At 59.9% G+C, this 486,820-nt stretch overlaps 5 protein-coding genes and 4 long non-coding RNA genes across 22 annotated transcripts; 5 read left to right on the top strand and 4 right to left on the bottom strand.

Moving 5' to 3' along the window:
• The first annotated feature begins 50,205 nt into the window (after positions 1–50,205).
• On the top strand, positions 50,206–57,378 carry LOC140699878 (uncharacterized). The gene is made up of 2 exons (XR_012078148.1): positions 50,206–50,342; positions 56,907–57,378. It is a non-coding gene; the product is annotated as an uncharacterized lncRNA (long non-coding RNA).
• Positions 57,379–100,596: 43,218 nt separating this feature from the next.
• On the top strand, positions 100,597–187,565 carry CFAP46 (cilia and flagella associated protein 46). Of its 8 annotated transcripts, none has more exons than XM_072972163.1 (59): positions 100,597–100,679; positions 101,307–101,431; positions 101,586–101,717; positions 102,323–102,387; positions 104,202–104,366; positions 105,335–105,458; positions 105,926–106,020; positions 109,687–109,797; positions 112,632–112,731; positions 118,423–118,521; positions 120,044–120,234; positions 125,434–125,662; positions 125,750–125,870; positions 127,152–127,275; positions 127,392–127,522; positions 127,951–128,078; positions 129,118–129,251; positions 129,832–130,044; positions 130,587–130,752; positions 131,556–131,705; positions 132,576–132,680; positions 133,335–133,501; positions 138,034–138,165; positions 138,494–138,656; positions 143,387–143,471; positions 144,706–144,844; positions 145,068–145,251; positions 147,836–147,995; positions 148,394–148,605; positions 149,297–149,515; positions 150,109–150,258; positions 154,317–154,465; positions 155,174–155,272; positions 155,896–156,028; positions 156,681–156,827; positions 158,455–158,655; positions 158,752–158,858; positions 159,948–160,124; positions 161,119–161,257; positions 165,855–166,037; positions 166,692–166,880; positions 168,394–168,528; positions 168,597–168,776; positions 169,198–169,368; positions 173,700–173,797; positions 174,218–174,294; positions 175,048–175,178; positions 175,593–175,717; positions 176,453–176,532; positions 177,588–177,746; positions 182,569–182,639; positions 182,742–182,802; positions 182,873–182,908; positions 183,299–183,413; positions 184,101–184,213; positions 185,245–185,326; positions 185,959–186,095; positions 186,177–186,257; positions 186,994–187,565. In XM_072972163.1, exons 1-59 carry the CDS (start codon positions 100,631–100,633, stop codon positions 187,116–187,118), a joined length of 7,869 nt encoding a protein of 2,622 aa, XP_072828264.1. In that variant the 5' UTR covers positions 100,597–100,630; the 3' UTR covers positions 187,119–187,565. The 8 variants fall into 8 exon arrangements, with proteins under 8 accessions (XP_072828264.1, XP_072828262.1, XP_072828263.1 ...); XM_072972161.1 differs by having other exon boundaries at positions 186,177–186,407; positions 186,994–187,079; XM_072972162.1 differs by having other exon boundaries at positions 183,311–183,413; positions 186,177–187,087.
• A 19,553-nt stretch (positions 187,566–207,118) lies between these two features.
• On the top strand, positions 207,119–208,658 carry NKX6-2 (NK6 homeobox 2). Its single transcript, XM_072972159.1, has 3 exons — positions 207,119–207,603; positions 207,695–207,867; positions 208,140–208,658. The coding sequence occupies exons 1-3, from the start codon at positions 207,198–207,200 to the stop codon at positions 208,392–208,394; spliced, it is 834 nt and encodes a 277-aa protein (XP_072828260.1). The 5' UTR covers positions 207,119–207,197; the 3' UTR covers positions 208,395–208,658.
• A 1,808-nt stretch (positions 208,659–210,466) lies between these two features.
• Positions 210,467–368,904, bottom strand: INPP5A (inositol polyphosphate-5-phosphatase A). Of its 2 annotated transcripts, XM_006207445.3 has the most exons (16): positions 368,547–368,904; positions 316,459–316,500; positions 297,810–297,910; positions 294,739–294,826; positions 268,733–268,796; positions 261,792–261,895; positions 255,821–255,873; positions 254,178–254,297; positions 245,123–245,207; positions 228,113–228,208; positions 227,950–228,024; positions 220,799–220,872; positions 215,325–215,436; positions 212,818–212,886; positions 212,011–212,098; positions 210,467–211,923 (listed from the first exon to the last, which is right to left on the bottom strand). In XM_006207445.3, exons 1-15 carry the CDS (start codon positions 368,619–368,621, stop codon positions 212,018–212,020), a joined length of 1,239 nt encoding a protein of 412 aa, XP_006207507.1. In that variant the 5' UTR covers positions 368,622–368,904; the 3' UTR covers positions 210,467–211,923; positions 212,011–212,017. The 2 variants fall into 2 exon arrangements, with proteins under 2 accessions (XP_006207507.1, XP_072828259.1); XM_072972158.1 differs by lacking the exons at positions 316,459–316,500; positions 368,547–368,904 and adding an exon at positions 304,631–306,562.
• A 58,444-nt stretch (positions 368,905–427,348) lies between these two features.
• Positions 427,349–448,116, top strand: LOC140699494 (uncharacterized). Of its 4 annotated transcripts, XR_012077717.1 has the most exons (4): positions 427,349–429,646; positions 433,311–433,479; positions 444,371–444,780; positions 445,177–448,116. XR_012077717.1 is itself a non-coding variant. In XM_072972156.1 (3 exons), exons 1-3 carry the CDS (start codon positions 429,110–429,112, stop codon positions 434,734–434,736), a joined length of 951 nt encoding a protein of 316 aa, XP_072828257.1. In that variant the 5' UTR covers positions 427,352–429,109; the 3' UTR covers positions 434,737–436,686. The 4 variants fall into 4 exon arrangements, 2 of the variants coding, with proteins under 2 accessions (XP_072828257.1, XP_072828258.1); XM_072972156.1 differs by lacking the exons at positions 444,371–444,780; positions 445,177–448,116 and adding an exon at positions 434,492–436,686 and having other exon boundaries at positions 427,352–429,646; XM_072972157.1 differs by lacking the exons at positions 444,371–444,780; positions 445,177–448,116 and adding an exon at positions 434,961–436,686 and having other exon boundaries at positions 427,353–429,646.
• LOC140699495 (uncharacterized) lies at positions 429,653–431,993 on the bottom strand. Its single transcript, XR_012077718.1, has 3 exons — positions 431,014–431,993; positions 430,731–430,786; positions 429,653–429,958 (listed from the first exon to the last, which is right to left on the bottom strand). It is a non-coding gene; the product is annotated as an uncharacterized lncRNA (long non-coding RNA).
• LOC140699496 (uncharacterized) lies at positions 441,287–442,887 on the bottom strand. The gene is made up of 2 exons (XR_012077719.1): positions 442,811–442,887; positions 441,287–442,203 (listed from the first exon to the last, which is right to left on the bottom strand). It is a non-coding gene; the product is annotated as an uncharacterized lncRNA (long non-coding RNA).
• Positions 448,117–449,930: 1,814 nt separating the features above from the next.
• Positions 449,931–474,903, bottom strand: PWWP2B (PWWP domain containing 2B). 3 transcript variants are annotated; one of them, XR_012077715.1, is made up of 5 exons: positions 474,545–474,903; positions 464,197–465,854; positions 463,495–463,582; positions 463,013–463,155; positions 449,931–450,573 (listed from the first exon to the last, which is right to left on the bottom strand). XR_012077715.1 is itself a non-coding variant. In XM_072972154.1 (3 exons), exons 1-2 carry the CDS (start codon positions 474,667–474,669, stop codon positions 464,213–464,215), a joined length of 1,767 nt encoding a protein of 588 aa, XP_072828255.1. In that variant the 5' UTR covers positions 474,670–474,902; the 3' UTR covers positions 449,931–450,573; positions 464,197–464,212. The 3 variants fall into 3 exon arrangements, 2 of the variants coding, with proteins under 2 accessions (XP_072828255.1, XP_072828256.1); XM_072972154.1 differs by lacking the exons at positions 463,013–463,155; positions 463,495–463,582 and having other exon boundaries at positions 474,545–474,902; XM_072972155.1 differs by lacking the exons at positions 463,013–463,155; positions 463,495–463,582 and having other exon boundaries at positions 464,500–465,854; positions 474,545–474,900.
• Positions 474,904–476,052: 1,149 nt separating this feature from the next.
• Positions 476,053–479,417, top strand: LOC140699877 (uncharacterized). The gene is made up of 3 exons (XR_012078147.1): positions 476,053–476,515; positions 478,525–478,658; positions 479,235–479,417. It is a non-coding gene; the product is annotated as an uncharacterized lncRNA (long non-coding RNA).
• The last annotated feature ends 7,403 nt before the right edge of the window (positions 479,418–486,820 follow it).

Here is a 486,820-nt window from a genome sequence, read left to right as displayed (position 1 = left end):
CTGGAGGTCCTGGTCCCCAGGCCCAGGACACGTGTGTGGAGACGAGCCAGTTTCTCTCTGCGCCTTTAGACCTCGGGAACCTGCAGGCTGCTCGTGTGAAGACTGGAATGGCCAGGGGACGATGCTGGGATCAAGGGTCGGATGGTGGATGGGGGGTCAGCTCAGGGAGATGCGGGCACTCCTTCCTTTCCCTGGACGCATGTCTGGCCCCACCTCCCCGTGCAGGAGCTCACTGAAGACGCAGCAGTGGCGGTGGGAACAGCCTCCGGCGGGCTGCTGGGTCTCAAGCTGGACTCGCCCCCTCTATGGACACTTTAGGGATCCTCGGGGCAGCTCACTTTCCGGCCGTTTCCTGGGGAGTCTGACAGCCTGAGGTGGGAGCTGTCTGTGCCGGATGGAGGTGGCGCCTCCAGGCTGTGTGCAGCTCGGCCCGAGAGGCTGGACACCCAGTACCCGACCCATCGTGTACTTAGCATCCGCGGCTCATGGAGCAGAATTAAAGCTGCTCTCCTGTTGCCGTGGCAACCAGCCCTCCCCCCACAGCAGCATCAGTTTGAATTTGTGCAGAATGTTTCTAACAAAGATTTACACCAACAATTCACTCTGCCCTGAGGTGGCACAGAGTCTGAGAACCAGACAGGCCAATGAACAAACTTATCATTTTCTCAATGGTGCCTTTCCTCCGTGAAGGCTCTCGGAGCCCCCAGGCTACCCCCGGTGCAACTGCCCACTGACCACTGTGACCAACGGGCAGCCTCAGGTGCTTGAGAGCCCCTCACTAACAATGGGGTGCCTCCTCTGAGAAACATCTCAGCTGGGGGTCGGGGCACAGGGCCGCCCTCTCTTGGCCGAGCCTGAGCAGGCCCTCCTTGGGTTCCGCAGGTTGCGGGGTCGGGCTGGGTATGGCATGGGGTGGCTCCCAGGCAGGTGAGCATGGTGCCCCGTCCCTCATCTCTCAGAGCCCCGTGCCTCCCCTGCCTCCAGGAGCTCTCAGTCCTGGACCCCTGACGTCCTGGGTGAGCCCATCAGTGGGACGCCTTGGTGACCCCGGCTCTCTGCAGTACATGAGGGGTGTGGGGTGTGGGAGCAAACACTGAGAACGCGGCCCACCGCCATTCTCTAAAGGACCAACGTCCCGTGGTGTGCCCCACAGGCAGGGCCTGCCCTTGGCACCCAGCGCGGGTGTCGCCCAGTGGAGACTCGCAGCCTCAGCCCTGGCCAGTCGGAGGATGTGTCTGAGCTTCCCTCGGAGACCAGGGACCCTGAGCTGTAAACCAGCTTCTGCCCACTGTCACCTCTGAGGGCCCTGGGCTGCACACCCTCACGGGCAGACCTGCACACGCATGACCGCCTGGTGGGGTCCCACTGACCAAGGGCCCCCTGTGGCACCGGGTGGGGAGGACGTGCCAGCCACGGGCTCGGGCTCCGACGCGTCCCACACTCTGCCGTGGGAGCCCTCATGTGCAGCGGAGGCTTAACAGGGGCTGATCACGTGTGCTGGTCATGCCCCACCCAGGCGTCCACTGAGAGGGACGGTGGAGCCACAGCCCTGACGCTGGCTCTGAGGGGACCAGGGGACCACAGGGAGTTCCCTCACTTCCAGGACACATCCTCTTCTGGACTCAGAGTTAATCTGGGGACGTCTGTGGACGTGTCACTGGCGTCTCCTGCTTCCACTGTCCTTCGTCAAAGCACCTCTTCCTGTCCACCTGGAGTCAGGAAAGAAGCAGGGACTTCCAGTGGTCAGGTGGTTTCAGACTTGAGGGAAGTCCAGTTTGCAGACCGGAATCATTATGCAAAGTTGCTGTTTCATGGAAACATCCAGCCTCCTGGGACTGGAGCCGGCGTCTTGGGGGTCCCGCCAGGAGTGCAGGGTCTTGGGGAAATCCCTTCTGTGAGGGCCTTTGTCTGCTGTCCCTGCTCTGTCCGTGCGGGGACGCCACCCCCTGCTGCCTCCACCCCCGGGGCAGTGGACGCAGCGGGAAGAGGAGACAACCAGCTGGCCTGAGCTGTCCTTGGTGCTGCCTGGACAGCCCTGGGCCTGGAGGCAGCGCTGGCCAGGGCCTGACCCCGCCACCCTGCCCACCGGCAGGACGAGCCCTCCTTCCTGTGTAAGCTCCTGCTCCACCGCCAGACCCGGCCCTGCCCGCCAAGGCCCTGCCTGGTCAGCCCATCCCAGCAGCCTGGCTCAGACTGGCTTCCCCGCCCCCAGTCTCCTCCTGGCTGCCTCCCGCCTGGGGCTGGCCAACGCTTCTGACGTTCTAGCCAAAGCAATTTTACCAAATTAGGTGTGGTCAAAAGCAAGTTGCCCCACCTGGCAAATCTGTTAAAATAATGATTTGTTTGAAAATTCATGTCCCAAGTCACTGGTTTTCCTAGTTTCAGCCCTTTCAGCTCCCCGCAGGACAGGCTGCCACTTTACATCTTGAAACATTTCTCTCTCTCCTTTCGAAATATCCCTAAGCCTAGAAGTAATATGAATTTTAATTTCTGATCATTTCCTGCGAGTCCTTCTTGCTTGGAGCCGTTGGAATGGCAGAGGTTGGGAGCAATCTAAGCGCCTGACACCGGGGTGGGTCGGAGGAACAGACGCCTGCCGGTGGTAGCTGGTCAGCAGCTCTCAGCAAGGAGGCGTGCAGGCCGCCGTTCACGGACGGTGGGCGTGACGGCGTGGAAGAGCTCGCGGTGCGTGCGGGTGCGTCGGAACAACTGAGCGCCGAGGGGCGCCCCTGGTGCCACGGCCGGGCCGGAGCTGAGTCTGGTCACCTTATTCTGCGTCCATATTTTAGACGTTATGTTACTGACCACGTATTGTTTTTGTAAAGACAAAGCTCAATAAAATCAGTTTAAACAATAAAAAATACGAAATTTTGATAGTTGTGATATTTAGGTTTTTTCAACTAACTCCTTAGTTTACAGTTATTGGATTTGCTGCCCACAATTTGCTCACATTACAAAGCAGGGCAAGACAAGTAAAATTAGTTACAAGTCAAAAAGTTCAAGAAATAAGGAAAAAACAAATACTATGATAAAAAAAAACAAAAGTAGAGAAACCCTTGAATTTTGAAAAAAAAGATTACAACTTGTGAACACAAAGTTTTTCAAAATCCCCACGTCACTCAAACAGGCATCCAGCAAAAGCAGTGAACAGACGCTCCTGCAGGGCAGGCCTGCTGGGGGGCTCGGGGACGCGGTGACCAGCCTGGCCCCGCCCGGGGCCACGCGGGCGGTGAGAGGCGCCTGCGAGAGGCGTGGGGCCGGTGGCGGGTGGGGCACGCAGACCCAGCACACGCGGGCGGGCCACGCTCCCCGCTCGGCCGGCACCCCCCACCCCCCGTCAACGGCAGGACATCACTGTGGCGCTGGCCTCGCCTGCACTTTGGCCCCCCGCCACCAGGCAGGCTCGTCCATCCCAGGAGTCTACGAGAGCTAAGATCCTCGTTCATTTCAAAACACAGTTCACAGACTCCAAGTACTTGGCCAGTACGTCCACACGCGCCACAGAGCGGCAGGCGAGGGGAGACCGAGGAGAGTGTGGGCGAGTGGGAGCGGATGGAGGCTCTGGGAAGCACACGCACTCCTCGGAGCGCAAGACCGGGGGTGGACTCCGCTCTGCCCGGCAGCCCTCGGGGCCTCGGCCGCCAGCAGCACCACCGTCCTGCCTGCCCAGCTCGTCACCCACCGGAGGCTCGTCACCAGCCAGGGAAGGAGACCCCGTGCCTCCCCATCCAGCGCCTGCCCTGAAGCCTTGTTCCTCCACCCCAGCGGGCACTCACACTCCGTCCGCCGGACTGAGGTCTCGCCCAGCCCCAGTGTCCGCCCCACCCCTCGTGGGGCATAACTCCCTTGGCACAATTTCCCTCCTCCCGCTCCCCGTGCTCCAGCCCCCATCCCACTGCCCATCAGCCCCGGGCCCCCGGGGCCTCCCGAGGGCTCCCACCTCCTCCCCCAGCCCAGCCACCTCAGAGCTGTGGGGGACAGGGCTGGGGGCAGAGGTTCCTGGCCCCGAGGGCAGCCCCTGTGGGCATCGCTGGTGACTAGGAAGCTGCCGTCAGCCTGCTCTGTCCATCTCGTCCAGGTGGGCAGAAGTTGTCCACACGGCAGGCTCCGGCCAGGGCGATCTTTCACCCCTGCACCATGCAGGAGCCCCACTGCGGGATGCCAGACGTGGGGGTCGTGGAGGGGAAGAAAGGCGGAGTGTCCTCCCACGGGCTCGGCCCCCACTCAGCCCAGCTCCCTGAGGTTGTGGGGCGCCAGTTGTGGAGACAGCATGGCAGGGAGGGGGCTTGGCCTAGGGACACCGAGGGAGGGCCAGGCCCAGGGTCCCAGCAGAGGGGAATGAGCCTCCCCAAACCTGACCACACGCCACCCAGTGCCTCCAGTTAGAGATTCGGGGACACACTTGTCAAGGACAGACGGGCCAACCATGGAGAATGAGCCTCTCTCCCTGCTCAGCACCCCCCGGGAGCCCCGCCCAGGCCCACGGACCCAGGACCCCTGGGCTCACCCGGGCGTGCGGGCGCAGCTCTGCAGAAAGATTCTGTTTCCCACGCTGGGCCCCTGCACCGTGCACCGCCATCCCAGTCACTTCTGCACCACTGATAAAGCCAGCCCTCCTAATCTCCAGTTTAATAAAAGGTTGCCGATTAAGCACTTTTCTCCAAAAGTGGCTTGGACTCAGTCGGATCCACCAAGTCGAGACTTCACGTTGACTTTCAAACCCTCCTGCCAACATCGGTCTTTCCCTTTCAATCCTGGAAAATCCTGCCTTTCCCGAGAAAGTGCACCTTGGAGTCGCCAAGGAGGTGGCGAGAGGCAGTCTCTGCCCCTGAAGCGTTCCAGGGAAGAGGAGGGCAAAGGATGGAGTTCTTTTTAGCCCCGATGAGCTGGTGATGCGGGCGTGGCCATCACGAGACGGGGGGGGGGGGTCCAGGCTTCCTGAACTGTGACACGCTTGACGCAGAACCCAGAGGCCTCGAGACGGACTGTGCCCGGGTGCGACCGGGAGCCCAGACGCGGGAACAAATGACGGTGATTCTCTCACAAAAACGCACCAGGAGAGGAAGAGACACGAACCAGCACGGCTCAGGACTTTCAGACCCTGCTTGAAAAAATAAAAGGTGAAATTACAAGATAATCTTGAAAATGTGAACACGGGCTAAACATCTGATTAAAGACAGGCATTTTCTTGCTGTTTCGGGGGTTGGTTGTGGCGCTGTGTCTGCACTTATCGAGCGTTCCTGGGCAGAATGGTGAGTTCTGGGGTTTGCTTCCCAGCTGCCTGTGCGGGGGGGACGGACGCGGCTGTGGTGACCACACTGGTGGCCTGGGGGCTGGGCCGTGGCCCTTGCTCCAACACGACAGGTCGTGCGTGGGAGCCGCGAGTCTGTAAAGGCCCGGCGTCTACCTGGGCGCCTGCTCTGTGGGTAGGAACCCCGTGCCACCTGGGCTCCGACCCCCCTTCTCCTTGCCGTCACGTGGCCCTTTGCCACCTGCTGAAACGTCCCGAGGTCTGCCACGCCGTCTCAGCTTCAGCCCTGGTCCCAGATGTGCCTTGCGTCCCAGGCAGACCCGCACTAGCTCTGGGCGGGCGGCGCACAGCCGCTCCTGACACAGTGATGTGTGGGGGGCGGCAGTGGAGGGGGCGAGATGGACACCAGACAGAGGTAAAGATCACGCAGTTCCCGGAGCCAATCTCCCCGGCGAGTCGGTGGCCCCTGCGCACTGGTTGCCTGGGGAAGTCGGGAGGTAGAGACACCTGTTTCAAGCAGCTGTGTTTCCGTGCACTTGGCCGCTGGCTGCCGTCCTGCAGACGCCCTTGTCCTGGGACCCTGCGTGCGGGGGCGGGGGGCCCAGTGGGCAGGGCCTGAGGCTGTGTTGGGGAGAAGCCCTGTGACAGACGATGCCAAGCTGGAATGAAACTGAGAAGCTTGATGTGGGAATTCTGTGAGATGCTTGTGGCCCTTTAATTCTCAACGAGGCAAAACAGCTCATGTAAACCTGATGGTTCGCCTGGGAGCCGAGGCGAGGCTCTTGTGAGGACAGCAGGCTGGGCCCCGGGGCCCCGAGTCTCCCCCGGAGGCTGCTCCTGGACCTCCTGGCTCCTCAGCACCGCTGGCTGCTGGTCACAGTCCCTCGGCCAGCTGCCCCGGCACGGCCGCCCATCCCCACCCAGGCATATTCCTCGTCCTCACGGTACAGAGAGAGACGGACGGAGGGAGGGAGGGAGAGCTGCACGCTGGGCCCTGGGGAGGTCTCACGGGAGGGACCGCTGCACTGGGCGGTTGGGCAGGGGTTTGGGAGGAGGCCCCGGAAGCACTGACTCTCTTCCCGCCCCGCAGGCTGTGGCTGGTGTCCATGCCGAGTGAGCCTCAGAAGGCCTGGGCGCTCAGGCCCCTGGGCTCGGGCTTCCCAGAAACGTTTGCTCTGGTGGAGCTGGAGCCGCTGCCTCGGCCTGGGGGCTCTCAGGAGGGGAGTCCACCCATCTGTCCCCAGGCACCCCCGTCCAGGCGATACCAAGTCATGCATCCTCACTCAGTGACACGGACGCCTGTGCGATGTGTCTGCTCAGCGGTGATGGATGCCACAAAAACAAGCACCTGGATGTCACTGTGAGTGGTTTCCATGGAGATGCATTCACCCGGCAGGCGGTCCTCCCTTCTTGAAAGGGCTGAGCCTCCCTTAGAGACTGGGGTAGGGGGTCTCGGCGTGGATCTGGAGTGCGCAGAGCGAATGGAGGAACCGATGCTTTCCAAAGTTGCTCCGAGGGCTGGCCTGAGGCTCACTCAGCACCTGCCACCTGCTGGAGGCTGAGGGGCCAGTCAGGAAGGCCCTGCTACTGGGGGAATGAGACGAGACTGCTGCTTAAGGCTCAGAGGGAGAGCAGTGAGCCTGGGGTAAGGGGACACTCATTCTGGCAGGCAGGAGCAAGCAGGTAGGGCTTCCTGGAGGAGGCAGCCTTCAAGCTGTGCCTTGAAGGATGAACAGGAGTCTGCTCAGTGGAGAGAAACTGTGAAGCCAGGGCAGGGAGCAGGCGGGGCCAGCGTGTGTGCAGAGGGGCCCAGTCCGCTTGGGGTTGTGAGCAACGACACAGCTGAGCTGCAGGCTGGCTCACCGGGCGCTTCAAGGGACAGTGGAAAGGGAATGTCCTTGGGGGCGAAGGAAGCTGCCAACATTCTGGGCAGAGGAGCGACAGTCAGAGCTAGCCACCTGGAGAGGGACGGAGGCTGGAGCACAGCTGGACAATGAGGCCGCGGGAATGTCGGACGGGGCGGGGGCGAGTCTGATGTGGGTGGGGGCACGCAGCAGCCCTGGCTTCGGTTCCCTGGGGTCTTGGGCCAAGAAGGATCCCCTGAGGTTCTAGCAGCCCCTATTTCACCCCAGGAACAGCTCAGGCCCCAGGCCTTCCCTCCCCTGCCAGCCTTCGCCCGCCCTCAGCCCCCATGGCTCCGGCCGAACAGGCCTCCTGGATCCCTGACGCTGGCCAACCCCAGCCCGGATGCGCCCCCACCAGCAGCCAGAGGCAGAAGGGCCGGCCATCTGCTGCGGCTTCTGCAGGTGCTCCCACGGCCACGACGGCCTTTTTGCCCACGGCAGCCTGTTCCTGCCACAGCAGCACAGCGCCTGCCACAGAGACCGTGTGTCCCACAAAGTTAGAAATAATTCTGGTGGCCTTTCCAGAAGCCATGCTCCAGCGGGTCCTGTGTGCTGGCCTCTCATCCCTCGACGCTCCCTCGTGCTCGCTGGGGTCTGGGCTGGACTCTGGGCTGGACTCCAGGCTGGGCTCTGCTGAACCCTGAGGCCCAGTCCAGGGATTCAGCACTCAGCCCCAGGGTGGGCAGGCAGGGACTGGAATGCGGGCTTCCTGCTCTGACCACAGCCCCCAGCTGCTTGTCCATCCAAAGCCTGGTCCTCAGTGGACGGCCTGACTCTCCTGCGCTGGTCTGGAGTGATTTAAACATCCTCTGGCAAATGCAGTTAAAATCGCCAAGGACGTTTCTCACTGCTCTAAGACAGTCTCAGACACAAACCCATCTTCTCTCTCGTGGCTCAGCAAACAACTGGGGACGGTCATGTGGGGCAGGCAGTGGCCTGAACTCCAGGTTGGTGTGGACACACCAGCGTCCAGCCTCAGACCTCCCAGGACAGCCCACTGGCCGGCCACACGGCCCTGCCTCCTGCCCGTGTGCAGCCTGCAGGCTGGAGCAGGCCTGGGCCCCATGGAGGTCATGACCTTCTCTGCCCAGGGACGGGGACGCTGCCCAGCTTGAGGCGTGAAGGACGTGGTCGGAGCCTCCCCAGAGATCTCTCTGCCTCAGGACTGCACGGAGGCCAGGCGTAAACAAATGTGTTTATTTGTTTTAGTCGGAAACAGATGAGAAGGCACCCGAGGGCTCTGCAGTAATTAAAACCTCTCAAGAGACAGCTCCAACAGCGAGAGCACCTCTCCTGTCTCCTGGTGGAACCCGAGCCTGGTTTCAGAGAGGAGACAGGAAGGTTATCATCGCTGTGAGCATGAAGTGCCCAGAACCCGCGGCCTCGGAGAGCTCAGGGGAGCAGCCAGGGCTCGGGGCCTGCGTGGACAGGCCGTGGGCCGGACGTGGCTCCCCCCCGTCAGGAGGAAGGCTTCTCTGAGCGTCCGGCGCTGCTGGGGCTGCAAGCAGGGGTGCCCTTGTCTAAGGGCAGGAGGTCCAGAATCCAACTGCCGGGCTGTGAGTCCCAGGGTGCCCCTGGTGCCCCACCTGCGCTCAGCGTGGTCTCCCCTCCCTCTTCCCCCGATGGTCACTCCTGAGGCCAGCCCCAGAGGACAGGGACGACAGACAAGGCGGGGACAGGGAGCTCCGAGGCCGGATCTCCACCCAGACGTCCTGAAGTGCATCCCGGTGGGGGGCGAGGGGACGGGTGGCCCTGTGGGCAGGGCTCTCATCAGCTCTACATGGTCTAGGTGGCCTGTCCACCATGCTCCCACGTCCTCCCACCGGCCGGTCCCCTCGGCCGCACTCTGATCGCCATGCACTCGGTCCCTCTGCGCGGACTGTCCTCGTGTCTGAGTGTCCGCGAAGGTCTGTCTCCCGCACTCCCGCACCGGGCCAGCTCCAGCCACGCGAACCTCCACGCCCGCTGCCTGTGCCCAGCTTCCGCACGCAGGCCCAGTGATGACCACTTCTAGAAACACCACTCAACCTGTAGTTTCTCTGCGCAAAACCAGAATTTCCACGCTGTAGCTGAGGAACTCCCGGACACGTTTGTTTCTGTAAAACTGATTTGTGTATTTCTGACACGACTTTCCTCAGAAGGCGCTGATAAACGCTCTCCGTGGGGCGTTTGCCCGGGGCTGAGCTGCAGCTCCCCTCCGCACACCAGCTGTCGGCCGGCGGGCCGCTCGGCCGGTGCCGCCGGGAAAGCTTCCTTGCAGAGACTCGGGCGTGGCCTCTGGCCGAAGGTGACGGCATGAGCAACGTTCATTTTCGTCTCCTGGGTTTCATCATCGCTTGTAGCTGCTGTTTCCCTGCGGGGTTTGAGATACAGGTTTGCTTTGTTGTATTTCAGCTGATACTTGAGTTCTTTTTTAATTTAATTTTGGGGGAGAGTAATTAGGTTTCTATTCGTTTTATTTTTTTTAATGGAGGTATTGGGATTGAACCCAGGACCTTGTGCCTGCTAAGCGTGCGCTCTACCAGTGAGCTACACCCTCCCCACCTGGAATGTTTAAAGGACAATTTCCCTGTGAAGCAGATCAGCAAACACCCTCCCGGGCGGTCAGTATTCACGAAGCTGGAACAAGTTCCTGGAGGAGAGACGTGGTTCGTGCTAAAATGCTGTAGAAAAACTTCCTCTTTTTGAAAGGTGAAATCACCCTTGATTCCTGGCCACCTGCCTCCTTGTCCACTCTCCAGCCATCTGTCTCTTCATTCTTCCTCTCTCTTGTCCAGTCCTGCCATCCATCCAGCCGCCTGCCCCTCCACCTGGCCCTCCATCTCTCCACTGACCCACCCACCTGCCCATCCATCCCCCTGTTCACTCATCCACCCATCCACCTGTCCGACTATGCAACCACCTGCCCATCCATCTGTGCAACCGTCCATCCACCCACGATTCACCCACCCACCACCCACCCTTTAGGGCCCTGCTCCCCTGTGGCCCCAGAGCACACAGACAGCTGCACCTGAGTGTGCGAGCACAGCGAGCTGTGAGCCCACGGGGACGGCACTGAGGCTGACGAACGGGAGCGCGGGCGTGGCGGGATCGGGGCTTGGAAAGGGAATGGGGCTGGTGCATGATGGGACAAACACCGAAAATCAGTAGAAATCTAGCGCTTTGAACACCACGATTAACCAACTTGACCGAATTGACGTTGACTGACCACTGACCTCGGCAGAAGGTACAGCTGTTCCGAGGACACAGCCACCCACACAGAGAGCCGCAGCACCGGCGAGTCCCCACAAGCCCAGAGGTCTGAGCCACGCGGGATGTGGAGTCTGAGGACAGCAGAGCTCAAGCAGAAACACGGGGAAAGGCAACCAGAAAATCACCCAGCGCCTGGAACGGAGCCGCACGCTTTGAGATAGCGCATGGGTCAGAGAAGGGAAAACGAAACTTAGAAGGCATTTTGAATTAAACAACAATGAGAACAACGCACCCCCACACTTGGAGAACGCAGCGGAAGTTCTCAGACGGAAAAGTGTTGCTCTAAGCGCGCGAATTAGAAATGAAGCGAGGTAGAAGCCAGTGATCTTACCTTCCAGCCAAAGAAGCTGGGAATGCAGTAAATTCAAGCAGAGGAAGGTGAGATAAGGAGAAGCTGGGGGAGGGGAGGGGACCCGCACGTGGTCTTGCCCAACCGGCCAGCCCGACACGTGGCTTCTCAGGGACTTTGTGGAGAGTCCTGTCTGGCAGTGAGGGGAGGGGGCTCCTCTCTGGAAGCCTCTGGGCTGCCCAGTGCTCATCCCACCTGCCCACAGCTTTAAGCTTCACAGCCAGGCGCTCGGGACGGGGTCTTGCATAGTGGGCGGTCTGGGACCCGTCCCGAAGCAGACAGGCGGGCCTGTGAGCGTGGACAGTGTGCAGGCGAGCGCTGGGCCGTGGGGGCGGCGGCGGGTGAAGGGGCACGTCAGGCTGAAGCCCCACCTGCTAGGCCTCAGCCTGTGGCCGCCTTGCCTTCCACCCCCGACGCCGTGCGGGCCGAGGGGCCTTGGGACACCAGACTGGGCGGTGTCCCACCAGGTCCAGCCTCCCTGAGAGGACGAGGTGGCGCCGCCAGCGCCAGGGAAGCACCTTGGGCGACGTCTTAGACCCTCACTTTTCCGGTTGACCCACTTGCGCTGGGAACCCTGCCACCTGACGGTCAGAGATGAAAAGCAAACAGTTGTTAACTTGAATTTCTCCTGAAGACGTATTGACTGGCAGAGAGCCGCTTCTCTCTCGTGGGAAGCCGGCTGGTGAGGAGGCTGCTCCGCCTCTGCTCTGACTCCCGCCCCGGCTCAGACGCAGGGTGGGCACCTTGTCAGCTCAGGGAGAGCGAAAGCCCCTCGTGCGGGGCTCTGGGCGCTGAGTTAGCGCGGCTGCCACGCTCCCTGCCCCCTGCGTTGAGACAGTGCCCTCGGAGGCCCAGGTGCGCCTGTCGGGGGGCCAGGCGGGGGCCACAGGCGTGCCTCTGAGGGCGCAGAGGCCCGGGCGCGCACCAGGCAGGTTGCGCCCTTCTTCAGCCCGAAGAGGCGGGAGGCCGTGCTTCTCTCTGAGCCAGAAAAGCTCCATCCCCGAAAGCGTCAGGAAGTCAGCGGGGCCCGGCCTGATCAGCCACAGACCCAGCCAAGGGAGAGCATGGCGCCCGCCATGGAGTCTCGCTGTCCTGGGCGTCTCCGCCCTTTCTCCCCTGTGCTTTGTCCCTGGGACGCCCTTGGGGACCAGGCCAGGCCCTCTCGAGGGAAACGTGTGATCCGGGTGAGCAGAGGACTCTGCCCAGGTGGCTTCTCCTTGTCTGTGGCCGTGCAGGTGACGTGGACCAAGTCAGGCTCTGCACCCGCCCGGATTTCCCTCTGTGAGGCGAGGCTCACACCAGGCACTTGGGACCTTGATGAGGAATAAGGACACCTTTTGTCTGGAGTGACAGCCCCTTCTCCCCCACCCGGAGCTGCAGGGACGGGTGTGGCCTCTGCTCAGCGGGGGGCGGGCCAGACTGCAGTCTTGCTCTGAGACACAAGTTGACCGTAGCTCATCCCTCACGGTCGGCTCCTCGTTGGCTCCTGGGGGCTGTCTTTCCCTGTGGGGTCCCTGCCCCACCCTCCTCTCCGCCCCACCAGCCGCTGCCGGGCACCAGGCCTGCTGGGCACAGACCACTGCAGAGTGGCCACCACTGCGGATCCCTCTCCCTGACCTCCCCCCGTGTCTGATGGCCTTGACAGGCCCCCCGCGCCCCCGCCCTGTGGATCCACACCTGCGTGCCCAACCTCAGCAGCTCCACGCGGACACTGGGGACCCGCAGCCGCTGGCCAACGAACTCCAGGTTGGCCGGGCCAAGCAGCCGTGCGGGCAGAAGGCTGCCCTTCAGAGAGTTTCAGCCTGAAGTGCCCTCCCCTTCCTCCAGGGTCTCAGAGTCTCCAAGTGATGTGTGCGGGGAGGGAAATTATTTCAGACAAGGTTTTTGTCAAGGTCGGTATCATTTATTACACTCTCTCCAAATGAGCTCTCTCAGCTGAAAGGCTTTTTGAGGACGTCCTGAGACTCAGGCTGGCCTTGTGCGCATACATTGCCGCAGCCCCGCCGTCACCCCCTGCTGCCCTCGCTGTCACTCAGACCCCTGTGGCGTGGACAAGCAGCTCACACTACCCCCATGTGTACAGCAGGTGGCTGCTCTCTGGTGTCAACGGTTCCTATGACCTTGGGCCCCTGGGCCTATGCCCTCAAGCCCCCTGGCTCCTGGACGGGTCACCAGGGCTACGAGGCAGTGCTCGGGCCGGTTCTGCTGAGCCCCGGCCTGTCTAATGACCTGCGTGCGGTCTGACTGGCCTCTGCCCTCAGACGCAGGGGCGAGGTGGGGACAGAGCTGGCCAGTCAGCCCACAGGTCCGAGCCCCAGCCAGGGGGATTGCTGTCTGTTCTGCTCATGGGAGCTCCGGACTCCTTACTCTTCAAAGAGTGCCTGACTTGGCCTGTGCCCTCCCTGAGGCCCCACGAAGGTTAGGAGGGCCACGGCCCCTCTCGTGGCTGGCCGTGGAAACCACGGCCCCTCTCACCCTGTGGTTGGAGCGCCCTCCTGCACCTGTGTGGCCAGGCCACCATTCGAGCCAGTTCTGTGGTGAGCAGACACCTGCTGCTCTTCCCAGCTGCTGGCACCCGGCTGTGCCTCCCGGGCCGGCACACAGGCCACGCCCACAGCCACACGTCAACCTCACGTTGGTCGTACGCTCCCACATGGCCGCTGCCTCCTCTGTGGTCCCCGCCCTCCGGCCCTGTCCTGCCCATGTTGGGGGACAGTGTCCCTGTGACCTGGTGCCACACTGGGGGTTCCTGGGGCCCCTCCTGGGAACATCATGGAGGCACACAGTCTCGGTGGTCCCGGCTGGATGCGCACGGCTGTGTCGCCCCGTGTCCCTGGGTCAGGCAGCACCCTCCTGGGCAGGGACCCCTCAGCTTTCAGTGCAGCCTCTGCAGGCTCGCGTCCTCCCTGGCCTCGGGGGCACTGGGGCAGGTTCTCAGATGCTCCCTTCATGTGGGTGTGAGGACCCGCATGGAGCAGACGCAGTCTCTGGGCCCTCATCTCACCTACTCACCCGCGACCCTCACCACAAGAGGCCGTGAGGCCCTCGGGCCTGGTTCCAGACTCACCAAGGAGTCCAGCGCAGGCAGTGGGCTCCTGAGACCCCCCAGCCCTGTTCCCAGGTGCCTCCTGAGGCCGGAGAGATCCGAGACCCCCACCCCTGGCTCAGAACAGGCAGCCTCTCCTGGAAGGGGCCTGGGTAGGGGGCAGGACCTCGGCCACAGCAGGCCCAGCAGAGCTGAGCCCACCCAGCCACGGGAAGACCCCTCTGGGTGCCCCTGTCTTTCTCTAACTTCTTGGCTTAATGACATGACGTGGGGCCGGCGCCTCTCGGGCCCTGGAAGCAGAGTCCGGCCAACCCCCAGCTCTGTGCTGCCTGCGAGCCTTGCCTGCTTCTTGGGTGAGGAGGCTGTCCCAGGAGAAGTGCCATCTGGTTGTTCAAGCCAGCCTCACTCCACAAAACGCAGGGCTAGGTGCGGGCCCACAGGGGACATGCCTGCAGGTGCTGCCGCCCAACACAGACTCGAGACCAAGCCTGCCCTGGGGCAGGTCAGGAAGCAAGTCAAGGCCCAGGGCAGGGTGAAGGCCCTCCTGCCCAGCCCCCGCTGTGCCAGCACGGGGCACAGGGATGCGGGACGTGGGGACTCGGGCGGTGAGATGCGCTGAGGGCTGCAGGGCTGGCCCCTGAGCGGGTGCAAGAGCACCTGATGTGTCTGCGCTGGGAGGCAGCCTGGGCCCTGAGCCCTGAACTGCAGGAGCCTGAGCCGATGTGGCGCTGTCTCTGCTTAGAAACGGCTGGGGCAGACCTGGGCTCGTGGGCGTTGGGTCCACGCACAGAAGCTGGTAAGAGGCACCAACTCCGACACGAGAGGCACCCTCTCTCTTCTGTCTGGCTTCACTCGGTGGCCTCCAGATGTCCACTTGAAATTGGAAAGATCTGGACAGACCAGCAGCTTGTGGGCAGCCTTGCGGGTCCAGTGGAGCCGCGTGGGGACGAGGAGGGATGGGGCGGGGCTGTGCGACACCTCAGTCGCCGGAGCTCGATGACCGTCAGAGGCCGACCCTGCACGGCTTGGACAGACAGCTTTGTCCATAAACATCAGTATTGTTGTCACCATACCTCCAAGGTGCTCCTCACACGCAGACAGGCACTAGGTGAAGACGTATCCAAGGGTGCCTGCACAAGTCGCACAGAGACGCCTGTCAGGTTCAACCCACAAAGCGCCACAGACCACTGAGAAAACGTAGGTCGTGCAACTGAAGGGCGGTGGTCACAGCCTCACCTGAAGGTTGTGGAGGTGCCGGCGGAACCAAAACTGGCCACTGGGTCCTGCAGAGAGGAAGGTGCTTCGGACACATGGCTGCGCATCGAAGGGTGTGACTAAACGAAAGCCTCGCACAGAAGTGGCTGCAGGTGTCACCCATCCTCCCTGCCGGCCCTGGACGTCCAGCGCCTGCTGCCCGGGGTTGGTCGGGCAAAACCCCAGCCCTGACAGTGAGCAGGTAGGGGGGACCTCTCAGGAGCAGAGTGTCCACGTGTGTGGCCCCTGCAGGAGCCCGGGCGGAGGCTGGCCAGAGGGCATCTGTCTTCAGCACTCACAGACCACAGGAAGGTGGTTTCTGAGACCCTGAAGGCGCAAGGCCAGATGGAACCGTGGGAAGAACCAGATCAAACGGGAAACAGATAGAGACTTGTGTTCCTGATGGGGGACACCTGGGGGGGGCCCTGGGAGGCACCTGGGGACACCTGGGAGGGACATCCAGGGGACCCTGGGGGACACCTGGGGGTAGATACCTGAAGGGAGACCTCTGAGGGGTGACCTGCTGCTCCCCTAGAACTGGCCACCTGCTCTGAGGGCCCCATCAGATCCTCCTGGATCCACCTCCAAAGGAGAAAACCACATCTGTGCTCTTGCCCATAAGATCCTGGGACTGCTGCTGAACTGCCACCCCTCGTCCAACCAGCCCCACTCTGTCCCCGAGGTGCCGTGGAGGTGGGCTGGGCCCCACCCCACCCGCCACGCCAGCTCCCAGGGAGCGCAGAGCAGGATCCTGACCACGGCACTGCAAATCCCATTAGCCTGGGCATCCAACTGTAAGACGCAGAAGACTTAAAAAAATTAATTTCAAGTTTTCTTCCTTGATTTGGACTCAATTTGCTAAAACCGTTTCATTTGAAGAGTCTCTTCTCATCAAAAAAAAAAAAGGCTAAATGTGTCGCTGTGACGTGAACGCCTCTGTGAAGCGGGCAGGGCGCCCAGCTGGCGGGGGCGGGGGCACCCGGCACCCAGGGCAGCCGGGGCCTCCACAGCCTTGTCTGCACCAGCACAGGTTTAATCACCATGCGTTTAACTGCGGTTTCCGAGCAGATTCAATTAACTGCTCACGACAGTTCTGAAGCCAACTCCCCGCCAGGCAAGAGGCGCCGTTAGAATCGGGTGAGGGAGCGGGTCCAGGACCACCGGGCAGAGGGCACAACGTGGGGCCAGGTGTGCCAGCCAGCGGGTCCTGGTGCTGTCGGGGCACGAGGATCGGTGCGAGTACCGGACGTGGTGGACGGGGTGGCAGGAGACGTGGCAGGTGATGGGGTAGGTGCACCTGACCAGCCTCCCTGCCCGCCAGGCACCCTCTGACCTTCGGGCACCTGCCTGGACCTCTGGGCTGTTACCAGGTGCAGGGAGACAGCGGTGGGTCCCAAGGGACCACATCCTCCAGTTGTGTTGTCTTGAGCCTGGTGAGGCCCCTGGTTTGGGAAAATCTGTTGACCTTCTTTTGCTCGATGGAGGAGAGAAAATTGCTCCTGCTCAGGGGATAGTGACCCCCCACCCAGGGCTATAAAAGGGGTGACGTCTCCTGGGTACCTGCTGTTGGACCCGCTCAGCGTGGCAGGAACACCGCTAATGGCTCAGAGCACGAGGGCACTGGAGTCGCAGTTTCTCTGCAGCCTTGGCTGAGGCCCTGCGGAGGGAGCTGCGGGGGACATGGCGGGGCGGCAGTGTTGACACCCGGGGAGAGCGAGACCACAGGACGCTGGACCCTGAGCTGCGGTCCACTAGGGACACGTGGACTCCATCCTCGGGTCAGCAAGGCCAGGACGGCGTCTGGGTGCCCCCCCACGTCCGGCTGAGTTGGTTTTTTCACACTTGAGGTCTACAGTTCACAGGCTCACCGCCAGACAACGCAGCGAGCCCGTGGAGAGGGAGTTTGAGTCCTGCCTGGCTCCAGGGTCGCGTGCCAGTCACTGTGATGGTTTCACAAACTGAGGGACGCACAGGTGGATGAGAGCAGACAGGAAGTGAGCAGGCCAGGCCTCGGGGACAGTCTGGTCCCTGTGGTTGGAGCCACATGCTCGGCCTCTGGGTCAGGAGGACAGAGGACGGGTCCCTGAAGGGAGCCTGGTTCTGGCAGCAGGTGCGTCTGTGGACCCAGGACAAGGGAAGTGGCGTGGCCTCACCCCGGTGTTCGGCTGGGCTCCCCCGGCCTTCCCCCAGCCTGGCCCAGGGGCCTGCGCCCCCCAGAGCAGCCCAGCCCTCCAGGCAGCCCTCCGAGGGGAGGGGCAGAGGCGCTGCGCGTGCGGAGCGCGGGGGAGGGGCTGGGGGGTTAGACCTCCCCTTGCGCAGCTTGCTCAGGCCGGCCCTGACCTCGGGGCAGCTGGTGAGCACACGTCTGCCCGGTGGAAGGAAGCGGCAGGGCCTCGCGCTGGGGCTGCGCTGACGGAGGCTGGACTGGCCCGGACGCCGCGTCCACCAGAGCCGCGGGCCAGCCATCCGGCCCCAGACCTCCCAGGCACTCAGCCTGGGGCGCCGGACCGGGAGGTGAGATCCTGTCGTTCTGTTCAGAATCTCCCAAGGCAAGAACACATCTTCTTCTCCTTACGAAGGCCACAGAGTCACCGGGGAAGAACTCGTCCACTTACAGTCTGCAGTCAGAGCGTCTGTGCCGAGCCGCCTGCCGGACATGTGTGGACGCGCGGATGGACGTGCGGATGGACAGTGACGGCTGTCTCCCCGGAAGGCAAGATCCTTTGGTCAGTTTGGCATCCAGCCCACCCACCGGCTCTGGGCTGGGGGGCCCAGGGAGAGACAGCCGGGCCACCAGAGAGAAGAGACCCACTGGAACTCTGTCCTGGATGGCGATGGGCTGGGGTCACGCTGGGGCCACGATCTGGTTATCACTGGGGGTGAAGGGCTGAGCCCATGGGAGGCTGCAGTGGATACCTCTGAGTTTGCCCAGCTCCTCTCGGGGTCAGGGTGACCCTGTCTAGGTCACACCCTGCTCTGCTGGACACCACACAGCTGACAGATTGAGCCCTGAGTCACAGAGGCTGTGGGAGGGCTGAGCGGGGGCCGTCACATGCTGCAGTGGACGGACATACAGCAACAGGAGGGTGGGCGTGGCTCTGCAACCCCAGACCCAGTGAGGGAGGGAGGCTGGTGGGAAGGGGGCCTGGGGAATGGACCTGGGGGCACTCTAAACTCTCCTGAAATATCCCACCTCAGTCACCCCTGGCCCTCAGCCCCCTCTGGTTCTCCAGCCCAAACCCAGCCCCTGCCCACCCTCCCCTTAGCCACACGTGTTCTGTCTCCTCTGTCCACTCCCAGCCAGAGACCCTGAGGGCAGGGCCCCCAGCAGCACCCGGAGAAGCTCAGCAAATATTTGTGAAGGAAGGAGGGGAGACAGAGAGGAGGCTTCACCCGCGGGGCCGACAGTCCCGAGGCCTCTCCAAGGGGCACCTGACCCCGACCCAGAGCCCCTGCACTGCCAACACTGGCTGCCGCCCGTGAGCCAACACAGAGCCTGAGCCCCTCAGACACACCCCGGGGTGCAGGGGAGCGGCGTCCAGGCCGGCCTCCCCGCTGACCTGCGAGCACCATGGTTCCCCCGGAGCCTGGGCGGGAGATGTCCCTTCATCTCCAAGGGCTCCTGGTGAAGCACGGGGTGGGGAGGGTGCAGCAGAGGGGCCCTGAGAGCCTCACTTAGGGTTTGGAAAGCAGCAGAAGAGAGTGGACCCTTTCTCAGTGTCAAGCTTGAGCCCCTGCACCGCCCCCCGATGTGCAGAACCCGGAGATCTGCCGCCAACGTCCGTTCACTCAGCCCCTTCAGGTGCGACCAGCGTCTGCCCCAAAGCTGAGAAGTAATGACGCGCTCAGTGGAAGGGGAAGTTGTGCCTCCAGGTGGTCTTCAGTGTTTTGCTCTGATACACGTTTTGAAGATGTGCTAACACGTTCTGTTTGGTAGCCTTGGGTGCAGGGCTCTCAGACTCCTCGAGGATTCCTCCCGTCTTCTCTCCAAGCACCTGACGCCCAAGCCCACGCCAGGAAAGGCCCCTCGTCCGAGACCTCAGCCCGGGCCATGTCTGCACACACGGCCACCGCAGGCCTGGCGGCCGCCCAGTGCACACCGAGACCCTGCAGAGCTGAGTAGCCCAGCGAACTTACTGAGGCAGAGAGGCCCCCACGGCCCCCAGCTCCATGTGGCATCTGAAATGCACACGCGGTCTCAGTGGAGCTGGCCGCCCCAGGTGTGTGGGCCTCCTGGAAGATGTGCGCACCACCCTTGGAACCCGGCCGGCTCCACAACCAAGGCTGCAGGGCAGTGGGAGGCCTGTGAGAGCAGGGGCCGGCATCGCTGTCCACGCAAGGCCGCTGGATGCCGTGGGCTCCCGTCTCCCCAGGCACAGCTGGTTTCTGGGTGCAGGGCCCAGGCGTGAGGCCTCAGAGTTCTCTGCAGGGAAAGAGGCAGCGTCTGCTCACCCACACGGACCCCCGTGACCCAGACCGCTGCCACAGACCCGTCTTCACAGACCCCTATGTCCCTGACGTCAGTCGACTTGGATCCTGCCGAGCGCCCCCGTGGAATTCTGCCCAAAGACACAGGTTCTGCCCGGCTCCCAGCCCACCTGGGGACACTGTGGCTCCTGTTCCACCCAATGGACGCGTCCCAGGACCATGGCGCAAGCCCACCCGGGGAGGAGGAGTTGAAGGAGGCCCCTCCAGGTGGATGTGCTTCAAACGCCCCCCCAACCCATGCCTGAGGGGTCTTGCCCGCCCGGGCCCCTCGCACCTTCCCTGACACTCGTTCCATCCGTGGCCAGTGCCTTCCAAGTCACCTATCATGTCTGGCTGGGCAGATGCTTGGCTCCCTCGGTCCCATGTCCCTCAGGGACAGCTGTCCAGTGTCAGCCACTTGAAGGTGGATGTGATCCGCAGGTCAGGGAGGGCTGACTGCCAAGGCCAGCTGCCACCTGGCTGGAGCCGCCTCAGTCTCTGGGTCCCGAGTCCTTCTCAGGAGATGCCCAGGCGGCGGCGGGCCGAGAGTCTGGAGGCCAGTGCCGGCCTGGGGACAGGAAGAGCAGCCGGATCCTGAAACCTCTTCCGTCTGCCCGGGTCCAGGGCCGGCAGTGGGCTTCCCGTGACCTGCTGGGGTCATCACGGTGGCTTTCTTCCAAGCGGTGTGGATATGCTGGGGCTGGAGAGATGGCTGCTGAGGGTCAGTGGCTTCGTCCACTAACATTGCTCACTGGACTCAGCAGGGACGCCCAGTCACTCACCACAAATGCGGGGATGACCTGCATCCGCCCCGGCCTACCCCCTCGGCAGGGACATACAGAGGAATTGGGCACTTCTGGCCCTTGGCATCCGGAAGCCTCGCCGTCCACGTCCGTCCACTCTGTCCCTCATGTCTCAGCCCAGCGGCTGCCCTGGCAGGGGTGAGGCGGGGGATGCGTTTGCCTCCCGAGCCCCTGGGGTGGGAGAGGACGCAGCCCTCACCCTGGCCCTCCTCCAGCTCCAGCCCTGAGGGGCAGCTGATTAATCACGATATGCAAATGGCCCATTTAAAAAATCAATCACACCAGGACGTTTGATTCATTATTCAAGACCTGAGTTGTGCACACAGAATTCCTAATGACACGACAAATCAAGGATCAGGGCCATTATTTGGGGTAAAAACCCGTGTTTGGATGGACAAATTGGGGCCCTCAGGCTCCGACCCTCCCTCCAGGCCAGGATCTGATGTCCCCCAGTCCTGTCTCAGGGACAGAGACTTTGCTGGGCTCCAGGACTGAGCGGCCAGACGGAAGCCCAGATCCTGATTCAGGTGCCAGTCAACTGGACGAGCAGAGTCCGACAGCACATGGGGACGCAGGGTTGGCCTGGCGGACAGGGGCAGCCCCACGTGTACCTGGGCCCTGTACCTGGGGGAGCGGGGAGGGGCCGCCTTCCTGTTGCCCCCCCTGCACCAGAGCCCGGCCTGGACCCTTACAGTGACACATCCACCCGGTGCCCTGCTCGGCCCCTCCCAGACAGTCTACAGACCAGGGGCTCGTGGTCTCTGCAAATGAAGTCAGGGAGGCCAGGGGAGCAGGTCCCCACAAAGGAGCCGCTTGCAGGCCCAGCCCTGTCCAGGCTGCAGGCCTTCAGTTTGGGGCCGGCTCGGGTCTCCTGCCGTTTGGGCTGCGTCCCCTTTCTCGGCTCAGGTCTAGGTGTCTGCCTGCTCTAACGGTCTTGTCTCAAGACCTTTGACTAACATACACCTGTTAAAGACCCTTTTCCAAAGGAACCGTCACAGGCTTGGGGAGCGGCGCTGTGGACGTGGCCTTTGGAGGCGGCTTGTTACGTTTTATTCGGCGGACTTCCTGAGGACTGGAACCCAGGCGCGGCCTCTCAGATCGCCCCAAGAGACGGCTTCTAAGAGGCCGGGAGGAGCCAGGACTCATGGGGGTTTTTACAACAAAGACCAGGCACTCGGAACATTAAAGATGACTGTTAACGAAGAAGCCCAGACGTGTCCAGGTGAGGAACTTAGCGCTTTGCTATGTACGGGAGGGCGCAAAGGTCTGGGCTCCCTGAAATCACTCCTCTGATGGGCACCGGAGCTGCCGGTGCCGGGGCCGGTGTCGTGTGCTTTCCCGTCCTGCGTCCCCTCGGGGGCACTGCTGGGGGCGGCCGCGGAGGCCGGGCTGCCTGCTGGTCTCCATCCTGAGCCCCCTCCGCTCACTGTCGGGGTGGGGGCAGCGGCTGATGACCCGATGGCCACAGTGGCCTTTGTTTACTGATGTGGCTGCAATGTTTTTCATTCATACCACCATTCAGTCCACCACACTCTCCAGTCCTGGACCCACAGCTCCGAACGCAGGAGTGAGGTGGACGAGGAGGAGGCGGAGGGCATGGCCGATGCTGCAGCCACGGTGCCCCATGGAAATCCCACCTGGTGGAAGGGCCAGGCGAGAAGCGGCTGGAGAAGGGACGAAGTCTCTCTCCTCACCTCTCTGGAGCGCAGCTTGGGGGACCCGAGAGAAGGGAGTGAGGTGAGAAACAAGGCCCCTCTCTGGGGAACCGGAAGTGTGGGCTCCGCCTTGAGAGGCGGTGTGGGTGCGGGCCTCTGGTGGGCTGGCCGTCCCGGCCTTTCTGAGAGGAGCAAGTGGGGTGACTCACAGCAGCGGAGGGTGAGTGAGAGGACACCTCATTCTAACTGGGGGTTCATTTCTCTTATGTTTGGCCCCAAATAGCACTCCTCTGAGGGTAACATCACGCTGAATTAACACGCGTGCTGAAAGGTCAGTGCTCCGTGCCAGTCACAAAGCTTTATCGCTGCGCCCGGGGTGCAGCCCGTGGGGGCACGAGTTGCGTTCACCCGGCAGGCGGAGTCCGTGGAGCCTAGAGCCCAGGACCCGGCCCTCAGCATGACCTCCTCTCCACGCCCCCCAAGTCTGTGCGGGACCCCCAGCGCGCAGGTCCACGAAGCCAGTCTCTGCGTCCTCCCGTCACCTGGCACGGTCGGCCTTGAATAACCGGGGAAGGCTCCTCCCTTCCCACCCAGGCAGGGCCGCCCGCCGGGGGCCCAGGGCTCTGCCACCCGCTTGGCTGCTCCCCCAGGGCTCCGCAGACACCCGGCACAGCTCAGGGGCCCGGAATCCAGGGGCCACGTGACCGCGAAGGCCTCTGGGACACGCCTCGGGGGCCTGGAAGAGCGGCGCTCCTGACGCCTCGTGGTGACCAGCCGGGTCGCCAGCATCACGGCTCTTTACCTCAGGAAAGGAGAGACTCCTCTCAGGGTATGCCAGCTGCCTTCTAATTTCCCCCTAAAGGGCTTTCGTAGACCCGGGCGTCCCACAGGGGATTCTTAATCCAAACGCTGCTGTGAAGACTTGGGCCGAGGTTCCCTTGGAAGTGGTTGGTTCCTGGCTGAGGGAGGACCCAGCCTGGCGCTCTGGGCCGGGGCTGCCTGCACCGCGGGGCCTCACCAGCTATGACGATGCTGCGAAGGGCGTGCTAGGCGTCTCCGTCTCAGGCAAACTCTGGCCCGTGCGGAGCCCGTGTGCGGAGAGCGGGCGGCCCCACGCGCCTGGGTCGCTGCACGGCGGGGAGCCGGTGAAAACCCCCCACGCAGGAAACACGCTAATCTGCCTGAAATCGCGGGGGGGCTCCCACTGCCCCAGACGGTGGGTCGGTACTCCCGGCACGAGGTGCTCAGCTCGTGTCTCTTCCTTCCGTCTGGAATCTGCTTTGACCTGAGGATTTGAGACCCTTCTTGGAAAAAGAAGACGCCCTCTCTTAGCTCGAGTTACTGCAAGTTTTTCCTCCTTACTTTCCCCCACTTTTGGAGCGGGCCCTGCCGATGAAACTCCACGGCGTAACACCGTCGCTCTATCCTAAATATAATTTTAAATGTTATATGTTGGCAGAAATGGAAAGTTTATCATAAAAGGTTTTCCTGAAATAGTTTGAAACTGCATTTACTTGCGACTAAATCGATTAAACTTTCATCAGCTTGATTGAAACTCTCAAATTTTAAATTTCCCTTAGACTGGGTACAAGAGAGCTCGCGCCTCCCCTCCATAAATATTAAACATTAATGCGTTTCTTAAAACAATAAGTTCTCTCTACACAAAAAAACATGTTTAGTCTGTTAAAAATTTATATGCCAAATAATTTTAAAGCCTCCTTCTTGGCGTTGGTTGGCTGTCCTTACAGCAAACTTCAAGGCTCGTTGAGTTAACGCGTTCACTTCAGTGCAAATCTGCCTGCGGCCGCTGAGCCCACCACGAGCGTCTGACAGCTGTCTGTGCGTCTCCTTACAAACGTCACCCTCTCATCTGAGCAGTGAAAAAAGCAGCCCCTGGAAGGGAAAGGCGGGTGTCAGGCCCCTCCCCGCTGTGGAGGAGGAGGGGGCTGCTCTGTCCAGGGGGCCCGGGGTGAAGGGAGGACCCCCAGCCCAGCCTCGCCCCCAGGACGCGCGTGGCCCTGGAGGTTTGTCCACAGGCCGTGGGCTCTGCGTTTACTTGATTGTCTCACTTCCCTGTATTTTTAACTGTCATGACCTAACTGTTTTTGTGAAGCATGACACACTCTCCTAAGCAGGAAAAATCCAAGGTGCACAGAAAACCACCAAGAAAGGAAAAAACGCACCCAGATCCAGCCCCTCCATGCAGATGCCTCTTTGCGGGTATTTATGGCTAGAAGGACAGAAATCATGCTTGAAAACTGGGAAAATATGTACATGGTGTTTTAACACAACACGCCCAACTAATTCTACTTGCCCTTGACCAGAGTCCACTGACGTGAACCTGGAGGAACAGAACATGTAGCAAAGTCTCCTTCCCGTCACAGACGCTTCCAGGGTCCCCCGTAGCCCGGATCTCCCCCCGGGCTGCACACGGAGCCCTGGGGACCCTCAGGGACCCTCACTCACCTGGCCTGAGGTGCCCTCAGACACTTTAAAAGCTCCCGGGTGATTTTAACGAGCAGCCAAGGCTGAAGAAGAAATGCCACGTGCCGTTAGTGGTTAGAATGGCCGAGCTGAAGGCATCGCAGTGTTTCCGCGCACTGACGGCCCCAAGTGCGTCCTCAGCCCCGGTGTGTGCGTTACTGTCACTGTGGCTCCCAGGACTGGCGGCGCACCTTGGCTGTAAAGGCCCCTGAGCCCTTCAGCCCCACCCGCAACCCTGGCCGGCTTGTTGGCTCAAGTCGGTCACTGCAGGGCTTTCCGGAGGGGTTCTGGGGGGTGACCACCTGGGCACCTCCACCGTCTTCCCGTTACCTGGAGACTCAGCCCGGGGTAACGCCCTCTGACCTCGGCATCCAGGGTGTGTCCGTGGCCTGTTGGTTACGGAAAGTCCGGATTTCCCTTCCTCCATGCGACTTGACCTTTGTACTTGGAGATTCGAAAGTTCTGTCCTGACTCTGAAACCCAAGGCCTCTGCGGGACCCGCCGTGGTTGACCCCCGCCCCGGGTTACCTGGGACCTGAGGACGGTCTCGGCCATTTTCCATTCCGGCATCTCCTCTCTGTTTGCTCCGCCTCCTCCTCCTCTGGTGACCGGGGCCTCGTCCCACCTTGGGTGGCTTCTTCACGCCACCGGCCACACTCCTGGCTTCTTCCGGTCTCAGAGGCTTCCCTGCGGTTTCCCCTGTGGTCGCTGTCTCTTCCCTTCTGCCTTGGCCCCATGACCGCCCCCTCGTCCTCTGTGAGGGTCTCCCCTCTCTGCGTGGAGAGGCTGCGGCCACCCAGGGTCTGAGGCTCTGTCTGGAGATCGCTTCTCCTGCGCCTCCGGTTTGTGCTCCGACCTGGGCCACGAGTCCTCCCCTGCCCACCGCGGGCCCCCACCCCCAGACCCTCCTGAAGCCGCTGTCCCCTCGGGGCTGTTCGCTGGAGGAGCTGGGAGGACGGGCGGCCCCCAGCCTTCTAGGCGATGTCCCCTCTCCACCCGGGCCGCTTCTTCGTCCCAGCCAGGCCGTCCAGCCCACAGGACCCCCTCACCCGCCAGCTCCAGGCAGCCTCCCCTGGCTGGCGCGTTTGTGGTCCTGCACCCGCAGCTCCTTGGCCCCTCCTGGGTGTGGACCCCTCCTCCTCCGCCAGGGTCTGCCTAGACCCTTGAGCCCAAATTCTGATCAACGGAGCAGGTCCCTACCATTCGGGCGTGCAGCCTGCTGTGGACACACCAGGGCCCAGCCCGGGGGCCCAGGCAGCCGAGGCCCTGACCCCCGAGTTTCCACCCGTGTCTGGTGCGACCGCTGGTCTGGGGCAGAGACAGCGGTCCCACACGGCGGCAGGAGTTTCTGTTGTTTTGTAGTCTCCATCGAGGCTCAAGCGGAAAGGGCAGGTGCATGCCTGATGCCCCCAGGTCGGGGCGTCGCACAGCCTCAGGAGCGCCCCCGCCCACTGTCAGGGAGCTGCGCGTGGGGTGACCTGACTTCTGCCGGACAGGTGCCCTCAGCTCGCAGGGGGGCCCGTCCTGGGGACGAGGGTGCGGTTTTTCTCCAGGCGGAGTTAGGAGGGTCTGAGTGGAGACCCCACCAGGAAAGGACACACGGACGCTGACGGAAGGTGAACACTGGAAATCACTTCACTCCACGTCCACCGACGCGCTCTAGAAGCTGCTACAGGATTGCTATAAATTAGTAGAAAGGATTAACGCTCAAGCTCCAAATCCTCTTAGCCGGAGGCTCACAGTAATAGGATACACAGGTGAGTGTCCATGCACGTGGGGACTTCTCAGCTCTCCACGCCGAGGGAGCACGGGGTGGCACAGAATTCCTCAGGGAAAGTGTCCCCTCCAGGTGTGGGACGGATGGTGCTGGGAGCAGAGCATGCCGGAGACAGGCATCGCAGGACAGACAAGGCTGCTGACCGCCCCGCGGGTCTGCGCCTCTGGGCAAAGTGGAATTGGGCTGCCTGCCTCCCGACCCGCGCCCTGAGCAGGGGCCCACACTCCAGTCTTCCCATCCCTCCCCGCAGAAGGGAGGCCTCCCTTGGGTTAGCGAGCTGCCTCCTGCTCTCTGCCGTCCCGGCCCACCCAGCCCTCCTCTCTCGTCGGAGCCCCGGGGCTCCCTGAGGCCCTGCTGGTGGAACGTCCCACGGGAGAGCAGGCGCTGGGTCTTCTGCAGCCGGCGAGTCCCTTCACGCCCAGGAAGCGGGCGAGGAAGGAGGGCACCCACACCCAGCTGTGCCCCAGACGCCGGGGGAGCAGAGCCGATGGGCCCTTCACCTAGAGGGGCGCCTCCCGCCCACGTCCTTAGACGGTCATGCCTCCGGGGATGGCACGGGTCAGCCCAGGCGGGTGGGCAGGGGAAGCGTGGGCGCGAGGGGGCACTGCCCCGTCAGTGGTCCAGCCGCTCAGTTAGCGCCGCCCCTGGGCTGCCGGGCCTCCCGTCCCCGCCTCTTTCTGTCAGAGTCCCCGACCGCGGGTCCTCCTTCCCCGGCACAGCCCAGCCTGGGCCGCGGTCACGTGGTCCTGACGCACAGCCTTAGAAGCCCACGGAGGCAGCGGGCTTTCTGGCGGCTTCGGGCGGCAGTGGAGCAGACCCCGGGAGGCGGCATCGGTGATGAGGGATGCGGCCTCCCCGCCCTGTGTCCCTCACACGGGGCGGCATGTCCTGGGCTTTCATCAGAAGCCGCAGGCGTTTCAGCAAACCTTTGGCTTTAAAGCGAAGAAGTGACATTTACCGGCTCCGATTCGAGAGCTCCCAGGGTTTCTGGGCGATTGTGCTGCTCTCGACGCTGGCTCAGATGACGGGCTTCTAAAGTTTTATTTTTAACCAGAACATCCAGCCCCTGGGATTGGGGGCCGGGCGAGGGGCCGGATCCCTCCTGAAGAGTCACGTTGGTCCAAAGTCCGGCCTTCAGCGGCCTCCACGAGCATCACGCGGCCTGCCTGTCACTGGAGGGGCATGAGGATGTGGTCTCCACGGCGGCACCTTACAGACACCCCAGCGACTCGGGTGTGGGGCCCTGGGGCTTCTGATCAGCGGGGCGGCCACGTGTGGAGCTGACAGTGGCCTCAAAGGATGCTCGCAGGTTCTGGAACTGGAACTGGGACATTAGAGACCACAGATGTGACACAAATGGGGTGGGGACGAGGAATCTCTGACATCCGTGGGGAGACTCCAGCCACAGGCCCGGCCCAGCCTCACCGTGGGCGGGTGTGGCCGCATACGCCTGAGAGGCTGCAGGAGACCACCCCCTGCGTCTCCCTGTGCAGCCGCGTCTCACGCTCAGGCCCGGCACGTGGCTGGTGGTCTGGCTGGCTTGTGGCCCGTGTGTCAGAGGCGAGGGAACACTGGCTCCAGGCTGGAGAGGAGCCTCTGTCCGTGAGCCGGGCCTGGGGGCCCAGCTCAGTATTTTCCGCAGTTTTCACTGCAGAAAAAGGGGTGAGGCTGGTCTGCAGGTCTGACTTTCCTATGTTTTATTTAAGAAACTTAATTATTCACCAGGCCTTGGGCCCCCAGCATCGGGGGCTGTGCAGCCTGGACTCCCCCCGCCCTGCGTTCCGAGACCCCCGCCCCTCCCGACCCGGGGTCAGGGGAGGGGAGCGGCAGCTTCTCAGCTCGGGATCCTCCTGCAGGCCTTTCTCGGGGGGCGGGGAGGGACACCAACACCATCCTGCAGCCCAGCCGGTCGGCTCAGCCTGGCGGTGAGCACCACCGAATGGCCCCCAGAAACCCTGTCCCGGGAAGCATTTCATTTGTTCAGGGGACCGTGCTCTGGCCTGGAGCCAGCCCGGCGTTCCCCGAGAGCGTGTGTTCGGCGCGTCTGCCGCAGCTGCTGGGGCTTTGCTCAGGACGCCTCCCGCGGCCGTCACGCTGGCACTCACCCGATCTGTGTGCTTGACAGCTTGCTGAGCGGCCTGCCAGGCCCGTGCCACTAACGTGGGCCATCACGTAAGCCCTGGAGGAGCCCATGGGGGCAGCACAGGCACCGCCCGTGAGGTTGGGACCAGCCACAGGGCGCTGCTCCCTCTCAGGTCTGCGCGGCGGGATCGGGGGCCACGTGGGGGCCAGGCCGGTACACCCACGCAGACTCGTCTGGCTGGGGGAGAAGCCGGAGGCTGAGACACGTCCTAAAATCTCCACGTGCCCCCAACCCCCACTGTGGCCCCTGAGGCAGCCGGCCTCTGTGCATTTCCCCCAAGCCGCACAAAATTTCAGCAGATTCTTCCCAAATGAACTGTCGTCCGACGCAGGACAAGCTAATCTTCTGACGACGTCTGATTGTTTGATCAGATGCAGGTGGGGAATCGGGGGGAGGAGGCTCCCCCACCCCCAGCTCTGGCTGACGGGCTGGTGGATTGCTCGCGGAAGTCACTGTCAAGCTCAGAGTAAAGACAATTTTAGCTGCCAGAAACCCGAGGTCGCTCCAGTGGCACGTGAGCATCTGGGTTTGTAGGTGCTGGTTCAGAACCTGACTCTGTAGGGGCCCATTTTTGTCCTGAGCCTTGGCACCTGCAGCTGCAGTCCTCACAGCCAGAATCCCGAGGGCGGCCGAAGGTCCATCCACACCTGCTCAGTACACGTGAGCCAGACGCTTCCAGAGTCACCGGCCCTCCTCTGGAAGAGCTCCAGAGAAACACACTTAGTTAACCGATACATGTTCCTAACTCACAAGACAGTGCAGTCCGGGTGCCGGGGTGGGGAGCGTGTCTGCACCCCAAGGGGACAAGGCGCTGCTCTGGCCACGGAGCTTGGTGTGAGCCCAGTGGGACCCTGTGCACGTCTGCGCGTGACAGACGTCAGTTTGGAGAGGAGCTCAGAGTGGAAAGGACCTCTCCTGGTGGGTCTCAGGGGGCAGCCTGGACAGAGCCAGATGGACCCCGTGGGCTCCCTGGCTGCTCTGCAGAGGGAGGGGCGGTGCCCCCGCAGAGTCGCCCCCAGAGCTGGGCCGCCCCTCCCCGGGGCGATGGGTCAGGACAAAGCGCCTCCTGATGCTCCACTCGTGAACCGTTTCTGTGTGAGGCCGAGTTGTAGCGTGGACGCGGCTGATGGGGTCATAGACTGCACCTGGCTGGACGACGTGAAGCGTGGCTTGGAGGAGACGACGGGCTGCCACCAGGCCCTCTCGGGACTGACGATGGGGACAGAGCCCCTCCCCTGCTCTGCGGCTGGAATGGCTCTCCCACCGGGGCCGTCCTCTGCGTCTGGAGGGGCAGGCGTCTCCCAGATGTCCCAGCCGTACACTCGGCGTGGCCCCTTCCAGAGCCCCCTCGGCCAGGCCCCGTGCCTCCCTGACCACCTGGAAGCAGCCCCAGCGCCACCCGCCCTTCTCCTGGTCCACGTTCCTGCTTGCCCCTCACCCGCACCCCGTCCCTCCCAGGCGGGCTGCTGGGGCCAGGCTGGTGGAGGGTCCTGGCTGGCCCACTGCACGACCACGTTCAGACCCGAGCTTCAGGTGGTCTGGGTCACACCGCTCCCCGGGGGCCAGTCTGGGCTTTGGTTGGCTTTCTGGGAGTCAAACACGCCCCCCTGGGAGGACTGCCAGGTGGAGGTGTTCCACCCCCAGCTTATCACGGACGCCGGAAGATGGCCCTCTGCCCTCCCCAGTCCCTGGGACTGCACGGCCACTGATGTCTGCAAGTCCCAGCTACCAGGGACACACCCCCTCGTCCCATCTGGGCCACGGTGACTTCTGTACACGTGACAGGAAGGGACGGTGGGGCTTCTACTAAGGGTCTGAGGCGCCTGGGCCAGCAGGCTGCCCATATGGGCAGGAGGCGAGTCCACATCCTGGTGCCTGACTGGCTGAGGGGGCAGCCGGCCCTGGATTCTCGGGCCTCAGAGCAGCTCTGACCCCCACTGGGTGGCCGGTGACACTGGGCTGCTGTCCTCTTGGGCAGGGCCCGGCTCCACCCCTCGCCCCCGTGCGGTGCCTCACAAGGTACACAGAGCCCACAGCCCCTTCCAGTGCAGGGAGCAGGAGGGGCCGTCTGATTCCGTTCCTCCAGCTGCTGGCTGTGTGATCCGGGGTGAGCCGCGAGCCCACAGCAGTAGGAAGCCCCTGTCCCCACGAGGGGCCGACACGCGGTCTCCGAGCCCAGGACCCAGCAGGACGGAGGGCGGAAGCGTGGTGGGAAGGGGCCCGAGGACCCTTGGCAAATCTGGTGCCGGCCTCGGGAGGGGTCCACGTGCGGCGTGGAAGGCCACGGCCTAGACTGGGCAGGAAGGGTCCCAGGTGTGCGGTGCACAGTCACACCACATGAAAAAGAAAGCGTTTCAGACTCAAAACAGCCTTCACCTTTTATCTAAATCTATAAAAAAAAAAGTGTTTTTTTCATATGTTCAGAAAGAGCGTCTTGCTGGGGCAGCCTCAGCTGTCATTAGACATTAAACTGTCAGAATGAAGCCCCAGACTTGTAGCTCAGTAAACTGCACCGAACAAAAAGAAACCACAGGGCCCCCACACAGATTTTACAGAAGCAAAATGGTATTTTTTTCAGAGAAGAAAAATCCTGCCATTAAAAACCCACCCTGCGTAAACCACAGGATTGAAAATGAGATCACTGGTCTGGGCTTCCGTGGGGGCAGAGGGCCCTGCAGGCCGAGCCCACCTACGAGAGTCCTGGGGGAACCTCCCTGCGCCCCTGCTCGGCCTGTGCTCTGGTCCTGGCAGCTGGACGAGCAGACTCCAGGGTGAGCTGCCCTGTGGGGTCAGCTGAGAAGCCCAGCTCCCGGGTGGGTGCTGGGGGCAAAGCGCTCAGACAGCTGCAGGGGCTGTGTGCGTGAGGGTATGCATGTGTGTGCACATGGGAGCATGCATGTGTGTGCATGCACATGTGCGTGTGTGCACCAGTGCATGTGCATGCATGCGGGTGGGGTGCAGTGGGAGCAGAGCACTCACTGGAGGCTCGCTGCACACGGGCCCTGGGGCTAACCTCAGTAGGTCCGCTCACGGCGCGGCACGGGGTCGCCCCTCGTGAGGGCTCCTGTCCCAAGGGACCCCGGGTCGTTTCTACCAGGACAGCAGGCAGCCGGGCGGCCTGTCAGAAGCAAACTCATTTTCCTGGGTTGTCCTCGTCCTTGGAGGCGAGGGCTGCCCGGCTGGCCCCAGAGGAGTCACTGAAACGGCAAGCGTGGCTCACTCAGAGAGCATTTGGCAGCAGGGCAGGGACGGGATGGGCTCAGCTCAGACCTCAAACGTCTCTGGTCAAGCTGTCTGGGTCTTCTGGGAGGGTAAAAACTGGCGAGAGGCCCCTGGGGAACTGTGGGGCTGAGGGCCTGGACACCGGGGTGAGGAGGGTGGGCATCTTGGTTGAGGGCAGGATCACAGGGGTCAGGGAGTGGGCACGTGGCGGGGGTCTTGGGGTCACAGGGTCTAGGATGAGCCCACCCCCTAGGGTGGACATGGAGTACACGGGGGTCACTGTCCAGCTCGGGGCCACCCGAGCTCCACCCCTTGGCCCTGGAGGGACCCGTGCATGTGAGGTCTCCTCAGTCCGGGCTGCCTGTCCTGGCACACACAAGAAGGGTCCCAGAGTTAGAGCCTGCCCTGCTCCTCGCGCCCAGGCTGGAGGCTGCGGCCCGTCCGGACAGGCTCTGCGTGGGTGGCCGCGGGTCTGGGACCCCTAGTCGTGCTCTGGCCTTGTGTACAAACCCTGAGCCCCGGCTCCCGACCTTCCCTGCAGGAGGGGCCTCTGGCTCATGGGTAGAATTGCCGGCCATCTGCAGCCCTGGGGCAGCGGGAGGCGCTTGGCCTCTCCTGCCTCAGTTTCCCTGCTGTCAGACAGGATCATGGAATCTCCAAGTTTGTGGTTCCGGGAGGCCCCTCGGGGTGATGGACACTCAGTGTTTAGCACAATTGAGGGAAGGCAGGACCCTCTCTTCTGCATTTTTCCAAAAAGCGAGCCTGAACACACTTGTCTCAGCTGACGGGGCCTCCCTGGCAGCCAGGCCTGCGGGCTTGGGGAGGAGCTGGGACGCTGGGGTCAGTCCTGGGAGGCTGTGTTTACAGGCAGGGGAGGCTGAGCCCTTTCCTCAGGGTCTGTCCCTTTGGGCCCCCTTAGCGTCACGAGGTGCAGACCCCGCCTGGACCCCGCCCGCAAAGCCCAGGAGGCCCTCGGTGCCTGGCCCTGGGCCGGATCCCCTGTCGGAGTCGGAACTCCTTACATAACCGGGAACAGCCACTGCAGTGAGATGCTGCTTTAATTAACTAGGAAGACGTCCTGCCCTGAACCTCAGTAAACACTTTGTCAGCAGCGACACCGACACCCTCTGGTGGGCGGCACCCCCTCTTGTCTGGGGAACGTAGCATCGCGGCTCAGTCTGCGTGTTCTCCACGGGCTCGCTCTCTGCGGGGCTCTGGGCTGCAGACCTGTGACGTCTGGGCTGGGGGCCTCAGTGAGAACTGCAGCGGAGATAAGAACACTGCCCGTCCCCGGCCCGTCTCCTTGCCTGTAGAGCCCTGCCCCGCGAGCCCGGGGGTCTGGGCCTTTTGAACCCCGGCCTCCACTCCTTGTCTGGCACCGACATCGACACGGCTGGCGACTTTCCTTCACCACGACCCGGGGTCGGGAGACTGTGTGCGGGTGAGTTTCACTCAGTAACAAGCGGGGAGCAGGCACAGGGTGGGGGCACCTGCGGAGCTGGCCCTGCCCAGCAGCCTGGTGAATAAAACCCCTAAAATGCAGGACAGACGCCCACATCTTCCAAACCCGCAGAAGACAGACGCGCTGGGGGCCAGCGCCGAGCCAGGCTGCTAGGACGGCCTCCACGTCAGGCAGGGCTCCAGGGAGGGACGGAGCTCGAGGGCCCCTCCCTCTCCTGCTCGGCCCACGTTTACAGTGGGTCCTCCGTCAGCGCCAAGACCCCAGCCCGACGGGCCTCTCACGGTCTGACCCCAAATGTCACGTCCCGTGGCGGGGGCACAGTTCTCAGAGCTGCTGACCGGCCCAGGACCTCTCAGAAGCCGACAGCTGTGCTGTGCAGCGGCCCCTTGGAGTGAACACGCTTGTCCCTTCATCCCTGGAAGAAAGAATGATACAGTGTCCACCCTGGCCGTGGGGTCAGAGCTGACCGGAGGGCCCTCTGCTCTTCCGTGCCCAGCCCCCGGCCCCAGCCCCCAGCCTGTGACCACCCAGTGGTCTGAGTGTGTGTCCTGGGCTGCTGAGGGTGGTGGCCACCCCAACAGTGACCTGCCTCTCATTTCTGGTTTTGCTCCCATACATGTGGGGCGGCTGTCCTGGGCGCTCCCTGCGGCCCTGCCTCATGGGGCTGTTGCAAAGAGTTGTCAGATTTAGCGGCTAAAAAGAGGGTGCCCAGTTCAATCTGAATTTCAGATAAACATTATTTTGGTATAAGTATGTCCCAAATACGGCAAGGGACAAACTAAAAAAAGTCATTCTCTGTTCATCTGAAATTCAAATTTGACGGCATCCTCCTTTCCGGCCTCGTCACGTGTGAGGACAGGTGTGCGGTGCCTGCCCGACGCTGTGAGGACAGGCGTGCGGGGCCCGCCCGACGCTGTGAGGGCTTTGCCAAGGGCTTGGGGAGCGGGCCTGGCCCGCTAGTCACTCTTTCAGGCCCTTTGTTGACAACGCTCTTCTCCGCGGACACGCGCTACCGCCTCTTGAAGGACTTGGTGGCCCCGAGGCATGGTCTCCTGGACACTCAGTGCCCGGTGCCTCCCATTGCTACACCCTCCTGCAGACGGGCGTTGGGGGTCCTGCCGTGCCCTGGCCGGCCCCCTGAACCGGGTCACCAGCGCCCGCGTCACTGCGCCCTAGGCTCCCTGACACACATCCCCGTTCCTCCACTGGCTCTTGCCTCGCTGGTGCTGGGGCTGGAGCAAGACCCCGGGAGGACACGGTTGTTGGGGGACGGTGGCAGCCGCAGGGGGCATGGGGGAGTGAGCCCGGTCACACCAAGAGCCTGCGGGGGGACGGGTGCGAAAGGAAGCAGGTGTGTCTTTACTGGGCCTCAGGCCAGCACCGGGGACCTGCGGGCCAGCCAGGTGGACGGGAGGGGGGGCACAACCCGCCAGGCCAGCCAGCTTAGGCCCCTCCACCCGGCCTGCAGGTCAGGAGAGAGGCTGAGCCTGGGGACACCATGGAGGCCACAGCCACGGCCCCTGTGCTGCCCGTGGGTGCCGGCGGCAGCGACCCCGAGTCTGCGGCCCTCTGCTGCTTCTGTTTCTCCTGGAATCTCATCTTCCTGCCCCTCCACCAGCCTCCCTGGACGAGGCTCAATAGCCAAGCAGACGAGCTCCTTGTCGGTTTTGTGAAAAGGCCTGTTTCAGGCTGGGAGCTCCGCAAACACCCACAGGCCGGCTCCTGTATACAGTGGTGCTCCGCGTCCGCACCGCCGCCACGGCCCGGGCTCCCAGGCCGCCCGCGATGGAGGGGCTGCAGCCACCCTGAGCAGACCTGGGCTGAGGCCCACCTGCCGGCCTGTGCCCGGGACACAGCTTCCTCCTGCAACAAGGTGACTCCCAGCGGACATGAGGGGCAGTCATGGGCCCAGTGCTCTCTCTGGCCTGTTCCAGTCGCACTGGAGCCGCGGGAAAGACCAGGTCACAGAGCGCATTTGGGCAAAGGGCAGTTCCTGCTGGAGGGGCACGGGGTGGGGCAGCTGCAGCATGTGCTCTGTGCTTTCACGCCGCACTGCGTGCGAGCTCCATGAACGAGGGGCTGGCCTCTGGGGTTTTCTTCTATACTCGGCGCTACATGATTTTTTGAATTATGCAATTTCTTTCAGTCGAAGTAGTCAGTTTACAATGTTGCACCAGTTTCTGGTGCACAGCGTCATGTTCCAGTCCTGTACATACAGACATACACTCTTCTTCATGTTCTTTTTCATTAGACGGTGAGAATGTAAACTGGCGCAGCCACCATGGAAAACAGTCTGGAGGCTCCTTATAAAAACTACAAACAGACTTGCCCTAGGATCCAGCAGTCCCACTCCTGGGCGTATATCCGGAGGGAACTCTAATTCGAAAAGACACCTGCACCCCCATGTTCACAGCGCCACGGTTTACACGCACCTTCGGCCAAGGAAACGCAATTATGAAGGAGCGGCGAGGGCCACCCTGGGGGACGCGTCCTGCTGCAACCACTCCAGCCACGTCGCGTCGCCGGCTGCTCCAGGCAGTGCGCAGCTGGCACAAGCCCCAAGAGCAGCCGGCCCCGGGAAATGCCGCCGTCGCTGGGCGGACAGACGGCTCAACCCCCGTGTCGCCGAGAGACCAAGTACTCCGTTCTGACCTCCGGGAGCAGACGCTGTCCGGGTGTCCGAGGAGCCACGGCCCTGACCCAGGGAGGCTGTCGCCACTGACGCGACGCCTCCACGGAACCCACACCCTGATGCACAATTAAAGGCGTCACTTGCCGGAGCAACCGGAGTCGACCCAGGAATAGAAAACCGCGTCGAGTTTTAGCAACGGCTGCGAACCAGTTACGGGATGATGTATTAGATTCATTAAATCTAAAAGCCCAGATTTAAAAAATTATTTGTTTCAGACGTCAGGGTGTTTTCTACATAATTCAGGAGCTAACGATCTGGTTGCACTGGAACTTCTCATGAAAACATTAAATGTGTTTTGGTTCCGAGCGTGTCCTTCCTTCACAGGCTGCGTCCGACCCCCGCTGTTTTAACCCTTCCCTTCCCGCCTTCGTCTTCGTGTTCCGTGCTCGCTGAGTTTCTCCTCTTTCCTCTGCGGCCCTTCCACAGGAGGGCCCCATCCTCACGTCAGTTTGTGCAGGGTCCCCTGCGAGGGGACGGGGGAGGGGTGGGGGGAGATGCTCAGAGCAGCCCTGGGGCCCGGGCAGCCATCCGGGGTGGGACGGTCCCCGTGGTGGGAAAACAAAAGAGGTCAAATGCTCTGCTGTTCAGAACCGCCACGCACGGGTCCTGAGAAATTCCCTGCTCCCTGTGAGCTGTCAGGTCTGTTTAAACAGCAGCAAAATAACATCATCGACGGAATAACAACACAGAACAATTGAACCTGGCGGCTGGCGTAGAAAGGAGGGCCGCGCTGTGGACCAGCAACCTCCCCTCGGCTGACACAGCGGCTCCTGTCCAGGCGAACGTCTTGGACCCAGGAACCCGGCGCCCCCATACCTGCAGGACACCGGGTGGGGGACGCAAGGTGCTCACTGACCACAGGCCGGCCTGAGCCTCACCCGAGACACAGAGCAGATCCTGGGAATGGCCGACACGCTGGACGTGGAGCAACTGCCAAGACGCGAACCTTCTGGCCTCACCACCGCCCCCGGGACCAGATGCTGCCCGGGCCCTGAGGCAGAGGAGCTGCTGCTGCCCTGGACGCTGTGCAGACCGGGGCCTGCCCGGAGGAAGGGGGTCCTGCCAGTGGGGCTGGCGCTGCAGGGGAGGCAGCTGGCCTGACACGTACGTAGGAAGAAGCCAGTTGCGCGGCCTGTGAGATCGGCCGCCACAGGCTGCCCATTTCAGGCAGGAGCCTGGGGTGACCACAGGGCTGTGATTATTGACCACAGGTCCTATTTCAGGGCGGCGCAGCCACACGGTGTCACCGATGGCCCCTCGGGGACCGTCTGGCCCTGTGGGTGGGTAGGCTGAGGCACGCGGAGGGCAGGCAGCTTCCCGAGGCGTAGCCAGGCAGGGTTGGCTCAGGGCTGGGCTGGGTGGCGTCCAGCATCAGGGCAGCTGAGCTGGTCTGCAGGGGCCCCCAGGCCGTCTCCAGTGTGGGTCTGAGATGTAACGTCTTCTGGGGTGGCGCTGGGCTGAGCAGGGGTCCAGGGCAGGGCCAGGCCACAGCGAGTCTTCCTTCTGGTCCTTGGGGCTCATAGGCAACCCGGGAGCATGGTCTCCGCTGAGTCCCCAGGGGAGGTGGGTGTGCAGACTGTCACGTCTGCTGACACAGGTGGACTGCAGTTAGTCCCCCCTCCCTGGGCCACCTGGGAACTGCTGACTGAGGGCGCATTTCAGGTCGGGCTGTAGCATTGAGGTAGGAGCGCTGGGGTTTGCGCCAGATCCGAGGTGCAGGCATCATAACCTTAGAGGTTGACGTGGACATAATGGACCTGTGAAGGGACTGTGATGAGTGACATCTGTGAGGGCCGGGCTCAGGTGAGGGGAGGGAGAGGAGTGGGGGAGGGAGGAGGGGGCACAGGGGTAACAGCTGCAGAAGCACCAGGCCACGTTCCACTGGGACCACCACTGTCAGCAGCACCTGAAGGCTGTCCTGGCACGTGTGCCCGTGTGTGCACGTGTATGCGCGTGTGTGGAGGTGTGCGTGTATGTGCGTGTATGTGTGCATGTGTGTGGACGTGTGCGTGTATGTGTGTGCATGTGTGTGTATGTGTGTGTGTGCACGTGTTTGCACGTGTGTGGATGCAGCTGCAGCAAAGGTGCTGGGTGGACAGGACACCAGCCATTCTGGGAAACCCATTTCACTCTGAACACAGAGGCTGATCTGTGAGGTGTCCCCCTCATCCCCAATCGTGTGTACATCAAAGGTGTGACTGTCACCGTTTGGGGGGAGAGGCTGTATTTCAGTAAAAATGCCCACTGACTGGCTGGCCGATGTCGGGTTGCTCCTGTCTGGGCTCAGTGGTCGGCTCACCGGCTCCCGGGCCAGTCCTGCCATCGGGGACTGAGCCGCCCTCAAGGTGCCACGTTCCCCGGCAGCTCCGCTCCCCGTGGTTTGGGTTTGCCTTCCCCCGACTAGCGACGTGAGCGCCTTTTCCTGTGTTTATTTCTCACTACGTACCTTCTCTACTGAGTCGTAGGAGGTCCTCGTCCTCCACTGGGGCTGCGTGGACGCGTCTCTCCATCTTCTGAGGAGCAGAAGTTCTGATGCTGATGAAGCCGATTTGTTGATCTCTCCCTTTGCTGGTTTTTACCCCTTGATCCCTACGAACCTGTGCGTGGTTCCTGCGGCGCCCTCTCCCCGTGCTTTCGTGTAGGCGCTGTGTGGTTCCAGCGTGCGTGTCTGGGGCCACGACCCGTTTCCAGCCCGGCTTCCCAGAGCCGCTCGTGTGAAGACGGACTCCCCCCATGGTGCGGGCTGGCGTCTTGTGGCCGCCGTCCTCTGAAAGTGTCCCTTCCTTCCCGCCTGCCGCCGTCTGTCACCCATCGGGCACATCTCCTGAAGAGTCTGCACAGCTTAAAGGAGATTCACTCAATAAAAAACAGTTAAATTCTTAAAACAAGACATAAAGACCAAGGAAGTGTGAGGCCGTGAGATGAGGGCAGGGCAGACGGGGTTCGGGGTAACAGCTGAAGTTCCACAGGCACCGTCCAGGTGACGTAGGAAGGGAGAGGCTCTTTCTCGGGGGACGGGAGGCCTCACAAAGCAGCGCCCAGCCTGGGAAGCAGACCTTCCCCAGCCTGTAGCATCCTGCAGAGGAGGGGGTGGGGGTGGGGGTGGGTCCCAACCCGGGTGGGTCCCAACCCCGGGACGGCGGTGCACCGACAGACCCCATGAGGCTGTCTCTCGGCTCCCCGGCTCCCAGCCAGGGGCGTTGGGGGACATGACTGGTCTTCCAGCTTCCAGAGGGTCTCCCTCGGGTTTAGAATGGACACAGGATCCTGAGGGGCTGGTCACTCCCCGACTGCCCTCCGTCAGCCCCGTGCTGCCCACCCCGCCCTGGAGGTGCAGAGCTGTGTGGACCCTCCAGCCACGGCCGGAGGGAGTGGTGAGCACGGGGCTGGAGGAGGAAACCCCTCACTGGACGCACTGGAGGGGCCGCTCCCTGCATCTGCCCCACTGAGCTGCCCCAGCTGCCCATTCCAGGCAAACCAAGACCTTGGCTGGGCCCAGAGACACTGGGCAGGTCTGGTCTGGGCCGCGTGAGGCCCTTGGGGCCCCCGCACCCTCGATGCCTCGGCGGAGCTCCCGGCCCAGTGGCAGCGCCACGCCCCACACGGGTGTGTCCCACTGGCCCCGAGGGCGGGTTTTATGGAAAACCTCAGGAGTAACGCACAGGAGAGCAGGAACAATTCTAGTTTACTGAACAATTCATTTTCTTGGGCAAAAGCCTTGCAGGAAAGGTAAGGGAATTTGGTGAAGGTGCTTCTAGCAATGGCCTCCTCAGAGGTGATGTGGGGCCCCCCGGAGAGCCCGCCCCACACAGGCTGCTGCTCCCACAGTGGGAGGAACAGCTGCCACCTCCTGGGATTTGCCAGCTCTCAGCGCAGGAATCTCAGGGCCACTTGCAGACTGGTGAGCCCCGCTCCCTGGTGGGGGTTGAGCTGCCCCCACCCTGGTGCGGGGGCCAAGTGTTGGGGGAAGGGTCCTCACACTCGGGCTCTGTCCAGAGACCCTCCTACTGCGCTCTGTCCCAACCCTGGGGCCCCGTGGGCAGGCAAGGCTCACCGCGTTCCAGTGCAGAGGGACCCCGCGCTTGGTCTGACCCTCTGCTCCCGCTGTCTCGACGGTCTTCATCATTTTTCAACAAGGTCTCACATTTTCATCTTGCACCAAACCCTGAAAATTAAGCAGCCAGCCCTACTGGAAGGTCAGAGGGCCTGTCCTCCGGCCAGCGGGGCGTGGTGAGGGGAGAGACAGTGGGGGCGGGTGTGTGGGCAGGCTGGGCTGCAGGCACCCTCGACAGCAGCCCCTCCCTGCAGCTCTGTCACCACCCTGAGGAATCAGGGGACAGGAACCGCTCCAAGCTCCTCCGTCTGGCCAAGCGTGGGGCCTGGGCCGGCGTTCATGTCTCTCCGGAGCACAGACCCTGCACCTGTGGGAGGTGGGGGGCTCCCTGGTGCCACACGGTCAGGGCCCTGTCCATCTATCCCTGGGCCGGGGCCAGATCCCTGCCTGGCACATGGCGGCCTCAGGACACCACTGCTGGATCTGGGGATGGTCGAAGCCGAGGGCCCTTGAAGGGGGACACAGGAAGGTCAGCCTGGCGGCCTCGTGCCTGTGCCCCTCCTGGCCCGCACCGCCCGCACCGCCGCACTGGAAAATGTCCGTTGTCACAGCTGCTTTTCATGTATAACTAGTTTAGAATCAACTGTCAAAAGTGACTCCTACACCTAGGCTGTCAAAAGCCTTCAGCCCCAGGAAACTCTCAGCGAGCAACCCCACGTCCGTGCTATCGGCACTTTTCACCAGGAGGTTTCTTTGTTTCTGCTCCGAGGCAAAAATGATCCTTTACAAACCTCCCTCAAAAATGTTTTGAAAGCAGAGCCTATGAAATGCACACCCAGAGAAAACCGGAAACAAAACAGAAACGAAGAGACCACGGCCGAGCGGCACCCGCTCTCTCCCTGAAGACCCGGCGTCGTTTCCTCCCGGGCCGCGCCGGTGAGGACACGCGCTCCAGCACGACTCAGGCCGATTAACGCTCAGGCTCCACAGCTGCGAACGCCCGGGAGGGGCCCCGGCTCGCCTGCTCGCCCAGGTGCTCTCGGGCTCTGGAGGCAGAGAAGGCGGGTGGGGGGTCCTCCTACGGGAAGACCCTCAAGTATCAGCCTCGGGTCGAGGGGCTTCAGGCCGCAGGGACGAAACTGTGGAGGGCATCAGGGTCTTGGAGATGTCGGCGAAGCGGGGCCAAAACCCTCACAAGTACGCGATGTTAGGAGGAGATTATTTTCCATGAACAACCTGGATACACTCAGCAAACCAGGCTGGACTCTGACCTTCGTTTGCTTTGGGAGGGTCAGCGGCTGGTGGCAGACACGGGGGCACGCTGGGCGGCTGAACCGTCCTTCCTCCAGAGAGCTTGGGGGCCACACCCACTTGCTGCCAGAGGGCCCAGATGCTGGGGCAGAGCCCGAGCCACTCCGCTCGGCAGGGACACGGCACACCCTCTGGTGTTGGTGTCGCGTCCTGGCCTGGAGCTCTAGGCGGGGACGTTGCTCTTGTCCCGAGACCCACACGCGGGCCAGTTTGGCCCTGGTCTGGACGGGGAGGCAAAGTAAAGGGACCCTAAGAGCTTCCACACTGTATGTTGGTGTGAGGCTGTTTACAGAGAGGATCGAAATTCACCTGTTGTGCTCAGCTCTGGGTGAGGACGACCCCAGGCTGCTCTTCGGCCACCCCCCAGCCCTGTCCACCGCCTTGGGCTTATCTAGGTGATCCGACCATCTGGAGCCTCCGGATCCCAAAGTACCCTTGCTGGAGAACATTGGATGCTGGTGACCCAGCCCAGAGGACACAGGCCAGACCTTGGCCTGGTGACCCGTGGAAGCCCGGTTCCTGTGGCCACTCAGCTACTGCGGGGCTAAAACTGCACACATCAGAGCTGCAGATTCACAGAGCCCGAGACGGGGTGTGGGGGGGCATCAGCGAGGGAACCTGGAGGAAGGGAGGGACACTGTGAGTGACGGACAGACCTTGCAGAAGTGGACAGACAGTGTGGAAGCACAGAGACACGTCCTGGAAAGGAGCAGAGTTGGAGGACCCACGCTTCCCGATTTAAACCCTAACTGCAAAGCCACGCTTGTCCAGACCCTGGTTCTGGCACAAGGACACACGCACGGATCAGTGGGGCGGAGCTGGGAGTCCAGAAATAGACCCTCACGTTCACCGTCAGCTGATTTGCAGCAGAGGCACACGAGTAATTCACTGGGGAGCGGACAGTCGTCTCAACATGTGATGCGGGGGCAGCGGACAGCCACATGCAAAGAGACAGATCTATTTAAACAAGATGGGCTTGATCAGAATGGACCAGAGGCCTGAACAAAAGAACTAAAATTATAAACCTCCTAGAGGAAAACAGAGGAGTAACACCTCGTGCCTTGGGTCAGGCAATGATTTCTTAGAAACAACACATAAGCACAGCAATTAAAGAAAACACTGATGGATTAGATTTCAAAAAACACCGTAATGAAAATGAAAAGGACAAGCCACAGAGGAAAGGGAATATTTGAAATCATACGTCTGATAAGGAACTGCATCCAGAACATATAAGGAGCTCTTACGACTCAGTGATGGTACGACAACCCAGAGAGTGGGCGAAACGTTGAAGGGACGTCCCATCAGAGAAGACGAAGGAATGGCCGGTAAGTGCTCTACAGACGCCCCCACGGGGCAGGGCGAGCCGTGAGTCGGAGCCACGGGCCGCAGACGCCCTGGGAGGGGTGCGCGGAGGGAGACAGACGCTGACGGCGCCGGGAGGCTCGGGGAGCCTGGCGCCCACCCAGGCCGATGGTGGGAGCAGAGGTGCTGCAGCCGCTTGGGAAAGCCGTCCGGAGGCACCCTAAAAGCTCCTACCAGGCTCCCCTTCTGACCACAGCTCCACTCCCGGAAATCTGTCCGAGAGGAAGGAAGGCGCACGTCACACGCAGACCCGTGCCGTGGTCCCAGGAGAAAGCAGGAGCCACGCGGTGTCCGCACCGACGAGGGGTCCATCGCACGGGGGGCGTTCGGGCCCCGGACACATGGACGGGCCCTGAAGCACGGTGCTCGGGGAGAGAAGCCCCCGCCGTGTGACCCCATTTCTAAAAAGCGCATCGACCAGACAAGCCCCCGAGACAGGAAGTGGGCTCACGCTCACCGGGCTGGTGGGCAGGGGCTTGCCTGCCAGGGGTGTGGAGGGGCCCTGCAGGGAGCCCTGGGGGGAGAGGGCCCCCGGGCCCCCTCTCCCACCCTCCACCCTGACCGACCATGGCTTCTCCCCCTCCGGGTCCAGGCCAGGCCCTGCACAACGGCTGTTTACTGCACAAATGAGCCAGAAATTCTCGATGGAAACAACAAACACACAAAGTCAGGGTGTGCGGGACACAGAGACAGACAGAGAGAAACAGGGAGACAGAGAGAACAGGGACACAGAGACAGAGAGAAACAGGGAGACGACAGAGAGAAACAGGGAGACAGAGACAGAGAGAAACAGGGAGACGACAGAGAGAAACAGGGAGACAGAGAGAAACAGGGACACAGAGACAGAGAGAAACAGGGAGACAGAAACAGGGAGACAGAGAGAAACAGGGAGACAGAGACAGAGAGAAACAGGGAGACAGAGACAGAGAGAAACAGGGAGACAGAGAGAACAGGGACACAGAGACAGAGAGAAACAGGGAGACAGAGAGAAACAGGGAGACAGAGACAGAGAGAAACAGGGAGACGACAGAGAGAAACAGGGAGACAGAGACAGAGAGAAACAGGGAGACAGAGAGAAACAGGGACACAGAGACAGAGAGAAACAGGGAGACAGAAACAGGGACACAGAGAGAAACAGGGAGACAGAGAGAAACGGGGAGACAGAGAGAAACAGGGAGACAGAGACAGAGAGAAACAGGGAGACAGAGAGAAACAGGGACACAGAGACAGAGAGAAACAGGGAGACAGAGAGAACAGGGACACAGAGACAGAGAGAAACAGGGAGACAGAGAGAAACAGGGAGACAGAGACAGAGAGAAACAGGGAGACAGAGAGAAACAGGGACACAGAGACAGAGAGAAACAGGGAGACAGAGAGAACAGGGACACAGAGACAGAGAGAAACAGGGAGACAGAGAGAAACAGGGAGACAGAGACAGAGAGAAACAGGGAGACGACAGAGAGAAACAGGGAGACAGAGACAGAGAGAAACAGGGAGACAGAGAGAAACAGGGACACAGAGACAGAGAGAAACAGGGACACAGAAACAGGGACACAGAGAGAAACAGGGAGACAGAGAGAAACGGGGAGACAGAGAGAAACAGGGAGACAGAGACAGAGAGAAACAGGGAGACGACAGAGAGAAACAGGGAGACAGAGACAGAGAGAAACAGGGAGACAGAGAGAAACAGGGACACAGAGACAGAGAGAAACAGGGAGACAGAGAGAAACAGGGACACAGAGAAACAGGGAGACAGAGAGAAACGGGGAGACAGAGACAGAGAGAAACAGGGAGACAGAGACAGAACGAGCAAGCCACGAAGGCCCACCTCGGCGCCGTCCCCTGCTGCCCAACACGTTTCTCCCCGTTCTGTCCTCAGGCCGAGACCCCGTGACAAACACTTACGTCTCCACACAGGTCTCCCTGAAACAGCTGCGGGCTTGTCTCCTCCCTTGGTGTCCACTGTTAGCTGGACCCCCTGGAGCTATGTTTCCCCCAGAGGACTGACAGCCTGAAACCCCCTTAGAACTGAAGTGAGGGCTCCGAGTGGCCCCCTCGTTTAGGGGCGGCCAGGGTGGGAGCTCAGCTGCCCCAAGTCCACTTCTCCTTCTTCCGTAAACGTGGTGTCCCCTTTCCTTGTTCTCAGAGTATCTTTCGGGGTCCCGCTTCCCGCCTGGGGTCTGCCTCTGGGCAGTGCCCTCACTGGGGGCGGCGGCCGCCCCCACGTGGACCGGCGGCCCCTCGCAGGCTGCGCAGCAGGCGCCCGGGGAGCTCCTGGGCCTGCCGGCCCCTCTGCGAAGAACCTGGGGCGGGGCGCGTGGGGCCCTCCTGCTGGCAGTGCCCCCCCGCCCCCCTGGCTGGCCCCTTCGGCAATTTCCTGCCAGAGGAAGTGGCCCGGGCAGAGGACCACAGCCCGCGGGTGAGCCTCACACACCTCCCCTCCCCACACCTTGGGGTTTTAGAGACAGACCTCTGCTCCCTCGGGTTTCTCTGTTCCAAGTAATCTAAGCAAATTTAGCGGCATGTCACCAGGCCTCCTCGCCTCTTCTCAGTGTGTTGGAGTTTGGGTTCTTGGTTCTGCCCAAGAAACCAGGGTGTGAGGGGCTCCTGCCTGCAGCGGGCCTGGTGCCCACACAGGCCGTCCCCGTGGATGCGGAGGGGACACGTGACATGGGTGTGCAGGGGTCTGGAAACGTGACTTCCACCTGCAGCTGCCCCTGTGTCCCAGACCGAGGGTTGTGGGTGGACACCGTGCAGAGCCCAGAGCAGGGGTCGGCGGGGCTGTGGTCTGAGAAGCTCGGCTCGGTGGGGCCAGAGTGTGCGCCCCGCAGGTCAGAGAGCGTCCCTGGACGCAGGGGTGCAGGCAGGTCCAGCTTGGTGCCCAGCAGGCAGGCAGCCCCACCAAGGGCAGGGTGTCGGCCCTGCGGGGCTCATGCGGGTCCAGGGTGGTCACATCTTTCCTGAGGGGGTTGGCCGGGCAGGAGCCGCCCCTGCCCACCCGTCGCGGGGCTCAGGTCAGCTGTGTCCAGACCGGGGCTGCTGCTCCAGGGCCCAGCATTGGAGCAAAGGGGCCCACTTCCCACCTGCTCCTCGGAATCTCAGGGGCACCCTGGCCTGAAGCTGAGTGGCGGCTCTGTGAGCAGGGGTCCCGGCCGCTCGCTGCAGTGGCTCCTGAGACCCGCCCACCGCGGCCTGGGGCCCTGCTTGCTCCGAACCACGTTGGAGGGTTCTGTCGGCAGACAGAAACATTCCCAGACAGCCGCCACGGCCGGCGCTTGGTCCGAACGCCTGCTGGACCTCAGTTCTGACCCCGGGATGGGGTCTGCTGGACATGCCGCCCAGGCAGGGGTCATCCGCGCTGGGCCGTGAGGACGGAGCTTCAGCAGCCCGCGGGGCTCCCGCATCTGAGGGTCAAAGGGAGACCAGTGTCACTGTGTGTGCTTTGCGAAGATCTCAGGACGAGGTGGGACGTCCTGAGGGAAAGCAGCTCGCCAACACGCTTCCCGACATGGCGGCCCCTCTCCCCGCTGAAGCCCGCTGGGTTTTTTCCGTTTTTTTTCTTTTTCTGATGACAAGCACTAAGTTGCCCATCTCTATCCACGGGTCCTTATTTTGGGAAACTTAACCACAGCTGCCGTGATTGGGAACAATTCTTCATCTGATTACAATCTGCGCGGCTTTGTTCCCGCGAGCTCTCCCCGCCCACTGGAGCACCTGCCCCCGGCCGTCAGGCCCCGCGCGCCTCCCCTCTGACCCCTCTGACCCCACACACCTGGGGTCGGGTTTGCACGGGGTCCCTTGGGCTTCTCTCCTGGAAGCTGTGGTCTCCGGGGTGGGCAGGAAGGAGATGCCCCCGCCGCCCCTAGCTCTGGGCCGGACTCTGCGGTCACCCGGGCCCCTGGAATCCTCCCATCTGTGCCCTGGCCTCCGGTTCACAGCCTGGGTCTCACGGCCGTCCCCGCCCTGCATGAGGCCCCGAGGCCCCCAGTCCCTGTGCCCAGAAGCCTGGCCTTGACCCCAGCCCCCCCAGCCCCCCTCTGAGCAGCTTCCCAGCCAGGCCACCTCAGCCCCCACCTGTCCCCAAGGGACTGGAAGTCACTGCAACAGCCGTCTGCGGGCTGGGCGCAGGCAGGGCGTAGCGAGGCCCTGGTGGGTGAGCGAGTCTGGGTTGAACAGAGGAGGATGCCACCCCCCAGAGAAGGGAGAGAGACCCTGTCGCCCCTCCCCTGGCAGAGCCCAGGGCGGCTGAGTGGGCAGCACTGGGCTCCTTCCCAGGCTGGAACCCACAGGGCTCAGCCGTCCTTTGCCAGAAATGTGAGCTGAGGCAGGGGCTTCCAGGGAGACGCAGCCCCCCAGGTGGCGGGGGCACAGTTGGCCAGCTCATCTGGGCCCCAGGGGGTGCTGTGGGGTGGGGTCCCTGAGCCCCCACTGCTGGTGAGTTGGCCAAGGTGGGGGCCAGGCCCAGTGGTCCCTGTGCACGAGGCCAGCCACCAGACACACCCAGGGGCTCACACGGGAAGGGGGACAGCAGGAGGCAGGGGTCATGGGGATGCCGGGGTCTGCCCACCACACTCCCCCAAACCCGAGCAACACTGCTTGCAGCCTCTCCATGGTGATGGGAATGGAGACACACACACATACACACACAGATACATATACACAGATACACGTATACACAGATATATACACACATGCACACACATACAGACACATACATGCATATACACATATACATACACACACACATACACACATACAAAGTTGATCACTTGGAACAAACGTCGCCCTGCAGAGTGACGTTGACAGTGGCGGAGACCGCAGGTGGGGGCAGCACGTGGGAAATCTTACCTTCCACTTGATTTTGCTGCCAACCTTAAATTCATCTAACAAAACTACGTCAATTAAAGAATTTACAATAATATTAAAATATGAAATGCTTAGGATAAAAGTAACATGATATGTGCAAGACGTGAACACCGAAAACCATGTACTGTTACTGAGAGAAATGAAAGAACATTTAAATGAAATAGAGCATATGCTTATGATGCAGTATTGCTAAGATGTCAGCTTCCCTCAGACGGATCCGCGGACTCAGTGCATCCAATCAAAATCCCAACAACTTGTTTTGAAGAAATCGACAAACTGATCCTAAAACTGACGTGAGAATGCAAAAAAAGCAGACGGCAAACAACTCCGGGGAAAAAGAACAAAGGTGGAGAACTCACGCCACCTGACGTCAGGCACCACCGGACGGCGCTGTCGTCTGGACGGGGTGTGGGGGTGGGGAGTGGGTCGACAGAGGGAGCGGAACGGGGCCCGGAATCTGCCCTCACGCGTGTGGCCCACTGACTCTTGACAACGCTGCCAAGATGGTTCACTGGGCAGAGGAGAATTCTTTTTCAACAAGTGGTGCTGGCACAAGTGCATGTCCTTCGGGGTCGGAGGGGACACTGACCCTACCTTACACCACACACAGAAGTTAGCTCAGGTGGATCAGAGACCCCTTGTCACAGATATCCCTGCAGGGGTTCCGGAAGAAAGCACGGGAGAGAAATTTCCACAACTTTGAAATAGGTGAGGTTTCTGAGATGAGACTTAGGAATCACGAAGGAAACGCCTGATCATTGGACTTTGTCAAAACTGAAACGTTCTGCTCTTTGAGAGACACAGCTGAGAGCAAGCTACAGCCTGGGAGAGGCGCTGGCAGCGCCTGGGGCCAGGGCTTGCGTGCAGAAGGCGCTTGCAGCCCAGCGAGGAAACGGCTGACAGCCAGGGAGAGCAGGCTGGCCTTGAACAGGCACTTCAGAAAGGAAGATACACACACGGCCGACACACACGTGAAAAACGGCTCAGCGTCCTTAGTCGGGGGAATTAAGACTCCGAGGGCCCCGCACCTCTGAGGGCGGCTGAGGCTTGAAAGGCCGCCCACGCCAGGTGGGGGCGAGGGTGCGGGGGGACGGAGCTGTCCTCGCTGCTGATGGAAAACAGCTGGCAATTTTTTAAAAGCGCAAACATGCTCACCATGTCGCTGAGCCGTTCCGCTGCTAGGGATCAGCTCAAGAGAAGCGAAGCCCAGGCCGCACAGACCCCAGCCGGCAGCAACCCACGTGCCCATCGACAATCAAATGATGCAGGAACTTATGGTCTGTCTTCCGTTGGCAAGAAAAAAATGAGCAACTGATACACACCCCATGAGTGAATTTCAGAATAATCCTGCTGCCTTTGTGTGCAGTGCTTCCAAGTGCACATCTAATCTGCGGTGGCAGAAAGCAGACCCCCGCTGCCTGAGGCTGGGCGCAAGGGGGGCTAACGGCAAAGGGGCGGGAAGAGGGCCTGGGGGTGGTGGAGACGTTCGCTGCCCTGACTAGGGTGGTGTTATGCCTTCATTCGTCAGACATCATCCAACTGCACGGTTTAAAAAGGTGCATTTTATTGCATGTAAATTGTACCTCAACGAGGCTGATGATTAAATAAAACATCCTTTTCTGCAGTGTTGACCACAGCTTACGGCAGCCCTTTCCTGCTGTCTCCCGGGAGGTGGCCGTGACAGGTGCCGATAGGGCCCCACACTCAGACCTGTGCACCAGGCTCACCCCAACAAGACGCAGGCCGAGCCACCTCCCTCCGGTTCTGCCGGCCCCTCCCAGTGGGAGACTGTGCAGCGCCTGCACTGACCCCAGTCACCCCCAGAGACCCGGGACCCCCAGTCCTCAGAGCCTTCTGTCCCTCTGTCGGGGGCAGAGTCCTAGGGGACATGAGGTCGGCCTGTGGAAGTGACCCAGATCCAGAGAGGGACAGGTTTGCCCACACCACCTGAACCGAGTCTCCGCTGGCCTCCCACCCCCACCCCCTCTGTGTGTCCCCTCGCCCCAACAGGAGGCCCAGGAGGCTGGACCCGGGAGAGCCCCCAGCGTGTGGTGCCGGCCACACCAGCGGCAGACGCGTGGACCCTGCATGTGGAGAGCGGATGCCCAGCCCGCACCTGGCCAGCCAGGTGCAGCCCCTAGAGGGTGGGGCTGGGTCACGTGTCCTTTTGTCCAGGCACAGAGCCGAGGAATGGAGAAGACAGGGTGCCGCACAGGCCGGTCACCTGTCCCAGGGCTCAGCCTCAGCACAGAGCGCTCTCTGCCCTTGTGTCCTGGAGACACATCTCCCCACTGATGTCACTGTTTGGAGACTTAAATTGGCCGGCGGACACTGCAGCTGCCATGCTGACTGGATACGTGCCACGTTCATTACGTGGCCGCGGGACACACCGGATGCGAGGCGGACGCTCCAGCCTGGCCAGACATCCCATCCTTGGCTCAGTGACACCGAGAGACAGACGTCTGTGTCTGGAAGGGCTCCCGCCTGCCTCACCTCAGAGTCCAGCCCCGGCGCTGCCTGGCCACCTGGGCCCCTAAGAGCGGTCACGTCCCCGAGAGCGGACCTCCCCGCAGCGGGACGGCCCATCAGTGGAGCTGCCACCCGGCTGGCCGCCAGCACGTGGAGGTGCGTGTTTTACCGGAGCCCGCTCCCTTGGGGATTTCGGGCGGGCAGGCTCCTTGTTCAGCCTGGGCACGATGATCCGATGATCTGTGTGCTCCGAGCACAGCTCCCGTTTCCGAAAGAGCCAACTCTGTTCTCAGACCCCTCCCCCGCCCACTGCCCCGGGCGACGAGTGACTCGTGGAACTCCAAGCAGAACACCTGCTTCCAGGGCGCTGGCAACACTGGGATCAAGAGCATTTGCTGCTAACCTGCGGCCAAGAGCACACCTGCGGGGAGCAGGGCCAGCGCCGCTTCCAAGGCCAAGTCTGGGAAGACTGTTTTTAAGTGAAGAGTCTGGAAAGTGTGAAGGCCCAGGAGGGAACAGGCGGGTATTCATCGCCGCAGCCCAAGGCGGCCAGCACAGCCGCTTGTGGGACCCCTCACACGCCCCCCGCCAGCTGCCCCTACTGAAGGTCCCCAGGGCCCTGCCAGGCTCCCCTTGCTCCCTGGTGGCCTTGGGAGTGACAGCTGCCGGCCCAGCTGGGACACGGGGCTGGAGAGCAGAGCAGAGGGAGACCCCGCAGCTCTGCCCGCCGCCCGAGCCCCGGGGCCGTCCCCACCCCCACGTCCACGCCGGGCTCTCCTCCACCGCTCAGCGGGCATGGCCTGCCCTGGGCCTGAGGGGCACTCTGCAGCCCTCTGCAGCCTGGCTCAGGGCTCCCCCCAGAAACGCGTCCTCTCCAGCCCGGGGGTCTCGGGCCCGGACACCGTCCTCTCGGGAGACGTCTGAGGAGTGTCCAGCTCAGCCTGCGGGTCCTGCAGCCTCCGTCCGGCTGGCGCTGGGCTGGTCCTGCTGGGAGCCCCCGTCCACGCGGACAAGGAGCAGCCCAACTGCTGAGAGCTGGCCCTCCCCTCCTGCCGGCGCAGACGTTTCTTCCTCTTTAGGCAGAATTTCACTTCAGCCAAGATTTCTCTCTCCTCTCCGGCCCCCCTCCTCCCTTGGAGGATGCCCTGCTGGCCCTCACCCTCCAATCTGAGCGTGGGGCCCTGAGGGACTCGAGGTCGTGCTGGGGTGGGGGGGCTCTGCCCTTGGGAAGTGGCTCTGACTGTGCACAGTGGGCGGGGCCGGCTCGTCCCCCCCAAGTCCAGCCTCTAAACAGCCCAAATCACAGTCTGGTCTCAAACGCACACCCTTTCTGAACGGCTTTAACATAAAGACAGTCAGCCCTGGGAAGGCCTATCAGAATGCAGGTGAAAAGTCAGACGGAAGTTTGAATGGGGGAGCTCGGCAGGACCCCCGCCGCGGGGTCTGCGCAGTGTCTGTGACCAGAAGCCCCCTGTGCCCGCAGCACACTGCTGCCCTCAGGCTCACCCTCCACGGGGTGGGGTCGACGGACTGAGCCTCGGGTCCTGTTATGACCCACGTGTCTCCCAAATTTATTGCTGGAGTCCCAATGCCCAGGGCCTCAGAAGGTGACCTTGTTTGGAGACAGGGTCTGTACAGAGGTCGTGAGGTCATTAGGGTGGGTTCCTGACCCACTGTGTGCCCTACGAGAGGGGACTGGGTGCAGACATGCCCAGATAGTGGCCTGTGAGCACGAAGGCGCCGTGTGCGGGCCACAGGGACCACCTGGATGGTCCTCCCCTCGCCCCAGGGGGCAGCCCTGCCGACGCCTTTGTCTCAGATTTCTGGCCTCCAGACCATGCGGTGACGAGTCCTGAGGTGTACCTGACGCCCACACTCCATCGTCTGGGGCTCCGTCCTGCCCCCTCCTCCTGTGCCAAGAAGGAAGCTCTGAGCCCACAGCCTGATTCTGCCAGCAGAGGCTTGTCACGGGGGAGGCTGGTCCGTCCTTGGCCGTGGGCCGTGGCTGTCCTGCTGTGGACCGTCCCCGGGGCTCCAGTTGGTGGGGAGGGTGAGCAGAGCAGACACCTCCGTGGAAGAAGGGGTGCGTCCTCAGGAAAACCTCCTGTTGAGGGGCCCCAAGGCTGGGACTGAATGGGGGTCAGAAGGGAGCATGACCGTTGGAGAGTCACCATCTGGGAGTGGAAAGCATGGTCCCCAAGTCCCCACTAACAAGTGTCTGCCCACGAGATCCAAGGCAGAGCCGTCCTGCACCGCGTCCACACAGGCCCTGAGCTCAGACACCACAGCGCGCCAGGAGAGCGGGGGCCCCACCAGGGGCTCGGCACCGGGGCTCACCCAGGCACGGGGGTGCTCCTTCCACACACCTCCCAAATCCGGCCAGATGTGAAACTGGAAATCCTAATGTTCATGTTTCCACGTCAGAGAAGAAAAGCCAGGCTCGAGATTTCTTTTTGCTTCAAAAAAAAATAGGTAGTTGAGTATTTGTTGCGCAAGAAAAAAACTTAACAAATGAAAAACAGAAGAACACGGATGGTCGCGGGTGAACACAGATGACCGCGGGTGAACACAGATGACCGCGGGTGAACACGGATGGTCGCGGGTGAACACAGATGACTGCGGGTGAGCACGGATGACCGCGGGTGAACACGGATGACTGCAGACACCTCCCACTGACAGTCGCACCCGAGCGCAGGGCCGCCTCTCACAACCCCCAGCTGAGCTGCCAACACGCCAGACACTCACTGTGTTTGGAGAGCGGTGAGAGGTCAGGGGGCTGTCATTTTCTAGAGCTCACCACACATTTTCTCAGGCAGCTTTGCACTTGTAATGATTTGTTTTTATTTTCCTCTTTGAAGATGCACCCTATTTGGCTTCTGACGAATAGTAAGAGTGATTTCACTTTATGTTAAATATCCCCCATCGTGATGCTGTCTGTCTGCAGCAACAGCTCCATGAAAAAATGCGGGCGCCCGAGGGAGCTCTCAGCCACGCTCACCCAGGATCTGAAAGGCTGCTGTCTGGTCATCGCGGCACCCAAGCCCACTAGGGAGTCCCGGGCGGACACGAGTTGGCGTGCGACTTCGTTTCTCCAGGTTGCAGTGCGGCCAAAGCAGGTGGCGAAGCCACAGCCGTTGGAAAAGCTCCAGAACAGCAGCCCCGTGGCGGGTGGCCCTGTTCCTGGCGGGGCTGGTCGAGGTGGGTTACTCGACTCACTTTGCAGCTGCCACTGCCGTCTATCTGGACAGGCTCAGCTCCATGGCGCAGAGTTGCCCAGGGCAAGTGAGGCTTGCGAGGGACCAGAGACCAGTCGGGGAGGGTAAGCTGTGCTTACAGGGAACACAGCGTGGTGGGACCTTGGGAGACACGTCGCATGATCCTCGGGTCCTTTCCTACCACGTTTCCATGACTCCTGCTTCACTCACTGCCAAGAACAGGTTTTCTCCCAAAGAAAACACCAAAAGGCTGCTTCCTTTGGTGCAAACAAAAAATTGAACGAATCCATGCAGTTCTGCCGCGTCCGCCGCGGATGCAGGAACACACGCCGCACGTCTGCCCCCGCTGGCGGGGCTTGGGACAGCGGCCGTGAGCCGGGAGGTTTTCCCGGACGTTGAATGCTTTCAGCAGCTGCCCACGGCTGGGGTCGTGGTTCAGGCTGCCACGCCCTGCCTGGCCCCCCTCGCCTGCAGAAGCTAATTGGTTAGCACGCTGCACATCTTTAGTTTTTAAGTAAATTCTAAATTTTAAAGTAGTTTTAGATTTAAAGAAAAATTGGGAACCTAGTACGGAGGATTCCCACGTGACCCACGTCCAGGTTCCTCTCGGCGTTTTACGGGAGCGCAGTTCATTCGACACAATCAATGAGCCGAGTGGGTGCATTATTGCTAACGAAGATTCCTGCTTAGTTTGGATTTCCTCGGTTTTCAACCAAGCGCCCCCTGACCCGGGCCCCTGCCCAGGACAGCGCGCCGTCTGGCCACCGGGCCCCTCAGCCCCTTGGCCGTGGGCTTCTCTGATGCGCCTTGTTTCTGACGGCACTGATTTTTTTTAAATTGCGGTGAAACACACACACTGTAAAAGTTACCGTTGTAGCTCCTCTAAGTGCACAGCTCAGTGCAGCTAATACGTTCACAGGGCCCTGCAGCACCGCCCCTCTGTCTGTCCGTCTTGTAAACCTGAGGCTCTGTCCTCATCAGACACAGACTCCCCAGCTCCCCCCCCCGGCCCCCGGCACCCCGCTCCACTTCGCTCCCTACGCGTCCAGCGAGTCTGAGCTCCTCCTCTAAGCGGAATCAGGCAGCAGGTGCCTTCTTCGCGTCCTGTGACGCCCTGCAGGGCACTGGGGCCGCAGCGCGTGCCGGCAGCTCCTGCCTTTCAATGACTAAACGATACGCCTTTGTGTGACTGGGTCCCAGTTTGCGTCTCCGTTCGTCCAGTGACGGACCCGTGGCTGCTCCCACGTTCCAGCTGTGCTGTGAGCAGGGGTGTGCAGGTGTCTGTCAAGTCCCTGCTGTCAGTTATTCGGGGCGCACACCCAGACGTGGAGTCACTGTATCACGTGTTAGTTCTGTTTCTTACTTTTTGAGGAAACCTCATGCTGGTTTCCATCGTGGAGTCACAATTCCCCAGCCACAGTCACAAGCGCTCCAGTTTCCCCACAACCTATCCAAAGGTCGTTATTTTCTGCTTAATTAATTATTCATTTACTTGAGGGGGAGGTAATTAGGTTTATTTATTCATCCTTATTTTTATCGGAGGCACTGGGGATTGAACCCAGGACCACGTGCCTGCTAAGCACACGCTCTCCGCTGAGCTAGACCCGCCCCCCATCTTCTGTTTTCTGACGGCAACCATCCTAATGCGTGCGAGGCGGGCTCTCCCTGTGGGTCTTATTTGTTGTGCCCTGGTGGCCAGTGATGTGAAAATCCTTTCGTGCTCATTGGCCATTTGTGTGTTGTCTTTGGAGAGAGGGCTGTTCAATCCTTGCCCATTTTGAAATCAAGTTGTTTGGTGTCTTTTTGTTGCCGTTCAGCTTTAGAGTTCTCTCTCTGTGCTCAGCACTAACCCATTCTCGGATATACAGTTTACAAATATTTTCTCCCATTTCGTGGGCTGTGCAAATGTCCCACCAGGGACAAAGCCAAATGACCAATTTCAGTCCAAAAGGGAAAACCCCAACCGAGGCTCCGTCATAAATGAAGCCAACGCAACAGGGACGGACCCCTGGCGTTGTTGCCCGTGAGCCCCACTACTCGCCAGAGACATCTCAGAAACCAGGCCAGACGGGCCAGGACCACAGATCTGACAGTGCTGCTGCCGGCGAAGTCTGGTCACTGGCAGACTCGGGCTGTCCTTGAGACAGAGGTTCTCAGGTGGCTGCTGCACGGGGTCCGTGAGCTGCCACCGGCCGGGGGCCAGTGTGCCACGGGCAAGAGCCCACCTGGGGCTTCTGTCCCTCCTGGGTCACCAAAATTATTGCCAAACCAAACTTGGGTCCATTGGCCTATGTGCAGTAAAGCCAGCCTGCTGACCCCCGGGCTGTGGTGAAGGAAAGTCACCAGCAGTGCTTACTGCAGGCGCCAAACAAGGATGGAGGAGTAATGGTCAAAAGGCCCCGACTCCCCGCGGCCCTCAGGGCAGGGCTTCTGTGGACGGGGTGAGGGCGGGGGCTGCGGGCCGTGCGAGCGGCTCGCGGCCTGTCTCCTGACTGGCTGGTGGTGAGGCCATCGGGGGTCAACACCAGCAGCCTTCTGGTTCCCACTGGTCTGGGGTCCGCGTGCCTGAGGTCCGCGTGCAGTTAGCTTCTTCCATCTGGTGGGGGCGGGGGTGCCTGCGAAGCAGCGCAGAGGTCAGGCGCGCAGAACATGCCTCAGCCCTTGAGGAGGAGCGGAAGCGCCTTGACTCTGTTCCGTGGCTACAGCGTTACTGCTTCGTATTGTTGCCTGCTCTCCTTCCTTCCTGTATCCTCTCACTTCTCTGATTCAACGTACTCTCTGGAACCTGGGGAAGGCCGAGGAGACTAAGGCTTTTCCACAAACAAGAGGCACGTGGAAGACATGGGGGGGTTGTCCGAGAAGGGCCCCGTGGAGTCCTGCTCCGTTACACCTTTTTATTCGTGCGCAAGTTTTTGTGTGTACAAAAAAATTTCAGTCAGCGGGGCAAATACCTAGGAGTGTGACTGCTAGACGGGATGGTAAGACTATGTTCAGCTTTATAAAGAAACTTCCAGACTGCCCTCCACGGTGGCTGCACCATTTGCATTCCCACCAGGAGTGAATGAGGGTCCCTGCTGCTCTGCCTCCGCTCAGGACGCTGGTGTTGGCAGCGGCTGGCTTTTAGCCTCCCTGGCAGACGCCGTGGTGCCGGGACGCTGTTTTGTGTTTCCCCAGTAACCCGCGATGCTGAGCGTCTGCCCATGTGCGTACTTGCCGCCTGTGTATCTTGATTGGAGAGGTCTGTTCAGACCTTTTCCTCAATTTTAAATTGTGTTGTTTGTTTTCTTATCGCTGTGTTTCAAAAGTTGTTTGTGGATTCTGGATCCAAGTCCTTGATCAGATGTGTTTTGCAAATACTTTCTCCCAGTCGGTGGCTTTATTCCTTAACAATGTGTTTCACAGAAGCAGAAAAATTTTAATTATAATAAAATCCAACTGATGACTTTTCTCTTTTAAGGCTCATCCCTTTGGTGTTGTACCAAAAGCCTCGTCGCCAAGCCCAGGTCTGGTCAATTTTCCTTCACGTTGTCTGCTAGGCGTCGTACAGTTTTGCATTTTTTTCTTCTGTCTGTGGCCCATTTTGAGTTAGTTCAGAGTTAATTCTGGGTTCACTCCCGCGTGTGGATGTCTGACGCCCCGGCTCCAGCTGCTGGACAGCTTACCCTTTCTCTGCTGAACTGCCTGCCCTCCTTTGCCAGAAGCGGTGACTATATCTGTGTGGGTCTGTCTCTGGGCTCTCTCTTCTGTTCCGTTGACACATGTCTGCTCTTTTGTGAACAGTCTTGATTGTGCGCTTGATCTTGCTGTTACAGTGAGTCGTGGAATCAGGGAGGATGAGTCCTCCAACCTCGCTCTCCCTCCTTTTCAGACAACCTCTGACACCTGGAATCCCTGGCAGTGTCTGAGGTTGGAGGGCGGCAGGACGGAGCCTCGAAACGTGGAGTGTGCTGGACGCCAAGGACGAGGCGCAACCTCGCGCCGCCCAGCCCTGGGGCTGCTGTGCACACGTAGGCGCCACCAACCCAGGGTTGGTTTGCTCCCTCCCCTCCTCAGACCTGCCAACCCTGCACAAAAATGGGCCCCGGCCGCTGACTTTTTCTGGCCGCAGTGGGAGAGTCTGCCGGAGGGTCTGCAGAGTCTGAAAGAAATGGCGGATCGGATCTGTGGCTGAAGTTTGAGATGTTAGAGGAAATTTGTTTAAATGTGTAAATGGCGTGAAATGTCTAGGGGAAAATCAATCTATCAGTTTATGAATTAATTGAGCATTACTCAAATGGCAAGTAAAATGATTGATGTTTATTCTTTTTATGACACTGTTAATAAATCTGTAAATAACAAGAGCTATGAGTTCCGCCTAGAGGCTTAAGAAAAGGCATTTAAGTTTGTAATTCTAATACTGGATATTCTGAGAAATGCAAATCAAAACTACAATGAGGTATCACCTCACACCAATCAGAATGGCCATCATTCAAAAGTCCACAAATGATACATGCTGGAGAGGGTGTGGAGAAAAGGGAACCCTCTTACACTTTTTGTTGTGGGAATGTAGTTTGGTGTAGCCATTATGGAAAACAGTATAGAGATTCCTCAAAAATCTAAAAATACACTGACCCTATGATCCAGCAATTCCACTCCTGGGCATATATTTGGCAAGAACACTAATTCAAAAAAATGCATGTACTCCAATGTTCATAGCAGCACTATTTACAATAGCCAAGACATGGAAACAACTGAAATGTCCGTCTACAGAGGACTGGATAAAGAAGTTGTGGTATATTTTTATGATGGAATATTACTCAGCCATTAAAAGGAATGAATTACTGGCTCATTACTGGCTAAAACACTAGTTAGCCTTGAAAACATTATGCGAAGTGAAAAGTGCCAGCTGCAAAAAGCACAATTATATTGTTCCATTCACATGAAATGCTTAATCTAGACATATCCACAGAGACAGAAAGTAGGTTAGTGGTTTTCGGGGGAACAGGAGGAATGGGGAGTTACTGCTACTGGGGCTTTCTTTTGGGAAGATAAAAATGTCTGAAATTAGATAGTGGTGATTGTTACAAACTTTGTGAATAGACTAAAAACCACTAAATTGTACACTTTAAGAGGTGAATTTATGGTATAGGAATTATGAAAAATATATAAAAATATGAATAGTCTAGCTACACCAATTAGAAGATGGAGATTGGCAGACTAGATTAGAAACATTGTTGTCTCCCAGAAGCTCACTTCAAATACCATATATGGGCAAATTGAAGGTAAAAGAATGAAAAAAGATGCATCATGCACACATTAATCAAAAGAAGTAGAAGTGGCTGTATCAACACTGGTAGGTGGGCTCCACTTTCTTCAGGGAGAAGAAACTGCAGACAGAGAGGCGGGGGGCATTATACATATAAAGGGTCAGCCCACCAAGAGGATGCAGCAGCCTTGAATGTGATGCACCAAACAGCAGAGCTGCAAATTAGTGAATCCAAGCGGACGGAATTTAAAGGAGAAACAGACAAGCCGCAGCTCCAGTCAGGGACTCAGCGCTCCGCCTGCCTGTCTGTGCCGACACGTCAAACGTCAGCCAGGCTATAGGAGAACGCAGCAACACCGTCAACCGGCAGGGGTTAGCCGACACTTGAAGAACCTCCACCCAACAGTAGCGGAGTTCTTTCAAGTGCCCGTGGGACATGCAGCAGCACAGGCCATGTCCCAGGTGGCAAAGCAAAGCTCCAAGAACTTAAAAGAACTGAAATCATGCAGAGTGCATTCTCCAAGCACAATGGGCTCAAACCGGGAATCAATAACAAACAGATAACAGGGGAAACTGTACAAGCATGGAAAACAAGCCACATACCTCTCAGCGACCCAGGAGTCAAGGAGGAAGTGTCAAGGGGAATGAAGAAGTCTGTGGAACAGAATCAAAATAAAAATAGAGCACATCAGAACTTGTGGGATGCAGCCAAGGCAGGGCCAAGAGGTGTGTCTACAGCACTAAATGCACCTGTCGCAACAGAGTCCATGTCTGGTCAATAATCTGAGATCTCACAACAAGAACCTAGAAAAGGAAGAGCAATATGAAACTAACACAGGTGAGGACAGAAAGCAATGAAACTGGAGACAGTCAAGTGGAGTAAATCAGTGGAGCAGAAAGACGGACCTTGGAAGAGATAAAGTTGACACCTCTATTAAGAATGACAAATAAAGAGAAAGTTCAAACAACTGATGTCAGGAGCAAAGCAGGGACTAACGCTCCAGAGCGGAAGGCATAAGGGGGGGCTGCAAACGACCCCCACACGCATGTTACAACTTGGGTGAAATGGACCAACGTTTCAGAAAACATAAACTGCCACAGCACACTCAGTATGAATAAATAATTCGAGTAGCCCTCTAACCAAGCAGAAAGTTGAACTCATGATTAAAAGACTCCCAGAATAAACCTCCAGGCCCAGATGATTTCCCTGGAGATGATTCCACTCAACATGTACAGAAGAATTAATACCAGTTCTATACAGGATATAAGACATACACACATACAGAAAGCAAGAGGCGGGAAGACCCCTTAATTCGGTCTGCAAAGCTAGCGTTGCCCTGACACCAAAGCCAGACAAAGACAGTGCAAAAAGAGGGAAATACAGACCATTATTCCTCATGAATATAGACCCCAAATCCTTAACAAGGTACTAGTAGGTTAGAATCCAGCAATACATGAAAAGAGCTGCACAGCACGAAAGTAGGGTTCATTCCAGGGATGAAAAGCTGGTTCAATTTTTGAAAATCTGTCAGCGTAACCTACAATGAAACAGGCTGAAGAAGAAAAACCATGTGTTCACATTGACCGATGCAGAAAAAGCATTTGAAAAAGTCAGCACACATTCAAAATTCTCAGAAACACAGGAATAAAGGAAAATTCTCAACTCAGTAAAGAACATCTAAAAAGAACCTACACTAACTTTATCTTTAACGATGAAAGGCTGAATGCTTTCCCCTAAAACAAGGCACAAAGCGAGAACGTCCACTCTCAAAACCCTCACTCAACACAGAGCTGGAAGTTCTGCCAATGGCATAAGGCAAGAAAATGAATTACACGGCATACAGGCCAGAAGGGAGGAAGCAAAACTGTCCCCGTTTGCAGACAACACGACTGTCCGTGTAGAAAGTCCCAATGCCTGCAGACAACACAGAACAACACAAGAGCAAAAGCAGAATTCCCAGAACTGACAGCAAGGTTTCAGAGCACAGGATCAACAAAAATCAGTCCTGCTTCCACATACTAGCAATCAACGTGGAAAACAAAACTAAAGATATGATGGCATTTAAATCACAAAAGAAGAAAGGAAGGAAGGAAGGACAAGAGACTTACTTGCAACACGTCTACCAGAACATGCAGAACATTAGTGTAAAACTGCCAAACGGTGATGCAAGAATGATGAAATTAAATTATCAGTCCTCTCCAAATTGATCCACAGGCTTCAGGCGACTCCCACCAAATCCCAGTGACTTTTCCACAGATACAGGCAATACTGCTCTAAAGTCTATATGGAAAAGCAAAAAGAAAAAGCGGCAGGATCTGTCTGTCCAGCGTCAAGACTTACCAGGAAGCAACAACAATCAAAACTGCGGGGTTCCGGTGGACGGACAGACACAGGGTGGGACCGAGAGCCCAGAAACAGACCCACAGGGACGTGCTCGGCCGACTTTGACAAGGAAATACAGCCCCTTCAGCAGACGGTGCTGGGTAAGCGGACACCCACAGAAAAAAAACGAACCTCTACAGAAATCTCACACCTTGTATGAATATGGTCCATGGACTTCGATGTGCAAGATAAAATAGTAAACTTTTCAAAACTCATAGGCGAAAACCCCTGGCATCTCCAATACCTGGGTCTGAGCAGAGTTCTTGGACTTGGCGTCCAAGGCACAAATCGTAAACGGATAAACTGAGCGTCTGGCCTTCATCAAAACAGAAACATTTGGTCTGAGAGATGCCCTGGGGAAGAGGATGAAAAGACAAGCTGTAAACGGGGAGGAAATGTTTACAAACCGCATACCTGACAAAGGACTCGTGTCCAGAACATATAAAGAACTCCCAACACTCAACAGTGAAAGAGAGAAAGAGAGAAAGAGAGAAAGGAAGGAAGGAAGGAAGGAAGGAAGGAAGGAAGGAAGGAAGAAAGGAAGGAAGGGAGGGAGGAAGGGAGGGAGGAAGGGAGGAAGGAAGGAAGGAAGGAAGGAAGGAAGGAAGGAAGGAGAAAGAAAATAGAACAAACAGTCCAATTACACAATAAGCAAAAGCGACAAAGGGCATTTTACCAAAGGAGTTGCAGATGGCAGCTTAGTACATGAGAAGATGTTCAACGTCGTTAGCCATCAGAAAAATGCAAATTAAAACCACCGTGAGACATCACTACTCATTTTCTAGAATGGCTCCAATAAAATATCCCAAATTCTGGCAGGAGGTGAAGAAACGGGATCCCTCAAACATGGCTTGTGGGAAGGTAAAAGAGTAGGGCCCGCTGGAGAGCAATTTGGCTGTTTTTCTTTTTTTTTTCTTTTTTTAGGAAAACTAAAGGTGCAATTACTATACGACCCAGTAATTGCACTCCTGGGCACTTATCCCAGAGAAATGAATTTTTTTCCCCACCAAAACCTGTGCACGAATGTTTACAACAGGTTTATTTATAACGGCCGAGATGCGGAACAGCCCAGATGCTCTTCCGCAAGTGAGCCAGCTGAGACACACGCAGACCGTGGACGGCGGCTTAGCCGTGGAGAGGCGGGGACAGCGGGGCCGCCTCCAGGAACTCATGCTCCGTGGAAAAGCCAGTCCTCAAAGTTGGCCAGATTCCGTTCCAATAACACCCCTGAAATGGAAAATTACTGAAATGGAGACGAGATTAGGAGTTGCCGGGATTGGTGGGGGCACCCACGTTTGTGTGTACATAGGTGTGCAAGCGTGTGTCTTGTGTGCACGTGTGGGTGTGCCAATGTGCACACACCTGTGTGCATTCACCTGTGTGTCTGTGTACGTGTGCGGGTGTGCTGAGGTGTCAGCGTGTGCACCCTGTGTGCACGGGAGCATGCACAGGTAACTCACCTGTGTGACCGCGTGTGCACCTGTTCACCCATTCCTGGCGCCTGGCCCCAGACAGATGACTTCTTCATGTCCTGGGGCCAAAGTGCTTTCTGGAAAAGTCCATGTCTGAAATGGCACTGGGATTGGGGCAATAGGATGCGTTCGGAGAGAATGCACCCCACAAGCGTTTCTGGACCAGATCAACGTGCGGAAGGAAGCAGCCTGCATGAGGCCACCGGCTCCTTTAGACCCGGAGCGGCTGAGTCGGTCAGTCACTTACAGAAACCTGTTCTGGGTGTTAAGGAAAACTGAACGGAGCTGGCTGCATCTCCTGTGTTGAAGACCAGGAAACTCCTTTTAGGTGGAGTGCTCCCGGGGAGGGCGGAGCTCAGCAGTAGAGTGTATGCTCTAGATTCAACCCCAGTACCTCCGCTGGAAAATAAAATAAAAAACTAATTCAAAAATATGTAAAGAAACCTAATTACCCCCCAGAACAAATAAACGGAGAGCTCTTCGTGAGCTGTGTTTGGAACACACTCAATCAGCCCAAAACTAAGTTGTGCACAACCTGTCAGAAGCACAGCAGCCCCCAGGCGGGGCCCGCGGCAACCGGGCCTCCGGGTCGCAGGCCGAGGCTCACTTTCTTTGGGACCTGCCGCGTCCGCCACCGTCCACTGGACCAGCTGCCGCTGACGTCCTGGGAACCAGGGCGGCGAGGAAAACACCACCTGCCCGCCGCGTCTGAGCGGGCCTGCGCCCGACGTCTCCCTCTCACACGTTTTCAAAACCAGCGGGAGCATGTCAGGCACGACTGCAGAGGCCAGCTGTGCAAACAGAGGTGCAGTCACCTCCGCAGTCTGTGCACGGACAGTCCCAAGGGGCCACCTCCGAGAGTTCCTGAAACTAACAGTGTCCACTGCCTCGCTGCCCGTTGTCCCCAGCCAGACCTGCGAGGGACCACCCTCAACACGGAGCCCCCCCGGCGCCTGCCCCTGCGCCACCAGCCTCACCTGCAGGGATGCCAGCTGGAGGTCGGAGCTGGCCGGCTGGCCCAGCTGTGGGGGAACATCTCGGCTGAGCAGGGTCCAGCTGGTGGGGAGGGGCTGGCGCTGACGAGAGAGCTGTGACAGCGTCCGTGGAAGGCCACAGCTCAGCCAGCAATACTCAGAGCAGGAAGGACAAGGGCTAGGGTTTCCAAGGAAAACTGAGGGTGAAATCCCATCTAAAATCAGGGAGTTAAAACACAAAGGGACAGAAATCGCAGGGCAGAGCGGGCTCTGACAGCTTTGCTTACAGATCGGACGGGCCCAGCAGCATCAGCGCGTCTGCCACACGGAGGCCGGTGGCCTGGGGGCCCCGGGGGCCAGGCTTGGACGCGGGGCAGGCAGGCCTAGCCTGGAGGGACTGGGGCCTTGCTGAGAAAAGCAGAGAGAAACAGAGACAGGCTGGGGCGGCTCACCAGGGGCACGGGGAGCAGGAAGCCTGGCTGGCAGCGCACGCCCGGAGAAGCGGTCGCCCCGAGGGACAGAAGCAGGGCTCTCGGCTCTGCTCCCGCAGACGCACAGGCAGGACCAGGCCCCAGGGTGGAGGCAGGGGCAGTGGCCCCAAGCACTGCCCGGGCTCAGGGCAGCGGCGTTGACTCTCCCCAAGGGTGGAAGCCGGCCCGTGCTGGCTTGTCCCCTCCACTGCCCAGGGACCCCTCCCAGCTGGCCCGTCAGCCCAGGTGGGCTCCGAGCAGGGGTGGAGAGTGGAGAGAACGCTGACTGGGAGCCTTGGGCCCGGATCCTGACTTTCCGGTCCACGTGACGACAGCCAACGTGGTGGGTGTTGTTCAGGTTTTATCTACACGGAAAGAAGGTGACTTCATCTAGCGAGCAGAACTCAGCCAGGAGGCCAACCAACAGTCCTGAATGACGGTCTCTGAATAATGAGTTTTCACCGTCTTTTGTATGGCGTCCAGCTGCTCCCAGGCTTTGGGGGTCTTTTCCATTCCTGGGAAAATCTAGAATTTTGACAGCCCTACTATGTACATGTTCATAAAAATAGCTCGTGATACGGAAAATGAGGACCCAGAGGCCAGGTCTTTCCAGAGGTCCTGGGACAGGAAACCGACTTGAAGACCCCTTACAGGAGGCCCAGGGGTCAGGCACCAGGACCCCTCCCCACTGGCCGACACCCTCCCCCCGAGCCTGCGCTGCGGGTCCTTTCCCAATGGGCAGCATCGCTGGGAGCCAGGACACGGCGCTGGAGGATCCTGGTGGCAGGGCTGTGCCCACCTGCGTGTCCAGCACAAGCTGTCAGCGTGAGGGCCTCTGTCCCCGTCTCCACTGGGGGACCCCCCCCAGGGCTGTGCCCACCCTCATGTCCAGTACAAAGCACAAAACCCGAAACAACAGAATATGATTCTTTTTAAAGCTGGTTGCTTTTTTATGTCATTGAAATATGACAGCAGTACGTTTCCCCAGGAAAGTACGTCTCTGAGCTTCCAGTGTGCACAGACCAGAAGGCGCGCACGTCCCAGGAAGCACGGGCTTTGTGCCCCTGTGGGAATTAAACAGGGCAGCTCCGGAGAACTGCTCATTACGAGGCGGTCATCGCGTAATGAATCATGGCTAAACTCTGATGTGGAAACTGAGGCCCAGAGAGGCTGGTTGAGACAGAGTAGGCATCCACACGTGGACAGTCAGTGTCCACAGCACGTGCTGAGTCTAAGATCAGAGGGAGATGAAGGCTCCTTCCCTCACCAGAGTCACCTGCAAATGCGAGTGGGACCACGGTGGACAGGACTCCCCACGTCTCAGAGGGTCAGGACGGCCGCAGGCTGCTGGGGCCCCGGACGGGAGCCGCCCCACGGACACTGCCGCCTGGGCACCGACGCCGACGGCAGCTCCCACCAGAAGGACATGTGGCCGCCGTCCATACCAGCAGCTGAAGCTGGTCGGGCGGCCACACCAAGTGGAGGTGCCGGGGACACCGTCCGTGTCTGTCTCCTCTCCCTTTGTCAGCCTTCCCACCCGCGCCTGTTCACACACGTGCACACGCATCTCCTTATGCTTCACAATTACAGGTTAACAGCAAACTGAATGTTGACCCAACAGACGGCGTAGCGATCACCCCGCCAGTCAATTCACAGAATGTTTACTGGCGATGACGCCTTGTGGTGCCCTCATTAGAACAAAGTAAGGTCAGTCAGGTGGCCCTCCTTCCTTAATTGACACCTTTTCCCCCCTTTGTGAACAGCAAACACACGCTGCTGTCAGAAGAGTGTCGCTGTCTTGGCTTCCTGAGCGACTTACTCACAAAGAACCACAACGAATAATTCTTTAAATCCTGTGCAGCTCCAGACGCCACGTCATCCCTGCCGAAGAGAGGACACGTTTCCACCCGAACGGCAGAAACACAGAATTCTGCCTTTTTCTTTGAAAACAACAGATACTCGTGGGAGTCAGTCTCCCTCTGACGGTCACCGACGCGCCTCTCAGCCAGCAAGTCCTCCCGAGCAGAGGTGAATTTGGACAGGGACGCGGAGCAGCGGCCACGTGGTGATGGAGGCAGAGACGGGGCAGATGGCCACCAGCCCAGGGGCTGGAAGAGGCAGAAAGGGCCCCCTGGAGCCGAGAGGGCACCAGCACCCCCCACACGCCCCTCACTCTCCACTGGGAGCTGGGGTCCCGCAGCCTCCCCGGGAGCCGTGGAGGGTGGTGAGTTCCGCTTCACTCATGAGAGCTTACTGTCCCTCAGGGTCCTGCAAGAGGTCAAAAGGAACCGGGCAGGAGAAAATCAGGGTAGTAGTTTTGCTGAATGAAAACACAGAATTACGTGAAACGGGAGACGGTGATTCATAACCACTGCAGCGCCGGCGACGTCTCCCCACACCCGACGTCTGGTGGTAAACAGGGCACCACGTCTCGCAGCGGCCGTAACGCGGTGGACAAGCACCGGGCCCTCCACCTGGGCCAGCATCTGTGAGCGGTGTCTGCACTGACCCTTCGTGCTTTTACTGAACAGACGGTTATTCAGCAGCTGGAGAACTCAGGGCACAGGTGCCACGTGTCTGGGGCTGGGTCAGGGGGCCAGGCCCCCGGCTCCCCTCTGGGTTACCATGTGACCACACGGCCCTGGCCCCGGGTGCCCCTTGATTCCATGGGGCTGTACAAGTGGGTCTCCCTGAGGGGAGAGATCAGGGAGGGCTTCCTGTAGGAGGTGGCCCTGAGGTGGGGCTGGTGAAGGCGGCAGTGTTTTCCAAAGGGCAGGCCACACCCTGAGTGTGGGCGGTAGAATCAGTTCAGTCTCCAGTTCTCGGTGAAAAGTGGACTAGAAAACACTGCAAGATGAACGGGAGCCTCAACACAACACACCGAGCTCACGAGAAGCGGCTAAGGCAGTGCTCAGATGGAAGGCCGTACCTCTGAAAACTCGTCAAGGAAGGAGAGAGCTCCGGGCCACAGTGTCGTCTTCCACCTCAAGAAACCAGAAGAAGAAGGGCAAACTAACCCAAGGACAGCAGACAGAGGAGGTGACCGTCAGAGCAGGGCGGGCAGAGCAGAAGACGGGGAGCAGCGCGGACGATGAGCAAAGCCAGGCACAGGCTCTGAAGAGATCGACGATCCCGACAAACACTTAGCTGCTGAGAAAAGAGAACGACCCGGAGCTGCCCCAGCCTCACGGGAGTCGAGCGGGCGGCGCGGAAACCCCCAGGACAGCTGCGCACGGGGCTGACAGCGCCTGGGCTCTAGTGGACAGGTCCCGAGAACGACACAACCCTGGGCCTGACCAAGAAGAGAGGGAACACCTGGACAGAACACAGCCTGCAAAGAGGCTGAATCAGCGGCACGAAGACTCCCGCAGAGAAAAGCCCAGGGCCAGGCGGCGGCGCTGGCGACCCTGCCAAGCCGGCAAAGGTTGGGAAACCAGAGCGACAGACAGGAAGCCAGCAAGGACGCAAGGCATGACGCTGCCGTCCACCCGGGCCCGGGCGGCACTGCCGGGGCCGCCATGCGGGCGGGGACACACGCTCCTTTCAGGGCTCCCGGAACATTCACGAGGCTGCGAGCTCTGTGTCACACAGCACCTCATTAAATCCGCGACGTGCAGGGTGCTCTTTAGTCACGGTGAAGCCAAATCCGGGGTGAGTAACCGAAAAGCTGTGGAAACCATGCGAGCATTTGGACGCTGTATAGCACACTTCTGAAACCTACGGGTCAAAGAAGAAATCAGGAATAAAATCAGGAAATTCTTGGAACTGAATGAAAGTTAAAGCCAATATGTCAAACTTTGTGCAATGCCACTGCACTGGACCTGGATGCACGCTTGCCAGGAAATGCTGATCAGACAAGAAAAGCGTCTCAAACCAGTGAGCTCGGTTTCACCGTTAGACACTTGAGAAGGAAGCAAATTAAGTCCTAAGTAGCAGAAGACAGTAGACAGTAAAGACCACAGCAGAAATCAGCGAGGCAGAGAACAGAAGGCAGTAGAGAAATTCACCGGGGCCAGAGCCTGGCCCTCCGAGCACGGCGGAAGCACCGGCCAACTGCCTGCTGGCTCATCGAGGGGGAAGAGGGCAGGGGACAGAAAACGCCGGACCAGGAACGAGAGCGTTACTTCAAACAAGAGAGAACTCTGAAAATCAGACTTCACCACAACTGGACAGTCAGCTCTGTGATGGACTCGGCTGCAAGGACGCAAAGCGGGCCGGCAGGCGGAGGTGTCCGGGCAGGGCCGGCGCCGGAGCCGACAGGAGCTCACCACCCAGTGGGAGGGCCACGCGCACATGCTTGTCGCTGTCCTCCTTGCCCCGGCCAGACCCTCCCTCCCGGCCGCCCGGAGTGAGAGAGGGGTGGGCAGCTCCCCGACCCCGCTCATCTGTCACCTGCACAGCCTCACCCAGGGCAGGGCCCCGCCGACCCCCACGTGCGGGCAGGGCTGGCCCTCCCAGCATTCCTAAGGCAGATTTACTTCCCGTGACACCGGCTTCCTTTCCCCAGGGTCACAAAGGCAGCTCAGTGAAGGTGACCTCAGGTGTCCTCCTGCAGCCTCTGGAATCTTCTCTGGATCCTTAAACACTTCACAGAGCTTCACTCACAGAGGCTGCGCTGTATGTCACCTGGACCATGGGGTCCCTGGGGCTGGCCTGCCTGAAGATCTTCATTTCAAGACTCAGCAGCTGGCAGGCCTCGTTCCGACAGCACCCACGCCCCTGGTCACCCTGCAGGAAGGACCAGCCGAGGGTGTGTCCCTCCTCACCATACCTGGCACCCTGTCCAGACCCTCCCCTGCCCGATATCGCCGACATCCAGGACTGTGCGCCAGCCTGAAGGTCACCTGTCCACAGGGACTGAGACTGTAGGGTCTCCCAGGGCCCCAAAAGCGTCTGGAGACTCCCCGGGGGCTGGAGCCCAGGCCTCCTGCAGCCTCAGCCATCCTCACCCACAGGCACTTGGCCCAGGCAGTGCCCCCTGGACCCTCAAGGTCAGAGCACCAGGCTGAGGCTTCGCCCGCCTGGGGGACTGCTGTGTGCACTCAGCTCCCCCAGGGAGCACCGGCCTCTGGACAGAGTGGGCTGGGGGCTGGCTCGACCTGCCTGACAGCCTGGACTGGACGAGCAGCCCCGTCCACCGGCCCAGGCTCGGGGCTCAGAGGACCCTGCACAGCCTTGGCCAGTGGACACTCCTTCCAGGACACGGGGAGTCAGGACCTCACTGTCCATACCTGCAGCCAGTGCCTGCCGTGAGGTGGGCCTCTCTGTGTGCCCCGGTGTGGGGTCGCCCAGAGGGTGCCCCGGACCACCCTGATGTCTCCTCCCCACCCCCATGGCCCTCTGCACCCCTCCCCCCATGCTCCCATCTGGAGCTCAGGGTGAGGGCTCAGCTGCATGGTGTCCTGAAGACCTCAGGTCAGACACGTGGCCACCACCTCCTCAAGCACCAGCATCCCTGTGGGTGAGTGTGGGTCTTGTGCACACAGAACCCAAGTTGAGAGGACTCAGCCCCACCCCATGCTGACCCGTCCTGGCCGTCAGACACCTGGTGATGGCCGGGGCGCCGGGACACAGTTCCTCTAACGGATGACCAGCGCCCTGGCTTTCCACCCTGGCCCGATTCCCCTCCCCCACCACAGGCTCACAGCCGGCCAGTTCAGAGGCCGCTCCCCAGAGGCCACCGGCTCGCCCTGCAGAGGCCCATGGCGGACCCGAGGGCTTGCAGCAGCGCGCGGGAGCAGCCGGCAGACGCCCGGGCATGGGAGCTCATGGTGCCAGCCCGACCGGGCCCAGCTGGGACTGACCCACGGGCTTGGTTCCGGTCTCCTGGGTCGAAGGCGACCTGTGCTGGCACTGCTGCTCTTCCGCCTTGGCCATCGGGCCTCAGGCTCCACGCCAGCCTCGCGAGGTCCCCAGAGCAGGGACGGGGATCGCGAGGTCCCCAGAGCAGGGACGGGGATCGCGAGGTCCCCAGAGCAGGGACGGGGATCCGCATCAGGTCCCAGGCAAGTGCCCTGGGACCCTCCCTCCGCCCGTCTGAGCCCCGTGCCAGGACACTCCCTTGGGAGCCTCACTGCCTCTCGGTAACAGAGTCGGGCCGCACAAGGGGCCGGCGTGGCGTCCAGAAGGAGAAGCAATCTGTGTCGGGATCCCAGACTCCGGACAGATGGAAACGCTGCCCTCGGGGCCCGCGTCCCGGCTACAACCAGGGAAAGCGGGATCCTGGGGTCCGACCCCTTGGTTCCCTTGGGGACAAAAATGCAGAAAAAGCCCGTCTGGCAAGGAGGGAACGTGCACAATCCTATTTCTTTAAAGCTGTCATCATCTAAGACCCCGCAGCAGCCGGGTCTGGCTGGAGGCAGGCGGTGGGTGGTCCCACAGCCTCCGTTCCCTGCGCTTCCCTCCCGCCGGCCCCCAGGGAACTTCTGCTGCAAGGATGACAGCCTCCCCCAGACGCACGGGTTTACTTTTATGCCCAAAAGGCTCTGAAAGAGGAGGTTTTATTATTTTGAGGATCTCACGTAATTGTGTTCATCTCAGTGGTAACACTTGTTCGGGTTTTTAATTTAAAAAACCGTGCAAGCCGTTTATTTTATAAACACAAACCGCTCAAGCCCAAGCTGTATTTAAATGAAAAAGCAACAGCTTTTCCGATTTACCTCACAATCCAGCACAACTTAGGAAGTTTTCAAATGGTGTGAGTTTTCACATCAAAGGACATTTGATAAACAGCTCACACAGGCTGCCTGGCGCGGAGCCCCGCGTGCTTGTATTGAATGTAAGGGGACGTGTGACTGGACTATGTCTGCTGCGTATTTAGAAACCGTGTGCTTTGTTCAGACACCTGAGCACCTGCCGCCACTCTCCACTGAAAGAGAGAGATTTTCTCAGGAAGTTCAACCTAGAAACGCCACATGGCCCAGCAGTTCCACTCCTGGGTACACACCCCAAGAACCAGAGACAGGAGCTCAAGCAAAACCTGTGCAAGTGCCCGCAGTGGCCCGAAGGCGGGGACAGCCCACACGTCCATCCGCAGGAGGAACAGATAGAGGAAGCATGTCCGCCCACCAGCGGACCAGCATCAGCCCTGAAAACGGGGGGACGCGCCGGTACAGGGCACGACACAGCCGGGCGGTGAAAGCCGGCCTTCTGTGAGCGAGGCCAGGCCAGAGGCCACGTGCCACGCGATTCCACTCAAATGAACCGCGCAGGAAAGGTAAGTCCAGACAGACCGAAAGTGGGTTAGTGTTGCCAGGGGCTGGGGGAGGGGGCGGGGTGATGGGCACTGCCTCTCGGGGGCCGAAGGGTCCTGGAAGCAGAGAGCGTGTCCCCGTGCTGAACGCCCAGAGCTGTGCACCTCGAGGTGGATTCTGGAAATCTCCACCCTCCGCCAGCGGCCACACTCTTCTGATCACTGACAGGGCCTCCTGCAGAGGCTATAAGTCAGAGTCTGAAAGGCGCTCTGTGGAACCCCTGGACATAGTGCCAGACTTCAGACGAGTTTTTCAGAAAAGAAAACTGTCACGTGCGAGAAGGAGCAAGTGCAGAGGCCAGACCCCCGATCTAAAGGGGAGCCTGCGCCAGGCAGCTGCGTCAGCGACGTCTCGGTCTCACAAGGCCGAGGGGTGCCCGGGTCAACCACTGACCGTGCAGGAAGCCGTGAGCCCCTCAGCTGGGCTCGTGTCCCTGAGCTGCCGCGTCTCCCCAGACGGCACTTCAGATGTGCGATCCCCACACTCCTACCTTGAGGCCAGAGCCCACGCCGGGCATGGAATGGACTGGCCTCTGAGGCCCCTGAGGGCAGCAGCCTCTGTCCAGCGAGTGTGGGGCATGAGGCCTCCAGGGAAGGATGTCACCCTGGCACTGCAGAGATGGGGACACCAGGGACCAAGGCCATGAGACGGGGGCCAGCAGCAGGACAGGACCCCACACTGTCCCCCCTGCCACCTGCCACCACTCAACTACCCACCTGCCACCACTCAACTACCCATCCACACCCCTTAACTACCCATTTACCACCTCTCGACTATCCGTCTATCACCCCTTAACTACTCACCTGCCACCACTCAACTACCAGCCCACACCCCATAGCTACCCCTCGCTGTGAGCAGGGGTAGCGTCACCCAGGCCCTGGAACCGACAGCCTGGACAGCGGCGGGAAAACCCTGTCAAGGCCTCCTGCACCTGCCCTGCTGCCCTAAACCCGAGAACATGGGCCAGAGAGGCTGGTGTCTGGTTTGCTCCCATTCGCCCCCTGCAGCCACTGAGCCCAGCGAGTCCACAGCGGCGTTGGGTCCCAGGACCCTCCCCTGGGAAGTCCACCCGTACCGAGGGCCCCGGCCTGAGACAGCGGGAAAGGCTCTTCCCTGTCTCGAGCAGACGGCTGGCATCTGAGGACCACGGAGCTGCCCCCTGGGGGCCACGCCTGGCTCTTCAGCACCAGCCCTCGTCACGCCCTCCCGGCTTGTCCCACTCAGGTTTGAGCCCCGGGGTCTGGAGCAGACGAGGAGCTGCAGCCGTCAGTCTCTGGGGTGGGGGTTCGTGGAGGGAGAGCAGGAGCCGCGAGGCGGACGCGCCGGGCCCGCTCCTCTGGCCCTGGCGCCCGCCGCTCACACTCCTCCGTCCAGTCTTCTTCACTGTCAGGACTCAGGCGCTGTACTTACTTTCAGTCCTTAACATAACCTCCGCGACAAAGTATTTGGGCTCCCCAGAACGTGCAGGATTTGGGGATACTGACAGCTGAGCAGCTTTGACAAGCACACAGTTTTCCTGTTTAAGCTTCAGTGTGACACGTTAACTCCATGGTGGCGTTTGGCTGAACAAATGACTGGCATTCCCTTTGTGCAAACGACAGATTAGAAAACTCTGCGGTGTTAACCGTGACGCGGAGGGACCCAGGCCGGGCCTTCTGTGCGAGGAGAGGGCCTCGCGCTCCACTCACCGCTGACCCTGCTGCGAAACACAGGGGCCCCGACTCTCGCTTCAGCCGTGGACCCAGGGCCCCCGCCCGGGTGGACGTCCTCACGGGCTGGGCTGGCTCGGACCCCAGCCTCGGATGGGGTCCCTTCCCTGCTGGCCTGGGGGCTCTGGTCTCTGCGGTGCCCGCAGCGCCCTCTGCCCTCATCGCTGAGCCCAGGGCAGCCTGTGCAGGGGCCACGCAGGGAACCCGCTCTGGACTCCCGGCAGCGAGTGGGCCCTCACCCCAAGGCCCGTGGCAGAAAGGACTACTTGTCAAGTATCAAAGAGGCTGTTAGGGTCGCACGCGGAGTCACCTCATCTTCTGGAATGCTGAAATCCACTTTTGGCCGCAGAGCTAGCAATGCGGTGCGGGGCGTGGAATGAATATTAACACCAATTAACCCGAGTCGGCTGGGGAAATGGGGGTTATTGCCCTCAGTCTGGTCCCCAAAAGCAGCACAATTTGTCCCAATGTCACCGAGAACGTCCTCCCCACACGCAGGCTTCCCCCTGAGTGCTCTGGGCAGGGCCTTTCCCCCAGGGCCCTCAGACCAGGTGAAGTTGGAAGGACCAAAGGCTAGGGACCGCTGAGGACAGCTGAGAGGGCCGGGGGGGACAGACGTGACCACCAGGGCTGGACGGGCCAGCCTCCTTGGCAGAACGCAGCTGCGCAGGACGAGACAGCAGCAGGAGGACCGGGGACCACGGAAGGAGAGCCCGCGCCCGGCTCCTTCTCACCGCTGCTTACACCAGGAGGATGGTCAGCTGGGTCTCCCAGGTCCAGGGCTTGTTGGGAGGCTGGGCTGGCCAGGTGGGGGTGGGCACCCCAGCTCAGGACGGGCCCCAGGCCCAAGGACACTTACAAACCTAGTTCTGTGGGCACAGACACACCATTGGCTGAGTAGCTGATGCAGTTATCGATCATGTAGCTAAGACACCACAGAATCAGTTCAGCAGCGTTTACACCGGCTTTCATCCCCCAGACTGGCCGCGGGCCAAAGCGTGCTCCCACCCACTGTCCAAGGAGCCGCCACGTTCCAGACAGATGTCCAGGGGCACGGAGCACACGGGGTATCCTGCGGGCACCAGCACCTCAGAGGGGCAAGGGGCTTCCGGATGGGTTGGAAGTGGGCGAGCTGCTCGTGGGAACGCAAGCGCGATTCCATGTGTCTGCCCTTCTCCTCAGACCTCTGCAGACGAAGACGGGTTTGACAGTAGAAACGACGTTTCTTCTTTTTACTTCCACTGAGTTTTCAGCACCAAAACGCCAGCCTCTTTCCAGGAGGCGCCTCTGCTGTTCACCGTCAGGGAGACGAGGCTGCACACGCAGGGCCAGGGTGGCTCGGTCCACGGGGTGAGGGATCCTGCGAGGGGCACTGAGGACACTGAGGGATCGCTGGGGTCACACCTGGGACGAGGGGCTGTTCCCGTCTGTCTGCTCCCGCCCGGAGATTAGAAACAGGGAAATGGAGTTGTTAGGTATGCAGCAAGCGCCTCATTCACAGGAGGGGACGAGCCTCTGGTCCTCAAGAGCATGTGGGGGACCCTGGGCGCCTTCCCCGCCTCCATGCCCCTCCCAGCTGGCGTGTCTGCAGGGACCGGGGCCCCGGAGGGTCACTCTCATCCAGCCGGGGTCGTCCCAGGAGCGGAGCCAGCACAGCTCAGAGAGGCGGGAGAATCGCTGCCCCGACCTGGGCCGGACACCCCTCACAGTCGCGGACGCTGTGAACACTGGATGAGCCCCTCCCGCCCGGCCAGCCCCATGTGGGCTGAGCCCACGCCTGTGCTCGGAGCTCAGCCCGCTGTGGCCTCATGCCTGGGGCCAGCCGGCCACTGCCCAGGGATGCGGATCCTCCAGGCAAGAAATACTGTCCGCGGCCACACACCCTGCGGCCGATCCTCCCTGGTGACCAGAGGCACGGCTTACCTCTCGGATCTGAAGCCCCTTGGGTGAGTCTTGGTTGCATTTCTTCCCATGGTCACTGGCGACCTGCAGAAGGCTTCTTGGCATCAGTGTCAGTGTTCAACGTCTGATAACAAAGAAGCAGGAAGTGCCCTCCCGTATCCAGGGTGCCAGACTTCCAGGCACTTCCCTGCACTTTGGAATCTGTCCTGTTGTTGGATCAGACGACGGGCCCTGATGTGACCCCGGAGGAGGGGCGAGCAAGCTCTAGCCCACGACAAACGGAAGTCACGCCAGGCCAGAGGCGCCCAGGTCCCCGTGGGAGCCCGTCCTCCTGGTAAGTGGGACACCCTTCCTTGCACCGAGGCACACGTGCCCTAGACTCGGCCTGGCGCGTCCCTCGTGAGGGTGGCAGGGGTCCAGCCCGGGAGGCCTCTACAGAGCCGCAGACAGACAACAGGGTGTCTCGTGACAGGGGACTCTAAGCTGAGCAGAAGCCACCTCTTTCCTCTGGCCTCCTCCTGCCCATGACGGAGAAGCTCCACGTTGACCGGGGAAGGACCCCTCCCCCACCCCTCCCACGGCCGCCAGGGCCTCGCCTGGGGACCCGTTCCAGGCCAGCCGCGTCCTGCGGCCGCCAGCTGGAGCCCATCACAAGCTGCTTCTGGACAAAGGAAATGCGTCCTGAGCTTTCTAGGTCACTGCAGGGAGTGTTCCAGGCTATTTTCAACTAACTTGCTGGCACTTTTTATAGACGGGACAGAGGGCGACTCTCTCTTCTCACCCCACGCTTTCTGCCACTAATGGTGAAATCTGTCTCTGAAAACCTAAGAAAAAGGCCCCAACTCAGTGATGAAGCTTTGGTAAATTATGTGTTTATACTTTCTGGGTTGGAATTCTTTTCAGAAGCTGACAAGTTGGGTTTTTTGGGATCTACACAGCAACCTTCCCCCAGTTGTCCTCATTCATGGGACAGGCCAGGCCCCCACGTGGTCCTGGGCCCAGAGCTCTCCTCCCGCCCCCACCGGGAGCACCGCCCGGGGGCAGAAGCTTCCCCGCCGCGAACCCCCGGAGTCCTTCCCGGAAGCTTCTCACCTTCGGTCACCGGGCTCCCGGCTCGCAGAGCCGCAGGTGCTGCTCGTGTGAAGGGCAGCGGGGACCCGGCCGAAGCCCAGTGCCTGCGGCGAGGTAGTGCCCGCGGCGAGGTGCCCCCTGCGCCTCACCTGCACCGTCACCCTCAAGATCTCATCAGACGGCGGGTGAAACCGAGGCCTGGGAAGATGAAGTCAAAACAGCTCCACTCAGAGCCAGGAGCCGAGGCGGGACACTGCAAACCAAGGCCGGCGCCTTCGCCCTCTTGGTCCAGGAGGGCTATCAGCTGACACAGCTCAGCCCCCGCCCTCTGCACGGGGGCTGCACACTGACCCGGAGCCCTCACCTGCTGCGGCAGGCTCCAAGCTGCAGGCGGAGCAGGGCCCCCCAGGGCCGGAGGGTCAGGATGGTGCAGAAAGGGGCAGGGACCAGCGGGGAGCGGGCGGAGCGAGGCCCCGACCCCGCCACCCCCAGGAAGGGCAGACCACGCTGGTCTCAGGGAACACAGGCATCTGCCCCGGCTGCATGGGGTCCCTCAGCTCGGCCACAGCGGGGACCAGGGCCTGACCCAAGAGCAGGGATCTTGGGGTTGACAACAACCAGCCCCAAATAGCCATGGCCCAGCCCAGCCAGGACCAGGGGCCTCAGCAGGGGTCCTTGTCTGGACAATCAGAACAGGGCTGGGGGCCCAACAGACGCCAAGGGAGGCTCAGGGGCCACACCCCGGCAGAAAGTGTGTCCCCAGAGGCACTGCGACAGGAGGGAAGGGGCCGGGCACAAGCACTGGAGGAACCACACAGCACCGAGGACACGACACACTGGTTACAACCAAGATGGCACAAGGGTTGACGTCCGGGGGACCTTGACCCCGTGGCACACCCACAGGCGCCATGACAGCTCCTAGGCTGACCACGAGCAGTCACAAAGTGGGCAGCGGCCCAGTTCCTGGAATGCCCGCCCCTCCCCAAGATAGTTAGACTCATACTCCTGCTCACTGGCATGTGAAGTGACCGAGCCCGTGAGAACTGGTCACCGCGCACCTCCCGCCCTGTGAGCACCCGGGGCCCGGGGCTGCCCCCCCGGCATCCGGGCTGCGCAGGCGGCCCTGGGGCCCCAGTCAGGGAGGGCCTGGGTGCGTTAGCTCCCACGGGCCCTGGGGGCTGCGGATGCGTGTGCTGAGCGGGGAGCTTTTTCCTGGGAGCAGGTGCCACGCCCCGTCCCAAGCCTGGCTGAGAGGCTCAGAGGAGACCCTGCGTGACCTCCGACCTCTCTTCCTCCCACCTGCCCCCCCAGGAAGCCTGAGCCCAGGAGCCCAGAGACTCTACCACCGCTGGCCCGGGCCCGTCACACCCCAACGTGCTCTCCCCGCGGCTGGGGAAGGGGGAGGAGATCCTGCACGGGGAGGAAATTTCCGGTTTGCGGTGTCCGACTTTCCACCTGCAGGGCGTCCAGCAGCAGCCTCCCCTCACAGACCCTGCGGCTTTGACACCCGCCCACGATAATGAACCTGCTTTCTTCTAATTCTTCCTCCCTGCAGACATGAGATGAATTCACATGCAGAATGAAATATTCATGCAAAGCTTTTTATTAGGCTGGGAACCAGCAAGATGGAGAATGAAAATGTGCCTAAGGCCCCGCAGAGGCGAAGGTGCCCTGAGGCTGTGGGACCCCAGTGGAGGGTCTACACCTGGTGTGAGCCGGCCCACTGGGGGTGCAGGGTGGCTGGCCCCTGGCGAGGGGACGGGGACCCAGCATCAGGACACACGGCACATCTCACCCGACCCCGTGTGTCCTGTGGGCCTCCTGAGGCCTCCGTGGCCCCAGGCTGACATCCCAGGAACCCGAGTTCCTCCCTGTCTCTGCAGTGCTTGCCCCCTTTGGAACCAGACACCCGACTGAGCCTGAAAGACCAGGAGCCCAGAGCAGGTCGAGCAGACGGCCCCTTGGGCAGTCTTCCTAAAGGTCCTGCTGGTCACAACAGGGAAGAGCCAGGCTGACCTATCGCCCCCGAAGGGGTCCAGGAGCTCTCACTTCATGTGGCCTTCTCACTGCCTGGCCCCGCCAGGTGACCCGTCTGACCGCAGCAGGCTGGGCTGCACTCCTGTGTTCAGTTACCCTGGGCAGAGTGGCCACCCAGCCCGAGGAACGGGCTGACAGCTGCCCCTCCATGTGTCCTGGTCCCCCCAGGGGTGCAATCAGCCAGCAGAAGGCATGGCCGAGGAACCAGGAGCCCCACCCAGGCTGCAGGCAGGACCAGCGTACGCTCCAAGCACTGTGCCTCCCCTCCTCCGGGCTGGACCCAGATGGCAATTGAAAGGGGCCGGGACCCCCCCAACACACACACACAAGACGGGGCTTGGTCACTACCAATGCTGTGGATCCCCAACTCCAGCCTGGCCCACGCCCCCAGGCACCCGCCTCCCAAAGGCTCACATTATCCGAGCAGTCGAAATCACCCAACTTGAAAAACAGCAAGAAAAAGGAATTTTATTTATTTTTTTAAACATTTTTATTGATTTATAATCATTTACAATGTTGTGTCAAATTCCAGTGCAGAGCACGATTTTTCAGTTATACATGAACATACATATATTCATTGTCACATTTTTTTCACTGTGAGCTACCGTAAGATCTTGTGTATACTTCCCTGTGCTATACAGTATAATCTTGCTTACCTATTCTACAATTTTGAAATCCCATCTATCCCTTCCCACCCCCTGCCCCCTTGGCAACCACAAGTTTGTATTCTATGCCTATGAGTCTGTTTCTGTTTTGTATTTATGTTCTTTTTTTTTTTAATTCCACATATGAGCAATCTGATATGGTATTTTTCTTTCTCTTTCTGGCTTACTTCACTTAGAATGACATTCTCCAGGAGCATCCAAGTTGCTGCAAATGGTGTTATGTTGTCAGTTTTTATGGCTGAATAGTATTCCATTGCATAAATATACCACCTCTTCTTTATCCAGTCATCTGTTGATGGACATTTAGGTTGTCTCCATGTCTTGGCTACTGTAAATAGTGCTGCTATGAACATTGGGATGCAGGTGTCTTTTTGAAGTAGGGTTCCTTCTGGATATATGCCCAGGAGCGGGATTGCTGGGTCATATGGTAAGTCTATTCCTAGTCTTCTGAGGAACCTCCATACTGTTTTCCACAGTGGCTGCACCAGGCTGCGTAAGAAAAAGGAGTTTTAGAGATGAACAGAGAATACCAATATCAAGTGCCCTAACGCAGGTACTGGAGCCCAGAAGTCGAGGAGAAAGAGGTCGGGGCAGAAGAAGTTTTAAGAAATAATGGCCAGCATTTGCCTGCATTGGTGAGAAACATAAATTCACAGACCCAAGAAGTGTGACAAATCCAAAGCACAGCAAACACCAGGAAGCCACGCGCAGCTGCGCAGGGAGCTCTTCAGAGGGCTTCTTAAAGCAGCGGAGTAAAACGCTGGTTCTTTGAAAAGAATGACACAGTCTCGCCACATCCCCGTGAGGCCGACTTGGGGAGGAACACAAATTACAGCTTCAGCCGCGGGAGAGGAGGCCACCCGACCCTCGTTGTTAAAAGGCACATCCGGGAATATACGACAGGCAACTTACGCCAATAAATTTCACAACTAAGATGAAACAGACAAACTCCTTGAGAAACACAATTTACCAAAACTGTCCTAGAAGAAACCAGAAAACCTGGACGCCGCCCCAAATCAAGGGCGTGCTGCAGAAGCGCTGACTTGGGCTCTGCAGCAATTTTCAGGTTAAGAAACACAAAGATGGGCTTTAAGAAAACCGTTCGAGGTTAAAGGAGAAAGAAATTCAGGGAGCCTGACTTCATATGAGTCTTTTATCGAGCACCGATCACTTCCGAACCAAACCGGCCCCTTGGCCATCACGTCGCCCTCCTTGGGCCTTCTCTGCGCTGAGCGGAGAGCGTGACCCGTTAGTCAGTGTTGCTCCTTCTCCCGTCTGAAGGTCGACCCTCCCTTGCTGAGCCAGCGGCCACTGATGGCGCCTGAGAGTTTCGAGGGGGTGCGGCGCACGAGAGGCCGGGAGCATGGCCGTGGGAGGGCAATGCCCGGGCCACCTGCCCCATGTTAACCAGCAACTGCAATCACTCCACCAAGTCCTTAAACTAACCGGTTAAATGATAATCAGGTTTGGGTTTGACTTTTCCAAGCCAGTCTGCATTTTTCTGGGTAACATGTGACCGACCAGACTTTGATTTCTCCCGAGCTCTCTGCATATGTTCGACATGAGGGAGTGACGCCTGCTCTTCCCTGCTCGCCTGGCGCGTCGTCTGTCTGAGGCTAAGCCGCCAGGACAGGCTGGCTGAAGAGTGTGCAGCCCTGGCTGTGACTGCAGAGATCTTGCTGGGGGCGGGTTCCCTCCGAGGAGGTTCAAGGACAGGTTCTCCCTGATGCCTTTTCCAGTAAGCTGCCTCCAGGTTCTCATACACGGGGCACCTCGTCTTCTGTTGGAAGCAGATGTGCGGAAAGCTACTTGGACCTGATGGAAATAAGCCTTTGAATTTTGCATTAGGGCCTTGCAGACTGAACGGTGCGGTGATCACGCAGGACAAGGCAGACCTGAGAGTCTCGCTCAGGAGGCAGAGATGCAGATGGGCCCTGGTTAGTGAGGCCAGGCTCTGGCATCAGCGATCGGGTGCGCGCGTAGAGGCACACCTGTGGGAACAAAAGAAAAACAAATGTTCATGACTGGAGCAAATGACAAACCCCATCTCCGAGTGTGGCAGGCAGCCAGTGGAGGGAGCTCCTGGGTTTGAGGGCAAAGCATCTTTACTTATTTATTTTAACACCCTCATTGTGGTGTGGCTCCTGTGCGGCAAACTACACGCATTTCAGATGTGCCAGTGGGTGAACTTTGACAGCTGTGCGCATCCATAGAGCCAGCACCACAATCAGGACAGCTAGCATTTCCATCACTACCCAAGAGGGGCACTTTCCGAACTCCGAATTTATCCCTTCCCACCCCCCCCCCGGCAATCATAAGTTTGTTTCCACGTCTGCGAGTCTGTGTCTGTTTCGAGGTGAGTTCGCTTGTGCCCTTTCTTTTAGTTTCCACGTGTGAGTGGCCTCATATGGTGTTTTTCTTCCTCTTTCTGGCTCACTTCCCTTAGAATGACGACCTCCAGGGCCATCCATGTTGTTGCATCAGAGCATCTTCGGAGGGAGGAGGACGCGGCTTCAATCCACCGGGTCTCCCAGTTTGCGATTTGGGTGGAGTTGACGGTGTCATCGGGTATCCTGGCGATGGCTCTGAGTGGCCGGCTCAGAGCAGGTGCAAAGTCATCGGTCCGTGAGCTGCTGTGTGACTTCTTCAGAGTTTGCATCACCCGGTCTGGCTTCAGCTTGTGAAAAGGGGCAGTTTTCGTTCTTAGTGAGTCCAAGTTGGAAAGGTGGGAGGGAAACTGGGACCAGGGAACCGCCCAGGACCAGAGGGTTGGAACTGCGGCCCCACCCCCAGACCTCGGGAAGGGGAGAGGACCGCTCACCGACGGCCAAAGATTTCACCAACCACGCCTCTGTAATGAAGCCTCTATAAAAATCCAAAGGTCTGAGCCTGGAGCACTTCTGGGCTGGTGAACCGAGGAGATTCAGGGAGAGTGGTGCCTGGAGAGGTAGGGGGCCCGTCCCCGCATCTCTTCCACCTGGCTGTCCCGGAGTCACATCCAAAGATGGCAGTGATCTCGTGAGTGAATGTTCCTCTGAGTTCTGCGAGCAGCTGTAGGAAATCAGTCCAGCCCAGGGAGGGGTCGTGGGAGCCCCCGATCTACAGCCAGTTGGTCAGAAGCCCAGGTGACAACTTGGACTTGGGACTGGCACCTGGAGGAGGGGCGGTGTTGGGGCAGTCCTGCGAGACTGAGCCGTGAACCTGAGGGATCTGACGCGTCCTCAGGCAGGTGGTGTCAGAACCCGGCTGAGCTGCAGGACACCCAGCGGGGCTGCCTGGGGATGGGTGGGCGCCCCCCACCCCAACAACACTGGATCCTTGCAGGTCAGGGTCCCTTTTACTAAAATCGTGAGATAAACCTGGAGTAAGCCCTTGGCAACTCTAAAGCCCCCTCCTCCGGCGTGGGATCACCATGCAGTTGATTAAACGGTGTCCCTCAACGTGTGTCCGAGTTGTGGCCCCTGGGCCCCATGAGTGTGACTGTGTCTGGAAACAGGGTCTTTGCAGGTGCGACTCAGGGACCAGAGATGAGATCACCCTGGATTTAGTGTGACCGGAAATCCAGCTCCCGGTGTCCTCACGAGAGGCAGGAGAGAGAGATTTGAGACAGAGACACGGGACATCAGGTGACGACAGGGCAGACTGCAGTCATGTGGTCACATGCCAAGGACGCCTGGGCCACCGGGAGCTGGAAGAGGCAGGAGGGGGCCCCCTGAGCCTCAGAGGGAGCAGAACATGGTTGCCCTCTGCCCCGAGGACACTTCTGGTGTTTGAGCCACTCCATTTGTGCTGATGTGTGCTGCAGCCCGGCGGACCCACGTGGGGGCCCCGACCCCCAGCCCCCGGCCCCTCAGCCCCTCTCCCTCCTCCTGACCGCAGCTCTGGGGATGCTCTCAGAGAAGGGGCTCCAGGGCCACGTCCATCCAGAGGCAACTTCACTGTCCTGGAAGTGAGGATCCTGGACACTCCACTGGCCGGGACAGGCTGGTGGACGGATGGCGGGAAAGTGGACTGACCGACTCAGCAGGACGAGGTAGCCGCCATGCAGTGGAGAAGCAAACAGGGCTCTGGGCCACTCGGCAGAGTTGCCTGAACAAAATCGACGTACACAATTGAACAACAAAAAGCTCTTACAGTTTTCATTTTCAGTCAATGTGCATCTATAAACACTTCATTCAGCTTCCACTTTGGGGGGGAGGCCATTTAAATTTTAATTTCAGTCGCTCAAAATAGAGGGCTGCTGCCCTGGCTGCCTTTTTTCTTGGAAAAGACGGGAAGCTCTGGGCCAGGAGACCAGCCGCTTGCTTAATAAATAATGAAACGCAGGGCAAACTACTAATGCTTCACTTTCCAGACTTCCATGAATATTTCAGCAAATAATGGTGATGGGGCCGCCGGGACCGGGCCGCCCTCTTCCCTGACCCTCTCCGTGTCACTTTTTTGAAAGTAAGACAGACGCCGGTTTCTCCCTCCAGTTCATTGAAGAAAGACGTGGATCTTGGCGGCGGCCCTGCTAGCTGTGTGGTGCGGCTCACATGTGGCCGTCCTCAGAATCGGGCAGAGGGCGCGGGGCTGGGGTCGGCGCCCAGCGGCCTTCACTGGGGCCCCGGGCACAGGCGTCTGGCCAGGGTCTGGGTTTGCGCAGAAACGTTGACATCTGGGGTCTGCCGTGTCATGACCGTGGCGCCTCGTTCTTGCTCCAGCCTTGGGAGTTTAATTAAAGCCAAGCTCAGACCAGGCACTCCCGACTTCCCAGGACGTTTGCTGACATTGCTGACTGGTGACACCGCCTCCCACCTCCGCGCAGCTTAGACACCAAAGGCGCCTGGCAGGGGCAGGTCTGCAGCTTCCCTCTGACCCTGCTGTCCCTCTGACTAGCACAGGTGAGAGTCGGCATGTGTGAGGGCCAGGCAGGTGTGCGCCAGCCGGCCACAGACAGTCTTTTCAAAACAGCCTTGATGTTCCGGAGCGGCCAGAGTGAGCAGGCGACAACAGCCTCCCCGCCCTCCCCAGGCGGCCCTCCCACTGTCCAGGAGAGCAGAGCACCTGCCCGCGGGGGGCTGACGCCCGGGCCCCCTCACTTGACCAGGCCACAGGCAGGGCCGGGCTGCGCAGGGAGGTGGGCAGGGCAGGAGCCGGGCCGGGAGGGCAGGGGCCAGGGCAGGCGGCCTTCCGAGCCGCAGGACTGTCACTGACTCCGAGTCACAAAACGGGTGGGTGAAGATGCAGGCTGGTTCTCCCGGCCGCCGCTCCGCCTGGGCTGGGGGTTGGTTTCCCCACTGACTCGAGGGGTCAGAGGGAGCCGAGCCCTGTGCCTGTGCTACGTATGCACTGAAGGGCTCCCCGGTCGTCCACGCGTCTTTTCAGCTGTTTACGGGGAGGCTCTTATCATCAGAAGCTTGTGTGTTGCACTTAATAATCTCTCCTTGATGGTCATTCTTAGCTGTTCCCCAGACCAAGAATTTTTATAAATCTTTTGCTTTCTTCAGGAATTTTTAGCCCCATATTATTTCCTGTTTAGCTTGCTGATTCCTCTAGAACTATTTTGGTGTGAGAGGCGAGCAGGTGCCTGGGAGACGCCCGCGTCCTGAGGCGTGGCGGGGGGGGGTCTCGCTGGCCGACGTGGGGTCTGCCCTGAGGCGTCCGTGCCCGAGAGCAGCCTGCCGCGTCCTGCCCGCCACACGCCGCATAGCTGCTCCAGCCACCAAGGAGAGGAGGCACTGGAGGGTCAGAGTGGAGTCACTGGGTTTCAGGCGTCCAGGTGGAAGCTGGGTGGACCTCGTGGATGTGGCTTTAGACACGTTCCCACATCACCGAGAACTTGATTTTCTGAACTGCGCCAAACCAGCCGTTCTCAAAACAGCACCACCAGCAGCTGCCACCTGCAGCCTCCCGGTCTCAAGGCCCCCCTGTAACTAGGCAACCCCTTGGGACCCCAACCAGTCCTCGCCTCACAAGCACCTTCCTTCCTGCCAGCACCAGTCCTCAGTCCTGACAGACAACGCACGTAGCTCTGCGGCTTTTGCCTTTTCAAGCCCCATCTTGATGTCTGGAGAACTGGACTCAAGTGCTTTCTGAGTCTGTGTCTCCCAGGCTGCAGTCCTTATTTGGCCCAAATAACGCTTTTCTTTTCCTATTACAGGTGGTTGTGGATTATTTGCATCCACAGAGGGTCCAGCTTGCCTGTGCTCTCACTCGCTGTCACTGCCCGCGGCCGCCACGTGGCGCTCTAGCCCGCTCTTTAATTAGCCCTGTTTCCGGTGGTTCTCGGCCTGGTTCCAGGCACTCGGGCTGGTCGCTGATCCTTGCTGCCCCGCCGGCAGTTCTCATTCCCCTGCCTTGATGAAACGTCTGTTTTCTGGTGGGACTGGTCCAACCTCGGTTTGCTACAGAGCTTTAAAAATTCATGTGCAGCTGATGCCTGAACAACACGCACTTGAACCTCAAGGGTCCACGTAAGTGGAGATTTTTCAGGGGACGTAGGACCTCCGTTTTCATTCCACAGCTCTTTAAGCAAGTGTGGGGAAAGTCTGTGATGGATTAGGATCAAAACACGTGGGATCAAAGAATTAGGGTTGAGTCCTGACCGCTCGCGAGTCACGGATGGACTCCTTTGCTCCTGAGGCAGAGAGCAGGGCGAGGATTTCCTACTTCGAGGGCCACGGGTGCCCCAACCTCTGAGCTGTCAAGGGTCAACCGTATCCCTGTTTCTCAAAACGAGACTGAGAATGAGCTCGGCCAGTTCTTACACACACACCCCTCCCTGTGGGGTTATTACCGAGTCACCCGTAGCATCGAACCTAAATCTGTCGGTCAACTTGGGGAGACAACGTCTTTGTAAAACTGAGTCTCTCCACCCAAGAGCATGCTAGTCCTTCTTATTTTTCTGGCTTCTTCTCCACCTTTCAGCAAGGTCTGGAGTTTCCTTCGGGAGCATCTTGCCTATTTCCTGTTAGGGCTACTCCTGGGCATTTAATCTGCACAATTGTTGTCACTGTGGTCCCTGTAAATGCGGTCGTTGCCCCGGGTTTCCTCCTAACTGGCCACTGCTTTTGTAGGAAGTCAATACAATAATTTTGTGGTTTCAGTAATTTTGCAGCTGCCCTTCTGGTACCCTCTCATTTGGAATGGTCTCTCTGGAGTGTCCAGGTTACAACCACACCATCCTGAAAGAACACCTCTGGTTCCTTTCTTGCATCAAACTACATCAGAGTGATATAGAACCTTGTCCCGATCTGACTTAATGGCTGTAACATGCCCTGTTCGGCAGGATCTTGGGAGATGCTCATGTCTTCCTAATGTATTTAGGGATTTTAACCAAGAATGATGCCGGATTTTACCAGATGTCTTCCCCACACCCGTGGAAATGGTCGTGTGTTTCCTGTCGGAGCTTGTGACCTGCTGGCTTAGGGGAGCAGGCTTCCCGGCGCGAACCCGTCGTCGAGTTCCTAGGATGATTCCACCTGCTCTCGACAGAGCGTCCTTCCTTACGGCACTACACTCTGCTGGCTAGTGTTTTGTTAGTTTAAGGTTTTGACGTTGACACTCACGAGCAAGACTGGTTTGTGGCTCCCACGTTTGTGTCACCTTTGTCAAAACCGAGCACCCGTGTTGTTCTGCCTTCACAAACGCCCTCTGTCGGGCTCCTCGGGACAGCGCAGGGACTGTTGACACAGCAGTAACTACTCACTGTGTATAAAGGGCTTCGTCTCCTGTAATGCCGAGTCCTCCCACCCAAGAACGTGGCAGTGCCCTGTCTTCTTTCCCGCCTTCTGCAAGCAGCATCCGAGCTCCCTTTTCCTGGAAGACTGCACGTTGTCCCGGTGACGTCGTCTGCTCTAATTTTCGGGGGTGGCAGCTCTTCAACAACGTTCACTGTTTCTCCTACGGTAACTGGTCATCGAGAGGTTTTCTCTCTTCTGGGGGGGCTCTCATACTTCACATTTTCCTACAAAAGCACCCATGAAAGCCAAGCACTCGCTCAGGGTTTAAAATTTTAAATCTCTGTGAGGTTTCTCCTTTATCACTTGTTATCTTGTGTACTCGGCTGCCTCATTTTTTTCTTACTTAGCGACAGGCTAACCAGGTGTTGGATTTAGTTATTTGTGCTTCGGTTCTTCTGTTTTCCAATTATTTTCTGTTATTATCTTTTAAATTCCTTCCTTCTGCTTTTCTTAGGTTAGTGTCAGTCGCTTCCAAAACGTGAGTTGCGTGGTGTAATATTACGTCTGATTTGTAATCTCAGCACTTACTTTTCCTCCCAGCACCGTGGCTGCAGTGACATACACGCCCTCCCCTCCGGGTCTTGTGAGGTACTCTGTTCCATGAACCTAAGTCCCGATTTCTTCTTGGATCGAGAGCCACGTGAGGCACAGACACTTCTGTCCAGGTAGCACGGCTGACTCCTAGTGCTCACACTGCTGCTCCCATCCCTACTTTGGGGGCTCTACTGAGGGGTGTTGGTGACCTCGCTCATGATCAATAATTGAATGTTCCAGGGAATTTTCAGCAGGAGATATATTTATCTCTCAATTGGAGGACTCATTAATAAATGAAATCCAACATTTGTCCACTTGATCCATCCTTCACCGAGGCAGAATTAAAGTATTAATATTTTCCTACTTTTTTGGATTGATGCTTCTTGAACTTGGCGTTCACCTTGTCTGACCCCAGGGCAGCCTCTGTCCCTCCGCCTCCTGCATCTCCTTTTAGGCCTTTGCTTCATCTTGGATGTTCGACCTTCCTGACTCACTTAACCGCGTGTCTCTTCTAACAGCAAATAACCAGGTTTGCTCTGTGCCCCAGTCGAGTCTTTTTCATTCAGTTTGCGCTCTTTCCTCTTCTTGATATTAAATCAGTCACATTATAATTTACATGTGTATATTTATTTCTGCTTTATTTTGCTTATATTTTATATTTATATGTATTTTTTGTCTTTTTCTTTCTGCAGATCACCTGCGACTTCCCTGCTTTGGTTCGGTACGTGTTCCCTCTGTGGAGGCTGCGCCTTTGTGGCAAGCTCTTCCCTGTGGTCTCTGTGTCACTGCAGTGTCACGGGAAGTGTTCACTCGAAACCCCCAGCCCTCCTGTCCACCTGCCAAGTCTCGCTGATTTGTCTGTACATTTAAATATTCTCCTATTTTTACTATCCGCGTATCAATTTTAGATGATTTTTTAAAGCTGTTTTCTGCCTTCTCTCCCCCTCCTTCCCCTCACAAGTATTGTCACTGAAATGATTTCTCTCTTCTCTCATTAACACTCACCCCGACCTGCCGCCTAACGCTCCGCCGCGCCCGGGGTGCGATCCCCCGCCTCTTGTGATGCGGTCTGTCTTCTCCGCTTGTCTTCAGGAAGGGCTCTCGGGGACCATGTTTCCTGGGTTCTTGCAGGTTTGCTGGAAGGTAATTTGGCTGAATGTAACATTCTCGGCTCAGAAAGTCCGGGTAGGGTTGCCAGATAGAATATAAGATGCCCCATTAACTTTGAATTTTAGGCAACAACAAATACTATTTTTTACTATGTATATATGAGCCACGCAATATTTGGTCAGTGCAGTATTTTATGGGACACATTTACACTAAAAATTAATTCTTTATTTACAATTCAAATTTAACTGGATTTCTTTTTTGTATGTTTGTTTTTCGCTAAGTCTGCCCACCCAGTTCTGGGTAAAGATGGAGGACTGGAAACACCCCTTACGCCTGCTCAGGCGACACCGAGGGCTGGTAACAGCAGAGCCCATGAGGACAGAGCACAGGGGGGAAGGCGAGGTGGTCGTCAGGCCAGATGCGAGCGCTGAAGTCTCTCCAGGAGGGACTCAGGGCTCCGCACCCCTCCCGGCCCAGCCAGATGGCTTGTTCTCAGGACAAGCCTGCAGGCACCTGGCCGACCAGGGGCTCCACGGTGGCCGCAGAGTCCTGGGCCCTCCCGGGCCTCACTGCACCTACAGCATGAGGCCCCAGCCTGCGGCCACACGGCTCCTAGTTTTGTGCAAGGCCTTCTGGTCCTGGTGTCTGGGGGTCAGGTGTGCTCCTTGCCTGGGAGCCAGGGCCACCTGGTCACCTGCATGTGACTCGTTGGTCGGGCTGTACACAGCTGTGCTGACCTATAGCACGGAGGCTGACTGGGTCCCAGTGACAGGACAGGAACTGCCTGTCCTGGCTTCAGGGACACCAGGCAGCCCCGTGGACCTGAGGGTGCTGGTCCTTCCTGCCGGTCGTTCTCCTCCCACAATGAACCCTGACCCAGAAGTGACGGGGATAAGGCTGACATCCAGGAGCGGCTCCAGCTCCCAACGTTCGCAGCGCCTGGGCCCGTCCAGCTCCCCCTGAAGAGACGGTGCTGGCCCCTCCGCCACACAGCACTTCTGTCCTCAAAGGGGGACACGGGACAGGGCTGAGCAGGGCCTGGGTCAGCCGGGCAGGAGGCTGCCCCCAAGTCACTTCCTGCAGATGTGCGTCCCAGGGGCCGTGCCTCTGGACGGGGACAGACACCGAGAGGCATCCCAAGGGAGAGAATCCGGGCCTCCGCTCTGGACCCAGCCCCACCCCCTGGCCCTGGCCCTGGCCCAGCCGCGACCCTGGCCAGTTCCTGGGCAGGACCAGGGGCCGGAACCATCTAACAGGAGCCCAACTCCAGAAAAATTGCGTAACTGAAAATGATGGGCGGCCTGGTGCCCATGGGGCAGTGGAGTCAGGCCTCTGACCTCCCCGTCGCCAGGCAGGGCCAGCGGGTGAGGAGGGAGTGCTGCTGCGTCCGGTCTTCCACTTCACCCAGAGCCGGGGCGGCCAACTCGGCGGCTCAAAGACAGATCCAGGCCCTCGCGGGGGTCGGCCAGTCAGCCAACAGCCGGCGAAGACCAGGAACCCGGCAGTCTGACATCCGACCTGCCAACTTTACTTGAGTCCAGAAGGGGGTCTGCGGTCCTGCGAGAACACCCTCTGACCCCCGGCCCTGGTGAGTCCTTTGTCGGTCGTGGACCCGGCACAGGCCCTGATCTGCAGGACACCGGTTGTCACACAGAGGCAGGGCCCCGCTCCTGGGTCTTTAACGTGCTATGGTTCTACACATGGTCAGGCTTGACACTAAGTCCAGGCAGGGGTCAGCCGTGCGGGTGCAGGGATGTCCAACGTCCAGCCCAGAGAAGACTCCCACCAGCACTGCCAGCCAGAAGGGTGGCGTGGGCCTCCCGGGGGAGGCGGCTGGCCAGTCACCCCTGGGCTGCGGGCGGAGCCTCTGGCCCAGGTGGTCACTGGGCCCTGGATGCTCAAGGAGAGATATGTGTCCGCAGGGGGAAAAACTAGTCCCCAGAATGGAACAGAATGACCCCAGACTCCCACAAAGCAGACACAGAGCTGGGCCAGGGCCCCAGCTGCACAGCAGACACAAGATTAACCCAGATGGAGACGCCGGCGCCTGGCCCCCCAGGAGGCCAGCAAACAGCCTGGAAGCACACTGCTCCCCGGGTCACACTGCCGGTCTGAACCCAGGGCTGCCCGGGCACCTCCTCCAGGGCAGGCTGCTGGGCCCTGCGTCTCACAGCCACTGTGCCTTTCTGGTCAGTGGTCAGGACCATGCTCCAGGGGACGGGGCTTGGTCAGTTGCCCCAGTGTCCACTAGAAAAGGAGCAACACCGAGGACCAGGCTCAGCCAGAAGCAGAGGGAATGCGGCTGGGTCAGGGCACAGGAAGTCCAGGAGCCAGGCTCCAGGGGCGGCAGTGTGAGGGCATGCCAAATGGAGCCCAGGGCTCTGCACCTGAGGGGCGGGACCCTCAGAAACTGAGAGCCCAAACTTACCACAGAGGACGGCTGGATCCCACCTGACAACGGAAGTCTGACCACAGCCTGCAGCCATGGGGCCACCCCCACCAGGACACGGCAAGCAACTGTCTCTCTTCCAACTCAGTGTCCACCGGAGAAGGTCATGACGCGTCCCTAACCAGCCTCGAGGACCCCGCCTCCCAGAGGGGGGACCCGAGCTCCCTTCCCACCAGGAAGCCCCCACTCCCTGGCCTGCCTTTGGGTCTCTGCCAGGCCCACGAAGCAGGGGGCCGTGCTGCAGTGCACCCTGGGGAGCCAGCCTCCGCTGTGCCCACGGGGTGACGCCCACACCGGGGGGCAGAGGAGAGAGGCAGCCACACCCGCACAGCTCCCGCGCTGGGACCGCCTGCACCCCACTGGCCGGCGCTGAGGGAGGCCAGTCTCCCCACCCCCGGCCACCCTCAGAGGTGCAAGCAGCCACACAACGAAGTCAGCGGTGTGAGCGTGATTGGCCAGAGAAACAGGCGGGGAGCCTCGCTGCACCCGCTCTCTGAGCCTGGCCTTGTCCCCCGAACCCCGTCTCCAGGGCACCAGCCCCTTCCCTCTGACCGACGTCCAGTGGGTCGGGGCGTGCCCGTGGGCTGGGGTCTGTGAGGGCCCACAGACCTGCTGCTTCGCCATCTTGTCGGAGATCTTTTTAAAAAGGGAGGGAAGGGAGGGAGGGAGGGAGGGAGGGAGGAAGCACAGCGAAATCCCTAAACCACCTGGTAAGTGAATCGAGGGAAACAACAAATCAAAGGAAAAGCCAACGTCCAGAATGGCTGCTGCGAAGGGGAGTCTAACCACGGCCCGGGGAGCTGGCCCGCAGACTGTGTTTGGCACAATCCTGTGCTAATGATCTGAAACCCTGGACGCAACAGGCAGTTCTCGGGGAAACCAAGGTGACTTGAACAGACACCTCACAAGATCAAAGCGTGTGAAAAGTGCCCGAGAGCGTTAGTCATTAAGGAAGCGCAAATTCAAATCACAAAATGCCATTTCACCCCAGGAGGACGGCTGAAATAAAAGACGGACGGGTGACACCAAGTCTGACCAAATACCTGGGGCGACTGAATATTCTGCGCTGTTGGGGGAAACGTTGAACGGTGCAGCCTTTTGTAAGATGGCTTGCAGTTTTCATGACACGAGCGGACACCCACGCCGTGACTCACGTTCCACAGCTCAGCGTTTGCCCACAAGAAACGACAGCAAATATCCAAGGAAGAGGCGCATGTGGATCACGGTGACCTTGTTCATGATGCCCAGACCAACACCCCCAAGTCCCTGGACAGGGGGATGCTGCCCATCTCGGGTGCAAGCACACAGAGGACCACGCGGCCGCGTGCAAGAGATGCTGTCACCACATGTGACCTCGTGGACGAGACCCAGGAACGTAATGCTGAGGGAGAAAGAGCCAGAGAAGGGAGCATGTGGTAAGATCGCTGATGGAGTCTGGAACCGGCAAACGTGGGGCTGGACAGTGGAGTGGTGCTGTCCTGGGGGAGGATGGGATCCGCTGGGAAGGGACATCAGGGGCCTCGTGGGAGTGGGGTTACAGGGCTGTGTGCGCTTGTCCAAACCCACCTGAACGTGACGCTTAGAACCTGCGCATTTGACTGCAGGTAAACTGAACCACGAAGACACAAATCCCTGAGGGACAGCAAAGCCGTGATCCTCGTATCGCACCAGGCCAGACTCCAGGCAAAAGCCACGAGCAAAGGGATGGAGGTGAAAAGCTAAAGCACGGACGGAAGGGCCGCCGACACCCACGTGCCCCGTGGCGTGGGACCAGGGCGCTGAGAGCAGGGGAGTCCGAGGCCAGCAGGGAGGACCAGGCAGAGGCACCCTCGTGGGCGCACCGTCCTCACAGCATGCGCACGGGCCTGAGCAGGCGGTCGGCACAGGTCTGACCCACACGTGTCAGGTGCTTCCCAAGCGCCCAGGACACAGTCACGAGAACTGGCCGCGCATCCGGGCCCAAAGGCACCTCAGTGGATCCCAGAGCAGGTGCAGCCGGGCGGTGCTCTGTGCTCACAAGGCGACGTCATGCAAAGGTAAAGCAACACCAGGAAACACAAAGCCTTCGAACCTTCGCACGAAACCACTGCGCCGAAGAGGGAAGGAGGGCTCTCCTTGCAGAGTTCCAGGAAGGGTGACGGGGGCCCGGCGCCCAGGGAGACGCACCGGAAGCTGGAGATAAGGCGGCGGGAGGGCTGTGATTTCAGGGTCCGGCCAGCACCCTCGTGGGCCCCACACAGGGCACAGCTCGGGGGGCTCCTCTCGTGGCCCTGGGAAGTCAGAGGTCACCTTGTGGAAAGGCAGACAAGTGACCCAAGGCTGTGCCTGCATTGCCCCCGAGACACACACCAGGCTGGCTCTGACGCGGGCTGTTACTTCACTGACCCCTCCCCACTGACGGGGTCCCAGGTCCTCCCACCTCCGAGCCACGGCTTCCTCGTCAGTGGGGTGAAGGGCACTTTGCCGCACAGCTACCCACCCATAGCTATTTGTGTAAAAACACGTTTGAGCATTTTGAGAACTAAACTTTTACACTACGCACCTGAAACTAAAAGAATATTTGATGAAAATTCAGTCTTGTTTACTTGCAACAACAAGAAAAGACGAAAATAACAAATAAGCATCTAATTCAAGAAGAGCAACTTCAGGCAAGTTAAGCAGACAGAAGGGCAAGGAAAGAACTAAAGAAAAGAGGAAGGATTTAGAAAACAGAGAATGATAGAATCAATAAAGAAATCCAAAAGCTGGTTCTTTAAAAAAAGGAAAAAACAAAATTTTTTAAAAACTAGTAAGTTGGCCAATCTAGTCAGGAAAACAAGAGAGATACAGAAACAGGAAGTAAGAAGAAAAGAGCCTTATCCAGAAAACAACGGTAAAACGCTGCTTTGCTCAGCTCCACCCATATTACAATCTGGATGAAACGAAGGCTCTTCTACGAAAAATTTCATTACGCGGCCATTTGCTGCGGGAGCCCTCGGCGGCCCTCGCCCACCCTCATGGACCACGCAGCAGGCCTGCGTGTGGGCACATGGCGGCCCGGGTGCTGCGCCAGCCGCAGGCAGGGCGCGCCGGGGCCTCCGGCTCCAGGGGGGCGCAGGTGGGTCTGGAAACCGATGGGGCGGGCAAGGCGCCACGCCCTGCAGTGATGCCCCGCTGCGCGGCCAGCACGCCCTAGCCGGGCGGGCGCCTGGCCTTCTCTCCCGGCTCCTCCTCACTAGGCAGGCTGTTTGGAGGGAGGGGAAGGAGAATTTCAGGGGGAAAACGCTTGGCTCCCCACAACTTCCAACTTGATTCCTGGGCAAAACAAGCAAAGTGCAGGCTGGGCCCGACACAAACTGTCTTTGCCAAATGAAATAATAGCATCCAGCAAAAAATAACTGTGTTTTCCACCCTTAATACTAGGGCTGCCGTAGAACTGGGAACGCGAGTTTTCATATTTAATGCCCTAGGATTTAAAGTCTCTTACTGCACAATGTTGGCGAGATGCTTCCTTCGTGGGAATAAATATTTTATAACTTCTGTGTGCACGGTGCCACTGCCTTTCTGGATTAACAGAGACATGTTTGGGAGCCCTCTGTGAGAGCTGACAGTGGGCTGACCAGACACGGACTTGAGCCTCTCTTCAAGACGATGCAGATTCTGGACCCCGAGGGAAAGTGCAGTCCAGGTCCCACGACGATGCCCGGGCAGAACACCTCTCGTCACACACGCACGTGGTCCGTGCTTCATCACACGCTGGGTGCTACATCTCACCTAAGGAAGCTCGGACACTCGGCAGACACTGGGCAGAGAACGTGTCAGGCATCTGCCCCTCCCTCCCACTGCTTGTTTCTCTGCGTTTCCCTCTTGACCTTCAAAGCTAATGCCCTGGTGAGGACAGTGGTTGGGAGCGTCCCAGGAAACACTAAGCAGCTGTGTATTTCACAAGAGAGAAGTCTACTTCTTTCTCACATGAGGCCACCCAGGACCGAGCAGCTGCCCACACAAGGGGACCCAGGCTCCTTCATCCCAGCACAGAGGTTTCCTCCTCACAGCACAAAATGGCTGCTCAAGCTCCAGTCTTCATAGCCACTCTTCCACCAGCAGAGGAAAGGAAGGACTAAAGAAGGGGTTGCTCTTCCTTTGAGAACACTCCCCTAAGGCTGTTTCACAGTGACCAGAACTGGGTCACTTGGCCACACTGGCTACGATGGGGGTGGGAACTGGGGAAGTCTTGTGCCTGCCAAAAATTGGGGTCTGTTCCTGAGGAAGCAGAGGAGAAGAGAGTAAGAAAAGATCACCCTAAAGCCTGGGAGGCAAGGTGAAGGAGAGATGCTTCTGCCCCGCCTCAGCTACCGACCTTAAAACTGCCCACACCGACAGCCTGCAGGGAAGCCTCAAGCCAAACAACATGCAGGGTGGAAACACAGCCCCACCCCTTAGCAGACTTCCTGAGCCACGAAGGCCTCTAGACAGGACCTACCCACCCGAGGCCCAGGACCAAGCTTCACGCAGCAGTGGGCAGGCACTGGCTCCTCCTGCCAGGAACCCTGCATAAGCCTCTAGTCCAGCCTCCTCCACCAGGGGCAGGTACCAGAAATAAGAAAACACCAACCCACAAACACAGGCCAGACTGCATTAGGACCTGCTGGGCCCTGGCCCTTGGGTGACAAGAGAGGAGTGCACGGCTGGGACACACAGGACGTCTCCCACAGAGGGCCACCTCTCCAAGGTCAAGAAACGTAACTGACCTGCCTAAAAATACAAATAGAAAGACAGGCAATATGAGGCCAAGGCACAAGATGAAGTCCCAGAAGAAGAGAGAAGTGATGAGGAGATAGGCAGTTTATCTGAGAAAGAGTTTGAAGTAATGTTGTCAAAGACGTTCAGAGAACTCAAGAGGAGTATAGATGCACAGAGTGAAGTTTTTAGCAAAGAGTTGGAAAATGTAAAGAACACCTACACAGAGCTGAAGAATAAAACCACTGAAATGAATAACACACTAGAAGGAACCAAGAACAGACTAAGTGAGGCAGAAGGAGGGATCAGTGAGCTGGAAGACAGATGAGTGGAAATCACTGCTGCAGAGCAGAAAAAAGAAAGAAAAGAAACACGGATCGTTTAAGAGAACGCTGAGACAACATGAGGCACGCTAATATTCGCATCGTAGGGGTCCCAGAAAGAGAAGAGACAAGGGACCTGAGAACATTTTTGGAGAGATAATCACTGAAAACGTCCCCAGCCTGGGAAAGGAAACAGTCATCCAAGTCCAGGAAGCACCGAGTTCCACACAGGACCAACCCAGAGAGGAGCACACCAAGGCACACAGCCATCAAACTGACAACAATTAAGGATAAGGAGAAAATATTAAAATTAGCAGGAGAAAAGCAACAAATAACACACAAGGGAATTCCCGTAGGTTATCAGCTGATCTTTCAGCAGAAACTCTACAGGCCAGAAGAGGGTGGCAAGATATACTTCAAGTGATGAAAGGGAAAAACTTCCAACCAAGAACACTCTGTCCAGCAAGGCTCTCGCTCAGATTGATGGAGGAATCAAAAGCTTCACAGATAAACAAAAGCTAAACGATTTCAGCTCCTCCAAGCCAGCTTTACAACAAATGTTAAAGGACCTTCTGTAGTCATCAAACCATAGAAAAGAACAAAAAGAAAAGAAAAAAAGAGAGAGACCTATAAAAGACTGCTTCGGCTGTTGGGGGTCTTCTGTGGTTCCTTATAAATTCTGGAATTGTTTGGTCTAGTTCTGTGAGGAATGTCGTGAGTATTTTGACGGGGGTTGCGTTGGGTCTGTGGGTTGCTTTGGGGTGTGTGGCCGTTGTGATAGTGTTGATTCTTCCAGTCCAAGAGCACAAGAAATCTTTCCATTTCTTTCTGTCATTTCGGTTTTCAGAGTACAGGTAACCTCCTTGGTTAAGTTTATTTCTAGGCATTTGGTTTTTTTTTGATATAATGGAAATGTTTATGCCAGTTACAAAATTCTGGTTTTTGAAGTGAAAAAAAGTGAATGAAGGGCTGCAAATGGCAAAATATCCTTCCTTCTTATGGGTGAGCTCTATTCCATTACGTGTATGTATGCTGCATCTCCATTATCTACTCCACTATTGATGTGCACTTGGGGTGCTTCCATGTCTTGGCAGTTATAAATAATGTTGCTGTTAATAGCAGGGTGTATGTATTTTTTGAATTAATTTTTAGTTTGTGGTTGGCTTTATTCCTTTGATAACTAGGTAAGTTTAAAAAGCTAAACCTCTAAACGTTCTTAGAAACAATGAACAGTACATACATGCAAATTTAAAAGTATATGTGCAGTAAAAAAAAAAAAAGATCTATCAAGCCATGAAAGACATGGAAGGGACTTAAAAGACACACTACTAAACGAAAGGAGCCAGTCTGAAAAGGCTACAAACTGCACAATTCCAACCAAATGGCATTCTAGAAAAGGCACAGCTACAGGCCAATAAAAAGATCGTGGTTTCCAGGGGTTCGGGGAGAGGGAGGGAGGGAGGATGAACAGATGGAGCACAGGGATTTTTAGGGCGATGAAGTTATTCCGTGTGATGCTGTAGTGGTGGCTGCATGTCAGTATGCATTTGTCAAAGCCCACAGAACGCACAACATCTAGCGTGAACCCGCGTGTAAACTGTGGACTGTGGTTGATGGTAATGTGTCCGTGTTGGTTCATCGATTGTACCACAGGCGCCACCCTGATGAGGGAGGCTGAGGGTAGAGGGGTATGTACGTGTGGGTGGGGAGGGCTATGGCGAACTCTCTATTTTCTGCTCAATTCTGCTGTGAACCTGAAACTGCTCTAAAAAATAGAATCTATTAATAAAATAAATTAATTAATTAAAAGTTAAACCAAAAAAAAAAAAAGAAAACTGCCCACGGGGCTCTCCTGCTCTCAGTCTGACCTACTGGGCTCTTCTGGCCACGCCCCCGAGCCCCCCAGCCCCGCCCCCCGCCACCGCCTGGTGCTGTCTCACAGCCGTCCTGCCCTTGGGGCCCCTGGCCCAGTGCGCCTCCTCACATCATGGGGGCCCGGCCTGGCCCAGGGCAACGCGACCCCCGCTTTCTCCCCACCCACCAGCTCTCCTGGTGACCTCCGTGTCCAGCGTGCGGGCACTCTGCCCGAATCCTGCACTGACCTTGCCCTGTTCCTTCAGCCTCCCACCCACAGGGGCCCCCAGGGGACCTTCTCTTATCCTGGACACAAGCAGCAGCGCCCTGCGGGAGTCTCTTTGGGACAGGGGTGCCACTCAGGGGTCGGTCACAGCCCCCAACCCCAGAGCCTTGGCTCTGCCCACAGAGCCTCTTGTCACCCACTCCCCTCCTACACCCAATTCCCCGGAGACCACCTGGTCTCCCTCAGCTTCCTGGGCAAAGCGCCCGCCCCTGACCTCTGGTCCCCGTCCACCTACCTGGCGCAGGACCCCCAGCTCTCTGAGTGGGAGCTCATGTCAGCCTGTGGCCCCTGGCTGACCATTCAGTCTGGCCTGGCTGTCAGTGCAGTGAAAGATGCTTCCACTTTAAACGCCCACTTCACTGGGTTCTGAAAAATGTATACGCATGACCACGTGCCTGACACTCCAGTCAAGCCTGGACCTTGTCCATTGCCTCTTCCCCGTGAGCTCCTGCCCCTCACTGGGTGTCCTAGAATTGCCTGGAAACAGGGTCCCGCAGGCGGCCTTTACACCTGTTTTTTTTGCTCATCGACGCCCCGAGCCACCCATCCTGGCATCGTGTGGCTGGTTCACACTGCTTCGCTGCTGAGTCGTGGCCGTTGGGACCCAGCCACGCCTGTCCACTGCTGGATGCCTGGGCTGCTTCCACTTGGGGCGGTTCAGAATAGAGCCGCTGAGAACACCCTCACACGAGTGCTTCTTCCTGCAACCTGGACGCGTGGCCTTTGTTGGACGTAATTACTGTGACTATTTGCAACAGGTTGGCAGCTTGACTTTTCATTTTCTTAACAACAGCTTTCAAAGAGCAGAGGTTTCACTTTGACGGGGATAGCTTCATCTCTTCCCCCTTTACGCCACTTCTTATTCCCCACCCAAGAAAATTCCGTCTGCTCCAAGCTTCTGTCTGCTTGTCTGTCCAGTGAAGTATTTTGTTACTCAAGAAGCTGCACATATTTGAATTTTACTTTGTAAGTCTACCATCCATCTCGGGTTAGTTCTGCACGTGGTGTGACTAGGGCTCCAGGTTCTTCACTGTCCAGCTGCTCTGATATCACCCATTGAAAAGACTTTCCTTTTCCCCATTGAAGTGGCACGTCTGTCAAAATCAGTGGACCGTACCCACGTGGACCCGGCTCTGAACTCTCTTCTGCCCGACTGCTCTGGTCATCCGTCTCTCACGACGCCGTGCTGTCCAAAATTCTGCAGCGGCACAGCACGTCTCAACATCCAGCAGCGCACATCCTCCAACTTTGTTCTGCTTCCTTGAGATTATCTTGGCCGTTCTAGGCCCTTTGTGTTCCCATACAAATTTTAGAATTGGCCATTGATTTCCAGAAAAGTGCCGACTGACGTTGCACGGAGTGGAAAGATGAAGCTGGGGAGAAGGGCCGTGTCATAGGTGAGTTCTAGTTTGTGGGCTCGGCACACCTTTCCCTTCACGTGGGTCTTCTGTCGTTTCTGCAGCGAAGTTTCGTAGTGTTCAGTGTAGCAGCACTGACACATCTTTTGTCAAATTCATCCCAAAGTAGTTTGGTTCTGATGCTTTTTTAAATGGTGTGTCTCCGCCCTTCTCTGTGGCTGCCAGTATGAACCGACACAATTGATATTCATGTGTTGATGAATCCCGCTCCTTGCTAAATTCACTTACTAGTAGTTGCAGAATTTTTGTAGATGCCACAGGGTTTGTTTCTACAAACAGGATCATTCCGTTTGCAAATAAAGAGGCATCAGCTTGAAAAGTGCTTAATTGTCTTATACCTTTGAAAAGCCCCTCCCAGATACCAAAGACCTTACGTTATTTACAACCCCCCAGCCCCCCACCCCCGCCAGTCTCTTTCCTCCCCATTAAGAGCCAGACTTCTTAAGTAACAGATCCAAGTCTTTCTCCCCACCTCTTCTCCCTCCCTCCCGCCCTCCCTCCGCCTCGTCCAGCACCACCCCCACCCCCTGCCACTTAGAGAAGGTTACTCCCGAGTCACGATGCCTCCATGCCTCCCTGTGATTAGCCAACAGCGGTTTCTCAGTGCGCCCTCGCTGCCCTCTGGGCCGCACCTGACCTGCTGCTGGTGCCTCTCTCCCCTTCCAAACGCCCTTCCCTGGGCTTCTGGACACAGCCCTGCGCAGCTGCCGGCGGTCGTCTCCCCCATCCCCCTCTGTCTCCCCAGCACTCTCCCTTCTGCCCTTGGCTCGGGTCTCGGAGGCTGTCTCTCCCCCCACCCACACTCCATCACTTCTGCACACCTGTTCACAGGCCTGCACCTCCAGCCCGGACCTTCTCTGTCAGCTCAGACGCCACCTACAAACATTGGCTGTAAGTACCGCAGGGCCCCGTGTGTCCCAGACAGGATGCCCGGTGTTCTCCTGAGCCCTCCACCGTGGTCCTCTCCCGGAGTTCCCATGTGGGCCACAGCCCAGCCATCCCTGTGGGTGTAGAGACCCTGTGCCATCCACCCCCTGGCCCTCCCTGGCCCCACACCCATCACCCAGACCCGCTCTCCCTTCCTGCCCTCACCATGTGAGCCAGCCGGCAGCCTCCCTGCTCGCTGACCCCGCGATGCTCGGCACCCTCAGCCTCCCCAAGCCAGTCTTCACCTGGCACCCACAGAGCTGCTCAGACTCGCCCACACCCATCGTTTAAAGCAGTAGGAAGGGGAACTCCTGCCTGCCCCCCAGCCGCAGCGCTCTGCCCCAGCTGACCCCTCCGGCCTTGGCAGACGTCCCTCTCTCCAGTCCTCTCCCCTACTTCTCTGTGCAGCCCCTCCCTTCTCTTTCAGACCTCAGCCCACCTGTCCTGCCCTTGGAGCCCTCTCCCCAACACCCCAACTCGGGACCAGCCCCTGTACCAGCTGCCAGACTCCCTGTGCTTCCCCCGGTGGCACCCCAGGCACACAGTGCTGTGTTTGAGTGATGTCCTCTCCCCGCGGGGGCGGCCCGGCCACCCCGCTGCCGGTCCCGCCACTCCGCTGCCGGTCCCGCCCTGCTCAGCCCCGGCCAGCGGCAGGGGGCGAATAGCGCTTGCAGGATACATGAATGAGAGAGCCAAGGAACGCAGGACCGCTTCCTGGGAGACCGCGAGGGGCATCAGCCGAGGGCCAGGGCTGGCATGCGGGGGCATGCTGCACCCGCAGGGACCCAGGACCAGAGCTCAGTGCATAACCCGGGGCAGCTCCGGGGTGCAGCCTCGTCAGGGGGCGGGGCAGAGGCCGCGCCGCCCGCCTGGTGGGCGTCCCCGCCCCGTAGCCTCTCCGCGCTGAGGGCGCGCGGTGGGGCCCTTGGGGCGTTCGCCTCCCGACAAGTCTGGGCCCGCCGCCGACCCGTAGGGCCGGTCCGCGTCCCTGTCCGTCGCTAGGCAACCGCTGGTCCCGACGCCTGAAGGCCAACGGACGGTGGGCAGCGGGGACCTTGGACGGCGCCATGGACCTGGTCATCACGCAGGAGCTGGCCCGCGCCGAGAGCCAGCAGGGTGGGCGGAGGAGGCCGGGGACCGCCCGCCCCCCGTCCCTGGGGACCCCCGAGCCGGGCCACGACCCCAGCCCCTGGGGAGGCCCGGACCGGCCTGCGTGACCCTCCCCCTCCCCCCCCAGGCCCCGGGACCTCCGCTACCCTGTCCTCTAGGCCCGCGCACGTCCCGACCAGAGGAGGGTCCGAGCTGTCGGACCGTGATCCTGGGGAGGCCCTCAGACCCACCAGGACCCCTCTGCCCCCTGCTGACCCCTGCCTGGCCTGATCCAGTGGCCCCTTGAAGCCAGCACTTCCTGGGTTTGCCTGACCAAGGCACACCAAGGCGCCTTTCTAAGAAGGCTTTTGTCATTCTAAACCGCTCCTCAAGAATTATTCAGCTCCCACTGCTTCTAGAGCTTGACCCCAGTGCCCTGCAGGGTCCGCAGGGCCGTGCTGGGAGCACCTTGGCCCTGGCTTCCCCGACCCCGAAGGCCGGCCGGGTGCTGGTGCTGGGCCACAGACCAGGGCACAGCCGTGGGCGGGCCTGCCTGACCCCAGCCCCTCCTGGGCCCTCCTGAAGTCCCGCTGCTCCCCAGTGGCACAGTGGGTGCTTTTTCTGACCAGATCCCCCTGGGTCTTGTCCTGACAGATGCCGCCTCCCTCAAGAGGGCTTATCAGTTGATTAAGTCCGCCAACCTGGGGAAATCAGAGTTTGACCCCACAGAAAGCTTCAGCCCCGACCTGTTTGTTTTGTGTGCTGAGCAGGCCCTGAAGGTACTTGACCCCAGGGCCCTGGGAGTTCTTGGTTTGCCCTGGAAGCAGAGGGTGGAGAGGGCTGGGGTGGTCCACGGCTGGCGGCCGTCCCTGGGCGTGTGGGAAGGCAGGTGTCTCTCCGAGCCTCTCAGGTGGGCGCTGTGCTCCCCTGCAGATGGGGCAGCGGGAGGTGAGCGAGCACTGTGTCCAGATGTACTTCAAGGTGAAGGGGCCGGTCACACAGTTTCTGGGCCGAGCGCACCTGTGCAGGGCCCAGCTGTGTGCCCCCACGTCCACCGAGAACATGGTGAGAGAGGCGCGCACCCGGGTCCCGGCGGGCTGGTACCCACGCTATGGCCCCGGTGGGCTCTGCCTCATCTGGTTGCCCCTCATTTGTCTGTCTGACTCCCGACGGCTCCGTGTGCACAGCCTTGACTCTCTCAGACTTTGCTTGCTCACTGTCCTGAAGTGAATATCGAACTGACCTACTGTATTTTTCCCTGCAATTGCTTTGCTTCTCCTCAAAATTTCACATCTTGTGCCACAGCACTCAAAATGTCACCCCACTTTGAGATCGTGTCAGGCTAGACGAGACTTAAGACGTTTTCGTCGGGTGTCAGTCACCCAGATTAGCTTTCAGTGAAGCGAGACTCGCAGCGTCTCCCATCTGCGCTGCCCCCTGAGTGCGGGGGCCTGGCTGCATCCTTCTGACACCTGACCCTGGCATCCTAGTGCCCTGGACAAGCCCGTGGCCAGGGGGAGAGGTAGGCTCCTGGTCTCCACTCCCACTGCTCAAACGCGGAGCCTGGGCCAGTCTTCAGGGCCACCTAATGTTCCCGAAAGTGACCATGAGCAATGATTGGCGTTTCAGTGGCAAATCTGATTTAACTGTGTGTTTTTATGTTGCCTTAGGAGGAATTTGAAAATTGCGTGACTCAGTACATGAAGGCGATCAACTTCGCAAAAGGAGAACCGAGGTAGGCGTAATGGAGTCGGCTGCTTCTGACTGACCGTGTGAAAGGTTTAGACCCAGAAATTACCACATGGCTCTGTCCATTTAGACGGTAGGGTTTCCTATTCCTGTTTTGTGTGTGTGTGTGTGTGTGTGTGTGTGTGTGTGTGTTTTGAGTTATAGTCAGTTTACAAGGTTGTGTCAGTTTTTGGTGTACAGCACAATGCTTCAGTCATACATGAATATACATATATTCAGTCTCATATTCTTTTCCACTGTGAGCTGCTACAAGATGTTGAGTGCATTTCCCTGAGCTGTTGTTTGTGTTTTGACGCATTTGTGATTGTACACTGGTGTCTCTCACAACACATCCAGCTGGGTTGTGCACACACTGTCCTTCAGCTGCGTCCTCTCTGTTAAAAGATTTCTGTGATCTGCAGGTGACCACTGTCTGCTTCCTCTGTGGGAGCCTCTCCTTTGACCACACGCTGGGCCTCTCCAGGGGCTTGGTATCCAGGCCCCCTCCCTGTGCTGTGGCCCCCACCCCTGGCAGATCGCCAGGCCCAAGGCCTCCTGTCTGTGCAGGTGACCCCCCTGAAACTCCAGCACAGCGATCTACTTACTTACTGCTTCATCAAAAATAAATATTATTGGAAGTGATAAGTTTGCATACAAATTGGTGTTAATACAACCTATTTAGATAGGACACAACATTTAAAGGAGATTTATGTATAAACCCTAGGTTCATTCATTTGTTCTCCCAACACCCACTGTGATGGCCACCTCTGGTCGCCCCTGTCGTAGGTGCTGGGGATACAGGGCCCGGCCCGCGTCCCTCCCTCAGCGGAGATGTCTGGATGGCAAGGATCAGCCTCGAGCAGAGGTTCTCAGGACACTGGGTGTTTCAAGGGGACCGTGCCCTAGAGCCCTGGAGCGCGAGCGGCAGGCACCCTTGGGGAGGAGCCTGGCCGATGCTGCACTCCAGGGGTCTTGGGACACCTGCAGACTGCCTGATGGGGGACCAGGGACCCCGGGGGCTGGCGGCAGAGCAGAGGGGCTCTGAATAAAGCCCACAGAGGAGCTTGCAGCCTGTCTTTCCGCCGGGGCCCTGGGTCCTGCCTCCTCCCTGGGGAACAGCACTCATTAGCAGCACTCCTCTGTCAGATGCAGCACCCCACGTGCCTGGGGCCCTGCAAGGGAGTTTGTCCCCTTGCAGGGGAGGCCCGTGTGAGTCCCTTACTCAGATTCTTCTGGTGGCTTCCTGCAGCTCTCAGGAGAAAGCCCGGCTTCTCAGGGTGCCCCTGCTCCCTCCCCAGCCCTCCCCCCATCACTTTGCACTTCATTTGCAGGCGCAGGGACCTGCCCAAACCTATTTCCCCGAACTGCTCTCCTGGGGATTCCCAGTCACCTTGCAGGACTCAACAGGATGTCACCTCCTCCAGGAAGCCTTCCTTGATTTCCCCTGCACCTGCCCATTCTTGCCTATCGCATTGGAGCTGAAGGAGGCCTTGCTCATTGGCGTGCTTTTATGGGGAGTTGATCACTTTGTGGAATGACTGAATAGTGACAGCCTCTCTAGTCTGGACCCGGGAGCCTATGTCCTGGTCGTCATGTCTGGGGCTGAACTGGTGCCACCAACCCCAGCGGGGCAGGGTGCTGGGCTGCGCTGGGAAGGGCTCTGCATCCCCCCTGCATCTGCACCTGGCCCCAAGGGCTGGAGCATCGTGGGTGGGGCTGCTGCCGTCTGCTGGGTGCAGAGGACCCCAGATTCCCCTAGGAAGGGTCCCGGGACGGGCTGGTTTCTGAGCGAGTCTCGGGTGTCCTCCTCTTGTGCCGTAGGTATTACTTCCTGGTGTACAACGCATCGGTCCTCTACTGGCAGATGGTGAGGCCGTTTCTCAAGCCTGGGTATCATCACCATCTGATCCCCAGCCTGTCCCAGATTGTAAACGTGTTGAATCAGATTGAGGAGGAAGACAAGGACTGGCGGGCCGAGCTGATGCTGTGAGTCCCCACGCCCCTCGCGGACGCTGACCCACCCTCCCCGCTCCCCTGGGCTCGCGCCTTGCTTTCTGCTCTGGGGTTGGAATCAGGCTGTGTGCATCTTGTGCACAGATGTCTCTAAACTCTGCAGATGACATCACGGCGCCCCCACGAGACGGGCCTTGGCACAGGACACGCTTCTAATCAGAACATGGTGGGGAGCCTGTGTTGTAGTCCTGGTTCTTGGTTTTGAAAATTTCATTAAATTGTCGAAGGCATAGACATTTTAGCAGCAGGTGTATGGCTCAGCCAGAAGGCGGGCATGTCCAGGTGACCCAACTTCAGGCCTCACCCCAGGGACGGCCCGACCTGTGCAGCCACAGCGAGTGGTGGCAGCAGGGGTCCCCGTGCCAGTGCGCTGACCAAAAGGCACCGGTCAGGCTTGCCCCATGTTTGGGCAGCGCTGTGTGTGGCCGGTGACCCCATGAACGCTGTGATGAGGACCCAGAACCTTCAGGCTTTCCTTACCTGCTTTCTGGCCGCCTGGGAGACTTGAATAGAAAATAAGTAATATGATCTTTCTTTACAAGGTCGTTGTTTAATGTCCTCGGTGAGGACCGTGCAGCCAGCCCCTTTCCCTTCTCTGGCAGGAGTGTGGCTTCCCCGGTCGCCACCTGCCTGACCCTGTGAGCCGATCCCTGCTGAAGATTCTAAAACATAAAAATAATGAAACTATGGAGGAGGAGGGTGGAGCTCAGTGGTGGAGCATATGCTTGACATGCACGAGGTCCTGGGTTCAATCCCCAGTACCTCCATTAAAAAAGTAGTTAAATAAATAAACCTAATTACCCCCCCTCAAAAAACCTAAAAATAAAAAAACTAAAAAATATAAAAACTTAAAAAAAAAGTATAATAACCTGGTTATTAGACATTTGCAGCAGAAAGTGATTTCATCAGGGTGGAACATGCACCATTTCTATATTATCCAGGGAGCTTCTGGAATGTTACCTAGAAGCTGGAAAAAAGGAGGAGGCCGTGAAGTTTTGTGCCGCAGCAGCGCCATTCATAAAGGCGAACGTGCCGCACAGATACCACCAGATGTTCGCCCTCATGGTGAGTTGGAGTGCGGAAAAGTGTAGGAAGAAAGAAGCCGTAAACTGCCATTGTTCAGAAAACTGTACGAACACAGCCGACACCATCCACTGCGGGACAGAGAAACACGCACAGATGCGGACGTGCGTGAACGCATCCAAACCGAAACTTTTTCCTTGTTGTGACCCTCAATGTTCCCTTTTTAACAGCATCAAATTAAAAAAAGGGAGCAGATAATTTATAAAATAATCACAACAGCATGTATGGAGAGCATTCATCATCTAGTAATTTTATGTTTAGGAAAGCAACTAAAATTATCTATGAAAGAACTAAACGTGGAGCATAATCAATGAGAAGAAACTTGTTAATTACAAGCACTATTTTTAAAGGAGGAATATTTGTAAAATAGTAGCCAAAAAGTATCCAGTCTCTACCTAATTATTTGCTTAAATTAAATCTGAATTAATATTCTTTTCCATCTATTCAAGGTCCGACATGAATTAATGGATGAACTTTGGTTACAGCAAGAAAAGAGGACGTCCGTCAGCCTGTCCGTCACTTTCGACATTAATACGCTAAAAGCGTGAGTGGCCCGGGAGGGGCGGGAGTTAGGTTACAGGTGCTGACTGAGTCTCCGTGTCCCCAGCGTCCTCTCCCGGTGCCGTGGTCGTGGCCAGGCTGGCGAGGGCGATGGGTGCGTGTGCCGCCACCGGGGGGAGGCTGTGGGGTGGACTCGGCCGGGCCCCCCTTTATAAGAGGCTCCAGGGAGACCGCCAACCAGGGAGCGCAGCTTCAAAGCCAGTGCGGAAAGTGGCTGCTAGGAGGGGAGAGACGGCCCTGCCAGACGCGGCACGGGATATGACCACGAGATTAAGGGAAAAGAAAGTCATTTGTGGGTAAAACCCTGACAGGACGGGGTGAGAGTGAGCGGGAGAGAGGATTATACATGAGCAAAGACCAGCTGCAGCAGCAACAGGGAATTAGAATGGTGGAGATCCCGGTGTGTGTGTGAGAAGAAGCTGGTGTGTGTCTGAGGAGACCCCAGTGTGTGTGTGTGTGAGGAGATCCCGGTGTGTGTGTGAGGAGACCCCAGTGTGTGTGTGTGTGAGGAGACCCCAGTGTGTGTGTGTGTGTGTGTGTGAGGAGATCCCGGTGTGTGTGTGAGGAGACCCCAGTGTGTGTGTGTGTGTGAGGAGATCCCAGTGTGTGTGTGTGTGTGTGTGTGTGTGAGGAGACCCCAGTGTGTGTGTGTGTGAGGAGATCCCAGTGTGTGTGTGTGAGGAGATCCCGGTGTGTGTGTGAGGAGACCCCAGTGTGTGTGTGTGTGAGGAGATCCCGGTGTGTGTGTGTGTGTGAGGAGACCCCATTGTGTGTGTGTGTGAGGAGATCCCAGTGTGTGTGTGTGTGTGTGAGGAGATCCCGGTGTGTATGTGTGAGGAGACCCCGGTGTGTGTGTGTGAGGAGATCCCAGTGTGTGTGTGTGAGGAGACCCTGGTGTGTGTGTGTGAGAAGACCCCATTGTGTGTGTGTGAGGTGACCCCAGTGTGTGTGTGTGTGTGAGGAGACCCCAGTGTGTGTGTGTGTGTGTGAGGAGACCCCAGTGTGTGTGTGTGTGTGTGAGGAGATCCCAGTGTGTATGTGTGAGGAGACCCCGGTGTGTGTGTGTGTGTGTGAGGAGACCCTGGTGTGTGTGTGTGAGGAGACCCCATTGTGTGTGTGTGAGGTGACCCCAGTGTGTGTGTGTGTGAGGAGACCCCAGTGTGTGTGTGTGAGGAGATCCCGGTGTGTGTGTGTGTGTGAGGAGATCCCTGTGTGTATGTGTGAGGAGACCCCGGTGTGTGTGTGTGTATGTATGAGGAGACCCCAGTGTGTGTGTGTGAGGAGACCCTGGTTGTGTGTGTGTGTGTGAGGAGACCCCAGTGTGTGTGTGTATGAGGAGACCCCAGTGTGTGTGTGTGTGTGAGGAGATCCCAGTGTGTGTGTGTGTGAGGAGATCCCAGTGTGTGTGTGTGTGTGTGAGGAGACCCCATTGTGTGTGTGTATGAGGAGACCCCAGTGTGTGTGTGTGTGTGAGGAGATCCCGGTGTGTGTGTGTGTGTGAGGAGACCCCATTGCGTGTGTGTGTGAGGAGATCCCTGTGTGTATGTGTGAGGAGACCCCGGTGTGTGTGTGTGTGTGTATGAGGAGACCCCAGTGTGTGTGTGTGAGGAGACCCTGGTTGTGTGTGTGTGTGAGGAGACCCCAGTGTGTGTGTGTGAGGAGATCCGGTGTGTGTGTGTGTGTGTGTGTGTGAGGAGATCCCGGTGTATATGTGTGAGGAGACCCCGGTGTGTGTGTGTGAGGAGACCCCATTGTGTGTGTGTGAGGAGACCCCAGTGTGTGTGTGTGCGAGGAGATCCCGGTGTGTGTGTGAGGAGACCCCAGTGTGTGTGTGTGTGAGGAGATCCCGGTGTGTGTGTGAGGAGACCCCAGTGGGTGTGTGTGTGAGGAGACCCCAGTGTGTGTGTGTGTGTGTGTGTGAGGAGATCCCGGTGTGTGTGTGAGGAGACCCCAGTGTGTGTGTGTGAGGAGACCCCAGTGTGTGTGTGTGTGAGGAGATCCCAGTGTGTGTGTGTGTGTGTGAGGAAACCCCATTGTGTGTGTGTATGAGGAGACCCCAGTGTGTGTGTGTGTGTGAGGAGATCCCAGTGTGTGTGTGTGTGTGTGAGGAGATCCCGGTGTGTGTGTGAGGAGACCCCATTGCGTGTGTGTGTGAGGAGATCCCTGTGTGTATGTGTGAGGAGACCCCGGTGTGTGTGTGTGTATGAGGAGATCCCAGTGTGTGTGTGTGAGGAGATCCCAGTGTGTATGTGTGAGGAGACCCCGGTGTGTGTGTGTGTGTGTGTGAGGAGACCCCAGTGTGTGTGTGTGTGTGTGTGTGTGTGTGTGTGGAGATCCCAGTGTGTATGTGTGAGGAGACCCCGGTGTGTGTGTGTGTGTGTGTGTGAGGAGACCCCGGTGTGTGTGTGTGAGGAGATCCCAGTGTGTGTGTGTGAGGAGACCCCGGTGTGTGTGTGTGAGGAGACCCCATTGTGTGTGTGTGAGGAGACCCCAGTGTGTGTGTGTGTGAGGAGACCCCAGTGTGTGTGTGTGTGTGTGTGTGTGAGGAGATCCCAGTGTGTATGTGTGAGGAGACCCCGGTGTGTGTGTGTGTGTGTGTGTGAGGAGACCCCGGTGTGTGTGTGTGAGGAGACCCCAGTGTGTGTGTATGAGGAGACCCCAGTGTGTGTGTGTGTGAGGAGACCCCAGTGTGTGTGTGTGTGAGGAGATCCCGGTGTGTGTGTGAGGAGACCCCAGTGTGTGTGTGTGTGTGAGGAGATCCCAGTGTGTGTGTGTGTGTGAGGAGATCCCGGTGTGTATGTGTGAGGAGACCCCGGTGTGTGTGTGTGAGGAGATCCCAGTGTGTGTGTGTGAGGAGACCCCGGTGTGTGTGTGTGAGAAGACCCCATTGTTTGTGTGTGAGGTGACCCCAGTGTGTGTGTGTGTGTGAGGAGATCCCAGTGTGTGTGTGTGTGTGAGGAGATCCCGGTGTGTATGTGTGAGGAGACCCCGGTGTGTGTGTGTGAGGAGATCCCAGTGTGTGTGTGTGAGGAGACCCCGGTGTGTGTGTGTGAGAAGACCCCATTGTGTGTGTGTGCGGTGACCCCAGTGTGTGTGTGTGTGTGAGGAGATCCCAGTGTGTGTGTGTGTGAGGAGATCCCGGTGTGTGTGTGAGGAGACCCCATTGTGTGTGTGTGAGGAGATCCCGGTGTGTGTGTGAGGAGACCCCAGTGTGTGTGTGAGGAGACCCCATTGTGTGTGTGTGAGGAGATCCCGGTGTGTGTGTGAGGAGACCCCGGTGTGTATGTGAGGAGGCCCCAGTGTGTGTGTGACTGGGGCGGGAAGCTCCCCATAGGGAGACTGGAGCCGGCCTGGGGGGATCCGGGAGACGGGAAGGGCCCCGCCTCCGTTCCAGGTGGCTCTGGGTGTGGGACTGCTGGCCCAGGGACTGGTGCTCCTCTTTAGTGATGGGGAGGAACGCGCTGGCCTGGCTGAGGGAGCAGGGCAGGTGTAAGAAGGCGTGTGGGAGAAGGGCGAAGAGGAGGGAGGAGGCACTTATTTCAGGCCTTCTGTTCAGAGCACGCAGGTTCAGAGGCTTCCTTTTGGGATAGTTTGACTAAATCTGACAGGACTTTCTGGTTACGTCTGAGTAAACTAACTTATATCCTAGGAAACTGGAGAACAATGACCTACCTGAAGACAGCGCCACAGTTCTGAGGGAGGCCTGTGCACGTTTACGTTGTTACAACCACCAGCGCTCTCCTTCGGTCAGAGAGGAAGAGTAAGTGTTCACGGTTTTCCAGTTTCATATTGTGTAATCAGTGCACAAAATCTGGTGACTACAGGAGAATGCGACAGTGAATTAAGCAGCAGCCGTAGTCACCCAGCTGAGGGGCGGCCGTCGTGGCCGTTTTGGTGTGTTTCCCTCTGGTCACTTTTGTGCTGAGGTTTGCACCGTCTGCAGCCCGTGGGAGGTCGGCTTCACGCCACACTCTGAGAAGTCAGATTTGACTTCTAACCACGAGTACTTTTCAGTTATTACGACATCTTACTGCTTTCGGGATAGATGCGTTTCCGCAGGTGTGAGAACAAACGTTCCCTGAGCGCTCATTTTTTTGGTTCTCTGCATCCCTGAATCCTCTGTCCTGGGTCAGATTCCCAGGCGCTGGTGGCTGAGCCAGAGGCACCAGAAAGATCCAGAATGTTCACCCCCACAAGGTGGCGGCTTTGCTTCCCAGCCAGCAGCTGTTTCTCCCTTTTTCATGAGCATTTATTCAAGAGAATGGAAGAAAAACCTGTTGCTGTGGTGGCTGAAATGGCCTCACTGCTTTGGTCTCATCTGCGAGCCTCCGTCGCCAGTGAGCGTGCTGTTCAGCCCTGTCTGGGGCTGCTGAACCGCCTCCCTGGGACCTTGTTCCTCTGAGTTTGCAATGATTTCCTCATCGGCTTCTCCGTGCTCCTAGCGAATGGAGCACCTCTGCCCTTTGCCTATAACAATTGTTCTGGATATTTTTTCAGTTTGTCATTTGATAGTTGATTTGGGGGTATTGTGGGCTGGATTTGGTCCCCCAAAAGACATGCTCAGCCTAACTCCCTCATGCCTGTGAGCGTGGCCTTACTTGGAAACAGGGCCTGTGCCGATGCAGGTGTAATTAGTTAATGCAGTCAGACAAGATTCGGGGGGCCCCTCTCCAGCGACTTCTGTCCTTAAAGAAAGGTGGGAATCTGGAACACAGAAACTCGTGGGGGTGAAGACCACGTGGTGATGGAGGCAGAGACTGGAGGGCATAGCTGCCTGGCAGGGACTCAGGGACGCTGGCCACACCGGAAGCTGGATGAGACAGGCGTGTCCTCCTCTCCACGCAGCCCTGCCCTCCCTGATTCAGGCTCCTGGCCTCTAGATTTGTTACTTGAGCCACCCAGTTTGCGGTCACTTGTCCCAGCGGCCCCAGGACACCTGCACAGGGTGTGTGTTAATGATCTTCGCTACTGGGGGGGTTTCCACAGACGGAGTGGCTTAAAGCAGCACGTGTCGATTATGTCGCTGTGTCCCTGAGGTAGGCATCTGGCACGGCGGCCACCAAGGTGTCACAGGCTGTGGTCTCTCCGAGGCTGGGCCAGGGTGGTATCAGCTTACTTACCTGAGCCTACAAGGCACTGGCTCGGGGGAGTCAGAGCTGTTTGTGGACTGGTCAGGGGGGTGGCCTCCTGTTGGGTAGAAGTGAGTCAGCAGAGGGGAGGGGTGGCATGGACTGTGACACCAGGACGCAAGGTCACGGGACTTGAGGTGGTGACAGGGATATGTGAAGATCTCTCATGTTTGACTGTTATGTCACCTGGGGTTCCTCCATGCGGATTTCGTGGACCAGGGGTTGCACATATACATATTTTTTAAATGACTTTCATCATTTTTTCTCCTTTCAAATGTAGTATGTACTTATTGTAGAAAGTTTGAAAAATGACATCAACATGTATTTTCAAAATTATTATCACAGTTTTTAACCTGCTTTTTCCACAAACACTGTGGACGTCTTCCTGCATCATGAAATATCGTACAACTAGGCTCCTAACAGGGTTTCCAGGTGGTGGGGGAGGGGGGTCACGGGTGGGTCACAGCGCTCCGGGTGCAGGACACACACAGACGGCGCGTGTGGGCAGGTGTGCTGTCCTGGGCGGAGCCTCAGTTCTGCCTTCAGAGTCTCTGACCTGTTCTAACTGGGAGCAGGCCGCGCGGGCCTCCATCTCCAGCAGCCCCGGCTGGGGTTCCAGAAGTGACTCTGGGGACAGACCTGTGTGGCCTGAGCCAGCTAAGCACACAGCAGGCCGTGTGTCCTGCCACCTCATTCTGCCGGAGTCCTCCGCCTGCAGGTGATGTGGAATGTTTTTTTGCAGTTTTGTTTCCTTCCATTAATTTCCCAGTCATTTCTTTTGCGGAGTTTTTAAACAACTCAGTCACCCAGAGGGGGCGGGGCAGGGCTGCATGCCTAAGAAGAGCTGACAATATGCGGTCAGTGTGGTTCTGCCCCAGTGAGACCAGACCCCCACCTGGGAAAGGGCAGGGAGGCGACAGCTTGCCCCCTGGAGAGGCTGGCGTGTCCGGGGCCACTGTTGGCGCTTGTGGGTCTGCCCACCCTGCGCAGAATGGCCTCCTCCAGGTCGTCAGCGTGCCCAGGCTGAGGAGCCCGGCCAGCCTCCCATCAGGGCCTTGGGTTCTGTGGTTCTGTGTTAAGCCCTGGAGTCCGGCAGTTTGTGCTCCGACTCCGTTCTTCTGCAAAGTTCCTTCGGCGTCACGGGCCCTCTCACTTCTGAACAGGTGTTGGTGTCAGACTTGATTCCACTAAGGCCCGGCTGGTGACCGCGGTTGTCGTGGGGAAGGAGGCGCCGGCGTCAGGTCGCGAGATGCAGGGCTGGTCCCTCGGTGCCGCTTCGGCTCCTGGCACCCCCCCGCCCCTGCACCGGCCCGAGGTCGGGGCTTCCCCGCAGTCCTGTGTCGGCTGGGGGTGGAGGACGGCCTGGCGGCTCCTGCCTCTGCCCGAGGGGCGGCTGGACGCTTTTTCTGACCGGGAGATGCTTCTTATCACACCGTTGACCCAATGCTGTTTTGTTTGTTTCCAGAATTCTTTTGCTTTTTGAATTAGCTCATCTTTCCCTGATCTTGAAATGTGAGGAGGTCGCGTCTCACTGCCTCTCAGACTTGAAGAAAATGGACAGCAAAGTAAGTGGTCAGTGACTGTGGAGGCGCCTCGCCTGCTCGCTGCGGCCTGGGCCAAGGGGCAGGGCGCCGGGAGCCCTCACCGCGGGCCTGGCCCGTGCTGCTGCTGCTGGTAGGGCCCCTCCCCGCCTTGGCCCCTGCGGGGAGCTCACAGGCAGGATTCCTCGGGAATCCTCACTTCTAAGGTGTTCAGCACACGTCACAGTGCTGCCCTCCAAAGGGACTTTGTATTCCCACCCAGAGTCTCCAGGAGCACGTGAGCGTTCGGGACGCGGGACACGGCGTGGGACGGACGCCGTGGCTGGGAGGTGGCGCGTTCGCCACCCCTGCCGCTCCGGGGCCCACAGCGCGGCCCCGCACAGCCAGCGGTGGGGCGGGAGCGGCTGGCTGGGCCGTGGTCGGGCTGCTCCGGCAGGCTCTGGGCCCGGGCAGCCCTGGCCCGGGGAGCGGACGGTGCGCACAGGCTGGGGAGCGCTTCGTGGAGCCCTTCCCCGCTTCTGGTTCCCTGACCCTGTGGCCCAGACTTGCATGGGAGTCCCAGCTGCCTCCGCTGCTGCCCAGCTGGGCGATGGCCCTCGGAGCCCAGTTTTCCCTCTAAAAACGGCAGCGGTGACGAGACCTCCTCCCCTGGTCGCTGTAGGAGATGCAGCTTTGCATGTTGCCCGGTGACCCCCCATCGCAGCCGCCTGCGGGCCCCCGAAGGAGGCTTGCGCAGAGGCCTGGGGCTCCCACCAGCCTGGTGTTAAGGACACACCCCCGGCTCTTCACCCCACGGGTCCCTGCCCAGCCTCCGGCCCCAGCTCAGATGTCACCTCCCCTGGGGCCACCCACAGGAAATGACCTCCTGCGGCTGGTGTCACGTCGCCCTGGCCTCGCTGCCCACCCTGGTGTCATGGTCTGGCGCTGGGATAGCCTGTCTTTGGTGTCTGTGGAAGCAGCTAGCTCCAGTTGTTTTTCACTGAAGCTTTTTAAACTCGAATGCAGAGAGTTCAGTGAGCTGCACCTCTGAGCTCACCTCCCTCGCTGGTCCATCCTGATCCAGTCAGTATTTACCGGTCTTAGATTCTGGAAACATTCTGTGCATACTTGAAGAGGACGTTTTTATCTTTGAAGTGAAGGGTTCTGTGTGTATTCGTTAAATGGCACTTCAGTGTCTCTTGGTTCAGGTTTTTACGTCCTCACTCAGTTTTGTGTCGCTCTGTTGATTTCTGTGAGAAGTGTTCCCAGTCTCTCTACAGGCATGGCTATCCCAGGTCTTACTCCGCACATCTGCCATTTCTTCTCGTACCTTGCTTCTTCTGGGTTTGGAATTGTTCCTGGTGAAATGTATCTTCCTGGCCGGTTGCTAGTTAATGACCACGTCTTGACCCCCTTTATGGCCACGTCTTGACCCTCTTTCTTTACGGCTGATAATGTTGTTCTGCTTGTTTACTGTTGGTTCTCCTAGGAGAGACCGTCTGGTCTGTCACTGTCATGGCCCCACTGCCTGGCGCGGTGCTCAGCAAGTATGTGTTGAACAGAATGGGCACGTTAAGGTCATCACAGTCCCTTCAAAGTGGCTGTGCCTAGGGGTTCAGGGTTTGCCAGCTGTCTCCTTGTCGAGTGTCCCTGCCTGATGGCCACATGGTGGGGAAGTCCAAGGGCCAGTCACTCCCAGTGGATCAGTGTGGAGAGACATCAATCCAGAAGGAAGAGGTGTAATCAGGAAAAAAAATGCCCGTGAGGCAGAGTTAGGTTTCCAACACTGACTGGTAATATCTGGAATGCTGAACAAAAATAAAGCAAAAGCAAACATGGAGTGAAATATGCTCGTTCAGAAATAAGTGACCCTTTTCTCAAAGCGGGGGATAATATGAAAGTGGCGCAGTGAGAAGGTAAATGGACGTGTGCTCCTGGCCGAGAGTAGAAGGGACCACGTTCACCCTCAAGCCTGGGATGACCGGAAAACAAACAAAATGCATGAAACGATACTTTTCAAGACACTGAACAACAGATAGTGATGGAAAGTGAAAACCGAGAAGTAGGGAACAAGTCGGGTGCGACACCCAGCTTACTGCTAGGAGAGCGTGCGGACTCAGCAGACAGGAAGGCGCGGGGGGCCTGCTGCTCTGCCTGAACTCGGGGCAGAGCTGGGAGCCGGGCGTGCAGGGCAGCCGCAGCTCACGGGGAAGAGGCCCCGGCAGGCCTGAACTGCGCCACGTGAGCGGGACCGCCTGGAAGAACACGAGGGACAACCTTCAGAGGCCGCACGGGGCTGAGATGGTCCCTGGGTGGAATTCAAAGAAGAGCAGGCCTAGACCCTGCCCTTGTGTCCTCTTGGCACACACCCATGTCACACTCTGCATCCCACTGTGCCAGCCGGCGCCCAGGATCCCACAGCTGCTGTTGCTCTGCAAGCGCCCACACCCAGCTCCTCGGCCCTGCGGCTGCTCCATGACTGCCTGCGCTTCAGACGCCAGGGCTCAGGTGCCCGCAGGCTTGCTTTATGCCAGGAGAGATCCCCACGGCCGTGACATACCCGTGGGAGGGGGTGATCACGAGGCCCAGCAGCCTTCATCTGGACCAGAGGTCCCAGCAGACCTCGCTACCGCTACAGAAACCAGCCTTGGCTGTTGAGGAGCCCCGCGATCTCGGCTAATGAAGACCTCCACTGATGGAGCTGCATGGAGACTGAGCCCAAACCCCTGCCTAGGGCCACAGCTGCCACACCCCACCCAGCTGGCACCCTGGCACCCACCCACAGGGGAAGGTCTTCCCCACTGAAACCAGACCGGAAGAGGTGGCTGCTTCATCAGATACACAGACATCAGCACAAGAAACACAAAAACTCGAGGAAACATGACACCACCAAAGGAGCACAAGTTTTCGTAAGCTACTCCAAAGAAATGGAGATCTTGCCAAAGAATTCCACGTAATTGCTTTAAGGAAGCTCAGTGAGCTACAAGATAACACAGATACACAGCTCTATGAAATCAGGAAACCAAATGTGAACAGAATGAGAAAGCTAACAGAGAAATAAATAATAAAAAAGAACCAAGTAGAAATTCTGGGGGTGAAGAATACAGTGAACAAAATGAAAAATGCAACAAAGCATCATTAGCCGACTTGACCAAGCAGAAGAAGGGATGCGTCTGGGAAGACTAACATCCACGTGCAGGTGGATGAAACTGCACCCCTCCTCTGCGCTACTCACAGACGTTGACTTGCAGTGGATTAAGACTCTACGACCTGAAACCGCAAAACTCCTGGAAGAACACATAGGGGAAAAGCTTACTGACAGTGGTCTGGGCGATGATTTTTTGAATATGACAACAAAAGCAAAAACAAACAAGTAGGACTACACCAAACTAGAAAGCTTCTACCCAGCCAAGGAGACACCCACTGCCTCGAAAGACAGTGGTGTTCAGCCATGAGAAAGAGGGACACTTTGCTCTTGGCAACAACATGAATGAATATGGAAAGCATTATGCTCAGTGAAAGAAGCCAGAGAGAGAAACAGAGCAGAACAGTGGTGGCCGCCAGGGCCAGAGGGCGCAGGGAGTGGGGAGAGGTTGATCAGAAGTCATAAACTTTTGGTTTTAAGATGAGTAGGTTCTGAGGAGCTAATGTACAGTTTGGTGACTGTGGTTAATAGTACAGGGTCATGTACTTGAAATTTGGTAAGACAGCAGATCTTAAACATTCTCACCAGAAGGAAGAAGCAGGCACAATGTGGGGTGATGGTATTAATGTGTTTGATTATGGGAACCGTTTCACGATGTGTATACTTCACACATTTACACTTCAGATTTACACTTTTTTGTCAATTATACCTCAATTAAAATTTTTACATAAAAATAAAGCAGAGTAGACATTTCAGAAAAAAAAATCAGCCATTTACAAACTCCAAAATTAGACAATGGAGAAACACTAGGAGTATACAGAGCTTCAGTGAGCTGGGGACAGCTTCAAGCAGACTAATATACGTGTCATTGGAGTCCCTGAAGGAGAGAGGAGAAAGGAGGGAGCAGAAAGAACATTTTAGGAAATAATGTCTCAAGGGAGCTCAGTGGTAGGGAGTGTGTTTAGCGTACACAAGGTCCTGGGCTCAATCCCCAGTGCCTGCATGAGAAATGATAAATGTATAACTTAAAAAAAGGAAAAAAATGTTTTAAAAAAAAGAAAGAATGGCTCAAAATTCTAAATTTGATGATCTTTAGAGGAGGGAGATGACATTACTGGGGAACAAAGAATGACAGCAGACCTTTCGCTGAAAACCATACAAACCAAAAGACATAAGATCAACATTCTTGAAATACTAGCATTAAAAAACCGTCAACCTAGAAATGTGCACGCAGAGCAGATACCTTTCAAAATCAGAGGCAAAACAAGTATTTATTAAAATGTACAGAATCTGAAAGAGTCTGACTCTACAAGAAACTGTAATGGGAGCCCTTCCGGCAGGAGGGGATGAGCAGATGGGACTCTGGGGCACACAGCGTGGTGCGGAGCGCCAGGGAGGGGCCGCGTAAGCGAACAGACTGAAAATCTGTAAATCCCTTGAAAGATGGCTGGTTATTTAAAGCAAAGATAATAACACGGATCAAAAGACTCAATATTATTAACATGCCAGTTTTCTCCAGACTGAACAATGGATTCGACGCGCTCCCCATCAAAACCCCAGCAGGAATGTTTCAGAAATTGGCAAAATGAACATAAAATTTATATGGAAATGCAAAGGATCTAAAACAGCTAAAAGCAACTTTGAAAAAGCAGAACGACGTCAGAAGACGTGCACAACCTGAGTTGAGGGCATGAAGGAAAGACCTTGGGGTTAGGACAGGGTGAAGGGTCGCAGGGGCCGAGGGGATGGAAGACAGTCCAGAAACAGACCTGCAAACATAGGGCCACTCGGTCTGTGATGGGTGCAGAGGCATTCAGTGAATGACAGAGCATCTTGTGAACGATGGTTCCAGACAGGGCAACAACCACATGCGAAAAATGAACATTGGCCTGAACCTCACACCATAGACAGAAATGAACTCAAACTGTGTCAGAGACCAAAGCGTTAGAGCTAAGACTATTCAACTTCTGGGGGAGAAACGTCAAGAGGAGAAGCGTGAAAGAAATCCCTGAGACCTGTCGTCTCATAGCCACACGCCTGGTTGCGGCTCACCAAAGACCAACCATCCCAGACCCGGGCAGGGACCAGGGGGACGGGCACCCCACGCGGAGGGATGGAAACTGTGGCCCCTGGGGAAAACGGACCAGCAGCTTTGTGAGAAGTCAAGCACAGCCCCCCCAGCGCCCCCCCCCCGCCCCAGACAGCAAGCCCCAGGCCCCTGCTGCTCCGCACCCGCTGCCTCCAGCAGGGCCCCCGGCCTGACCCTGGCAGGGATGAAGGAACAGAAAGTCTTTGCCAAAATTCTTAACAGAACATTTATCTGAAGTTGGTCTAATTACTTAAAAAGTCAATGTCCAGTGAAATTATCTTTCCCCTACTCCTCAAAAAGATTTTTTAAAGTTGTTTTTAGCTCTCTCATTTAAATCTTTGCATCTTCTGGAAACATTTAAGTTTTTCATGTGTATTTGTATTATATGTGTTGCTGAATCTCTGGCACGTTGATTATATTTGAAAGCAGTCTTTGAAGCTGACGCATGTGCATGGTTGCTTTCATTAAAACTCTGCACCTTCACACCCGCTGTGTTCTGCAGGACCCTGGGAAGCTGATTGAAATGGAGTGTCTGGAGTATGAAATACAAGCCTTAAGACTTGAAAATAAAATTAAAGTCTACGCCCGAGAGGCTGTGGAGGTAAGTCCTTGAGCAGGAGCCACGGCAGACGCCGAGCTGCTGTGCGGGCACCCGGGAAGTTGGGAGAGCTGGGTCGGTGCCCATTTTGAGGTTAGGGGGACAGGATGGGCCATGACTAGCCTCCTGGGCCACAGTTTCCCACAGTGACCGTGGCCTCTCTGGCGGGACCTCCAGGCCGGCTGCCGTCCGCCTCCACAGCACCGAGCCAGGTCCCCCGGGGCTCCCAGGGTGTGGGGCTGGGATGAGACGGTTCTCTGGCCAAGCCCTCCTGCAGCCTCCGCAGAGCTGCCCCCGCCCCCGCCCAGCACACTGATAACAGCTGCCCTGGTGAACACTGAGCCCCCACCAGGGCTCTCTGTCACCCTGACTCGTGTCCCAGAAGTCAGAAGTCGCCTCTGCTGTAGCGCCCGGCTGTCCGCCTCCCTGGGCTTAGGAACCTCAGGGTCTCTGGGGAAGTGGTGAGGGCTTCACGAGGGATGGGGGCAGGTGAGGATCAGAGTGGGTGGAGAAGGGGACCTCCTAGGGATGTGGGGGGAGGCAGGTCCTGAGGACCCGTGGGAGTATTCCCCCCTTGGTGCCGTTTGGAAAGCGCAGACTTGTTCCGGAGGCCCGCTGGTAGGTGGAGAGGACAGCTGTCTTTCTGACGAGGCCGCTTACGGCAGCCTTGTGGACGGGATGGCAGAGCGGCAGACGCGAGCTCAGCACCGCCCCGTGTCTGTGTGATGCCGTCAGGTCTGGACCAGCCGCCACTGCCAGGGAGTCCAGCCATCATTTTAGACTGTTCTTTAATGAGAATTCTGCCATTGAAAAAAGGAACCATGAGACACTGATACAGAGTAAAGGCAGCTAGCGTTGCTTTGGGGCCAAGGCAGGCAGCCCTGGGTCAGTCCCGGCCCCCAGCAGCCCTGCAGCTTGGCTGCCCTGCCCCATGTCGCCCCCTGGCCTGGGGGAGCCGGGCAGCGTCTGCGCCGTCCACTCTGCCGGGAGACAAGCAGCGGGGCTCTGTCCCCCACCTCAGGGCTCTGTTGGCAGAATTGGGCCCCTGGCATCCCTGCGGGGCCCTGAGCACCTGCAGGTGCGGGTTTGTGAGCACAACCCGAGCTGCCCCTGTGGCTCAGGAGCAGCGCAAGGGGAGGCCCCGTGGGCTCTGAGGGAGCGGAGCTGATGATGCCGTGCCACAGGCCCTGATGCTGCCCGCGCCCGTCTGCAGCCTGGAAACACTCTCTGGGCGGTAAACGCACCGGGGCGTGGCCCCATAAACATACAGGACTGAGAAACCAGCAGACTGGGTCAGGCCAGTTCCCAGGAGAGACACTCCCATAGAGGTGCAGAGCCTGTCCTCGGCCTGTGAAGGAAGTGTCTTGGGAGGAAGCAGCCCCTCCTGGAAAAGGTCACTCAGGCCGTTTCCACAGACAGACCCAGACTGTCCTCTCAGGCCTCCAAGGCTGGAGGTCAGCCCCGGCTGCCGGGCTCAGGAGGAGTGCATCTTCCGAGTCACACAGTGTTGATGTCCTCTGTGCAGAGACAGCTGAACATCATACAGAGACTAGACGTCGCACTCCAGCAAGCCATCCGCCTGGGCGACCCCCAGGTCATCCACGTAGTGTGCGCCACCCAGTGGAACACCTGTCTCCCTCTGCTGCAGCACAACCTGCGGCACCACCTGCGGAAGCCGCTGACCAACATTGCGGAGATCCTGGAGAAGGTGGACAGGTAGCTGGTCCTCAGGATAGTGGGCAGGAGAGGGCCAGGTCAGGGCAAAACCAGCTCATCTTCCCAAAAGTGATGCAAGTCTTCACCAACATCTGCACTGATGCCTATGCCTACACCTACGCCTGAACCTACATCTTCACTATGCCTACATCTACACCAATATCTACACTACACCTACATCTGCGCCTGAATCTACACCTGCACCAACATCTATGCCTACATCTACACCTGAACCTACACCTACACCAACGTCTACGCCTGAACCTACATCTTCACTACGCCTATATCTACACCAATATCTACACTACGCCTACATCTACGCCTGAACCTACACCTGCACCAACACCTACACCTATGCCTACACTATGCCTACATCTGCACCTGAACCTACACCACACCTACACCACACCTACATCTACACTATGCCTACATCTACGCCTGAACCTACACCTACACCTACATTACACCTATGCCTACACCTACACTGCGCCTACGCCTACATCTACGCCTGAACCTACACCTACACTACACCTACGTCTACGCCTGAACCTACACCTGCACCAAATCTACACCTACACCTACATTTATACCTGAACCTATGCCTACACCAAATCTACACCTACACGGACATCTAAACCAACACCTCACGCTACACCTGCACCTGTCCATAATTCTCCATCCACACCTGCACCTGCGTCTCTGCTTATACCTGCACCTGCACCTGTGTCTGCTGCCACGTGCCGTCCCCACTGCCCTGTGCTGGGCTGGCTGTGGCAAAGGTGGGAACAGTAAAGTGGGGGGGCATCCTCAGCACTATTCACTTCCTGTGGGACACTTGGGGGTCTCGTCTGTGAAGAGTTGCACCTCTCTTCAAAGCTGGGATTTTTACTCCTCTTAAAAATAGCCCCTCCTCCTGGAACTCCACTGGGACGTGTGGGGGGTGTGAGGGAGCCCCGGCAATGCCCCCGGCCTCACGGCCCCCTCCCCCTTCACCCCTGGCATGTGCACGACGCTGCTCCTGACGCGTTTCCTCCAGGTGCTCTAGTTCTCCTCTCCTCAGCCTGTGTTTTTTAATTTTAATGACTTCCTCTTTCAAAAATATCCTTTTAGTTTATCTTCATATTTGCCCGATTCTTTAAAAATAGTGTCTTCTAGTTGCCCTGTTTTTCTCTGATAGTTCTTTTTCTGATTAACTTTACTGAGCTATCATTGCATACAGTAGGACGTACACATCTTGAATGTCCCTTTGCTGTGTTGCTTTTAAATTGTGGGTGGGTGTTGGCTGCTGTTAAAAATGACCCGGGCGTTTTCTCTTTCATTCTTTAACGTGGTGAATTGTGCGGGTTGGTTTTCGGGTAGTGAACCAGCTTTGCATTCTCCCCACGGTCCTGACATAGGCCCTTTGTGTGTTGCCAGGTTTGATCTCCTGGTGTGTTAAAGATGCTCACGCGTACGCGCACGAGGACAGTGGCCTGTGGTTTTCTTCTTCTGTCGTGCTCCCGCCGGGTTTTGACATTAAGGTCGTGCTGACTTCATTGACTGAACTGGGAAGGTAGGAAGTACTCTTCCTCCTTTGCCTTCTGAAGGAGTTTGTATAATACTGATATTCCGTCTCTTCAATGTTCGATAGAACCCAGTGGAACTGTCTGGGCCCGGGGACTGTGCTGTGTGGCTGTTTCTGTGGGAGGATTTTGGGGCTGAAACACCCTCTGTGGAGCAAAGGCCAAGGACCTCCTCTGCAGTTGAAGGCACCATCCTTCCTTTTGAAGGGATCTTGGCAGGTCACGCCACGCCCCTCGCGTCTGCTTATCCTGTGGCTCAGGTCTTCTGAGTCCCAGTTCCCCGTCCGCTTGTTCCAACGGTGGCTGAGAGAGGGTGTGAACTCCAGCTCTGACCGTGGGCTTGTTTCCGCTCCCGCAGCTCTCGGCTTTCCCATCGGAAACACCTGGGGTCACTGCCTGCTGGGCCCTCCTTGTCTCCAGTGACGGCTTGTCCCAGGGCCCCTGTGTTTGTTGCTGAAACAGCCCCTCCATCCCCTGCCGCTGCTTTCTCTGCCCTTTCAGTTCTCACCCTCTGTGGGTCTTGCACTTTACAGTGTGGAACACAGCCTTTCAGAGCATGTCCTGTCTCAGCATACAGCTCAGACTTGCTTTTTTAATCAGTGTGATAGTCTCTGCCTTTCATTTGGAGAGTTTAGTCCCTTTGCATTTAGTGGAATTCTGACCTTGTCTCCAGTCTCACTGATTGTTTCCAGCTGTCCCTTCTGTTCTGCTACTGCCGTCTTCTGCTTCCCTGAGGTTCACTGGACTCTTCAGTTTCCTCTGTCGGCTGGCGTGCCCACCACACTCTTGGGGCGGCATGGGAGGGAGCAGCTCTCGGGCTGGCAGTGCACGTGCCCCTTAGCAAAGCCTGTGTGAGGCGGTGCTTCCCGCTCCGCCCGCCCCGCTCAGTGTGGTGTGGTTGTCTTGTTTTCACTTCTGACTGTGTTGTTACAAACCTCATCCTACGGTGCTGTTACTTTGCTTTAGCAGCCAGTGGAGTTTTTAAAGAAAATTTGGGAGAAAAACAGCAGTCCCCTGTGTTTGCCCCCTTCTTCCCAGTGCCACAGGCTGTTCTTCGTTCTCCTTGGACCCGAGCTTCCACCTGCTGCTGTTTCTGCTGCAAGAACGTCCTTCGTGTTTTCCTGTGACGCACAAACGCGTGATGAGTTCTTTCAGGGTTTGTTGCTCTGAAAAGGACCTCACCTCCTGCTCATCTCTGAAGGGTGTTTTCACCAGTTGCTGGACTCTGGGTTTGCAGATGTCTTTTCTTCACACACTTGGACGAGGTTGCTTCCTTTCCTCCCGGCCTTCGTGGTGTCTGAGAGGCAGCTGAGCGATGGGCCATGCGTGCTTCCCCGGTGTGCAGTGTCTTCTCCTCACTCCTGTTTCTCTCATTTTGACTATGGTTTTCCATGGAGCTTTTTTTTTTCAATCCTGCTTGGGGTTTGCTGAGGTACTCAGATATGCAAGATGATATTTTCATCAAATTTTGGAAATTATTGGATATTATTTCTTTAAAGGAATTTCTGCCTCATTCTTGCTCTTTTTTTATGTTAGAACATTGACTATTGTCCCACAAGTCCCTGAGGCTCTGTTCATTTTTTAAAAATCTTTTTGAGTTTGTTCCTGTGATGGGATAATTTCTGTTGGCCTGTTTTCAGGTTCGTGGACCCTTGTTTCCTACCGTCCATCTCCAGTCTGCTGTTGAGCTCAGCCAGGAGCCTTTTCATTTGTCATTACAGCTTTGAGCTCTGGTGTGTCCGTATTTTCCTTACTGAGGTTCCCTGTCTGTTCTCTCGTTAGCAATATTCCTTCAATTTTTTGGAACATATTTATTCTTACAATATCTGCATTAAAGGGTTTACCTGTGAAGCCAGCATCGGGCCCACCTTGCGTCCTGACTGGGGGTCACATTTTCCTGTTTGCTTGTGTGTCTAATAGTGTTTATTGTGAACGGAACATCGGCTGGTGACCTGTGCAGCCCGCGGGCTCTGTCTGTTCCTAGGGGAGCGCTGTCTGTACTCTCATCAGCACTTCAGTTACTGGCTGAGAAGTGGCTTGTCTTTCGGGGGCGTATGTGTCTCTGGAAGGTCACACTCTTCTCCTGCCTGTCTGAGCAGGACTCAGCCTCTTCCCTGCACCCCGACCGTCTCAGCAGGCCCCGACTGCAGGTTTTCTCTGGGTGGGTCTGGAGCAGCAGGCGGCCCTTACTTCTGGGAAGACACCTGTGTGGTCTTGGCTGGACGCGCAGGATGTCAGGGAGGGCACCCAGCTCTCTTCTCTTGGGGGGCAGGCCTGCAGCAGCTGGTCTGACACCCGGTTCCACTTCCCCAGCCTGGAGCAGCCTTCAGGGGCCCTGCCAGCTGTGCCACAGGCGGCGTCCCCAGGCAGGGCCAGCAAGCACGGGCTTGTTCCTAGGTTTCCTTCTCCAGGGCCGCACCGGTTTGGTCCAGCATTATGGGGATTACGCGTGACAGGGACTTGATACATTAGAAGCAGAAGTAACCGAAAATGGCTCACTTCTAAGTCCTTCCCAGCTGGTCCCATTCATCCTGCTTTGGCGGGATGGATTCTCTCGTTTGATCTACTCTGCTTACTCACTGTCACTGTGGCGGCCACTCCAGCCAGCAGTGTTTGCCCAGTGTTCTCAACGCAGGCCATTCCGCCATGTAGACCTCTGTCTGTCTAGGGTCGGCTTGCCTCCCATCATGGATTCAGGGTCAGGCTGCCCAGACCACACCATTCAGTGCTGGGCGGCTCCCATTTTATTGGCTTCCTCTGTCCCTGCCCCAGGCCAGAGGAAGTGGCCCGATCCTGGCTACAGCCTGGACTTCAGGCAGGGCCCGTGGAACCTGGTTCCCTGGTGGGAGTGCAGACCTCAGCCTTGGCAACGCCCAGGGCCCCTTGGTGGGCATCGCTGGTGCTCTCTCCTGCCCACGCCTCCTGCTCCCTTGAGCAGGAAGCACCAGCCTCTGGGCGCCGCAGTCTCCCTGCCTCCTTGTCCCTGAACTTACAGGCTTATAATGTCATGCTTACGCCTCCGTCTTGGCCGAGACTCAGCTTGTGAGTCCTTAGATCTTTTATTTGACCAAATTTGTTGGACTTGCTAGTGTCTGTGTCCAGGGCTCAGGGCGCTGCTGGTGAAAGGGCAGACGGTCTTAGGCACGCACGTCTCCGGCCCCGCCCACCCACGGGGCCAGCAGAGGTGGCGGCCGGAGCAAACGCCGGGTGGCGGCGCCAGCCCGTGGGGTGTGGAGGCCCTTCTGTGCAGGGGTGTGTGCCCCGGCCCATGAGACAGAGTGCGGGGCAGAGCAGAGAGAGCCCCACCTGTGGCCGGGCCTAGGCTGCAGGTTGTACTGAACTCACTTGTCGGCAATGCCAAGAGTCTCCTGGAGGAGCGCCAGGCGAGGCACTGCCTGCCCCGTGCTCACCGAGCCCCCACCTCGTGCTGGTGCAGGTCTCTTTCACTTCCCAGCCCCAGAGCACCAGCTGGGCTCTGAGGCCTCCTGTGGTCACTGGGGCTCCCTCTCTTGTGCCCTGTGGGCCCTCCCACTCGGGAGGGCAGGACCTGAAGGAGGCTGGACAGCCCGGTGCCGGGGTCCCCTGCGTGTGCCAGGGGTCCTGTCGGGCGCGGTGCCCTGACCTGTGTGGCCCACAGCCTCGTGGTGACACTTCGCTGCCATGTACACATGGAGGTGGCGTGCATCGAGGAGGACGAGGACCGGCTGGAGCCCGCCATGGCGCACCTGCGGAAGGCCCTGCTCCTGGACAGCCTGGGCCACCACCAGGATGAGCTCCTCATGGCCCTCAACCGCCTGCACCTCTGCACCATGCTGTACCAGACCCCTGAGCGTGCCGAGGACAAGGCCACCATGGCCATCGAGCAGGTGCCAGCCCTGGGACCCTCGAGCCTTGGTGCCTGTGGGAGGCAGGTCGGGAATGCACCCCATGCAACACCCTGCTCTCCCTCGCAGGCCAAGAAGGCTATGCCCAAGGACAGCGTGCGGAAGAAGCGGGCTCTCCTGGTGAAGGCAGGCCTGGCCCTGGCCCCTGACGCCTTCCAGACTGTGCTGGACAGTGAGAACGCGACCAAAGGTGGGAGCGCCTGCCCACACTGCGCAGAGCAGACCACCCTCCACTACGGGCCAGACCCCTCCCCTGGCCTCCGCCCACACGGGCCCTGATGTATGGCAGCCGGCCTCCAGAAGGCGGGGAGGGGTCTCCTCTCCCCGCCCTGTGTGACAGAGCCCCTCACACGGGGGTCACATGGCAGGATTCCCCATCACACAGTCTGTGGCCAGCGTCTGAGACCACAGTGTCGGCAGGGCCGGTCTCCCAGGCCTACACCCAGCCATCTGTCCCCTGTGCCTGGTTTCCTGTGTCCAGTTTCGCCTTGGAGGACACCCACTGTAATATATCAGAGCCGCCCTAATGACCTCATTGTAATTTGACTTTCCCCGTAAGACCCCATCTCCAAACCAGGTCATATTCTGAGGTTCTGGGGGTTAGGGCTTCCTCTCTTTTGGGGGCACACTTCGCCCCACTCCACTGTCCTGGGCATAAGGACAGGGCCCCTGGGCTTTTCTGCGTTACCCCACATGTATGGACTCCTCACAGATGGCAGCTTTTCACCGTCTTCTCAGGGCCCCGCCTGAGGTACCCCCACACAGGCAGCTTTGGGCCCAGGTGACCCCAGCCGTCCACAGGCAAGAGCCGCCAGAGGGAACCCAAGGTCTCCGTCTTGTGGACCTGGGACTGGGGGGAGAGGGGTCCCGCCCCATAGTGGGAAGGAGGACGGCTCTGGGACGTGACTCTCGGTGGGTGAGTGACTGTGGCTGTTGTGCGTCGCCAAGCCTGGGCCTCGGCGGTGCCGCCCTGTGCTTCCCTCTGGTCCTGACGGTGTGCGGGGCCGGGGCCTGTGGGCAGTTACCCTGGACACACTGAGCGTTTTTGGCGCATTTCCTTCAGCGAGGGGTCAGCCGGAGGACCTCGCCGGGCCTGGGGCTTCATGGCGGCCCCATGAGTTGGCTCCTGGAGGTGAAGGGCAGTGGGCCCAGGCCTGGGTCCCAGGGCCGCTGTGCTGGCCGCCCAGCGGGGGTGGCGGGGTGCGGCTGCGCTCTGGACAGGAGCGCGTCTGCCTGGAGAGGAGCCTGCACGGCTACCAGAGCACAGCCCTGCGGGCGGGGGCAGCAGGTGTTGGGTGGGGCTGGCCTGCTGGGTGGGGATGGGGTCCGTCTGTCCCAGTGTCAGTCCCCACAAAGTTAGTGCTCCCATCAAGAGACGAGGCACGTCTGGGACCCTGCATGGTGTCCCAAGCTGGGGCTTCGGGAACCCTCCCCAACATGCCGTGTCAGGGCCCACGCCCCCTCCCCTCAGTCTCCATCGGGAAGAACAGGGGCCGGTTCACCTACCTGTTCGCGAAGGCACGGCACCACTCCCTCAGCGTGGACAAGGCCACTGGGCACCTCCGGCGCCTGGGGAACCAGAACGCCAAGGAGAGGTGAGCGGGTGGGCGGGGCGCCTGGGCCCAGGCTGGGGTGTCTGTCCGTCTCCAGGCCTCTCCTCGCAGAGGCCGGGGGTCCCAGATGGTTCTGAATGTGCCGCGCGTCTGTGCAGAATCCAGATCTGGGCCGAGCTCACCAAGGTGGCCCGGAAGCAAGGTGTGTGGGACGTGTGCCGGGCGGCCAGCCGCTTCTGCCTGCTGTATGACAGTGCCAAGGTGAAGAAGCCGGCACGGGTGGGGAAAGGTGAGCCCCCCACCCGCGGAGAGCAAGGTGGCCCCGGGCAGAGGGCGGGGAGGGGGCGGGAGGCCGGCTCCCCCATCAGCAACAGGTCTGGGGGGGAGTCCAGCATTCAGGTCCCTGGAAGTGATGGTCTCATGGACGGTGAGGACCCGGGGACATGCCAGGGGTCCCAGAAGGCCCTGGGCGGCGGGTATTGTAGATGTGGCAGGGCCAGACCGCAAGGGCAAACCAAGAACCGAGTCATCGGGGATTAGCTGGAGACTGGCCATGGCCAAGCTGGCTCTGGGGACACCCTGCCACCCTGCAAGGCCCAGCCTGCTTGGGGAGGTCTCCTCCAGCCCCTCCTGAGCAAACCACCCACCTCCCAGAGATGCCCACCCCCACCCCCGGCTGGGGAGGGGCTCGGGCTCTGAGGCCCCGCCATCTCCTAGGGAAGAAGAGGAGGGACAGAGCCGGCTCCAAGCAGGACTCTGGGGGCGCGTCGGACGCCACCCTGCAGAGGCGGGTGTCCCCCAGCCTGCTGCGCGTGTTCGCGGAGGTGGGCTTCATCAGCGCAGAGGTGCGTCCCCACACGTCCCTCAGTCCTCCGAGGTCGCTGGCATCCGCACCGCCCTGGCATGGAGCCGCTGAGGCCGTTCGTCCTCTTACTCCACCTCTGCTCCTGAAACAGGCTGTCTATTAGCTTTCCTGGGTTCTTGGGAGGAAAACAGACATCAGAAGTGTATTGTGTTGTGTGTTGATATAAAGTGTCCTTGGAAACAGTTTCTGAGCTGGGACTCCAGTCACAGAGCTGCTCAGGCTGATGGTTACCAGGGCTGGGGTATGGTTTGCGCAGGAATAGACTTCACAGCACTTCAGACCAGGCGTGTTTCTGATCTAATCCCGTGGGAGCCAGCTGAAGGCTTCTCCCAGGGCCTTGGCCGGGGGTCCCGGCTGCCTCCCACAGGGATCTGGTTCCCCGCAGGGGGCACGCGGAGACCTGGGGCCTGAGCTCCCAGCCGCGGCACCTGGTGTGGAGCTGGCCTTGGTGACATTTTGTAAGTTCGGGATTCTCGGAGCCACTTTAGGTTGTTTCCTTTGGGGGTTGGCGGGTCACTGGCTGAACACTCACCAAGGGGTTCGGTGAGGATCTGCTGAATGCCTCTCGGGTGCCAGGCCTGTGCCGTGAGCGGGGCCAGGGGACCACAGAGCAGAGCCCTGAGCTCAGGGAGCCAGCAGCTGGGAACGGAGCCAGTGTCAACCCGGGGACAGGCAAGGCCACCCGCCACCTCTCCTTGGTCCATCAGCCTGTGACCAGTGGTCTCAGCAGAGCAGTGCTTCAGTGCAACCCATGAAGCGACCAGGGCCCGGCACGTGGCTGGACACTTGCTTGTGTTGAGATGACGTTTGTGTCCCAGGCGGCAGCCTGGGCTGAGCTCCTGAAAAGAGCCCTTCTCTCTGAGACGTGGCATTTCCGGGAGAAACGACCCTTCTCCCGGGTGTGTGGGGGAAGGAGCGGGTGTCACCTGTAGGGAAGGTGCTTGGATGCATCGCAGGGCCTCCCCGCCTGGTGTTGGTCCATGCTACTGTGACCTTTCTGCCACTCACCTCCCTTGCAGGCCACCATCCACCTGCTGCAGGCAGAAGGCGTGCAGCTGAATGATCACCCCACGCCCCCTGAGGACCTGAGCCAGCACCCGATGGGCTACACGCCCGAGTCCCCCGAGGACAATGCGGAGTGGATCATGTACCGGTAGGTGGCTGCCACGTGGCTGTCCCTGTGGCCCTGCTTGTGCGTGGCTGGGGAGTGAGGCCAGGGTGGCGGGGCCACGTGCAGACTGGAACGCGGTCAGGTCACTCCCACCCGTAGCTTTGCTGTAGCCCATGACCTCAGAGTGGTCTTGACATTTTCAAAGTTTGTAAAATAAAATAGTGAAAAGCATGCAGCAGAGACTTCATGCAGCTCACAAAGCCCGGGGTACTCACTGTCTGGCCCTAGTCTGAGGCCGGCAGACACCCCCGCGCCCGCACTGTGCGCAGCGGGGGCCGGGGAGACGGGGCACGGGCCGGGGCAGAGGTGGGCGGGCAGCCTGCGGGAGCGCGTCCTCAGACGGCGGAGCCCGGGGAGGCGTGGGGCCAGGGGCAGGGCGAGAAGGGTGTCCGCTCTGGGAAAGGGCCGGATGGTCTGAGTCTCTCGGTAGGGGCACAGCGGGCAGCCCAGCAGGGGCGCCGTCCTGACGCCAGGTTCCACTGCCGGTGTCACGTGCCTGTCTGTAGTGCCTGTCTGGTAAGGGTCTGCTTCCAACATGAGCGCTTCCCCGTGACCCCTGCAGGACCTGGATAGAGGGCCTGTCGCAGCAGGCCATGAACAGCTGGCTGCGGTCCGCTGAGATCGGGCAGGAGATACAGGAGGTGTGGATCGTGCAGAACGCCGTGGTCTATGTCCTGAACCACAACCACCACCTCATCATGGCCGGACGGCAGAAGGAGCTTGTGGACGCCCTGTACCACCTCCTGGGCATCGTCAAGGCCACGGGCCACGGCGGGTGGGTGAGGCTGGCGGGCTTCCTCCCAGGGGAGCCACTGGTCCCTCCCCATTTTTAGTGCTGTCCTCCCAGTGCCGCGCCAGGACGCCCTCGCCCAGCGCTCACTAACTGTGCACCCCTGAGCCAGATACTCCCCTCCCTGAGCTGCAGGGCGGCCTGTGGGGACTGGCAAGGCTCTCAGGATCCCTCGCACCTAGGATCCTGGCAGCATCCCCATCATGCAGACTCTCCGTCTGTCACACTCTGTTCCAGACAGATCCCAGGGAAGGCTGGCTGAGGCCCGGGTCCCGCGGGAGCAGGGTGGAGGCCAGCCTCAGTCTGGTTTGGGGAGGGCTGAACATCAACGTCTGAGTGTCTTCTCATCCAGACGCGTGTGAGCTTGGGGGAAGACTGATGGTCGCAACCACCTGAAATGAGGAGTGTGACAACGTCCAAGGTTTACCTGACTAGGATGCATTTTTCAAGTCCTCTTTGAGTTTGTTAAGCTTTTAGCCTAAACAATCAGGTTTAAAATTTTTCACCCTCCTCTTCGTGTCTTCCAGAGACCCCCTGGTGCTGGTCACGCTGTGCAATACTCTGGCTCGTGGCTTGATCAGCAGCTGGATCCCAGCCCCAACACCAGAAAGGTCCAGACGGCAAGTGCGCACCAACCCACTGCATGCTCCGCTGGACGGGGAAGCCGCCTCTGAAGTCAGGACCGCACTGGAGGTGCGCCCTGCGCGGGGGGCGGGCTGGGGGCAGGAGACCCAAGCTCCAGGGGGGGCAGCTGAGGAAGGGAGCCGCAGGGCGCTGGGTGAGGAGGGGGTGGGGAATAGGCATTTTTCTAAAAACAAGGAGACCAGACAAGGAAGCGTGAGCGGCAGTGTCAGGGGCACATCCCTCAAGGCCCAGAGCAGGGAAAACCCAGGCTGACAGCAGGGCAGGAACGCTGCCACGCCACAGTCAGGCCGAGGTGCCGACGGCCTCACGGTGACCCGTGGGGTCATCCATCCCGTGCCTGGACGCCCGGTGCTGTGGACTGTGTGCTGGTCATCTGCAGGAGAGGAGGGCTGTGGGGGTGTTGACAGTGTCTGATGGCCCATCACCCAGCTCTAGTAAACGGGAAGGAAAGAAGTTCCTTAGTGCACCTGAGGGGTGCAGAGCCTCCAGCCGACCGAGTGTGGGCCAAGAGGAGCCCAGGCGAGAAAGGCCACCGCCGCCCACAGCTGTTTAACCCGTAAAACTGCGACTAGCCTGGCTGCAGGTCCTCGGGGACCCCGGGTGTGTGGGGGTTACAGCGTGGCCTGGCTGAGCGCTCCTGCAGAGACGCCATGGTGCCAGACCCCCGAGGTCGCAGCCCCAGCTGGTGGGCCCTTGGCGCTGGGGCCTTCCCCGGCCCCAAGCTGGTGCCTGGTTAAACCTCCCTGCAATCTGGACCCAGAGCCACGTCCACTTATTTGTAAAGGTCTGGGCCTTGGCTCAGGCTTCCCTGTTTGGATTCAGGTGTCGGGAGCACGGCACGTTTGTTGCAGGTCTGCGAGTTTGCCCTGACCCTGGCCAGCGGGTTGGGGCCTGAGGAGGCCATGCCCCTCTGTGCCTGGCAGCAGCTCGTCGCCACCTGGGTGAAGACCATGCAGCTGCTGCAGCAGCAGGTCTGGCCACGGCTGGGCGCCGACGAGCAGGTAGGTGTGCGCGGGCTGGGGGCAGGTCCAGGCTGGAGGCACGTGCAGCAGGCATCGGGCCCCGTGCTAGTGTCCAGCATCCGGGAGTGCTGGGGAGGCTGGTCCCCCCATACCAGGGCCTGCAGGGTGAGCAGAGCAGACACCCCTCAGGCTCCAGCCTGGAGGACGGCACACAGTAGGGCTGCAAAAGTGTTTCCCTCCGGGAAGATCTGTCCCCTGAGAGATGGGGCATGAGGCCTCCTTTACCTGCCCAGGGCCGCAGCGTCCCCTCCTTCCTCCAGCCAACTGGCCACTGTTCGAAATGTCCACCAAGAGCCACTCTGCTTCTGGGGTGCTATCCACCCTCAGTGACATCTCAGTGGAGATGCAGCCAAGCCAGAGGGTCCCAGGGGCCCCCTGAGCCATGAACACAAGGCCGTGGGGGTGAGAGGCTAGGGCAGGAAGCAGGGACCCGAGGGGAGAGGGCGGGGCCAGCCCCGCGGCCTCTGCTCTCGCAGACACTGGCTCCCACTGTGCACCAGCTGGAGCACTGGTTCAGATGAGAGGAGAGGCAAGGGAGGCAGGCAAAGTGGCGGGCAGTGGGGTGGGCACCTGAGCCTCTAGGAGTGAGGGCCAGGTTGGAGCAGGGCCGGGGTGGCGGGCCCGCAGGCAGAGGGCCACCCACTGTGCCCTCCACCTGCCTCCACCTCTGGCTGGGTCAGCCAGCCGCCCAACCTCTTTATTACATGGAGAGGTGACTGGAGATAAACGTTTACACAAACAGCTCTGATTTTCACCAGAAAGTAATCATCACAGGGTCCAAGTCCCGAGAGGTGCAGACTCTCCCCAGCACCCTTGGCCTTTGGACCTTGTGCACTTCCTTCTCATCAGAGCACCGAGGACATCAGCTCGGTGACCAGAGTTCTCACGGCTCTGGAGATGTACTCCTGCAATGGCCTGGGCCTCATGGACTTCACGGTGCCCCCCTTGGCTGAGGTAGGTGTCCCCCCCATGTCACATTCCCTCAGATGTCACCTCCCCCCACAGATGTCACTGTGCCCCCAGGTGTCACCTCCCATCTCCCCCTGATGTCACCTCTCCCAGGTACCACCATCCTCCCCTTGGCCCAGGTAGGTGTCACCACATGTCCTGAGAGGCACACCGAGGGCTGTGCCCCGACATCGCCCCCAACCCGAGGTGCTTGTTTAAACCCCGCTGCTCAGACCGGGAGTGGGGTCGAGGGCCTCACCCGAGGGCCAGAATCCAACCCACAGCGCAGCGCAGCACCGCCGCCTCCCCGCCGGACCGCACTGTCCCCTCAGGGCCCCGAGCCTCGTTTCTGAGGCTTTGTCCGTGCTTCTCCACACTCAGCGCTCAGAGCAGGCAGGGCTGCCCTGCGTGGCAGGAAGGCAGTGTGGACTCTGGGGCATTTGTCCCTTCCAGCCAGCCCCGCCCCAGACTTAGCTGCAGTTAACGCTGGTGACTCGGCCTGGAGAGCAGGCCCTCGTGAGTTGTGGTCTGTTTACAGTGACGTCACTAGGTCACCTCATCAGGTGACGACTGAGCCACATGTGAGGTCGGGCAGATCCAGCGGCACCTGTGGTCAGACCCTCACTCCTCTAACCGACGCCCCATTCTCCACCCGGGCAGCTGGTGAAGATGGCCTCCGAGTGCAGCTGGTCGGACCCCCTGGTGGAGGTGCAGACCCTGACGCGACTGACTCACTTCACCTACATGTCCCGGGACCACGAGGCCACCATGGCGTGCTCAGAGAGGGCCATCCAGATGGGCATCCGGTGGCTGCGGGCCCTCAGTCCGTAAGTGACCCTGGCCCCGTGCTGGGGGGTGAGCTGCCCCGGGGACCGTGAGGGAGAGGGCTGACTGGCCTGGAGACAGAAGTTCGGGTGCCTGGTCTCCCGCTATTTCTGAGCACGAGGCTGGTTCCAGTTTGCTGCCTTCACAAGTATTTCTGCAGTAAAGGTTGTTTTCCGGGGGGCTCTTCTTTTTGGCTCATTTCCCAAGTCTGCTTCCTGAAAGACAGACTCCTGGGCCCAAGGCCCAGAAGACTCCCACTGTGACCAGACAGCCAGGCTGGTGGCCGAGGCCAGAGCCAAGGAGTGCTGCCCAGCCCCGCGTCCCCAGCCTCGGGCCTCGCCCTGGCCTTGCGGGTGTGAGGCTGCTGGCTGCGTACGCGTGACTGGGACGGGGCCTAGCTCCCACTTGGTCAGCATCCCAGCAACAGCGTCCTGGGGACACCCACCTCACCACAGCGGCAGCTCTGGGACTTGCATGGGATGCACCTGGGGGTGCTTGGGGGCTGACAAGGACCTCTCTGTCGTCACCGCTGCCTGCATGGGGCCGGGGCCACAGGCTGCATCAGTGCCCAAATAGGGCCAGGTGCATGACAGCCCCCAGGAGCCCTGCCCACCCCTCACTTTTCCCACAGCAGCTCCCAGGCAGGTCCCACTGTTCCCACGTTGCAGACCAGCAGACAGAGGCAGGCAGAGGCTGCGGCACTCGCCCGAGGGTGGTGGGAAGATTGGAGCCAGGCATCTGGCTAAGTCGGGAAGCTCCCAGTGAAAGCCAGGGTAACTGAAGCACGACCACCGTAAGGCCTCAGGCCCAACCATTCCTCCAAAAATAGTTGTTTTTGCTCAACATTCCCCAATGAGAAGGACTTTGCTTCCAAAAGGAAAAGCTTCCAACCTTTTCGACGTCTGGCCCCAGCCTTGCTGTGGGGGCCGAGGGCCAGGTCCCCAGCTGTGCAGCCCCAGGACAGCAAGGGGAGGCCGGCTGCGGCCCCGGCCCCTCGGGGGCCCGGCATGTGGAGACGGGGAAGGCGGAGCCACAGTGCACAGAAGCCTGGCTACCTGGCAGGACCCCTGGCACTGGGCAGGGAGGCCACAGGGTCCTCACTGGGCACCGGCCTCCAGCGAGCTCTGCAGAGCTCTGCCTGACGGCCAGCAGAGGAGCCTTCCCAAAGTTCCACTCTTACATGTAAGCTGAGAGCCCGCAGGCTTTTGAGAAGGCCCCCAGCTTTAAAGAGAAAACCAACTTGAAGAAATAGGGAAAATTACTCTGGATGGAACTGTCGACTTTAATAACGTGACCAGTTATTTCACTAGCAAAGCAGAGGAGCTGCAGTTAGGGAAATGCAAACTTTAGTGACCACAGGCAAATCCAGAACACAAGGAGGGGAGCTCGCTTTTATAGGGGGCAGGGGAGTCATGAGGGGCTGTGATACCCAGGGTCTGCTGGAGGGGCCGGGGTCCGCAGGATGGAGGCTTCCTGTGGGCTGTGAGGGTCTCTGACTAGCCGGGCCGCACGTGATGCCGCTGGACAGCGAGCGGAGGTGGAGGAGGCGGCCTCTCCCGTCGGGGGTAGCTGACCTGCCTGGAGGGCGCGAGGCCTCCCCATCCCGACTCCGACTTTAGCTGAGGTTTCTGTAATTAATTCCACTGGACAGATTACACAATGATCTGAAGAAGCATTAGGAAAAAATGTATTGTTGTGGGAAAGGAATAAGGATCAAAAAGAAAAGAACTGAAGATCTCTTGAAAATTAAAGAGTTAATTTCTGAAGTTGAAAATAAATTCAGGGAAGAGTTAGAAGATACAGTGTGAGGATGTCTCAGAAAAACGAGGAGGAGGACAGAAAATGTGACAGAGAAGCCAGAAGACACACAGAAACAGTCCTGGAGCCCAACATCCAAAGCCTGCAATTCCAGGAAGAAAGAAGAAAGGGGGGGGCCCAGAGCGAAGGGCGCCGTCTGCTGACCGGCCCCCGCCAGTGACCCACAGGGACAGTGAGGAGACTCACCCCACACGTGCCAGGTCGCGGCCGGCGAGGACGGCAACCCACAGCTTTCAGAAGAAGGCCGTCGCCTGCGCCGTGGAAGCACGAGTCTTCTCAGGAACCATCACTGGAAGCTGGAAGAAAGCGGAGCATTCTAAGGAGAAGTAATTTTCAGCATATGATTCTAACTCGGCCAAGCTTTCCAGTATCCAGGTAAAGAAAGCTATTATTAACAGAGACGGGGGCCAACAGAATGCATTTGCCACACACCTGTTCTTAGGAAGTTATCTGAGGTTAGGCTCCAGAGAAACAAGGAAGTAAAGCAGGGGAGGGAAACTTTGGCCGCTGCGAACAGCGAACAGCGGAGGGGGTCAGAGAAGCGCCGCCGCGGCGGGGTGGAGGGGAGGCCCTGGGGTGGGCAGGGACGGAGGAGGACCTGCTGTTGGGAAGAGTCTGCGGGGAGGTGCGGTTATGGAAAGGAGCACACGGGAGGGAACGCAGACTAGAGATTCCAGGAAACACAAAAGTGACGCACGGTTGCCGCAGGGAGGGCGCTCCCGTGAGCACGGCGTTTGCCAATGTCCGGCGTCAGGGTCAGGGTCTGACAAGGCTGATCTGTGCTCACTTAAGCAGATATAAACGGTACCAGTTCTGATGCTTTAGTGGTGGAATGTGGCAAAAGAGGAGAGGGTGGGGTCCTAACACCTCCCCTGGGAGGGCGAGTCATCGGTGTGACAGGCTCAGGGCCCACAAGACATTTGGAGGCACAGAGAGAATGCACCGTGACGTTAGCAGTGCTGTCGGGGGCCGTGTTGGTAAGTGGGGGGAAGGGCAGGGGGGTGTCTGAGGAAGCCGAGCTCCCGCCTGTCACTGTGAGGATCCCGCAGGAGACGTTTACAGTTCAGGAGCTGGGAAGTCAAGGTGGAAGCCCGTTTTCTTTAGGTGAGCACGCGTCTGCTGAAGACAGGCTGGATGTTCCTGGCAGCAGGGCTGCGAGGGGAGTTAGTCTTAACCACAGTTACTCTTAATCACCTTGATTAAAATGCAAAAGTTAGTTTTAAAAGAAAGGAACTATGTTCCTACCAGAGGCTTCAGTGCAGAGTGTGGCTGTGCCAGCCTCCCCTAACTGGGTGAAAACTGGTTTCACGGCCTGTTGAGTCGCCACCGAGCTCATCAGGCCAGGGCGACACGGGCCCTGGCCCAGCGTCCTTTCATCAGTGATTCTTAAGTTGACTTTCATTTCAACACAGCAATTCTTGCAATAAAATTGGCTAAACATGTAAATGCTGACATGTGGTAACGGAGAGGGAAGGTCATCCAAGACGGTAAAATTTGATTTTCCTTGGTAGACCACTGTCGCCCTCCCCTGGTGGTCAGTGTCAGTGTGCTCAGCAGGTCATCCCTCTGCCGTGGGTTTGGCTGTGGATTTGACCTTTTGTTCACCCACACTGAGCCCCTGTATCCAGGCACGGTGCTGGGTGCCAGGACACCGGAGGGACAGAGGCGAGGGGTATTTCTCCTGCTGGCCACCCAGAGCCCTGGCCCTGGCCACCGACAAACAGGACACATGCTCAAATTCTGCCACGTGGCTTGTACTGCAGGCAAGTCACCCTTTCTGTTGTAATTGCACACGCTGCAAGTTTTTATGCTGGTTTTTTTCTATTTTGCAAGTTATGTAAAGAAACTGTGGAATTGGGCACAAAGAACTTTCATGATGGCATCTCACAATAACGGGAAGTTTTTTCAGATCTTGGGAAAATAGCGCAGTTATCAGGCAATTAGTATGCTCAGCTCTGGCTGTTTAATTACCAGAATCATTTCCGATTCTACACTATTCACGTGAAGGAATATATGTCAGTAAGGAAGTTCCTGTAGACCCCTCGAACAGACAAAGTAGACTGAGAGTCTGACAGTACTGGGGCCCTCCTACTCTGTTCAGCGTTGTTCGTTAACATAACCTTCCCCAGTGTGGGGTCCTCATATGAATTTAAAAGTCACTTTTCCTGCCAGTTCTGGCCGTGACGCACAGCGGATCTCAGACTTGCACCGTAAAAACTGAAACTTGACCAGACGTGCGAAGCAGTTGTCCTCAGGCGCGGCCGGCAGAGGGCGCAAGGCGGCGGTTCCGGGAGGTCCGGGCGGGCGGGGCCTCGGGGGGCATCCGGGCCCGTGGAGGGGTTCCCCCCAGCGACCGCCGCGTTTGTCTTAGAGTAAGTCTGGCCCGGAGCTGAGCTGCAAGGACATTCGTGTGGCTCGGGGGGGAAGAGGTGGGGCGGCGCCCCCGACGTGGCTCTGAGTCCGGTCCGGAGGGGGCGCCGTCGCTCCGGGGCTCGGTCGGTTCACTGGCGGCTGCGCAAGACACGTTGCACAGTCATGTAGGATCCGTCGTTCGAAGCATCGGCTTATGATTCGTCTCACGGTTCTGCGGGGCGACTGGACTCAGCCAGTTCGGTCTGGTTTGGGGACTTCCCGGCGGTCCCCAGGGCTCGCCCATCTCTCTGAGCAGCACCCCCGCCCCCAGACCCCCCTGGAGCTGACGCGCTTCTCTGCCCAGGGTGCAGACCCAGCTGCTGGCGGAGATGCTGAGCACGGCCGCCTGCATCCAGGGCCGGAGCATCATGGAGAACCTCAAGGGGAGGAAGCAGCTGCGCCTGGCGGCCGCCAAGGCCTTCATCGAGAGTGCCAGGTGCGCGCGGCCGGTGCGCGCGGCGGCGGGAGTGGCGGCCCCTGCGGCGCGCGACGCTCACGGCCGCGGCACCCAGGCCCGCGCGCCCTCGGTGACCCTCTGACCGGGCTCGGCCCCTGCCCGGGGCGAGGAACCCCGGGCGGCCGCGACGGGGTCCGGAGCAGCTCTGGGCGGTCGAGCCGGGGCGGGCGTGGGGATGGGTGGGGCTGGGGCAGGGTGCGCCCCAGGAGCTGGCTCGTGAGCGCTGCCCAGCGGGGACCTGCCCGGGGAGGAGTCCTCACCCCTCCCCTCCGCGTCTGCGCTGGCTAGGTCAGGAATTCCCTTCCAGGTTTGGGGGCCTCGCGGGGAGCAGCGCCTTGGTGATGCTGGCCGCGCGGCACTACTGGAACGCCTGGCTCCCGCTGCTGTCTTCCGCGGTCAACAGGAAGAAATGTAAGAGCGCCACCCAGCGGATCATCAGCATCATCAACCGGACGGAGGCCAGAAAGCAGGTGCGCGGGGCCGCGGGGGATCGGGCCAGCGTCCCACCGCCGCCTTGAAGCTTCTTCTTCCAGAAAGGGTGGGCAAGAGCCTCAAGGAAAGGCAGACCCCGTGGAGCTGCTCAGACAAGGCACGGATGGCCGGCGTTGGCGTGGGGGGCGGTGCTGGTCCCTGAAATCCCAGTGGGGCAGGTGGGCAGGCCAGCTCTGACCTCCCTCCCCTTCCCTCCTCTTTCCCCCTCCTTGCTCTCTCCCCACCCCCAGAGGACCCTGACTCCTACCTGGGAAGTTCCATAAGAAAGGCGAGAAGAGGGAGGACACGGGGGCAGAACAAGAGAGGCAGACGCACAGGAAAACCCACCAGAGGTGGTGGGCAGACCCACACCCAGGGTCCCAGGGGTCTTGGCCTGACTGGAAGGGAGTATGGCGGGTCCACCCGTCCTCCATTACCAAGGAGTGTGGTCCTGGCAGACAGAACTTCCCTGCCTGGCCCCTCCCAACACCTGGCCCCTGAGGCAGGCAGGGTCGGGCCCAGGCAAAGGGAAGGCTGTCCGGCCTGCGTCCAGCACCCTTCCTGTCTGTCCGGAAGGCCAGACTCCAGGCCGACAGAGATGGCCATGGCAGACAGATGTCCAAGGTCAGAGTGCCCAGGACACAGCCCACAGGGGAAGCCTTCGGTCCAGGGCCCAGGGAAGCCATCGCGGTCAGCAGGCAGAGGGGCCCTGGGGGTTTGGCCTGGCACAAGAGGTGGGGGAGCTGCCCCCTGGGCCGATCCGGAGCTGGGCAGTGCTGGGGCCACAGCCTCCGCATGTCTGTGCCTGGCTGGGGGCCTGCTGTTCCAGACGGGGCCTCCGGTAGTCTCTGCTGGTGGGCAAACTGCTGCCGGGGGGGCAACTCCAGCCCCTGCTTCGTAAATACAGGTTCACTGGGGCAGGGCCACGGCTTCTCACGCACAAAGTCTGAGCTCCCCGACTGCAGAGGCAGCATCGTGACCAGAAGCACTTACTCCCGCACCTCGCAGAGAAAACACGCACATCCCTGGTCTAGGTCTTCATACCCGAAGCCCAGTTCTTTCCAATGTGCTTCTTCAAACGTGCAGTAAAACAGACATTGTATAATTTGCATCATTTTAGCCATTCATTAAGTGTACAATTCAGTGACATTAATTATATGCACACTATTGTGTGACCATCACCACAGTTATACCTAAAGCTTTTCCATCACCCCAACAAAACTCTACCCACTAAACACCTGCTCCCCTCCCCCGCCTCTGGTGACATCCATTGTCCTTTGTGTCCCTGGATTTGCCTCTTCTAGGACCTCATGTAAGTGGAATCACACAGTGCTTGTCCTCTGTGACTGGCTTGTTCCACTGAGCACAGTGTCCTCGAGGTTGATCCAGGCTGTGTCAGCACTCCTGTCCTCTTCCCAACTGGACACCGCTCCATCGTGTGGATGGATCGCGTGCTGCAGTGGGGATGGGTGGGTTGTCTCCGCCTTTGACAGTTGCCAGTGGCGCTGCTGTGAACGTCAGTGTGCAGGTGTCTCTGTGTCCCGCCTGTGGGGCGTGAGCTCGGAGTGGAATTGCCGGCAGTTCTGTTTGGCCTTTCAAGGAGCTGCCAGCCTGTTGTCCCCAACTGCTGCACCACTGTTCACTCTCCCCAGCAGCACACGAGGGTTACAGTTTCTGCACATCCCATCAACACTTATTTTCCATTAAAAGGAATCATAGCCATCCTAGTGGGTGAGGTGCCTCACTGTGGTTTTGATTTGCGGTGCCCTGATGGCTGGTGGCACTGAGCATCGTCGCGTGTGCTCATTACCATCTATGTGTTATATTTGGTGAAATGTCTGTTCAAGGCTTTTGGCCAGGTTTGAACTGGTTTGTTTGGTTTTTGTTGTTGGATTGTAAGAACTCTCTGTATATTTTGAGTATTAACCTCTTATCATATGTATGACTTACACGGTTTTTTTCCCTCATTCATTTGGTCGCCTTTTCACTCCCTTGATAGTGTTCTTTGATGCACCAAAGTTCTTAATTTTGAAGACGTTCAAACGTTTTTCCTTTTGTTGCCTGTGTTTTTGCTGTCATATCCATAAAGTCCTTGCCAAAGACAGTGTCATAATGATTTTTTCCTGTGTTTTCTTCTGAGAGTTCTGCAGCTTTAGTTCTTACGTTTAGGCCTGTTTTCCGTTTTGAGGGGCTCTTCGCAGGTGGTACAAGGTGCGGGCTCCGCTGCCTTTGCACGTGGAGGTCCAGGTCTCCCAGCGCCACCTGCTGGGGGGACTGTCCTTTCCCCGTCGGATGGTCTTGCGTTCTTGCCAGAAGCCACTCCCACACCCGTGCAGGGCTCGTTCTGGGCTCTTCTGCTGCGCTGGTCTGTGTGTCTGTCCTTGTGTCAGCACACACTGGGAGTCTCGGGTCCTTGGCCGTGATTTTCAGAGCAGGAACTGTGAGTCCTTCAACTTTGCTCTTCTTTCCAAGATCGTTTTGACCACTTGGGGCGCCTTGTGACTTCGTGTGGATCTGAGGGCTGTTGGAGTTCTGGGAGGGCCGTGCTGGATCTGTGGGCCGCCGGGTAGTGTTACGTCTGAGCAGCAGCAGGGCCTCCCGTCCGTGAGCGTAGAATAGCCCTCAAGCGCTTCAGTATTCCTCGGTTTCTTTCAGGAACGTTCTACGTTTTCAGCTCATAGGCCTTTCACCTCTTTGAGTGTGTTTATTTCTTCTAGGTGCTGTTGTAAATGGAGTTGCTTCCCGTCTTAGTCATTTCATGCTGTCATAACAAAATGCCACAGACTGGGGGGCTTAAACATCAAAAATTCATTTTTCACAGTTCTGGAGGCTGGAAGTCCAAGATCAGGCAGCCAGCACGGCCGGCTTCTGATAAAGGCCCTCTTCCTGGCTTGCAGAGAGAGCTACCTTCTTGCTCTGTCCTCGTGGTGGTGGTGGGGTGGGGGCAGAGCAAGGTCTCTGGTGTCTTTTCTTACAAGGACATCGCATGATGAGTGCCCAACCCTCATGACCTCATCTGACCCTAATTCCTTCCCAAAGACCCAGTCTCCAGTTACCGCCACGTTGGGGGTTAGGGCTTCTGCACATGAGACAGTGCCCTCCATCACCACTTTCCAATTTCCCTTTTGGGCTGCTTGTTGCTGACACGGCAGAGCACCGCCGACTGTTGCACGCTGACCTTGGGTCTTGCAGCTCTGCAGAGTTCGTTTATTAGCTGCAGTAGTTTCCTTGTGGATTCTTGGAGATTTTCATCTGTGACCAGAGACAGGTTCCCCTCTCCCTCTCCAGTCTGGATACCTTCTCTTCCTTATTCTGTCCGCTGGCCTGGCTAGAACTCCCTGTGCGGTGACGCACAGCGGCGCTGAGTGGGTGTCCTTGCCTGTTGCTTGATCTCAGAGGGAAGCCTGTCTTCGCCGTCGAGCATCGTGGCAGCCGTGAGATTTCACAGCTTTGTTGTGCTGAGGGGTCTCCCGCCACTCCTAGTTTTCAGAGTGATTTTACGGTGAGCAGTTGTTGGATTTTGTCAAACGCCTTTTCTCGGTCGGTTGAGACAATCAGTGGCTTTCCTCCTTTCTGTTGTGCGATGTGTCGCACTGAGCAGTCTCCTTGTGTTGAGCCACCCTTGTGTTCCTGGGATAAATCTCACTCGGCCACGGTGAATGGTAGTTTTACTTTGTTGTTAGATTTGATTTGCAGTCTAGCAACGTATTTTATTGAGGATTTTTGCATCTATACTCATGAAGGATGTCATCGGTACTTTTCCTTTCTTGTGATGTCTTTGTCTGGACCTCCCATTAGCATGTGCTGGCCTCACAGGGTGAGAAGGGGTGGGTTTTCCGTCTCTTCTCGGTCACCGATTTGTCGGCGTACAGTTGCTCACAGGATTTTCTCGCAGGGTTGGCAGTAGTGTTTCCACTTTAGTTTTGGATTTTAGTTATTTGTCTGCTTTCTTTTTTTCTTTGTCAGTGTAGCTGAAGGTTTGTCAGTTTTGTTACTATTTCAGAAAACAACTTTGTGTTTCATTGATTTTTGTCTCTTGTATTTCTACTCTCTCTTTTATTTTTCTCTGCTCTACTCTTTAATTTTCCCCCCTCCTTCTGCTGACTTTGGATTTAGTTTGTTCTTTTTCAAGTTCCTTAAGGTGCAAAATTAGGCTGTTGACTTGAGACCTTTCTTCCATTTCAGTGCTGGTGTCTGTAGCTGTAAACCTCCTGCTGAGCCTGCTTTTGCTGTGTTTTACGTGCTTCTGATCCCATTGATTTAAGGGCTGTAAGACTGACTTGGAGGCTTCATGTCATTAAAAAGCTGTAGGCTATTGGGGGTAGTCTGTGCATGTGCGTGCGCATGTGTACGTGTCTGCGCGTGCGCACGTGTGTGCGCATGCATGTGTGTGTGCACGCACATGTGCGTGTCTGTACATGTGTCTGCATGTGCGTGTGTCTGTGTGTGCACGTGTCTGCGTGCACATCTGCATGTCTGTGTGCACACATGTGCGCATGTCTGCATGCATGTGCACATGTCTGTGCATATGCCCGTGTGTTCTGATGCTGTCAGCCTTGAACTGGAGTGCCTTCTTTCATGGATGAAGTATGATTCCGTTTTTTGTGACTTAATATTTCAAAAAATTAGCTGGAATTTCTGTAACTAGACATTGAGCCAAATGAAAAGCAAACTGGTGAAAGAATAAACTGTGGCTTTTCAGTATCTGTCTTATTTGTTTTCACTCCAGGAAAAAGGAAAAACGCTGTTTCTGCACCAGTGGCCTACAGCAGATTTCCAAATTGGAGGGATGACTGACGACCATTTTCTCTCAGGTTTGTGGATGCGGGACGCCGGAGCTGCAGGCGCGAGCCGGGGGCCGGCTGGTGCTTTTAGATCCCCACGCCTGGTGCAGAGCCGCCCAGTCCTGGAGCAGCCACAGGTGATATGAGCAAAAGATGTCACCATGTGTAATCAAATATTAAGCTGAACCCTAAGCCCTACCAGTTAAGTGTGTTTGCTGGTGCTGCCAAGATGATACAGATGCGGACGGCAGCCAGGACCGCACAGGACCCCCCGCCTGGTCAAGAGCCAGGTGCTGCATGGAGCGGGGTACTGCCGGGGAAACGTGGGCCATGCCTGCACTTGGCTCCATGTGCTGAAAGAAACATCAAATAAATAAATGGTCTAGCAGCTTTAAAATTTAAATTATAAAAAAATGAGAAAATAGAATTGAGCGTAGCAGGTATTTTGAGGAAAGATTACTTCCTAAAGTTTAGAGTGATCGTAGAGACATACATTCAAATACATGAAAATTTAAATAATGGGAAAATTATAAAGTAAACACTGGAAAAGTGTTTGTACCGACTGGCGGCTAAATGATTTGTTTCTATATAACACATATGAAATCCTGTTAGTCAGTGTGGGGGATGCCCCGCCGCAGTAACGAAGGACCCGACGGCTGAGCAGCTGAGCTCGCAGGGCGGCCCCTCCCCTCTGTGCGAGGCCCCGTCAGAATGTCCAGCTGGCAGGGTCTCTGCCAGCTCAGGAAGGATGGGCTCCTCGGCTCTGGGCAGGGAAATGCAGAGCACTGACTGCAGGAAGCCCTTGAGCCTGGGCATGCGCTTCCCACACTGCGGGACTTGCGTGCTTCCCATGGCTCAGACGTGACCAGAGGTCTGGCCGTGGACAGCAGGGCACCCGTGTATTTCTCACGGTCCCGAACGCAGCACCCCGAGCAGCGCAGGGCTGGCCCAGGTGGCTCCCAGGAGTCTCTGCTGCTCCCGGCCAGCCCGCATGGGCAGCTGCGTGTGTGTCTAAGGGACGCGATGCACACACGTCCTGGAGTGTCCGCCGCTGGGTCGACCCTGTGGTCACACCTCGCTGTCCGGCTCTGCAGCAGGTGGCCCCAGGCTTCCCAGATGCCGGCGCTGTGTCCTGGGTGCTTCCTGGGACACTGCTGATCCTGTGGCCTCAGGCCCTCGAGCTGCTAGCCTGGGCGCCCCCCACTCGGGGACTCTCCCCTGGGGCCTCCACTGCCACCGCCCTGAGCCCCTCCTCCCGCCGCAGGGGCAGAGGACGACCTGACCCTGCGGGCCGCACTCTACGGGCTGCTCTTCCACAGCCACGCGGACCGGGATGACTGGGAGGGCGGCCTCAAGGTGCTGGACGAGGCGGTGCAGGTGCTGCCGCGGACGGCCCACCGCCTGTGAGTGCCCGCGCCCCCCCATGACCGTGTTTCCCAGCAGAGACTTCAGCACCAGCAGGGTGGGGAGTTAGAGGAATAAAGTCCCCAAACCCCAAGACACTCAAGCTCTACTTTGTCTCTGTAAGTGGAAGACGGACAGAGGCTTCAGTTTCGGATGCACTGTGGATGCTTAAAGGTTGATCGCTCAGTTCAAGCCTCAGCTGTCCCTTTTACTTTTCTTTAGCTTGATTTTCAAACACATGGTCATCGTGAAGGCCAAACTGGGGCAGAACTTTACAATGGAAATTCAGAAATTCAAGGACGAGAGTGAGGACTACCTGGCGCACATGTGGCACCGCCTGGCCTTGAACTCAAAGAGCATCCACGGGGAGCTGACCTGCTACCACAACGCCATCCACGCCCTGCAGGTCCGTCCGGGCTGACACAGGGCCTGCACATGACCCCTGGGGGCAGAGGCCACCCCACGGAGGGGAGGGGGACCTCAAAGGAAGAGCAGGGCAGCGGGGCACCAGTCAAGGTGGGGACGGAGCGTGTCCGCCACCGCCCTTCCCGGCTGCGAGCAGGAAGGGGCCCGAGGCCCTGCGGGGTGCTGGAGGCAGCAGGGCTCTGTGGCCTCTGGGCCAGTCCCCGCCGTGAGAAGCTGTGCACTTGGAGATTTGGGGGGAGGTATGGGCACCTCGATTTGATGCAAGAGTTTGTGAGACTTGCCTAAGGATGAAGAAGGCCCCTGATCATGGGACTAAAGTCGCCTCAAAGACGTGCATGGGTCGCAGGCAGCTGAACGGGCTTTTCCCCCTGGAGGCTGTCAGAGTCCTCCAAGGACTGGGGTCCCCCTTGGGAAAGGCAGGGGTTAACCTGGGACTGGTTGGGAGGCCGCTCTGGGCCCAAACGCAGGCTCTACCATGGGCTCTGTGGTCAGTCAACACCAAGCGGTCTTCGCAGAGGCCTGGGTCCCCGACAGGTGGCCGTGGGGCACCCCTGCCCTCACCCCGGGAGCCACAGGCCGAGGCCTCCCGGGCGATGGCCCTGCTGGGCGCCCTGGGACCAGGCAGTGTGGACCCACCCCACCAGGGAGAGCAGGAGGCGCTCTGGAGAGAGGCCGGCCGAGGGCCGGGCTGAGCTGCCGGTCCCTCGCACCGACCCCTCTTCCTCAGGGATCCAGGAGGTGCTTTTGTGAGTTCACAGGGCTACACAGCCGTCGTCACAGTCACCACCCCCAAAACACCCTGGTCTGTGGGCACCCCTGCCCTCCCCCCAGGCCCAGGGAGCCACACGTCACACAAATGGAACCAGACAAGCCGCGTTCTCCGCCCTCCATCCTCTGCTCCCCTCCTGGGCGTCTCGTGGCGCGTGTCTTCGGCAGGAGGGCGGGCTGTGCCGATGGGCCTCCGTCTGCAGCTCTGGTGGCCGGGCTGCTGGTGACGTTCGTGCACAGGTGTCCCCACGGACGCGGTCACAGCTCTCTGGGCACGTATCTGCTGCTCACGTGGGGACTCTGCTTTGCTGTTTGAATCACGACCTGACTTCGCCTCCCTTGTCGCTGACGATGTGCACCCTTCTCGGGCATTTACAGGCGTCTGCACGTCTTCTGCAGACAAACAGTTGCTGAGCTCCTCACCCTATCTCTCAGTTTGGCTGTTTGTTTGCTACTGAGTCATAGGAGTTCTCTGTGCTCTGGACGCAAGTCCTCACCGGGTACGTGGTCCGGAAATATTTCCTCCTTCTGTGGGTGCTCTTTTCAGCTCCCTTCCCACTTCCTGGATGAAGTCATCTGAGCACCAAAGGGCAAGATTTTGATGCAGCCCACGTACCTGCTGCTTCTGGAGTGTCTGAGACACCGCCGCGTGATCCAAGGGCGCAGGGGCTGCTCCTGCGTCTTCTTCCAGGAGCTTCGTAGTGTTAGCTCTTAGGTTGAAGCCTCTGATCTGTCCTGAGTTCAGCTTTGTGTCCGGGGTGAGGTGGGGGTCCGGCCCCCCACCTCAGCACCCCTCGTGGAAAAGATGGTCCCTCTCCCCTCAGCTCCTCTAAAGAGCCCCGTCCCCACCCCCTGCACAGCTCAGGTCAAAGCCACCAGGGGCCAGCATGGTCCTTCTGAGGGCCCTCTGACCCCTCCTCCTCCATGCTGATGGCCGTGGGACACCTGGCTCCCTGGTGCCCCCTCTCGGAGCTACCGCTCCGCCCCTCCGCCCACCCCTTACCAGGGAGGAGGACCCCGCTCAGGGCTTGGTCCCCGGTCCAGGCCCCGCTCCCTGGTGATCTCAGCCAGTGTCTTGGGCTGACTCTACCCTCACCTTGCACGTTCTACTGCCTCCGGCCCCCTTCCATCTTCTCGACCAGAAATCACATTGCTGCCCCTCCTTTCATCAGCACCTCCTCCTCCTTCCTCGCCCCGTGGTGCCAGCTATGCCGTCCCCTTCCCAGGCAATGAGGCGCGAGGTGTGGGATGCATGCAGTGTGGGTTGGAGCCACCAAGTGGAGGGCAGGCCGGCTCGACTCTGGGAGGGCGGGGGTGGGGGTCGTGCAGCGATGATTGGTGTTTGATACCGAGTCTGTGCACCAGCCAGGCCTTGGGCTGGACTCTGGGGCCGCACATGGGACAAGGCGGCATCCTCTCTGCCCTCCGGGGCCCAGTGAGCCACGGAAATGTCCGATGCCCTCATGTGCCCGAGGAGACCGGGCTGAGGATGGGGTGATGACTGGAAGCTCCTTGGCTGGGCCGACGTGGTTGCGGGGACTGTGAGGTGGGGGGTCTGGGGGCCGGGGGCAGGCAGCAGGGCGTCCGCCAAGGGAGCAGACCCCAGGAGGACCCCTGAGCTCTGGTGCTGCTGCACATTGCACACGAAGACCCACGCCGTAGCCACGCCAGACGGCAAGGCCCGGAGCAGGGCCCCTGAGCCTCCAGAAGGCGGAGCAGCGCCAAGTTCCAATGCTGGCTCTCGGTGCTGCCTGCTGCCCGCGGGGCTCACTGTCCTTTCCTGTTTCATCCCAAAGAAGCCAGAGAGTGACTGGCAAAAGGTTGACTACATCGTGGAATTCAGCGAGTGGCTGTATCACAGACAGTTTCCTATTGAGGACGTGATCTTCCACCTGAAGTGGGCGATTGACATCCTGCTGAGGATGCAGCCAGACAGTGACACACCCGAGCCTGCAGGTGAGGGGCCCGTAGGTGAGGGGCCTGCAGGTGAGGGGCCAGCGGGTGAGGGGCTAGTGGGTGAGGAACCTGTCGGTGAGAGGCCAGCGGGTGAGGGGCCGGCGGGTGAGGGGCCTGCAGGTGAGGGGCTGGTGGGTGAGGGGCTAGTGAGTGAGGGGCCTGCAGGTGAGAGGCCGGCGGGTGAGGGGCTGGTGTAGGGAACCTGTAGGTGAGAGGCCGGCGGGTGTGGGTGAGGGGCCAGTGGGTGAGGGGCCCTCAGGCGAGGGGCTGGCGGTGGGCCCTGAAGGGATGGCTGCCTGCTGTGGGGGACCAGGGGCGGGCCTGGGTCAGGGACGGGAGGAAGCCTCGAGGCCCCGGACGCAGAGCCCAGCGCCCCGGCTGTTCGCCCTGTCTCACAGATGAGCGCCCGGCCACACAGGCAGCCCTGGGGAGCCCGCGGGCGGGGGCCGCGGGGGCTGTGGGGGCCGCGTCCTTGGAGGCGCTGTGGAATGTGCGGCAGCTGGAGCGGCTGGCACGCGCCCACACGCTGCTGGCCCTGGTGGCCCCGAGCGCGGCTGGCTGCCGGGACTACTGCCTCATGGCCTATGCGTTCCTCCACCGCATCTGGCAGGTGAGGCCCGTGCCGCCCCCGCCCCCCCTCCCCGTCCTGGGCCCACTCCCTTCCGGGACAGCGGCCCCCTCCGCTCACCCCCATAGCACCGACACCCCGCGCCTGCCTTGGGGCCCCTGCTCCCACTGCCCTCCCTGCTGTCTACTCCTCCTAAGAGAGGCCTCGCTGCCCCCTCCAAACCCACTCCCTCCACAGCTCTCCCCAGCGCCCGAGGCCCCCCCCTCGCAGAATTGTGTCTTCCCTACTCCCTGCCACTGGGCTTCCAGAACCTTCCCTGTGCCTCATCAGCCTCCTCGCTGCCCTGCAGGGACCCCCAGCAGGACAGACCTTTCCCCTGGGGCAGGCTTGCCACCCCCACCCTCTGTGACTTGCTGGGGACAGCAGGGCCATCGCCCCGCCCTCCAGGCAGAGATTCTTTGCAATTCTTTTAAAAGAACTGCCAGAAGTCGCTCAAGTGCGCTCTTCATCAGAGACACTGCACTGTTCACTTTGCGGAGCTGACGAGCCCTTCCTGACAGTCCACGGTCTGCCCCCAGCCGTGTGTCCCCCGGGCCCTGAGCCCACGCTGGGCGGGCTCCTGGCTTGGCCGCTCCCAAGCTTCGGTCACCCGCACCTCAGGTCCAAGGGTGCGGGAGGAGGGTGGGGCCCCCTTTCTGTTCCTAACGTTGCAAATTTGGATTTCATTTCCCAGGTTTCCTTATCAACAGCAGGAAAGTCAATTTCAGAAAGTAAAATTCTAGCAGCAGCAAGTTCACATTTGTTGTTGCCTAAAAAAGAGAAGGAGAAGAGCAAAGACAAAGACAAGGAGAAGGACAAGGACAGGGGCAGAGACCCGAAGCAGAGACCCGGGCGGGCGCGGGGCCCAGGCAGCCCTGAAGGCTCCCAGCCCCGGCACCCGGCACCCTCTCCCGTAACGTGGGGGCCGCGGTCTCCCCCCACCCCCAGCCCGAGAACGTTAGGCTTCTCCCTGGCGGCCACTTGTGTTGCGGGGGCGATCCCCTCCACCCGGGCACGTCTGGGTCCTGGCTGTGCGGGGCAGGACAGGCGCCCGAGCTGCACGTCCCCCCGTCACCCTGTCCACGGGCTGTGCTCGCGGCAGCCCACCTGACGCTGTCCTGCAGCTCGGCCCCCCAGGGCTACCACCCAGCCTGGGCCCCCGGCGTCCCTGCCTCACTCACCCTGCGTGCCGAGCCGGGGCGCGCACCTGGGGAGACCCCTGCTGCGCAGGGGCGGAAAGCCTCCGTGTGCGCTCTCCGGGAAGTGGGGTCAGAGTGTGTCTTGCCCCAGAGTCGTGTGTGTGTCTGTCTGCGTGGCACATGGCTGGGCTTGGGTCCCAGGGAGGGTGGCAGGTGCCCTGGGTGCAGGTGCAGCGGCAGATCTGGGCCACCCCGTCTCCAGAGGCACCGCCTCCTCTGGGCTCACGACCCCTTTTGGAGCAGGGCCACCTGGCTGCACGTCTCCAACTCCGCTTCTTACAGCAAAGCCTGCCTTCCTGCCTTTCAGTGTCAACCCCCCACTCCTCGCAGACGGCTTGAGGATTTACCAGCAAGCGTGGACGAGTGGGCTTCCTACTCCTGCCCTGAGGAAGTGGTATCTGTGTTCAAACAGGACCAGAGCAACTTTACTGTTAACTCTTCAAGCATCCAGAAGCCGGTAAGTTTACCTAAAGGCACAGTCCCAGGCCTTGGTCACCCCCGGCCAGCCTGCGTCCAGGGTCGGGCCTCTCTGCTGCGAAGGAGGACCCGGTTTAGCTTAGTGGGTTATCAGAAAGGGGCTCCTGTGTGAGGGCCCCAGGCCCTCCCCACAAGCGCCTTCCCTCACCGCTGCCGCTCCCCAAGCAACTGCTGTATCTGGGGCCCACGTGCTTTTCCTCAGCCACTCAGCACGCAGGTGCCACCCCTAACCGTGAGCGTTTAGCTGTGCCCACCAGTGGCCTGTGGCTGCAGTGACAGGCCACACAGACAGGGCGTTTTCCCCTCCCCGTTCTGGCGGCTGCAAGTTCCAAGTCAGTATCCCCAGGCAGGGCTCAGATGGTCAGCATGGCCCACTCCCTCTGGAGAATCCGAGGGGTCCTCTGGCCTCTCAGCTGCTGGCGGTCAGGGCATCCCTGGGCTGGTGGCCTCGTCACCCCAAACTCTGCCTCCGTCTTTGTCAGTGTCTCCTCTCCCGCTTGTCGGGCCATCTGGATAGTCTAGAAGAACCACCCTGCCCAGGGTCCTCGTCTTAGTCACACCCACGGAGGCTTCTGTTCGGGTCCACGGCGAGGTGCACGCCCAGCGCAGCGCAGCGCACGTTCCGCTGTAGGGACACTGACAGACGGCCTTCGTGGGGGCTGTGCCAGTTGGATCTCCCCTCAGTGGGCAGGAGCTCCCGCCCCCATCCTCCCAGCCCCACTGCCCCGCCTTCCTAACTCTGGGCGGGGGGTGGGACACCCCGATTACGGGGAGGCCAGACACTTTTCAGTGCCTTTTGGCACTTGAATGTCCTCTTCGGTGACGTGCCTGTGAATCCACTGCCCAGTTTGTGAAGCTCTCCGCCTTTTCCTGGTTGAGCTGAAAGAGTCCCTTACCTGTCCTGGAAAACACTTGGACAGTTTTTGAACAGCGGGTCACCTTTCACTCTGAACTTCGAGTTTCTTGAGGTCTCGTGAATACAGATCCCTGATTTTAATGGAATAAAGATTATTAATCTTTCCCATTACAACTAGTGCTTTTGTGTCCTGTTCAAAAAGTCCTCCTTCTAAAGGTCATGAAAATAGTCCCTTCCAGGATTTCCCCCAAAGCTTTATAGTTTTATCTGTCAGATTTAGATCTGAAACTGGTTTGTATGTGGTGTGTGGTGCAAGGCGCCGAGCCGGTTTCAAGCTTTTAAACCCGGACATGTGAGTGTTCTAACGCGGCTGACTGAAAACCCCACTTCTGTCGTGAGTCAGGCGTTCGTCCTCACACCACGTCTGCCTCAACTCCTGGACTTCGTAGCCTGGAATATCTGGGAGGGAACTTCCTCTGACTTGTTCTTCAAGAAGGTCTTGGGTGTCCTTCCATCTTCCGTTGTGTGTCACATGTATTTTAGAACCAGCTTGTCAGCTTCCGTTTAAACCCTGGTGGAGTTTCGGTTGTGACTGGATCTCAAGATCAGTTTCAGACTCGGGAGAACGGGCGTCTCCACGCGGAGTCTTTCGGCCCGTGGGCATGTCTGGTTCCCACTGACAGGGTCTCCCCGACCCCTCCCGGTAACGGGCTTGGGTTTTCTGCATGGAGGTGATGCATGTGTGAGAGCTGTTTCTGCGTCTTTGGTATTTTGGATGTTGTTATAAATATTCCTCTTTTGTTTCTTTTTTAACTCCAGATGAAACTTAGAAATGGAATTGTTTTCCTCTTGACCTTGCATCCATCACTTTGGTTAACCTGTTAATAATTTTGGTAACTTATATGCAGATACTTGTGGATTTTGTGTGTGCGCAGAATCTGCATTTCACCTGCAAACATTTTCTCCTAATTCTAACCATCCCACCTGTTACCTCTTTGCCTTGCCGTGTTCTGTGGGCCACCGCCAGCACGATGTGCAGCGAGAATGGTCACGGCCCCGCCCTTGTCTTGCTCTCTGTCTCAGCCTTTCACTGAGCGTAGCTGACATTTGTTGTGGCTGTTGGTACGTGTTTTTTATTGATTAAAGGAGTTCCTTTATTTGCTAAGAGTTTTAATCATGAATTGCTGTGGATTCTTATCAAATGTCTTGTCTCTCTATTCAAATGATGTTTTTGTCTTCCCTTCCTTAAGTTAATTACGTGGATTTCCCCTCATGTTTTACCAGAATCAAGTCGGCCTGGATGGGAAGCATCGTCTGCTTTGTACGTCATCAGATTTAACTGGCTGTTGCTTTGCCGGGGTGTTTGCCTCTGTGTTCATGAGAAAAACTGGCTTTTAACTTTACTTTCAGACTACACCCTTGTTAGGATTTGGTGAAAACTTACACTGACTCTGAACTATTTCCTGGCCCCAGACATGCGGGTTTTCCGCATCAGCAGCCAGCTCTCCGGTTCCCTGTGGACGCCCAGTTCTGACACTAACTCCCCAGGTCAGCGCAGGCCCCACAGGTTGAGGGCTCAGTCCCCCGGACTGCCCCCACTGCAGACGCCGGTCACAAGTATCGGGTCCCAGGCCGCCGGCACTTCTGTCCAGCGTGGGCCCAAGTGGGGTTCCCGGGACCCCTCCGCAGGCCCAGTGTTTGCTGTGACGACCCCCAGAACTCAGGGAGGCTCTGCGCTCACCAGACGCCTGCTTTACCACGAAGGGCACCGTAAGGGGCACAGGTGAAGAGCCCACAGAGAGGCCCCCCGGCGACACCTGGGGGCCCGAGCCCAGGCGCTTCTGTCCCTGCGGAGCCGGGGCCCGGCCCCGCCCCACCAGCAGGCGGCTGTGGTCACCAGCCCATAGGCCCCCCAGACCCCTTCCCGGAGGTGTTCGTGGAGGTTGCCTCTCAGAGGTGTGGCTGGTTGAGCAGCTCTTGGCCGTTAGCGCCAATTCAGTCCCCAGCCCCTCCCCCTCCCCAGATGCCAGGGCGGGGCTGAGAGTTTCAACTCTCTGGTTGCAGGGCTGGCTCCTCTGGCCGCCAGCACCCCGCCACCACCCCGAAGCTCTCTGGGGACTGGAGCAGTCACCCTGTCAGCGTGAACAAAGGTGTGCTTGAAAGGGGCTTGTGAGTGACACAGGCCGGGGTTAAGGGCTGGGGGCTGGGGGCTGGGGGCCAGCAGCGAAGAGCAGACGCGTGTTCCCTGTTGGCTCACGATGCCGCACTGACCTTGCGGCCAGCTGGAGACTGCTCCTTTCTTTCCCTTAACTGTTCTTGGGGAGAGTGTGTGTAAAATCAGTTACTTCTTTCTGAAGTGTTTTGAAGAATTCCCTGGTGCAGACTTCTGGGCCCAGATCTTCGGGGAGGATTTTTAATTATGGACCCAATGTATTTAATAGTCACGGAACCCTTCAGGTTTTATGTTTCTTTTTGTAATAATTTGCTAGCTTGTGCTTTTCTGGGATGTTTCCATGTAATGCACAATCTTGAATGTGTTGTCAGAATGTCATTCTCAGTGTCCTTTTCCTGTCTTTTAGGGTCTGTAGGACCTGTCAGCATTTCTGTGTCTCCCCCTCCCTCTGTCTTCATCGGCCTCACCGGGAATTGTCAGTTATTAGTCTCTCAAAAAGCCACACACTTCCCAGGCCACCAAATGCTGCTGGGCTTGGATGGAGCCCCCGCCGGAGCCGCTTTGCCTCTTGGCCCCTGAGCCTCCGGTGCAGGCTTTCGGGATGCAGCCGGAGCGTTTAGCGTTCGGTGGGCCCTCAGCTCCACCGCCTGAAAAATCAGAAGTACCACTGACAACCACTAGTTTGTTCTCCGCATTACGTTTTAAAGCAATTGTATGTGTACGTAAAGAAATGAAACAAAAACATTCATTTGAAAGAAAACAAATGTTTTTTTCTTGTGAGGGCCTCTAACCGTTCTTGGGCGCTGAGATTATAGGCGAAGACACATAAAAAGATGAAGGCTTGAGTGGAGGGGAGCAGGCAGGGGGCACATCCCTCATCACTCAGCAAACACGTGTCGACACCCTGTGTGCGCGCCCTGGGAGGACAGAGCCCTGGGAGGAGGGCCCTCTGAGCGGGAGGCCCGCCCCCCCGCTCCTCTCCGACCTTCCGCGTTTGTTGTTGGTGTAGACGCACAGTTTGTATTATCTGGATCACCTGGCCGAGGCCCTGCAGAAGCTGTTCCTCCACGAGCTCGCGGTCCCGGTCCTGCAGCTGGGCGCACTGATTGCAGCCTCCGTGGTGGGAAGCAAAGGCCTGGAAGACCTCTACCACCTGCGGTGGGTGAGCCTGTTCTGCGGTCGGGGGAGCCGGGAATCGCTTGGCAGCTAAAGTGAACATCTACCCAAAGCAATATAAAAGCAAATAACATTTTAAGTATTAATAATGTAGTGGGCCATTTATTTAAATAATAAAATCCCTAAGATTTGTAAAGCCAAATAAATGAAGATACTTACACACAAAAATAGGGTTTTTATTTTAAAACTTCTCCTCAGTCTTTAAGGGAATATCATTGCTCCAAGGACGCGCATGGCAGTGTTAGAACGAAGGGGCACCGCGTCTTCACCCGACTCAAAGCTGTTCAGAAAACGGTGTGCACGCCGAGCGGGGGGAGGGGTCTGGCTGAAGGGCTGCGCGATGCTTTGCACGTTTGTGTAACTTTTCTGTAAGCGTGAAATCATTTCAAAGTGAAACTGTTTTGCGCAAGAGATCAAAGCAGAATTTGTTTGGGCACCACGTACTGCGCCTTATCGGCACTGCTCAAGGTGACCCTGAGACTGAACGTGTGTTGAGTAACATGCGTGAATGAAGGTGACATTTTCTACCTGCAGTTTGATAGCGCTACCGTTATTTCCCTAGTAATTCTGCTCAGCTTGAACAATTATCGAAGATGCCCTCAAGCTCCGTCCTGTCCCATCTGCACTCCAGGCCGGGCCCCTGGGCGCAGGGCAGCCTGACTTAGCGCGATGCCCCCACTCCCCCTGCAGACTGGCCCTGGTCTGTTCCGAGTTGAAGCTGAGGGACGCAGCAGCGTTCCACGAAGACCTGGCCGGGCAGACGCACATGGGGGATGCGGAGCAGGCGAGGTGCGTCCAGCGGGGCCGGGAGCTTCCTCGTGCTCGGGGTCTCCTGTCTCCCAGCTTTCCTGCGTCCCCGCCAAGCCCCAGGCCCCATCTCCCACGCTGGCCGGGCCCTGGGACAGTGCTTGAGGGGCAATTATTACTGACTCACCCCTCCTGTGGGGGCGTCTCCCGGGTGGGGGAGTGGAGGGGGACGGAGGACCAAGCATTTGCAGGCGTCCAGGTGGGGAGGCACCCTGAAGGCATGTGGGGAAGGCGGGTCCCACGGGAAGCGGGGTATGCAGGGGCCTCCAAGGTTGGCACCGCCTCCTGTCTGGACGGACCAGGTGGAGTCTGGTCTGCTTGTAAGTTTGAGGTTCGTGTTAAACTTTCAGATCGTGGTGTCAAATTTGCTTAGTGCGTGAGTCTGGAGTTTGGAGAAGAGACTGGGCTGAAAGCGCAAATTTGGGAGCCATATTTGCTGTTGAATCATAGGAATTTTAAAAGTCTTTGTAAACATGTGAATGAATAGTGGCTCCCTTGGCTAATTTAGTTTGTATTTCTGTGACTAGCACTGGAATGGGACGTGTTCAGAGCTCTCCGGCCGTTGTGTTTCCCCTTTGGCTCACTGCCTGTGTTACTTATGTCAGCTGCAGAAAAGAAATTGCCTTGAGAAAGGAGAAAAATAAGGAACCACTGCTGGAAGAAAGTCTGCCAACACTGACCGAGCGCCCCCCGGCAGCCCAGCAGACAGAGACGAAGCCCCTTGTGGCGAGGGATCAGGTGCTGCCACTTCGCAGAAGCGCCTCGGCTCCAGCCTGGTGGGGCTGGGCCGGCCAGCACGAGCCAGTGAGCCCGGACTGGTCCTGCTGGTGCCGCGCCCACACCCTTGTGCAGGCTTCCTGGGAAGTCCGGGGGCTGCTGGGACGCGTCCCCGCCCCGTGTGGCCCTGGGAGTCCCTGGGGAGGACGACAAGACGGCAGGGCCCCAGTGGCGAATCAGCAGAGGGGGTCCAGGGGAGCCGCCAGGCCCCCAGGTGGGGCGAGGCCCTCGCAGCCGGAGCGGGCCCAGGAGGTGTGAGCAGGGCTGGCTATCACCCACGTGGCGGGCGCTCCTCCTAGGGGCCTAGCCCTGCAGGAGGGTGACCATCCCCGCCACAGGCTGTGGCCTACCCTGGCCAGGGTGCTGCCTGGTGCAGGGGGAGGGCGGGGAGGGAGCGGGCCAGCCGAAACCAGCTCCCGCCAGCTGCTGGTGGGTGCGGCTGGGTGTGAGGTGAGAGGAGACAGGTGTCCCCAGAGAAGACCCAGGCCCAGCACTCGAGCGAAGCGCGCTCGGAGGCACAGGATCTGGCATGAAGCTCGCACCACAGCTCGATGCAGCCTCCTCTGCACGAGGAGCCCCTGGCGCCGATGCCCGCGGCCTGTGTGTCTTACAGATTCTGCAGGTAAACGGAGAGACCGGGAGGGGCCTGGAAGGAACGTCCTTCCCTCTGTTGTGGACCCTCAAGGCAGAGGTTCTGCTTGCGATGGACCTCTACCAGCCTGCGAGGCTGCTCTTGTCAGAGGCGCACCGGGCCTTCCAGGTGAGGGCCACACCCGCCCAGTCATGCTCAGAAGCGGCCCCACACCCCAGCCCGCAGCGGGGCTGCTGCTTGCCGGGAAGCGGGGGCCTGTCTGCCCTGACGGCTGCCCGGGGTCACCCCGGCTGCTGTTTGCAGAGCCACCCTCGCGTGTCCCCGGCCCGGAGCTCATGCCCGAGTCAGAGCCCCTGGTTCCTGCAGCTGCCCTGGGTCTGTATTGCGGCCTCTGTTTTCTTGGTCCTGAGGGGTTCTCTGTTTCTGAGCAGGCCGTTCGGTACTGTGTGTGGGCGATGAGACCCCGGAGAGGCCAAGAGCGTTGGTTTTGTTCTAAGAGGCAGAGTTTGGTCCCTGCTCCTCCGTGTGGGCCTGGCAGGAGTCTGGGGCCTCTCTGGGGTTACACTGGAAGCCTGGGGTTCACCCAGACCCCTGAGAAAGGCTTGGTTCCAGCCTGGACTCTCAGATCGCAGCTCAGCCCCTTGGCCCCGCTCCTACTGTTTCCTGCTCTGCCCCTGAGCACAGATCTTCTGCTTCCCCCGTCCCCCATCCCTGGGACTGGCCCTTCTGGGGTCAGCTCCAGGAACCCCCAGCTCCAGCCTCCTCCTCTCAGCTAGCTGTGGCTCCCTTCCTGGGCTGTGTCCCCACGAGGGCGTGTGCCCTCAGGAAGAACCTGGGGCAGGGCGGAGCTGCCTTGCACCCCCCCCCCAGAGACCACGGCTCTCCCCTCCCGCAGTGTCAGACCTCCCAGGGCCTCACGCAGGGCTCTGTCTTGTCCGGCGTTCGGACTGTTCACTGGGAGGGCGAGGGAAAGCTGCGGAGCAGGCAGGCTGTCCCTTGTTTGGGGAAAGAAGCCCAGAGAGAGCAGCATCCCGAAGAAAGGTGCCAGACTCAAAGCCCTGGGAGGCTCAGACCTGTTTCAGGCAGGGAGACAGGCGTGTGCAGACCAGACTCAAGAGTGAGCGTGGCCGGTGACGGGACGGCGGTCAGGGCGGGCCCCGGGGGTGCAGCACTCTGCGGACGCTGGCTCTCCTGACACCAGAGGGAAGAGGGCTCCAGGGGCAGGAACCAGGATCCGAGCGGGTGGGAGGACCCAGCGTTCTCACTGCTGGAGGCCAAGGAGGTGGAGGCAGTGGGCCGACACCGATACATCACGGGTGCTGGTAACAGAAGTTGGCTTGTTCAAGGCCACCACCTCGCCGTGATCGTGGCTCCCATCCTGTGCCCAAGCATGCCTGACCTTCCCCTCAGCCTCCCCAGACCCACGAAAGGGTCGTCCACCCTGTCGTCACCTCCACCTGGCTGCCATCTTGACCCTCCCGAGCCTTCTCTTGCAAGGCCAGGAGGACATGCGTCCCACACGCACAGACGGTGCTCTGCCCCGTCTCCTTGGCAGCAGCCTAAGGCACATTCCTTCCCAGCCGTCCACCCGCCAGAGTCCCCACCCCATGTCCTGAGTCTCAGTTCCGCCCACTCTCGGCTCGTCCTACAGTGAGTGGTCAGAGAGGAGCTCAGATGGCGGGTGTGCAGAGGCCTGGTGCCACCGTCTCCCCGTCTCTGTCTCTGTCTCTCTGTGTCTCTCCTGCGCGCCTCCCCCCGTGCTCCCGTCCTGTCCCCGTATTTGCCTCTTTCTCAGGAGCTCGACGATCCTTGTGCAGAATCGAAGTGCCTGCAGCTTTTAGCCCAGTTGGCAAATAAGGAGAAGAACTACGGACTAGCTCAGAAGATGATTGAGAGGGCCCAGCGCCTGGGGGGCGGCGAGCAGTTCTGGTACAGCTCCACCCTGACTCTGGTGGACGCGCTGCTGGCCACGGAGGACGACAGGAGGGACGCACTGGTGAGCAAGTGGCCGTGTGCCCGGCGGGGCGGCGGGGGGGCCGGGCCGGGCCGGGCCGGGCCGGGCCACAGTCAGGCTCACTCACCGCCGCCTCAGGGTTGCCAAGTGCTGCAGAAGCTTGTGGACACCTTCAACGTTCTCAAGAGAGAAAGACCCAACCGAGTGCCCGTCCTGGAATTCATGACCACAGATCTAGAAGCCAGGTAACTTTTTGTAAGAAAAATGTGAATTGACATGAAAGTCAGCGTTTACTTTTTTACATGTACTGATTTTCATGCCACATTCCAAACCCACGAAGCTGAGAGAATCGCACGACGAGGCCCTGTCCCCGCTGCTCCAGGGACCCTCAGACCAGCCGCCACGCCCAGCCCCGCCTGCGTCCCTTCCTCTCGGCGCGGGGCAGGTGGTCTTGTTTGTCCCCGAGCACTTGGGGACCGTCTCAAGGCCCTGGAGCATGGCTTGGTTTCCTGGGGGCCTCTAGGGTGGGGGGACGGGCAGGCCCGCGCTCCCCTCTCTCTCCCCGGGCGGCGCTGGACGTTGTCAGGTGGTCAGACGTCTGTCCGGGGTCGGGCCAGGCTGCCTTCCCTGCCCCACTGGCTTTCCAGGCCGCATGTCCGGAGACCGCCTCAGGGCCTCTCCCGCTGCCCGGGCCGGGCGGGCGGCGTGGGGACAGACCCCAGGCAGGAGCGCCGTGTCTGCGGCGGCTGCCGGCTTTCAGCTTGTCCTTGAGCCGTCCTTCCAGGAGCTTCTCCTGGAAAATGGTTTCCCGGCTCCTTCCTCGTAGCTGTGCGAGGTCTGTCTCGAGGTCAGTTCTCAGGTCCCAGCCTCCCCGCCGCCTCAGAGCGGCTCCCGCCTCCCGACCGGGTCTCGTCTGGTTTTGGTTTCCTCTGTTTCCCTTCGTCTCTGTCAAGCTCTTCTTTCTGTGCGGGCGAGAGGGTGCCCGTGGCCGCTCCGTCTCCACCTCTGGGCCCCGCCGCAGCGCCTGCAGGTGGACGTGTGAACGGGTGGTTTCCCCAGGGTTTTCTTTTGTGCTCCTGAGCCCTTCAGGAGCGAGGCTTTGAACTTCCCCGGGGCTGTAAAGCGCCTGGGGTGGGGAGGTGCTTCTTTCTGATTTTATCGCAAGGTGAGCCAGAGACCGTGGTTTGCAGGACTTCGGGTTTTCGAGAAACACTCTGACGGCGTTTCTCCCAGCATCTGGGATGGAAGCCAGGCGTGGGTGGCGGACGTGACGACAGTCATGGGGAAGGAGAGTGTGTTTAGCGGAACCTGAAGAGGAACCCCCGCCCCCACAGGTGTGTGCACCTCCAGATCCAGGCCTCCCAGGAGCTGGCTGAGGGCGAGTCCCCCGCGTGCTCGTCTCTGCTGATGGAAATGGACGACCGCTTGCTGGGAATCGAGGAGAAGTTTATCAGCTGCGGCTGCCAGGAGAAGTGTGTGGAGATAAAGCTGGAGCGGGCCAAACTCAAGAGGTGGGCAGGCCTGCCTGGGCTCCCCGAGACCTGCCCTCACCAGCTCCCGCAGCCCCCGCCCGGGCCCACACCCCCACCTGGCCGGGCATTCCCACGTTCTGCCCACCTCTGGCTTTCCTCCCAGGGCCAGCTCCCTCGACCCCCAGCGGGGCCTCCTCCCTGTCTGTACGCACCTCCTGCGGAGAGTTCGCCCCGGGTCCGCAGCCTCCCTCGCGGCTCATCTCGGGTGTCCTCGCCCCCGAGCACCCACCTGGGTGTCGCAAACACTCAGCCCCACCTCTCAGCCCCCTCCTGCCTCGCCCCTCCCAGCACAGCCACTGCCCAGCCTGGGCACAGTGCACACGTCACCCCACACCTCCCCGTGGGTGGGCGCCTCACACCCGCGTGTCCCACTACCCCGACCACTCACACGTGCTCACACAGCGGGCACACCTCCAGGCGCAGTCCTCGCAGGGCAGACTCCCATTCTTACGTGGCCCGCAGAGCCCCGCCCAACACGAGGGGGGGCGCAAAGCCTCGCTTCACGCCCCTCTCGCCCCCGCCCACTCCGACGGCCACCACTGGCTGGGTGCATAGCGAGCAAACGAGTGCAAGGTCTGAGGAGGAAAAGCACCTGGGCACGTGTGGAGTCTGCCTGGCTGACGCTGTCGGGGCGGGAGCCGTGCGCGGTCGCTGTGGAGCTTTCGAAAAAGCAGAGAAATGCAGATGGGAAAATTGGGTGATTAAGCCGGCACGGCCGACACTGGGGCCTTGCTTCATTGCTCTTCATTTTTGTAAACACAGCATCACCCTGTGCAGACTGCGTTGTTCCAGGTCTTTTCTTCATTTTTGTTTTAAGATTCATTGAGAATATCTTTCCAGGTGAAACATCTAATCATAAAACTTAAGGCACTAATAAAACCCACAGGACAATTACATGAAACTTCCGCATGCATTTTGTTAGAAGTGATGCTTTGGCACTTCTGTGCTGAACCCACTCTTCCACCTCGTAAAGGTTGCGTGCCTGGGGCGAGAAGGATGCGGAGCGGAAGACTGCGTGCCTGCTGGAAGCCTACGACCTGGTCCAGAGCTCCGTAGCGGATGAGGAGGCGGTGTTTCACGAGGTTCGGGGCCTGCTGTCCTCCACGCAGGGTGTAAGTGTGCGTCTTGTGTCCGTGGGCAGTCTGGGTCCCCTTCTGGTCCTGGCTCGTTCCCAGCCGACGTGCTACACACTGCTGAACGTAAACTCCTGCTTCTGGCCGAGGTGGGGTGACAGCGCCTGGACTTAACCCTTGCATCCAGAACAACCAAAAGACAGATGGAAACAGCAAGCAAAGATTTCTCAAAACACTGGACGCCAGCAGTCATCCCTGAGTAGAGGCGGCTCCACACTGTCCACGCTCACCGCGGCCACGGTGGGAGGAGGATTCGGGCTGAGTCTGGCCGACTACCCGAGTCCAGGGGCCGGAGCTGGGAGTCAGGCAGAGCGAGGCAGCTGGACTTCTCAGGATAGGGGACCAGAGAGGCAAACACTGTGCAGAAGGAAAGCTCGGAGATGGCCGGGGCGTCCCCAGAGTGCCCACCTGCAGACCAGTGCGTACATCCCTGGGAGGACACTTTCCCAGACCAGGAAGGAACCACCTGAAATGGTCACGAGAAACAGCAGCTGGGGCTCACTCAGGGTAGGGTGGGAGCAGCACTGGCGCCCCCCCGCCAGCCTGGACGCCCTCACGATGTGTGGGGCGCTGGACAGAGCGGCCTCAGCCGGGAGTAGTTACCCCTGGGCAGGCGCCTCTCCGGGTCTGCCTGGGAAGCCCCGCAGGGAAGGCCTGGAAGGGCCAGGCTGATGGTAAATGACTCAGCTTCCCTGGAGCAAATTCAGACACATTTACAGGACCACAGAATGTCCATGCACAGGACCGGTGAAACACACGATGCCGCAGCCAATTGAAAAGCACCGCAGAAAAGAGCAGAGGCCACGACTCCTGATGAGAGAGGAGGGCCGGGGCAGCGGGGCCAGCCGGGCCGACGCCGGGCCGGTGTGTGGGACGGGGACCTCGACACACTCGCTGTGACTGTGTGCTGTGTGCTCAGAAGATTAAGCAGACACACTGAAGACAAAGAAAAGACTGAAATTAAATTAAAGATGAAAACCACAGGTGTGAGGTCAGGTGCACACTGAAAGCGGTGAGTGGCAGACACCGCGGAAGACTGGAGAGCTTGGAGACGTAGCAATAGAAATATTTAAAAATGAAAGAAAGGAAAAAATGAAAGAGAAAAGAGGGGAAAAGATGTGGTTAACGGCACCAGTGATTAAGGAACAATCCCGAGTGTGGGCGTGGGCATGACGGGAACCTCGCACGCGGAGAGGAAACAGGAGGGGACGGAAAAAGCATTTGGAGAAATAATGGCTGAAAAATTTCCAAGTTTAGCAAAAGTAACTATAAACCCACAGATCCAAAAGTTCACTGAACCCCAAGCACGAGAACTACGAAGAGGAATAAAACTGCGTGAAGGCACACCATACCCACCTTGTGTAAAACCCGTGATTCAAAGAACTTCTTAAAATCAGCGTCAGAAAAAAGCACATATTCTGTGCAGGGGCAGCGCCTGTGAAGTGGCGGGAGACAGGGAAGAGCTGGCAGGCTAGCATTCTGTACCCGGAAAAACAGCTTTCAAAAGTGAAGGGGAGGTCAAGGCATCCCCCCAGCCACTCAGGAGCGAGAAGAAAGCATCCGCTGCAGGCTGGCATCACAGGGCGCTTACGCCAGGCCCGGAGGCAGAAGGCAAGTGACACGGCCGGACGGAGGACCGCACGAGGGAGTGAGGAGCACCCAAGTGCAGACCCCCGGGGAGGGGGCACACGGGTATGTCTCTTACTATCTGAGCCTCTTTGAAGGATGATTGGCCATTTAAACAAAAGTAGCCTAGAGTTTGTAACATATGTAAAGACAACGTGTGATGCGGTAGCATAAAGGGTTTTGAATGCCCTGCACGAAGTGGGGTCATGCACCGTAAACCCTGAAGCGACTACAGAAGTTACAGAACAAAGAGGTACACCTCAAGAGCTGACAAAGGAGAGGAAAGGAACCCATAGGAAGCATTCACTTGCTCCACACGAAAGCAGAGGAAGGAAGGAGAATGAAGAACGGGCGGGCGGGCAGGAAACAGGCAGGAGGAGGGCCACCCCCACCTGACGGTATTAACGGTCACACAGGATCGAAAAGTTGTCAGCGCCCCATTAGAAGACGGTGTTTGTCATACGAACAGCAACACCCGAATACATGCTGCCTGCAAGCAAATGTAAAGGCATACACAGGCCGAAGATAAGAGGATGGAAAAGATGCGCTCATCAAAGGTCAGCAAGAGCTGACGGCACCTCAGCGCCATGTCGACAGGTCTGCCGTCACAGGCGGAGATGCCAGCAGCCGTCCGTCAGGTATCTGCGGACCCAGCTGTTAGAAAGTAGGCAAAGGATGAGGAGACGCGAAGCCCAGCGCCAGCCATTTGGCCCGATAGCTGTTACGCGCATTCTGCCCCGACAGCAGCAGGGTCGCGTTCTGTGTGCACGTGGAGCACTTCCCACGGCAGAGCGTGTTCTGGGTCATCAGCATAAACAAATAAATATAAAGCATGTAGTGAGACCACAGGGAAATAACGGAGAAGGCGGAGGCAGCAGACGGTACAGGCAGGTCCTCACAGACAGAGACAGGGTGGTGGCCGCGGGCGGCGGTAGGGGGGGTGGCGGGGCTGGGGCGGGGGTGACTGCTGCGTGGGAAAGGGCAAGGGTCCTTTCTGGGATGATGAAGCGCCCTGGAAACAGACAGAAGTGAAGGTTGCACAAGTTGGTGAACACACGCACGTACCGCCGAACTGTACACTTTAAAATGGTTCATTTTGTGTTATGTGAATTTTACCTAAGTTTAAAAAAAACCCAGAAAGCTACGGAGGAAATGCCCAAATCCTGGCAAGTCAAGGGCGTCATCAAAATAACTATGGGCCAGAGGAGACGTCACGAGGGAAGCTGTTCTGAAATGCAGTCGGAGGGGGACACACACGCCGAAGCGTTGGAGATGCAGCACTTGGGGGAGGTCCTGCCGCTCTGAGCACCTGCGTGGGAGCAGGACGGTGATTCCGAGCCAGCGGCCTCAGCCTCTGCCGTAGGAAAGCAGACGAAGACCAGACTAGACCCAAGATGAGTGGGAGAAAGGAGCGCGACGACCACAGTGTGAATCAATGAAACTGAAAACAGAAAATTACAAAGAAAACCAGTAGAACCCAAAGCTGGTTCTCTAAGAAGATCCCGAGTCGATACACTTCTAGCCAGACTGCTCAGGGCGGGGGGCAGGGGGGACGTAAGCAGCCAAACCGGACGCGAGGGCTTGGCCGCACCGGAGACGCCACACGTGTTAAAGCAGGACTCGGGGACGCTGTGACGGCTTCGTGCCAATTTAACATCTTAGCGGAAGTGGAAGCATTCCTTGCGAGATGCCAACTACCAAAACTCACCCAAAAAGAAGTCATCTGAAGAGCTGCCTTTCTGTTAAAGAATTGTAGTTAAAAGCTTTTCCACAAAGAGAATTCCAACGCCGTATGGCTTCACTGTGAATCCTGCCAAATGTTTAGGAAAAAATAATACCAATTCTGCAGACTCTTTAAGAAAAGTGAAAGGGAGGGGCTGCATCCCAGCCCTTCTGTGAGGCCGGTGTCACTGCGACACCAAAGCAAACAGATAAACCCTGCACGGGTCATCGTTCTCCATGAGCACAGATGCAGAAATTCTAAACAAAGCTTTAGAAATTAAATCCAGGGCATCTGAAAAGGATGGCACAACGATACCAGCCGAGGTTGTCCCAGGGCGGCACCGCCCACAAATCAGGCCCTTCGGTTCACCGTGTTAAAAGAACCCATAACAGACCCAGGAAAAGCGTTTGGCAAAACCCAACACCCGCTTCTGACTGCAGAGTAAACCGTAGGAGGCGGGGTCTCCCCCAGCCCGACAGCAGGCGCCCGTGAGAAGAGCTGGCGCTCACACACCCTCACCGCTGACGGGGCGTGTGGGCCGAGCCTGCAGTGTGTCCTCAGCACCGTTGTCCAGAATTGTGCTAGAGTTCTAGCCGATTCCGTAGGGCCAGAGAAAGAAATGAAAGGCACCCGGATCAGAGAGGAGGGAGCGAACCCGCGCTTGTTCACAGCTAACACGGACGCTCGGGTAGAGGGTGCTGCGCGGTCTACAGAATGTACAGCAGAGCCGCTGGTTCTTCGGGGTGAACTTGGCAAGGCTGCAGGACCCGAGAACACAAATATTAATTGTGTGTTTCCACATATGAGGGACGGTGAACCAGGTACTAAGAGTTTAAAAACAACACCATTCGTGGCAGCATAAACACGGGCCTGCGTGCTCGCAGCAGCGTGTCTGTGAGAGCCCGGAGCGGAGGCGGACCCGCGACAGAGCCCTGGCCAGCCGTGCCGAGGGGCTTGGGCCCCCCACGGCAGCCATGCCGAGCGCGCTGGCCAGGCGCAGGGAGCACACTGGGACTCCACTCATGGAAAATCCTAGAAAATACCAACGAATTCACAGTGCCAGGGCACCCAAGCATCTGCCTAGGAAGGGGGAGGGGAAGCGGTGGGGGAGGGCTGCAGGGACCTGAGACCCCTCCCCATGCTTCCAGGGCAGTGGTGTGTAGGTGTCAGATGGGGCAGACACCGTCGGGGCCACTGTGTCTGAGCGTCCGTCCGTCTCGGTCGCAGAGCGTCAGCTCGCCTCTGATGAGGAGGCTGGCCCACCTCAAGCTCAGCCTGGCGGAGCTCTGTCTGGACACCCTCCAGCAGACAGGGGAGGAGACCCTGGAGCGGCAGCTGGAGCAGGGCTCCGAGGACAAGCTGCTGGCCGACTACCTGCAGAGCCTGCTTGACTGCACGCCCGTCGGCCTGGTAACTGTCCTGGACACACCCTGGGCCCCGACCTCGGCCAGGCCAGGGCCCCCACCCATGGGAGCCGTCGTGCTATGCGGGTCTCCAGCCCGGGTGCGGTGGGAGCCTGGGAGGCTGGACTTCACAAGCCCCCCGAGATCTCTGACCACAAGGCCCCGAAGCCTGGAGGCCTGTCCGACAGCCTAAGCGGCCTGACCGGCTAATGAAACCCGGGTCCTCGTGGGGGTGTTCCCTGTGCATGGCCGGCCCTCCTTCCCGAGGCCCGAGTTTGCTCCAACTGGTCACGTCAGTGTGGTAAGGGGTCCGCAGAGGTGAGCCACAGCCTGTGAAAAAAACATTTTGCAAAATATTTGGTTTGAGGAGACATGTTCTGCCATTTGGACGTTTTCTTCGATGTCATGATCCAATCAAATTAATCTGCCGTAACTCCAGACGGACCAGCGTGGTCCTGAAAGGGGGCCTGATATGAGCTCGTGTACGTGTCAGTCAGCGCAGGTGAAGGTCGTGTCAGCAGATGCCAGACCCACCCCCGCACCTGGGCCTGGAGACCCTCCCCACGGCGCGGGGGGCTTGGGCGGCTCCCGGGCCGTAGCGGGTGGGCCCGTGGCGTTCCCCGGGCGGCCTCGGGTAACTGCGGCACCGGTGTCCCTGAAGAGATGGCGCGCCCTGAAACGGACGCTGGCCCACACGGTGCTGGCCCAGCTGGGGAGCCTGCAGCCGCTGTGCTCCGGCTGTGTGGAGCTCCGCGCCCGGCTCCTGGGCCTGGCTGGGAAGGCTCTGCACCTGCTGGCCGTGCGCGTGGACCCGCTGCGCCCCGCCTTCTACTGGGAGGAGAGCCTCTTGGTACGTGCTCCCACTTCTGGCGGGTTCACAGACCTCCCGGCCACGCTCAAAAAACACAACAAAATATTGAGAACTCACTTGATCCCAGGAGAACCGGGGTGTGAAAGGGGCCTTGAGTTGTCCCGGGTTACGAAGGGCAGGTGGCCTGAGGGAGGGCGAAGACAGAAAGCAGCGCGGCCTGTGGGACCCCCGGGAAGGAGAGAAACAGACCCCTGGAGGGAACGCTGTCCTTTGCAGTGAACAGTTGGGACGGGAGGTGGGGCAGGCACATAGCTGGGCCAAGGGCAGGAGGGAGCCCCTTCGTAACCCGACACCCCACCCCGAATGTGGTGTCCCCAGGCCGTGGCTCCCAGCAGCTCCCCCACCTGAGCAGCTCAGCACCCTGGGTCTGGGCTGCGTCTGAGCACTGGAGCGTGAGGCCCCATCCCGCGGTGCAGCCCTGCCCTCCCGCACTCACTCCGCCTGCCCACACTGCCCAGGAAGCCCCCCACCTGGCGACGGTGGCAGTGCGTGCCGGCCTGCAGCCCCACAAGGCTGCCCAGCAGGCCCAGTGCCCCGGGGGCCCCCACCCCTCGGAAGGAACTCTGGTGACCACCACTGCCACTGTCGGCCGTGGAAGCTCCAGGTCACCATCCTAAACAGACGCCAGCTCCTCCAAGGGGACGGCACCTGCCCGGCAGTGAAGCCAGGCTCGTCCCCACTGCCCCAAGGAGCAGCTAGGTGCCACGCCCCCGTGCAATCCGGGGCCAGGGCCCCGGCCTCCCCGACCGCACTGGGCGTGTGGGCCCAGGTCAGCCCACTGGGCTGTCTGTCCTGCGTCTCCTGGCCTGGAAAGTGACTCATATTTGCACAAGTTGATGGAGTTTGGGCCCCTCGTTCAACCAGTGTTGGCTGAGCACCTGAGCAGGTGGCCCTGAGTCCATGGACATGGACCAGAGACGTGGCTGTGCCCTGGGCCGGCCTCCCACCTGGGAAATGGCACTGCCACGCCCCTCCTCGCAGGGCCGCCCGGGAAACACACCCCCCAGTCCCATTCCCGGGTCCGGCCGCCTCCTGCTGCTCCCTGTGGTGACCCCGCAGCCCCAGGCGCAGCCTGCCTGGCCGGGCCTCCAGCAGAGGGCACACCAGGGGCTCCTGGGTCTGCTGCCCTCAGGAGGGGCCCCTCAGTGTCCCATCAGAGTGGCTTGTCCTGCAGACAGGCTGGCCAGGTCCCTGAGGGGCCATGCTTGTGGCTTTGTCCCCTGGCTCACTGGGTCCGGGCTGCCCTGATGCCCAGGGGTGTGATTCTGAATGGCTGAAAGGGTGGACACGAGGCCCCAACCCTGCTGAGCCCTGGGTTCATTTCTCAGAGCCCCTCCCCTCCCTGCCCACCGCTGGGCTCTCGGGCCAGGGGCCCCCCAGTCACCGAAGTCAGCGAGAGGCCAGACTGGCCCACAGTGCCCCTCACCCAGGGGTCCTGCAGAGACGCCCCGCCACGGCAGGCACCCCGCTGACTAGAGCCGCGTGTTCCTAGCCGGGCGCTGAGCTGAACAACCTCAAGTGTCCAGAGACAGTCCAGGAGGACGGGGACCGCAAGGGGCCCTACAGCGACCTGCCGGCCTTCAGGGCAGCCCCTGAGGAGCACAGCGGGAAAGGGTCGGACCTGAAGGTACGCCTGTGCTCCCTGCCCTGCACGCCCTGCCCGCCAGCCAGCCTGAGCCTGACTCTGCCCCGCAGGGGAGGCTGGCGCGGGCCCGGAGGTACCTGGCCCAGGCATCAGAGGTGCTGCTGCAGTGTCTGCAGGTGGCCCTGGGCAGCGGCCTCTTGGACGTCGCTGGCGCTGCCAGCCTGGAGATGGTGGAGTGCTTCGGCTGCCTGGACCCCGCGGCCGCCTGCCAGTTCCTGGCGCTGTCGCAGGTGTGCTATCGTGCCGCGCTCCTTCCTCAAGGCCCTTCTTGGCCACTGGGAAGAGGGAGGTCCCCCAACACCCTGGTGTGCCCTCTACTGGCGGCCCGGCCAGGCAGGCTGCGCCTGGGGCTCCGCCTTGAGGACGTGCTCATTAGAGGAGGGGCGGGAGGTGGCCCTGAGCCCTGCCCTGTCCCTCCTGTCGGGTGTCTGGGGGTCCGTCCACAGCAGCAGCAGGCCTCCAGGCCGCGTGGTCCTGAGGCTCAGAGCGAGAGGGCCGCACGCACCCCTCCCCGCACCCGGAGGGGCAGGCCTAAGGGCTGGCCTGGCCTGGCCCTGCCCCATGACCCTGCGGGCCCCTGGGGGAGGCACAAGGGCCCCCACCGGCCCTGGACGGGCTCAGGCCCCCAGCACCTCCCACGGTCCGTTCCAGAGCTGCTCAGCCTCGGAGATGATGCGGGACATCCTGCTCACGGCCACCGCCAACACCAGCAGCTCGCAGCTGGCGGCCCTGCTGCAGCTCCAGCACAGGCTGAGGCTCCAGAAGAGGACGTCCACCAGCCTCTTTGCCAGCGTGGAGCAGAGACTGGCTGTCATATCCAAGGTGACCACGCTCGGGATGCCCTCCCGGGCCACCCGGCCCCGAGGCTCTGCAGACACACTGGGACTGGGTCCAGATCCAGGCTTTGCCTCCTGCTTTCTGTGTGGTTCTGGGAGGGACACTCGGCGTCTCTGAGCTGCAGCTTCCTCGTGGGCTGCGAGGGTCCGCGAGCTCACGAGTACAGTTGCCCAGGGCCTGCGGCAGGCGTCGAGGAGACGGGCCCCGGGGCCTCGGTAGGGCCGGGTGCTGCTTTGCCCTCTCTCTGCGTTTGATGAAACGTTTATACTCAGTCCCATCTTAGAGTTTAGTTTTTGAGAGACATCTGCTGAGCACGGTGGCTGATGGCGCCCCTCCCTTTACCTGGACCAGCAGGTGTGGGCTGGAGGTTGAAGGAAGCTAGATTTGATGAGACTTAACAAAGCGGAGAAAGCAGGCCGGGTCACTCTGGTCAGGCCCGCCCCTCCTCCACGGTGGCTTCCACGGTCCCGCCCTTGACCCGGGCTGCTCCTCTCCTCTGGCCTTTGGGGTGGGGTCATGCTCTGTGGTGGGGCTGCCCTGGGCGCCGTGGGATGTTTGGTGGCACTGCTGGCCTCCCCGCATGTGACAACCAAAAACGTCTCCAGCCCGAGAACCAGTGCCTTGACCCGGGGCCGGAAGCCCTCCCTGAACCGCGGAGGTGAGACGGGTGCAGGCTGCTCTGGGCCAGGCCAGCCTGGAGGGGGCAGGCCAGTGGGGGTGACACGGGCCGCCCCACCAGGCGCTGCCGGACACACTCACGAGCGAACCAGCAGGAGACGGCCGCCGTGCACGGCCCCAGCTCCCCTGCAAAGGAGCGGATGCCTGGGCCACCACACCTCCCTGCCGACAGGGGGCAACACCCCCCTCCATGGGACACTGAGGGACGGATAGCTCAGGGCCCACCAAGCACTGGGAACAGGCCTGGGCTCGGCCGCGGGGGCCGGCACCAGCCCTGGTGTTACGACCCCTCCTCCCACTCCTGCTTCAGGAATTCTTGTGGAAGACCTGCACTGACCCGGGCAGGTGCACACCCCGGTCCAGACACAGGCGCCGGGGGTGGGGGCCTGGACAAGAGCCCTCGTGCAGGGGACGCGGCACACCCGCAGCCGCCACACGCACTGGCCCGCGGCTGGGACCCAGAGCTGAGCCCTGGGCCGCGTGGAGGGGCAGCCTTGAAGCGGCTGGCCTCCCCCAAGACGCTCTCCTGAAGAGGGCACTGCGTGGTTTGGAGAATAGTGAACACCGCCCGAGGCGGGGTCAGGGAGCCCGGGGAACACGGGCTAGCAGAATCCACCGCCCCCCCCCGCCCCCGTGAGGAAGAGCGGGGCTGGAAACATCGGAACAGGGGATCGGAGCCACGTGAGAAACTAAAAGGCCAGACACACATGTAACCTGCATCTTGAGGAGGGAAAACATGGGACGGAGGTGTTTTTGAAGAGGTGATGGCTGAGAATTTGCCGAGCAGGAAACCCACAGGCTCAGGGATTCCAGCGACTCTCAGGCTGGAGAGACGCAGCGAGCGCACGCCTGCACGGGGACCCGGGGCTGGAGAAACTCTTCAGAAGCCGGCGGAGTAAAGACCCTTTCAGACAAACAAACCGAGGGGCTCTGGCCAGGTAGCCTGTGCTGGGAGGAAAACCAAACAGCGGCCTGCGGCAGGAGAGGAGCAGGTAGGTTTCCTCCAGAGCTGAGATGACACAGGGAGGCTCACTTGCCCCATTCTACTCGCCACAGTGCAATTCGACCAGGAAAGGGGGCAAACGGGAGCAGGACTGAAAGCGACAGAGTGAGCCTGACTGCCCACGATCGGCACTGCTGGCAGGCCCCGCTGACGGCGGTGAAGGCGCGTCGTGCCTCCAGGTACGCACAGGCAGGCGGTGAAAATGGCTGAATGGTTCCGTTTTCAGCAACATCAGAACCCGTCAGATCCCTAAGGAAGATCTAACAGAACACGCCTGATCTCCACCCTGAAGCCCACAAGCCTTCCCGGGAAGAGACCTGGACAAGCAGCGAGGGGGCGTGTTTGTGGGGTGAAGGCGCCGCGTTAAGACGTCCGTTTTCCCTGTGGACAGGAGGGCGAGTGAGGGCTCTGCCCACCTTCAGTTGACGCCCCGGCCCTGCTGCCCTGGTTCCCAGTTGGTCTCGTTTCTGTGATTGTCTCTGTGGTTCTGGGATCAGCGACGCGCCGAACGCCTGGTGGGTGATCTGTGGGGCGCGGAGCCCTTGTCATGGGGGAGGGGGTCCCGTGGGCCCCGGAACCAGGGCGGCTCCGCACCTGCCCAAGTGCAGCTCACCCCATCGCACGGGTCTGTCACCGGCTGACGGGAGTCGCTGGGGTCGGCTGGCGCCTGGGCGAGGACTGGCTGGAGGCGTGCTGGGCACTGCCCTGCTGGCCCCTGTGGCTCCTGTTACCCTCCCGAGTGGCCTCCTGAGTCTAAATGCGGAGTCAAACCAGGAAGACCTCCTCTTGGTCATTAATCTGTATCCAACACAGGCCAAGTCAGATTCCCAGCGGCCTTTTTTTTTTTTTAAGAAGTGACAATCCCATTCTAGAATGTGTACGGAACTGCCAACTTACTAGACAAGACATCAAGGCCTGTTTAAAGCTATGGAAGTGAAGACAGCGTGGTACTGGCAGACGGTAGAGAAAAGGGACCAACGAGAAGAAAAAGTCCAGAAACAGACCATCTACACACCCGGACGTCGTCACCAATGACACCGAGGCGGGAGGGACATGACGGCTGCTTTAATAAGTGGTGCGGCCCCCGCAGACTGGAGGTCCACCTGGGGAAGTGGAGCAATTGTGCCTTCGGAGGAAGAAAGTGTAATAGGCCCTCCTCACCACTTTGTGGCAGGGGAACGACTCCCCAGAGACGTGAGCGGGAAGGTGATAAGCCATGCTGCCCTGACACCAAGACGGTGCCCCGTCCGGAGTCAAAGGCAAGGCCAGAGATGCTCCCTGCGGACACGAGTGCCGAAGGGCTGTGTCCTTTGTGCAGAAAGCATGTGTCCGCCTTTCAGTAAAAGGACTGACTATCTGACAGAAAAAACGCCACAGGCAGGAATTTCACAAAAGATACCCAAACTGGCAATAGGCTTGTTAAATGACACCCAAGTTCATTGGCCATCAGGGAAATACAAGAATTAAAACCACATCCCGGTTCTACAAAACGTTCTGCAGGATGGCTGAAACGAAGCAGGTGCGAAGCAGCAAATGGGGAATTCGAAGGGGTGCAGCTGAAATCTGGGGCCCTGGGGTGGGGGGCAGCCCACGGGCACAGGAGCCCCTTTGTAAGCATCTTCAACTCAGCAGCTCTCCCCTGGGGCCCATACCCAGCAGAAGCATGTCCACGTTGTCCCCAAAGAACATGTCACAGCAGCATCCGAGGTCCAAAAAGGAAGGCTGCCCAGATGCCCACTGGCCACAGAGCGGTGAGCAGTCGTGTCTTCGCCGATGGGACGCTCCGCATGTAGCAAAGGGCAGGTGGGTCTCCACCACGTGCGCCGGCGGGCATGGCCCAGGATGCACTGCGGGCTGGAGGAGCCAGACACTGGACGGGAGGCCAGCCGGAGCTGCTGGAGGTCTGTGTGGCCCCTCAGGCGGCCGGCAGTGCCTGTCCCCTCACCTGGGCACACGCCTGGCTGCAGCCCACTGTGACATCCACCCAGCACCCCGAGTGTGGGTCACACGGCTTCTCGCAGTCTACTCCGCTCGGACGCGTGCTCAGCCAGCAGCCCGGGGGACGTGGGTGTGGACACCAGTCGGCTTTGGCAGACCCGGAGCTCATTTCATCGGGACGTCGGGGGTGGGCTTCTGAGCGGCCGCAGCTCTTTGGGGAGGGTGTCTGCAGCGTGGTGTGTGGACCACGGGAGCCTGACTCTCCTTCCACAAGAGAGGGGAGCCGGGGCCTGGGGGCCGGCCGAGTGCTGGCCGACCCCCGCTCCCTGGGCGGCCTGCAGGCCCAGGAAGAGTGCGCCTCCCTGCCCGTGTGCCGCCTGCGCCCGCACGTGTGGCGTGCAGGAGACCCGGGCTGGGAGAGGGCCACGACTGCTGGTGGAGGGTCTTCCGCTTGTGGCTTTGGTTTTGGTGTTGGAGCCTAGGTTTCTGACTCCTAATTGCCAAGCGAGTGTTAATGAGCCGTGGGTGGAGCCCACGTGTATCTGCTGCCCCCTTGTGGTGGCTGCGGGTCCTGCAGGGTCCCCACACACCCCACCCCCACCCCCACCCCCACCTACCCGTCACCCGGACCCACCCCCACCCCTGCCGGGGCCCTGCGGCTGTGGTCCCCGCACTGATTTCTGAGTGTCACCCACAGGCTTGGCAAAATCTCAGGGTCACTGAACAGCATTTTAACCACTTGAATGAAGTTCCTCCCACTTTCCGGATCCTCTTTCTGCACCATTCGCGGGACAGGTAAGGCCCCCTCTCTGTTCCTGCACCTTCTCCCAGGCTTCCTCCCGTTAAGAAGCCCAGCAGGGACACAGCATGCGGGCTGCCAAGTCGGGGACAGACAGATGGCCAGGCCGGTATGACTGGGGGCTGCGGTGCCACCTCCCCAGCACAGGGTGCAGTGCGTCTGGTCTGTAGGTCACCATCAAAGTGGACAGGACCCTGCTTGTCTGGAGAGGAGCCAGCCCGCCTAGCCTCTGGCAGCGACCGTGGCCGCATCACCGTCAGTGGCCGTGCCCAGAGGGGCCTGTTTTAATGCGTTTCCTGACTTGACAGAGGCGCTCGTAGGATGGGGCTGGTGGTGGGGGAGGTTCGCAGAGTCGGCCTGTTCAGGGCCCCTCTGGGACCCCACGTTGACCACCACCCCCTGCGTCCTGCCAACAGGACCCGTCTGTACGGCGCTGCCTACGAGAAGCCCCGGCTCACCCCTGCAGCCAAAGGCAAAATGCTGCAGGTTGGGGGTGAGTTCTGCTGGAGCAGGCATTTGTCCAGCACCACCCTCGGCGCTGGGCACACTGGCGACAGAGACACACGAGTCCCTCCCCTTCAGGCAGGGGCCAGGCAGAGACCTGGGGCCGTGGCCACCCCAGCCCTCTGTCCACGCATCTCCCATCCCAGGCGGGGAGTCGAGGTCAGGCTGCAGCAGAGTTGAGGGGAGCCCCGGCCACCCTCACCCCTGGAGCTCACGCTCCCTCTCCCCTCCTCAGGCTCCAGGGGGCTTCATTCCACCTGCCATTCATTCAAAACCCAGGGAAGCCTAGACCTTGGCAACACCGTCGCTGTTCCCTCCGGGCCCCTCTGGCTGTCCACACACACCCGGAGGGCAGGCCCCCACCTCTGAAAGCGACCACCAGCCAGCTCTGTCCCCTGCCCAGTCCCGAGCTGTCCCCTACCCCCTGCAGTGCCTGCAGGGCAGCCTCGGTGCACCTGAAACACCGAGTTCTGCTCACCTTCCTTCCCGCCCGCCGCCATCCTTTCATCCTGGCGGGGCCGTCTGTGGGGCTGTAGTGGTGATGACACCTGACTCCACGTGGGCCCACTGGGCCTTCCCTCTGGGGAGTGGCCCCCCGCGGGCGCCCACATGGGGAAGCTCTGCCCAGTTTGCCCCCCTCGTAAATTCCACATGGGCCCATGTTCCCAGCTTGGTCCTCTCTGCCCCAAAGGATGGCCTGCAAGGCCGTATGTGGAGACAGCAGCGGTGTCTGCCTCCACAGGCTCCTGCAAGGTGGCGCGGACGGCTGTGAGCCCGGCCGCCCTCTCCTGCCTGCTGGCCAGCGCCCAGCAGTTCCGAGAGCAGACCCAGGCCGAGGCGTCCAGTGAGGACGTGGCCCTGAGCTCAGGCTTGGTGAGGCCCTGAGCCTGGTGCCGGGGCTGTGGGATGGGGCGGGGTGGGGAGAGCTAGGTGAGGCCCACCGCCCCGGGTGGCCTTCTGGCCCCCAGGCGTGCTGGGCACCCAGGCCGCGCTCTCAGCACGGGGCTCGGGGCCAGCTCTTCCTGGAATCCTCGAGCCGGGTCTGGTGCAGAGCCTCTGTGATGCCAGCAGAGGGGTGCAGTGGGGTGGGGGTGTGGGGCCTCTCAGGGCCGTGGGCAGGTGAAAGGGAGGAGCACGATCCACAGGGGCCTCGGGAGCCCCATGCTGCCAAGCGGGGCCTTCCCTGGGGGCCAGGCCTGCAGGGCCTTGTCCGTTCCCCCCGCCGCCTGAGGATTCTCCGTGGGCCCCAGACACCTTCTGATCGGGGTTGTCATTTTGGCCGAGAAGGACCCAGAAAGCGTGCACCTTGAGAAGGAAGGACGCTCACTGCAGCGATTCGCCGAGGTCATGAAGGCCATGGAGGAGTACCTGAAGCCGCTGCTCCCACTGCTCAGCTGCCCCCCAGAAGCCCGGTACCTGCCGAGGGGCTGGTTCCTGAAGTGATTAGGGAGGGGGAGCCCCCTGCACTGGGGGTGCAGTGAGGGCGGGTGCTAACCATTGCCCAAGTCTCGGGGTGGGGGTGCCGCCTCAGAGCAGACAGGGGGGCTACGTCGCCTCGCTGGCCAGCAGGTGCCACAGGTGTGGGGAGTGGCAGGCGTTGTGGTGCGCAGGGATGGGGGCGGGCGGGGGGCTCGGCCTGAAAGCCGACTCTGACCCCCGGAGGCCCGGGCCAGCCGAGTGACCGGCTGTGAGCGTGTGAAGGTCAGAGCTGTTTCCTCCGATGCTGCTCTTGCCCGGAAACCTGCATCTCAGATGCCGGCGCCGTGTGCTGAATGAGCTCCTGTCTGGGCTGAACCGCACGGTTCACGGGACGGGAGACGTGCACAGGCTCTTGGGGAACAGAAGCCCGGGCTCCGTCCCGTCTGCCTCTGCTGAAAACCTCTCCTGGAGGCGTCCCCACCGGCCTCTGAGCCGCTGGTCCGGGTGTGGGTGGGAGAGAACAGGGCCGAGGGGCTTCGATCCGGCCCCTCTGACCTGTTTCCGACAGGAAAGGAGGCGGAGCGGACAGACACGCGCAGTTCCCAGGTTTCCCCGTGGGTCAGAGCAGCCTGACTCAGTGCGTCCGCGTCCGTGCCGGGCCTCTGGCCCCGTCCCGGCAAGACAGCCCCCAGCTGTGAGCCGTGGATTTTGGCGCCTTTGCCTTTCAGAGCACACATCCCCGCAGCTGTGGCAGATCCGGGAAAACCCAAGGGCAAAGACAAGGAGAGGAAGGCGTCCCTGCCCCAGGGTGAGTGGGGCCCAGGCCCGCTGACCACAGAGCCATCTGCCCCGCACTTGTGGCTGGGCCTCCCCCCGGCGTAGGGACCGTGGCCACTGACCAGCGCCCTGGGTGTGCTGCAAGCCACTCCAATTCAGATGCCCTGCCCTTCCGGGCACCCGGGCGGCCCCTCGTGGACAGAAACCATGGTGACATGGCCATCACCACCCTGAGCACACATCAGATGACAGGAGGGCCAAGGGGCCTCCCAGATTAGCACTTTGTTGACTCCCAAATAAAAGATGAAATGCTCCTGTTCTGGCCGTCCTGGGCAGAAGCACCCCCTACAGGGCTGAGCTGCCGCCGTCTCCAAGGTGCCAGCAAAGCTCAGAGCTGGCGCGTGGATCCCAGCAGAGCGTGGGTCCCGGTGGAGCGCGTGGATCCCGGGGGAGCGTGGGTCCCGGCGGAGCGTGGCACGCGGGTCCTAGCGACCTCTGGGTCCCTCAGAGCTGAGCTTGTGCAGCTGTCACGAACCTGACAACCTGGGGCCACTTTTGTGACCTGAGATTATGCCCCCAAAACTCCCCAGATGAAGACCCATGCTGGGTTTTAGGTAACTTGTGTTTACTTTGTAAACACAGTCAGTTCCATTGAAGTGTCTCGGGTTTCACCCATCACCGGAGCAGGGCTTCTCTGTGGTCATGGGAGAAGCTGCCACTGCCCTTCCTCTGCAGGAGCTGCCCTGTCAGAGGCCACGGCCCCTCTGGACCCTCAGGGAGGGGATCTGGCACAGATCTTTGTCCTTTGAAAGGGCTCCCTGGTCAGGAGGCGCGATGGCACCTCCAGGACCTGCCTCAGGAAGCACCCAGGACCCGACGTCCTTGTGACCGGGCTCTGTCCAGGTCCATGCTGTGACCTGGCCACACCACCAGATCAAGCACCTGCCCGCCAGGGGGCTTGGCCATGTCTGGGAGCCATGCCGAGTCCAGACTCCGTCAGCCAGACGGCCTCGGCAGTGCCGGGCAGACCCTGGGCCGTCGGCCCGTCCCCGTGCCGGTGACCTCAGCCACGTGCTCCGCCCACAGCGCAGCCCGAGGTCGCGGACAGCATCGTGCTGGCCGTGGACCGGCCCCTCCTGGAGCTGCCACTTGAAGGGCTCCCCGTGTTCGGTGAAGGGACGATCTCCTCCGTGTCTCGAGAATTTTCTCTCCAGATGCTGTGGACGCGGCTCCGCACAGAGACAGGTGAGCGCCACACTGACGCTTGGATCTTACGTGGGAATATTTAAATGACATTCACCATAAAAGAATGTAAGTCTTGTCAAAAAACAGTTACCAGATTCGCCACGTCTTTCGAGGCGCTGGTCATTCAGAGACATCTCGGGAGCACCTGCCATGTGCCGCGTGTCCCGTGGGTGCCGAGCACACCCTGGAAAGAAGCTTAACGTCCTCTCGGCCTCACAAACTCCTGTTTCAAAGGAGGGGTGACAGTAAACTGGCAGCTGCCCAGTGAGTCGGCCGTTACGCGGTGAGGGCCTGACTCAGCCTGGGGGCACTGGGGACTCGGGGTCATGTCCTGTGACACAGATGTGCCCGGAGTGTGAAAACGCTCTGCCCTCGACCTACCTGCAGTTTCCTTCATGCTTGTGGCCCTAGTAAGTATCAACTTAAATAAAAGACAAATGGATCAGACAGTTTTCATCCAAGCTGAGCTGACAGGGACCAAGGCTGCCCTTCCAGCTGGAACAGCCACAATCCAGACAAAACACAGGGAGCAACAGCCTTCACGTCCCAGAGCCCAGGCGCTGGGGGCAGCGGCCCCGAGAGGGCAGAAAGCCGTGGGCCCCCGCTCTCCGCCTGGAAGGAGTCTGCAGGCCACAGCGTGTGCTGGGAGGGGACCAGGCAGAGCCCGGGGGTCTCCCCAAGGGGAGGAGGTGGGGGTCTGGGGGCCCAGGTGACTGGGGTTTGCAGGGCAGGTCCTGGGCGGGGAGGCTGCAGATGGTCCCCTCAGGTCTTCAGTGGACAGCCGGTCAGCGCGGGTGTGTGCAGAGACCACTCCCGGGTGCTGGTCCAGGGACCAGAGGGTGTCTCCTCTGCACCAGGGAGACTGGCTTTAGTCCCAGTGAACAGAACTTAAAAATAAGCCCCAAGGCATCAAATTATTTCCAGGCAACTGGACTGCATCTCGAAACAAAGCTCGGGGTACAGAAGTAACACAACGTCCAGGACCCAACACGGTGAACTCAAAACGTCTGACATCCAATCGAAAATCACTGGCGTGCGAGGGCCCAGGGGCGACACAGGGGACAGTCAACGGCACTGAGACCGCCCCCGTGACCGTGTCCCACGGCTCCAGGAGGTGGAGGGGAGAGGGGACAGAGACGTAGGAGGCACAAAACGGGCCCAGCTGGACCTCTGCTCGTGAGAGATGTGCCCTGGCAGCGTTAACCACAGCTCAGCACCGCAGGAGAGGGCGCCGGGGGGCTTGGAGAAGTAACAGCAGGAGAAACTGGAGGCAAGGACGGAGCCCCAGGGAGCGCTGACTCGGCAAAGCAGCGTAACACGCCTGAGACTGGCGTCTTCGCCGGCGCGGCGTGTGCCTGAGTTCACACTGGCCAGGTTTCTCCCCAGCTTTGATGGACACGCTAACCCTACAGATCGAGTTCGGTGAACCCCAAACGCAAGAAACAGAACTACTCCAGGGACCACTGCAGTCGGATGGATTAAAACGAGGGATTATTTTTAAAGCAGCCGGAGAGAAAAGGCGCAGTTTGTGCCCAGAAACAAGCACGAGGCTGACCGCAGACCTCTCGGCCGACGCGGCGCGGGCAGACGGCGAGCACCACCTTCGAAGCATCGGAGAAAATGTCTGCCGATGTGGAAATTCTGAAAGTGACTTTCAAAAGCAGCACTGAAATACTTTTTCAGAAGCAGAAAAGCTGAAGCATTCGCGCCCAGAAATGCTGCGGGACGTTCTCCAGGCAGAAAGCAGAGGAGAAGAGAGAAGCACCACCAGAAACTGGAAGTCTGGGTCAATACGACGCTTTCTTCTTAATCTGAGACCTCTTCAGGAGCTTCTGACAGCTCGGAGCTGAACCAGGCCAGTGGGGTGCTGCGGGGCCTCACAAGGCGTGAACGGAAGCCACAGGGCAGCGAAGGCCGAGGGACGAGGGAGCCGCCAGCCCCACGCGCAGGGCGGCCTGGTGCCAGAGCGCAGGCCTAATGGACTAGCGATGTGGCCGGCGCAGCCCCTGGAAAGCGAGACGGGCGCGGCCGCCGATGCCCCCACGGAGACCGTGAAGTGAACTCGAGAGCAGCACTCGGCTGATCACAAAAGGCAGGAGAGGAGGGGCCGCGGAACAGAGAACGGTGGGACAAGCAGAGACGAGCAGCCGGGAGGGCTGTCTCACCCACCCCACCGACAGCCACATCTCTGCCAGGGGTCAGAAGGCCCGGTTAGAAGGCAGAAGGCACCTTCGTGCGCGCAAGCGCAGGCTCCGAGACGCGCTTCCCCAGGAAACCCCGCTGCGGTGGAAGGAGCCGTCGGGGACGGGCAGGAAGGGGCAGGAAGGGGCCGGGCCCACCCCGGTTCGGCCGGGCGGGCGGGGGCCGCGGGCACCCTGCCCCGTGAGGCAGAGCCCCTTCCGCGTTTTGCGGCCCCTCTGATGTCCTCGTCTGCTCCAGTCTTCTGCCAGTTTTTCTGTCGGGTTCTCTGGGCTTTGTCCTTCAGGTTCGCAGGGTCTCCATACGTACTTGGGAATAACTTCCGATCGTTAGCACGAGCTGCGGCCGTGCCCTCCACGCGGCAGCTTGTCTTTCCAGCCTCCTAAGCGCTGCCTCTGGATGAGCCGAGTATCCTGACACAGTCCTGTGTGTCCTCCTCCTCCTGGCGCTTTGGGGGCCTTAAAAACTTCTTTGTCTTATCTGAAGATGATGAAGATATTGTGTGATATCTTCTAAACATCTTTTTTTGCCTTTCATGTTTTTATCTACCTTCCCTCTGAAATTGATTTTTGCGAACAGCCTGAGGTGAGGTCTAAGTCCCTTTTTCCCGCTGAGCGCGCAGCCGTCCACACACCGTGACCAGGAGGGCCTTCCTTGCTCTGCTGCTCTGTGTCGCCAGCATTGTCTGGAAGGGCGCAGCATCATCCCATGCGGTCAGCAGAGTAACGGCCCCAAAGACGCCTGCGGCCTGGTCCCCAGACCCTGAGAGTGTGTGACCTGACGGGACAAAAGGGGCAGCTCGGTGAGGGGTCCTGGATGGGGAGCTGGTCCTGGACTGTCTGGGTGACCCAGTGTCCTCTCAAGGTCCTGGGAGGGGAGGAAGAGGACCCTCGAGAGACTGAAGGTGCTGACGGGGGGCGGGCTGTCCTCCAGCCTCTGGGAGCGACCGGCGCCGCCCACGCCTCCAGTTTTAGAACACACTTCTGAATCTCCCATGGGACACAGAAGAAATGACCTCAGGAGGGCCGAAGGCTGACCGTCACTACAGCAGCATCGAGAAGGACCTTTTAGCTTTAAATGTTCACATGGGGAGAAAGGTCAGAGGCTTTATGCTAAGGCCTAATTCAAGAAGTCAGAGCAAGAGCAGGGAAAATACCTCAAGGAAGGCAGAGAAAAGGCTCCCAAACACACACGAGCAGGCAGCACGATGCAGACAGCCCTGGGCGCTCCGCAGGGAGGACGTGGCGCGGGCAGAGCGCGCGCAGAGCGTGCACGGGGCCCTGGGTTCAGCCCGGCACCTCCCTTAAAAGACAAGTAGAAATAAATAAACCTAAGTACCCCCTCCCCCTCCCACCAAAAACAAAAACAAAATTGGTTGTTCGGGAGAAAAAACCTCAAAAAGCCTCACACATCCCTGTGAGGAGGATCGAGAAAGAAGCAGAGAAGGCACAGATGAGCAGGATGAGAGAGAAAACAGACACAGACTGGAGGCGCATCAGCGACTTTCAGGCAATAGGAGAATATTATGAACAACCTCGTGGCCATATACTCAGAAGTTCAGGCGGAGAGGATGAAGTCCCGGGAGCAGAGCTCAGGGACCCACGAAGGAAGGCGAAGCAGCAGCCGCTCCGCCAGGAAGAGCGGGGGGTCCGCGTCCCCACAGACAGCGTTTCAGTTTCACTGTGTCTTTTGTTGCACTTTTTAAGAAACCGTTTGCATCGGTCTGTACAAATCTCCCCAAGTAGAAAAAATGAAAGAAAAAGCCGCCTCCCCGGTCCTCCCACTGGCCGGTCCAGGCCCCGCCCCCTGACCGCTCAGGAACGGCAGGTGAGAAGAGAAAGAAGAAAGAGAAACGGAACATTTCCTCGGCCCGTCCGACCGAAACCCTACAGATGTCACAGGTGAACAGATCGAAGGAAAGACAAGCTTAGGCGCACCTCAGATGGTGTGGGGGAGAAGCATTTGCTAAAATGCACGGATTCGTAATGGAAATGCTTAGCAAACTAGGAACACAAGAAGGTACCTCATCCTGACGGAGGAACCACCCAAATCTCAGTCAGGCTGCCTCCTCCCAGGGCCCCCGGAAGCATCTCTGTAAAGGTGGGGCTCAGCAAGAGCCCCACTCAGCTCCCATTCCATTTCCTGCTGAAGGCCCCAACAGAAATGAAGGGAACTCATTATTTTCACTTACCTCCACCGGAACAGTGAGGTGTAGCAAGGGGGCAGCTTGTATGTGCAGGAGGCAAAGGAGCCAGCAGCCCAGCCCCCTGTGCCTGGGCTGCTGCAGCAGACACACTGCGGAGTGCCCAGCATGGTGTGTGAATGGTCAGTTGAGTGGGCCTGGGAACCTCTGGCAACCGCTCCTTTCTTGAGGTCTCCTGGCCTGGGCCTTCCCAGCCCTGTAAGCCTTTATATTTGAGAGATTATTGCCATTTCAACTTTACAAAAATTAAAATCAACTGTTCACAATACTTCTTGTTTTTTTTAATGGAGATGAAATTCACATAATGTAAAATTGACCATCCTAAAGTGAAGAATTCAGTGGCATTTGGAGCATTCACATGTGTACCACCACCTCTGTCTGGTTCCAAGACATCACCACTTCTCATTACTGTCTTAACAGAGGGGAACACGAAGAAAGAGGCCAGAGGCAAAGACCACAAGAAGAGAGGCCCGGCAAAGAAGGGCCCGAAGGTAGGTGGTGGCGGCCCCGCGGGGATCCTGGGGCCCCGCTGCCAGCTCTGGGCCCGAGGCTGTCCTGGGACGCGTCCCTGAGGACCCCATCTGTCCTCGCAGGGCAGCGTGCCCCGGATCATCCCCGCAGACTGCATCACCATCGACTCGGACAACTTCAGATGTATCCTTTGACGGCTTGGCCGCCCAAACCCCTGAGCCCGTGGCCCTGTGTCTCCTTAACCAAGGCCCAGTCATGGTGGACCCCTACGAGGAGGCCCAGGGCACAGGTGAGAGCTCCCGCAACATGCCACACGCCACCCACGGCCTGGACTGGCCTGGCCCGGGCCTGGGCAGCATGGACCGGGTGCCTGGGCCTCTGTCCCACGGAGGTCACCTCCTGCTACGCTGACCGTGGGGGGCGGACCCTCGTGTGCCCGACACCCGGCCCTCGCCGTCTGCAGCCGGGACAGGACATGAGTGAGATGAACCCCTGAGGACGGGCACCGGGGGCGCCACTGCGGCTCGAGAACAGCGTCCTTTGGCTCTTCTCTTGGGAGTTGGGCTGTAAAGCCCTCCACAAGGAGGGGAGGGGCCCTGCCTGTGAGGGGCCACGGCCCGGGGCACCCTGCCCCGCCGAGGACGCACACCCCTCAGTGCTCCCGTATCTCATGATCCAGTTCTGGTTGCAGAAGTGCTGACTCCTGTCTCCGTAACCCGGGAAATTTTGGAAAGATTCCGTGATACCTTCACTGCGAGATGGGCGGGCCATCTGGGAAAGAAGAACTTCCCAAGGTCCGCATCTGGGTTCCCAGGGCGCCGGCCTGCAGAGTGGGGCTGTGCCGCACCGGCCGGAGGGGGCTCCGCACACGGGCCCCTCCCCCTCCCCCAAGGCTCCCTTCTGCCCTGATCCCCTCATTCTGTCCTGTCAACGCCCTCCAGTGCCTCGGTCCTCGCAGGGCCTAGCTGAGGACCTGGGCCCCCAGGGGTGTGTGTGACCCTGCACGAGGGCCCGCGGCCAGTACAGCACAGTGTGTGTGTGTGTGTGTGTGTGTCCTGACTCCCAGGGGGGCCCTCCCGGAGGGGGTGGGGCTCCGGGGGCTGAGCTCCGGGAGGAGTGGGGCCGAGCCTGCAGGGGTCAGGGTGGTGAGCTCCCCCCACCCGGCAGGGACGCAGCCCCAGTGGGTGCCCTGGGCGCCTGGGCTCCAGGGCCGGCGGGCAGGCCCTTCTAGCCCCTCTCAGGTTCGCTGCCCGGGAGGCGGGGCTCATTCCCGAGCCCCGAGGTCCATTCTCAGGAGAGTCCCCCGAACCAGCCGCCCGGGGACCCCGCAGGCACTGGGAGGGTTAACGTGGCTCTGTGTCCGCGAAGAGTGCAGAGGAGGCTGCACCGCGGGTGCTGTCTGCTTGGCCAGCATGTCGGGCGGCTGTGGGGCCTGTTCCTGCCGCCTCCTGCCCACTGGGTCCTCTCTCCGGCCCCCGCAGCCAGGCCGAGTGGGAGCAGCTCCTGGGCAGCTGCCAAGGCTTCTTCTTCTACGGGATGGAGAGCTTCCTGTCCCACGTGATGGTGGAGAGGTTGGCCGCCATGAATCTGCAAGGTGAGCCCGGGAGCCTGAGTCTGCCAGACCCACAGGCACAGGTGGGGTCCACACAGGACAGAGCAGGGCCCCTGTGTCTCCTCTCGTGTCTCATCAGGTGTCTCCCCGTCCTCTGACAAAGGCTGGGGGGCACTTTAGGAAGGCACAGGGGGCCTCTGCTCAGGACCCCTCCTCCATTTCTCTGAGAGACAGGGCCAGGGTCCGGAGCTGGGGGTCAGCCCTCCAGGGGTTGGGAAAGCTGGCCCAGCCCCCCGTCGCCTGTCCTTCTAGGTGGAATACGGGCCCCCAGTGCCGTCGTCCCGTCTGCTGGTGGCGGTGCCCCCAGCGCCCCCCACCCCCACCCCATGGGGCCTGCCCGCGCCTGACCTTCTCCTGGGGCGGTTGCTGGGCAGGTGGCCACTGTGCATAGTTGGAGGAGCCTTTTCAGGGACCCTCACAGGTGGCCCCTACCCTTGAGCGTGGCTCCACTAAGGCTGGCACCACAGGCACGTGGACACTTGTCCTGTGGTCAGGACGCCTGAACTGCCCCTGTCACCTGGCTCCCCACAAGCTGTCCGCTGGGGGGACCCATATACTCCAGGGGAGGTGGAAACAGGCCTCTTTGAAACTTTAATTCCCACCTTCTCGAATGAGATGGCGAATGAAATAGAAGCTCTCACAGGCTCACAGCCCTGCAGGGCTGACAGCGTCACCAACCAGAGCCTGTCCTCCAGGGGCCGGACCTGCACAGCACAGCCCAGCGCTGCATCCCGACGCTGGCCCTCCTGGGCGGAGGCTGGGAGCCGAGGCCCCTGTGCGGGGCAGGGAGGGCTGCCCGCCCCTCCCATTGCCTGGCCTGGTCGCCTAGGGGAGTGTGGAGGGGGTAGGGCCCTGAGGCAAATAATGCCCGTGCGGCCAGTGCAGCCCAGAAAAGGGACGTCAAGTCCGAGTCCCAGGCAGGTGGGGTGGGTTTCTGTGGTCCACCTGCACCGCGGGCGACACCCGCCTGCAAGGACCCCCAGGGCGCTGAGCCACCCTCCTGTGACCCACAGACTGCCAGGTGATGGTCCTGCTGGACCTGACGCGGTCCTACACCAGCATGCGGCGGCGCCTGGAGTCCTCGGAGAACAAGAGGTGCCCGGCGTCCCCTCTGCACAGGCTGCAGCTCGCAGCCCGGCCCCCGGGTAGCTGGGGCAGGCAACAGGGCATGGGGTGGGGAATCCGAGCCATGGGTGTGCCGCTGGGGAGTGCGGGGGACACAACTGTCTCTGCACCGTGACTGTGTGGGGGCTCCATGCTCTGCCCCAGACCCTTCCATGGCAAAGTCCCCTGGGGGTGGGGGTGGGGGTGGGGAAAGGGCGGCTCCACCAGCAGACCACAGGCCGGCTGGGACTGAGCTGGGAGACAGAGGGCTGGCAGCTCGGAGGACACCCTGGCTTCACAGCTCACATGTCACATGCCACCCCAGGGCCTCTGTGGGCTGCGGGCTGAGCGGGGACCACCCGTGCCTGGGGGCGCTTCCCTCCTGGCTCCACCCTGTGGCTGGGGGCCGTCCGGAGGGACTTGGCTGGACTCAGAAATGACCTTTCTTGTTAAATGTTGCTTAATGGTGTGTGGGGAGGATGGGCAGGATTCTTGATGCTGTCAAGAACCTTAAGAGCTGTCAGCCCAGATACACGTCCCCACGTGGGGTGCTTGGGCTGCGGGTGGGGGAGGGCTCGGGCTGAGCCCCTGGGCGCCACCCACGGGAGCCCGGTCCCCTGCAGTGCACTCCGGTTGTCCCTGGAGGAGCCCGTCCGGACTGCCATCCTTCTGAGTCTGGTGGGGGTCCGCAGCATCGTGGCGAACCAGTGGCCGACGGTCCTGCAGGACAATGCGATGCGGGCCAGCGTCCTGTGGGAGAGTGAGTCGTGAGGGGACCCCGGTCCAGCCTGGTTCCCTCTGGGCCTCCCAGAGGCCCGTCTGAGGGACGTCTCTTCCCCAGATCTGCTGGCAGTTGGCAAGTCCATCGGGAGAACGACCCACCTCCTTCAGAAGATGGGAGCCGGTGAAGCGGCGGACTGTGGTAACCAGAGGCCACCCTCCTCACTGGTCCATCAGGCTGTGTGGCTGCCACCTCCCAGCCGCTGCCCCTGCAGCCCTGCAGGGCAGGGAGCCTCCGAAGGCCAGCACGTGCTGACAACGTCAGCCTCCCACGGGTCCTGGCCGTAGCGAGGTCTGGCATCAAAGGTCGTTAGGGGGAAGCACACAGCACTCGGGTCAGGGGAGCTGCTAATTCATCTCAGAACGGTTCAGGCCCCACAAATTCTAAGCCCTGGTGTGCTTTCTGGATGTGAGGGAACCACCCACCGCTCCTCCAGGGCAAAGGCAGCCCCGATCCCACAGGGGGCAGCAGCGTCACGCACGGGTCCTGCTGTAAAACCTTGCATGCTGCCCGAGCAGGAGCTCCAGACGCAGGTTGAAGGGCCGGTCTGAGGGAGGTGTGTCCCAGCATGATCCAGAGTCATGGCGTCTTCGGGACACAGGGCGCAAAGGGCGCTTCAGACTCAGAGTCGCAAGGTCCACGGTGGCGGGGGCGGGCTGCAGGGGCCAGAGAGAAATGCTTGTTGAGTGGCTGAGCAAGCAATGGAGTGAGAGAGTGGGCGGGTGGCCCTGGGGCCCTCGCCTGTAAGGACGGGCAGCGGGTCCTCGCCTCTGGAGGGAGGCAGAGCCAGCAGCGCCCTCCCCTCCCTCCCACTCCCCCCATGCGCCCTGAGCCCGGGGATCCCGCGTCTCACAAGCCCCGTCCATGCTCCTCACAGACGAGCCTCTGCAGACCTGGAAGGACAAGCTGGCGCTGCTCCGGCCACAGCTGCAGGGCGCAGAGCGGCTCCCCATCGCCCTCAACATGGTCCTCTACGGGCTGCCGCACCAGGCCATCGTGTGACGGGGCCGCCTTCTCCCCCAGCCCCTCCCCGCAGGCCCTCTCCGCAGCCGGCTCAGCATTTCCTTCCTGGACCAGTTCCTCCCCTTTCTGGGGTCTCCCCAGTGGAGCCCCTCCTTCAGTGACCTCCCGCCAGGCTGTCAGGCAGGGACTCCACCCCCCCCTTCTGCACAGCACGGCACCTGCAAGTCTCCACCCTGAAGCCAGGGGCCCCGGGAGGGGGCTGGGCAGTGTGGGCGAGGGGGAGGGGTGTGTCCCGCTGACCCTAGAGCTGCCTGGACCTTCAGGCCTTCGGCTGCTCCAGGCTCTCCCTGTGCGGGCACTGGGTGGAGGACCCGCCTCCCGCAGGCCGCAACAGGAGGAGGCTGGCGGTTGGGCACCCCCCACCAAGCCTTGCACACCCTGGCTCTGAGTTGTTGAAGCGCTTCAGTAAACAGCTAAGTCAGCTTTTGAGCTGTGTTTCTGTGACCCCGGAAGCAGTGGCCAGCCGTGGCTCTGTGCCCCTCGCCCCATGCACCCCACCCCACTGCCAACGCCGGCGCCTTCCCACCCTCAAACCTCAAAGGGAAGGAACTGGCCACGCGGCACGCGCCCCCAAGCCTGCGGCCCAGCTTCCTGCACAGCGGCGGGGGCTCACATCCTGGGCAGGGCTCCGAGGGAAGGACTCAGTCACACGTGTCACTCGGCCCATGGGGCTGTGGCCATCGAACTGTGACCAGGAGGGACGGCCGACCAGGTCTAGGTGCCACGCTCCAGACAGCTCTTGGTGGAGTGGCCGGCACTGGGCTTGCGGACCTGATGTCCCGGCCCACGGCAGGTTCCAGCTCCGCCTGTGCTGCAGAGCCAGCCGCCTCCCGCGGGCATGGGGGCCGGGAGCCGTCAGGCTGGGCCCAGCAGTGACCTCGGTTCCCCCCATGCTGAGGGACCAGAAGTGGCAAAGTGCCCACGCGGGGAGTCCTCTGGGCGGCCCTGCTGCACCACCCACGTTTGTCCTGCCCTCACCGACCACTCCTGGGTGTTTCACCGTCTGTGGTCACCTCTGATGGCCGGGCTGGGGACCCCTCGAGGGAGCAGCCTTTGTCCAATGCCAGGACACGGTGGGGCTCAGTGACGTCTGCTGAGTGAGTGACTGGACGGGTGAATGAGGGAGGCGAGAGCCTGTGGAAGGCGCCATGGGTCCTGGGGCTGAGCCTCGGGGGGCAGGGCACGTCGGGGGGCAGTGGGAGGTTGATGTGGGACGCAGGGTGATGGCAGATTCCAAGGGACGGGAGGTGGGTGAGGGGCCCCATCCTGGATTGCAGAGTCCCCCCACAGAGCTCGACATCCAGCCACCGCCCGTGGTCTCTGCCGTGGATGGAGTGAACCTGGGAGAGGCCACTGTCCCTAGAGCTGGACACTCAGCCGGAATTGAGGGCGGTTGTAGGAAGGACAGATGCCACAGTCACCAGGGAAGGGCCTCACACCACACCCAGGCCAACCTGGCCCACGGGGGCACAGAGCCTCCCAGGCTGAGGGAGACCAGCCCCGGTCTCTCTGGAGTGAAGCCCACCCCGTTAGAGGACACGCAGGTGGGGGCACAGGAGAGGTCACGGTCCCCCTGGCACTGGGCCCTCAGGGGACCCCAGCCGGGGGCTGCTCGGGCTGCTCTGTCCAGGAGTCCCTGGGGCTCCTGGTCCTGTCAGCGCTGTTCTGCCAGCCTCCGAGCACAGGTGTGGGGTCTGCACGGAAGTCCCGCCCCCATGCAAGCCCTGTCTCCTGCCTGTCTCACCGGGAGACCTCTCTGGCCTCTGAGCACCCACTCTGGGGCCAACTGGCAGCCGGAGGCAGCCACCCAAAGGCCAGAGGGCGCCAGGCCCCAGGCGAATTGATCCTGGTCACCGCCTGGGCTGGGAGGCCCAGAGCTGAGCACACGGGAAGGGGAGCAGCCTCAGAGGGCTCCCCAGGCTACAGGAGCAGGCTCCGTGCTCCGTCCTGACCTCGCACTGGACCCTGGCTGGCGAGGCTGTGTCCCTGCAGCTCTTAGGTGCAAGGAGACCAGTCCCGAGACTTCCTGGGCTGAGACACATGACAGTCCAAGTAGCCAAAAAGAGCACAAATTAAGACCGTGACAAGATACCACTACCGTGTCTACTGAAACAGCTAAAAGGAACAACAGTGACAAACACCAAATGCTGGTGCAGGCGCAGAGAGACAGCCTCACAGACACAAAGAGACAGACACACAGACACAGAGAGACACTGAGAGACAGACACACAGACACAGACAGACACACAGACACAGAGAGACAGCCATACAGAAACAGACACACAGACAGACACAGAGAGACAGACACACAGACACACAGAGAGACAGACACACAGACACAGACAGACACACAGAGAGACATACAGACACAGAGAGACACACAGACACAGACACTGAGAGACAGACACACAGATGGACACACACGACAAGACGCGGATAAACACACACACACACACACACACACACATAGGAGCGCCTGTCAAAGTGGTGGAAACAGAGTCAGGTCCACAGCCTGGATGGCGCCGTGGCACCGACCTCGACCTCCTGGTTTGCGCGTGTCCGGTGCTCCGGGGCCGTGTGTGTGCGCAGGGCGCGCTGCGCTGCCTGAGACGTCCCTGCGGCTCCCTGTGACTCTGCAATTAACTCACCAGGAAGAGTTTTTTCAAAGCTCATCTTTGATTACATTGAGGTGGCGATTCCCCTCTTTTGTGTTTGATTTTTTCCTTTTTTAAAATATATACACATACTCGTTCTAGTTTTTTTTTAAAGCTAACTGATGACCGGGGAATAAATTCACATCAAGCAGCGTTGGAAATATGCGCTTTCTTCTAGAAAGATGTTGGCACCCACCCAAACAACAAGAATAAAAGCTTCTGGAAATATTTCATCCGCGCAGCGTCACATTTTCACCTGATGCCGTGTCTGCTCATGTGAGAAATGTTAACCGTGAGTGCTGGGCCGTGTATCAAAGGATCTAAAACACCTTCCTGAATTATGTCCCGGCAACATGACAAATCACAGTATCAATTAGCTTCTCCAGCAGAAGTGGCGTTCTGTAATATATTCAGGCATGAAGAAACTGCGCAGGTGAAATTTATGTAACCCTAAAAACTGTTAAGGAGAAAAAAGATCACTTGGAATTTATTGGTAATAATAGGAGACAGTGTAATTGGAATGGTGGGCAGCCCTTGCAGAAAGGGTGACCAGACCTGCGGGTTCTCAATGTGCTCCAGAAAGGAGCAGGTGGGCGGTGGGCGCCCTGGCGCGAGGGGAGGGCCGGGGGCTCCGGGAGGCCGCCACCGCCCACGCCCAGCCTCCGCTCCCACCCGCAGCCGGCTCTGGTCCGAGCTGAGCACTGCCCATGCTCTGAGACCTTGAGCCGTTCACCCAGAGGCCCATCCTCTCCCCTGGAAAATGTGACCCCCGGCCTCGGTCCACCCCTGACGGGGACCAGGAGGGCCCGACCCCGCCCATCAGGGAGGCGTGGTCCCTGCACCTGCCCCTCTGCGCCCGCCCCCGAGCCCCCGTGCCCCCCCCTCGACCGCCGCAACAGCCCGCAGACTGAGGAGTCAACCACTGGCTTACAAGTTCCATTTGTTTTCTGAATTTATGTCTTGAAAATATTGATTTCCATATTTTTAAAATAGAGAGCTTCTTTTAACAATATGTTTTATTGTAGGAAATTGGAGGGAATTACAGGGAAGACACAGCCCACACCCGAGGTCAGTGTTTTGATGGGTCTCTGGTTTCCCGTCTGCGTTTTCACCCAGCGAGCTCCTGTCCTGTCACCAGCAGGTCTCTGGTTTCACTCCACACGGTGAAGGATTTCCCATTTCGCAACTTTAACCTGAATCCTTGTTGAAAGTGTCCCTACCCTCCAGCAGGCTGGCTGCACGCACGGAAGGTCCAGTGCGTCAGGGCCAAGGGTGCTCCCAGGATGGGGTGAGCCGTCGAGGGTCCCCATCGTTCCCGGGGAGGTGGGGGCTGAGTGGGGGCTGCAGCAGAGTGGACTGGGGGCCAAGGTCCTGTAGGCTGTGGAGCCTGGCCAGCCAGGGTTGGGGGTCATGTCACATGACCTGCCAGGTGGGCAGCTCCTGGCTCCGTGTGGACAAGTCCTCCTTCATCAAAGCCGGTAGCACAGCACCACCCAGGCCCAGACCACGGCCGTGCTCCACGTGGCCATTCCACGCCCTGTCTTCCACTGCTGGGGAGACCCCGGCCTCGGTCTGCCCTGGTCTGGGGGCTCACACCTCCTGGCACCGGCACTCTGAGCCCCTGGATCCCTCCTGGGACCCTCAGTGGGATGCCTGGTGCCCACCCGAGGGCAGGGCCGCCCTCACCCGGTCTCCGCCCCAGGACAGGTCTGTGGTTCCACACTCCCTGTCCCTCTGGGCCTCGCTTGGGCCTACCCTCCTCTCCAAGCAGTTAACTGACAATCATAGCTAAAACAGGCCTTGCAGATTGATTTGGATTAAGAAGTTAGGTGGGTTAATAAAACTAAAATGTTCATAGGCGCTTGTGTATAAATTTCTAGTGAGTTCCTTCATTCAGCACTGGTCTCTAATAGTTTAATTCCTGCATTAAATAATTAAAACTCTATTTTCAGTTGCTATGAACAATTGTTTTCCTTAATGATCTTCCTGGAGGAGCCAGTAATTTTCTATCTTGTAAAAATGATTAACTGGCATCATTATCCCATATCTCTGAAATATAACCAAGCAGCTTCAGGGAAGGCCATTTGTATTCAATTAACGCTCCCTCGCATTAAGACATACGGCATTACTTACCGCCGCACGCAGCCTGCTGTCCTCATTTTACTATGACGATGATGGAGATGAAACAACCAGTTTAATTGTCCCGTTTCCAACAGAGAAATCAATTTTCACTGCGTCTCCACCCTCACAAAGAGCAGCCAGCCTGGTTCCCAGGAAGCAGATGCTGGGAGCTCCCTGTGGCTGGGGTGCCCGGGGCCAGGGGCGGCTTCTCCGTGGGGCAGCCGACTCTTGGAGGGGCCTGCGACCCTGCCTCTCGGGGTCTCGTCCTGTGGGGGCTGCCAGTGCCTCCCCACCCCTGCATCTCTCTGGTCCCCCCACGCCCAGCCCAGGGCTCCCCAGGGACAGCTCAGCTTGTGGGGCCAACACTGACCTCGGACAGACCTGGAGTCCACGTAAACTCGGAAGGGCTCCTGGGGGAGCAGCAGCCTGCAGCCCGCTCCCTTGTCGGGTGGCTCGAGGGCCGCGCCCTGCCTCACCGCTCAGTCACGGTGCTGCCGGCCAATGTGATCTAAGTGTTTGACATTTTTATCACGATTCATTGAGACCAGAGGGGGTGATTAGATTAATACCCCTGTGCAGTTGGCTAATGGCTGGGACGGAGCTGATGAGGGCTCTTAAATTTTCTTATTAGAGATTTGAACTCTTTGTGACAAGAGGGGAGAGGTGGTGTCGACGAAACGATGCGGAGGCCTCCTCTGCCCCAGCGCCCTGGGTCTGGGGCCCCCACCGCCTCCCGTTTTCCAGGGCACCAGGCTCTGCAGTGGGTGCCCTGGGGGACAAACGGCCCAGGCGGAGACCAGCCCATCCTGACTGAGCCCAGGACCGGATGTCCTCGGAAACGTTGCCCCTCGGGGCTTAGAACCATCCCCCAAAGCTGCAGCTGGAGGCCTCAGGGCACAAGGCAAATGGTGCCGGGCCCACGGGCAGCGGTCAGGGTCACGTTTCCCAGGGAAACGTCCTGAATTCCTTGGATGAGAAGGCAGAGCAGGAGGCCAGGGGAGGACGTGTACCCGGGACCCTCAGCGACAGGCCGTCTCGACTTCCCAAAACAAGGGTGGCTGGAGCCCACAGTGAGGAAGAAATAACCCAGGGGAGTCACAGACCTCCTGCCCCCTCCGCCCCGTGTCTGGGGTCTCGGGCCCAGTGAGGGGGTGGAGGACACTGGATTCCACTCCGAGGGGCCTGGCCCGGCACACCCAGCTGCCCTCAGGCTGGGCAGGGAGACTTGTGCCGCCCTGGACTTGCCCCCTGACCGAGTGTCTCCTCGTGCCTCAAACCATGCCTTCGGAGTATTAGGTGGGACAGTGTGGGGTCCCTGGTCCCTGGGAGCGGCCCCTCCCCGATCCAGGAGCAGGGGTCCAAGGGCGGTCTGCTGATGAGGGTCAGGTCTAGGTGCTGGAAGCCTTGCGCCTTCTGCAGGACCCCGACCGCTGCGTGTGGGCCCTCCCAGTCCTGGCCCAGGACTCCAGGCAGCGGGGCATCTGCCCTCCCTCACCACCCCCTCCCCGAAGCTCAGGTGTGACACCGCCCACAGAAAGAGGCGCTGAGGCGGGGAGGGAGGGGGACGTTTGCTTCTCGTGGTGCTGCCAGCCACGCCTGTCTCCGGCTGTGGGGCGCCTGGAGAGCTCCTCAGCTCCCACCCAGACCCCACACCCCTGCTCACACTTCCCAGGGACACTGCAGGGACCAGAGCCCCCGCCTGCCTCGGCCCCACCCCAGGGGCAGGCCGCACAGTGTCCCCCCACCCCCGCATCAAGGTCTCAGATGACAGAGGGTGAACCAGACTGGGGGCACCGGGGGGCCCCACACTAGCCCGGCCCCTGAGTCTCTCGCCCTGAACGTCCAGGCTGGGCGGCCTCTGGAAGGAAGCCTGTGGAGTCCCATCCTGCAGGCCCAGCCATGCCGGAGGGTGGGGCGCCCCCAGGAGGGGCCGCCGCACGCGCTGCCCCCAGGGCTGGGCCAGGGCTGGGCAGGGGCAGGAGCAGAGGCCCCAGTTCTCTTCGCCCCTCCCCCAAAGCCCTCCAAATGGTCCCTTGGGGAGTTGCAGGAGTCCCCACCAGAATCGAGCTTACAGAATCGATCTGGCCTCACAGCCGGACACTGGGTCCAGTTCTGTCCAGGCAAGGGCAGTGAAGTGCTTGCCCACAGCTGTGTCCCACTCTCAGGTGAGGCATCCCAAGCACAGACCGAGTGTCATGCTCAGGCCTGGCACCAGGGCATCCTCTCTCGGACGGTCCTCTGGCCCCCAGCTGGTCCTGCACACCCAGACCTCTCCTCTCCCATCCCGGGGCTTGCGTCCCGCCCTGCCCTCGGCCCAGGGGACCTGACGGCTCTGGGCACCACCTGTCTGTCTGTGCCGTGAGTCAGTGAGTTGAAGGTGCCGTGCCACCCTGAGGCTCTGGGACCACGTCCCCACCCCCCAGGTCTCCTCCCTGCCTCAGGCCTGCCTCTCCCAGGAAGCCCCTCTGACCCGCCTGGCCCTCTCTGTGCTCCTGGCTCCAGGTGGCACAGATGGTTCTGAGCGGGAAGGGGCCCATCTCTAAGCCTCTGCCCAGGGGCTGGAGCTCTGCACACGTGGCAGGAGCTGGGAGCCGACCAGCTGGCCTCGGCTCCCCGAGCAGCCCAGCTCCTCCTCCAGAGTGGAGGATGGCACCCTGCCCCTTCACTCTCCTGCAGACACCACCTTCCAGACCCTTCTGTGCCCCGCCACACTGACCCACATTGTTCCTTCATGTGCTGCTTGTGAACCACTGGGACCCCGGACTCTTCCTAAACGTGCCAGCCTGGAATCCCCACGCAGGTGCCTCGGGCCGCCACCCTGCCTGAATTCCTGGGGGAGACAGGCAACCCCTCTGCCCTGCACAGCCACCTCCGCCCATGTGCCAGCCCATCAGGGCCCAGGCCTCCTGACAGGACCACTGATCCATCATTCTCGTACAGGACAGTTTGGAGGTCACATAACAGGGTGATAGAAAGGAAAAGAACCCAAGGCAGGCACAGGCCAGAACAGTGGGCTAATCTATTTCCGCACAGTGGTAGATGTGAGAGACAGCGGAGAATTTTTAAAGCAAAATTACTTAAATGAGTGTAACCTGTCCAAAGAGTTGCTGTGATTAAGAATGGTACATGAGGGGGAGGGTGTAGCTCAGGGGTAGCCTGCACGAGGTCCTGGGTTCAAGCCCCAGTACCGCCACTAAAAATAAATAAATAAATAAAATAAATCACCCCCCCAAAAGGACTGGTACATGAACTTTCCCTCGCAAGTGCAGTCGGGTGTGAAACCTCTAACCACTTTAAAAGTACATGCTGCTCATTTGCTTGTAAACCAGTAACCGAGTCAAGGTGATACTGTCTTCTGAGGTGTAGATTTAGCAAGGAAAAAGAATTCAAAGAGCCAGCTGTTAACAGTACAAGGAGTCGTTTTATTTACTTTTTAAAACGCTCTCACTTCTACAGGTGTATAAGCGCCTAATGCATATTAATTAATATTGATACTATTTTTAGAAGCCAACTGGAAATAAAGCTCACACACAAAATATTTAATAGGCCGTATAATCTGCTTAATTTCCCCTGGAGGCAGACAAGGTGTACCAATTAGCTTGCTCTTGAAATATTTTAGGACGGAGCACGTCACCAGGGCCCATAGAAACTGCAGGAAGAGACGAAGAGAGCGGCGGCGAGGGCCCGGGCCCCGGCAGCAGGACGCATCCAGGCGTTACAGGAACCAAGACACAGTTACGGCTCCTTGAGTCCTTCCTGGAAGAATCACTTTTAAAAGCCTGAGCAATTCTGTGGTTTCCCTCTGAACTCAGGATGGGCTTCTGGTCCTCGCTGTCCCCAGCCTCTTACAGTATCGATGGCAATCTCCCTTTGCAGTCTCCCTCTAAAATTCCTGAGGAGGCACAGGCTGGGGAGATTCCACCGTCAGGAGCCAGGTGGTGACCGCCGCCCCCGGGCCCTGGCTGCTGTGCATGGGCAATGCCTGAGCCGCACAAACGGGGAGACTGGCCTGCACCCCTGTGGGCCACACTCGCCAGGAGCCCCATTTCTGTCCTCTGCCACCTGCAGCCCTCCTGTGAGCCCAAGCCACACAATGAAACCCCAAGCTCCCGCATCACTGCCTGGCCTGGACAGGCGGGCCCCGCGGCCAGAACCTGCACTGGAACCTGGACAGGTGGGACGAGGCACCGGGACCCAGGCCTGGGCCGGTGGGACCAGGTGGGGACACACAGAGCCCCTGGAATGGCGTGCTGGGCGGACGCGGGACTGAGAAGGGCTGCTGTCCGACAGGGAGACACGAGCTGCCCGCCTGTGACTGGCCGGCCTGTCTGTTCCCAGCAGGATGACCAGCCCCTTCCAAGTCACCTGCAACTGGGGCTAAGGTCCATAGGGAGCATGTCCACTAGGATGCAGGGTTAGGACATCTGGGTTTCACATCTTGGAGTCCAGCAACTGTTGGGGTCACACTTCTGCTCTTGGGTCCAGTGTTTTTTGCTGTTTTGTTTTGTTTTTTACACTGGGGCTAAAGTGCCCAGCTGTCCTGGGAGCAGGACAGTGGCAGCCTCCGCCGCCCCCGGGGGCCACGTCGGAAGGGCCCCTGAGCAGACACAGCTGACCTGGGCAGTGTCTTTGGTTGTGGTGGCACCTGTCTTACCTGACCTCAGATCCCTGAGGAGTGATGGGACACTGACAGGGACAGGTGACAGGCACAAGTTTCAGGAACCAGGACAAGTGGGGACAGAGGGCCAGGCTGCACTCCACACAGTGGCCAGCGGGGCAGGGAGGGCCTGCGGTGAGGACCCAGCAAACCAGGAGGCTCATGACGCCGCTAGCCCAGCGCCTGGAGAAGCCCGCGGCTCTGCAGCCAGTTAGGAGCCGGCCAGGGAGAACTCGCTCTGAGGGCAGGGCTGTGACGGACGCCCCGTGGTCCAGGACCGCCTTGCCCACCTCCAGCTTCGGGCAGCGCCTGACCAGCCACAGCTCTCCACTCGCAGATGCCGCTGCTGCTCAGGCCGCTCCCAGCAAGGGACTGGGCCTGACAGACCCAGAGTTCACGGGGCAGGCTGTTCTGAACTCACATCCCCCGGAGAAAATGGTCCTTGAGCTGAAGTAAATGCAGGCCTTCCAGGACCCCAGCCCAGCCTCACCAGCCATGACAAAGGCCACTTGTCTGACACTCAGTCCCCAGGTGGGCTTTCATTGTTCTGTTAATAAAAGTAGTTCATGCTCATAGGAGAACGCCCTAAAGCACAGCAGAGCAAACGAGAAGGGAGGGGGATCTGCCCTGCCCCCTCCTCCCCAGGCTCCTCCCTCCTCCCCAGGCTCCCCTCCTCCTCCCCAGGCTCCCCCTCCTCCCTAAGATTCTCCCTCCTCCCCAGGCTCCTCCCTCCTCCCCAGGCTCCCCCTCCTCCTCCCCAGGCTCTCCCTCCTCCCTAAGATTCTCCCTCCTCCCCAGTCTCCCCTTCTTCCTCCCCAGGCTCCCCTTCCTCCGTAAGCTCCTCCCTCCTCCCCAGTCTCTCCCTCCTCCTCAGGCTCCCCCTCCTCCTGAAGATTCTCCCTCCTCCCCAGGCTCCTCCCTCCTCCCCAGGCTCCCCCTCCTCCCTAAGCTCCTCCCTCCTCCCCAGTCTCTCCCTCCTCCCTAAGATTCTCCCTCCTCCCCAGTCTTTCCCTCCTCCTCAGGCTCCCCCTCCTCCCTAGTCTCCCCCTCTTCCTCAGGCTCCTCCCCAGGGCAGGATTTGGTGCCATGGATACTTCGAGAGTTTTCCTCCAGGTAAGTGTCCATATATTTAATGATGAAATGATAATCTAATGAAACGACATGCACACTTTTCAAAATACTGTCTTATTAGAAATGCTGTCATAGCCAGTAGCCCACTCTGCATGTTTTCACAGCATCTCACGTTTCGTACGAGGTCCTGCACAGGGTTGCTCCCAGAACACCAGCATCTGTCTGCTTCGGTGCGATGAGTGGTGTTTTCTTTGTGAATAATGTGTGGTCAACTCTCGTGACTCTGCCGTGTCTGTTTTCAGGACAGAGAATTCAATATATTTATTAGACCCAACATTGATCACACATCCTGGTCCTGCATCTGACTGGGGATGTCATGGACGGGGAGGGGTAAGTTAAAGTTCATGACCACGACTGGGTTTTATTTTTCGTCTTTGTGTGTTTCTGTCATTCTTAGCTCAAGTATTTTGGTGCCAGGTCCGTCTTCACAACAGCTTGTAGCTTCCGCCGTCAGCAGGTGCGGGTTCGTGTTGAGCTGGACCTTGGAGGCTTCACCGTCTGGCCCACGGCTGCTTCTCACACGTGTCTGTGTGACACCCACACACCACGTCTGTTTGGAAGGGGCACCACCTTCCTCACCTGGACCTGCCAGGACTCCCAGGCCAGCTCCTGGGTCCCCCCGTGAGCCCAGGATAAAGGAAGATGAAAAAGCAGACCCAAGACAGGTGATCAGAGCCGGCGGAGCCCTGGGTAAGAACACAAGCTAACAGATCAAAAACACCTGCTGTAACCGCACTGTCAAGAGGATTAATACAGAAAACTGCACGTCAGTTCAGGGACTCGCAGAAATTTAAAATTTATCTTAACAAGGAGTCAGAGGTTCTGCATTTGGTCCTCTCAGTACAATGTTAAAGCTGAAAACTCGGGAACATCCAAAGTGCTGGGCGCAGAGACCACGGCCTGAGCGGCTCTGGGCCCTGCAGGTGGTTCCACGAAGATGCCGGGACACGGGCCAGGTGAGGGGTGCACAGACAGGAGCGTGTGTGTGGCGTGTGTGTGAGTGTGTGTGGGTGTGTGGGTTCTCTCTGTGAGGGTCTTACACAGAGTGAGCTCTGCACATGCAAGGTCTTCCGTGTGCTCTGTCCTTGGGGTCACTGTCCCCACAGCCTGGGGCAGCGTCCGCACACGGCAGGGGCAGTAAGCAGTTGCATGAATGAGGGAACGAGGGAGTGGACAGCAGTGGGCAGGTGCCAGCCACACCACACCGGGGGCTGAGATGCGGAAGACATTTACTTCACTTTGTTCATTGTTTCACAATGGTTATCTGTCATCCTCGTCACCAAAACACAGTGTTTGGAAACGATAACTCTTTTCCACCCAGATCTCTGACAACTGCCATCTTCCCAAAGACGTCAGGAGCACTGTCCTGGCCTGGGGCCAGCAGGGAGCCCCAACGGCAGAACCACATCCCAGGCTCCGCGGTCGGTCAGCCTTCACCGTGGCTGGAGCCCACGGGGCGCCCAGTCGAGTCCTGCGTGTCCAGGACGCCCTGCCTGGCTGTGCAGGCCTCTCTCCCGGGTTTGCAAGTCTTCCTCTGAAAGCAGGAGAGAAATTCCCAAACTCCTTCCCGGAGGCCAGATCTATATCACCTCTTCAGGGAGCCTCCAGGAGTCCGGCCGCTTTGTCCCTGGACCCAGAGGAAGAGCCCCGGGGGCTTTGCCCGCTGGGGTCCCCTCTGCTGGAGGACAGGGACTTGCCTCTGGTCTAAGTCCCTCAAGCCCCCGTGCACAGCCTGGGGCCAGACGTGGGGACGCACTCGCTGTGTGCTCCGTAAGCCAGCTCAAGCCAAGTGAAGCCCTGAGGAGCCCTCCAGCATCTCCGGAATGCCTGTCCCAGCGGGAGACCTCCAATCGTACACCGCCCTCCTCCCTTGGGGTTTGGAAAGAGCCCTCTGTCCCCCATCTGCCACGTGCCAGCCAGCTTTTGCTCAGGAACGCGGAGTGGGAAATACCCCACCACCAGGTCCGGGCGCCTCCCCTGGGACAGGTCTGGGACACACCGTTCCCCTAAAGGCTCCTCCAGCTGTCCCTCCTGCTCACCCTTCCTTGGCCACAGCCTGTGATCTGGGGGGAAGGCACCATCCCCCGCCCCCAGAAGCAAAGCAAGTCCTGCGGGTCAGGCGGGAGGAACCCTGACTGGTAGGGTGCCCGGATGCCTCGGGTGAGTTAGATTAGGTGATGCCACGGGCCTCCTGGGGGAGCCCCACCCCACCCCTGGGCCAGAGCGGGTCGTGGGCCTCTGAGCCTCTGGGAGTCACGTGCCAGACCAGACCCCCGGCCCAGCTGACTCCCCTCCCAGCCCTGCCGGACCCACTGCCCAGGCAGGCGACTGGCCAGGCAGCGGGCAGCCCGGGCCAGGGGCCGGAAGCCCCTCAGGCTGTGCACGGAGGGCGTGTGTCCTTCGCCTCACACAGCAGACATGCTCCTCAGCGTCAGAGGGGCTACGCACAGCCTGGCTTTCCCCACTCATAGGACCGTCTTCCGCAAACACTCTCCGCTCCGTGGGGCACCAGCTGTCAAGGCTCTGCTAGGCAGCGGCCCCCTGCATGCCTGGCCTCCCAGGAGCAGGGTGGGGACACGTCACTCTTCCCTGAAACCGCCTCCTGGCTGGGTCCAGCCCTCTGCCCCAAGCCCAGTGACCCTCTACATACACAAACTGGCCCCCATCATAGACGGCTCCTCCCCGGAGACCGACGGCACTGTGTGCCCCACCTGCTCCTCAGGGCGGCCGCGGCTCCACTGTCCCCGCCTTTGGCTCTTCTGGGAAGCAGCCCTCCCCCACCAGCCGCGAGGCACCCTGAGCAGGAGCGCGGGTCACTGTGCGGATAACGCCACGTGTCAGGCCCAGTGATTCATTCTGTGCTGTCTCCCTCCCTCCACAAGAGGCGTTTAATGAAGACCTGGGGATGCTCCGTGGACAAAGAGGCTCTGCATGTAGGGTGGGCAGGGCCAGGGCCTGGGTGGGCAGCCCCTCCGGCTCAGCCATGGACGGGAGAGGCTGCCAGGCACCCAGGGCCCGGGCTCCTGACCAGACACTCGGGAAGGGGCATCCTCTGGGGGGCCCACGGAGGCCACTTGTCCCCTGGGAGGCCCTGGCCATGGCCCAGCAGGGCACACCCGCCAGGAAGCCCCCAGTCCCCCGAGGCTGGGACTCAGCCCAGAGTGTAGCCAAGGGCCCTACTGGAGGCCTCCCCTGGCCAGGGCCGTCCAAGCCTATCCTGGGAGCACAGCACAGGCGGCCAGAGCAGACGCCCCAACACAAATCTTTTCCTTGGCGCTCAATTAGCGCGTTTGGCACGCGGTCAGACCCCTCCCCCGCCCTCGGAAGCGAGCTCATCGCTCTGACTGCGCAGCTGGTGCCGCGGAGCCCCCGGGAATCAGCTCGGAAGGTGATTTACAGCCGCCTCTCTTTGTCCTTTCCTGAAGGAGACAAGACTCTGGGATCCAGAAGAGCGCTTCTGAGGCACTGTGTGCCCACTGCCCACAGTCAGGCCAGTGGGCCGCCTCCTCCAGGGAGCCCCCCTTGCCCAGCTCCCGTTTCACAGGGCCCTCGTCATCCAGAGGGAGTGGTAGCCTCACTCCGTGAGCGTGGAGAGGGTGCCAGAGCCCATCTTGGCTGTGGCTGCAGGGGACAGGTGGCCATATGTCTCCAACCAAGAGCCAGGGGCTTCCTGGAAGCAGGAAGGCAGAGTGAAGTGGCAGCCCAAGAAAAGGCTCCCCAAAGCTGGAGCGAGCGGGCCTGGAGGTGGGCGCTGGGCCAGACATGTGGACATTTCCCTCTCCAGCCCCAAAGCCTCTCGGTGGGTAAGCTGTTCATCCAGACATTCATTCCTGCAAGCTCTTCACAGCCTGGGCCGCTGGTGTGTTGGAATGTGTCCTGGACCAGGGACCCTACAGGACCCTGGGAAAGAAGGAGGCGATGCAGCCTTGGTGCCTGTGGGTGTAGAACGCAAGGTCAGGGGTAGCAGACCTGGGCGGGGGCTGGGGCCTCAGGGAGGGGCCCTGGAAGGAGAGGAAGAAGGAGGGGCTGGAGAGGGAGAAAAACCCGACGCTCAGGACACCTGGAGGGCATGGAGTGTGGCCGATGCCACCCCAACTGCAGAGGCCAAGTGGCTGAGACCCAGGCTGCCCGTCCGACAGGGCTGCCCGCTAAGCCCAGACGCACTGGCCAAGGAGGGCGGCGGTGTCACTGCCTCACGGAGCTTGCCTGAGGAGTGAATGAAAAACAACTGGGCAAACATCCCTTCCAGCAGCCACGAGAGGCCTGTGGCCCCGCGTCCCCGAGGAGAGAACCGTGAGGCCGCCCAGCACTGTGTGGCCCCGCGCGGCCTCGAGGCCTGGGGGAGCAGCATGTGCACAGACGCCCCGCCGCAGGGCGTCCTTGAAGCACTCCCCCTGTGTCAGGCGCTTCCTTCAGAGGAGAGGCGAGGCCAGCAGGGCGAAACGGCAAGAGAGACAGGTCGGCACAAGGACACGTGGTGTGCTTCTGTATGCTTCTCTCTGGCTGTGACGTTTATCAAAATAAATAACTTTTAAAGAAATAAAGGAGCTGGGAGTGCAGGGAGGGCCTGCAGGGTGGGAGACCCGCCTGTCCCAGGCTTGGGGAGGGGCTCCAAGTCCAGAGAAGCCAGAGCATCACAGAGGAGGGGCCAGGCCAGGAGTCCGGTCCAGCCTGCCTCCTGCCAGGAAGGGCTGGGCAGCTGTGGCCTTCTCCTGGGGCCCCAGGCCTCTGCCTCTTCCTTTACATACCTTCTGGGCCTCCTTCCACCTGCCAATGGTCTCAGCCTCCCAGGGTCTTTCCAGCATCTTCCCAGGGAAGTGGCTTGGCTCAGAAAGTCCCTTCCGGGGCCCCACACGTCCATGGTACCCTTTGGCTCAGGGTGCCTGGAGGCCCCTTAGCAGTGCCTGCTCCCCAGGGGGGCACAAAGCCCCCCTCCCCAACCCTTGTGTGCAGCCCGGGACTGGGACGCATGCTCATTCCTTCCCTTAGCAGCATTTATTCAGTCCCCGAGGCGCCCCAAGCCTGGTGGTCCCTGCACCCAGATGCTGACACCCTGGGAGGTGCCACTTTGCAGAAGGCACGTCAGCCCAGCAGGGGCTGAGGGTGAGGGTCCAGCCCAGACCCAGATGGACTGGGAAGGTGAGGGCAGAGAGGTCCAGGAGGGCGGTGGAAGGCAGGGTAGCAGCAAACGGACCAGTGGAGGGGGTCAGATGGATGAGTCCAGCAGGGATAGGAGGCTACTGGTGGCCTTGGTTTGATGCACTGGTCATTACATGGGGATTAGACCCAGGTGGAGCATGGTGGGCAGGACTGGGCCATAGTGCAGGTGGGAGAGGGGCCAGGGTGACCAGCTGGGCCTCCTTTATGTGCCCATCCGTGCCCCCTGCCCCCATTCAGGCCCAGGCCCACCTTCAACCCTCACTGCTCACTGCCTGTCAGACAGTCCCTGTCACTCTGGCAGCGCTGGGGGGTCAGCCGAGCAGAGATGCGAGTCTGCCAGCCCCCTTTCCGGGGGTCGGCCTGTGGAGGGTGCACAGCCAGGAGGGCGGGGGTTTGGAGGCCCCACTTGGCCCGTTTGCTAGGGAGGGGGTGGGGTTTGCGCCAGAGCGAAGGAACTTTTCATCTCCAGGCCCTGGGAGTTCCTGCAGGAGTAGATGCACGCCGCCGCGAGTCCGGAGGCCCCTCCAGCTCCAGGGCCCTGATGACCTCACCTCTGCGCCTTCATCCCCCAGCAGTGGGTGGCACCCATTGGTTCTCCTGACCCACCAGCCCCCAGATGAGCAGCATCCCGAATCCACCCTGGTGTGGTTGCATTCTGTGCTCTCAGAGCAGAGAACTGCTCACACGTGGGAGGACAAAACCAGGGCCCTTTGCAGGGGGCCGCCCCAGAGGCCCCAGCCCCTAGTGGGCATGGTGGGGGCAGATGGCAGGTCGACAACTTGCCAGCCCCCCGCAGCGACAAACCTCTATTTCTTTGACAAGGTATTTGCCAACTCCGTGGCTACCTGCGCGGTCGGCGATGGGATCCAAGCTCCTACTAGGTGCAAGCCCCCATCCCCCGCCCATCCCGCTTGTCCCCTCCCACACCGCGCTGGGCTCTGACCCGCCCAGGGCTTGGACACCGACTAGGCCTGGCTGGCACTCCCCGGGGACCCCTCCCAGGCCCACCCATCCAACAAAGGGATCAATAGTGTTGTTCCCAACCTGCAGGCACTTGCCGAACAGGTTTTTTTGTTTATTGTCCACTCCTTCCCGCAAGGCAGGGCGGGGCGCACGGAGGTGGAGCTCGCTGAGTTCACGTGACTCTCCCAGAGCACGCCTGGCACCTAGTAGGTGCCCAGTAAATAAACGTTGAGTAAATAAAGATCTCTGCCACACAGCGCTGTGTGTTCCCACGACGTCCAAGTTCACGCGCCGAAAAGCGCCGGTTGTCTTCCTCCGCAGGACTTTTCCTTCAAGACCAGAAGGTGGCGTACGCGGACCTCTCCAGTACGGCGGAAAGCGGCTCAGGCAGTGGGAGCCCAGAGGCGCTCCTTCCAGGCAGGCGGCCACCAGATTTTCCTTACGGGGGGGGTGTTTCCTTTGGTCCCACGGAGGGGGCAGTGCCCAGGAGCACAGCAGGAGTGCTTGGGGGCGCAGTCTGGAATGCCAAAAGATGGCGGGCAAGGAAGACGTGGTAGTTAACAAGACTTTATACCCGGGACCAGGGCACTAGGGAGAGGCAGCCCCGTGCCGCACGTCCTGCAGGGTGGGAGAGAGACGGGGCTTGGGTGCCCCCGCACGCCGAGCAGGACAGGATGCGCGCGGAGCGTACCGAGACACCAACAGCCAGAGAGCATTTAAAAGAGGCCGCCTTCACCCAGCAGTCCCGGCGCCCCCAATCCGCCACAGGCCCTCCAAACCTCACTCCAGCCCCCTATCTCGCACCCGCGGCCACTGGCTCCCAGGAGAGCCGCGCCCGCTGCGGTCAGTGGAGACGGCAGACCCACTCGCGACACCAAGCATTCCGGCCTTAGTCCAGGCAGGACCCGGCGGCGTAGACAGAGCCGGCACGCAGGGCAGCGACTCGAGGTCTCTTTTCTCATCGGTGTAAAAGGGCTGCGGAGGCCCCCGCCCGGGTGCGCGAGGAGCCAAAGAGCAGCGCCCAGAGCTGCAGTGTTCCTCCTGCCTCCGAGCCAGGGTCGCGGGGACCCTTCGGAAGGATAGTGCGCCCTGTTGTCCCGTCCGGGCGCGCCACTCCTGTCCCACCCCCAGAAGACCGTCGGGTCAAGGATACCCAGAGTTGGCTCGGTAGCCCACAGAGTGGTCCCGAGCGGAGAGCCGGCCCCGCCCCTCTCACTAGGCCCCTCCCCTCCCTCGGCCCCGCCCCCAGGCCCACAGCTCCCGCTCCAACCGGAGCGCCAGCTTTCTCCACCCGCTGCAGCCCGGAGGAGGCCGGAGGAGCCCAGAGGGTCCCAAACCCTGCAGGGAAGGAGCCTCCCTGGGGCCGGGCTCTCGAGGCGCACGCACGCAGTGCCCAGGAAAGTGGGGCGCATGCGAGGCCCGGGGCTGGTCTTGGGGCTCGGCCGCAGTACGTACCGCGGGAACGCTGGAGGGGCGCTCTCGGTATCCCGGGCCTGGCCCCGCTGGGGCCGATCGCCTGCGGGGCAGTCACACCCAGATCTGCGAGTGCGGCCCCAGTCAAGGAAGCAGGAAGAGAGAAACTCTCTTGCGCGCGGGCTGCACCGCGCTCGGAGCCAGGGCACCACGCCCCACGCCGCGCCTCCCGGGACCACACGGCGCGCGCTCACACGGCCAGAGGAGGCCACCGAACGGCCGCCCAGCCCCGGTGGTCAGTGGCTTTCCAAGCCGCGAGCTGGCTTAGGGAGTCTGGGTACTAAGACTCCACAGCTAACTGCACAAAACGAAAACGGACCCCCGAGGGTCTCAGCGCGAGCGGGCGTTCGGTCCCAGCACAGAGCCAAGAAGGTGGCCTTCTACCTCGCCACTGAAACCCTGGCAGCCGAAGTGAAACGGGAAAGTCGTTGCTAACGGACAGCGCACCGCACCAGGCCTGACAGAGGCCGGCTTGGCACACGCCGCCCCCAAGCCACAAAACGGCGGCCATGGGTTCCCGCACGTTCCCAAAAGGCAGCGAGTAATAATATTAGTCATCACTCAGTAATTAATACGTGACGAGGAAGCAAGGTCCGGAATTGTACTCAGCGCCTGCTCTCCGCCAGCGCGCGCAGCCCACTACCATCTTATTTGAACCCTCCACAGCAATTCTGCGGTGTGGGAGGCTCTTCGTACCGAGAGGAGGACACTGTGGGCCCTGCATGCTTGTCAGAAGTCCGCGCTCCTGCCCGCTGCATCCAAGGCCCCGAATGTGGCCCCGTATGCCTTGGGATCGGGACTCGGAGCCTGCCACGGCGCCCGTTCTGCCAGCTGGGGCTGTGCTTCACGCGGGGAAGGCTGCGGGCTAAATCGGCGCCCAGGTCGAAGCTCTGGGCTCAGGTTGCCTCCCGGGAACAAGCCCCGACTTCGCGACCGGGAAACACCCAACCCAGAGGCCCGGAAGGTTTCAGCTCCGCGGGCCCGGGGGGAGGGGACTGGGAACTAACGGCTGTCCTGGCAGTGCCCGGGGGTCGGCGGCCTCGCCTGTGACCCTCGGACAGGCCTCGCCACCGAGCAAACTAGTTGATTGGTGAAAGCTTCTCGTGGGCCATGTCTGGCATTCGGCCCGTGGACTCTGAGGTCCGGCTTCCTCCGTCTTCTGTATTCCGGAGGAGAATGTTTACGGAAATGTTTTTGGCCCTCCCCCCAAACCTGAGCCCGGGGCAGAGGGAAGCAGCCGGGGGCGGGGGGCGCGGGCCGTGACCCCGAATGCCTGCGGGCTCCCCGTGCCCTCCCGCCTGTGGCTCTTCACTGAACGGGGTCCACGGAGTGTGCTGAGTGGATCCTCAAATCTACATTCTTTCGGGCGATAAAATATGTTCTCGTATTTTTTCCTGATTTCCCATTAAAACCTTTGCCTAACTAAACTCCCATCCAGCGGGATTTATTTCGTCCCCGGGGAGATAAATCAGGGGACAAATTTACAGCCCGGGAGGCACCTGCGGCGCTAATGGGCCCTTCATGGAGTGCGCTGCCGGCGGGGGCGCGCGCAGACGGCGGGGCGCTGGCCAATGGCCGGGCCGCGGGCGCCGGCAGCCAATCAGCGCGCGCGCCGCGCCGGGGCCCCGCGGTTATCAGCGCGTCCGGCCCGCGCGGCGCCGCTCCGACTCGGCCCGGAGCCGCCACCGCTACCGCCAGTAGTTCCCCGACCGCCGCCCAGCCCGTGCCGGAGCCGCCGCCCGCCCTCCGTGCCGTCGGCGCCCGCGGCCCACGCCCCGCGCCCCGCGCCCCCGCTGCAGCCGGCGCTCGCCCGGGCCGCGCGCAAACTTCCCAGGCCGGCGGGCGCGGGCGGCGGCGACGGGGCCCGAATGGGCGCCCGGGCCGGCGGCGGCGGCGCCCATGGACGCTAACCGCCCGGGCGCGTTCGTGCTGAGCAGCGCGCCGCTCGCCGCGCTGCACAACATGGCCGAGATGAAGACGTCGCTGTTCCCGTACGCGCTGCAGGGTCCGGCCGCTTTCAAGGCGCCCGCGCTGGGCGGCTTGGGCGCGCAGCTGCCGCTCGGCACCCCGCATGGCATCAGCGACATCTTGGGGCGGCCCGTGGGCGCGGCGAGCGGCAGCCTCCTAGGCGGCCTGCCCCGTCTCAACGGACTCGCTTCGTCGGCTGGCGTCTACTTTGGGCCCGCGGCCGCCGTGGCGCGCGGCTACCCGAAGCCGCTGGCCGAGCTGCCCGGGCGCCCGCCCATCTTCTGGCCGGGCGTGGTGCAGGGTTCGCCCTGGAGGGACCCGCGCCTGGCCGGCCCGGGTAAGTGGCCAGCGCGCAGGTTCGGCGTGGGGCCGTGGGAGGGGAGTCGGGAGTCGGGAGGCGGGCCGCTCTCACCTGCCCTCATTTGCAGCCCACGCTGGCGGGGTCCTGGACAAGGATGGCAAGAAGAAGCACTCGCGGCCGACCTTCTCGGGCCAGCAGATCTTCGCGCTGGAGAAGACTTTTGAGCAGACCAAGTACTTGGCAGGTCCGGAGCGTGCGCGCCTCGCCTACTCCCTGGGCATGACCGAGAGCCAAGTCAAGGTGAGGCGGCTGCGGCCTGGGCGGTCCCCCGCGGATCCCGCTGCGACCAAATTGACCCGGTCCCCCGCGTCCTGCGAACGGTCTGTGAGCGGCCGACGGCCTTGGCTCCAGTCCCGGGGGCTCCCAGCCCTGCTGTTCGGGCTGGGGCCGAGGGGTTGGGGCGGAGGGGCGACCCTCGCCTCCACGAGGGCGGCCGGGGCTACAGTTAGGAGCCGCGGGGCCGCAGGTTGGGTGCTAGGGAGGCGCCGCCTGACGGTCACTCTCCACCCCAGGTGTGGTTCCAGAACCGCCGGACCAAGTGGCGCAAGCGGCACGCTGCGGAGATGGCGTCGGCCAAGAAGAAGCAGGACTCCGACGCCGAGAAGCTGAAGGTGGGCGGCTCCGACGCAGAGGACGACGACGAGTACAACCGGCCCCTGGACCCCAACTCGGACGACGAGAAGATCACGCGGCTGCTCAAGAAGCACAAACCCTCGAACTTGGCGCTGGTCAGCCCGTGCGGCGGCGGCGCGGGGGACGCCTTGTGAGGACGCGGCGGCGAGGCCGCACAACCAGGGTACGGGATGCGGGCCGGCGCCCCACGCCAGCCGCCTGCGCCGGACGGAGTGTGTATATATATTTTTACAGAATAAGTTATAAAGCGGCCCGGCTCCGGCTCGGCGTGCAGGGACCCTGGACGCGCCCGCGTCCCTGTCCCCGGCGCGTTCGGCGGGGGCGTCGGCCCAGGGCCGCCGCTGCTGCGCGTCCTGGGAGGAATCACTTTGTATAATCAATAAATTATTTAACACGTCCCCGTCGGAGCCGCGGCTCCCGAGGCTGCACCGCGTGTTTCTTCCTTATCGAAAACCGCGGGCGAGGCGCCCTGCGGGGCCCCTGCCGCGTTCGCTGTTCGGTCCCGGGTCCAGCCTTCCATCCCGCGGGGCCGCGCCTGAGACTCGAGGGCGCCTGAGTCTGGACGGGGTCCGGCTCGGCGGCAGGGCGCGAGCGGCTCCAGCCCCCGAGCCCCCGGCTGCCCAGGCGGCGGCAGCGCGCAGGACCGAGGAGGGCATCTTGAGGCCGGGCGCGAGGAAGGGCGCCCCGGCCCCGCGAACCTCCGGCCGCCGCCCAAGGGAAGGGGCCGCCCGGGCGGGCCGCAAGAGCGTCGCCAAGAGCCAGGACTCCGAGAGGCTGAGTGGAACATATGGCGCCGGGGATGGAGCGGAGCGCGGGCGCCTGGCGCATCAGGTGTGAGCGGAAGCAGGTAGGACCCCTTTATCCCTCCCTGCCTCGACCTCCCGCCAACTCCTCCGACCCCAGCCCGGGACGGGGCGTCTGGGCAGCGCGGTTGAGCTCGGGCGCCCTCCCCAGGGGTCTCGGAGGCCCCTGTTTCGCTTGCTCAGATGGATGAGATGGGGCAGATTTAAACACATTTAGGGGTCCCCAATAGGGCAGGTGAGCGGCATTCCCACCCCACCCAGCGTGGTACTTTTCCCCTTTTCCAGGGGCGGTGAGGGGCATCCCTGCCCGGCTGAAACCCCAGCCCGTTGATGCGTTTTGGTCTGACTGTGGATTAAAACGTGCCTAGCCTTACCGAGAGGCGACACAATTGCAGGTAGCACTAAACTCACACTGGGTGAAATAAATCAGGTTTTAAGTTCATCAGCATCGTGGCCCTTCCGCTAGCATACAAGAGGTTTTTTTAATCGGTGAAAGCACTATTTAATTAATTCAAGCTGAAACCACAAAGGGAAAGCCGAGACAATTCTGCTGCCCAGAGACATCAGGCAGGTCCCTCAGCCAGCCCTGGAATTTTCTCTATGCTTTCGATCCTCAGACTCGAAGGGCTGGTTTTCTTGAAAAAGCGCTTCTGGCCAGTGTTTGGACCTCGTCCTTCTCCTGGGCTGCTCCAGCCGCGACCGTTAGGGTACCTCCCTGGATCCCCTGGCCAGACCCAGCCCCCCGCCCCCAGCCCCCCAGAGGAAGGTGGGGAAGCCCTCCTCTCTCTGGCCTGTCTCCTCACCATGGAATCCAAGGGCTGGGATTCTGGTTAAGAACAGCCATGGATCTGCTCCCGTTCACAGAAGACCATCCTGTCCCTTCTGTTTTCTGGAGCTGGACGTGGTTGCAGCTTCATGGGCGTAACAGTCATGTTGATTTTAAAAACTAAAAGTAAATGGTATCGCGCCCTAAGAGTTCTCTTGAAGGGCATTACTAAAAATGTTCAAGAGAAACGTAAAAAGCTGAAGTTTTCTGTTTTTTTGCCGCATGGTTGCACCAGTTTAACACCAGGCGTGTCCACTGACTGTTTTTCTTTTTAAGGAAAGCATTGATTTTTTTTAATTTCTGTGCATGAATTATTCCCTCAGCCCACGTTAAGAGCAAAGGAATTTCCAATTTTAAAGTTTTGAGGAAAGCAGTGCATTTATGCAATCTCACTGCGAACGCTGAGGGGGGACTCCCAGCAGGCACCTCTGCAGTGAAAAGCCCGGAAGACGCTCTCTCTGCTCTCACCCCTCGGCTTTGTCTGGGAGCAGCGTCCAACAGGGCAGAGCCCAGCGCTGCTGGTGCGAGGGATTTAAAGGGGGTCGGGCACGCGGAAGGAGGAGACAGCAAGACAGGGTATCTTCACCATGGTCAATTTTATTGCTTAGGAACTGGAGCGGTCATTTCTAGAGGCCTCGACAGTGACCAACAGTTGAAACCCCGCTACACGGATCGCTGGGGACGGAACGGCCGTGTGGCCGGTGGACAGAGCGCAGCGACCCCAGCCAGACACAGCTCCGATCACACTGTCAAGGACATGGATTCGGCGAGTGGACGCCATAGCACTTGCTACGGTAGTGATTTCTCTAGAAACAGGCGCCCCCGGCGCCGTGCCCCAGCCCAGGAGTTCTGTAGTGTTCTGAAGCAGATCAGTAAGACGTCCGTCTGTGTTTCGCCCACGGGCTCTGGGATCGCCTGTCCTGAGGGCCAGGGCTCGCAGCTGGCGTATCACACAGGTCGTCCGAGGCTGAGCAGCCAGGGACGTGAGCAGTTCTGTTTCTCTGAGTATTTGTATGTACAGCCCAGGTTAAAAGCAGTTTCTACCAGAAGCAGGCTACGCTACTTTTATCTCTCCCAGGATATTGTTGTTTCACGTAGAATACTTGGCACCGCAGAACAGTAACAAAAGACGGACAAAACAGTTTACAAAATTCTTAGAAGGTACACCCGAGCTAGCTATGAAGTTCACATTCAGTTCTTAATGTTACACAGAAGGAGGCCTAGGAGTCCAGCTGCTCGTGCAGACGTGCGGGGGTCGGTCTGGCCCGTGAGGGCACAGCCAAGCCCTGTCACTTGTTTGGGAGCCTTGTGTGCTGACAGACACGTGCCTGACCTCCTAGACCTCGATGCTACCTGCTGAAATACCACTCAAGCATTCATACTGGAAAGTATATTTAGCGTAAGTTTTGGTAAGGTTTATAAATTATTTTTAAAAAGTATATATTTATATATATTTATATATAAAAATGGAAAGCAGCTGCAGTGTGATTCAAAAGCCATGTCACATGGCAGTAGAGTGAAGAGCACGGAAGGGGGGCCATCGGAGTGGGAGCCGGGCCACGACCCCCAGCAGAGGCCGCGCACAGCCCGGCGGTCCAGAGCCCGCCCGCCCCCCACCGGGCGCCCGGCTGGCAGAGGGCTCGGCACCTGTGGGGTTTCCACCCTGGAGAAGCTCTTCCACGCTGACAATTCGTAAAAATCGAAAACCGTGAAGTCTAAAATACAGAATCTCTTTGCTGTCTATTACAGAGTTTTGGCAACAGGGCTGTGACTTTTTTCTTTTTAAAAAAACCCAGTATTTCTACTTAATGTCACATGAACAGACGAGACAGTGAGGTATGTGAGGCTTTTCCGGAGCCGCCGTCCGGAGGCTGAAGCGAAGTGCAGGGCCGGCCATCTGCCTAGCGGGTGGCGCTCGGGCGGTTGTGGGTGCAGCTATCACGAGTACGTATTTCATGGGCTGCGACTTCGTCTGCGCCTTGTGCTACAGGGAGGGCTCGCCAAGGGTCCTCTCGTGGCGCTGACACCGCGTCCCTGCGTGGAGTCGGCCGTTGGTTAAAGGCGCGCACACACCAGGAGAAACTCAGGAAAGGTGAACACGAGGGAAGGAGGAATATTTACCACCACGTCACTGCACGACACAGCACTTGTGCACACGTGCGTGAGGTTTACCTGCCCCGGGCGCGATGCGGAAGGCCAGGAACACGGGCTGCAGGGGCAGAAGAGAAGTCGTCAGAACCCCGGACCCCACGCTCCCGGCTGGGTACCCATTCTGGACCCCGCCCGTGTGGAGCTGCCCGGACTGGGCAGCCAGAGGCTCGAGGCAGAGGGCCTTCGTGGTCTGTAGAGAGGGCATTATTCCCAGAGGGAAAACTAATGTAAAAGCTCATTTAAGAACTGCTGATTCCGGCCAAATAGCCCCGGAAAGACAGAGCTTCTCCTGGGATGGGGCAGTGTGGGCGGGGCCCAGAGGTCTTGAAGATGGGGGACCAGTGCATCGCCTTTGCCTGCCAGTGACCCAGGACCTGTCCCCATGGGGCCCCTCGGGGGCCAGGCACGGTCACACGGAGAACTTAGTACTGGAACAATCACTGCCTCCCGAAGCGCTGGGCTGGTAGCACGCACGCCTCCCGCTCGCCCCATGGTGGCAGCTGCCCCACCTCAGAGGCCATTAAAATACTTCCAATGCACACCTGGGAAACGGACTCCGGAAACCACCAGCATTTTTTACAAATAGTAAAACTGCACCGTGTTCTCTTGTGACTAGTCTTGTCTGCCTTACTGTCTGCTTGTCTACCCAACTCCTTCTGGCATTTTATTAAAATCAAATAAAAACAGACCAATTTCACCTCCTCTGTGAGGCCAGGCTAAGGAGGCGGCAGGACAAGCCGCCACCGCCCACCCTGGGCCCCAGCGAGGTGATGTCACCTTGTGGTCTCCCATGCAGACGCTGGGCCCGATGTGGTCGTAGGTGACAACCTTCTCCTCGCTCTCCGACTGAGAAAAGCAAGCACAGGAAGAGGTGTGAGAGGTGGGAATGGGGAGCAGTCGCCCGCCGCCCACTCTGCCCATTTCTGAGGCCCCTCGGAGGGGCGGCTGGCGGCGGCCCGAGGTCCCGGCGGTCCGGGCGGCATCTCTGCACCCTGGCTCTTGCAGGCGAGGCGGCTCTGGCCTCAGGAAGGCGGTGACCTCAGGGGCTATGCTGAGCTCCAGGCTCCCCTCCGGCCCTTCGGCGCCCCGGACGCGGTGGAGGCCCGGGCCGGTGCTCCCCGCAGTCGGTGCCGCTGTGAGCACATGTGCCGCTGAGCCCCCGGCACCACAGACGCTCGTCCGGTTCCCACTTTCCCTGCTGACGTTCGCTTCTGACATCAGCTTCTGTTCACCCAGCGCCCCCTGTTCATGCAAGAGCAGACGCCCCTGAACTCCACACCACTGCACCCCGTGGTCCGTGTGCCCGTCGGCCTCCCACCTCCACCAGCCTGCAGACCCTTAACTCCGGACGACGCAGAGGGTGTGTGTTCCCAGCAGTCGGACGGCTCCGACTGGGCCGGGGTTTTACATCTGCAGCTGAAGCATCTGCGACTACAACGTTAAAACCGAATTATCCGTAATGCAGTCGGAAGCTGAAGGTCAGATTTCCTCTCCAGCATGGTCGTCTGCCAGAACATACAGACAGCACCCTCCGCAAGTCCCCGCAGTCGCAGCGCCGCCTCCGCAGAGTCGGGTGCATCCATCCAACGAGCGAGGCAATTTGCAAAGGCAGCATAAGATTGTGGGTTTCCAACCGTATGATCTCGAGACAGATAAACAAATGACCGCGGCGCCGCACGCCTCGCTGCGCACTCGTCACTGCGGCTGCCGCCTCCGGTGTCCGGGGCTGGGAAGCGGAACTAACACAAGGCCGAGCTGCCCGAGCGTGGCATGATGGATGACGCCACGGAGACTGCTAGCCACGCAGCCACCGGGCCGGGAACGCCCGCTTGCCGGGACTCCCCACCAGGAAGGCACTGGGCCTTCCCCAGACGGGCCAGCAGCCGAGCTCTGTCCCCACAGCGTCTGCAGCAGCCAGTCTCAGGCCCCCAGACTGAGATGACATAAAACAGTCTAAAATGCCACCTTCCGCTAGACTGTCTGCAGCCTGGGGCGGAGGCTCGTGCAGCCCCCACGCGCAGTCCTGGGCACCCCCGCTGTCTTAGTGGGTTTACTGCAAGACACCTCTCTCTCTGGAAGATGACTCTGGTCTCTTCTCTGCGTCCCGAGGCCCCTGGAGGCACCCACACCGGCCACAGGCCTCATGTGCCCCATGTGCTCAGAGCCGCTGTCCATTCTCTCATCCCTCGCCCTCACCTCAGGGCACCAGGGGCAGGCCCAAGTCTGGGCTGTGTGCTCAGGGCCCTGCCCCACGCAGCTCCTTCAGGAGGGCCGCCTGTGGAAGCAGCCCCAGCGGCCGTCCTCCCTGATGGGCCCTGAGGTGCAGGTCCTGCCCACAGGCCGGGGGTCTGCCTAGGCTGCCCAGGCCAGCCCCCCAGGCCCCACCAGAGCAAGCTTGCTGCAGACCCCACATGGCTGCAGGCTCCCTGCCCCAACGCCCAGGGAGCTGTGGCTCCAGGCGGTGTTGAGGGCCAGCCCTCCTGCAAAAGTTAGCAGGCCTCCCAGTGGGGGCCGCAGGGGCCGCTGAGCGGGGGACGGGGTGCACACCTAGGCAGCCGGTGGGCATTCTGCCCTCCCGACTATGTCCTGGGTGAGGCCCAGGGGCCCAGACGGGGCTCCTCGGAGCAGCTGCGGGGGCCATGGAGGGTGGCAACTGGCCTCAAATATGCTGGGTTGAGGTGGGCAGGGGGCGGTCTGGGGCCATGGGGGCCTCCTGCCACCCTAACTGGCTGCCCCCGTCCCTCAGAGGCCAGACTGCTGCCCTGGTGAGTCAATGCACGTCACTGTAACATTTTTGCACTGATGGGGTGGACAAGACCAATGCAGATATTGACTTCTGCCAGCACTCCTTTCGTGCTGAGATGTGGGCACTGAAACACCCTGGGAAACCTGGCCCAGCACACGGTGCTGCCCCCGGACCGTGGGCCGTTCGTCTTTAACTTCTCGGGTCCGAGTGCGACTCTGGCTCTGACTCACAGCTTGGGAGACGCAGAGACGTCAGCAACAAGCTCTTGCGAAGACGAGGGCTCACTGGCCCCGAGGACGTGGCAGATCAGGGGGCTCCTGGTGCACGGCTGGCCGCTCATGCCCATTTTGAGCTGGGAAGGTGCTGGAGGCCTGGCTCGCCCACGGCCCCGCAGGCCGGGGGCCGCCCTGACGTACCGGTCGGTGGGTCGGCAGCCACAGGACGAGGCAGGGCTCATGCTGGGGTCGGCAGGAACTTGAATCCCCCAGCCCACCCCCAGCCCTGCGGCTCTGACCCCCCACCCCCACCTCACACTCACCCTCAGAATCAGCTCCTTGGCGGACGGGGACATGAGGACGCGGTCGCACCAGGCGGGGCACCGGGTGTTCATGTACTGCTTGCCCTGGCTGGAGTCCTCGCTGTACGGGTAGCTGGGGAGACGGGGCAGGAAGGCGCCGGTCAGCGCAGTGGCTGCAGCCCCTCCTCCACCCCCGAGGGGAGGGCCGAGCGGACTCTCCCCCACGCACCCCAGGAAGGCCAGCAGTGTCCAGGGAAAAGGGAAAGAACGGGCGGGCGGACAGCAGCTCCTAGGACAGTCAGAGGGCGGTCCCGGCCCAGCACTTCGGATTAACCATTTCCTTCAAGGATGGAGTCTTCTACTAACCTTGGGTTTATTTTTGGAAGTGGCCTGAAGCACAAAGAAAACCAGCCGAGCACTCGGGACAGCTGGGCGCAAACAGACGGCACACCCCGGTCCCACCCAGGCACCCCCGCTGCAGAGGGTCTTGGGTCATCACTGTGGCGGAGCGTGTGCCTGTCCCTGATGCGCTGCCCTGGCCACACAGGCTCCCGCTTCCCGCCCACTGACGGGGCTTGGCCACCAGGGGAGGCCTGGGGCCCCCTCGGGGATGGAGCCAGCAGAGCCGACTGACCCACTGACCTACTGGCCGGGCAGCATGGGAGAGCAGGTGGCCGCCCCATTCGTCCACAGAGTCTGGCCGCTGTCTGGCTGAGGCCCCTCGAGCTCCTTGGCCAGGGGGTGGCTCCCTCCTGTCTCCAGAACTCCCCGGAGCTCCTGCCTCCGGGCTCTGCACTGCCCAGTAGGCCCTGCCTGGTCCATTTAAAACTGCCACCCCCACCCCCACCCCCACCCCCGCAGTGGGCGTTTTGATTGGGACTGCCCTGAACCAACAGTAGGGGAACGTAACTTGGAGTGGACTGGCTTTGGGGAGACCCCCAGCCGTGCTGAGCATGCACCCTGAGTAGGAGTCCGGCACATCTCGTGTGGCCTTCAGTACGGCCTAAAATCATTCCTTGTCTAACACATTTGGGGTCAATTCTGAAATGCCACATGGTGTTTGCTGTGCATGGCTCCTTACTGTCTATTAAATTTTCTTGTTGCCGCTGGTGGAGGAAATGAGACTGGCTTTCTGGGCTGCTCCATCCTGGGCCCTGGCTGGCGAGGCCTTGGCGCCCTCCTCCCTCTCTGCGTGGCCAGGCCTTGAGAGCTCGGTCAGGGTCCGGAGAACCTAAGTTAATGGTTCTCAGCCTCCTCCATCTCCAGTCGGACACAAATGCTTTCACTGGAAACCACGACGTACCACCCCAGCCCCCAGAGGAATTTACTTAATTCAAGACCGGGATCAGTGTTAGTGTGTGGTCCCGGGTGAGAAACAGCACACGAAAGGCAGGTGTGTAAGAGCTGCTCCTCGCACACCCTGGGCCCATGATCACAGAGCGCTGGGCCCTGTTCAGCCCGGCCATGCCAGGAGCTGGCGGGGCGTCGCAGGGATGGTGGGGAGTGACAGGGAACAGCCCGGGAGGCCTGGGGCCGATCTCCCACTGGGCCTTCAAGCCCAGCGCCCACCAGGGGTTCCCCGGGTCCCAGGAGGCCCTGGCCCCTCCCTGCTCGGGCAGATCCCCCTGCTGCGGGCGCATCCACATCTGATTCAACAGGACTGAGAAGCTGGCCCCTGAGGGGCCCTGGCTGGAGCGGGCAGGGCTGTTGGGGGCAGCACCCTCCCCCTCATAGACAAGCGACCCTCCCCGCAGCCACACCCAGGAAGGGGCGCAGCACCTCCCAGAACCAGGGAGCAGGCAGGGCAGTGCTGGTGCCGGTGGGTCCCGGGAGGCCAGCGTGGGCTCCGGGGCAGGGAGGGAGGGCTGGGCGGCCTCACATGCGTCCTCCCCACGGTGAGGCCCTGCCCCGGCCGCTGTGAGGATGGCCGGAGTGCTGCCTGCCTGGGACCTGACCGCTGAGCCCTAGCGTGGGTGATGATTAATGCAGTGCTGTGCACGCAGACTTATCTGAAAGCAAACCCTGTGCAGGGTGGGGACACGGGACATGGCAGCCCAGCCCAAGCTCCACACGGTGGGGACTGACGGCCGTAATTAATGGCGCGGTGATAAAGTTAACAATCGTCCGCCTGTCCTCCCTGCCCCACAAGCTCCTTCCCTCAGGGTGTGGGCAAGCGGCCCCTTTGCCGTGGCCAGGCGGCTGGCCTCGGTCTGAGCGGACGGGCAGGCAGGTGGTGTCACCGGGGGCCCCGAGGCCAACAGCAGGGCCAGGAGGGCACAAAGGCCCACTGTCTGCAGGGCCAGCCGCCATGGGCGGGAGATGCCAGGCTCAAGAGGTGGACGGCGCGGGGCCCCTGAACCAGGCCCGATCACGTCTGGTTCTGTACCAAAGTGGGAGTGGAGAAGCAGGGGTGCTGCCTGAGGCCCCCAGGGAGGGTGGGGACAGAGGCCCCGCCTCGGATTCTTGCCTGGTAAAATTCAGTGTCCCCAGGTCACAGCACTGCTGTGGGGAGGGCCGACTCAGTGGCTTCAGAGCGCCCGGAGCGGCAGGTCCCCGTGTGCATGTGTGAGTTCCGGAGGCCAACAAGCAGCAGCCGCTCAAATACTGGGCTGCCAAACGCTGGCAGTTACTGAGATTCCCAGAAGACGGAGGGAGGAGGGGCACAGCTGTGCCGGGACTGGCAGCGGCGCTCAGCTGCCGAGTGGAGATGAGGAGCAGGCGTCCTAGGAGGGTCCCGCAGTCAGAGGCGCAGGGCCGACCCTCCTCCAGGCACGGGGCACGTGGGGTGACCGGCCGGCGCCCCAGGGGACCCATGCTGTGCCCCTGCCCTTCAGCACTTGCCCCACGTGTCCGTGTGGGCCATGTCCAGCCAGGGCTCGGGGACCAGCTGGACAAAGGGCCGCCTGGGCTCCCTCCCCGAGCACCAGGCGTGGCATGCAGCAGGGAGCCCGGTCTTCTTGTTCGAACGTCACCATTTTGTATTCGTTACAGGCAGGAACCCACAGGCGGTCCAGCTTTAAGTTCTGGCCACAGGAAAGTCTGAGAAGAGCCTCTGAGGGTTCATATGAAAATGAATGGCCCACTTTAGGAGGACAGCCCCCCCGGCTCGGGATGCGCTTATCCCTGTGTTCTGTGGGGCTTCGTCTTTTTCAAAGACCGCCACTTGGCCCTTCCCTGTGGCTCACCTCCCCGTAGAAACACCCCGTCCCACCGTGGGGTGCGCACCTGCCTCTGGGACGGTGGGGGCTTCCCTGGATAAGCCGGACACACCAAACGGTGGGTGCAGCCGGGACTGGACACCTTCCCACCTTCTCGCTGACCTCGTTCTGTACCAGGCACAGGTACCAGGCAGAGCCCAGCCCCCGTCACGTCCAGCAGCCCTATGCCCTCCACCACGGCCTGGGAGGTCAAGGGTCGTGACCCCGGCCTGCTTGCGCACACTCCTGTTCAGATTTGCCTCCAGACTCGCGTGATGCAGTGCTGGCCGCGGAATTCAGCGCAAATATCCGTTCCGCTATCAACAGCATTTAGATTCCTTCCTGTTTGGGGCTGGCTCTTGGCTGTGACGTGAGGACCTCTGGGGTCCCTGAGGCCCTCTCAGGGGTCTGGAAGGTAAACTCCATGTTCACAATCACAGGTAGACTGGCCTGTTGTCACAGTGTCGGCGCTGCCCCGGCAGGAACCTGGCCGCGGCCCCAAGGTGCAGGCAAAGCTGTATGTGACTCCTTGACTCTCGAGTCTGGGACACCCAGTGTCTCGGAGTCGGTGGGACGAGATGGGAGCTGTGGGGCGCATTCTGCTGCGTTCGGGAATCGTCCGGTTCCAGGGAAGGGAGGCTTCACATGGGCTGTTCTGGGCAGTGGGAGGGAGCACTGTGGAGCAGCCGCCCAGAAGGGAGCGGGCACCGTCCCAGGGGGACTTGGGTCCAGGGCCATGGAGATGCCACCACGGCCACATTAGCGAAAAAGGCAGCTAAACCACCCCGTCTTCCCACTTTGATGTCCTTATTTTAAAACCAATGACAATTTCGCTCAGAATTGAATTGTAAGTTAGAAAATTCCCAGCTGGCTAGGATGCAGAGGGCAGAGGCGTCAGTGGTCACCTTTGAGCTGTTCACGCTGGGCCACCCTGGGGCTCCTGCCGTCAGCCCGAAGCTGGGCTTGGAGTGGGAGCTGTGAGCGGACCCTGGGCCGGAGGCCGGAGGGTGGTCAGCGCCGCTTGTCTCTCTGAGGGCCCTGGGCACCGGGGGTGGCAGCTGACAACGCATCACCCCGTCAACCAGGAACAACCAGTCCCATGGTCAGCTCTGGGTCAGCTCAACGCCGGCTGGTTACAGAGAGGAGCCAGGTGGGCACAGCTCGTGCCAGGCCAGCCTTGTGGTCTCTGTCCACCAAGATTAGTCTAAGCACAAACTTGAAGTCTTTTTGTCACCAGTTCCTGGTAACACCACATGGCGTTAAAGGCCTTCATGTGGCCTGGCGGGATTGGCGGGTATCACCCCGGATGCAGGGGTGGGGCCTGCAGGGTCTCTGTGGTGGGGCAGCCCCTGGGCCCACTGGCCTGGCCTGGCTGCGCACTCTGCCTCCGACCCCCCCACCCGGTCACTTGGGTAGTTGTCTGGGGTGAACGTGCTACACGTGACCGCAGGCAGCTGCGAAGAACAAGAACTGAAGGGTCTGCAGAGGTCTGAAACGTCAGCACCTCGTCCAGCAAAGCGGCGCACAGCACTAGGTCGCAGTCCATCAGGAGCCAGGTTCCATCACTCCGCGGAGAACAGTAACAGACAGCTCTGTGGGAAAGGACCCCCAGCCGCTGGTCAGGAGCCCCGTCCGCTGATGGACCATCTCCAGGGACTATCCCGAGTGTACGACTGGCCACGGCCTGGACGCCCCAGGCTCTGCACTGAGCCCCACATCCCCTGCCACGGGGCGGCCGGAGAGCTGGCCACCACCAGGACAGGGGCCAGGACCGCTCGGCCAGCCTGCAGTGTATTTGCTGTGTGGATGACGAGGGGAAAAGTCCAGGAGGCCCTGAAAGCCGGGCGTGACGGGGTGTCCAAGTCCTTCCAGGCGGCAGGCCGGAGGGGGCCGAAGGTAGGCTGAGTCCCACGGGCCCCGCACCTGCCTAGCATCCTGGGCCCTCTCCTTACCTCATGCCCCTCTGTGGCCCGGGCCTGTCTGGGGCAGCACCTCTGGGGCTGGTCAGAAAGGAACGTGTTGTTTTTGCTGCAGGTCTGAACTCTGTAAACGTCAGAGTCAGACACAGCAAAAGCTGAGGTACCCGAGAAAGCCAAAAACAGACAGACAGAGCCAAAACCCACCCCACCACGGTCCCAGAGTTCCAGAACTCAGAGCAGGCAAACTGGAGGCCACGGTGGAACCAGGGGCAGAGCCCTGCGCTCTGTGGCAGGCCTCCAGGCTGTGGAGGCAGCGGGCGGTGCACAGATGCGGGAACAGGAGGGCGGGCAACTGCTGGCCCGTGAGGGCGCTCCTCACCTGGGGGGGAACGAGATGTCCAGTTCACACAGCCTGTCCTTGAAGACAGACAGCTCTTTGTCGAATTCCAAGAGCTAAAGGAAAAAAACAGAAAATAAAGTTACTCTGCTTCGCTGTCCTGGGGGCATGAGAGGCCCTGGGGGAGGGGTCTGTCTGCAGTGGGGACCCCCGTCACTCCTGGGAAACCCGTGGCTCCCGCCTCCACCTGCCCTGCATGTCACCCAGGCGGTGTGGCCAGAAAGCTCCGTGGGCGCCCTGCAGGCCCCTCTGGACCAGCTCCCTCCTGGACTCCACACTGCACATGCTGACCGGCCACGCAGGGCCACCTTGCTCTGCGGAAACCACATGGTGCAGCCACGCGGGCTTGGGCATCACCTCTGCAGTGCCTGCACGCTAAGGTAGTGCCAGCTAAGCGTAAGACTGTCGGCCTCACAGAGGAAGACGGGAAGCGGACCCCTGTTTGCACACAGGAGACTCCAGCAGAGACCTTGGGCGGGAAATTGACGGAGCCACTCGGCCCCCGAGGGACTCCTCAGAGCCACACCCCGTGGGCCTTGGGCCCCCAAGAGAAAAGGGCACCACGGGCGGCATCTGGCCGCCATCGTTGTCACACCCTGGGGACACGTCCACCCATCACGGCCCACAGCTGTGTTTGGGTCCCTGGAAGCCCCACTGCGCCCTCCCCTCCTGGCTGCTGCCCTGTCCGTCGCTCCCGGAGCGCGTGGTTAGGCGCCGTGCACAGTTATTACCCCGAACGGGCCGCTGTGGAACACCAGCCGTGGCCACCGTGGGCTGAGTGGCTTTCCTCGGGGAGCACAGAGGGCGGCAGGGCTGCATCTCCGCCAGCAGGTTCATGGTGTTTATGGCTCTGGGGGCAGTGAACCCCAGCTCCTTTGGCACAAACCGGGCTGTTTCAGAACAGTTGCCTAACCTCAACCCCACACAGGTCCCTGCAGAATCTGGACACCCAGTATCAGGCTCACAGAGAGCCGCAGACCCACCTGGCCCGGCTCAGGTGCCGGACCCCACAGGGGCCCCCTGTGAGCCCCCAGCAGCCACTAACGAGGGCGAGTGGCAACCCCACCCTACTCAGCACCACCCGACAGCCCTGCTGGGGGCCCGGGGTGCAGCTGGGGAGGCAGGACCGGGTGGGGAGTCGAGAAGAAATGCACTCCAGGCCAGACAGGTTCTGGAAGGCTCCAAGTCAGCTCCCCAGGGGCTGGGGATGGGGAGGAGTCTGGGGAGGAGCTGCCTCTTCAAGGTGAAGTGTGCTTGTGGGGCCGGGGCCAGGCCGCTCTTATGTGCGTCTGCGTGGACGTGTGTGCCTGGGGCTGCCCTCACATCGCACACGCACCCGCGGTTCATCATTCCGGGGCGTGAATCCTCAGCCTCCCCAGAGGGGACAGGAGGACGGCCCTGACGCAGAGGGGCCGGCCTGCGGAGGGGTGTGGCCCCGGGGTGCGGCTGTGGTTCTGAGCGGCGGTAGGGTCAGAGGGGCTGCCCCTGAAGGACGGTGAAAGCACCTCCCCCGCTAATCGGCCATTTAACCAAATGCTGGCGGCAGCTGCCCTTTCCGCGACGACCCGGTCCAGCGTCTGGGGAAGCGTGGGCGGTGAGCAGCCGTGCTTCCCCACCGAGAGCTCCCACATCTTCTAAGTTTTTCCAAACCCCAGCCTCTTAGAGAAGAAAGGAAACGTTCTGGAAACAGTGAGTCCACGCGGCCCGTCCCTTCCCCCTGGTGACAGGCGCACGTGTGCCCACAGAGCGCACACAGCACGTTCTCACTCCTGCTTCTCTCACCCCCCGGGGCCCCTATCGGCCCCGTCACCCCGGCCTCCTTGCTCCTCCGGCGACCCCTCCAGCATCTCTGGCTCTGTGGTCCGGGGCCCTTCCTGTTGGTGGCCCATCGCTGTCCTCAGGCTGCCCTCAGTCTTGTCTTTGTGTTTGGGGCTCGGGGCCCATCGAGCTCCTGGGGACCACGACGCCCCCCCCATGCCCGCGCTGTGCGGGTCACTCCCAGCTGCTGCCCAGCTGTGCCTGTGCGGCCCCCAGGTCGTCCACGGAGGCTTCCACTTCAGGGGCTGCTGCCCGGCTGGGTCTGTGCGGCCCCCAGGCCGTCCACGGAGGTGTCCACTTCAGAGGCTGCTGCCCGGCTGGGTCTGTGCGGCCCCCAGGCCGTCCACGGAGGCGTCCACTTCAGGGGCTGCTGCCTGGCTGGGTCTGTGCGGCCCCCAGGCCGTCCACGGAGGCGTCCACTTCAGGGGCTGCTGCCTGGCTGGGTCTGTGCGGCCCCCAGGCCGTCCACGGAGGCTTCCACTTCAGGGGCTGCTGCCCGGCTGTGTCTGTGAGGCCCTCAGGCCGTCCACAGAGGCGTCCACTTCAGAGGCTGCTGCCCGGCTGGGTCTGTGCGGCCCTCAGGCCGTCCACGGAGGCGTCCACGTCAGGGCTGCGCTTCCGGGAGCTCTGTGCATTTTCTAGTCTGCCTGCTTTTTTCAGGTGTGGCATTTATGTATGTTTCTGATTCTTTCATGTTTTTAATAATTTAAAATATTCTCATCTTACAGTTTTGTCAAGTATTCAGTTACCTGACGTCCCCAGGTGCTTGCTGCTCGGAGCACCCCCTACACTTCTCGCACCTGGACTGCAAGCCTGTCTTCAGGGACCTTCACTCGCAGAGTCTTCACGGGGCAGGGGACATGGGCCTGCCCTGCAGGAGATGGCCGCTGGAGTCGGGAACAGCAGACCAGGACCCGGGCTCTTACCACGCACTTAGAACGTAGCCCCAGCAGCTCCAAGGTGTGGGGACAGACGCTTACTTCTCCTCCTCACACTTTGAAGGGAAGTCCCAGAGCCACCCGGGACCCTGGACGTCTCCCAGGCCCCAGCCTGCAAAGCGCGGTGTGGACAGCAGGCCCGGCCCCGGCCAGCAGGTCCAGCCCCACTCACCAGGCTCCAGCCTCTCATCAGATGTTGCTCAGGTGTCGCTCCCCACCCCCTCGCCCTGGACAGCTCCCCTCCCCCGGACAGACCCCCAGCAGGAAGCGGACAGGATGGGGCCTGCCTCCTGTGTCCCCCTACCCCAGGGACACCCCAGCAGGTCTCCCCTCATCCTGGAGAGGTGCCGCTTCCGTGTTTGCTGGCACCTGCATCTCCTCTGTCCCTGCAGCCCGCTGCCCTGGGGGCTGGGCTCACCCAGACCAGGGCCTGGCTCGAGGCGGCAGCAATGAGAATCCCCAGGGCCCCACACAAGTGCGAGAACCACCTCAAAGTCCCTCAGGAGATGAGGACGGCACAGCGCCCCGGTGCTCTCTCTGACAGTGGCTGCTTCTCCCCACATCTGCACTGAGACATCGCCACCCACTACCTCCTGCAAAACCGGCCCCCTGGCCAGGTTGTGGGGGCGCTGTGGGTGGACCAGATCCTCACTCCCCTCAAACGCTGTGAGAGGACGCTGGACACTGGACCGAGGGCTCCACTCACACATGCACACATACAGGCCCATGTGTGTGTTTTGTTTTTCGATTTCTAACTGAGCCAAAGAGTCATGGACCAGAGTAACTGAGCATGTCACCACCTTCACTTCTGCACCGAGTATCTGGCCAGCAAACAGCTGGCGGCTGTGGCTGCTGGTCCCCACGACCCCCTTGGGACACGCCCGGGGACTGCAGGGCGAGGGGGCGGCACGCCTGCCCCCGTGCTGGCAGGGGTGCCGGGTCTCATGTGCCCGAGTCCGAGTGCGAGCGCACTGGGGGCACCCTTCCTTCCCCACCCACTGAACACGCCCGATTTAGTTCAGCCTCGAAGAGACCTGCAAAGTGGTCAGCACCTGCCCAGAGGTCCACGGGGCCCTCGTCCAGACCACTGCTGGGAGGGGCTTGTGGGAACTTTCTAGTTAAAAGCAAACCACATACACACACACACACACACCTCGCAGCAAGGAGGCAGGGGAGCCAGACACCTGCGGAGGACGGAGCAGAGAGGCTCCGGGCCGGAGACGGGCTCACCGCTCCCTGTGGGCTGCTTGAGGCCCCCGCTACCACTTGTCCGGGGTTGAACTCAAGATGACAGCAAATAAACACCTGGTTTGGAATGAGTTGGAATCTTCCAGCTGCTACAACAGTTTACAGAGCCAGTTTGGGGAGGACTCAGCCCTGTAGGTGTCCGGCTGTCCTGTTCCCGTCCCAGGCCCACACCAGGCCCTAGCCACACCGACCCCCACATTCTCCGGGCGGCACCGCCCTCAGAGCACCCCAGGGTTTGATAACCTGCCTGTCGTGTAAGTGGAGACCGGAAACGGGGACCCACCTTCGTTCTGATTCAACAGGTGACAGGAGGCCTCTCCGAGCGCCAGGTTCTGAGCTGGATGCTCCACCAAAGGCCACAACACCACCGGACCGACCTGGCTTTCAGGACCGTCCAGCCCGGGCAGGCAGAGGTGAGCCCATGGCCACACAAACTGCGCTGCAGCCTGGACTCCTAAGCCCTGATCCGGCCCTAGGCCCTGAGCCGAGCTGCCCTGCTGTCCAGCCGGCCCTGACAGGCAGTGGGACCCGCCCCCGTGGGAGCGCCCAGGGCTCCACGCCTCGCGGCCACGGAAACAATGCAGCTGTGGCCGCGGCTGCGGCACAGAACGCCGGCCTGAGAAGTTTCTGATTAGAAATTACATTGCATTTCTGTTGAAATGGTAATCTGTATCTCTTTGAGATTTTTCACAAATACGATAACCAATCTCACATGTATCTTAAACATTCTTCTTGATTACAAAGTGAAAACCAGCGCAGGGCGTGTATGGACAATGATAAAGCGGCCTGATCGTGTGTATCTGTCAGCAGCTGTCCCGGCCGCACAAATTCCTCTGTTACTGCAGAGCCACCGCGCTGATAAAGGAAAAGAGGCTGGAAAATCAATGCGCCTGAGCTGGAGCAGTTGCTAAACACACAGAAAACATCTCTATCCAACAGGCCGAGTGCTGTGAAAATTCCCGAGCCCTGCCCTGGGACAGCCGCGGAAAATTTAATCTCTCCAAATCCTCGCCAGGGCACTCCATCCTGCAGCCCTGACAGCCACACTTATAATTAATTATACAATTTCGATGGGAATATCGACTAAACAAAGCTATAAATCATAGAAAAAGTCAATAGTCATGGACACACTCAATCATGTCCCGGCCAATGATTACTACTCTTAAAACACAATAATTATTTTCAGAGCCAGCTCGAATTAAATTTCTGTCAGCCGGGAACAAGACCGGCGGTTGATCAAGGAAGCGATGGATTTGGGGCCGTGGCCGGTGCAGCACATCCATCCTGCGACGGGCAGTTTGCTCCCGGCCTCAGGGGCTCCTCGGGCCGCCTATCCCTCCCCGCCCCCCCCGCCCGGGGCGGCGACCCGCCTCCTGTCTGTGACCCACGCGGGGACGCACGCGCTGAGCAGCAGGACAGGCGCGGCACTGCTGGCCTAGCCCCGTCACGACAGGGGACTCCTGACACCGGTGGGGGTCCGCGGGCCTCTCCAAAAACCCACGCCAAACCTCCTCTCTGCGCACCTCCACTGCGCCTCTTCATCTTAGGGTCAGACTCAAAACCTCCTCCAAATATTCAGGCTAATTTTTCTCCACCTCAAAAAGAGACCCAACTTCATACAGAAAAGCTTCTTCTAATGGGGGCGACGCGCTCTCTGCCTCAGCAGGACGCACCCCCGCCTCCGCCGCACACCCTGCCGCAGACCCACGCTTCTCCCTTCCCACCAGGCCCCCGGCTCCTCCCGAGACATTCTGGCCCGGCTGCCCCGCACCACACTCCCCATGTCCACTCTTCTCCCGGGAGCCTTCGCTTTCCACTTGCCCAGGTGGCCACTCTGCCCCCGGCTTTGAGGGGCTGTCTTTGTGCTGGGAGCCCTCAAGGCCCACCCCCGCCTGGCCTTCTCCAAGCTCAGATGGCCACACAGCTGCCCAGGGAGGGGACAGCTCCCCAAGTCTCCTCCACTCGGGCACAGTGGGCACCCGCATCCCCACACCTGCCCCATGTGCTCCAGGCCCTGCTGATGTCACTGGGACGCTTCCCTCTTCAGGGCAGGCAGCAGCTGGACACGGCCCCCACCCCACGGAGCCTCCTGCTCAGCAGAACTGAGGCTGAGCCATCAGCATCTTGAGTGTGGGTGCTGCGGGAACACAGGAGGAGCCCACCTCACCGGGACCCAAGGCTGTCAAAGAGCAGAGAGACAATCTGGCCGAGGGGATGAGTGAGTGTCCGCAGGGCAGCAGGTGGGTGGAAGGGGCAGGAGGCTCAGGGCGTCCGCTGGGACAGCAGCGAGCCGGGTGCACTGAGAGGAGGGTGGGGTGGGGCAGGAGGGGAGGGGAGCTCGGAGCCCCCGTGGGAGAGGAGTCAGGGGCCCAGGCTTTACCCGATGAGGTGGGAAGTGGCTGAGGGCCAGAAGCCATGACAAGCCCCGGGCTGGCTGGGCTCCAGGCTGGGGTGGACAGAGGGGCAGGGGTGCAGGAAGGCAGTGAGGGGCTCCTTCAGCAGGTGAGGGCCCGGGGGAGGGAGAGATGGACTTGGGGGTGTGGAGAGAGTCCAGGCTCAGAGGCTGCTGGACATGAGGGAGCAAGGGGCTGGGGGTGACCCGGGGGAGGAAAGGAGCGGGATGGGGGTGGCTCTGTGCAGTGCAGCGGACTCAGGGGCACAGGGCTGGGCAGAGCCTGTGCGGCCTGCTACCTAGGACTGGCCGTGTGCCCTCCTTGGAACCTCCCACTCCCTGGGCACAGCCTGGAGCACCGCGCGTGGCCACAAGTGAGACGGAAATTCAAGACCCAGCAGGTGACCGGGCCACCCAGGGTTGCCAGGGCACAAGAGCTGAGCTGAGGCGGAAGGGGACCAGGGGCTGACCTGTGAGGGGTGTGTCCAGTGGGGATGCATCAGAGACAGTGTGACAGCTGTGATGTGCACCCCAGGGCAGGGAGGCCGCTGGCCGTGGCCCCGGCCAGCGAACAGGCCACACCCAGGAACAGGCTGGCAGAGAAGTGATGGGAGGGTGAGGGTCCAGACCCGCCTCCGGGCTGGGACAGCACCAGGACCTCAGTCCTGGGCCGGCAGAGGTAGCAGGAGGCAGAGTCAGGCCCCCCGGCCGCACGGGGCACCGGACGGCGCACTCACCGCGGTGCCGTTGTTGTCCCGGAACACCTCCTGGTTCACGTAGTCGAAGAGCTTCTTCTCCAGCTGGAGTGTCACCTGCCGGGCGAGGTAATCTGTATCTCTTTGAGACTTTTCACAGACACCCCACCCCGGTGCGGCCCTAACCACCGCCGTGGGCGCTCACCTTCCGGTCATTGTCTGACTCGCGGAATATCAGCTTCACGACCTCATTGGTGTCAGCGGCCCGGACTGTCTGCATCGTGGCCTTCGTGCAGAGGGTCTGGGAAGGACAAGGAAGGAACTCAGTCTGACTAAGACCTTAGGGGTCTCCGCCCGGCAGCCCACAGCCGTGTCACTGTGAAGCAAATGTTCCCACCCATCTCCCCGACCCCGCCCTTTCCAGGCAGACCCCTACTGCTCCACCTGGGTCTCAGGACTTCAAGGGACATCAAGGGATGTCAAGGGACACCGAGGGAGAAGGAGGCTCTGGGAGCACAAATCCGCCCGCACAGAAGTGGGAGCGTGACCAGCAGCGCTGCTGGCCCCCCTGCCCACCAGGCGACCCGGGAAGGTCTGCGAGGGCTTTGCCGAGAACAGGCTGGTGACTCCTCCGCAGCCCAGGGGGGAGGGACGGTGATGTTTCAGGCTGCCGGACGGGACCCGAGGGCAAGTTGAGGGGAACAGAGGCCACGCGCTGGGGGTTGCGGGAGGGCAGCGGGCCGAGGGCCGGGCCACAGAGCACAGAGGGAGGGGCCGCAGGACGGGCCGGCTGGGCACCACAGGGCTGCGCTGAGGCCACGCCGAGCCACGGAGAGAGAGTAGAGCCCCACCTAGGCCGAGAGACCCCCTCGTTCACGAGACGCGCTGCGAGGATGTGGGGGAGCGGCCCACACGCTTCTGGTCCCGAGAGGGTAGGCCCGGGGCAGAAAGTGGAGCCTGGGCTGCCGGCCCGGCCGGGCGGGACCAGCGGTCACAACTGGATCCGGTTTGGGTGCAAGTCACACATCATGAGAGCTGTGTTCCCAGAAAGGCTTAGAGAATTTTATAAAAGCAAAAGACCAGGGCAACGGAGCTGATTTTGACTTTTGAAAAAAGTTTCCTCTGCTGAGCCCTCATGAGGCCACACTTCATGGGGAGCCTGGAGACTCAGGGCCCCGCGTCAGCGGGCAGCGGGACCAGGGCCCCTCCCGGCCGCGTGGCCCAGCGCGGGCAGGGGGCCGCGGTCCCCAACACGCACTGCAGCAGGCATTGACATTCAGAGCACAGACAGCTAATCAGGTCAAGACCCTCAAAGTGGCTTTTGGACTCATGTGTCACAAATCAGTCTGGCCGCCTTCAAGTGGCGCGGATTAGAACAAGCAGGGGACAATCCAGCCCAGAGCGGCCACCCTGCCCAGCCCTCGGCCAGAAGCTGCCGCCATCCAGATGCTAATGCGCTTAAGTGGCTTAAGCGCTGGTGAATGCGGAGGGCTTGGCAGGCAGACGGCCTGTAGCCTCCCCAGGACCCGATTCAGGAAATTCTGTCTCTCCCAAAGGCGTCTGCTGGAAACTTCTTAAAAAATTGCTTTATCTCGACACTTCAGGCGCGCTCCCAAAGGATACACATCTGACCAGCCCGGCCCCACAGAGGGGCCTCCGCGTGCCTCGGGCTCTCCGGGCCCTTTCTCCCACACCCGCCAGGAGCCACCTCATTTACCGGGTTTTAAAGACTCCCAGGCCAGGCATTCAGGCCTCTCCCCTGGCCTTTCAATCTGCAGCCGTGACCACTCATGCAGAAAGCCCCAGGCCAGGCTTTTCTGGCTCACCCACTTACAGAGGCATTTTCTCTTTTGAAAGGAGAAAAAAAATTCCCAAACTGCTGTTTTTAAAGACCCATATAGGATTACTTCATTATTAGCAGCCACGTGAAGGTCGCAGGGCAAGGCGGCCCAGCACGGTCTCCACTGGTACCTGGGGCGCCTGGTGTTTTGCTTGGAACTTAAGGGAGCGGCTGCTGCCGTGGGAGGACACCTGCTGCGCGGGTACCAAGGCTGCCGGACGGGCGCCCACAGGCCCTGGGCGCCAGCGTCAGCCCAGAAGGGCGGTTTGACAGCTGCTCCACTTGTACAAAACCACTGGTGGTCGGGGCACCTGTACAGCTGGCCCTGCCTCTCTGGGAGCTGCCAGCCCTGCTGTGCCCCGACTGCACCAGGTTCAAAATCTTAGTGGAGGCAGAGCCCCTGGGGTCCCACCAGGAACCCGCTGTGTGCAGCCCTCCAGAACCCTCTGCACCCTGCCAGACAGAGGAGCCCTGCATCCGGCCCTCGGGGGAGGAGCAGACCACCCAGCCCTGACCCCTGCGGACACAGCCCCATGGCCCGAGGTGAAACCAGCCCCTGGCCAGCCAGGCCGGGAAGGTCCCGAGCCTGCATCTCCTGGGTCTGCAAGCGCTGAGCAACGCCTGACTGGGCGGAGGCGTGGGTGTCAGAGCTGGGACAAGACGCTTCTTTTCAAAAGTACGTTCGCAAGTTTCGTGTAGTAAGTTCTGATCTGCAGTGGTAAAAGGCCCCTCAGAAGTTTCCTTGCGACGTTTGTGTCTAAACAGCGGTAAGGGCTGTGGTGCTGCTGCCTGGCCATCCGCTTGAAGAGGCCACAGGTGTTAAAAAAGAGCAACTGGTTCGCATTTGCCGATGGCCCACAGGCTTCAGACCCAGCTGTGGTTCTGATTTCAGACACTTGTCTCCGTCTGCACCCAGCATGCTGGGCTCAGAGGAAAGGGTCCCCAGGAGCCCCAGCTGACCCCAAATTTCCAAAGGACCAAGCATAGGCTGGGGCCAGGCGAGAACTGCTGCGTCTGGCGTCCAGGGCGTCCCCTGTGTGCCGGGCGGCAGTGTCTGCATGCCGGGAGCCAGGGTGTCGGGGGTAACTGGTGAGACGATGGTGACCATAAGGGACCTTCTTGGAGGAGGAGCAGGCCCGCGGGGGTCCAGGGGGAGGGCCCAGCCGGGCAAAGGTGAGTGGCAGTGTGGGAGGTGGGGAGAGGGCCTGAGGGGAGCCGGGGCGGTGGGGGCACCTGCTCAGGCGGGAGGGAAGGGAATGGCAGGTGGGCCATGGGGTGTGGCAAGAGCTGGGGGGAGGCATCTGTCCTGGGCAGCCAGGACAGAATGGGGGCGTCCATCGGTACAGGCCCACCCAGGGGGCCCAGGGGCAGAGAGAATCAGAACACACGTCCACGTTGCCTCTTCTCCACCCGAGAACACAGAGGAAGCGATGTACGTACTAGACACCCATCAGGAATGAACACAAACAGCTGGCTCCTGTCCGCAGAGCCCCGTGTGGGCTGGGCACCCCGTTTGGTCTCCCCACCTGGAGTCAGGAGTGCCCACGGGTGAGCGTGCAGCTCCGACGCAGTCCGCGGGCCCACGGCGGAGTCAGATCCCACAGAGGGAGTCGGTGCGAGGGGGTGAGCCCAGGACGCTAGGGCCCCGGGGCTGCGGGAGGGGCAGTCAGGAGCGTCGGGGGCCACCTGCTGGGATGCACACTTTCTGGGCAGCAGGGACACCTCCACCTCCCAGCCATCCTGGCGGTGGCTGGTGTTTCTGGCGCAGACTGGGTGTGGGAGAAGCCATCGACATCCTTCCCGTAACCGCAGCCCGGGCCTGGCACGTTCTCAGCGACGGGCCGCACGTCTCGGCCTTCTGGAAGCTCCTGCTCCAGAGGGACAGGTGGGCGCGGCCAGGTGACCCGAGTCCAAGGTGCTGGGAGAGGCTGCCCCTCCCCGAGCCTCCTGGTCTCGGCCCCTCAGGCTCCAGCTCCCCCTACCCGGATCTGTGCCCTGGGGAGGGGCCTTGGGAGGGGCGAGCAGGCCATCGTCTGGGGCCCAGTCACTCATCAGGGCTGCACAAAGTGTGGGGCGAGGCTTCGTCCTGAGCTCGGTCTGCGAAGGGAAACAGCCGGCCAGATATCTGCAGGCTGTTTCAAGGCACAGGGAGGGCCCCCGCTCGCTCCCACTGGGCCTCTCAGAGCCTTCTGCGCTTCCTTCCCTCCAGGTGGAGCAAGGATGTCTGAACAAAATCAAAACGAACCACAGAGCCAGTCTGGCCCCCAGGTTTAGATGCTCTGCAGGCAGGCATTGGGGGAACTTCCAGCATTTTCTTAGCCAGGAGAATGGGCTCTCTGTTTTTTTTCGCCCTGAGACCTCTTGTAGGGCAGGACACGGGGGCCCCCATTTCTGCCTGGACACCCCCGGAGAAGTGCGCATCACGAACGAGCCCACAGCAACCGGGCCGAGTGGGGCCGAGGGCGTCCAGCCCTACCGAGGTCTGGCGTTCTCCTGGCCCGTGCTCACCTGCCCGTGACGAGGCCGCTGCCCGTGAAGGGCGTAGGTGGCCAGCCAGCACATATACGGGGTCCTCTGTCTACTGCTCTGACCACTCAGCTTGTGGGTTAAGACTTTAGGGGCGGGGTTAACTCTTTAAAGTCAAATCAAAAGAAAACCAAGTGCAGCCGCTTCCCGGGCTGTGAAGCCGCCAGTCTCCGGCGGGCGTCCGTCCTCTACTTGGACACCCTGGGCCAGCCGTGAGCACAGCCAGCAGCCCCTGCGGGCAAGGTCGGCCTCCCCGCCACCGCCGTGAGGCGCGCTGCACACTGTGTCCCGCCGGACTCGGCGGCCTCTGCGCGCTGGGCTTCTTCCCCGAGTGGGGCCGAGGGCAGGACTCCCTCTGCCCCCCACAGGGCCAGTGCTCCAGAAGCAGCGCTGAGCCGGGCAGCCGGGGGTGCCCTCACCTCGCCTGGCGTCCCACGGCCACACCAGGGCTCCAGGCGGCCACAACTGGGCGGTGGGGCCACTGCCGGTGGCGGGAGCTGGTCCCGCTCCAGCTGTTCTCACACCGAGAAGAATCAGCCCGTCTGCAAGAAAGCACTTCCCACCCTCGGGCGCAGGGGCCCCCGCTGGGGCTGAGGTCGGCGGGTGGGTGGGCTCCAGGGGCACCCCGCCCTCCGCGCTCGCGCTTTCACCCCGACAGCTTCCCTTGGGAGAACATGCGGGCCTCTGATAGCGTGAAATCGGAAACAAAGCCGGGGCACAAAGGCGCGACTGGCCGTGGCCACTGGGCTCTCTCAGCCACAAGCACGCTCGGAGGACGGACTCCAGAGAAGCTGAAAGGAAAGGCCTGGAAAAGAAGTAACGTCTTCACGGGCCTCAAGACGGGCGGGGCGCACGTGCCTGTGAGGAGAGCCCAGGCGGGGCCACGGGGCCCTTCTGTGGCGCGGGGCCCTCGGGTGCGTCCTGGAGTCTCACGCAGGTGACGTGTGTGTGGCTCCACCGTCGGGAGGCCCCGCTGGCCCTCTGCAGGCAGCGCTCACATCTCAGGACCCCCACATGTGATATCTGTGCCTCCGTCCCAAGATCCAACCAAGAAACAGTGACAACTGAGGGACCGCAAAGCCCGGCCTGGGGGCCGCAGGGAGGAGAGGTGGCAGCTGCTCCTCTCCGTGTTCCAGTCGGAGCAGTGAGGCCAGAAACACCTCAGGGCTCGGTCGGGGCTCATCCACCCCCTTTTGCTCGCACCAGAGCGGGCTGGGCGGCGAGGACTCGCCTGTGCCGCCGGGGGTCGCAGCCTCTGCATGCCTGGCCCGCCTGGGTGGCCCTCAGCCCTGCCGCTCCACGGGACTTGGCTTTGGGTGCAGCTGCCGGGAACCAGGAGGGGTAACCAAGTGGCCGCCCCACTGACTGCGTCTACCCATCTGATGGCAGCAGGGTGCCCTCACCTCCCGGGAGCAGGGCTGGAGACCCAGTGCACGCAGGGCCAGCGGCATGCTCAGTGTCACATCCTCTGCACAGGGGGGTCGTGCTCTGGGGACAGAAGCCGTCCCTGGGGTCACTGCAGCTCCTAGGTGAAAGCAAGTCGTCCTCCAGCCAGCCCCTCCTTCCTCTTGGTGCGCCCGCTTCCCTCCCTCTCACGGACACTCTGGGGTCTCTGCGCCGTGTGTCCAGCAGGAGCTCGGCGTGGAGCGCCACCTGGCTGGGCTCTTGGGGTCTCCCACCCGGAAATCACTTCTGGGTCACAGACGCCTGGTCCTCAGCAGCGAGGGCCGCGAGGCCCACTGGGCAGACCCCGCGGAAAGCTCTTTGCCAAAAACCTAGCCCACCAAAGGGTGTCAGGAGGAAGTCACCGCTGTCCCGTGATTCTGGTCATCCTGTTGTTTTTTTGTTAAATTCTAGCCACAAAACATTTAAAAGTTAAAAATCATACAAATAACAGTTCCACCAACATTGTCATGCGGCACAGATTGCAGAGAGGAGCAGGGAAGAAACCCTGAGGCACGGTTCGGAGACGGACACCCGAGTTCTTTACACAGGTTTTCTTCAAAACAAGTTAATGGAAAACTGTTACTTTTTACATTTAGATTTTTCAAGTGACTCTAGAACACAGAACCCACCCGGAGGATAAACCTGACCTTCTGAGCTACAGACAGTCTTGCAGGAACGCTGAATGTCAGCACAGGTCACTGCCCTGCTGAGTCGGACCCCACAAAACCCTTCGCCCTGGAAGGAGAACCAAGTCTCCACGCCCCACCGCCTGACCCGCCTCGCGGAGTCTCAGAACGCTGCGGGGCCCCGTCCGGATCGGCACGCGCGCACCACAGGGTTAGCGCCGGGTGTGCACAGGGAATTAGAACACCAAATCCCGACAGACAGGCAGGCAGCCAGCCAGCGCCCCGACATCCAGGAACAACAGGTAAGCGTCACCGGTCCTGAGGGACGGACTGTTCCTTGGCCGCCAGCACCTACAGACGTTATTTCAAGTCCTCCCAGTGTCAGAACAGGTGCAGGACAGGAGTTTTCAGTTCGCTGACACCCTAAAGGGGAGACGGGGCCTCAAAACCTGCCTTGGTCACAGGCAACTCACAGACCCAAGGGAAAGTGCTCAGAGGGAAGCCTCGGGGGACTCTCTGACGCCTTCCCCTTCGGGGTGGACACACCCCAAAAGTAAGCACTGGGCAGACAGGTGCGCATCTCTCAGCCACCCTGCAGTGCTCGGGGATGCAGGTCTGCACTTACCGTGGGGACAACACAGGTGCCCCTGACCCAGCACAGGACACGTGGTCACGGATGAGCTCTGGCCAGCCTCCTTTCCCTCCGTACACGTGCACACACGTGTGCACACATGCACATGCACACAGTGTGCACCACACATATGACACGCACACAGCTCTTGGGAAGCCAGAGCCCTGGCCTGCCTGGCCCTCACACAGCCTCACGGCCCCTCCTGTGGCCGACGGGCCAGGAGGTCACCACGTTCGTGGGAGCCGTCTGTGGTCTGTGGCCGGTGGCTGGGCTGTGGCTGCCAACCCCGCCTTCAGGGGGCCCCATCATGGTGGCAACTTCCTTGGTTTTCAGGGTGGCCTGCCTGACTCAAAGAAGGGCCATCCTGGATGGGGCCCAAGGGTCAGAGGGCCGAGCAGAGGCATGGCCACATCGGGTTTTCACTGGAAGCACTGCGGGGTCATTGTCCCTCTGGTGGGAGCCGCCCCCCAAATCCCACCAATTTGTTTACTCTGACTTCTTTCTCTAAGATCTCCCTGGCAAACGCCTGGGCTGGGAGGGGCACATCTCTCGAGGGCTGAGTCCACGACCTGGAAGCCTGAAGGCACTGACATTCCTGGGGGCTGTGCGGCGGCAGGGCGGGCAGCCAGTCACTGAGAGGCGCTGTCATGAGGGCTGTGTCAGTGTCGAGGCACCTGGGTCCTCTTTGTTCCACACTGTCAACTGCTCATCAGGGCAACAACGTGCCATAAAGCCCCTTTCATTTCCTCCAGGTCGGCTCTGCCAACACCCTCCCCGCCTGGAGGGGTGACAGCGCCCGCGTGCGGCCCAGGGACAAACCCAATGCTGATTCCAGCTCTTGGGCCAGGAGAGCGCCACCAATTTTTCCAGAAGGATGCGGTGCAGGCTCTATCTCAGGTTTGTGTCCAGCAGGTGTCTGGATGGCTCCCCAGGACTGGCAGTGCCACTGGGGATCCCTGCCCACGGCAGATCCGGCTGGGGACCTGCCACACTCCTGGTCTGGCCTCTTGAGGACGTCCCCAGCCTTCTCTGGACACATCAAGGTCAGATCCGCTGGGCAGCAGGGGACGGGCAGGAGGGAGAGCAGGACTCACCCTCATCATCTCCTTCCAGGGACTGCCAGGGTCTGGGCCACTCTCTGAGCTGAGCGGAGGAGCCCGTGAGGGGCGAGTACAAGGGGGCGCCACCGTGGCCTTGGAGCGCCCGTCCACCTGCCTGGCATAGAAGGTGCCTCCCCACGTCCTGACGTCCCCAGGGGGCTGTGCGGACCCCGAGGGCAGGCAGGCGGAAAGCTACTGCTGCACCAGGGACGGGCGGGGGCAGGCTGCGGACGCTTCTGGGGTTTCTATTTTTTCTTTTATGATCCTGGGAATGATTATTTTGCCATCAATCCACCATTTGAAGACACTGGCCAACGTCTGCAGAGTGAACTTCCTGGAAGACAACACCCTGAATAGAACCCCAGAGCCGTCGCCGTCATCACGCAAACATCACGGTCCACCTTCCTGTGACGTCGTGAGGCTCTGTGTCAAAACAGACAAATAAAGGTCCTTTCTCATTTCAGCCACTGAGAAGTGAATGCAGCGATTTAGGTGAACAACGCGGCCTTCGAGAGCAAGGCTCCCGTGAAAGGCCCAGGAGGACGCCGGGAAGGACCGTTTGGCTGGCGCGCCTCCCCCCGGCCCTCCAGCAACTCCATCTCGCCCGCCAGGCAGTTAGTTTCAGGAGCCGACGGTCAGAAGAGGACGTCCGGAGAGGGAGGGAGGCCACCGTGGCTACGGAGGTGGCCAGCAGCAGCCAGGACGGGCCCGTCTACTGTGGCTTCCGACTCAGAACACACTTCAAGCCTGTGAGGTTTGCCGACGTTGGCAGAAGAGGGGGCCGTGCACACCGGGATCTCCACCACTTCAGAGTCACACCGGAGGTCTGCAGGGGCGTCCCCAGACCAGGCTTCCTCCAGGGTTCACGCGAGCGGGCGGCACCTGGCACCTGTCTCGCAGACGGCAAACTGCCCGAGCTCCTTGCCCCGCCCTGGCTCTGACCCTCCCCCCCGGCAACAATACCGACTCATGGGGGCTGCTGGGGGTCTGGGGCCGAAGGGCACACCGCCGACCAAGGACAGGCACAGTCACACCCATGGCGCCCGCCACGCAGCCGTCACCCACCCACAGTGCCCCCAACGAGCGCTGACAGCTCCCACTGACTCTGGCCGGCCTCACCCACCGTGTCCCAGGGCTACAGGGCCTGGGTGTGGAGGCACGACTGGGGTTTGGTTCCCGGAGGTAGCGGGAACCAGACATAAAGCAGCCCTTTGTTGCACTCAGCACCCGCCCAGTGGCCTTCCAGGTTCTCATGGGCTTCCCAGGGGCCGGCACGGGCAATGCGCATCCTGGCTTGGCGGGGGGGGGGGCGGCCTCTCCAGGATGTGGGTGCAGCCAGAGAAGCGGCTGGGTGGCAGAAACGTCTGCGTGCTGGGACAGGGGACGAGGCCGCCAGGCAGCCTGGCCGAGGTCTCCCTCGTGGCACTGCTGTGCGGGGCACGCCCTGTGGGGGTTCTACCATCCTCTTTCAAGGCAGGTGTGGGCGGTGCTGGGACCCCGGCTGTTGCGGCCCCCACCCCATGATTGCGAGCGTCCTGGCCGACGACTGCTGCCTCGGAGAAGTCAGGGTCCTCACGGGACCCGTCCGTTCCCAGGGGCTCAGCTAGCACCTGAACGTGTACCTGTCAGTAACCAGCAGCCAGTTTAAAAACAGCAGCCGGCCTCCAACAACGCATCCATCACAGCTGCTGTCAGCGGTGACGGACGGCAGGTGGGCGCGCGGCCTGGCCTCGCGGAGACGGCAGCGCCTGGCACTGCTGTCACTCTTTGTCACTGGCCAGCTGAGCGCCCAGCTGCCGGTTCCACCACGCACGGCATAACACCCTCCGAGCAGTCCCGCCAGCAGGGCTGAGCCGAGGCTGCGTATTAATTAGTTCAGGACGCATGGCCCATTAGGTGGCGCATGATAATCGAGTTTAATTTGCGTATGTTTTAATTACGGCCTAAGCACTGACACATTTGATCGCAGAACCATCTTTTCCGTTCTGCTCCAAGAGCACATCTGTATCCATTTGCATCTGGAGCATGGAATTCAGATTCCAGGGAGGGGGTGGGGGTGGGCAGCCTCTCACAAGCACACTTCCCTGGGCTGGCGCCAGGTGAGGCTCCAGGACCCTGGAGCCCTCCCTTACCACAAAGGACAAGCAGCCCCACCTTCCCCAGAGGCCCCCCGTGGAGCCCTGCCCACTGCACCCCAGGACAGCGGCCCCCAGTGGGGGGATGAACCTGCCGCTCTTGGGGGAGGGGCGCCCACCACAAAAACCAAAGCCCAGACAAGCCAGCTTCTCCTTGGGCCATGAGGGAGGGTGACCCCGTCTTTCCTCCTCAAGGGGCAGGTGCTGCCCCTGCAGACAAAGTAACCACAAGGCTTCCAGGAGAGACCTTTGTGCCCTTTACAGCTGCAGGGCCGCCTGGGACGCTCACGGTCACCTGCTGCACTGACCGTGGGCCACCTGGACACCATCTGTGGGAAGACCATGGCTGAGAGCACAGGCCACCCCAGGAATACAAGTCGGCCCTTTCCTGCCCCAGGGCCGGCCTGTAGGCTCTAACACAAGAGGGTCGTGGCTGAGGGTGGCCTGCCCACCTGGGGATGGGGCGGTGCCAGGCCAGGGCCCTGGGGTCAAGCCTTGGTGTGTTTCTCCCAAACCCGTGCTCTTCCTGTGCTGTGTTGTCTGGAAGGAGAGGGCAGGGCCCCCCGTGCCTCCTTGGCACAGCTGGGAACAGCCAGCACTTGAGCCATGGCCGGCGTGGGGCAGAGAAACCTTGTCTGCATCCTAGCACCCGCCCAGGGACGTCTGCCAGCCTAGCGATGCCCCAGACCACCCCTGAGCCACCTGCAGGTCCCATGGTGCCAGGCCAGGCCGTGCTCCCCAGAGGGCCGGCCCCCAGATGCGTCCTGTTGGCCCCAGCTGGCCTTCGACGTCATGGCCGGCTCTCCTGTAAAAGGCAAAGGCTTCCGAGGACGCGTCGGGAGCCGCGGGATACCTTGGCAGCCTTGTTCTCACACTGCTCTCTACGTTCCTGGGAGCTGGGACAGAAGAGCAGACAAGCGCAGACGGCCCGGCGTCCAGGGCCACCGCTGCGCCCACCCCAGTCCTGCTGCCAACCCTGGCCCTGCAGCAGATGGCAGAGAAGTCCCACTGGACAAACAGCAAAGAAACACAGCACATCAGACTCAACATCAGAGCATGCAAGCCCTGGGGCCCCTGTGGACATGGGCCACACGGCCGAGCCGGGGAGGACACTGGACACAGACCACGGCTTCTCTCTCCCCAGTGCTCCTCCGTGCGAGGAAAACGAGGCCAAAACCCACAGGTTCCACCAAGTGTCCCCAAAACATTGTGGTCCCGCTGGAGGCCATGCCAGCATCACGGCGTCTCAGGTGTGCACCCACGGGATCTGACACCTGGGGCAACCTGAGGCTTGGCGCTGAGATGACCTGGTCCCGCTTGGAGCATGAGCCTGGTTCCCCAAGCAGCCACGTCCCAGCCGGGAGGGCCGCCCACGCGGGCTGCAGCAGCGGGGCCACGCTGCGTAGCGGACGCGGCAGCCCACACCATGCATCCTCTCCACTCAACGCGCACATCAGGGGCAAAGCAGCGGGAGCCTGAGGCCGGGGACGCCGCTCTGGGGGCCCTGTCCCCCCACCTGCTCGCTAGCCTCAGGCCTGCGCCCGGGCGCCCCTGCCCACCCTTCTACGCCGCGACCGGCCTCTCCAGGCCTTGCCCGCGGCCCACTCCGCCTAACGGCCTGTCAGGAAGATCGGGAGAAATTTTCTCTGGTTTCCACAAACGTTCTCAAGTTGCTTTTACAGTTAGATACTATTTCAAAGAGCTGTGCGCTGCCAACTAGCAAATTCTGGTTTTCCAAAGGAGGTGCTTACAGGGTGTTCTGCGACTCAAGAACTCGACAGGCAGCTCGACGAGAGCTGCTGAAACGGATCGCCAGCACGAGACACCGGGCTTTCCCGGCTGCGTTTGTCTTCGGGGCGAGCTTCTCCCACAGAGATGCTTTATGCGTTAGTCTCACCCTCACAAGTGGTGGGAAGAAACGTCTCTCTGGCGCCCGGCGCTGCTGCGGGCTGGAGGGTGCCCCCAGGGTGCCCCCTGACTCAGCCGGTGACCTTACTTTGAAGGGCGGTCTCTGCAGGTGTAATTAGTTAGGGTTCTCGAGAGGAGCACATCCTGGATTCGGGGGCCCTGAGTCCGAGGGCTGGTGACTTGTAAGAAGAAAGTGCACACAGAGAAGCAGAGAGCAGCCACCCGGCGACAGGGCAGAGACTGCAGAGCGCGGCCACAGACCAGGGACGCCGGGGCCACCGGAGCTGCCGACACAGGAAGGAGCCTCCCCGGAGCGTCTCGGGGGAGCGCGGCCCCGACACCCGGCCGCGGGCTTTGGCCTCCAGACTGTGGAAACGACGTCTGCTGTTCCGGCCGCCAGGTCGTGGTGGCTGGGCGCAGCGGCATCTGGACACGGACACAGGGAGATGTGAGCACAGCACAGGAAGGCTCCACCTGGCGCACGCGGTGTCTCCACCTGGCGCATGCTCGTCACCCTCGGGACGAGCATGAAGTTAGTTACAGCTCTCCTGATGGGATGCACGGGTCTGAAGCCAAGGCAATGCGGCGACCTGGGGGCGACACACGGTCCAGACGCTGCGCGGTCCGGCCACAGCTCTTAGGAACTACAGGCCTCATTTTGGAAGGAGTGAGGGCGGACCCCAGAGCTAGCTTCCCCGCTGGCTCCCTGTGTCCGCGGGGTGGGGGGCTCAGCCTCCGCACACCCTGGACTTTGCACAGAGGGTTGGTGGTTGCACTGCTGCTGGCGCTGAGGGAACAGTCTTTGACGCCAGGGCTACAGCCTTCTTTTGGCCAAATGGCCCTAAAAAAACTCCATGCTGAAACCTCTACTGTAAAAAAACTGGAATAAAAGTCATTTCCCACTGGTTTGCTTTACTTGTGTAACAAGCTGTGCAAAACGGCGAGGTTTCTGTCCACTGACAAGCCATCCAGCCACAGGTTTTAAAGAGCCACGTGCGCATGAAAACCCTCCAGAAATGACTGCGCGATCCGAGACCCACGATTCACTTAAACTCCACCGACTGTCTCCCTCTCTGGAAGTGCCAGACAACAGGGCCCGGGCTCCCCTCGTGCGCGGTGTGCGGACCTGAGAGGTCGGGGCGGGGTCATGGGGCGGCGGGGCGGGCGGTGTCGGCATGAGGCCGTTGTGGGGCGGGGCCAGAGCACGGGCTGTTCCAGGGGGGGGGTGTCCCAGGGTGGCACTTAGGTCCCCGCAGAGACGCCGCACAGCCGGACGACTCACGGGAGGGGCTGCCTGGAGGCCGGGGCAAGGGAGCCCCGGGAAGAGCCCCCAGCCGGGCGCCTGCTGATGAGAGCAAGTGGCGGGCTGTGGGGGACAGGCTGCAGCCCTGAGGGTGGGGGTGTCCCGGCCACCCTCCCGCGCCGCCTGCACCCGCAGAGGCCCCACTCCCTGCCCCACCGCCTGGGCTCAGCCCCGGTGTCCCGGGAGCTGGAACGGCCTGTGGGTCCCGCTGGGCCCCCCAGCACCCGAGCCCGGGCGCCCCGCATGGCAGTCAACGGGGCGTCCGACTAGGACTAACGAAGCCTAGGACAGACGGGTAATTCACTGTGTGTTAACTGACCTCCTCGCGGGAAGGGACACGTAAATGTGTAACATTTATGACTTTCACTAGCAGTTAAACTCATGCTCTGCACCTGATGTCACACACAGAGGCCCACACAGGGCAGGGCAGACAAGGACAGCAGAGGGCCGCTCACCGCCCTCCCAGCTCCGGACGTGCACGGGCCCCAGAGCGTCCCGGGTGTGCTCGGCCAGCGCTGGGTCTGTCACCAGCTGCCCACAGGGCAGGACACCAGGGCCGTGGGGCCAGAGACAGGCCTGCCCCTCGGGGCCCAGCGGAGGGGGCCGGCGGGGCCTGGGGAGGCTGGGCCCAGGTGCAGGGCGGCGAGGCAGGTGGAAGGCGAGGGCCCCGGAGGGGAGGCTGGTGTGCACGGTCCTGGCCCCCTGGAGTAACAGCTATTTGTGAGAACTGTGTACTGAGCCCAGGACTTCAGGTGCTTCCTTATCTGCATTGTTTGTTGGGAAAGCGATCAAGAGAAAGGGCCCCATGTCTTCCTGAAGGGAGAGGAGGAGGGACCTGGGGAGACCTGACAGAAGCTGAGCAGCCCATCAAACTCCGGTGCTTCTGGTCACCCGGCGTCCTGGGTGACTTTCAGAGCAGCGTGCAGCTCCCGGAGGACTCACAGCTGCTCCCCAGACGGGCAGCCCTCCAGCCCGAGGTGGCGGAGTTTGGTTTCACAGCCATGCTGCTCGAGGGAGACCTGGGCTGTTACCCAACAGGGAGTGTGCAGCCCCGGGAGCACCGCCTGCATGGCACGCGCACGGCCGCTCGCACTCCGGAAGGAAGAGGGAACCGTGCCTCTTCAGGAGCCCTGGCTGTGCCACCCCCACTGCCGTTGCCTGCGCCACAACCTCCAGGAGCCAAACGCCAGCTCAGTCCCCGCAACAGACACCAGACCCTGCCCTCCACCCACCCCCGCCAATCCCGGCCTGAGTCCAGAGCCTCCGCCCTTTGCCATGGTGTCTGTCCTATGAGGAAGAAAAGGCCACTTTGGAAACTTCCCTGACCTTTCCTAATGTGCTGGCAGCTGGCCGGTCACCACGGTCAGCTCTGGTCTTTCCAGGGCTCCTCTCAGGGACCCTCGGGGTGAGCGGGGGCTGCGTTGGGCAGAGCAGACTCACTGGGCCAATACCAGCCAGCGCGACCAGTTCTCACAGGCTCACAGCCTTGGGAAGGGGAGGCTGAGTGAAGGGCCTGGCTCCCTGTGCCCCCGGCATCTCACACGGGCAGGTTTCAACCAGACGGCACCGCACCCGGGGTCTCCAAGGGCAGAACCCACGGGACCTTGGACCCTGATAACTGACTGATCCAAACTCGAAATGAGGAAGGAAAAGCCAGCAGAACCAGAGGAAGGTTTACTGTCCTCAGTGGAACCCATCCGTCTACTTGAAAACACTCCGAGCGGTCAGAGACCCCGCACAGGTGCCCCTCTGGTCAGAGCCCCCCACGCACAGGGGCCCCTCTGGTCAGAGCCCCCCACGCACAGGGGCCCCTCTGGTCAGAGCCCCCCACGCACAGGGGCCCCTCTGGTCAGAGCCCCCCGCACAGGGGCCCCTCTGGTCAGAGCCCCCCCGCACACAGGGGCCCCTCTGGTCAGAGCCCCCCACACAGGGGCCCCTCTGGTCAGAGCCCCCCGCACAGGGGCCCCTCTGGTCAGAGCCCCCCACGCACAGGGGCCCCTCTGGTCAGAGCCCCCCGCACAGGGGCCCCTCTGGTCAGAGCCCCCCGCACAGGGGCCCCTCTGGTCAGAGCCCCCCACACAGGGGCCCCTCTGGTCAGAGCCCCCCCGCACAGGTGCCCCTCTGGTCAGAGCCCCCCACGCACAGGGGCCCCTCTGGTCATAGCCCCCCGCACAGGGGCCCCTCTGGTCAGAGCCCCCCACGCACAGGGGCCCCTCTGGTCAGAGCCCCCCACGCACAGGGGCCCCTCTGGTCAGAGCCCCCCGCACAGGGGCCCCTCTGGTCAGAGCCCCCCACGCACAGGGGCCCCTCTGGTCAGAGCCCCCCGCACAGGGGCCCCTCTGGTCAGAGCCCCCCATGCACAGGGGCCCCTCTGGTCAGAGCCCCCCACACAGGGGCCCCTCTGGTCAGAGCCCCCCGCACAGGTGCCCCTCTGGTCAGAGCCCCCCACGCACAGGGGCCCCTCTGGTCAGAGCCCCCCACGCACAGGGGCCCCTCTGGTCAGAGCCCCCCGCACAGGGGCCCCTCTGGTCAGAGCCCCCCACGCACAGGGGCCCCTCTGGTCAGAGCCCCCCGCACAGGGGCCCCTCTGGTCAGAGCCCCCCACGCACAGGGGCCCCTCTGGTCAGAGCCCCCCACACAGGGGCCCCTCTGGTCAGAGCCCCCCGCACAGGGGCCCCTCTGGTCAGAGCCCCCCACGCACAGGGGCCCCTCTGGTCAGAGCCCCCCACGCACAGGGGCCCCTCTGGTCAGAGCCCCCCACGCACAGGGGCCCCTCTGGTCAGAGCCTCCCGCACAGGGGCCCCTCTGGTCAGAGCCCCCCGCACAGGGGCCCCTCTGGTCAGAGCCCCCCGCACAGGGGCCCCTCTGGTCAGAGCCCCCCACGCACAGGGGCCCCTCTGGTCAGAGCCCCCCACGCACAGGGGCCCCTCTGGTCAGAGCCCCCCGCACAGGGGCCCCTCTGGTCAGAGCCCCCCGCACAGGGGCCCCTCTGGTCAGAGCCCCCCACACGGGGGCCCCTCTGGTCAGAGCCCCCCGCTACCACTCAGTCTCTAGAGGAGGGAGAGTCACTGGCTCCTGAGGCCGCTGCTTGGAGAGGAGCGCACGGAGCCTGGGCTCCTACTGCTGTTTCCACCAATGCACGCCCAGTGTGCAACACACTGGGCAGGAGCCTGCCTCCCACACCCAGGCCTGGATGGAGACGCGCACCTGGGGCGGGGTGGGGAGGCGGGGCCCCCCCTTTGCTGCAGCCCCAGGGGAGCTGCGGAGGCACGACCACCGTCCCAGAGCCGAGGAGCTGTCACACCGCTGTCATGGAGAGGCTGGCACTGCGCAGAGGAGGCCACGCTTCAAGGCTACGTGGCTGGGATGGTGGGGGTCCGGGCCAGGGTCACACCTGCACCTGTCGCTCAGCGGGGGCATCACCCCAGGGGCCTGAGGGTCACACACGTGGCCCTCAACTCCCACAGCTGGGAAACCTGGTCCGGGCAGCGCCAGGCAGGAGCCAGCCAACCAGCCAGCGGTACCGAGGGCCCCCGGCTCACCTCACCTCAGATAACGCCCCTCTCTGACAATAAGATCTTCTTCGTTAGGAGTTTGTCTTAAAAGAACCAGCGAGTAGGATGGCGCGAACACTCCAGCCAACGGCCTCGCTGCTGCTTCCGGACAGGATTGAACACACAGTGGAAGCCGGGGCGCCTACCTCCACCACGGACTTGGAATCCAGTCGGAAGTTGAAATCACCAAACACGAAGTAGGACGCCTTCTCGAACCTCTGGTCGCTGATCCTGGAGGAGAGGGGGGAGGAGTTACCAGGTGTGCTGAGCCCACCCACCCGCCAGCCCGCATCTGTCCCACGCACTCCCCACACACGCGCTTCCTGCCGCGGAAGACAGACTTGTCCGGAATCTACCGTGGACCCATCTGCATGGAGGTGTGTGCGCCAGCGCGGCCCCTCGCTGGGTGGGAACCACAGCCACGCCGGGAAGGAAAGGGGCGGGAAAGGACTCAGAGAAGTGGCGGGGAGCTGGGGGGAGATGGGGGGGTGGCACATGCAGGGCAAGCACGACACCCAAGCCGCTCTCCCCGGCCCTTGGATGGCTCCTCCTGGTCAGTGGGGGACACTGAACTCGCTCTCCAAGTGTCACTCGGGGATAATTTCAAAGTTACAAAGTAAGAGCAATTCCATTTTTTTATACCAGGTACTGCCTTGCTCAAAAATTCTGCCCATGTTTTAAATCAATCACAATTCATTTCACAAAGATTTTTCAACTGAAGAAGGCAAACCCAGCAAATGTCGGTCAGCGGTTATGTCGGCAGCCCCCTCACAGGCCTCTCCTCCCGGTGACGGTGACCAGGCTGGGAGCACCGCTCACCCCGACCCTTTGCCCACCCACGCAGCAGCGGGAGCCCAGGCTGGGCCGGGGGGAGGGAAGAGCGCGCCCATCACCGCCAACTCCAGAGCAAAATGAGAACCACTGCTGACAAGACAGCTGTGTGAGAGCCATGGTCCGTGAGCAAGGAAGGTCCGGCGAACGCAGTCCCCAACCTCCCACGCAGCTGCGGCTGCAGAAGGCACGGGGCTGGGGGCTAGGGCAGCGGACAGACCAGACCGTGCGCGGGGATGGACTTTGAGGAACTAAATGTTATCGGGTGGCAAAGCCAGGGAGCACCGTGGCCCACGTGCACCCCAATCCCTCTGGCTGGTGACCTAGAAACCCACGAGCCGCAGTGCAGGCGGGAGCGGGCGTGCCGGGGTGTGGGCGGGCAGGGCTGCGACACTGGAATGACAGGGCAATATGGTGAGAGGAAGGTGACTACGTCTATTTATTTATTTTTACAGGAGGCACTGGGGATCAAACCCAGGACCTTGTGCCTGCTAAGCATGTGCTCCACCACTTGAGCTATATCCTCCCCCCATGACAGGGCAATATGACAAAATTTAGGTTTTTATGACAGAACCACAAGGTTGAGTGGGAGCGACACAGCGGCTGTGTTTCCAGCTCTGCAGGGTGGGTGCCACGTCCTCAGTGGGCGGTGCCCCCTCCAGGGGACAGTCGCGTCCCCGCCGTGGGTGTGGTAGCCTGGGCGCCCTGCCCGTGTGGCCGCATTGGAGGGGACGCAGCCCTGGACGGCGAGCAGGCCGCCCCCTGCGCCCGGAGCCTGCGCTCCCTCCTGCTTGCACCTGCCTGGCTCTTCCCGCTCTGTGCCTTCTGCTGCTTTGACCTCTTCTGAGACGGGCGTGGCGACGCTGGGTTCACAGCACCCGAGCCACACACAAGCCTTGACTTCCACGCAGGCCCCCCGCCCCGCCCCCGGCTGCTGGTGCTTCTTCTGAGGCCGATCCACGACAAGTTCTCTCATCTCCAAGGCGAGTCGCGCCATCAGCCTTTAATCTATCTGGAATTATGCGTGAAGCAGGGATCTGAGTTTATGGATTTTCCCAGCGTCGATCGATCCGAGCCATTCCCTCTCATGCCACCCTCGTCCCCGAGCCCGTGCAGAGTCCCCGAGTCACACCGGTCTTTCTGCGACTCTGTTCTTCTCTGCAGACGTCTGATCTATTCCCAAACACTTCCCACTAGCAGGACTTTCTATAGGGAAGCCCTTCTTGTTGAAATTCCTTTAAAAATTGTCTCAACTGTTTTTCAATTTCTCTTGCATATTAATTGCCGTATCATCTTGCTAAATTCCAGGGAGTCTCATTACCCTTTTAAATTGGATTAACTCTCATACACTTGAATCTGAAGAGGAAAGGACGTATTGTAACAGACTGTCATTAACAGTGACGATGGCCAGAAGTTTCACTTCTTTTGAAGTTACGTCTTCCTGCAGAGGAAATACTGCCCAGAGATGGGACACGGGGCACTGGCAGGGACACCGGTGGGTCAGCCCTGGCTCGCCCACGTCACGTACACACGTGTGGCATGTGTGTACAGCTGGCCCTTGGACGAGACGGGGTGAGGGGCGCCAGGCCTCCACTCGGCAGCAAATCCACGTATAGCGCAGAGTTGGCCCCAAATCCGCGGTTCTGCGTCTGCAGATTCAATCAACTGCAGCGGTGCCATCCCACGGCGTCTCCCGCTGAAAATGCAGTGACCTATGCAGCCTGGACCCGTGCTGCTCCAGGCCGGAGGTCTGGGTCACGATGCAGGTGTGTGGTGGGTGTCAGCGCACATGTCACGTGAGCACGTGTGGCATAACATACGTGTGTGCCTGCACGCCCAAGTGTCAGGTCCGTTTCTGATCAAGTGCCCCTCCGCCCCATGAGCCTGAGGGGACGACCCCAGGCTGAGGACCCTTCGCAGAGCAGGGGCCTGCCCGTGCCCGCCAGCTCTGGACCAACTCTGGGTCCGTTCACCCCCATCACGTCGGGCTTTAACGAGCGCACCACGCTCAGTCGCGGCCGCCACGCCGGTCCTGGGGTCCCCGGGGGCCTTGAGGAGGTGACAGAAGACGGAGGTGGATCCCGCCTGGGGGCCCAGGGTCCCCACAGCCAAGAGTGGCTCCCGCGATGCCCGCAGGCACGTCAGCGCCGCCGTCCCCTGCTGCCCGCGGAGCGGCGCCCAGCGGACCGACCATCTCACTGCGATGGGCAGGGAAGGAACTTAAAAGAAGCACGAGCAGCCGACACCCGGAGTGTGTATTAAGGAAGCAAGCAACTGTTTGGCTAATTAAACGGCAGACCCTACCTTGAGGCAACCTCCTTTTTAAAAAACGACAAATTTCAGATTTAGTTTGGGGCTGAATCAACTATAACAGCTTTGGCGGTCCGGAGGGAGAGCAGGCTGCGTCGCACGGCCTCTTCCAGCAGCGTGTCCTGAGTCTGGTGATGCCGTCGTTAGGGCCTGAGCTCCCTGCCTGCTCCTCCCGACGTGAGGGCCTCGGCCCATCAACAACAAGCCCCACTCTGAAGAGCGGGAGACACAGCAGCGGGAGGGGGGTGCCCCAGAGCCTCTGCTCCCCGCCACCCCGCGCACTCACTTTTAATTTCAATATAGCACCATTTGGGCCAGGAAGAAAGAAGAGTTGTTTTAAAATTAATTACCTTGTCAGGAGCTATTATGATTAAAAAGTAGTCCCCGTCAATACCGGGGGCCTGATTCAAAACGAGAATCACAAGAAAGGCCGTAAAGATCAATGCTTCAGGCCTTGAGAACAGCCTCCGTCCTGACGGGCGATTCTGTCACATGATGGACACCGCGCAGAGGGGCCACCCCGCGGGAGGGAGGGGTGCCGACCAAACATTCGAGGGCACATGTTTCTACCTAGGGCGTCTGCCCGCTGGCCGTGGGCAGGATCAGACCTTCACCCCAGGACTGGGAGTCAGGCCAGTGAGGGGCTGGCGTGCCCGGTCGGCTGGCACCAGGATCCTTCCTGTGTTGACTTTAACTGTGGAACGTGGTGGTACCGACAGACATCTGAGATCGGGCGAGGCCACATCCTCAGAGCAAAACCATGCCCACAGAAGGCGACTGAGACTGGCAGCTGACCCCAGAGTTCAAGCTGCCCTTCGCCTGAAGCAGCTGACGGAAGGTTCATCGCGCACACCTAACTGCCTTCAACAGACTGATGTCACGCTTGGCTCCCCGCCTACCCGCCCAGTGCTGCCCTGGGCTCGGGCCTGGGCGGGCAGGCAGCCCCCAGGTGGACAGTCATACTTTGTTGTCCCAGACGCGCATGGGGCAGAGTAGGGAGGGTCCCGGAGAAGCAGAAAGGCTTCTGTCAGCAGAACCTGAGCCAGCGCCGGGCGAGCCGCCATGTCCCTCCCGCGTCAGGTGAAGTGACTTGCCCACCGGCAGCGCACAGTCAGGGCACCACGCGCCCTCCGGCCCAGGGTGTCCTGACTTCCCCAGCATGCTGTCCTGGCCAGGAATGCGCACGCCCCTCCAGCAGGCAGGCTGAGCCCAGTGCAGGTGACACTCACATGGGACGGACCTGGGGAAGTCGCAGCACGCTAAGGCCACTGCCTGAGGCAGTGAGAACAGAGAGTGAGCTGGGCCAGCCGTGTGGCCAAGGAGACGTCAGTGACGAGTCCGGGCCTTTCCCTGGTGACTGCTCCCTGTTTCTGAAACTCCCTCTCATCTCAGCCAGCTCGTGGCCAGCACTCATAGCCCACAGGGCACTGAACCATCTCCCACACTCCTCTGATGTGGCTTCCGGGAGACAGGCCCTAAGGAGGTGATGAAGGTTATGGGGTCATGGGGGCCCTGGTCCTCGTAAGAAAGACACTAGAGCACCTTCTGTGCCGTGAGAACACAGCAACAGGGCAGCCGGCCGCCGTCCAGCCGGGAGCGGGCCTTCCAGACCTGATCACGCGGGCCCCGTCCGGGACCTCCAGCCCCAGAGCTGTGGGAGACGGAGCGGTGGCTGCAGCTGCGGGTTTGCGGGAACCTGCCGGGCCTGCGTTTCCACTCTGTACACCGAGGCCGCTGCCTCTGTAGGTGGGGCCGGGGCAGGAGGCACTTCTCAACCGCTAAGGCGCTTCGCCAGCCTCCACAGGGACAGGCTCCTGTCGGTGACCCCTCCCTGTCAGAACGTCAGAACTCCTCAAGGCAGAGCTGCCAGGAGGAGTCCCCCCCTGCCCCCCCCCCCCCCCCCCCCCCCCGCCGCCTGCCTCCATCAGCAGGTGCTTTGATGTGTTCTCTCAAGAGCATCACAATGTTAAATGCGCATCTTCTTCAGAGGCCACCACAGCCAGAGGAGCGGAGCAGACCTTTAGCCTCCTGGGACCACTCAGGTCTCCACTTAAGTGGTGGAGGAAGCAAGACTGGGGCACTTAGAAAGCCAGGGAGCCTTTACACCTTCGATGCCAGCAGACACCGGACCCAGTGCTCAGGAAACGCAGACTACTCTGTGTTCACAGCCTGACCTTTAGCAAAACCCTGAGCCGCCCCAGAGGAAGGCCAGCAAGATGGCTGTTGGGTGCGGGGTGGGAGGGAGCTGCCCCGAGGGGACACAGTGCAGCACGGACGTGACAGCCAGGAGCAAGAGCTGCAGAGGGAGGCGCTGGCGCCGCCATCCCCACGACCCTGCAGAACTTTACCTAAGGTGCTGGCGGAAGCCCGCGTGCCCCAAAGGGACACGATGCAGACTCGGGACAAAACACAGCACGGCGCACGCGCCAAGCCCGGGACCGGGGCGGGAGTGAGCGCATGTCCAGGGAACGTCGGCACGGGCTTGGGAAGGGGCACAAGAGGGTCAGGACAGAGAGCAGGGGCGTCTGGAGCACCCACGTGTCCTTCCTGAACAGAAGGACGAGTGTGGAAAAGCACAAATGTGTGGCTGCTGAGTGGAGGGCAGGAACTTCCACCACCGCCCTCCACGCTGGCCTGGGTGCTCGGGTTAGCTTTCAGTAAAGGACACGTCACAGAGCCACGGCCACCAGAGCTGTGAGGAACCGTGAGCTCACGGACGTCACACACATCCTCCCGGGGCCGGCCGGCCTGCCCAACGCTAGAAACACAGGGGAGCCCAGAGCCCTCAGCTGAGGAGTGTGGGCCCGTGCTGCCCGTCGGACCCGGGACTCTCGTGTCCGTGCTGGGCCCCACACAGACACGGGACACCCAGGCGCTGGAGGGCGCAGGCTGGAACCAGGACAGGGTGCGGCAGCCAGCTCCCCAGGCCGTCGGGCGGGAGGCGAGGTCAGGGCGGCCAGCCAGGCGGGGCGTCCTGGTGACCTGCACCCGGAGCAGGGAGTCAGCCTCCGCCTGGAGACCTGTGGCTTTTCTTCTGCTGGCTGCTCAGCGAGGCGAGCTCTGGGAACGGCCGGGAGAGAAACCCTGAGACCGGGGTCTTTGAGCGGCTGACAGCTGACTGATGACCGCCCGCGGGACAACAAAGGGGCCCTGTGTGGCGGCCGCATCACACCGCCTCACCCTGGGAAACTAATTGCTCGGAATTGTTCCGGGCAGCATTATTTTTCTGGCAATCATTTTCTTTGAATGCCCAAAATGAGCGTGAAACAAGTCTTTTGACTGGACATAAAAGTTAAATGTCCCAATGTTGATCAAATTAACTTCAGCGCTGTGACAACGGACTGTATTTGTGAGGAGATACTGGGGGGACAAAGGGGCGCTTTATGCCCAGATTTCACAGTTGTGATGTAAAAATGTTCCTGCGAACCTGGCCGGGCTGCATTTCAAAGGGGAGACACAAGAGCCCTGTCACTTGTGGAAAAAAACCTCGTTTCACAGCAGAAAGCTTGGGAGACTTCAGGAAGGACTGTGTGAGTGGAGGTGTCTGCCCCTGTTCACCGCCCCAAATGCTCCCCAAGACCGTGACTGCCGGCCTGGGAGAGGGCCATCCCCACGGGGGGCACAGAGGGGCAGGCGGCCCCCACAGCCCACCCTACAGCCCGGTGGAGGGTCCGAGCCACTCCTCCAGGCGGTCGGGACCCCAGGCCCTACGCAGAGGCCGGGACACCCGGTGTGGCTGCCCACTCCCAAGTCTCCGAGCTTAACGCTCTTCACTAATAAAGAGGTTTGTCTCCTTTTAACTTGTAAAATGAGAGACTTACAGTAAAATATTCGTTGCACAAGAAACATCAAGATTATCACTTGCAATAAAAGCCCAGGTGAACCCACTGGCTGCCCCTTGTTAACACTGGGAACGCTGTTTTCCGACGCCAACGTGAGTCCGCCCACGACGCCGGCGCAGCTACCAGGTGCTGCTTGGAGCCTCGGCTCAAAGGTTACACATTCCAGATGAGAGTTTCCCTCTCGGGTTTTTTTAAGTAAGCTTTGAAGTTTGGAATAACCTTAGATTTATAGGAAAGGTGCGAATGCAGCACCAGGTGCCTCTCATTTTAACCCGAGCCCCCACACCCCCCCGCCCCCCACTCGTGGGGCCGGCGTGCCCCCTCCCGGCCTGACCCGGCTCCGAGGGAAATGCGGCCTGCAAAGCTTTACAGGGGATTAAGCCAGGAAGGCGGGCCGCCTTCGGAGCCTCCTCGCTGTCTCCCCGCGTCCACGCCGGCCCGCAGACAATGTTCCCAGAGGTTCCCAGCGCCGTGAATGGGGCACTGTTGGTGGCAGAGTCCATTCAAAGGGCCAGCGTGGCATTGTCCTCCCGGTCGGCAGTGCAGAATGCAGTCTGCTGGTGGCTGCCAAAAGGTTAGCTTCCGCGATGAAAGGGCGCCCGTCAGTCACCGCGCTGCAGAGCGGCCCTTTGTGCGGGCAGCCGCCCCGCGCGGCGGAGGTCCGGATCCGCGGCTGGCTGCGCGCCCCACCGGAGCGGCTCATGGGAACGCAGGGCCGCAGGGAAGTGCCGGACCCCCCGCCCCTCTGATGGCCTGACCGGTCCGGGAGACCAGCACCCCAGCCAAGCGGCCCCGGGGAGGCCAGTCTGGCCGCTGCGAGGTGGCCCCTCCGGGGAGGGCTGCTGCCGAGTCTGCTGGAACCGCACCCCTCCCTGCCCCTGAACTGAGGCAGCTGTCCCCACCAGCGCCAGTGCACCCTCCCCCAGCGCTGTGCCAGCGGGGGCAGAGCTGCAGTTGTGACAACCTGGGGCCTCAGCACAGACTGGGTGACGCTAGCACCTGCCCCCGGGAGGTCTCGAGAGACAGTGACCAGTGGATAAGCCGCCCCGAATGGCAGTCCTGGTCAGCTTGAGGGGACAAAGCTCTGGGCCCTACAGGTGCATGTGGGCCAAACCCCCAGCGTCGGGCCGAGAGCAGGTTCAGGCTCGGGTCTGCCCGGCCCCTCCACCGCCTCGGACGCCACTCACACCCCAGCCCAGCTCCATGCACGCCAGGAAGGCGGCGTGAGGCCAAGCCCTCGGTGCAGGAGTAGCCGCAGAAGCTAGCAGACCCCGCGGCCCCATCGTGGGTCCTCCGCGTGGGCCTCGGGGTGGGCTGGGACGGACTGAGGGGCCTGACCTCAGGGCCCTGGAGGTGGGCTGACGGCCACCGCCTCATCCGCACGGGGACACGCTCCCCGCCTTACCCCCGTCCAGAGCACGTCCCGGCCGAGTGCGTGCACGGAGGGGACAGGCACATCTCAGGGCCCAGGGGGCGGGAAGGCGCTGGGCTGAGGACTCAATTGAACGGGGCGGGGAGGTGAGCCAGCCGGGCTCCAGCAAAGGGCCCGTTTGCAAAACAAGACCAAACACAGCCTGTTAATTGGGTGTGTGGGGCTGCCTTTCATTTCCAGATGACAGCCCCTCAGAGCTAACCCCAGGGAGGGTCAAACGAGACCACTGCAGACAGACAGAGGGCCCCAGAGGGCCCCGTGGGAGGGTCCTGAAAACCAGCTGTGATGGGGTAGGGGGGCTGGGAGCCTGGGTCAGAGGCGGGAGCAGCTCCCCCACCCTGGAGACCACTGAGGCTGACTCCCCTCTGACTAGAGGCCCCCGGCCAGATCCAGGAAGCCGGGCAGAGCGAGGAGGGAGGCAGTGCTCACCCGGGCTGGCAGCAGGAGCCTGGCGGAGCAGACCCCACACAGCCGCTGCTCCGAGGGGCAGAGCCTGGGGAGACCCCAGGTGCTCCGGTCTCTGAGCTGAGGCCAGAGGAGGTGCTGCAGCTGAGCTTCGTCTGCCTCGGTCCCTCTTCCCCCGAAACGGAAAAGCAGGAGAGGCCACCCAGCCTTCAGCGTGTCTGGGTGGGGCCTCATGAGCCTGGGGCGGGGTCAGCGTTTGTGCATCCCCCGTGGGCTTGACCTTTGCAAGTTTCGTACTTTTGGTAAACAGGAAAAGGCAAACTAGGAGAAGTGGCTTTGAAGAACGAGTGTCAGTCCTCCCGGAGGCGGGCGGGCACCTACCTGTCCAGCACGTAGCCCAGGGCCTTGCGCCGGATGCCCGAGTACACCGAGGGGCTCGTCTCCCAGGCCACCAGATTGGACGCATCGTGGAAAAGGTGGATGTTCACCAAGTCAAAGGCACTGCAGGGACAGAGGGAGGGCTCATGGCGAGGGGCTCAGAGGGGCTGGCGCCGCTGGGTCACCCAGGGCGGCCCCCACGCTGTCCCCCTGGCTCCCAAGGGCACCCCGCATGCCCGTCCCCCTCAGCCGCACCAGGCTGCCCAGGGCTTGTCCTCCTCTGGTCAGAGGAGGACACACGAGACCCTGCACGCAGGCTCTCAGTGTTACAAACACAGCAGCTCACTGGATGGCAAGGGAACTGTTTCTCTAAAGCAAAGAACTTACACACGACCCCAGAAACTTCCTTCAAGCTGTGGGCTAACATGGGGGTGGGGGGATGGGGGAGTCACCTCCCCAGGCCTCGGCTCCCTCCTGGGTGGCTGCTGATGCAGCCTGGAGCCACCCCTGTCCAGCAGCGCTCACTGTAGGCGGACCCCGTGACATGGGGGCACTGAGTGATTCATTTCACTCCCAAGAAGAAGCCCCTAGCTCACAGAACCTGGAAGACCCTTGGGGAAACAGCAGGGCACTGCTGGCCTGGCTTCTCAGGGAGATGGTGAGGCCGGATTCAGCCCAGTCAGCCTCCCCACACCCCAGGGCCCCTGGGCATCGCTGGGGCATGTCTGCCACACAGTGAGTGGTGCCTTGGGGGCGCCCCATGCCACCCGCAGAGTTGGGACCACTGGGCCCGAGACCCAGCGGGACACATCTGCAGAGCTGGCAGCAGCCCCCTGTGCCCTCCCATGCCGCGCCTGGGCCTGCGGGACTGACCACACAGGCTCAAGCGGGCGGTCGGGTCCTGGAGGCTGCAGCTGGCTCGAGCTCCCTCCTGCTCTCTCATGCTCTAGGATCCCCGTTCCAGGGAACACCCCAGCCCTCGAGGCCCCAGTGAGGGGCCTGTGTGGACATACATAGCAGGGGCAGCTGAGGGCCCAGCTGCGGTCAGCCAGCGTCAGGACGGCCATCTCCCCAGGGCCTGCAGGGGGCAACACCCCTACTCCAGCCACTCCAGGACCTCGCTGTGCAGAGCACGGCCTTGGGACCAGCAGAGCCCAGCCACAGGTGCTGCACGCAGGTCAGGACAGCAGGGAGCAGTTTTCAAGGGTTCCTGTCCCGGGAGAAGACAGGCGTGCACCATGGAGGGTGCCCCCCAGGAAGGCCATGCCGGGGATCCCCATGTCAGCAAGGGTCCTGCCTCACCTGTGCTCCATGCCCCACAGAACCCCACTTCCTGCAGCTGGACACAGCGCAGTAGGACGACCAGAAGGAGGGGTCTGGGGAGCCCTGCACCAGCTCTTGGCTCTCGAGGGGGCTCCCAGGGAGGAGGGCAGGGGCAGGTGGATGTGAGCACCAGAACACCGGAGTTACAGGGACCAGGTGACAGTGCTCTGTGCCACATGGAGTCGCCAGAACAAGGAGGGTCAAGAGCGGAGAGTAGGGTGGAGCAGCCTCTGACGGATGTCCAAGCCACACACCACTTGTGCCCAGTCCGAAAGGGGAACGTCCCGGGAGCCGGGCACAGGCAAGGACCACAGGGAACGTACCAGTCCGCCACGCACCACCTCGTCCGGATGAAGCCTTTCCTCGACCACTTGCACTGAAAAATAAACAGGTGACACTTGTAAGTGGCCGACAGAGAAGGAGGCCCCACGGCTCCCACGCAGTTGGGGCGCCTGCTGTGCTTTCCAGTCGGATGAGGTCAGCCGCTGTCTCCGCGCAGGGCGCCTGCTGGCTCGCTGCTCCGGCTCAGCCACAGGCAGGAAGGGGCCGAGGGACAAGGCCACCACCGTCCTCTACCCACCACTGCCCAGGCTGGAGAGAGGCCCAGGGACGCAGCCAGCCGGGCACGTGGGGAGCCTGGCTGGGGGGAAGGACGCCGGGGCGGCAGCTCCGCAGGACGGGCATGCGGGGTGCCCTGGGGACAGTGTGGGGGCCACGTGACAGGCTGTCAGGCCTGGCAGGTGACAGCACGTGCTGACGGGGACGGGACTGCACGCGGCCCCGCGGAGGCCGCTTCCCGCAGGGCCCACCCCCAGCGGTGCTCCAGGCCTGTAGTCTCATCGCCCGAAGAGTACCTCGTGGGGCCCTACAGACAGAGGGGGGGTCAAAGGAACCCCACATTTACTTCTGCTCCATTTTCTTATCCTCTTCCCCCAAAAAGAACCTTACTTGGAGAGCCTGGGAGAAGGGTCACTGAGCACCCCCACCTGGTCTTGTTGTTCACGAGAGGACAGAGGGGGCACGTCCGCCACTGGGCTGGTACCTGCCCTGTCCTGGGTCCATGACCATCCTGCCCCCTGGTGCTCACGCGGGGCAGGGTGGGGCGAGGTGGGAGGAAGGGGTGCGGCCCACAGCCCAGCAGGACGCTCCGTGAAGATGGATGCTGTGGGTCAGGCTGCCTGACTAGGGAGCCGCTGGACCCTGGGCCACGGAGCCCTGAGGATAGAGAGCGGGAGAGGTCGCAGTGACCCTGGTGCCCTCGTACACGTTTGGAAACCAGAAACCACTGCACAGGGCAGCCCTGACTCTGCTCAGGGCGAGCCTCCAGGAGCGGGGACACAGCCGCGAGCCCCAGAGAAGCCGTGCGGGTGGCGGGTGGGCGCACCCACTGGAGGGAGGCGGGAGGGCAGTGCAGAGACCGGGCAGCGGGCACCACCCACCAGGGGCCAACCACTGTGTCCTGCATCCCCCGCCTCGCCCAGCCAGCCCTTCGCAGAAATGGGCAGCGAGGAGCTAGCACCCCAGCAGGGACGTCCGGGAGGCTGCTCCCAGCCAGCACCAGCCCCTGCCGGCCCCCGCTTCCCCAGGAGGGGCCCTGCACCAGGGGTCAAGTCGGCTGTCCCCGCCCCCGCCCCTCCTGGACTCTAACCAGAAAGGCCGGGACACCTGAAGGATGTGCCTCTGGGGCTGCATCACCAGGCCCCGCCCCAGGCACGGCTGTGAAGCCCCCACACCTTCAAGCGCACACCACCCAGGACCCCTCCTGCCACAAAACCAGTCACCGCAGGAGGACTTCTTTCACTCTTCACTCTCAGAAGCAAAAACTTCCCAACTCCCTGCTGGCTCCTTCCCTCCAGGCACCCCCAGCTCACCAGACACCAGCCTCTGCAGCCGGCACCCACCCCACCCCACACGCCCTGCCAGGACAGTCCCTGGCTGACTATACACACGAGGTCCATTTCTCCCGCTGGGACTCGAGCTCACAGGCTGGGGTCCCCCGGCACCAGGAGTGAACACGTGCCCTGGGGGCACCGTGTGGCACCGTGGGGAACAGGTGAGGACACCGGCCCCCCACCTCCATCCAGAGGGCGGAATCCACTTTCCAAACTGCTGGACCCTCATTCCCCGGCTTGGACCGTGAGGCCTCAGGGATCACGACTGGGGCCACATTGGGGTGGGGGGTGGGCAAGAACACCCCCAGGCACCAGAAGGTACAGGCGGCTTTCCCACCAGGTGACTGCCCGCTGTGGCTTACCCACACACTCTGCCTGAAACCCACATGCACAGGGGCACAGTCACCCGCACGTGTAAACACACACCCCCACCACCGCCCTCCTGGCACGCGTCTGGGGGGCACACAGATGGGAAACCCGGGGCCTCTGCATAGGTCCTCATGCTCGACTACACAAGGGCCCACAGAAGTTTCTGGACGTAGACGCTTGTTGCAGATGGAGGCGGAGTGCGTACAGGGTAGCAGGTCTGACTCTGCGCCTTTCCGTCTACGTCCCCAAGCTCTCTGGTCATCGGCCACCTTCAGAAATCATCCAGGGCTCCAGGCGACCGCAGAGGAGATGGTAGTGGCCGAGGTGCCCCCGGGGGTGCCCACCCCAACCCTGGCAGAGGTCACCACCGCTGGAGTGAAGACCATGTCACGTTGGGGGGGGGCTGCCGCATCGTTCACCTTACAATATTAAGTCTCTGCTCAGATCCCTTGTTAATAGGGTTCCTTTAGCCAGGAGATGGATTGCGAATACGGGCGGTTTCATCTACTAAAAGACGGCATAAATCACAGGGAGCAAAGGCAGGCTGCAGGAAGGTTATCAGCACACAGCCTCCCTGTGAAAGGCCCGCTTTGGAGCATTAGTGGAATTAATTCATCTTTCATAAGAGCTTGGAGCGGTCCCTGTGATCTATGGTAACAACCAATTTCTCACTACGGGCAAGAGGAAAAAATGCCTTGGCCCTGATCGACTACACAAATCTGCTTTTTAAAAATGGTCTCACATTATCTGGAGTGCTGCTCCCAGAGGCAGCATTTGAAACCCATGTCGAGCCCAGAGAACCTATAGATCAGCAGGGAGAGCTTTGTTAGTTTTATATGCAGCGGCTGGGATTATCTGGAATCGCATTATGCTTCCATCATGGTAATTACATTTAGATTATCCTTAAGTGATGGTAATAAAAGAAAGAGAAATCGGTCTTAGACTAATTCCCTCCCCCAAAATGTGTTCAAACAAAGCTAAAGGACGGTCCCGCGGGCCGGCAGGAGGGCGGGGGACGAGCTGCCCCAGCGCCACCCCCGGCGCCACGGTCCCCCCAGGCCACGCGAGGCAGGGGCCGCCAGCAAAGACACGGACAGTCAGTCCCCGCAACGGCCGTGGAGCTCCACACACCTGAGAAATGTCTCACTGTTGACAGAACACGAGAAGCATCTGTGTTTCTCAGTGAGATTTTCCTTCTGTTCATCTATCAGGATGCAAGGAAGACGGGCGCCCCCAGACACCCGCTGCCAGGCCCTGGGCCGCACGCAGTCGGGGCAGCTTCCAGCGGCAACGTCACTTTGAGCCAGGGCCCCGGGGGGTCACCTAGTCCCAGCAGCACGCTGCTCTCCAGTCGGGGGACCAGGGTCCACCCGGTGACACCCCAACCCCTTCCTTACGGAGCTGCATCCCCCTCTGCCTGCGGGCAGGAAGTGTGGCCCCGGAGCAGGTCTGCGGGCAGCTCCGCCCCCTCACGTCTGCCCCCCGGAACCAGCCAGCACCTCAGGGGGATGCACACTGGCCACCCCAGGCCCCTGCCCAGGGAGGGATGGAGGCCGGAGCCTCAGGGGGTGGGGGGCGAGGGGCTGCACACTTTCTCTGGGAGAAGCTGCCTCCTCCGTGGGGCTCCCTTCTGCACACACAGTGACTGGCACAGAAGCCTCTTACAGCTCTTGGCTGACGGACACTGGGAGCCTCCGGCGACCCTAGCTCCCGAGGCCGCAGGTGCAGGGGGAGGACCCTGAATTCTGGAGTCCCTGGTGAGTACCGAGAGGACAAGGGACCCGGGTGGGCTGTGGGAGATCCCGGGGCAGCCAGGCCGCATGGAGGGTCCACCTGGTGCCGGGTCACCAAGTGCGCCCCCGCCCTCGGGGGCCAGCGCAGTGGGATCGACTTCCCAGGCACCAGGCGGCCTCTGGGTGGGCAGCAGCCTCAACTGCTTGGGGGGCTACCTCAAAAGCCCTGCTCCCAGCCCACGAATCCTCACACCACACAGCCCGGGTCCCTGGGATCGCTCTGCCCGGCCCTGGCTGCCCAGCCCCAGCGCTGACCCGGGTATGGCCGGCCTCGTGGCCTCCCCATTCAGCCCTGCCTTCCCTCCCAGGTGCCTGTGGCCCTCACCGTCCTGTGTCCAGCTCTCTCCAAGGGCCCGCCGCCCACCCTGTGTCCCTCCCTGTTGACCCGTCAGGCACCTCAGCCCACCCCCAGGTCAGGTGAGGGCCCCCACTGGGCTGGCATTAGACCCCTGGGTGAGGAGGGAAGAGCCAGGGTCATCTGCGGTCTCCAGTCCAGTGGTGGGGGAGGCGGGCAGGCCCGAGGGGAGCCTGGAGGCCTCTCACTCTGTGGGTGCTGGGTCATCGGCCTGAGGAGAACCAGGACCCTGGACATCGGCAGTGGCATCACGGGACCCTCTTTGGACAAGATGCTTAAGTACCAGAGCTCAGGGCTGCCCCAAACTGCCCCAGGGGACCTCTTTCCGCTTGCTCTCCCACTATAAGGTGCTGGCGTCCAGGAACGGCCGAGCCCTGACCTTGTGGTGTGCAGCCCTGCCCCCACCCTGGCTTCCCTCCAGCTCGCACTCCTTTCACTGGGGCCCTGGTCACTGTCAGGCCGAGGTGAGTGCACACCAGTACCATCTGGATGGGGACTGGGACCAGGAGACCAGCAGGAACTGAAACTGAGTTCTCGGCCCTTGTCCTGTTCAAGGGGACCTCAGGCCCATCCTCCTGCTGGACACATCCATGGGCCACAGGGCTGAAATTCGGCTGCACTCGAGGAGGGTTCAGAACTGAAGCCTCTGGAACTTCCCGGCTGCTGCTCCTCTGACCTCGGGACGCAGCAAGGGGCGGGTAGGGGGAGCGGTGCTGAGGGGCAGGGACAGTGGAGGCCGGGGGAGGCCAGGACAGGAGGCGGGCCCCTGACACCGCGGCCTTGGCTGGGGGACAATGGATGAGGAAGCCGCGTCCCGGCGTGGAGACAGTGCCCATCCTTCACAGAGGCGCTGCAATCCCGTCCCTCCAGGATCAGGTCATAAAGCAAGTTAATAAAGTTGTGGCCTTGCTGAAATCAGGAGGGGCCCCTCCGCTGAGCGGCGGGCGATCCTCAGGCAGAGAGGACTCAGCATAGCCATCCTTCTTGGGGCCGAGAGCCTCCTCCTGACAAGGAGGCGGGCTGCGTGCGGACACCCAGCTGCCCCACCTCAGCGCCCAAAGGCTTCAGTCACAGTCCACATCCCAGCATGATTCAGGCACCGAGAGCCAGGGAAGCAGGGCTGAATCATTCAGCAACAGGAGACTCCAAAATGCTGGCTGTTAATAACGTTTACTAAAAACACCAGAACCCAAAATGACGTATGCAGTGTGACGGCTCATAAAAATGACAGAACTATCCACAAGCGCAGTAGAACCCAAGGGAAATACGTTCAAGTTTCTGATTAACTGTGTCTGAGCAGGGGTGAGAGACGATCCCAGGGCCTTCCCTTGCCTGGAGAAGGTGCGCGGGGCAGGGGTGGGGGGCACACGGGGCCCTGGCTCCAAGCCTGCAGTTGTGTCTCTTGGCGGCCACAGCCCCACACTGGCTTCACCTGTGAGAGTCGGGGGCTCACACCAGTACTCTAGGGGCGGGGAAGACCCCCCATGTGCCATGGCCCCGCACACCCCCGCTATCTGGTCATATAGTTTCACGGGCTGGATTGAGCCGCTCACACCAAGGTTTGCTGGGAGGACCCAGCACACTCCAGGCCCCAAATCAACCAATAATTCTTTTTCTACTTTTGGGGAAGGTTCCTTTGCCTGGAAACGAAGATTAGAAAATTTACCTATGATGTAACAATAAACACCACGGACCCTCCCAGGCCTCACGTCAGACAGCCCAGAGGGGCCCGCACGGGTTTCAGGACCTCCGAGGAAGACAGAGCGCTGGAGGGTGACAGCCGCCGTGGTGGGACCCCCACCACGCCCTAAATTCCACCTCCAACGTGGCCGCTCGGAAAGTGAGCGCGCTGGTGAGGAAGCGGCCGGCGGGGCGGGGCACGCACCTCGGGGAAGTAGTCCTGCGGAAACTTCTCTTTTTCCAGCATGGGCGTGCTCTCCAGCGTGTCCGAGTAGATCTCCTTCCCGGTGACCTTTTTGTACTTCTTAGCTAGAAAAGAGTGGAAGAACCCTGTGACCCAGCGCCACAGCCCCTTCAGCCGCTGAGGCCACCTGGGGTCCCCCTTCAGCCAGCTGAGGCCACCTGGGGTCCCGGTCCCACCGGAGCAGTGAGGGAGGCCCGGGAGGAGGGCCTGACGAGGGCCACCGACCCCAGTCTGGCCAGTTGCTCCTGGGGACACGTGTGCCTCATAAATTCCCACCCCACGACCTGGAACCTGACAGTCCACTTCATTATCCCCTGAGAGCTTCCAGCCTGCAGATTTACAGGGGCTAATTGGCATCCTCTGTTCAAACTGCGGCTATATTTAAAATGGCTATGGAGTTACCGTTCACTCCTGCTTAATATGAATTTATTTAATAACATCGATTTTCTCCTCGATCCAGCCAACATCACTCACGCAGTGAAGAGGAGTTCACGTGGGGCGGGCGGGGGGAGAGGACAGCTGGCAGGGCAGTCGGGACCAGCGCCCCCACCCCTGCCCATGCTGGCCTGTCCAGTGCCCGTGGGGGGCCACCTCCCTTCACCTGGCAGACCCCCTGCATGCAGGGCCTGGTCTGGTCCTTTTACAGCCAGGCCTCGGGTTGTTTGTTTCCACAGACCGATATCCCTACGTCCATGGTGGGGTTTAATGAACAAATGAATGGATGCACGAGTCTGGTCCTCCAACCCTCACTGGGCCTGGTGGGTGGAAGGCTGCCAGCTTCCCCCCAAGATGTGGGGCGGGGAGCCTGGGCAGCAGGTGGGCCAGCCAAGACCGCCACGGGGAGATTCCAGCCCAGACCATGCCGGATGGTCCGCACCAAGGGTGAGATTCCTGGGGTGTCAGGAGGCCGCTGGTGTGGCCGTGGGGGTCACGCTCAGGCCCCATGAGCAGCTCCACTGTAAGTTTCTGGGGGTACCGCCCACCCCGTGGGCCACTGAAGTGGGTGGAACAGCAATGATGAGACAGGGCAGGTCTTCCCAGTGACTCGGGGGCAGGGGGCAGAGCACACGAAGTAGCGCTGTCTCTCCTCTGGCCCTCCTCCTAAACCACGGAGACGAGCCACGGGGACGACAGGTCCCCCGAGAGCCCCGCACCCGTGAGGCAGGAGGCTGGTGCCTGGGGAGGGGGGCACAGGCTTGTGTAAACAAACCAGGGACGCCGCCAAGCTGTGACCCATTCATAACCCCACCTGCGGCGTTTAATCACAGGAGCACTTACTGTAACCGCCCATCCATCTCCGCACAAGGACAGCATTTATCAAGCATCACCCGCAGGCGGCATCATGACGGGGAGGTGCACCGCTGTCACAGGCGCGGCACGTCCAGAGCTCCCCTCCTCGAGGCGGCAGGCCACCTAGACTCCGAGTGGGGAGCTGACCACTCCGGTGGGGGGCCACAGGCCCATCCCGCACAGACGCCACCTGCTTGCCCCACCAGTGACACAGCAGCCCTCACGCGGCTCCGGCCTGCAGGGTGGGCTCCCACCTGCCCGGCCCCCAGCCCCGCTTCTCACCAGCCCGAACAGCCCTTCCAGGCTCCTCCTGCACTGGGCGACACCAGGATGTCCGCTGAGCGTTGTGGGGCCGGGGCCAGAAGCTGGGGACACAGACAGCAGGCATGGCCTCAACCTCCTGGGAGCCCTGAGGACACGGCCACGGGAAGCAGACATGGGGCCCGGAGAGGGGACACAGATTGACACGGGACCTGGATGCCCCTGAGTGTGGCCACCAAGAGAGGCCTGAGCCGGGTCTTGCTGGGGGAGCTGAACTAGCCTCCAGGAAGGGGGAGTGCCCCTGTGGACAGAGGACGTGCCCCCGCCAGAGGGTGGAGGACAAGCAGTGCCACCTCGGGGGAGGTGGAGGGGAGCTCTGGAGCAGGGCGGAGCTGACAGCCAGCCTGGAGCCAGGAGGGTGGCCCTGGGCCCCCACTCGGCCTCTGCACGGGGCAGGGGGTGCGGGTGAGGGTCCAGCCCCAGCAGTGGCTGGCCTCTGCCCGGTTCCACGGGACACCTCTGCTCCTGGCCAGCCCCCTTGTCTCTGGAAGGGGCAGGGCCAGGCATCAGCACCACCGCAGGCGGCGCCACCTAATGGGGTGCGGCCTGGGCTGACCTGGGGGGTCCCCGCCTGCAGGGGGGTATTTATCCGACCTTCTAGAGCCCCCCTCGCTAACAGCCGTGGCCCAGCTTGAGTTCCACTGAGAATAAAGGATGTTCTCTCTGAAGGTCTGCTCAGGATGGGCTTCCTCGAGGCAAAGACCGTGTCATCACTGCAGCGCCCGGGGACGTCCTCAGGACAGACGCAGGCCCCCAGGGTGCGGGTGGGCGCAGCGCAGCCTCGCTGCTGCAGTGGCGTCAGTCTCTCTGACTTAAGCCACTCTCACAGGGTGCGGTGGTTTTCACTGTTGCTTTCACGTGCAGCTCCCGGATGACACACGATGCTGAGTGCCTGGTGTTGCCGTCCATATATCTTCCCGGGTGAGACGCCTGTTCAGACCTTGGGCTCACTTTCCAGTTGGGCTGTTCCTGCTGCTGAGCTGTGGGAGCTCTCTGTGTGCTCCGGACAGCAGCGCTTCATCTCATGTGTCCTCCGAGAGCACGTTCTCCGGCCTGTGGCTGTCTCATTCCCTTAACGGTGTCTTCTGCAGAGCATGAGTTTTCAGTTTTCATGAAGTCCAACTTACTGACTTTTTCTTCCAAGGACCATGCATTTGGTGCTGTATCTAAAGCCGTCACTAGCTCAAGGTCACCTGCGTTTTCTCCCACGTCGCCACCCAGGAGTTTTATAGTCTCGCATCTTATGCTCAGCTCTGTGACCCCCTTTGAGTGAGTCTGAAGGTGTGAGGTCTGCGACTAGACTGAATCTGGGGGCCTGTGACCGTCCAGCAGGTTCCAGCACCAACTGTTAAAAACACGGTCTTTGCTCCACTTTGCTCCCTTTGCTCCTCTGTCAAAGGTCGGTCGAGTGTGGACGTGTGCGTCCACTTCTGGGCTCTCTGTTCGGTGCCGGGGATCTACTGTCCAGTCTTTCACCGACACCACGCTGTCCTGACCGCTGTGGAAAGTCCTGACAACGGCGGGGTCTGCCCTCCGCCTTTGCTCTTCTCCTTCAGGACTGTTCTGCCTGCTCTGGGTCTCCTGCTTTCCCTTAGAACCTTTAGGCTCAGTTTGCCGGTACCCACAAGACAGCTTGCTGGGAGTTTGGCACTGTGCTGAGTATGTAGTTGGAAAGAACTGACATCCTCAAATTCCCGAGTCTTTCTACCCATGAACATGGACCGTCTGTCCGTTTATTCAGGGCTTCTTTGGTTCCTCCCATCAGAGTTTTGTAGTTCTCCTCACGTAGATCTTGTACACACCTGGTTAGACTTTTCCCTAAGGACTTCTTTTTGTGTGTGTGCTACGGCAAATGATACTGGGTTTTTCATTTCAAATTCCAGCTGTTCGTTGCTGGTACAGAAGAAAGCCTCTGACATGTGCGTCTTCAGTCAGATCCTGAAAACTTGCTTCTGGTGACAGACTTGCTGCTGTCGCTGCTGAGCTGAGATTTTCTATGTGAACATGTTATTTAAGAACTAAGGCAGCCACTCCCACCGTAAGTTTATTATATACTTTTCTTGTCTTACTGCATTAGCCAAGATTTCTTGAATGAGGCTGAAGACAAATGCCGAGAGTGGACATCCTCACCTTGTTACTCAGAGAAGCGTCTAGTTCCTCTCCACCACGTAGGATGTTAACGTAGTCTCTGAAGATGCTCTCTGTCCAGTTGAGGACGTTCTCTGCTATTCCTAGTTTGCCGCAAGTTTTTACAAATGGGTGTTGGATTTTATCAAATGCTTTTTCTACATCTACTGATAGGATCATTTGATTTTCCTTCCTTAGCCCATTGATGTGATGGCTTCCATTAATTGATTTCTGAATGTTGAACCAGCCTTGTACGCCAGGATAAATCTGAATTGGCCCTGGTGTACAATTTTTCTTGTTCATTGTTGCTTTTAAGCTGCTAACATTATGTTGAGGATTTTGCATTTTATGTTCACGAGAAACACTGGTCTGTAGTTCTCCCTTTTCGTGGTATCTTCAACTCGTTTTGGTATTAGGGCAATGCCGGCCTCACAGAATGCATCAGGAAGTTTTCCCTTTTCTTTTGTTTCCTGGCAGAGACTTCAGAGAATTGGTATAACGTCGCCCTTAAATGCCTGGTGAAATCACCAGTGAAACCGTCTGGCCTGATGCCTTCTTATGTAGAAGGTTATTAATTATTGGTTGAATTTCTTTCAGTAGATAAAGATCTATTCACATTTTCCAGCAAGCCTTGAGTGAGTTTTGGTAGACTGTTCCTTTCAAGGAGTTGGTCCATATAAGTTATCAAATTTATAGGAATAGTTTTTTTCTTAAAAACCTTTTTGTCCTTTTAGTGTCCACAGGATCAGTATTGACAGCCCCTCTCTCATTTCTAATGTCGGTCATTTGTGCTCTTTTCGTTGTTGTTAGCTCGGCTAATGGCTTACCAATTTTATTGATCTTTTCAAAGAACCAGCTTTTGGTGTCATTAGTGCTCTCCACTGAGTGTCTTCACTCCCACTCATCTGTGCTCGCTTTGCATGCTTTCTTCTCTCCTGCTGACTGCGGATTCAGTCTGCTCTGTGTCTAATCTCCAGTGCAGCAGGAAGGCTGGAGGAGGCCAGAACTGTCTGTCTCCCTCCCCCTGGTTAGGCCCTGATCAGACGCCAACACTCTGGGTTCTGGTGAAATGGTTTTTCCTGAGGGCAGGCCTTTCAAGGAGAGCAGAGCGCTCTGGGCACGTTTCAAAACACTGCTTTCCCCTCCCTCACTAGAGGCGCATGGAGACCTCTCTTCACACTCATCATGAGAACATGGTGAGGTCCTGCAGGTAAAGCCCAGGACAGCACAGCCCTCAGGCTGGGCCCCGGCGCTTCTCCTACCAGCTGCCTGCACTCGGCCCCCAGCATCACACAGCCTTCCTTCAGTGTCCAGACCAGCGGCCCCTGTGGTGGTCCCCGCTCCCAGGAGGCCCAGGTTCTCCTCTGCTTTGGGGGGCATCAGTTTGCCCTGTGACCTTGCTTCTCTGAGGGGTCTAAGGGATCTATTTGCAGCCTGTTTGGATTTTTTCTCATCATGAGGATGGGAGTGACAACTTCCAAGCTCTTCATGTGTTGGACCAGAAACCGGAAGTCCCTTTCGCCCCTTTTCCTCTTAAATTTCTGGGTAGGAACCAACGTGTTAAAATTCAGGCTATCTCTTTTTAAAATTCACTCCAACTCATCACAAATGCTGGATTGCTCTTGCTGTAGCTCAGTTCCAGGCAGAAGAGCAAGGGCAGCCCGAGGCCCCGCCGGCGCCGGCGCTGTGGGACAGCAGCCACGCCCGCCCTGGGCACGCCGCGGCGCTCACAGACCGGCAAGCCTCCCGCCGGGCTCGTGGGCTCGGGGCGCAGCCGCCGACCGCCGCATCACAGCTCCTGTCTGCGACAGCGGGGCCGGCCCTGGAGGGGGCTTGCTGCCCCCTACCGTGCGTCTAACATGCACCTAATGCACAGGTTTAAGTGAACTGTGGGGCTGGCCAGGCACTTCATGACTAGTCCGACTTAGCAATACAACACGTATGCAAATGGTGACCTGCAAACGGGAGAAGTTCAGCAGATCTGGTAGATGTTTAAGCTGGAGGTGCAGGTTTATTAGAAACATAACCCGTTTTGCTTCCAGCTTCACCTGGGCCTGCTGTGTTTGACCGTCCCTGTCTGCTCCCAGCCTGCTGCCCACGAACACGACCTGCAGACATCGGGGGTCCGGCATGAGATGGCGGGGAGAGCAACCCGAGCCCGGGCTCCCGCCCCGTCTGCTCGGCCACCCCAGGCTCCTCAGCGGGAAGCCAGAGGCTGTGTCTCGAGCGTCAGAGAACCCCCAGGCAACAGGGCAGTGAAGAGCCCCCCTGCCGGCTACAACCCTGCTCTCAATGTGGATGACATCACCTCTCAAGCAGTCTGGAGACGACGCTGGCCCCCAGCCTTGGGGAGAGTGATCTGTCTCGAGTGAGTGAGTGAGTGAGGACGAGTCTGAACAAACCGACACGAGTAGCTGCCCCCAGTTCTCGCGCCCTCAGTGGCCTTTCTGATTAACGTGACCTGGCTCCACAGCCCAACATGGGGGGCTCTGAAGGACTCTATGAAACACGCAGAGACAGCGGCACGCGGAAGGTCGACACGCAGACTCCGCAGACCGGACGGGCAGGCACTGGGACCCCTCAGGCCTGGGGCACAGCCTGAACGCCCCCGAGTCAGAGGACGGAGGCGAGGGCTGTGTCAGGAGACTGGGGAGGGGGGTGTCTTCTCAGCACAGACACGTGGTGTCACCCATTAGACACAGGCTACACTTCCTGCTCTGCTGCAAACACACCCCTGGCCCGTCTCTTCCTGAAACACGCCCTCCTCCAGTCGCGTTTCTGTTTTTCATTATCTTACGTTTGACAGGAGCCCCGATACGACATACAGAGCCATTTCCTTCTCCTCTAGCTCCGCTTCTGGAGAGCCGGAGCCCCCGCCTGAGCCTTGTCCCGGGAGCGGCACGGACGGCAACAGGGCAGGACGGCTGGGGGGGTGGTCCAGGGCAGGCCTGTCATCTTGGTTTCAGAAACTCCAGAAAGCCAGGGGTTCTAATGATTCCCCACTTAGTGACTGCAGCAAACGACTCGATCAGACCCAGAGCACACGCCCTCTTGCAGGGGCACTGGGCGGAGGGGACCCGGAGAAGCCAGACCAGCGGGCAGGGTATTGGGGGCCCCAAGACAGAAACCCCCAGGAGACAGCAAAGGACAGCATGGAGTCTTACCTTTAAAGTCAAACTGGTAGATGTTTTTTAAGGATTCGTGAAGAAAATAAAAACTTCCTAGTGCCTGTAGAGCAAAAAGAGAAATAAGTGAGACCCCAGGAGAACATGCCTAAAACAGCTTCGTGCGATGGGCCGGAAGCTCCACTGCACGAGACCAAGACTTTAACTGCCTGCAGTTTAACCACAGCCCGAGACTTGGGGTGTAACCACACGCGTCCCGACCCCGGGGACCATCAGCTCCGCTCCTTGCCAACACCTCCCCCACAGACGCCGGCCCGCGGTCCCCCGTCTGCTGCGCGGGCTGTGCGGAGCAGCGGGCAAGGGTCTGGGCGGAGAGGGACTGGTCCTGGGTGCAGGACCCCGGGCTCGGTCACGGCAGCACGGCAGTCCCTGTTGCGGCCCTGGCTCCCTGGCTCCCACCTGCTCCACCAGAGCCCGGCCGTCCTCCAAGGGTCCAGCCCCTCGCTCCTCACCCTCACGCCCCTCAGGACTGAGCGGCAGCCCCGCTCCCCCCAACCCCCAGTGCCACCAGCCCTGCCCATCCACGGTCAACTGAACACGCGGCCAGGGAGTGCCTGCCGGGTGCCGGGAGCCACTCCGGGTGGCGGGTCCAGTCCTGCTCACCCCACCCGTGAAAAGACTGAAGTGTCAGGGCTGGGCCGGGGCAGGAAGGCGACCTCTGATACCAACAATCATTTCTTTATCTGGAAATCAAACTTAACGCATGTGTGTGGTTACACATTCTTTCCACGTGTACCCGTGTGTGTGACGGGGACTTAGGTGCGCTGTTGGTGCCGACAGACGCCCCGCGGAGCAAGCGCAGAACAAACAGCGCGCCCGCCGCTGCCCCCCACCCTCCCCCCGAGTCCAGCAGCGGCTCCGCACCCTCTGACAGAGGAGCGGGGGCACCGCCGCACACACCCGAGGACGTGCGGCTGGGCCCGTCCCAGTTAAGGGGGTGGCGGGCACAGGCAGCACGTGGACCCAGGAAGGCGCAGGAGCAGCCCGTGAGTGGACCTGACAGCTGCTCCACGGACGGTATGTGTTTCACGTACAGAGCACTCTGGAGAAGCGCAAGAAAAGAAACGTGGTTGCAAAGATTTTAAACATCACCTCATCGAATGTTAAAGTTGATACAATACTAAGAGGTTCACAATAAATAAACGGAAAATAAGTTGGCAGTGCAGGAACAGCAACTGTAATTCAGTCAGGAACCCACAGTTAGCTCTGGTGAGCATGCAAAGTCGAAGTTCAACCCAACTTTTCCCGCATCTCGGGGCCCTTCCCACAGGCCGCGAGGACGTCCGGAGGGCCCTGCACGGCCGACGGGCCTGGCTCGGGGTCCTCTGACCCCACACCTGTCAGCAGGTGCTCACCAGCTCTGAGAACACTGACTCCTTGCCCATTTGGCCAAGAACAATGAAAACACCTTCGCACGTGTACACGCCGGGCTGTCAGGGGCGCTATCGACCTCCCAGCAGTCAAGCGCAGTCCAGCCTCGAGGTGTGTCGGCGAGAACAGTGGACGCAGGGCGGAGGCCCTGACCGCCAGCCGCAGGACGGCTTCGAGGCGCAGCTACGGGACTGGAAGGCCTGAGTTCCCACCACAGAACCAGGCCTCCAGGGCTCGGAAGGGGGTACTGGGTGCCCACCGTGTTAACAGGGAACACGGCGGGGACGCAATCCGAAGCCCCGGTCCCACCCGCCCGGGCGTCGCCGGGGCCCTCGAGCTGCCTGCGGACGGTCTCTGCCTCGCCAGAGTCGCCACTGGGGTGCACAGCCACACCGGCCGCTCCATCTGCCTTTGGAGCTGGGCCCCGCAGTGGCTCTGTGAACACACTCCCTGAGGACGGCCTGGTCACCTCTGAGTCCCAGCACAACAACCACACATGGCAGGAGTCTGCCGACTCCTGGTTAAGCGGGGGAGATGTGGAGACGCAGGGCACCCCGAGGAGCGACGGGTGAGTGGCTCCCAAGCTAACACGTGGGACTGTTTGCTCGACTTCAAGGGACAGCCCATCACGTGGCCTCCAGCCTTCCAAGAGGCTGAGCACGACTGTAAAAAATAACACACTTTTTACCAGTAAGGGGAACAGCACTTCACAGGAGTAAGCCCTGAGACTCCTGGTTTTAAAACAATTTAACAGATTGAGTAATAAATCAAAGCAAAGTTACTGTAACATTCATTAGATTATAAACAATAATAAATGAAACAAGGCTTTTGTTTGAATCAATGTAGAGCTTCATTGATCTCCTGTGTAACACACTCCGGCGGGCGACCTGATGGGAGGTGGCGGTGCCTGCGGGGCAGCAGGTGGGAAGGGTGCATTTAGCAGGTCACTGTCGCGAGGCCACCCTGCCTCTCGGAGCAGCTCTGCCACCATCTCAAACGAGAAGGGGCTGATTTACAAAGTACTGACTTTCCATTTCAGCCCCCGGAGCTAAACACGGAGTGGCGGCCCCAAGGCCCCCGTCTGACCCTCAGCACGGCCCCCCTAGGCTGCCCGCCTGCCCCCGAGACACACCCGTAATCTCATTGCGTCTCCTGTCCAACGGCCGACAGCAGAACCTAATTAAATTGGTTGCCCACTGTATTCATCTACTTACAAAGTTAATGATATTCTGTTCCTGAATTAAAAAGCATTTTATAAGGCGAGCACCGGGGAGGCTGGCAAGCTGGACACCGGGCGCTGAACCTGTCACAGCCGTGGCACTGGGTCCCCAGTCAGGGGGCCCCGACAGGGAGGGCCATCACCGCAGGCACAGCTCCTCCTCGCCCCCCGCCCCTACGACAAATCCCACCAGGTCAATGCGCTGCTAACGTGTTAGCACAGCGAGGAGGACTGAAGCGTCACCAGACGGCCCTTCACGACGGCCTCCCAGATGGGCTGTGGGAGGGCGCGTCACAAGGGGGAGGATGCCGGAGCCTTGGACTGCAAGGTCGTGTCCCCACACCCACCTGGGCGAGGCCACCCTGAGAGAACCCCTCACCCCATCCCCAACTCTGTCTCCGGCCACACTCAGGAGTCAAGAAGTCTCCACGGGCAGGTGGCCTAAGAGCCAGGGTCGGGGGCTTCAGACGAAGGGTCAGCTTCTGAGCACAGGCACCATCCCCGGGACGTCCTGACAGAATGGACGTGGCTTGGGGGACGACTCCAAGGTTTCCGCCCAGGCAGCTGGAAGCGGGCACTGCCACCACCCGAGACGGGGTGGGCTCTGGAGGGCAGGCGTTGGCTTCAGACAAGCTGAGGCTGAAAAGGCCGTAAGACACCTCGGGGGACACTGGACGAGCGGAGCTGGACATACGCCTGGAGTCCAGGACAGAGGTCTGGGCAGGTGTAAGTGCAGGGGGACGTCCCCAACACAAGCTACCGAGCTCCCGGGGAGGGATGAGAGCACAGGGCAGGGGACACGGCGGCCGGCAGGGACACGGGGGGTCATGGGGAGAAGAGAGCAAAGAAGTACTCGTGGGTGAGAGCAGGCGGGTGTCAGGGACGTCAGACGTGTCAGCACAGAAGGACACTTCACAGAAGGAGCACTGGGCAGTGCTGGCCCCTGAGGATGTCACCCAGGCACCATCTTGGAAACGCCGTCTGAAGATGCCGTCCATCCAAGACCCGACACTCCCTTCTCCACCCACGTGATCACCCGTTTTTGTTCACAGTGTCTCGGACCTTCCTTCCGAAAAGGGAAATCCTACTGACCTTTGCGGGGTTTAATGTCTCAGGAGCTGACAGCTGACAACAGGTGGGAAAGGTCTGGCCACATCCCCAAACTCATGCCATGTGCCCGCCACCCTCCTGGGCAATGCTGACCCGACCTCCTCGGCCAGCACCCCCAAACCGCCTTAAATCTGCATCACCTAAGCGTTTTCCTCTCACAACGGCATTCCTTGCAATAGGAATATTCTTTGCAATAATACATACTTCTGCAAACTCGAAGTTTCAGTAATGGGCAAAGAAAAATGTCAGACTTAAAACAACAACTAGTTTTAATTATGAAATTTATTAAGTCACTTTTCCATGTCTAAATGATTACGAAAGGTAATCAATAAAGTTTTATGCCAATTAAATTATGTGGAGAGTTTGCATCATAATTAAAACAGCTCTGACTTTCATCTTTTGTCTTCTAAAAATCATTAGCTTTCCAATTACAATTTCATTCTTACAAATGTCCTGGAGAAATAGGTTATGTGCATTATGGATATAGGATAATTAAAGTAAGATGCACTTTAAGAGACGGCCCACATGGAACGCAAGCCGTTTACAGAATACCTTCTGCCATTAGAGACGCCTGGGGCATATAAAGTGCTACAGAAAAGGTTTAATTGATTTTTAAATTTCAATTGTACTGGGAAATTTCCATCTCTTTCTGTTTCACAGAGTCGCACTCAGTCCCTGTCCCAGAGACTCCGGAGCAGCGGCACGTGCGGGCGCGAGGCTCCCGGGAGCCGCCCCTCAGCCCCCGCATTACTGTCCCCTCTGAGCCCACGGAGCCGACTCCACTCGCCCCTCCACCTGCGCGGCTGGTGCTGGTGGCCCTGTCTCCTGCTTCGACTGCACACGCCATCACCCACGTCCACCCCGTGTCTGCCATCCTCACGCCCTGTCCTTCCTGCCTCCGACCGTCTTTCCGCCGGGCCCTTTGCTTTTGGAGAGAGCGTCCTTCAGGCTTTACTGCCCTTCGGGTGGGTCTGCTGGTGACAAGTCCCTTTTGGGTTTCATCTGAATAAAAACGTCCATTGCACCTTCATTCTTGAAGGTGTTTTTGCTGAGGACGGGGTCCCGCTGCCTGCCCGCGGCAGCGCTGCAGGGCCCCCCGTCCATGGTCCACCAGTCTCACTGTGGCCTGTCCGGGTGCAAGTGCCTTTGCGTCCTGCCTGGGGCTCATCGGGACTCCTGAATTTGTGTCCTGGGTTCTTCCATGTGCTGGAAAACTGCCATTCACGATCCACAAGGGCTTCCGACCCCTCGGCTCCACATACATGTCTCCGCCTTCGCCCACCCCAGCCTTCTGTCCTCCCACGATTCACTTCAGGGTCTTCTGCTGGCCCTGCGTCACCAGCGTCGTCTTCTGCCCCATAGCTTTTGGCTACATGATTCGGGCAAACGTGCACCGAGAAAGCCTCACTTGTAGAGGGGGCACAATCCAATCTGCCTGCTGGGAGGTCCGCGAGAGACCACGCACCACTGTCAGCAGAGGAGCAGCAGCCGTACGCCCTCCTCTGCCCCTCCCGTGAGTCGGGGCTCTGCAGGACGCCACCTCCAAACACCTGCCTCAGGCTTCAGACCCCAGCGCTCCCCTGAAGGACCTCCAAACGAGCACCGTGACCCGGCTCAGGCCACCTCCGCCCTGGCCCCCGTGCTGGGTGGGAGCAGCCGGGGCTCAGACGCGGGTCTGGAGCAGAACGCGGCGGTCACGTCCTGCACCCACCTCCTCCTGGTCTAGAGACCTCACCACGTCACTGACCCTGCCCGAGCCCCGGCTTCTCCACCGCGACGTGGAAGACAATCACAGCGTCTTTTCCCAGGGGTGCTCTGACCTCCAGTGGGTGGCGCAGGGTCAGGACAAAACAGTTCAGTGTTAACCCCCACTCCCGTGAGACAGTGGTAACACTTCCCACCCGCCCCCCGCCATGCAAAGATGCAGGAGCCCTGCTGTCCCCATCCTTGTCCCCTCCCCTCCTCGGCCACGGAGAGGCCACCACACCAAGAGCCCTAAGTCACCACTAGCCGCCCAACCAGAAGGAGGCAGGTGAAGGAGGAAGCCCCTCTGTGCCCCACGTTTCACCTTGTGCGGGTGCAGCTCCCCATAAAGTGAAAGAAAGACCCCTCCTTCCTCACCTCTCCTCTGAGGCCGAACCATGAACAGCCCCCGCCCCCAGGAGAAACCATCCCACTGGTGGCCTCGACGTGGACCCGACCTCCTGGCAAAGTCGCAGGGAAGGGGTGCCGTCCACCCCCGCCTGCACTCTCCCCACTTCGGCCCTGCTGCCCCGGCCACATGCATACCCACTTTTCTCCTTAAAAAAGAAAAGAAACCAGTATTTCCACAGGACTGAGAACCCGGGGGAGATACAGGGTCAGGAGAGCTTTTTGTCCATAAGGAGAGGGAGGCACTGGCATGTGGGCTGCTGATGGGGACGATCGGGCACAAAGGGAAAAACCAGCAACGCAGCAGTTGGGCGGCGCCCCCCGGAGGTGGGGGGGCGCTAAGTCCCACCACTGTGAGCCCGATGCCCTGCACCGTCGGGATGGGGACGCAGCCCCAGTGTGTGACCAGGGACCTCACATGCTGCCTGCCCACTGGTCACGGGGTGGAGCTGGAGGAAAGACATGGGGGGTGGGTCTGACACACGGTCCAACGCCATGGGAGGTGGGTGGGGCTGGAGGCAGCGAGGGGGACACGGAGGGCAGTTTGGTGGGGGGCTCTCCGAGAACAGGTCTGTGAGCCTGGGGAGTTGCCCATGGAGGTCCAGAAAACTCAGGGGGCTCGGGGGCTGGAGAGACCGTGAGGAGGGCGGGGTGGAGCATTTGGACAGGAACAGAGGACAGATCACGAGTGCGGGGGCTGTGAGTGCAGAGGGGGACACGGGGGGCAGACCCTCCGGGGCAGACCCTCCTGCGCAGAGACAGCCATGTGCGTGCGACATTAAAGGCACGGGGCGCCGCTGAGTGAGTCTAGACGCGCAGCCTGCCCCTGAGGCGGGAGCGGGGCCGCAGGAAGTGATGAAAGGTGAACAATGTGCAAAGAGGCGGAATTAGAGCCGGAGGGAACACGACAGGACGAAGCTGTCCTTGGACTCGGGTCGAAGGTTCAAGCCCTGAAGCCCCATGGTTTCCGCCCGTGACCATCTCAGGGGAGCCTCCTGGAGCACATCCTCAAGCACCAGGGAGGGCGGCGCCTGGTGCCCACCCTGCCGGCGAGGCCACGTGCCCTGCCCTGGACCAGCGGACCGCCGCAGAGATGCCACGTGAATGGTGCCCGAGCAGACGCGAGGCCAAGGCTGAGCCCACAGAGCAGGTCGTCTGTCCCCGCGCGTCCCTGGGAACCGTGGGGGGCTCCTGTCCTTCCTTGTCCGAGAAGGTGGGCTGGCAGGTCCGAAGTGCACAGTTGAGAATAGAACACTATCGATCTGCACGGACAGCGAGAGGCCCCGGTGGGGCCGCGGGGCTCCTTGCCCGCTGTGCCGGCCGGACCAGTTACGAGCCGTCTCTGGGCCCATCTGCGCCTCAGGCTTCCCAGCTGTAAAATGGGGGCGGGGGTCAAGTTCTTAGAACAAGCCCAGCAAAGACAGTCATCGGGTAAAAGCCAGCAGTGCTGGGGAGGCCTCCGCACACGGCCGTTCGACCGGAAGTGCTGTGGTTCAGGGCTGAAGGTGAGCGGGCTACCCAGCGAGCAAGTGAACCAGGACAGCAGCTTGTCAGCCACGGCGAAGAGGAGCCATCAGCCCTTCTCGTGCTCCCCGTGCAAACCTGCGTTCACCAAGCACACGGCCAGCATGTCTTCATTTCCCTGACCATGCCTTAATTGAATCTCTAGCCCGTGGTTTAAAATAAAGCCGTTATGGGCTGTGAGCAGGAATTTCATTTTTCCCTATTGAGCTATAAAATCAGTCACGTTCAGTTTTTACTACGTAACCTCTACAGAGGGAAACGGTTTGAGGTTAAAGTATCTGATGTGCTCCGACGTGAGCCCAGGAAGTCTGTCAACGGCCTGCTCCTGAAAAAGGAACAGTCTGCCTCGCTTCCATGCTTTCTCCACCCCCGGCAGCAGCCCCCAGCCGGGGTGGAGCTCTGACTGCAGGAAGCTTAAAGGCGAGCGGAAGAGAGAGCCAAAGGGCTGAGGGTTCCAGGAAAAACGCAAGACAAGTCATTTTGTCTGAAACGAGACCAGCGGCACTTAAACCTGGGACCTGCCTCTGGAACCGTTCAAAGCTGCAGCACGCCGGCCCGCCCGCCCACCGCGGTCCCCACGGCCGCGAGTGCAGCAGAAAAGGCACGTCATTTGTTGGATGTTATTTCGACAGAAGAAAAAATAACAGATACTTACAAAAGTTACACCTGAAAAATCTCCACTCCAACTTACGTTCGATGTGCTTAGCCTAAAGGTCAAAGCGCGGAATTTGCTGGATAAATAAACGTTGGAGGGGCGGATGGATCACTGGAGAATTGGTGCATGGCAGCGAATGAATAACCTGCAAGCGCCTCCCAAACCCCATTACTTCCGCTCCTGCCGGAGCCCGAGATTCATGTCCTCGCATGCCGCCAGTTCATTACCGAGAAGCCGCAACCCTCCTCGGCTCCCGCCGGGCAGCGCGCGGCCCCTCGAGGGCCCTTTAGTGTTTAATTCCCCATCACCCGCTCCGCTGAACAGCTTAATCTCTGCTTGTATGATCAATACTATATCAGTGTAAATTAAAATGACAATTTTAAAGTAATTAAGCCTGTTAATGCTCGATTCAAATGTCATTATTTGCACAAGGGATTGAGGAGAAATTACATCGTGTCCAGGGTGACAGGAAGATGTCTGAGCCGCCTGGACGCGCCGCGTGGTGCCACTGGGGGCCTCAGCAAAGCGGATTAACTCTGTCGCGCCCTGCCAGGGTACCTATCCAATTTCTAAAGAGGATAACGCGATTTGACAAATCTAATTCCAGCTACAAACTCAATTATTGTGATAATAGATGAAAACTGGGAGGAGACGCTGTACGCGGCCCACGTTTTAAAAAACACACTTAACTCTGGGATGAGATACAACAGTTATGATTTGATTTGATTTGTTCCCGCTCCTTTGAAAACCCTTTAAACCATTTCGATGGTTGGAAGAACAGCCAACATTGATTACATAGCGAAGCTCTGACCCAAAAGCCCGCGGGTCACGGGAAACGTCTGCTGTCCAAGCTCGGACAGCCGCCTTGACTAGACACGTGAAAGCACGGCTCACCTGCCTGGGTCTCGAGAGCAGATACCTAACCCTCAGCCCGCCGGCCCTGGCTGGTCGGCCCCAGCTTGGACAGCCACGCCCAGCCCTTCTCCCTGAGAGGCAGTGGGACTGGGGATTAACAAAAAGAAAATTAAACAAACAAAAACAGCCTCCACCCACCCGTGACCCGGAGCATTGGGCACGGGGCACACGTCAGGCCCCTGACCGGCCGCACGCACGGGAGCTCCTGCCCCCGACTGAGCCGCTACTCGGGGTCAGGGGGCACGCGGGGCACCGCCCGCAGCACAGGGGTGCTGCTCCACGGGGGCAGCCGCAGGCACTGGGTCTCGCCCCTCAGATCAGCAGTAAAGCTGACGACCAAACATCCATCTCAAGATGCAGAGGAAAAGTGTCACAACTTCCACTTGAAAGCCGTGTGGGCGCTGTGCGGCCAGTCTTTCAGGGTTTCCTTGGACCGCTGGGGACACTGTCCCGCTCCGGAAGGTGGCCAGGGCCTCTGGCCAGCGTACCTCTCACCGGGTGTTCCGGGGGACCTGACAGGCACTTTGTGCGCTTTGGGCCTGAATGTGAAGCTGTCTGCAGAGGGAGGAGGGAGCTCTGCGGTGGCCTGCACGCAGAAAGGGCCTGTGTGTGTCTGTCTCCGCGTGTGACAACCTCCCCGTCCTCACGGCCCCGCCAGCAGGACCGCGGACAAACAGCACCACCGTGGAAGCACGCCTGTCAGAGCGTGGTCCCCACCCCAGCTCCTAACCACAGACACCCCGAGTGCAGGTCACTCCCGTTTGAAGACGAGAACTAGGCGGGAAGGACGTTTTCATCACAGCGTGGAAGGAGGCCAGGCGTCTGATTATCTGATTTCCAGGCAAACGTGACGGGTCACCAGGGCACCGCGTTCCTCCCTTCAACCCAGAAAACAATTACACAGCGAGGAAAACCCCAAATCCCAACCGGCTCTTCCTGGTGATAATTCAAAAGCACGTCTTCTCCTGAAAGGCAACAGACCCGAGATCAAGGGAAAACCGAGGGATACGCTGGCTGTCAGGACGGGGACTTCTGAGTCCAAGAGGTGGCTTCCTGCCTTCGAAGGGCGCGTGCAGCCTCGGGGCACTCACTCCCAGGGGAGAGTGGATGGCCCCAGGCTGACTGTCGGCCTTTTCTGGACACAAGAGACATCAGCAGAGACTCTGGACGTAAGCGGTGTCCAAGCTCCGCTTCTCGAACTCTTCTCTTGTCCGAGGGCCTGGGCAGCCCGGGGCAGGAGCGGCTCAGCCTGGGGATCCAGCCCGAGGTCGCGCACCCTGGAGGCGCTGCCCCTCTCCCCACTCTGGAAAGTTTGGGGCTCTGGCAGCTCAGCACCTGGGCTGCAAAGGGGGCATGTGGAGCCTCTGCTGACAAGACCCCAGCTGATGGGGGCCCTGATCCAGCACCAGCCCTGAGGCAACACTGCAGGCACCGCAGAGCAGGCCTCTGTCCAGACCAGCCCACGGACCCTGCGCGGCGAGTCCAATGCCATTTCCTGCCCTTCAGGCCGAACTGGCTGCTGACTGACAGGAGTAGCACGATCTGGACAACTGGACGGGGGCAGGCCTAACAGACGTGAGTCCAAGAAGACGTTGCCCGCACACAAAGCCCCACGGCCACGTCTCCACTGAGTCAAACCCACAGGCCTCACAAGGCGTGGGCGGGAGGCAGGACCTCTGACCAACCGACCACACACAGCAGGCCGCAGGGAGCACTGGCCGGCCGTCTGCACACGTGGGTGTGGAGGTGGACTCAGAGGACACCTAGAGACCGGCCGAAGAAGCCCAGCACCAGCCAGCAGCTCTCGGTCCAGCGCTCGGGCTGCAGGGCCGCACACGCAGTGGCATCAGATGAAGCAGGTGGCCCGGGCAGGTCATCATCCCGGAAAGAACTCGCGCCTCGCTGTCCTCAGGGTGGGCGGCGGACAGTCTCAGGGCAGAGCCCCAACCCCAAGCTACCTCAGAGGCACAGCAGCGGTCAGCCCGGGAGGCCAGCCGGCGCCACTCGCCTGGGGAGCACCTGGGGAGGCCTTGGCAGAGCCCCCTCCTCACAGGGCCTCCGTAGCCCTGAGGCTGCCCCCCAAAGACTCCGGCTCCTCCCAGAACCGGGCTCTGAACCCCGACAAGGGCCGCGCTCCTGCCGCCCCTTCCTGGGCACCTCAAGTCCAGCTGTGGGCGTCTGGGATGCACCTGCTTGGGGGCTCCGGGGGCTCCTCGGGGAGCACGAGCTCGCAGCCCTGGGAGCCCCGCGCAGTAGACACAGAGCCGGAGGTGGGGACCCCAAGGAGCCCGGCCGGGGAGCCCTGGGCAGTGCAGGGCCTGGGAAGGGACAAGGGAAACCGTAAGCCGACACCACTTTTTATGTTCACTGCTTCACTGATTTTCTGTCAAAAAATGCTAACAAGCATGAAAGTCCTTAAGAGCTTTACAATTTTTCAGTTGTTCACCAATACATTTCTCTGCTGCAGTTGGGCGGCGGTGACACGGCGGGTGACACACGTTCCATCACACCTGTCTGCGCCTGACCGATCGGCTGCAGCCAGGAGCCCGGTGCGGATTCCCCGCCGGGAGAGAGAACACAGGGACGGCCCTCCAGGCCAGCTGGGGGGTGATGGCTGGGTCTGGCCACCCCCCACCCTTGGGCAGGGACCCCGCTGGCTGGGGCCTCGCCGAGAGCGGCCTGCGGGGAGGGAGGGAAGCAGAGACCAATCAACCGCCACGATCAGAAAACTGCCCCAAGCAGGGCTCTGGGCAAAGGAACAGGGACCCCTTCCCCACGGAACCGTGACCCCACAGACGCAACGAGCGTCACGGCAGTGGGGGACAGCGGGGGGGGGCAGCCGGGGGGGCAGGGAGCGGGCAGCTGTGGGATCAGCTGTGGTGGGTGGAGGGAGCGTCGCCTGCACTGGTGATCACGCCTCATGCCACGTGCCGCGTGGAGCCGCAGCCCCCGCAGCTGCTTCTTCCCGGTCCCCCACACCCACCCTGCAGGCCCCCGCACTTCCTCACAGGAACGCAAACCGCGTGCAAATCGACTGGTCACTGCACAGCAGAAGACAGCTCCTGCCTGCCCAGAGCACAGAGGAACATGGACCAGTGTCAACCAAAACCATCGTGTCGAGCTGGAGTGCCGTTATGTTCAGAGTCAGTGCAGCCCTATTTAACCTGAAGAATGTCTTCTTAATTTTACGTTGATAATGCCTGAATGGCGTGCACGTGAAACTGAAAGTTATTCACACTTTGCTAACATTTCTTGCGGAACGTTAAGTTTCCTTAATCATAAGACGCGTAGAGAGATGTGTAAAGATTTCACATGGAGTCAGCTTGCAAGGGAAACACTTTCCTTTTCAATTAAATCATTTAAAGTTTGACAGCTTATCAGCCGTTAACCACCCGACTAGATTTTGTGTGTGTGTTACTGACGCATGACAGACATTCACAAAACTGTGTGGACTTCAAGTCTGCACTTAGCAGGGGTCTGACGCGTCTCCACGCCCATGAAGCCATCACCACGGCCAAGGTAACAAGCATGCCTGTCACCCCGAGAGGCCCGTGTCCCTCTGCTCCTCATCACCCCTCCCTCCAGCCCCATCGCAGGAACCCCTGCAGGTCAGCTTGCACTGTCAAGAGCGTATCGGTGGACTCACACAGAAGGTGCACTTGGTGTGGCGTCGTCCACTCAGCACAGTGACTCTGACGTCCACCCACGCTGCTGCGGGCAGCAGTGATCCCTTCCCTCCTCCTGCTGGGCGGCTCTGCTGCCTGTTCACCCATGGACCTGCTGGGGGGTGTCTGGGTGCTCACAGCTTGGGGTTTTATCAGTAAAGTTGCACACAGCCCTCGTGTGGCCGTGTGCTTTCACTCGCCTTAGGTGAGGCCCGAGGTGGAGTGCTTAGGTCGTCGGGCAGGCGTGCTTTTCACCGGCTAGGAATCTGCCAGCATGTCTTGCTCAGCGGCTGTGTGGCTTGCAGCATCCGCCGCGGCAGCACCCGAGAGCTCAGGCTCTTGCTCGCCCTCACCAGCCCGTGACACGGCCCGTCTTCCAACTTCAGCCAATAGTGGGAAATCCGTGGCCTCTGGCGGACAGTGTGGCCCTCACGTGCGTGGCCTAATGAGTGTTACCTGGGTCCCAGCAGCACCTCACTGCCCAAGCGCCGCAGGGCCACAGCGAGCCGTAAGCAGGCAGCGCGCGTCCCCCACCGCTGCGCGCTGCTAAGCTGCTTCGCTTAGTCTGTGTCCTCTTACGTTTCCACATAAACTTTGGAAGCAGTTTCTCAACTTCTGCAATAAAAGGGTCTGCTCGGATTTTAGCTGGTACCACACCAAACCTTCACGTCACTGTGGGAGAAGTTAACGTTAACATCTCAAGGACACTGAGTCTTTCAACCCATGAACATGGTGTATCTCTCCACATTTTCTTTTATTTCTCTAAGCAATACGTTGTGCTGGTGTGTTTGGCCTACGTTATGCAGTATTTCATATTTTGATGCTATTACAAATGGTAACGTTGTTTGAATTTCACGTTCTACCTGAATCACTTACAAATGAACAGCTTTCAAGCCGTAACTACGTGACTAGATTTTAAAGATGTAAACAAAATACCTTTGGGTTAGAAATCCACTCTGACTGTTCAGGAAAGCACTTCACTTTCTACTGTTTCTTCCTGAAGGAGACATTGTCCTCATTACTTTCAGTGCAGTCAGTTCAGTAAAGTTGATCTCAAGCCTCAAACAATTTGCACTGGGCTCTGGACTTCTTCAAACCTGCATCACAAAGGGGTGGAGCTATGCATCTGGGGGCACAGTGTGATCTGGCTGGAGTATAAGGATGTGTGTGGGGGAGGGGACAGCAAGCTTGACTCTAGGACTGGACACACTCTGGCCTCCTCATCCCAGTGAGACGCAGAGACCTGCACCGTCTTCACCCCCCGGGTTGGTTTGGCCCCGCTTCTCTCCAGCGTTCACTAGGGAACATTCCCTGGATGGCTCAGGCTTAGCGAGAAGAACGGACCAGAGTCGAGAAAATAAAACCAAAGTGGATCACTACTTCTGGTCTATTCTGTGCATTTACTTCAACAAGAACTTCAAGGCTACGTCTGACAGGCCTTTGAAATTTGAAACAACCCACCTATCCCTTCTCTGCCTTTCCATAGCTCCGGTGGCCTCACCTCTTTTCCCAAAACTGCAGTGCCCCCCCCCCCGAATCACGTTCACATCCCTTCACCTGATCTCAGAGAATCTTCAGGATGCTAGCCTCCCCCTCCCATGCCGTCTCCTTCAGACAGCCCACGCCCGGACGGCTGGGATTACCCTTGCTCACTGCCCAGAGCTGCTTCGATGCACCAGCGCACAAGTCCACGTGCCACCTCCCCATCACCACACCACCCAAACACCACCTCCTCCTCTGCAAGTCTTCTCTGAGGTCACCATTGAGAGAAGGAATCTCTTCCTGCTATTTTTTTTTTAAGTTTGTCCAAAAAAGTCACAGTTGCAAGGCTTCAGCAGTGCCCTGATCACTTCAGTTTTTTACCCCCGAGGCTGTTGCTGCCTCTCAGTTGTCTTCTTTAGATATTTACCTCCATGTCTCTGAAGTTGACAATGCTGCTCCTTGATTTTCTAGTTTTCAACATTAACTATTGATGTTTCCACTGCAGAAGACGGGGATTTTATCCCTTTATACCACTTTTCCCTTCAATTACATGACTGTCTCTCACACACACAGACACACACACAACTATCTCTGATCCCCATTCTCTGGATAAAAACAGCTTTAAATAAATTAATAATCAGCACTTATGTCATTATAGCTTTGAAAATGCTCTTATTGCATTAAGATTGCGTTTCCCCTCTCGAGCAGCTTTTTGTTTTCCCTGGAGCTCATTATCGCCTTCTTTTTTGTTAACAGAGTTCTTTAACATTCATTCATCATAATTCATTCACACACTCTCTAAACCTCATCTCGGTATCTCAAAACATAAAAACCTATTAATTTCACTTTGGAGACTCTCTCTTAGAAACCTAACCAGCTGCATGGCTGCGCGCTCTCCTGTCACATACATGTCATGCTCCTGGGATCTCCCGTCTCTGCTGACCTGGGGATTCCCCTGAGAGAATCAGGCCCAGCACAGAGCAGCACACATCAGAGTTTACGGGGCTGAACAGAAAGGGGATGTGCTTTTCATGCTCAGGGCGCCAGACAAGCTCTCTGCTAAGAGCCCAGCAGACACCTGGTCAGGGTGGAAGTAACCAGCACTCATGTCCGAGCTCTCTGCTCCACACCCTCAGGGGAGCTGGTACACTCGAACCCCAGCTTCCTGTGTTTCCTGGACCTTCTGATAGAGTACCAAAGCTTCCTGACTAAGGGCACTGGGGACATTTTTTAAAAAGACCTTACATACCTAAAATACAGTCTTCATTTTCCCTGCCCACATGTTTACAGACTGGCTGGATGAGCATTCTGGATGGGAATTCCCGGCACGCCAGGGGTTGAGGTAGGTCTTCTGCCTTCCAGTGTGGCCTTGAGAAGTGTGGGCACTTGGGGTGTCATGGTCAGCATGCATGTCTTGTGTCTGCATCCATGGCCCCCGGCAGCAGGCCCAACACACAGAGCACAACACACACACCCTGTAGCCAAGTGGAAAGGCTTCACTCCACCTTCGTGCCCAGGAAGCTGGACCAAGACCTCCACCAAGAGCAGCAGACTTCACTGAGGCCTCCGAGAGGAGGCTGACACGTGTGGTCTCAGCTCGGGGCCTGCGGGGAGCATTCCACTGCTGGCCCCTGCTCTCCAGCGGTCCTCTCTTGGTCCTTGGTGAGGAAGTGGAGAGGTAATGCTCTAGAACTTCTCAACACAGCCAGCAAGCCTCCCACATGCATCTGAAGGCCGTGCCAGCCTCCTAGACACGTGTTCTTGTCCGAAATACTGCTTCTACGGGTGGAAATGGTACCCAAAGTGAAGGGCAGGTACTGGTGCTCCAGGAAAGGACATTACAGCTGGCAAATGTGGCCACATGACTGGACACTCATGGGCATCCGACACTCAGGGACAAGTTCCCTGCTGCAGGGTGCTTAGTCCCCAGAGACCTGGTCATGTGCCCAGGATGACAGGGCTCCTCCCATCCCCCACCCAAAACCCTGGAGTAGGTGCCACACCCAAAGGGCCAGCGCCACACCTGGGGGTGCCCACTACCTGCCAGCATGCAGCGGCCATTGCCTCCAAACCAGGACAGAGAAAAGCAGTTCCTTTCTCCATGAGCCCCCATCCCTCCAGACAGGCCCGCCTAGACTCCTGGGGGCCCTGGCCTCTGTCAAGGGATGCAGTGATTGCCCCCAGGCCTGGCAGTGGCCCTCCTTCCCACCAGTCAGCACACCAGCCTCTCCCAGAAACATCTGTCGGCCTTCCCAGCCTGTCCTGGACTCAGTGGATCAGAACCCCAGGCTCCCGCAGCCACGCTGCAAGTCCAAGTGAGGCAGAGAAGACCCCACAGCCTCGGCCTCCTCCCCGTCCAACCGGGGCAGCCATGGGCGGTGTGAGGGTCCCATGAGAGGCGGTTCGTGAAGTGCTCCCACTCGAGCTAGCACTGAGCCTGCAAGCGTTTCCGTGTCACCACCTGTTCTCAACACGGCTCAGCACCACCAGCTGGACGGCACGCACTGAAAACGTCTGCCCTGCTCTCACGGCTGCGAGCAGACGCACAGGGTCTTCCGGACACCAAGGGGCGCACAGCGACGTGAAGCACACCAAGCTCAGTGGGGACAGCACGCCGCCTCCCCCGAGAGCCCTGGGCACAGCCCCTTCCTCCCGCTGCCCATGGCCCAGCCCAGGGAGCCTCTCATCCTGGACACTAGGAGGAAATGGTCACTGGTCTCAGTGCTGCAGGGCGTGCTGTTGGTCAAGAGCCACGTTTTAAGTCCGAGGTCTTCCCGGGCGAGCTCTCACCCCACAAACAGCCACACAGGAGGTGCCCAGGCACCACTTCCTCTTCCTTCTTGAGCCGCCCTGGCTCCATCCCTCCCGCCTTCCTGCCAGGCCTCGCGGACCCAGGCTGTGCAGCGACTGGGACCTGCTCAAGCTTCAGGGCCCTGGGTTGGGGAGACCCTTCCAGAAACACACAGCTCAGTGTCTCCCTGAGCTCACGGAAAACCTTGGCACCTGAGACTCCAGCAGCTCTCGGACCCCGAGGTCGCAGCCCAGACGGGCAGCTGGGTTACAGGGGCCGGGAAAGGCTCTGCTCCACCACTGGCCCTTGGCCAGGACACACCCAGCGTCTCCCCAGAAGGCACGGCCGGATAAAATCAACCTCGTGGCAACTGTCCTCCCTGTTGGATAGCCCCACGCCAGCTCATCTGTTAGAGGGAAATAAAAAAGTCAAGCCTAAATGTGTAAAAAATTATGATGGAAGCCCTAAATAAGGCAGGGGCTGCAAGCTCATTGAGTCAAAAATCAATCAATCAATGGGTGAGTGGATTAGGCGCACCTCATAAGCCCCAAAGAAATAATTCGCCCAAACACTGGGCTTTAACAGTGGAGGACCAAATTCCAACACTTTTAGGAAGTAAATAATGAAAAATCAATTTAAAGAAAACACAGATCAAGAAGCCTGGGCCCTGACGTGCGGACACATTTACTGCTGAGCGCCGTCTCGGGCTGACCCGAAAACTTCGGGAGCGTTTATTTACTTTCTGCACCTTCCAGGGATCAATATTTTTAATTTGGATCCGAGTTATTATTTTTCACATCACAGCAGCGGGGAGCAGAGTAAAGTGGCTCATATTTTAGTGCTAAAAAGATCGATATGACAGCTTCACCTTCCCTGCAGCCCCGGCCGCCGCCCGGCTGCACATCACCCGTCCCGTGGGGCCGCGGGCGCCGAGCCGGGGGCGCGCTGCCCCGCCCGCTGGGCAGGCGGCGTGATTTAGCGGAGCGCGGAAGGCCCGGTGCCCTCGGAAAACCAATCTTGCTTCCCTCACTTCATCAGCCCTGTCTGGCCCCACAGGCGGGAGAGGCATGGAGCTGGGGCGAGGCAGGGGCCTCCTAAGGCACAACGGTGCCCGCGCCAGAAACGCACGCCCCTCGGCCCCCGTCCTCGGCCCAGAGAACAGCAGTAACGCCATGAACCTTCCATGAATGTTCCCTGAAATCTGAGGAAAGGGGCAGGTCTCAGAGAAGGGTGCCAGGAGGGTCTGAGAGGGCGTCTCCCCAGGAGGAGCACAGCTTCGGGCCCGTCCCCCAGGGCCCCAGACTGCGACGGAAAGAGCAGCCGCGCACCCCCCTCCAGCAGGCGCCCTGGGTCGGGCGGGGGCAGACCCCACTTTGCCAGAGGGAGGCCCAGACCCTCCCGTAGGAGGCCACCGAGGCCAGCGGGACCCTCCAGGCGCGCTCCCTCGTGAGGAGAAGAAGGAGCCCCCAAGACGGGAGGGGAAGGAAGAGGAAGGAGCCAGTTTGCTGGTGACCAGCTGTCAAGGTATCCTGGGCCCAAGAGCCACCAGCATGGACAATGGAGTAAGTGGGAGTGTGGACAGATCCCTCCAGGTGAGGACGGACTCCTCCTAGGTGAGGATGGGCCCCTCTCTGTGTGGATGGAGCCCCCGGGTGTAGGCAGAGCCCCGGGTGCCAGGGCTGCCCCTGGGCCGCGAGGTCTGACTCTGGGGGGACCTGCTGTCAGGGCACAGCGTCCCCCTGGACCTGGAACCCATGGGCCAGGTGGGTTTTCAAAGTGAAGCTTCAGGCTGGAATGGGAGGTGCTTCCCGGAGGGGCCTGAAAGGGTCACTTTTCCTCCCTCGTTTGATTTCACCCTGGACAAGCGAGGCCGTGGGAAACCTTGGTGGCCCTCAAGTCCATGTCCGTGGGTTTCTGGTCTGGCCACTCTCGCCTCAGCAAGGGAAGCCCACCTATGCTCCTCTTTTCAGGGATCTACTTAGCCAGGGATGAAGGCGGAGGCCGCAGGCTGGAGGCAGGGCTGAGCCCAGGACCCTCGGGCAGCAGAGGCGCCGCCAGTCATGGCCTCGCAACCCAGGAAGCCCCCCACAGCCCCCCGTCTTCCCAGTGCCCTGGGGTCGCCAGGTTCCAGTGCTGAAGAGCACGGACCTGTCTCTGCCCAGATGGATCCCCACCTTCAGAGCTTTGAGGGGAAGTCAGAACCACCACATGTTAAGGCAACCCCAAGACTGCCAAGGCCATGTGGGTAAGTGTCCTCCACCAGCCCGTCCTCTGTGCCCACTGTGGACCGCCGCTGCACTCAAGCAAGTCACCAAGTGAGTGGGGAGGATGTGGGGCCACCACGTGAGAGGGGAGGACTGGGTACCAGGTGAGAGGGGAGGATGCAGGGTCACCAGGTGAGGGGGGAGGATGTGGGGTCACCAGGTGATAAAGTCACGTGAGTGGCCCCTGGCCGTGTCTCCTTGGGCCATTACCAACCTGGACAAGCCTGAATGCACACCAGCCCCTATTCTGGGCTCCCAGGTCAGACAAATGACCAGGAGAACAGTGAGGGGCCCCCATGCTGGATGTTTTACCCTGCAGTGCAATCAGATGAGGAAGTTACACAACAGTAAGTTCACAACTTCATCCTCATTCTGCCACGCTGGAGCCGGGGGTAGGAAAGCTGTCACTCTGAGTCTCCACGTTCAGCCCTGTCGGCCGGCGGGTGATGCCTGTCTCCGCTCCCCACACACGGCAAAGTCAGACATGACTCTCAGCTGCATTGGTGGGCACTTCGCAGCCTTGAGAACCGTGCAGCACCTCCTCGGTGTCAGGCCGAGGGCGCCGGGGGCGCCGAGGTTAAGAAGGCAGTGCCTGTGACCCACTGCCTCTCTGGGGGGTTCCCAGGGGGCCGATCCTGGGGTCTGGGTGGAAGCATTTTCCAAGGGGCTGGATGAGCCTCTGAAACCAGGAGGAGGGAGTGTGGGGAGACCACTGCGGGAAACCGGGGCCCCGCAGGCTCCCGCCGCAGCCTTCGGACACTCCGTGTGACTCAGAGGGTTTCCTGGTCCCTCCGTCTGGACACTGTGCTCGGTGCCTCCCCCGGGGACCCTGTCCCTGAACCTGGCCCACCCCGCCCAGTGGGTCTACATGCAGCCCTTGCACACCCCGGGGGGAACCCCTCAGTCCCTCCCTATGCTCGGGCCCAGCATTCATGGGCGTGGGGGAGACGGGGCATCTGTGTCCCTGGAGGCCGGCACTGCCTGAGGAAAGTCCCAGCCTTCCTTGGAACCTGTCCTTGTAGCCGAGAAAGTTTCCTCCAAGTGTTCTTGTATGAATCATCTTTCTGACAGAGTCACGGATTCACATCACATGCCTGATTAACGGTCTTCCAATGGACTCGATCATTAAACCCAACAATTTACAGAGGGTGTGCTGACACTGTCCACACAGAGCATGCATGACAGAGCGGGGAGCCAGGCCTGGGAGGGCAGGATTACATAGAACAGGGAGGAGCAGATGGGACAAGGGAAGAAGCAGGGCTGACAGGGAGGTCCAGGCAGGGCTTTCCTGAGGCAGCTAGCCCACAGGTAACTGGGGAAGAAGGGGCGCCCAGGTGGGGCCAGACTGGTGCAAAGGCCCTGAGGCAGGTTTGCTCTGGCCCAGGGATGGAAAGGAAGTGGGGGCCTGCAGGGGACAGAGGAAGGGAAGAGCAGGAGGGGCTGAGGACAGAGGGTGTGGCTGGACTGGCAGCCACCTTCCTCCAAGACGACAGGGGGCCACAGGGCTGGCAAAACATGGTACCACGGAGTCCAGGAGGGGCCAAGTGACAGCCACACCCCTGCCTCCCGGTGCTCGTCTGCACTTGCAAATGTCGCACCAGGTACAGGTACCCATGCGCCTGCAGGTGCGGATCCACCAGGTGTGCAGATCATGGCCGCTGGCTCCACCATGCGGTGCCCACAAGGGACACCAGAGCCACCCCAGGAGTGGCCCCAGCCCAGGTCCCCCTCAGTCACACTTCAAGGGGCTCCCAAGTCACCTCCTGCTGCCATTTCTGCTCACAACCATGTGGCCCTGGAGATGGTCACTTTCTTCCATGAGAGCGCCTGGCCTGGCCTGGCGTGGGCAGAAGCAGCGCATCCTGACACTCCCGGTGGTTAGTACCGGACACCCTGGTTCTTTCTCGGCAAACAGAGCCGTCGGGGGCAGGTCGGACGCAGGTGCCTGCCAGGACACGGAGGGCGTTTATCCTTCGCCACAGAGAGCGCTGGCAGTGTTCCATCCCCGGGACAAAGCCCGTCCAGGCCACAGCGGCACAGGCCCCACCAGAGGCCGGACCCTTCTCTGCTGGGCACCTCCTCCAGGCCCCTGGGCACACCGAAGTCGGCATCCTCCGGGGCAGCCCCAGGCAGGGGTCTGGGCTGGGGAAGGCAGGTGCCTGGGGGCGCCCCCCCCCGTGGGGTCTTTCCTCCCTGACCCGTGGCTCCCGCCCACTCTGCCCCCACCTCCCCCACCGCACCCATGATGGGCCTCCCATCTTGCCGATCTCCAAAGTGGAGCCTCAAGCTCTGTCCTCGGCTGGGACTCCCCATGAGCCGCCCTGGTGGGGGTCCACACTGAGGGCAGGCACGTCCAACACGCAGCTGGGACGGCCTCCTCCGCCCCAGGACCCCCTCCCTGATCAGAGCACGTTTGCTGGCCCAACTCCAGGCCCTGGGCGCAGGGAAGAGAGCTGGGGAGGAAGGCACAGTATGAGAACCCCAGCACCCAGCACACCGAGGTGGCCGCTGCCAGGAGGCAAGGGCCCAGGCGGCTGGGGCTGGACCAGCACGAGCGCCTGCCGTCCGCCTGCTCACCCGGAGCCAGGCCCTCGGCCCGGGAGGGCAGTGAGTGAGTTCCCGTGAATGGGACGGGCGACGTCACTGCAAGGCTGGTGGTGCCTCTGAAGGAACAGGGTTCCAACTCCTGGATTCCCGCAGAAAACGCAGGCAGATTGGACCCGCCCAGGACGGCCAATGGGGCGCTGTCTCCTCAGGCCCGAGCAGACTAGCCGAGCCACCTGCTTAAGTGAATGGCCACTCGGGATGGTTCTTATGGAAGGACAGGATTTAACAATCTTTTTTGAATCTAAAAATTGCCCTCTGAGCGTCCCCTGCTCAGGGTACGAGATGTTGCTTTGGCGCCATCTCCTGGTGAATATGAGCATCTGCAAGCTCCTGCCTGTGCTGCAGCCCCCCACACCCTCATGCCGTCACAGCCCCCTAGGTCACAGCCCTCCCCAGGCCATTGCTCCCCTAGGCCACTGTCTCCCCAGGCCGCAGGCCCCCCCCCAGGTCACAGTCCTCACCCCAGGTCACAGCCCTGTAGGCTCAGAGGTCCCCCAGGCCACGCTCCCCTCAGGCCTCTGCCCCCCACCCCCCAGGCTGCAGCCCCCATGCTCCGCGCGCCCCCCCCACGCTCATCACCAGGTGCAGCTTCAGGCTCACCCTCCTTCTGGGAACAGGCCACTATTTTCTGATCCCTATTAATACCTGTGACAGCGTTTATGTACAAGATAAATTCATTTCAATTTCCTTTTTCAATTAATGGCCTATTATTTGAACCACACTCAGCTAAAAATATTGCTCCAATGCCATTAATCTTGTAAAAATTAAATTTTCCTCCCTTTGACAGCCAGAGGCCATCAGGCTGTGGTGGGAGGGTGGCCATTAGCTGGCCCACCCTGCCCAGGACGCCAGAGCACAGGGTCCTCTCCACCAGGACATCCAGGGAACGCTGCAGAGATGGCTCCACGCGTGACACACGGAGGGTGATGGGCGGGCACAAAGGGGACGCACTGCAGGGCCAGGGTCAGGCGGGCTTTACCGCAACCCACCACAGTCCTGGTCAGCAGACGGGTGACAAATGTGCACACACGCACGCGCACACCGTGCTGAGTCTAGGACAAGGTCCAGACCAGGAGCATGGAGACCACCGACCACTTCCCACCAGGAAGCACGGCTGTTCCAGGTACCCAGTTACCCTGCGGGCCGTGAACGTGCCCACGGTGGACCGTGGCTGCAGGAGGGGACCACCGGGGGACACAGCACCGTTGGGCACCCACACCCTCCTTGGGAGCTTGGGCTTCGTCCCCTCTCCCAGACACTGTCCAGTCCTGTGGACACCACGAGACACGGCCTCAGGGCCTCAGACCTGGCCTTGACCCACGCCCAGTGCAGTGCTGTCCTGTGCAGTCAGTCTCGCCCCAGGGGATGCCGTCCGGGAGCCAGCAGCCAGCCGGGACACCAGCTAACCTGTCACCAGTGCATTGAAGACCAAGACAGGAAAACACTGAGGGCTCTCACTGTGAGATGCTTTAAATCGACAGTAGGCAGGCAAGGAGGAGCAGGCTGGGTGTAAGGTCGCCGTCAGCTGCCCCGGCACACGCCCGGCACATGCACGGATGCACACTCTTCCAGGGCACAGTTTGTAGCAGACCGTTCCATCGTATGCCTGGTCCTCGGTGTAAAAATGTTTAATTCTTGGTATTTCAAATTACTTCCAATTTTTGTCATCAGACAACTTTTGATGATTGTCCTCATCATACACAACGGTGTGCAAGACGCTTACTTCTCCAGTGAAGTCGCTGAGTTATGGGAAGGCTCTTTCTCAGGTTTCTGTTTTCCACTGCAGATTGTGAGACGATGTTTTGAGATCAATCTCAAGGGACAAGGAAAGACCAAACACCGCACTCAGCCCCGGGGCCCCTGCGGCGATAACCTCAGTCCGCTGAGCATTTCAGCTACTGAGATGCCTGTCGTGACAGGTGACACCTAGCAGACCACAGGGAACTAGAAAACTGAGCACTTCAGAAAACCCTGAAAAACTTGCCTGGTGTGTGAGACACAGACAGGCAGCAGCGACAGAGGGGCTCCCGGCCCTCCTGAGGCTGCAGCTTCTGTGCAAGAACCCAGGCCCCGTCCACCCATGAGCTGTGCCTACTCCTCACTGCTCGTTCAGCCCCGGGGCGCCCAAGGCCCCGCGAGGACGCTCCCTTAGCAGAGGGGCGGCCTCAGCCCAGGAGAGACCCCCAGCTGCCCCTCACCTTCCGTCTCTGCCCCCAGACACACCCCCACTCTGATCTTGCTTTGGGTTAACTTATTCTTCATTTTAAAACTTCCTACGGCAAGCATTTAACGCCAGAAGTTTCCCTCGAAGCGCTACTTAAGACGCGTCTCATAGATTCTGACGGTTTTTACTTTGCTTTTCATGTTATCGGAAACAACTTCTAATTTCCTTTGTGACTCGTGGGTTGTCTACAAGTTTGCTATTTATTTCCAAATGTCAGGGAGTTTTCCGGACATGCTTCTGTTTACTCGTCACGCAGCTCCCTTGTGGTCGGAGAGCGGGGCCACGTGACTCCCGCCTCCCGCGCCCAGGTGAGTCTTCAGCCCAGATTTCAGTGTGTGGAACGTTCCACACACACCCAGAGGCCAAGACGCGTCCAGGCCCAGGAAGGCTTGTGCTCTGGCCGCCAGGGTGGGCACATCCGAGTCCTGGGGACGGACCCGCCTCCAGCCGGTCTCCCCAGGAAGGTTAAGAGCCAACCTCATCCTCCGAAGAAGTCTCTGCTGACACACCTTCCACCTTCGTTTGGAAAGACGTCTTTGAAGAAGAGCCGACAGCTGCCGTTTCCAGGCCGGGGCTGCCCCGGGCCATGTCCTTGTCCCTTGGCTGCGCCACTGACCCCAAAGCCAGGGTCCCGGGGGCGTCACTGAGCTCTCGCTGGCTGGTGCCCCACTGGGCACGGACCCACAGGCTCCCCGACTTGGAGCCCTGGCACCGCGTGCTCACACGACGGCTGTCACGTCTCAGAGGAACTGACCCTCCCCTCGTCACGTTCCTTGCTCCAAATCCCTGCCGACGCCGACCCGGCCACTCCCACCACCTCAGAGCCCACGCTGCTGGTGCTCCCTTCCTCCTGTCACTTGTAAAGCTTCTGTCCTGCTGTAACGGCGGCTGCGAGGCCCGAGGGCTGCCTCCTGAGGAGGCAGCGGCTGGGGTGGCTCTATGGCCCAGCAGAGACCGAGCCTCGGAGGGGAGGGCGGGACCCCGAGCGCCTGTGTGTCCTGCCGGAAGCTCGTTACTGACTGTGTGTATCGGTTTACGTGTTTCAAACTCTGAAGAACGCCAGCCCTTTCCTACCCCCCGTCCCGCCCAGGGTTCCACTCACACCACTGACCACGGGGGCCGACGATCCGGTAATGGTTTGGGCCTTTCTCCATACCTTCTCTTGCCACACCTTCAGGTTCAATTACCTTTTCTTTTACCCTGCAGCCCCTAACCGGCAGGAACCCAGTGTAGCTTCCATTTCAGATCTCGAGCTTTTCATCTGAAAGTCCCGCTTGGGATGCACAGGAAGCCGGGTCACAGCAAGGGAAGCATGGGTGTCTGGAACTCGAAGACTGAGCTGAGAGAAGGAGCCGTCAGGGACAAGGGGAGGCGGAGGGGCCACGCCCCCACCTCGCTGCCCGGGGAGCCTAACGGTGCTCGGCATGAAGCCCCTGTGATGCCGGGGCCCCACGAGCAGAGAGCAGAGGGAAGACCCCAGGGAAAGGAGACGCACACCCGCAGTCCCATGACCATTGCACGACCGGCATCAGATGCCCGAAATTTAAGGACTGAAACGGGCAGGGCCTCTCCAGCATCGCAGTCTCTGGGGAAGGGCAGCCGCATGTCTGCTGCCCTGACTCCGGCGCAGGATGTCCGAACAGTGGCTCCTTCGGGAGAAGACCCGCCAGACGGCCCCGGGGGTGCGGTCAAGATGAAGGTTGCGGGAGCAGAAGGTTGCGGGTGCAGGGCTTCGGCAGAGATGGGCTCCAGACTGCATCCCCCTGCCCCAGCCAGCCGCCGCCAGCGCCGGTCCCGCACCTGCCCCTGCAAGAGCCCCACCCACCCCTGCACCACGCACACACCCCGAGCTGTTCCCCCAGGCCGCGTGACGCTTTAACTCAGGCCCGGTCACGTTCTGCCAGTGACAGAGCTGCCCCCGCCTCTCCCTGTGGGACCGGCGGGGGGCCGCGTCAGCGCATGCGGGCCGCGCCCGAAGCCGACTCTCCGGGGCGAGGGGGCACGTACCGTGAAATGCTCCTGGGACTTGTAGTTTTCGTCCAGGTAGACGCGCGCCCTGTTATACTCCTTCATGGCATCACTGGACAGCAGCTCCCTGGAAGGAAGAGGGCGAGTTCTGTACTGCGGAGCCACGCAGACCCCGCACCATTTCACAGGTGTGCGTACCAGGCACGGAAGGGAGGCCTGGCTGCCTTGTTAGATTTACATCATACTGGAAACAACAGCCACCAACTGGGCTGGGGGGAGATGGGGAGGGGAGGAGAAGGGGAGAGGTGGAGACAGGAAGGGGCAGATGCTGAGACCCACTGTGCGCCCCGGGCAGGCGGCCCCACCCGCCGGGAGACAGCAGGACACAGGCTCTCGGGGAAGGAGACCAGGGTGCAGAGATACTGCGAACACGCCCAGGGCCACTCCGGGAAAGCGCATGGGGTGTTCCGGGGTCTGCTCGGCCCTCCCGGAGGTGACACAGACTCCCAGGCCCGGGCGATCCCAACCCTTTTGTTCCTCACTGGACAAGAGCTGAACACCAGGGCCCAGTGTCTGAGGCTCTGCGCCGATGGGGAGGGAGGGACATTCCCCAACAGTGGCTTCCGTCCCTGACTGCTCACCCTGCCTCACCAAGTCCAAGCAGACGACCCCCCTGCCGTCTCCGTACGTGTGGCTGAAGTGGGTGGCTCTGCACCCCCACATCCTGAGATGACACTGCACCAAAGGGGCGGGGCTCCCCACTACTCCCCGACCCCACCCAAGGCACGCACCCTCGCTGCCCAGTGGCGTGACAGCAGGGACAGGAGGACATGGCGCCACGTGACCAGGAAGAGGCAGGGGCTCCAAGCTGTGATCAGTAGTGAGCAGAAAGGAGCCTGGAGGAGGGGAAGGGAGGAGGATTGAACTAACCCCCACCCGCCCACGAGAACAAACCCCGGGCCCAACAGGGAGGAGACAGACACACGCACGGACATGCACGACAGTCAAGTCTGGTGTCACATCAGAGTCACCCAACATTATGAAGAAGCAACAAACGTGACCCACAATCTGCAAAAAAGCAGCAACAGAAACAGACCGAGAAAAGATAAAGATGATGGAGTTCACTGAAGAGAATCTTGAAACAGCTGCCATAAATATGACCAAAGATTTAATCAAAAACATGAACATAATGAGGAAAGACAGGGAATATAAAAACCACAAATGAAACTTCTAGAGCTGAAAAATCCAGAATCAGAGACAAATTCACTGAGTGGAGCGAACAGCAGACGAAAACATAAAAAAGAACAGATTCATGACTGAAACACACAGAAACTATCCACACTGAAGCAAAGAGGAAAGATGAACTGAAACTGGAGTCCAACAACAAGGCAGAAGGGAGGGAGAAGAACATGCAGAGGAATCACGGACACGCTTGTCCCGCATCGGAGTAAAATTATAAACCTACAGGTTGAAAAAGCTCAAAGGGCCCCAAACAAAAGAAACACAAAGAAAATCAAACTAAAGCAAAACAATCAAGTTGCTGCAAACCAGCCAGAAAGACAAACTCCAGCAGTCAGGGAAAAAGACACACTATATACAGAAAATTAAGATGCGAACAAAGGCCGGGTTCTCGTCAGAAACAATCCTGACCCGAAGACAATAGGACAATGGCCTTGAAGCCCGAAAGGGGAAAATGGACAAGCCAGAATTCTGCTCCCAACAAAGGTATCTTTCAAGAGCGAAGACAAAGGCTTGTTTTCCAGACCCACAGGAGCTGAGCGAGCTGCTCAGCGGCGGCCTGGGTGAGGGTCAGCGCGGGGGCGAAGGCAGAGCCCGCGGGGCGGAGAAGGGCGGGGACGGAACGGGTGACGTCTCCCCCGCTTTCAGTCTCTCTGACAACAACTGCCTAAAGTAAAAGTAGTAACGCCGTATGTTACGTACAAAAAACATCTCCAGCAGCAGCTCGAGGGCAGGAGGGGCCTGGTGTGAAGCCAGCGGCTCGGGAGCGGGACCCGGGCCGCGGGGGCCACGGGCCCGCTCCTCTCTGGGACACGCAGGCGGGGACGTGCCGGCTTCTTAATATGTTTAAATACTGATGGCTTTTGTCAGTCAAGTGTGTCACAGGGATCTTTTCCCGCGTGTGGCTAAACTTCTACTCGGTTCCTAGTGTCTTTCGATAAACAAAGGTTTTAATTTCAACGTGGTCGAATCTGTCGTTCCCTTCTGGGGGCTTTTTCAAGACATCTCTCTCTGCCCCCAAAGCTACGATCTCCTACCCTTTACTCTCAGAACAGCCATTACGCCCTTCACGTTTACTCACTAACACAACTGAAATCCGTCCTGGGCGGGGGCACGACGAGAGGGGGACCCAGCGTCATCTCCTCCCGGCCCAGGACACCAGCGGCTCCCCTGACCGGCGGCCACCCGCCACAGTCCGGGGCGAGGGGGAGCAGGCCCACCCTCACGGACGCCCGGCGCCGGCGGTGAGGACGCCCGCCCTGCAGAGCTGCAGGGTTACTGCGTGTCCCTGGTCACCAGGGTTCTCCCCACCTCACCGGACTCCGCCTAAACTGGCCCCAAGGCAGCACCCAGCCCACCCACACCTTTGGATTTTGGGGTAGGGGCTAATTTGACAGTTTTAAAAAATCTACCCTTTAACAAATGACCCCTGCGCTCAGAGGGCTCAATGCCCATGGCTCCTGCCACCCATGGACAGTGATGCTCTGTCCCTGTCTCACTGTGACAAGCTCTGAGCAGCTGCAGGGACACCAGTCCTGCCCATCCACCTGTCCGTCCGCAGCAGCAACAGCAGCAGAGTGGCAGCCATTAGACCACGTGAGGTGTGACTGGCCAAATCTCTGCTGAAGTCTCGAGCCCAGGGGGCACTGTCACCCTGCACCCCTCACCCCAGGGCCACACCGCCACCCTCCAGGGCCACAGTGTCACCACCCAGGGCCACGCCATTACCCTACACTCTCCCAAGGCCACAGTGTCACCCTCCAAGGACACACTGTCACCCCCCAGGGCCACACCGCCAACTCCCCCAGCCATGCTGTCACACGCTGGGCCCCACCAGGAGCAAGCACAGGGACGTGGGCGCCAGGACTTACTTGACAAACTTGTCCACATGCGACATGGAGGCTTCGTAGTTCTTGCCTCCGAACTCCTGGCAGTGCAGGGCCAGGAAGTGCGGCCGGTGCGCATGGACCACCTGGGGGAAACAAACGACAGGTCAGGGCTGTGCCAGGCTCGGCCGTGGCGAAGCTCTGGGGCTCGCACCCCGTGTGCCTCCAGTCACCGTGGTCCCGGGTCTTCCCTCTCCTTTGGCTGCAAATCCCCAGAAAGGACTCACAGCTTCTGGGAAGCTTCTTTAGGAATCTGGGCATTTTCTCCCAACTGTAGTCAGACGTGTCAACTGTAGAGCATCCAGAAAGGCCATCCTAATGTGACACGTGTCTGACCCCACCACGTCCCCCACGAGGGGTCCCTGGTGCACGTGTGGGGGTGCACGCACCCCCACCCCCGTCTGGAAGGCAGCAGAGCTGACCACACAAGGACACCAGCCGGATGCCAACCTACCTCCCATCCACCCTTGAGGCGGAGGACATGGCTGTGGTCAGCTGGCTGCACATGGCCACTTGGTGGCACAGCTGGCTCGGCCACCTCCTCTCATTGCCGGCCTCTCCACAGCCTCAGGTCCAGGCCTGGCAGCGCGTGTCCCTGGTCACCAGGGTTCTCCCCATCTCCTCAGACTCTGACCAAACTGGCCCCAAGGCAGCACCCAGCCCACACACACCTTTGTCACTGGACCACGGAGCCGTCCTTGAGGACGGGGCCAGACGAGCTCCCCAGTGGCTCCATCAGAAGCACAAGGAGGGCCGTCCTGACCACACCGTCCAGCTGCCCCACACCCCACCCGGCAGCGGGGCCTGGCGCCTCCCAGGTCGTGTCTCACCCCCCGCAGGAAACTGCACTGGGCGTCTCGGGGTGACCCACAGGTCCACATGCCCCTCGCCACACACGCCCTGCTCCTGCCCGTGGTGCCCCCCCTCAGCTCTGGCTTCTGCCCTCTCCCGGGGCCTCCCGACACAGCAACACGGGCTGCCTCTGGGGCGCTTACGGTGGCTGGCACCCAGCAAGCAGCAGATCTCAGCATCGGTCAGGTGCATCCGCACACCCAGCGGGAGGGCCGTCTGCCCCCCGGCCGCTGCTGCCCCGGCCCTGCAAGTGACCCACCTTCTGTCCTCCCGAGTCTCAGCTGAAGGACAAATTGGGGGAGCGCCTGCGATGTGTTTGGTGCGCGTCTCTGAAGACCCCCGGCGAGCAAAGCCCTGGGCTCAGGTGAAGAGTCGCTGACCGATGCAATCTGCTGTCCCTTCCTGTCTTTGAGCCCCACCCAACCCTCTTCAGAGGGCCGGGCTCTAGCCAAGCTATGGGGTGACAAGGCACTACAGACACCCAAGCGCTTCCAGCACCTGTGCCCACCGCAGGACCAGGGCCGCTCATCCACACGTCTCCACGTGTCCTTGGCCTCCCGTGCACCGTCCACCCCATCCCTCCCATACCTGCCACCTGTGTTTAGGTCTCACCTGTCCCAGCACAGCGGCCCCCAGACTTCTCAAGGTCAGGGACCTTGTGGACTTCCTGCACCACAGCTCTTCCTGGACAGAGGCTGGGGAAGCCCACCGTCAGTTCCGACAGGTGAGCGCCTCCATGGGCCCTCACAACTCCCCACCCCCGCCACACCTCCAGGGAGGAAGACCTCTACCCAGCACACCTGAACTAGCAATCACAATTTAACTTAAAAGAAATTTAACTTACGGTGAAACAATTAATCTGAAACTAAGTTTTAATTCATCATAAAATGATTCATATTATTTTATCTCTTGAAACTCAACATTTCCTACACGATGACCCAGACGACCGGCACCGCCTGATGGGCTGTGCATGGGTCACGTCCAGGGACAACATGCCCTGAGCCTCCCTGACCTCTCACTTCAGGCCCACGAGTGTGAGGAGTAAGATCACAGACAGTCACGGCCACGGCGAGATACCCTGGAACCTCAGAGGTGGGTGTTTCTCCTACCTCGGGGTTCGGGTCCCCCCACGGGGACAGACGTGTGGCAGGCATCCTCAGTCCGTGCTCCCACGTGGCAGCTGGTGAAGGTCCCACCCACTTAAACCAGAACCGCCTGCATCACGTGCACGTACCGCAAGCCCCCAGGTTCAAGGCTTTTAAGGGGTCGCCCCACATGCCACCTGGCTCTGCGCCCCCAAGCCCTCCTCAGCCCCAAACCCCACCCACTCCCCGTGTCCCAAGCCCCGCAGATGGGCTCCGACCACGCCCCCACCCAGGCGCCAGGACTGTCCTGTCACCTGCTGCTCTGGTCTCACCCGCAGCCCCTGTGCCCGCCCTCCCACTGGACCGTGTGCCTGGCCCCAGCCCGGGCGGGGTGAGCTCGTGGTGAAAGCACGGTCAGAGAACCCTTGCTCCTGCCTCTGGCTCCGGTCACCTCACCACAGGCCAGGTGAAGCGTCACAGGGCATTACGAAGCTGGAGGAGGGTCCCGCTTCCGTCCACCTGGATGGTGGGGCCCGCTCCACAGCTAGAGCTGTGCCTCACCTGACGCTCCAATCCACCTGGGACAGGCCACGGGCGTCTAAAATGGACTGAAAGTCACACACGTGAATGTTCTTCCAGCCGTGAGTTCACAACGATACTAAAAAAAAGACCCCACACACTGGTCATCCTGGAACCAGGACATTCTTTTGAAAACTGGTAAATAAACAGAACACAGCAAGAATTCAACCTGCCTTCTTTACGCGGTCTCCTCCTCCGGAGAAACAAGTCCGGGAGGGCAAGGACACGTGGGCAACGTCCCAGCAACAAAGCGAGAAGAAGCGACACAAGCAGAACACACGTGAAGTAAGTCAGCCCTGAGAGCGCGCTCAGACGTGTGGTTCCGGAGCCAGACCCAGAGCAACAGAGGCCAGGCGGCCACCGTGGCTGGGACTTGTAGGTCAAAGGGCACAAGGTAAAAAGCTCTGGGATCTAACGCCAGCCTGGTGACCAGCTCGCAGTGCAGAGTCCTACACCTGGCCCCTGCCGAGGGGGAGACACCGGGCAGGGAAACCCTGCGGAGTGGCAGGCCCGGCACGCCAGGGGACGCTGCCTCCGTAGAGGACAGAGCACAGCCAGGGGGCAGGTGGCCTTGCAAACCGAGGGTAAAGGAGGGGGAAAAGGGGGGACGGGGGCTCAAGACGGAGGAGCCCTGAGGACCCCTGCCACCCAGCAACGGGCACCAGGAGCCCCCATGCGCCAGATGTCGCTGGACAGGAGAGGGCGCTGTGGAGCCAGGAATCATGCCTGTGCCGGCATCACGGGAAGGCGCACAGGAGGTCCAGGCTGAGAACCAGTAAAGAGACGCCTCCACACGACCATCGAGGAGAAAGCACTGCCCCAGAGAAAGCATCCTGGAGCAGAACGCAGCTACCAGCCAACACCCACACAGAGGTAAGCACACTCCGACAAGCACCCAGGCCAGAAGAACACCTGGAATCAGAAACAAAACTGAAGGAGAAATGCGTCAGAAAGAGCCAGAGAAATAAACGTGCTGACAACCTCAGGAAAGGACTGGGGGGTGACAAAGTCACCACAGAAAAGAAGAGTTACAAAGTGTCCGAGGGAGAATCGACTTGAAGGAAAATTCAGCAAGAAAGCCACCAAGAAGCCAGAAGAGCCCACAGAGAGCGGAGAGGACGGAACGCAGTCGGGGAAAGAGGTGACAGGGGCGGCGTGCACCTGCTACCACGTCCCCGCGGAAGAGACGCAAAACCACGGACAGAACGTTTACCATTATGCGAAAAAGAACACGGAAACGAATATATGTATACGTGCGCACGCCTGGGACACGATGCTGTGCACCAGAAACACACATTGTAACTAGCTATATTTCAACTAAATAGAAAATACAGAGAAGGGATAAATAAATAAATAAATAGAATGACACCCCAAGAAATCCGCCCCCAAATAAGAAAAGACGAACTCACACACTGAAGGGCTTTTTGAGCACCTGAGAAAAGTCACCGCAAACGACCGACTCCAGGACACACCCGAGTAAAACCCCTAGATTTCTAAAGTGAAGCTACAGCTCACAGTGCAGTCAGTCGGCCCCACACCAGGCTTGTCAGACCCTCATACAGATCAAGGCAGGAGTGGGATGAGGTGTAGGCCAAGGGCGACACACACGTTCAGCCAGCGCCCTTCCAGTGTCACAGCCGGGGGAAGACAGCTCTCATCACGCAAGACCTGGTCAATTCCGTCCCCACGAGCCCTAACGCGAGCGCTCCCGGAGCGGGCTGGGCAAACTGTAACTGAAGAACCAGAGATACTTCAGGCTTCGCGGGCCACGAGTGTCCGTGGCGACCACAGGGCGGGCGTGGATGAGGCACTGCGCCCCAGTAAAGCTTAATTCCACAGCCGGCGGCAGGCGGGACGGGCTTCGGTGGGGGACGGGGGGCTGCAGCAGCCCTAACACCGTGCACCAGAGCTCCCCATGCGCACGGACACAACGCACACACCACGTGAAACCGACACGACCACAACGCGTCCACATCCTCCAGGAAGTAGCCTCGTGTTAGCGGGAAGCACGAGGCGAGGCACTTCGGCCCACGTATCGAGACCTAGAGCAAACACTTAAAAAATAAAAAGTATGTTTCAGGAGGCAAGAAGCCAATAATGAATTAAAATGGAATGCAAGTGAAAAAAGGAAATAATCCAGAAGAAAGCAGGAACGGGGGACAACAGGACAGACCAGAGGACACAAACAGAAAGCAAGTAACGCGGCGGCCAACTGCAGTTCGCCCACATCAGCGGTCACATTACATGTTAAAGGTCGGGACCTGCTCCGAGCAGGAGGGCAGCCTGAGACACTGCGGCCAGTGGCTACCGTCCTGGACGGCACAGAAACAGAGCACCCCCGCCATCACAGAACACTCTGTGGGACCGGGCGGTGCTGGTGCAGGCCTTCAGTGGGGTGGGGGGGGCAGGACCTAAGTCCCGGACCAAAGGCAAGAGGGAAGACCCACCTCACCCGCCCCGCGCTTCGGGCCCCAGCAGGCTGGGCCGGCTGCCCCGGTGAGCGACATTGAGAAAGGACGTTTCGCAAGGACCAAGAAGACTCCGTCAGGAGGACACGCGGCCAGCACAGACCTCACCGGACAGTGCAGGCCACAGCTGCAGGGCACTCCGTTTTCCGGGGCCCCCTCGCCAGGAAAGGTCATCGCTGGCCACAAAATAAGCCTGATGAACTCCCAGAGATGGGAGCCACCCCGCCTGTCTTCTGACCACATGGAGCCAAAGTGAAGCCAAGGAAGGCCGCCAGGCGAGGGGGGTGTCCTCTGCCCGGTGCCATGGAATTCTGGAAGACTCAAACCGCTGGACGGGTGGCCAGTGGGGCCGCACACCGGGGCTGCAGGAAGGGGTCACCGGGGCACCAGGAGCCTGGTGAGGGTGGTGCGTACACCGCCCCGGTCACGATGCTTCCCGGGGCGGACGTTCAGCAACGCTCGTCAGCTGCAGGCTCCACCAACAGGTGGGTTCTGCTGTTGGTCAGGTTTACCTCCAGAAAGTTACGGAAAATGCTTAACTTCTACCAAGATTTTGACCCATTTCAATACATGAACTCTAATAAGTTATGAGACAGCGGGGGCCGTGGGGGCGCTGACTGGGTGTTTAATGATGTGACGGAATTATTGTTAACGCTGTAGATGTCATGGTGACACGTGAGGGTTTTTCCTGCTTTCAGAGCCGCAACTGAGGAGTTCACAGATGAAACGACGCTGTCTGGTTCTGCTTCACATGACGGGGGCTGGGGGGGGGTCACTCGAAACAAAGCGGGCTGTGAGCACGAATCTGGGTCCGCTCTCTGCACTTTAAACAAGCTGGACATTTCGCCACAATGAAAAGCTCGCTGAGCATGCTCACATTGTAACTGCGTGGGAGCAAAACCAGAAACCTGAAGGCCACCTCAGCCCCCAGCCCAGGCCAGTCTGTGGCCCCATCCGAGCTCCGGGCTGGGTGTTGGCTGGGAGCGCATCCAAACGACGGGAAATGATGATTTTGTAATTTTCGCCTTTGATCTTCCCTGGTTCTTAGTGTCGAAGCTAGGGGAAAGAGGTACCGACGTGCCTTCTGAAGGTCCCCTCTGGGATGCGGCCTGCAGCCACCCGTCCGCCCCTCGGGGAGGGTGGGGCTCAGGTGACAGCACCTGGAACTGTGTCGCTCAAAGGAGACGCAGACACACAAATCAGAGACCTCATTTAAAACAGATTTAATTACCCTAAAGATGAGAAATTCAAAGCAGCTCACTGGAAGATGCTGGATTTTAGCGACATACTATGGCAAATTTCTGCTAACAGAAAAAAATTTTCCTTTGCCAGTGAGCGAAGCTGTGGGCTACTTTATGGGCAAAAGTAGCAGGCACCGAGGCCCCTCGCCCACGTGACAGTGGAGGACAGGCTCGCCCGGCTGCTGGTTCTGGAGCACGCCCTCCACCCCACACTTCCACCAAAACCCACCCCAGTGACAGGCGGTTCTTCCGCTGCAGCATCCTGGCTGGACAGTGGGATTCTGTCCTAGGTTCTGGACATCGCAGGGGACAGATGTCCTCGGGTGTGTGAGACAGCACCTCCCCAGGCAGCGGTGTGCACGGAGCCGCTCCCCATTCTTGTGGTGTGAAGGCCCACGCGTGGCCCACGTCCTGCTCCTGACGCGACATCACTGCACACGGAGCTGGGAAGGGCTCAGCGACACGCCCGCACAGTTACAGGGTATTCCCCACCTTCAGACACACAAGACACAAGTAGCCAGGGTCCCGAAGCACACCGTAGTAGAGTAATGAGGAAGGGATGAGGGCGGGGCATTTGTTACCTTCGGTCTGAACGCAGTTTACTCTGCTGGAGGCTACGCAACCAGAAGCGGCAGCAACGCTCCTGACGACTGACACCGTCGGTGCCAGGGGGCTGCCGGGCGGCCGGGGCTTTCCTGGAAGCCGCCTGCTCGGACTCCTGCTCGGTCGCTTCCTGGAGGAGACCCCACGCCTGTGCCCTGGGCTCTCGAGTGTCCTTTCTCACCAGCCTGCTTGGACAGTCACTGTGCACAGGCCGGACACAGAGCCAGCATCAAACGGGCCGTGTCACTTCAGCGCCACCACCAATGCCATGGGGGCCGGGAGGTGGGCGGTGGGGGACTCAGGGGGCATGGGCCCCACGGTTGTTCGCGCCCCAGAGCCGCACACTAAAGTTCCAGCCCAAGCCTCCTGGCAGCTGAGGACAGAGCTGCTGGCCTTCCCTGGAGATCCCCCCAGGGCCGACGCAGGACATCGTGAGCACAGACGGGAAAAGCCCCTCCAGGCTGTGGGACCGCGAGCTCAACCACGTCTGCCTGGAGGGAACACAGCACAGCAGAGACCGGACCAGGCAGCCAGGCCGCCGGGCGGGGCGCTGTGAGCAGGCAGCCCGGCCCGCCCAGCCCTGGCTCAGGGGCTCCGGCCCCACCCAACCTGGGCGCAGCCCCGCCCAAGCTGCACACCTGCTTGGCCAAGTTCTTCACGAGGAAAAGGCCCTTCTGCTAACTTCAGAGGGAAAGGAGGCAACTGATCAAAACTCGTGGGTTCTTTCAAAGGAAAGCTCAATATTTTCAAAGAGAGCAAATTAGACATTTCAGCAAGGAAGAGCATAGCGAATACAAAAAAACACACCCATCCAGCCGCACGGAAAGCAGCCCCTCCCAACGCGGCAGGTGGCAGAGCAGGAAGGCCGCGGGTTCCCAGGAACCCGGCAGAACAGCCCCGCCCGCCGCGGCTGGCCCGAGTCAGCGTTAAAAATAGAAACAGCCAGGCCTTGTTAGGCTCTCTCCGAAGAGGAGTATCTGAGTGACCTAAAAAGGAATTACATCCTGCAAACAAGCCCATGGAAGCCTGAGAGCCGAGATAAGGAGCCGAGAGGGACAAAGGAATTTCTTGAGAGGAAAAGACCGCTGCTGTTTACCCTGTGCCTTGAAGAGGCCCCGCAGGGACGAGCGCCCACCCTCAGCAGGGTGTCCTCCCCTCCTGCTGCACGCCCTCCGCCCCGGGGCTGAGCGGTCCCCGCGTGGGTGGGTGGAGGCAGGCGCCTGCCCCCAGGACGAGCGCAGGCCCCACACCAGCCGCCCACCCAGGCGCCAGGAGCAGGCGGTGGGCACCAGCCTTTGTTCTCGCGGCCCAGCACCCAGGACACCACAAGTCCAGGGACCTCGCCCGCCGGATCAGCCACGGTGTCTCTCTGGCCCTGTGTGGGGCAGGAGGGCCACTCCGTGACCCCGGGATGGTGTGGGCCTGGCTGGCCGCCCCAAAGCGCGGGGCTGGAGTTTTCTTAGTGCAGCCACTGGGCCTGGGCGCCGCCTCCCCCAGGCACGCCCGATGGCTGACTGCAAAGCTGCTGTCCACCAGACCCGGACAGCTGAACACCAGGCTGCCCCTTCCAAAGAGGCAGAAAGACGGAGCCTCGTTCGGTCCTAACAAACCTGTTGCTCTGGAGCATCAGAGCTCACACATCTCTGCAAGAACCGTGGGAGTTTAACTTAAAAAGGGCTACACCCCCTGAGACAGGGTCCTGGGCAGACACGTGCCTGGCTTTCTACTCTGCCCGCAGGGCCAGCTGGCAGCCACAGACTCGTGGTCGCAGCACAAGATGCGAGCATTCCCTTCTGGAACCTCCCTCCTGAAGCCAGCCCCTTCTCCCCCGGGCCATCTCAAGCGCACAGGGACTGTGAGCACACGGTCTAAAGGGGTCCAACAGCCACCCCTCAACTCCCCACCTTTAATCTTGGCGGTTCCCCCCAGCCCCCAGCCCTCAGTTGCCCTCCAGTGACTGCCTCATCCCTAGTCTCCCCGTTTCAAAGGGACCCTGGACCCTGCGTCAGCAGCCTCCAGAGTCCTGGCCCCAGGACCGCCCCGCTCTGTGCCCACACAGGCTCCTGCAGAAGCGTCCCTGTGCCTGGGCCCCAGGGTCACCCAAGAGGCCCCGCCCCCCAGCCTCCATGCTGTCACCCCGCAGGGGGGAACCCGAGGGCCTGAGTGAGCCCTGTCCACCCCCACCAAGGTCCTCCGGCCCACCCCTCCTGCTGGTCCCACCAAACGCCCTCCTTGTCCCCGGGCTCTCCCACGCAGACGGCCGTCATGGGGGGCCTTCCCCCCACCTCGGAATCCCTGCGCCTTCACCTCCACACCTCTGTCCTGCTCCAGGGAGGCCAACTGATCCCTTCCTACAGTTGACCGACTCCCCTCGCCTCCCGACCCCGCACCACTGCCGCTCCCTCCGCCTGCTCTGCGGCCCCCTGCCCAGTGTCTCCAGCTCGGCCGCCAGCTCGGCCTTCGGAGTCACAGCAACGAGGCACCCATCCTGTCAACGCAGCTCAGGCAGGTCTCAGAAGCTCTTCAGGCCCCGTTCTCTCATCTGCGAAATGGAGTTTGAGAACGTCCCCACCGCAGGGCCACAAGCGCCGGCCACCCCGCAGCTACGAGGCCGAAGGAAACAGGACGTGAGGACACAGAACACAGATCACCCGAAGCCTGCGGCCGGTTGTCGTCTATGCCTGTGAACTTAAGTAACTGCCATCAAATATTTACAGTGAGCAACACGACGCAAGCTACTCCTGACCATCAAAAGCCCGACGAACAGACCGCAGAGGCTGAGCCGCGAGGCCCCGTGGGCGTGGGTTTCCCGAACGGTCACCTCAGAGAGAGCCCCGGGGTCGGAGCACTTTCCAGAAGGGCGGCTGGACACGCCAGTGCTGCCACACCAGTGGGCACCGAGCGGGTGGGCCCACCTCTCTCAGTTCCAGGGGCAAAGCTGCTCTGTTGGCACGGGGACCCGGAGGAGCCGCCCAGGTAGGGAGAGCTGCGCTGGGCGCCGGGCCCTCGGAGAGGCGACTCGGGAACCAGAGGTAGCAGGAAATACACACTCCGCCTCGGCAACGGATCGACCAGGTCGAGACGGTAATTTTTAGACATACTGGATTAAATGAAACGTTCTTGAAATTAACTTCACCCACTTCTTCTCACCTAGAAAACCCTGAATTCCACGTGCCGCTCCCCGGGCCGCCCCTCCTGGATGGCGCTGGGCAGACTGCAGAGGATGGGCCTCAGGCCACTTTCTCCTGCAGCTCACGTGTCCCCCTCCATTTGTCACAATGTTTTTCAAAACTGAGTTTTATTGATTCAAACCCATCAGTCCTTTCCTCTGTGACTCCTTCAAGTACTCGGAGCTCGGAAGAGCCGTCCCCACCCACCTGTCCAGGAAGAAGCCAGTCAGCCAGCTCTCCTCCGTCCGTCCCCAACCCTAGCGCGCGGCCAGACAGGTCCGGAGCAGGAGGACAGCGGCTTGGCACCCAGCAGCTCAGCGGGGACCCTGACTCGTCCCTGTTCACAGGAGCTCAGGGCCTAAACTTCACCTGCAGTTACCCTACCACTCCCCACGGGGCTCCCCAGGCACAGGCACTGCTGTCGCCAGGAGCGGGCACAGAGAGGTTAAGGAGCTCGCCTGCAGCCACACAGCCGGGGGCAGGAGGCACTGGGTCGGGAGCCCTGGGCCTGTGATGGGGGCCTGGCTACACTGCCTCCTCCCGGAGGGGTGAGGAGTCCAAGCCCCGGCTACATCAGCAGACTCTGCTTAGAAAGAAGTGGGGTGTCTTTGGGAAGTAGGGGCCACACCAGTTTCCACACAAGGCGAGAGCTGGCAGCCCTGCTTCCAGGCTGTTCTTTTTGAGATTAATTTCTAGAAAGGTGTTTGTTCACACTTGAGCCCCTCACCATGCACCTCGGGCTGAGTCCACAGCAGTGAGCGGGGCCAGAAAGGACAAGGACCTGCCTGAGCCCAGGGCTGCAAGGCCCCAGTGCGCTGGCTTGCCCCCGCCCCGGGCCCCACGTCCTGCAGGAACCCAGCCCTGCAGCCTGGAGGCTGGCTTCTCACAGAGGACGACAGAGAAAGCAGCTGGGAACGCGGCTTCAGGTTTCGTGTGAACAGACACATCCATGTCCAGGGTAAACAGGGTGGGAACCGTGGGTCACGTGTTGACTATGCTGACTTCATAAAAACGGGCAGACTTTCCCAAGTGACCGTGCCCCTCTGCATTCCCGCCAGCAGGCGCCAGGTGCGCCACATCCTTGTCAACACGGTACCGTGGGGTTTTGTTAATGCCACCCCGTCTAACAGAGACGTGCCGGTATCTCACTGCGGGTTTAATTTGCACTTCCTGAAAGACCAGCGACGCTGAGTATCTTTTCACATGTGTACTTACCAGTTGTGTATCGTCTTTGGTAAAGTGTCTATTCAAATCTTTGGCTCATTTTCAAATTGGGTTCTTTGCTTTCTTATTATTGACTTTGGAGAGTTCCTTATGTATCTGAGATGATTTACAAGTATCTCCCCCACACCGGTGATGTCTTTTCATCTTTAATAGTGTCTCAAAGAGCAGAAGTTCCTAATTATGAAAAGTTCTAATTTACCAACATTTTTCTTTTATGAATTATGCTTCTGGCATTGCATCTAAGAAATTTTTGCCTAATTCAAGGTCACAAAGATCGGGGGGCGCTTGGGGGGGAACTCAGAGCTAAATTTATTTATTTACATTTCAGGTGTGCAGTGTTGTCATTCAACATCTGCATACACTGCAGAGTGATCAGCACCACAAGTCTACTTGCCACCCACAAGATTTTTGCCTTGTTTTCTTCTAGAACTTCCATAATTTTAGGTTTTACATTTAAGTCTACAACCTATTTTAATTGTTTTGTATAGTACAAAGTATGGAAAAATTATTTTGCAAATGGATGTCCAATTGTCCCAGCACCATTTTTTGACAAGGCTGTCCTTTTTCTGATGGAATTCTCCTTAACCCCTGTCAATCACTTGGCGTATTTGAGGGTCCATCGCTGCATCTCTTTGCTGTCCCCCTGATCCATTTCTCTGTCCTTTGCCACAAGCACACTGACTTGATTGCAGTAGGTTAACAGTAAGTCTTGAACTGAGAAAGTCTGAGTCCTTAAACTTTACTGGTTTTTTCCCCCCAAACTGCCTTGGCTATTCAAGTCCCATTGCTCCGCCATGTACACTTTAGAACCATCCTGCAGTCTTCTACCCAAATATCCTGCAGAGATTCTGACTGGAACTGCATTAAACTGCTGGCTCAATTAGTGGAGAGTTGACGTGTTAACATAATTGAGTCTTCAAATCCAGGAACATCCATTTCTTCAGATCTCCCCTGAGTTCCTTCATCAGTGTTTTGCAGTTTTCAGTGTGCAGATATTAACATATTTCATTAGATTTATATCCAAGTATTTCATTTTGGTGCTACTGTAAATGTTCATAACTAAAATTAAAAAGATGTTTCCAAATCGACCTTGTATATTGCAAACTAAATAAATTCACTTGTATTAGTGATAGCGCAGTTTTTGTGGATTCCTCATGATTTCCTAAATAGCCAGTCATGCTTCTGCCAATGGACAGAATGTGACCTCCTCCTTTCAGGTCTGGGTGGCTATTCCTCTCCCGCCTTACTGCACCGGCGAGGACCTTCAGGGCCACACTGCACAGAGCTGAGACGGGGTATCCCGCCCCACCCCAGCCCTCAGGCAGAAGCACCCGCCTCCCACGCAAGGTGCGCTGTCAGCTGTGGGGCTGGCAGGGCTCCCTCCGGATCGCAGGCCTTCCTTTCTGTTCTTAGTTTGCTGGAAGTTTTCATCAGAAATGGTTTTAGAATTTTGTCAAGTGCTTTTTCTGTATCTATTGAGATGACCTTATGGTTTTTCTTCCTCAACTGGTTGACATGGTTACTCCTACTTATTAATTTTTGAATGTTAAGCCAGGCTTGCATTCCTTTTATTTCTTTCTTTTACTGAAGTGCAGTCAGTTACAATATGTCAGTTTCTGGTGTAGAGCATAATGTCCCAGTCATGCATATATATGCCATATATTTGTTTTTGATTTTTTCATTAAAGGTTATTACAAGATATTGAATATAGTTCCCTGTGCTATACAGAAGAATTTTTTAATCTATTTTTATATATAGCAGTTAATATTTGCAAATCTCGAACTCCCAAACTTATCCCTTCCCACCCCGTTTCCCCTGGTTACCATAAGATCGTTCACTATGTCTGCAAGTCTGTTTCTGTTTTGTTGATGAGTTCATTAGTGTCCTCTTTTTTCTTTTTTTGTTTTGTTTTGTTTTAGATTCCACGCATGAGTGATATCAGATGGTACTTGTCTTTCTCTTTCTGGCTTATTACACTCAGAACGACGATGTCCAGGTCCAGACGAGTTGCTGCAAATGGCACTGTTTTCAGGCCTGCATTCCTTGGTGCTGTTGTATTAACTTTTTGATATGTTATTGTTTATATGTGTGTGTATGTGTATCTCACGTTTTTATATATAAAATAGTTCTATGCGTTTGATTTGCTAAATGCCCATGACATTCTGCATTTGTTCCATGGGGGATGCGGATCTGCATGTTTATTACGCAATGCCTCTGTCTGTCTTTGATGTCAGGGTGTTGCTCGAGTCACAGGTGAGTCAGGGAGTATCACCCACGCTTCAGTCTTCTTGAAAAGGGCTTAGAGAATGGTTATTGCTTCCTGCTGAAATGTCTGTCAGAATTAGTCAGTGAAACCATCTGGTCCTGGAGAGTTTTTTTGTGAAAAAGCATTGGGCAAAACTTTAATTTAATAAATAGAAGGTTCATTTATTTCTTCTGACTTAGTTTTGATTCTTTTTTTGAAAACTATGTTTTTGGCAAAAAGTTGTCCACAATGCGAGCCTTATCACTAGTTCAACATCTGTAGGATTGTTAGTGATGATGCCCGTGTCAAATCTCTGCAGTTGGTCATTCCTGTCTCCCACCTTCAGAAATTAGACATAGGAGAGCAAAGGAAACCCAAAGTAATCAAAAGAAAGGAAAAAATACAGAGCAGAAGTCAGTGAAAGAGAAAACAGAGAAACAACAGGCCAAAGCAGGGTCTCCGAGAGCAGTGAGATGGACAGACCTCCAGCCGCACCGCTGCCGGACCTCCTCCTCACCAGATCCTATCTCCCTGCTCCGTTGCCCGCCCGGTAGTTTCTGGTCGGTTGTCAGCAACCCAGCTGTCAGCGTTACCTTGCTGGGTGCCAGCCGGGACACGCTCTCAGGCGCCAGGGCTGACCTTCCGTCCGCGCCTCCGCGCCACTGCCCGCTGCCTGGGGTCTGAAGACACTTGTTTCACCTACGTTTGCTGGTTCTCATTTGTTTAAGGCAAGAGGGTAAATTTGGTACCTGTTCCTCCATGTTAGCTGGAAGCAGATACTACTCACCATGTGATTTTTTCACTTATTGTCAGGAAAAACCGTGAGAGACTAGGGAGTGCCCGCCTGCATCTGGGCTACCTCTGCCTTACCTCTGAACTGTTTTGCACACCTGTGAATTCTAAACAACAGCCGTGACGCCGACCGCGGGAACGCACAGTGTCCGGCGGAACCAGCCGATCACTGGCCAGGTCCGCGTCCCTGAAGCAAATCCACCCCCGCGCTGCTGACAGGTGAAGCCATGGCTTTGCAATTTGGATTCTTATTCGAACCAGTTCTAACATCCTACTGGTTCCCTCATTAATAAATAACAAATATTTATTATCTCAATAAAAAAAATCTTCAACAGTTGTTGATTTTTCACATTTGTATGTGAGTCAACATTGTATCTGTTTTAAATTTTATCTACAGCATTACTATAAACAAACTGGAAACTAGCTATGGTCCATCATTAGAAAAATGACTAAAGAACGATGGCCTGTCCATCCATTTGATGTAAGACTGTGAAGCCATTAAAACAGTGCACGCTAATCTACAAAGAAAGAGTTCCCAGTTTACTAAACAGTCAGCTGTCCGAGCGCACAGACCTGGGGCAGGGGAGGGAGACGCCCTCCCCGGGGAACGCAGACGGCAGGTGTGAGGCTGTGCCCTCGCACTAGAGGCGGAGTGGGGGTGGGGACGTTCACTCACGCCCGTCTGCCTTGCGCAGTGACCCTGACTGTTACTCAGCCAAGAGCGGAGCACCCCCCACAAACCCGCCCTCCCACGCGCTCAGGATGCGAAGCAGGAGCTCGCGTGCAGACGAGAACCTGAGGACCAGGCCTCACCAGGGTCTGCCATCAGAGGCAGAACAGCCGTGCCTGCCGGGGCCCCCCAAGCACCCGGCCCCGGGCCACCCTGGCGGTCTCCAGCTGTCTCTGAACAGGGCAATGGGAGTTCCGAGGGCGGGGGTGCCAGGCCCCCCAGCACCACTCGGGCCAGGGTCTCCTCCTCTTCGTTGAGGACACGCATCTCCTGACCTCTTCTGAACCTAACACCTCACTGAGGCCCCACCTCAAACGCCACCACACTGGGGTTAGACTGTAGCATATGAATTTGGGGGCGGGGGGACACGAGCAGCCAGCCAGCGGCAGAGGTGGGGCCTGCACTTCCAGCGGGAGAGAGGAGTCACCACGCAGCCAGTGGATGCAGGAGGCAGGCTCAGGCCGCGGAGACTCCACAGAGCACTGTAAGTATTGGGGAGGCCGAGGGGCGACCAGGAGGGGCCTCTCCGAGGGGCAGCAAGGAAAGGGCCAAGAGCCGGAGAGGGGAGAGTGGCGGGGGGGGGGGCGGCGTCCAGGGAGAGCAGGGCAGGGGGACAAAGCAGAGACAGAGGGAGGCGGGGGGTGGGCCACCCGGAGGTCGCTGCTCGGACCCTGGGTTCTCAGCCGGCGAGACGGAAGCAGGAGGGTGGGAGGACCTGGTCACACCTGCCTAGAGCCCCTGCTGCTTCCCAGAGAAGGGACGGGACTGAGGGGGATGCTCGGGTGAAAGGGGACTGAGGCCTGCTGCTGCCCAGAGGGGGCGAGGGGGCGAGGGCAGGGAGCGGCTCCCGCACCAGGCCTGGGCGTTCGACCGGGGAGACTGCCACGTCACCAGTGATGGAGCAGGAGTGTGATGCCCGGGAGAGGTCAGAGCCGCGGCGGGTGCGCGGCACAGGGAGGCGCAGGGAGGCCGGCTGGGGTGACGCCAGGGTCTGTATCTCCTGGAAGCCTGGCCACCCTCTCTGGTGCTGTGGCCACGTTTAGGACAGAACACGTGAAAATCAGAACTAAGGACGGAAGCACAATGAGCATTTTCTGCTGCCTTCCGTCTTTTGATCAAGTTGTACAAGAAAGCAAAAATTATTCCAAGGGTTCTAGAAAGCAGGAAGGTCATATTCAGTTCTGTTTATAAAGGCAGCTCATTAAAGTCTATTTAGAAAAATATAACTGCATAGTAGAAACCCTAGGATTTAAAAAAGAAACAGGAAAGGGCCACACCGGGCACCCTGTGTCTCGGGGCCGTGTCCCGGGCAGGGCCTGCTCTGTGTCCCCCTCCCAGGGCTGCGCTGCGGGCAGCTGGCCGTGCACCTCGCTGACCAAGCCGGCCCAAGAGAGTGTTGGGGGCGGGGGCGGGGGCGAGGGAAACGACTTGTGTTACAATCTTCCTTTTAAGAACTGCCACTGAAATCTCTTCCCTGTGAAGAAGCTCCTGCTTACAGACCAGAAAAAAGCACCCACAGCACCTTCGCTCGCTCTCTTCTGTCCCCTCTGCCAAGGCAGAGTGGACGCAGCTCCTGGACACAGGCCTGGAGGGAAGCCCCACTGCCTGCCCATCGCCGGGGTCCGGGGTCCGGGGTCCGGGAGCAGCCCCACGCACTGCGTGGGCAGCAGGGGGCTCAGAAGGGGGTCAGAGTCCACAGCAGGGAGGGCCACCGGCTCTGAACTCACCCACCCCGGGCTGCTGCCAGCCCTCCCTGTGCAGAGCTGCCTGGAGAGCCGACAGCATCACTGCAAGAGGGACAGGAGGGCTGGTGGTGAGCCCCGCACCTTCGGTCTGGGGCTGCCAAGACAGGGTCCCACGGCCGGCTCCCCATCACCACCCCCCAGGGGTCTCTCACCCAAGACGGCCCCCACACCTGAACAGGCTCCCCACGTGCTCCCTTGGGAGCCATCACCACCAGGACCCTTCCCAGTGCGGAGCCAGGCCAGCTGCTCACTGACCCCCAACCAGATGTGCCCTCTCCACACTTCCCCCTCCAAGACCCAGCTTTGAAAAACCAACCAACAAACATGGCAGCTGTTCTGGGCAAAAGTAACACAGACCAGGGAGCTGAGCGAGCTGGACAGGAGGCCTGCAGCCACACACCAGGGCCTCGCTCCACGGCCACAGGCCGAGGGAGCCACCAGAGCCTGGCCAACCCCAAAGGTGAGCACGCGGTCAGGAAGGGGCCTTACCCTCCCCGTCGGTCAGCTGCCTGCTTGGAGCTCTCGCAGCAACAGGTCTGCCAGGCCGGGCCTGGGCCCGGGACCCTGATGCTGGGTTTCAGGATGGGGAAGGATGTCTCAGAACCCCCCGGTGCTGGGGACATGAGCCCACCTCACCACCGGGGACCTTCCTTCTGACGGCCTCGTCCCCGCCCCATCCCAAAGTACGCTCCAGGTGCCCCCTCCTCCTAGGCCTCGGGACCCACCTCCCCTCCCAGCCGAGAACTGAGCACGACACCTGGAAACAACACCCGTTGGTGGGTGAGCAGAGGACACCACCTCCAAACAGCCCAGGCAGATACGCCTCGAGGGACATGAGGGACCGGAAGGCCTGCCCCAAGGCTTTTCCCTCTGGATTCCCCTGGGTATCCAGGGACCCAAGCATCTGCGGGGGTGTGCACAGCTCAGACTGGCAGACCTGACAGGTGGCCGCCCCCCAGTGTGCAGCATGGACTGCAGGGGCCCACACTCCTCCACCTGTGCTCAGGCCTAGCCCCGAGACAGCACCTCACGCACAGCCAGCACAGAGCCCACCCCAATTGGACCCGCCATGGTGCCGCCCCCTCAGCCCCTGGGCTCTCAGCCGGCTGGGCCCTGAGGTCACCCCCCAGTATCTGCACTGCCTCCTGCTCACACAACACACCCCTGGGCTCAGAGCTGCAGGAGGAGCCCCTCCTAGCCGACCACCCCCAGGCCCAGGCGGCCTGGTCCCGCCTCGCCCCACACTGTCCCTGCTCCGTGGCCCTCTGGGCTGCAGTCACACTCACCTCCTGGCTGCCCACAGTCACCCCGCAGGGCACCCTTCTCACCCAGCAGTTCTTAAAGGGGACTCTCCAGGCCCCACCAGGAGCCCCATGCGCTCTGCCAAGGACCCCGTTACAGCAAGGCTGGTGCTCGTGGGGGACTTCGGAGCTGCTCCCGGCTGTGCTAACCACACCCCACAGAACACGGGCTCCCCCGGTGGCAGAGCCCTCCACCGGCCCTCCAGAGCTGCCCTCGCATCCAGGACAAAGCCCACCACAGACAAGAGGCTCGACCAACGGCTGCTCCACAGAAGGCGCCAGAACCTGGCCCCTCGTCCCAACAGGCTTTCCCAGGGCCTCCGCCCCGCGTCGGCCTCCCCCAGCAGGTGCCCCGCACTTTCAGCCCAGACCCCCAGCAGCACCTCCGCAGGGCCTCGCCGCCTTCACTCAGCAACCCAGACCCGGACCCACGAAAGGCACCCACGCGACCCCTCGGACAAGCAGAGACTCCAGCCCACGGAGGATCTGAGGGGCAGGGCCTCTGAGGAGGAACCATGGGGGAGCAGGTGGGATGCCCACCCGCCGGGACGAAACTTGAGCCCTCCCCCGGGGGTGTGCCGGCTGCACGGCGTGCTTACCTGGTAAAATTCCCGGAGCCAGTTCTTCTGGAGGTTTTCTGGCTATAAATTAAGAAAAAAAGAAGACAGTCAGATCAGGGACACAGCCCAACAGCCACGAGCAGAAGCCAATGTGACAAGGACCTATCTGTGGTCCTCACTGTGGGGCGGGGGCGGGACACAGGGTGCGGGGCCCCTGTACGGGGCCTGAGCTGCAGCTTGTCCAGGGACACAGGGCAGAGCGAGGACAAGCCTCTCCTGGCAGTGGGCAGGCACTGCAGCCCCGGGTCCAGGCTGACCTCCAGCCCTGCTCCGTCCCAGGAGGTCCCCGGCGAGGATGCCCACACCCAGGCTGGGCGGCGTGGGGCCTCGGGGCTGCTTTCGAGAACGTGGAACGAGGTGCACAGATTTCAAGCCTCTGATGCTTCTGGGAAGAGCCAGCTCGGCACACACACATCCCAGGAAGACAGAGGATGCAGCCTCTTCCCATGCATCCCTGCTGGAGGTCCGGGCGACCAGAGGGACCCAGCGAGGGATGGGGCCCACCCCAACCCAACCCAACATGGCCAAGGCACTAAGAGGTCACCACAGTCCTGAACGTGGACGTGAGTCACGGCGGGGACGCGTGCTCAGTGGGTGCAGCGGCAGGTGTGCAGGAGGAGAAGTTCTGGAGATCTGGTGGACAACAGCGTGAATATCCAAAACACTGCAGGGCCACACGTAAAGGTGGTGAAAACGCTACATCTACTGCTACGTGTTTCTACCACAATTCAGAACAAAAAACAAAAAAACCACCCCACCACCCCTTGGGACTCAGGCCCCCAATCCGAGCAGAACCCTGGGAGCCCAGGCTGTGAAGCCGGGGGTCCAGGCTGACCCAAGCTGGGCCCAAATGCATCCCCTACAGCCCAAGAGGCAAGAGCACGTGGCTGCCACACGAGCGGGCGCTCCCTGCCTCTTACCAGCTGATGTTTCTAACGTGTCTGGAAACCCAGAAGCCCAAACTGCAGGTAAATTAACGAACGAAGGGAAAACGGCCATGGAAAGAGCCCTGCAGACCCTGCAGAGTGGGGCGCGGCAGCTGCCCTGGGCACCCGCCCAGCAAAGACAGTGCCAGGGTCCAGCCAGGGGTGGGGCTTCCCATCACCAAGGCCAAGTTCGGGCACTTCCGCTTCCTGCACAGAGAGAAGGGCACCCCCGCCTCCTCTGTCACCCTCGCAGGGGAGGGAGGAGGGGCGTCACAGGAGGACAGCATCTCAGCAGCCTTTTGATGCCAGGGCCTGTGGGCACAGCCTACACACAGAGGACAAGGGGAGTCCACTTCAAGCCACGCCTTCCAGGAGCGTGGCCAGACGTGAACTCCCGGCTGCTCCTCCCCCAGAGCCCAACCCTCAGAGCCCGACGCACACGTTCCCACCGCATCCATGACCAAACCCCTGCTCTAGGTGGCCTTCTGCAGTCAAAGGCAGAGTGCAAACGTCCCAGGACCAGCCCTGACCTCCCACCTCGCCACCATCCCAGAACCCCGCCCAGGTGAGCACTGCAGGGTGGGCCTGCGGCAGGCTCCAAGGGCAAGTGTGGCCGTGCCCCGCATTCCTAAAACCCGGAGAGACGGAGAGACGGAGAGATGGCGACACTAGAGGCCGGGCTGCTCCAGGTGGCACCTAGGCTGTCGCCCCAAAGCTGCTCGCCCAGGGGTCTTGAGACTCGGAGCTGGAAGAAAGGCGGGAGGTGAGCCCAGTGAAGGAGACGCACCTCCATGTGTGGAGAGAACCAGACGCCACCAGACAGCACGGGCAGGTTAGCACACGAGGTTGCCGCCCCCTGGCCGCGGGCACTGTACTTGTACGGCAGGTACCCCCGTGGTCACCAGCCGAATACGTGCACATAGGACGATTCAGGCTGCCCTGTGTGACCCTGGACTGCCTGACCGCACATCAAGGCGTGGACACTGGGGGCAGCATGGCGACACAGGTATACCTACATGCCCTGTGACCAAGCACAGCCCTTCCGCTGGGTCCCCAGTGCAAAGGCCATCGGGTCTGACAGTGACACCCCTCCCAGCACATGGCTGGGGTTCAGCCCCAACACTCCTCCACCCAGTTCTGATGCCTTGGCTCCTACTGTCTCCCCAGGCAAGCAGAACCTGGGTCAGGTCCTCTACAACATGCCTCTAGCACACACGCACCCACATGCGTGAGCACACACCACGGCCACCGCCCGCCTCCACCACCCCTGCAGCCCAGGCTCAGCCCTGGAGGGAAGGAGAATGCAGCTGGCAGCGGGGACCCCGCACCCCTGAGGCCCAGACCATGGCCTGTTCTCCTCAGTGTCCCTGACCCGCAAGGCCTCCGGACAGAAGGGAGGGACACTGCCATGAGCCTGTGAGTGGGGCACCTGCTCTGCTGCCGAGGAGTCCCCGGAACACTGACCAGAGCACCCTCCACTCCGGCTCGGACCAGGAGCCCACATGCTCAAGTGGCCCTCGGCCCCACATCCAACCCAGGCGGCTTGTGAGCAATCGCAGCACCTTGCCAGCCTGCCAACGGATCAGAACCTCCAGTGCGTGGCCCAGCCAGGTCAATGCTCTGAAAGCACCAATGTGAATGTCCACACAGCAGTCACGTTTGGAAGTGGCCTCAGGACTTTAAGTTCCTCTGGTCCAATTCTTGGGTCACTATCTCATTTTCTTGTAGTTTTCACTCAAAATTGAAGTAACCCGCAGCCAACACTATTCTTAATAGTGAAAAACTGAAAGCCTTTCCTCTAAGACCAGGAACAAAGCAAGGATGCCCACTCTCAACTCTTCTATTCAACATAGTTCTGAAAGTCCTAGCCACAGCACTTGGCAAGGAAAAGAAATAAAAGGCATCCAAACTGGAAAGGAAGAAGTAAAATGATCTCTGTTCACAGATGACATGATCTTATATGTAGTAAGCCCTAAAGATTCTGAAAAACAAAAACAAAAACAAAAAAAGAAACCCTGTTAGAACTAATACATGAATTCAGCAAAGTAAGACACAAAATCAACCACAAAATTCAGTGGTGTTTCTATATACTAACAATGAACAATCCGAAAAGTAAACAAAAAAACTTCCATCCACCATAGCATAATAAGGTATTTATGAATAAACTTAACCAAGGACGCGAAAGACTTACACGCTGAAAACTACAAAACCACTTCTGAAGGAAAGCAGACATCCACCAGCAAATGGAAAGACATCCCATGTTCATGGACCGGAAGACAGCATTGTTATGATGTCGACATCATCCAAAGCAATCTGCAGAGTCAATGCCATTCTTAGTAAAATTTCCAGTTTATTAAAACTCCCAGTACTTTTTTGCAGAAGTAGAAAAACTCATCCTAAAATTCATATGGACTCTCAAGGGATCATAAACAGTCAAAATAGTCTTGAAGAAGAACAAATCAGAGATCTCATACTCCCTGATCTCAAAGCTACAATCAGCAAAATCGCGTGGGAAGCTCAGCACAAAGACCAGAGAGCCCAGAAACAAACCATCGCGTTTGCAATCGAATGATTTCTGACAAGGGTGCCAAGGCCATGCAACAAGGAAAAGGCAGTAATTTGAACAAATAATTTTGAGAAAACCAGGTATTTGCACGCAAAAGAATAAAGTTGGACTCTTACTTAGCACCATATACAAAAAATAACTCAAAATGGATGAAAGACCTAAACATAAGGCCTAAATCTATACAATTCTTAGAAGAAAACATGGGGGAAAACTTCATGACACTGGATTTAGCAACGATTTTGGGGATATGACACCAAAAGCACAAGCAACCAAAGGAAAAATGAACTGGCCTACCCCCAAATTTAAAACTTCTGTGCTTCAAAAGACATGATCAAGAGTGAAAATGTAACCCGTGGAATGCAAGAAAAAACGGGCAAACCATATACCCAAAGTGGGCTACTACCCAGGATATATTTTTTACAACTGCTACAACTCAACACAAAAAGACAACCCTATTCAAAGGACTGGAAGAGACATTTCTCCAAGGAAGATACGGAAACGGCCAAGCACATGAAAGACGTTCAGCATCACTGGTCACTATGGAAACACAAACCAAAACCCCTTCAGACCCATTATTTTTAAGTTGATTAATTGACAAATGTTGGTGAAGATGTGGAGAAATTAGGACCCTTGTGCACTCTTGGCGGGAATGTAAACTGGTGCAAGCACTTGGGAAAAACAGTATGGAGGGTCCTCGAAATATTAAAAAATAGAATTACTATATGATTCTGCAGTTCCACTTTGGGTATTTGCCCAAAAGAACTGAAAGCAGAAACTCAAACAGCTATTTGTAGACCCATGTTCACAGCAGCATAAGTAACTCACAATTAGTCAGAAGGCGGGACAGCTCAGGTGCCCACTGAAGGATGAACAGACAAGATGTGGGTCTATCCATACACTGGAATACTACTCAGCCTTAAAAAGAAGGAAACTCTGGCATGCTCTAACTTGGATGACTCTTAGAGACTTTATGCTAAGTGAAACAGGCCTGTCGCAAAAGGGCAAATGCTGTATAAATCCATTCATAGAAGACATGACAGCAGTCAAATCCACAGGGACAGAAAGTAGGTGGTGGGTGCTGGGCGACGGGGAGGGGGTGGGGAGTCAGTGTCTAACGAGCGCAGAGTTTCTGTTTGGAAAGACGAGAAGTTCTGAAGATGGATGGCAGCGATGGCTGCACAACAGTGTGAATGTACGTCCTGCCCCTGAAACGTACACTCGGTTCAAGCGGTAAATTTCCTGGTATGTATATTTCACCAATAAAACATTGGAGAAATCAATCTAAGCAGCCGGCAGCCCCACCGGAGCGCCGCAACCGGGGCTGCGGCTCAGCAGGCCACACGGCGGCTCCACGCCCCTCACTGCATTTCCCCGTCTCTGGACGACGGGGGAGCAACAACGGCGTCAAGCCTAGTGCTGAGGAGGGGCTCCCGGGGCCCAACCTGACAGACACACAGACAGCCCCGGGGCTGCCCCTCCGCACACTGACCACACAACTCACAACGACAGGAGAAAGCCCGGACAGGCAAGCAGGAACGACCAGACGCTCTGTCATGCCGGCATCATCAGAGACGTCGACACGTAATTTTTAAACTCTATGCATAAAAATGTTCCCACGCAACATATAACCCTACTGTCCAACCTTCTTGATGCATTCCTGAAGACGTGTGAAAAAACGTGCAATTCATTTAAAGTTACAACGGAAATTACAGCCTGATATCCTAAAATCTTAAATCTTATTGCACGGGATGTAAGGAGTTTAACAACAGATCACGAGGTCCTCAGGGAAGGAAAGCTGGGCTCCCAGAAGCGCCTGCTCCCCGGAGGAAGGCAGTGGACGACGCCCAGTCCCTGTCTCTGCCCTGGACAAGCCCACACCAACCACACCAACAGAACTGCACATGAACACGCCTGCCACGTCTCCCAGGTGCTGTGAGAAAAAAGGGAAAATGCATAGAGAACCGACAAGAAGCACTGAAAAGCTTGGTCATCATGGTCCCAAATGCCCAGAAAACAGATCCTCAGACATAAAACACAAGCATGTGCATGTGCGCGCACGTGCACACACACACACACACTGCTTTTCTGCCAAGACCAAGAGAAAAACGATTTCTTTTTAATGCACACATCCCGGACTTGTTTGTAAGACTAGGCGTACTCTGCCACGGCACCCTTTCACTGGGGGCCCCACCCCCACGGGTCTTGCTGGGCTGCCATCCGCAGTCCACTTGCGTCCAGGGGCTAACTTGGCCAGCGCGGTGGTTCTGACCCAGAAGCAGCTGTGGGCAAGGCCCTGAGGCCACGCCGTCTGCCGGCTCTCGGCCTCCTCAGAGTTACGGCCCATGTTTGGCTAACGCAGTTATTTTTAAAGCCACTTAAAATAAGGATAAAAGGTAAACCCACGAACTAGTTCTTAAAGGCTCTCATTCCAGCCCAAAGCGCGGTCAGGCCGGGGCCTGAGTGAGTTGGCCTCAGCGTCACAGAAAGCACACACCTATCTACCCCTCAGACACCCTAAAGCTGCTCTCGTGATCAGTACCAAAACTACCAAAGCGTGGCTGGAAGAAAGTTAAAAATACTCACTCCTTCCAAACGTGGAGCTCTACTTCTGGAAGCCAATCCTCAGAAAAGGAATTCTAAACCGCAAAAATGCTCTGTATACAAAGAGGTTCGGGATAACATCACTCACGAGAGAATTACGATAAAGAACACTCCAGCAGAGCATTAGAGGCCACGGAGGAATCACGTGGTGCGCCCACCGAAGGAGGTAAGGAGGCAACAACGCAGACGGACGAGACGATGAAACAGCTCCTGGGACGGACAGTGGTGACGCCCACACAGCCCTGTAAACGCGCGCGACGCCACAGCCCCGCGCGCCTGCAGACGGGCAGCAGGATGAACGCTGCACTGGGTGCATCTTAGCAAAAAACGCAACCTGCGATGAGCACACGTGAGCCCAAAGCAGCTCGCACCCTATCAGAGGTGGGAGGCGCACAGAGTAATTCCCGCCCGTGCCCAAGCCCGGCGGCAGGACAGCCCAGCACAGCCCCGCGCAGGGGAGGCGGGCCCCCACCCGCGCCTCCTCGCCCGCGAGCCCGCGCTGACCAGGACGGACCCTCGTGCGCCCAGGGGGACGGAAGGGCTGGGCGGAGGGTGCAGGGGCGGGGGCCGGGGGCTCCACACGGCAGCTGCTTCCAGCCCTCTCCACAGTGTCGTTAAAGGAGTGGGGGGAAAAGACTGTGAAAAAAACACCAAAATTCTGGAGCAATTGTATCTGAAGCAACCTCTTACTCTTTTCTTCACCTTTCATGTGCTTGTAATCACCGCGCACGTTACTCTCGGTGTTGAACTCTGAATTCCAAAAGCTGAAGAACAGAAAACCAGTGAAAGCTCTCCGCACCTCAGCAGCCTCTGAAACAACCGCTTTCACTGTCAGCACAATAAAAGGCAGGCTACCCGCGCGGACGCGGCCACTGCGTGAGGAGCCGCCACGGGCAAGTGGGAAGGCGACCAACAACTCAAGCACACGTCACGCACACCCCCCACACAGACCACACACGCGCACCAAACACGCCCCACACCACGCAGACCATACACACACACACCACACGACAAGCACCACACATACGCAATGCCCAAAAGCCACCTGCGACAGTGGTCACTGGACTGGGCAGTGCGGATCGCACGTCCTCCCACTGACACGGGAAGTTCCTCTGATTCCAGATCAGCACAACAGAACTTTCTGTGATGACAAAAATGCTCTCTATTTGCACTAGATAAATTGCCACTCGAAATGTGGCTAGTGTGACTAAATAACTGAACTTTCACTTTTCTAATTTTAATTAATTTAGACACCTGTAAGTAGCCATTATCGGACAGCACAGCTCTAAATCACAAAAAAAAAAATGAGGAAAACCTGCATATCGGCTATGAACAAGACAAAGACAGCATACACAAAGGGGGGAACTTCAAGCCAATGTCACTTATGGCTTCAAAACAAATCCCCAAAAGTAAAGAATGCAGCAGTACATTAGAAGTTCACTTACCGTAACTAAGTGCACTAAACCACGAAGGCACAGACGGTTCAATGCTAGGAAAGCCATTAGCACAGCCGACCACACTAACAAGGCAGAAAATCAAACATTCATTTCTACAAAGAACTGCAAAGTTAAGTAGAAACTTGCAGCTACAGCCCCAACATGTGAAGAGCCTGCAAGTCCTCACTTCCATCCTTGCAACGACTTTTCTTAGTCCCATCAGAGAACTGAAATGGCTAGCACCCTCCACCCTGAAGGCGGGGAGGCAGACGAATACAATCTGCTCACCGGGAGAAGCTGCTGGAGCCAGAGCCTCGTAGGAAGACGCAGATGGTAATTTTGATGACAAGCTGGGAGTGGAGAGCAGACACGCGTGAAAGCAATAAATTCTGTGGGACCCCAGGTTTAAGCATGGCCCTACATTTCTCTAGGTTTTACTCCCAGGTACCCCACAGAGTACTCACAGTGAAGACGCCCTCCTGGCTCTGGCAGAGGAAGGGAAAAAGCAACCACTGTGAGATACACCCAGAGCACTCTCAGAAGCCTGCTCAGCACAGGAGAGATGCACCAGAGCCCCAGCCCGTCTGTGGGCAGGACCCTTCCCCTGCTAGCCCTCCTATCTCATCTAAGGGATAGGGCCAGGGCCGGGGGTGGGGTGCAGATAAGAAACGTGCGGAGGCCACAGCGCAGGGACACAGCCCCACGAGCAGGCTGAGATTTAACCGCGGACTGCGGGGTACTCTCTTCCCCCCACTCCTCACCACTGCTCCAGCGGGGCCGCAGGTGATGAAGGTGGACCTTAGCCGTGAGGGGGCAAGACCAGACTAGTTCTGAGGAGGAGTCCTTAGGGAAGCTCAAGGCAGCAGGGGAGACAAAAGTGAGGACACAAGGGGCATGAGATGCCTCTGACCCCACAGGTACAGCAAACCGTGCACACAGCCCAGTTCCTCGCCTCACGCTTGAGGCCTCGCTGCCTCAGTTCTTATCGCCCGATACAGCACATCCAGCTTTTGACAGAAAGGTATAGCAAAAGGCAAGGAAAACAGTCTAAAGACATTTTAAAAAATGCATCAGAATCAGAGTCAATTATGACACAGATTATCAGAAAGGGAATTTAAAATAACTATGACTAACACACTCAGGGCTTTAATGGGAACAGCAGACAGCATGCAGGAACAGACAGGTAATACAAGCAGAGCAATGGGAGGATCAAAAGGGAACAACAGAAATCAAAAACACTAACAAAAATGAAGCATGCCTTCAATGGGCTCAGGAACAGAATAGACACAGACAAGAAAACAATTAGCTTGAAGACATGTCATTAGAAACTTCCAAATCTGAAATGCAGGGAGTAAAAAAGTGGAAAAAAAATTACAGAACATCCAAGAACTGCAGGACAATTCCAAAAGATACATGCACATGTAACAGGAGTATCAGAAGAAGAAAGAGAAAAGAGAAAAATCTGAAGAAACAACGGCCAAGAATTTCCCCAAAATTAATGACAGACACCAGACCACAGACCCAAAAAGCTCAGAGAGCCTCAGGCAGGATAAACACCAGCATGCCCCAGCCCAAGGCACGAAGCAGCCAAGCTGCAGAAAGCCAGAGAGGAGAAGCTTCCAGAGAAGGAAGGGAAACCACGCCTCATCTGCAGAGGAGCCAAGCTGAGAATCACCGTGAACTCCCGACAGAAGCCACACGCGCAGGAAGAAGCGGAGTGAAATGTTCCGAGCGGTGAAAGGAAAAACCAAAACACCAACCCAGGGTTGTGTGCCCAGCAAAAGTATCTTTCAAAAATGAGGGAGAAATAAAGACTCACTCAGACAAACCAACCGGAGGATATTCATCACCCGTAGACATGACCTGAAAGTAATGTTTTCAAACCTTTCTCAGGGAGAAGCAAAATTACATAGGGCAGCAGCTGGATTTAAATAAGGGAAGAATTATGGATAAGAAATAAGTGAAGGTTAAAAAAATTAACCGAGAAGTTTTTCAGTAAAAGTCAACAGCGTTTGTGCTAAGACTTTAATGAACCAGGAATTAACAGGTTCTCCCTGCAGCAGGCAGCCCCCTAGCAAGCCCCCCAGGTGCCCTGCCCTCACTTAGGTGTGGGCGGGGCCTGGGAATGTAAGCTATATTCACAGTCACTCCCATGACCAGGTGACACACGGCAAAGGTGAAAGGACTTTGCAGATGTAATTAAACACCAAAAGCAGTCGACCTTAAACTAATCAAAGGGGGTATTCTCCAGGGTAGGCCTGCCTTTATCAGATGAGCCATTGAAAAGAGGATCTAAAGGTCAAAGGCTGGAAGCAAAGGGCTCTCTCTCCTGCCGGCCCTGAAGATGCAAGATGCCATGAACTCTACAGCTTCCAGGGAAGGACCTCCGTCAACAGCCAGAGGGGCTCAGACACAGACCCTTCCCTCCTGGGGTCCCTCCCCGAGACCCTGAGCAGGGGGCCCAGCTGAGCTGTGCTCGACTTCCGCCCACAGAAAACACAGGGCCGGGAACGGGTGCTTGTTTTAACCACAGGTCTGTGATGGTTTGTTACACAGCACAGAAAACCAATACACGTCCTTAATATTATAAACGTATATGTGCATAACAAAGTAGAACAAGTGTTATTTTAAACACTTTTCCCCACTTGGATTTTATTTTGGTACAATGTCTGTGGTAAGGATCTAATTGACAATTTTATCCAAATGCTTAAACTGTATGAGTAATTCTTGTTCCCAAGTGCTACTGTGTGGTCAGTCTGTCTGTCCTTCCCTCCCTCCTCCATCTCCCAAATAATTAGCCCAATCAAATATTTATGTATTCGAACAAATAACTCTTAATATTTCCTTACTTTAATGTCTTCCTGGTTTTTTTCCTGTTTTCTTATTCAGCAATATTTGGATTTGGATTTATCCTTCCTGTGTTCCTTCAGTTTGTGTCATGGTTCTGTATTTTATTTTTTGACTGAAGTGCTTCCTTTGTTTTTACTACTTCTCGTGTAATAGCAGCAACTTGGCATATCACAGAATGCACGTGCTAGAAGAACTGCCCCGCTACCTGCCCCTCACCCTGGAGCTGGTCCCTTTCTCCCGGGGAAGCACCAGCCCCCACCCAGCTCAGCGACATGACAGAGACCCATCATTCCCAGTGCCATTCTGCCTTGGGTCTGTGTCATCAGAGACTGAGAGCAAAAGGGGGAAATAACTTAGCGGGAGGCCAGGCTGCCGCACCCGCATACGGTGTGACGGTGCATCTGGGAAACCCGAGGAGTCGGTGGTGAAACCGAGACAAACAATTAAAGAATTCAGGGAAAATAGCAGGATATAAAATTAACACACAAAAAGCAACGGCCGTCACAAATACAAACAACAACCAGTCAGAAGACACGTGGGGACGAAAGCCCCCTTTACAACAGCAACGTAAGGAAAGGTCAACGTTAGGAATAAATTCTAAAATGTGACAATTTCCTAAGAGAAGAGGGTTGAGACATAACTGGCAGAGACAAGAAACAGACGTGAGTCACTGGAGAGACCTCCCTGTGCTCAGAGACGGTGACTCAGCGCCATAAAAGCACCGCCAAGCAGCACTGTCCCCAGACGACACCTGCCAGTGACCTGCCCCACCCAGCCTGACCAGGTAAGTTGATTCTAAAGTTCATGGAGAAATAAACCATGACTCAAAATCCAAATACGATTTTTAAAAAGAATGATATGTTCATTCGTATCATAGTTTAACTATTAAAAACAAGTATGCATGGCCAAAAAATCAGCAAAATCAAAAGACAAAGGTAAAGCTGATTGAAAACACTTGAAATATATATATTATCACAGATGAAGAGACAGTCTTCCTAATATTTCAAGAACTCTTTAAAGTCAAGGGGAAAAAGGCAAAAACTCTGGTAGAAAATGCGAAAACATCCAGAGAGAGTCACAGAAAAGACTCTGACAGCCTCCGTGTGTGCGATGGGACGAGCGCCGGACTGCGGTGGGGGAGGGGGCCACATTGCCCAAAAGGTCTCAGCTGAAGCCAAGAGGAAGGACCAACCAGAGATCCAAACTGTGGACACCCTACGGGACAAGGTCCCCACGGTCAGCATCAGAAAGACCAAGGCTGGGGGCTGACTCAGAGACGGAAGAACCATGACCCCAGACCAACGGTGACCCTGAGCCACACGGAAACCGGGGGAAGCAATGTCGTGGAGTCGCGGGAGGTGACTGGTCCACGCAAGCCGGGCTGGCTGGGGCACCTTTAGGCCAGGAAGGCCCAACTGTGAAGGCCCACGGCGCTAAGACAGGAACCGTCCCAGCGTCTTTCTGGGCGTCGTGATGTTTGCATGTACCTTCCAGACAGATGCCCCCCACCACTCTGCCAGCCACCCTGCAGCCCGGGAGGGGCTTCACAGTGGACAGTCGCCAGGGCCCAGCTGCCCCAGGCCTGAGGAGGCAGCCGTGACTCTCGGCTGACGTCCTGGCTCTCACTGAGTGGCCCCTCCATCCACCACTCTCTCCAAGCTCCAGACATTGCTCCCACCCGATTCCTCAGTGGTCACCTCGGGGTGACAGCCTGGCCAGCCTGGAGGACTACGCTGGTCCTGGTGACTCATCCTGCCCATGATGGTCACCGGTCCGAGCAACTGCCCATCCACCCAGCATCCCTTGGAGCAGCCGCTGCTTCCAGCTGGACTGGGCCCCCTTCGCGCCCGCACTCGCGGCTCCCGCGGCTCCCCTCCTGGGCCCGGTGCACCCAGCCAGGCCTGCGCTGCCGCCCACTCCACCCGACCCCACTCTGCTCTGCGGGCAGGGCCCCGTTTTACAGGGCGGGAAGCAGGCTCAGAGAGCAGCAGAGGTGTCCTTAACAACGTGGCACCCAGAGAGGCCAGGGTCAAATCCTAGCTCTCCCTGCAGGGTCCTGGGACAGGCACCGCCCCTCCAGCCCACAGTCTTCAACAGGAACAGCAGTGAGGGCACCCTCTCCCACAGGACACCCTTGGACTCCCCGATAAGGCAACCAGCTCTGGGACGGTCCCTCAGCTACATCACCAGTGATGACATCACTTCTGTGAATCCAAGACACCACTCTATCAGACACCCTGTGAGCCTTTGAACTTCAAAGACTAGTCTCAATTCAGAGACACCAAAAATATGGGAAACGTACTTTTAGAATCCATGAAACATGATGTCAGGATTCTGGGTGGGGGCACACCCTGAGAACTGCTTTGGTAGCACTCGTGCCCGGGCGTCCACCCGCCACCTGGCCATCCCCACTTGGACTCCCCGGGCTGGACCCTGGGGGAGGCTGCAGGGCGCCAGACGTGGGTTGGGTGCCGCCCCACCCCCAGACACGGCACCTGCACCCACGAGCCAGGGGCAGGCCAGGAGAGGCTAGTTTGTGAAGAACGGACCCAGCCCCCGCCCCTCGTCTCTCTCCCTCACCCGGGCGCCTGGGCTCAAACACCAGCCCCCCAGTCCACCAGGGAGGCCTGCAGAGGGGCTCAGAGCAGCCCTGGCGGGGGCAGAGCTGGCCAGAGGGAGGCCCTTGGGAAGAGGGCGCCGGGGAGCCCGCTGGGGCAGGCAGCCGGTGGGACGGGCCAAGGTGCTGGAAGGCCACCCCAGCAGGCCACCTTCTGGAGCTGACCGCCCCCTCGGGCATTGTCTCCTCCTGGGGGTCTCAGGATGGGGAACCAGGAGCCCCCCCGTTCTGGCCCTTCCCCACCTCAAGACCCCATCCTCCGGGACCTACAGGAACGGGAGGAAACCTGCTGGCTTACTTGGCACATGGGCTCTCCCTGGGCCGGGAAGCATGACCATGACCACCAGGAAAAGGACTACGTGGCGCCCACAGGCTGGTTGGAGCCTGGGCTCAGGGAAGACGTGGAGTCAAGGCCCCCGGAGCCCCAAGTCCTGACCCACTGGAGAGCTGACCACACCTACACCCCAGGGGAACAGGACAACGCAGAACCGGGTACACTGGGACAGAGTCTCATCTTTCTAAAACACTGCAGTACAACTTTCAAATGTGGGTCATTTAAAAACAAACAAGCACCCTGGGCTCCCTCACCCCGAGCTGCAGCTCTGGCCAGGCCCCAGACACACCCTGAGGCGGGCACTGATGCTGCAGATTCCTCAGGAAATCCTGCCCCACACCACACGCTTATCCCGGTGGAAAGCCGTTTCCTTTCACCAGAAAGGAAATCTTGTCTGTGCAGTCACAGATACACGGAGGCTAAAAATAGTCCCACAGGAGGAAGCAGTGATGGGGCCTTCCACCAATGGCCAGGACCGATGGCGCGTCAAGCAGGGCCGCGAGCGAGCCCGCCTAGGGTCGGGGGCCCAGCGAGGGGCAGCCAGGCCTGCAGCCCACACTCTGAAGTCCGCCCTCTGTTTGCACATCAGGTCTATTTAGAGAAACCTGGCAGAGAATTAGAAAAAATGAAAATCAGAAGAGCAAGGAGTTTTCCCATGAAGAATAACTCAGCAACATCCTCCTCTTTAATTAAAGAGAAAGAAAAAGCCAGCGGCGTCTCTATAAATTATGCCAACACCTCTCACGAAGACGTATGCTCTGAGAACCTCCGCGGGGAAGGAGGGCTTGGCAAATTTTATAACAAAATACACATCTTCCCCTAAAGGGTGCCCCAGAACATAATGGATTTGAATAACAATGAATCATCAAATAGGATCAAATTCTAAGAAACAAAGCAAGTTTAACTTTGAAATAAAGGCCTATAAAAAAATAAAATTATCCACCTTTCCGGCCACCATCAGGGCTGAGACCAAGCGGTGAGCCCCACTTCTCAACAGAGGCCCATCCGGCTGGACTCCAAGCACCAGATGCAAAAGGAAACAGAATAAAAGGCTGATGTCCAAGGCAGGGGAGCAGTCAGCATGGAGATACGCCTGTCTGATCATCTGAGCATGTCCGTGTCACAGAGCCGCATGGGGCACCCTGGGCCAGGGCCAAGGTTCCCTGACACCACTGCGTCCTTCCCCAACACCAACTTCTGGCTAGACCAGCAAACAGGGCGCCAGGACCCCACCTCCCTCCAGGGCAGACTGGGCACAGGGGACAGGGACAGTGCCCAGGGCCACAGAGGAGGGGAGGGGCTCCTCCTGCAGCCCCTCCATGCCCCCACCACCACCACAGGCCGCCTCTGTCCCGCTGTCCCCTCAACGCCTGCATCAGCAGTGGAGCGACACGCACTTGAACTGCCTCCCGGCCAGCGGGCTCCTTCCCATCCTCCAAATCCTGTTTCCTCACACTGGTTCTGTTTCCTTTTTTAAATGGCTTGGTGTTTTGTTTTGTTTTGTTTTGTTTTGTTCTAATAAAAAGGAGACTGTGAAGAGATAAAATGAGAGCAGAACACACGGCTAAGCTGTGAATAATGTGCACTTGGTGCCCACGACCTCAGACCTGATGGAGACCCAACCCCAAACTGCGCTAGACCAGAGCAGGTCGGCGGTGGGGGCGGCCTGCGGGCAGAGCAGGACAGTCCACATAAGGTCACAAACCCCAGGTGTGAGCCTGCATTCAGGAACACTGGCAGACACCAGAAGAAAACCCCAAGGGGTCAGGGGGCTGCCTGGGGTAGAGCCGGGGTGGGGGTCCAGCCACTTCTTAAGAGGGAGTCAGGGCACCGATGCCTTTCTGGACAATTCATAAGGCAGCTTCTTTTCAAAACAGAATCATACTCATTTCAGAAACCTTGGGAAATTCAGGAAGAGGGGAAGCCCAGAAATACAGCAGCTGCCGTCACCCTGAGAACCTCAGACCCCTCCCCACACCGTCAACGGCCTCACAGTCACCCGCCCCCAGTCACCTGCTCTTCCAGCAGGCCATCCACTGCGGCTGCTCAGTCAGGCAGCCCCCACGCCCGCAGGACAAGTGACAGGCGGGTACACTGCTGACTGCGTGGCGAGGATGAAGTCCCCGTGGGATTCCGGGGAGAGGCAGGCAGCCGTGCGCAGACTGGGCGAGGAAGGTGGACAGGCTGGCACGACCTCACAAGGAGGTGACGGTCCAGGTGACGCCCTGTGGGTCGGTCTGCGGGCCCCTCGCGGAGGGCAGGGCGTGACTTGTGCTGGAGGACCCAGGTGCAGCAGGAGAGCCAGAGGTGGCGGAGGACGGATGGGAAGAAGCACAGGCGTGAGAAACGCAGCGCCTCCCAACAGCTCTGCAGGTCCTGCAGGGAGGACAGCCCAGCCCCGAGACGGCCAGGGGGCCTCGACACGGCTCTCCTGCAGGACACCCCGTCCTCAATGACAGGCTCTCCACCCCGCGGCACCATCCCTCATCCAGCATGAACACAGATGCTGGACTTCGGGGACCCATGGCCAGCCCTGATCACGACAGACTGAAGCCATCACCTGGGGCCCTGGGGACATGAGCCCTCCGGGCATCACCCAAACGCCGCTGCCCCTGCCACAGTGTGCAGCCCGGCTTACGGCAGGGAAAGGCGTCCTGGGAGCAAGGCTGCTGCGGGCTGCAGACCGGCCCCACAGGAGGAGCACGTCCCCGGGGAAAGGGACACAAGCGCAGAGCTCGGGGGGAGCAGCGGGGAGAGTGAGGAGCACCAGCGCAGCCCCAGGCACGGGAAAGGTGGGAGAGGGCCCGCCTGGTCAGGCCAGGGCCGTGCCCGGGGGGGCCCCGCCGGCGACCCCAGCTGCACCACTCAGCCTCAGGCAGACACAGGCAGCAGTCAGACCATGGGCAGGGCGGCAGGACAGTCTTCCAGGGCTGACCAGGGCCAGCGCTCAGCCGCGGGGACCTTGTCTCCATTCACTTTGGTTTTTAAATGAGCCAAATTTTACACTGGAAATGTTAAAATGGTGCCGGGACCCTCCACTCCAACCTACAAAACTCAGCAGCCCCGCACAGGCGGGGAGGCCTGAGCGGAAAGCGGCTGCCACCCACCCCTCTGTGCTCTGATGCAGCGACGCTCAGACAGAACGCTGGCTCGTAACGGACCAGTAAAGCTGACAAACCCCCGGGTAGAGTGATCAAGGGTAAAGGGCACAAATGACCAACATCAGGAACCAGAGAAGAGCTACCAACACAGACACTAACGTAGTAAGAGAGGATGAGCACCACACCCACAAGGGCGACAATTCAAGGGAAGCGGACACGCTCCGGCGGCCTTGAAACTAACGCGCCACGCAGCGAAGCAGAGAACTCCCACCTGCCAAGGAAACCGGGCTTGTGTTCAAAGCCTCTGCACAGAACACAGGCGGTCTCGCTAGGGAATTCCGTGAGCCACTTAAGACAGAAACAGCGCCCGCACAGCGCGCCTCTAACAGCACCCGTGTAACGTGGCTCTAACGGCGCAGCCTGCGCAGCGCGGCTCTCGGACAATGCAGAAGGAAGAGCACTTCTCAGGGTCTTCTGTGAGGCAGCGCAGCCCTGACACAGGAGACCCGCAAAGGCGCGGCAAGGAAGCGCGGACCAATGTCTTTCCTGAACGTAAACAGAAACCAAGTGCGGAAAGACGTAAGGAAAAGAGTAGGACATGACCAAGTGGCCCAGGAATGCAGCAGCTTGGTTTAACATTTGAAAACCTGATGTACTCCACCAGATTTACAGACCAATGGAGAGAAACTATAGGATCATGTCAACAGACAAAGAGAAAGCATTTAACAGCATTCAACATTCTTTCATGGTTTTAAAAAAAACTCAGCAAAATAATAGATGGAAACTTCCTCGGTTTGATAAAGGACATCTGAAAAAAAGAAGGGAAGGAACCCCTGCAGCCCCACCACCGTTACCGGTGGACGAGTGTGCACCTCCCCCGGCAGAGCAGGGCCCCGCAGCCCACGCTCCCCCCCCCCCGCCTCCCCCGGGCTGCAGGCCCTGAGCAGGGCGGGGAGGCCGGCAGAGGGACGCACAGCTCTGTCTGCAGATGCCGGCTGCTCACGTCCAGTCCTAAGGTCTCTGAAAAGCTACGGTTTAGCAAGGTCATGGCACACAAGGGTGATACAGGAAAACTTATCTGCATATCTTTACAACAACAGCAAACAATTGGAAAATGTATAAAACTGCCATTTACAGCAGCATGCAAAAAGCAGGAATCACAAAGGGATGCATTTAACAGAAGATGTGCAAGCCCTCTGCACCGAAAACCACAAAACACTGCAGGACAGATTAAAGACCTCAGGAAGGAAGGGACGCGTCATCCACAAGCAGAAGCCGCGGAACGGCTGGGATGCCAGCTCCCCCACTTTGACCCACGGACTCAGGCGGCGCCAGCCAGCACCGCAGCCTCTGTGGAGACTGAGCGCTGACTCTAAAGCGTGCGTGGAAGTGCGCCGGCCTAGAGCGCACACAGCGATCTTCAAAGAAGAACACTTAGAGGACTTAACACCAAACGACAGTCGTCAAGGCAGGTGGTCCTGGAGGAAAACTCAGTGAACAGACCAATGGGGCAGACCAGAGTCTTGGAACAGACACACATCGAGACTGACTTTCAACAAAGATGCCAGAGCGATCCACGGGGGAGCAAAACCTTGCAGTGATGGTGGTGGACCCACTGACGTCCACGTGGGGAAAGCGCATCTCAACCACGACCCTATGTCACACAGACGACTGATCTGACATGAATGAAACACCCAAATGTAGAAGGTTAAGTCACAGCGTTCCTAAGAGAAGCAAGGACGTCTTCTTCATGACCTGGCAGTAGAGAGACTTCTTAGGGCACGGAAAGCAAGAATCAGGCAGGAGTCACAGTCGGGAACTTCTGGTGGCCGACATCACCGCTAAGAACACGAACAGGCAAACCACAGCCCGAGATGGTTTGCAGGACTTGTGCCTGACGAAGGACTGGCATCCAGGGTAAACAAAGAGCTCCTACAACTCAGTGATCGCAACAAACTCAGTCTACAAAAAACGGGCGAAAGACAGCGACAGATGCTTTACCAACGCCCCCCCACAGATGGCTAGCAGGCACCTGGAAGGATGCCTGACGTCATCAGTCACCAGGGAGACGCAAGCTGAAACCAACGAGATGCCCCTGCACCCCCAGAAGGGCTAGAACGACACAGACCGAAGCGCCGAGCATGGTGACGGAGGCACACCCAAAACAGGGAGGTGTAACGGCGGAGCCATTTGGGAAGGAGCTCTGGCAGCTTCTGGCGAACTAAACCCATCCCCACCCCAGACACCCCAGACCCACTCCCGGGTGGAATTACCGAAGAGACGCGGGAAGTATGCTCACAAGACGACCTGCCGAAAACGTGCGCGGTGTCCTCGCCCCTAACGGCCACGCGGGACAACGGCCCCGCATCCTTGGCAATGGAGCGGGAGGAACTCCGGCCAGTCTCCGACAGAGCAGGGGCACAAGGGCACCCCTGATGCGACATCCTCGGACGGCAAAGCCAGCCGGGAGGGGGAACCAGAGCTGCCTGGATGGGGGTGCCGGGGGAAGGGCGGGGGGCCCACTGCAGTGATGGTCATGTGCTGTATTTAGATAATGGTTTGGGCTAAACACAAGCGTTCATCACAGTTTGGCAAATGTACACTTAAACTGGTACGTTCCACTGAACATAAATTTTATATCAAAGCAAAACCTAAACCAACACTGAACTCTAGCAAACGGTATCCCTACTGAAGCACATTGCGGGAAGGACACTGGGACCACTGACTGAAATGCACAGAAGCCCAGAGCGACTGACGGATGAGCGGATGGGTAAGCACGCGCCCGAGCAAGCACGGGAAAGCCTTAATGACAGAACCCAGCTGGTAGTCCACGCGCGCTGACAATGAAATTCTTCCAACTTTACTGCACGGTGGAAGTTTTACAATAAAATGTTAGGAAAGAGTTTAAAAATAAAGAAGTACTGAAGCTGATGGTCTCTGAGGTCCTTTCCATGACTTTGCCCGGAGCTGGGAGACTTTTTCTTCCACTTCCAGCTGGCACAGAATTCCATGCTGGACCAGGCCGACACAGCCCTGGAGCCCTAGGCAGGTCAGTTGCAAAGTGGGCCCAGCCCGACCCCAGCTAAGTCCCCACTGGGAGGAGAGCCCCACCGCAGGGGGGTCTCTCTGGGCCGGAGACCCCCGCAGCCTGTGCTGGGGGGCGGGTGGAGAGGCCCCATTGCCCTGGACAGCTGCGGGGACAACGAGGAGACCAGGAGCCTGAGACGGTCAGGGTCATGAGCAGCAAGGCCCAAAACCCTTCCTCCAACAATCAGACAAGCGAGTTCTGAGTCTCAGGAGAGTTTCGAAAATTCTAAAATTGAAGTCCAAAATAACTTAAGTCTAAAAATAGGGCCCCTAAAAAATAAACACATGTGAAACCTCCCCAGCTCCTCCCCTGCTTCTCACTGGCCATCAGGGCGGAGCCACCCTTGAGCCATGCTGAGTGCCCCACCCACCCCCAGCCTCTTGCGGTCCCTACCTGGGGAGGAACAGGGCTGGCACGCTGGGGTGCCCGTGAGGCCCCCAGCTGCAAGCAGGCTGCTTCACACGCACGACTACCTCCAAAGCCCCCGGCCTGCCAGCTGCGCACAGCAGGCTGGAGTCGGGCCACCGAGGAGGAGGGCTCCTGTGTCCTGAGGGCCTGGCTGATGACCTGGGGAGACACAGCAGTCCCTGGGGGGCTCCTCAGCTGCCCATCTCCCAGGCCCATGGCCAGCGCGGGCCCAATGAACCCTCCACTTGGCAAGGTGGACCCGCTGCCGTTACCAGGCTCAGGGAGGCCAGATCCTCAACTGTCACCAGCCTCCCGAGGAAAAGGGCCAGCACCTTCTCTTGACCTCTCCCCTGTGCCCCAGGCCCTTGTACAAGGGAGCCAGATCTCCCCAAGTGCCCCCTGTGCCCTGTCCCTCTGACCAGCTCACAGGCCTGAGGAGCAGTGGGGGAGGACCAGAGCAGGGCCCCACCCCACCCCTCGAGGTCCACGCCGGTGCACGGGGGGGGGGGCCGCCCCCTTCTCCCGCATTTCCCTCCAGCAGCCTCTGATGCACACACGTGGGAGAAGGCATGAACGGCTGTGCGCTGGCCCATCCTGAGGTCTCTGTGTGCCCCACCCAGGGGCACCATGCCCAGCCGGCACAGTACCCCCTCCCTGTGGGAAATTACCACATCACCCAACGCCACCCATGCTGGAGTGGCCCTGCCACATGCCCCCCACACAACCAAGAGCACAGGGAGCAGACCTGGAGACCCCACGACCTGATGCCCAACCTCCACGGGGAGCAGAGGGTGCAGTGGGAACCTCACACACCACCGAGGCCCTCCCTGCCTGCCACGGGATGCCCCAGCAGACACACAACACCCAACGCGCGGTCCCGGCCCTGAAACGGACAGCACACACTGCTGAGGGACAGAGAGGTGTCCTAGGGCTATTGGCCAGGACTCAAGAAGCAAGGGGGGGTACCCTGGGTGGGGTGAGCCCTGTGACCCGCCCTCAGGTCAGTGTGGAGCCCTGGGGGCCAAAGACCCCTGCTTCTATCTCCTCCACCCAACCCTGAGCCATATGGTGAAGGTCCTCAGTTTCCAAGGCTGCAGCCACTTTGCAGCAGGAAGCAAGTCCGTCGTGGTTCAAATGGACCCAGCGTGGACACAGGCACACAAGCCAAGACCCCGTGGGGACTGAGCCCCTCCCCCTCAGGCTCTCTGCCGGTCACTCAGGCTCCCTGCCTGACAGTGATCGCGGCACCCAGAGCAGGCATCACAAACGGGGACCTGGGACGGGGATAGGGTGGCAGGTGGTTCCAGCCGTGCCTGCAGGACTTGGGGTCACCACACCAAGCCGCAGGCTGTGAGGGCTGTGTGCCTGCGGAAAGGCGGCAGGTCTCCGCCCCTACAGACAAGCCAGCGGGAGTGCCCGCGGACGACACCCAGACCCACGCCCAGAGCCCAGCGATGGGAGCTGCCGGAGCACTCAGGTGAGGCCCCTCCTGAGGAGTCAGGAGCACCCGCAGGGGGCGCTAGACTGCGGGGGTTGACAAGGTGCCAAGTTACCGACTCCCCCAAACCATGTGAACACAACAGAAAACCCAGAACACTTGTCACATAATGCAACCTGGAGGCCACACCTGGGCCACCCCACCCTCCGCCAGCCCGGCCTGCGGCCTCCTCCTCAGGGCCCAGCACTGCCAGCTGCCCCGCCGAGTCTCAGCAGAGAGGAGGCCCTGAGGCGGACAGGGTCGCGGCCCTGGCCTCCAGATGCCCAGCGAGGCACAGTGACCAGAGCAGCTGGGAGGCAGACTCCGAGCGGGCAGGGCCTCACCTCATCCTGCTCCAAATGTAGGCCTGGAAAAATCTGTGCTTTCCCCAAATCACGGTTGTGTTCTCAAAATACTCAGATGGTCAGTGTCAAGACGGGGCTCTTCCTGGCCACACGTGTCTACAAACAAACAAGAACCATCCGCTGCTTCCAGCCAGCAGGACCCTTCTCCTGGCCACCAGCCCCCAGGCACAGAGGGCGCGGGACTCTGCTCCGGAACAACATCGCTCCCCTTACGCTAGACGCCTCCTGCAGCTGCCCTGCCCCTCCAGGCCCCTGACCTCCCGAGAGAATGCGTGACCTCAATCGGCCTCGCCCTAGCCCCTCAGCATGCCCCCGCCTTAGCAAGCCTCAGTCCTCCCTGAGGTCACTTGACTTCCCCCATCTAATCTTGCACAGTTGCCCCCAGTCGCCCTCCCCAGGGAGCCCCTTCCCCCCAGCTCACTCTCCAGAGCAACCCCTCTAGACTGTCCCCTGCCCAGCAAGCCCACAATGGTGCCCCCAACCTCAGCCCAGACAGGGTGCAGCAGGGGAGGGGGGTGTGGGGTCCCGGGGGACAAGGCTGCATGGGGGGGCGGGGGTGAGAGGCCGGTATTTCCCAAATGCCTGGAACACTCACTTTTTACAAACCTTACCGTATTTCCAAAGCAAAAAGTAGAAAACATTCTTTTGCAAATCAAGTGAATTCATAAACCACGCCCTTTTCCAAAATTACTATTAAGTAAGAGAAGGAGCATCGGTGACCAACAAGTGAGGGGGGGTGCGGTGAAGGGACAAGCTGGGGGTGCCATGCAGGGCCCACGCGCGCGGGGCCACACAGGACAGGGCTGCTCCAATCCCACCTGCTCCCAGAAGCAGAAAGTTCCCAGAAATAGCGAGAAAGGCTGGAAAACTGTAGACATGTGATCCTGACACTGGAAATGGGTAACAGGCTGAAATGACGCCCAGAGAAGCTTCCTGAAAGGAAGCTGTCACCACCACGTGGAAATTCGTTCCTGTCCCTGATTTTGGCGAGGGCCACTCCATCCTGCCGTCCTGCCCGCGAGGCGGCAGCTCGTCCGGAGCCACAGCGCCACCTTCTCAGGTTACCACTGAAGGCCCAGCAGACACAGACCAGCCCTAGGGGAACAGCCCGGGTGACAGTCCAAGGGACACAGTGAAGCTCTCCAACAGGTGCCCAAGGACTACGGGACACAAACCACACCTTCTGTGCCCAGAGCCCGCGGCGCCGTGCGGGGCTGCTGCTGGCGCCTACACGACAGCGGGTGGTTAAGGAACAGAGAATCACAACATTTACAAACTCTGTCCCCCACCCCCACCCACGGAGAACTCTGGAAGCCGGCCCAGAGCCTTAGCTGTGCGGGTTAACCATGCACAGAGAACACGTGGCCACACGAGACCACAGGGCCAGTGGGGTGCAGTGTCACGGTGACCGCTCCATGAGGAGGCCCACGCTTCTCTCCCAAATCAGGAGCTCAACAGTGGCCCAGGAACCAGGAGCAAGAAGTGACCTAGGGGGACAGACAGCACTGCCCAGCGTCCAGGAGAAGCACTCAGGAAGGACGCAGTGCCCACGGGGACCAATCTTCTCCAAGACAGAAGTAGAGGCCACTGCCCACCTCCCGGCCTGGCCTCTCCCAGGCCCCAGCCACACCCTTCTTGGCCACCTGCATCTCCTCTGAGGCCCCGCGGCCCTCCTTGGGTCCCTTCCTCAGAGACGTCACTGCACATCTGTCCTGAGGCCCCTTGGTCAGACGGGTTCTTCCCACTGAAATGCAGCCGGTGGTGATGTCCATCCGGGCTCAGGCGCAGGTAAATGCACGGGCACAGCCACCGGCAGGACGTCAGGCCCCAGGCGCCTCCCGACCCCACGCCTCCACACAGGTTCAGTCTTGGACACAAACTAGAATAGTGCGAGCCATCCCATGGGGTGACCAGGGGCCTGTCCTGAAACGTGGCCTGGCCCTCACACCCCCGGGGGCTCGCCTGCGGTGCTGGCTTTGCCCTCTGAGCCCCTGCTTCAGCCAGACTCCCACACACACCCCGCTGCCGCCCTTCCAGGCAAGGTAACCTCCACGTCCCCTGGAGCCCCAGGGTACAAGGATCCTTGGACAGGGTTTTCCACCTGCAGGCCCATTACTTGGCTCACATCGACTAGGTGGGTTATAACCAGCATTTCTTTTTTAATTGAAGTTTAGTGGATTCACAATGTTGTGTTAGTTTCCAGCGTACAGCAGAGTGATTCAGGCACACATACATATATCCTTTCTCATGTTCTTTTCCATTTTAGGTTATTACAAGATACTGAATACAGTTCCCTGTGCTATATAGTAGGACCTTGCTGTTTATCTATTTTATATTTAGTGGTTTGTATCTGCTAGTCCTGAACTCCTAATTTATCCCTCTTCCCTTTCCCCTTGTTAACCATAAGCCTTTTTTTCTGTCTGTGAGTTTGTCTCTGTTTTGTAAATAAGTTCACTTGTGTCATACTTTAGATTTCACATATAAGTGATACCATATATCTGTCTTTCTCTGACTTATTTCACTTAGTATGATTAGGTCTAGGTCCATCCATGTTGCTGCAAATGGCATTATTTCACTCTTTTTATGGCTGAGTAGTATTCCATTGTATAGATATACCACAGCTTCTTTATCCAGCCATTGGGCTGAACATTTAGATTGCTTCCATGTCTTGACTTTTGTAAATAGTGCTGCTATGAACGCTGGGGTGCTGTGTCTTTTCGAATTAAAGTTTTCATCTTTTCCAGATGTATGCCCAGGAGTGGGATTGCCGGATCGTATGGTAAGTCTATTTTTAGTCTTTTGAGGAATCTTCCTTCTGTGCTCCATAATGGCTGCACCAAACTACATTCCCGCCAGCACTGCAGGAGGGCTCCCTTTTCTCCACACCCTCTCCAGCATTTATCATTTGTGGACTTGTTAATGACAGTCATTCTGATTGGTGTGAGGTGATACCTCATTGTAGTTTTGATTTGCATTCCTCTGATAACTAGCAATGTTGAGCATCTTTTCTGTGCCTATTGGCCACCTGTATGTCTTCTTTGGAGAAATGTCTGTTTAGGTTTCCTGTCCATTTTTTTTATTGGGTTGTTTGTTTTTTTGTTATTGAGTTGTATGAGTTGTCTGTATACTCTGGAAGTTAGGCCTTGTCAGTCATGTCATTTGCAAATATTTTCTTATTCTGTAGGTTGCTTTTTCATTTTGTTTATGGTTGCCTTTGCTGTGCAAAAGTTTATAAGTTTAATTAATTCCCATTTGTTTATTTTTGCTTTTATTTCTATTGCCTCAGTAGACTGGCCTAGTACACTGCAAAAATTTATGTTGGAGAATGTTTCACCTATGTTTTCTTCTCAGAGGTTTATAGTGTCTTGTCTTATATTTAAGTTTTTAAGCCATTTTGAGTTTATTTTTGTGTTTGGTGGCGGGAGTGTTCTAACTTCATTGACTTACATGCTGCTGTCCAGTTTTCCCAACACCATTTGCTGAAGAGACTGTCTTTATTCCATTGTATATTTCTGCCCCCTTTGTCGAAGATTAATTGACTGTAGGTCTGTGGGTTTATTTCTGGCCTCTCTATTCAGTTCCATTGATTCATGTCTGTTTTTGTGCCAATACCATGCTGTTTTGATTACTGTAGCTCTGTGGTATTGTCTGAAGTCTTCCTCCAGCTTCATTCTTTTTCTTCAGTATTGCTTTGGCAATTCTGGGTCTTTTGTGATTCCATATAAATTTTAAGATTATTTGCTCTACTTCTATGAAAAATATCCTGGATAATTTGATAGAAATTGCATTAAATTTGTAGATTGCCTTGGGTAATATGACCATTTTAACAATATTAATTTTTCCCATCCAAGAGCATGGGGTGTCTTTCCATTTCTTTAAATCATCTTTAAATTCCTTTATCAATGTTTTATAATTCTCAGTATGTAAGTCTTTCACCTCCTTGATCAAGTTTATTCCCCAGTATTTTATTATTTTCATGCAATTTTTAAAGGGACTTTTTTTTACCTTCCTTTTCTGATATTTCATTGGTAGTGTAAAGAAATGCAACAGATTTCTGTATGTTAATCTTGTAACCTGCTACCTTGCTGAATTCATTATCAACTCTAATAGTTTTTGTGTGGAGATTTCAGGGTTTTCTATATATGGTATCATGATATCTGCATATAGTAACAATTTTGCTTCTTCCCTTCCAATTTGGATCTCTTTTATTTCTTTTTCTTGTATGGCCAGAATTTGGGGGAAATGAGGAATTGAAAGTGTGCTCTGGGGTCAGCACAGGGCAGACTTGAGACTGTCGAGACATCTGCTTGACCTGGAAGGTGAACGCAAGGCTTAGAAGTAACGCAGGCAAGTTATCCGGGAACACTCCACCACGCGCACTGCGGGCCAGCGGAGTGAGGAGGCCCCTGCCTGTGTGGGTGCAGTGCAGGGGGTGCAGTGCAGGACCCGGAGTGGGCAGAGGCCAGGGAGAGCAACGGGCAGATGGGAGGAGCAGGGCGTCCAGACCACCGAGGCCTCAGGAGCCTGGGCAGCTGCCCACAGCCCCGGGGGACAGGCCAGGGCTCTCTGCCTCTTTCTACTACCCAGGGCTGGCGGGACCCCGACTCCTCCAGGACCAGGCCCTAGAAATGTAGGCATCCCTTCACTCTGAACCCACTCTGAACCCTGCAAATGGGCAAAACCCTACAGACCCAGAGCTCCATTGGCTGGGACCAGCAAGGGAGAGGCGCCAGTCCTCAGGACGAGGGGCTGCACCCCGCCTCCGCCCCGCAGCTGCCCGGCCTCTGCCACAGGCGAGGCGGCACGGCGGCGTGGAGACCGGGAGCCGCGGGCAGAAACCGTTTCCCCAGAGCGCCGCGGTCGGTAGGGGGGCCGCAGTTTTGAAACTCAGAGCCGCCGCGGTGATTACGTCACATGGGCCTCTGGCAGCAAGTGATCGTGCAAGGAAGAGGCCTGGAAGAGGCAGCCACCCAGGGCCCGGGTGCGGCGGCCGGCAAGGCTGCTCCGAGGGCCGACTGCTCCACTTCTTACTGGCCTGCTCCTCGCCAGTGTAAACACTGCTCACGGAATTTCAAATAAACGGACTTCCACAGGAAGAAGCCTAGCAGTAAACACACTCGACGCCGTGGTCGGGGGGGAAGTGGGACGGGGCTCGTCTCCCCCCTTCTCGCTGCTTTCCAGGTGGCTGTGGATGTGGCTAGCCGGCTCCGGTTACCAGCCTGACGGTCTCCAGCCCGACGCCGCGGATGGCGGCGGGCCGAGGGCGGGCGCGAGGCCGCGTGCTCACTCCCGCGGGCTCCGCGGGCACCTCTGCCCGAGCACCCCACGCCTGCTCTGACCCTTGGGCGAACGCCAACCACCACCTGAAACCCCGTCTGAGACGCGCCCAGGCCAGCCGTCCGTGGGCCTCTCCGGGGGCAGGTGAAAAGCACCAGCGCTCAGACAGAAAGCAGGTGCCATCCAAGCCCGCAGGCAGGAGTTGGGGAATACTCAGACACGCGCCAACCGCGGGCGCTGGGGGAGAACACGGTGTTTGTGTGACACACAGGGAGCCCACGCAGCCGCAGGAGCTGGGGAGTCATGCTCTGCCAGGATCTCCTCCCTCAAGTTGACATTAAAACTGCCCGACAGGCCTTTACAAATCCAGGGGACAGACCCCTCAGCGGCACGCGCAGGAGAGCAGCCTCACCTGTCACACTGCAGACAATGTCGTCTCGTTTCCACGGACCCCGAGAGCCACCAGAGCCAGGCTGCGCACTTCACTGTCCGCTCAGCCGTGAGGCTCCGCGCCACTGGAAATGCACAGTGTCACCTGCCACCTGCTCCCGCGCCATCAGCCCCTGTCCCCAGAGCTTCAGGTGCACTCACAGAAGCCGCTCCCAGGGATGCCTACAAGTTAGAGGGAAAACTGCCTCCCCCAGCCGGTGCTCCCACGGCCTGTGCCAGCCCCCGAGCACCCGTCCCCCCGGGGCCCAGGCGCCACACCCACCGCGGCAACATCTCGGGGACGCCAACGTCTGCAAAAGCAGCACTGACAACATAAGCTCAGCTGACGTCTCCTTAGAAAGGACTCTCATTCCTCTTCAGGAAATGGTCCAGGTCTGGACACGCCAGCCCTCAGCAGAGAGAGGGAGGCGCCTCGCTCCCTGCAGACGGCCGGCTGGGGTCGGAGGGCCCTCAGCTTGCCTGCCCTGGCCGCCTGGGGATTCTGTCCTAGTTACAAAAGTGACAGAGAAGAGCCGGAAGACGCCCTGACATGCTGCGCAACCCAACAGCCACACGCAACGTTCACAACACCCTGTGACCTGACGCGCAGAGAGGAGCCAAGGAAACGACCCCGCCGTGACCTGCGGACTCGAGGGGGAACCGGTTCCGAGCATCCCGGATGCCCCAGCCCCGTCTGCCTGAAGGCCCTCAGGGGAGGAAGCCCTCCGTCCGGCCGAGTCTTCTCCGCCCCGCCTCGGGGGTGCCCCCCAGCTGACAAGGACTCCACAGCCCTTGAAGGGCACGCCACTGGAGCCAGGGCGCCGTCCCATCAGCAGCCCTCTCCACCCCCACACACGCTCACGCCCAGCCTCCTGCCACCCCCGGTCGCCGCACACGGTCCCAGCGAGTGGGTCAGCGCAGGTTCCAGGGTCAGCACGTGTGTCAGGCGCCCGGAGGTTTCTGAGCCCTTGCTCCTCGGATGATACTCAGTGGACAGCCTGCCTCACGGGCACCTCTGATGTAGACTGGAGAGTCACATCCCCACGTGCAACTCCACGGAGGGGTCAGGGTCCCTGTCCTGCACCCGGACTCCTCAGGGGACGCAGCTGGAGGGGAGGACGCCAGCAGCAGAGAAGCGAGCGGCCCAGCTCTGCCTCCAGCCCCGCAGGGAACCCGCCCTCAGGAGCAAGCAGGAGCCTCTGACCCCAGCCCCCCCCTCCCCCGGCACCTCTCAGCCCTGGGGCTCCCAGACTCGCCGGCTACTTCCACAGTAAGTCAGCTAAGCTCCCTGACAGCTCTGTCTGGGTGCAGCGTGGTGGCTCTGATCATCACGGTCTGAAGTGATCCGAGGGCCCTGCTCCCCAGACCCGGGGACAGTGCCCAGTCACCGCGGGCTGCCTGGGGGCAGGCCCATGCAGGCTTTCTGCGCCCACCGCCGCTCTCCACGCTGGTCTCCAAACTCACTCAGAGGAGCCCAGCCCCTGACTCCGCTGTGCTCCCGCTGCCACCGGGGCCGAATGGAGTTCAGGCCAGCGCCCCTCACGTTAAATGTGCAAGCGTGAGCTCATCAGTGAAGAGATTTACAAGAATGTCCTAACTCAGCCTCGTAAATTAGGACATTTAAGTAAAACAAATTGCTTTTAACCAGAGAATCAACGACAATTCAAAAGAAAAAACGCAGTATCAGAATTTAACACTGTTTATTGTGTGATTACAATTAATCAGATGTTTTCAAATGTTCAGTATTTAAAAGAATTTCCAAAACACACAAATAATAAATCATTGCGTTCTATATTTATTTTTGGAAATACATGTAATGGATTTACACGATTTTGGCAATAAAATTTCAGTTCTTATTAACTAAGCTTCAATTGTTTCACAAGCATTCTTAACAATTTGCTTGAAATGGAAAACTCAAGTCTTAATTAAAGATAGCTTAGTAGTTTGTTGATCTCAAGGGGCTGTTGGGCACAACTTGTAAGCTCTTAGCACAAACTTTCCTTCCAGCGCTTAGGAACGCGGTTTCAGGGAGAAACCTCACCTGGGCCCCACACAGACGGCGGCTGGGGAACTCAGGAAGAAGGTCTGAGTGATGTTTCTGCCAAGATATAAAGGCGTGTTTTCAGAGGCTGGAGCCGAGCTCTAGGTTATCACATGATGATTCCAAATAAAAGGGGGGTGTAATTCACACTCACTCTTCTCTCCATAAACTCTGCACTTAGAGAAAATTACTCTATTTTAAATAACTAGGCACTGAAACAATGAAGTTGAAAGGTCTGCTGGACCGAGGGGGCAGCTGGCAGGGCCCTGGGTATAAAAGTGGCTTTGAAAACCACACCAAGCCCTGACTCACTTCACCCTAACAGACCAAGTGGATGGAAGTGAACACTGTGAAAATGAACACCACTCAGACACGGCTGGGATGTGAGCTGCTCAGAGACAGAGACCTTCTGTTCTTTTCTGCTCCGTTCAACTCCCCAGAGCCTAGAATGGTGCCCAGATCAGAAGAGACACCAATGTTTGTAGAACCAGTGTGTCCGTCTTTCCAAGAGGCAGGTGGATTCCGTGTCTGTGCGCATGTGTGTATGCGTGAGTGTACACGTGTGTGCATGTGCATGCCCGTGTAAGTATTCTCATGCGTGCTTGAGTGTACATGTGTGCATGTGAGTGTGCACGTGTGTGGGTGTTCCCGTGTGTGCGTGTAAGCATGCACATGTGAGTGTACGTGTGTGCACATGTGTGGGGTGTAAACGTGTGTGTAAGTGTGCACACGTGTGTGTGCACACGTGCTATTCAGAAAGGTCTTCTCTATGCTAAGATTATTTTTTAAAATTCTTCTGGCACTTCATCTGTTTCTCTTTTTCAAGTTCGCTCATTTTGTCTATTTTCACGTGCAAATTTTTCACACTGACCAACTAATCATCCTGACCCTACCCTGGCAGAGGTTTTCCTTCTCCTTCCTGAGAATTCAGTGCAGAAAATAAAGCTGTGCCCCCCGCCCCGCACCACCACTCACGCTCCCGGACGTGGTTAAATTCGGTCCCTCTCTGCCCCAGGCCCGAGAAGGAGACTCAGCTTCGCTCTTGCCCAGGGTCACCACACCGTTTCTGGAACACCGACGGGAGCCGCCTTCTCAGACACAAACGTGGCCTTCATCTCCCGCCAAGTCCCCGCGTGCTCCCGGGTCTCTCCTAGGTTCTGACGTGCCCCGCTGGCCTGCCTCCCTTTCCCGCAGCTCTGCTGAGATGTGACTGACATGTAACACTGCACAAAGCACACAGAAACCAAATGCGGAAATACCTAAGGAAGGGGGCTGCCGCAGCCGCGCACAGCGAGGTGACGTGGTGACAGAGCGTGTTTTCAAGTTCGGCCTGTGTCTCACTGTCCTAAGCGGGGTGTCTTATGCCCACTGCCTGGACATATGAGCATGCTGCTGACTTTCATGTATTAATTTCGTCACTGAACCCTCCACGTTGGAGGTTCTCAGTACATTCCCCTGAGCTCTGAGGTGCAAACTCACACTTCTAACGCTCCACTGTCACACTCCCCTCTCTGGCTCACCTGCTGGGCCTTCCAGAGCCAGGCTGAACAACCACAGGCACATCAAAAATCTGCCTTATCCTGACTCTAGTGGAAACTTTCGATTTCCATGTTTTAAAATCACATTCAGGAAATATCTACCAGTCTCAGTTTTATTAAGAGTAATCACTTTTTAAACAAGAGGTGCTGAATTTTATCAAATATGTCTTTAGCATCAATAAGATGACCACGGAAGGATTCTTCCTACTGGTAAGTCACCAGCTCCCACCCGCAGCAGCGCCCGCCCGGGCTCTGGCCCTCGCTCCTGGCTCCTGGGTCCCCGCGGGCCGCCTCGCCACCGGCAGGAGAACGACCGGCCTGCGGCTGCCTGCGTGGCGCCGCCTCCGGCCCGGGCCTCTCCTGAGCTGGGACCGTTCAAGCAGGACTGCGGGGGGGGGGGGGTCCCTCGACCGTTGGCAGAAGCCTCTCGAGACGCACGTGGGGCCCTGGCTTTGACAAGCTGGCCGATCCTGGTTCCCTCGAAGAACTGGCCAGCGCAGCTTTTCTCTCTCCGCTAGGGTCAGTGTGCTCACGTATTGTTTTGCTGGAAAACTATCCCTTTTGTTAATTTTTTCCAAAATTATTTGAACATATTTGAACAAATTAATGTCTTAAAACTGCTTTAATTTTGATAGGTTTCCTTGGAGAACCAAGGAGAACACAGGTGGCCAGGTGACAGTCACACCACAAGGCTGCTCCCAGCGAACAGCAGGGCACAGCCAGGCCGACGGAGGCCCCAGTGTCCGTCCCCCACCTCAGCTCAGTGGCCTCCTTGTCGGCTACCGCTCCAGGTGGCGGAACGGAGACAAGGGGTCTTCTTTCCTAAGACCCCCAAAGAGGTCACCTCTGTGATATGAGCACAAATCCAGAGGCTCTCAAGTAGGAGGAAACGGTCGCACGTGCGTGTGGGGGGAGAAGGCTTCGCTTAAGGTCCAAGCCAGGAAGGATGCTCCAGCCCCGCCTCTCCCACGTCTAACACACAAGTCCAGGGCCCGGGGGCTGTGCTCAGACTGACGGTAGACCCCACACCCCTTCACATCGTCTGCACCAGCAGGTGGGCCCCCATGGGCTGCAGGCTGAGGATGAAGAGGCGAAAACAGCGTTAGAGAAGTCTGGCTTATTCCTCAGGGTGTTTAGATTTGGAATCAAAATGAGTCCGTCAAATACGCACACTAAGAACAGCTCCATGAACTATGTCGTGACATTTCAAACTCTGCTCAGCACCGAAGCTGTGAGGCAATGCCCATTGTGCAGAGGAGGGCCGCCCGGCTCCGGGGCAGGGCCGTCTGCTCTGGGGGCTCGTGCAGGCTCACCCCAGGGGCCTCTCCCAGCACAGCTCAGCCGGGGGTGCGGCCCCCCAGGCGGTACGGGGTCAGGCACACAGCTGGTACTCAGCAGACACTCAGCAGACATACACTGCAGGAATAAACCCTAAATGTCGCATCTCAGAGGCCAGAACCCTCAAGCCACGGGGAAGGTCACAGCACCGCCAGGAGCTCTGGATGGGGCCGCGCTGGGTGCCCAGAGCTCACACTGCACGTGCCTGAACCTGACCCCACTGCTGAGTTTTAACCATGGATTTTCCACTTAAACAACACTCTTGATACATCCATTCTATTCCAAAAAACTCCAGAGCTTCTGGAACCGACTCCCAATTACACAAGTGCAGAAGGACTGACAGATGGGAGGGGCCCTGGGCCGGGCTGGGAGGCGCTGGCAGGACAGCAGGGATGACCCCGCCCTCCCGTGTCACACGCCCACAGAAGTAGGGCTACAGCCGCCCGGACACATTCAAGATGCTGTCACAATACACCGGGACGATCCGGGCTGAGGAAGAAGCCCCAGGGCTTGGTGAGGTCAGAGACCCCCCAGGACAAACTACCAGGAGCCTCTCTGCCTCTCCAACCACACCCAGGGGACAACGACCCGCAGGAGGAAGTCACAGAGGGAGACAGGAGAGGAAGCTGCGGAGGCCAGAAAGCGAGAGCCAGGACCCCAGAGCTGTGCCTGGCCCACCTGCCAGCCCTCTGGGGAGTGGGGGGGGGGTCTGTGAGCCTGTCCTGGAGTCCTGACTGATGCCTGAGGTCAGCGGGGAGTGGGATGGAGCCTACCTCCCAGTGGACGTGTCTCTTCCACACCTAGCCTGAAACGCAGTCATCAAGACAGTCACCAGAACCCCGACCGGTTAGGCCCGACCAATAGCCACAATGAAACCAGTAAAGCCAATCACCTGTGCTGGGAGAGTCTGGGTTGTTGCCCCCTCTTTCCTCTCCTCTTCCTGGTGTGATCTTTCTGGGGACACACACTCATGCTTCATTTTTCAGGAGCAGTCCTGAGAAAAGACGTCTTTTTGATGTTAAGTTACTCAGCACAGCAACCCATAATTATGGCCTTTTCAGAAACGCTGCTCCTCCCACCTTGTGTGCACAGTGTACACAGTGAACACAAATACTGCCCTTTCTGTAAAACTCATGAACATGAATGTGCTCCTATTCAATCTCCTTGGCTTGCACATAAAGCCAGTGTCCACATCTGAGACACCTGACCAGCCCTGCAAAGAGGGCGCTGCTCCCGCAGGTGGAGTCCGACTTCCCGCCACGCAGGACGTCCCAGCCCCGCCCCCACCGCGCAGAACCCACAGGCTGTGCAGGGCACCAGTGGGGCAATGAGGGGACCCCCTGGTCTAGGTGGGGTCCCTTGGCCGGCTCCCAGGGAACCCACAGACTTCCCAGCCCAGACTGAACAAAATGTCAAGTTGCCTTCCAGTCCTGCCCAAGCTCCCCAAATCAGACTATACACTCTGTTAGCCTTCTGCTCTTATACGCCAAAGCAGGGGTCCTGTGAACGTTTCAGGCAGAAAACGCACATAGAGATCACAGGGACCAAGGCCCTGTGTCATTGGCACCCACTCCCCCACCTGGTGGCCTGGGTCCTAGAAGCACTACCTTCCTGTCCCATCTCCGAGCTACAAAAATTTCAGCAAATACCATTTTAAAAAAATCTCTAGGAACACACAAACACTGCGCTCAATCGCAGACTGTGCCAGACAAGCCGGGCGGCAGAGGAGACAGGTGGGCAGCTCCGTGCTCGGGGGCTGCAGCCCCAACGGGCCCACCCCAAGAGGCGGGGGACACAGCCCTGTGCTCGCCATTCTCCCCACAACCTGCTCCCACGGTCACCAGCTCAGGTGCTGGCACGGGTGCCTCAGTCAAACAGGAGCCACTAAAATGAGCTTTCATGCTGATTCGTCCTTTTACATTTTAGACTAAAACGTCTGTTTTCAGGCTGCTAATGGCAAGCTGTTGGAAGAGAATATTTTAAGTGAAAGTGCTGTCATTCACAGCAACCAAAATTTAAAACCAGGGTGCACCGAAGACCCACAGCTGGGAATGCCTGGTGGGGACAGGTGCCCCCCCACCTTCATGGGAAGGTCAGTTTCACTGGTTGAAAGCAGACCCTGGCGTGGCCATTCACACACGTGCTTATCTAGAGGACAAATGATTATGTTACCTGTACACACTCAGGGAACCGCGGCCATTTAACGAGTGTCGCTGGCCAGGCAAACCATGGCAGCCCCAGCACTGCGCCTCACAGCGCAGGACCCAGGTGGCCAACCTCCTGCCACTGTGAGGTCCCACGGCCCCCTGCCCGCACAGCCAAGCTGAATACCAGCGACAGGAGGCGGCCGTGGCCGGTGCCCACGTTGGCAAGGGCAGGGGCGCAGAGCGGCCGACTGTCAGAAGCCGTCAGCGGGCCCTGTGGCGGCGAGGGCCCCGAGGCGGGGAGGGACGCGGCCCCTCCTTCCCTGGGTCCCCGAACCTGACTCTCGGCCCTACTGAGGAGCCACCTGTTTTCTCAAACCTTCCCTTTCTGGGACTAGCTTCAGACTAGCCAGAGGAGCTCTGTGCCCTGTAAGCAGAGCCCAGGCTGACAGCAGGTAAGATCCAGCTCCCCCCGGGCAGGGCCCAGACCCCGGGGAAGTGAGGGCGCTGGGGCGCTCCCCAGAGTGGGCAGGAGGGGGACCCAAGTCACAGCCACATGCCACCTGTGGCTACCACAAGCGGCTCAGACGGGCGGCCACCTCAGCCTGCCACGGAGACCCCCCTCCGCTCAGGAACAAGCGAGGATGGCTTGGTGTCAACCAGAAACCGGGCAGGGCGGGGCGGAAGGAGAGAACGGAACGCTCTCTCCAGGAGCCACGGCGGCAGCATGACTGTCAAGACAGGCTCCCGTGTTTAAGATTTAACCCTGAACACGGCTGATACAGAAACATAAAAACAACAGAGAAAAGCCTGTGAAACCAAGAGCTGGCCCTTTAGAAAAAATCAACAATGTTGACAAATCTTTAGCCAAACTGACAAAAAACCCCAAAAGACTCAAATCACTAAAATCAGGAACAAACGAGAATAATTCTACCAACCTTACAGAAGTAAAAGAGGTTCACAAGGGAACACGTGAACAAGGGTCTGCCAACAAGCGGCTAACCTACTGAGATGGCAGACTCCTAGAAAGACACAACCACCAAAACCAACTCAGAAGAAGCAGGAAGTCTGGACAGACCTGCAATGAGCAAACAGCCTCTGAACACGTCACACAAAAGCAGCGCGAGGCTCGCACTGACCGCTGTAATCACTGAGAGAAATTAAAGAGACGGAGAGACACCCTGTGCCCGTGGACGACAAGACACGTATTAAGACGGCAAAACTCCCCAGAACAATCTACAAACTCAGCACGACCCCCGTCAGGACTCCAGCTGGCTCTCCTGTGGACAGTGACACGGTAACCCTAGAATTCACGTGGAAGCTAGTCCCCAGAACAGCCAAGACAATCCCGAGAAAGGACGACAATGTTACAGGGCTCACACTTGCCACTTCAAACCTTCCTGCAAAGCTACAGTCATCAAGGCAGTGTGAGGCGGGAGGTGCAGCTCAGCACGCATGAGGTCCTGGCTCCAACCCCCAGCACCTCCATTAAAATAAACAAGGAAACCTACTTCCCTCCCCCCCCCAAAAAAAGGCAGTGTGGTACTGGCACAAGGACAGTCGTACAGATGGAAAAAAGACAGCACTGAGAGTCCGGGGGAAATCTGTACGTTTACGGTCGACTAGTCATGAACAAGGATGCCGAGGCCCTGCAGTGAGGAGGGCACCCTCCCAGCAAGCAGAGCTGGGGCAGCCAGATGGTCACATGCAAAAGAACAAGGCAGCACCCCTACCTCACACCATACATAAAGATAAGCTCAACATGGATCCAGGACCTAAATGTAGGAGCTAAAGCTATAAGCCTGAGAAGGAAAGTTAGGGGTAAATCTTTGTGACCTTGGATAGGCAATAGTTTCTTAGATGTGACATCTGAAACACAAGCAACTAAAGAAAAAACAGGTAAACTGGACTTCATCAAAATTTCAAATGTGTAAAGACAAGAATATGAAAAGACAGCGCAAAGTACGGGAGAAAGTATTTGCAAATCTTGTATCTGATAAGAATCCAGTATCCAGAACGTATAAAGAAAAATTCAACAATTTTTAAAAAATTTTTAAATGGGCAAAAGTTTAAACAAACATGTTTCCAAAGTAGATACAAAAATACCCAGTAAGCACGTGGAAAAACACTCAAAATCATCAAAACCACGTCACACCCACTAGGACAGCTAGAATCAAAAACACGAATAACAACAAGTGTTGTTTCTGGATCTGGAAAAACTGGAACCCTCGCCCACTGGTGGGAGTTCACAACAGCGCAGATGCTTCGGAAAACAGTCTGGCGGTTCCTCGAAGAGCTTCACACAGAGTCATCATATGACTCAGCAATTCCACTCCTAGGTACATGCCCAAGGGAATTTAAAATATGTTCACAAACCTTGTACACAAATGTTTCTAGCAGCACTATTCACAAGAGCCGAAGTCCACCACCTGAAGAGAGGACACACAGAACGTGGTCTATGCACACAAAGAAACAGCCTTCAGTCATGAAGGGAACCAGGCTGACACATGGAGGGGTCCTGAACACGCTGAGAAGAAGCTGGACACATGATGTTTGACTGTTTATACGAAATGTCCAGAATCGGCGCACTCACAGACACAAAGCAGGTTTGTCGTTGCCAGGGTTTGGAGGTAGAAAACAATGTGGAGTGACTAACAGGTACTGGGTTTCTTTTAGGGGTGATGAAAATATTCTGAGGTTAGACAGTGGTAATGATTTCACAACTCTGTGAATATCCGTTTTTTTTTTAATGGGGCTTGAACCTAGGACACCGTACATGCTAAGCACACATCCTGCCACTTGACTACACCCTCCCACCATGAATGTACCAAAACACTGAGCTGTGCACACACACAGAGTGAATCTTACAGTATCAACTTTTGAATAATAATAACCACCACCAATGCAGCCAATACCGACTTCTAAGTGGAATGACTGACTCTTGGGCACTGAGTGCTGCGGTCAGCGGGGCCCAGGCCAGATGGGACCCAGTACAAAGGCCAGACACACCTCCCACACGCGGTGAGAGATTTCCTCTGAAGCAGGCTGAGCTCTGCCTGGGCAGCACCTCATCGGGTCATAATTATGGACAGAGAGAGGGAGAGCGGCCAGCTCAGGGGCCCGAGGAGGAGGGGGCTTGTGGTGGTGCCCAGGCATGACCTCTCAGGGCTGGGAGGCTCCTGGAGGAGGCTGTGCTCAAAGCTGGCGGGTGTCGCAAGAGAAGCCTCACTTTGGGGATATTGGGAGGACTGGTTCCCATGTGTCCTCAAGCTCTGGCGTCCCCTGGAATTGGGGCAGGTGCAAGCAGAGCTCAGGCCCAGGGCCCCAGCAGGAGCCCAGGTCGGCCCAGCAGGGGCACCAGCAGGGGCACCGAGCTGCCAGGAAGCTCCACCTGGCCCCACCCTGCCTCCAAACTGTCCAGAAGCATGAGTCCAGGCCATGCGGACTGCGACGAAGCGAGTGACAGTGCCCCGTTCGCGCTGCACCCACCTGTGACTCTGCTCTCGGCTCTAGCAGAGCACAGAGAACATTTGGACGCTGGAGCTGCAGGCGCCCTGTCCGTGCCCCGCTGGAGACGCCACGGGAAGGACCTCGTGCGGCCCACCCCCATGGCGCTCCTCACCCTCCAAACGCCGCCCACCGGGGACTCAGGTCTCCAGGGCAGCGCAGCTGACAGGGACGTCTACCTGCGGAGGCAGAGACACCAACGCGAGGGCCGCGGTGCGCCGGGGGTCTGGGCGGGAGGCCGCCAAATCGGCGCTCCGCTCCCTGCAGCAGGGTGGGCCAGCCGGCGCGGCGTGCACACGCGCAGCCTCCGAGTTCCCGGCCCGCCCCGCAGAAACTCACCGTCTGGAACCAGGCTGCTTTTTCCATAAACTGCAGTCTCCATTGGCACTCGCTCTGGGACCCACCGCGGGTGAGGGCCTGCTTACTCTCAGCAGTAACGGGGACTGAGGCGCGCCAGGTGCAGGGGAAGCGGGGACCACAGCCCTCCAAAGCAGGAGGGGACACAGGCCCCTGCCGACGGCTCGCCCCAGGCACCTCTGCCTTCCCGCGCACACAAGCCAGCCGAGGGCGACTAGGAGGGGAGGAGCAGCAGCCCCCACACCTCTGCCAGAGACCCAGAGTGGAAAGCCCACCTGAGGCTGTGACCCACACACCGCCATGCACGTCACAAACCAGGGGCCCGCAGCCGCCACCGGCCAGACTCGCTCTCGCTCAGCTTTTAACTGAAATGTGGTCTGACCTCACGACCCACCACAGCCCATCACAGCTGACCGACAGCCGGTCTGCGGGCCCTGGGGTGGCCCTCCCTGCTCCAGTCACATCCACTCAGAGGGAGGCAAGTCAGCCGGCGAGGCACAGCCGCCCAGGCCTCTGCTCTGGGCGTGGGGGCAGCCACAGCGGAGACACAAAAGCGATGCCCCTGGATCCAGAAAGGAGGGACATCGGGACGGCCACGCGCTTTTGGGTGGAAGACTGATCAATCTCTGGTCACGGTGCATGGGAGAAAACACACAAGAAAGTTGCAAAATTTGGTGAACACATGAGATACAAGAAAATCCCGGCAAGGGTTCTGTGTAAACAGACCTCTCTGGGCTTCTGTGTAAATGCAGCCCTGAGGGGATAAATGACCCCAAGTAGCGCAGTGTCAGGGACCGAAAAGGAGTCGCTACGCCACAAACCCTGCAATCACCCTATCAAAATACCTCTTCCAGTAACTTAAACACAACATCGCCAGGGGCTACACAATTCTAAACCAGAGATCCTAGAAAACCCAGGCAACGCCTCAAAGACGGTACTACAAGTAACCAGGGAATCGTAACTCACAACACATGCCACGTCACACCCATCTGGCCACATTTCAAAGTCTGACAAAAGTAAACTTCAGTGAGGTGTGTAACATCAGGTCCCCCCACTGGCAGGAGTGACCGTAAGTGCATGCGTGTGATGTGCGAGGATGTGGGTGGGGGATGTGCCAGGCATGCGGGACCACGGCTTAGACCAGCCCCGGGGAGCTGGGCCCGTGCCAGGCACCAGGGGTCCCGCGCAGGAGCCTGGAAGGTGAGCAGAGAGGCCCCGGGCTCCGCGCAGTGGCAGCAAGGGGTGGGTGGGGCGCTCACTGTCCACGGGTGTCCCGCGAAGACACTCTGGCATGTTTGGGGTAGTGACTCCCACAGCAGCGAAAACGCCAGCAAGCCCGGAGACGCAGGCCACGCAAGACAGGAGTGGCGGGGCTGCTCCTCGAGGGGACCCGCGTGCTCAGTGACTGCAGCACAGGGCTCGGTCCGCCTGCCGCGACGAGGCCAGGCCGGCCTGGGGCGCCTCCGCCCAGCTCTGCGCTCCCGACGCAGGGACGCTGGGACAGGGGTCTGGGCACAGAGCGCGTCTCCCCGTTCCAGAGGGAAGAGACCGAGCACGTGTGCCCAGTTTGGGCAGCCGCACCGAACGCCAGGGCTCACGCAGACCCCAAGGCGGCTCCCCCTGGTAGGTAAGGGGTGCTGTTCTCTTACAAGATGTTAGAACTTTGTTCATCGTCCGCAGTACAGATTCACAGGGCAACAGCTGCCACAACGCGCTGACACCACCCCACGGCCTGAAACCATTCTAATGGGAAAACAGAGCTGAGCAGCACACAGGTGGGTGCTTCCAGGTTGTCAGCCCAGTCCTCCGGAGCCGCCCCACGACGGACCCCTCTCAAGGGCCACCCCTGCAAGGGCCCCATAGCTCCAGCCGCATTTCCCCGAGTGGCTTAGAGCTCCTCACCCTCCAGGCTGGGCCTGGCCCTCAGTTCCCTCTTCTTCCCCTTCCGGACTGACTCACTTATCAGTAGTTAACTACAGGCAGGCCACAGGCAGCTCCACCGGCCCGTGTGCCTGGAGGAGGGGCTGCCTGCCCACAGGCAAGGCCCGAGCCCGGGGAGACCAAGCAGAAGCACCTCCTGCCTCTGCGCACCTCCCGCCTCTGCGCACCTCCCCCTGGCTGCAGAAGCAGGCTCCTTAGCAGCGCTCCCCGGAGCCCTCGAGGAACAGGGCTCCAGCAAGGTCAGATGCACACAGCCTCCGGGCCTGCAGCACCTGGCTTCCGCAGCTCCCCGCCCACGCCGGCCAGCCAGGCCACGCCAGCCACACCACTCACCACCCACGCCGGCCACGTGGCTTCCCAAGCAACCTGGCTCCCCATTTCCTGCCACTGTGCTTCTGCCCGACAGTGGCACTAGTGGGCACCCCTTCCTTAGTCCTCTGGTCGCCTCCCAGGCTCCGAAGACTTCAAGGCTTGTCCCCTGCCGCTCACCCCAGGAGGCCCTCCGTGGTCTCTGCTCAGGGCATCTCTGGGCGTCCTAAGACACTCTCAAGTCACCACTCAGATCCATGTTCACCTCCTGCTTATGCTCAGCAGCCAGGGCAGCTCTGGGTGCCTCAGAGGGGTGACGCCCTGATGACACATGGGCCCTTCAGGCTACGTCCAGTCGCACTGCAGCTCTGGCCTGCTGGCTCCTGGGGATGCCCCAGCCCTGCGACTCGTAACCCCCCAACCCCATGCCCTTCTTGAAACGCTCCTCCCCAGACTCCCAAAACACCGCTCCCAGGGCCCCCTTGTCGTCCTCACCTCTCTGAGCCTCAATCTGAGGACACTCGCTTCTCTGCCCCATGACCTCACCTGCTCTCCAGGCCTTGTCTTCCCTTTCCGTCAGAGACTTCTCCAGCCTGGCCAGCTCCCTAAGCTGCACACTCAAGGCCCGCTGCCCGCAGACCCTCCTGCCTTAGTCGAGGACTGATGCGGAGATGCGGGAAATGTAGGGGCCGGGGAGCAGCACACAGGGGCTGCAGGGAGGCTGCTCTCAGCACTCGGCCAGGTGCCCAGGGCAGAGAAGGCCCACTGAGCTGGGCCTGGCGGCATGCGGGCAGGAGTGCCGGCACAGTGAGGCCCCGGGGTGCTGCCTGCGAAGGCTTCCAGGGGGAAGAGGGCCCATCTCCAAAGAGGCCACCCAGGGAGAGCCCAAGGCCACTGGGACTGCGCTGTTAACAGTCCTTAAAAGTAAGCCTCCTGGTCCCCGCGTCACCCAGGCACCTGCAAGCCCCACCAAGGTAGAACCCGGGCCACACAGCAGAACAACCTGAAACCTGGAAGCCAGGAACGGGGGGCCCACCAAGCTGGCCCGTGTGCAGCCAGCCCTCCTGCCCCAGCTCCCCTCTACCAGCACCCAGTGTCCCCGAGCTACACAGGTAAGGATGGAGTCCTGGGGCGGGGGGTGCAGCAATGCAGGTGAGACAGTCCCCGAATCGGCCACTGGCATCAGTGCTCGTGTCTCCTGCGTGTCAGTGACCCCCACTCACCCACCTTCCGTCAGCAGCACTAATGACCATGGCCCTCCTCCCACACGCGCAGCCCAGCCCACCGCCTCCCCCGGGGCTGCGCGCACAGCACGCCCGGTGGGATGCCGCCCCAAGGGGGATGCCCGCACTACAGCAAAAACAGGAAGTTGCAACAGATCTGAAAAACCGTAACAGTGATGAAGGAGAAAATAAAAGCAAAACACACGTCCCCACAAATTTGTTTGTTACTTGGACAGATGTCACTCTTAACAGAACAAATCCAACTGAACAGATCACCCTGAACTACAACTCAGCGAACACAAAGCGAGCTCTGCCCCGGGCTGCGGGTAAGAGCCAGCGCCGCCAGCGCCCCAGTCAAGCCCTGGGACACAGAGCAGGCAGAGGGCCTCAGAGCAGCCGGGGGCGCCTCTGCGCAAACGACAGGTGAGTCCGTCCCTCCCTAACCCTTCGGGGCTGCCTCTCAGTGAAACGGCTGCCAAGGACTCTGCAGAGGGAGGCCTCCCGAGGGTTTTAAAAGCACTGACACTCGACCCAGGTCTCTGGTTCCCCAACATGGGCTCCCGTGTAGCCAGAGCTCCTCCCACCCCAACTCCCCACCCACCATCTTACGGAGCTGGCAGTGTCCACTAACAGCTGCCCAAAACCCTGTGTAGGCAACACAGGCTGCTCGGAGCTGGGCTCGTGCTGGGGTGGGGGCAGCTGTCCCAACTCGTCCTCAGGACCCTAAGACTGATAAGCGGCGTAGCCAACGAGGCCACCAGCCCCCCAGTGCAGCCTCTGCCAGGTGGCCACAGGGCTCTGAGCGCACGGCCCACCCCAACCCAAGGACAGCCAGGCCCGAGCAGGGAGGCTCGTGCACCCAAAAGCCAACTAGGAAGAGATGGCCACCAGGTCTGGCACCATCGGCCCCACAACGCCATGCCGAGTCTGACACAGGCGGCAGGAGGCCTGGCCAGGCCAGGGGCAGGCCTCTAGGAGCCTGAAGACTTGTCACCTCCATGGTCACAAGAGGCAAAACGTTTTCCCTAAACAGAAAAATGGGCCCTGAGTCGGCTCTCCTTCATGTTCCTCCAGCATGAAGTGTCTGGAAATACCACGTCTGACACCTGCGGAGGCACTGTGCTCTCCAGACCTCGAACCCAGACCAGGACGGCCACGTGCCCATCAGGAAGGCGACACACCTGCCAGCCCCACAGGGCTGACCTCCTGTCCTGCAGGCCGGCTCCCCACAGCTTCAGGGCCAGAGCTGCCCACTCCCAGAACCCCCGCCTGGGAGGCGTCTGCAGCCCAGGTGGGTGCACCGTGGAGCAGCCCGGCAGGCAAGGCCCTGGCAGACCTGCTGGCGACGGTCCAAGACAGCGACGGTCCAAGACAGCGCCGGGCGTGACAGCTGCGCGGACCCCAGGGAGAGAGGCAAAGGGGCGGGAGCAGAGGACAGTCCCCCAGAGGGACCATCACACCTCAGAGACTGGGAGAAAAGAACCCCCCTGGGAGAGGAGCTCTATGCCCCTAACCCGTGGCAGTGTCCACGTCCAGGCCAGCGGGAGGAGAGGCGGACAGTCCTTCAGGGAGCCCTCCCCGCTCCTGCCCACCTCATACAGATGGATAACAGCGCAGACTGACCGGCACACCCCAGGGCGCGTGAGCTGGCCACCCTGCCAACCCGGTGGAGATGAGGCAGCCCACCGCCCACCCCAGGCCACAGGCAGAGCTGAGGCGGCCCCCTTGCCGGCGTAACTGTGCTCAGAGGTGTGCCCCCATCACAGCCACCTCTTGTCTAAGTAGAGAAGGCCTCTCGTGGGGGCTCCGGCACCCTCTGCCCCACTCACAGAGAGACTGAGAAGTGCGACCACCCCAACCACACAGTCAACAGTTTGCCAAAAACCACTGTCGATGTGGCGCCTACTTGGTGGGATGCCTACTGTTGGGTGGGATGCAAACGGCAACCACAAGGAGACCCAGCCGCACACCCACAATCCAAGGGGCAGCAGCACGTGCCGGCCGGCAGGGCGTTGTGCTGGAGCACACGGCCGGGGCGTGCGGGATGGAGCCGCTGCTCCAGAGAGCGGGCGGGCAGCGCCTGGAAAGCATAAACCTTCCCCGGCCACACGGCCAGCCCCCGCACCCCTGAGACGCAAGCACCACATCCACCCAGAGACTGCACGCCACCGTTCACAGAGGCCCAGCCAGGAACCACCCCATGGCCACCTAATGGAACAGCGTCCAGCGCGAGAAGGGACACAAGGACCACAGGCTGACGCTGAGACGTGAGACTGTGGGGAGGGCAGAACTGGAGCCACAAAGTAGGCCCAGGGGCTGGGGCTGAGCTCTGCCAAAGGCTGGGGAGGCCATGCGTAAAACCGAGGCGTGGTGGTGACTGCGCGACGGCAAATGTTTTCCGCTGCCCTGTACACTCACACCAGGTGAACTGTGTGCCTCCACCAAACTGTCACAAGTGCAGAGGAAGAGACAGGCTAAGCCCCAGCACCTGCAGACCTCCCCACCAACCCCTCGGCCCCGAGAGCTGCCCTGACGCTTGTCCCCAGGTGTCCGGGGGTGCCAGGTCAGCAGGGCACAAACTTATCCCAACTCAGTCCCCACCCCTGCTCTGACGGAGCGTTGGTGGCCCTGGACACGGTCAGAGTCCCAGAACCCAGAAGGCTTGCAGCTCCCCTGGTTCCCAACAGCCACGGCCCCTCAGCCCCGCCCAGTCGGGCAGAACCTAGAATCCCACTCCCGCCCTGCCAGTCAGAGGCCAGCACACCTGAGCGCAACCACACAGAACAAAAGCACAAAACGTGTGATTAGCTGAGGTGGGGAGAGAAGGAGGGATGGAGAAAGCAGCATGGAGCCGGGGACACTGAGCTGTGCCCGGGGGGAGAGGACATCCCGCCACCGGCGGCCGAGGGGACTCCTCGGGAAGAGCGGCTTAGGCCAAAGCACAGAGACAGGAAAGCACGTCCCCTCCGGGCACAGGAGGACCAGTGCAGCCTCAGGCGCACAACGGGGCGGGGCAGGGGCCACAGGTCCCCGACCCCAGGCAGGGGAGCGGCAGGAGTGGGAGGCTCCTCCCAGGCAGTGACGGGCAGCCCAGCAAGGCTGTCCCATCGGCCACAAACATGAGTCCGCTCTCAGGGACGGACCCGCCGGGCAGCCTGGGTGCTGCTCAGGCAGGGACACAGGTGAGGACGAGGCTGCTGTCCACGGAGGCCTCCCAGGGAAGGAGAGGACAGAGGCCCCGCAACTCAGGAGTCAGGTGCCGGGGGCACCAGCCAGCGCCAGAGCCTCATACCTGCCAGGGCATCCACTCCCTCCCTCACCTGCCACAGCCACTGTGCCACTGTCACCCCTCCCTCCCTGATGCACCAAAGGGCCCTGTCATGATGGACGGCAGAGCTGATGGCAGCCGTGGCAACCCTTCTGCATGGCCCTGCACTGGGCACCAAAGGTGGAATTCCCCCCACAGAGACCCCGACTCAAGCTGCACCTTCTTCTTTCAAATCTCTTTTGGTTCCTAAAATAACTGCTAGTCATTCAGCAGCCCTGAGAGGTGGGGCAGAGAAGGAGGGCTGTCCTCAAACCAGGACAACAGCTGGACTCTGCCAAGGGGGAGACGGGCCCCTGATGTCCAGCACACAGTCCCAGACACAAACTCCGGTACTCACGGGCCAGATGAGCCAGGAAGGCCTTGCGGACATGAAGGGTGCAGACACGGGGTGGAGATTCTGCGTGGCTCTGCAGTGCCCAGAGACCCCCAAGAAGAGTCCTCCCAGGTAGTTCAATTGAGGTCAGACCTCAGGCCCCTCTGCTCAGACAGGGAGGGAGGGCAGCCCCACTGACTCCCTTTGGTCAGAGTGAAGGACTGAGAAGTCAAGGGCCAAAGGTCACGGTGACCCACTGTGACCCCACAGCCGTTCTCCTGAGGATGGAGCTGACTTTTCGTTCACTCAAGGGAGAACCAAACTTCCTTGAGCCTGTCGTCAGCCCAGGAAACCCCCTCCTGTGTGCGGGCATCAAGACCAGCTGTGGGCGCAGCCGGTCCTCCCTGACCCGCTCCAGATCGTCACATTCCCGCGCGGCCCAAACAGCTCCCGCGGGGTCTCACGTCACCGGTGCAGGGAGGCCGGCCACCCCACACCTCCCCAGAGCCACCCTCAGCCCCACTCCTCCTGCTCGCCGCTCCCCACAACTGAGCAGCCAGGCCCCCGCCGCCACCCACGCAGCAGATCCGAGGGGACGCCCTGTCCCGGGACCACTTCTGTCTCCCGAAACGAACCTTGTAAACTCAAATTCTAAGTTTTAGAAAACTGCCAGTGCCCTCTAAACTCTCATCACCAGAGCCAGGCAGATGCAGGGACCAGGAATAAAGAAGGGCCTGGAGGATGGCGGGAGGTCCAAGGTGCTTCCCCAGACCAACAAGGGATGGGGGCCCCACAGGCTCGGGGACGTGCAGGCGACCCCAACCTTGCCGACTCCAGAGTCACGTAACTCATCGCGTGATGCCACTGCGCGGTAACTGCTCTCATCACCTCACCGCAGCCAGCGGCCCTGGTGCTGCTCCGCCCTCGCACATCACTAAAATTACACCCAACAGCTCTCTCTGCAGTGTCTTCGCCAGGACGGCGTGTGTGAGCATCCAAGCTCCCCCACGAGCTCAGGGCCACGCTGGGAGGGGCCTGGCCCAGCACCAGCCCTACAGAGGAGCTCACGCTGGCACCTCTCAGGCTCAGACAGAGTCCCACGTGCCCCAAGTAACCACAGCAGCAACAGAAGGGAGACCTCGGGAGTCACCTGTGCTCATCTGGGGAACCTGCCACATTCTCTCTGAGGCCCCCCTCCCTGGGCCCTACGGTCACTCCCCCTAAGCTAGCTTAAGTGGGAAGGGCCCACACAGAAACACGGGGAGAGCAGGGAGTGTCCACAAACATGGCAACAGACAGGCGACCGTGACGCCACTGAGATCCTCCGCTGCCTTCCTGACTAGACTCCTGGACCCCATTCCTCCCAACAGGAGATGCCGCCGCCCACCCCCAGGACAGACCCGGAGGCAGTCAACATTTAAGGAGCCATCACGCCCCAGTCCCTTAGCGAGTCCCGCCCTGCCCCCAGGCAGCGTCGTAAACGGCTCGTGTCAGCATCCTCCAGGGCTGTCCAGCAGGCCTCCCGGCAGTGTGCACATCACCGGATTCCAAACAGGCAAGATATTTGAGACTTTAAATCTAAGAAGTGCCTCCCCCACCAGTAACCCTACCCCTCCCTCAGCACCTCCAGAGCCGATAAAAGGAGGAGACGCTGCAGATGGAAGTATGCCCTCGGCAGCCCGCCCAGGACAGGGAGAACGGCTGCCCGAGACCTAGGACGTCGGCAGGGGACCAGGGGCAAGAACCGCCTGCAAACTGGTTTCAAATTCCAACCGCACAGAGCTTGTCAGGCTGCAGGACATGGACAGGGTGCAGGTGCGGCCTCCTAGCGGCTTCTTCAGGTTACCAGGCTGAGACCCTGTCTCCTTGGGCCCTACTGCCCTAGGGACAGGCCTGGTCCCAGTTCTGTAACTCCCCCATCAGAGAGGACATCTACAGAGTCCCAGACTCAGGCAAACAGACCAAATTCCCACAAAGTCCACTGAGATTGCAGCTTAGAGGCAGTAATGCCAGAAGAATGCAGAGACACCTCCGCCGTGGGCCATCCCGGTGGGACGAGGGGCCAGGAGTGCCTGGAGGGAGCCTGGGAAGAGGCCCAGCCGGTCAGCCCCACCCCTGCCCCAGTGCCCAGAGCCGGCTTGGGGGTTTGGGGGGCTGTCTGAACAGTAGAGACACCTACGCCTCTGAAATTTGGAAGCCCCAATGTCTTTGACAGAAACTGGTCGCTGCTTCATGGCCTGGCCTTATGCACGAGTTTCCCGAGTGATGGCAGAGTTAGAGGGCCCGTCCCCATGGTGCTGCTGGCTGGGCTCTGGGTCTGGGTCTCTCTCCGTCCTGCCTGCTGGGCATCCGCAGAGAGATGCTAGTTAAAACACCTGAGTCTGCAGAAACTACCCAGAAAGCCAGTGTGGCTGGAGATGGGCGGCCATGACGGGAGGAGGTGAGAGCCAAACGCACGTCTTTGCAGAAAGACAGAGAAGACCGAGCGAGAAAGGATGTGGAGAAATCAGTCCTCCCGCCCTGCTGGTGGAAATGCAGAATGGGGAAGCGGCTGGCAGTTCCTCAAAAGGTTAAACGCGAGTCACCAAAACCCAGAAGTCTTCACCCAGGGAACGTGCCCAGCAGGAGTCTCGGGAGTGAGTGTCCACCACAGCCCAAAGGTGCAGGCTGCCAAGCGGCCGCCAGCTGGTGAGGGGGGAGCAAGGCACAGCCCAGCCGCACAGCGGGACCGCGCCACGCCGACCGGAGTCGGGCGCTGACACACGCTGGGCTCTGAAGGCACGATGCACAAGGCCACGTGCATGACTCCATTCACGTGAAACATGCAGAAAAGGTAAACACACAGAGACAGGAAGTGGACTGGTGATGACCAGGGGCTGGGTCCAGGGGAGGTAGAGGGAACTGGCCAGGGTGGGGTGGCTGCTAAGGCCACGGAGTTATTCTTTTTCAGGTACAAAAAAAAGTGCTAAAACTGACCGTGGAGATAGCTGAACAGCTCTGTGAACACACTAAAGGCCAGCAGATCGTACACTTCACGTGACGCCATCATCAAACAACATTCCTGGAAGAAGCAGAGGAATCCACGCTGTCAGAGCAAGTGAACAGGACTGGGATGGATGGACGGCCCAGCACGAGGTCCCAGCGGACCTCACCTCGCCCTGAGCTGGAGTGGGTGGGGGTGGGGAGGAGAGGCAGGGACGGCCCCGCACGCAGCTCTGAGGTGGAGGAGACAGAGGACACCCTGTGGTAGCTGGAGGGGACACAGGGTCAGGGAGCTTCCCAGGTGGGATGGGAACCAGGCCACCAGGGCACAACTGAGGGCGCCGAGGCCCCAGCCACCCCGCCCAGCCCAGGGGAGGGGCTTGGGGGCCACCGCACAGCGCTCTGCAATCCCCAGGTAGGGTGGAGAAAAAGGGAAACCAGCTCAAAATTGACATGCAGCTCCGAATAAGCAACAGGACAGGGCCCTCCAGGCAGACACCCAAGAGCGAGCTGTGCTCTCAGAATCCTACCGCTTGGCTAAGTCTCCTTCCCAAGAAACAGCCTTACCATGTAAGGGTGGGACCGAGTTTTGAAACCACAGCCTGCAAGAATGCACCTTCTCAGTTCACTTCTAGCAAAAAAGAAAAGAAAAGAAAAGAAAACAACACACAAAGAACCAAAAGCTAGAAACCTCACTCATGGAAAATCCAGCCGTCTCAAGCAGAACAGTGAGCTGCCCGCCCAGCCACTCCTTGCGGGCAAATGGGTGGCAACAGCTGGGCCCCGCGTGGGCACCACAGAACAGCCCGGGGCCCTCCAAGGCCAATCTGGAGACAGCACAGGCAGCCCCAGTCACACCGAGGCCCTGCCAGGGAGACGCTCCTCCCCGCAGGTTCAGGAGGGCCCCCAGCTAGGACAGGGGTCCTGCGGGTGAGGGTCCAGAGCCCTGGTCGGGGTTGGACAGGCCACACAGCTACGCCCTTGACAGTGTGCACAATGGGTCACCTTCCACCCTCTCCGTCCGGGCGGGAGCCCTGTGTGACGTGTGATGACGTCATCCTCTAACAGCTGCTGCCACTTTCTCAGCCCCTGCACCTGGCACGGTAAATACTGGTGTCACGAGCTACATGGCCGAGAACTCTTCGGGGTCCTCCATGACTCCTAAGAACGCAAGGGTAGAAGTTTGAGGACCAGTGTAAACAAGTCTTCTTCACCTTTGTGTGTGACATCACAGGGGGAGGAGCACCTGATGGGCCTCTGTGGGGACTAGAGCAGCCACGCCACCCTGGGACCCGACGGAGCCAGGTGTGCTGACAAGAACACAGCAGCCTGCCAGATAAGACGCCCTCTGGGTCGCAGGATGTCAGGGCCAAACCGTGGTCACAGTTCACATCCAGAGCTTCAGGGAGTCGCGCTGGACGGGGAGGAAGAGACAAGGGATGACCACAAAACTGCAAAAGCAAACACGCATCACCTGTCCCGTGTGCACGAGAGGGAACCGTGCCCTTCCCAGCAGGGCCCGTCTGCTTCCAAGTCAGAGCCCTCCTCCTCGGCCCATGCCCTCCAAGGAGAGGCCACCGGCGCCCACTGTGAGTCCTGGTCGCACAGCAGAGCTTGGCTTCCAGATGGAGAAGCCTGGCAAGAACGAGTCCCTCCCCAGGCCTGGCCACCATCTGAAGACAGTGTCTGTCAGCATGGGCACACGTCACACAGAGAGAGTCACTGAGCAGATCTTCCGAAACCTACAGTAAACCGAGGAGTTAAAATTTCCTTCACTCAAGAATTTGCTGTTTCCACCCACCAGGCTTCCAAGGGGACTGGTTAACGCCCACCCCTGCCTTTCCACACCACTGAGGAAGGACGGCTCCTGCCCTCTGGACCCAGCTGCACACAGTCAGAAACCCAGGGGTTAGGACAGATACTGCAAAGATATCTTGCAGAATTAACCTGTGCACTGTTTATCAAAATAAATGTTCCTTCCCGATATAAACATGATGCAAAACCCCACACAGACTTTGAGAAAAATGAACATTCAGAGAGACCACGTTGCTAAACAAGAATGAATGAAGTTACCCATTTTCACATCAACAAGAAGTGTGCGTGTACAGTCGAAACACAACAAAAATGCTAGAACTAGGAATCAAAGATTACTGGAAAGAATGTTTGCACAGCAAAATTCTTTTCCCTTTGAGACTGCAGTGCCCCACCATGCTTCATTCTCCTGACATTTCTGAGGCTTTGAAGCCACAACTAACGGATCTGAATCATCTGAGTGAAACCATGTTCTAGTGGATGTTACTGGAAAGCCGAGAATAGAACGCTAAATATATAGACACACACCCATAGCGAGCACTTTTGTAGAAAAGGATCAAACGCGAAACTAGATAGAGTTGTCCTGTCCGTGACAGTCAGAGGGCAAGCAGCTCATGTCCAGCAGGGGAGTGTAATACATGGCGCCCGGAAGTCAAAATAAGAAAAACGCCAAAACAGCGCCTACCTTTCATTAATAAAATCACACCTTGCCTGTCCATGAACTGAGCCTACTGAAACTCTTACCCCAAGCTTGCTGCCAGCACCGGGAGGCTGGGCAGAAGCAGGGATGGAAGTGGCGTTTGCACCAGTGATCTGCACCCCGAAGCGGCCACCCCACTGCTGACCCAGGGAGGGCGGGGAGGGCAGTGCGAGGCCACCTCAGGCTCCATCTGGGCCATCACCCTTTTTTCTTAAACAAGCACGCCACTTGGAGACGCGTTCTGCTTTATTTGGGTTGGCAGTGTAAGTACCAACAGCGGGGTGGCACCGTGGCTGCAACGCCGAACTAGGTCAGCCTCGGCCTGCCTCGGGAGCGTGGGGAGCACCGGGCCTCGGCTGGCACTTCTCCCAAGGGCCTCGGGTGCCTGGGTGGGAGGCCCCAGAAGGTGAAGGCCTTGGACTGTCAGCATCCTTTTCTCTGGCCTTGAAAAGCTTTCCGCATCTTTCTCTTTAATAAACAAGAAACGTAAAGTCCTCCAGGGCTTTCAACAGAAGCCCCTTGTTTGCAAACTAGAGAGATACTAAGTTACAAGGTAAAATGAGGGCGCCTACACCTCAGAGCAGCCGCAGACTGCCAGGCAGGCAGCGAGGCAGGCGGACGAGCAGCGCCAGGGCCACTGAGGGTCGGGAGTGAGAGGCCACAAGTCAGAGATCCGGCTTTGGGAGACAAGGGCTGGGTTTTGGGGACCAGGGCTCAGGGCTGAGGTTCTGGGGTCGAGATTTGGTACCAGGGTTGGGGCCAAGTTCAGGGTATGGGGTCCTCAGACTAGGGGTCTGGGGTCAGGATCTGGGGACCTTGGACAGGAATTAGGACCGGGGTTTAGGGACTCCGTAGGGTTCAACCCATGGAGTCTGAAGGCCGGGGCTGGGGGACCAGGATTCCAGGGCTCAGGGCCAGGGTTCAGGACTGGAGTCCTGGGTCCCGGGGTCCCGGGGTCCCAGGGCTCAGTGTCCTGGTCCAGGGTCCCAGGATCCGGGGCTCGGGTCCAGGGGCTCAGGGTCCGGGGTCTAGGCTCCCGGGGTCCAATGCCACACTTACGTCGTCGAAGAGCGAGCCCACGTTGGCCGTGACCAGCAGCACAGCGGTGCCCGAGGCGGACGCCTTCCCCGCCATCGCGGCCTGGGCCGGGGCGGCCGCTCGCTGGGAGCCGGCCGGCCGGGGTCTCCGAGGGCCGCGGCGTCAGCTGCGCCGGGGGGTGGCCCCGGGGCGCATCGCGGGCTCGGCGGGTCGGGCCGGGCCTGGCCGGGGTCCGGCCGCGCTCGCTCTCGCTGCTCCGCGGCCCCGCGCCCGTCGCTCTCCGCCCGCGCTCACCGCGGCCCGCGCGCAGCCATTAGGATCGCGGCCGCCGGAGCTCCCGCAGCGCCGCCGCCGCCGATCGCTGAGGCGAGGCCCGCCCGGGCCGGGGGCGGGGCGAGCGGGGACGGGGCGGGGCATCGGGGGCGGGGCTTCGAGGGGCGAGGCCTGCGAGGGGGCGGGACGGGTGAGGGGTAGGGCCGGGTGAGGGGGCGGGGCTGGCGTGGGAGGGGCCGGGAGGGGCTGGGTGCGGAAGCCAGGCAGGGCCTGAGGGGCGGGACCTGCGCGGGGCGTTCTGCGTCGGCCCCGGCCGCGTTTGGCCACGCTCCTGTCACTCAGCGGCCTCCCCGCCCCGCCCCGCCCCGCCCCGCACACCGACTCCGCCCCCCGAACCCCTGTGACGTCACGGCCCTGCTCCGAAGGCGCGTCTTAAAGGGGCCGCGAGCTGCTCGAGGCTCCGACGGGGCGCGCCTCCTTGAGCCTCTGTGGTGGGAGCGCGTGATCCTGTGAGGACTGCGCTGGACCTGCAGAGGGTAAGGCCGCGAGGCCGAGCCGCCAGACCGGAGAGCGCTCCAGCCCACCCGCGCCAGGCGGTCTGCAGTAATGAAACGGCCACACTGGTGGCGGTAGGCGTCCGGACTGTGCAGTGAAAGGTGACAAATAGCCGCCAACACTAACGCTGGCACTAGGTTCTATCCATCAGGTAGCGGCAGGTGGCGGTGACCCCGTGGCCGAGATCCTCTTGCCCACGCGCGCAGGCCACCTGTCCGCTGCCCTGGGGGGGGGACAGTGTCCACGGAGAACGGGCCCTACCTGCGCTCTGGATCGCACAAGAGACGTGCGCGCTGCTCCCTTAGGGCAGGTGACAGGCACCGCCTACCAGGGCGGTGCGGGCAGGCGCAGGCTCCGCGGGCTGCGGGCCCTGCAGGGAAAGAAGGCATCACTTCCGCCTGGTGACCCATCAGGACCCTGCCTGCAGCGACCCCTTAGCCTGACAACCAGACCCTGCTTCACTGAAAACCACTGTCCTGTCATTCAGCAACTATCGGCTGTGGACTGAATGTGTCCCCCAAAATTCATGGGTTGAAGCCCAACACCACCCCTCCCCCCCACCCCCTGTGGCTGTATGTGGGGATGGGGCCTCTAAGGAAGTTAATGAAGGTTAAATGAGGTCATGAGGGTGGGGCCCTTTTCCAACAGCATTAGTGTCCTTATAAGGAGACACCCTGGGGCACCTGCTGTCCCCACAGCCTCCCACCCTGAACAGAAGACAAGGAAGAGGTCATGTGAACACACAGCAAGAAGGTGGCTGGCCGTCCACAGACCAGGAAGAGAGCTCTCGCCCTAAGCAGAGCTGCACCCCTGGCTTCCGGCCTCCAGAGCTGCTGCTGAGGCTGCCGGCTCTGTGTATTCTGGTTCAGCAGCAGGAGCATATCCCATTTAACTTCTTTGCAAAAGCAGCACGTGCCGCAGATGCCCTTAGCAGGAGCCAAACATGGGGACGTCTCTGAGGCCTGGAACCTGTTTCCTAAGAGGTGGTATTGCTGTTTCCTCCTCCCCTCTCCTGCCCACAGTGGCCCAGGAATGCCCATGCACACCTGCACACAGGTGCTCACACACATACAAACTCACTCGTTCTGAGGCTGCACCTGAATTACAGAAAACTAAGCCAGAGAGCCCCCAGCCCCTGCCCCCGGCGCCCCTCAGAGGAGCACCAGACCTCTGGGCTTCTCAACGTGGAGCCCTCATGGCTCCAAGATGTCACTTCACTCCTCCGCCATCTCTCTCCAAGCCACCAACAGGTCCCTACCCAGCAGACGCCCTTACCCTTCGCCAAGGGAGGATTCGCAGTTCCAGAGCCTCCCACTGAGTTAGCAGGCCCACCAGCTTCTGAGACTCCACGCGGCCACCCCTGCTGGGTCACACCCTCAGCTCTGCAGCTCCCTCGTTCTTCCAACTCTCCACTCCCTTCGCTGCCAACCCGCTCCCTAAAGTCCACCAGTCTTTGCTCCCAGGGCCAATGGGCCCCTCTCTTTCAGGCCCTCAAACCAGGCTTCTTGTGCCCACAGTCTACTGGGGCCATCCTCACCGCCGTCAGGAGGTCACCACCATCTCCTGACTCTGCCCTGTGCCCGGCTGTCACCCTGGGAAGAGCATCTCCAACCCCGCAGACGGCAGCAGATCCCTGCTTCACCCCTCCTCCGAGGCTCACAGTCCACAGGCCCACGTAGTAGCTCATCGGCCCATGGCTGAGTCAGGGCCATGGCAGCTGCGTTTGTCTCTGTGCCCCAGAGGTGACGTGATTGGCTTCCTCTGACTTGTCAGGCTTCTCACATGCCCCTTCCTCTGTCAGATCCCCTCCAACCCACCCACCACACCCCTTGTGCCCCCAACATCACCCATCTCACCCAGAAACCAGGCTCTCATTCCCCTCTGCCTGTTGACTGCCTCCCCTCCCCCGCCACACGGGTATAGCCTGTCACAGAGAAACACTCTGTAAACGTGTGTCACGTGAGTCAATGACACCCCAGAGCCATCACCACGCCCAGGGCCAGGGCTGCCCAACTTTCAGGGAGACATTGAACACTGACGTCACCCGGGTTAGAACCACTTTCACAGAACCGCTTCTGCTTGATACTCTTGCTCTTTGCCTTTGGAATGTCGCTCCATGTCTGTTACCTTTGCCAAAAGAAGGGGAAGGGGAAAGTTCTCAAAGCCCACTTACCTGGCTTCAGGAGAGGCCTGGCCCACCTGGCATCTGGATGCAGCCCCTCAGCATTCATGGGCAGAGGAGGGGAGTGGGGGCAGCCAGAGCTGTGACGTGGATTCCTCGGAGGAGCCAGCCCACTTTGTCCAAACCAGCCCACTTAGCCAGTCACTCTCTGGGCTCCCGGGAGGGAGACTGACCTAACTCTCTGGTTAAACAACAATGTGCTGCAAGCTTTTTCAAAAAGGGCAGCGCGTTGGCCACTACGTATCACATCGGTACTTAGTTTGAGGTAGTAACCGATTTACATCTGAACTCAGATTACCAGATGGTTGAGAGGTTGACAGCTGGGATTCCTTGCCCACAAGCTTAAAAACTACCCTTCAGCAGATAGATTGATGGAGGGAGAGTTGGATGGATGGATGGATGGATGGGTAGGTAGGTAGGTAGGTAGGTGGATGGATGTATGGATAGATGGCACTTTGTAGTTACAAAATGTGTTTCAATCATTTAATAATCAGTCTTCAATACCCCTGCCATGTGGGTCAACCTAATTCCATTATATATAACACTGGGTTAACTGACTGACTCAAGATAATTTTCTGTAAGCAGACAGCCTGGTTGGATGCAGAATGAAAGGAATTCAGGGCTCTGTCCTCTTTTTGAGGGTCTGGACTCGGTCGCTTCAGGCAGAGGTGTTCCTGCCGTGAGTCAGTTAGTGGGCATTTTATTAGCTGACCTCAAATTCATCCGGGAAGGGAGGGCTCCTTTCCTCTGAATTATCTGGATACCTTCCTCATTAATCAGTTTAACGGTTGCTGTCCCTCGGCAGGCGCTAGTTCTGTGTGAGGTGCCTTACAATCCTTGTTTCTAGTCCTCACAGCAGGCTTACGAGGTATGTATCTCTGTTTTACGGGTAAGGAGACCGAGGCTTTGAGACTAAAGCGCTGGCCACCTTCACACACTGGTTAGCACAGGTGCCGGTCCCCGGCAGCATGGCGTGGCCTTCACCTGCACCCAGCCATCTCTTCACTTATTCATTATTCCTCCAGCCGGTTTTTATTGCACACCTGCTCTGCGCTGTGCGCCACTCCAGACACCACGGAAAGGTGGTAATGTCGCCGGAGGCTGAGATTCCCACAGGAGAGCAGGCGGGAAACACGTGCCGGTCACTGGTTTAGGTGGCCTTGTGCCAGCTTACTGGAAATTTCCTCATGCAAGTCACATGCTCCTCACAAAATGTTTGAAAAAAGGAGAGCTGTGGACAGAGTGTGAGGAGGAGGTGCAACCGCTCAGGGTTTCTCTGCAGATCGCCCGGCACTGTTGGCGTCTTGGTGGCATTTCTGCCAGGGGTGTTCGCACTTGGCCGCATACCCAGCACTGGTCGTGCTGACCCCTCCCTCAAGCCCAGCACCGTGACGTGAGTGGCTCTGGCAGGACCGAACACTCTCCCGAAGTGAGCACTTTGGGATTCACCTGACTGGGGATGCCCTCGCATTGCAAGTTTAGGTTGTTTCCAATTTTGCACGATCAGGTCATCAAATTTAGAAAAGGTATTTGACAAAATTTAACCTCCTTTTTGTGATTAAACACTCCCGACAGACTAAAGATCAAGGAAACTTACTAAATTTGAGAAAATGACATCTGAAAAATTCACAGCTAACGTGTGCTTCCTGCTGACAGACTCAACTGAGCTCCGGAACAAGGCAAGGGTGCCCACTCCCACCTTCACAGAACTGAAGATCTGCTGATGCAACACTCACGTGAACTGAAGATCTGCCGATGCAATACAGTAAGAAAAAGAAATAGAAGGCACACAGGTTGGAGACGAAGAAGTGAAACTGCCTTTGGTTTCAGGCAGGCTGATCATCTACATAGAAAATCCTTAGCAATCTACAAAAAATGTCACGAAATAAGTGACTCTAACGAGGTCATGGGACACAAGCTGAGAGGCCCGGGCGCGCTGAGCATCTCTCCCAGGCCCGGAGCGGTGTCCACAGCAGGAGCTCACCACGCTCCAGCAAATGGAGGTGACTCACTAACCCGGAGACTGGGGCTCCCATGGCAATTCAGAACCTCGACAGTGAGAACACGTAGCTGTCGGACAGAGAGCCCTCGTCCATGGGCCGGACGCTCCGCCGTCAGCGGGACTCCTGCCCTGCTTTCCCAGGCCCACGGTGACTCCTCTATCTGGTTCGCTCCTAATCCTAATAGCGCCATAATTGTTCCCCAAATCCTCCTAAGGTCAGAGGTGGACCTGTGCAGCCTGGGCCTTCCGATCTGGACCCCTCGCCCTGAAAGCGCTGACCCATCCCGACCCCACTGGCGCCCTACTCGGGGGGGAGCTGTCAGTGCTGTTTTCATCCCCCTGGACTTTGGAGGAAATTAAGGAGTGCGTTTTGGTTTCTCACGCAGAGTCTTAGTTACCTTTCCAATCAGATGCGTCTGGGAGCAGGAGGCCTGCTGTCTTGGGGAGGCAGTTAGCTCCTTTCCTTTGGCAGAAGCACACTGTTCACAGGGCCAAATGATTTCCATAAAATTACGCAGGCAGAAACGTTGGCGGTAGGGACTGCTGTTGGGGCAGGCAAGTGCCCGCGTACGCGTACGCGTGGAGCTGTCTAGGCCGGCTCCCTGGGTCACGCCAGTCCGCTAAGGGGCCCACCAGCCAAGGGTTAACCCTTTGTAGCCAAAAAGACACATTGGTTCCAGAATCACTGACTCCCAGAGGATAACTAAACCAAAGTCAGGAAGATGACACGAGGAAAAGCTGTCACTGAGTGGGCAGTGCTCTCCTACAGCTGCCGGAGCGCGGCCGGAGTCAGCTCCCTCTGGGCGTAAGCGGAGAGCGCGGCTCTTACTCCTCCAGTTCGTCCTGTTTTGAAGACGTGCCAACTCTCGCTCCAGTAACCAGCATTGCTCACATCAAATCCACAGCCTCCAGTTTTCAGCTCGGCTGTGCTTGCTGTTTCGCAACTTTGTATTTATGGAGTCAGCTTTCTAAAGACTCACGTCCACTGTCCCTCCTTGGAATGTTCGGAAGAACTTAAAAAAGCCTAACTTTGTTTTAAAGGTGAAGCCCCCGCACGTGTGTGTAAGCCCTTCATCAAGGGTGTTTCGTGACCTTTGCCTCCTCCCTCCCCTCGGGCGTCTAGCTAGGGCTGGGGGTGCGGCTGGCTTTCTCCGTCGGCGTATAGAGAGCAGAAAGGAGACTCGCCCGGCCCGGAGTGGGAGTGGGTGGGTGGGGGGACGGGCGGGAGGACATGCAGAGGATCTCACTAGGTGGAAACGGGTTCCTGAGAAGACGCTTCCTATTCAGCGCCGACACTGACAGCGGCCTGTTCAAAGTTAAATCTCACCACTTAAGTGCACTACGTGTTTCTGTCTATTAAAGTGAACTTCTCAACAATTTGTTTTTTTGCCAACCAACTACATCTTCGCTTTGGGAGACCTTCATAAATAACTTACTGTCTGCTGTATTATTTCCTCTGTTTGTAAGGAAAATGGCAGAAACTGTAGCTATGTTGCCGTCCATGGCCAGCTGTGGTCAGTATCTGCCAGTGCAGGAAAAAGCCGGGTGGCGCTGGACCGAGTCCCAGACGTTAGTTCTGGCGGTCGGTTGTCACATCTCAGTCAGCTGACAGCAGTTTCAGCAGCAGCTCGGGGTGGAGGGGGAAGTAGGCACGGAGGTTGTGCTGCCTCCCTGAGACTCTTCACTCGGGGGTTTGCTTCTGGAAGGAAGGGTGGTGGAGTATCACTTGCAAGGAGTGGGGAGAGATGGAAGGAAGGAAAGAAAGGGAGGCAGGAAGGACAGAAGGATGGAAGGAAGGAAGGAAAAACAAAGGGTTGGCCACCATGACCCCACACGTTTGAGGACAGCTATTAAGTCGCTACTCAAAGCCCCATCTCCTTGTGACTGAAGATCACGCCCGCGTCCTCCCTGGTGCGGGCGGTCCCTCTAGGGTAATCCCAGAAACCAGCCTCACCTCTGTTGCAAAGGCCATGTGTCTTCCAATCTTCTTCTATTTAAAGTATTTACTTACTTCTAGGCAGAAACACCCTACTGAAACAGCTTACTGCTAAAAACAGGACTGTCTTGAGTATAATTATAATTAAGACAGGACTACCTCCTCACTCGTTCCACTAGCTACTCAAGTTCACCATTTCATATCTCAGAACAATTCAAGTCTAATAAGAAAAGTTAGTAAAACCCAAGTATTTCATTTCCTTATTTGTGTTTTTGTTTTTCAATTCCTCTATTAAACAGAACTATGCCATCAGTAATACGAAGAGGGTTCTGATATGACACAAGGCATTCTTTTATCTGTAAGTTTTTTACTTTCCTCTTAATCGTAAAGGTAAAGCATGTTGACATCGAATGCAAGCCTTTCTATTAACGCGAGGATGCTTGTGTAGCCTTCAGCTCAATTTCCTTCTTTTAGTTTTAACATCACATGTGCTTCGTAGATGCACCCCGGGCGTTCCCGTCTCTTGTGCTGTCATCAGGAGTGCAGCCGTCTTCAGTCACACAGTCAGACTGCTGTGGTCTTGAGAAAGATGTGCTGCTCATCTAAGCATATATTTGAAGTTTTAAAACCATGGCTTCTGGCTTTCTCTCTTTGACTATTTAGTAGACATTCTCTTGGGCTTTTCAAGCAGGCAGGCACATTAGCCAATCTGAAATGACGGCTTTAATGCTATTTAAAGCTGAAGTAAGATACACCCCAGAATGGGAAAAGGCACGACATGTTTGTTTCCAAACCACAAATACATTTAATTAAACTGTTTACTATTTGAAATGAGTCCAACACAATATTTGGTTTACAACATGCCCCATCATCCATTTTTAAATGCTGTGCCTTGAGTAATAACGCATTTCAAGTAATTCTGTGGTGAGAGGCCTTCATGACAGGTGCCGCTGGCCTAGGGGGGTGCTCGGCCTCTCCTGCGCCGCCGTCTCTTGTCGCTTTGCTCTGGTCGCCTGCTGCTTTTGCCAGGGCTCACCCGGGCTGGCAAGAGTAAAATGCCCCAAATCTAGCAACTGAATTGCAGACGGTACAATTACCCACTCGGCAGCTGGTACCCTCACCTCTCAACCTTTAAAATGAGTCCAGGATCAATGAGTGGAACAGTCGTGCTAATTAAGATTCATTCAAAACTAAAAGCCTGCTTAAAACTGCAGATTCCACCGTTTCCAGCCAAAGCCCAGGAAACAAACCCAGCAGGAGCCCCTGAAATCCGGGACTGGGGAGGTGGGGGGACAGAGAACCATGTCCCAACCCCCACAGGACTCCGGGCCAGCTCCTCCCGTGGGCCCCTCTGGTACTGTGGTGCTTGACCCAAGGAGAAGGGCTCCTCCCCTCCCCAACTTTGGTGCAGGGCGGGGTCCAGCTCCCGGACCCCTCCTTCCTTCATCCGGACACTGAAGCCAGCAGTGCCTGGGCAAGGCCTGGGGGAGGCCACACGGGGGTGATGGTGGGGGCAGGCGCTCCCAGAGGGGACACAGACTTGCCTGGGGCAGCTCGGGGAGCAAAGAGCAGGGCTGGTTTGGGTGGACAGGGGTCTTCCCAGAGCTCAGAGCCTGAACCAGCAAGAGCAGGCAGCTGACTACATTTCTAAGCACACGCACAGTTTAGAGAGCGCCACGATCCTGGTCCAGGTGAACCGCGGTTTCTGTGCCAGGGCTTTTGGACCCAGTTCTTCATTCAAGCCACAGAGCGCTGATGATGGTTCCTGGGATCAACCCCAGCTCATCAAGGGCGCTGAGGAGAGAGGTAGCGCCTGACGCTTGCCATCCTAGGACTTCGACTCACAGGCTCGCTCCGGCTGGACCTGGGGAGAGAGCACAGGGCCCAGCCTCCTGACCCATCTGTCCTTCATCCAGCAGAGTCCACTGGGCTCCCCAGGCCAGGTCTGGGACGCCCACCTCCCTTTCCTGGCTGACTTCTGCACAGCAGGCCTTCCCAGGGGACACCCAGGGCAGGACCCCACCTCCACTGTCTGCTGGGCTCCCCCAGGGGCCCCCGCCTGCTCTCTGCCTGCAGGAGGGAGGCCAACTGCCTCCAAGCCTTCCCTCAAGCCCAGCCAGTCTCGGGCACCCTCCCTGGCTCTGCTGGTGCCACAGACTGGCCTGGGCTGGGCAGGCCCAGGGACTTCACCTCCCGGGCTGGCGGACAAGACAGGCTTAAGCCCCCTCAGCCCCACAATGCAGAGGAAGCCGTCTGCAAGCACAGCAGAGCAGGTACCGACGGACAGACAGACAAGCCTGGAGCCTCAGGCACAGAGAGAGACCGAGACCGAGGGAGCCTACTGATGTCGCGAGCCCTGCCTGGAGCCCCCAGGCGTCTCAAGCCAGCCTGACCTGGGTTCTGCTGTCACCCCCAGCCACTCACATCCACACATCAGCACCTGAACCAAGGTGCCTGCCACGGCCAGCCACGTCCACCGTCGTCCACCCTCCTGAGAGGGCTCCCTGCCTGAGCGATGCTCTCTGTTGTGACACCTCCACACCCTGGGGCCCCTTGCACATGTTGGGGGCACGGGGACAAAGTCCTCAACCACTGGGCTGTGTAACAGTCTGACTGTGACATCCCTGTCACGACCAAAACCAGGACAGAAGGAGGGCAGGGCAGCCAAATGAGGAGCCGGCAGCTCTTTCTGTCCAGAAGCAAAGGGCCGGTGTTCGTGAAGTGGGTCATGAAATACTCATACGACCAGAAATGATGCCTCCAGGAGGGCAGCATTGGAGGCGAGGGAGGGGACCTGCTCGTTGGATGAGCCCCGTTCGTGTCAGCACAGAGAAGGCACGGCTGGGGTGTCAGCTCAGGTCCCTGAAACATCCCCCGGGCACGGGTGGGTGAAGGGGCTCAGAAGATGACCGGTCCTGCAGGGAGAGAGGAGGGGATGGACAGACAGAGCCCAGGGACTGCCTGCAGGGCCACAACCACACAGCCCAGGGCAGGGAGAAATACCCCGGCCGTTCTCTCCCTGGTCCTCCCATGCACTGGACCCAAGCAGAGGTCGGCAAGCAAGTCCGGGCTCAGCCTCTGGGCCAGAGCGAGGGGAAGGGTGGGGTGGCCAGAATGAGCATCACCGTTGCCCCCACCCCCGAGCTCCTTGAGCCACTCTCCAGCCACTCCGATTGGGCAGAGAGGGGATGCCACATCTCCCAGGCTTGTGCCCACACCGTCTGGCTCTGCAGGGGCAGGTGGCCAGGCTGGGGATGGCTCTCCCGTCCCATCCCAGGGGGTCGCCTGGTCAGCAGGTCCCCGATGGATTCTCTAAGGGCAGACGCACACTGGCCCATATGCAGCAACAGAGGCGTAAACTTCGTTTCCATCCGTCCACTTCCCTGCAGACCCTTCTACCAGGAAGACAAACGGAGTTTGTGTGGCATGGCACAGGCTGTGGACAGCCCAGCCCAGGGGCCTCAGCTCCCAGCAGCCCCACTCCACCTGGGGCAGGAGCTCAGAGCCTTTCCTCAGCTTTCCTGCTCACCTGGCAGGAAGCTGCTCCGAGGCCAGGCTGGCTCTGAAGGGGTCCCACTCCCTCCAGCCAGCAGGGCCACCCCCTCCCCACTGGGACCTAGGCTTGCACCGCACTGCCTTCTGCGTGGGGCTTGCCTGCGACATTCTGATGTCCTGGTTCCTGGGGTGCCGCTCCCCAGCCCCAAGCCCCCACAACATACCCCCAGCTGAGTCATGGGAGGGACCCTCTCAGCTCCTGGTCAGCACAGCCTCTCTCTCCTTTCCACAGACCCAGGCTCTCTGCCCACCAGTGGGGTCCTGGGACAGCTGGTTCCTGCAGCCGGGTGGATTACGGAAGCCAGGGGCACAGCACTGGGATGGAGCAGGGAGAGACGGCCGGCAGCTCCCAGCACCACCGCCGTGCAGCCACGCTCAGGGAAATGAGACTCAGAGAATGACCTGGAAGGACCTTGGTGTGGTCAGCCCCACGGCCACGGAGTGGGTAGGGGAGGAAGGGGAAGTGGGCTGACGGGGAGGGGCGGAGGAGCCTCCTGGCAAAGACAGGGCCGCTGCCTCCTGCCTCCTGCTGTGGGGTGTTTGGTCCCCAGGGCAGACAGGAGGACAAGGACCCCAGGACCTTGCGAGCCACCAGCCTGCAGACACTCTGCCACCCTGGTGGGACGCTCAGCCCTGCGTGGCTGGTGGCATGAGGCACCCGATCAGGCCCAGACTGACCCTCACAGGTGTCCCCATGTCCCCTGCTGGCCCTTCCACTTGCTCTAAACCAGGCTTTGGGCGTCACCTGCTTCCAGGCCTGGAGAGTCTCGTCAGCATCGAGGTGCTACTTGTGACCAGCCTGGCTAGGGACAGGGGCTCACCGTTGCCCAGAAGGGGCCAGCTCACGAGTCACCTGTACCTGCAGAGCCCAGGGGCCCTCTTCCAGGATGTTGTATGGCCTGAGAGGCACCAGAGAACTCTTCCAGGCTCCCCTCCGCACCCCAGAGGGGTCCTGTCCACTTTCCTGTGGACAGGAAGGCAGAGCCGTCCCGGGACACCGCCCTCAGGAAGGTGAGCCCTGGGGGTGGAGGGGACACGGGGGCTTCCCATGGGCAGCCTGGCTCTTGTGGGCTGACAAGGAGACCTACCGCTCTCCCCTTTCAGGCATGTCTGCAGGCAAGGGGGCCCCTCCGAGGGGCTAGGAAGCTTTGGGACGTTCCTACAAAAGATGTGGTCCTGGCTAGCCGTGTGAGCACTGGCCTCCAGGTGTCTCCCCTCGGCCCCTGCACGACCTTGGCAGACAGCTGCCGCCCCTGGCCTCAGTTTCCGTCTGTGTAGGGGTGCCCCATGGCAGTTCAGCCGCCAGGATTGCAGGGAGGACAGCGGCTCGCAGGCGAGGGCCTCGGCCAGCTGCCGGCCGGGCACTGGGTGTTTGTTGGGTTCAGTCTCCAGTCTGAGCTCAGCTGCTGGAAGAGAGTGTGAGAGAGGCAGCCCTGGCGCCAGCCCTTACATCTGTCTCTGCGCTGCCTTCTCCTCACGCACAGCCCCTCCGTCCACGTTGAAGAAAGTAACTTTATGGAGCAAGCCGGCATGCACTCGACTTTCAGACACAAGCCTCACATCACAGGAAAGGAGAAGTGCTTCCCAGCTGTGTCCGCCCCCTCAGGGCGCTGCCCGCGGTCCGGTCTGCCGTCTGCAGGCACGGAGACTGCTTTTTAATCCCAGAAAAAGGCAAACCAGAGGGCCGGCTCTAGGCTATTTTAAGCACAGACTTAGAAGTAAAAGCAGCTGGAGAGTGAGAAGTTTTAGGAACATTTCCATTTCCTGGAGTGATGGAGCGGAGAACCTGGCAGGCGGGCCGAGCAGCCCGAGCCCTCCGCTGGCAGAGCCAGGCTCCAGGCCTCCGCCGCCAGCCCCCGGCTCAGTGTGTGGTGCGTGCTGGAGGCCGGCAAGCAGCCCGGCCTGGCAGGCCGTGCCAGGTGAGCAGTGACTCAGCAGGTGGGCGTGCTGGCTGGACGCTAAGGCGGGTGTGTCCACAGGCCCCAAGCTGCCGAGGACTCCAAGGAGAGACGGCAGCCCTGCCCTGACCCTCTCAGAGTTGGCCAGGCAGTGCCCATGTGGCCAGCTCTTCCCCCAGGACCACCTCGAGGGCCGAGGCCACGGTCCTCAGTGCGGCCTTGAGTCCCTCCTGCTTTCCTCTGCTGCAGGATGCCCGCCTGGGAGGCCTCTGGCTGGATCTGAGGAATCTGCATCCTTGGCCACCCTCTCTCTCTGTGTGTCCCCTTCCCGGGCTGGCCTGGCCGTGTCCTGTGTCTCTGGAACTGGACACCTAGACACAGACCACAGGGCTTGGCGTAGGGGCCTCCCCTAGCGGGGAAGTCCGTGAGTCCCTCGAATACCGTGAGCTCCCTTATCCTGTGTCCAGAGACAGGTCTGCGCTGAGGGGCCCGCTCTGGTTCCTGAAGGGCTTCTGCACGTGGGAGCCCAGAAGTTCCCACTCAGTCGCCTGCTCCCCGGCCAGCACCTTCCTGCGTTCGGTGCTGGGTGCTGGCTTTGCTGGGTCCTGACCCTGGGGCAGCCCCAGCAGGGCAGTGTCTGTTTCAGGGCCACCTCCTCCCACGGCCGAGTTCTCAGGCCACAGTGGAGGGGCCAGGCTGCAGCAGGCCCTGCTCCCCAGGCTTCAGCTGCGGGGAAGCTCCCAGCCAGGGCTGAGAGCCCAAGGGACTGGGGACGCTGGATGTGGAGCTGGACACCTGGGGAGGTGGTCCCATCAGAGCTCCCGCTTCCCTCTCAACCCCCTGGAGACTCATCACTGTGGGCGCGCCACTGCCACGGCGGGCGGAGGGAGCACTCGGCACATGCACGTGGCTGCCCCCAGTGTGCGACGTCTGCAGCCCACACCACTAGCAGCTCTGAGCCTCCGATGGACTTGTTCTCGCTGACGACTGGCCAGCGTCCCTGTAGCTCAGATCTGCTGCCCCGCGACCCTCAGCACAGCGTGGATGGCTGACCCTCTCCCTGCAGGGCCAGCACCCGCACGCCGACCGGGTCCTTCCCGGGGAGGAGGGTTGACTGCTCCATGCGGTCTGCCTCACTGCTCACGCTCACCGGTGGGCATGACGATTTCAGGGGACAGACAAGCGCGATCACCTGGCAATTCCTTTCAGGCCACAAATTACTTTTTCAGAGGGAAAAGCCTCATCTTTGCCAGAAGGCCTGGGAGGCAATCGTGAAAATTATTTCTTCTCTCAGGATGTCAAAGGACTGCGGAGGGGCGTCTGTCTGGAAGGGCCCGCTGTAGGGTGAGCACATGGGCGGGAGGGGAGAGGCCTCACTCCCGGGGGGCCAGTCCTGACCTCAGCCACACAGTGTCCCCATCATCACTCTCGGTGGAGGGGGGGAATGTGCCTCAGGACAATTCCATGAGACTGTGATGCTGTCTCGTGCTCCCTGGAAGCTGCCATCTCTGGGCTGTGGTGAACACCCATGACCTATGCACCTTTTCGGTCACCGACTTACGAGTCTCTCCTCATGAGTGTCTTGTAAGTCACAGCATCCCCCCGACCCGGCCCAGGGGCATTTCCGGATGGGGCACTTGTGGGAGTCCCTTCTCCCAGTGGGGCTGAGTGTGGGCTGGGCAAGCCCTGCCAGCCACTTGGACCTCATCCTTTTTCTTTCCAGAAATGGAGCAGGTGGCTCTGCCCCAGGACGTCCGGCTGTCTTTCCTTCTAAGCCCAGACGTCCCCTCTGGCACACAAGTGCTTTCTTGTGCCGCTGTGTGGCTTTGCACCAGAGATGACCACGTGGACGGGGTGGGGATAGCCTGCTCTGGGGTGAGGCCAGACTCCAGGCCTTAGGACAGTCTACCCCCACTGAGGGGTCTCCGGCATTGGAGCTGCTGGGCCCGGAGGTTGTGCTGGCGGAGTTTGGGCAGGGCCTTTCTCAGTCACTAAGGCCTCTGGTTATGAAAGTGCCAGGTCAGATGGTGGTCAGGGGCCTGAGCCCTCGGGTGATTGATCCGCTGGCCCAGCAGCGTCCAGCCCACAGGTGGGCCTGGCGAGCATGCCCTGCAGTCAGTCTGTGGGCTCAGAAGTGAGCCAAAGCGTCCTGGGGAGGGACCTCAGAGCACAGGCTTCTCGTCTGGCTCCTCACAGAGCCGCCTCCGGGGCCAGCGCTTCTCCACGGCCAGAATGACCACCCTGAGGGCCAGGACCTTCAGTGAATGGCTCGGGGTGCCCAGGAGCCGTGCTGGCCGGGCTACTGCTCTTCTGGTGGAAACAAGCCAAGAGCCTGTGTGTTTGGGGGACCCCTACACCTTGAAGTGGCTGGAGCTTCTGCAGGCTCCTTGGCTGTGACTTCTTGAGATCTTTGCTCACTTGGAATAAGGGGCCATGTTTTCATTTGGCATCCTGGCCTGCAGGCTCTTTGGGGGACACTCCGACCTTTGAGAAGGGCCAGGAGCCCCCCAGAATGCACCACAGAGGACAGAGGAAGAAGGGGGCTTCTTGGGGGCAGTTCAGGCGGAGGAACTGCAGCGCCTGGGCCCGAGGTGGGAGGGATGGGCTTCGGTTTCCAGGGCGGGATGCTCAGCAGCCAGGCCTCCTTTGGCCAAATCCCCAGCTCTTTCGGGGCCCTGAGAAGAGAGCACCCTCCCCCCCGGAGGAGGGGCTCTGTCCCAGCCTAATAATAACTCCGGCGCGCTGGCCCAGCTACCAGGCTATTTTTAGAGTCCCTGACCCAGCCCACGTGACTCAGCCCGTGCTGGGACAAGAATGTCACAGGATGGCTGAAGGCCATGATGCTCTAGGGACCAAGCGTGGGCAGGCCAGGCCCGGGGCACAGGAGGGCCGGCCAGCGGAACCCTCCTTCCTGCCTCGCGCCCTAAGCCATGGGTGCCCTGGGTGCCTCCAGCCCTCAGCCCCACCGGCCTGCGGCTCCCTCCCTGCGGCGCCCGGCTCCTCCCCCAGGCCAAGCATGGAAAATCTGATGTCAGAATTCCAGCCTCAGCAAAGAATGTGGCCCGACCTTCACCTCCTGGGGAGCCAAGCCCGAGGCCCAAGGGGGCTGGGCCGGGTCTCCCCCTCCCTGCAGGCGTCCGGGCCATGGGGGCCACCTTTCCTTCTCTCCACCCTGGCCCCCACCGTGGCCCTGGCCTCACTGGTTCTGGCGCCCTCACCCTGGCACTGGGCACCTGAAGGTGCCTCCCGGAGTATCCCTGGCCATCCTGCCCCCAGCAGCCCAGTTCCTCCGTGTGGCCACCGGCTGGCCATTTGTCACTGGAAGGGTTTCTGGAGCAGCTCTCTAGGGCAGGGTGGAGCGGGGGAGGCGGACTCCTGTTCCAGCTCGCATCACCGGACCGCCTGGCTGCACGGAGGCCCTGGTCCCATCCACTCCTCCAGGAGGTGTGTGCAGGGTGGGGGAGGGCGGAGTCAGCACGGGAGCTGCGTACATCCGTGTGTGCACGTGTCTTGCTGGGTGTGGTGTGAATGCAGGCATGTGCCAGTGTGCACACTCTGCTGTGCCTGCATGTGTGATGCACATGTGTTCCTGCTCATGCGAGTGTGTGTACACACTCCTGTGTAGGTAGGAGCAGGCTGCCATTTCTTCAGCATCCTCTGGCCCCATGGAAACAGCCTGCAGGATGTCCCCTCTCGCTGTCACACCCCCCGGCAGGAGGGCTGGATAGGCCCAGCTGTCTGAGGCCCCTGGGCTGAGAGGGGATGAGGATGACACTCTCATCTGGGGGCCCAGGCAGAGGCCCTGTGGGGACACCGGGCTCGGCAGCGGGGTGGGGCGTGGGGGAGACTTTGCAGTGGGCAGAGACTGAACTGGTGGGCACCTGCAGGTGGACTCAGTGAGCCCGGCTGACAGCCCAGAACCCTGGTTGGAAAAAGCGGTTCTCACAAGGCCTGGCCCCAACTTTCCTGGCAGCTCCTTGCGGTTTGGCCGGCCATCACCTCGGCAAACACGAGAAGCAGGTGCCAGGAAAGGGAAGCGGCCAGAGCGCCCTGCCTCCCGGGCTCTGGGAGGCCGCTTGCGCCCCAGTCGCCTCACGCCCAGCACAAGGTGCCGCCCCGGGGGCCTTCCGGCTGCAGGCACACCCCGTCCTGCGTTTCCCAGGACGCGGCATCAGGAGACGCAGTGCACTGGTCTTGGCTTTGGACTCATGGCCCCTGCCTTGTCCACTGGTTGTTTTCTCTGCTTCGAGTGTTAGGACGCTGTTATTCAGCGAAGAAATTACTTCCTAAAGATGGATAGTGACATAAGATTATGCCTTGTTGATTCTGCATCCTTTTTTTTTTAAATTCCTGTCTGTCTTGCATGAGGTAAGAGAAAATAAAAAGACTTATAAGAGCCATTTTCTAGAATGAAAGCGTTATGTTGTTTTTCATTAACTGCAAAACCACCTTTCATTTAGTGTCTGGCTGCCTGCGCCTGTCCTGGACTACCTCTTAAACTTCCCGCCAAGACAGAGAGAAACAAAACCCCATAACGCCTGGGACAGCCAGGGGTCACACTGCTCTGAGAATCTGGCCGGACTTTGTGCTGCCGTGAGACGGGCAGACGTCCTGGAAAGCGGGGAGTGCGGCTGGCACTGCTGCCTGGAGGGAGCCGCACCCAGGGAGATGGGCGGCCGTGCGCGCAGGCTCCGGGTCAGGACCCCGGCCTGCGCCAGCCTGGCCGTGAGGGTTGCTTTCTGTGGCTTACATGGAGACCTCAGCCACTAGGAATTAAAGCCAGTCCTCCGAAATAGCTATTGGGTCAGCGAGGCCAGAAGACCGCAGCCCCGGGGCACGTGGGACACAATGAACTTGAAACACTGCTGGTCACTGTCCTGGGATGTGCCAGCCACTCTCCCTGGAGATGGACTGACGGACCTAAATGCTGTCACTGCAAATAGGACTGAAGAGCTAGAATTAGCCAAGTGCAGCAGTTAAAAAGGACAACACAAAACCACCTTGGGGGAAAAACAGATCACCTCACAAGAAAAAAACTAAGAAACTAGAGACACAATCAAAAATGATCCATAGCTCCAAATGCTGGTCTATGGGAAACACAGCAACAGATAAGGAAGTCCATGGCAATCAGGGTTTGGAAAAGGGACGAAAATAGAAATGCGCACAGTGACAGCAGCAGCAGACACGCAGGTGAGACACGGAGGTCCCAGTTTAATTGGGACTGTATAAAAATGTGTAAAGATGTGAAAAGTAAACACTGTACAAAAATGTAAAATTTAAAAACTGGATAAAAATATAAATTAACAAAATGGCGTCAAGAAGCACAAGAAAGAATAGGCAGGCGATGACTGTGGAAGATTCTTTTATCATGGGTGTGTACACCTGTCAGAGTTCATCAGGTTGTACATCTGAAATATGTGTAGTTTGCTGTACAGGAGTCAGTCCACAATAAAGGTGTTTTTAAAAAAAAAGATTTCTAAAACTGTTCTCCAGATTCCCTGAGTAATCATTTCAAACATTTGCAGAACAAGAAATTCCCAAGGTGTATCAACTTTTCTGACAGAAGGACTGGATACCTCCTAATTCAGGTTATGGTGATAGCATAACCTTGATCAGGCAGTCGAAACTGATTCAAAAAATAAACTTACAGAGCACCCAGGTGTGAAAATCATAAATGGAGGGCAGCCAATCCAATTCAAGAAGATATGAAAAAGGAATAACCTGGGGTGTCCAAGTAGGGCTTACCCCAGGAATGCGGGTATAGTTCAATTTCAAGAGATGTATGAACTCTCTGACAGCCAAAGGGCAAAGGAGAAAAACCTTTTCCTCTCAACAAATGCCAAAGAGCACTTGACAAACTTCTAAAGCCATCCCCAGCATTCTTAACAAACTCTGAACATAATAGTGCAGAATCTGGGACAACAGTTATCCTGGTGAATGCAAGACCCCAGACTCCTCTCCCATCTCCAGCCCGTCGTGAGGGCTGGCACGTGACCCAGGTGTGTCACTCAAAACGTCCAGCCAGAGATGGGCAGCTGACCCCGTGACAGGCAATCAAAAGTAATAAGACTTTTTACAGGAATTCTGGAACGTATACCCCAGGGGACACACGGTCCGGAGCAGCTGCAGCCATCTTGTGACAAAGGAGAGAGCTGAGCTGGACCATGTGCACGCACTTAGAAACTAGCGTGGGATGCTTGATCAAGCCAGACCTGAATCTTAAAGCCGGGTGGATGAATAAATGCCCTTGAAGCTAATTTGGTTGCTTCCTGCCTTTTGTAATTAAGCGTCTACACTGATAAAGGCTTTAGTTGCAACAGACTATCCACTGACACCACAGTTAGCTAACATTGTTCTGAACATTCCAGCCATTTGTATTTCTACTTGATGAAGCTGTCATTTTATCCTGGAAGGACCAGCAGCTCCCTGCTCAACTCCCAGACCCCGAGGCCCACCAAGCCCCAGCGATACACCTCGAGTATTTGCTGTGGACCACGGGCTGTGCGAGGGCTCTGGGACTGTCCCATTAGCCCTACAAGGTGGCGGACACCATGTCCCCCATGGCCTGAGGAGTGCCGGGGTTAGGGACATGAGCGGCTGGCCCGAGGTCACACGTGTGTGCCCCTCGGCCCAGCGAGGCTCTGGGTGGTTTCTGTCCAAGGGTTTCCTGCATGAGAACACCTGGAGACACAGGACAGGGCCCACCCAGTCTCGGGGTCAAGGTGAGGGTGTGGCCCAAAGGTCAGGGCATCAGGTCACCTGAGCTGCGGGTTGGTGCCTCCCCGTCCTGGGAGGGAGCGGGCTGGGCTTACGGGAGCCGGTGGGGGGGTGGGGGGCGAGGTCCTGTGCTTGCTTAGGGGACCCCAACCTCCACCTTTGGAACACTCACCACATTTCACCACCTCGCCCAGCTGCTGAAGGGATCCCTTCAACGTGGACGTTCTGCCCCGAGCCGCCTGCAGGGTCAGCTCCTTGGGGACGGATCAGCTCCCAGGCCCCAGGTCCCCGCTCTGCAGCTGGAACCTCTCACTCCTCGCCGCACTGACGTCAGAGCCGGAAGTGCTCCCTTTCCGGATGACGACGGGTCTCATCCTGGGTCCTAGGGGTCAGGCCTGAGTGGAGGCCCCATCTCCGCCCGACCCCAGAGTCCGACACGTCCCAGGCTGCACACCCGACTTGCAGACGTGTGGGGGCTGAGCTGACCCTCGGGCAGCGGCAGGGCTGCGGGGGCTCCGTGGGTGGCCCTGGCCCAGCCGGTGGGCTTGTCTCCTGCGCCCTGCCCACCTCTGCCTCCTTCCCTCCGCCTCCCCCCCGCCCCGTTCTGGAAACCTCCCGCCTCTGCCTGGCTCTTGGCATTACACGCTCCCCCTCCTCCTCCCCCACCCTCTGTCCCGCAGGGACCCCGCGTCTAGCAGTGGCCCTCCTGCCCGCTGCACATTCCTGGCTTCCTGCCCCTGAGGGTGAAGTATGTACAGACCAGGACTCTCTTGGCGACTCCAGGTGAAGGGTCAGCTCCATGGATTTGAAATGTGTTGGCTGAACCCCTGTTGGCCAAGGAGGGTCTGGAGACCTAAAGGACCCAGGGCTCAGCAAGCCTGCTGATCTCTGGGTGGCAGGGCCAGTTCCCAGGGGCTGCAGCTGGCGTGTTGGACTGTCCATGCCGCCGGGGCCCACGGACTTCCCCCAGTGCCCCAGGGCCGGTGGCTCTGTGGGCAGACAGTGAGCAGCCCTGCTGAGCTGGACTGACTGTCTAAGCGGTCAGTCAGGGCTGAGAACACGGCTCAGAGGAGGGTATGGGGGTCCCAGACCCTGGGGCCTCCCTCACCTGTTCATCCAGTGGCGAAAGCTCTTTCCCTGCCTGACCTGGCCAGACTCCGTGGCCAGTGCAGCGGGTCTGGGCTCCTCTGGGCTCTGCGTGGGTCTTGCCGGGCCTCCAGCTCAGCAGAGCCCTGTGGAGAAGGCAGGAGCTGCCCCCCCCCACCATACAGAGCAGCAACTGCTGGATCTCCTTCTCCCCAGAAGATGCACCCAGGACACCCCAGTTGACCCCGTGTTTGCTCCGCAGCTCACTCCTCAGGCTCGAAGTCACAAACGTGGGGAGTGCTTGGGTTTCGGGAAGGCTTTTGTCTCCTGCCGACACCTGTGTGGAGCAGCGGCTCCATCAGGAACATGACCACTCCCTGTGCCCCGGGAGGGCCCGTCTGTCCAGATGCTTGCTGTCCCGGAGTCAGGGGCAGCAGGGGCCTCGCTCCGCTGCATGTGGACTTGGGATGTTGCTGACTATCTTGCGTACTTTGGAGGGTTTTCTGCCTGGTTTGGGTAGTAAACTGTAAACTCAAATCAGCCAGGACCTGGCAGGTGGAGAGCCAGCTGGCCGGGTCCTGACCTCTCGGCCTGGGGTCGGCCTCCCCTGGGACCGCCCAGGGCTGGCGGGCAGGAAACCGGGCTGGTCTCTGCGGTGTCAGCTCCTAGCAGGTGCACGAGATTGGTCCCTAGGGTGCTGGGCCCAGAGCTGGCACCTGAAAATCTAGTCCCTAACGAGGCCTGAGCTGTGGGCCATCTGCAGCGACTGTGTGATGCCCAGAACCTGCCCTCCAGCCCTCCTGGGCAGGCTCGGCCGCTGGGCTTGCGAGGCTGCCTACTGCTCGCAGGGCCTGGGTGCTCCTGGCGTGGCCGGGAACGTGCGCACCTGGGTTGGTCTGTGGTGGTTTCAGGCGTCTCAAGGACGAGGGCCCTTTGTGGACATTCTGATGCCTGGGCCCACCCCAGAGGGCCTGGGGTGTGGCCTGGACTCAGGACTTTTAAATCTCCTCAGGGGATCCCCCTCTCTGACCGAGACCGAGGGCCGTGCTGGGGCCCCTGACAGTTTACGAGGTGCTGGGGGAGCCCCACACGTTCCCACTCACAGTCCAGGGCACTGGGGCTGTGGAGGCCAGCCGCTGCCTGGCGCTGAGACGGGTGCGCAGCTGAGCGGGCCCTCTCACGGCGGCCCCTCGGGCCCCCCTGGCCTTCCCCACATCACTTCCAGTCCCACTTTGGCCAACTCAGTTCCCCAGCGTCAACGCACGCTTAGCACACACAGCTCCTGGGTTCAAGCCCCGGTGCCTCCTCTAAAAACACATAAACAAGTAAACCTGACCACTCTTCCAAATAAAATGAAGTAAATTTTAAAATTAAAAATTAAAAAAAAGAAAAGAAACGAGGTCCAGCCCGGGTGCTGCCCTGGGGCAGGTCCAGTGCCTCCGTTTCAAGGCGTCCTGGGTGCTGACCTGGAGTGAGCGTGAGACTGAAGGGTCCGCGGGTCCGGGTGCGTCTCCAGGAGAGGCGGGGGCCGCCACCCCCTGTGATGCGGGGGCCACGGGCTTCTGGGGGGTGCGTCGGGGCGGGGAAAGGAGCGTGACCCCCGGCAGGTAGGCCCAGTGGAGGTGTGGCCGGCAGGTGTGTGGGTTCAGGGGGGTGGCCCTTGGTGGAGAGGGGGTCCGAGCAGGGTCAGGGCCTGCGGTGGCCGAGGGGGCCTTCAGAGGCCTCCCTGGGCGCACAGAGCAGGGCCCCTGCGCCTCCCAGAGACACCTGCCCGACAGCAGGAGACTGGAGCCGGAGCTGGCCCAACCGGGTGCCCTCTTTCTGAGGATTTCCTCCGAGCCTTCGCTCCTCTGCCCTGCGTCCGAGGGCCTCCTCCGGGATGCCTTTTAATATTCTTGCCAAATTGAAATGTGAGCCACCTACTTACAACCAGGACATCCCGCCCTGGGACGCACTGCCTGGGTCTGCAGAGGGACGGCTCCCTGCCCCTCACACCCTTCCCGGCTTTAGGACGGGCTGGCGACCCTGCGGCCACAGTGAGCCCCAGGTCAGAGGGCAGGCTGAGTGCCTGCGACAGCTCCTCTCCCAGGTGTGAACTGTGGGCGGCTGGTGCAGGGCCCCTCCATCCTGACCTGTCCCGTCCTACTGGCCGGGAAGGCCCTGGGAGAGCCGCCCTTCAACAGAGATCCAGGAGCGGGGGGCCTAGGAGAGGCGGGAGGCTTGGGAGAAGACAGGGCCAGGCCGCCTTTGTATAGAGACCCCGGAGCCCAGCTCCGGTTTGAGGGGCTCTCTCCCGGCTCTCCTTGTCTCTCCTGCTCCCTTTTCCTGGACACCAGCCCTTCCATGGTCTGGTGGGGTCTCTGGGCTGGGGGCTTCCTGGGGCCAGTCCTACCAGGTATGAGCTCACTGAGGCCAGCCCCTCCTGGCCCGGGTGATGACAGTCTCAGAGGCCGGGCTCCCTGGGGAGGCAGTGGCAGGGTCTCTGGGCACGTCCCAGGGCACTGTGGGACCACACGTCCCAGGGCACTGCAGGACCACACGGGCCTAACTGCTTTCAGGACGAAACTCTAGGAAATGCTGGGGGTGGCAGGCTGGACGTGACCCTGGGGCCGCCCACTAGGCTCCCAGCTCCTCCCACTACGTTCGCCAGCCTGAGCACGTCGGGTCACCCTGTATTTGGGGGGCCAAACCCTGGAAAAGTTTTTTTTTAACCACGATTCAGAGAATGTCTACCAAGAACAAGCTCCCACAGTCTCTGAAAACGAGACGATGCCCAGAAGGGGCACAGCCCAGCGCCCTCACTGTCCACCAGCAGGGACGGAACAGCCTGGCACCCAGAGGACGCTCTGGGGACTCCTGCTCTGAGGGAGGGGAGCAGCCTGGGAAGGGGTCCTGCAGGGAGCTCTGGGCTGTGAGGGCCTGTTGGGGTCACCGAGTCCCTGTGCCTTGCACTGACTGGTCAGTGGGTACGGGCCTGTCCCTGGACTCTGGGCCGCACACCTCTCCAGAAATGTCTGCTGAGCAGAGTGGCTGTTTCTGGGCTGGAGCTGCAGTTACATACGGGTCAGCTCTGGCCTGTCCCTCTCTCTGGGACCTCCCCCCAGTGCCCTCTGGCCTGAGCGGTGCCCGGGGCTCGGCTCTGCCAACATGAGGAACATGCCTTCTGTCCCCAGACCTGGGCCCACCTTCCCGGGGTGATGGTGTGCAGGAGCAGCTGGAGCCCACAGTGGGGCTGGGCCAGGGAAGGGATGTTCTCCGAGGTCACAGCAGGGACCCCGTTGGCGGCTGGCAGGGTCCTGCAGGAGCCCACTCTGGGGAGCCCGGGGTCTTGGAGCCCCTTCCCCAGAGTCCAGGCATGTGCTTCCCCCTCCCGGGGGAGCACAGACCGACCGGCAGGCCAGCGTATCTGAAAGTGCTGCTGTGGGAGAGGCTGTTTTCTGGAAACTTCCAGAAAAAGTGACATTCTTGGCAGGAAAATCAGAAGCCTCAGAATTATGATTGATGTCTTTTTTTCTTAAGAAGTGTAGGACGAACTCCTCCCCCAGCCCACCCTGCCCCCCTGCAGGCTGCGCCAGGACGCTGAGGACAAGCTCACTCTGACTGAGTCATAAAACGCTATCCGGACAGATCCTTAATAATGGGCCTTCCAAGTCATCGTTATAAGAGATAAATGTAAAAAAAGATTTCCTTCGCCTTTGACTCATCTTGGCCTAAATATGGTGGGAAATTTCCACGACTGCTTATGCCTGACACACCAAGTGTCCGCGGAGTCACACACCGACGGGGAGGGCAGGGCAGCCGCCTTCCCGGGACCAGAGTCCGTGGGTGCGTCCGTGTGTTTGTAGCTGCTCCCTCCAGGCCGAGGTCAGGCTGGAGCGACGTGGCCCTCGGTGGCCGGGGAGGCCAGTGAGGACGCAGACGTGTGCAGAGCAGCCTCCCTGCGCCCGTGCGCCAAGACTCGGTCCTGGAGGGGACCCTGCCCTCGCCGTGCCTGCCTTTAGAAACAGCTGCTGAGAAAACGCTTTTTGTTGGGATAGTATCTCTTTTAAAAAAGAAAAACAGCTTTCATGAGATACAGTTCACACACCACACACCACCTTTCTGAAGCGTACAATTCAGTGATTTTGGGTGTGTTCACAAATGAGTGTAACCATCACCACAGTCAATTTTAGAACATTTCCGTTACCCACAAAAGAAAACTGTATCCCTTAGCAATCACTCCATCTCTGCGCCCCCGGCTCCGGACACCCCCTAGGACTGGAGACAGTCTCTGGCTTCGTCTCTGAATGTGGCTGCTCCTCCTGTACCCAGAGGACGTCTGTGCAGTGGGCCTTTGTTTGAGCTCTGAGAATAAGGTCTAAATGGGAACAGTTACAGAAGACCTCTTCCCTTTCCCGGTTCAGAGCCCTGGGGTTCCCAGGGGTTCCCAGGCCCCAGAGAGGCCGGGACTCTGCCTGCAGCCCGGGACGCCCTCGCACCCCTGGACGCTGGCTTCTTGGTCCCACCTGCTAACTGACGCACCTCTGGGAGAGGACACCCCCTCCCTGACAATCAAGGCCACACCCAAGCTGTCTCCCTGCACGCCCACTGAGCTCTGTCCATCCCTCCCACGGCCCCCCACCCGGGCTCTGCTCCGCTGGACGACGGGCGAGCTCAGAAGCCGTGTCCATACAACCCAAAACACTAGAGTCAAAATGCAACGGGAGGACACTTTAGACGCTCTGAGCTGTGAGGTCCAAAAAGACGCAGAAGAAGATGTTTTCTGTATGGAGTTGTTTGAGTCAAGTGGGAGACATTTAAATATCTTAATGGCCAAAGAGATGCAAAGTCAGCTTCAGTCCTGATAGGCCGGCATCACCAGCACTCGGATGGACGGACGGACGGACGGACGGAGGCCGGGAGGCTCCGGGAAGCTGCTGCGCTCCGGCCGACTGCGGACAGAAGCCCGCTGAGAGCAGACGCGCCCTCAGGGCAGCAAACCCCGAGCAGCGACGCATGCTGGGGGTTCTGTGCGCGCTTGGTGTTTTATTTCTTGGCAGCACTGCGGAGAGTTTGGGAGCCCAGTTTAAACAGGGTAATTGGGCCGTCGGTTCTGACCCGCACTATCAGTACGTCACTCATAAACTGCCGTGCGGTTCTGGGTGTTTACAAAACACAAAGGCCCCCCTGTGTAAGTCTGTCTAGTTTGTCAGGCAGACAAATAGGGTAAAAGGTAATGGAATTTTTTGATTTTATAATATCAGTTTTAAATGTTTAAAGAAGTTTAAGCAAGTTTATAAACAGGACCAAATAATAAAGGGCCCTCTGGATGTGCTGGTGGCTGCCGGGGTGACGGACAGAACACGTGGCGCGTGCCCTGGGCTCAAGTCATACGGAAAAGCTGGTTTCCCGTTCTTATTTTAATCAACGGTGCATTCATGGTTTTCCCCAATGTTTTGGGGGTAAAAAACAGGTAACGTAAAATGTGCCAGCTTAACCATTGACCCAACACCATACACAGCTCAGGGGCGTTGAGCACATCCACACTGTTGTGCAGCCGCCGCCACCACCCTCCCCAGGACTTTCTCATCTTCCCAGACTGAACCTCTGTCCCCACTAAACACCGACTCCCAGCCCCCGGGCCCCACCGTCTACTTTCCGTCTCCGTGGATTTGGCTGCTCTAGGGACCTCACGCAAGGAGACTCATACGATACTTGTCTTTTTGTGTCTGGCGTATTTCACTCAGCATAATGTCCTCCAGCTTCATCCACGTCACAGCACGTGCCAGGATTTGTCTCTCTCTCAGGGCTGAACGATGTTCCGCGGTGTGGACCGCCCACAGGTTGCTTACCCGTCCCCTCCGTGGTGGACGCTGGGTGGTTTCCTCATTTAAGCTGCTGTGAATCAGCTGCTATGAGCACGATGTGCAGGTATCTGTTCCAGACCCTCTTTGAGCTCTTTTGGGTGTGGACTCGCTGGATATATGGTAACCCCTATTTTTTTGAGGAACCTCCTATACTGCACCTCAGAGGGCAGGTACTGACAGTGATGCCCTTTGGAACAGGTCCGGGTGGCCCAGGAGACAGAAAACAGAAGCCTCACATTTTTTGAATGTCCAATTCGGCCACACCCGCCAGTACCTGCACGTCCCCTCAGCTCTGGCCTCCGCCCGCTCCCACCACCACCAGAGGGCTGGACGTGCGGGCGGGGCCTCGGGTCACTGTGCTGCGTGCAGCATGGGTGCGTCTCAGACGTGCGTCCCAGCAGCTCAGCAGAGGTGCGCTCAGCCCACACTCTTGGCGCCCTGTCCGCGTGCGCCCCTCCCTGGCCCGCGCCCCTCGGCGCACACCTGCTTCCCTGGACGACCCACTTTAACCGGGCGACTGCTCATAAGCCTCTGCTCCGGGCCCTGCCTCCTGGGGATCCCCAGAAGGATGCGCTCTGGGATGCGGGCCGGTGCCAGTGGGAACTTCCACGCTTGAAATGGGCACACTCTGGTCAAGACCGGTGAGAGGGCTGATCCTCATGACAGAAACATCAGGAGGTTCGTTCCTGGGGGCTCTGCTTAATGTGGTTCTTCTTCTGTGGTTTAGCCTCAAAGGCAAAGATGACCTCAGGCTCGTGGGGATGGGGTCCTGGAATAACAGGGACGCCCCCCCCCCAGATGAGAGGGAGGGAAGGACACAGAGGGGCCAACCTGGAGACAAGGTGTGGTTGTTCAGGTCGGAGACCTGAAGGGAACCAATCACCCACGATAGACCCAGGTTCAGCCCAGAAGGGAGACAGACTCAGCCCAGGATGGACCCAGGATCAGGGCAGGATGGACCCAGGATCAGGGCAGGATGGACCCAGAATCAGCCCAGGATGGACCCAGGATCAGCGCAGAATGGACCCAGAATCAGCCCAGGATGGACCCAGGATCAGCGCAGAATGGACCCAGAATCAGCCCAGGATGGACCCAGGATCAGCACAGAATGGACCCAGGATCAGGGCAGAATGGACCCAGAATCAGCCCAAGATGGACCCAGGATCAGTGCAGAATGGACCCAGGCTCAGCCAAGGATGGACCTGGGCTCAAGCCTGACAGTTTTCAAAAGAGGAAACTGGGTCACAGTGACTGCATCCCATTGTGGACTCAGACACCAGGGTTGTTGGATGGACTAGTCACAGACTGTAACATTCAGTGGTAGCGCATCCTACCTGTGTCAAAATTGCTTAAAGAGGCCTTTTCCGCCTTTCCTGGAATCAATGGAAATGTCCCCAGAATCAGTAAGTCTGGGCACAAATCAGAACCCCCAGCCACAAGCTCCATGCACACAGCAGTGCACAGCCAAAATCCTCGGGGATGACGGGGACACACAGCGTGGCGTTAGACTAACTTCCTGTCAACAACTGCTGTGTGACCCCCGGAGCTTGGGGGTGGCCGTGCTGGATGCTGGCCTTGCCCACAGACCTCCTTCTATGTTGTGGCCCCGAGGACACACTGAGCCCTGCCTCAGCTTTGGAGACTCTCCCCCATCAGCCTCTTTGCATGGGCCACCTGCTTCCTGCCAGGACATGACCCCCAGACTTGGATGGACCACCTGACCAGTTGCAGACAGCCCAGCAGGGGAGGGCTGGTCTCTGAGGGAGGCGGTCATCCCACACCGGAGCCGTGGGGCAGGATCTGGGGACCTGGACGGCCCCTGCTGTGTCCAGGGGCAGGAGTGCTCTCCCCTGACAGCCCCCCATCAATCAGTGTCCCCACTGCGGGGTGCATCCCACTGCGGGCCCTGCCTGAGGGAGCCTATCATGGTGCAACTCTAGGAGGGACTGGCTTGGGGGCCCCGTCCCTGTCCCCATCCCCGGCCGGTGGTGCTGAGCACACGGGGCTCGTGGGTGCCTGTGCCGGAGGCTGGAGCCTGGGGCTCCTCGGGGCCATGCGGCCTCTCAGGCGGCTGTGGCTAAATTTGGGCTTTGCTGGCTCTTCTGTTTGGTTCAAAGCAGAGGATGTCAGTTTGTTGAGATAATGCTGGCCCAGCTGAGATGTTCACTTTATGTCTAAAGCTCATCTCAGTGTGAAACCCTTCTCAGAGTTTCTGTGAAGGCAGTGGAGAGCCAGCTGTCCGAGGGCCCCGGTGAGCTGTGACCCAGTTCCCATCAGAGGGAGCAGGTGTGTGGCCAGGCTCGCTCACTCCGCGCCAACCCCTCGTCCACTCCCGGGTCTCTGAGCCTCCGTGGCCCCCCGGGCCCTCCCTGCAGGGACCTGGGAAGCTTGGTCCTGGCCCTGCTCTTGTGCTGGCTTCCCGCCTGGCTGGTTTGGTTCCAGAATTTCCAGGGCTTTGCTCCTTGAACGGTCACGAGGCATGAGCTCACGCCCCAGGGTGTGCAGCGCGTCTGAGCTCCAGAAGGTGCCCGCCTCCCCGGACACCCTCCCTGCGAGGCTCCGGATTGCTGGGTCTCCATGGACCGCTGGACCTGGGATCCTGGCTGGAGCCGAGAGGTGGCACAGCCCTGCCTTCCCAGCCCCGCTGCTCGCCTGCGCAGCACGGCATTCTGCCCACAAGGAGGCGGCCAGGGAACCGGGGGCCGGCGGGCCCAGCCCTGTCCCCGGGGGCTGGTGGTCCAGGGGGCTGGAGACAGGAGCACAGGGAGGAATCACAGCAGTGACAAATGCCGAGCCGGCGCAGGTGCTGCATGCCCAGGAGAGGGATGTGACCTGGTTGGGGATCCGAGGGGCCTTTCTGAAGAAGTGACATTTCGAGGGTGACCTGAACAGTGATGAGTCCACGTTGCCATGGCTAGTCCCCCGCCCGGGGTCTCTGAGACCACAAACCCCCAGGGGTGGTTCCCTTTGCTCCTCCCTTTGAGAGGAAACCACCACGTATCCACGTTGTCCTGGAGACTCACCACAAGCCTGTCACCTGCCACAGGTGTTCATCAGATACCTACGAGTTGCCAGGCGTGGGGTGAGGTGGGGGCTCAGGTGCACCTGTGTGTGTGCATGTGACTGCGTGTCGACGTGACTGTGTGTGTCTGCGTCACCATGTGTGCCTGCGCCCTGAATTAAGCAGGTCCACGTCGCTTGGGTGAAGTGTAAACTTTGGCCTTAGCTGAGGGGCAGGCTTAAACATCCATGTGTGATGTGTGTGTGTGTGTATCTAATGACTAGGGTCATGGAAACTTCTGGTAGACTAATCTCCAGGTGGCCCTGAACAGTCCCAGGCTTGGGGGCTGGGCCAGGTGCGCTGTCTGAGAGTGACACTCTGTCCACCCCGAGGACGGGCTCTAGACTCCCACCTGCCATGCCTTCATTTGGAGACCGCCTCCTAGGTGGACAGTGAGACACCCCTCTGTCCTGAGGGAGGTGAGACAAGGGTTTTTATACCCAGCAAAACTGACTTTCAAGTATTAAACTCCGCAAGGAAACTGTTGTCAATGTACAAGAACTCAGGAACTGCTTTCCCATGAGCCCTTCCTGGGCTCCGAACAGTCAGAATAACTGGAACAGCGCTGGCGCTCCAGGAACAGTACTGGGGATTAAAAACACGGTCACACAGAACTGAGACGGGGAGACAGCAGAGGGCGCAGGCCACGCGCACGCAGCACCATTAGGAAACGGGGGACAATAGAGAGGGCCTGGCAAACGCTTTTAAAGCCCGTCTCAGCCACCACGTGGGTGACTGTGGGGTTCGTGTTGCTGCTGGGGTGCCGCTGCGTGCACAGTTGGGAACAAAGGCGGTGAGTAATCGTGGAATATTTCAGTTCTATATCATCCCCCGCGCCCTTGAGAGCACGGATTTTCAGTGCGGAGGAAAGGACTTACAGACCAAATACGGAAGTAAAACAACAAAAAGAAGCAGAAAACCCAAGCCTGTGGTCCTGAGCTGTCTGCTGAAGAGGCTTAGGAACGGTGGTCAGCCCAGCCGCAAGGAGGCCGGGATTCTGTGGAGGAGGCCGACTCGGGAAGCGGGCGCGGAAAAGCAAACACCCCCCGGGAGGCCTCGCCGCGTCGGGGCGAGTCCGCCACCCAGGCGGGGAGCAGCCCTCGAGCAGACTCAGACCCTCCTGAGGGGCTCCCGCCGACCCAGGGCGGGCGATTTGACCTTCAGAAGAGGTAATGGTAGCGATCGACACAGCCCACCAAATACATGCGTTTTTAACGTCTATACAAAACCTCATGATTGCGGGTGACGGCGACCAACTCTTACATCAGAGCAGGCAGACAAAGGGCGCGAACCAAGTGTCTACCCCGCCTTTCCTCCCAGAACTGGACCGTCGGCAGCCCGCAGTAGGTGTCAGGACGTGACTCAGACTGAAGGGCGATGACAGAGTCCAGACGTCACTGCGTCGCAGCCGCCGAGGGTGCATGGATCTGGGAGTGGGCCCTGCAGCAGCTCACGTCAGGACAAGGGTGACCGCAGACCTGGCGCACCCTTGAGGGTTGGTCATCCCCCTCCAAGCCTGCTGAAGGGACGGGACTGACAGAGCCCCTGGACACAGCTGTCACTTGTCAGGGGACACAGAGGAGAGAGCACAGCCCCGTGGGCCCCTCAGCAAATCACAGGTGAGCCCTGGGGAGACGAAGGCTGGGGGCCTGTGTTGGAAAAGCCTCAGGCAAATCCGCAGGTGGGCAGGGCCCGGTTGTTCTGTACGCAGCTTGGGGCAAAGCTCCAGGGAAACACATGGAAGCTGACTGTCAACGCCAGGGAGCTGGGGTTGCTGTGAGGCTGGGGCCCCAGGCTGGGGGCAGGGCATGTGCAGGGGGTGGGGGTGGCTGGCCAAGCTCTGCATTGGCTGGGGTGGTGCTCACCTGATACCAACTCACTAACTACGTGTTTTCTTGGTGTGGTTTTCTGTATCTGAGGTTTATTTGCCATAAAAATATGTACAGAGTAGATGCCGGGCAGGTGGGTGTCTCCCCCAGTACCCGGGCTTCTCCTGGTGCAGGCCTGGCCCCCAGACCAAGGCGAGCCTCCCGGGCTGGGAAAGCGCCTGTCCGCACAGAGACACCAGCACCCACTTGCTCGGAGACTGACATGCGTGTGTGGGAGGCTCGTGATGACTCTGGAGGGAGATCGAGGGCTCAGTCACGGTCAAGAACTTCAAATCTCCCAGCAGAGAAGCGTCACCAAGCCTGCTCGAGGCCAGCCCAGGCCTCGGAGTGGCTCAGCTGATGGCCCTGAACTGGCGTGGAGTCACGGGCTCTGTGGGCACTGGGGGCCGGGGGTGACCGGGGGGAGCAGCTGTCACGCTCCAGACAGTCGCACGGTGGGCCATCTGCAGTCTGGACGGACAGCCTGCACCGCCAGAGCGGGGCACCCGGGGGATGAGGGGGAAAGAGCATGAAACCGGAAGAGGAGTGTGATTCTGAAGACTGAGAAGAGCAACCATGTCTGGAGATGGTATTTGGAGGAAGAAGAAAACCGACCTTCACAGGACGTGGGAGGCCCAGCCCTGCGCAACGTGGGGAGGCCTCCAAGACAGTCCACCTGAAGGACGGAGGAGGCGGCCAGGGGTGCCTGCAGAGACGGGGCGAGATGGGGTCACTGCAGAGATGCAGGGGGCAGGACAGCAACGCGCCACGGCGTCCAGGGCACCAGACTCGCTGGCTGCAACGGGACAGGACCCGCTGCAGCCACGAAGTCCCTGCCCGTTCCCTCGCGCAGACAGTGGGCAGCGCAGCCAGCGGGTAGCGCTGCCGCGGCAAGGGTCCCAGCCGTCGGCCTCCGGGGGTGCAAATGCGGCACCGCCACCCATTAGCTGTGCCAGCGCAGCTAGGATAGCGCCCCCGTTTAGCATTCATAATAACGCCCGTTACTATTGATCAAAGCAGTTGGATTTTGACATATCTGTGTATAAAGAATGGTGGTAATGATTGCACTGATGGACAGAAGTGTCCAAGTGTCCTTGAAGACATGCTTGCGCCGCAGGAAAAAGGACTCAGTGTGAGCCTTGCATGCCCCCAGGTGAGGGGTCTGAAGCCACGAGGCTGGTGCAGACTCTACTGCCCAGAGCAGGCGGCCCCAGCCCTGCCTGTCCCTGAGCTGGCAGGTGTGTCTGTGCTGCACGTCTTCCCCGGAGTTCAGGTGCGTCTCTGCCTGCGGGGCCGCGTGGCTCAGGGCCGTCCCAGCCACGGCCGACCTTTCTCGTGGTTGCGACCCAGGGTGGCAGAAGCACCAAGCAGACACAGTCCCCCTCCTCAGAAGCACAGCATCCTGCTCTTGCCCAAGACTGTGAATGCAGCCTTCCTGCACCATGAAACCTCTTGTTGAAGCATGAATTTATTTTCACGCCTAGAGAAGGAAAGACCTCAACCATCAGGTCGCCTGACACCCAGCTCCTCCTTAGCCCGTCCTCCACCAGGAGCAACCGGTGCCTTGATGCTGACCTGGGGCTAAAAGCCAGCCGAGGGGCTGATCTCGAGGCAGGAGCCCCAGGACGCCCCCAGGGAAACACGCCCAGATGCGGGCACCGAGCAGGGGCTGAGGACGCCGCAAAGTTGTCTCCTTCCTGGCGACTTTCTGGGACCTCCACTCCTGTAGCGTGCGTGTGTCACCTTGACGACCAGAAAAGAACATTCTGCTCAGGGAATTCCGTGCGGTCTACGCGTTGTGTCCACCTCTGGGCAATAATACACATTCGCATGGGAAGCAGCAGGGAGCTCAGGAGTGTGGGCCAGGCCGCGGGGCCACAGGACCCTGTAGTCTTCCTTCTATTTAAGGCATTTACCAACATCTTCTAAGAAGGTGGACTTACTTTTCAAGCAAATCATTTTAATTAAAATATTAAAAACAAACAGAGGCAAGTGGGAGACAGTCCCGTTTAAGGAAGCAGTGGCCTGACAAATGCCGGGGAGCAGCCTCAGCGCTCTCAGATGGGAGACAGCCAGCCCCACGGTGGGACCGGCAGTGTGGCCGGGGGACCGCAGGAGGACCCGCTGGAACAGCAGAGCAAGGACAGCCGGCCCCCTGCGAGGCACCTGCGGCCAGGCCGGGCAGCTGCCCATGGCCAGTGTGGGCGGGGACATGCCTCGGGGGCACCGGCTGGAGGAGCAGGGAAGGCCTGCGGGGCCGGGTGCAGGGACACAGCAGTGAGCAGCGGCACCCGGGTCTGCGGGGTCACTGCCCCCCACGCCGGGCTCAGGGGCTGGACATGGGCCGGGGAGCAGGCAGTCTTGCGGGGAGACCTCCCGCTGACGCTTCAAAGTGGACTCAGCCTAATGAGAGGGAGGGTGACTGGTAGGGGGCCCAGGCCCAGGCCAGGCGGGGGCTGACGGTCAGGGCATCGCTGTGGTGAGACGGTGGGGCGGGTGGGGAGGGTCGCGTGGCAGCATGCAGCACCTGTCACTGAGGTCCGAGGGCGGAGCAGTCTGTGTGCTCCCCAGTGAAAAAGCCCTACTGGGCGGCCACCTGCAGGACTTGAGCGCTCTCTCCCCCAGGCCTTGGGCCAGTGCAACCCCACTGGGGTCTCATGAGGGGGACCTGGAGCCCCCGGCTGGACGAGGAGAGCCTGGCGCCACTTCTGTGGAGGAGGGCTGGCCACACTCCTAGAAGGCGGCCTGGGACACTGCCGGGGGCCCCGGGACCGCCTGGTTCCCCGCCTTTGCTGAGCTGAGCCCAAGGCGCAGGCCTCCCAGCCAGGGCTGGTGGAGCCAAACCAGGACGCCCGCTGGCCCTGGGGCAGGAGAGCCCAGCGTTCCTGGGACGCCCGGCCTGCCTCACGTGCCTTGTGTTCCCGCACCCGCACAAGGCTGTGCCCACAGCAGGGGCTCCAGAGGACGATCAAGACGGAGCCCAGGGGAGCCGGGTAAGGACAAGGACCCTGTGCGCCCATCCTCTGGGGGTCCCTGCAGCACAGCGAAGCCAAAGCCCCCGACTAGCACCCTGTAAGCCCCAGGGAGCCCCCGGCGTGTTGGTGGGGCACCTGGCAGGGCACCTGGCGGGGCTGAGGAGTGGAAAGGGGGAGGATCAAGGTGGGGGGAGACGACCACACGGGGTCACTGCGGGAGAGCCGACACGGCAGCTGCAGCAAAGGTGGACGTAAGGCCTCACTTAGATGGAAGTGAGGGTGACTCAGGTGCCCCCAGCCAGGACTGGTGGAGAAGGCAGAACACGGGGCATCGCTCAGCTGACCGGGCCAGGACCCGGCCAGAGCTGGCACGCCCCTCGTCTCCTGCCAGGGAAGTGAGGCCCCAGGAAGAAAGCTCCCGCGGGGAGCCCGGGAGCCCAGCGGCCTCACCCTGGGCTCCCACGGTGCCCCCCCACCCCGTGCTGTCCTCTTGCCGGCCTTCCAGGGCAGCTCACCGCCAGGGAAGGGGGGCGAGGGGACCCGAGGTGGCTCCCCGCAGGCTGAGAAGCAGTCCTCCCTCCCCCAGCCCCTCCTCCATCCCCCCCGCCCCCTCCCCTGCCAGAACCTGGAGGTCGGGCAGAGGGCTCCCCCGACCTTCCCCCCCACCCCCCCGCAAAAGGCCAGAGGCCTGGAGGTTACAAGCTGTTCTCACAGGAGAGCTGCAGCTCCTGCCCTCCACTCCCGGTGGTCACACCGGCTCGGTCTCACGCCTGTGCCTGGAATGGGCGCCCCCAGGACCCAGCCCTGGAGCAGGGGTGGGGTGGGCGCCATGGCCTGGGGCGGGGGCCCTGGGACCCACAGGAGCTGCCCAGGGGGCCCTGGACCCTCCAGTGCGGCTGTTCAGGTCCAACTGTGCCCACCTTTGCCACAGAAGGGACAAGATGGACCAGGCAGCTGCTGTCACTGCCTGGGAGGGGGAACACCCAGCGGAGGTAGGGGGCACTGAGCTGGGCAGGGGGACACAGCTGGGGGCACACACAGGCCCAGATCTTGGGGGAAATCCAGGACTGCGGCTCCTCCCACACTCAGGGCGGACATGGAGCCTGGGAGCCCCGGGGGTGGAGGGCAGGTCTCAGAGCCTCCCACAGACAGACCGCAGCCCGTGCCACCCCAGCCCGAACTGCTCGCCCAACCAACACAAAGGGTCTCACTGAGGCAGGGAGGCCAGACAGGTGCGGGCTCCTGCAGCTCCTGGCTCTCCAGACCCCTCCTCCAGGAAGGCCTCCTGGAGGGACGCTCACTTGTCTGTGGATGGGAGGAAAAGCTCCCCACCTCCAGTGAGGGCGGCCTGGAGGGTCCCGAGGAGCCCAGAGGGCAGTGTGAGGACCGCCTGGACGCTGCTGGCCTGGCTCTGTGTGCTCCCTTTAGGAAGAAGCCAGTTCTGACCAGGAGCACGTGTGGGTCGTGCCCTCGTGCCCGAGGGTCCCCCAGCACCACACCCTCAGCAGTAATCTCGTTGTCCTGGGGCTCCAGGCCGCTGATGCAATTCTCCCTGCCACAGACCTGAGCTCTGTCGAGCTAAATGGCCTGCTTGATTTGATTCTGGGGTCGTCTGCAGGCCTGTCCAGGCCTGGGTGCCCCTCCCAGGCCCTGGTAACGTATTTAGCCGTTTCTTGAGCAGGGCTTCTCAGCCTTTCCAAGGCCGGCGGCCGGGTTTTCAGGGCACACTTCTCAAAGGGGGGAATGTGACCGAGCACCCCTCAGGTCCTGCTGGGGGGACGGCAGCACAGAGCTCGGGGTGAGGCCCCTCAGCCGCCATCCTCTGTCCTCCGCTGTCGGGTGGAGGCTGCCGCGACGGGGTCTCCTCCGAGGAGCTGGGCCCCAGGCAGCAGGGCTTCGGCGACGGAAGTGGGTGGTTCCAGAGCTGGGGCCTGAGAAGGGAGGCGGGAGCAGGCGGATGGAGGTACCCAGGTGGCCTGGAGGAGCGACCCTTGGGGGAAAGCCGTGGGGCCCAGGACCCTAGGACACCAGGACGGGGGTGGGGGAGCCGCACTGGCACCTGATGAGGGCAGCCTGCTCTCATCAAGCCCCTCACTGAAGCTCCTTCTCCTCTGGGCACCTCCTTTCCCGGCCCCCTGGACTGTTGGCCTCACTTCACCCTGTGTCTTCCTGAGAGGTGCAGCCGGTCCCCTGTAAGCACAAGGGCCCGCATGCACCTCCTCCCATCCCAGCCGGGCCGGGTCCGTGCGGGTCGAGTCCAGCACTGGGCACTGTCCTTAAAATCCAGGAGAGGGCCCTGCGCCCATGGTCACTGACACCCCAACGGTGTCCAAGCACCACCTGGATGCATGTCCGAAATGCAGTCTCAGGCCCCTCCTGGGCCCCAGCTGAGGATCGCCTTTCAGCAGACCCCAGGGGACCCCTGTGCCCTCACAGGGCCGGGCGAGGGCTCTGGAACGCGCCCCAGGAACCGGGACCCTGAACACCTGCCCCGCGGCCCCAAGCCCACCCCCAGGGCCTGTGGGCTGAGAGGCACCCCAGGCCCTCGGCTGTTTGCAGGATATGTGGACACAGAGGGTGGGAAGTCCCCGCAACATGTGAGAATGGTGAACAGCTCAGAGGTGTGGCCCCAAAGGGATTTCCCCGGGCCCCCAAATATCTCAGGTGTGCCTGCTATGGGCAGCCAGAAGGCCAGACCAGTGCCCCCCGTGACGTGGGTCACCCATCCTTCCATTCACTCACTCATTCCCTTACACACCAAGTACGGACTGGGTGTCTAGCACGTGCGGGCGCTGCCCTGGGCGAGGGTGCAGCAGGGAGCGGGGCCGACAGACCTGCCGCAGAACTTCCATCCCCAAGGAAGCGGCGGACACAGGAGATAGAAGGAAGTGCTGGCCGCTGGGCAGTGATGTGGCTCTGAGGCTCCAACCAGGTGGGCAGAGACGCTGGGGAAGTTCGCTGAGAAGGGCCTGGCCTGAAGAAGAGGAGGGAGGCAGCCCCGGCGTCGGGGGGCAGTGCGTGTCTAGGGGGCAACCTGCAGGGGCAAGTTTTGTGAACCTTCAGCTGAACAGGAAATGCCAAGATGCTCCCCGAACTCACACCCCCAGCCACGCCGTCGAGGCGTTCTTCCGAAACAGCATTCCGACACCGATCGGGTCACGCTTCCTGAGTGCTGCCAGCGGACAGTTTCCGTGGGACTGAGGGACAGGGCCCTTCCTTTTGTGCGATCTGTGGCCACTGTGCTTCCCTCTCTGCTTCGTGCCCTTTGCCCATTTTTCCATTGGACTGTTTGTGTTTTCTTATACATACGTAAGTATGTATACATATGCAGGTAACATGCCTTGAAAAATACCGCGTAGCCATCACTTGAAACGTATGTACGTTAAAGCATCTTCATAGTTAACAGCACCATGTTGTGTGCTTAAACGTTGCTGGGAGTGTGGGTCTCAAAGGCCCTCATCACAAAGGGGCGGATCCGCTGTATGTGCGTGACAGGTAGCAGTGAAGCTTCCTGCGGCGACAGTTCTGCAGCTGACATACAGCAAGTCGTTGTGTTCCACACCGTGAATGTGTGCCGTGTTATCTGTCAATTCCATCTCAGTAAAACTGGGAAGAAGCGAGCAAACATCTCCCTCTGGTGAGCGGCTGTATGTCCACGGGGTGCGTTCTGACGAACGGGAGTTGTAAATTCTAATACAGTCACTTTCTGAAACACTTTCTGCTGTGGTTAACCTTTCCATGTCTTGCTTAAATCCTTCCTTACTACAAGGTCAGAAAAACAATTAAAAAAGATTTTCATCCAAAAGAAGGTTTCCTACTATTTCACACCCTCACATTCCTGGGATAAACGCGACTTGGTTACGAGTGTCACCACTTTTTAAAAACACGGTTTCGTTCGGGTTCAGTTTGCTAATAACTCGTTTAGGGTTTTACATCCTTACTTAGGAGCGAGATTGGACTAAAACGTATTTTCTGGTACTATTCTTGTCTCGTTTTTTTATTTTAAAGATTATTTTCTCCTTTTTTCTTTTTTTAAATTGCAGAACAGTTTACAACGTGTCAGTTTCTGGCGTGCAGCATAATAATTCAGCCGTACACACACATACATGCGTTCACACTCCTTCCCACGCAGGTTGCTACAGGATACCGAGTGCAGCTCCCCGTGCCTTGTTGTCCATCTGCTTTACCTGCAGTGGTTAGTATCTAGATCTTGATCTCTCGGATTAGCCCTTCCCACCCATCTTCCCCCATCTTGTCTAGTTTTGTTCTAAAAGTTACGCTGGCCTCAGAAAAATTTGGGGAGACATCCCCCTGTGTCTATTCTCAGGAAATCTGCATACGACTGGAAAAATCTGTTCCTTGGACGTTTGGTAGAACACATCCATGTAACCCCATCAGGGACTTTTCTTGTAGGAAGATTTTCAGCTGATGGTTAAATGTCCCAAACGTCATAGAAATACTCGGTTTTGTCTCTCCTCTTGAATCAATTTTTTAAAGTCATAACCTTCTGGGCATTTGTTCATTTTGATAAGATTTTAAATTGAGTGGCTCATGGTACTTTCACCTTTTAGAACTTCTGTGTGTGTTAGCTGATTGCCCCTTTCGTTCCTAATCCCTAGTGTTAATTTGGCGCTTCTCTCTCTCTCTCTCTCTCTCTCTCTCTCTCTCTCTCTCTCTCTCTCTCTCTCTCTCGCTTTTGTCTTTCCGACACAACTTTCCTCTTCCTTCCTCCCCTCTGCGCCTTTCATTTTGTGTCTCATTAATTTCTGCTCGTATCTCTGCCTTTTTCTCCTACTTCTATTGGTTTTAGCCTCTTGTTCTTTTTCCGATTTAAGGTGGACACATGCCTCTTTTGATTTTCTTCTTTGCAGGTTGCACAGCTGCCTCTGAGACCCACTTTGCGAACCGCACACGCGAGCAGCCTCACACGCTGCAAAACGTCACGTGGTGTGTTCACAATCAGTCAGGTCTTAGTGTTCTAATTTCCATCGGGCGTCAGGGTTTGACTCGTGCATCATTTGGAAATGCGTATTTTATTTTCCAAACGAAGGCTTTAAAAGATTACTTTTACTATCTTAAATCATTAGGATTATTTGAAAAATATTGTTTTCACTCATAACTCTTTGCATTGTGGTCAGAAAACATTGCATGGTATAATTTCATGGAAACTGGTTGGTTTTTTCCTTGCTCCATGAACGCTTGAGCCACGAAGGTGGATCCAGGCTCCGTGGCTGTAACCAGCAGGAAGACGTGTCCACTCTTGTTTGTTAATACAGCCACAAAAATCGTAGTTAGAATGTTCTAGCTGGCAGGCACTGTGCAGTGCTTTGGGAAGGCACCAAACCCCATTGCTGCCTGGGGCCCTGGGGCCCGGCCTTGGCGCCGGTCTGGTCAGCACCCTGCTTCCAGCCCTGCCCAGCGCTCGGGCTCTGCCCTCCCACCGAGACCCCAAGGCGGGTGTTCCCTCGTAGGGAGTTTCTCCGTGTTCTCTACCTCAGTCACTCAGGACGGCAGCCTCAACCCCATCCGGACAACGGCCTAAGGGTGAACCCCACCCCCACCACAAGGGCCCAGCAAATGCCGTCCGCAGCCTAGAGACGCCTCCGGACCCTCAGGAACCACTGGCACGATTCGCCTCCAGGCAGGCGCGCAGGGCAGGGAGGTCCCTCTCAGGCTGGTGCCCAGATGGGGCCTGCGCCCCTGAGTCCAGGGTGCAGAGCACAGCGGCCCATTTGTGGGGTGAGGCTCTGTGCTCAGGGCCCTGCCGGCGAGCAGCTCGTCCTGCGCCCATTTCGGCTGGAGGAGCGGCCGCGGGCTGGGGCTGAGGGCCTCCTGCGCGTCTCCCTGGCCTCCTCAGCCAGCAGGGTGGGGCCCGGCCCAGCGAGCGGGAGTGGCTGTGAGGTCAGGGCCCTGAACTCGCCAGCTGGGCGCCGCTCCTTTCTAACTCTGCTCTTTGGCACCAGCTGCAGCGGGGAGGGGCAAGGGGGGCCGGCCCTGGGCTCACGCAGTGCTGGGCTCGGGCTCTGACTCAGCCAGGCCGGGACCCCACAGCCAACAAGCGGCACCATGGGCGGGGGTCCGGGAGGCCCGCGTGGACCGTCATCCACCCCGGGGGGTGTGCGTGGGCAGGACACTCCTGGCTTTGCTGCAAGTCACAGGTCAGGCCATCTGCCAGCCTGTCTGGGTGCCCGTCCAGACCCCTGGAGGTGGGCCTGTCTCCGGCCCCACACCCCCACCGTGTATACGGGGCGGCTGGAGCAGCAGCTCCTCGCTGGGCCCCACGTGGGGCCCCAGGACCTCTGGGCTCGCTGCTGGGCCCCAGGGAGGACGTTTCTCAGACATGCGACACCGCAGCGCACAGCGCTCCTTCCGGGCCTGCGAGGAGCATTGGAAATTGCATGAGACCAAGTGGCCTTGCCGGGCTCAGAGCCACACAGCTGGCACTGCTCCACGGGGATGGGGGTGCCTGGAACTGGATCTGCTCTGAGGAGCCCTGCTCTCTCCTTCAGCCTCACTGCGGGGCCGAGCGTCTCGCTGTCCTCAGGCCCAGGGGGCAGACGGCTGTGTGAAGTGGCCCCTGAGGCCGCTCCCACACAGACACAAGTTACAGTGGGGCTCAGGCTCTGGGCTCCCCCCGGTGGGCAGCTGGTGGGCTGCTGGGTGAGAAGCAGGCAGGAGTGCAGACATCCCAGCGCCCCTGCCCTTCAGCACCCCCAGGGCGACCTGTGCAGGTGGGGAAGGGCCCTGCTGCTTGTCCAGGCTCGGCCCTTCCCTGTCTGCCTCAGCACAATCCCAGGTCTGCAGCTGTGGTTCTGTCGTGCCCTTGCCCACCCTGGGACCCGGGGTCCGAGGGAACCCTAAGCAGGTGCACCCCCATTGCTAAGGAAGTGTGAAGCAGTGAAGTCCCCAGCCCCTGTGGCCACACCAGTGGAAAGCGTCTTCCCACGTGGGACACGCTCCAGGCCTAAGAACCGCCGGGCCACCTGAAGAGCGTGCTGTGCTGGGGGGTGGGGGCAGCAATGGCTGGGCGGGCCTTCAGTCACCTTCGCCCTAGGCTGCCTCTGGGCGACAGCCTGTGTACTGGGGCCACCGGGCCAGCACTGAGTGAACCAGCATGTCCTAGACATGGCCCCTGGCCATCCTGGCCAGCCCCGTCGTCCCTCCCAGCCCCCTGCATGTCCACGGGGATCTCACACACTCCAGGTGGCTTCGCCAGGAGGCACTGGGGAGGCAGTTGGTTCCGACTCCTTTTGGAGCTCATGGTCCTTCTCCTGACCCACCAGAGGACTCAGGCTCTGGAAGGGGTGGGGGTCTCCCAGGTCACCTCCGAGGGAGCAGGTCAGCCCATACCAGCAGGATGCGATAGGACACAGGACGCACAGGGGTGGGTGGGGTCAGCTGTCAGCTCACCTGCGACATGCCAGGCCTGGAGGTGAGGCCGGAGACCCCCTGGGCCAGGAGGAGTGGGCTCCAGGTGGGGGAGGGGAAGGGGCAGGAGGTGAAGTCACAGGGCCGGTGGGGCCTGAGTAGCCAGGAGCCTGATGGGGGTGTCCTTAGGAGGGAGTTGGAGGGGTGAGACTGAGGGTGGGGCACCCGGCAGAGATCAGGGCTGAAATGGGGTGAGACCCGCCCACGCCTGGGCCACCAGAGGCGTCAGCTGCCGCCCCCAGCCCCCCTCGGCCAGTGAGGACCCCACAGCTGCTGCCGATGCTGGCCGGACTTTGGGAACATGCAGCAGGCGGGCGGGTGGGACAGGCAATTGACAGACGCAAAGGTTGCTGCTGATTAATGCTTCTCCGCCGAAATGCCACGGGGCCGTCAGCCGCAGGAGCGCCCCTTTCTGCGGCTGTAAATGGCTTATTGATCGCGGGGGAGCTCACACGCCCTAAAGAGCAGAGCGGCTGCTGGATACGTCCTCCCACGGAAGGCTGGACCCTCGGCCAGCAGGCAGGGGCAGAGTCCCAGCCCCAGCCTGGGAGCCCATCTGCCCACGCCCGCCCAGCTGGTGGCAGGCCTGGGGGTGCCTCCCTCAGGCCCAGGGTCTGTAACGGACGGGGCCGGGCAGTAAGAGCGGGTCACGCCCCGGCCACGGCTCTCAGGCAGTCCCTGTGGGAGGGAGGCCAGGATCGGTTCTCAGGGGGTGGGCAGCCAGTAGCCTCCACCCGAGCTGCAGGCCTGGCAGACATCAGGGGCGGCCGGGGGCTGTGCACACTGAGCACCCCAACTATGTTGGAAAGCAAAGGGGTTTCAGGGGATCCAGAAGCTTCCATGCAGAAAGGGCTGCCTTCACCAGCTCTCAGGGCCGCCAGCCCCTCCAGGGTGACAAACAGGATGCACACTTGGGCTGTACACAAACACACAACACACCCTCACATATGCAAACATACACAAACACCCCTGTGTGGGCACACGACTTGCTCACCCACACACGCACACGCACCCCGGAAACCCACTTGGGCCTGTAAGCTGTCCTTCGCCCTAGGAGATGGAGAACAGAGCAACCAAGGTGAAGATGAAACGTGCATCACAAAGTGTCTTCTAACAGGGAGGCGTATACGCGTGGAAGTGTCTGCTCTGTGCTCTTATTAAAATCAGGACTAGATGCACTAGGGAGACAGGGGACGGGTAAGAGGTCTCAGCGGGATGAGACACGACGTCAAAAGAAGAGCCACTGCCTCAGCATCAGAGGGAAGCGAGAGTGGCAGGCCGAGCAAAGCTCACACCGGCACCTCCATTAAAAAATTACCATTTATGTGTTTAAATAACCCTCCCCAAAAAACAAAAATGAAAGCGTTGCTGGACAGAAAGAGAACAAAAGTAAGATTACAGAGAAATGAGCTGGAGGGTGAAGTCTGCGTTAGGACCGCAGAGGGCGGTGCCTGCCTGCCGGCCGCGGAGGGCAGTGCTGGACGGAGGGCACGGTGGCGAGGTCGTCCTGAAATTTAAAGAAATTGTGATGAGTTTTGAAATTGATCACACATAGAATTAGTCTAAATATTGTATTTGGTTATAAAACAGAGTTAAATGTCAAAAAATTTTTTTGAAGTTTAGCTGATTTACAATGCTGTGTTAGGTTCAGGTGTACAGCAAAGTGATTCAGTTATATACTCTTTTTAATATCCTTTTTCATTATAGGCCAGTACAAGGTGTTGAAGATATTTCTCTGTGCTACATAGTAGGACCTTGTTGTTTATCAAATTTATACATAATAGTATCTGCAAATCCCAGACTCCTAATTTATCCCTAACTTATGCCCACTTCCCCTTTGGTAACCATAAACTTGTTTTCTATGTCGGTGAGTGTGTCTCTGTTTTGTGAATAAGTTCATTTGCATCATTTTTTAAAACTCCACATATAAGTGATACCATGTGGTGTTTGTCTCTCTCTGCCTGAGTCACTTCACTTAGTATGATCACCTCTAGGTCTATCCATGTTGTTGCAAATGGCATTATTTCATGACTGCGTAGTATTCCATTGTATAAATACACCACAACTTCTTCATCCAGTCATCTGCCGATGGACACTTAGGTTGCTTCCATGTCCTGGCTCTTGTACACAGTGCTGCTGTGAACATGGGGGTGCAGGTGTCTTTTCAAATTAGAGTTCCCTCTGGATATACGCCCAGGAGTGGGATTGCTGGATCATAGGGTAAGTCTATTTTCAGTTTTTTGAGGAATCTCCATACTGTTCTCCATAATGGCTGCACCAAACTGCATTGCCACCAGCAGTGTAGGAGGGTTCCTTTTCCTCCACACGGTCTCCACCATTTATTGTTTGTGAACTTTTTAATAACGGCAATTCTGCCTGGTGTGAGGTGATGCCTCATTGTAGTTTTGGTTTGCATTTCTCTGATAATTAGCGATACTGAGCATCAAAAACAATTCTTACAAAATAACACAGCAGTGTAAAACTCATAAGTGACATTATACACAGCACTATTCAGGTAAGGTTTTACACTTCAAAGAAAGACGCAATTTTCTAGGAAAATGTGCTTTTCCAAAATTGTCTCATGAGGAGACTTGAACACTTTAATAGTGAATGAATAGCCTTGGAATGAACTGAAAGCCAGAGAATTATTCACATAAGTAGGGCCGGATCAATACAATGTGATGGCTGAATTACTTCAAAATTTTAAGGAACAGATACTTCCAACGCCATATAAATTCATAATTGATGGAAAATATGGACAGCTTCCCAATTAACTAACTGCGTATATCTAATTTGACTCTGACACTAAGAATTAGCGGAGATAAGATTACAAGAAAACCTTCTGATATGATCTCAGTTATGATACAGATACAAGAACTCTGAATGAATTCTTAGCAAATTCAATTCAATCACTATCTTAAATTAATGATATGTTCAGTGCATTAAATTTATTCCTTGAAAGCAAGGATGAGTTAAAATTATTCAATCTAAATTGTACCAACAATTTAATCATATTAGTGGGTGAAATTAGAAATAAGATAACGTGATTACCAAAAGATACCACCAAAGGCATTCGATAATACTTAATCATCATTAATCTTAATTTGAATCAAAGTAACACGTACTTAATTTTAAAAGTCAGAACTGCCTGGCAAGGTTTATAACGTAACGCTCAACTCCTCTTACTTCTCTTCCTGCTCCCAGGGGTCACTGTCTTCAGCTGTTTTTAGAAATTTCTCCAGCTATTTATGAATTAATTTCTAAATAACATACTTACCCTATCATTGCTTGGTTTTCGGTTTTAAGTATTCTCTATCGGCTTCTTAGTCTGGAAGATGAAGGTTAAACGCTCTTCTGTTGCCTCCACCACTCGCAGACCCGTGAACTTCTCTTCCCGCGTGTTCGCAGGATATGTCACAATTTTTACTGTATTGAAGTCAGTGACTGTGTAATTAGAGGAGGTAAATGTCGTTCCCCTGAGCTGTAAAAGGCACTTTGATTATAGTTCCTTTGTTACACAGCTTTATATTTTCCTGGAATTCATAATGTCCTTGGGTTTCATTAGCTTGATTTTTCTGCTTGGGGTCTGCAGAGCTCCTTGAATTCATGGGCTGATGTCTTCCATCAGTCCTGGAAAATTCTAGGTCGTTAGCTCTTTGCACGTTGCTCCTGCTCCGTCCTGTCTCCTCTCTTTCTGGAACTCCAGCTGCAGCTACGCTAGAGCGGCTGCACGCGCTCCGTGCGTCTGTCGCACGTTCCTCTTTCCGCTGCCTGTTTTACTTTCCGCGCTACAGTCGGGGTGCTTCCTCTGAACCTGCCTTCCAGTTCACCGATCCTGTGTCCTTGCTTAAAGCCATTGATGCTTTATCAACTTCACATACTGAATACTGCAGTTACAGAACGTCCATTTAGTGTTTTTATCATTTAAACCATAATGTTTTAAAGACCTCAATTCTCTGGTGAAATTTTCATCTCTTCATCTACTTAATCCATCTTGTCCTCAATTTTCTTTCATGTTTGTCACAGTTATTTAAAGTCCTTGTCTGCTACCACTAACGTCTGCATCACCTTTGGGTCTACTTCTGTCGCCTACTTTTCCTCTTATTTGTGGGTCATATTCCCTTGCCTCTTCCCTTGTTTGGTAGTTATTTGTTATATGCTCAACACTGTGTGTGGAAGAACCAGCGAGGTACAGACGACCCTCTTTCCATCAGTCATCACCTTCTGGAGAGAGGAGGGGAGGCGCACCCCGCAGTCCAGTCCAGGACGGAGCCGGGCGGGACTGACTGCAGTCTGGGTGAGACCCTGTCTGCTCCCAGCACGTCGGCCTCCTTGGAGAGGGGTGGCAGTCTGGTGACTGCCTTGGGGGAGGGCTGGGGGGCTCCCCGCTGAGGGATGGGCTGCAGAGATTTCCCTCAGCCTTTGAGAACTTCTCCGCCAGGCTCCCTGCCTCCTCTACAGCCAGAGGGGGAGATCAGGGAGTAACTTCCTGACTGGCTCTGCCAGCTTGTGCCTCTTCCCAGGGGCACAGCCCTGCAGGGGTCTCTCTGCAAACAGCCCCCCGTGGGGTCCCCTTAACACCCACGGTGCAGCTTCAGGTCCAGGGCGGTTCCAGCTCCATGTGCCTGGGAACGCCCTGCCCTCTCGGTTTCCTTAAACTCCGCCCACACCTCTGAGACGCCGCTTTACTCAGTCCGACTCAAAGTACTGGACCCCTGAGAACTCCGACTGTTACAGGGTGAATATTCAGCACGTGTTGCCAGGATGATCAGTCAGTTATCTGGAGGGAAAATAATTAAGTTATATCCCAGCCAAGTGTCCACATAAACTAATTCCACATGGATTAGAGAAGCAAGTAAGAAAGAAAATCAAGCTATAAGTTGAAAAGGCATATGGCGGTACTGCCCCAATTTTAAACCTGGTAAGGACTTTCTCAGTATCAACTCAAAGCAGAGTCATGAAAGGAGACTACGGATGCATTTGAGCACGCACAGTTTAACATCTTTGTGTATACAAATATCTTCATTAAATTAAAAGCCAAGTGACAAATAGGAGAAAATATTTTTAACAGAGAAAGAGTTCCAAAACGAATCAAAAAGACAAATGTCCCAATGAAAAATGGGGGAAGACCAGGATAAAACAATTTACGCAAAGTAATTCAAGTGTCTGAAGTGAAAGTGCTTAGCCTCTCCAAGCCTCGGAGAAATTAAAGGAAGACCAGGTCCAAGCCAGCCGAGGCTAAGCCGCCACCTCCCGCTGCCCCGCCCCGGCTCGCGTCGGGAGGGGCGCCTGGCAGCTTGAGCTCCAGAGCACCTCCGTCCTGGGGGGGCACTTAGGCTCTGTTTTGATTCCAGGTCCAGACTGAGCCCTGGGATTTTCCTTTTAGAAATGAAACGGCCGTTAACACATTTTCCTAAACAAATAGGCAGTTTCCCCTGGAGACGAACGTGGCAGCGCCCCCAGTGCGGGAAGGGTGGTGGGAAGTTAAAGCACCGAAGCCAGGCTGGCACCCTGCAGCAGATGCCCTCACCACTCCTGACCACGTGTATCCCTACCTCCCCTACCGCCCCCACTGTCTGCCCCAAACGCCCAACCTGGCCTCTGGGGGCTGCAGGGAGCCCCTCCTCAATGCCTGCCTGACCCCGGCGGCCCCACTCACTGGCGCTCTCTGCTTCTGCCACTAACCATCTCCTGCCCCAGGGCCTTTGCACTTGCTTTGCCCTCTGCCCAGAACAACGTCCCCACTGCTGCCACCATTGTACAGTCAGATCTTATTCAAATGCCCCCTCTGGCTGGACCCCCGCCTGCAGCCAGCACAGCTGGACGGCCCTGCCCCCAGCATGCCTGGCCACACCCGTCTCATCCCCGTTGGCGCCTGCTCTCCCCGGTCACAGATTTACCATCGGTTTCCCTGCCAGGGCACGAGCACCATGGCAACAGAGACTCTGCCTTCAGCTAGAGCAGGCACAGAGCTGGCAAGGGGGAGTCCTGGGGACAGGCCAGAAGGACGTGGTCAGCACAGCTCCTTCCGGCTCTGGGTGTATGTGTGACGTGGTGGTTTTCTTCTGTTTGCAGATGTGCTACAGCACAGAGACACCAGGTCTGTCTGAGGAGGGCAGCGCACAGGGCGAAACCGCTGAGTTTCCACCTTGCGGACGTTCAGCGAAGGCAGGGGCCGGACTGCAGCCTAGGGAGCCCGGGCCGGGGGGCAGGGAGGAGGGGCTGGTGCTGGGCTCCGGCCGCACAACGGGACCTGGCCACGCTCCCCTCGGCCAAGGGGCCATAAACACCTCCCGCCCTGAAAGTGTCCGGTTGCCCAGAGCAGGCGGCCAGGGCCAGCTCTGCCAGAGCTTCCCAGCTGTGACACGGCCTCGTGACAGCCCCACCTGCTACAGCCACCCCCGGCCACCCCCAGCCATTGCCCAAGAGGCAGGAGGAGGCCCAGGGCAGGGGCAGCGGAGGGTCAGCCAGCCCAGAGAGCTCTGCCTAGGCCAGGATGGAGCCCCTTCCAGCAAGTGGCCAGCGAGTCCATTGTGCAGCCCCCTGGGGCCTGATTCTCCCGCCCCCTCCTCCTCCCTCTCATGTCACATGCTATGGGGTTTGATTGTGTTTCAGTGTTGGTCACAAAGAACCTCAGAGCCTTAATTTGTCTGCACGGTGTAAGGTATGGACATACGTCCTCTGAGCCCCGTCCCAGTGGGGCTCCAGCCCCGAGGGCTGTACCCGCATTTGTGTTCCCCCAGCCTCTCGGGCTCCCACCCAGGCACCTCTCAGGGGGCAGTCACCCCTCTCCCCAACACTGGGAATCCAGTCCTCAGTCTGGCTGCCCCTCCCAGTCTGGAGCCCACCCTTGGGCAATGTCACCCTACTCAACACTACTTTATCCCTCCAGGCTCAGCCTGGAAACGGAGCGGCTGTCCTCAGGTCACGTTGTTCCCTACTCACTGTCTCAGTTAACCCACCCCAGGAACGGGCTGTTCCCCTGCTTATGAAGCCGTGAGGGGCCTACAGGCTTCCCAGGGCAGAGGGCAGCCAGGCCCAAGGGCCATGCCACCACCTTCCAGCCAGGAGACGGCCGGGATGGACCCCCACTTCCAGAGCCCACCCTGCCCCAGAGGCTGGGACGAGGCCCGGAGCCCGGCCAATCGCTCGCGTGCCCTGGGCCGCTGGGAGCCACGGTAATGAGGGTTGTGTAACCGCCGCCTGGCTCTCCAGGCAGCGCTCTGGCTTTTCCATTTAATTACGAGTGTATTTCCAGAAGCAGAATCTGGGGCACTGTGATGAGAGTGGGTCCGAGGGGAGGGCTGGGCTGCGGAGAGGGAGCCAAGGCCCGAGTCTCTTCCCCGACTGCCAGCAGGCTTCCCAACCTCGGCCCCCAGGCCCCCTGGCCCCCCAGCCAGCAGGGGGTGCCCAGCAGAGGTCAGTAGGCTGGTGCTCTTCAGGTGTGAGGGTGGCGTGGGCGCGCCCAGCCCAGCATGGCCTGGCCAGGTGCTCACACCCCTGTCACGCACAGCCCCCTGGGGGCAGGACACCGCAGACCCCCTCTCCCCGGCTGCCATTAGTCTCCCAGATTGTTCCTTCACTGGGCAAATGGCCGGGTGCTGGGGTGCCTTGGTGACTGTGGGGTCTCCATGGGCCCACGGCATGTACCTCCAGGTCTCCCAGTCGAGCTGTCACCCAGGGTGTCACGTGCCATGTGCCTGGTGCTGCCTGCAGGGAGCCCCCAGCTGAGCGGTTGACACCACGTGACCTCAGCCAACAGTAGCCAGATGGGGCCAGTGTTTCCTTCCACTCATGTCCCAGCCGTCAGAGCAGCCCTGGGTCCTCAGGCAGGGCTGACCCTTCCTGGCCTCAGTGTCCCCAAGAGCTACAAGAGGGTCTGCCCAGGGCCCTGCCCTGATCTGTCCCGGGGTGCTCGGAGGACTGGGGGCCAGCCAGCAACACGGGACACACAGCAGAGCCTGCCGTCCACCTCCAGGACCACCAGCACACATGGCCCCGACCTCCTTGGCTTTCCCTGTTGTGGAGGGGCAGGTGGCCGGGCCTGGCTGGGGGCGGGGTGAGCCCAAGCTGGGCACGGGGGGACGCGAGGGCAGGTGCGCCGCATCCTCCTGGGGCTAGAGGGGGCTGAGCCCTGGAGCCCGGGGCCTGGAGCAGCAGGCTGCCTTCGCTTCAGCTCAGCAGCAGCCTCCCTTCCCGGGTTAAGCTGGGTGGTCAGGGCTGCCCATCGGCACAGCCTTGGGCACCAGCGGGGCCACCGCCAGTGACTATTTCAGAAAGGATTTGATGTTTGTTATTTCCAAAACGCAGCCCTGTAGTCTCCAAGGGAAAGAGTAGGACTCGGACGACCCCTCCAGGGTTTCACAGCTCAGCACTGTCTCCTGCAGGGCCATGCACGGGCCCCTGACCCTGCAGCACCGGGCTCCGGAGGTCTCGGGTGGACCCTTGCGCAGACTCCAAGAGGGACCTGGAGACAGGGCCCCAGGCAGCCTGGCCAAGGTCTGGTCCAGCTCACGGAGCAGAAAGCATAGCAGCTCGTGCTGGGCAGGGGCTGGCAACCAGGGAGCCCAGCGTGCCCCGCCACCTCTGACCAGGCTGAGTGGACCCTGGGGCTGGGCCGCTGCCCACCCTGCCCTGTGATGGATCTGGAGGTGCCAGGCTGCATCACCAGCTCACAGACAGAGGACTGAGGCGCTGAGGGCTCCTGCTGGCCAGCTGCTGCGTCTGTGGCCTGGGTCTCAGCTCCCTCCTCCCGCCTGGCCAGTGAGCAGGGCCAGCTTAGCCTGCGGGGCCTGGAAGCTTCCGGGGTGTGGCAGGCACAGCTCCGTGGACTCCAGCCAGAGAAAAGAATCTGCTGGCCTTGCCGGGAGCCAGGCCTGGCGCTGCCTTTCCCGCCGTCGGGCCGGCAGTGAGACCGCTGCCATTGGCCTCCGGGAGGTCTGGGGCGCTGGGGGGACTCCTCACCTGCCACGGGCCACTCCTGTTCCTTGCCAGCAGTCCCACTCTCTGGGAGAGGCAGCCCATACACCCTGGTCCCCCGACTGGCCACGTCGTGGGCTTGTCTGCAGCAGCGAGGCCTGCAGACCTGAGACTCGGGGGCCAGCCTGACCACCAGGGGAGGGCAGGGAGCCTGACCCAGGGCCTCAGTTCCCTTCATCCCAGCCCATACTAACATCCCCTGGGGTCGGTCTTCATAAAGAGCTGCGCGTCTGCTCGCCGGGCCAGGCCTGCACGTGGGCGAGCGGGGCAGGCTGCAGGGAGGCTGTGGACTGCTGGAGAGCACTGGCTTTCCTCCGGCCAAGCGTGAGCCTCGGGCTGGCTGGGCCCCCTTCCGGAAGCCTGGGCTGGCTCCAGGCTTGGACAGAACAAGCTGGTTTTCACCGTGTCCAGAAAACATGAGGCTCTGGCCGAGCGATCCAGGCATCCCTTCCAGGGCGTGTGGGTGGGGCCAGGCAGCCTCCGCGCAGGCTCCCCGTCAGCCTGTCTGGGGCGATGTCCTTGGGGGAACACATGGGCATCCAGCGAGCACACACTGCGGCCCAGCCTTGACCCCACAGAGCCTGTGGGGCCTGTGATGGGAGCTTGGGGCAGCGGTGGTGGGGTTCAGGCAGCCTCAGGGTCCAGGCCCCAGCCTGCCTGGTCTGAATCCTGTGCTACTGTCTAGGCCTGGGTGACCTGACTTTCCCATCTGGGGTCTGGGCCAGTAATGCAGCGAGAGTGAGCCCCTGAGAAGGTCGCAGGGCTGGGGAACACAGTCAGCGCTCAGCAGAGGGGGCCCTGCCTCCCTCCTGGGGGCAGGGCTAGTGACTCTCTGTCAGGACAGCCTCCTTTCCTGACAGCGGTGCTGGGGGCTGGGGAGGACCCCGTGCTCAAGAATCGCAGCGCCCAGCAGAGGAGACGAATCAGTGGAGTGGAGGGGTCTCTGCTGGGTCAGGGAGGGAGTCCCTGAGCCCGAGTCGGCCTGGGTCTCTCTGCTGCCCTGGGCATTGCTGGCTGTGGTGCCCAGGCCAACCCAGGCCTTGGGGTCGGCTGACAGGAGAGGAGATGGAGGCCTGGGAGGCCCAAGAGGCAAGGCCTCCTCCAAGTCTGTGACTGGCGAGCTGGGCCTGGACCCCAAGCCCCAGAGTGCAGGGGTCCCGGGCTCTGTCTCTGGCAGGCAGGTGGAGGTTCCCCAACGCCAGCAGGACCAGGAGGACTGGAGCAAGTGGCTGCCACCAGCACCAATGCCTAATGAGATGGGGTCAGAAACCCTGGACCCACCTCTGAGCCTTTGCTGCTGGAGCACACCCCCTCCCCCTTCCTCACCTGGGGCCTCGTCCCAGTCCCGACTCAGGCCTCACCACCTGCGCTGGACACCTGAGCACCTGTAGCAGCTCTGAGGTGCCCTGCCTGCCTCCCAGCTCTGCTCTGGTCCCGGCTGGCCCCTCTGCCTGGGCGGCCTGTCCGCCGCAGCTGTGCCTGCCCCTCCCATTCCTTGCCCTTAAAGAGGGGGCCTAGAGCAGCCCCAAGCCATGAGATAGAGGCACTGTCCCCACTGGGTCCCAGTTGGGGACCAGCCTGATGCCCCCACCGCCCGCTAGCCCCCTGCCCTTTCCCAGAACCCCCTGCAGGCAGGGTCTTCTCTCCCAGACATTTCTGGAAGCTGCCAAGCTCTGTGGGGGGGGGGGGAGGCAAGCAGCAGGAGACGAGGGGTCCTGAGGTCCCCACAGTGTGGACGTCAGTGTAGGCCTTCACGCAGTGGTGAGGGCCGCCCGCGCCGCTGTCCTAGGAGGCGACTTGGAGGGGCTGCAGGTACGTTCTGCTTCCTGGCGGGGTTCTTTGGGTGAAGGTTTCCAGACAATGGTCTGGGTTTTGCCTATGAGCTCTGACGGCCACCCTGGTCACCTTCGCTGGGACTGCAGGCCGCTGGACAGAGAATGCTTCAGGCCTATGGGCCGTGTCACTTGGGACCTGGGCCCAGAGGGCCGCCGCTCCCACCCGGCCCTCCTTTCTCATAGCCCTGCCTTCCTTAGCCGAGGCCCACCCGCCTCCCCAGCCAGTTCTGGCCTGCAAACCCCCACCATTAATCCCCAGGGCGGCTGGGCCAGAGCAGAAGCTGCCGGCCTCGCTGCTGGGCTGAGAGTGCGACTCCGAGGGCTCCCAGGGCCCATGGAGTCCCGCGTGCCTCTGCCTAATTAACAACGATTAAGGAGCCAGCCCCCCTACGCCACCCCGGGGAAGGGCGGCCGTCTGTCCTGGTTTCTGCGGCTGCCGGCTGTGTCCTCATCCCACACGAAAAGCTGTGGTAACCTGATTTACCCACAGAGGGAGGAGGCATCCGCAGAGGCAGGCAGTGGCCGGTGAGCGGGCAGGTCACCAGTGGGCACCCCCAGGGCCTGCCCGTCCCCCAAGCTGTCAGCCCTGTCCTGGGGGACCTCGGCAACGCTGTGAGGAGGCCGGCTCACACCCCAGCTCTGGGAGGTGCAGACTCACGTCACCGCAGCTGACACTCCTGTGTGGACCCCTAGTCTCTGCTCCCGGAACCCCCACCAGTGGGACAGGGACGTGCAGGCTCCCTTCCACAGCAAAAGAAAGCAACTCTGAGAGGTCTGAACCAAAGGTTCACCCCAGCCTGGAGGCCTGGTGCCATCGGCCCACAGCCGGAAGCCCCACTCCCTGACCTGGTCCCCTGAAGAGCACCGTCTTCTCCGGGTCCCAGATGCCCACCTGCAAAGCCAGGGCCCAGTGGCCAGTCAGATCCTAGCCAGGCCTGCAATGCTGGTGCCTCCCACTTACTCATTCCTTCCTTCCTCAGTCAGTCTGGTATTTAAGCCCCAGTCGGCAGTGACGTGAGCACCAGGCTGGGGCTGGGGACTCGGCGCAGAGCGGGCCCCAGCCCTGGGAGGGGAGGGGCGGGGCCACCAGGGCAGTGGGGAGAGGGAGGCCTGGGGGGCTTGTGGGCAAAGGGTGGGAGAGGTTGGGAGGGCTCCAGGGAGGAGGTGCCGCCCAGGCCAGGGAGCACCACTGGGGGTCAGGGGGCAGTGTAGGAGACAGACAGGGACTTGGAGCAGGAGAGGGAGGGCAGGGGCTAGGCAGGTGCTGGTGAGTGAGGCCCAGAGCCCACTCCTGGGTGGACCCCAAGGTTCCAAGGACGTGGACAGGTCTTGACCTGTCCCCAGTCGGGTCCAGCCCTCTAGGACCGAACAGAGCTGCAGATACAGGCTGGAGGGTCCCATTCTGACCCTGAAGAAAGAGACTCCGCCCAGACAGGCTGCCTGTGTGACAGTCGCATGATGGCCACCTGGCCTGTAGTGCCCCCAGGTCAGGGTGCTTGCTCTGTCCACCTCTGCACTTGCAGGTGTGACTGGAACAGACCCAGGACAGACCCCCTCCCCACTCAGGTGCTGCCGCAGGCCCACCCTGACTGCCATCACCTGCCACGCACTCTGAGGCCACCGGGTAGATGGGAGGAGAGGGGAGGGGCCCTAAGAGGAGGAGGGGCCCTGGGAGGAGGAGGGGCTCTGGGAGGGGAGGGGCCCTGGGAGGGTGGGGCTCTGGGGGAGGAGGGGCTCTGGGGGAGGAGGGGCTCTGGGAGGGGAGGGGCCCTGGGAGGAGGAGGGGCCCAGGGAGGGGAGGGGCCCTGGGAGGGGAGGGGCTCTGAGGAAGCTGAACTTCCTGGGGGGTAGGGGTGCTGAGGCCCAGGAAGGGGAGGAGGCAGAGGCAGCTGAGTGGGGTCAAGTGAGGCTGCAGCCCCAGGAATGCCCAGCTCACCCCACAAGTGGGTTTAGCCCCAAGTCTGTGCTCCTGGCACCTGGCACACCTGTGGCCCATCCTCCCACTGGGGGTGCTGATCATCCCGCTAGTGGCCTGAGTGCTGCACAGGGTGTCAGCTTCGTGCCTTAGTTCCAAGCACAGGGCCTGGTACCCTGGGAAGAGACCCCACCTGGTGGGAAAGTAAGGGACCGGGGGCTGTGTGATCCATGTGTAGGAGGCAGTCAGAGTTGTAGACGGAACAAAGGTTGACAATGGCTGGTTTTAAGATGGGAAGAGGGTCCTGGACAGTCCAGGCAGCCCAACATAATCACAAGGGTCCTTCTAGGGAGGAGGGAGGCAGGGGGGTCAGAGGGTCAGAGGGGGCAGCTGCCGGCCTGACAATGGGGAAGGGGCCCGAGCTGAGGGACTAGGTGCCTCTAGAAGCTGGAAGGGGCTAGAAATAGATTCTCCCAGGAGCCTCCGGAGGGTAACAGCCTGGACTGAGCCTGAGACCCATGTCAGACTCCAACCTTCAGGACTGTAAGATGGTAAGTTTGCATTTTTTAAGCCACTAAGATGTGGTCATTTGTCATAGTGACCACAGAAACTCATACACCCTCCTTCCTGGACCCAAGAGTCCCACCTGAGAGCATGCACACACGCACATACACACAGACACATGCACACATATACACACACATACACACACAGGTATACACATACACACATACATATACGCACACATATACACAGAGACAAATATACACACATATACATACACATACACACACATACACAGATACACACACACACACACAAGAAGACCAGGCCCAGCACCGCCGCAGTCACCACACGTTGGCCGTCAGCCTGAGGCTGGACAGTGAGTCCATGTGGTTCCAGCTCCAGCGAGCAAAGACCGCGGGTGAGATGTCCAGCCACTGGTTCCACCGATGCAGCCCCTGCCCCCTCGCCCCAGGTGCTCCAGGCCCTGCTCCCAGCCCTCCTGGCCTTCTTGCTGGGAGCTTGGCCCTTACAGGAGGGGCCTGTCTGGGGACAGGGGTCACAGGGCCACCGTCACTGCACCCTTTCCTGTGCCTCCTGCCCTGTGGCCAAACCCTGCAGAGTCAGAGCTGGGGGCCTGGTCACTTCAGGTCAGGAGGACAAGCCCCACGCTGTCGGCAACATGGCCGCCTGGACAGGCAGCTCAGGTCCCAGACTCGATGGGGGGGGGCGTCAAGGACGCCATGACAAGGGTGGCAGCTCGCACGGCCAGCCAGCATGCTGGGCCATCAGATGGGCGACCGCATGGAGGGAGAGTGCAGTGGCCTGCGCTGGGCGATGGTGGGTGGTACGACTGGGGTGAAGCGGGGAAACGGGCAGGAAAGCTGCCCTTCGCTGAGAGCGCCCGTTAAACTGCCAGGTATTCCCCAGCAGCCCCCTCGGGTCTGGAGCAAAGTTCGGAGCTGTGAGCTGTGAGGAGGGGGGGTCACAGTGGGTCTCAGGGCCCAGGGTGTGTGGGGCACCTGCTCTCTTGTGGAGGGCGCTCTCTGCTGGCGGCAGTGGGCACTGCAGTGGCCGCAGGACCGGGCCCCCTCCTCACCTGGTGACCCCAGGGAGCAGGCTGGGTCAGGTCTGGCTACCCTGCTCAGGCCCGCCTTCTCAGGCTGTCCCGGGGCCACCAACACTGCTAGAAACTCGCTCTCAGTGTCACAGGAGGGGTGGGACCGCCTGGGCCTCTCCGGGAGAGGGCCTCTATGGGGGGGACCTGGTCAGCTGCTCTCTGGGGAATGCGCTGGGCGGCCCCTCCTTCCCCGCCCGCCCCCACCCCAGCGTCGCCCGCATCAGGGCGCCGTTCCCAGGAAGTGGGCTGGATTGGACCCTCCAGCCAGGCTGGCTCAGTGCAGTGGGTGGTGGGTGGGCCCTGGGTGAGGTTAGAGTGGCCACGCATTCCGGTGGACGGAGCTGCTCTTCGTGTGCTGGATGGGGTGGGGGAGTTTCAGCTCTTCTAATAATAGATGGGCCCGTGACCCTTGTCGGGAAGGCTCCCTCCGCTCGCAGGGCGACCTAATTGCAGGCGTCATATTTTTAGTTCACACTTGACGTCTGAATGTGACTCACCCTCTGGGACCCTGTCATCGGTGGCTCACTAGGCTCCAGTCCAGGGTGCAAATGACTACCTTCGGCCCAGCGGGCATTTCTGTTCACGTCAAGGCCTCTGCTGGACGCATGGGGGGGAGGGAGGCTGGGGTGGGCGCTGCCGGAGTTCCCGCTCACTGCGGGGGGGCCCCGGGGAGGGGCTGGGAGCAGGCCTCCCTGAGGAGCTCCCTGGTGGTGCCTGGGAGGTGTCTCCCAGTGAGGGGCTGAGCGACGGGCCCCACTCAAGCCCCGCCCCTGCTTGGCAGACCCGCCTTCAACTCAACCTCCAGCTCTCAGTCAGCCCCACTCGCTCCCCGCCGCCTAGCCCTGCAGGCCCCAGTCCTCCCCTCACAGGAGCACAGGCCCTCGGTGTCCCGGCCCCACGTGGTGAGGGCACAAGCACTTGCTAGGGGAACATCTGTTTGGGGACCCCTCCCTGGCCCCTGGAGGCCGGATGTGGCCACCAGGTGAGTCAAGGGCCAAGAGACCACAGGCTGGGGGACTGGAGAGGCCACCCGCGTCCTCCCACCTCAGAGGGAAACTCCCCAGTGGTTCACCTGCCCAGGAGGTCTGGGGGCCAGACTGGCTGACTCCTCCCTGGGTCCCAGCCCCGCAGCTGTGGTCCTGTCCTCATGTGCACTCCAGCTAGTATCGGCTGGCCCACATATCCTCCTCCTTGGGGACTCAGTTTTAAGACTGTGGTCACAGTGGCTGGCCAGCCCAGGTCAGTAGAGAGCTGACTCTGGTCGCCGGCGGGAGCAAGATCCCCTCCCCCACCACTCCTGGACTTTTGCCCTGGGCTGGGATCAAGTTTGAAGGGTCAGCGCTTCGAGCAACCCAAGACCCTGGGCGCCCAGGGCCTGGGTAGAATTTGGCGTGGCTGCACACTTTACAATTCTTGGTTATGAAGATGTGGCCAGCAGCTCTCCAAGACAGTTGTTTTAAGCTTCTTGGCAGTGGAAACTCTTCACCAGAATCTTGGGGATCCGAGGGCTAAGGTGACAGAGCAGGGCTGCCCTGGTTAAGGGGCGGAGGGCTGGGGAGGGGGCCCTGACCCTTGCGCTCCTGCCTGGGTTTTGGAGTCCCCCAGGCTGTGCTGTCTCCCCTGGGGGACCTCAAACATGCACAGGGTGTGTCCTAGGTGGCCGCCCTTGCCCGCATCACCCCGCCTGGGGGCCGGCTGTGGGGAGAGCAGCATTGGGGCCAGGGAAGGAGACTGATGGATACAGGTCAGCCAGCTGCCCTGGGCCAGGAGTCAGCAACACAGCCTTATAAGATCACCTAACAGGGACCTTGAGTGTCAGCCTGGGCCCTGGACCCACGGAAGCTTCGTTTTAATGTGTGTGCAGCTGGGCGGGTGTGAGCGCAGGGCCTAGGGACACAGCCGCACATCTCAAGAGCCAGATTGACCCTGGGTTTGCGGGGTCCATCCCGAGCTCCCACCGCCTTCCTCTAAAGACACAGGGGGAGACCCACAGCTGGTCAGGGCCAGCGCGGCCCCAGAGCCGCTGCCCAGCTTCCAGGGGGCCTGGTCTGGCTGGCACCTCTGTCACATGGGAACCGGGTTGTACAGCCGGAGTCTCTGCCAGCCGGGCCCACGGCCATTATAGTGGGGGCCTGGCCTGCCCAGGGTCAACTGGAATTCAGTACAGAGCCGGGCAGGAATCACACTGTATCATCGGGTTACTGCAAATGTGAACATCACATTTGATCTTTTCTGTGACGGGTCAGAAAAGTCATCAAGTCTGTAACATGAGACGTCATCCGCTCAGACACACAGGCACTGCTGACTGAATACCGAGGCTGGAGTTTGCAGTGTCCAGCCTCGCAGCGTAGACCCCCAAAACGCGCTTCAGTGGAAACCTATGCGTCATGTAGAGGTCATCTGACCTGTCACTGTGAGCCCCCATGGGCCCCCCTCGCCCAGTTGTGCAGATGTCAGCCCCGCCGGGCCCCCCTCGCCCAGCCGCACAGATGTCAGCCCCCCCGGACCCCCCCTCGCCCAGCCATGCAGATGTCAGCCCCCCAGAGCCCCTCTCACCCAGCCGCGCAGATGTCAGCCCCCCTGGGCCCCCCCTCTCCCAGCCATGCAGATGTCAGCCCCCCAGAGCCCCCCTCGCCCAGCCGCGCAGATGTCAGCCCCGCCGGGTCCCCCTGGCCCAGCCGCGCAGATGTCAGCCCCCCTGGGCCCCCCCTCGCCCAGCCATGCAGATGTCAGCTCCCCAGAGCCCCCCTCGCCCAGCCGCACAGATGTCAGCCTCGCTGGGCCCCCCTCGCCCAGCCACGCAGAAACCAGGTTCTCTTCCCTCAGTTCCAGGGTTAGTAACCTGTCAGTGTGTCCGTCCTCAGTTCTCTTGGAAGCTGCTTGTGACAGCTGCCCAGCTCTCCCTGGATTGATGAGTCAATGACACCGTTAACATGAGCCCGTTTTATGTCTGAGCCACGATCTCACCTCTTCCTGAGACGTACCTTTTAACACATGTGCTTGTTCGTAGGAATGACACACTGCTTACCGTGGTGTTTGTCAGTCCACACAGTGTGGTACTGAAGGAACCAAATGTATTAAACGAACAAATGCAGTTTAAAATACTGGAAAGTACATACATTTATAAGTGGTTACAATTATTCAAAGACCCCGTGACAGTTTTTAGACTTAAAAACAGAATTGGACGTGCACTATGGACCTCAGAAGGTCAGAAAGTCTAGGTTTTAAGAGCAGCGGGGTCTTGGCCCCCCGCTGGCTCTCCCGCCCCCAGTCTCTGCTCCAGGGCCAGGAGTCCCTTGTCCCTGCCGGCCCACCCAGTCCTTGCCTGGGCCTCCTCCACCTGGAGGGCCTCAGCCCTAGAAAACCAGCCCCTTCCCTTGAAGCCAGACCCAGAGGTCAGCCTGTGATGTGCTCCCTCCCCTACCTTGATTTAGCAAATGTTTGCCAGGTTAGTGAACGCTGTCAGCTTTTAACCCTTCTTCTAGCGGGGAGCCCTGTGTCTGCAGGCCTGTTGTCTAAGCCCTGCCCGGCCCACTGCCCCTCCCCAACCCCGCCCGGCCCTGCGGCCACTCAGCGCAATTTAGCGCGGGATGCGGAGAAGCGTCAGCAGATGGCACCCCCACACCGTGGTGATGCTTCACTGCAGCATCAAAGGTGGGCCGCCAGGGGGCGTGGCCCCCCCCACCCTCCAGACGCCCTGCCCTGGGAAGTCCCTGTGGGGCTGGAGGCCGGGTCCCCTGTGAAAGAGCAGGGACTCACGCGGCTTTGAGATGGGTTGGGGGTCTGCTGTTTGCGGGCTGCACACATCCTGGGTCTCCTGCACACCCAGGGCCCAGAAGGGGAAACCGAGGCAGGGAGCAGTTGGCAGGTCCTTGGCCCAGGTTCGACTGCCTGAAGTGGCCAGGCGAAGCCAGGCAGTCCAGCCCTCCCCACCTGCCCAGAACCCCTGGGCCCGAGCCCCAGGTGGACCGTGAGCTCGGCACAGCTGCCTTGGGCGCCCAGTCCAAGGGGTGCTCAAATGCTGGGGCTCCTAGGTCGGGCCCGGCCCCAGCAAGGCTGGAGGCAACTCCACGCAGATGGAGGGGTCAGGCCTCAGTCCTGGAGGCCTGGCCTGATGGGGTCTGGGGGCTGGTGCAGGTGAAGGAGGGGCCCTGGCCGCGGGCAGCGTGGGCACCTGAGGGCAAGGCACCCCAACCAGGCTGCATGCTTGCTGGTGGCTGTGTCTTCCGCAGCATGGCCAGAAAAGGCCCCACGTCTCTCTGTGGCAGTGTGGACCCCCAGAGACGGCAGGGCCAGGTTGCTGGTGCCCAGCGGGCGGCAGGGGCCCTAGGGCTAGGCTGGCCCATCCTGTGAGTCTCCCTCTGGGGCGGGAGCCCTGCCAGCGCCTTCACCTGGGCTCTGATGGCGGCTCCCACCCGCCTCCAGGGGCCAGGCGGCTCCGGTGGCCACTCTGAGGACCGCCCTCTGCGTGCAGCACGTGCCTGTGCCAGGAGGGCCTGGGCTCTGCAAGGCCTCCTGCCCACGGCCCTCACTGGGCTCAGTTTCTGCCAATGGCTGCAGCTCACTCTGCCCCTGCCACACACCAGTCCCCGGGGTCCCAGCGGCCCAGGCACACCTGGGGCGAGGCTGGCGCCCCGTTCCTCCAAGGGAGACCCCCTTCCTCTCCCAACATCCCCCCCGGCCAGTGAACCCCCAGCAACTTCCCCCATGGCACAGGCGCCCCGCAGGGCCTGCCCTCCTCCGCCCCTCCCTCCCACACTGCCCTGAGCGCCCGCGGGCCCAGCCCTCAGCCGGGCACCGGCAGCTCCCCTCAGGCCGGTCTCCGGGAGGGCGTTCCTTCTGAGGCACCATGAGCTTCTCTCTCTACCCTGTCGGGCGGGGCTGGCAGGCCTGCCAGGAGGGAGGTTGCCCACGGTGGGCAGTCACCGAGCGGGGCCTCTCCCAGGGGATGGTGTTTGGCTGGGGCCCCCACCCCTGCTGCTCCAGGACCAGCCCTGTCGGTGCCTCTTGGACCCCTGGCCCCCAGACTCCGTTCTTTGTTGAACTCGAGCGTCTCCCCTGGAAGCCAGGGACTCCCAGGCCCCGTCTCTCCCAGGCTCCCGCAGTCTCGGCCTCCGTGGGGCGGAGCCCCGCTGCTCCTCCAGCAGGAGCCCAAACAAGGCTTTCTGGTCTTAACTCCCACGTTCCCACACGCACACACACGCGTACTCTGTGCACACGCTCCCCGCGCACACACACACATTCACATGTGCTCACTCACATCTGTCAACATGCCATCCTGCGGCTTCTGAGAAATCCAGCCACAGAACTGGAGACCACATACGTGAAGGAACAGACCTTTGTGCTGCCCCAGGACAGGGCGCTGGAGTGGACCCCGTCGGAACTGGTGAGGGCAGAGGCCTGGGGGCTCTGGGGGGCAGGGGCCGCTGGGAGAGGGGAGGTGGGGCAGCGGCCTGTGTGGGGGCACCGCGGCCCTGAGACGGGGGGGGTCTCAGGAAAGCTGGGGGTATCCTTGCTGTCAGCTCCCTGAAGGCACTCCCCTCATCCTCACTCACCTTGTAAAGGAGAGGAAACTGAGGCCCGGGGACGGAGGATGGCCACGCTCCCGCCCGGCCGGGGCTGGACCCTCCGGTGGCCCCTCTGTGGGTCTCTCCAAGGGGGCAGGTGCACATTCTTCTCCACAGAAAGGCTTACTCGCCTGCAGAGACAGCGCCGAGACCTCAGGTGGTGGTGGTGAGGTGACTGTCCTGGCCAGGGGCTGGCCCTCCCCCAGGTCCAGGCACAGCAGCTGATGGGCCAAAGTCAGGGCTCAGTGGGGCACATTCCTGCCCACCCAGCTCTGCCTCTTGGGACAGGAGAGCCCAGGCTGCCTCACAGCCACTGTCTGGGGAGAGGCCGAGGAGGTGCAGGGAGAAGGGGGCTTGGGGAGGGGAGAGGAGCTGGCAGGAACTCCAGGTCTGGGGTGATGTGGGGGCATGAGCCCTCTCAGTGGCTCCCAGGGAACCCGTCCTGGCCCCCACTCTCCCTTCACCGAAGGCCTCCCTGGAAACCTCACATACCCACTTCGGACCCAAGGGAGGGCTGGGGGCTCCCCTCGCACCGCCCCTGACTTTCAGAACTTCCAGTGGTCCAGGGCCCATAGGGGAGGCTGGATGGGCCAGGAAAACTGGGGTGGGGATTGGGGAGCATCTGGGTACAGGGAAAGGCCTGCAGAAGGAGCCGGCTGAGCCCCCTGCCAGGCCCCAGCCAGGCCGTGAGCTGGGCGGCAGTCTCCTGCTCAAGGTCACAGCCTGCATGTGGACGCTGAGTGGACACTGGGGCTGCCATCTGGCCCACCCACTCAGGAGCTCCCCAGCAGAGGGGCCACCTACTGCGAGGGGCCCAGCGCCGGGGCGGGACTTGCCTCCCCAACCCCCTGAGCACACCTGTGCGTGCCCCAGCATCCCGGGGCACCTGGGACATGCACTCACCTGCCTTGGGCACGTCGGCTGGGTCAGCATAGCTCCGGACGGGAACATTTCATGGGCTGCACCAGAAATAACTCACTTATTTAGAAAGACGGCTGATCATCTTATAGACAGCTTAAAGAGGGGTCCACACGGCAGGATGCTGCCCCATACACGTGTCACACAAAGGCGGGGCGGGGGACACCCACCATGCAGGCCATGCCCCCTGGGGCTGCAGCCCAGCATCCCCACCCACGGTGCTGCCACCCCACCCCACCTGACCCCACCTGACCCCACCAGTCCTCACCTGTCCTCATGGAGGCCCAGGTGGGCCCCCTTTTCAGCCACTGACTGGCCCTGCATGGAGACAGGCCTTCACTGTCATGAGGCTCACAGGCCTGTCGGAGCCTCCTGCAGGTCGGTCTGAGCGCATGGGGGCTGGACTCTGGGGAGAGGCGAGCCTCCCACGGCCTCCCCCTCCGCCCGCCCCCCCAACACGCTCCCGTCCCCATTTCTCCCCCAGGTGGAGATGCCTTTTTGTGCTCTCACGCTTTCTATAACCGGCAGCTTTTACAATACTTTATTTCATTAAAAATTGTAATTTGGTTAAAACACAGAAAGCATAAGACAAGGCCCTGAGTTCCCAGGGGAGCTTTGGGCCCAGCTGGGGGGGCCTCCCCGCTGGGCAGGGCTGGGGGGCTGGGGGACCTCGGAGGGAGGGGCGCCCCCGAGGAGGGCAGTTAGGGTGCCTGTCCCAGCACAACACCAGGCTCCGGCTCCTGCTGGGGGTGCTCCGCTGTGCGGGAAGCGGGGTGGGGTGGGGGGCAGCCTTGTTACCCAGGCTGTGCCCCCGGTTTTCACTGGTTCTCCCAGCACAGAGCCATCGCTTAAGCTGCATTTTAATTAGGAATTTGACCGGTGATTTTTTTCCTGCCTCTGCCAGAGTAACCATTAGCCTTCTCCCAAAGACAAGGGGGCCCTTCCCGGGGACCCAGGACCCCAGACCTCCCCCGCTCTGCACTGCCCTCCCCTCCTCCAGGGTCTGAGGAGTCTCTGGGAGCCTGTCCTGCCCGGGGCCAATGGGGCTCAGCACAGAGCAGTCACTCTTAGTCCCTTGGGGGCTGGTGTGAAGGGTCCAAGGGTGGAGGAAGCCTCTGCCTCCTCGGGCAGCCCCGCCCAGCCCAGCCTCCCAGGCTCATGGCTCAGTCCCAGCTCCACATTTCTGGACCCTAGGATCCACCTGATAGCACAGGCCAGCTGGCCCCATAGAACCGGCTTTTCCAGCCACCCCGCTAAGATGACCTCACCCAGGCCCTGGCCGCAGGGTGTGCTGGGTGTGTAGTCATGGCGGGGTGCGGGGGGGGCCTCGGTGGGGGCCCACAGGGAGGGGGCGGGGCCGCCAAGGAAAAGGAAGGTCAGGGGCGGGCTTCTCGTCTGGGATCAGTGTTAGAACAGGAGGTGGGTCCTGGGACGGTCAGGACAGAGGAGGGGCAGCGGGGCGGGGGACACCCCAGACCTGGGCTCTGCTGGATCCCGAGCTCCCACACACTCACCATGACTCACACCCGCCTTCATGCTCACACTCACTACTTACCGCACACAACCCCGCCTGTGCCAGGCCCACCTAGATATGCCCAAGGCCCAAGGAGCCAGCCAGGCGGCCTCCACCCGGGAGCCCTGGGGGAGGGGGGTAGACCTCTGGGCCACTGGGTCACTCTGAGGGCCCGCCTGACAGCACCGCCCCTGAGAGACCGCCCAGGGCCACAGACCCTCCGGACCCTTCCCGCTGACCGCTGACCTGACTGCTGACCAGCAGGTTCAAAGCCGGAGGCAGGAAGACCTCCCAGGAAGTCCCAGCCCTGAGGGGTCCCCATCCATTTGACCCCCTCCCCCAGCAGCTCTTCTGGGCCCTCTGTCCTGACACGTGGCTGTGACCTGCGGCGACCAGTGAGGGCCTAGTCAGGGTGGTCCTGGGCACCCAGCCTTGGCCCTCCCCCACCCCCGCCTCACCCCTCCCCTCCCCCAGCTCCTCCAAGGCACTTCCTCTGGTCTCTCCCGCTGTGAGTCAGCAAGTCTGTCAGTCCTGGGAGCCCTCCCACGGCCTCCTTGCTTCCTGAACACTCTGCACCTGAGGCTTCCTCAGCGTCTGATTAAGGGTGGGGCCCTGCCCACCCCCACCTCCGCCCCCGACCCAACCAGGCTTCTTCCTGGGGGCAGAGGGGCAGGATGGAGTGGCCCAGAGCTGGCCCTCGGGATCCCACCTTCTGCCCACCCTCGCTTTGCTGCCTGGGCTCCCGGACCGACCAGAGCCTGGACCCTGTCCTCCTGACCAGAAAGTACCTTCCTGAGGCTCCACCCCCTGTGAGCCCACCAGGCTGGCAGCCGGAGGGGGCCGGAGCGGAGGGGATGGAGGCAGGAGGGGCTGGGAGCTGCTGGGCAGTGTTGGGCCTTGTGTCCATGGACCGCCAGCCTGCAGGGGGCAGCGCGGCCGGCCTGGTGCTGCGGTGCCTCGGCTGTCTGTCCCCTCAAGGCCGGCCTTGCCCAGGGGGGACCACCCATCACAGCAGCTCACCAACTAGGGACCTCCGCCCCGGGCCTCTCCAGGGAAACTGCTGGACCTCCTGCCACACAGCCCCTCACTGTGGGCACAGCCCCGACCCCGCTCACAGCCGGCCTCTGTCAGCAGGACGGATGCACAGCAGAGAACCCCTGACACAAACTGAAAGCAGGGCGCCCGCCTCCGCCTGGGGCCCCTGGAGCCAGGAGTCTTTCCGTAAGTCCCCCGGGGCCCGCCCACTGCTTCTGGGATTCTGGGGGACCTTGGGCACATCTCTGTGGGAACAGACTCCAAACCTCAGCCACTTTATCACTCGGAGGAAACCCGCTACAGGCCAGTTCTGAACCTTCCCTTTCATACGAATTCTCCTTCTCGCCTGCTGGGCCCCCCATTAAACACTGGGCAAGGTCTTCTGTGCTGTGCCACAGATGACACTGGGGAGGCACCACAACTGATACTGGGGAGGGGCCGCCGATGACATGGGGGAGGGCCCCGTGTTCTGGGAGAGGAAGTGGGGGATGGAGAATTCATGCCTCCCCTGGAGAATCCCGGGGGGGTGGGGAGCCAAGCACAAAGGAGGGCTGAGGCACGGAGGCGGGAGACAGAGGGGCAGGGGTGGGGGCGGCCCTGCAGCAGCAGGACAGGACGGAAGGGCCCGAAGGGCCAGCCCCTCCTGGAGCTCAGGGAGGGTAACCAGCCTTCATCATTCAGCTCAGAATCAGGAACCCACAGACTCCGAGACACCCACACTTGCCCAGCTGAGCTTGGCAACAGCTCATAAATATTCATTTAAAAATCAAAGTCCCGTGAGAGCGCTAACTCATTGCTGATCCTTGCGAATGATTTTTGCATTAGCACAAAACAACAGTGCCATCCCCCACCCAGGGCCTGAGGGAGGTCCCCTCTCCTGCCCGCCCAGGGGCACAGGTGGGCCTGGGAGAGCGCTGCTGCAAAGGGGCCCTCCAGCCCCGCCTGGCTCGGGCTCCCAGAGCCACCTCTGACACCCCCGCGCATTTTATTCCATTTTTTTTCTGATTTTTCCGGTGTCCTTCCATACTTTCGAAGCATTTTATTATGGACGTGTCCCACCACACCCAGGGCCATCGCGTCCACTCCCCCACCCCCATTTTTTGGTGCCAGATCACTAGTTTTGTAAACACATCCTTCAGTGTCTCTAAAAGACCCTGAGTTCCCCACGTTTTGCTCTTTTCCTCTCCTCTTTTACCAGCCCCTCCTGCTGTTGGTAAGGGAGACATCTGGAAAGCAAATGAAACTCAACCTTTGGGGGCTGGTTCAGCATGTGGCTGGAACACACTCTGTAACATGTCCCAGGAACTCGCTCTGGTTAAAAACACATGCCCACCTGTACACGCAGGCGCGCACCGGCACCTCCCGACGTTTCTGAGAAGATGCGTCCAGGTTAACGGAATTGTCTCAGGGCGTGTGAGGGCCTGGAAGTGGTTTAGGACGTGATGTTCGACTCAATGTTTTGTGAGTGTTCTTCAAAAGTCGTAGATCTGTTCTGTAACAATATGAAAATGAAGTTAGAATATATGGACCCAGACGAGCATGCCCACTCTCACCACCTTTATTCAAAATGGTATTGGAAATTCCAGTCGGAGACATTAGGCAAGAACAAGAAGTAAAACGGATCCAGATTAGAAAAAAAAAAAGAAGTAAACTGTCCCTATTTGCAGATGACATGAAACTCTACAGAGTCCATCAAACCGTCATCAGAACAGGCGAGCTCGGTGCAGTTGCAGGAAGCAAAATCAATGCACAGCAGTCTGCTGCCTTCTGCACACTCGTAACTATCAGAGAGAGAAACAAAGAGAACAGTCCTACTCACAGCGGCACCAGAAAGAATAAAATATCTAGGAATAAGTTTAACCAACGAGGTGAGAGACATTGATACTGAAAACTACAAAACATTAATGAAAGAAATTGAAGCAGACAGAAATAAACAAAGATATTCCGTGCTCATGGATTGGAAGAATCAATATTGCTGAAATGCCCACCCGACCCAAAGCAAGCCACAGAGTCAGGGCAGTCCCCGCCAAAATTCCAATGGCATTTTTCACAGAAGTAGGACAAATAACCCTAAGATTGTATGGAACCACCAAAAACCCAAATAGCAAAAGGAACCTCGAGGAAAAAGAAAACAAAGCCGGAGGCATCATCGCATTTCCCGACTTCACTCTGTATTAACGTAGTGCCATGATGTGGCGTAGCTACAGGAATCAAAATGGTGTGGTGCTAGCACAAAGCCAGACACACAGATCCAGGGACGAGAAGGGAGCCCAGAAATAAGCCCACACACATACGGTCTACTAATGCACGATGAAGGAGCCAAGAACACAGTGGGGAAGGGACAGTCTCTTCAATAAACAGTGTTGGGAAAACTGGACAGCCATGTGCCAAAGACTGAGACCAGACCCTGTCTTACAGCACACACGAAAACTAACTCAAAATGGCTTAAAGACCCGAATGTAAGGCCCGAAACCATAAATCTCCTGGGAGAAAACTTAGGCAGTATAGTTCCTGCCATCGGTTTTGGTGATGATTTTTTGGATTTGAGACCAAAAGCAAAGGCAACAAAAAGTGAGAATAAATAAATGGGCCTACATCAAACTAAGAAGCTGCTGCACAGCAAAGGAAACCGTGAACAAAACGGAAAGGCAGCTACTGAAGGAGAGAAAACTTTTGCAAATCATGTGTCTGATAAGTGGTTAATACCCAAAATGCGTGAAGAACTCATACAATTCAACAGCAAAAAAACCAGTTGATTAAAAAGTGGGCGGAAGATCTAAACAGACATTTCTCCAAAGACGACATCCAGATGGCCAACAGGCACATATGAGCCTCACTAATCATCAGGGAAATGCAAATCAAAACCACAACGACAGATCACCTCACACCTGCCAGAGTGGCTATTAGCCAAACAAACAAGAAATAACAAGTGTTGGCGAGGATGCAGAGAAAAGGGAACCAACCATTGTGCACTGTTGGTGGGGGTGTAAACTGGTGCAGCCACTATGGGAAGCAGTATGGAGGTTCCTCAAAAAATTGAAAATAGACTTACCATATGATCCAGCAACGCCACCCCTGGGTATTTATTCAAAGCAAACAAAAACACTTCACTCAAAAAGATACATGCACCCCCGAGTTCAGAGCAGCACTATTTACAACAGCCAAGACATGGAAGCAACCTTGGTGTCCACGGAGGGATGACTGGAGAGAGAAGCTGTGGTATATTTATACAATGGAATATTACTCAGCCATAAAAAAGAATGAAACAATGTCATTTGCAGCAACATGGATGGACCTGGAGAATGTCATTCTAAGTGAAGTGAGACATAAAGAGAAAGACAAGTACCATATGACATCACTCATATGTGGAATCTTAAAAAAAAAAAAGAAAAAGGAAGGAAAAAGAAGACACTAATGAACTTATCTACAAAAGAGAAACAGACTCACAGACATAGAAAACAAACATATGGTTACCAGGGGGGAAAGGGGGTGGGAAGGAATAAATTGGAAATTCAGTATTTGTAAATATTAACTACTATATATAAAATAGATTAACAAGTTTCTTCTGAACAGCACAGGGAACTTTATTCAATATATTGTAGTAACTTATAATGAGAAAGAATATGAAAAGGAGTATGTGTATGTGTATGTATGACTGAAACATGAGGCTGTGCACCAGAAATGGACACAGTGTAGCTAACTGTACTTCAGAAGACAAGAGACGTACTTCCTTTTCTGACTGAGAAAATAATCACACACACGAAAAATCGCAAAAGCAACACCAGTATCGACGCAGAGGAACCGTTCTGAGCCTTCCTTGTGTATTAATTCATGTTACCCTAAAATTAAATGTCCTAAAATAAAGAAAAAGAAGCTTTAAAAATACAGGATCAAGAGAACTAGAGGTTTTCGCCAGTTTCATTTTTAACTGTTTCTGCCTTCAAGTTTTGCAATAGTTTCATGATCTTAATTGCTCGTGTTTCCCAGAGTTCACGCGTGCGGTATGTGCTGTGCACATCGTTGTGCACAGCATTGTTGGACGCTTACCTGCTTCAACTTTTCACGCAGTAAGCCCCAAGAGCCGTGGGGACCACCTGACACACACTGGGCTGGCTAGAACTGAAAAGACGGGGGTAGTGGGTGCTAGCGGAGGTGCGGTCCTCGGAACCCTCACCGCGGCTGCTGGGAGTGCAAGATGGTGCCACCACTTTGGAGCAGAGCCTGGCAGAGTCAGCCTGTGACCCTGTGATTCCACTCCTGGGTACTTGCCCGAGAGGAGGGAAACCTACGGAAACATGTCAGTTTCTGGCGTTCCGTATCAGGCGTCAGTCGTGCACACACACGTAGATTCATCTTTGTGTTCTTTGTCTTCATAAGTTACTATAAGATACTGAATATAGCGCCTTGTGCTATACAGAAGAATTTTGTTTTCTTATCTGCTTTATATATAGTAGTTAGTATGTGCAATCTCGCACTCCCAATTTATCCCTTCCCACCGTGGTTTCTTTACTATGTCTCACACCGAAATTGAGCACAAATATTCAGGGCTCAGTTAGTCACAGGAGCCAAAGGGTGGAAAACCAGTTACAGGCCCACCAGTGGGTGAAGATAAACAAAACGCGGTCCGTCCGCACAGTGGGTCTTACTCAGCCAGCAGAGGAATGGATTGCGCTACACGCTGCTGCACAGATGAACCTTGAAAATGTTACGCCGAGTGAAAGAAGCCAGACGCAGAAGTCCACAAATTATACGATTCCATTCACAGGAAAAGTCCAGAAAAGGTGAATCTATAGAGACAGAAAGCAGATTAGCAGCTGCTGGGCACTTGGGCTGGGGGAGGGAGGGGACACAGTCAAGGACACGGAGTCCCTGCTTGACGTGACAACCCTGCTCCGGCGTGGACTGCGGTGACAGTTGCAGTGGCTTTACCGCCGAGCTGTCCGCTGCAGATGGGTGAACGGCACGGTGCGTGACTTACAGCGCAACTAAGCCCACTCGTAAGAGTTAAAAATAAGAACACGGCATCCCCGGGACTCTGAGAGCAGGACGGAGGCCTCGAAGGTACACGAAGCTCACCGTGCTGTGCCCGGAGCCCCCGCTGCGGGGCGGCTTCCTGCCGCTGACCCGCATCTCCGTCCCAGCAGCCCAGTCCACGCAGGGCTCCGCCTCAGGGCCCTCCCCGTTCTGGCTCCGCCCTGCTCCTGGGGGCCTCACTGCTGCTGGTTTGGGGGGCTTAGTACGAAAGGTCTCACTGACACAGTTTAGAAAATCACCTCCTGGCCTGAGCATCGCCCAGGGTCAGGCCTGAGGTGCCTGGGCCCCTGGGCCAGCTCACAGGCAGCCCACGTGGCCCCCGGGCCCTACCCTCATGCCTGCCTTGTCCCCACGCTGTCCCCTCGCTGCAGTCCAGGGCCTCCCTGTTCCTCCTCAGACTTGGCCTCCACCAAGGACGAGACAGCAGCTTCCAGAAAACAAGAGAATCAAGCAGGTAGAGGTGAGCCTCAGAAGAGGGTCCCCATGTACATGGATGCGCACGGCCCCGCCGGCCAGGGGCCGTGGCCTGGCTGGTTTGGCGGAGACTGCCGGGTCCGAGGTCACAGTCCCCCTCCCACAGGCACGTCCCCCCAAAGCCCCTGGCACCCCGACTTTGCCAGTGTCGCTTCCTGGGAAGCACACACTCAGGCGCACACCCTGCAGGCGGCGCGCACCCCTCCCAGCGCGGGAAATGGGGGCCGTCAGGGTCAAGTGCTACCACCATCCCGAGCAGTGTCTGGCAGAGTCCCGCCCGCAGGGCCCCTCCCCACCCAGCTGTGGCCGTATCTGCATGCGCAGCCCACACCCGAGGAGAAGCCAAGCGTCCAGCCGCAGGCGGCCTGGTAAACAGCTCGCAAGGCCCCGCGGTGGGGTTCAGTGTCGTCCAGGGCCTGGAGGCACACGTCTCCGTGCAGATGTAGGAGCGGGTGTGAGGTGGTGGGTGGTGGGGACGGCGGGCACCCCTAGCAGCTCGGCCAGCCCAGCCCCCAAGCCTCCAGGTCGTCCGTCCTCCGCAGCAGGACGGGGGCTCAGAGGCCTGGTCCTGGCCAAGGCCTGTGGCAGCAGTGGGCACACGCCACCCTCAGTGTTGCGAAAAGGCAAGGAAAGGCCGTGGTTTTAATCCCAACACCGCACATCCACCATTTATTTAAAATTTTGTGTCAAATTTGCCCTTAAAATGTTTCCTTCCAGACCGTCTCCAAACCATCTGTTTTTTTGTAAAGGGCTGCATGGTTTTTCACGCCAAGAACCTTAAAGGTGTCCTCAGGTGTGGATCCACTAACGCCCCCAGGAGACCCTCCAGGGAGCAGGGCCTCTTCAGACAAAGGCAGACGTGCCCGTCAGGGGTGGTTCGCAGCCACAAGAGCATGGGGATGAATGGCACAGCGAACTCAGGCGCAGGGAGTTCATTACACGAGCCCTGCACAGGCCGTTCAAACCCTGTTGTTTCTGAACAAATTTTAACGCATGAAAAATGTGAACAAAATGATGCTGTGCACAGAATTCCCTCAGCGGCTCTGGGTGGGTGTGTCTGTGGGTGTGTCTGTACCTCTGTGTGCACACGTGTGCGTGTGTATCCGTGTGTGTGTGTCCGTGTGTGTCTAGGATTGCACACACATGCACATCCCTCTAAAAGAAAGACACCAAAGAGGCAGCTGTGATCATCTCTGTTGGGTGTGATTACGGGTAATTTTAATTTTGTTCTCTAACATTTTTTCCACATTTTCTTAATAATGTAGGATGAACGGCTGTAATTTTTACAGTCAGAGCAGAGCAAGGAAGGGGCGTGAAAACCCAGCCGGCGGGCCAGGTCTGAGCGGGGCTGGGCACCTGCATCTCCAGGAACGGACACTGTTGTTTGCCTGCACTTGTGACCCACGACCCCGGCCTCAGAAAAGAGGCAGCTGATGAGGGACGCCCCCTCCTCCGGCCCCCTGAACCTGGGAGGATGGGACGCTGATGGGGCCCCAAGCTCTGAACGCCGAGGCCACATGCCTGCTTCCAGGGTGGGCCCAGGGGTCAGGAGGCTGATCGGGGTCACGCTCTGCCGCTCTCTGCGCTCGGTGAGCCCAGGACGAGGAAGCGACCGGGGTGGGTTACAGTCGGAGCCGAGCGGGCCACCCAGAGGTACACGGAAAGGCGTCCCTGCCGGGTCCTGGCGGCTGGAGTCGGTGGAGCCTTCCCAGCCCGCTGACTGTCCTCGGGTGCAGCAGTGGGCTGTGACGCGGCCGCCAGGCACACGGGGTCTCCCCTCGTCTGTCCCGTTGGCAGAGGCTTGGTGGTCACTGTGTGTGACTGTGACGGTGGCTTCCAAAAGGTCCCAGCTGCACCCCGAGTCCAGCCCCTGCCTGCAGCACGGCCCTCGTGCTGAGAAGACCCTTGGGGGGCGGGTTCTAGCCCCTCTACAGGGAGGCCTCGGTGCTGGGAATCCCTTCCTGGGGTGCGGGCCAGAGCAGGGGGCCTGGGGGCAGTGCAGTGTGGACCAGGCCAACTGGACCCTCATGTGGCACAGGGGCTGCCCGTGCCCACCTGAGCCTCCCACCCAGGGTGGGCGGGGCTGGCAAATTAAAAAATCAAAGGTAAAGCAAAGTGAAATTTGAATTTCTGACCAACAGCGAATAATTGTAGCATAAGCCTGTTTCATCCATCGTTTGTCTGAAATTCAAGTCCAACTGAGTAGCCTGTTAGCTGCCCCGTGCTCCCTGCCTGCCCTCGGTCCCCACCCAGCACTGGAGCTGGCAGTCTCTTGACCCCGAGCAGCAGCTGAACCGGACCCAGGATGGAGGACCAGCGGGCCCAGGGAGGTGGCAGCCCCGAGGGGTGGGCAAGGTGTCTGTGGGCTCTGCCCCTTCTCCCAGCGGAATGCCCCACTTCTAGCTTCACCTCTGGGCCACCTGCTGGTCAGGATTCTCCAGAGAGACAGAACCGCTGGGACGTGTGTGCGCGGAGCCGGGGGGAGTAGGGGAGAGGGAGGAAGACATTTATTTTAAGGACTTGGCTCACACTTTGTGGGGGCTCGGCAAGTCTGAAGTCTGCAGGGCAGGCCGGCGGTCGGCAGACCCAGGGAAGAGTTTATGTGTGAAGGCAGAATCCCTTCGTCCTTGGGGAATTTCAGATTTTTTCTCCTATGTCCTACAACTGATTGGATGAGGCCCACCACAGGTTGGAGGGTGTGAAATAACAGGAAAAAGTGTATACCAGCCTCTACCCCCAGTCCCTGACACAGCGCTCCTCAGTCCCTTGGAACTTCCTGGGTGACAGGAGTGTCTTTTGTTCTAATGAGGTGACTCCGGTGGGCTCCTGGGTGGGGTTGGTCACCAGAAAGACCGAGTTGAGATTAGGACCTGAAACTTTCAGCCTCACCCCAGCATGCTCTGGGAAGGCGAGAGGGGCTGGAGACTGACTTAGGGGCGAGTCATGCCTAAGTGATGAAGCCGCCGTTAAAGTCTCTAAAGGTCAGGCTCTAGAGAGGCTGCAGGTTGGTGAGCACATCCACATACTGGGAAGGTGACGCACCCCAGCTCCCCAGGGACAGGAGCTCCCGCACGCGGGAGCCCCGGACCTCGCCCTGTGTGCCGCATCCGGCTGGTCATCTGTGTCCTTTTCCGTATAACACAGGGTCGATGGAGGTGAGCGCTTCCCTGAGCTCTGGCAGCTCTTCCAGCCGATGGTTTAGGGGTCCCCCGATGTGCAGCCAAGTCAGGCAGAAGCTGCAGGTGACCGGTGTCCGGAGTAGGGGCAGTCTCGTGGGCCCTCACCCTCACCCTGTGGGGTCGGAGCTGGCGTCAGAGTTAACTTGCACCGTAGGATGCCCAGCTGCTGTCGGAGGATTGCTGGGGGAGGGGGGAGGCCCGCACGTCTGCTGTCAGAAGCCCTCTGTGTGTGAGGAGAGGAGAGACGGGAAGGGTGCATTTCCGTAGGGGGCAGACCTCTTCCTCAAAGTCTGCTGACTGCCGAAGTTACATCTCATCTGAAACAACACCTTCACAGCAACATCTGGACCCACGTTTGACTGAACAGCCCAGCTGACACGTGAAGTTCACCGTCACAGCAACTGGGCCCTATCCCACTCCAGCGCCCTGACTGCACGCGACCGGGGCCAGCGTCTGAGCGGGCAAGGACCCGGGCCTCCTCCCAGCTTGCTCACCGCACCCACGCCGGAACGCCGAGCGAGCCAGGGCTGGGCCCTCCACCCCCCGCCCCGCCGCCGGGCACCGCCCGGCACCCTGACCCTGGAGGGGACCCCTCCGCTCTCCTGGCCTCTCTGGCGCCGGAGTTGCGGGGCTAAACGCCCCTGGCTTGCTGGCGCTGCTGCGCCCGGCCTGGTGTCCAAGGTGGCTGGGTTAGCTCGAACACAGCCCGGTCTCCCCGTCAAAGCCAGGGTGGTGCTGTCACTTCGGAGCCCAAGAGGACTCCGTGCTAAATTAGACTCAAGAACGATTGCATAACGGAACCGCTTCCCTCTCCCCCAGCCGGTGCTCACGTTGGACGAGGGCTGACAGTCTCCCTTCCTGCAGAAAGGCTCGCCGCGGGAGAACTGATTTCCGCTGCGGGTTACGGTTACGTCCCTGCGCCTGGGGCTCGGGTGGGCGGGGCCGGCGGCCGGGGGCCAGGGTGGGGGCGCCGCCGCGCTCGGGCGCTCTGGCACCATGCCCAGGGCCCGGCCGTGTCCCCCGGATGGAGGCTCTGGGAGGGATGGAGGCCTCAGTGGTCATTGGTCCCTGTCGGCTGTGCACTGACATCCTGTTTGTCCTTAACCAACATTAGTTCAAGGGGGGGAAGCGTGCCTGTTTAAAACAGTCACTGCAAATCCTGCATATTTAATTCTTTCATTTGCCTCTAAGGTAGACAGATTCCAATTAGCAAAGAGGAAAATGTATATATTGGGACCAGTGTGCAGCTCCCTCAGGGATGGACCACGCCATGGGGAGCAGAGTGGTGGGGGAGAGGCGGTCGTGGGCTGGGGGGAGCCCACCCGACAGAGGCAGGCAGCCTGGTGGGAAGAGGGGCTGCCTGAGCGACCTGTCACAGGGTGCCTCTTCTTTGCCAGCCCCTCCCCCGTCACGCTCCACCTCGCAGCCCCCTTCTCCCCGGGAGGTGGGCACAGGGAGGTGGCCACCTCCCTGCTCTACAAAGGGCCTCCCTGGGGCCCCCGTCTCTGCACTCACAGCACAGCGGGCCCCTCAGAGCGCCCCAGCCTGGCCTCAGGGCGCTGCTCCCTGTCCCTGGGGGTCAGGGCCCGTTGGGGGCCTCTGTGGGCTGGGGCTGGGCCTGTGCACCCCCAGGCCTGGCCCCTGCTCTGTGTCCATCCACGCGCCTGCAGGACAGGTGCCTGGCCGGGCTGCTCCTCATGGAGCCCAGCCGGGGAAGGGAGAGCAGACGCCTCAGTCACAGAGTGGCCCCAAGCCTCCACGGGCTTGCGGGGCTTCAGCGACCTCTGAGGCCCAGCCCCGCCCCTCCCCCAACACACACCCGGGCCAACTTCAGGACAAGGCAAACGTGGGGCACCGGGAGCACCTGCTTTCTGGACAGCTCCACTCCTGGGCTGGGGGTGAGCCACCCCTCACCTGCCCTATTCAGCCTGTGCCCCTTCACCTGCCAGTAGCGGCCTCACAGCCTGTCCCTACACCATTATCCCCCAAGGAGCCCCCCAAGGTTCTAAATAGCCCACACTGCAGACCTGCCTGGGACAGTCCCCAGCCCCCGAGCCCCCAGATCCACAGTCCCCAAGCCCCCCAGTCCCACAGGCCCCAGATCCCCAGCCACCAGTCCTCCAGTCCCCAGATCCCCAGGCCCCCAGTCCTATAGTCCTCCAGTCCCCCAAGCCTCCAATAACCCAGCCCCCAGATCCTCAGGCCCCTAGGGTCCTAATCCCCAGCCCCCTCAGCCCCCTATATCCACAGTCCCCCAGCCCCCCAGGCCCAGGCTGGCACGTCTCTGGGGCCTGCACCAGGCCCCGTATTTCCCAGTGCCTCTCCTCGGCTCACCTCCATGGTTCTGCTGTGTCCTCCACTAGCACCCATGCACATACTTCCTTCTACAGGACCCCATGTCTGGGCAGGACCAAGAGGACCACGCTCTGCACCAGGCCATGCAAACTATCCAGAAAGTCTCACTCTAGCCTCCCAAGCCAACTCCTGCTCTTGCTTCAGCGTCAGCCTGGAGATGGCCTCCTCCTGGAAGCCCCTCTGATTCCCCCTGGGTGGCTGGTTCCTTCTTCGGGGCACAGTTCCCCTCACGGGTCATGGGGGCAAAGCAACGCGTCTGCGGTGCAGCATCTGTTAGGCCGAGAACTGAAGCTGAGAGTGCAGGAGGCACAGATGCTCGGGGTCTACTTCGGTCCTCTGGAGCCTGGAGCCCCACAGGGGCTGGAGGAACAATGAACAAACGAAGGAGTGAATGAACGCGGTGCAGGCTCTGAGGGTGCCTGGAGCATCCAGGTTTCCTGGCAAGGTGAGACTGTGCCCTGCCTTGGGCCACACAGTCCCCCAGAGAGGGGCAACGGGCTCCCCACAAGGAGGTAGGCAGGCTGGGCGGGTCACTGAGCCTCTGTGGATGGTCCTGCGGCTGGAAAGGGCCGCCGGGGACAGCTGTGCCCCAGCTGGCAGGCCCTGGGGATGACTGTCCTTGGTGCCACCCAGGAACCAGCCCCCACCCTGGCCCTGCCCCTCCTGGGCCCCCCAGCCCAGGGCCTGCACCTAGGCAGAAACAGGGGCCACCAAAGTCCCTGGGTCTCCCAGCCAGTCCCCACCCACCCACAGACCACAGAGCGGGGTGCCCCACCTCTGAAGCAGGCCCGCGGTCCCCAGGGGACAATCACAACTGTCTTTCCTCCTCTCTGGTTCCCAGGCTCCAGGACCTTCTGCACTGTGTGTGGCCCAGAAATTTACATGCAGATGGAGGGGGGTCCCCAGGAGCCTGGCATCAGCACACCCTGGTCCCCACTGTGTTCTGAGGTCCCCATGACCTGCACCCCTATGCTGTCCGCAACTCAGCCTTTGACCCCCAACGGTGGCCCAGAGCACATGGAGTCTTAAGGTCTGCAGGAGCCAAGAGCCTGGGAGACCTCCAGACACACACAACCAGGGCCCACGGGCACGTGAGTGGAGGACACGCGGCAGGCTGGGCGGGGACAGTGAGGGGCCAGCAGGAAGCTGCGGGCAGGGGGCTTTGAGGACCCTCCGGGCAACGGGAGGCACCAGCCACTTCCTGCTGAGAGCAGGCCTGGCCTCGCCTGCCCTATCAGCCGGTCACACCTTCTCTGAGCCAGGCCTGGGCTCGGCCCCAGTGACCGCTGCAGGCCCCCCTGCTCTTTGTCGATGGGAGTGTCCCAAGGCCCAGCGCCTCCGGCCTCTGCCGGGCAGGCGGGAGGGGTGAGCAGCCCGGCTGGCTGACACGCATCTTGGCACTGTTGGGAGTGGCTGCCATCCTGAAACCCAGACCCCTAGGTACACACACCACATAGACACCTCCGTGACACCCAGACACAGACCCAGGACTCAGACACACGCCCCACAAAGACCCACAATCACACAGGCTCACACAGACACTCCCAAACAGATCCCCCCATCAACACACACAACACACCCCCACGCTCACACACGTACAGGGACGCTCCTTCCTGCTGGGCATCCCCTGCCTGCACCGGCCGCAGCCCCACCCCCACCCCCACAGGCAGGCGGCCCAGCAGCTGGCTGCAGTTTCCTAGGAAACGCTGTCACCAGCATGGCATTGCAGAGTCTCGGGGGCCTCCAGCATGTGCCAGACAAGCCCCACCCTGAGCCTGCCTAGAGCCCAAGCTGCGAGTGGGCGCCGGCTGGAGGCCGACGAGGGCACAGCAGGTGCCAGTTCCCGTCAGGACTGCTTGGTCACTGCACCGGCTGCCTGCCCTCACCCGGACCCTTTGCCCCAGCCCCCTCCACCTGTCCCCTCTCTGTGGACCTGGGGCAGAATCAGTCTGAGGGAATGTCTGGTCCGGTCAGGATCGGGCCCCTGAGCTCTGTAGAGGGAGCAAGGGTGGACAGCCCAGAAGGCTTCCTGGAGGAGGGGGTCCCAAGGGTGGCAGACGGGAAGGCACGTGGTCGGTCAAAGGCGGGCTGCCTGGCTCTGAGCAGCTTCACCCTGTGCTGTGACCACATAGCCCAGGACAAATCGCCCTGGAGCCCATCCCTCTGGGAGAACAATACCCAGTGAGGCAGACACCACCCTGGAAGGTCCCACAGACACAGAGGCTCTGTGGGACCCCCCCCCCGCCCAGACTCAGATGGCCCCTCCCCTGGGGGCCTGGCTGGCTCAGGACAAGTGGCGAGTGGGTGTGTGTGCCAGGGCCTGCCTTTGGGGCAGGAGGAGGGCAGGGGCGTCAGGGAGGGGCAGGCAGGCGTCAGAAGGGCCGGCTGTGAGAGGCCGGGGCTGGGGCAGGGGCAGCAGCCCCCTGGCCTTCCCACTGGGGAGTCGCCAGCACACCCTGCCCCACGGGCCCAGAGTCTGACCCCACGTGGAGGGGTGGCAGCCACCCCCGAAGGGACAGGGTTGCTCGGTGGCTGAGCCCCTGGGGCGCAGGTCAACATGCAAGTCACAGCCCGACTGACCCAGCTGCCCCTCGGGCTCCGGACAGGCTGCCCAGCCTCCCCACTCCCACACCAGCACCCGCTTGGAGGAGCGGCTCGGGAAAGACTCCTGCCTTGGCCCACCAGCCAATCCTGCCTGGGCCTCCAGGGAAGGAGGGCTCGACAGGCCATGGTGGCTGGGGGACAGGGTGCCTGCCTGAGCTTAGGGACTCCGGGGAGGAAGGGGGTCAAAACAAGTCGGGGAGAAAATGGGGTGGGGGCGGGGCAGGCGAGCAAGAGGCCAGTTGGACGCTGCGCTGAGCCAGAAGAGGGCTGGGGTTGGGCGCCCAGGTGGAGACCCCGAGCGCCTGCTCTGCAGGGCTCGTCCGTGCATGGCACTCAAGAGTTGGCACAGCCCTGTTCATCCCAGGCACCCTGCACACAAGGGCGCAGGAGGAGCCGTGAGGACACGGCGGGGACGAGGAGGTGACGGCGGTGCCCTGGCCGCGCCCTGGGAGCGGCAGGGGGTCTGCCCTGAGGCCTCTCCAGAGCTGGGGCAGCAGCTCTCCTGTCTCTAAGGTCATTAAAATGCAGCCGTTGTGCCTGCTGTGAGGATGGGCGCTAATTACACTCCCGCGTGAAGCCTGAGCGACTTCTCCTAATTAACCCATTTTCTGTCTGTGTGAGGTAACCGAGTCCGCCCTGAGCTGGCCGGGCTACTTGTGAGGACGGAGATTCCAAAAACCACGTAAATCAGGTTTTGAAAACACGGTTTCTACTCCTGTTGGCGTATGTCCTCCTGATGCACCAGCTTCGGGTGTTTCTTCCCTCAAGCAGGTCCGTGAACTTGGCCGGGGAAATGACGTTTTACCCTCACTGAGTTCTAACTGAGCTGGAGCGTCTGTGGCCCTGGGATTCTGCCTCCACCAGGAAGGCGGTGCGTCCACCCTCACCACAACCTCCAACCACGCGGCTGAGAAATCCACAAAATCCACAGGGCGCAGCACACCCCCAGCACAACGGTATTGGACATGAGCCCTCGGGGAGGCTCGGTTTAGATGAGGTCATGAGGGTGAGACGCCAGGATGGGATCGGTGTCCTCCCAGAGGAGACCAGGCTCTCCCTCTCAGCCGCACAGAGAGAAAGAGCCAGGAGGGGCCTCGCCAAGCACTGGGTCAGCCGGCACCTGGCCTTGGACTTCCAGCCTCCACACAGTGAGAAATACGTGTCCTGGCACTCTGTACTACCGCCTGAGCTGATCGAGACTCCCCCCCACCCCCAAACCCCTGCACCCCACCCCACCCCATCCCCACCCTGTCCCCACCCACACCCCCAGGAGGAGCCTGCCCACTGGCTTAGGCCTCAGCCTCAGTTTCCTCCTCTGAAAAATGAGGACTCTGAACCCCGACTCCTGCTTCCGGCTCCTTTAGCCCCACCCCCAGGCGTGGCCCCCCCGCCCCCAGCCACAGCGAGAAGGAAGGGAGCCCCCTTGCTCTGCCTCTCTCCACGCCCCGCCAGTCTGTAAATCTCAGGGTCAGTGGCGCTGGCCGCCTGCCCCAGGCCTCTGATCCGGAGGTGAAAGGCAACGCTAGCGGCAGGCGGAGCTAAAAATAAATCGGCCGGCACTGCCAGGATGCCTCCGAGGGCGGGGCAGGAAGGGAGGCCGGCCCTGGTCACTGCGTGGCTGGCTGGACCCAGGGCCCCACAAGGCCGCCCCAGGGGGGCTGTGCCTCCAACCTGAGAAGCTGGGCCAGAAGCTTCCCTGGGGTTCTGAGTGTCCTGGAGAGGCACGAGACACTGAGCTCGCCCCAGCAGACCAGGGCCACTCTCAGGCCAGGGATGGGGCTCCCTCCCGGCCAGCAGGGCGCCTGGGCCCCACCTGGTTTCCCCACCTCCCTGTCTCCTCCACAGTCATTTCTTACCTCAGCCGATGATGGCCAGGGATGATGGCCAGGCAGAAGCCAGCTCCCTTCTCTGTGGGAGCCTATGGATGCGGGAGGGGGGACGGGGTAGGGGGACAGAGCCCAACAGAGGCTGCCTTCAGCCCCAGTCCCAGACCACTGACAGCTCCTCCCGGAGACGCCCCAGGCCCAGGGTGGGAAAGGGGCAGGGTGGGGTCCCAGGACACGCAGCTTGGGAAGGCGAATTGGGCAGAGCTGCCCGGGCGGCCTGAGGTCAGGAAGGCAGGGCGCGCACGGTCTAAGGCCCAGAGGAGTCCCCGGGGTTGGGGCCAGGGCGTTTCTCTTTTCTTTTCGGCTTTACATTACTAATTTTCTACCACCAACAGGGGTTGTTTTATAACCAGAGGGGAAAAAAAACCTTCCAGAAAAAGGAAGGCCCCAACCAGCCCCTGGCATAGCAGGGGGGCCACACCACCCTTTAAACCCCGCAGGCCCAGCTCAGGGGCCACCAGCTGGGACGCGCCTCCCATCGCCCCGGCTGTGAGGCTGGGCACTGTGGTGACTTGCAGGTCCGCAGTGAGAACCCCAAAGGTTTTGTCTGAGAAAAAGTCTCTGCCGCTACAAATGTCTGAAAACCACGTCCTCCCACTGCCCACACCCCCGGAGGGTCAGGCCCGGAACCACAGGCACCGCGAGGGAGGGCCCCAGCCCCTTCTGTCCTGGGGAGGCCCCACCGGCCTGGCCGGGAGCAGTCCCAGCCAGGGTGGCAAAGCTCTCACAGCAGGAACATCCTAGCAAAGCCGGGACAGGCCAAGGCCCCGCTGTCCGGCCTAGGATGGCCCTCGGCTCCAAATGAGCAGACCAGGGGTACGGGGGCCCGAGGGGTCACAGGGAGAAACGAGAAGAGAGCTCTCCGGGCCCCTGAGCGGCTGCCCTGCGCAGCAAAGTCGTGAGGGAGGCGGGACGGGGCTGGGCCCAGTGCCCTCCCGGGAGGAGCGCCGAGAACAGCGCCACCTCGCCAGGAAGGAGGCCGCAGCAGCCGGCCGCTCAGGGCCGCCGCCGCCCAGGCTGTTGGGCCCTCAGGGCGCCGAGCCGGGTGGGGCAGCATCAGCACCCGCCTCTGGGCTCACGTTTAAACACAGAAAAAGCAGGCTCCTTTTCTTTTTCTTTCTTTCTTCTTTTTGGTCTTTAAAGTGACAAAAAGGGGAGCGGACGCACTCTTACAAACAACAGGCAAGGGTTTGTCCTCTTAACGCTGAAGTCTGATTTCAAAGTGACAGCCCTCGTCACCTCCGCACAGGACAGGCAGCGCCCACGGCGTCTGGGCCCGGAGGCCGAGGCCAGCGCCGGGCGCCCGCTGGGGCCGCGCTCTGGGCGGCCAAGGAGGGGGCGGCGCAGGCGGGTCCTGGTTCTCGGGAGCACAGACCACGCCGCCCGGGGGCTTGGGAGGAAGGACCCTGAAGTCCGCAGGGAGGGGAGCGCTCCCAGACGGCACCCTGACCCGGCGGGCCACCCTCACTGCTGGGCCCCTGGTCCTTCACCAACCAGATAAAGCTAAAGTCTGAGTCTCAGGAATAAATACGTTCGGCGGAGAGGAGCCTCTGTGCTGCGGGCTCTGCCCTCGTGGCCAGACAGCCTGCTCCTCCCTGGGAGGCCAGGAGCAGGCTGACCCCCCGGCCCGCGTTCCTGCTCGCAGCTGGCCAGGAGGCGCGCAGGGTCCTTGGACAGCACAGGGGTGCGGAGGGCGCCCCCCAACTCAGAAGCTGCAGGAGAAGAGCCGTGCCCTCATCGTCGGTGACCTGGGGGAAGCAGAAAGGGGCAGAGGTTACCTCAGGGTCGAGTGCAGGGCGGCAGGCCCCTCGGGTCCCAGCATCAGGCCAGAGCCCCCACCTGCGCCCTCTCCCTCAGGTCCAGAGACCCCCAACTCTTCAAACTCTTGCCGGCCCTCGCCATCTTGGGAGTCCCACCTCCCTCGGTGCCCCCTGACCCCTGCATCTGCTACCCCGTGCCCGTACCCCACCTACCCGGGGCCCTGACCTGCCCAGGGAAGGCTGGCCCTGCAGCCCCAGGGCCGGGCACATAGAAGGCAGAGGGAGGCCGTCTGAGTCCTCCCAGCCACTTACAACAGGGCCTTGGGGAGCTAATGGCCGTGCACGGGCCCCAGGCTCAAGGCTCAGAAGAACCAAATGTGGGGCCGTCAGGGTGTGATCGACACCCGAGAGACACATGCCCCCAGCAGGGAGCCCCCACCCACCAGAGGTGCCCTCCTGGTTTAGGAGAACCTCTGAGGGTCAGGGGGACAGATCCTTCTCCAGGTTGGTGGGGAGCCGTGGCTTCAGCCCTGCTTCCTGAGATGTCCTGACTTGCCATGAGTCTACCAAGTCTCCGACGGCTGTCCCTGAGCCGGGAGAGCTGGCCGCAGGGACAGTGGACGCCTCAGCCCAGCGTCTCAGGGCCAGCCCCTCCCTAAAGGAGGCAGGGGCTTCCAGGGAGGGGAGGCTACCTAAGTCCACCCAGCCAGGGGGAGCGTTCTCCACCAGAACCCCCCACCCTCCTCTCTGCTGGTCACGGAAGGCTCTCGGAGGAGGGAGCCCGGAAGGCAGAAGGGAGAGGCCAGGTGTCCAGGGGCTTAACGTCCTGCTGGGCAGAGTGGCCCCAAGAACGGGGGCGCCCACAGAGGGCTGCCAGCCACAGATCCTGGAAGGGGTGGCCCTCTGTGACGTGCGCCATCTCAGGAAGTGGGAGTGATGCAGGCGGTTCCTGGCCCAGACCGGGGGACAGTGGCAGCGTCCACTCGGAAGCCGTGAGCCACGGTGACAAAACCCCGGATGGCCTGAGACCACCATGCTGGGAGGGAGCCCAGCCAGCCCCACGGAGGGCCCCGGGGGTGTGTGTACGTCTGTCTGTGTGTCTGTGTGTCTGTGCATGTGTGTGTGTCTGAGGGTGTGTGCACACGCGGGGGGGGCTGGCCACCCAGGTGAGCCTCTCAGAACGCTCAGCCTGTGGACTCCGCTGCCCAGGGGCACAGAATCACAAGAATGCCCGCCCAGCGGGGTTTGTAGCCACTGTGCTTTGGGGAGCTCGTTCACAGAGTGACCGCAACTGAAACAAACCTCTAATGTGTCTGAAGGCACTGAGAGGTTCCGATTTCTCTCAGAAACCTGCGGACGGATGGTGATAATATAAAAACTACCCCAAATGAGGCAAATTCGAGTCTGCAGAGAACAGAGTTGAACACAGATAAAGTATCTTCACAGTTCTTTACATGGACAAGCTGCAATTTTAAATATCAACGCTGAATCTTGATTTAGCCAAAAATTACGCCTGGGGGCACATGTGGCAGGAGCATAGGGGATTATGAGGTGGCAAAATCTTCACTTTCCACAGGAAAAAGCCTATAAAGAACGTTTACACTGAGAAATCATGAAACAAGAAACCGCAGGGTAAGTGCAGGAAACAGACAAGCGCCTTCATACACGCGTAGACTTACGTGCGGACCTGCAAAGCCCCAGCGCGGGTCACGTCGCTGCAAATAAAAACCCAGTGGAAAGAAGTCGCGCTCAGGACGTCTTACTGTGACGTGGGACAGGAATCAAAGCCTTCTTCCACTTTTGTTTAAAATACAAAATCCAGGAGATTTCCGCACTGAGAAACCCAAACCTCTGCCACTGTCCAGGCCTCTGTCACCTCCTGCCACCGTCACTGCTCCCAGCTCCGCACGGCAACTTTCGCGGTCGGAGGGCAATGACCCCGCCGGCCGCGCACCTGGCCGGGAGGTGTGAAAGGGGACCTGCCACTGTGCTCCTCCTCCAGAGTGGCTGGGGGTCCAATGAGCAGGAAAGGAGCACCGGACACTTGTCCGGCCACAGCCCACCGTCGGGCTCCACCTGTGTCCTCTGCTGTCGCCCCAGGGCTGCGGGGAAAGCTGCCGGCCACGAACAGGAGCCTGACCCGGGGTGTGCAGGAGGGACCCCGCTCCAGCACCCCGTGCCTCCCCACTGCCCTGGGCTTGGTCATGGCCCCCAGGCCCGTCCAGTGAAGCCGCCTGGCATCGGATGGGGAGGGCTAGGGGCTCCGAAGCTGCCTCCAGAGGGATGCCAGGTACATGGCCAGGGCAGGACCCTCGAGCCAACATGGGAAAAACCTCTGAGTCCTGAGTGTAGCACCAAGGTCCTGCTAAGGAGACCCGTCCACCCAGGGGGCCAGCTTCCAGGCTCAGGGCACACCTGGGTGTGACGTACACAAAGCCACACCCTGACCTGGGGCCCAGAACCTTCACCCAGGACCCAGATCCCTGACTTGGGACCCAGAACCCTGACCTGAGGATCAGACCCCCCAGTCTGGGGCCCCCAACTCGGGGTCTAGCACAGACAGCTGTCCGAGTCTGTCTTGCTGGTCAGCGCCAGGATGGGGTGGCCCACAGCCCATCTGGCCACTGCTGGGGCCGGGCACACGCTCGGCCCTGGGAGGGGCTCTGCCGTGTCTGCCGGCAGCAGGTTTCCCTGGGCCCTTGGCAAAGAAAGACCAAAACCATAAACATAATCCTGACCTTGCTCTGGAATTCCCTACTGCCTCCTCCCAAACTGATTGTTTGAGCCGCCAAATGTCACCCCCAAATGCCAGCCCTGGGGACGGGCCCTTCCAGACCCTGAGCGTCCCTCCCAGCAGATGCCCCAGAACAGGCCAGACACCAGGCCACAGCCTCGCTGCCTGCGCTGGCTGTTGGACCCTCCCACCCCCGAGTCCCCCGGCCAGAGGCCGCAGGAGAGGGACGGGTGGTGGAGGGCGCGGACCGCGGGAGGGCAGCGGTGACCGCAGCCGTGGGGGCCGGGGCCGAGTGCACGCACACACGTGGGGGGGGTGCGCGTGTGTCCTCCTTTGGGTGCCCAGAGTCGGGCACAGGACCGCGACTCCCCAAGACTCGGGGTCAGGGAGCTCGGAGGAGGCGGTGCAGGTGAGAGGCCGAGAGAACACAGGGTCCCACAGGCGAGGAGCCTCTTCCTCGGGAAGCCCTGGGGGCTCCACCCCTGCAGCACCCACACATCCCCCCACGGAGCCCGGCGGGGTACCCGCCCGGCCCAGACTGCCAGGGGCACCCATGGGAGTCCCGCACCAGAGCCAGTGGCCATGTCTCCAAATCACAAGGCTCCACCCCCTCGGTCCAGCGCCACAGGCCCTGAACAGCAAGATGGGCTGTAGTCGCCAGGCTCGCAGCCTGTCCACACGTCTGCCCGTTCCTTCTCCCAGAGAGGGAGGCAGCTGCGAGAGCACAGACCCCAGCCGGGCGACCGCCACGCCGGGCAGGGGTCTCAGCCCCGCAGGGGGTCCCTCTCAAACCTCCGCAATCACCAGGAGCCCACGCGTGGCCCGGGGAGGGGGGCCGCCGGGGTCTGCGGAGACCACCAGCAGAGCCGCCAGCGCGGGCTGGGCTCAGCCGCACCGGAGACTCAAACACCTCCTGGAATCGGTTGTCTCGGGGTCTGAAGGGGCTCAAATCCCAGCCAACCACGTATCGCGGCAGGCACACAGGGTGTGCGGATGAGTGAGCTGTCCAAGCCCCTCCTTTGGAGATGGGCCTCGGTCCTCCTTAAGAAAACACCCGCACAGGCCTCTCCCGCCCGCGGGGGACACGTCTGTCCACCTCGCCTGCCCTCCCGCCGGCCTAGGCCTCCGTGGTGTTCTCACAAACCTGGAGACAAACGCAGAACTTCCCTGTACTTTCCTCTTAACGGAGCAGCTCAGGGAAAAGTCCCCGAGGATGAGATGGGACCTCTGCCCGCCTCACTTCTCTCCTCCCACCCCCACCCCTCTTTAATTATGGGATGTTCCAGGGGACCCTCCCTCAGGCCATGGTCCCAGTCCCTCACCACGACCACCTGGGCAGCCCCACAGAGCGCCCCAGCCCTGCTGCCCCCCCAACCCCAATTAGAAACGACAGAAAAGACACAAGATCACCGCAGAGATGCGGCTGGCAGTCGTCTAGAGAAGAGCGCGTCTTTCCCGGGGGTTCCCGGGCAGGAAGACACCCCCCCTGGCCGGGGACCAACTCCACCGCCCAGCAAGGCTCCCCGCCCCTCCTCAGCCATGTCCCTCCCAGGGAGGCATCCAGTGCTGTTCAGCCCAGTCCTGGCTGGGGGCCCTACCGCCCTGTCATGTCCCCAGAGGTGGACACCACACCACCCTCCCCCTGCAGTGCGCTGATGGCTCTCCTCCCTGTCTGCCATTCGCTGACCCAGGCTGATCTCAGGGGAGCTGCGTCCCTCTCCAGCAGTGTCCCCTGCTGGGCCCCGAGACCACCACCAGGAGCCCTGCAGTAAGGGTCAGCCAAGGTCGCCCTGCCCGGCCCAAGTCGCTGGCACCCCAGTGACCAGGGCCACCCCCAGCCCTGACTGGAAGGGACAGGGCCATGTGGCCCCATAGCTGCCCTGGAACACAGAGGTCTGGGGACGGAGCCATGATGCTGGAGCCACAGGCCTCCTAGAACTGGAAGCAAACACACCTGTACTGAATGAGACTCCCCGCTGTCTGCGGTCCCCACTGCCCCTGCCGCAGTGTAATGGGAAGCTTCCAGGCACCACAGGAGGGGGCCTCTGGCACGGGTGCCACGCTGATGCATCTCGTCCGCAAAATCAGAGCTGGATCTCCCCACGAAGGTGCTGTGGGCTTGGGAAGCGACCCCCAGGCCATGCCTGACAGGGTTGGACTGACCAGGCACCCTGGGCTCGCTTCCTCATGGGGGAGGTGGGGGCTGGTCGAGGAGACGGGGCATTGGGAGGGGCCCCTCCCCCACAACGGGGCTGGGCCACGGGCACCTCCGGGCAGGAAGGACGGTGGTGCCTCCAGTGCCTGGGCCCCGCGAGACAGGGAGGCCTGCTGCTCTCCGCACAAGACCAGACCCACAAGGCCTTTCCCTCACCACAGCCCCCCCGAAACTGGTGACGTCAGTGTGGTTCACGAGCAGAGATGAAGCGGCCACAGTTGGCAGTGAGAACCATCAAGCGTCACAAAAAAGGAAGCAGAGGAAGGTGGCCGTGGCCTGGCATCACTGATGTCACATCCTCGGGCAGAGAGCTGGCGCGAGGCCCCCGGCAGCCAGGGAGACCCCCCTACGACCCAGCCTTCCACAGGCGTCCACCAACAGCCCTGCCATGCAAAGGCCACCCGTGGCCTGGGTGGGGACTCCATGTCCAGCCCCAGAGCCCTGCAGGCACACGGCCGTCCACGAGCCAGCACGCAGGGCCCGGCCACCTGGCTCTGCAGCTCCAGCATGGCTCTCGGGGCAAGCCAGAGCACAGCCTCGACCCAGCCAGGCGACGGCCGGGGCCCCCAAGCACCCGCCTCCCCAGTCACCTGCTTGGTCCTGTGGTGCCTTGAGCCACACCCAGGCTGCACCAGGTCTGGTGAGACTCCGGCCCAGTCACAGGGGAGGGGACAAGTCCCAGGAATGCCAGCTCCTCCAGGATGGAGCCTTGGAAGGCTGTTGGTGTGGTTTCCCAGGACACGTGGAGGGTCGACACGTGCCCAACCTCCTGGTCCAGAGGCCGAGGCAGCGCCGTCTTCCAGACGGCACTACCCACTCCATCCAGATCTGCTGTGTAGACCCAGGGGTGGAAGCCTCCATCCAGCTCAGGACTCTTAACCCAGAGACACTACAGGGCAGATGCCAACTTGCCTGGGGCCTGACTGTCCCCACAGGTCCTGTCCTCCACAGCTGGGAAGCGGGTGGACAGGTGCCAGGCATCCAGCTTGGCTTCTCCAAGGCCAGGGGCTACCGGCTGCACAGGGGACAGCCTGGCCTGGGAGGAAACCCTGCGCCACAGTCCCCTCCTGGCAACGTGGCCCGGTGTGTGGAGCACCATGAACCCGAACCAGGCAGGGTGTGTGCTCCTGCCGGGGAGGGGCGGCGCCCAGCACCCTGACCTGGCCCGGGCCCCCGTAGGCCAGGCCTCCACCTGCGTTACCGCAGGCCGGGCAGCACATGGGTCTGAGTGCACAGGGACTTACTTCCTCAAAGAGGACCCCAAACAGAGCAACAGAGAACAAAGGAGCGGGTTGTGAAGGAGCCAGGATGGAGAACACGCGGACGCGGCCGTGCACAGGGTGCTCCGGGAGACCACCCCCGAGGCGGCGCGGCTGGCGGGCACAGAGCGGGTGGGCACTGCCCCTCTGGCACACGGAGCCAAGGCCGGGCCGGGCGAGAGCTGGCCCTGAACCTGGGGGCGGGCGCTCGTGTGTCTGCCTGTGTCGCAAACACAGCGGGAAGGCAGCCTGTGCCGGGAGCTCGGCGTGCAGGAGCCGGACGCGGCACACAATCGACCTGGGACCCTCGGAAACGTGCGCGGAATCACGCAACACAAATCACAATGTAAAGGAATCTCTAGATTGGAAAGAAAATGAAATCAATGACCCCAGCGGTGCGTGAGGTCGTGCAGCGCCGAGAGAGGCGCTGGCTGTGGACCGGAAGGGCGGGCCCAGGCTGGAAAGGCTGCACGGAGAGCGGGCGTCTCCCCGCCAACTGCCCACGGCACACCGGTGGCATCACTACCTGGAATGATTACGCGTGTGGTATATTCTATATATAAAATGCCTGACATTTATCGGCTCTTACGTGTGAAGTTAGTAATTGTGTTAATGTCACTAAGAACCCAGATTTTCAGCATCAGAGAATAGAGACACAAATATGAAAGTTGAGGTAAAAAAACCTGAATCAGAAAAATCAGTGTGAAGCCCTGAGCTCCTTTCTCTTAAAACAGAAATTCCAGAGTGTGAAGAGCCGACCTGCAAACAGTGAGCCCCAGAGTAGCAGGCGTCCCCCCTGTGGGGGCCCAGCACGCCTGGGAAACGGCTGACCCCGGGCCTGGGCCAGAAGTGCCCACGGCAGCTGGAACCCCAGTCCTGGCGGAAAGCAGGGCGGCGGCCAGGGACTTCTGCGGCCTGAGGACTGAGGCGCCATGAGCCTGCCGGCCAAAGGAGGGGCAACCTGAGCATCACAAAGGACATTCGCACAGATGAACGGGGTCAGCTACGCTTTACGAGGCACGCCCTGGCCACTCCGGGTGTTGGGAACCCACTCGGACACCTGTCCTTCTTTCCTGTAAGGCCACATCTACAAGCGGCCAGAGTAGCTGCAGGATTTCTAAGGAGCAGAGTAGGTCGCCGGGAGAGAAGGGCCCCCCAAGGGCAGCTGAGGGACCACTGTCTCTGTGGAGGGGTCCCCCCCACATCCGAGGACGCAGGACTGCAGAGCTGGGGACCCTCCCGTGCGCCCTGGGGCCCTGACCCTGGGCGGGTGCCCTGTCCAAGAGTGCAGAAGCAGGATGGGGTCAGGGACGGGGATTTGGAGCTGGCGGGAGGCTTGAGGGGCTCTCTGGCTAAGCAGGCTCTTCCCTGACTTTAACGCGTCTCGCCAGCAGGAGGGGCTGCAGTTGGCCACGGAGGCACAGACAGGCACGGACGCCCGCAGCCCTCCCCCAGGCTGGGAGAAGTCCTGCACCCTGGCACGGACCCCAGGAGAGCCACTGGGGACACCCAGCCCTGTGTCCCTGCGCTGTGTCCTGCTCCCACCTCGCCGCCCACACCCACCTGGGGCGGCCGCAGGGACGGCCCCGGGAGTGAGAGGTAGGGCCTGAGCCCCCGCAGCAGGCTCAGAATTACAGGCCTTAGTTTCCTCTGGAACAAAATAATTAGCACCTTCCCAGAGGACCTGAATTCCCTGCGAGCAACGCGGGAAGCCAGTTGAAAAGCCCGTCTTTAGAAGCAGAAGCACGTTTTTATTTAGAGTTGGAAGAGACAAAGCCGGTTTGGGGCATCAGCTCAAGGATCCTGTTCTAAAGGGAAGAAACACACCAGGAAAGTCAGAGCCTGGAGCCCGGATCCGGCTGCCTCCACCTCCGTGGCCAGCAAGCCCCACGCTCACAGCCGCCTGGGCGCGGGCCGGCCGCCAGGCACAGTGCCGTCCGGGCAACACTGCTTGGTTTCCGGGCTGGTCTCCGGGTTGATGCCTTCACCCGCCAGGAGCAGTCACACCACGAAGCTGAAAGTCGGACGTGGCCCTGGCGCCACCGGGACCCCAGCCTGTGCACGCGTCCTCCTGGGACGGGGGTCAGGCTCCAGCTCACTTCACCACCAGCGCCCCTCCCTGAGCCCAGGTGGCCCTCTGTCTAGGAGGCGCTGGGGGCCTGAGGCGGGCACGGCGCCCGAATGGAGTTGCTGAGGGAACGGAGGCGGCAGGGGGCAAACGGCCCGACCCTGGGACCAGGAAGATACCTTCTGTGGGAAAGTTGTGGCAGGTGCGATTCAGTTAAGAGCGTTGGGATGTGCAGATTATGCAGGATTAAGCAGGTGGCCCACAAATGCCATCAGAGGGAGGCAGAAGAGAGTCAACACTGGAGAGGTGGCCACGGGACAGCAGGGGCAGAGGTGGGGGACGCGGCTCCAAGCCCAGGAACTCCAAAGCCCCCGGGAGCTGGAAGAGGCAGGAAGGACCCTCGCCTGGAGCCTCCGGGGTGCACAGCCCTGCTGGCGCTCTGATCTGGGGCTTTGGTCTCAGGAGCCGGGAGAATACATTTCCATTGCTTCCAGATGCCTAGTGCGAGGTCATCTGTGCCAGTGGCCAGGGAGGCTCAGCCCAAGGTTGCCCCTCCCTCAGTGAAGCAGAAAGCCTGGAGCTCGGAGCTGCTCACGGCGAGGGCGGCTCTGCTGTGTGAGCCCTGAAAGTCTCCTGCCTGCCAGCAGCCGGGCCACTCGGGCGGGGAGGGAAGGGGCTGGGGCCGCCTTGCTTCCACGGGAGGCTGGACCTCAGCCCTGGGCCCTTCCCGCTCACGGAGAGCCTGTGGATTCCCGGGGCTGAGAGGCTGGGACACCGGGCAGCCTTCTGGCCTCTCCCTGCTGGGAGGCACCCCAGGTTCCAGAGGTGGCACGGAAGGTGCTGTCGGGGCTCCCAGGACCCCTGTCCCTGCACCTCCTACAGGGCGGGCTCTGGGTGAGCTCCCGATGACCATCCATCCTCCAATGGCTGTGTCACCTCCTGCCCTCTCTGCTGTGGTGCCCGCAGGCTGGGTGATCCCCTGCCCCATCCGTGTGTGCGCACCACCTCCCCTGGGGTCCTTGGTCCGCCCGCCTCTCCACAGGACCCGCCAGCGCCGCCCACCCTCCGTCCAGCCCTCCTGCCTGGGCTCCCGCTGGGCCTCAGGCCTCTGGCCACCTCCATGCGCCTCTCCACTGCTCTGAGCCTCCCTGCTCGAACCGCCATTCCAAGGGACCCCCTCCCGCACTGCCCCCCACCCCCACAAGGCATCGTCCTCCTAGGCGGTCCCACAAACCCACAGCTCAGCCCACCTCTCCAGTGAGGCTGGACCCTGAGACACCTCTCAGCTGAGACCCAGACCTCAGACGCCAGCACCGGGAGCACCCCTGCCACGGCAAGGGGATGGTGGCCCCCACGTCTCAGAGCTCTCAGCGCCCCGCCCACCCCCACTGGCCTCTGGCCCGCTGCTCTGCCTTCACTCCTCGCCCTCGACTGACTCCTCGTCTGGGTTTAAGCTCCGTCCTCTTTGGATTCCTCCGGCCTCCAGGCCCCATCACACTGCTGTCCCGCAGCCCAGGGTCTTTCCTCCTCAGGACCACCCACCCGTCTCCAGTGCACACCTACTGCCTGGGTCAGGCCAGAGTCAGGCCTCAGCCCAGCAGGCCCACGCTGGGCTCCACCCCTGGCCCCTCAGAAGATGCCGGCCCTCTTTCTGCCACAGGCCCTGGCCCACAGCGCTCCTTTTCCTGGACCCTTGCCCCACCCGATTAGCTCATGATAGCTCACCATTCTAATCTCGGCTACGAGTCACCGCCTCCAGGAAGCCTTTCCGGATCCCCAATCCAAATCAGCTTCCTCACCAGGCACTCAGCTAAGAGGCCTTGACCCCGCAGCACATTCCTGTGCGTGACTACGCACAGATCTGGGGGCCGTGAGTCACAGCCCTCTCCCAGCCTCTCTCCCCAACCCCCCAGGCGAGGGCCTCAGTGATTCTGTGTACCCTCTGTCCCCCAGGCAGCAGAGCATTCAGCCCTCGGCGGGTGGACTGGGGAAAGAAGGACGTGACCTCAGGTCTGACAGGAAGAGGCCCTGAGGCTCACGTCACCCCCGGGAGGAGTCACCATCAACTGTCAGGCGGGGGGGCCGGCCCTGCACTCTTGGGGTGTCCCTGTCCCACCTGCAGGACGAGGCCAGTTCAGTTGGCTCCTGCAGGGCCCTCACCTCTGACCGGCAGGCCTCTGGAACCTGCCCAGCCAACCAGGGGCACGACCCCTCCCACCCAGGGGGCCCACCTGTGACCCTGACAGCTGGCGCCCGTGGGGGCCTACCGACCCGCGGCGGGGGACAGGGGAGGGGGTCCAGGAAACAGAGCCAGGACGGTGGCTGCCAATAGCCCACTCACCACCCACCCCGAGGCGGGTGCCGCTGGCACCACGAGGCAGGTGGGGAAACAGGATCAGAGACGCCAGCCCCTGGGGCCAGGGCGGGGTGGGCGCCCGTGTCTGCTCCTGGAGGCCAGGCCTTCCCCCAGAGGGTGCCCAGGTCCCCCATGGTGAGCCAGCCAGGCCCCACTGGCCCCTCTCAGCACCCCGAGTCTCAGAACATCCATGTGGGCACCCACCTCTCCGCTGAGCCTCCAACTGCCCTGCAAAGGGGGCGAGGGGTCTCTCGGGGACAGAGTGCTGGGCACACATCCCTGGAAGGGGCCTGGTCCCACAGCTCTGCTGGGACTCTCCCAACACAACCTGTGGGCGGCACAGACACCCCCAAATCCTGAGGTGCCCTGGCAGTGCCTCAGCTGTCTCAGGTGGCTGCAGGGCCAGCCAGGCCAGGCCGGGGCCGCCTGTGAGCAGGGCCTGGAGGACCACCCTCCCCAGTAGGCCTCCCAGCCCAAGCTCCAGGCCCCATGTCCGCCCCCCAGCTCTCCCTTTGGGGGTCTGGTGGCCCCACACCTGCCTGCTCCTCCCAGGAAGTGCCCAGGGGCCCAGGACCACCACCAGGCCCCCACCAGCCACTCACACTCTGCCGAGACCCTCCTCCCGCACCAGCCCCACAGCCCTCAGCTCGACTGGGGAAGCCCACCTTCCCCAGTGAAGGAGGCTCCCAGCTTTGTCTTCAAGGGGCAGACAGGGGGGGCGGCCCCCAACAGCATGGCTGGCTTTGGGGGACCAGCGACCCACCCAGAGTGGGCGACCCCAGCTCCCTGACGCCAGCGGATCGACGGCCTGGCAGGCTCAAACCTCAGCGCAGTCTTTAATCCTCAAAAACAAAACCGAAAAGCCCACCAGACAGAGCCACCCCGAGTCCTGGCGCCGAGGAGCCCCCGCCCCCGCGCTCCGAGCCCCACGTGCTGCTGGGGGCGGCCTGGGCGAAGTCCCAGGAGCCAGAAGGGGCCTGTCCGAGGCCCAGGCCCTGCAGCAGGCAAACCTGTCCGGTGAGATTCCTCCTCTGCTTCCTGATAAACAGAGCCAGCCCTGACTGAGCCTCCGGGTTCCCTGCCTGCCCACCCCAGGCCCCACACAACAGGGCGAGGAGGGCCACCCACCCCTCACGCCAGCCCCCAGGCCAGGCCAAAGGTGGGCTGGGCCCCATAAGCAGAGGGGCTGGGCGGGGAGCAGCAAAGGGCGCAGGGAGGCAGGGCCCCAAGGTGGTCCCCAGGCCAGCAGGGTGTGGCCGCAGCCAGGGCGTCTCCCTTAGCCAGGCCAAGCACAGAGACACCTTGGGAAGGCATACAGATGTCCTCTGGTCCCCCCACCCTGCTCAGGTGAGCTGGCCACCCCCCCACGGAGTGCCCTTGATTGAGACCCTCGCTGGCTCGACTCTACTAGGTCAGTGGCAGGCCCACGTCCCAGTACAGAGTCCACACTGACAAGGGATGTGCCTCGTCTGTGAGAGAAGTTTGTGCCCACCACCTGGGAGCAATTCAGGTGGTGACACAGGAAGGGGAGGGGACAAGGCCTCAAGAGCCCTGGTGGTGACCCCACCAGTGACCCCCACCCAGACACTCGGCAGAGTGTGAGTGGCTGGTGGGGGCCTGGTGGTGGTCCTGGACCCCCGGACACTGCCTGGGAGGAGCAGGCAGGTGTGGGGCCACCACACCTCTCATCACAGCTTCCTCAATTCTGGACGGCTGCACCTGGCACAGGAGTGAGGGGCTCCAGGCACCCCACAAAACCCCTCCCCAGCCCTGCCCGGGCCTGACGGCTTGTCACCTGGGCAGTTGGTACTGGACAGGTGGGAGGGCAGGCGGGCCAGGCCAGACAAGGTCACCTGAAGGTCGGGAGATGAAGGCAGAGGCCCAGCTGGGGTGGACGACCGCTCTCGTCCTCTGTGCACAGCACCCCCATCTCTGCGTCTGTGGGCACGGAGCCAGGAGAGGCTGTGGGTAGCCCCCACCCACAAGGGACCCCACCCCGGCAGCTGGCACCTCCCAGCCCACGGCCTGCACAGAACCAACCAGGGAGGGTCAGGGGGAGCTAGCCCTGCGAAGAGTGGCCGCCAGGGCCAGAGACCCGCCGCACACACCCTGCTGCCCAGGGTCCAGAGCCGGGGCCGCGTCAGAGGAGAACACGCCCCGCATCTCCCTGCGTCTCGGGGCCCGGGGGGCTCACAGCAGGCGGCCTCAGCCCCTCGGCTGCTTCCTGATACCCACCAAGGTGACCAGACATGCCATGTGGTGACGCCCCAAACCCACCTGGTGACACGGCAACTGCACACGGTGATGCTTCCAACCCCACGGAGGCTCCGTCTAAGGCCTGTGCCGGGGAGCCCACAAAGGTCTCCTGGGGGAGAGACGGAGGACGAGGCACTGGCCCGGGGACAGACCCCAGGGCCCCTCCAGGAGTCCGGAGCACCTGGCACCGAGGTCCAGGAGCCACGGGTCACTGACGAGGGGAGCCCACTCCGGCACCAGGAGGTCAGGGCTGGGCTGTAGGAGCTACATCTGAGGGCAGGCAGCGCAGTGACCCTCCCCTTCCTGCAAAGTCAGACCCCTGGACGGGTTGGGGAGGGCAAGCTCCTGCCTGGGAGGAGAGCACCAGAGGAAGCCCCGCCCTGTGCTCACTCCCACCCCTCCACCAAAACGTCCATCTTTAAAATGCATCCCTTCCTCCACAAGGCTAGAGGAAGAGTAAGGAGACCTTTGACGGCCCTTTGAAAAATGGCCGCAAAACACACATGGACTCCACTATCTGGACAAGTGACCGACGGCTGGCCTGCCTTCAGAGCGCCACACAGCCAGCAAGCAGGATGGCTTTCCAGATGACCCCCGTCAGAGCCAGACGGCCGGGGGCACTCGCCTGCCCCTAGCTCCCTGAGGCCCAGGGCAGAGGGTCAGCCCAGACGCAGACATGGCGGGGGCAGCCGGACAGAGGCCGCCCTCCGTGCACACACTCACCTGGGCGGGAACCGAGCTACGTTTCAAACTGGGTTAAGAGCTCCCTGATTTCCGGGGCCACGTGCTGCGCGGCGTTGGCAGCCTCTGTTATAGCTTTCCGATACATCCCCTTCTTCTTACGGTTAAATCTCAGTTTGAAAAATTCAGAGAAAGGGGAGAGTTTTGAAATAGACAAGAACGATGTAGTCGGAGAACCAAACCACGAAACCTTCGCTTCTTGCCAGGAGGGCTCCCCGTCCTCCTTCTGGCTAAGACTGATGTCCAGGACACGCGCTGGCCACCAAGGAAAGCCATGAACCTTACCCCACACGACGTCCCCTACAGCCACAGTCTTTCCGTCCTCGGTCACACACTTGGAGACGCTCTGCGTGTGCAGCCTGACCGTGAGGGGCGGGACCGTCGGCCGTGCATCCTGGGACGAGGACGAGGACGGCAGGGACACACCGTCGCCGGACGAGAGGTCACACGGGTCTGGTGACGCCACTTCGGAGCCAGACGATTTGGACTCGTCCAGGCTGTCGCCACTCCACGCGGACTCGCCAGCACAGCCTGTTCGTGGGGGGCCGGCGGCCAGCAAAGCCAGGCCATGGCGCCCGTGCTTGCCCCGGGGGCACCCCTTGCAGCCGTCGTCCTCGCCGGAACTTCCGGAAGACAAGTCCACCAGCCCCTGGTGGGCAGGGCCGGCGGCCAGGGGGGCAGGGGAGCCGGCCCGGGGGCCACGCCCGGGGCCCTTGAGCTCGTCCACCAGCTCGGCCCTGTAGACGGGCTCCTGCTCACCGGCCCCCACGCGGCGAGGCTTCAGGCGGATCCTGGGGGGCAGCGGGTCCGTGCCGGGGGGCACAGGCCGAGTCAGCTTCAGCTTGGGGATGGAGGCGGGGGCCCCACTGGGTGGCCTGTCCCTTGGCACCTCAGGGTCCTGGCCGCCGCCGTGCGGGGCCTGTGGGGGGCAGAAGGGCTCCAGGGAGCCATGCACACGGGAGGGGATCTCCACCACCTCGCCAGTGCCCTGGGGCGTGCTGTAGGAGATCTTGATGACGGGGCTCCGCGGGACCCGGGCCCTGGCCTCCTCCTGTCTCTCCCGCCTGCTCCTCTTCACAGCAGCCGCGGCATCACCCCCACCGTCGGGGTCCTCGGACTTGCGGGACTCCCTGTCGGGGCCCGGGCCGCTGCCCAGCCTCCGGCGTGGCCGAGGGGCGGCCGGGGGACCGGTGCTGGCCTCTGGGGGGCTCAGGGTGCTCTTGCACTTCTCACAGAGGATTTGGCGTGGCCGCAGGCGGATGGGGCTCAGGGCCAGGTGGCCCGGGTCACGGTTGCGGGACAGGCGCCTTCGCGTCCTCTTGATGCCCCGGGGGGGCGGCTGTGGCACCCACTGGCGGTACGTGTTTCTCAGCCAGAGTGGAGGAGGGAAGGGGGCGCCTTCGAAGTAGGGCGGGAATGGGGGCAGGCTTCCGGTGGGCAGCGGTGGCATGAGGGGCGGGGGCGGCTCAGGGCACGTGGTCTCAGGGGGCCGGTCCCCACAGGGCGGTGGAGCGGGGCCTGTCCCCAGCTGCATCGCCTCCATGTCCCTCTCCGTGGGGGCCAGGCTGTGGCAGCCGTTGACAGGGGGGTCCTGGGCCTGGGGCAGTGCAGCCACCGGGGGCAGGCCGAAGAGGCCAGACCTGGCAGTGGGGAGACAGAAAGGCAGAGTCAGAGCAGTGGGGGCCCCGCACGTAGCCCCCACCCCGAGGGCCCAGCAGGACCTGGGGTCTGTCCTGTCGTGGAGCACCTGGAGGCTTCAGAGAGAGGCAGATGCCCCAAGCACCCACCACAGGGGCACCCACACGGCGAGGTCACGCAAGTAGCATCGAGGCCACCTCTCCATTCCCACTGGCACTGAGCGTCCACCCCTCAGTTCCAGGCGACAAGGAGAACAGGGGCTCGAAGCTGGAGGCCCCGCGCTGGCCTAGGGGCCCAGGAAGCCTGGGGACGGGAGCTGGGGTTCTGGCATGGGGCCGACCCGGCCCACTGGGGGCCAGCTGCTCTGTAGCCAGTGGTCTCGGCTCACAGGCCTGGTCTGCTCACTCCCCCCCTCCCTGGGGGAAGTACTCCCAGGAGTGTGCCCCCGGGAGAACCCCCAGCCCCAGGGCCCAGGACAGCCCACAGGACTGGGGTCCCAGGCACCAGACATGTGTCTGGGGGTGGGGACCACACATGGCCAGGCCCAGAGCCACAGCCACAGCCCAGTGAGGACAGCCTCGCCCACCAAACCAAAGCCCTGGGTCCGGGAGACAACCTGCTCCCTCCTGAGTGCTAAGGTGGCCCCAACTGTTTCTACCGCCCTCAGGTAAGGGTGTCACCCAGGCCGCCCCTGCCCATCACGACCTGCGAGGACCGCCCCTCCTGCCTGGCACCCTCAGCCCCTTCCCTCAGGATCCCCAGCCCCAGGTCAGAGGGTGCCAGGTGGCACCAATAAGGCCACGTGACCCAGGGGAAGGGGCCAGAGAGGGCAGGGGGCCCGCCTCCCACGAGGCCCACAGCCGAGGCTGAGCGCGGCCAGCACCCCCGGGGCTCCCCAGCCGGGACCGTCTCCGCGGGAAGCGCAGGGCCAGCGGCCTCCACTCAGATCTGGGGTTTGCGGCTGGAAGTCGGTGGGCAGTGCCTGTCAAGGGCCACCGGCGCCCCCAGAACCACATGCTGTGACTGCTGGGAAGCCGTGTCTGGTCACGGAGCCAGTCACGGTGCCGCAGGAGGCCAGGCTGCTCCAAACAACCGAAGCCAAGCCGGAGTCCGCAGCTCTTCCCACGGCGACACGTGACCTCGCACACGTGCGACTTACTTCGTAAGACTGCTTTAGCTAAAAACTGCCAGTTTTCATTTTTAAGCATAAACCAGACTTCCAGCCACGCTGAGCGAGGTGAGGTGTAGAACGCCGCACCTCAGTCTTTCCCTCCCGTTTGTATTTAATCAGAGTGGAACCAGCAGTGGGCTTTGCTGCGCCTCAGTTTCCAGAGGGCCCCGGCACGTGCTGCTCCCCGGAGGGCTCTCGGCCGCTGAGAAGGGCCGACCACCCGCGACAGCCCTGTCCCCAGCGGGTGCCCCTAGGCACCCACGGCGGGAGGGCTCCCTGGCCCTCCAGACCAGGCCCAGGGACGCGGCCGGGGGGAGCGGGTGCAGGTGGCGTGAGAAGCGGGGATCCGGAGCCAGGCAGGAGGCCCACGTGCGGGGGGGACAGGCGAGCGGCCGCAGGGTTGTTGAGTCCCTGGCAGCCCGACGTGGGAGGGGCCCCCCGCCAGGGGACCACCACCCACCTTCCCTTTGACTCACTATCCCTGGTAAAAGCCCCAAGTCACATCAAACTTTATTTTCTCCTTTGTCCTGTCAAGTGTGACTCCTTCTCTTCGAGGCCCACCCCACCCCCGAGGCGAACGTCTCGGTAGGTAGAGCTGCAGGGAGTGGAGGAGGTCACGTTCTCATCAACGCCCAGAGGCTCCAGCAAGCCAGGGCCTTGGCCACAGGGGATGCCGCTCATTCAGACGGCTGACCTGCAACCTGTGACCTGTGACTGAGACGGGGGCGGGGTACAGAAACGGGGGGCAGCAGGACCGGCCTGGGGGAAGCGTCCAGCGCGGGCCGCAGCAGGGGACCTGGCTCCCTCTGAGGTGGGATTCTGCTCCGGGCCCGGGCCCGTCATGGTGGTTCTCCCCCACATCCCCTCCCCATCACCTGCTGGGCGTGTGACTCTCCATGGGCCCCTTCCCTGGGAGGACCAAGCCATCCCCACTGGGCTGGCACCCACTAGGGCCCCTGCAGCCACAGGCCTCCGTGTCCCAGCTGGCAAACGGCAACAACCACAGTCACCCCTGCAAGTGGTGGCCGCACGCTGGGCCCGGGCGCCGGCTCCTGCAGCGCCTTGGGAAGTGGGCCCGCGTGACCTCCACACCAGGATGGGCAGAGACTTTCAGCGGAAGAGGGGTGGGAAAGGGGGCTCCAAGGCCACACCCTCAGCTATCAGCCGCCGCCGCACCAGCCCTAGGCTGGGCACCAGGCAGAGACAGGCGCACAAACCCCACGCCCCACGGCCCGCCGGCCAAGGCAGCCACGCTGAAGTCAGGTCTGACCAGCACCCAGCCAGGCGTGCGGGCTACGGGCCGCCCCGCGGCACTGCTGAGCCTGTGACGGGTGCTGTGCAGCCACCAGGCCGAACATAGTCATTGTCCAGCTCTTTACAGGAAAAGTCCGCCTGAGTCCAGGTGTGGGAGGTAAGGCCCTGCCCATAGCTGCCTGCCCCAACCCAGGGTCATGACAGGCTGGTGTGTCACCAAACCTCACTTGAGTCCCAGGACTGGACCCCATACTGAAATCAGCACCTGGTTCTTCCCTTCAGCAAGCCCCTTGTGGGCATTCAGAACAGACGGAGCATTCTGCACACTAAACTTCTGCTCACACCCAGGCTTGTGCGTGCGTATGCACATGCATGCACACACATATACCTACACACTATCGTACATACACACACACCAGAGCGTCCCACACATCAGGCCATGAACTGTCACTCTGAGATCCCCCCTCTTCATCTGCATGCCCACTGCCCCACCTTCCCAGGCCCCTGTACTGTCATCCCTCTAGGACCCTGCCCGTATCCCGTTCTCGGGTTCCCTCCCGCCCACCATGCCCTGGCCTGTGCCCTGAGATCAGCCTGCCTGTGCTTTGCAGAGCCCCTCCTGCCAGCTGGGGCTCCAGGACCTCAGGAGCAGGACCCCTGGGCAGGCCTCCGCCGGCCCCCCACAACCCCATTCTCCCTCCAGGAGCCCCCCTCAGCAGGCCTCCATGCACAGCCGGGGTGGGTGGGGTGGTGGGGTAAGTCACCTGTCCCCAAAGACCCCACAGCTCGGCTCCAGCCGGGGAGGTGTTTGCCCCCTGTTTGTTGCATACACCCATCAGGGGGTCTCTTGGCCGGAGATCCAGGCTTTGACTTAAGCCAGGGCCCTAACCTGTGGGCCCCTGGGGGCGCCAGGCCTGAGCCCACCAGACATGGGCCGGGTCTGGCAGTCGACCCCTCCCTGCCCTGGTAGGTCTAACTGGGAAGCAGCCCTGGCTGTGAGCAGTGCCCGGGGCAGGAGAGCAGGCCTGTCCCTGCCGGGGGTGCACACTCCCTCTGCCCACGGGGCCATGGCTGTGGCCTGGGCGGGGGTCCTTCCAGACGGCAGCTGTGGCCGCACGGAGGGGCACCACCGCTGCAACATTGCAGGCAGCCTGACTTCCTTCCCAGAGTGGCCGCAGGGCCCTGGCCCCACCCATGGCTGCCGGGCAGGTAAACAATGGCTCCCAGGCTGCAGGTCATGCAACAGGCACCCCGTCAATAGCCCCACAAGTCCCCCATCACCGCCACTGCCACTTTTCTGATGGCACAGTGAGGTGGGGGGAGACCAGGGAGCCCAGCCAGGCAGGTGACAGGCGGGGTCCATGACTGTGTCCCGGCGCCACTGCCCCCAGGCACGGGGACAGCAGCACAGGCCAGTCTCTCTGGGAAGGACCTCAGCAACCCGATCCAGTGGGGCAGTACCTGGACCCCCGGGCACAAGGCGTAGCACCGCTGAGGCTCTGTGGCCTGTCCAGATGAGGCCAGGCTGTGCCCACACTGGCCAGCATCCAGGGATGGAGGCCGGTCAGCCTAGCAGAGCATTGCAGGGGACACTGCAGGGCCTCGGCAGGCAGAGGGCTGGGGTGGCCCTGCAGCCAGAGAGATGACCTGCCAGGCCCAGGGCGAGGGGCCCAGGTGCCCCCGCCGTCCTGCCCTCTGCTGTGCTGAGGGTCTGGATGCACTGGGCCCACCCAGGTGGGCTCTACCTGAGGGTGGGGAGAAGGAGCAGGGCCCCGGGGACTGGGTGACTCCCAGGAGGAGCCAGCTGGCCAGCACCTCCTCACAGAAAACCCCAGGGCCCTGAGGCTGACTCTGCGTTGCGTCCTTGGGGAGCTGGGGGAGGGGTAAACGGCCTGAGCTCTAAGGAGAGGCCGGGAAGGCAGGGCCTGGGATGCCAGGTTCTCACAGGGAGCTTCAGCCAGGAGGCTTGAACACGGGTCAAGCCCAAAGGCAGAGTTATTTCCCCACAGGGACAGAAGACAGAGCCTCCAGGGTCACTTTCCACTCTGCCGGGGGGGCTCGGCCCCAGGGGCCCAGAGAGGGGCGGCCTGGCCTGCAGTCCGTGGGACACCAGTGGCCAAGCCCCGCTCACCCACATCTCTGGGGCTCGCTTGTGCATGCAGCCTAGCACATCCCCAAGCAGCCGGGCCTGAGTGGGCCCACGGCCAGCAGCAGCACAGCCCGGCCGCCTGCCAGAGCTCACAGCTGCCCCTCGGCCTTCCCGCTCTGCAGGCTCCGGCCAGGGCGCCTTTGGTGCCCAATGGCAGCTCTGACCCTAGCCAGGTCCACGCCTGCCCTGGACCTTCCTCGCCCTCCCCGGGGGAGAGACCACGCTGGTGCCCTGTAAAGAGGCGAGATGTGGCTCCTGGAACAGAAATGTCCCAGGGGCCAGGGGCCCATGGAAGCTCCCATGTGGGCAGGAGCCTGCAGCCCCAAGACAAGCCTGAGTCCAGACGGCAAGGCCCACCCTGCAGCCGGGCTGTACGCCCCAGTGCTAGTCTAGAAAATACACAGCAGTTTCTCTCTCCCACAGCCCCGCAACCAGCCAGCCACAGGGCAGGAGCCCCAGGGAGGCGGGGCAGGCACGCAGGACCTCAGCAGGCCTGGAAGCCCCTGTGCTCAAGGACACAGGGAGGGCTGCAGCCCGGACACCAGAGCGGCCCCTCATCCAGGGCTGCACAGGGGCCCCGCCCCTCCCCAACAGGTATCAGCCCAGGGTCTCCGCTGGCGCCGTGGCCCCCAGAGTCCTGGAGCAAAGGGTTAAAACTCATCGGCATCATCCCAGGAAAACCCAGATGCCTGCGTTCCCCTCCAAGCCCTCCGAAGGCAGCCCCAGAGCACAAGGCCGGGCTCCCAGCCCACACCCCCACCCTTCCCCTGGAGCAGACCTAGAACCCAGCCACGCCGGCCAGGTCCCTTTGTGGGGCACCTGCCCACAGCCACCCGATGGTGCACCAAGCACCTTGCTCTCAGTCCCTCTAGTTCCCAGAGGGCAGGGCAGGCAGCCCAGGCAGCCCAGCGGGTCCCGTCCTCACTGGCCCTGTGAATTGTCCCAGGAGCGGCTGCCAGGCACCAAGCCTCCTGGGATAGGGTGCACCCAGGATGGTGCAGGGGTGCCCTCCCGCCCAGGGCCAGGCTGTGGCTGGGAGTCTTGGCTGGCTGAGTCTCCAGAAGTCTGGGGGGGCCCCACAAAGGCCAGCAGCACCCAGCCTTCCAGCAGCAGGACCCAGGAGTCTCGCGTGGTGATGGCGCCCTGGGTGACTCACACTGGGGAAGTTTGAGAAACACCAGCTTGGAGGTCAAGGCCAGAAGCTGCAGGTTGGCCAGATCTGACAGGCAGCTGGCCCTCATGCCCACTGTCTGTTTGACCAGCCCTTCAACACTCTGAGCCTTTGCTGTCTTCAAGCCCCCAGCCCTAGCCAGGGTCATCCCACCAGAGGTCCTCAACCAGAGGCACACCCCTAAATCACCCAGAGAACCACGCCCACACCCACCCCGCCCCTTCGCCTGGAGCGCTGGAGCTCCGGGGTTAGGGCAGGCACGGGCCTTCTGCACCCTTATATGTCAGAAGGAATCACTGCCTTGCGGAGACGCCAGGAGGACCCTTCCACCACAGAAGAATGCCCAGGACTTAGGCCACCTCCCCGCACGCAACACACAGTAGGAGCTCAGTGAATGTATGTGAATGAGGGAGCCAGGCAGCACTCATGCAGGTTGGAGACTCAGATGGGAGGAGGCCCTGGGCACCCACCCAGCAGCTCCATGCACCTGCTGAGACCTCGAGCTGGCCTCTAGGAGCTCCTCTTCCCTCTGCGGAAGGATGGAAGCTCAGCACAGAGCTTCCAGAGAGCCGGTGGGGTGGGGGGTGGGGGCTGGAGGGGGCACTGCCTCTCCAGTGCAGGGTGGCTGCTGGGCCCCGCTCCAGGAGAGAACCCGGGAGCCTGCATGAATGCCCCCCGGGGACCAGTCTGCTCTCCCAGGCCCCAGGTCTACGCAGGCACTTGAGGAGCGCTGATGCAGGAGTCACTGGCACACGCCTGGCTGCTGCATCGCGGGCACAGGGTGGCTGCGGCCTGCTGCCCGGAACAGACCTGGCACCAGCCCACTGCTGTGGGGCCCGTAGGCTCCCGGGGGTGTGCGGGCATGTGGGACCGGAGCTCCCAGCTGCTCTGGCCTGCCTGTCACTGCCCACACCCTCCACAGACACGTAGGGGCGGGGGCGCCCTGAGGAGAAACTGGCCCCAAGGAAGGCAGTGGGCTCCGGGTCCCCGAGGCCGGAGGCCGGATCCTCTCTGCCAGAAACACCCGGGCTGGATGTAGGCTGCCTCTAAACCCTGCCCGGCCAGCCGGCTGTCAACTCGAGCACTGCAGCTCCTACTATTTACAGTAGAGAACTGGGATCACGGCGAAGCTGATGGTGACCAGCAGGGGAGAGGCGAGGAGGGGCGGGAGAGGAGGCAGCTTCAGGGCCAGTCTCGGACAACTGGAGGAGCTGGGAGGGGCCAGGCTGATCCTCAGATTCTCTGCAGGGATGGGGGTGGGGGAGCAACACAAGTCAGAGAGAGGCGCTGCTGAGCAGAGCTGTGCCCACCGTGGCCCAGCTCCTGGTTCCGTGGGCGGCTCCGGTTACAGCCGAATGTGGCCGTGGCGGGGTTGACGCCCACGCGCCCCACAGCTGCCAGTTCCCCTGCTGGGATCCCAGCAGAGCCTGCTTCCCTCCACAAGGCCAAACCAGGTTATCCACAGGCCTCAGGAACCAGAGCCCCGGCTGGAGGCAGAGAGAAAGGGAGGGGAGTCTGCAGCCTCTGCAGACATCCCTAACCACAAGTCGGCCCCGGAGCCTCCCCTGTCCTGAGTCAGGGAGTCCAAATAACAGAGTGGGGACCCTCTCTTGCAAGTGTCCCTCTCTAGGGAGGAAGAGCCAGGCAGGGCCGAGCAGGCAAAGCTGGAGTGCAGCCCTGCACAGAGGCAGGAGCAGGAACAGGCCCAGGGTGGCAGCCCTGCCTGAGGGAGGAAGTGGTGCCATCAGTGACAGGGAACCTCAGCCACCCCAGGGCGCAGGCTGGGCAGCTTCCAGGTGGCTATGCGGCAGCCCTCGAGGATCACTCAGTCCCACCAAGCACTCTCTGCAGTAGCCAGCACGGAGCAGGGCGACAGTCACCTGGGAGGCCATATGTTAAGTCACATGACTTGTACGTAAATGGCTCTGGCACAGTTAATGAAGAGATAATGCCAGAGGGGTGACTGTCAAAAGGTGGTGGTCCTCTTGCCACGTCCGTGCCATCAGCACAGAATCTGTGCTCCACTGAGGGGAAAAGTTGGGCCTTTGCAAAGGGAGCCGTTTACTGCTCCGGGTGTGAAATAAGGCCCAGCCAGAGCCCAGAATATTAGTGCCTGATTAATGCCTCATCATTTATCTGGGCGACAGCTCACTACCATGTGACACTGTATCCAGGAGACTCCTTCCCGCTGCAGGACTCCCTGCAGCGGCGCACAGGTGCTCTCGGGGTGGATTTGCCCCAGGCCAGCCCGGGGACCCCTCCACCAGAGAAGCTGAGCTCCGGCAGGGCTCAGGGCTCTGCTCTGCAACTTGCCTCTTTTCATTCCTGCTGGACCAGGGACTCCTCGACCCGAAAGAGTGTTTTCAAACCCAGCCGCTGGACACAACTGCTTTCCACCAACCCAAACCTCAGCCCTGACTGGCTCCTGGGAGCCTGGGGGCCCCATTACATTAGGCACGGCACCCCCACTTGTGAGTAACTGACAGGGCAAGTGCGGCCGCACATCTGAACCCACTCCCCGCCCCCCCACTCCCAACGGATGACAATTCGGAAGACAGCCGAATTCAACAGTGCGTCTGAACAAAGAAAAGTGCGTTAATTATGGCAGACGTGCGGAGTTCGGGGAGCGGGGCTGCGCGGCGGTGGGCGCGGGCTCTAGGGCTCCACGCGCAGCGCCCAGGCTCCCGCTTGGCGCCCACCGCCGCTCCCCGCCCGGCCGCCCAGTCCCCCTCCCGAAAAGTCGCGACGACTTTGAGAACCACTTTCGCCCCCCGAGTGGCGGCCGCGCTCGCGCACCCCGAAACCGTGGCCGGGGAAACCGAAAGCGGGCGCCGGCGCCGCGCCGCCCCGCCCTGGAGCCGGTCCCGGCGCTGGGCCAGCTTGGGGTGGGGGGGTCCCGAGGCGATTCCAGGGGTGTCCCGGGGCCCGCGCCCCCGCCCCCGCTCACTTTTTCGTGCAGTCCAGCAGGATCCCTGCGAAGCTGCGCTCGCCACAGCTCACGGTGACCAGCAGCGCGCCGTTGACGACCTGCTCCACCCGCACGGGCAGCCGGCAGCCGGCCCGCGGCTCCATGCTCCGCGTCCCGGCCCGGCCCCCGCCCCGCGCCGGGTCAGCCCCGCGCGTGACGCCGCCCGCCGGCCGCCTGACGTCACAAAGCTCCGCTCGGGGCGGCCTCCGCGAGCGGGCCGGGGGCGCGGGGAGGGGCGCGCGGGGCACCCGCGCCCACAGACGCGCGCCGGGCCGTGCGGCCTCCACACTCGGCGTGGAGACGCACTGCGGAGCCCCGCCGAGATGGGGCAGGATGGGGCAGGATGGGGCAGGGCTGCGCTCCACCCCCGGCGACGCGGGCCGCGAGCGCCCGCGGAAAGGACTGGAGAGCCGGCGCCGGAGGGCGGCGGGAGACCTGCCCCAGCCCCTGCTCTAGGGACCCTTCGCTCCCTGCCCCGGGCCCAGCTGGGGCGCCTGCCCCTCCCGGCCCCAGGGTGTCTTCCTTGCTCCCCTCCTGGTCCTGGCCCTGGCCCGGGCCCTTCCTCACTCCCCGTACCCCCGGGTTCCCCGCCTCCGGGTCTGGCGCCCGGGTAGCCACCCGGGCTCTGCGGGGAGGAAGTCCCGGCGGCGCGAGCAGGAAGCGGGCAGGCCGGGCCGAGGAGACGCAGGGCGCCGAGGAGACACCGGCGGCCACGCTGCAGCGGCCCAGTCTCGCCCTCGCTGCGTGGGGGGCATTTGGCGACCCCCCCCCTGTGCTGGCACCTTCCTGGGTGACGACAGGGCGAGCGCCTGGTTCTGGGCTGCCCGCAGCAAGGTTAGGGAGGGTGATCCCCTTCCTGAAGTATCAGTCTCGTGCCCCTGGGGCTCCAGGGTAACAGCGAGTCCTGTGCGACCCCGCCGCTACCGGAGGGGCCAGGGCACCACGCGACCAGTTCACAATGGAAAGGACTGACTTCCCCGAGAGAGAGCGGGGCTCTCTGGCGCGCGCAGCCTAGCCGCTGTTAGGAGTGGGAGGTGGAGGCACCAAGCGGACTAGGGACCCCCGCCCAGCACAAGCTCTAGACTTTCCCGAGCACTTGTGCGTCCCGCACGCAGCCCGGGACCCCGTCCCGGGACGCCCCCAGGGCCCAGCCTGTTTCAGTGACCTTGCCCCGGGCGCGGCCCGGCCCGGCTCGGCCCCCTTGGCCCCTTTAGCTGGGCTCGCTGTGCTTGACTGGACACCGGAGACCCGCGGGCGGCCGGTTGTCCTGACGACCCGGACGCCGCTGCTTGCGGGCCCCGCCCCTCCGAGCCCGCAAGGGCCTGCCAGGCTCGGACATGCGCCGGGGTTGCCAGCCCTGGCGCCGCCGCGGACAGTGGGGCCGCCGCGGCGCCGCTTGGCCTGGCCCTCCGGCGGCCGCGCGGCGCGGGGAGCCGGCCGAGAGCAGCCCGGGCGGAGCCAGGGGACCCGCGGGAACCTCGCGGCGCCCCACTGCCCCCCACTGTACAGGGCTGAGGATGGAGGCCCTGAGCAAGTCCGGCCACAGGCAGCCCTAGGGGAGGCCTGAGAGCGGAGCAAGCGCTTGTCCTTTGCAAGGCCTGGGTTCCAGCAGACACCAGCACTTCCCCGCGAAGTGGGGGATCCCCCCAGGAGGCCTCAGGCACCTGACACGACCACCTCTGCGGGGTCAGCCGGCCCCTCCCTGTGACTGCTGGACCCAGAGAGGCCTGACAGCTGCCTGCACCCCCAGGCCTTTGCAGCGTCCTCCTTCCAGAGCTGAGTGGGTCTGACTTTGGAGCAGAATGGCCAGGCAACAGGGACCCCTGCTGGCACTGGAATGGGGACTGGCCAGAGGCTGCCCACCTGCTCAGCACAGGTGCCAGCGTGCTCAAAATGCCTGCTGGGCACTGGGGACACAGGGAGCTGGGGGTCTGCGTTAGCTCTGAGCTGGTAAGGTACCACGGGTGGGGGCGTGTCAGTATGGGCACAGGGGACTTTGTGTGGATGGGGGTGTCCAGAAAGAGTGCCCAGGAGGGCGATGCTTGAGCAAGCATGTGCCACAGAGGGAGAAGGGGCCCCACGAGGCCACTTGGGCTGCTCAAGTCTGTTAGCTGGGAAGGCTGGAGATGGGGACCCTGTGAAAGTTCCCTGGGGCTGAGGTGAGGAAGAGGGGCTGCCGGGGTAGCTCCCAGGTGTCAGCAGGAGGAGCAGTTTGGGGCGGGAAGACAGATGCTCCCGAGCATGTGCTGGGCTTCCGGAAGGGCTGTGGCAGGGGGTGGGGGCGGTGGGCAGTGGTGTGTGTTGTGGGGGTGTAAGGGGCATGGAGGGCCCAGGACCACCTTGCAGCTCCCCCAGCTGAGGTGGGTGTCAGTGCAGAGAGGACCCACCCTGCTGTGCGCCTAGTCCTTTTTAAAAACGCCAGCAGACTGGGATATCGGTTTGCATTTTAAGGGGTGGCTGTTTAGGACTTCAGCCAGCAAACCTGCCCCACTCCCACCTCCGTTCTTGTTTCTAGAAGGCCCTGGGATGTCCTTCAGAGGGGCTTCATCAGCCCGGGGTCCTGGGTGCTGACCCCACATGCTCCTCCTTCCTCCTGACCCAGTGTCCCCAGCTCTGTGGCCCCTCCAGGGCCATCCCTTTGCAGGCCGGTCGGTGAGGAGTGCCGAGCCCAGAGAGAGGAGTCCCCGACAGGCAGGGCCCTGAGCGGACAGCCTGAGGGGCTGGGCAGGGGCTTCCGAGTGGCCCCGACTGAGGGAAAGCCGGGCCAGGAGCCTTTCTCTCGATCCCGGACTTTGGCCCTGAAGCCCTCGCTTCCTGGCCGCTGGCACCACCGCCACTGGCAGGCCTGCCCAGCACCCAGCCCTTGGCCTGCTCTGCCCAGGGTGCCAGCAGACTGACAGATGGGCAGGTGGGCAGCGTGGTGGCACAGAGGGTGACAGGAGACTGTTCAGCACCTCATTAGGGCTGAGCGGGTTACCGCAAGCTGGCAGGAGGGCAGCAGAGGTGCTCTGGGAAGTGACCGACTGTGCCCACCTCTGACCGAGGTCCTCGGCTGGGACCTGGAGGAGACCCAGGACTCACCCCATGGCAGCCTGTTCCCCACACTCTCTGATCTCCTGCTGGCCCCCATCACATCACCAGCCCTGCCCCTCCAGTCTTTTAGGGTAACTCCTCCAAGTCCCAGCTCAGTGTCCCTCTTGGCCATCATCCGTAGGAGAGCCTGCTGAGCCCCGCCCAGCGCCCAGCACATAATTATGCCTTTGTCATCCTCTCTGTCCCTCCCATGAGATGGGAGACTCCCTGGGGCCTCCCTAGGACCGGAAGGAGCGCAGCCATGGCTGCTGGCCTGTTCCAGGCTGCCTGGCAGTCGCCCCCGCCCTGGCCCGCCGCTGCTTCCCGTCCTGGCGCTCACCTGAGTGGCTGGCAGGTGGCTGTCTTGCAGCGCAGCCCCGCGCTCCCAAAGCCAGGTGCGCCTGAGATGGGACCGAGGTGTCTGATTGAAGGGGGCCTCGGGCCAGAGCCATGGGGCGGGAACCGTGGTTTCTCCAGAGCCAGTGCCCAGAGCACAAAGGTGTGAGAGCTGGAGTGGGCCCCGAGGCTTGGCCCAGGCCACCTTGTGGCATGTCTCGAGCCCAGGCAGTTGCTGGGAGGGAAAAGATGAGAGCCTGGGTGAGGCCACTGGTGTCACTAAGCACCCTCTGCCATGTGCTAGCACCCGCCCTAGGTCCAGGGACAAGTGGGAGCACCTGCCGACCAGGCCTCCCTGAGGTGGTCAGTCTTGTCATCATCCCCGCCCCCCAGGCCTCTGGGAGGTCTTTGCGTGGCAAACACAGAGCCCAGGGAAGCTGGATCCTCCCCTGCCAGTCACAGATCCTGTTGGAAATATTTGTTCTCTTGTGCTCCAGCCTGGAAGCCCTGGGTCTGCAAGACTGACTTTGTTCTGTCTGACCACCCTGCAGGGGAAGGTCTGGACCCTTCACCCTGCCCTGTGGACTATGAGGGTGACGGTGGGGGTGACTGGAGAATTATAAGGGATGCCTGCCACATCTCACAGGCCTGGCTGGGAACAGAACCTGACAGGACTCCACTGGAGGTACTGCAGAGAGTTGGTTAAGAGCGTGGATTTGGCCAGACTGCTGGAGTCCTGCTGTGTGACCTTGGGGAGACCGCCTGAGTGCCTTGTGCCCCAGTGTCCTCATCTGAAAAGTGGGAACAATGAGAGTATCTACAACATAGGCTTGCAGGGGAGATGACATATGATGTACTTAGCACAGCACTGTCCCCAGTAATGACTCCATAAGAATTAATTACCTACTATCATCCTCCTCACCATCTCCACTGTCATCATCCATCACCATCATCACCATCCCACCACCACCACCACCACCAGCCACCATCACCACCACCATCATCATCACCACCACCACCACCATCACCACCATCACCACCACCACCATCACCACCACCACCATCACCACCACCACCATCACCACCACCACCATCCTCCCCTATAGCTGGGCCATCTTCTGTGCAGCATGCCCCCAAAGTGGTGTTGAGCCTGGGCCCATGCAGATGCTGAAGGGCCCCGGGAGGGGGTCTGGTGCCTCCCAAAAAGCCTTCCCACAACCCCACCTGTCCTGTAACCTGTGCCCTTCTATGTCCTTGGCAGAGGAGCAAGGCAGCCCCACGAGCAGGGAGGCTCTCGGCAGTGGCCGTGAATCCCCACCAGACCCAGAACCAGGAGGCCTTGCAGTTACAGGCATCCGAGCTACAACATTTTTAGGATGGGAATCTCTTCCCCAAAGGATTGCTGTAATTTAAAAACAGTGATGGGTGGCTCTTCTTTTTCTGACTCAGCTGGCTGTCTCTTCCTTAAGATAAGCCTCTTCTCCTTGATGGAAACCAGAGCATCGCAAGTCGGTGCTGGGTCCCTGAGAAACCGTGAGCATTTGTGATGAGGCCCTGTGAGTCTTCTCAGGACTCTAAGGCGCGGTCCCATCCCCCACTTGACCTGGTCTGCAGCTGGCCATTGACGTCCTAGTGTTGGGAAGAGGGGAAATCTACCCATGTTGATCCTTCTCGTTAAGAGTCTAAGATGGGGGATGGGCAGTGTCCTAGGAAGCCCCGTGTGAAGGGCAGCATGTGCAGTGGCCTGAGGTGCGTTCTTGTCTCAAGGCGGCGGCTCCCCATGGACACATGCCTTGGAAGCTGAGCCTTGCGGCTGTGAAACACCTAGAAGCAGGTGCGGCCCCCTCCGTCACCAATGCCCCCTCGCCCGCTAGCCCATGCCGGGGTGAGGGGCTGGAGCCCAGTGCCTGGGACTCTCGAAAGCCTGCAGCCTGGGGCCTGGCTCTGCCACTGGAAGCGGCAGGCACTTGACATCTTTACATTTGTGACATGGAAGTTCTAGGGGGGACAGCTCTTCTCTGCTGGCTTTGGGCATAGGACGGCAGGGGAGGACAGCGGCAGGTGGAGTCACACAGGGCGTCTCTGGGACCATCCTCCCAGGCGAGGTCTCCTTTCCCAGCCTCCCGTCCCCAACCCCCCAGACAGACCCTTATCTTCTCACCAAGAGACGAGCAGGGGAAACCCGGACATGTCCAGCGCCACCTTGTGCCCAGGGGCCTGCTGGGATTCCCCTACCCCCCACACCTCCCTGACCTCACACAGCGCCCAGGGGCCTGCTGGGCTCCCCCTCCACCCAGGGGCCTGCTGGGCTCCCCACCCCCACAACCGGCACCTCCCTGACCTCACACAGCTCCTGTGCGAGGTCACGTTACCCAACAACCTTGCCCAAGTCGCACTAAAGGTGGGGCTTCTGTTAGAGCATCGTGACAGCTCACAGGTAAACCGGGTCTGAGTTACCCCCACCTGCGGATACTTGAGGAAAACCTCTCCAAGCCTCAGAGGATGTTTTCTCCCCCTCTGGCCCCTGGGCCCCAAGCCCACCTCAGGGGCAGGCATGCTGGCCACGTCCAGAGGATTGGTGGGCGTGCGGTAGCTCAGGGGACCCGAGTCCGGGGAGCAGCCCCCGGGATTCCTTCTCATCACACCCCCTGGAGCGTGCCCCGCTGAGCACAGGCTGGGGCAGCCCTCACCCAGTGCTGGCTGAGGCCCGGAGGACCCCAGGTCCCCCGAACCCTAAGCCAGCACAAGACTGGGGGCCCCGGGATGGGATGGGAACTGGGATGGGGCAAGCACGGCAGTCCTCCACCCCCAGCATTAAAGGCCTAAAGTTGCTTCCGACCTTTTGGCCCCCACCCTGGGAAGGAACGGAGGCTGACGGTTTTATGCTACAGGGGGGCCACACCTCACCTCAGAGTCACCTGCGATCACCTGGGACTCCACCGCCACCCACAAGGCCCAGGGCCCACGTCGAAACCATGCCCCTGAGCTGTGTGTCCTGAGATGGCAAGGGGCCACAGCGGGGACTCCTATGGACTGGACGGTGGCCGTGTGTGGCGGTCGATGGCCCAGCCACGGGCTGGAATGTTCACAGGCAGCCTGTGGGGAGAGAAGGGTCCTTGGCCACTGGCTGGGCCTGACCCTTCTGCCCTGGTAATCATTTCGGGCCCAGGACTCAGGAACCCAAGCTAGTGGACTCTTCACCAGGGCTTCCGCTCAGGACACAGGATGTGGTGTCTGGTCGAGGTGGGAAGATGCCCGCTGCTGAGGCCCTGCTCCTGCCTGCGGCCGGGCAGCTGCTGGGCCGTGGATGTGGAGGGCCCAGGCTGGCATGTGGCCCCGCAGGGCTGTGTACCCAGTGGCGTCCTGCCCGAGGGACGCCCACTGTGACGTGCGTGGTGGACATACCTCCAGACCAGACACCCCCAGCACAGTCCTGCCCCCCAGGGGCTCCGGCTTTTGGGCTCTTCTTCCCTCCCTGCTGCCCAAGGCTGCTGGGCAGGAGCGCGATCTGGGCAGCCAGGTGTGGGAGGCACTCCCTCAGCAGTTAAGGACGGAGAGGGGACAGAGTTGGAGAGGGAGCAGGAAGGGGGACGGTCAGGTGACAGGGACGAAGGGTGTTCCCCCCGAACCGGATGCCCCAATTCCATCAGGGACAGAGCACCACCCCCCAGACACTCCCAATCTACCAGGGGAGCAGGGCTGCGCTAGGACAGGCCTCCACAGCGCACACTCTCCGAGCAGGGGTCCAGGTGGGTCCCCCGTGCAAGCCCAGAGCAAGCGTGGAAGCAGAGGATCCTGTGCTGGCAGAATCAGGCGGCTGTCCCGCAGCCTGTCCTCGGGAGGAGCAATGAACTAACAGATGAGCCGCCTGAAGTCGGGTGCGTCCCGGGAAGACAGCCACTGCGGGGCTCCCACCCTCCACACCTACCTGCCCGCCTCCCCCAGTCAGATGGGGGCACCTCCAGGGACGGTGGGCTTTGGGTTCTCTGCCCCCTAACCCCCCCCAAGAGAAATTACATGGCACTTCCTTCCTCAAGGCCAACTGCACTGGGGACCCAGGACGGATCTGGGGCGGCCGGGTGGCGGCTGGGCTGGGCCAGCCCTGCCTCCCTCCCACCAAGAGGCCCAGGAGCAGCTGAGGAGGCCGCCCGAGCCCCACGCCCGAGGCCCGGAAATGCCGGGAAGCAGGATGGGAGGCAGCACTTTCTGCAGGAGCCTGGGGGTGGGAGGGTGGAGAAAAGCCTGTGTCCACAGCACTGGCCCCAGTGGCATGGGGGCTGACTCACTGTCCACCGCTGGCGGCCAGACCTGACCCCAGCTAAGGGCCAACAAACATCCTGGGAGACCAACTGGACTCAAGGAGCCCGTGCCGGGGTGGGGGTGGGGCGCGGGAGGAGACCCAAGCCCTGCGCGCACCCACCAGACTCTCAGAGCTAAAAAGTGAAGGGTCCAGAAACTAACACAGCATTGTACATTAACCATACTTCGCTAAAAATTTAAAACATACGTAAAAAGTGGAGGGTCTTCCAGCAGAATTTCGGTAAATGAAATTGTGGGGAGGAGAGTCATGCTGAGATGGGAGTTAGAAATGCCGGACAAGATGTTTCTGGAAAAACTGTCTCAGAGTCGGGAGCAAGGAGAAGGAAATGAAGGGTGATGGCTTGGGAGCAGAGCCAGGAGGGCTGCAAACGAGCAGCGCAGGGTCCAGGAGACAGAGAGGGACATGAGGAGGGGGTGCTGCTCCTGGGAAGAGCAGGAAAGGCCGTTCCTGACCTGGGGGGACCATGCCCGCAGCCAGGGGGCTCCCTGACTTCCAGGCAGGGCTGGTGACAGGGCCCCCCCCACCCCGTGAAGACCCCGTCGACACAAGCTTTGCCTCTGGAGAGCAGGGGCCAGAAGTCAGCGCCCTGCTGTCCATCCAGAGGCCAGAGGACCAGCCGCAGCCAATCCAGAGGCAGCCCCACATGGCCCTCGCCTGTCCAGGGCAGAGGCCTGGTCCACAGGGCACGCGCTCACATAAGGAGAGCACGTTCGAGGTGGGGAGGAGCCCCAGAGACAAGGGAAGTCGGGACAGATGACACTCCACCTCGAGATGGGACAACAGGATCAACCTGGACTGCTGTGTGTCCACGCAGATGGCAGCCCAGCTGGGGATGTGGCCCTGACACGCCACATGAAGCGAGATGTGTGGGATGGGAGACTGCGACCGAGACTCCTGGGGGTCTCAGCACAGCCGAGTGAGTCTGGGCTGCCCTGTGACTCGAGTCCACTCAGAGGACTTGGAGGGATGGGCTGTGTGAGTTTATGGCGGGAGCCTCCACAACGCATGTCTGGAGCCCTGGGCGGCCGTGGGAGAGAGTGAGGCACCTGCCCCGGACACTGCGTGGCGGGGCCACCAGCAGCGGGAAGAGACACCCTCCAGCAGCTGCGGGGCTCAGGGCTGGCGAGGGCGCCTCCCCAGAGCATGGCGAGATGGAACCAGCCCGCTAAACCCCACCAACCCAGGGCCACGGGAGACCACAACGTGTAAACTTGCTGCTTAAGCCCCCGAGAGTCTGTCACACAGCCAGACAGCCGTCAGGGTCGGGGGAGTACAAGCGCGAGGCCTCCCTGGGGCAGCGAGGAAGATGTGGAGGAGGCGGGGAGGAAAACGCACATCTGATTTTCAAAAAGTAAGAGAAATGGTAAAGGGACTGCAGAGCCCAACAGAGTGGCGAGCACTCGGAACGACAGATTAACAGGCCAAAAAGCAGAGCAGACAGCAACCCACACAACACGCATGCACCACGTGGGAGGGGAGTCACGTCGATCCGCCGCCACACTGCCTGCCGGTGCCGAGTCGTTCCTTTAGCTGTGTTTCATCTTTGACTTTCACCCATGGGCTGTTTCTAAGACTCATTCTTGGAGCAGAGTGATCTTTTTAAAAGGTTGAAACGAGTGGACTTTGAGTTCTGGGTGGGACCAGCGGCAGCCCCAGCTCCTGCAGCAGCTGGGAGGCGCCCACCATGGAAATCACAGAGGCCGCTGTGCCGAAGGTCCCTGGAGTGGGAGCGGAGGTCCATGCGCTTCCCTCCCGGGGCGCAGCCTGAGGTGGGGGTCCCCGGGCCCAGAGGGAGGGGCTGGAGCTGCTCCAGCTGCTGTTCACGTGCTGAGCAGCCTGGGGTGAGGGGCTGCCCTGGCGGGAGTGAAATCTCCTGCCATCACCCTCACCCTTGAGACAGAGACACTGGGAGCAGGGGGAGCCGGGCCCAGCTGAAGCTCCGAACCTGCCTGGAGGAGGAGGTGAAATCTCTACCTTGCTTGCCTGACGGGGGCGGGGCGGGGACCAAGGGACCCTCCTAGAGGAAAACAATGTTGTCTTCAGTCTCCACGGTTTCTTAAAAGGTTCATACTGTGTTTGGCACACAACAAAAAGTTATGAGGCAGCGTAACACGTGATAGAAAAGAAGAGGAAAAGAAGAGCGAGATGTGTGGGATGGGAGACTGCGACCGAGACTCGGCATCTGTCCCTGAAACAGGACCAGCAGGCATCCTGGAAGGGAAATGCACACCTGGAACGCAAAACTGACTGCAAGCAAAAACTCCGTTTTAAAAAATCCCGATTACACATTACAGTACCCCACGGAGGGGGGCGGCGCGCATGGGCGGCCAGGGAGCCCGGCGGAGGGCGCTCCGGCCAGCTCTCTGCCCCGCCCAGGTCCCAGCGCGCGGCTCTCCTGACGCTGCCTGACGTTTCCACATGAAACACCCACTGGCTTTGGGGCCGAGAAAGCAGGAGACAGGCCTCATGAACCCAAAACCACGCGGGCGGAGCATCCGGCCTCAAGTCCACAAGGAGTGAAAGGTGAAAAGAACAAAGAGAAGGAAGACGACACAGTCATAGGGTCTAAAATAGATCAATTTGTAGTCCCTGAAAGGGAGGAGAGAGGACAGGAGAAAAACAATACTCAAAAAAATAACGGCTGAGAGTTTTCTAAACCTGGTGAAAGATTCAAGCCCACAGACAGCAGTCCTGTACACGCCCAGAAGGTTAGGGTGAAAAAATTAATTGCAGCTGGGCACAAACCGCTGCAAACCAAAGACAAAGTCTTTGTGACAGGCAGAGAAAAAAAGATGTCACCTTCAAAGGAGAAAAAAATAAGGATGAAAGTTGACTGTTTAACAAAACTCCTAGGAGCCAGAAGACAGTGGAGGACCATCTTTTAAGTGCTGGGGGGAGGGCTGTAGGGTCGGGGGAGGGGGATCTGCCCACTTGGGATCCCCCAAACCGAAATAAAGGCAAACGAAGTTCACTTTCAAACCAGCAAGAGCTGAGGGAACTCCCCGTCAGCAGAGCCATAACCACAAAGACACGACAGCATGAAGAAACTCTAAGCAGTGCTGCACACGGAGGGCGAAGGGCGGGGGGCCTGCAGGGGGGTGGGCTGCCCACAGCAGCGCCGGTGTCTTCTTTACACACAGGCTGGGGCAGGGAGGTGGCAGGTGGGGCGGACTGCCGTGGGGGCTGGCGGTCTGGGCGTGGTAAAGTTACCAATGGGCAGGATTAAATCCAGAGCGCATATTATGATCTCTGGGGTGACACCTGAAAGAATCATACAGAAAGCTGCTACTAAAACACTAACAGAAGAGATGAAACAGAGCAATTTTAAAAATTGCTTAATCTGTCAGGGAGCAGCAAAGGAAGAATAAAGGTACAGAAACATATGAGACACACAGTCAGCAGGATGGGAGACTTGAAATTAAAACCAACCCCATGCACAACCGCCTTGAATGGAAGCAGACTGAACACCCTAATCAAAAGACAAGGGTCGGCTGGCTGGAGACACAAGACCCCACTGCACGACGGTTACATAAGATGTGCTTTAAGTGTAAAGACACACGGAGACTAAAAGTGAAGGGATGGAAGAGGTGTCACGTGACCCTAAGCAAAGCGGCGGTGGTACATCTGGGTTAACATCCAACAAAACAGACCTTCAGGCAAGAAGATACAAGGAGAGATAAAGAGAAATAGTTCATACCGATGAAAAGTTAATCCAACAGGAAGGCAAAAGAACCCTAAATGTGTAGGCATCAAATAACATAGTTCTAAAATACATACAGCAAAAACGACAGAAATAAAGGGAGAGATAAGCCCACAGGAACCATGGCTGGAAATGGTAACAAACCGGTAACAGCACAGGAGATGTGAGTGATGGGATCGAGCCATCTGACTCCATGTACACAAAACCCTGGATCCAACAGCTGTCAGGGAGACTCCGTCCAGTGCACACAGAACGCCGCCCAGCATAAGTCATGTGGTGTTCAGAGAGCACGTCTTCACAGATTGAAAAGGACTGGACTCACAATGTGTTCTCCGACGGACGCCCAGACCTGCCAGCCCAGATGAGTCTTCAGACGACACTGCCCCTGCAACCTCATGAGACCCTGAACAGAAATACCAGCCAAGCTGCTCCCACTCCTGACCCCCAGAAGCTGTGAGAGACAACAAATTTTCATTTATTATCATATATCAATACATTATATATGATAATATGTTATAATTACTTATAATCATTTATTTCTTGCTCATTTTCCAGCTGCTGGAGTAACTTGTTACACAGCAACAGATAACTGACACATTCTCTATCTTTATGAGTTGGAAGCCCAGGTTATTGATTTCACACATTTCTTCTTTTCTGAGGCATGCATTGAAACTGGTAAAGTCCCCTCTGGGCATCAATTAAACCCAAAGAAAGTTGAAGGCAGGGAAGGCGGAGAGCAGGAATCAGCAACACAGAAACACACAAGAGGAACGTGACCAAGTGAGTTGTTTGAACAGTGGTTGTTGGAAAAGGTTAACAAAAAGCG

Source organism: Vicugna pacos, chromosome 11, assembly GCF_048564905.1.
Source record: "Vicugna pacos chromosome 11, VicPac4, whole genome shotgun sequence".
Classification (NCBI taxonomy): Eukaryota; Metazoa; Chordata; class Mammalia; order Artiodactyla; family Camelidae; genus Vicugna; species Vicugna pacos.
Note: the sequence above shows the minus strand (reverse complement) of the source record. Positions and strands in the feature narration are given on the sequence as shown.

Excerpts from the sequence above, each read along its gene's own strand:
- PWWP2B (XM_072972154.1), bottom strand. The coding sequence starts at position 474,669 with ATGGAGCCGCGGGCCGGCTGCCGGCTGCCCGTGCGGGTGGAGCAGGTC. Across the intron at positions 465,855-474,544 it reads CTGCTGGACTGCACGAAAAA|GTCTGGCCTCTTCGGCCTGC; the intron begins GTGAGCGGGGGC and ends CCCCACTGCCAG.
- INPP5A (XM_006207445.3), bottom strand. The coding sequence starts at position 368,621 with ATGGCGGGGAAGGCGTCCGCCTCGGGCACCGCTGTGCTGCTGGTCACG. Across the intron at positions 297,911-316,458 it reads GGCTCCGGGAATTTTACCAG|GTGGTCCATGCGCACCGGCC; the intron begins GTAAGCACGCCG and ends TGTTTCCCCCAG. Across the intron at positions 220,873-227,949 it reads GGGACAACAACGGCACCGCG|CTCTTGGAATTCGACAAAGA; the intron begins GTGAGTGCGCCG and ends TTTTTCCTTTAG.
- CFAP46 (XM_072972160.1), top strand. The coding sequence starts at position 100,631 with ATGGACCTGGTCATCACGCAGGAGCTGGCCCGCGCCGAGAGCCAGCAG. Across the intron at positions 127,523-127,950 it reads GCCGGCACGGGTGGGGAAAG|GGAAGAAGAGGAGGGACAGA; the intron begins GTGAGCCCCCCA and ends GCCATCTCCTAG. Across the intron at positions 155,273-155,895 it reads GGGGATGCGGAGCAGGCGAG|CTGCAGAAAAGAAATTGCCT; the intron begins GTGCGTCCAGCG and ends TACTTATGTCAG.
- NKX6-2 (XM_072972159.1), top strand. The coding sequence starts at position 207,198 with ATGGACGCTAACCGCCCGGGCGCGTTCGTGCTGAGCAGCGCGCCGCTC. Across the intron at positions 207,604-207,694 it reads CCCGCGCCTGGCCGGCCCGG|CCCACGCTGGCGGGGTCCTG; the intron begins GTAAGTGGCCAG and ends CCTCATTTGCAG. Across the intron at positions 207,868-208,139 it reads TGACCGAGAGCCAAGTCAAG|GTGTGGTTCCAGAACCGCCG; the intron begins GTGAGGCGGCTG and ends TCTCCACCCCAG.
- LOC140699494 (XM_072972156.1), top strand. The coding sequence starts at position 429,110 with ATGAGCTTCTCTCTCTACCCTGTCGGGCGGGGCTGGCAGGCCTGCCAG. Across the intron at positions 429,647-433,310 it reads AGTGGACCCCGTCGGAACTG|GGAAACTGCTGGACCTCCTG; the intron begins GTGAGGGCAGAG and ends GGGCCTCTCCAG. Across the intron at positions 433,480-434,491 it reads CTGGAGCCAGGAGTCTTTCC|CCCCTCCTGCTGTTGGTAAG; the intron begins GTAAGTCCCCCG and ends CTCTTTTACCAG.